Here is a 552,965-nt window from a genome sequence, read left to right on the forward strand (position 1 = left end):
AAATTAGGAAAGAGAAAGACAAGGAAGAGAGAGGTAGATTAGGGTCTCCCATTTCCTGTATATGCTAAGAGAAGCCAGTATTCCTTTTCTTCTTGGTCATAATGATTTCTATCCCCTCCCCAAGTGCTGTTTTTTTCCTATTTTTAGCATTGTTTTGTTTTAAGAAATCCTTCTCCTCTTCAGTCTTATCTGGTGATTCAATTTCAAAAGCAACTGGAATCTTTACCAACCATCCCATAGCCAAAGTATAATCTGGGTTTGTATTAAGAAATATTGGTGGGGGTTTCCCGGGCTTCCCTGGTGGCGCAGTGGTTGAGAGTCCGCCTGCCGATGCAGGGACACAGGTTCGTGCCCCGTTCCAGGAAGATCCCACATGCCGCAGAGCGGCTGGACCTGTGAACCATGGCCGCTGAGCCTGCGCGTCCGGAGCCTGTGCTCCGCAACGGGAGAGGCCACAACAGTGAGAAGCCCGCGTACCGCAAAAAAAAAAAAAAAAAAAAAAAAAAAAAATCCCTGGTAAAATCCCAAATATTTGGTGTTTGGTTGTTTTGTTTTTGATTTTTGTTCTTGGCCAATCAATATGTCTCCCTTTCCATTCATTTTCATGCCTAGTCCCTGCTGATTCTGTGAGCTCCCCAAATTTGTGTACTAAATTCCCTTTTGCTTAAATTAGCCAACTTTTGGTTAGTCGGCGTTGGTTTAGCCAACTTAGTCGCTCAATAAACAAAAATGTTAACCAATACACTTGGCCTCCGTCTTGCCCCTCACCTCTTCTCCCGGATCTAAAATTCCTAGAGATTAAGCATAGATTAGATAACAGTTATCCAAATGTTATCTCCCAGATAAATTTACCAGATCAGTAAACTGAAATTAAGTGAATGAGGAACAAGAGCTGATACTAGACGGGACTATTTCAGCAGCGCAATATCATGAGGTGTATTCTTAAAAGACACAAAGAAAGATGTGAGTGCGCATGCCCGTCTGCAACACTGGTGGTCAGGACTTGGTTTCGTTTTAGCCAGAGTCGGCTTTAGTGAAAGACTGTTGGAGGATCCTAACCAGTAGTCTTCTGCTCTGATATCCTTCTTACTTCTTCAGAAATGAAGACAACCAGAACAGAGATAATTGAAACTTCGGGAAAGGGATAAGGACAGAAGTCATAGGCAGGCAGTGACAGAGCTGACGTTACAGGTTTCCTTATATATATCATGTACCGGGTCATTCAAGTGCTTTTATGAACATTATCTCTGCTGCTCTTCACAGCAATGCTGGGGAAAGGCGGGGCAGAGATTGTGGTCTCCATCTGACTTGCTGAAACACTGAGCTGCAGAGAGATGAAGTCAGTTTTCAGCGGTCCAAAGCTGAAACCCACATCTCTGGCTTCTCCTATAAAGAAACCAGAGGTAGGCTGAGTAACGCGTTGACTAAGAGAAACAAGTGGTAAATGAGGGAAGACTTGTAGACCTTCAATTATTAATACTTTCTATTGAGATAAGTCCGTTACTCTGAAGGTGGGGATAACACCTGGTTGCCTGAGAGAAGGGACTGGCATTGGAGCAGGTGCTCTATTAATGTTTAATGAAAAATGAGCTAAGACGTGAGATAGGTTGGACAACCTGAGAGAGGGCCTTAGCGCCCGTACGGTGTTTTGATTCAGCACAACGGGTATATAGAAGCCTTTGGAGAGGTTTCATAGAGAAAGCACTAGATCAAGCTCCCTGGCTTATTGAACGACAGCAAAAACTTTGATACTCATATTTTGTTTTTTCAATGATGAGGTCTAAAATAAAGAACAAAAATTCCGCCTTCCTACAGCCCACTGAGGCAAACCCCAGGGAAATCATCATTTTCTTTTCAGGCTTTGGGGCTGCTCTCTTTGCTGTCTGCTTTCACTACGACGACCACCACCCCGCCCCCCAAACGCGCTACTGGAGCGACCCAAGGCTTCTGAAGAACAGCGGTAGCTTGGAGGCGTTTAATCACTGTAAATTCAAGCCCGACAGAAAGGCGACCCCACGTGGGAGCCCCGGGCGGTCGCTGGCTCGGAGCAGCGTCTCCCAGCGAGCAGAGGTAGCAAGCGCGTTCCGGGGCCTCCCTCCTTTCGCAGCACTCAGCCCCCGCGAGCTACCACCTCCCGAGCGGCCGGGGGAACTCAGCCGGCTTTGGGAGGTCGGGCGGCGGCCGAGCGGCCGCTGCTATTGGCTGGTCGGGCGGCGGCGGAGGGGCGGGGCCTCCGTGATTGGCGGGGGCCCCAGCCGAAGGGGGCGGGGCCGCTATATCAGAGAAGTCCCCGCTGCGGCGCAGGCAGTCGGGCTGCTGGAGTGCGGCGCCGCCGCGGGACCCGGAGAGCCAGCTGGCGGGCGGTCTGGAGAGGGGGTGGCGGGGAGGGCGCGGCGGCTGCCGGGGGCGCAGGGCAGTGGTCTGCAGGGCTTCAGCCTCCCGAGGGCCAGCTTCGCCGAGCCCGGAGCTGGGTCTGAACCCCGCGCACACCAAAGACGAGGCGGCTGTGGCGGCAGCGGCGGCCCCAGCCATGCTGTGCTATGTGACGAGGCCGGACGCGGTGCTGATGGAGGTGGAGGTGGAGGCGAAAGCCAACGGCGAGGACTGCCTCAACCAGGTGAGGACCAGGGGCCAGGCGCGGGGTCCAGGCCGGTTCCCCGAGGCCAAGGGGCCTCGCTGTGGCGCCGGGACGCGCCGGGGGCCGGCGGCGCAGCGGCGGCGGCGGCGGGGTTAGTGCGCCCCAGGCGCCCGGCCTGCGCCCCCTCCTCCACGAGGCCGTGGGGCGCACGGCCGCTTCGTGGCGCGCCGCGGGCGCGTGGTGGGGTGGGGGTGGAGGGCGCGGGGGACGCGCGGCGGGCCTGCCCCCCTGCCCCCCAGCCCGGGACTTTCCCGGAAGAAGGCGACCCAGCACACCTGCCTCAGGTGTGTGAATGATGCCTCCTGTCGGGTCCCCGCGGGGCCTGGCAGCGCCACCTGCGTCCCGGGATGAGGTGGCTGGAGGGGTCGCAGGTCCCTCGGGTTGCTCGGCAGACAAGCAGTGCCCTTGTCTCTTGATGCTTCTCAAATGGAGAAGCATTTCTTCTGCACCTCCTTGCATCTCCCGATTCGCGGGGGACGAGAGGACGGTAGGTTTGGGTCGTGGACTCCTCGGTTGTCTTTAAGCACGCGTTTCCTTAGGAGTGAGGAGGAACGGTTCCAAACAGTGCATAGTGGTGTGGCAGAAAATTTGATCTTAAGTGAAACGCTGTGCCCTCCAACCCCCTCGACCTGAGATGTTTGGAAAACCTCCTGCAAAGCTTAGCTGACACTTGTGGCGTGTTTCCTCAATGTGTTTGCTTTTTTGGAGTCCAGATGGTTAAAATTGTCCAGATAATAAGCTGCCAAATCAGCTGTGCAGATTGTGCTAGTGGAGGGAATTCCAGTGATTGGAATAAGAAGGAAAATACCCCGTGGATTCCCGTCCTCAGCCTTTCTGGAAGGCTACATTTTGAGAACTCCTTTTGTGCCTCTATACTACATCTAGTGGTTTCGCATCACTGGAGCCTTAGAACTCTGTTGTTTTAGCCGACAACAGGAATTGTAACACCGTTGTTGAACTTTGTTTAAAAAAAAAAAAAAAGAATAGGCAGGAATCTTAGACTCAGATGGAGTCTTTGGGTGTGCTTTGACCACATGGACCGCTTGCTCATCCACACTGCATTCATTTTTGTTTTAGGTGTGCAGGCGATTGGGAATTATAGAAGTTGATTATTTTGGACTGCAGTTTACGGGTAGCAAAGGTGAAAGTTTATGGCTAAATCTGAGAAATCGGATCTCCCAGCAGATGGATGGGCTAGCCCCTTACCGGCTTAAACTGAGAGTCAAGTTCTTCGTGGAGCCTCATCTCATCTTACAGGAGCAGACTAGGTAAAGTGACGCTCAAATAAACCAATGTCAAATCGACCTTTGATTCCATTTAGGAAGGGCCACTGCACCTTCCCAGAGATGTTCACAGGCAAATTTGTTTTGATACAGAGTGAGTTGGTTATAGCTTAGAAGTTTTCCATAGCACAGTTCTTTTGTTGAGGTGAAAAGAGAGCTGCATAGTTGGCTTGGGGTACATTTTCCAACTCTTCTGGTGTTTTTCTTATTTTTATAGACAATGGGAGAGTAAGGTTGAATTCTTACAAACACTTGAGATCAGTGCCACAATGCAAAAAAATAAAAAAATAATTAAAAAAAGAAAGAAAGAAAGAAAAAAGACCTGATTTCCTGATAGAGGCATCTACTGCCCGATAGTAACCTCTGTCTCAGCAGTGTTACTACAGGTCATTGCAGACTGCTCTAACAGAAAGCAGGAAACAGTTCCTCTTGGGTTACTTAAACTTGGTCAACTTCTTCAGCCTAGTGTCAAGTTACAGTGTGTAGCAAAGAGCTCTGTCCGAATTTTAAAAGTTTTTCAGTTTCTTGAAAACTTAGAAAACTCTTTTAAGGCCAGTAGTAATCGAACGCTACCCCACAGATAGTTTATACATGATTGTTGAGTTCAGATTGTTAACTTTATCTCTTCTAGAAAGCCACCACTAGTGGTAGACAATTGGAGCATGTGGCTTCCTTTTTCAAACAGAAAATGGATTCTCCCCTGGACTGGCTGTAATACTTTTCTCAAGGATGAGCCAAGCTAGGAAACTGGTGTTTAGTATTTACTACTGAAATGCAGGAGACCTAAATCTTATAGTGGCATGTAAAAAAAAAAAAAGAAAAAGAAAAAGGAAAATGACTACTTTTAAACACGGTAAACTTTGGATCTTAGTTCTAATGTTTTTCATAATCCTTTGGATTGGAAATTTGCTGTGCAAATAAAAAATGTGAGTGTGAGAATTATGAGTAATGATGAGTGAGCCATATCCTTTAAGAGCTTTTAACATGTCATTTTTTTGGTTGTTTACCAAAGGACGTAGAGACACATATTTTGAAATACTATTTATTTGAATTTGAAATCTCTCCTTTGCCTTTTTATGGAGCTTTAAATGGTGAGAGAAGTGTTCAATTTTGTATCTGAGGGAAGCTAGTATATTGAGTTCTTAGTACTCCTGAAAATGTGTTGCAAAATATTCAAGTGATTTCATATTTAAGGATGTTTTAGCTGTCTATATGAATCAGGATAGGTTGGGTTTTTTATTTTTTTATTTTTTTTAAATTAAAGCAGATTTGTGAATGCTTCCACTTTGCACTTCAGTGTGATAACTTGCAGTTGAGTAAGAGAAAATAATACATATATATATAAAACACCTTGGAATTTTCATTGTGTAGCTTTATCATTATTTTGCAATTGTTTCAGGGCCTCCAGATTCAAATCTATTTTGATGACACAGATTTAGTTTTTAAATCTGCAGAAGCTTGGAGGACCAAATACATCATTTAAACAATGACTAGGGGCCTTCCCTGGCGGTCCAGTGGTTAAGACTTCACCTTCCAGTGCAGGGGGTGCGGGTTTGATCCCTGGTTGGGGAGCTGAGATCCCACATGCCTCGCGGCCAAAAAACCGAAACATAAAACAGAAGCAATGTTGTAAAAAACTTCAATAAAGACTTTAAAAAAATGGTCCATATCAAAAAAATCTTTAAAAAAACCCAATGGCTGCAGTCATAATATAATATGTACATCTGTATTATAAATGCTTACAGATTTTACAATTTGCTACTAGTCTTTACCTGTGCTTTCTTGTAATAGAGTTAATAACTATTATCAGCTCCATTCTATTCATGCAAGAAATAGAGATATTTTATGAATTAGAATTGGAATCAAATTTCCTACTTTATTGACTCAATTGACTTTGACTCGAGATTCATGTCTAATAGCACTCGAAGATTGCACATACCTAGTTAGACTAGGTAATTTTAATTGATTTTCATTCCTTTTGAAATCATACTGGAAAATTCATGTGATTTTGACTTTTAAAATATTGGTGTATTTTACTTGTTTTTGTGGGGTTGTCTGAAATAAATACAGAATTTTAAGAAAATGCCACCTAAAGTTTATATAGCATTCTGCTTTAACAACTAGCTAAAGTGAGTTGTAATTAGCATTGCACCTTTTCATTAGGATCAGTAGTTGTGCTGGGTCGAATTTAGTTACAATTAGCATTGTGTTTATGTGTATGATACTACAGAACAGAAATACTTATTTTCCCTAATATTATGTTATCAAGATAAAGCTGGTTGATAAACTTTTTTGATATTTAATCATTTGTTATAAAATATTTATATAAAATGCCATGAAAATAAAATAGATCTGTTTACATAGTGAGTAAGCTCAGCTTTGCCAGTCCAGTTATGAGAGGTGATATTTTACCAGCTCTTCATCAAGTCATGAGGTCAAGTCATAAGTCATTTCCATTTAATGCACAGAAAGTGTCTGGACAGTTTATTAAATGGTGCTGAAATATCCTAGCCAAGTTGTCTCTGTGGACAATTAAAGCAGCCTGCTCCACAGTAGCTGGCCTGACTGGGGGCAGTTAATATATTAGTTTGCATTAGATTAGGGAAGCTGCTGTGAGAACGACAGGCAGGAAGGCCCGTCTGTAAGAGCAGAGTTCTAGGGGCAAGGCAGAAGCCCCTGCGTTCTAGGTCCAGCTCAGCAGTCTGCCACCAGCATGTACAGCCTTCCAAGACTTGAGCCCAACTGAAAACCCTGCAAGAGATTCTTTAAATCCCTTCTAGCAGTAGATTTTTTTTTTCTTGGCTTCTGCTTCCTCTCCATATTATTTTCCTAATGCTTTTTCTAAATACATTTCTCTGAAGAGAGAAAAAACATATCCAATGTCTGCTTAGATTGGTAGATAGAGTTAGACTGGCCTCTGATGTGGCCTAATTTTAGATTTGATTCTTTACCTGGATTATTATGTTTGCTCTGGAATGGGGGATTCTGGAAAGTAACCAGAGAGTTTTGTTTAGACTCAGCTGGCATCTTTCAGAGATTGGTGACAGCAGGTGTTTTCAGCAGATGTTTGCCATGCTATGGATTAAAACGAAAAGTGAAATTAATATATTCTGGAAGTAGATCTGAAATCATAATCATCTTTGAAATTATTACCTTTCAAAGGCTTTCGGTTATTCACAGCAATTCAGACCAGATTTTGTCAACATTTTCAAAACCAGAGATTAGAGAATTATATGCTTCATCTTCAGGGATGGTAATTATACCATCCATTCCCAATAAAATCTTTCTGTTTCTCCTGACTGCCACATTTTAGCAGAGCTCTGTGTTCTTTGCTAGAGGCACCCTGCTTGGTTAAGACTCACCAACACCTGAATCCTCTATCCCAGAAGCCAACCCCAATACAGGGGCTCCGTGAGTGCTGAACTACATGTTCATGGAAATGCTATAATCCTGAACATTGCATCTCATTAGGATCTTAAAAGTTGCGAGCAGTGATGCATTTGACTTCAGACCCCAGCTCACTCATCACTCCCCAGGGAAGCCTTCTCCAGGCGTGCTCAGGAGACTAAACTCTTCCAAGACATCGTGTAGCTTTCCTTTATAGCATTTAATGAGTGTGTAACACTCCATTTACTTATGTGACAGTTTGCTTATTGTCAGCCGCTCTAATAATCTAAAATTCCATTAAGCAAGGAGCTGATCAACCTTGTATACCCAGAATCTAGCAAGTGCTTGATGTGTAAATATTTGTTGAATCAATGAATTAAGAACTTGGAAATTTAAAAAAATAGGGTTAACTGATACTGTGATAATATAAATTTTCTTATAGGTATTGAAATGTCTGCCAGTTTGCTTCTATAACCTGAAACGTTTGAGAATGTCTAAAAGAAATCTCACCACTAAAAAATGTTTTGTAGTGATTTCTCTCAGTTAAGAATTTGCTCAGTGCTTGGCATTCTTTTGTTTGCTTGCTTCCTTCCTTCACCCCCTCTACCTCATTCCAAGCCGTTTGTTCATTGTGGTTGTTAGTTCTTATCTAGAATGAACTACCACGCTCCTGGACCTTTTATGAAGTTCAGATAGTTTTCAAGCCACAGGCTCACTTTATCTAATTTCAACCCATTTGTAGGTCTGGACTACTTATTAAACTCAATTTTTCCCTGTCTCTCAACAAATATTACTTAGACAAGTGAAAATCGAAGGAAGATGGCATCACTGAAACCCACAAAGCAAATGCCACCTGCAAACTAGAGGCAGGCGGGGGTGATAATCTCAAATCAGTACACAGCTGAATCGCATTGACCCTAGCCAGTGCCTGTAATCACATTCAAAGTCTTACAAAACATGATCACGCAATGAGAAGCCCACGCATGGCAGCGAAGAGTAGCCCCCGCTCACCACAACTAGAGAAAAGCCGGCGCGCAGCAACGAAGACCCAACGCAGCCAGAAGTAAAATAAATAAAATAAATAAATTTAAAACAAAAAACATTGTCACAATGATAAAGGTTGATTGCAGAATTTACCTTTGTGTGATTCAGGATGGGTAAATTCCGTAGGATGGATTGCAGGAGTATTATGTTCTTCATATCAACTACATGCCAAAGAGTGGAATGACACATTCTCTATTTTTTTTTTTTTTTTGGTATGCCTAAATACAACATAGGCCCCAGGAAAGTAAAAAGTGGTAAAGATAGACGTGTATATTATTTCCAAAGAAAGTATTAATTACATTTCTGGATTCTTATTTATCTTTTAAGTTTTCCTTTCTGTTCAGAGTACGGGATGTTTGTGGTGGTATATGGTTATTTTAGCCACAGACCACCCACCTGGGCCCCTTCAGTCTCTTTTTGAATTTCTGATACTTATATATGTGTATGAAATATCAGAGAACATTGAGAAATTGATTTTTATGTAACCAAAATGAACTGTTCATTTTGAATGTCATTATAAATAAAATTTGAATATTTAGATGGCACAAAGGGCAGATTCAGGGTGACCAGTGGGGTCAGGTTCCAGGTCTATTTATTCTCTGAGTCGTGTACCACTACAGCCCGATCCCAGACCTCTTCTGGACCTGATAGCCCTCCACACTAATCTAAATTGTTGAGAAAGAGATTGTAGTTAATGCTCTTAAACTACAAGATTGTCCGGACTGTTGTTTGCCTAGGGACAGCTATCTACTGTGAGTAATCATATTTTTTAGAAGTCCAGGTTTTATGCTTCCAAGTGTTTTTCTGTGAGTTGTTTTGCTGTGAGTTGTAACTACTTTTGAAATTAGGAATTTCCCTCACCTGTACCCTCCTTATCTTTTAACTGCCTTGGAGCCTGAGGAGAAAGCAAATTTATCAGTGATTCCCATTTTGCATTTTGGGCTTTGCAAAGGATTTCCTTAAACCTGAATAGAGACCTGACTTGGTAATTATTGGCTGTGACAGGTTTCTTAATTGTAAGCCTTCCATGAAGTGTGGTAGATGTGATGGTTCATTTTAAGTGTGGCTCTTCATTTGAATTCTGAACCTTGACCCTAGGGATTTTTACTGGTGTTATTTTCTCAACCTCTTACTATGAAAAATTTCAAATGTACGGATAAGTTGAAAATCTTTACAGTGAACACCCAATACCTAGATTCTACTATTAACAGTTTAATATACTTGCTTTATCACATATTTATCCATTTATTGATCCCTCTATCCATCCATCAGTCTATTTTTTCATGCTTTTCAAAATAAGTGTGTGTGAGTACACATCCCCCTAAATACTTCAGTATGCGTATCACTAACTAGAACTCAGTATTTGCCTACAGTTCTTTTTTTTTCTTTTGATTGATACAAAATTTGTATATGATGAAATGCCTAAATCCCAATATACCACTTAATGAGTTTTGGCAAATGGATGTACCTGTTTAAACAAAACCCTTATCAAGTATTACCATCACTCCAGAAAGTTCTCTCATGCCTCTCTGCAGTCGTTCCCGCCCCCCCTTCCCTACCACCACCCCAGAACCAGGTTGTATGTTTTTCCAGCATAGTTTAGTGATGCCTGTTCTACTTCATGTCAGTGGAATCGCACAGTACGTACTCGTCTGTGTCTGGCTCCTTTTGTTCATCATAAATTTTTCGAGACCCATCATCTTGTGGTATACATCAGCGGCTTGTTCCTGTTTATTGCTGGATAGTATTCCACTGTAGGAATGTGCTGCTGTTTGTTCATGCATACTCCTACGATGAACACCTGTTTTCCAGCTATCGTGAGTAAAGCTGCTATGAGCATTCAAACACAAGTCTTTTGTAGACATGTGTTTTCATTTCTCTTGAGTAAATAAGAATGGAAGAGCTGGGTCATAGAGGAGGTAATTGTTTAGCTTATAAGTAACTGCCAGACCTTTTTCCGAAGCAGTTGTACCATTCTGTACTCCTGTCGACAATGTACAGGGGACCAGTGCGTCCACATCCCTGCCGGGTTTCAGGAGGGTTTATAGTGGTAGCACATTGTGGTTTTAATTTCTACATCTCTGTTGATTAATAACACTTTCATGTGCTTATTGGCCTTTGTACATCTTTTGCGAAGTATCTATTCAAGTCACTGGCCCTTTTTTATTGAGTTGTTGTCTTTATTTTTGAGCTGCACAAATTCTTTATATGTACTAGTCCTTTGTCAGATATATGTTTTATAAGTGTATTTTTTTTTCCCTGTGGTTTGCCTGTGTTTTTGATGCCTTTTGATGAGTAGAAGTTTTTAACCTTGGTGAAGTCTCATTTATCCAGTTTTTTCTTTTACGGTTTTTGCTGACTGCATCCTGAGGGGAACCTACCTGCAAGTCATGAAGATACTCTCCTATGTTTTGTTCTAAAAGGGTTACAGTTTTAGCTTTTATATTTAGGCCTGTGATCTATCTTGAACTGATTTTTGTTTCACTGGAATTTAAGATACAAAACAAACCTATAGCAATTCTGTTGTGACTTGATCATTTTTAAATATAACTTGACAGTTAGAGCTTGTGGTTTAATGACTCATTGGACTGTGGCGGGCATACGGGTGATCTCAGTGGGTGTCTCGCTCTGTGAGGGACAAACCAGCCATTACAACGGAGGGCCAAGTTCAGTCAGTCTCTTGGGGAGAGAATCACTTCAGTTATTAGGATTGGAGACTTTTTAAAAATAGCTACTTAGCCATTTTCGAGATGTTTTAGGTTAGTTACTTAATTTTGAGTTTAATAGTAAATGTGGAGATAGTTGTTTTGTATTTGTGTCATGAAAAGCCCTTCAAAATTATGTAACTGGGAAGATAACTGGAGGGCAGTAATTGAGAGTAACTGTGATGAGCAGATCGACAACTCCCGATTGGTTTTGCAGAGAGTTCTGCTTTGATTATTAGATGATTTCTTTATGAGACAAGCCAGGGTTTAGAGGAGAGTCCTCTGATGACAGTTCTCGAAAGATAAATGACCTAACTTTATTGCGTAAAGCTATGGAAAGGAGTTCATTTTAAACATAGAGGAAATCTGAAGTACATACTCTGAAACAAAAATATATTAAGGATATGTGACTCTTTTTTTAAATTAAGATATGACATATCCTTATATTTATCCCCCCCCTTTTTTTAAGTCTTCCCTAATGCAGCAAGTGTGAATTCCTTAAATGCAAAGACATGAGTTAGCTAGAATGTTTCACTTTGGGGCTCCAAACCCCATCCATATATTGAAAGTATCCGTTTTCTTAGTAACTGGGTAAAGCTTGAAGAATCATGAATTTCAAGGTGCAACCAAAAGAATATTTAGAAAATGAGCTTATGTCTGTTAGGACATATTCATAGACATTTGCTTAAGACACAGAAATCATTTTTTCCAAAGGCTTTCTTTCTGTTTATGATTCTAGCATGTAGCCTAAATTGAATTAGATAGGCCAACCACTTTTGATCTGTAGTTAAAAAAAAAAAAAAATTCACTGCAGGCCTGACTTCTTTGACCACATCTGCTTATTTTGATATTATCGGTAACTTTTTTTTTTTTTTTTTTTTTGCGGTACGCGGGCCTCTCACTGTTGTGGCCTCTCCCCATTGCGGAGCACAGGCTCCGGACGCGCAGGCTCAACGGCCATGGCTCACGGGCCCAGCCGCTCCGCGGCACGTGGGGTCTTCCCAGACCGGGGCACGAACCCGTGTCCCCTGCATCGGCAGGCGGACTCTCAACCACTGCGCCACCAGGGAAGCCCTATTATCGGTAACTTTTAACCACTTTACGAAAAGGGAGGGCGGTGGGGGGGAATCCATGAGCCAGACAGTTACAGGCCAGATGGTTGGAGAGAAAATAATAGGAGAAAATACTTGACTGAAAACCACCCCTAATTATTGAGCCATCACTGGATTCCGTGTGGAAATGTTTCTGCATGCCCTGCCATTCTCCCTCTTCGAAAGAGCACATTACATAGAGTCTGCTGATGGCCTGCCACTGCTGTGACCTTTGCTGTCACTGCCGCATGTGCTCTTCTCCTGGAGAGCATAAACTTATCACCCAAGGGCCAGTTTGTAGCCAGAGTTATTTTGATAGGATACATTCCTTCACACCAAAAGGCTGTACCTTCCATCGAAACAGGAGCCATCAGATATATTCACCCTGGGAGCCCGGCACAGGGCTTGGCACAGTGGCAATGCGTGGCAAATTTGTTGACTTGAAATGAAAAGGTTGCTTTATAGCCATGAAACGGCAAAATGCAGGAAGGGCCTTACCAGAAAGTTTCTGTAAATGATAAGGAGGAGGATTTTTGTACTTACAGGGTATCGACCCCAATGCAGCCGAGAATGTGGAGTATGTTGAAAAGGCCATTGTCCCCCACCTCCTTTTTAAAAATTCTGACTCACAGACGGAGAAAGGATCACATTACTCTCAGGCTGCTGACCACCTGTTAATATTTTGTTACGGCTGCTTCTTTGCCTTTGATTTTGGCAGCTGTCTGTCCAGCAGTCATCCTGGATAGTTTGGAAAAGGAAATTGGATCAATTTTGAAACTCTTCTTTTGCAGGCTAAACTAGTCTCTAACTTAATACTTAGGAAATAAGTTAAAAGACACTTTCACATAAGCAGGAATTAAATTGAGAAGACTTACTTTGGGTGATACCCTTGAAATCTTTCAGCACATACTTTCTTCTTTAATGGAAGTGTATATTTAGGTTTTTGTTCCTTACTAACATGTCCACTGATGAATGCAGAAACAGAGGTACCTTAACCAAGATGACGTTTACCGAACAGTCCTCTAAAAAGCCTTCTGAGGGCTGAAGCAGTGTTGTAACACCAAGATTTTAAGGGATGGCTAGACCTCAGTCCTCAGATAGCTATTTTAAAACAAGTTATTTTTGTAGTTATTTCTTTGCCCCAGTAAGGACCCCCTTCTCAGTTTAGCAGTATGTCAGAGATACTTTAAAGACAAGCAGATGTTTGGGTTAATAAAAACCATGCTTATCTTCTTCCAGTGCTATTATGCATTCTTACTGTGATTTCTTCATAGGGGGCTTTGAATAAAGAAAAAACTGCAGTGTTTGGCAGAGTCTGATAATTTTAAACATTTCTTTATCATTATAGAAGGCACAAGACGTTGAATTTAAACATTTCTTAAAGGAGGATTAATGGCTCTTGTCAGCCTGAAGTTTTGAGACTCTCAACAGATCCCCTCCTTGTATTTCTAGCCTCACGTTCCCTTGTCTCCTTTTTTTGCATTGTTCACGTTATCCCTTCTACCTAGATGTCAGACACAAGGCTAGCATATAAATAAAAGCATCTCGAGGACTGGAATAAGGGTATCCAGCCAAAGGGGGGGAATTTAGGAACCCTGTTCAGAGCTTTACAATGATGATCATAATTCATTTGTTAACAGAAGGAATAGTATGGCATTTCAGCATGTTGGAGAGGCTGTATTGAGTCATCAGAGGAAGGTTATACATTTGCCAGAGACAAATTTCATAATCCAGGCCAGTCTGCCTATGACAGTTTAGATACTCTGTCCAGAATCTTAGGCAACACGGATTGGCAGGCAACAATATCTGAAGTTTTCCAGGATTTCTAATTCTCACATACCTTTTGGTAAATGTAGAATACAGTGTTGTATACAATTAGGACAGGCTCAGATGGAATGAAACTAGGATGGGAATATAAACTAGTTGCAGACAGCGTGTAGTTTTATGTACATTTATAGAACTCTCTGATGTTAGAGGCACTTATGAAGTCAGCTTAGGTGCAGCTAAATGTACTAGAAGTTAGAACATGTCAAATATTATAATAGAGGAATAAATAGTTTGCATGTGATATAGACAAAAGGGTATCCAAATGAGGGGACAGGAGGAGTGACCTTCAGGACAGAGGGAACAGCAAGACCAGAGATGTGGGGACGTGAATGTACTTGGTTTTTCCAGAAGGAGGAATTGTCCCTTTCCTGGGGCATAGTGGCTGGAGGGAATGACAGGAGATGTGGCTGGAAATCTGGGGCCAGATACGGAGAACGCTGGGTTCATGCTGACAGTGTGCTTCCTTGGCAAACAATGGGGATCCCTTGAAGGATTCTGAGCGGAGAAATGGCAAGTTTATATCAGAAGCAAGCAGCTTGGAAGATGGATTCACAGAGTCTAGAAGAGAGATCAGCTTAGAGGATATTGTAAATTCTCTGACAGTTGAGAGCTGCAAGTAGGATAGAGGAGGTAAAAATGGGAAAAACGGAACTGGATTTAAAGAGTTTTCAGAGGCAGAAGGAAGATGAAGAGTCAAAGTGAGTCTGTGGTAAAAATAACAAATCAGTCTCTGGTTTCCACTGGGAGAAAAAGTGGGTTTGGGAAGAAAGTTTGGCTTTGAAGAAGGTGAAATTGGAATACTGAAGACCATCCAGTGGCAAAGTCTGTTAGCACTTGGATATTTGAATATGATCCTTAGGAGAGAAGTTGGGGTTAAAACTAGAGATTTGAGGGTCATTTGAATAAAGGTGAGGCTCTTAAGATAATAATTACACATCAAGATAAAGTTTTTCTGAATAAGATAATTTCTTTTAAATAGTGTAATGCAGAAACATGTATATAATTATTTTACATTTTGTAACTTGAATGTTACCGAACTTGTCATAGTTAGACTTGTTTTGTTTGGGTTAAGACTTTGTTTCAGAGAAACTTAATCCTTAGGTTTATTTTGCCTTACTACTCATGATAAAATAAGGTCTGTAACTGTAAGCATTTTTAAGGTAGCTTTCTTCCTTGCTCTCTTTTCCTTACTTAAATGGGATCATGAAATTGCTAAGCAGTTGGGTCCGATACCAAGTTAGTCCCCCAGCATAACCTCACTCTCGCATTGCATTGCAGGCATATCTTTTTCTTGCATATCAAGGAGGCCCTCCTGGCAGGCCACCTCCAGTGTTCTCCAGAGCAAGCGGTGGAACTCAGTGCCCTCCTGGCCCAGACCAAGTTTGGGGACTATAACCAGAACACGGCCAAGTACAGCTACGAAGAGCTGTGTGCCAAGGAGCTCTCCAGTGCCACCTTGAACAGGTGAGGCTGTAGTTCAGGCTCACGTTTATTGTCCCAGATCTAGCAAATGTATAAGAATCTCCAGAAGAAAATCAAACTATGATAGATACAGGTAATTGGTGAGGTTGAGACTAGACCATTGCCCCATATAACCAGCTATTTTCAAAAGGTGCTTAGCCTTTTCATTGAGAAACTTATAAACACAAAACATAGTCCACACAAATGCCCTTATACAAAATACTGTCTAACAGGAATTGTAAAACCGCTGACCTTTTAAGAATGCATATCTCTTAAAAAGTCTGTCATGTTTATCGGCATTTTCTTCATCCCAGCAAGGATTAAACCAAGAGACCTAACAAAGATGTCTTAATTATCTATTCCTGGGTAACAGGGTTGCCCCCCTAAACTTAGTGGCTTAAAACAACAAAATCATCTCACAGTTCTGGGTCAGGAATCTGGCCATGGCCCAGCTGGGTTCTCTGGCTCCAGATCTCTCAGGAGGCTGCCGTCAAGCTGCTGGTGGGGTTCAGTCTCATCTGAAGGCTCAGGTGAGGGAGGGATCTGCTTCCAGTTTGGCTCAGGTGGCTTGTTGGTTGGCCTGTGCCTTCACCACGGCGGCCTCTTCGGGGGGTTGGGAGGGGGGCGCTGTTTGATAACATGGTGACTGGCTTCCCCAAGGACGAGCAGTTGAGTCAGAGCAAGAGCAAACACCCAAGACGGATTCAAAGTCTCTTTATAACTTAATCTCAGAAGTGAGTGACAGCACATCACTTTGGCCATATTCTGTACATTAGAAGCAAGTCATTGCTCCAGCGTACACTCAAGTGAAGGAAGTTACACGAGGCATGGATACCAGGAGGTGGGGACCTTTAAGGATGGTATTGGAGGCTGTCCGCCCCAATAGATAAAATAGACCCTGCATTTTTCAGTTGCAAATGACCTAATCAATCCCATATAATGCTATATTATAATGAAACTTAGAAAGCAAATCTAGACAAATGGCATGAGACATTGCTAGTATAAATTTCTTATGTATATTTTTAGAGATTTTCCATAGTTCTTTTAATTCATCCCCGTCTGGCATCCCCAATAGTTTTTTCTCCTAATTATTTACTAGTTGAGATCTTGAACAGTGTCTTAAACGTATTTTTACAATACGTTTGCTAAATAAATGAAATAGCAATAGTGTATAGCTTTGAGTTTTTGTGATTCATAAATGAGTGTCAGTATAATTCACTAGTAAAAATGATACCGATTTACCTCTGAAGACTGCATCAGTTAATCTCTCTGTATGCCTCTCTGCCCTTTTGGTGTCTTGCAGCATTGTGGCAAAGCATAAGGAGTTGGAGGGGACCAGCCAGGCTTCGGCTGAATACCAAGTTTTGCAGATTGTGTCGGCAATGGAAAACTACGGCACAGAATGGCACTCTGTGAGGGACAGCGAGGGGCAGAAACTCCTCATTGGGGTTGGGCCGGAAGGAATCTCAATCTGTAAAGATGACTTCAGCCCAATTAACAGGTAACCCAAGTCTTAAATTTTTGTTCAGACCTACGTGTGTACGTACTTTTGTAGCTCTGATGGGGAAAATAGGAAATGGAGAGGGATTTACTAGACAGTCATCCTTTAGGATTAATGTGTTTCATTTTAGGTAGGTACATTCATTTTATTCAGGCCTTAATAAACATTCCAATATTTTTTAAAAATATAGGCTCAAGTGTACTGATGTGACAGAGTTAATATTTTTCAAATGTCACGTCCACGGCTATAAAAATCTCATTTCTCACACACACACACACACACACACTCACACTCACACACACTCACACTCTCACACTCACTCCAAGACTTGCTCCAGTGCGCCTCTCCAAGTTCTTTTCAAAGAGCCTTCATACCTAGGGAGCAAAGTGCTTATCTGATGGTCCCAGGCAGAGCGTCTGGCTTTATGGCTGGGCCCTGAGCACATGGGAACCCTGCAGAAGCACACACATGGTGACCCATCTCCCCCTGGGCTTGCTCACTTTTCTCTTCCCACCTTTCAGGATCGCTTACCCTGTCGTGCAGATGGCTACCCAGTCAGGGAAGAACGTGTACCTCACCATCACCAAGGAGTCTGGGAACAGCATCGTGCTCCTGTTCAAGATGATCAGCACCCGGGCAGCCAGCGGGCTCTACCGAGCCATCACCGAGACGCATGCTTTTTATAGGCACGTACCCCTGTGCACCCCGTAACCCCAGCATCTGCCACAGTGCTGAGGTTTCCAGGTGACGGCAAGGCTCCTATGGTTCCTGGTATCACTGTGTCAGTGAACCTTGTACAGAGCTTAAGAAATCGGCTGTTTTCGAACCCTTCATTTCTACCATAGCAATGGGGTCCTTAACATCATCCTGCTTTTCCTTCAGGATATGTGTGTGTGTGTGTGTGTGTGTGAGAGAGAGAGAGAGAGAGTGTGTGAGATGCATGGATTCGCCCTACTGCTTATCTCTTAGCCCGTTTCCTCAGAGCTCCCCCTCCCCGAGGTGACTGAGCAGTGGGGCCTGTTCAGCCGCTGCTTTTGCCCTTTTCCCGCAGGATGACCCAAGTCATCTTTCCTTCCTGGGAGAGCTGCTACCCTGAATCCTCAGTGTGTAGTGAGGATGTCTCGATAACTGTATCGATAGCCTTATTTCCAAGGGTGCTTTAAAGTAGACTTGTGATTTGACTCAAATATTTGGAAAGTTTTTTAAAAGCTAAGAAGTTTAATTGGCAGGCAACCAACCCTTTTTTTATGTTAAAGTAGACACACATTGTGGAGCAGAATGGAAAATTTGTATAGATTTTTAACATAAAGCCAAGACTACAAAGAAGAATTTCCTTTTTCTTGCCGTAAGCTGCTTTGGACTGTAGGTCTGTCCCTGGAGGTGGAGGTGCCCTCTGGTTTACAGCTGCCTGATCAGGGGTCCTTCCTTTGGAGACACTTGAGAAGCATAGAGGTAGAATCGTTGAAATACCTAACACCTATGAAACTGGAAGAATTCATTTTCAAGCACACAAACAAGAATATTTAATGTCTGCTCCCATGAGCATCATTATTCACAGCAGTGTTTAAGGTCTGGCTCGTGGGGACGCCCAGGCCTGTCAGTACTGAGGTGGGTGTTCCATCTCTGTCCGTAGGTGCGACACGGTGACCAGTGCCGTCATGATGCAGTACAGCCGAGACCTGAAGGGCCACTTGGCTTCTCTGTTTCTGAACGAAAACATCAACCTGGGCAAGAAGTATGTCTTCGATATTAAAAGAACCTCCAAGGAGGCGTATGACCACGCCAGGAGGGCTCTGTACAACGCGGGTGTGGTGGATCTCGTGCCGAGAAGCGACCCCAGCCCTCCAAACTCTCCCCTGAAGTCCTCGGAGAGCAGCATGAGCTGCGGCAGCTGCGAGGGCCTTGGCTGCCAGCAGACCCGGGCCCTCCAGGAGAAGCTGCGCAAGCTCAAGGAGGCCATGCTGTGCGTGCTGTGCTGCGAGGGTGAGATCAACTCAGCCTTCTGCCCATGCGGCCACACCGTGTGCTGCGAGGGCTGTGCCGCCCAGCTCCAGGTGAGGATCTGCCCAGCTCCAAGTGAGGGGGCGTTTCCAGCTCCAGGTGGGGGTCCTCCAGGCTCCAGGTGGGGGTCCTCCAGGCTCCAGGTGAGGGTCCTTCTGCCTCTAGATGAGGGGACGTTTCTAGCTCCAGGTGAGGGTTCTCCCGGTTCCAGGTGGGGGTCCTCCTGGCTCCAGGTGAGGGGGTGTTTCCATCTCCAGGTGAAGGGGCGTTTCCAGTTCCAGGTGAGGGGTCAGCCGGCTGGCATGGGCCAGGTGCTGACTTGTGGAGGCACAGATGGAGAATGTCCATCTCCATCCAGAGGGTCTTTGTATCTGTGATTTGGAAGGTGTTGCCCTTTGGAAACAGTTTGGATGAGCACACTCTTGTCAACAATGTAATTACTAAGTCACAGGCTTCTTTCAAGTCCTGGATATGAGGTTCAGATTCACCAGGTACCACATCTAGTTAGTGGCTGAGCCGGGCACTGGAATCCAGGCCTCCTGGGGCCTGCACCTCCTTCTCTTCCCTTTCATGTTGTCTCTGCTTCTTGACACTTCGGAGGATGGTCTTTTTTACTTACTTGTATTATTTGGGAAAGAATTCTTAGAGTTTTGAGTGATAGTTAACTCTCAGTTATCCGTGGGTGGGTTGTTGCCTAGTTTTTTGTGATTAATTTCCCTTTAGTACTGCCTGTGCCTCCTGGGTCCCCTTGGATTAGCTCTCACCAAGTCAAACTAATTTGAATATTAGTAGAAAAAATAAAAGCACCTCTTACATAGTATCTTTTTCTTTCTTGCACCTTGCATTTCCTTTTACAATATTTTCAATTTGTTTTCATTTCCCAGAACCGTTGGCTGTCACTGTGATTTTATGTAAAATTAGCCCTAAATAACATCTAGTCCCTCGGAAGCTGCTAATTTCAGAACTATTTTTAGGGCTACATATGAGCCAAGAGGATACCCAGGTCCTTCCTTAGAGTAGATCACGCTCCTAAGACGAGTTATTTCCTCAGGAGTGGTCGTGGATTTGCCTTTTTCATCCACATAGTCTGATTCTCATGCTTAAGGCTCCCCGTGTGGCTGAGGAAGGGACATCCTTGCTGAGAGGCCAGCCAAGGGTGTGGAGCTGTGACCTGTGACTAGGAGCGGCCATGCTCACCGGCCACGTGGCATCCCCCCCCGCCCCCGTGATGCACCCTGAGCCAGCTGAGCCAAGGACACAGTCTCCGGAAGGGTCTCCCGCATCCCTGCCTGAGACTTCATAATCAGCCCATGTAGGGACCACAGGCTCATTGCACAGCAAGAAGTCTTCAGTAATCACTTTACTCACAGTGCCTTGTTTAGAGTTTGACTGAAAACCTGATTAATTTCATTCATTTATACTTTTTCCTAGTATTTATTTTTAATCCTTTGTCAAGTATAAAATGTCAGACTTGTTAGAAAGCAAAGATCCCTCCCAGTGGAAAGCTAGAAATAATTGTGACCACAACGTATTTAGAAAAAGCACTGTAATAGGTAGCACGGGTGGACACTGAAGACACAGGTCCTTGGAAGTGTCCTAACCTAACTGTCGGCTTCTCTTTTGCAGTCCTGTCCTGTCTGCAGGTCACGGGTGGACCACGTCCAGCACGTCTACCTGCCGACCCACACCAGTCTTCTCAACCTGACTGTGATCTGATCTGCTGTGCACTTACTGGACCTGCCATGTCTCCATGAACTGCACTGGTATAAACTATAAACATGATAGATCGTGGAGAGAATAAATACTCCAACGCCCATCTGCCATGCAACGTTTAGGGGGGCAAAAAAAAAAGGAAGAATAGAAACAGTATGACTACTCCTCACCGCCAAAATGTACCATGCGTAGAATCAGCACCTCCGGGTTGATGACCAGGAAGAGCTCTGGGACCCAGACATGTTCCTTGGACTTTTCTTCTTTTTATGATCAAGTAAAGAAATCAGGAAGATCTTTGACGTCAGTTAAGTGGCAGCATAGCCCAAAAGTGAGTACCTTTTAGAAAATGATGTTTAAGTCTCCTTAACGTATCCCAAGGTAAGTTTCCTACTTGCAGCCAATTTTGTAAGAATTCATTTTAAGGATTTACTTGGTTCTTTTTGTACGGGTCACAGAGCTCTGGACATTTTTAATAGGAAAACTTTTCTTAAAGAGATAGTTGTCATTTTAATGTCATTTCTGTTTTTCTAACTTGTTCAAGAAAGATTGGGAGGCAAACATATTTAAAAATCGATTCGGGGACTTTTTTTTTTTTTTTTTTTTGCCCTACGTGGGCCTCTCACTGCTGTGGCCTCTCCCGTTGCGGATCACAGGCTCCGGACGCGCAGGCCCAGCGGCCACGGCCCACGGGCCCAGCCTCCCCGCAGCATGCGGGATCCTCCAGGACCGGGGCACGAACCCGTGTCCCCTGCATCGGCAGGCGGACCCTCAACCACTGCACCACCAGGGAAGCCCGATTCAGGGACTTTTTTAGAGTGGACACTAAGTTGTCAGATTTAAACCAGTCTGACCAGTGGAAAACAGATCACTCCACGTGGATGGTTTCCTATTCTTTCCCCCTCCCCCTCTCCTTACCCTGTCCCCAAGCCTTTCAATTATAAAATGCTACCAGTCTGGTTAGATGATTTCTGTGGAGTAGTCAGCACTCCTTGGGCCTCTTGAGTTGGTGGAATATTTTAAGATTGAAAAGGGAGCGCATGTTCCTTGGAAGGAAGAGCATTGCTCGCTGAGATGAAGCTTCGCCACGTACAAAGTAGGGGTCGTTCGTGAGTTCTCCGACGCACCCTGCTCCAGCTTCAGCCGGTGGGGTTGCTTTTGCTTGAGCCATCAAGCCTTTTACAGCCTTATCGTAGGTATCCTAGATATTGTAAGCTTTTTTTTTGGTAGTAAATGCTTAAGTATTAACTTTTTATTGTCCCTCTGTATGTTTAGAGGGGTTTCGGGGGGGGTTTGTTTCTGTATTCTTAATCATGTTTTCCACTCCCACTTGGGCATTTTGGAACCTGGTCAGCTTGTTGGTTTTCTAGGATGTCTGGAACCTGGATGACCTTATTGGGTGCAATACTAGCTAAGTTAAAGCTAGAAACCTACACTGTCACTTTACTGAGATTTCTGAGTATACTTTTCATATTGCCTTAATGTAGCAGTAATGTGTTTATGCATTTGTTTCTTTGCACAGACATTTTGTCAGATATTAAAACTCTACTTTTTTATGGCACATATTAGCATATAAGCCTTTATTCCAAGAGGTATTTATTTTTTCACTTGTAAAAAAAATAATGTTTCACATATAAAGAACTCTGTTATATCTTAAAGGATTTCTGTCTTTTATATTCAGGATAATAAAGATGTTAAAGCAAACACGGGTGTTTGTATCTTCACAGTTATTGTCATTTAAGCCAGATTTTATTCATTTAATAGAGCATGGATAACATCATGGTTGGTATCTAATGTGGTCCTTCGTGGAAAGTTTGAAAATGTTTAAGGTATTAGCTCTGATCGAGGAGACTGTTTACCCAGTTACTCATTCATCTATGTTTTCTGGTTTATAGGATTGGAATGTAGGTGAAAATAGGGTAATACACGCAAGCAGACGAAAAATAAAAATTGGGAAAAGGACTATAAAGTGTTGGAGAAGGAAGGGAATGGCGAAGTTGGAAGTTAAAACTGTAAACCCAGATGATGCCGCTAGTGTGTTGCCTGGTCAGGACAGGTGAGTGCCAAGCTGGGTCCCAGCAGAGATGGCCTCAGCCTACAGACTCTAGGGCTGCATTCTATAGGGCGGCTAGCCTGCTGCTGCTGGGACCTCGCTGCCCTGAGCGTGCTCATTTGTGTCACTCAGGAAATACTTTGTGGAGTAGAGAACAGTGCACATAATATATGTAACTCAGAACTATCTGTAGCAGTCAAGTAATTTCAGCTGCTACAGAGGTTCAGTTTGGTACAAGTGCAACGATTTCAAGCAAACAACTTTTTAAAAATCGAGAAAAACAAGATTTGTTTTCCACTATGCCTATACCTAAGTCGACCTCCCATCAGTTTCTAGGAATTAACTTATTTGTTCAATCAACACATGTATTGAGCACCTGCTAAGTTATATTGAGCACTGGAAATTTAATAATGATCAAGACACGAATGATACAGGATGCCCATGTCATGTAGTTAAACCTGTAATTTACACTATTTTCTTTCTATATAGAAATTAAATAATATTCACAATGATAGAATATTAACACTGTAGGGGATCTTAAATGTGGTAGTCTCAAAATGCTGGCCAGAATAACGGATGGATGGATGACAGGCCAACAAATGGATAAGATATTGTACACCCCACTACACCATGGACTCCTCAAGCTCAGTGACTAACATGAAAACTACTGTATTACAAGGTCACTTAGGAAAGCTAAAAGAAAAGTGCTGTGTAGGCACAGAAGGTGATGGTTAATTCTCCTTAAGAGCCAAGGGTAAGGGTGCTTCACAAAGACCCTTTGAGCTGAGCCTTAACATTCTAGTTGAACTTTACCAGGTGGAAAAGAAAGTATATGGTGCATACAGGGTTAGAATGCAGTTTGGGAGGCTGGCCCATCCCCCTGTGGTCAATGAAGTGGTAAGAAATGAAGTTCTGAAGGGAACGTGGTTAGAGTTACCGTGGTGAGCGACCTTGAGTTCCAGGCTTCACTTGGACTTGGTTCTCCACTGCCTTCAGAACCAGGAACTTTGGGGATGGGAGAGTGGCAATCAGATCTGGTTTCTTGCACAGGGAACACAAGGAACCACAGAGGAAAGCATACACAAGAGCAGGAAGAGAACAGAGGCAAGAACTCAGTTTTGATCATCTTTCAACATGAAAACGAAACATATCAAGAGCTTTCGGAAGTATGAGCAGTATTTAGTGAGACAGAGAAGTCATACACCAATTCTGCTTATATCTTGGAACAAATAGTCATTAACAGAGGGGCAAACGGGAGCAAGCCATGGGGGTAGGAAGGGAATCGAATGTGGTTTTGAACATGATGCATTTGAGATGCTTGATGACTGGCAAACCTGGGGTCTGTTGAAAACTTGGGCTGGAACTTACAGAGGATGGAAAAGGTAAAGAGAAGCCTTTAGTGGCCATTACATTTAATTGATATTTGAAGACATGACAATGTAAGAAGTTATCATAGGGAGAGCATTAAGGAGAGAAATGAATAAAGCTGAAGATGGAACCCTGAAATGACCTAGACCTAAGGTGGACGGTGAGACTAGGAAGGAGTCTATGAAAGACAAAGGAACGAGGAAAAATCAAGGGACTGAAAGCCAAGCCCGGAGACAACTTCAAACGGGCGCGTCCACTCCGTCCAAACAGGCAGGCCAGCAGAATCAAGGAGCTGGAGGGCCAGAAAAGGCCGTACGAACGTGGCAATATCAGGTGGTCCCAAGTTCCAGGAAAGAGTGGGTGTATATTGAGATCGAGGGCATACGCCAAGGTTGCCAGATTGTAGTGAGCTGTGTATGAAAGTGAGACAGGGACATGGAAGTGATAAAGGGGGGCCGACATGCATTGGTGACAAGGTGGAGTAAGTCAAGATGGTACCGTAGGAGGAGGCGGTCTCAAGCAAAGCGTTTGCTTTTTGCATTTTAAATGGGAGGACTCGGTAGGCATAGAGGAGGGGGCCGTGGAGAGGGTGAGTCAAAAGGTACAGCGGAGAGGAATCAGCGTTGGAATCTGGAGAAACAGAAGCCTCAAGAGGCTGTCCTGCCAAAAGTCACGATCTGTGAGATGTGAACAAAAGCATTCTTTCATCCTTTTATTAAGGGTTACAAAAATTAGTGGTGAAGCTAGAGACATTTCCCCCACCCTATATGTGTACATTGATCCTGCTGCAGATGTCGAGCTCAAGTGCAATGTGGGTACATTCTGGGGTTGTCCCCTTAACCCTGCCATTGAGCACTGAGGACCAGAAGCCCCACGGGTGACTACTCTTGGGCAAAGCATGAACTCTTCCAAGAAAAATGTGAGAAAGAAATGCCCTATAGCCCAGAAGTTTGAGCAAATTTCCATACACAAGCCTTGGGAGAGTGCATGTATGAGTCACCGCAAGTAAGCCTGAAGCAGGATGGTGCAACGGATGCTTTGGCGCTGAGAGAGCTCAGAATAAACCAGGAAGCCAATGTTTTTAAGATAGTTTTACCAAGCAGTGGAAGAAGAAGCCTACGTGGAGTTTGAGCACAGTCAGAATTTAAGACCAGATGCGGCTATTTTTGCCTTTCTCATTGCTTATCATATTTACTGCCTTCTCACAGAAATCCTATAACATTGCAAATTACTTTTATTCATATTTGCAGAATCTCCTTGAAATGAGTGTGTTTAAAAACTGCAAGATGTTAAAAGAGTTAGCCCTATGCCTTTAAAAAACAAAACTATGTCAAGACCACACCAATTACACAGATTTAACACACCTGCCAGATGCTTATGGAAGAAAATACACTTCAAGCAAAAGCTAAACATCTGTTGTTCATAAACTTGTGCTAATGCTAAGGGGAAGAAAAATCTCAAAAGTGTAAGCAAGCCTTCTATCAAGGAGCGATTCTTCTGGTTGAGAAGAAAACTCCTATACACTTGTGTGAAACAAGATGATAATAGTTCTAAGACCAATAGTATTGCACATGTACGTATATACGTATATATGCAAATATATATGCTTAAAATTTTTCATAAATGTTTAAAGAATGTGAAGAAGACACTGTGGATTGGGTGCATTTGGGGAAGGCTTTCTGAAGTAGATAAGTTGTTCTTTGCCTTGCATTCAGTACAGAATTTGGATTGGCGGGAAGGAAAACAAAGCAGAGGATGTGGAAGAGCCTGCAGGTGAGGGACAAAGGGTGATAAAATAGGAAGAAAGTAGAACCAAGTCATAAAGAGACTTCTGGAACAAAGATGCTAAGTTTGGTGAGTGTGTGAAAGATACAGTAAGATCTTTCTTCATCTGTGGTTCATTCGGGGTTTTTTTGTTTTTTTTTTTTTTGCGGTATGCGGGCCTGTCACTGTTGTGGCCTCTCCCATTGTGGAGCACAGGCTCCGGACGCCCAGGCTCAGCGGCCATGGCTCACGGGCCCAGCCGCTCCACGGCATGTGGGATCTTCCCAGACCGGGGCACGAACTCGTGTCCCCTGCATCGGCAGGCGGACTCCCAACCACTGCGCCACCAGGGAAGCCGGTTCATTTGGTTTTTATTCATTAACTTGGACACTGATTTATTAACTCAGAAAATATATAGTAAGCACCTGGTATATATCAGGCTCTCTGTTAGGGCTAGAGCTGTAGTTCTCATCTGGGCTGATTTTATCCCCAGGAGGCACTGGGCAGTGTCTGAAGATGGCTCTTTATCATCACACTGAGTACGGTGTGCTACTGGCATTTAGTGGGTAGAGACCAGGGGTGATGCTAAACATCCTACCGTAGCCCTCACACCAAGAAATTTTCTGGCCCAAAATGTCAATATTGCTGCTGTTGAGAAACACTGGACTGGAGGGTTCAGATATCCTAGGTGAAGGCCTTGCCCTTTCAGGATCACGGGGAACTGACACTGTAAGCTAAGAATTCCGGTGCACTACGCTCCATAATAAAGCAGGTACCGGGTACTATGGAAGAGCAGAATAAGATGCCACTAACTTTGCTTGGGGTTGAAGAGATTTCTGGAAGAAAGTCACATTGCAGATGACTCTTAAAAGATGAGTTGAAACTTGCCCAGGTAGGAGATGTGGGCGGAAGGAGAGTGTTCAAACATGCAGCATATTTGGGACCAGTGGGTAGTTTGGTGTAACTGGAATATAGGGTATGTGGCTGGAGGGGATGGTGAGAGATGCGGCTGGGAAGTTAGGTTGGGCCTACATCCAGGAGGGTGCTGTGGGCCCTATTCATCTCTATCCCAGCCACACTCGAGAAGAAGGACAGTGTCCGCCAAGGCAACCTCGAAGTAGCTGGGTTCTGCTGTTCTGTTTATGGCACTCTTGTCTGTAGATTTCATTTCCTCATCCAGGCTCCGGTAAGCATGTGTCCTCTGAGTTTTGAGTAAAGGTAATAGCGAAATAAAACCCTTGCTGATAATTTGTCCTAAAGATAGAAGCTGTCAGATAATCATTCAGAGTTTAAAAGCTCATGTCAATATTCCTTCAGATGAAGAAAACGGTAGGATAAAAATATAGCAGGGCTTATTAGTAACATCTTACCCATTTTTTCCCTAAATGGTTAGAACATACTGCCTTTCTCCGCTCTTTACATCAACGTTTCTGTTATAAAAGCTGTCTAGTTTTCAGTTCTAAATCCTGGGAGGATTTTCCCCATGAATTTAACATGACTGAGGAAACTTGCTCCAGGGTAGAACTTTGCTGCAAATTATCTAACTGAGACTAGGCTGCTTAATAAAGAGACTAAAAATAAATCACAGGCTTTTTGTAGCTCCAAATGTGGAGTTGCCTTTCTCCTTCACCCCCAATTTCATGATTCGTAACAGAAAGAGGCCAGCTTTATACAGTGATTTCATGGAACAAATGTCCTTTGTGTTCAAGACTGGAGGCTGCCGCTGATACGGGCCAGGAGAGTGTATGTGGAGAGAGTTAGGGGGTACTACCTAGTACTCCTAGTTAGGGGAGCTGCCATTTCTAAGCTTCTTCAAAGGCCACTCCTGCCCATGCCACACGATGCTTATCACTGGGGGGCGTGCATGACACTCCTAGGGTCAGGCAGTGCCTTCTAAATGGCACTCAGGTTATATGTTCAAGCCCAAGTCTCTGCATGTGTATAACCATAATTTTACTGGGTTTTAGGTATCATGTAAGTTCTACCAAGAGCAAGTGTATACAAACAACCCATTATACTGGAAAAGGAAACTTAAAGCAGAATTACAAATCCTTCTCAGTGCCCCCCCTTCTGCTTTCTGACTCTGCAGGGGAAAGTGTAAGGGGTACCCTACACTCTAGTCTGTGGGAGCCATGAACCCTGCACTCATTTTTCAGTGATTGATTCTGGAAAGCTTTTCCTTCTTCATATCATCCTGATGTTTGAAAGTTCTTTTTCCTTTGGAGAAGCCACCAAGCTTCCCCTCTCCCCTCTGGTATTTAACCTAAATTTTTTTTTTTTTTTTTTTTTTTTTTGCGGTATGCGGGCTTCTCACTGTTGTGGCCTCTCCCGTTGCAGAGCACAGGCTCTGGACGCGCAGGCTCAGCGGCCATGGCTCACGGGCCCAGCCGCTCCGCGGCATGCAGGATCCTCCTGGACCGGGCCACGAACCCGCGTCCCCCACATCGGTAGGCGGACTCTCAACCACTGCGCCACCAGGGAAGCCCTAACCTAAATTTATGCACAGTACTACTTAATACTCTTCGGTAGGGTCCCTTAGCATGGATGTCAACAGAGGTCCAGCACCAGAGGCTAGAACATTCTAACGGCTTTACGGGGATCAACTCGTTTCAGCCTCACAATGTACCTGTGAAGTAGGTACTCTTTTCGGCCTCATTTATAGATGAAAACTTGAGGCACAGAAAGATGAAGTGACTTCTAAAGGTCACGGAGCTAGAAAGACGGAGAGCCAGCAGGCAAATTGTGATGTGATTCATAATAAAAATATATATTTGGTCTTTGTCACCATTTCTGGCACAGAGCTCCTAAAACCCTTGGCATTTCCTTAGTGATGAGAGCAATAAATATGTCTTTGGTTATGTTAATGAGGTAACTTTTGGACCTCACCTTGCCAGGGTCCCCAACCATGAGATTAGAGGGTCAGAACTCTCAGTCCCGTCCCCGAGCCTCTGGGAAGGGGAGAGTCTGGAGCTTGAATCAATCACCAGTAGCCAGTGAATTAATCCATCATGCTTATGTAATGAAGCCTCCATAAAACCCAAAAGGAGAGGGTTCAGAGAGCTTCTGGTTGGTGAACATGTGGAAACTTGGGGCGCCTAGAGAGGGCACGGAAGCTCGGCACCCTTTCCCACACACCTTTCCCTAAGCATTTCTTCCATCTGGCTGCTCCTGGGTTTTATTTTTATTTTTTTTATAATGAACCGGTGATCTAGTAAGTGAAATGTCTCTCAGAGTTCTATGAGCCGTTCTAGCAAATTAATCAAGCCTGAGGAGGGGGCTATGGGAGCCTCTGGTTTATAGTCAGTCAGAAGCACAGGTAACAGCCTGGGCTTTCGAGTTACCTCAGAAGTTGGGGAGAGCGGTCTTGCGGGACTGAACCCTTACCCCGTGGAATCTGATACTGTCTCCGTGCAGATGGTGTTAGAACTGAGTTGAATTCGCGACACCCCGCTCATATCTAAGAATTGCTCGGTGTGGTGTAGGACGCCCCCATCCCTGACACCCACACTGGCATTAACTCACAGATGCAGGCCGGTGGGGTTCTGAAGCCCCATCCAACATGGCGGCAGAGTCACACAGGGCCTCAGATGGTCTCACCCAGAACGTCTGAAGGGACTTAATGGGAAATAAATGGTTTTGCTTCTTGTTTGTTTTAATGAGCATGGTAGCCCAAATTTTCTCCACCCCCTTGAGTTTGAGGGTACAGCTGCTGATTGCAAGAATCCTCACTATTCGTGGTTCTTATACTTCTGCTTTGAAACAGCCCAGTTCCACCACATGAAGCAATTTTTTAAATCATCATGTGTTTACTAGGGGGAAAAAAAAAACCTTAAACAAACAAGGTATACAGGTAGATTAGGGAATGGGATTAGGAGTCTGGGATGTCCAGCGCTGTGTTTTTGACCGACTGAAAGGATTGTTGAAAACAACTGAAGGACTTACATCTTGGCTAGCTTGTGCACTTTCAAAGTATCATTGTTAATACCCATTTCTTCGCCAGCCCAACTCAGCTGGCTTCAAGTTACCACCAGTAATCCCTGAGGAGAGAACAAGAGCCTGGGCTGGTTAGGCCTTCGAGTTGGAGGGGAGAATGTGTGTGCACTGCATCCTCTTTCTGTAACCAGCACGGTGGACGCTCGGAGGGCAGCCCCCGTTCCAGGCCCACACCCACCAGGAAAAAGGCCAGCATACTAGAGCCAACTCCACAAAGCATTCTTGAGAAATGGATACTTCGCTCAAGACATTGAGGAAAGATGGGAAAGGACTCATATTGTATATAGACAGTGTGGCAAAAATGTCTAAAACCCCCCATGCAAGCATCTCTATTCTTCCTTCCCAGACACCATAAGCAGCAACAAAGAGAGGAAACAAGAAAATGAGCCTAATAAATATAAGGAAGGAAAATATGGAGGAAGAAAGAACAAAGGAATGGAAAATATTTTTCTTTAAACTCAGGTGAACCAAATATCTTTGTTGGCTGAGTTAGCAAAGGGGAGTCAGCTGGGGGTGATAGTGAAATAAACTCATGAAATGAAAGTATTTGTTCCTTCTCTTCTCTTTAAGGCTGTTTATTACTTATGAACCACGAGGGTAAAGTGCAATGTCAGGAGAGTGAAGACGGTAGAATTCATTCCTTACTGTATGTCTCTGACCATCAACAGTCATCCCTCAGTATCCATAGGATTTGGCTCCAGGACCCTTCACAGATTCCAAAATCTGCAGATGCTCACGTTCCTTATATAAAATGGTGTGGTATTTGCATATAACCTAAGCATGTCCTCCCGTATATTTTTTTTTCTTTTTTCGGTACGCGGGCCTCCCACTGTTGTGGCCTCTCCCGTTGCAGAGCACAGGCTCCGGACATGCAGGCTCAGCGGCCATGGCTCACAGGCCCAGCCGCTCCGCGGCATGTGGAATCTTCCCGGACCGGGGCACGAACCCGTGTACCCTGCATCGGCAGGCGGACTTTCAACCACTGCGCCACCAGGGAAGCTCCTCCCGTATACTTTAAATCATCTCTAGATTACTTGTAGTACCTAATATAATGTAGCTGCCATGTAAATAGTGGTCAGCATGCAACAAATTTCAGTTTTGCTTTTTGGAGCCTTTTGGAATTTTGTTTTTTCAAATATTTTTGATTCATGGTTGAATATTAGAATATGGAACCCACAGATACAGAGAGCTGACTGTATATGCAGTTTGTCAAGAGACGAAGCAAGCAACATCTGTTCATGGAAGCCTTCACGGAGGCTTGGTGCAAGAAATCATTGGGTTATCAGTAGATATCAGCTTTTCAGCTCACAAGTTGCTCAACTATACTGTGAAAGGAAGAAACTGAATCTGTCTGTCAGGGCCTCAGTTTACTGCCCTTGATCTTAAATATCAGTGGCTTAGGAATGAAGGAAAGATCATATTTGAATGTAAATGTCTAGCTTGTTATCCTGAATCACCTGAGTCATAAGATATGCCCCTGTTTTTTAAGGAAAACCAAAGATTGCTTATCTCAATGCTACTGGGTGTCAGCCACCAGGGCCAGCACCGCCCAGGTACCTCCTGCACCTGGACAAGGCATCCAGCTGACATATTACTGTTTGACACATTGCTGCCTATAGACACATCTGCTCAGGGCACTTGCCACTGCCAGCAGAGCTCAACCCACACTCCTTGTAAGTCAAAATCCTTCCTCACTTAGCCTCTACCTACCTTTCTAGACTGGGTTCTTGTTCCACCTGTTTTCCCACCAGTGCTGAGACTGGAGTAGACTATTCACCTCTTCTGAATGTGGTTTGCATCCCCTCTCTTCACACTCCTGGACCTTTGCTGAAATGTTTCCTAATGGCTGGCGAGCTTTTTTTTCTTGCCTCTTTGCATCGTGGCTGTATTCACTGGACCTAAACTTTCTTCAGGCTCCAGCTTAAATCTCCCCACTTGCACAAATTCTTCCACGAATCTTCCCTCCTCTGTCAAAATGAATTTCTTCTTCCATTATAACTGAGAGCACTGTGCACCAACACACAGCATCAGAGGGTTTTTGTTTGCATTTTAATGCATATGCCTGGATTACAATAGTTCCTCCTTTGTACTTAACAGTTATCTAGCATACTATATATCTACTTATTTATTTCTTTATTGTCTGTCTGCATAAAGTACAGAGACTTTGTCTGCTTTGTTTATTGCTGTATCCCCATTGTCTGAACAGTGCTTAACAGGTAGTAGGTGCTCAATAAACATTTTTAAAATTAATAAGTGAGTGACTCATGGGAGCCTAGAAATCCCAGATTGCCCTCATCTTTCCATCACCTCAGAGTGGCCGGCAAAGTGCTTTGCACATGATTCTCGAATCCAACTGGATTCAAGAGCCAGCCACCGGGATCTGGCTCTGTATGTCTCCTCTGCTTTGAAGAGATGTGGAATTAACTGCGATTATATAGCTGTAGTGCTGTGAGGCAGGCAGACATGATGGAGGATGAGAGTCTTACAGGAAAATTCTAGGTTAATGGGCAACCCTAATTGCTAAATCTAATTAGGAAGAGGAAATCAGTTAAATTAAGAATCCTTCATGTAAGAGAACCCAGTAAGAAGCCGTTGGGCAAAATTTTTCATTTCTCATTCACTTCAATCAGCTTCCTTAGAGAAGGCAGCAAGACAGCAGGACTTCAGCAAGAGTATTTTATTGGCCCCAAAGCTAAGCTCTCATGACTACAGAAACCAAGAGGAAAGGACAACCTGGTCTTTGGCTACTAGATTCTTCTTTGGCATGTGCTCGGGAGGAAGTGCCATGTCGTCTCTCCTAAGATGGAAAGGATTATCACTGCGAAAGCTCAGGCTCTTATGCTTGAGTCTTTGCCAGCATGCTTCCAATTTGGAGAGCTAATCCCACTAATTGGGTACAATCAGACCCATCTCCACTGAAGCCAGCAACACAGAAGCCCCATGCAATTCACCTCTATTGCTGAAACAGTTACTTGTCTTCAGTTATTTGGTTGGAAAAGATAAATCTTTTTCCCCTGAATATTTGCAAGTTTAAAGTGTTTCCATCCTCATCTTCTGCAGCACCTTAAGAATCACAGGGTCAATTCCTTTTTTCTGAGAAATCCAACAAAATATATTAAAAATGAAGAGATACAATAATATGAATATAAGGATTACCAACATCAATTCCAACAGAATTATTTTATGTAAATACATGTAGTCAGAGCTTGTATTCAGAAGCAGAGTGGTAACCTTAGTATCGGCTCCATCAGGATTCTAGCTAAGCTCTGTCACGAGCAGTGTGAATTAGGGCAAGCAATAACTCTGATTTCCTCATCTATAAAGTAGGGATAAAAATAATACCTATTCACAGTTATTTTGCAAAGATTAAATGAGATAATGCTCATATAGCACTTAGCACTGCACCTGGAATATAGTAACCGCTCCATAAATGATGAATGAATAAATTAATAACCTGCCAGGTATCCTTCAAACCACTGATCCAGACCTGCTACATTTCTGAGACAACAGGACTTATTCTCATGCCCCAAACAAGTGGGTCCCAAGGCTACTGTTTACAGCTGTTCTGGTTGTAACCTAAGGGGCACCATTCACAGTTTGTACCCCAAGGATTTGTATGTTAACTATTACAATTTTACTGCATATTACAATGCTTTTCTAATAGATGGAAAAGTATCAAGAGGAAGGGGAGACGTTTTCTACTTTGCACAAAGGCACTGTACGGGCAAGTCCTGGCCCTGGGCAGTAAAGACAAGCATTGGCGCTAGCTCCCTGCATGAAAGCAAGCTGGGTTAGATGACTGCTTTTAGCCACAGTTGGGCTCATTCACGGGACACTAAACACTATAAGTATTGTTGAATAGGGCTGAAAAGCTGCTCTCACTGGACAGTCATTTGGTTTGTAAATGTTAGCTACTGTGTTTGCTATCCTTACTATAATCATTATTTCATTTTACTATATTATTTATTATGTTCAAATTCATCACAGAGGCCATGCTTGCCTCTGTGACGAGACAATAGGTTGTCAGCATCATCTACCTGCCATAATGAAGATCAAAAGGCAAACCAAGTTAGCATAATGCCATCCTAAAGCCAGCAATCCCTCCCTGGAATTAGGCCCTCTGCAGACCCAGCCTCCCTCTTTGGACTGAAAACAGGTCCTGAATCTGGACAGAGGACCTGAACTACCCCAGCTGGCTAACTGGGAGATGACAAGAAGGATGGGCAAAATGAAACAAGATCTGTGAGTTCTGGGAAGCAAAGTTAACCATCATGACAGCCACAGAACAGCAATCAGAGATGGCCTTTTGAGTGGCTACCTGAACAAGGTGTCCTGGGAACCAGAAACAGTCACAAGGCTGTAGCTCCAGCATAGGAGTCCCTCCCTTCTTCAAGCCCCTAATATACACTGTTTGTACCTCCCTATATCAGACTTCTACATTGCCTGGTCATCCTCCTGGAAGTATGTTCATAAAAGGCAAAGGCTATAAGAACCATGACTCCTCTCTTTCTTTCTTGTTTATACGCAATAGCAAGTCCATGCTGGTTGATCCACCTACTTTCGCAATACACTTCTCTATATCTTAATTATCATGGTGGTGGTGGTTACACAACTATATCATTTCTGAAAACCCACAGAACTGTACACAACAAAAGAGTGACTGTTATGGTGTGTAAGTGAGTGGTGATGGCAGACACCATTGTTGCCTACCCAATAGCCTTTCTCCCATACCCTGCCTGCCAATTCCTCTTGTCATTGGTTGGTGTAAGAATGGCCTTTGACAATGAAAACGCAATGTCAGAGATATTTGTATCTCCACATTCATTGCAGCGTTATTTACGATAGCTAAGACATGGAAACAACCTAAGTGTCCATCAGCAGATGAATGGATAAAGAAGATGCGAGATATATATGATAGAATAGTGTTAAGCCATAAAAAAGAAACAAATCCTGCTATTTGTGACAATGTGGATGGACCTTGAGGGCAATATGCGAAGTGAAGTAAACCAGATAGAGAAAGAAAAGTATTGCGACATTTGACATAGTTCTTACCAATCAAAGATGTGAAGGTGTGGAAGCTTCTGCTTGAGTCCTGTCCTTTCTTTAAAAAGCGATTTTAGGGGGGCTCATGTGCCCTCTTCTTTTGTGGCTTTCGGTATTGTGTGAGGATGTGATGCCCGGAGCTGCTACTGCAATCTTGTGAAGATGAGGAGGGCTAGCACATGTGCAAAATATGGCAGATCAGACAGGTCATCCTGACAACAGCTGAATTCACTGATCCTGGAGACCCAGCCCACCCTAGCCCACTCCTACTACCTTCTGACCTAACTGCTATGGGGGGTAATACATTTTTTCTTATTATTAAAGCTGCTTTATTTAATTTTCCTATTACCTACAGCCAGAAATATTGTGATTAATACACTGGTGCCATGCTGTTAGAAATGGGTCAGGAGTCCTCCTGTAGAGTTGTATCCAAGAACAAACACATGGCAGATGTCTGTTATGCCATCGCCAAGATACACTGTTTGTTTTGTTGCAGCATTGTCTCTTGATTACCGGTTGGCTTTTGCTACCTATGGAGCCACTTGTACCTAATTCAACCAATAACAAACTCTAGAAACTGAAGGCAACAGCACCTTTAAGGCTGTCAAAGTTTGTCTTGGTTTCCATGATGATCCATTTCCTTTTCCTCCTCTCTTTCTGGGTCCTTTCCTGCTGGATGAATACTCCATTTTCAGCCCCTCACATGTATAGTCCCTTACTGAGTCTGCTCTCAATGGAGCTTTCTGATGACTTCTTTGTTGTCTTCATCTGTCTAAAGCTTCATCTTTCTTTAGCATTTATTTTTATCTGAAAACTCTATAGGGACTTTCCTGGTGGCACAGTGGTTAAGAATCTGCCTGCCAATGCAGGAGACACGGGTTCAAGCCCTGGTCCGGGAAGATCTCACATGCCGCGGAGCGACTAAGCCTGTGTGCCACAACTACTGAGCCTGCGCTCTAGAGCCCACAAGCCACAACTACTGAGCCCACGTGCCACAACTACTGAAGCCCGCACGCCTACAGCCCATGCTCCGCAACAAGAGAAGCCACTGCAATGAGAAACCCTCGCACCACAACGAAGAGTAGCCCCTGCTCACCGCAGGTAGAGAAAAGCCCGCATGCAGCAACGAAGATCCAGCGCAGCCAAAAGTAAATAAATTAAAAAAATTTTTAAAATCTATATTCTTCCTTTCCTTCTTTTCTTGACTTTACATAAAATCAAGGTGGTCCACTGAAAGTTATGTTTAAGAATTAATGTGAAGAAAACAATCTTTAAATCCTTTATGCTTTTTTTAAAACCGCTTTATTCATCACCTTATTGTTTTATTTTTGTTTTTCATATTTTTCCCTGATTGAAAATGTTTATCATCCAGGTCATTGGAAGCCTCTTTAATCCTATTGAACTCTTTCAGATTTGACATCTTTGTCCTTTATTAACTCAGATTTGATGATCTCCTTATTAATCCAACAGAAAGGGCCCCTCCCCTATCCTTTCTGCTCCACAACTGCAAGAAAAAAAATTATTTGCCACCGGCGTCTTGCAGGCAGTGTGCCAAGCAAGCAATACATCAGGCAGCCAACATTTTTCATCAGAACTCAACCTATTTCATATATCTTTCCCTAAAATGCCTAGCGTAGTCATTTGTTGAGTAGATGCTCAATAACTTAAATTTTTTTGAATAAAATTAAATTGAATGTTTATAGTCAGTACTAGATGACAAACAACACACAAATTTTGGCTATTTTGGAACCCATGGAAAAGGACCTCAACACTGGCAGCATCTTGAGATCCCAATACAATTCAAGCAACTCAGGACCATCAAGAGCTGAATACTTATGATGTGAGTTATCTAGTTCTAGTCCATTGCTTCACCTTCTGCTTGCTGACACCTCTTGTTCTAATATCTAAAATATCATTATAAAATATCTAGTATGTATAAATTAGTTACTTAGCTAAATGCCAGGAGTTTGACCCTAAGAGTAAAGGTTTGGGAATGTTAGGGGAATTGCAGTATCCAGAATCTTAGCCTTCATGAGGAAGGAGGCAGGATGGAATTTGTATGAAGATTTTCAAAATGTCCACTCAGTTTATTATTATTTTTGATTGCAGTATGATATCATACAGGCTTTCATATCTTATTTTTGCTCCTTCTATCACAAGTCCTCAGTTCTCACCTCTGGTGGCAGCCAGATTTCATTTCATTTATTCATTCATTCACTTCAACAGTTACTTATTGTGCATCACCTGGGGGCCCAAGCACACTTCTGGGTGCCGAGTATGTATAACAGGGAACAAAACAGACAGAACTCCTGCCCTCCTGGAGCTTACATTCTAGTGTGAGAGACCCTGGAATGTAATAAATCCATAAACTCAGGAAGAGCTTAGTTCTTTTTAGATAAATAAAGCTGAGTAAGGAACTGTTGAGGGATGGCCTCTCTGAAGAGGTGCTGTGTGCACTAAGGTCTGATTTTAAGAGACTTCTTATTTTTGAACATTCTTTACCTATTTCCTTCTTTTGTCTCTGTGAGAGGTATCTTGCAGCAGGGAATAGAAAGACTGAAGTCTAGTGATGTGGTGTTGGGAAAGTCCCTTTACTTCCCTGGTCCCACTTTCCATGATAGCAAAATGAGGAGGCTGGATCACCCAGAGGCTCTTTGCAGTTCTGAAATAATAACATTTTGTGTTAATAACACTTTATTCCTACAGAACACACACAAGAAATCCCTCTACTCACCATTCGACTTTTCTAACAGTTAACATCTTTTTTTTTTAATATCAGGAATCTAAGTGGTCAATACTCTTTTAATGTTTGTCTATGGGATCACTTTGTTTTGTAAATTGTGTAAAGAGAAGTTGGTACAATCCTAGCATTTTCATGAAATAGGAAACATGATTCAGACATGTTGGTAAGATACACAATACTGGGGACATGTCTTCCGTTGGGGTTTAGATTGTCAACATATTAAACCAGAGAGATGTCTCAAGGGGTTCTGATCTTGTCTATTTCCGCTTGCTCTCTCCTTTTTTTTTAAGGGATGAAAAGTTCAGAAAACTCAGGTGAGAAATAAGTAAAGAAATAAATATTGAAATCTCTTAAGGCAGCTGTATCTGACCAGGAAAAACAACCACTAAAATGTTTGTCAGTGCAAGGGGGAAGGAGGTAACAGTGTTGATGTTTACAGACCCCTGGTGCTCATTTTACCTCGCAGGACTTTATGGACATAAGATGCCAGCCCTCTCAACAGTCAGGGCTGCCTGGTTAAAAGTCAGGTCTCATTATCTCCTGGTTAACAATTCACATTTTGAAACGGAAGACCTAGACTCAAATGTAATCCTGTCTTCAGGCTTGAAGAGAAGTAAAGCACTATTTTAATCTAATACATAAGTAAAAGCAGGAAAATCCTCTCCAGACAGTAGAAGATGTTCATGGTTCTATTGTACTTCCTGACTGTAAATGCGTGAAAGAAAATTTCAAGAGAAAATATTCCCCAAAGTAACCTTTTTAAATGTTAAACCACTGCATTTTGGAAACTGAGATAAAGAGCTTTGTACTCCCAGCTATTTCTCTGTTCCTTTTCCCTGAACTAAACCTCCTGTGTAATGGTTTCTTTGGTGTGCTTTGTTTTGAAGAGATGTTTCATGTTGCTGCAGTGCCTTGTGTCAGTAATCAGAGGCGCACAGGGTCAAACTTGGCCTTTGGAAAACAACCCGGATAATGACTGCCTGTAGTTACATAAATGTTTAAATAACAACGGGTTTTTAATTTAATTTAATGTAGGTAAAACTGAGCACATCCTTACCCAATGCCTCTCCTTGTAAGTGGCTACCGTGTCCTGTGGGTAACCTTAGGATAGAACCTGGTAGCACAATCAGAAACATAGTAGGTGCTTTAAAAATATTTAAAAGATGAATGAATGAATGAATAAGTGAGTGAATGCTTAATAAATGTGCTTGGTCTGATCCTAAAACAACTTTTTCTTCCCTTTAGAAATTTGGCCTTTTAGTCATCACTTTTTAACATGTTAATTTCAAAAGTATATGAACATTGAAGAGTAATTAACGACAGAGTAATTGACAATATGCCTTGTTTAACACTGTCCCTCCTTCTCAAATAAATTCATGCGTTATGACTCTCCAGAGATGGATAGAACAAAACCAGTTGAGATGGGAATATCTGATGGCTTTTTTTCCCCCCACAAACTGTCTTGTATTCAGAGCAAAGCCACAGTTTCAACGGCCTCAGGGGGCCGCACTCCAGGCTCGCTGCAGAATCTTCCCTTACTGACCCTAGACTTGTTTAGCAGAGCCTAAAGTCACCAACCTTCGGGGTAAATTACCCTCCTCCCCACCCCTCAACATTCCCAAAGGTTCATCTCAAATTCTGTTTGTCAAAATGGGAAGTGTGCTTGGTCTCACCGCTTGAAGCCAAAAGTTTTAACTATATTCTTTGCTTTTCCTCCAGAAACACACTCTTCTGCAGTTTCCCAGATCTTACTTTGAAGTGCTCTCTGGAGTTAGCCAAACAAATAGGAAAAGTCTAAGTAAACTATGCAAGAACATCAGCCAGTGGATAATTGGGTGAACCTAGCAATGCTGGAACTTGCCTGACCCAGGAGAGAGGGCAGCGCTGAGAGTGCAGTTTTCAGGTCAAAGCCCCGGGGTGCTGACCACCATGGTGGGGAGGTGTGTGTCAGGGAGTAGAGGGAAATGCTTAACCCCTGAGGTATCTCTTCCTTGTGTTTATTTATTCATCGACAACTTGGAGGACCCTTTAGCATTCCTAGAGAAGCGGCAGAGTATGAGGAAATATGCAGTGGAATGGGGGTGTGGGAGTGCCCCCTTCTCCCCAGACACCCTGTCCTTTTCTCTCCACTTCTCACTGATTCAGAATCTCCAGGCACTAAATCTACTGGTGATCTCTGTGACCAGACACAAGCAGCTTCCCCAGAGGGCAATGTGATCTCAGTATTACACAGTCATGTTTTTTTTTTTAATAAACAGCTATTATTTAACTTATGGAAAAATCTTAACAAACAAAAGGAACAAAAAATAATAAGCAAACACCTATGCCCACCACCAGGAGCAAGCAGGTGTGAATATTTTGCCTATTCACTTTAGTTCTTTTTTCTTTAAGAAATAAGATTTTATAGCACCCTCCCTCAAATTAAGTATCTCCACAGCTATTCTCATCATGGTTTCTTTTACAAATTGCTTTGATTTTAATTATGAGCAATTCAAAAGTGCAAAAAAAGAATAGAAAATGATGACTGACTATCTTTATACCCACCATCAAGATTATTTATTTGGCCTTATTTGTTTTAAATCTTGCTCTAATTTTCTATTCTAGAAACTTTCAGGCATATACAAAAGTAGGAAGAATAGTATAATGAGTCCATGTACCCATCAACAAGCTTCAACGATTATCAACTCATGGCCTTGGTTTTTTTTTTTTTTTTTTTTAAGAAGATGTTGGGGGTAGGAGTTTATTAATTTATTTTATTTATTTTGGCTGTGTTGGGTCTTCGTCTCTGGTCAAGGGCTTTCTCTAGTGGCAAGCGGGGGCCACTCTTCATCGCAGTGGGCGGGCCTCTCACTATCGCGGCCTCTCTTGTTGGGGAGCACAGGCTCCAGACGCGCAGGCTCAGTAGTTGTGGCTCACGGGCCCAGTTGCTCCACGGCATGTGGGATCCTCCCAGACCAGGGCTCCAACCCGTGTCCCCTGCATTGGCAGGCAGATTCTCAACCACTGCGCCACCAGGGAAGCCCCATGGCCTTCTTTTATCTATAATATAGATATAGAGGATATAGATTCTGTACGTCTATTCACTTCTACCCATCACATTAGTTATCTATGAATATTTCAGTATGTGTCTCTTAAAGATAACTTAAAAAACATCTGTAATGCCATTATCATACTTGAATATAATGATAATTTACTAGTATTAGCCAATATCCAGTCAGTGTTCAAATTTTCAAATGTCTTATAAAAATTTTTTTATAGTTTTTATGCTTGAATCAGGATTCGGATAAGGTGTACCCATTGCCATTGATCTGATACAACTTTTAAATCTCTTTTAATCTTTAAGTGTGTCCTCTTCTTTATTCTCTCCCCCAATCCCTATCCCTTGTAATTTACTTACTAAGAAACTAGGTCTTCATTTTTCCTGTAGAATTTTGTACAATGTGGATTTTTCACCCCCATTGTGTTGTTTAACATGATCTTGTGTCTTCTGTATTTCCTGTAAATTGGTTATTGGGTCTAGAGGCTGCTTCAGATTCTGGTTATTTCTGCAGGGCTAGATGACTTCATGGGGGGCAGGGGTGCTCTTCCAACAGGAAGCAGATAAAGTCTGGTTGTCTCTTTCTGTGATATAAGCAGCCTTGCTGCTCAATGCCTAGAATCATTCACTCATTGGGTGTTGCAAGTTGATTCATTTCAGTTCTATCATTCCTTCATACTTATAGCAAGAATATTTCTATGAAGAGAAAATTCCCTGTATCTCCTATTTGACTATCAATTGCATGGTTCCTTGGGAATGGCTGGATTAATGCTTAACCAGTTTACAAAATAAGATATTTGTTTCCTAGAATCTTCCAGTGATGGTCAATTAGGTTCTTGTTTGTTTGTTATTATTATAAACTTACGGATTTAACTTATTTGATGTGTTTCAACCCAGTGCTGTTGTTTTTGATGGTTAAATTGTCCCATCTTTGGCCAGTGGGAGCCTCTTTAATTGGCTCCTGAATCATTTGATGTGACTCTTTGATACCTTCCTTGCTATCTGGTATGACAAGATGTTTCTGGCTCCTCTGATACATTTCCTGCCCCATACCAACAATCAGTGCACTCTAGGAGATGCTATTAGAAATATTAGTCTGGGCTCTAAGGCTGCTCATTGGTAGTAGGTGGTCATTATTTCTAGGCTATTTTGGTAAACAAAGTTGGAATATATATACTTTTCTTAAGATGAAATATTTCATGAGTTTATGTTGATAATTCCAATTCAGATTCTGGTCTAACCTCTTGGATCTTCATCTGGACCTCCTTTTTCCCACATGGAGAATCTTGAATCTCAAAACAACAGAAAGGCTAGAATTCAAAATAATAAAATTACTCACTTGCTGTCTCCCACAAAACACGCCCAACAGTTTCAGAATAATAATATCAACCCTGTCCCTAACAAATAGGATTCTTGAACACAGTTTAAGAGAGTTTTGTCTGTGTGTTTTGGAAGATCTTATATTTTCTTAGAGTGTCTTCTGTCAAGGACATATTGTCAAACTCTTGTGTGTAAAATCACTTAGAATAATTTTTACTGTGTGATTTTTGCCACCTGAATTTATATTCAGGTTCATTGCTTTTATTTTTAATTCTTAGATTTTATTACTTTCAATTTAAAATTGTTCAATTAATTCCAGGTTTTGTAATTAGGTATAAAATATTTACATGGTTCCAAAGTCAAACAAGACAGTGTTTATTCAGAGAAATCTAGCTTTTATACCTTTCCCTTTCCCTAATAAAATTGCCATTTCTTAATGTTTAGCCTTCCATTGCTTGTTTGTTTGTTTGTTTGTTTGTTTTTTGCGGTATGTGGGCCTCTCACTGTTGTGGCCTCTCCCGTTGCGGAACACAGGCTCCGGACGCGCAGGCTTAACAGCCATGGCTCACGGGCCCAGCCGCTCCGCGGCATGTGGGATCCTCCCGGACCGGGGCACGAACCCGTGTCCCCTGCATCGGCAGGTGGACTCTCAACCACTGCGCCACCAGGGAAGCCCTGCTTGTTTGTTTTTAAATAAAAGCAGAATATATGTATGTGTGCATGTGTGTATGTGTGTGTGTGTCCCATTTCTTAGCTAAACAGTGTCATGCCGTACATATTCTTCTCTACTTGTTTTTTTTCTTTTTCAACCTACAAATATATCATGGAGGTCACACCATACTGGCACAGAGAGATGTTTCTTAGTACTTTTTCAGCTGCATAGTACTCCATTATGTGGGTGTACCTTAGTTTATTTAACTAGTTTCCTAATGATCAACATTTGTTTCCAGTCTTTAGCTATTGAAAGTAGTCCACTTATGACAAACCTTGTACATATGTCTTTTTATGTTTTCCCAGGAATCTTTGGTGGGACTCTCTGAGGTTGCTGGGTTGAAGAGTAAATGCACATGTAATTTTGTTAGATATTTTGCCAAATTCCCTTCTCTAAGGGTTCTACCATTTTGCATCCCCACCAGCAGTGTATAAAGAAGCTTGTACAACATAGCTTTACCCACAGCTTTACCGATATAGTACCTTGTCAAACTTTTAGATTTTTGTTTATCTTTTAGAGAGAAATGGATCCCAGTGGAGTGGTTTTTTTTGTTTGTTTGTTTTTTTGCGGTACAAGGGCCCCTCACTGTTATGGTCTCTCCCGTTGCGGAGCACAGGCTCCGGACGCGCAGGCTCAGCGGCCATGGCTCACGGGCCCAGCCACTCTGCGGCACGTGGGATCTTCCCGGACTGGGGCACGAACCCATGTCCCCTGCATCGGCAGGCGGACTCTCAACCACTGCGCCACCAGGGAAGCCCCCCAGTGGAGTTTTGATGTGCATTTCTATTTAAATGAGTTTGAGTAACATTTCATATGATTTAAAGACACTTTCATTTCTTTTTTGGTGAACTCTCAATTTCTCTAGTACTTTTTTCCACAGCAGTGCTATTTAACATAATTCCAGTGGTGGAAACATTCTATACCTGCACTATCTAATATAGTAGCCACTAATCACATGTGCTGTTGAATATTTGAAATGGGGCTGGTGTATTAAATTTTTTATTTTATTTAATTTTAAATTAAATAATCACATGTGACTAGTGGCAACTGTTTTAGATTGCTCAGGTGTATCAGGTTTTTAGTCTAGTCTCTCTTTTTAGAAACTCTTTATATATCGGGGTACTGCATGAGAAAGAGAAGCAGTCCCTGACTTTTGAGAGGTGGCCTGCCTCAGCTGGACCTCAACGCTGCCAGGAGTTTGCTAGGTACTGACGGCTAGATGGGTGTCCCCCGCTGGATATAAAAATCTCATAGAGCACCAGTATGACTCAGACAAGGTCACTCTGCAGCCATGATAGCAAAGCAAAACAAAACAAAACGCCGTTTGAGACTCTTTTCTAAGCACAGACAAAAACAAGGTTACTGTGTAAACCACAGAAAACTAAACAAACACACACACACATCTTCCTATACTGGCTAACATGGGCGACTGCTGCTTCTCTACCAATTGTGGCTTTAGCTTTGATTCATTTCTCCCGCCCTAGAAATAAGGTTTAATAAGATATTCAATAATAGATTTGCTTACTGTTTCCTGACAGCATCCAATCCAGAGCCAAGCCTTACTTCCTTGAACCCTCTCCAGTGTTGCCTAACCATACCCCAACTCCTGTAAAAAGTCATTTTCAAGACTGCCTTCCTGAATCCCACTGTGGTACCCCATGGTGGACAGTCTCCTTTGTTACCAGGGGCTTAAATCCTAACTTGTTCATCCACAGGTGTGTGCTTGGTGATCCTTGGCTGGAGGGCATTGATTACACTTTGTGGTTTCAGTTGCTGTTATTCTCCCCAGTTTGTCATTTTCCATTTTACTTTATTAGAATCTTTTTTACTATGCAAATTTGTATTTTTAAGAAATAAAAAATAATTTTAATTGCTCTGGATTCCAAATCATAGCAAAGGAAAATTTCCCCACCCCCAAGCTATAAAGGAATTTATTCATATTTGCTTCTAGTACCTGTATGGTTTCATTTTTATATTTGCATTTACCTGGAATATATCCAGGTATATGGTGTGAAAAAGACATTAACTTTTTCTAAATGGTCATTCAATTACCCCAGGACCACCAATAAAAATTCAACTTTTCCTCTCTATTTTGAGATGCCACCTTCACTGCATTCTACATTTCTGTACTTAATTAGGTCTATTTCTGTATTTTCTCTTCTCTTCCATGGGTCTATCTGTCCATTCATGTGCAATATCACACTGTTTTAATATAGAGGCTTCATAATATGTTACTTCTGGGAGGGCTAGCCCCCTGTCCCTGCTCTGCATTTTGGGGTTTTCCTACTATCCTTGGGGATTTTCTTGCTCTTCTAGATGAATTTATAATCTAGTTGTCTTGTTCTAGGGGAAAGCCCTAATGTTAACTTCATTGGGATTACAATAAATTTATAAACTAACTTAGTGAGAACTGGCATGTTATGGCTGTTGAGTCTTCCTACCCAAAACCATGGTGTGACTTTCCAGTTTTTCAGGTCTTCTTTTGTATCCTCAGCAGTGTTTTAGAGATGACCTCACATAAGTTCTGAGTATTTAGCTTCATGCCTAGGTTTTTTTGTTTTTGTCTTTTTACTGTTGAAAACAGTGTCCTCTCTTCCATTGTATCTTATATTGGATTTTAATTAATGTATGAGAAGGTTATTGGTTTTATATGTTAATTTTGTAATCTGAAACTTTTTATTGTTAAAGGTGGTTTTTCACTGGTTCTTTGGAATTTGCATATATGTAAAATTATGTCGCCTACAGAGAGTTTTGCCTCTTCCTTTCCAATTTTTATCCTTCTAATTGCTTTTTCTTGTCTAATTGTATTGGCTAGTACTTCCATCCCAGTGTAAAATAGTAAAGATAATGCATCCTTGTCTTGTTAATCACGTTATTGAAAAGTTTTTAATGTTACCACATGAGCTAAAATTTTGGCTTTCGATCATAAAAAGGAAGTAGTCATCAATTTCTATTCTATTGAATACTTTTAACATGAGTGAAAGTTCATGTTATCAAATGCCTTATCTACCTCTGTGGAAATGATTATATGATCTTTCTCTTTAACTCTCTTAATATAAAGGATTATATTATTGAATTTTCTAATAAGGAATCACCCCTGCTTTCTCAGAATAAATCCCACTTGCTTGTTATATATTTTTAATGAGTTGATCTATTGTGTGTTTTAATATTTCATTTAAGATTTTTTCCATGATATTCATAAGTGATATTGGTCTGGAGTTTTCTTTTTGATGCAATCTAGTGTACTTTTTAGTATAGTCTTTCCAAACCTGGATGCTACAAAAACAGCACTGGGAAACAGAGTTAAAGATAAACCTAATTCCTGTAGCAACTAAAATTAAAAATGGAAAATGACACGAATGATTTCAGAAAAAAAAATCCAGATCCCCTATTTGACAGGAAAAGAGAATTTATATACCATTCATGTTTGTGAGTAAAATAATCCATTGCTACTTTAATTTTTTAACTCTCCCTTCACAGCAACTATAATTAGAAATGAGTTCTATACACACCTTTTTTTGCAGCAGCTATTGCCAAGCACATCCCCAATTTCTAAAAATGCTTTTATTCTTTAGCAGAGTAAACAGCAAAAGGTGCTTGAAGGCAAATAATAATAAATGTGCAGGGCACAGGAGCAACACATGCCCAGGGTAAGTTTCTTGATGCCTAAAGCCATTTGGCTTTGAAGAGAGCTAAAGAAACAACCATCTGATGTTCAGAAGTTAAGATGAAAAAGTTAAAGAGCTACCTCTCAAAAACCCATAACCCCAGTCTAATCATGAGTAAAACATCAGTTGAATCCTAACTGAGTGACATTCTACAAAATTCCTGACCATCACTCCTCAAAACTGTCAAGGTCATCAAAAACATGGAAAGTCTGAGAAACTCTCATAGCCAAGTGGTGCCTAAGGAGTACTGAAGACTAAATGTAATATGGTGACCTAGATGCGTTATTGGAACAGAAAAAGGACTTCAGGTAAAAACTGAGAAAACATGCATAAATCATGGGCTCTATTTAATAACAATATTATTGGTTCACTAATTGTGACAAATGTGCCGTACAAATGTAAGGTGTTAGTAATAGAGGAAAATGGGTATGATGTTCATGGTGACTCTCTGTACTATCTTCACAATTTTTCTGTATATCTAAAACTATGCTAAAATTAAAAGTGTATTTTTAAAAAGTTAAAGGAGCTTAAAATATAATACAGGTGCACCTTTTCTCCAGATGCCAAAAAATATAGAATTAGACCAACAGGTACATGCAGAGTTGCTCAACATCACTAATCAGGGAAATGCAAATCAAAGCAACAGTGAGATATCGCCTCACACCTGTTAGAATGGCCATGATCAAAAAGACAAGTGATAGAGCTTCCCTGGTGGTGCAGTGGTTGAGAGTCCGCCTGCCGATTCAGGGGACACGGGTTCGTGCCCCAGTCCAGGAGGATCCCGCGTGCTGCGGAGTTGCTGGGCCCGTGAGCCATGGCCACTGAGCCTGCGCATCCGGAGCCTGTGCTCCGCAACGGGAGAGGCCACAGCAGTGAGAAGCCCACGTACTGCAAAAAAAAAAAAAAAAAAAAAAAGACAAGTGATAAATGTTGGCGAGGATGTGGAGAAAAGGGATGCAAATTAGTGTAGCCACTATGGACAGCATTATGGAGGTTCCTCCAAAATTTAAAAATAGAACTACCATATGATCCAGCAATTCTGCTTCTGGTTATGTATCCAAAAGAAATTAAAACAGAATCTCAAGAAATTAAAGAAATTTAAATTAAGAAATTAAAACAGGAGGTATCTGCACTCACATGTTCATTGCAGCATTATTCTTGATAGCCAAGATACGGAAACAACCTAAGTGTCCATCAGTGGACAAATGGATAAGGAAGATGTGGTATACATATATATACAATAGAATATTATTCAGCCATGAGAAAGAAGGAAATCCTGCCATTTGCAAAACATGGATGGACCTTGAGAGCAATATGCTAAGTGAAATAAGCCAGACAGAGCAAGGCAAAATAAATGGCATCACTTGCATGTGGAATCTTAAAAAGCAAAACAAAACAAAACAAACCTCATCGAAACAGAGAACAGATTGGTGGTTACCAGAGGGGGTGACTGGGGTGGGAGAAATGGGTGAAGGTGATCAAAAGATACAAACTTCCAGTTATAAGATAAATAAGTTCTGGGGATGTAATGTACAGCATGGTGACTACAGTTAATAATACTCTATTGTATATTTGAAAGTTACTGAGAGAATAGATCTTAAAAGTTCTCATCACAAGAAAAGAAAATTGGCAACTATGTGAGGTGATGGATGTTAACTAAATTTGCTGTGGTGATCATTTTGCAGTATACACAGGTATCAAATCATTATGTTGTATGCCTTAAACTGATACAAGCTTGTATGTTCATTATACCACAAAAAAACTGGAAAAAATGTAGAACTGTATTCTTGAATTCCCTATCAGTTTTTTCAGACTACCCACAAGTCTCAACTCAATTTGCAGTTTGCTTTTTCACTCAGAGGTATATTTAAGCTTGTTTTGGTGAAGACGAGTGGTGGGTGGAGTGAAATGGGGAAGTGTTTTGGAAGAAAATCAAGATGCAGAATCAGAGTCCCAGGAGGGACAGACCCACTACCTTCCTTTGACGAGCATTTACTGGTGGACAGTCTTCTTTTCTTTTCTCTGATCCTTTTCTGTCTCTCCTTCATTCTTTTTTTTTGGGGGGGGGGGACTTGGTGGGTCAAGCCTTCAATGGAAAACAGAAACAATACCACCTTGAGGCCTCTCTAGCTCCTGGTAGTGAAAACGTGGGAGGCTGCCTTGTGGTCAGTCTGGTGGCTCCAGGCTTTTTGGGTTCCTGTTTATTATTGGTTCTTTCTTGTTGTCCACAGTCTGTCCCAGAAAACATCTCAGCTCAATCCTTAACCCTGGTCTCTGGGTCAGTATTTTCCAAGAGGCTTAGCTTTGATTGCCCTGTTATTCTGCCCAACATAGAGATAAAGCTCTCTTGTTCTTTTGGAAGCAGCCTGGAGTCACCACCCAGAAGATGTAACTGAATCTTCCTCAAGATGTCTATAAAGAGGAACCAGGCCCAATTCCTTAGATGCATTTTAAAGACATGCAGGGCATTTTTGCTCTGTTCTATGAGCCGTTTAAGGATGTGGTGCTCGTTCACAAAATCCGTTGCAAAAGAGTTCATTATTTCAACCAGGAAGCAAACTATTCTGAGTTTTGTGACATATCAATTTACACAAGTCAAAAGACACAAACAATGAGGCAGGCCTAGATGTCACCAATGGCGGCTGTTGTCCAAACAGCTGTGGGGACTGGGGCATGGCCGGCTGCCCGGGACCGCTGTACATTTCAGTCCACTGGGTATCTGAACCTTGAACTTAGAATGTCCTTACTGCAGTGAGTTCCCTTTCCATTGTGTTCAAATTCTCTTCAGTTCCTTCGTATATTTCCTATGAGTAGAATGAAAAAAGGACTGTTTGTGGTTTGATTCTGGTGCAAGACAGGGAGCTTGTGTGAATTAACACAAAAATGATTTTAAAGGAGGATATTCTCTTAGTCTTTTGGGGATACTTACCCAACGCTGTCAGGCTTTTAGAGAGGGCAGCTCTGTTGTTCAAAAGATCACAGCATGAGGGGCTTGCCTGGTGGTGCAGTGGTTGAGAGTCCGCCTGCCGATGCAGGGGACATGGGTTCGTGCCCTGGTCCGGGAAGATCCTACATGCCGCGGAGTGGCTGGACCCGTGAGCCATGGCCGCTGAGCCTGCGCGTCCGGAGCCTGTGCTCCGCAACGGGAAAAGCCACAACAGTGAGAGGCCCGCGTACCACACAAAAAAAATAAAAATAAAATAAAATAATAAAGATCACAGCATGATATAATGGGTTTTTGCCTTTAACATTTTATTATGGAATATTGCAAATATATACAAAAGTAGAGACAATTGTACATATAAAGAATCCCAACCTCAACAATTATCCCCTTAAGGCCAATCTCATTGGACATGTACTTCCAATCACTCCCTGAACACCTTCCTCCCTCAACCTGCCCCAGTATTTTGAAGCAAAGCCAAGGCTTCAATCTCCTCTGGAAAGATTCACACCTCTAAAAGAGTAGGACTCGTTTTCAAAACCTAACCACTATTCTGTTATCACATCTCACAGATGGACAGTAATTCCTTAATACATTCAAATATCCAGTCAGTGTTCACATTTGCCCATTGCCTCATAAGTATTTTTTGAATGATTTACTCATCTATTTTCTTTCTTTTACTTTCTTTTATTTATTTTTTATACAGCAGCTCCTTATTAGTCATTAATTTTATACACATCAGTGTATACATGTCAATCCCAATCACCCAATTCATCACACCACCACCACCACCCCCACCGCTTTCCCCCCTTGGTATCCATACTGTTCTCTACATCTGTGTCTCAATTTCTGCCCTGCAAACTGGTTCATCTGTACCATTCTCTAGGTTCCACATATATGTGTTAATATATGATATTTCTTTTTCTCTTTCTGACTTACTTCACTATGTATGACAGTATCTAGATGCATCCACGTCTCTACAAATGACCCAATTTTGTTCCTTTTATGGCTGAGTAATATTCCATTGTATATATGTACCACATCTTCTTTATCCATTCATCTGTCAATGGGCATTTAGGTTGCTTCCATGACCTGGCTATTGTAAATAGTGCTGCAATTAACATTGGGGTGCATGTGTCTTTTTGAATTATGGTGTTGTCTGGGTATATGCCCAGTAGTGGGATTGCTGGGTCATATGGTAATTCTATTTTTAGTTTTCTATTGAACCTCCATACTGTTCTCCATAGTGGCTGTATCAATTTACATTCCCACCAGCAGTGCAAGAGGGTTCCCTTTTCTCCACACCCTCTCCAGCATTTGTTGTTTGTAGATTTTCTGATGATGCCCATTCTAACTGGTGTGAGGTGATACCTCATTGTAGTTTTGATTTGCATTTCTCTAATAATGAGTGATGTTGAACAGCTTTTCATGTGCTTCTTGGCCATCTGTATGTCTTCTTTGGAGAAATGTCTATTTAGGTCTTCTGCCCATTTGTGGATTGGGTTGTTTGTTTTTTTAATATTGAGCTGCATGAGCTGTTTATATATTTTGGAGATTAATCCTTTGTCCATTGATATGTTTCCAAATGTTTTTTCCCATTCTGAGGGTTGTCTTTTGGTCTTGTTTATGGTTTCCTTTGCTGTGCAAAAGCTTTGAAGTTTCATTAGGTCCCATTTGTTTATTTTTGTTTTTATTTCCATTACTCTAGCAGGTGGATCAAAAAGATCCTGCTGTGATTTATGTCAAAGAGTGTTCTTCCTATGTTTTCCTCTAAGAGCTTTAGAGTGTCCAGTCTTACATTGAGGTCTCTAATCCATTGTGAGTTTATTTTTGAGTATGATGTTAGGGAGTGTTCTAATTTCATTCTTTTACATGTAGCTGTCCAGTTTTCCCAGTACCACTTATTGAAGAGACTGTCTTTTCTCCATTGTATATCCTTGCCTCCTTTGTCATAGATTAGTTGACCTTAGGTGCGTGGGCTTATCTCTGGGCTTTCTATCTTGTTCCATTGATCTATATTTCTGTTTTTGTGCCAGTACCATATTGTCTCGATTACTGTAGCTTTGTAGTATAGTCTGAAGTCAGGGAGTCTGATTCCTCCACCTCTGTTTTTTCCCCTCAAGAATGCTTTGGCTATTCGAGGTTTTTTGTGTCTCCATACAAATTTTAAGATTCCTTGTTGTAGTTCTGTAAAAAATGCCGTTGGTAATTTGATAGGGATTGCATTGGATCTGTAGATTGCTTTGGGTAGTATAGTCATTTTCACAATGTTGATTCTTCCAATCCAATAACATGGTATATCTCTCCATCTGTTGGTATCATCTTTCATTTCTTTCATCAGTGTCTTATAGTTTTCTGCATACAGGTCTTTTGTCTCCCTAGGTAGGTTTATTCCTAGGCATTTTATTCTTTTTATTGCAGTGGTAAATGGGAGTGTTTCCTTAATTTCTCTTTCAGATTTTTCATCATTAGTGCATAGGAATGCAGGAGATTTCTGTGCATTAATTTTGTATCCTGCAACTTTACCAAATTCATTGATTAGCTCTAGTAGTTTTCTGGTGGCATCGTTAGGATTCTCTATGTAGAGCATCATGTCATCTGCAAACAGTGACACTTTTACTTCTTCTTTTCCAATTTGTATTCCTTTTATTTCTTTTTCTTCTCTGATTGCCGTGGCCAGGACTTCCAAAACTATGTTGAATAATAGTGGTGAGAGTGGACATCCCTGTGTTGTTCCTGATCTTAGACGAAATGCTTTCAGTTTTTCACCATTGAGAATGATGTTTGCTGTGGGTTTGTCGTATATGGCCTTTATTATGTTGAAGTAGGTTCCCTCTATGCCCACTTTATGGAGAGTTTTTATCATGAATGAGTGTTGAATTTTGTCAAAATCTTTTTCTGCATCTATTGAGATGATCATATGGTTTTTATTCTTCAGTTTCTTAATATGGTGTATCACAATGACTGATTTGCATATATTAAAGAATCCTTGCATTCCTGAGATAAATCCCACTTGATCAAGGTGTATGATCCTTTCAATGTGTTTTTGGATTCTGTTTGCTAGTATTTTGTTGAGGATTTTTGCATCTGTATTCATCAGTGATATTTGTCTGTAATTTTCTTTTTTTATAGTATCTTTGTCTGGTTTTGGTATCAGGGTGATGGTGGCCTCATAGAATGAGTTTGGGAGTTTTCCTTCCTCTGCAATTTTTTGGAAGAGTTTGAGAAGGATGGGTGTTAGGTTTTCTCTAAATGTTTGATGGAATTCACCTGTGAACCCATCTGGTCCTGGACTTTTGTTTGTTGGAAGATTTTTTTTTTTTTTTTGGTACACAGGCCTCTCACTGTTGTGGCCTCTCCCGCTGCAGAGCATGGGTTCCGGACGCGCAGGCTCAGTGGCCATGGCTCACAGGCCCAGCCACTCCGCGGCATGTGGGATCTTCCCAGACCGGGGCACAAACCCGTGTCCCCTGCATCGGCAGGCGGACTCTCAACCACTGCGCCACCATGGAAGCCCTGTTGGAAGATTTTTAATCACAGTTTTAACTTCATTGCTTGTGATTGCTCTGTTCATATTTTCTATTTCTTCCTGGTCCAGTCTTGGAAGGTAGTAACTTTCTAAGAATTTGTCCATTTCTTCCAGGTTGTCTATTTTATTGGCATAGCGTTGCTTGTAGTTGTCTCTTAGGATGCTTTGCATTTCTGCAGTGTCTGTTATAACTTCTCCTTTTTCATTTCTAATTTTATTGATTTGAGTCCTCTCCCTCTTTTTCTTGAGGAGTCTGGGTAATGGTTTATCAATTTGGTTTATCTTCTCAAAGAACCAGCTTTTAGTTTTATTGATCTTTGCTATTGTTTTCTTTGTTTCTATTTCATTTATTTCTGCTCTGACCTTGATGATTTCTTTCCTTCTGCTAACTTTGGGTTTTGTTTGTTCTTCTTTCTCTAGTTCTTTTAGGTGTAAGGTTAGATTGTTTATTTGAGATTTTTCTTGTTTCTTGTGGTAGGCTTTTATAGCTATAAGCTTCCCTCTTAGAACTGCTTTTACTGCATCCCATAGGTTTTGGATTGTTGTGTTTTCATTGTCATTTGTCTCTAGGTATTTTTTGATTTCCTCGTTGATTTCTTCAGTGATCTCTTGGTTATTTAGTAACGTATTGTTTAGCCTCCATGTGTTTGTGTTTTTTACATTTTTTTCCCTGTAATTGATTTCTAATCTCATAGTGTTGTGGTCAGAAAAGATGCTTGATATGATTTCAGTTTTCTTAAGTTTACTGAGGCTTGATTTGTGACCCAAGATGTGATCTATCCTGGAGAACGTTCTGTGCGCACTTGACAAGAAAGTGTAAACTGCTGTTTTCTGATGGAATGTCCTATAAATATCAATTAAATCTATCTGGTCTATGGTGTATTTTAAAGCTTCTCTTTCCATATTAATTTTCTGTTTTGGTGATCTGTCCATTGGTGTAAGTGAGGTGTTAAAGTCCCCCACTATTATTGTGTTACTGTTGATTTCTTCTTTTATAACTGTTAGCAGTTGCCTTATATATTGAGATGCTCCTATGTTGGGTGCATATATATTTATAATTGTTATTTCTTCTTCTTGGATTGATCCCTTGATCATTATGTAGTGTTCCTTGTCTCTTGTAACATTCTTTATTTAAAGTTCTATTTTATCTGATATGAGCATTGCTATTCCAGCTTTCTTTTGATTTCCATTTGCATGGAATATCTTTTTCCATCCCCTCACTTTCAGTCTATATGTGTCCCTAGGTCTGAAGTGGGTCTGTTGTAGACAGCATATATATGGGTCTTGTTTTTGTATCCATTCATCAAGCCTGTGTCTTTTTGTTGGAGCATTTAATCCATTCACGTTTAAGGTAGTTATCGATATGTATGTTCCTATTACTATTTTCTTAATTGTTTTGGGTTTGTTTTTGTAGGTCCTTTTCTTCTCTTGTGTTTCCCACTTAGAGAAGTTTCTTTAGCATTTGTTGTAGAGCTGGTTTGGTCGTGCTGAATTCTCTTAGCTTTTGCTTGTCTGTAAAGCTTTTGATTTCTCCATCTAATCTGAATCAGATCCTTGCTGGGTAGAGTAATCTTGGTTGTAGGTTCTTCCCTTTCATCCCTTTAAGTGTATCATGCCACTCCCTTCTGGCTTGTAGAGTTTCTGCTGAGAAATCAGCTGTTAACCTTATGGGAGTTCTCTCGTATGTTATATGTCATTTTTCCCTTGCTGCTTTCAATAATTTTTCTTTGTCTTTAATTTTTGCCAATTTGATTACTATGTGTCTCGGCGTGTTTCTCCTTGGGTTTATCCTGTATGGGAGTCACTGCGCTTCCTGGACTTTGGTGGCTATTTCCTTTCCCTTGTTAGGGAAGTTTTTGACTTTAGTATCTTCAAATATTTTCTCGGGTCCTTTCTCTCTCTTCTCCTTCTGGGACCCATATAATGTGAATGTTGTTGTGTTTAACGTTGTCCCAGAGGTCTCTTAGGCTGTCTTCATTTTTGCCTTCTTTTTTCTTATTCTGTTCCGCAGCAGTGAAATCTACTATTCTGTCTTCCAGGTCACTTATCCGTTCTTCTGCCTCAGTTATTCTGCTATTGATTCCTTCTAGTGTATTTTTCATTTCAGTTATTGTATTGTTCATCTCTGTTTGTTTGTTCTTTAATTCTTCTAGATCTTTGTTAAACATTTCTTGTGTCTTCTAGGTCTTTGCCTTCATTCTTTTTCCGAGGCCCTGAATCATCTTCACTATCATTATTCTGAATTCTTTTTCTGGAAGGTTGCCTGTCTCCACTTCATTTAGTTGTTTTCCTGGGGTTTTATTTTGTTCCTTCATCTGGTACATAGCCCTCTGCCTTTTCATCTTGTCTGTCTTTCTGTGAATGTGGTTTTTGTTCCACAGGCTGCAGGATTGTATTTCTTCTTGCTTCTGCTGTCTGCCCTCTGGTGGATGAAGGTATCTAAGAGGTTTGTGGACATTTCCTGTTTCCCTGCTAGTGCTGGAGGGTCTCCTGTAGAGGTAGGGTGTGGCTCTCTACTCATTTATTTTCATATTTTGTTTTAATATGGATCAAAGTAAGATCCATACATTACAATTGTTTGACCTGTCTCTTAAGTCCCTTTGATGTATAAAATTCTCTCTTTGTACCTCTCTTGCATGCGCACAACTTTATTTCTAAGAGAAACCTGGTCATCTCTTCACAGTCTGGACTAGCCGGAATTTTTCTACAGTCTAGATTTTGCTGTCTATATTCTCTTGACATTGTTTAACATTTTACTCCATCCCCTGACAGACTCCCCACTCCCTCCCCACCACACACCTGCTTTTTCTTTTTTAACTTGGATTCGGTGAAGTAAAGCTCTTGAGCTGAAACTGAGGGACAATAGATGGCACTGAATACGTTCTCCTTTTGACAAGGTGACTGTCTCTGGTGTTGGGAGGTGTTTCACTTTTTTCCCACAGACCCCCACAGTCCACCAAGTCACCCCCTAATTTGTCTGGAGGGTTGAAAGGATAGCAGTAAATCCCAGAACACAAGCAAACTTGCCTATTTATTTTCTAGAGTTTTAAGTAAAAGCACCCAAGTCCTGAGTTTCAAGCAAGCAGCATTTGTCTACACAAAGTGTACTCTTCTTTACAGCAGCATTGGTTTCTTTTAAATAACCTATTTTTACTCAGTTACCCCACCCCACTCCTGCATGCTATCTGTCTAGCCACAGGGGAAAAAAAAGGAGAGAAGAAAAGTTGAAATATTTAGTATGTTGCCACCTGAGTCCATTTAGATTACTTCACACAAACTTAACACAAACAACCTGTAATGTTGATCCTAAAACGGCACAACAGACTCCTTCAAAACTCCATGCCCCTCTTTTCCTTTCCCTTCCTGCACCACCTGCCCCTCAATCCCCAAATGGTTTCATGAAAGAGCAATGGACCAGCATTGTTGAGAAGGAAATGCTGAGCTCTCTCCCAACTTGAGATTTGATTCAGATCCTTGGTCCACACTCCCTGACCTGTTAGAACACTGACCTCAGAAATTAAGGACTGCTGTCCAAACACCCAAGGTTTCCTTCCCATCACAGAACTGATTATCAGTTCAGTTCTCTAAATCTCTAGAGAGTTCATTTTTTCTTCCTTCTTAAGCAAGGTCTGGCTGGAAGAGGAGCTTTTCTAGAACACTTGGCAGAGCCTTTGGTTATGCTCCCTGCAAAGCAGGCTTAACTAAGTCCTCTCCAAGGGGGCCTTCTGTGCCCCCCCAGGGGACTTTGCTCTTACTCCCCACCTTCCTCAACACCCAGCGTCTCTACTCTGCCTCCCCAGTGGGTTAAAGATTCTTGGTTAGTCAAAGGAAAAGAGGAGCCGGTCAAGGAACCTGCCCCCACGGTATTACTTCTAAAACAAAGGGCATTTCTTGAGTTAGAATGGGAGAGAGAAAAGAAATGGGTTTCTACTAAGATCTGCTAGTTCAGGGGAGTTGGTTCAATGAGGGGTGTGATTCCCCACCCCAGCCTGCCTTTATGCTGAGGATTCCATGACCTTTGTGAGCAAAGCCGTGACTCCAGGTAAAATGTAAATGCCTCAGATAGTACAGTGGTGAATGGTGTACATGATCTGGAATCTTAAAAACCTGGAATCAAATTCTACCTCTGCCATTTATGACCTTTCCTACTTTGGGCAACTTTACCTCTCAAAGCATCAGGTCTCTCATCTGTCAATCAGGAAATTGAAATATAGACTTCATAGGGTTGTTGTCAGGATAAAACTGAGATAGCATCTCCAACCTACATCAATAATATTAGATCCTGAACTTTCCTCCCTTCCCCCACCCCCAAGGGGTAATAGAGTAAGCTATTTATGAGTCAATAAGATGAATTAGTCTGCCGTAACTTTCCCAACTATAGCAAAGCTGAAATGAAATAAATAGCAGGTTTTGTCAAGGGAAGAGGCTGTGGAGACAGAACTACAGGATAGGCACTCCCTGTGTTTATAGAAAAATTTTTAATGGTAGATGACAAGAAAAAAGTAGAAAATGGAAGAGCAGAGAGAAGGGCATCAAAGAGGAGACAGGTGAACCCCAAAGGTACGTGTCCTCTGTGTTGGTAGTTTTGTCCCTTGCTAGTTCTGATTTCATACTACATGTCTACTTTTTTGGAGACTTTAAAGATGACACACAAGCCAGAAAGGAAGAATACTCTGGTTGATATATTGCTGCCATAAAGACAATTTAAAATAGAGGTTTAAAGATTTCAGCTAATTTTCCTAGGCCAATGAATCTTTCATATAACAAATGGCACCATCAAAATCTTATAGGTTGAATTGGAATATCTATACATGGTTTTCTCCAGGGAATACAAGTTATCTCTTCCAAAGGACCCAGTCAAACATCTTTGAGAAGGAGTCATCCCATCCCCGAAGATATGTAAAGTTGCACCCCTCAGGCAACTAGGAGAGAAGGGAATTAACCTAAATTTATTTTCATGAAAGTAGAAATATGCTGGAATCCAGTTTTACTGAAATGGTTGAAATGTACCATTTAGTTTATGTAGTCTCATTAGAGCTGTAGACTGGTTTTATAAAACATACATATGGAGCCTATAACACATTCTCTATTTTCCTCATCAGCAAAAGGAAGAACAAAATTGAATGCCTCTTAGGAACTCAATTCTTCCTACAACAGTATGGAGTTGGATTGTTTAAGAATCCTGTTTTTCAGCCAAGGAATCTTATGTCCAAGTGTTACTTGCCTGAGGTCAGTAAATTAGTACAGACTAACCAGTAGTCCAACTTTAGTCTGCCAGTTCCAAAGTCCTCTTTTTGTTGCCACACTCTGTGCTCTGACAACAAATGAGCAACATACAAGAAAGTTCTTAGTAGGCACTTAGTAAATGTTAACTTCTCTAAATCCTCCCTTTCCTTCTTCAAAAGTTGTATGCAGCTCATCGTATTAGTGACTGGTCCCTACCATAATTTAAGGACCAGAGGACTTCCCTGGTGGTCCAGTGGTTAGACTCTGGGACTCTGTGCTTTCATTGCTGAGGGTGCGAGTTTAATCCCTGGCCGGGGAGCTAAGATCCCACAAGCCACAAGGCACAGCCAAAAAAAAAAAAAAAGAATTAAGGACCAGGGGTTCTAAGAGGTTCCCCCTGCAGGAGTACAGAGTAAAAGAGGGTCAAGGCAGTTTCTGAGAGTAACACACACACATCAACAGACACGTACCCACCGACAGACACACACACAAATACACAAACAAAAAATAGAACACACACAGAATTCAGAATTAAAGGCTAAATGGAAATAAGCTATATCTAATAGGTCTATATTAAAGGGGGGTAAGTATTGTCGACGCCCTCCCCCCCCCAAATAGTAAGTAGATGTAGTTAGAGAACTGAAATTATGGAGGCAGATGATTGTTTGGGAGGAACAGAGAAAATCTAGAAGCGTTGTTGTTTTTGTAAGCACGGCAGCCTGGCCAGCAAATCCCAGCAGAGGGCTTTGGATATAGTAGTGCTCAAAAAAACATGTGTTGAATGACTCATTGAATTTGGCCATTCTATAAGCAGTTATAGCTTGCCATGCATACAGTTAATTTGGCTACAGCTATGGTTTTCTAGAATGAAGTTGGCTGAAATTAATACATAGAGCTGTGGTCTAGTTCAAAAATAAGTTTAGCAGGTGAATCCTGGTTCAGTGTAGGATGTTCATGTCCTAATTCCTGAGGGGAACCAGAGTCTATCAAAAGCCCTGGGTCAGGGCTTCCCTGGTGGCACAGTGGTTGAGAGTCCGCCTGCCGATGCAGGGGACACGGGTTTGTGCCCCGGTCCAGGAAGATCCCATATGCCGCGGAGAGGCTAGGCCCGTGAGCCACGGCTGCTGAGCCTGTGCGTCCGGAGCCTGTGCTCCGCAACAGGAGAGGCCACAACAGTGAGAGGCCACAACAGTGAGAGGCCTGTGTACCGCAAAAAAAAAAAAAAAAAAAAAAAGCCCTGGGTCAGGTCCTTCCTAGCACATAGCTTAAGACTCACTGAGAAGTGCTATTCAGAGCCTGACCACCAGAGTAAGAGATGAATGTGAAAGATGGTCTGTAGATCTTCACAACATGTCTAGGGCTGTGTCTTGCAATTGGTGTCCTGGGACAGGCTGAGCCCTAGAAGGACCAGGTTGGTTATGTCTAGTCCTTTCCTAAAATAAAGTTGAAGAATAAACGGGGACACAAGTGTCTGCAAACTACTATTGTCAAGTGTTCTTTGCAATACTTATTTTTTGAATTCAAGATATGCTTCTTAAGCATGTTTTTCTTCCTAAATTTTAAAAAAGTATATTCTGTAAGAAATGGAGCCTATACGCTTGTTTCCTATACTCATCAAACTGATGCCCAGTTAATGGGAGTTGATGACCAAATATCTTTCCATTAAAAACAGGAAAATATCTTTCGTTCACTGTAAACAGATTAAAACTCGAAGGTGTTTGAATTCGTTTTGAAATGTGTGGCCATAAAGCTTCAAGTGAGATCTCTAAACTAAAAAAAGCATTTTCTAAGCCTTGCTCTCATTTTCATGCTTGGCTTTCAGAGCTCCTTGATATGCACAATACACATTCTACTGAGAATCAGGGAGAAAAAAGGTAATACTGAAACCACAAGACAACAGTCAACCTCATCCAAGTCCTGTCAATTAACTCTTTAAGACCCTACAGAGCAATTCGATGACTAGCTATTCAATCTGGTCATAAAAAATGGTTGGAACCTTTACCACCACCTAGAGGTCATTGAACTGAACTGCAAAAACAAGGGGAAAATGTTACTGAAGTGACTGTAAAGTCCCATGCATATTATGGTGTTTCCATTACCGTATTGAGCTGACATAATATTAGATCCCTGAGAGAAACAGATGATCCTCAGAAAAGACATAGTTTCCAGCCTCCTGAACATAAAGTAGGTCAAAGAATGGGGAAGACCATCTGGAAAAAGTGGTTGTTCCAAAAATATTCCTGACTTAGTTTAAGTTGCCACTTCCTGTACCAGCAACTATATTTTGAAGAACATATGTTCAACACGTGCTCCAGAGAGGCAGCCATTAATACCATCATCTTGCTTCCTGGGGAAGGATGGAGTAAGGGGCAAACAGAAATGAATATGTTGGAATCCAGCCTTTTTGTGGTTGTAGAATCCTACCATACTGTTCTTTATATCCTAGATCCTAGACTCCTTGTTCATTCTTGATTTATTTAGGCAAGATCAGAAGAAGCAAATTTAATATGTATCCCATGATTTTATTCCCTTGAAAAAAGAATCATTTTCTTTTAATGTTTACGGAACAGATCAAAAACGTCCCATCTGAGACACCTGAGAGAAGGAAAAGGAAAAAGAAAAAGAATAAGAAAGGGTCTCGGGCTTCCCTGGTGGCACAGTGGTTGAGAGTCCTCCTGCCGATGCAGGGGACATGGGTTCGTGCCCCGGTCCAGGAGGATCCCACATGCCGCGGAGCGGCTGGGCCCGTGAGCCACGGCCGCTGAGCCTGCACGTCCATTGCCTGTGCTCCGCAACGGGAGAGGCCACAACAGTGAGGGGCCCGCGTACTGCAAAAAAGAAAAAAAAAAGGGGGTCTCTTTTTCCTCCACGTACTACTTTAAAAGAAATATGTCTTCTATGATTCAGACTTTGCCTCTCAGTAAGGGTCTCAGTCCATTTTGTATCTATACAACCAGGTTCCTGGTGACTCTGAAACCACCTTAGGTCTACTCTGGATTTGGGTGGACTTCTTCTCTGTGGAACACCAGCAGAAAGTTTGGATGTGAGCTATTGGATACCAAGACCCTTCTCACAACCAAACAGACCTTCTGGTGGAGGTTCTGGAATTGGCTATTTCTATACTGGGTTTTAGAACCTGTGGCCAATGGAGCAGATTGTTATTTAGTCTGTAGGGAATCTCACCAATGCATAACTACTTAATAAATGACCACCAGGATCCTCCCTGGAGACCAGAGAAGCCTGTGGATACCTCCCCTGCCCTCTCCCTCTTGCCCTTTCCAAGTCATCAATATCTCCCTGGAAGGAGTTTGTACACATGTCTGGTGCCCCACGTTTTGTGGCTGCTGCCCAAGGAATGGGCCCTTATATTGCCTGGCTCTGATAGCTAAAATGGCTTACATTTATAAATCCCATAGGACTACAGAAAACAAAGAAGCAGTTCTTAACAGGCACAGGAGCACTACACCATATGGCTATCCACCTGGATGAAGCCCAGAAAGAGCAAGCAAAAATGCCCATCTCTCAATTTCTCCCTAGAAGATACTTAACTACATGCTTTCCCAGCTGCTCTCTGAAAGTCTGAGTTCCAGTCAACCTGCATCTAGGTGCTGACTGCCATTCTCCCTTTTGGGACAGTCACACATCTTGGCATACCCTAAGCTACTGGGAGGCACCAAGAATAAAGAAGGCAGCTTGGACAATCACAAAGATTTGAGAGAAAACCAAGAGCTTGGGCCAAGTTGATTGATGAGGTTCACCTTCTATACAAAACCACTCTGTCAAAGCTGGGAGAGGTAGCTGTTTTATCTAATGCACAGAAGCCAACACAGAGAATTGAGGAAAATAGAGGAATATGTTCCAAATAAAAGAACAAGATAAAACTCCAGAAGCAGACCTTAATGAAAAAGAGATCATTGACTTACCTGAAAGTTCAAAATAATGGTCATAAAGATGCTCACCATGGTCAGGAAAATAATGCATGAACAAGAAAATAATTTCAACAAAGAGACAGAAAATATTAAAAAGTACCAAACAGAAATCACAGAGCTGACAAATAAAATCATTGAACTGGAAAATTCAATAGAGGGGTTCAATAGCAAACTAGATCAAGAAGAAAGGATCAGTAAAGTTGAAGACAGGGCAGTGGAATTCATCCAGTTAGAGAAGCAAAAATTAAAAAGGGAAGAAAGCTTAAGGGACTTACGGGACACCATCAAGCAGACTAATATATACACTGTAGAGGTCCCAGAGGAGAAGAAAGAGAGAAAGGTGCAGAAATCTTATTCAAAGGAGTAATGGCTGAAAACTTCCCTACCTGGTGAAAGAAGTAGGCATCTAGATCCAGGAAACCGAGAGTTTCACACACGATGAATCCTAACAGACCCACACCTAGACATATTATAATTAAATTGTCAAAAGTTAAAGACAAGGAAAGAGTTTTAAAAGCAGAAAGAAAAAAGCAACTTATTACATACATGGGAACCCTCATAAGACTATTAGAAGACTTTTCGTCAGCAACTTTACAGGCCAGAAGGAAGTGGTATGATATATTCAAAGTGCTGAAGGAAAAAAACCCTGCCAACTGAGAATATGCTATCAGACATGCCTGTCCTTCAGAATTGAAGGAGTGATAAAGAGTTTTCCAGACAAGCAAAAGCTAAAGACAAGTTCATCACAATTAGACTGGCCTTAAAAGAAATTGTTAAAGGGAGTTCTTCAAGCTGAAACAAATATGCTAATTAGTTACAGGAAAACATATCAAAGTATATAACTCATCCATAGAGATAAATATATAGTTAGGTCCTGAATACTCTAATGTCATAATGGTGGTAAGTAGATCACTTATAACCCTAGAATGAAGGTTAAAAGACAAAAGTATTAAAAATAACTAGAACTACAATATAATTTGTTAATGGACATACAGTGTAAAAAGATGTAAATTGTGACATCAAAATCATAAAATGGGCAGTATATATATGTAAAACTTTGTATATGTTCGAAATTGTTATCAGCTTAAAGAGACTATTATTAATATGAGATGTTTTATTTTTAAAATACAATAAAATGCATGAGCATCAGAGGGCCACATCACTAAAGTACCACCTAGTGGTCCAGCCTCTTGCCCCAAGCATACTACTGTGAGTAGAGCTGAATGGAACTATGCCTATAGATGGGCTACTTAGAGCATGAAGAAGGGGAGGGCATGCAGACCGCCTTGTGTCTTCTGGGTGCTATGTGTGGTATAATGAATGACTGCTTGACATCCAAAGTGATTTGAGGTTAGTGAGCAAAATTAATAAGTAGACTTCAAAAATAAGTTTTCTTCCCAATTGGATGATGTCAAAATGAACTGCCTACAGATGGTTTTCATTGCATGTAACAGGAAAATGTGTGCTTTTGCCAGGTTTGCCCGCTTTTGCGTCTGGGACTGTGGTGGGGTATCGAATGGTCTTCTGTGGTTAGAAGCTATCTCCTTTTATGGTGATGCCAGAGGTAGGGTTGGCTCCAGGGATCTCAGAGCATTCATCTTTCCACTCAAGAAAATTGCCTTCCACCCAATGTACTTTGAAACACAAGGACAATAGAGTTCACTGAGACTCTCTGCTGGTAATTAACTGCCTTGGGGCCCAGGGTTCTCAGATGGGAGCTCAGCATACTTCTTTCATTACAAGGAAACCATTCAGACCTCCTTTGATGAAACCAACCAGAGTTGGCCGTGGAAAGAATTAGTATACTTTAGAAACAAGCAATTTAGAAAAGCAACAGACAGTAGGTTTGAGGCATCTCTTTAATCAAAATGAGAATGGTAAGGAAAATGCCACGAGAGAGATTTGGACATGTTAGATGTTTGTGACAAATCCAGGATAACAGGGAAAAAAAGTATCACATGGCTGTCAGACAGTGTCCAGTGAAATCTCAGTTGGGTGAGAATGACATTGACTGAGTTGGAACCATGTGAAGATGGGGGTCTCTTGAGTTACACTTGGTGGTTCTAAGCCTAGACTAAGGCAATAACAGAAAGACCAGTGCTATGCAAAGAGAGATTCTCAGAGAGGTCTCCTCAAATATGAATAAGCCAAGGCATGCCCTGAAAGTCATGAGTTGGGCCGAGGGCAGGTAGTTTTGTTGAAAGGGAAACTTTGCAACCTATAGCAGAAGCTAGAAGGGAAAAGGTAGGAGAGAGTTGGGGCCTAAAGCATCCACTGCCCTGGTGCCGGTGCCGGTTTCAAGATACACATCCTTACTAGAATAACTCTTTTTCATCCTTTAAGCACTCTCCAGGCTGTGTGTTTTTAATTAAGAAAACTACAACTCAGAATCTATTTAAATTACACTGTGAAAGTTGAGGCCCTTGAACTAAAACTTATAGAGGCTTAGGTCTAGTAAAGTGGTTCCAAACAGAAATGCCTGAGAAATTTGATTCTTCTTTTTTTTTTTTTTGGAAGGCTTGAGGGTAGGAGGAAGCAGAAGTCAGAACTGTTTGGGACTTTGTTATATGAAGATCTAGCAATCCTCTAGGGTTTCACATGGAGTGTTTGCTCTTCTGTGATGATGGTGATTGGTGATCAGGATTATTACAGCTAATTATAACCATTTTGGGGGACTTCTAGGCACAACATGAAGTATCAGATTCATGGGCTCTGTGGTATACCGGCTTCAGGAATTGGTTTTTTCATCTTATGCTCTCATAGTACTTCAAACTGCACCAGTCCCCAGACAGCCCTTGAAAACATGCAATCAGAACCACTGTTTATACGTGCAGAAACAAAGACACACATTGTTAAGGGAGAGATTCAGGGGAGTCCAGGGTATCGTATGACTGGGGACATTGCTCCTGACTCCTGTCCTGTTACAACCACCATTGAATACAGCTCTTTCCCAACCCTCTCGCTTCCTGTGCTTCTGTGTCAGTGAGGTCTAGCTTTCCTGTGGAATTTTAATTATGCTCGTTTGGGCCTATGCTAACCTCCTGTTTGTGCGACGTCCTGGTCTTGAACATATAGAAGCCAGTAATGTCATGGGGCAGGGGGGGATGTGCCTGGGTAGACTGCCATCCATGTCCACATGTTCCAACATCACTGAAAAGACTGGATTCCCTGATGGTTTTTCCTCTTAGCATTTAACTGTCCTTTCTAGAAGATCAGCCTCCCTTTTCGCCTCCACACCACAGAAACCACAAAGAGTTATAAATTCTTTAAGTTAAAAAATTGACAAGAAAAGACAAGTCCTTGCTTTAGAATTAAGCATTCTCAGCTTGAAGGCTGTCCTATCTTTCCTGTAGCTCGAAGTCTATATGCTTGACCAGTAATAGTGACCCAAGGCTGCTCCTCTGGCAGGACCTTCCCAACAGGTCAGGACCCCTGTGGAGTCAAAGAAAAGTATGGTCACCCTGTCCAGTTTCCCATTCTTTAACTGGTTTATAAAAATAAAAATTGAATTGAGTTGAGTTGAATTGAAGTGGTTAGAATAATGGCTGATTCATGCTTGGGGAACAAACATTTATTCATTCATTTATTCATGCAACAAAATTCTGCCATCCTGAAGCTCATAGCCAAACAAATTGCTTTCAGAAAGATGCCCAAGGGTACAATGAAGCTGGAGAAAACATTTGAAAATCCAAAAATGTAGAGCCCAAACTTGCCAAATAAGAATGACAGGGTCTACCTTAACATAGCAATAGAGAGATTGGAAACAATGAAAAATTACATCTAAAATTTCACAACCTGAAAAATTTTTCAATTTTATTTATGGAGGCTTATGTTTCTACACAACCAAAGGATTTCAAAAATGGGCTACAGGGCTTCCCTGGTGGCGCAGTGGTTGAGAGTCTGCCTGCGGATGCAGGGGACACGGGTTCGTGCCCCGGTCCGGGAAGATCCCACATGCTGTGGAGCGGCTGGGCCCGTGAGCCATGGCCGCTGAGCCTGTGCGTCCAGAGCCTGTGCTCCGCAACGGGAGAGGCCACAACAGTGAGAGGCCCGTGTACCGCAAAAAAAAAAAAAAGGAAAAAGAAAAAAATGGGCTACATCAGAGGGATCTTGGGGAAGTGCTTTAAAATAATGAGGCTTTTGAAAGCAAAGTGTGTGTTGCAGAATAGGCTGTTCATTTTGCTTTGGGGTGGAATCATTTCCAGAAACACAGACCTTCTGAGTTCATAAAACAAAAGCTTGAGTTCCAATACTATGGACTTTGAGCAGATTTCACTACTCAGTTTGAAACACAAACTTGTAAGGAAACAAACAAGGCTTGAGGCCCAAATTCAAGCTTTCCAAGGACAGGCCATTGGTGTTCAGAGATCCGGGGTAGGAAAATGGGATTCTCTCGCTGGAAGTACCAAGCGTGCTGTAACCTCTCCCTGCAGAAGAATGAGCTGTCCCTCTAACCTCAACCCGCCAGCTTGATCTGGGGCCTTTGGCAAAATTTACCGAATCCTGGCACCATCCAAAAGCCCAAAGGAACAACTGCTCATTTGGTGCAGATGGCAGAAAGAGAGCTTGGATGGGAGATCTGCTTTGATACGCTGCTGATTTTCTCCAGCTGAACTTCCACAGCACTTAAGACAACATGACTTCCTTTTGCTTGGTGGAAACAATGTCAGTTTCTGTGGGCTTGAGATACTTGTATATTTTGAGAAGAGGGAAGGGTGTCCCTGCACCAATAATCTTTGAATATCTGGAAGCTCAAGAACAGAGATAAATGAAGCCCCAAAGGCCTAGGGCATTTAGTTAAGAGTATAGCAGTCACTCTGGCTCTTTATATAAACTGTGAATTGCAGTTAATACACTGTTCACTATATAAGTTAAGAACCTTCAGACTCAATAAATAAATTCAATAAATATTTGATGAATGAATAAATGGTGAACTTCATGTGGTAGAAACCAGTCAATACTATAAGTCCTCAGTGGGTGTTTCAGGGGGGTTTTGATCCATTCTCCTCTTCAACCTCCATAGGTAACAAATCTAAGCTGAACTTAAGCTTAACTTGAAGGACATGGGTGAAATGAACTGAAAATAAAAGCACTAGGTCTAGGTCAGTCACAGAGCAAATAATAAGTGCAGCCACTATTATGTGTTGGCCATAGTTTGGCAACCAGCGTGGTTGGGCTCTTTTGAGAAATAGGAGCCTGAAATGGTTAGATTCCTGGGGTCAAGAACCAGAAGAAGAAACCTGTGGTCCTTCTGCTCTACCCAACAGATTTTCACTGCTTTCTCCCTGAAACACATGCTTCTTCTCATCCTCATCTCTTTACTCTCACTGTCCCAGACACTTGAAATGCCCTCACTTAAAAAACACTCTACCTGTTGAAATTATACTCATGCTTCCTTGTCCCGCTTACTCAAAAGCTGCCTCTTTTATGAGTCCTTTGCAGCCTGAAGTTACTTCTCCTTCTTTTGAGACTTTGTAGTATCTTTCTTTTTCTTCTTCTTCTTTTTTTTTTTTTTGCAGTATGGGGGCCTCTCACTGTTGTGGCCTCTCCCATTGCGGAGCACAGGCTCCAGACGCGCAGGCTCAGTGGCCATGGCTTACGGGCCCAGCCGCTCCATGGCACGTGGGATCTTCCTGGACTGGGGCACGAACCTGTGTCCCCTGCATTGGCAGGCAGACTCTCAACCACTGCGCCACCAGGGAAGCCCTGTAGTATCTTTGTAACTCAGGGTACTTAGATATTTCCTTGCACTCATATCATTAGTGAGCTTCTTGTCTATCCTACGAATTTGTAAATTCCTGGAGAAAAAAATAGGGGTGTGTGTGTGTGTATGTGTGTGTGTGTGTACATATATCTTATCAATATATATTAATAACAACATGCCTTGGGAACACGATGGATGCCAAGATGGCAATGGATGTTAATTCAATAAACTAAGCCTCATGCCTGGCACAGGGAAAGACCCAGCTATAGAAGGGCTTGTTCAACTTTCCTCTAAGAATGTAATTTCTTAGACCCACTCATGTAACCAAGATGTCAGCAGAGTCTCCCTGCCTTCTGGTATCAACCTCGTTGAAACCCTACTTCTATGGCCTGAGATAATGCAAAGCCCTCCTCATAATTTCTGCAAATTCTTGCACCTTGTTTCCTCCGGTCTCTCAGCCTCAATGCTCTCATCTCCAGGCCTGCTGACTCCTAAACAGCCTGCCAAGCTGTCTCTTCTTGGTTCAGCAAGAAGTTCAACCACAGCAAGCAGCCCTGATTGTTTTGTAGACGTCATTCAGGTGCAGCACAGGGACATTCCACAAGTTCAGGCTCCTCTACACTCCCTCTTCTCCCCTCACCATTCTGGAGTTATAAATAAATCCCTCCTCCCTTCCCTTGTAGGGACAACTATGCCTATACCACATCCCTTGGGGTTCTCATCTGCTACCTCAAAGGACTTCAACTAGAGAATTTCTTCCAGACCTATACAGTGGTCTTACAAGAAGAATTCTGGAGAATATTTTCTCCATTCATTGCCTGACAATATGCCATCATACTGGACCATGATATAAGGAGCCTGTTTGGGGTCTTCCGGTTTTCCATATTCTTAGAACCGGATCAATCAGTATTGTGTGCTTTTTTTTTTTGCTTTTTCACTCAGTCTTCCTTATTTCCAACTCTTAGCTCCTAGTTCTGATTTCTTTCATTCATTCATTCATTCATTTATCTGAGATACATTTATTGAGAACTTACTATGTGCCAAGCACTTATTTTATAGAAACAAATAAGACCAATTCCCTGTCTCCGGGAACTTGGTTAAAACTGAGCCTGACTTACCTATTTGTTCACCTCGTCGAAGGAAAATAGTTCTAGGTATTTCCTCTTATACTAAGAGGTAATAGCTCCTTACACGACCCAAGACTCTGACCAAGTACCAACTGCCTATACTTTTAGTAGATACTTGGGCAAGCTTGGTTTAGTAGAAGAAATTAGTAATAAAATTAAGCTTAAGACTAACTGAATATTAGACCTAAAGAAATATCTGAAACCCAAAACAACTAGTTGAAAGTTAAAGAATGGGCTTACTTACTCAATCCTTTTGGAACAGATGAGGGTACTGTGAAAATAGCCTTCCTCTTAGGACCTTTAAAATGTTCTATGAAGACCACATGTTTCTCTTTCTTGAATACAAGTACTTTCCTTTAAATATCCTTGAACTGTTTGATCAACTTCTAGAGCTAAAACACTATGTACCTTCATTAGCTATCAAAGAAGGAGCCAAATATTTTGAAATGCTTGTAATCTTTTTAAACTGCTGTATCAAGATCAAACTTACTTTCTGACTTACTGAATTGTAGAAAGAAGAGCAAAAACTGTATTAAAAATAGGGTGACTTTTGCTGGCACTGTAAGGGAAAGAATGGAAGGGACGTAATACTTATCAAGTATTTCTTCCATGCTGAGTGCTGTGCTATGCACTTTATATGCTATTTTCTTTATCCTGAGGGGAAATCTCCTTAAAGCAGAAACTGCTGTATTGTTGTCCCCGCTTTAGAGATATGGAGAAGGTGAGAATGAGTCTGACCCATGACTCCAAAGCTCATTCTCTTTAATGGTGATTCCGTTTAAACAGGGGATTTGTCTCCTTATCGAATGAACTTCTGAGAGTTAGTTCATGAGTCCCCACTCAACACTCAGCTGCAGAATTCCGAAGATACTTTGTCCACAAATTATTAAGCTGTAACTCATAATTTCATGGGTATTTTTGTTTGCATGAGGATTATAGTTGACACATTCATTTGTAGGAGGAAAATATATTTCTTGTATTTCCTTAGAATGGTATAGAGGGGTGAGGAACTGCAGGTGGGGTTGTTTATAGTCCTCTAGTATCTGACTCATTACATTTTGTGTTAAATAAAATTGATAACATAGCAGCTGATAAAATTGATCATTTTGAAATTCAAAGAGAGGTCGTCTAGTCCAGTGTTTCTCAAATGTTGGTCTGTACACAGGTTAATCAGAATCACTTGGTTATTGTTACAAAAATACAGATTCCTGGGGCTCTCCTAGGCCTTCTTCAGCAAAGTCTTCAAGGCAGGATACTAGGAATCTGCATGTTAAAGTTTCTAAATTGATTCTCAGTCATGGCCTGCCTTTGGAACCACTTAGCCAAGTCTATCTTCAACTCAATAGAAGAACCCCCCCAACACATCTCTGACTTGTAAGCAGGCAGCTTCATCGTGGACACATATGGAGGTAGAGAATTTACAACTTCACAGAGAGGTTTTGTGTGTGGGGAGGGTTTTTCTTTCAATGGGATAACACTGTTAGTTTCTTAATTTAACTTAAAATATGTCATCTTAAAACTTCCATTCGTTGGTCCCAAATCTGCCCTCAAAAGATTCACAGGATACATGAAATCCCTTACAATATGAGCCTTCAAATAATCAAAGACAACCAGTACAGTTTGCCTTTGATGTTTTCTTCTCTGGGCAAAAGCATTCCTTTAATCCTTTCTTATTGGTCACATATTCAATAACCTTCCCTCTATCAAAAAGATAGTCCATAGGGCTTCCCTGGTGGCGCAGTTGTTGAGAGTCCGCCTGCCGATGCAGGGGACACAGGTTCGTGCCCTGGTCCGGGAAGATCCCACATGCCGCAGAGCAGCTGGGCCCATGAGCCATGGCCGCTGAGCCTGCGTGTCCGGGGCCTGTGCTCTGCAACGGGAGAGGCCACAACAGTGACAGGCCCGCGTACCGCAAAAAAAAAAAAAAAAAAAAAAAGACAGTCCATAGAAGATCAAATCCAGTAGCCAAAAATATAAAAATTAATAGTATGGAGTGTAAATTAAAATAACATTTTATTTTATTTTGTACTCATCAGAATGGCAAAAATTAAAAAGAGCAATAATATTTATTGTTGGTAGAGATGTAGGGAGAAGAGTATTCTTTTATGTTCCTAGTGAAAGTGTTCAGTTATACAGATTTTTGGAAAACCATCTGGCCGCATCTGTTAAAGTTAAAACACATGCACACTTTGACTCAATAATCCCACTTCTGACAGTCTATCCCTCAGACATAAAAAAACTTACATACAATAAAAATGCCACATTTTGGCAAGAGTAGGGAACAATCAAAACTATCATACACTCCAGGTAGAAGTGTAAGTTGATCCAACCACCTTGAAAACCTGTTTGTCTGTGTCTTCTAAATCTGAACATATGTATGCCTTGTGATGCGGCTGTACCACTCTTGGTATATGCCCACCAGAAATGTGTACATATCTTCACCAGAAGAAATGTAGAAGAATGTTGACCACAGCACCATTCATACTGGAAGCTACCCAAACATTCATGAAGATTAGAATGGACAAATTAATTGTCATATCCATTTATTGGTATACTGTACAGGAATAAGAATGAACACATTATAACTCCAAACATCAATATGGGTGAATCTCACAAAAGAAGCCAGGCATGACAGAGTCCAAATGCATGATTCCATTTTTACAGTTTAAAAACAAAATTCAGAGAAATCAAGAGGGTAGCTGTTAATGACAGAAAGAGGCATAATGAATGCTTCTAGGGACCTGGTAATGTTCTGCTTCTTGACCTGAGTGCTGATTATATGAATATGTTTAGTTTTTAAAAATTTATTGAGCTGTATACCTCCAATTTGTGCACCAAGTTGTTGTTTCCCCAAAATAATCACATGCGTAGGATTTTTAATGCATTGTTCTTAGTGAAAAATTATTTTAAAAAGCAAATGCTGATCAGGAGAATGAGATGGCCAATAAATTATTGTATATCCACATTATGGATATTATACAGCCATTAAAATGAATGAATTGGGGCTTCCCTGGTGGTGCAGTGGTTGAGAGTCTGCCTGCCAATGCAGGGGACATGGGTTCGTGCCCGGGTCCGGGAAGATACCACATGCCGCGGAGCGGCTGGGCCTGTGAGCCATGGCCGCTGAGCCTGCGCATCCAGAGCCTGTGCTCCGCAATGGGAGAGGCCCCAACAGTGGGAGGCCCGCATACCGCAAAAAAAAAAAAAAAAAAAGAATGAATTGGCACTCTACCAAATGATGTTAAATTATTTTCTTGAGATATTGTTAAGAAAAGGGAAATAAAGAAAATTATATATTATTCCCATTTTGGTAAAACAAACAGTAACCAACGCAAGAATGAAAAGTGCATTGTATATGTTAAACCTTTAATCCTCATAACAACCCTATGATATTGTAGGGTTATTATTCCCATTTACAGATGAAAAAACAGAGGCAAGAAAGACTGACTCACCCAAAGTCACAGTGCCAGTATATGGTGGAATTTCTAGAAGCTAGAGAAAGTGAAATGGTAGAAATTTCAATGTCAATATAGACCACCACATAGAGAACTCTCTTTATCAATATTTAACCATTAACCAAAACTCTTTGGAAATAGATGTTCTATAAGGTGCAAAGCCAGCTAATAATATTACCATCCAGTCAATGTATAAATGTCTTTGCATAAGACTAGGAATAAGCTAATGTTTGTAGAGCACTTACCAAGAGTCTCAGCCCTTTACCTACCTTTCCATTAAACAACCCAACTACACAGGAACAAGTACTGCTGACCATCTTCATCCTGTAGATCCAAACAAAATTCCAGGGCTCATCTTATTTAGCCAGTCCTGCTGCTCCCTAAGGGTGCCCCTGCACTTTACCTATGACTTCATGGAAATCACATGGGCTCTAAAGTTGGCCAATCTGGGTCTGTATGAAGCCCCAGCTTTTTACCAGCTGTAGGACCTTGAACAAGTTATTTAGCTTCCATGTGAAATTCTATAACAAGAACTTCATGGAATTATTAGGAATTAGTGAGATACGGACTATGAATCAGGAGCATAGTACCTGGCACACTGCAGGCCACCTGTACAGGCTGATGTCCTTTGGAACATGGAATACCCTTCCATTGCCATATTCCACCCTTGATTTTTTAAATTTTTATTCTATATTGGACTATAGTTGATTTACAATGTTGTGTTAGTTTCAGGTGTACAGCAAAGTGATTCAGTTATACATATATACATATCTATTCTTTTTCAAATTCTTTTCCCATTTAGGTTATTACAGAATATTGAATAGAGTTCCCTGTGCTATACAGTAGGTCCTTGTTGGTTATCTGTTTTAAATATAGCAGTGTGTACATGTCAGTCCCAAACTCCCAATTTATCCCTCTCCCCCGCCTTTCCCGTTTGGTAACCATAAGTTTGTTTTCTATGTCTGTGAGTCTGTTTCTGTTTTGTAAATAAGTTCATTTGTATCATTTTTTTAGGTTGATCTGTTGGTAAATAATTGTGCCTGTATTAGCACTCTTGGTTCAGACTTCAGATATATCAGATAAAGAAATACTAATTATATTGATTTTTTTTTCATTTCATCCAGGTCAAGCTCAGATCTTATCTGCTCACTCTTTCTTTCTTCCTTTTCTCCCTCCCTTCCTCCCTCTCTCTATCTCCCTCCATCTCTCTCTCTCTCTCCCTCTTCCTTTCTTTCTTCCTTCCTTTCTTTCTTTCTTTCTATCTTTCTTTCTTTCTTTTTTTTCTTTCTTTCTTTCCTTCTTCTCATGAGCCTACAATATGCCAGAGTTGTCAGGGTAATAAAAAGATGAGTAAGGGCTTCCCTGGTGGCGCAGTGGTTGAGAGTCCGCCTGCCGATGCAGGGGACGCGGGTTCGTGCCCCGGTCCGGGAGGATGCCACACGCCGCGGAGCGGCTGGGCCCGTGAGCCATGGCTGCTGAGCCTGTGCGTCTGGAGCCTGTGCTCCGCAATGGGAGAGGCCACAACAGTGAGAGGCCCGTGTACCACAAAAAAAAAAAAAAAAAAAAAGATGAGTAAGTTACATTATGTACCTTCTAGGAACTCAGTCTTCTGAGAAGTTTAGCCATACCAACAAACATACAAAATGAAGTGTTCTATAATATGGTTACTCCCTAAGTTAGAAGAAGAGGAAACAACCAGCTCTGCCTGGAGGAATCAGAGAAGGAAGAGTTTCCAGCCTGTATGGTCACGCCATTCAAGATGACTATTCTCTATACATCCCCTGCTCGACTAGTTCCTGCTTCACTCACATGACTATCCAATTCCCTTAATTATAGGGCTTAATCAGGAACTGCCTACGTGCTTGCCCCCGCCCTAGCTGCTGGTTTCCCTGGTAACTGATGAGCTAACCTGACGGCAATTCCCCCTATAAATGGTGGCCATCTTCTCCCCTGAGTAGTGATGGTTATTGCTGTGTCCCGTTTGCTGTCTACAGTGAGGTGTTGCTCCAGGACCTTTTGCTGCAAACGTGTAAGATCCCCCTATCCAATAAACCAAAGATGTCTCTGTCACTCTTTCCCAGCTCTTTCTTTGGTCTCGAGGCTGGGCAACTACAAGGCTTGCAGGCCTGTGGGGTGCAGCCCAACACAGCCTTAACAGGAGTTCACTCAGCAGCCATGGAAACTGCATGGGCCTAAATGCAAGAACCACTAAAGAGGATAGTGTTCTCTGCTACATTAGAGAGAGGGGAACATCTGGGGAAAAGCTTGGGTGGTATCATGTTGTTGTTTTTAAAATATATATATATAATGCAAAGCAGATTTATTTGCAAGCTCAGTCACGATGGTTGGGATACTAAATAAAAAGGAAGCAGTCTTCTGACAAATGGAGAATATCAAGGCTCTTAAGTAGCTGGTTTGGGGACTCACTGTAATGGGAAGACTTGTTGTGTTGCCTTCAAAAGTTAAATCTCTTCACCTGAGGCTGCAGCGGGCTTTTCAAACAGGACTTCCCACTGGGCTAGCTCTTCTCATTCCTTCCAACAGCCACGATGGTGTTCCAGAGAGGCTATGTCCTTCATCTGTTTATCCAGGAACCCTCCCACACAGTCTGAGAGAGCAGCTTCATTATTCTCAGAAGCCAAGGTCTTCAGGTCTTTCAGGACCTTGCTTATTAGCATGATCTCCAGCTGCAGAGCTGACCTTAGGGCTTGTGAGCCACTTTCCCAGTTATCTCTATCAGGCCTCTTCCTCAACAGAAGACAGATGCTACCCTCACGTTTTCTTAGCTATCTTAGGTCTCAGGATTGTTGAATTTAAGTTGTCTGTGGGATCGTCTTGGAAGAACTGTATGGTGAGCAATTTGTAAATATGGTACTGGTATCAGGAGAGCACCAAGGCTTGCATTGTTGGTTTTTCTTAATGTTTAGCTCAAATCATTACCTTCAAATATTTGTGCTTAACCCACTTCTCTATAGGTTGATTATTAATTTGACTTTTGAGTAGCTGCTCATATTCTTAACCTTTTTGGCCTGGGCTTTTGATTTCATTTATAGAATTTTTAACGAATTAATTTTAAAAAACATTTTATTTTGAAATAATTTTAAACTTACAGACGAATTTTAAGAATGATATCAAGATCTTCCCTATACCCCTCACCCAAATTCAGTTTTTACCAGTTTTTTACATGTGTCACATTTGAGTGCTGTGTGTGCATGCACTCTCTCTCTGCACACACACACACACATACATTAATTTTCTTTGAACCATTTGAGAGTACTCTGCAGACATCATGTCTCTGTACTCTTTACTAGTTCAGTGTGTATTGTCTAAGACCAAAGCAGTTATCAAATTCAGGAAATTTAATATTGATGTAATACTTTAATTTACAGTATTATGCCAGTTTCACCAATTGTCCTAATAACATCCCTGCAAAGCAATTTTTGATACATTATCCAGTCCAACAACACATTGATATTCTTTAGTATAACTAACAAGTCCATAATATTTTGAAAACACTTTGTTGTCACAAAGTTATTTTTAATGTGGGCTTTTCATAAAATTCATTCAAAGATCAACAAACCTATTCCCCTTAAAGAGATCAGTCCAGTCTTGAAAGGACCAAGTTTGTGAAGATAAATTCCCTTACTTATTCACTGAAGCATCAAGGCAAAAAATAAAAAATTTAGAGGGAAAAATTTGGAACTATCTGTTTGCTGTGTGCCAGCAGCCTAAGAGGTGAAGGAAAACAAAACTGTTTCTCACTTCTCTGTCAAAATCCTGGCATGCGGTGGACCCTCTGTTTTCACAATTAACTGCAGAATCTTGACTGATGAATGGGCATTTTTTAACCCGTGCTGACCATTTGAAATTTAAAATTAGCAACGTAATTCTATTTACTGGGCCACTGATTGAAGGGAAATTGCACCCAGCTGATGAATTTCCATGTTGTGAAATGGGTCATGGCAGCAGATGGCCTTCCAAGAAGCAAAAAATAACTCTGGAGTTGGTTGCTCTTTCTCCTGGCTTCATAATTGAACCCTGCTGCCTGGGAATGTGACTGCTCAAACTACGTTAGGGGAATTTGGGGTGTCAGGTCATCAAAGGGAACTGTGAGTTGTTAAAGAATAATAATTTGATCTTAAAATAAATCACCATATATTGAAATCTGAGTATAAAACTAATGCTAGGTGTCAAATCATAATTAATGTTTATTAAGTACTCACTATCACTGGTACTATTCTAACTACTGCACATGTATTGACTTGTCTAATCTGTAAACTATGAGTAAGGATTATAGTCTGCATTTTACAAATGAGAAAACAGATTTGGAGAGTAAATTGGTCAAGTTCAAAATAAATGTTTTTCTCTTTTGTCATATGAAACATTTAACTGAAGCCCCAGGAGATTTTATCTATATTAAGCTCTAAAAGATCATATTCATACTGTGTTTTCTAAATACATTTCCCAGTTAAAACAAACAAACAAAACAAAACAAAACCAGGGCACCTGGAAGAAATCATTCCAGGTCTGGTGCTAGAAATGTACAAGAAGAACCTGGTACATGTTGTCCTACAAAAACATCAGAAATCGATCAAAAGCTATGTGGATTGTGTCAAAAGGACTCAGGAGCATTGGGCAAAAGGGACAAATCTGAGTATCAATAAGTGTGATAATTAAAACAGATTTAAACACATAGAATATGTTTATTTAAACACATAGAATATGTCTAAATTTAATGGTTCATAATAATAACAGAACAGTAACACACTGATAATTCTTTACCAGCTCAAGGGAACCAATGCACTATTTTGAAAACTTATCAGTAGAAAGAATCAAACTTTTTCTTCTTGCCCTTTCAATAGGAATTGTATCTCAGTGTAACCAAGTATTTAACAAGAGGAAGTTTATTTTTACAGAAGTAATCTAGCTAATAAATGAAGAAGGAATGATAGAAACATCACTATTTGTAATGCCTAATGAATTAGTGTTTTTAGGCAATGATCAACCGTGGCTGATAACATCAAAAAAGGGACATTGTATGTCTCTCAGTGGAAGTATTCCACCCACCTATATAATAGTCTTGCCAAAGAAACTAAACCAGAATTTGTTTATCTTACAGGAAATACAGAGGACAGAGGAACATGCTAAGAGATACCATGGGGATGTAATCTGGACTAGGGGAAACTCAGGACAAAGGGTCCAGTTTAAAAAAAAAAAAAACGAGCAGAAGTATAAAGAGGGAGAACCTTTTCATTAAAATAGGCTTAAATTATTAACCAGTGATAATATATGGACCTTTTTGGATCTTATTTCAAACTATAAAAACAAAATACAGCAAAAAAAACTAAAATTAGAGCATTTATGGACAATCAGGAAAATAAGAACACTGATATTAGGCTTATAGTTGCAGTTTTCAGGATATGATATTGAAGTTATGTTTTTTTTAAAAAAAGAAAGCCCTTGTCTTTAGAGATACATACAGAAATGTTTTCATATGAAATCATATGTCTAGGATTTGCTTCAAAATAATCATGAGTGGTTGGGAAAATGGGTGGTGGTACAAAGAAAAAAGATAACTAATGACAATTGCTGAGTTAGGTGACATGTACATGGAATTCATTATACTAGTCTCTCTACTTTTGCATATGGTTGAAATACTCCATGTTAAAAGCATGTTTTTAAGGTAGCTGATCTAAAATTGAAAGTTTGTTGTTTATTTGTCTATATGATATAATGCAATGTTTCTTAAAGTACCTTCTTTGGAACATTAGTTCTGAGGATGTTAATAGATGTCTTTCATATAACAGGTTCTGCTATTAGATTAGAAAATACCAAATTAAACAGGTTTCTTCACTACTCAGAACCTTAAAGATGTTGATATAATTCTCCAAGAGGATATAACATGTAAAGTTTCCCCCTACTTGGTCCATAGAATTTTTTAATATCCTTTTATGGGCCTAGTGTTCCACAGAATGTATCTCAGTAAACACTGATGTGATGGACGGAGCCGCAGATGAGGAGTCCTCAGAACTTGATCCTTGTTCTGACTCTGATAAATTGGGTTATCTTAATGTCATCTTTCTGGCCTTCCTTGCCACCCAGCAAAAAGGAATATGAACAGGTCAGCAGTTTTGGGGGGTTTTTTCCGATGTTTTTATTCATTGAAACTTTGTGCAAATGATTTTTTTTTTTTCTGAAGCTCAACATATAAAGTAGATCAAGGCAGATTAGAAGGTAGTTGAAGGAAGATTAGAATCCTAGAGCTCTTCCCACTGGGCTTTTTTTCTCCCTCTCATTCCACCCCCCACCCCCAACCCCCCAGCAAAGGCTCTAAAGAGTCTCCAAGGAGAACAGTTTGGAAATTCTGAGTGAGTGGGTGTCTAATGTTCCTTATATGTTGGGGGGAGGGGATCGCTTCTTATGCAGTGCAAAATTCAGAGAAGTGTCTGAACTTTCAGCAGTTGAAAAGGTGTTTCTCAGCAACACCTCAAAAAGTCAAGATGCTCCTCTTGGTGTGAGTAGGACCCTGGAAATGAGCTGTTAGAAATGGACTGAGCACTGAAGTTCTGGAACAAACACTCAAGACATGGGTCAAGTTTAGAATCAGAATAGGAATACAGCTTCTGGTTACAATGACAATACCTGTGCTGGCAGTTGTGCTTGTGGTCCCACTCCAGGCATTTTAAGGATCTCAAATTCCAGTAGTTCATATAAGCGAAAAAAGCTTGCAGTACAGTGGCATGTTTCTCCTATCAATATCACCTTTGAAAGGAAAAATGGTGCCCCTGAGTGCTGTTTGGGGCTGTGAGAGTCGACCACTCCAAGGTTTGCCTCTCAAGCCGAGATGCATGCAAAGCTCAATTTCTCACTCTCCTTGGAGATTCCTCACTGCCCTGCCTTCAGGAATGACTAAAACAGTTTAATGAAGCCTTATGTAAAGTGTCATGTAATTGTATTTAAAATTGATATTGCCTTTCATTCCTATTTCTGGGGTTTTGTAGGTCTATATCTGGGGTGTTTGGGAGTCATATGCCCACAGGAGGTGCAATGGACTTCCATAGCACCCAATCCAATCCTCATCCACAGCAACATGCTTAGGAATTGACCCAACTCCAGACATCTAAGTTAATTCCAGCAAACCCATTTCCTATATTCAAGTCTGGGATGGGTACAGGGTCCAGAGCTGGCAAGTGATCCAATTTGGCTTTATCAGACCACAGGGAAGGCCCTTTACTCCATGATGACAAAGAGCCTCCTTTTCCCCCAGTGGATGTGAATTATGAAGCTTGAGCCCCAAATACTGCTGACAGCCCTCCTCCCACAAAAGGGGCCCAGCTAGAGGGCGAAGCTAATGCTGGAACAGCATTAAGGACAGGGGGAGTAACAAGGTCCTTGTTTACATTTTTGAACCACTGAAGTCACCAATAACTAAGCCCACACAAGCACCTCTGAACTTCCTATTAAGTAAGATAAGAGATTTCCTTGTTGTTGAAGCTATTGGAAACATCGTTATTTGTCAGATGGTGCCAAAAACGTCCTCCCAGTTAAAAGTAGCAAAAGCTAGAGTGGAGTTTTTTGGTAAATTACTCTTCCTATGAAATACTCTTGATAATTAGGTGAAGGAACCATATCCATAACCATTCTGTGTGCCATCACATAGAATTAAAAGAATTTTTAATTTTTGTCCATCTATTCTAATTTACATTTCCCTGATTATTAGGGAGACTTAAATTCCTTTCTGTATGTTTATTAGCCAATTGGATGTCCTCTTCAGTGAACTGCTTAATTATATCCTTTGCCTATTTTTCGACTGGATAGTTTATCTTTTTCATATTGATTTTTTTAAGTTATAAATACATTATTTATATAATTCTTGTTATTTACTTGTATTCCCTGGAAATACCTTCTCCCATTCTAAGTTTGTTTTGATCTTTGCTCTTGGTCTTTTACTGTGTAGAAATTTTAATTTTAATATACTTGAACTTATTTTTTCTCTATTGTTTGTGCTTTTCTGATACATTGCTTAAAAAGTTATTTCATACTTATAGAACATAAAGATGTTCTCTTATTTTTTTAATAAAAATAAAATTTTCCTTGTTTACCATTAGATATTTACTGCACCAGGGATCTATTTTATATTTAATGTTGGATGGGGCCCTAAGTATTTTTTCTGTATGGATTGCCCATTTTTCCAGAACCATTTATTGAACAGACAGTCTTTTTCCTCACCGACATGTAATGTTAACCCTGGCAAATACCATTTTCCACATAGGATCACCTTTGTTTCTAGGTCTCTAGTCTGTTTTATTGGACTATTTGTATATACCTATACCTGTATTACACAGTCATCATTGAATAGCCATATACTAAACATCTGTATCTTGGTCCGTTACTTTTCTATACACATTTCAGTATCAGTTTGTCAAAAGCATCCTGTTGGGATTTTGGTTGATATAGAGACTAATTTTAAGAGAATAGCTTTAAGACATTTATCCTTATCATCCATGACATGGTATAATTATTTCTCCATTATTAAAGTTTTACATACTTTGGTGAGGAGATAAAACCCTTCAATAATCTATAACACTTTATCATGTATTCTAAAAGATAAAACAATCAAGTAACAAAAATATGCTTAATGTTTTACTCCCTTGAAGAGATCATCAATATCAAACTCTCCTTCATTATGTTGAACAAATACTCTCACTCTCTCTCTCTTTTTTTTTTTTTTTGCGGTACGTGGGCCTCTCACTGTTGTGGCCTCTCCCGTTGCGGAGCACAGGCTCCGGAGGCGCAGGCTCAGCGGCCATGGCTCACGGGCCCAGCTGCTCCACGGCATGTGGGATCTTCCCAGACCGGGGCATGAACCCGTGTCCCCTGCATCGGCAGGCGGACTCTCAACCACTGCGCCACCAGGGAAGCCCTCTTTTAACAATGTATTTTTTAAAAATCTCTTTTCAAATGTAGTAGCTGTAAGATCTGAGGTATGTTGGTCCATGGCTCTGGCCTCATCTCTTCCTGGATGCAGATCTTTGGTAAAAGACAAACCTATATTTATTTATTTATTTATTTATTTATTTATTTTTATTTTTTGGTGGTACGAGGGCCTCTCACCGTTGTGGCCTCTCCTGCCGCGGAGCACCGGATGCACAGGCTCAGCGGCCATGGCTCATGGGCCCAGCCGCTCCGCGGCACGAACCCGTGTCCCCCCCATCGGCAGGCATACTCCCAACCACTGCGCCACCAGGGAAGCCCCGACAAATCTATATTTAAAATTTTGAGTTCATGGGATGTTTTTCTCCATAGTTCCTTCAATAGTGTTTTCTAATTTTTCTCCAAAACGGAATTTCTCATCTTTTTTTGAGTTTGTTCCTTGGTTTCTGTTGCTGATATGGAAGATTTCCTATTTTCTATTATATTTTTAAGTTAGATATTGCTGGAGTATAGTAACATTCAATTTGTATGATAATTTTATATTAAAACTGTAGATATATACACACAGTTTTCTTGAAAAAAAAGTTGAACATGCCCACAGTGCTGGTGGGAATGTAAAATGGTATAGACGCTTTGGCAAATAGTCTGGCAGTTCCTCAGTATTAAACACAGAGTTACCATGTGACCCAGTAAGTCCACTCCTAGGTATACAGTCAGGAAAAATGGAAACAAATGTGCACACAAGAGCTAGTATGAGAATGTCCATAGCGATATTATTAAAAGTGCCCAGAAAAGTAGAAACAGCCCAAATATTCATCAACTAATGAATGGATAAAAATGTGGTATATCCATATGATGGAATATTATTCAGCAAAGAAAAGGAATGAAGTACTGATACAGGACACAATATGTTTGAACCTCGAAAACACTATGCTAAATGAAAGTAGCCATTCACAAACAATGACATATTATATGTTTCCATTTATATGAAATGTCCAGAATAGGCAAATCCATAGAAACAGAATGGGCTGGGGGTGAGAGGCAGGAATGGGGAATGACTGCTAATGGGTATGGGATTTCTTTTGGGAGTGATGAAATATTTTACACTGATTGTTGTGATGGATGCACAACCCTGTGAATATACTAAATATAATTGAATTGTACATTTCAGTGGGTGGATTGTATGGTGTGTGAATATCTCAATAAAGCTTTTTTATGCAATTTTTAAATTAATTTTTATTGGAGTATAGTTGCTTTACAATGTTGTGTTAGTTTCTGCTGTACAGCAAAGTGAATCAGCTATATGTATACATATATCCCCTCTTTTTTAGACTTGCTTCCCATTTAGATCACCACAGAGTGCTGAGTAGAGTTCCCTGTGCTATACAATAGGTTATCATTAGTTATCTATTGTATACATAGTAGTGTATATATGTCAATCTCAATCTCCCAATTCATCCTATCCCCCCTTCCCCCCTTGGTATCCATAAGTTTTTTCTCTACATCTGTGTCTCTATTTCTCTTTGCAAATAAGTTCATCTGTACCGTTTTTCTAGATTCCACATGTAAGCAATATTATATGATATTTGTTTTTCTCTTTCTGACTTATTTCACTCTGTATGACAGTCTCTAGGTCTATCCACATCTATGCAAATGGCACTATTTTTTTCCTTTTTATGGCTGAGTAATATTCCATTGTATATATGTACCACATCTTCTTTATCCATTCATCTGTTGATGGACACTTAGGTTGCTTCCATGTACTGGCTATTGTAAATAGAGCTGCAATGAACATTGTGGTACATGACTCTTTTTGAATTATGGTTTTCTCAGTGTATATGCCCAGTAGTGGGATTGCTAGGTCATATGGTAGTTCTAATCTTAGTTTTTGAAGGAACCTCCATACTGTTCTCCATAGTGGCTGTACCAATTTATATTCCCACCAACTGTGTAGGAGGGTTCCCTTTTCTCCACACCCTCTCCAGCATTTATTGTTTGTAGACTTTCTGATGATGGACATTCTGATAGTTGTGAGGTGATACCTCATTGTAGTTTTGATTTTCATTTCTCTAATAATTAGCGATGATGAGCATCTTTTCATGTGTTTGTTGGCCATCTGCATGTCTTCTTTGGAGAAATGTCTATTTAGATCTTTCCCCCATTTTTCAATTGGGTTATTTGTGTTTTTGATATTGAGCTGCACGGGCTGTTTGTATATTTTGGAGATTAATCCCTTGTTTGTTGCTTTGTTTGCAATTATTTTCTCCCATTCTGAGGGTTGTATAAAGTGTTTGTTTGTTTTTTTTAAGTTTAACCTGAAGAGTTTAGAGATAACTTCCATTTACAAGAAGTATGAGGGGATAAAGGAACATGTTAAATGATACCAGGAAGTAAACATGTAAATCCAGAATAGAAAATATTTTACAAGACAACTGACCCAGTTTCTTCAGGAAAGGAAAAGGGAGGGTAGAGTACTCTGGTTTGTAGGAGACTCAGGAGACAAAACAATCAAATGTGTTGTGTGACCTTGCTTGAATCCTGATTAGGCCAAAGCAAGTGTAAAAAGAGTTTTTTGAGATTATTGGGCAACTGTGGTTATGGACATGGAATTGGGTGATACAAAAAAATGTTATTGTAAATTTTGTTGTGATTGATAATGACATTGAGGTCTTTAAGGAAATATCTATATTTTTAGAGAGCTATATTGAAGTGTACAGGGTGTTAAGCTCTCTGGGATTTGTTTTGAAAATATTTTAGCAAATAAAGAAAGGGGGGAAGAAACAGATAAACGAAAGGACAAAAAATTTTAATTTTTATTGTTGAATCTGAGTGATGGATATTCTATTCTTTCTTGTACATGATTGAAAATTTCTCCTAAAAAAGATAGGAAGAGGAAGGAGAAGATAAATTATTTATATAAATTTGACATTTTATGTATTGAAGACATTTTTTTTCCTTTTTTTTTTTTTTGCGATACATGGGCCTCTCACTGTTGTGGCCCCTCCTGTTGCGGAGCATAGGCTCTGGACGCGCCACTCCGTGGCATGTGGGATCTTCCCGGACCGGGGCACAAACCTGTGTCCCCTGCATCGGCAGGCGGACTCTCAACCACTGCGCCACCAGGGAAGCCCCTGTTTCTTCTATTTTCACAGCACAAAACTAGCCTACATTTATAACCTCCTTTGCAATTTGGTATGGCCATATGACTAAGTTATGGCTAAGGAATATGGGCAGAAGTGATACATGACATTTCGAGACCTGTCTCAGGAAAAACGTCTGCCACATCATGTCCCATGCTCTCTGTTTCTCTTAGTCATCGGCTGGAAGTGAGGTACTCTTCGGAGATGGAAGAATTACAGAATTGAAGGAGCATGGGTCCCTGAGTCACTGCTTGGAAGGCAGCCCCTGGACATCTGATTGAATTTTACGTGAGTGAGAAATAAACTCTTATTGTATTTTATCCCTGAGATTTCAGAGATTGTTAACAGTAGCTAGCAGTAATGGCGCACAATGTCTTTCTAATTTTGTTTTTATATTTACATATTCTTTACTGTTTGCCTATTTTATATATTATTGCTATGTGTTTGGGGGTGAAGGGAGGTCTCAGGGAATAAATCTATAAGGCTATTTTGGCCAGATTTCTGACCAGACATTTTGAATAATCTCCACATAGCATTTTCTATTCCTGATCAAGACAATATCAGTTGCATAGAAATGTGAAATAATGCTGTCATTGAAAACTCATAACAATGTTTCTGTGAATTTTATCTCTACCACTACAGCAACACACTGTACTTAGAGCAAAGCATAACTCTTAGGAGCCCTTGATTTATTGGCTGCTATTTTAGGAAGCATCCAGTAACAGACTCCTCAGCACAAACCCACCAGTTTCAAACTGCTTGATTAGACATGTTTTTGCCAAACCCCTTAAATATAGGTTATTGCTAGACCAGTGGCTAGCTCTGTGGCAAGACCCCAAGGTACAGTTTGTCTAAAGACAGTCGGCACTCCTGATGCGTCTTCAATCAACTTGTAGTTAACCAAGCCATCCCATAGCAGGAGAGAGCTGCCTTCTTTTATTAGGAATAGGAACGAAGGTCTGAGTCATCTCCACCACTCAGGGCAGGTTTTGCCTTGTGGCTTGACCATATGCCTGCTCTTCCTTTGACACACGGTGGATTCTCAAGAGCATACTAAATATGTTGCCTGAGATTTCTGTTTTGAGATGACAGCAGAAGTACATGCCTCTGCCTGTCAGGTCGGATTCTGTCACAGGGCATCTCCTGCTGGGGTCTTTTGAATTCAGACTTTCTCCTCCCAGCCGTCCTCTTACATTCTTGCTTCAAATTGTTGTCAGCATCATTGCGTTGCTTCCGAAAAGCGATTTTGTAGATCATTTTACTCTGGGGTCCTCCCTTCCCTGGGTGCTGCTGAGATTAAGACAGAATAAAGTCCCATGTAGTGTTACCACAAGAGGTTTCCCATAATCTTCTCTTTGCATTTTTTCTGAGTTTACTTATTTTCATTTTTTGCACCTCTGTTTCCTTTGAGTTCCCCCACTGCATTCCTTTCCTAATTTTTTGGCAATCCTTCATTTCTTTATGTTGATTATAAAGAAAAAGTTTCTAAATCCTCCTTAAAGCTCATCTCCCATGGATACAGCTGTAGAACCAGTTTCGCTTCAGGAGACTCTAACCGGAGTAGAATAGCTTTAAGGAATCCGTGTTTTTGTGTTCATGTGGACTTTTCAGGGAAGAAAATCCATACATTTTATTAGAATCTCAAAGTCAACTGGGACTAAAGAAGTTTAAGGACTATTATTATTGTCATGCTAGTTTTTTCCTGCAACATCCTAGCAGTGAGGGGTGGAGAAAGCTTTTAGGATCAGTTTTTCTAGCTTATAACACACCTTGTCTTTGGTGGGAGCTTCTGTCAACCTCACCAGTAAAAATAATAGATATTTGAACCCAAAGCCCTGAATGTTCTTAAACTTGATAACAACAGGAAAAAAATCAAGAGCAAGGTTAAAGACTTAAGGCTGAAAAATAATTCCTGTTCTGTTTCAATTGCAATAAAAACTTTCATTTTGAATTAAGTGGTGAGATTAGAGGAAAGGACAAGAGCGACAGAGCAGGGAAGAACTCTTTGAAAAGCTCTGTGAATTATTTTAAAATCCTAATTACAAATTTAAAGTATAATTGCAATCATTGTATTAAATGTATCATATAAATTAAAAAATATAAATGGTCACTAATAAAGGAAAGTGAGAGAGGTTAATGAAGAGATTACAGTTCAAAGTAATGACGTTAATTAGTTCTTAGCCTTCAGTATATTAACATAAAAGAGTTAGTTCCTTCTAAGAAATCTTTATTAAAGGAAGATATTTTTTAAGTCATATGATTCTTCTGCTGTTAATTTTATGAAAGGTCATCCCACTTTCCTTCCCAATGGTTAATGCAGCTTCTCCTGTGGAAGTGAATATTTTCATTTTCCATTTCCATGACTTTCTTGGGGTTTGGCTTCACCAGATGTCCTCACAGATCTGTACTTTTGCTTCTGGCCTCTGGGCATTTGTTACTGACCCCCCTCAAGTCATCGTTACCAAGTGTCTGATCATTTGGTGTCTAGGAGCTTGATGGAGCTTGAATCCTACTGATGACACATAAGCAGCTGTAGACCAAGTGTAGTCAGAGCCCAAATGTTTCTTCAGGGTCCATTGCCTTGCTTGACTCTCTGTAGTCAACATTCCTTACTGTGAGCCCAGCTGGCTGCTCTCCCTCCTCATCTTCACTTCATGAGCATTGCCTTCCGGAGCTTTCCCCAGCAAATCTGCTATGGAGTCCCAACAGCAGTAGGGGCTCAAGACACCACATACAGAGAACAGAGAAAGAAATCCCCCCAACAAGCCCCAGATTCTTTTTTTTTTTTTTTTGCGTTACACGGGCCTCTCACTGTTGTGGCCTCTCCCGTTGCGAAGCACAGGCTCCGGACGCACAGGCTCAGTGGCCATGGCTCATGGGCCTAGCCGCTCCGCGGCATGTGGGATCTTCCCAGACCGGGGCACAAACCCGTGTCCCCTGCATCGGCAGGCGGACTCTCAACCACTGCGCCACCAGGGAAGCCCCCCCCAGATTCTATTTTAATGACACCGTTTGCTCCCTGTTCCTGATCAAATCCTTTATAGGAATTGCTCATATACGGTAAAAATATTTTTAGTCTCTTTTCATTCTTTCTACTATTTGGCATCAGCTGAGTAACAGCATCCCCAAAAGTCAAGAAACCCTTAAAAAGGAGGAGAGGCCCAAGGCCAGTGAATCCATGAAATGGATAATCAGCGCCTGAATAATCAGGATCTGACTGTACAGTAAACAACCTCCTCCCCACTTTCTGGGAGCCAAAGGCAAAGCACAGCCAAAAACTCTCTGGAGGAGATCCGAGAGATTTCCTTCTGCACACACCCTGCCCCCAACCCTACCGTGCAGTCAGGACCATAAACAATTCCCCTTCAGCTCAGACGTATCTTTCTACACATGAGTAAATTTTCTGGACTTGAACATGAATGCAACTGACTGGCTTAGAGTTTGCATAAGCACTGCTTTGTGTCTCTCTGAGTTTTCCCCAGTGCACATTTTTACATCTGCTGGCAAAGCCAGGCAGTGGCACTCAGAGGGGCATTTGAAACCACATTTTTTGGCTCATTAAATCTATTCTACTGATATTGCTCCCCATGTCATTCAACCTATTTTCAAGTCGTTTTCTCAATGGGGCACTTCAAGGAGGTTGGGCATGGATTTTGCTAAAAACTGGATTGTGTCCATAAGCCTCATCAAAGCCAGTTTATTCTCGGGCTCTGGCAACCTTTGAATAGCTCTTCCACCTTTGCAGGGCTGCCCCACAAAGCCTGCTCTGCACAGTTTGCCTGCAAACCAAGACGTTTATTTCATCTTGTTGCTGAAGTCACGGGGGCCGCGATGTTACCTCCAGTGAGGGAGAAGGGTCTGTTTCCACCTCACAGCAAACAGCCGCCACAAGTATGTACAATCTCAGAGGTCTCTTTGGATACCTTCCAGAGCCCAGCCAATCAGGGAAGTGCTAGAAGCACAGAATGCTTGAAAACATTAGAAAAACATGGCTGACTTGGAGCTTTCCTCATTAATTAGGGTGGCCTACAGAATTTGTTGACTCCAAGTCTGAGAAGAAAAGAGCTTACTTGGTTAGTAGCTTGAAAAAGCAGTGATTTTCTTTTCTGTTTCGACCTGCAGTGGGCAGTGCAGATGGCGGGCAGGAACCGGGAGGTTTGTCCAGGTCATGGCTGTAGTTCTGTCTGCGTGAGCCCCAATCTCTTCCTCTGCGAGCTCCTCCATTTCCCTCTCTGGCTGCAGTCCTAAGGGTGTTAGCCCTCACAGGAAGGGTTCTACATACAAAGCTGTTCCTCTTCTCTTTCTTTCCTGGTGTCCCAACTCCCTACCTGGGAACACTGTAGTAAACTGACCAAGCACATGCCTGATTAGTGCCAGAGACTTGTTTTGCTCTATTGAAATATACCCTGGGGAGCATGTATCTCTTGATTTGGAGGTAGGCTGAATATTAAGCATTAGCTCCCTGGCTAAAGGAGCTGGAGCACTTCTGTGATGTCATCCTTCTGTGGTTGCTGATAACAGAAATTCAGCTCCTTAGACACTGAGATACAAAAGGCCTTAGCCAGGGCAATTAGGCAAGAATGAAATAAAGGGATCCAGGTTAGAGAGGAAGAAGTTAAACTATATTTTCAGATGACTTAATCTTGGTTATAGAGAATCCTGAGGAATCCACTAAAGAACCATTAGGATTAATAAATGAGTTCATCAAGGTTATGCAGAAATCAACTGTATTTCTATGCAGGAGCAATGAACAAACCAAAAAATGAAATTAAGAACGAATTTAATTTATAATAGCATTAAAATAATAAAATACTTAGGAATAAATTTAACCCCCCAAAAAGGTTAGACCCACTACACTCTGAAAACTACACACATTGTTGAAGCAAATTAAATAAGAACTAAATGTGGAAAGATACCACAGGTTCATGTATCAAAAGCCTTAGTATTATTAAGATGGCCATACTACCCAAATTGATCTATACATTCAGTGCAATCTCTATCAAAATCCCAGCTGACTTCAGAAATTCACAAGCTAACCCCAATTCATATTGAAATTGAATTTGAAGGGATCCAGAACAACCAAAATAATCTTGAAAAAAAGAACAAAGTTGGAGGAGTCATACTTCCCAACTTCAACACTTATTACAAAGCTACAGTAATCAAAACAGTGTGGTACTGGCATAAGGACAGACATATAGATCAATAAAATAGATTGAGAGTCCAGAAATAAACTCTCACATTTAGAGTCAATTGCCTTTCAACCAAGATGCCAAGACCTTTCAATGGGGAAAGAATAGTCTTTCAACATATGGTGCTGGGACAATGGATAGACATGCAAAAATAAATTTAAAACAAGAATTTGGACCCTATCAAATACCATATACAAATCAGAATAGATCAAAACCTATGCAATAGCTAAAACTAAAACTCTTAGAGGAAAACATAGGTGTAAATTTTTGTGACCCTGGGGTAGGCAGTGGTTTCTTGGATATGATACTAAAAGGATAAGCAAATAAAGAGGAGACAAACTGGGCATAATTAAATTTTGAAACTTTTGTGTTCCAGAGGATATCATCAAGAAAGTGAAAACAAACCCACAGAATGAGAGAAAAATTTTTGTAAATCGTATATATAATAAGGGACTCATATCTATAATATATAAAGAACTATTGCAACTCAACAACAAAAAGACAACCCATTTAAAAAATGGACAAAATATCTGAATAGACATTTCTTCAAAGAAGATATGTAAATGGCCAACAAGCAGATGATGCTCTACACCGTTTGCAATCAGGAAATGCAAATCAAAACTATAGTTGGATACCAATTAACACCCACTAAGATGGCTGTAATTTAAAAAAAAACCCAGAAAATAACAAGTGTTGGCAAGAATGTAGAGAAAATTGGAACCTCATATATTACTGGTTGGAACATAAAACAGTATGACTGCTTTGAGAAACTGTCAGTTCCTCAAATTGTTAAACAGAGTTATCATATGACCCAGCAGCTCCACTCCCACATATATCCCCAAGAGAAATGAAAATGAAAATGTACATCCACATAAACATTTATACACTAATATTCAAAGCAACATTGTTCATAATAGTTAAAAGTGAAAACAACCCAAATGTCCACTGGTAGATATATTAGTAAATGTTCTAAAGAGAACAGAACCAATGGGATATATATATGTTGTTCTGGATATATATATATATATATATATATATATATATATACACACACACACACACATATAAATATATATATATGATGAAATTTATTATAGGAATTTGTTCACATGGTTATGGAGGCCAAAAAGTCCTACAGTCTGCCATCTGCAGACTGGAGAACGAGGAAAGCTGATAGTTAATTCAGCCTGGGACCAAAGGCCTGAGAACAAGGGGGCCACTGGCATAAGTCCCAGAGTCTGAAGGCTTGAGAACCAGGAGCTCTGATGTCCAAGGACAGGAGAGGATGTATATCTTAGTTCAAGAGGAGAGAGATAAAATGTGTCCTTCCTTTGCATTTTTATTCTATTTGGCCCTTCAATGGATTCGATGAGACCTGCCCACACTGGTGTGGATGAGTCTTCTTTACTCAGTGGCAGCCAGGTCATATTTGAATATTCTTATTCTCCTCTCTGCCTCGAAAATCCTCCTGATTTGTAGAGAGAGTGATCTCATTTTTAGCTTATAAAAGCCAAAGCTGACATTTTCTGTTGTTGTGTTTTGTTTTCAAGGCTCAGACTAGCAAGCAACAAAGGCTTGAGGGACCTCACTTCCTGTCTGGCTCCCCAGCTCCCTGAAGACTTGAATCTCAAATAAATGTTTCTGTCAGGAGGCTGAGCTCCCAGCTGTGTAAATTGGTCACAGATGTAATTGCATTTGCCCTCTGCCCTGGAGGAACACAGGCCTGTGGTTGGGGGTTTAGACGTCTCAGAATGAAAGACATTACTCCTGACTCTGGTTAATAGCCGTGAAGCCCAAAATCAGCTGCCACAGACAGGCCAAAGTGTGGCCAGATGTACAGGGCTGTTGCTAGCCAGACTCCAGGCCTGCATAGCCAGTAACCCAAACGGGATCGTTTCATTGGCCAGTTGGGCACAGTCAAGACCCAAGCTTTTCCATTGGCTTCTCTTACTTCCAAACATGACTCCAACCACACCCTTCACCCCTCTCCCTCCCTAATGCCCACAGGACCTCTGCCAACAGCTCCAATCCTCATTTTCTTGAATAGTAGGCAACGGCAGCCGCAGCACATCAACACTGCCCGTGATATAACTGCTAGAATCCAAAGAAAATAAACAGAAATATGCTGCTGACCCCCATCCAGTACCTTGAGATCCTAACACAGGGTTGACTTAACCAAACAGCATTTCAGTGGTGCCTGGCGTAGAAATTGAAGCCTAGAGACCAGACCTCAGCAGGGGGCGATGAGGCTGAGTTAGACCAACTGTTTGGGCATTTGAAGCCCTGGATTTAGGACATACGAGGCTGTCCAGGATGGAGAGTCAGAGCCAGTCTATACTTTGCTGGGATGGAAAGGGTGAAAAACACTGCCTGACAATCCCTGAAAATACTGGGAAAGGACCTTACATCATGACAATTCCTCCAGCTAGCTTTCTAAAGATCACCGACCAGGCAGCTGGGTCTTTTGTTCAGGAGCTGCTGGGTAGCAGATCTCCAGGAGACTGAAGATGCGTTGAATGAACTTTTAAACAATGTTTATGGGACGTTCCTATTTCTGGGGTTTTCACTCTCATTAGAGAACTGGCCGACAAATATGTGTTCCAAGTACTGAGACAGAATTGGACTTTCTTGCACCACCTACTGTGACGGGTTGTGGCTAGGGGTGCAGGCTCTGCCTGGCTTTGAATTCACGCTATACCATCTATTAAACTTGTGACTTGGAGAGTCAATCTCCTCCTCAATTTCCTCATTTGTAAAATGGGGATAATAAAAGGCCATACTTTATAGAGTTGCTAGGAGACTACATAAAATAATGCATGTAACGTGCTTTGGAGAGAACCTGGCATGTGAGAAAGAGAGGGGGTAGTTGGGGGAGAGAGAAAGGAGGAGGGGAGGAGGGGCAGGGGCAGGGATCATCATGTGATTCTTAGCATGCAATTCTGAGTTCAAAGAACTGAGTGATTTGCAAGAACAAAAGTATACCAATTCTCATCCAACGATTTATATGAGCTAGTTGTCCAGTGTTTACACTTAGTTATAAAAGCAAGAATAGAATCGAATTAATGTGTCAAATTAATTAATCGAATGAACTCAATGGAGGAAGCACACATCTCATTAATAGATGAATTTCCAATAAAAGTTTACTTTCTACATGTAGTTATCCTTTTCAAAGTATATGAAATATATAGGTTGTTTTGATCAGTTGTTTAGGAATAATAAATTAATAACTCAATCCAGATTAATGTTTAACACTTCAACCTTTAGTCACAGGAATTTTTTAAAAACCAATTTTATATTTTTTGTTGAAGAAAAATATGATAGGGTGATCAGTAAATGACTCTGAAGTATAAAATGTATTATTACAGGGCCTCCCTGGTGGCGCAAGTGGTTGAGAGTCCGCCTGCCGATGCAGGGGATACGGGTTCGTGCCCCGGTCTGGGAGGATCCCATATGCCGCGGAGCGGCTGGGCCCGTGAGCCATGGCCGCTGGGCCTGCGCGTCCGGAGCCTGCGCGTCCGGAGCCTGTGCTCCGCAACGGGGGAGGCCACAGCAGTGAGAGGCCCGCATACCGCAAAAAAAAAAAAAAAAAAAAAAAAAAAAAAAAAAAAAAAATGTATTATTACAACAGGATATAATTCTGTGGGGAAGTGGAATTGAGATACAAGTTCAAGGAGAAATTTAAAGTTTATGTTCATTAAAAAAAGAACTTGTATATTTTATTTTATTTATTTATTTATTTATTTTTGTGGTACGCAGGCCTCTCACTGTCGTGGCCTCTCCCGTTGCGGAGCACAGGCTCTGGACGCGCAGGCTCAGCGGCCATGGCTCACGGGCCCAGCCGCTCTGTGGCATGTGGGATCTTTCCGGACCGGGGCACAAACCCGTGTCCCCTGCATCGGCAGGCGGACTCTCAACCACTGCGCCCTGAGGGAAGCCCTAAAATGGTGATTTTTAAGATATATGAATTATATCTCAATTTTTAAAGTTAGACTACTCTATTGAAAAAAATCATCCCTATAAAAATACAACTAAGAAACAGATTGAAGTACGGAATAATTTTTTATTCTGCTAAGATTAAATCTTGGTGTTTGATAATCAATATAAAATTTTATGATATTTGTTTTAATTTTTTTTAAACCCATTGGTAAATAATTGAACAAAGATGGTGGAAGCATGGGAGGAATGAATAGAGTGAAGGGCATTTCTGTGGGAATGAGTCTGGGTAAAGAGAAGAAGGAGGGAGGCAATGAGAGACTGGTGGGAGATCTATCTGGGAGGAGAATAAATGCTGGCTGAATGAATAGAGTTTCACATTTTTTGTATTAGGGTAAACAGGAAATTAACAGCAATCGCTTGCATTAACATTTGAACAAGTTTTAACACTGCTGTACATGCCAGTGGAGCCAGTTTCAGACTAAACCATCTTGTATGGGACGTGAGCTTGCAAATGGAAAGACGAAGAATTCTGAAAACATATGCTGGTGTCAGTTTTTACAGGCAGTGTTTGAATTTGCATTTTAATGTTATGAGAAATGTCTTTAGTGAATAAAGCCTGTGCTTCTGGGTAAAGGATATTTTACCCTCTACCAGGGGTTCTCAACTCTTTGACTCTCCACCTCATTTGGGAGTTCCTGGACCTTCCACATTCTAAAGCGGGGTTCCTCCCAAAGCAATCACCACCTCATAAAATGTACAATGGGCTGGGCTTTTTATTGAAGGAAACAGTGATACCATCTCAAGAACTTTGCTTTGTTTCTCCCCATCCAAGCAGAAAGCATGTGGTGGTGAGTAGGTGCATTATAAAGTTGGAACTAGAAAACATGTTTATGGCATAATGATTACAGGGCCCCAGTAAACACGAAAAAAAAGCAAATGAGGATTTAATATATCATGAATAACATAATTTACTGAGCTTAAAAGATCTTGAGAGAACATTATAGACCAACGTTCTCATTTAAAATATGGGAAAACTGAACTCCTCTTCCAGGAAGATGGAGAAGTACTTTTCACTATCCCTTCTGCTAATGTGACTGAAACCCCTGGATGTTGTATATAAGACAAAGGTAAGAAAACTCTGAAAAGGTGGAGAAAAGAAGGCAGACTAGCAAGGGAATCTCAGGACCAAAGGACCAATTCTACACAATCTCTTCCAGAAAAGAGAAGAGGAAAGATCACTTCCCAATTCATGGTTATGAAAAAAGTCTTACCCTGATAATAAAAGCAAAGACAGTACCAAAAGCTACAAAAAGCTACAGCTAACATTATACCTAATGTTGAAAGACTAATTTCTCCCTAAGACTGGCAACAAGAGAAGGATCTCTGATTTTATTACTTATATTCAACATAGTGCTGAGTTAAAAATACAAAATTAAAAATATAGTACTGTCTATAATCAGTCAAAAAATGGAAATACCTTTTCAACAAATGGTGCTGGAATAATTGGACATTCATGGACAAACAAATTGAACCTTGGCCTAAGTCTCACACCTTATACAAAAATTAACTCAAAATGGATCATGAACTTAAATGTAAAACATCAAACTATAAAACTTTTAGATAAACAGCATCAGAGAAAGTCTTCAGGACCTAGGGCTAGGCAATGTGTTAGACTTGACACCAAAAGCATGATTCATAAAAGAAAAAAATTAATACATTGAAGTTCATCAAAATTAAAAGCTTTGTCAGTGAAAGACCCTGTTAAGGGGATGAAAAGGCAAGCTAGAGACTGGGAGAAAATATTTGCAAACCACATCTTTGACAAGGCGTTATATCTAAACGATGTAAAGAACTCTATAGTTTCAATGGTTAAAAAAAATCAGGGCTTCCCACTGGTGGCGAAGTGATTTAGAATCTACCTGCCAATGCAGGGGACACAGGTTCGGGCCCTGGTCCGGGAAGATCCCACATGTGGCGGAGCAACTAAGGCCGTGCACCACAACTACTGAGCCTGCACTCTAGAGCCCACGAACCACAACTACTGAAGTCCGCACATGTAGAGCCCATGCTCCGCGACAACAGAAGCCACAGCAATGAGAAGCCCACGCACCGCAATGAAGAGCAGCCCCCGCTCGCCGCAACTAGACAAAGCCCGTGCGCAGTAGTGAAGACCCAATGCAGACAAAAATAAATAACTAAATGGCCCTTGAAAAAAAAAATCAACCCAATTAGAAGACTAATCCAAAATTCATAGACAGACATTTCACTGGAGAAGACATACAGATGGCAAATAAGCACATGAATATATGTTCGACATCATTAGGGAAAAGCAAACTAAAACCACAGGGAGATCACTACACACCCAACAGAATAACTAAAGTAAAAGACAGTGACTCCAGGAAATGCTGCCGAGGATGCAGAGAAACTAGATCACTCATTGACTGCTGGTGGGAATGTAAAATGGTACTCTGGAAAACAGTTTGGCAGCTTCTTAAAAAACTAAACACACGTCTACCATATGACCCAGCAACTGCACTCCTGAATATTTATCCAGAGAAAGGAAAATGTGTATTTATGCAAAAACCTATACACAAATGTTTTTAGTAGTTTTATTTAAACATCTCATAAAGGAAATGTTAAAGGTTGATAGGATCCTAATAGTCATTGAGCATTCAACATTGTCTAATAGAAGGGTAGACCAGATGACCATTAAGTTCTACTTCAAATCTGAAATATTCATTTTATGCAAAAACCCTCTGCTAGGTTTATGAGAGAATACAAAAAAACAGGTGTCCCTGACTTCCAAAACTCTCACCTGTAAGGCCAGTACAGACAGGGTTAGAGATAGGGAGACCACTGCAACTGAAGCTGTCTATGGGAATGGGGATACAGATCAGGTGCGTTAAGAGGAGGTAACCTGAAAATTAGCCATAATGCCCAGGGTCACAGATGATACATGGAATTTTTGTCAAGGGGAATGTAAGTTGAGACTCTAAGTGAATAGATTGTTCCTGGACTCAAAGAGGTCAGGGATGAGGTCTGTGTTCTGGAAACGGGAAGGGATGGAGAGAATTGTATTGAGACAGGCAGTCAGAGTGGTGAGTCTGGGTTGTTCAAGATTACGTGCCACCATAAGGTGTATCTCTTTTATGCAGTGCTCTGTGGTCATTCTCGAAAATTTCCAACTCCCAGTTCTTTGTTTTTGTTGTGTTGAGTGTTTGTTCAAGTTTCTCAGTAAGTATGTGTATGGTGACAACTCTCCACTCACTGTCCTTTCAAATATCAATCATGTCTGTCTAAAAGAAGGAATCATAACCCACCTCTACTTCTGATGCTTGCTTAGCCCCAGCCTCAGATGCTCTCTAGACTATTGGGAGAGGGGGTAGGAGAACACTGCTGACCTTAAACCCTTTTAAATTTACTGCCCGTCTTTTCTTCCCTGTAGTATTCAATAGACCTATTTAACCCAAGTTCTTTGGGATATATATGTAATCCCAGTGTTTGTCTGCCCTTCCTCCTCAGCAGGATCTGAATTTATCTGACGACTGCCAGCCATACGTCTGTGTCAGATGGGGCTTACCCTTTAGTCTGCCCTATTTGTCTGGTAAATCACAGTATTATTCCGGGTGCTTTCCTACTAAGGCAGACAATCAAGGCATAGGCAGCATCTCTTCTGAGTTTTTTTTCTAATCCCTGCCTTTAAAATTCTGCCCACCACTGGAGTGTAACACCTTTATCAATTTCCTCTTAATTAACTAGACTCTCTTGCAACTATCCCCATCATCAACCAATATTTGTTAAGAATCGCAGAGTGTCATTGTTGGACAGGTAGAACATTTCATTGGAGCAACTATGAAACGTGACTAATGTGTAGACACAACAGCAGATACAGATGTTTGCAATCTGGGGCGTCTGAAAAACTGTAGATTCGAAAGCAAGTGTCAAAGTGCCCTCTAGTGGTGCATACAGCACACTGTCAGTGTCCTTTCTCCAGAGCAAAGGGAACACAGGGTGCAAAGATACAGGACTACTGGAAACCTGGCTTTTTGAATCCTATTTTCAGTTTCTTCCAGAAACCCTGAGATTCAGACAGGATGTGACACATGAAGATTTAAGTTATTAAAAAGAGGCTTCCGGCATCCAAGACCAGGAAGAAATAATGAATCCGGAGAGGCTGTAGAAAACACTACATTGTATGCTAAGGATAAGCGTCCTCAGCCTTTCTTACCAGTCTGCTCGGAAAAATTGAGTTCTGCTTAGCAGTTTTTCAGCCAGGAGTGACACTATTTGATTGGCTAATGATTTATTGATTGATTACACGTTGACCTAGAGGGAGCGTCTCCACTAGGCCACTACTTCAATTTGATGACAAGAAAACAAGATGGGCACATCTCCGGGAGAGGGACCCCAATCCACTGCCTCTGGTCCACCACAGAGCCCAGAGGCTTTGTGTGCAGGTGTCCTTAGCTACACCAGTAATGGATATGGAGATGTGTGCACGTCAAATTTTATCAATCTGTCATGTTTTAGAGGAATTTTCTATATCCTTTTTAAAATGGGAAGTTGCTTTGTCTATCGAGTTAATTTCCTCTCTTAATTAAATGAATTATCCCCCAAGAATCTAAGGCTTTGATGATCTCTGACAATGCTTTCAGATGTGAAATAGAATTATCCTAAGTCTTCTCAAAGCTCAGCTTATTATATGTTGGGCCTTCAATTAGGCTTAATTGTACCAGAATTTTACTATATGAGATATTACTTAAGATGGGTAGCTCACCACCTGAAACGTGGAATTCTTTCTATCATACGGCAGAGTGGTGTGTGGTTGAGGTGTATATATTAAGCTTCTACATGAAGCTGTCAGTCAGAGATGGAGCAGATGCCCCCAATTAATTTCAACATTAATATAAATGTACTAAAATAATACAGTCAATCAAACATACTAGGTGCCACAAAAGAAAATAGAGGTGGTCTTGCATTTGATCAGAAACAGAGAAAACAGTGCACCGACAAAAAAGTTAAAAAGGAGGAGTTTGTTTCATTCCTAAAGAGAAAGTTAGTAAATATGCGTATTTGTAAATCTTTGCGTTTTTCAAGGAAGACTTCTTAGGACTCAGGATTTTCATTTGATGTTGTTTTTATTTTTAAAAAGAGGTTGAAAGAAGTCAGAGAGATCAAAAAGAAGAGCTGGAAAAGAGGAGCTGTTTCCAAGACAGCATGGGAGGATGAAACGTTACGGATTCGAAGGAGGCAGCATTTGACTAATGCAAAGAACGAGGTGAGAGGAAACAAGAGACGATCCTTGGCTAAACTGAGAATAAAAAACACGTGACTCAAGTCTGAAGCTTCTCTATTTAAAGCTCCAAACTGCCCTCCGGCTGCCCCCAGCGCCCAGCCCCCGCTCCCAGCTCAGAGGCCCGCCAGGCTTCCATGTCTTTTCTCCCTCCGAAGAAATTTCACCTCAGAAAACCAGAGGCACACTGAAACTCTTGACTTCTCGCGGAGGCTGTGGAATTTCAACATGAGGTAACAGCTCGTGTAAACCCACCTAACATGATTCAAAATCGAGGGACGGCCTGTCCAGGGCCCCTGGTAAGTCCGTTTCAGACATCCAAGGGCTGGAAAGTTACTGAAGACAGAAAGTTACAGATTCTCAGAAAAACCACATCCTATAGAAGCACAGCCAGCTTGGATACAGCTGTGGACCAAAACAGATATGAGCCCACGCCCTCTTTCCCGCAGCTTGCCCTTTGAAGCCCAATAACAGATTCAAACGCCCACCCTTCGGTACCAAAGCCACTCCATGCGTCTGGCCCCTTTCCTCTCTTGGAAAGTGAATAAAAACTCTTTTTCTGCTCTTGCTAATATTTCTGTGAATTCTTTCACAGTCTGCGTTGGCTCACCTAACATTTCATACTAGACTTTCTCCAAGGGGGGGCAAACACTTCTCCTCAGGAGCCGGGGTGGCAGGAGCCTGTGGTTGGGGAAGAGTGAAATGTATGTGAAAGTCTATGTTTAGTCTTTTTTTTAAATTTTAATTTTAATTTAAAAACATTTTTTGAAATATAGTTGATTTACAATGTTGTATTAGTTTCAGGTGTACAGCAAAATGATTCATTTATATATATATATGTATACTTTTTTATATTCTCTTTCAATATAGGTAATTACAAGATATTTAGTATAGTTCCCTGTGCTATACAGTAGGTCCTTGTTGGTTATCTATTATATATGTAGTAGTGTGTATATTTTAATCCCAAACTCCTAACTTATCCCTTCCCTACTATGTTTGTGAGTTTGTTTGTTTGTTTTCTATGTTTGTGAGTCTATTTCTGTTTTGTAAGTAAGTTCATTTGTATCATTTTTTTTAGATTCCACATATAAGTGATATCATATGTATTTGCCTCTCTCTGTCTGACTGACTTCACTTAGTATGGTAATCTCTAGGTCTATCCATGTTGCTGCAAATGGCATTATTTCATTCTTTTTTATGGCTGAGTAGTATTCCATTGTATATATACACCACATCTTCTTCATCCATTCCTCTGTTAATGGACAGGTTGTGATATATGGTTTTTTTTTTTTTCTTTTTTTTCTTTTTTTTGCGGTATGCGGGCCTCTCACTGTTGTGGCCTCCCCCGTTGCGGAGCACAGGCTCCGGACGCGCAGGCTCCGGACGCGCAGGCTCAGCGGCCATGGCTCACGGGCCCAGCCGCTCCGCGGCATATGGGATCCTCCCAGACTGGGGCACGAACCCGTATCCCCTGCATCGGCAGGCGGACTCTCAACCACTTGCGCCACCAGGGAGGCCCATGTGATATATGTTTAGTCTTTAACATGAACACACATTTTGACATTACTCATTAATTCATCTGAGTTCATTTTTACATAAAATAATATTAACAATAACATCAAAGGTACCATTTATTAAATTATATGTTCCAAGCACAGTGATAAAGACTATATATACATTATCTTACTTAATCCTCTCACTAAACCCTTAAAACAGGTATCAATATTATCTGCATGTTTACATGAGCAAACAGGCTCAGAATGGAGGCAAAACTTGCCCAGGAATGGCTGACAAGTGGTAATGCTGGGTTTCAAACCCAAGTGTGTCCTGTCAGCAGAATGACCTTGAAAACTGGAACTCTTCAATCAGATAAAGCCATGAGAAAAATTCGGTTCGCTACCACTGTAATATCTGTAAGAGTGGCATGATCTCAAGAGGCAAGAAGTTTATAAAAAACTTTTCAGGATTCCATCAAGTTCAAAGATTTTAAAAGTTGGCCAGAAATGAGATCATACGTTAGGCAACAAAACAAGTTGAAAGGTCATATGAAAAGGTCTCACTTGCCAAATCTGACACGATTTAAGCCTCAAAAAGAGAGTAATGACTGTGCCCTCTGATATACATTAAATCTGGAAAGCCATGGGGTCCATAGTGAGATGCAAAAAGTGAGAATTAACAGGTTTTTTTTTTACTCTGTAAAAGCAGGTGAATAGACTGCATTTTTATTGAGCCTTGTTATTGCTGTTGTTGGCTAATTTATTAAATCAATGAAGAATACAGAATGTAGAAAATTAAAAATTGAAAAGCACTGACTGACTGAAAGAGAATATCAGTTGACCAGCTTCATAAGTAATAACCTTCAGTCACTTAAAATCATCTAAAAGTACAAAATTTAATTATCTATAATGTTCAATATCTGAAAGGGTTATGTCATCTCTTTTTTAAATATGAAAGAATGGAAGGTTCCACGAGGCCTGGAGACCTTCGAACATGATAGGAACCCATCACGTTCAAAGGTCTCCAGGGTTACAAGAAAAAACCATTCACACATCTAAGGTTTATCAGTGAGGTGGGAGCTGGGGCCTCCCGTCTACTCCTGCTGGAGTAGAGAAGAATTAGGTCAGGTGCATAATTTAAATCCAGGGAGACCACTGCTCTCTTGTTGTCATGGAATCATAAAGGAATAGCAAGAACCAAGCAGTTCCATCAGGGTCACAAATGAGAATCCAGGCAGCCTTCAGCTGTAAGTCTCCCTCAGGAGAGAAGGTTGGTGAACTGGTAGGGTGACCATCTTCCTTAAACGAATAAGTGTTTTTCAACCTGGGGGGAATTAAAATTTCAGAATTAAGTAAGAAATGCTTAAGAGAATCAGAACACTAGCGTCAATACCCTTATGTTAAGAACGTGTCTGCATATTTGGTATTTTGCCTGTAAGATAGCCTTTTCACTATAATTTGAAATGTGTATTTGTGCAATCGACGTAAACACATGATTTTAAGGTGAAAGTCGTTCTCAGTATTGAAACTTCTAAGAGAACTTTGGGTTTACTTTAGTTTATTGGATTTGTAACAGTTACTTAGTTCTCCGGAAGGTTTTGCTTGGTATTGATAAATCAGGTCACTGCCGACTTAAAAGGGAAAAGCTTAGGTTGATGCAGCTGCTAAAGACACTTCCCCAGCAGAACATCAGCCCTGGATCTTGGCACCTTTGCCATTTCCTCATCCAGCCCCTCCCTACCTCTAGCTCACAGAAAGGGACTGTGCTAGAAAAGGCTGCCCGCGTTTCAGCAGGCTGCTTCCTCCATTCGGTCACAAATTCTAGGTACAGCCAGATGGGTTTTCCATGGCCCATATGCCCTCCACCCTGTCCAAGACAATGCATAACACTCAGCAGCATGATTGGGCACAGAAGGGACAAGGGAACAGATTTTAAAAATGCTTGCTTGTGTCTGGCTTTTCTAATCTAGCAGCTTCTCATTGTGTGCTTTGCCCTGTTTGTACGTGGTGTCGTTCAGGGAACCCAGTGCCATCCCAGCAGTGACATTATCAAACCTGCCCCCCCCCCAACCTGGCAACTGACTCTTTTAAACTTCCTTGGTCAATGCGATATTCCCATGACTTAGTTGTAATACTAAGGATGGCCCAAGGCTCTCTCCTGCAGGAAGGCAATCCTATTATTACAGCAAAAAATCGCTCCAGAAATAGTCTCACTAGGGAATTTCCTTGCTAGGAAATTTCTCTTAACATAGTTTCAGCCCAAGGTTCTCATTCTAAAGAACAAGTTTTCCAACATGTATGCAAATGACAACCATGTAATTTGTACCACCCTCAGAGCTCTGGCAAAGTAGAAAGAAAGAAAATGAAACCTCAAAGCAAAGGTTAAGTAAATTTGTTTTAAATAACCTGAGGCCCTTCCAATGATCATGAGTGATGCATCTACAAGCCAGGGAGCCACAATTCAACTGACCAAGTGGCTCAAAATACATGCAAATATCATGAGGAGTTCCAGAGTCCAGCTCTTCCTCTAGTATCTGGAGGACACATTGCTGTCATTACCAAAGGTCACTTATCCTCCAGCGTTTGTAAAGAGTGGGTGTGGGTGCCCCAACATATTTATTCCTGCCAGAAGTCTGATTCTCTGTAAAAGAATATTAGGGGGAAAAATAACTGCTTCTCACCCAGGCAATTTTTCTTCATCACCCCTGATGACTATGTGTTCATTTCACCACCCTTGGGAATAGCGACATCTCATTGCAAGTCTGGCCCGTGATGCAAATGGAGACCCAGAGACAGCAAACCCCGGCTACCTCTTAACTACCGGCAGCGAAGTTGGCCCTGATAGCCCTGAAGTCACTTAGAGGAGGCAGCTTTCACCACCCTGTGGTGGCTTCAGCCCACAAGGTGGAGAAGAGTTGATCCTGTTCCATCTTTGACTGACAGGGGAGTCCACGGTGAACATGGAAGAAACTCCATGGAGATACAGAAGAAGTAACTTCAGGACAGCTGGAATAAACTAGAAAACCTCGGAGCTAATGTTAGTTAGTATTCTTATCATCTTTACTTCATAATATGCTGCTAGGGACCAGGGTGAGGTGAGCTAGGCACCTCAGGTGCAGACTTGAAGGAAGTGCTCAGGCTCAGGGCCCTGTGTGCGGGCCCCACCCTCCTTCCCCTCTTCTCGCCACGTCTACTGTCTTCAAGACTCTCTGTATTCGTTTGCTAGGGCTGCCGTAGCAAAGTACCACAAACAGGGTGGCTGAAAACAGCAGAACTGTATTCTCTCACAGTGCTGGAGGCTAGAAGGCCCAAATCAAGCTGTCGGCAGGGTCGGTTCCCTCTGAAGGCTCTGAAGGAGGATCTGTTTCATGCTTCACTCCTAGCGTCTGAGGACAGCCATCAACACTTGGCATTCTCTGGCTTGTAGATGCATCACTCCAATCTCTACCTCCACCTTCACCTGGCATCCTCCCTATGTGTCTCTCTCTTCTTCTTCTAAGTTGGCCAGCTATATTGGATTAGGGCCCTCCCTAATGACCTCACCTTAACCTGATTACATCAGCAACAACCCTCTTTCCAAGGAAAAAAAGTCACAGGTTCTGGGAGTTGGGACTTCAACATGTCTTCTGCGGGGACACAATTCAACCCATAATGGTCTCTTACAATAAAGGTGAACAGTTCTAATCCTTGGAAGGGCACATTTACAGCTGGTGCCAACTATCCATCACTGAGCAACAAACCACCCCCATAACTTAGTGGCTTAAAACAAGAACCATTTTATTTGCTCATGATTCTGCAGTTTGGGCTGGGCTCAGCAGGGCCACCCTTCTGCTGTCTTGCCAGTGGTCACTCACGTGGCTGCATTCAGCTAGAGGCTCAGACGGGAGCAGCACTCAGCTGCGAAGGCTGGGCTTCTCTCTCTCCATTAATGCTCCGGACCTTTCTTTTTTCACGTGACCTCTCCCCCTGGTCTTGCCAGCAGGGTAACTGGACTTCTTAACGGTGGGTCAGCACTCCCAAGAGGACAAAATGGAAGCTGCTAGATCTCCTTAGGCTTAAATCTGGAGTTGGACACAGCATCATTTCTGTAGCATTCTATAGGTTAAAACAATTTCCAGAGCTAGCCCAGGTTCAGGGGGAAGGGAAAACCCAAGGGCATGAATACCAAGAGGAGAGAGTAGTTTGAAGCCACCAGTATATGAGCCTATCACAGCCTAATAAAATATAGGTATAAATGTTTGCCCTTGTACATCCACAGAAGGGGGAAATACGATGAGGAGATGAACCCCCTCCCTCTTAACGAGCTCCACATTTCATAGTCTAAATATTAAAATTGCAGCTAACAGAGAGGTCCTTAACACTTTCCTCCTCCAGGGAAAGATCATGACCCTTTTATATATCCTAAAAGTCTAGCTGGACAAATGCAGTAACCTTTCTCAACTGTTGATCTTTAGCACCCCTTTCAAACAGCCTTTTTGAAATTTGCTACCTTTGGTCTAAAAGTTCCACTTTGGCCCCATCTACTGAGCGACATCATATCTCTCTTCTTCCCCGGTCCTCCTCCCCTGCTGACCACAGGCCAACCTTGGAAGAGCTCAAAGGTAGTCATGGAGATGCAGATACAAGATAAAGCCTGTAATGTGGGTGATTAAGGAACTGAGGCATATGAGTCCCCAGTGCTCCTCCTCCTTTCCTGTGACAGAGCTTTTAGAAATGGCAGTTTCAAAATTCTAAGGCTGAGGTCCTTTTTTCTTTTTTTTTTTAAGTGAGGATCAAACTTTTTCTTTTTTTAAATTATATATTATTTTTTTGGCTACACCACGTGGCACATGTGATCTTAGTTCCCCGACCAGGAATCAGACCTGTACCCCCTGCACTGGAAGCACAGAGTCTTAACTGCTGGACCACCAGGGAAGTCCCTGCGGTCTTTTTTTCTTGATAGGCCCCTGTAAAAAAAATTTTTTTTAATTTGACTTATAAATAGAATAATGAGTCAACTGAATTTTAAAGTTTAAAATTAGATTTTATAATGTGTAATTTTAATACATTAAATATTGACTTTAAAAAACAAAGTAAATCTCTGAATAGTCTCCCTGTGCACAAAAACACTCTTAAAGGTGCTAAAAAATGTACATCTATATTTAATATGTATGACTCCCTCTGGGCTACTATCCATAAAGTGATAGTTTGGTAAATTACACTACTAGTTTGGTAGTTTTACACTACTACCAGACATGAGTAATAAGAGGTAATTAAGAAGGATATGTAAAAGTGGGAAAGTTCTTTTGTATAATGTAAAGCAGAAACTGTTCTCAAGGAGACAGTGAGGGGTGCTGATTAAAAACTTGGACTTCAGAATTGGTGACCTCCATCCAAACCCTAACTTGCCATCTACTCGTTACTGGCATTGGGTAAGTCACTGAAGCTCTCTGTATTAGTTCCCTGGGCTGCCATAACAGAGTACCACAAACTGGGTAGCTTGAAAGAGCAAAATGTATTGTCTCACAGTTCTGGAGAGGAGGAATCCTTCCTCATCTCTTCCTCTGCCGGCCATCCTGACATTCCTTGGCTCATAAATTAATCACTATAATCCTCCATCTTCACATGGCATTCTCCCTATGTCTCTGTCTTCACATGACCATCTTACAAGGACTCCAGTCCTATTGGGTTAGGGACCCGCCCTACTCCAGTATAACTTTTCTTAACTAATTACATCTGCAATGACCTTATTCCCTAATAAGGTCACATTCTGAGATACTGGAGGTTAGGATTTCAACATATGAATTTTGGGGAGACATAATTCAACCTGTCACACTCTCCACCTGTCATGCTCTCCAAGGGAAGTCACTGCCTAGCTCAGTGGTCTGCACAAGGAAAAATCAGATTACAGGTGCAATGCACAAGGCATACTATATTGTGTATATAGAGTATATACACAATAAGTGGTAATTAGTGTAGAAATGGACCAATATGAAATTATTGACCCTATGTAAGATACAAATTACAAATGTAAAAATTAAAAGTAATTATATCTCTGTGGAGGAATTGTGGAAAATTTTTTTAATGTATTAAGTATTACTCAAGTCAGCTGAACTTTGTTTATTACAATGACTCTGAACATGAGGTGCTGGCAAACATCAACAGCATGTCAACATAGAATCCATCAAAAAATTTGAAGATGGCTGTGCAAAGAAGTGACAGTAATACCCAAAAGTAGCAGTGGATGGTGCAAAACTCACTGCTTTGGTGCTGGGGGATTTAAAATAGTTACTTTCAACTTTTGATTCTTTAGAGGCTAATTATCTGGTCTTCAGATTGTGGAAGCCCTTCTCCTGCACTTAAGACTTTCAGACTCTGCTTATTGTAAGCAACCCTGCCATCATCATTAAGACATTCATCACCAGGTGCCCAGTGATGGAGCAGAGAGGAATGAAATCATTGAATTTTGAAATAGATGTGCATTTTTGGAGGGTTTCCTGTTTCAGTTACTGTGAAAAATCATTAAGGACTGTTATGGACTGAATGTGTCCCCCTAGAATTCGTGTCTGGAAGCCTTAATATCCAATGTGATGGTATTTGGAGGTGGGGCCTTTGGGAAGTGATTAGATTTAGTTGAGGTCATGAGGATGGGACTCCGATGATGGTATTAGTGCCCTTATAAGAGGAGGAAGAGACCAGAGCTCTCTCTCTGTGCCATGTGAGGTTACAATGAGAAGATGGCTGTGTACAAGCCAGGAAGAGAGTCCTTTTCAAGAACTGAATCTCCCAGCACCTTGATCTTAGACTTCCAGCCTCCAGAACTGTGAGAAATAAATGTTTGTTGTCTAAGCCACCCAGGCTGTGGTATTTTGTCATGACAGCCTGAACTGACTAAGACAAAGGGGAAAAGAATAAGGGATTCAATGTTAAAGCAAAAAGGGGTCTTAGGGAATATGTAATCTAGCCCTTAATTTAGAGATGATAAAATTTGTGGCCCAAAAGGTGGAGTGTTCTTCTCATTGTTACATGGTTTGTTAGAAAGCATGTTAGAAAAAGGCCACATAAGAATCTGGATCCCCTAAACCACACATCACTAAATTTCTGGTCCTTCTGATCAATATGTGTTGAATGAATGAAAGAAAAATTAAGAACTTCAAATATACAGTATGATAGTGCATGAAACAGTGGGAGGAAGTTTACACTCTCATGGTTTGGGGAAGTGAATTTTAATGCAGCACACTTCACACTGGGGTACTTGGACCCCTGGGTCACTCAACGGCATTCCAAGGCATATGCAGACAGGAGTGGTTTGAAGACAGAATCAGTTTCCATCCTTGTGTTCAATTTCCATCCACCAGTGATGGAGGATCAGGTTCCCTTTTCACCCCTGCCCTTGCACAATTGTACAATTGAGGTTCCCTCCTTCCCAAAAGAAAGGCATCCTTTCACTTTTGTACTTCCCCACCCCCCTATGAAGTGAGGTGTGACCATGTGACTTGCATTGCTAATGAAGTGTGAATGGCATGGACATGTATCACTTACAGGCAGAGACTTTAGAGCTTTTGCACTATTTGCCACGTTTCCTGTTTCCTGCCCAGTGATCATGGAAACACATGTTGAGATGAAGCCTCCAAAAGGCTGGGTCCCAGAGTAATGACCATGAGCAATGCCTCTTGCTGAATGGAACAGTCTATGAGCAAGAGATACACTTGTGCTGTGTTAAGTACCTGAATGTAATCCAGCCCCTCCAGATGAATAGTTTTTTAAAATTTATTCTTTTTACTGAAGTATAGTTGATTTACAATGCTGTGTTCTGCTGTACAGCAAAGTGATTCAGTTATACATATATAAACATTCTTTTTTAAAATATTCTTTTCCATTATGATTTATCACAGTATATTGAATATAGTTCCCTGTGCTATACAGTAGGACCTTGTTGATATCCATTCTATACATAATAGTTTGCACCTGCTAATCCCAAACTCCCACTCCATCCCCCCTCACCACCCCACCTTGGCAACCACAAGTCTGTTCTCTATGTCTGTGAGTCCATTTCTGTTTTGTGTGTCTTATTTTAGATTTCACATATAAATGATATCATATGGTATTTGTCTTTCTCTCTCTGGCTTACTTCACTTAGAATGATAATCTCTAGGTCCATCCATGTTGCTGCAAATGGCATTATTTCATTCTTTTTTACGATTGAGTAGTATTGCATCGTGTGTGTGTGTGTGTGTGTGTGTGTGTGTGTGTGTGTGTATCACATCTTTTTTAATCCAGTCATCTGTCGATGGACATTTAGGTTGTTTCCGTGTCTTGGCTATTGTGAATAGTGCTGTTATGAACATAGGGGCACATGTATCTTTTTGAATTACAGTTTTTTTCTGGATATATGCCCAGGAGTGGGATTGCTGGATCATATGGCAACTCTGTTTTTAGCTTTTTGAGGAACTTCCATACTGTTTTCCATAGTGGCTGCACCAACTTACATTTCTACCAACAGTCTAGGAGGGTTCCCTTTTCTCCACACCTTCTCTGGCATTAATTGTTTGTAGACTTTTTGATGATGGCCATTCGGACTGGTATGAGGTGGTATCTCATTGTAGTTTTGATTTGCATTTCTCTAATAATTAACGATGTTGAGCATCTTTTCATGTGCCTGCTGGACATCTGTATGTCTTCTTTGGAGAAATGTCCAGACGGATAGTTTTAATAAAAAGTACTTCTTAATGAAATTTTACTTTTGATGCTTAATAATTATTTATATACATAATTTATTTAAGTTGTTTTGATCAATTGTGTCAAATAAAAGTCATAGTTCAACCCAAAAGAAAATGTGAATGATTAGATCATTATGATCACAGGAAATAATAAAGTATAAATTTTGATTTCTGTGACTTTTGTGGCAGAGAAATGTGATGGGGTGATCAGGAAAAGTGTTTTATCCCAATGCAATTCATTTCATAAAGCTTGAAATGGATTACACTAGGATAAATTCCTGAGGGAGGTATGGAATGCAAATAGGAATTGAAGGACAAAAAGGAACAATATGAAATTTCAACTCTAAAAGTAGAGTTTTCTTCATGTATTTTTCAACTGAATGATGATAAACACTAAGTAATCCTGGTGTTAGTTTTCATTTGATATGTTTAAAAATGATATAACCTTTTCACTTGAAATAAGCTAGGAATTACATCTTTTGCAACTAAACTTACAATTAAGAGTTTTAGATTTCAATTAAAAATATGCCAGAGAATAAGTAGTTTTGGAGGGATACTTGAAAAAAATTGAAGGTGACAATTCTTACCTATCTAGGGCAGGGTTGTCTAAACCTTGGCACTTTTGAAATTTTAGGTCGGATAATTTTTTTGGTGATGGCCGTCCTGTGCAGTGTAGGGTATTAAGCAGCATCCCTGGCCTCTGTCTACTAGATGCACTAGCATCCCACCTTAGCTGTGACAACCACAAATGTCTCTAGACGTTGCCAAATATCCCCAGGGAAAGCAAAATTGTTCCCACACAAGAACCACTTGATCTGTGGGTAAATGCTTTTTTTGTCTTCCTGTTTCCACTCTCTTCAAAGGAGTGAGTTGTCCAAAAACGCTGACAGTGACGCTAGAATCCCTTCAACCTTATTCCTATTCTTCTCCAAGCTTAAGAGAAGTGGCCAAGAAATGACAGCTTATACCAGAACCAGTAACTCATTTATATTTCCTGCCTGCCCTGGCTACCCCTGGTATAAATTGAATTCAGTTTTGATGAAGAATAAGAAACTTGAGTTAGCACTGCTCAGGGCTGTTCCATGCCAAACTACTTTCTGCCCAATATTACATTAGCTACATGAACACACACAATAATACACAATAATTCAATATGTCCAGGAGAAGAGAGATTTTGATTTTTTGGAGATCTTACTGATTCTTAACAAATGGGATATTTTTAGTACTTGAGGAGTAATAGGTAGGGGAAAAGAGATTTTATGAATCAGTAGAAGCAAAAATAAAGACAGCTCATGAAGAAAATTGGCTAAGGGTCAACAGCCAAGTAGAAGAAAAAGAAGAGTGGCCATCACCTTGTTTTGTACATTCTGCACGTACACCAGTCTGAGCTGAGCACTGAGGTCTTCATTCATTCGCGCAGGAGGAGGGAACATCATGGTCTCATTAAACATCTGCAGAAGCCAGATACTATGTGGATATTTAGCTTTTTTTGGCCTGAGTTTTGGGCTGTTTTTCTTGCAACTCTATTTAACAACTGCAGCCCTGAAAGGACAAGAAGAACACAGGGAAGAAAGCTCTTGATTTGGAAAGTCTAGAGAAGCTAATTATTTAGATACTCAAAGGGTTATGTGAAGAGCCAGGAGACCAGATTTGATTTGAATTTGCCCCCTCTGGTATTGGAAGAAAAAACATCTGCTTCTTGGGGAGTCCAGAATAGTTCAGTGCTTGGTTTCTTACTGTGTTCTGCTCTCACAAGAGGACCCCTTCCCTTTAACAATCAGAATAAATCAAAAGCATGATGGGGGAGGGTGCTATGAGAACACAGTTCTCCCTCTTGCTTGCTCTCTCTCCTTTTTTTCCTCCAAATTTTCATAACCTCGAGGGAATAAAAAGAAAATTAATTATCATTATTGGATTCTCAGGAGAAGCTTAACTCTTCCTACTGGTGTCCCAGGCCACCTAGTCACTGAAAGCAAGAATGCAGCAGTCCTGGTAGCCAGCTGATAGCAGATGTTAGAAAGTAGAGTATGGGGTCATCCAGCAGAGGGCAGACAGCAGAAGCAAGAAGAACTACAATCCTGCAGCCTGTGAAACAAAAACCACATTCACAGAAAGATAGACAAGATGAAAAGGCAGAAGGCTATGTACCAGATGAAGGAACAAGATAAAACCCCAGAAAAACAACTAAATGAAGTGGAGATCGGCAACCTTCCAGAAAAAGAATTCAGAATAATGATAGTGAAGGTGATTCAGGGCCTCGGAAAAAGAATGGAGGCAAAGATCAAGAAGATGCAAGAAATGTTTAACAAAGACCTAGAAGAGGGCTTCCCTGGTGGCGCAGTGGTTGAGAGTCCGCCTGCCAATGCATGGGACATGGGTCATGCCCTGGTCCGGGAAGATCCCACATGCCGCAGAGCAGCTAGGCCTGTGAGCCATGGCCACTGAGCCTGCATGTCCCGAGCCTGTGTTCCACAATGAGAGAGGCCACAACAGTGAGAGGCCCGCATACCACAAAAAAGAAAAAAAAAAAAGACCTAGAAGAATTAAAGAACAAACGAACAGAGATGAACAATACAATAACTGAAATGAAAGCTACACTAGAAGGAATCAATAGCAGAATAACTGAGGCAGAAGAACGGATAAGTGACCTGGAAGACAGAATGGTGGAATTCACTGCTGCAGAACAGAATAAAGAAAAAAGAATGAAAAGAAATGAAGACAGCCTAAGAGACCTCTGGGACAACATTAAACGCAACAACATTCACATTATAGGGGTCCCAGAAAGAGAAGAGAGAGAGAAAGGACCAGAGAAAATATTTGAAGAGATTATAATTGAAAAATTCCCGGCTTCCCTGGTGACGCAGTGGTTGGGAGTCCGCCTGCTGATGCAGGGGACATGGGTTCGTGCCCTGGTCTGGGAGGATCCCACGTGCCGTGGAGCAGCTGGGCCCGTGAGCCATGGCCACTGAGCCTGCGCATCCAGAGCCTGTGCTCCATGGCGGGGGAGGCCACAGAAGTGAGAGGCCCATGTATCGCCAAAAAAAAAAAAAAGAAAGAAAAATTCCCTAACATGGGAAAGGAAATAGCCACCCAAGTCCAGGAAGCGCAGCGAGTCCCATACAGGATAAACCCAAGGAAAAACACGCCGAGACACATAGTAATCAAATTGGCAAAAATTAAAGACAAAGAAAAATTATTGAAAGCAGCAAGGGAAATATGACAAATAACATACAAGGGAACTCCCATAAGGTTAACAGCTGATTTCTCAGCAGAAACTCTACAAGAAGGCAGTGGCATGATATACTTAGAGGGATGAAAGGGAAGAACCTACAACCAAGATTACTCTACCCGGCAAGGATCTCATTCAGATTCAATGGAGAAATCAAAAGCTTTACAGACAAGCAAAAGCTAAGAGAATTCAGCAACACCAAACCAGCTCTACAACAAATGCTAAAGGAACTTCTCTAAGTGGGAAACACAAGACAAGAAAAGGACCTACAAAAACAAACCCAAAACAATTAAGAAATGGTCATAGGAACATACATATCGATAATTACCTTAAATGTGAATGGATTAAATGCTCCAACCAAAAGACACAGGATTGCTGAATGGATAGAAAAACAAGACCCATACATATGCTGTCTACAAGAGACCCACTTCAGACCTAGAGACACATACAGACTGGAAGTGAGGGGATGGAAAGCTATACTCCATGCAAATGGAAATCAAAAGAAAGCTGGAGTAGCAATACTCATATCAGATAAAATAGACCTTAAAATAAAGAATGTTACAAGAGACAAGGAAGGACACTACATATGATCAAGGGATCAATCCAAGAAGGAGAAGTAACAATTATAAATATATATGCACCCAACATAGGAGCACCTCAATACATAAGGCAACTGCTAACAGCTATAAAAGAGGAAATCAACAGTAACACAAAAATAGTGGGGGACTTTAACACCTCACTTACACCAATGGACAGATCATTCAAAATGAAATAAAGAAACAGAAGCTTTAAATGACACAATAGACCAGATAGATTTCATTGATATTTATAGGACATTCCATCCAAAAACAGCAGATTACACTTTCTTCTCAAGTGCGCACGGAACATTCTCCAGGATAGAACATATCTTGGGTCACAAATCAAGCCTCAGTATATTTAAGAAAATTGAAATCATATGAAGCATCTTTTCTGACCACAACACTATGAGATTAGAAATCAATAACAGGGAAAAAAACATAAAACACACAAACTCATGGAGGCTAAACAATACGTTACTAAATAACCAAGAGATCACTGAAGAAATCAAAGAGGAAATAAAAAAATACCTAGAGACAAATGACAATGAAAACACGACGATCCAAAACCATCGTGGGATGCAGCAAAAGCAGTTCTAAGAGGGAAGTTTATAGCTATACAAGCCTACCTCAAGAAACAAGAAAAATCTCAAACAATCTAACCTTACACCTAAAGGAACTAGAGAAAGAAGAACAAACAAAACCCAAAGTTAGCAGAAGGAAAGAAATCATCAAGATCAGAGCAGAAATAAATAGAAACAAAGAAAACAATAGCAAAGATCAATAAAACTAAAAGCTGGTTCTTTGAGAAGATAAACAAAATTGGTAAACCATTAGCCAGATTCATCAAGAAAAACAGGGAGAGAACTCAAATCAATAAAAAAGGAGAAGTTACAACAGACACTGCAGAAATACAGAGCATCCTAAGAGACTACTACAGACAACTCTATGCCAATAAAATGGGGAACCTGGAAGAAATTGACAAATTCTTAGAAAGGTATAACCTTCCAAGACTGAACCAGGAAGAAATAGAAAAAATGAACAGACCAATCACAAGTAATGAAATTGCAACTGTGATTAAAAATCTTCCAACAAACAAAAGTCCAGGACCAGATGGCTTCACAGGTGAATTCTACCAAACATTTAGAGAAGAGCTAACACCCATCCTTCTCAAACTCTTCCAAAAAATTGCAGAGGAAGGAACACTCCCAAACTCATTCTATGAGGCCACCATCACCCTGATACCAAAATCAGACAAAAATACTACAAAAAAAAGAAAAGTACAGATCAATATCTCTGATGAACATAGATGCAAAAATCCTCAACAAAATACTAGCAAACAGAATCCAACAACACATTAAAAGGATCATACACCATGATCAGGTGGGATTTATCCCAAAGATGCAAGGATTCTTCAATATACACAAATCAATCAATGTGATACACCATATTAACAAACTGAAGAATACAAACCATATAATCATCTCAATAGATGCAGAAAAAGCTTTTGACAAAATTCAACACCCATTTATGATAAAAACTCTCCAGAAAGTGGGCATAGAGGGAACCTACTTCAACATAATAAAGGCCATATACAACCAACCCACAGCAAACATCATTCTCAATGGTGAAAAACTGAAAGCATTTCCTCTAAGATCAGAAACAAGACAAGGATGTCCACTCTCACCACTATTATTCATCATAGTTTTGGAAGTCCTAGCCACGGCAATCAGAGAAGAAAAAGAAATAAAAGGAATATAAATTGGAAAAGCAGAAGTAAAAGTGTCAATGTTTGCAGATGACATGATACTCTACATAGAGAATCCTAAAGATGCCACCAGAAAACTACTAGAGCTAATCAATGAATTTGGTAAATTTGCAGGATACAAAATTAATGCATAGAACTCTCTTGCATTCCTATACACTAATTATGAAAAATCTGAAAGAGAAATTAAGGAAACACTCTCATTTACCATTGCAACAAAAAGAATAAAATGCCTAGGAATAAACCTACCTAGGGAGACAAAAGACCTGTATGCAGAAAACTTTAAGACACTGATGAAAGAAATGGAAGATGATACCAACACATGGAGAGATATACCATATTCTTGGATTGGAAGAATCAATATCGTGAAAATGACTATACTACCCAAAGCAATCTACAGATCCAGTGCAATCCCTATTAAATTACCAATGGCATTTTTTACAGAATTCGAACAAAGAATCTTAAAATTTGTATGGAGACACAAAAAACCTCGAATTAGCCAAAGCAATCTTGAGGGAAAAAAAACGAAGCTGGAGGAATCAGACTCACTGACTTCAGACTATACTACAAAGCTACAGTAATCAAGACAATATGGTACTGGCACAAAAACAGAAACATAGATCAATGGAACAGGATAGAAAGCCCAGAGATAAACCCACGCACCTATGGTCAACTAATCTATGACAAAGGAGGCAAGGATATACAATGGAGAAAAGACAGTCTGTTCAATAAGTGGTGCTGGGAAAACTGGACAGCTGCATGTAAAAGAATGAAATTAGAACACTCCCTAACATCATACTCAAAAATAAACTCAAAATGGATTAGAGACCTAAATGTAAGACCGGACACTATAAAACTCTTAGAGGAAAACATAGGAAGAATGCTCTTTGGCATAAATCACAGCAAGATCTTTTTTGATCCACCTTCTAGAGTAATGGAAATAAAAACAAAAATAAACAAATGGGACCTAATGAAACTTCAAAGCTTTTGCACAGCAAAGGAAACCATAAACAAGACAAAAGGACAACCCTCAGAATGGGAGAAAATATTTGCAAACGAATCAATGGACAAAGGATTAATCTCCAACATATATAAACAGCTCATGCAGCTCAATATTAAAAAAACAAACAACCCAATCCACAAATGGGCAGAAGACCTAAATAGACATTTCTCCAAAGAAGACATACAGATGGCCAAGAGGCACATGTAAAGCTGCTCAGCATCACTAATTATTAGAGCAATGCAAATCAAATCCACAACAAGGTATCACTTCACACCGGTTAGAATGGGCATCATCAGAAAACCTACAAACAATAAATGCTGGAGAGTGTGTGGAGAAAAGGGAACCCTCTTGCACTGTTGGTGGGAATGTAAATTGATTCAACCACTATGGAGAACAGTATGGACGTTCCTTAAAAAACTAAAAATAGAATTACCATATGATCTAGCAATTCCACTACTGGGCATATACCCAGAGAACACCATAATTCATAAAGACACATGCACCCCAATGTTCATTGCAGCACTATTTACAATAGGTCATGGAAGCAACCTAAATGCCCATCAACAGACGAATGGTTAAAGAAGATGTGGTACATATATACAATGGAATATTACTCAGCCATAAAAAGGAATGAAATTGGGTCATTTGTTGAGATGTGGATGGATCTAGAGACTGTCGTACAGAGTGAAGTAAGTCAGAAAGAGAAAAACAAATATCATATATTAACACATGTATGTGAAACCTAGAAAAATGGTACAGATGAACCAGTTTGCAGGACAGAAGTTGAGACACAGATATAGAGAACAAACGTATGGACACCAAGTGGGGAAAGCTGCAGGGGGATGGGGATGGGGGTGTGCTGAATTGGGAGATTGGGATTGAGATGTATACACTGATGTGTATAAAATTGATGACTAACAAGAACCTGCTGTATAAAACAATAAATAAAATAAAATTCAAAAATTCAAAAAACAAAGAAAGTAGAGTAGGTGATTTTCTCCTTTCATCAAAGCTAGCAAGAACACTAAACAATGTTTTAAAAATGAGAAGAGTCCAGGTATAGCATTGAACACAACATGGAAGAAAATTGAGCTAATGGCATAATCCAGTCTCCCTGCAACTCAGCCGAAAATGATCACCAAGGGACTTAACAGCACCTTTTATTTGAAGATTCTAAAATATTTGACATAGTACCAAACCTGTGTCACATACTTAAGACCTTTGTCATTCTGTTTGCTCTCTCTCCGAGGCACGGTTCTGCCTAAAATAGCTCTCTGGTGGTGCTCCTGGGTTCTGTTACAAACCCCAGAGACACATTCTAGAAGTAGAAATCAAATTAGATCGCTTTTTTGTCTAAAGTTTCTTGGAGGCATTGGAGAACGGTGCTCTATGAATCCAGTGAATCGATAGGTGTGCAATGAGATTGTCATCATCATCACAAATGCATAGTTAATGAGGACGGAGGCCACAGGGGGGAAAAGTTGGACACTTTGATTTAGGCTCAACCTCTTTAGTAACGGTCAATGAGAAAAAGAAAAGCATGTCTCATACGAGAAGATCCTAAGGTCTGTAATGCTTAAATAAAATTCTCAAACCAAATGTCATGCAAAAAGGCCATTGATTCACTAGTTGGCTTTTGTATCACACAAACCTCAGTGAAATGCTCAAGGTGATGGAGCACAGTAATCCTAACCAGCTGAGTAATAACAATAAAAGGCAGGGGGTAATGTTTATTATACAGCAATAATTAACAGGTGTGAAGTCATTCCGAAGTTACAGATAAATGTCTGCAGAGGTCAGGCAAGCAAAATAAATATGTAAATCAGCCTGGGGGTAATATGGTGGGAACTAGTGGGATCTGCCCTGAACTGGATAATATATCATCTGCTAATAGCATGCACTTGCAATTACAAAAAAGAAAGGGGAAAAAAAGCAAAACAAAAACACTGTGCTAGTTAAACCAGACAGGTCAGGTTTAGGTGAGAAAGCAAGTTTGCAAGCCCTGTAAATAGCACTGGCTCTTTCTTAGTCACTAGTTCCTACCCTGGTCCCTGGATGAAATCTTTGAGGACAGGTTGATAATTTGTCCCATTTATGGAAACAGCTTAGTGACTCAAGAAATATTTGAGTTATATAATAGGGTCTTTTACCTACAGAATTGCTTTCCCTGGATTATGCTGTGGGTTTACCTATACAGACAAATGTCATAAGAAAAAAATCATGTGAAATTCCTCATGTTTCCATCCACAATGTTCTCTTAACAAAGACCCATGAGAGAAATGCCTTTTAAATCTCACTTCAGCGACAGGAAGAATCCAGGACTTTGTTTTCATATTTATGGCCACTGAATTGTGTAGCCACACTTCATTCTTTTTTTTTATTAATTTTTATTGGAGTATATTTGCTTTACAATGTTGTGTTAGTTTCTGCTGTACAGCAAAGTGAATCAGCTATATGTGTACATACACCCCCTCTTTTTTGGATTTCCTTCCCATTTATGTCACCACAGAGCATTGAGTAGAGCTCCCTGTGCTATACAGTAGGTTCTGATTAGTTATCTATTTTATACATAGCACATTTCATTCTTCTCCCACTATTTTGGTCCTAGAATTCTGAATGTCATATTTGGAGGTCTTTTTTGTTTCATCTTTATTGGAGTATAATTGCTTTACAATGTTGTGTTAGTTTCTGCTGTACAACAAAGTGAATCAGCTATATCTATACATATATCCCCATATCCCTTCCCTCTTGAGCCTCCCTCCCTCCCTCCCTATCCCACCTCTCTAGGTCATTACAATGCATTGAGCTGATCTCCCTGTGCTATGCAGCCGCTTCCCACTAGCCATCCATTTTACATTTGGTAGTGTATATATGTCAATGCCACTCTCTCACTTCATCCCAGCTTCCCTTTCCCCCACTGTGTCCTCAAGTCCGTTCTCTACGTCTGCGTCTTTATTCCTGCCCTGCCACTAGGTTCATCAGTACCATTTTTTTAGATTACATATATGTACTTAGCACACGGTATTTGTTTTTCTCTTTCTGGCTTACTTCACTCTGCATGACAGACTCTAGGTCCATCCACCTCATTACAAATAACTCAATTTCATTCCTTTTTATGGCTGAGTAATGTTCCACTGTATATATGAGCCACATCTTCTTTATCCATTCATCTGTGGATGGACACTTAGATTGCTTCCATGTCCTGGCTATTGTAAATAGTGCTGCAGTGAACATTGTGGTACATGTCTCTTTTTGAATTATGGTTTCCTCAGGGTATATGCCCAGTAGTGGGATTGCTGGGTCATATGGTAGTTCTATTTTTAGTTTTTTAAGGAACCTCCATACTGTTCTCCATAGTGGCTCTATCAATTTACATTCCCACCAGCAGTGCAGGAGGGTTCCCTTTTCTCCACACCCTCTCCAGCATTTATTGTTTGTAGAGTTTTTGATGATGGCCATTCTGACAGGTGTGAGGTGATACCTCACTGTGGTTTTGATTTGCATTTCCCTAATGATTAGTGATGTTGGGCATATTTTCATGTGTTTGTTGGCCATCTGTATGTCTACTTTGGAGAAATGTCTATTTAGGTCTTCCACCCATTTTTAGATGGGGTTGTTTGTTTTTTTGATATTGAGCTGCATGAGTTGCATGTATATTTTGAGATTAATCCTTTGTCAGTTGCTTCATTTGCAAATATTTTCTCCTATTCTGAGGGTTGTCTTTTTGTCTTGTTTATGGTTTCCTTTGCTGTGCAAAAGTTTTTAAGTTTCATTAGGTCCCATTTTTTTTAATTTTTGTTTTTATTTCCATTACTCTAGGAGGTTGGTCAAAATATGGAGGTCTTTTTTAGCTTTAGGAACATGTGATGCATTTGTATGTGATCAGTTTACCTCTGGCTTTTATTATTCTCATAATATGATTTTCCTTTCTCCTTAATTCCGTGATCTATATATCCTTTTGTGTAGACTTTTTTTTTTTTTTTGGTGTGCTATTTCAAATCCATTGAGAATAGAGTATACATTAACTGAGTTCGAATGGGAACTTGGAAAACCTACATAGACCATTTCTCAGTAAATGGTTATAGAATTAGGACCATGTTCTTGTATGCCCCCAAATGACATTGCTTTAGGAGAACTGAATTAAGGTGGAATATGGTGGGGGGTGGTGGTGAGGCAGGGATGAAATGTATTATATCAAGAAGATACTTTAAAAAAATACACATGATTTACTTCATTTATTTTTTCATGACATTTTTTACTGTGGTAAAATACACATAACAAAATTTACCACTTTAACCATTTAAAAGTATACAATTCGGCAACATTATGAACATTTATAATGTTATACAACCATCACTTCTTTCCATCCCCAGGAAATTTTCATCATCCCAGTTAGAAACTCTGTACCCATCAAACACTAACTCCCCAGTCTCCCCTCCTCTCAGTCCCTAGTAACCTCTATTCTACTTTCAGTGTCTATGAATTTGCCTATTCTAGGTTCCTCATATCAGTGGAATCTTACAATATTTGTCCTTTTGTGACTGGGCTTATTTCACTTAGCATAATGTATTTGAGGTTCATTTATGTTAAAGAATGTACCAGAATTTACTTCCTTTTTAAAGGCTGGATACTATTTCATTGCATGAATATACCACATTTTGTTTGTCCATTTATGTCCATGGACATGTGAAGTGTTTCCATCTTTTGGCTACTGTGAATAATGCTACTATGAACATTGATGTTCAAGTGTCTGAGTCCCTACTTTCAGTACTTTGGGGTATATACTCAGATCATACAGTAATTCTGTGTTTAGCTTTTTGAGGAACTGCCCAACTATTTTCCACAAACTGTACCATTTTACATTCCCACCAGCAAGACATGTGTTCCAATTTCTCTACCTCTTCTCCAGCATTTTCCATTTTAAAAATAATAGCCATCCTAATAGGTATGAAGTAATGTCTCTAAGATATATATATATATATATATATATATATATATTTTTTTTTTTTTTTTTTTTTTTCCCGTTGCGGAGCACAGGCTCCGGACGCGCAGGCTCAGTGGCCATGGCTCACAGGCCCAGCCGCTCCGTGGCATGTGGGATCTTCCCGGACCGGGGCACGAACCCGTGTCCCCTGCATCAGCAGGCGGACTCTCAATCATTGCGCCACCAGGGAAGCCCTAAGATATATTTTTAATTAGAGGAGTCTCTCTATCCAATTTGACATAGACTTTTGTTTTTCTTTGGGAGGCACTATAGGTAAGAGGGCTTGCCTAGAGGAAGTCTGTAGTCAGGCAGATCCTAGTTTGAACAGCTCTGTTTCACTTTTTCTTTATCTGTTAAATGGAAATAAAAATAGGCTGTACTTCATAGCTGTGTTTTGATAATCAAAGGAGACAATGCACCTCAAGGGTTTAGTGTAGGGGCAAGTAAAGAGTAATGACTCAAGAAATGGAAAGAACCAGTAGCCATACTTTACCAAATGTGACTTTCCTTCAAACTTGTGTCTGACAAATGACTCAGCTGGTCCAGTCACTGTTAATCCATAAACCTTAGTGATTAAGTGACTATTGTCAAGTTCTATTTGCTGGTTAATGATGGACTAGGTCATACAGATCAACCCTCCCTCTAAAAATAATGAAAAATACTGGACTTAAAATAACAACAACTTGAAGCTTGTTCAACATTGTAGAACTGAACACACTTGGAAGCTCATGAGCCAGTTTTTGCCCAAAAGTCAGTACCTGGAGAGGTAAGCACATTAATTGAGCATCAGCCTCTCATGTTCCCTGGGAGCATCTGCTGACACCACTCACCTCTACTTCAATTCAGCATCTGTGTCAGGAGAAAAAGAGCAGTCAGGTCTCAGGTCCCATGCAAGGAAGAGGGTCTTTTAGAAGACCCTGCCACACTAAGTGGGGACCCCAGAGGACTAAATCTTCAGGGTTAGCATGAGGAGGATCTACACTCAAGTCCCAGCCTCTCCCCACTTCTCAGCTGAGTGCAAAGAGGGCTGTTTGACTATTGAGCAGAATAGTCAAAAGAAGGAAAGAGGGGGAGATGCTTGAGAAGTTGTAGCCCCAATGCAGTACTACCTCCATTAAAGGAAGTACAGTTAGATTTACAACTGACTTCTTTACAGCCACAATGGAGACCAAAAGCATTGGAGAAAGATTTTCAGTGTGCTGACAAAAATGACTACCAACCTAGAATTCTATACCTGGGAAAAATATTATTCAAAACTGAGGACAAAATAAAGACATGTTCACATAAATAAAAACTGAGAGTTTGTCACAAGCAAAACCTCACTAAAAAAATTTCTAAAGAATATTCTTCAGAGTAAGAGAGCCATCCCACCTAGCAGGACTGAGTTGCAAGAAGGATAAAGTGGTAACATATAGGTAAATGTAATTAGATGGTGATTCAAAAACAACAACAGCAGCAGCAGCAGCAATGATATTATCTACTGATCTACTGGGGTAAAAATAAATAAATGACAGAGAGACTCAAAATACCATACAAAAATAGCATGTAAGTCAGGAATGGGATGAATGGACTTAAAGTGTTCTGAGCTCCTTGTATTATTGGGGGACAGGGGTAAAGATTTTGATAATTTAAAATTAAGTTTATTAGTGACTGTAATAAGCTAAACACACATGTTATAATTTCTAGGAACTGAATAAAAAGTAGACACAGAATATAACTTTCATATTAGTAGAGGAGGGAAAAAGCAAATGATAAAAAATTATCGGTCATGAATGCTAAAATTAATAGAAGAAACTTCAGTGAGAAATAGGATGAGAAATAGGATAGTTGTACAGCCTCAAAGTATCTCCCTAAATTTATTTATTCAGTGGTATTTATTGCTCAGTGGTATTAACATACATCAGCAAATTCTTTGACACTCTTCCCTCCAAGAGGTGGAGCGCCCTCCACTTGAGTGTGGGCTGGCTTAGTAACTCGCTTCTAGTGAATAGAGCCTGGACAGGGCAAAATGGTCACTTTACAGTGGAGAAACCTGGCAGACACACCTTACCCAAGTCATCAAGGTTCACATCGCCAGTAATAAGTTACATTAATATTATGAACCCCTGATATGATACAATGAGAAGAGTGCTTCACCTCTGTGGCATCCCCCTCCCTCTACACCCCCCCCATAACCCAAGTCTTACATTAAGAAAACATCAGGCAAATCCAAACTGAGGGACAAAATACACGACCAGCTCTCTTCAAAAGTGTCGAGGTCATGAATGATAAGGAAAGTCTGAGAAACTGTCACAGGTTGGAAGAGACTAAGGATGCTCTTGGTGCTGACTACTAAATGAAATGCTGTTTGAAATCCTGATTTGAATCCTGGAACAGAAAAAAAAAATTAGTAGAAAAACTGGTGTGACACACAGGCCCTGGGGTTGCCTCCACGATCCCCACCTCCTGGAGCTCATGCCTTTTTATAATTCCCTCCTGTTGAGTGTGGATGGGACCTATGACTTGCTTCTACTCAACAGAATATGGCCAAGTGATGCAACATTACTCTGGTGATTACATTTTGTTAAACAAGACTCCATCTGGCTAGCAAACTCAAATTCTCTCTATTGCCATCTCTGAAGAAGCATGCTTTCAGGAAATATGTGGACATGTTGGAGAATCCTCTATGGCAAGGATCCGTAAGTAGCCTCTAGGAGCAGAGAGCGGCCTCTAGCAAGAATCTGAAATCCTCAGTTCTGCAGCTGCAGGAAATGTATTCTCACAACCATCTGAGAGAGCTTGAAAGCGAGTCTTTCCCCAGTTGAGGTTCTGATGAGATCACAGTTCCAGCTAACACCTGCATTGCAGTCTGATAAAACCTTGAAGCAAAGAACCAGAGTAAGCCAGGCCCAAACTTCTGACCTATAGAAACTGTTTTTTGTTTGTTTGTTTGTTTTTTGTTTTTTTTTGCGGTACGTGGGCCTCTCACTGCTGTGGCCTCTCCCATTGCAGAGCACAGGCTCCGGACGCACAGGCCCAGCGGCCATGGCTCACAGGCCCAGCTGCTCCGCAGCATGTGGGATCCTCCCGGACCGGGGCACGAACCCGTGCCCCTTGCATCGGCAGGCAGACTCTCAACCACTGTGCCATCAGGGAAGCCCAGAAACTGTGTTTTTAAGACTGCTAATTTTTTTTTGTAATTTGTTACATAGCAATAGAAATGAATACAACTGCTAAAATCCCCCCCAAAAAAGTTACACTTTTAAAACCTCAAATTCTTTAAGTTTTCAAATTTAGGTTCCTAATCATCTTATTCTAAGTTTAGCAAATTTTACCATAAAGAAGGCTTTAAAAATGTTTAGTCCTGTTCATAAATATAATTAAATTTCTATAAACATGTTACACTGCATATTTAAATTTAATATATTCATTTTCCATTTAGTGCTTCAATTGTTTGACTTAAGTAAAATCTTCCCATGTGTTTAAATAACTCATAAATCTAATAAATTTAAATTATAAATAGGTTGAGCCTTATGTTCTTGTGACTTTCAACACTGCATACAGACTAGGTAAGATTTTAACTTAAATTAACAAATTGTAGGAGAGAAAAAATAATTTCCCCTCTACCCTTCTAAGTTCTTAGCTGAGACCCCTGGAACATGATTTTGTGCCTGGGAAGAGGGCAGGTATGATGGAACATTCCAGAAGGAAAGGAAAGGAAATGTGCAAAGTGAGCTTCTGTCTCTAGCCTAATAGAAAGGGAGTGGGCAAGAAACCAAGAGGAGGAGTACCATCCCGGTAAACAAGCAATGTCACCCTAAGGAGACTTTTCCTTTAAGACAGGGCAGTGGACCAGTACCGGTCTGTGGCCTGTTAGGAACCCGGCCGCATAGCAGGAGGTGAGCGGCGGGCAAGCGAGCGAAGCTTCATCTGCCGATTCACATTGCTTCCCATCACTCACATTACTGCCTGAACCATCCCCCCCTCCACCCACATCCATGGAAAAATTGTCTTCCATGAAACCAGTCCCTGGTGCCAAAAAGGCTGGGGACCGCTGCTTTAAGACATCGTAGGTAATAACGACTATAAAGCCCACCTTCACCCCTGTAACTTTAACCCTAGGTAGATGCTTAATAAGGTTAGTTTCTTTTCCCTCTTGGGAGGATCATTTTTAAATAACCACACCATAGAATAATTATATTTTACTTTTATTCATTTATTTATGTTTTTGAGGTACACAGGCATCTCACTGTTTATGGCCTCTCCCGCTGCGGAGCACAGGCTCCGGATGCGCAGGCTCAGCAGCCATGGCTCACGGGCCTAAGCCGCTCCGCGGCATGCGGGATACTCCTGGACCAGGACACGAACCCATAGTCTCCTGCATCGGCAGGCGGACTCTCAACCACTGCGCTACCAGGGACGCCCTTTATTTTGTTTTTAATTAGGAACTTAAGATCAGAATTAAGTTCCCTTTCACTACTTTGAAAATAAGCGGCCCAGCTGGGAGCCTCACAACGATTCAAGAAGGGTCATAAATATTTCGTTGGCTCAACTAATTATGGCAACTTTCATTCTCTCCCAGATAACCTTCCTTTCCTTTCATGAACTTCAAGAACTTCCTGTGGGACAAAGATGATGAGAGCAAGTGGGATGGCTAAGAATTTTATCATTTGCACAATTCGTGTTAAATGAATATTTTGATGTCTTTATGGTCAGCTGTACCAAATATGAGTTCATTAAGAACAGGTCGAGCCTACAGACAACTGAAGAAAATGAAAGGTGATCCCTACCTTTGTGCAATCTAGTTTGAGGATATAAAGCATAAAGCACATAATGTAACGTGTGACCCCAAATAAATAGCTACCATTTATTGAGTAACTGTGGGAGACACACAATTTAATTCTCCCAAAAACCTGGGAGAGGTTAGCATTAAACGTTTTTCTTCACCTTTTAACTTATGAGAAAACTGAGGTTTAGAGAAATTAAGTGACTCCCCCAAGGTCATCCAGCTAGAAAGTGGTGGGGTCAGGTTTTGAACCCAGGCAGAGAGGTCCCAGGACAAAAGCAGCTTTAGCTAACGTTGTAGTAAGTTTTAAGGGCTGAGAGATTTATATTTAACTTTACTGAGACCTTGGCCAAGTTATTTCCTTTATACGGTCCTCATTTGCCTTATCTGCAAACCGGCTCCTTCATTTGGGTTGTTGTGGAGTGAACGAACAGGTGCAGGCCGAGCACTTAAGCATGTTCCTAATGCATAATGACGGCTCCATGTGGTCAACAAGTGAGTTAAAAGTAAACTGACGGGGACTTCCCTAGTGGCGCAGTGGTTGAGAGTCCACTTGCCGATGCAGGGGGCACGGGTTCGTGCCCCGGTCCTGGAGTATCCCACATGCGGCTGGGCCCGTGAGCCATGGCCGCTGAGCCTGCGCGTCCGGAGCCTGTGTTCCGCAACGGGAGAGGCCACAACAGTGAGAGGCCCGCGTACCGCAAAAAAAAAAAAGTAAACTGACATCACCCATAACTCTGAGAGGGGCTCAGGTCCCTCGAATCCCAGGATCTGCGCTGACTACAGCCATCACGCTTTTATGCAAACCAAGCAACCCCTGAAATCCAAGGGGAATTCAAAAGTTGCCTCAACAAGCCCACTGCTGCTAAATAGATTAACCTGCCCACCCCACTCTCTTTTCCTAATTCGATCCAACTTCCCAGGGATTTCTTAGTTTTTGGCACGTGAGAGGTGTGACTCAGCACCTGATGGGCGCACGGGGCTTGAAATTAGAGAAAGGAGAAGGGAAGCCTTTCAAGGGGAGGACTTTTCCTCGGGTAAGGCGGTCACATGCCTAGTCTCCCTATAGGGGACGTCGGTGACAGACAAGACGGTGTGCATTCCGCCTCCTCCCCAATCCCCGCCACTTCGGTCATCGCGATGAGCAAGGCCGTCAACAGGGGCGGGCGGTGGTTAAAAATGTCACACAAGCGGGTTTCCTAGCATGCGTCTGGTCTGTCCCCAACTCGTCGATTCTCCCCCTCCCCCGTCCCCTGGGCCCCGGCCGCGGGGGGCAGGCGGCGGGGGGTGGGGAGCGGGGCCGGGGCGGAGCCTCCAGAGCGCGGGGGCGGGCCGAGCGCGGCTGCAGGTGTCCGCAGGCCTTAAGGGCTCGTTGTGCGCGCCCGGCCGAGCACCCGCCGCGGCGCAGCAAGCCCCGCGTTCCCGCCGCCCATTCCCCTTTCCCCAGTCCCCCGCAAGCCCCGGCTGCTCCCGCCCCCCAGCCCGTGCCGCAGGGAGGAGCTGCGGGCTCTCGCCGCGCCGGCCCGAGCGCGCCGCCGGCGCCATGCCCCGCATAGATGCCGATCTCAAGCTGGACTTCAAGGATGTCCTGCTCCGACCCAAGCGAAGCAGCCTCAAGAGCCGAGCCGAGGTGAGATCTTTTGCTCGGGTGGCGCGGGGTAGGTGGGTGCAAGGCGCTGGGATGTGCCAGCCTTTGCCAGCTTTTCTGTGTGTCTGGAGATGGATGGGACGCTGACCCCTTTGCCCTCCTCACCACTGTAGAGGGGGGAAGGGCAGCTGGTTCCCTGCCAGGACTGGAGGTGTCTTTAAGGGGTCCGACTCCGGCCTAAAATTCTAAATCCGTCCGGTCGGGTGGGCGAGGGGAAGCACACAATAGAACTAGACCCCAGAGGAGCGGAGACCAAGGGGCCAAGTGACTTAGAGAGGATGGCGGGGGAGTGGGGTGGTACACAGAGCAGAGACGAAGTATAAAGGGAGAGGAGATTTGGGGGGCAGTGTCTCTCAGTGCGGGGAACTCTGGCTGCTTTAGTAACAGGTCCAGCAATGGAATTTTTAAAAAACGTCTGCAAAACAGGGAAACGCCGGGGCAAAAGTTTAGGGTTTACTTTCTGCGTTTCAGTGGATTTCTGGGAGTGGGGCTGCAGACCTGTGCCTGATGGCACCCACTTACTGGACCGCTTCAGTCCAGCCCAGCGTTTGGGAAGCTGGGAGCACTGGGGTGCGGGAGTAGGGGTGAAGGCGTTTTTGCTGGCCCTGCCTTAATGAGAGCAAAGCCTGAGGAACAGGTGGAGACCAGACTGGACATAGCCAGGGAGGGGGGCAGGAGGAAGGTCAAGCTGTGAAGGCTAAACTAGTTGCACACAAAGGCAGAGTCCCCCGGAGTCGTGTATCCCGGTGACTGTGGCTTTGCGTGGCGGGCTGAGAGCTGGAGCCGAAGGGGAGGAGACTGCTGGGTCTGGAAGCGGGGGCTGGAGAAGTAAACAGCAGGAGGCTGAGCCAGCGTACTGCTCCATCCGTCCTGCTCCCAGGACCATAAATAAATCCCCTTGCGAGGCCCTGGGCTGCCTGCCGGTGCCCCCGCCTGACTCCTAACTGCAGTGCCTGGTGCTGCCAGCTGAGGGCTTGTTTGAATTAAGGAAGCCTGCTGCTGCTTTAGCCAATGACCAGGCCCTCCCAACTCACCTTCTCAAGCAGGAGGGTTGGCAGCTGGAGCCAGGACTGGAAGAGGCGAGGAATGATTAACCCTTATCCCCCTGGATTGCTCAACTCTGTTCCTGTCCTCTATTGTGTCCTTCCGGGTGCTAAAGAGCGGGGCAGACCCTTAGAAGAACAGTAAACAGCTGGGATGGCAGGCTTTGGTCTCCTCCTGAAGTCTAAGCAGTAGCTGGTACCTGAGTCCAGGCCAAGATGAGATGTGGGGATTCTGGGCAGACTAGTAATTTGTTGGCCTCAATAGTCTAAATATTCACAATTCACTTAGTAGAGAGAAACTTATTTTAAGAAAAGTTATATGTTTAAAACAAGGATATATTATGTGTATTTTCTGAAGCAGGAAACCTCTTGTGAAGGTAAAACTCAGGATTTATGTAATAAAATGAATTACTGTTTCCCAGGGAATCGTGTGGCGTTGTCATGCATCATTTGGTTTCATAATTTGGGCTGATTGAAAGTGATAATGTCCCAGCTTCCCATGACACCTTGCAGTCTACATGTACACATAGCAGTGAGAGCTCTGTGTCCTTGAGAAGTGTTTTCATATTCCCACGTTTGCCAGTTTCCTGCCTGGAAACCTGAGTTAGCTGGCGTTGCCTTTCCATTTGGTTCTCGTCATGGTTTAGCTGCATGCTGGCCACCCGGTATCACCTGGCTGCCTGCTTCAGTGATGTTGAGGGATCTAGGTGGACCTCTAATCCCCTCTCAAGGTTTTCGCAGTTTGCTTGTGGATGCCTGAAATTTCATGTAAGCAGATATACGTTTGCGTTGTACGACCAGATAGAATCCTAAATGTATGCCCCCAGGCAGAAGGATACCTGAGTGTAAATTTGAAACTAAATGGTAAATGACCGGACTTTGAGCCTAACCAGAGAGCAGATCTGAGTGGTGCCAGGAGAGAAAACACTGGAGCCGGGAGAGAAAGCATACCCTGTGAAAGCAGAGTCTGGCTGGGAAGGGAGAGTTATGACAACTGACAAGATTTATCACTGCAGCAGTTTTGCCAAGAGGTGCGCCTGCTGCTGGATCATCAGGCGGTGAGCAGGAAATGGAGAGAAAGGCAGAGTGCCCTTCCCCTCGGAAGTTAAGTGCTTCTGCAAGGGCATTTCCACAAGTGCCACATAAAATGAATTTGAGGTCAACTCCCAGAGGCAAAGGCTACAGGTGGAGATGGCCCAGGTTGCCTTCCTGTGGTTGTAACAGATAGGCAGTCATCCTCACTGTCCATCCATTGCCCATGCTCATGTCTTCACAAGGCTTTGGGCCACAAGAATAAAGGGCCACAGGTCTATGTGGGAGCATTTGGGTCATCTTTTCAGAGGAAGTGACATGGTTGTCAATTGGGCAAGAACTTTGTCTTTCTTTGACACACTGGGGAGGTGACATCATCTCTTGACTCCCTGAGCATTTTCTTCCTCAGGACCCATTTCCTGTTCCAGTGTCCCACCCTAGTCCTTAAGCTAGGAAGATTGTTTTAAAAACGGCAAACTTAACACTACCATAACTTTGGAAGTCAGACAGTGGAGGAATTTGCAGTGGAAAATTGGCCACTTACTTGTCCTGGGACAGAGAAGACATGACCTGACGAGCTATCAGTCTCCTTAAGACTCCGTAGTCGTTTGTTCACCAGTAGTCCAGTGACAAGTGGACCGGTTCTTGTGAGTTCTGGTCCAGCTTCAGTGGACAGCAGGCTGGCCCCAGGGGAATGAGACCATGGCAGAGTAGAGAGAATATCGGCTGGGAGAAAGGAGGCCTGGGTTCTTCCAAGCTCTGAGCTAGTTATTTTATTACCGGGGCCCTGTATTAGATTCCTGGGGCTGCGGTAACAAAGTACTGCAGACTGAGTGACTTACACAAGAGAAATTTATTGTCTCGCAGTTCCTTCTGAGGGCTGTGAGGGAGAAGAATCTTCCAAGCCTCTCTCCTGCCTTCGGGTTGTTTACACATAACCTTGGTGTTCCTTGGCTTGTAGATGCATCATTTTGATCTCTGCCTTCCTCTTGAATTAGCATTCTCCCTTTCTGTGTGTCTCTGTCCAAATTTCCCCTTTTTATAAGAGCACCAGTCATACTGGAATGGGGCCCACCCTAATGACCTCATCTTACCTTGATTATCCACAAAGACCCTATCTCCAAGTAAGGTCACATGCACAGGTACTGATGGTTGGTATTTCAATACCTTTTTGGGGAGACAGTTCAAACCATAACAGCTTCTGTGGATTTTGCTCTGTAACGTTGGAGGGTTTGATGAGGCTTGCTCTTCATGCATCAGACTCACATGGGGAGACGCTCCAAAATACACACATGGTCTCCAACACAGAGGTTCTGATTTATTAAGTTTGGGGTGGCCTGAGCATGTGTATTTTGGGAGTCATCCCACCGTGATTCTGATGTGCACACAGACTGGCCACCGGAGCCTTTGCATTTGTGGAACCCCGTGGTTCTCTGGTAGTGTGTGGCTGCATGCGCATCTCTGAATCCTGACACCTGATGGTGAAACTTCCAGGGGACCAAGCATGTTCAGAGGGCCGGGCTGGGGCCTACCACGCATTGCCCTGAAAGACTGGGGGCCAAAACAATCTCATCCTTACCCCTTAGCCAGACATTAATTTATTCCACCCTTTTTGAGCCACTAGGACCACAGAGGTGAAAGGCATTGCCCCTAGGCTTCAACTTGCAGTCTACAGGTGAGACAGATAATAATCTAATAAGAGAATTGCTTTAATCAGCACCAGCCATAGATTTAGGGAAAAGAGGCCCCTGCCCCGGGCTCCACTTCTGCTCCCCTGTCCCCTCCTCACTGGGCAGAGCTGAGGGCTGGGCCTTTCCCTCTAGGCCACGTTCCAGATACTCAGGATCCTGGATTTCCTGCCCAAATGATTTCGAGCTGATTCCAAGGCCTGCACGGGGGGGCCTCTTCCCCAGGTGTGTTTCCCAAGGGCCAGCCTTGCTGCTGATATGCTCGCCTCTAACCTCAGAGAGTGGCCAGGTGACCGCTGTTTGTGGGGATGGACGTGTGTGCGTGGAGCTTAGTGTGCAGACTGGGGTGTCCGTGTGTGCCCAGAAGGATGTGCGTGGGAAGAGACGGGGCCAGGGATGGCTCCCATGGCACCATGTTCTGGTGCTTTCCAGGTCATTAATGAAATTGTGTTGTAAAGGTAGGAGGATACAGCAAAATTTGTGTAGCAGCTTCTTACACGTTGCTCATAGCGTTGAGATGTTTAGAAACATGGCAGGTGGGCCTCTATTTGTATTGTGGGGCCCCCAAATGTTGGACTGCAGGATTATGACGAAGGTGTGTTTAAAGAACAGCAGAAACATGCATTATTGAGGCCGGGGAGGGGTGGCTTATTACTTTCTGTGCCCTTTCAAACCAGGCTTAGCAGAGAGAGAGTTTGGAGGTGCTATATTTGGTGCGTGGACCAGCTGTGGCAGATTAAGTGCCAAGTTTTGTTTCTGGTGGCTAGAATATTTAAAATATTTCTCTCCGTGAACAACTGGTCGTCTCGGGTGTGTGTGTGTCTGTGTCCTTCTGTCTGTGTGGATAAGGTCGGGGAAGGTATTTTATTTCTCGTTCCTAGAATTAAGGATCGCATAGACTCTGCCGTACGCAGGAGAGTAGAAATGAGGGGAAGAGTTCATTGCCAAGGCTGACCTTTTCCATGGAGAACTGTTTTGGAGTGCCAAGAAAAACCCACTGTGAGCTCAGCTGGGTGCAGAGCGTAGCAGCTCTCCCCACGCTTCTTGGAAGGAGTATAAGTAATTTGAGACCAAGGAATTCCGATTGTTTTAAGCCTGTAAAGCCAAAATGTCAGCAGGCCATTAGCAGCCCAGAAGGGTGCAATTAATAGATGCCTTCAGTTATCTTTCAGGATGCAGATCGAACTTGCTTCACTGAAGTAGAATCAAGGATGGTAGTGAAGGAAGTGGGGAAAGGGATGAGCTGCCTTCCACAAGTGCTCCCTCAGTGACAGTATCTCATCTGCCCTCACTGATTGCTGTTTAAGGCCAGCTCCGCCACATTTATGACCTCGTTAGCCCAGGAAGCCTTCTGTGGTGGGGGAGCGCGAGGTGTGAAAAGGACCTGAGGTGCCCCCTGGTGTTTTGACATGTTGATGGCAAGGTGAAAGTCACCTCCAGTGAAAAAATAGAAGAAGCCTCTAGATAAATACTGGTAGGAAATGATTACTGCCGCTGTCCTCAGTCAGCCAGGATTAATGTAGGTCCAAATTCTTGCAGAAGCTTAAGATTTACACCTGTGTTTGTCCTGCCAGTTCTCCTCGGGGAAGTGCCCCTTTCCGGGAGGGGCTGTATCCCTCAGGGTCCTGCTGAGGAAACGAACATCGCTGAATATTTAAAACAGGAAATTTAATACAAGGCATTGGGACACAGCTGAGACGCCGGATGGAATACTGAGGGACCCCAGAGATTGGCAGCAGACAGCCCACTCCCCAAGGGGAGGATCCCAAGGCCTGGGATCACTCTGTGAGCTGGAACCAAGACCATGCAGGCCAAGGCAGAGGGGGTCTGGGAGAACTACCCTGACTACACCCAGGACCATCTCCCCCACTGTCTTCCCATGTGCCACCAGTGACCCCATTGCCCAAACCCAGCCAGAAACCAGCCTGGGAAGTGGAGCCTGCCGGGGGGTGGGGTGGGGGGCTTGGGATAAGAGCAGAGCAGGGGAAGGATGAGCACTGCCTCTGTGCGCGTACAGGCCCGGGGTCTGCCCTGGGTCGAAGAAGTGATTTCGATTCTGCTAGCTCTTGGCCAGCGCCTGGCCCTACCCACTGCTTTTGCTGAGCCCACCTTCCTGGCCTAGCTCTCGTTCTGGATTCCCTGTCGCTTGAGTTAGTCATAAATACCCTGAGGTTGGAGTTACGGTAGAATTGGAGCTCTTTGCAAGTCAAAGGAACAAGTGGTTATGTGCACAGACATGGCTACAATGTCCTTCCTCCTGGCTCTTTGAAAGATACTGATAGTTACAAAATAGCTGTGAAGGTTGAAGGGCTAAGGGAGTTATGGGTTGCAGCTGACTGCAGGGTGAATTTGGATTGCCTGGTTCTCTCGGAAGGTGAGAATTAAAGGGAGGGCCTTGGCTGGCAGGGAAGAGTGGAGTGGATTTTCCCAGAAGGGGAACTGTCCCTCCAGTGCTTGGAAGTGGGGAAAGGTGACTTGTATGTGGGTGTTTCGGGCTAGGATGAACCAGGCTGGGGCCAGAGGTGGCAGGGGGGTGGGAGAGGCTGTTGAAGCGGGGAGCTTTTGACTTGGAGGCTGGGCTTGATGGCAGAACGTGCAGTGCTTTGTACTGGTGCTTGAGGGTTGTAAGGACCCCGGTTCAGTTTTTGCACCTGGATAACAACCCATGCCTCCATTTCGTCAGGGACTCACCGGTCTTTGGAACCCCTGGCCCAACCCCTAAGAGAATCCAGGGACCGAGGGACATACACTTCCTTTGTGTCCTTTCCACTTGCTCCAAACTCTAGAAGTTCTACCCAAATCACATAAAGAGCCAAGGACTTCTTTTCCCTTTTGCAATAGGTGGATCTTGAGCGAAGCTTCACATTTCGGAACTCAAAGCAGACCTACTCGGGGATTCCCATCATTGTGGCCAACATGGACACCGTGGGGACGTTTGAGATGGCAGTGGTGATGTCACAGGTAGGACGGTGGGCTTTTTCCCTCTGAGAAGCACCCTGGACAGGTGGTCAGTAGCCCACCCTGGACTTGCTCAGACACAGGGAAGAAGAGAAAAGTGAGACACTTCAGGTCATTCGCTGTGGCCGAACTCTTCGGTTCTGAGTCTGATTGTTGCTACAGGCACTTCTTTTTCTCTCTCCCATCAGAAGGTGGATGGAGTCTGGACTCTGCCTTCAGGGAGATGGTCTAGATCTGCATCCATTTCTGTCTTGAAAATGCTCGTGATCCTTTTGGAAATTAGAGACACAAAAAGAAGTTGGACATTGTGCCATATTATACAGTTTGATGAGGTTATATTAATAGAAGAGTGACGGCACCTTTAAGATGAAGACAGAACCTCTTCGTCTGTTCTGTAGCATTTATTACATCATTATGGAGAAAACTTAGGTGCCAAGCACTGATTGTAACGTGTATGATGTGGTCACAGCTCACACAGGTGGGTTCCTTACACAGATAATGAAACCGAGGCAGAGAAAGGGAGGAGAGGTCGCTTGGCTCAAGGCATTTAGGTAGGTAGTCACCGAGCCAAGATTTCAAACCCAGACTGACTCCAGAATGAGGGATTCGTCTCCCAGCTTACACCGACAGGTACTGGTACAAGCTCAGGGTCCCTTGAACCAGCTGCTGTCTTATTGCCTGTAAAGGGAGTAGCTAGTGCCCTGGCTTTAGAAAAATAAAAACAAAGTTGTTTGTGGGCAAAATCTTCATCTCACACATCTGTGTCTGCATTTGTGTCCGAGGTTTGGTGCACTTATTCATCATAGATGTGAAATGTCTGCTTCTGATGCACAGAGTATGTGCATCTATTTCTGTAGCTAATGCCTGCCAAGTGAAAAGATAAATCCAATTAGTTGAAAGAGCTTCTTGCTGTGGACAGCATGTCTAACCTCAGGAGGTGCTGGGATTCGTTATTAGCCCGTGATTAGAAGGGAGATTTTCAAACAAATTACGAAGTCACAAAATAGAGTGGGGGGGTGGTCTGTCTGAGTCCAGGATCAGTTGCCTAGTCTGTCCGCCCTTAGCCCCCAACGAGCTTTGGGCCAGAGGCTAATAAATTAATTGCAAAAGGAATTTGTATTTTTTGCTCCCTATCTTTTCCTCCCTCTGCTGTGATCAGCCGTTGCTACTAATGAATTATGTGTTTGCGTAAAAATGCATGGAATCAGGGGGCAATAAATAGCCCTGATGAATTCACATATCAGATTACTAGTCCATGAAGAACGGAGAACTTGCTGTGCTCTTCCCACTTGCACAGGAAAGACGCCCCATGAATGAGACAGTATGCACTGAAATAGCTAATCATGTGCGGGTCCTACGAATCTTCCATTGCTAAGATCCACTGAGTTAGCGTCTTGCATTAAGTCGTAGAATTTTAGGAGAGGGGACTGAGAGAAGTTAGGAGCGAGGCCCTGATACAGGAGGAGGAGCCTGGGTTCTGCATTCAGATTCGAGTTCGATTCTGGCCTTCGCCCCTTTTTGGCCAAACGATTGTTAAATTTCTTAAACTTAAGTTTCTTAAGCCCCATCGCTGCCCACGAAACTACTATTGCTATACAAAGTTCTGAGAAGCACATGAAATAATGTATGCAAAGCGCTTGCATAAAGTAGGTGTTCAGTAAACGCTTGCTGGGTTGATAGTCATAGACTTAGGATTATGATTTATGCACTTCCCTCCCTCAAGAATACCAACTGCCTGATGGGTTTAGCTTTTAGCAGGAGATGTTTAGATTGTGAACCCAAAGAAAAGCTTTCAGGTAGAAGTTGAGGTTCTTTTGGGTTGACTAAGCATAACTTTGCCTTCAGGCTGCCCTGCAGGGGCAGGGGACCAGCCCTCTGTGCTGCTCTTGGCCTCAGTCAAGTGGGGGCTGCCCAGGGCTCTGAGAATTCTCCCTTATTCCACCCCCCTGCCTCCTGGCATTGCCTCCTAAATCTTGAATGCTGTGTTGTCTGATCAGATTAGAGTGGAAAACACGGTTTTGTGATTTCCCTAGTTACACTTTGATCGGTTTGGGCCTCCTAGAAGCACATTCAAAGCAAATCAAGCCTGAAGGGGCTGGAACACTGGATGCTTTTGTACTGGTGGATCACCCTCGCCATATGGAGGAAGGGGGAGTGGAACTCCCTTGACTTCTCGTCCTAATGGTGCTGTTTTATTTCCTAGCACTCCATGCTTACAGCAATTCACAAGCATTACGCCCTGGATGACTGGAAGCTCTTTGCCGCTAATCACCCAGAATGCCTGCAGGTATGACTCCACCCTGGTTATAAATTACATTTGTTGCAGGGGGAATAAAATCTTTTTTTTTTCCATTTTCGTTTTATTTATTTATTTTTATCATCTTTATTGGGGTATAATTGCTTTACAATGGTGTGTTAGTTTCTGCTGTATAAAAAGTGAATCAGCTATACATACACATATATCCCCATATCCCCTCCCTCTTGCGTCTCCCTCCCACCCTCCCTATTCCACCCCTCTAGGTGCTCACAAAGCACCAAGCTGATCTCTCTGTGCTATGTGGCCACTAGCTATCTATTTCACATTAGGTAGTGTATATATGTCCATGCTACTCGGAAGGAAATCTTTAGGGTTGTCAAAAGGATTTGAATTGGCAGCAGATAGACACACAGAGTCCTAAGGAGAAACTGGGGGAAGGCAATAGTGGTCCCCCAGCCGTTGATCATTGCCAGGAATTTGCCAAGGAAGCCTGTACTGTGTTCTTTTTTAAAAACATTAGGATTGGGCTTCCCTGGTGGCACAGTGGTTGAGAGTCCGCCTGCCGATGCAGGGGACACGGGTTCGTGCCCCGGTCCGGGAGGGTCCCACGTGCCGTGGAGCGGCTAGGCTCGTGAGCCATGGCCGCTGAGCCTGCGCGTCCGGAGCCTGTCCTCCGCAACAGGAGAGGCCACAACAGTGAGAGGCCCGCGTACCACAAGAAAAAAACAAAAACATTAGGATTTACCTGCAAGGAATATCTTTTTTCCCTTGAGAAATGAAGCGTTCTATCATGAGAACTTGCAGAGGACCTGGCAGTGTTTCCTTCTGGGGAACGGGTCCATTCTAAACGTGCCTTTTGACCAGAAAAGATACCTAATTATAGCAAGTTGTTATAATTGGAGCTGAATATAATGGAGTGGAATAAACAGTATGCCCTCCAGGATGGCTTTAATCAAAAAGACAGATAAGGGCTTCCCTGGTGGCGCAGTGGTTGAGAGTCCGCCTGCCGATGCAGGGGACACGGGTTCGTGCCCCGGTCCGGGAGGATCCCACATGCCGTGGAGCGGCTGGGCCCGTGAGCCATGGCCGCTGAGCCTGCGCGTCCGGAGCCTGTGCTCCGCAACGGGAGAGGCCACAACAGTGAGAGGCCCGTGTACCGCAAAAAAAAAAAAAAAGACAGATAATAAAAAGTGTTGGCGTGGATGTGGAGAAATTGGAATTCTCCTACATTGCTGGTGGGAATGTAAAATGGTGCAGCTGCTTTGGAAAACAGTTTGGCAGTTCCTCAGAAGGTTCAACATAAGAGTTCCCATATTACTTAGCAATTCTGTTCCTAGTATAGACCCAACAGATATAGAACTATATGTTCACACAAAACCTTGTACACAAATGTTCACAGTAGCATCATTCGTGATAGCCAAAAGGTGGAAGCAACCCAAATGTCCATCAACTGATGAATGAATAAACAAAATCTGGTATATCCATACAATGAAATATTCATCAGTGAAAGCGAATGAAATATTGATTCATGCTACAACATGGATGAATCTTAAACATTTTACCAAGTGAAAAAGCCAGACACAAAAGGCTGTGTACATGATTATGTTTACATGAAATGTCCAGAATGAGCAAACCTGTAGAGACAGAGACAGAAAGTAGATTAGTGGTTGCCTAAGGCTGTGGGATGAGAGGTTTGAGGGTGAGGGCTAAAGGGTGTGGGAATTTCTTTTGGGGTGATGAAATGTTCTAAAATTCATTGTGGTGACGGTTGCACAACTCCAAAAATACTAAAACCATTGAATTGTGCACTTTCAAAGGTGAATTGTTTTTGACTATATCTCAGTAACACTGTTACTGAAAAAAAAAAGCAGTTTGCAGATAACAAAAATCCCAATAGAACACAACAGACTTTGATCCTGGCACACTTCAATGGTTCTACGTCAGTGCCATAGAGGAATCTCTGCATTTAGATGCTTTTCTACATGGTGAGATCATCTGTGATTGGAAAATGACTTCATATTGTACTGCTTTTGAAGTTACACTGGCTTCTTTTTTTTTTTCCTGTGCCTTGACTATGTGTGGATTTTGATTGGGGAGAAGGTGGTTTCAGAGATCAAATAGTTCTGGCTCAATAGTGGGTCCTCCCTTTTTGCCGTATTTTATTCTAATGGATTATCTCTGTTTCACCTTCTTCCCCTCTTCTCTGGATGAAGTTTGGGGAGCATGAGTTTCCAGCAGTGCATTATTCATCAGAACCTTGGCTTTTTCATTACCAAGTGTCCTCATTTCACTTCCCCACTCCCACCAAATTAGAGCTCATTAAAAAGGGAACAGGGTACAAACTCTGTGGCGCTGAGAGAAACTAACCAATCTTGAGTTTCACCTGCTAAACTTTAACAGAAATGAAGGAGAAAATAAAAATGGTAGCAGAACTCAGTGGGAGGGAAAGAATGTGTGCATTTGGGGCACAGGTCAGACCGTAAACAGAAAGAGTGAAAATTGGAGTGAATATGTATCACATTACCAGTCCGCTTACATTCAGTATCTGAGTTGTAGCTACATTGTTGTGATTTGGGGGGAATAACAAAGGATTTTAAGATATGTCCCTCGTCTGTGGCTTATAGTTTAGAGATATGAATTAGGATATAAACATTATATAAATTTATAGAATATAAATATCTCGTGAAAGGTGAGATGCCGTCTCTGGCCACAATCCCATGGGTTAGTTTTGTTGAGGCATAAATTACTGAAATCCAAAGAGCAGATTTTGAGCGGAGCAGCAGGGTGGGTTGGAGAGCGCCAGTGCTGAGGAGCTTGGGGGAGAGGGTGTCACGGAGGAGACTGTGCTGGCTTCAGGTGTAAGCACGTCCCAGTGCAGATGGGGAGGATCCTTTCGGGGCTCGTTCATTCTCGCACTTTGGGACATTTTGCCTCTAGAATGGAGACGCTGAGACTTGCAGCAACCCGTGCAGGTTACGATTTGCATGTGGTGATAATGTTGCATTGGGAGTGAAAAGGAAAACAGGAAGGAGTTTTGCTTTTTTTTTTTTTTTTTTTTTTGCAGTACGCGGGCCTCTCACTGTTGTGGCCTCTCCCGTTGTGGAGCACACGCTCTAGACGTGCAGGCTCAGCGGCCATGGCTCACGGGCCCAGCCGCTCCGCGGCACGTGGGATCCTCCCGGACCGGGGCACGAACCTGAGTCCCCTGCATCGCCAGGCAGACTCTCAACCACTGCGCCACCAGGGAAGCCCAGGAAGGAGTTTTATCAGAGGTGTTTTAGACATCTTTCCCTCCTTCCTGCCGCTTCAGCGAGATGCTCAGAGTGATGGCCACAGCTTTGGCATGAGGAACCTGAGCAGACCAGCCACCCTGGCTCCCTTTACCTCTCCTCTCCTCCTGGAGGAGGATTTGCACCAGCAGCTCCACGGTTCCGAGTTCCACGTGGAGAGCTTGAGGAAATGAAACAAGAGCCAGGCACGAGATTCTGTGGCTGAGGTCCAGGGCTCAGGATGTGTGCAGTTTAATGGTGGAAAAGACGGCAGAGTCAGTTTAGGTAGCTGAAGAAGTGAATCTCGTTTACTTTTGCTGCTGCATGTTTCTTGAGCCGGTCCACTGTGTGTCTGTTTGATCAGGGTGAACCTCAGAGGGTCATGGTGCTGTGCCCAGAGCAGGCGCGTGGATGGAGGCAGGGTTACTGTTCGTGTCTTACGCCTTTTGGTTTGTTTGGTGCAGCATATAGCCGTGAGTTCGGGCAGTGGGAAGAATGATCTGGAAAAGATGAGCAGCATTCTGGAAGCCGTGCCGCAGGTTAAGTTTATTTGCCTGGATGTGGCCAATGGATACTCGGAACATTTTGTGGAATTCGTGAAGCTCGTCCGGGCCAGGTTTCCAGAACACACCATTATGGTAGGTATGGTGGGACGACCTCCTCTGGATGGGGAAGCAGAGAAAGACGTGTGTGGGGTGTCCGGGGAGCTGTGTTCTCTTCGTAGGTTTTGGTGCCTTCTTCTTAGCAGACTAGTTGAGAATCAGCAGGAAAAGGAGAGGAGGCAGCTGTAACGACCTGAAAACTGGCTCTGCTCTGAAAAAAAATACGTAAAATCCAGATCAACGCCATAAGGTGTTGGCTCTTTGTCTCTGTTAAATATCACCAATGTTTCTTACCATGTGAGACCATTAAACCAAGGTCTGTGTCACTGCTTAACAAAGGGTATATTTTTAAAAATGAAAACGTACCTGGCTTTCTGTTTAACATATTTATGTCATCTCTGACCCAGTCTCCTCTCCAGCAGAAAACTCTGCTGTAAGAGTTGAAATCCACAATGTGAACACTTCAGAATAGTCAACAATTATTTGCAAATCAGTTGGTGTCTTGTTTTATCTAACGTCTTTATTTTTGACTTTTCCTGCCTTTTGGGGGGTATTTTCCTAATTTTTAACACCTTCGCTAGTTAGAATGTATATCTCTTATTGCTGGGAAACAGATTTACAGAAAAATGAACTAGAAGCTTTAGGGTTACATTTGGGCTTTTGGAAAATCTATATTGTAATTGTGTGTCTTCACTAGTCTTAATTAACATGGCAATTATTGATTGACCCCTAGATAATTTACCTAACTCTCCTTCTACAAATTTTTTTGAACCCAGTTTTCTCTTTTCTTTCTTAAATTTGTTTTATTGAAGTATAGTTGATTTACAATGTATTAATTTCTGCTGTACAGCAAAGTGATTCAGTTATATATATACATATACTCTTTTTCATATTTTCCATTATGGTTTACCACAGGATATTGAGTATAGTTCCCTGTGCTCTACAGTAGGATCTTGTTGTTTATCCATTCTGTATATCAAGTTTGCATCTGCTCATCCCAAACTCCCAGTCCATCCCTCCCCAATTCCCCCTCCCCGCCCCCCGGGCAACCGCAAGTCTGTTCTCCGTGTCTTCCTTTTACAAATTTTGAATTTAATTTCTCCTCACATTTCATCATTTTAAGGAAGTTGGGAGACAGGAATTAGTATTTCTGCTGATGGAGTTGAATCATCTGTTAAGGATTTCCAAAAATTTTAAAGTATTTTTATGCTCTCCAGTCATGTGAGAAGAAAGCATGAAGAATTGTCCCAAGGTCAACCAGCTGTACCATGTCTGAGTTGGGTGGGAAACAGCAAGATTCATTTCACCCCCCACCTATAACGGTGCTGCCAACGTGGTCGTGTTTTTGATAATAGGAGCACCGTTTGCTGAATACCCGTGTTTCAGGAGGCTTACCTTTGTTCTTTCTCTTCTTTACAACATCTCTGTCAAGAGTAGGAACTGTTGTCCCACGTTTACCACAGATGAGGAATCCTAATTCCTGATTCTTTGACCGTGGGATTTTCACAAGCTCATAGCCATGTTGAGCGGCGGAGCTGGGATTTGAGGTCAGGTTGGTCAGAGTTCAAAGTCCAGGCTCTGGAGACCTGTTAACATGCTCTGTCCTTGTTAACTTCAGTGATGAAGCTCCCTCCTTCCACTAGGCCCCGGGGAGGCGGGCGGTGCAGGAAGGGTGTGGACTGGCGGGGCAGGGAAAGGGCATCGTGGCCAGTGCAGGGCCTGGGGGTTGCTGGGGTGTGGGGAGTGAGGCAGGGAGGGGGAGATTGACGCAGAGTTCCCAAGGACCCCCGGGCAGCCACCAATGGCAGGTGCCTCTGCAGTGCCTGCCGGCTGCCCAGGGAATGTGTTCTTGTTGTTCGTGTTGGTTTCCCCAGCGATGAGCACGAGGCTTCGGCGAGGTAGGTGTTTATTCCTCAGCCATGCTTTGCCTGCACTGAGCCCTGAGGTCTGTGATTCACTTGGAAACCCCCGGTACTCGTATGTCCTTGGTTTTTAGGAAGGTAATTTCTCTCATGGCTCTGGGAGGCATTGGGAGGATGCATTTGTCGTGTTTGGAAACTGAAAGGTATATAACACGGGTGCTGAGTGCTACTGTGACGGTTACACCGCAGTGAACAGAAGCGCAGCTCATGGTAGAGGCTGGCGATTCCTGGGTGTCTGCATCAGGGGCGAGGCCTTTTTGCTTCTGGTGCCCAGCACATTCTGGATTTACGTGGACCCTTTTTTCTTGTCTTTCACCTAAGGCAAGCACTGCCACAGGTCTAGAGGGGGGAAGCGGGGATGTTTAGAAAATGTCATTGGCAGAAAAGGGTCCTGTGAAGATGCTGGGTGTGAGAAGAGTGTGACAAGTCCTCTGGGCCTTCGCCTGGTGGCCTTCAGAGAGGAAAGGGAATGATGTGTTCTTGGGTGTGTTCCAGGTACTGTGGAAAAAAGGCACTAGCGTGGACCAGGCACTTCTCTTTTAATAATAATTTGTCCTTGGGCCTCCCTGGTGGCGCAGTGGTTGAGAGTCCGCCTGCCGATGCAGGGGACACGGGTTCGTGCCCCGATCCCGGAGGATCCCACGTGCCGCGGAGCGGCTGGGCCCGCGAGCCATGGCCGCGGAGCCTGTGTGTCCGGAGCCTGTGCTCCGCAGCGGGAGGGGCCACAGCAGTGAGAGGCCTGCGTACAGCAAAAAAAAAAAAAAAAAAAAAAAAAAAAAAAAAAAAAAAATAATTTGTCCTTGTGTAAGATAAAGGCACCTGTTGTACTTTAATTGATGGGAAATTCATCTTGGGTCGAGAAAGTTTTGAGGGTCACGCAGCCAGTGAGAGGTGGGCCTGGGGTTCAGCGCCTGTCCCCAGGGCCTGGCATCTCTCCTTTATACCATGCTGCAGCCAGGCCACCTGCCAGCTCAGGCTCATTGGGATGCAGAGGTCCCTACGTTGGGTCTGGGAAGTGCCTTTGTGCTGGTGGCTTGCTCTATTTTTTTTTTTTTTTAAAGATTTTTTTTTGATGTGGACCATTTTTAAAGTCCTTATTGAATTTGTTACAATATTGCTTCTGTTTTTATGTTTTGGTTTTTTGGCCCCAAGGCCTGTGGGATCTTAGTTCCCCGACCAGATATCGAACCCACACCCCCTGCATTGGAAGGCGAAATCTTAAACACTGGACTGCCAGGGAAGTCCCTGGCGGCTCTTTCTGATCTGGTCCTGAGGACGTAGGCCCGTGACACCTGATCTGTTCAGATGAGACTAGCTCTGCTTCCCTGGGGAATGTCAAGCCAGCCACCATTGGCCGACCCGCAGCTAGCCACTGGCACGCCCTTGGCATTTCCATGTGTGGCCAGCGGCTCAGGCACCTGCCTGGGTTCTTTCTCCAGCTGTCATGGTCAGACAAGGTTCTGAGCCCTGTGGAGGCCCTGCCTGCTTTGTGCCTCTTCCCAAGAGGCGGACGCTCTTCAGTGTTCCTCACAGGTGTCGGCCATGGGCAGCTGAACATACCTCCTTGAAGCACAAGGGCCCTCTCAGGCCGAGTTACCTGGATTTTGTTTTCACCCTCTTTCTGGACCTGGTGTGAACTGAAACTGCGGCAGAAGCTATGACAGGCCTCAGAGATTCAGCCGATGTTTGTTTTTGAGAGTCATACAGTAAACTCAGTTTCTTGTGCCATGCAAGGCAGTTATTGCCCTGATAGCGTCTCCTAGTCCCTGGTTGCATGGGTAGGTAAAGGGACACCTTTGTGGGCATGGGAGAAGGCTCTGGCATTAATGTTCCAGCACCTTCTATCAGGTGTTGGCCCCCAGGCCAGATCCAGCCTGCTGACCTCTGCCTTAGATCATTCTGTAGGAAGGATTTTTCTTGGCAGAAGGCCTCAGAGGAGCTGGTAGAAAGTGGGTAGAGAAGTTATTGTTTCATGGGTATGAAATTTCAGTTTAGGGTGATGAAAAAGTTCTGGAGCTGGATATCGAACTTTCTTTATAAACCTTACAGTGACAACGATGGGTGGGTCTCATCAGTCCCGCTTTATAGCAGGATATATGCAGACTCAAAGTTGAAGCTATTTTCTTAAACTTTCATGGCGAGTGGGAGGGCCATCATTCAACCCCAGGGCTTTCTGAACTTATTTTGCCATAGATGTCTGGGTCTAAAGGAAAGCTGGAGGACTTGGGGCTGGTTCTCGCCCAGAGGACTTTTAAAAATGCTACAGAAGTACTTGAAAGGTTTTGTCCCTTTTTATGCCTTTTCCCTGGACCCTCATACCTGTCTTGGACATGGATGAGCCAGAGGGGCGCCTGGACAGTGCTTGGCCTCCCCAGGAAGAGGGGTTGCCTAGCGGAAATCTCTACTTGCCTGCTTTGGGGCCCAGCTGAGGGTCTGTAGCTTCTGTTTTGTCCTGGCTGCCCGGTCATGACTGAGCCGGGTCTGCTGCCGCGTGAGGTCACGTTCTGGGCCTCTGGTATCCGCTGCCCACAGGAGCTGCTTCAGCCAAGATAAGCGGACTCCTTGCTAATCACTCCCTGCCAGCTTCCCCCACCCTGAGCCCGCAGGCTGCCTGGGCCACGGGCTGGGCTTTCCCCGGAGCCCGGCGGCGCTCCCCTGGCCCCTCTCATTTCTGAATTTGTCTTTTCCTTTCTGCCCTTATTTTTGCCCTTATTTCTTGGTTTCAAACTTGGACAGATTTTGTTCCTGCAAGTGGACACTCACCATCCTCTCCTGGTCATCTGCATTCTTGTTGTGTGGTCCTCAGGCTGGAAGCCTTTTGTAATCACTCTGGGTTTTTCCATGCTCAGCCCCCTCTGCCGTGACTGCGTCTGACCACTGGTTCAGGATCCCGCAGGCAGTTCAGGGGACACGGGGACACCTGGGGGAGCTTCTGGGCTCTTTCTTTTCTTTTACATCTTTATTGGAGTATAATTGCTTAACAATGGTGTGTTAGTTTCTGCTTTATAACAAAATGAATCAGTTATACATATGTTCCCATATCCCCTCCCTCTTCCATCTCCCTCCCACCCTCCCTATCCCACCCTTCCAGGCGGTCACAAAGCACCGAGCTGATCTCCCTGTGCTCTGCGGCTGCTTCCCACTAGCTATCTACCTTACGTTTGGTAGTATATATATGTCCATGCCTCTCTCTCGCTTTGTCACAGCTTACCCTTCCCCCTCCCCATATCCTCAAGTCCATTCTCTAGTAGGTCTGTATCTTTATTCCTGTCTTACCCCTAGGTTCTTCATGACATTTTTTTCTTCTTAAATTCCATATATATGTGTTAGCATACGGTATTTGTCTTTCTCTTTCTGACTTACTTCACTCTGTATGACAGACTCTAGGTCTATCCACCTCATTACAAATAGCTCAATTTCGTTTCTTTTTATGGCTGAGTAATATTCCATTGTATATATGTGCCACATCTTCTTTATCCATTCATCTGATGATGGACACTTAGGTTGTTTCCATCTCCGGGCTATTGTAAATAGGGCTGCTATGAACATTTTGGTACATGACTCTTTGTGCATTATGGTTTTCTCAGGGTATATGCCCAGTAGTGGGATTGCTGGGTCATATGGTGGTTCTATTTGTAGTTTTTTAAGGAACCTCCCTACTGTTCTCCATAGTGGCTGTACTAATTCACATTCCCACCAGCAGTGCAAGAGTGTTCCCTTTTTTCCACACCCTCTCCAGCATTTGACCTCATATGGTTGTACCTGGTATGTTCATCCTGAGCTGATTTGAATAATTTATTTGGTATAAAGTAGGCCCTTTTAAAATCAAATGGTTTGTAGGAGGCATCAGGTTTGGGTCGGGGGGGTATCCACAATGAGAATGAAACCTTGTAGGGAGCTTAGAGTAGCTTCTTTTAAGTGTTTTATTTTAACTTATTTTTATTTTTAAAATATATTTTGAATTTTTAGCAAGTCAACCAGGGAGGAAGAATGAAGGCATCTTGTTTCTTGGGTTCCTAAGTTCTTTTTTTTCTTTTAAAATTTATTTATTTATTTATTTATTTATTTTGGCTGCATTGGGTCTTCGTTGCTGCGCGCGGGCTTTCTCTAGTTGCGGCGAGTGGGGGCTACTGTTAGTTGCAGTGCGTGGGCTTCTCATTGCAGTGGCTTCTCTTGTTGGGGAGCACGGGCTCTAGGTACACGGGCTTCAGTAGTTGTGGCTCGCGGGCTCTAGAGCGCAGGCTCAGTAGTTGTGGCGCACGGGCTTAGTTGCTCTGCGGCACGTGGGATCTTCCTGGGCCAGGGCTCGAACCTGTGTTCCCTGCGTTGGCAGGAGGACTCTCAACCTCTGAGCCACCAGGGAAGTCCCCTACTAAGTTCTTTTTGAGGTTCAGAGTTCATGCTGGTCCTGTGCTTAAGGAAAAACACCCTAAAAAAAATCACATTTAATTATAGAAGTGATGCAATTTCTACTGTCAAATCCAGGAAATTGTAAAGAAGAATGATTAATAACAGTCAGAATATTCCTTTACCTAGACGTAATTTGTCAGCATTTTGGTGTATGTTTTCATCTACACCTATGCTTGTCTAACAAAATTGAGATCTTACTATTTCTTTGTTTCCCCTAACATTATACTGAAAGCATTTTCCCATGGCATCAAACCAATCTTGAAAACATCACATGGGGCTTCCCTGGTGGCGCAGTGGTTGAGAATCTGCCTGCCAATGCAGGGGACATGGGTTCCAGCCCTGGTCTGGGAAGATCCCACATGCCGGGGAGCAACTGGGCCCATGAGCCACAATTAACTGAGCCTGCGCGTCTGGAGCCTGTGCTCCGCAACAAGAGAGGCCACGATAGTGAGAGGCCTGCGCTCTGCGATGAAGAGTGGCCCCCGCTTGCCGCAACTAGAGAAAGCCCTTGCCCAGAAACGAAGACCCAACACAGCCATAAATAAATAAATAAATAAATAAATAAATTTTTAAAAAAAGAAAACATCACATGGATGGGTCATAGATTGTCGAACCATTCCCATTTCGGGGACTATATTTGCAGGTTTGCACTGTTACAAATAATACATCTTTGTAGTTAAATCTTTGACCTTATTTGTGATTACTGCCTTGAGAGAAAATCCTGGAAGTTATTGGATCAAAGGATATACATACTTTTGCATTTCCCTACATGGACAAATTGCTTTCTGGGAAAACTTGTTCTGGAGTAGACACTCCACCGGCAGAGAATGAGTGTCTGTTTTCTCTTCAGTGTTTAGTCTTTATAATCATTGATAATTTAAGTGAAAAGTGGTACCTCGCTGGTATCTTCATTTAAATTTGATCACTAGTGAGGTTGAACACTTTCCCTATGTTTTTGGCCACTTTTATTTCTTTCATTAGTTTGTTCGTGTCCTTTGGCAGTTATTCTGTGAGGTGGTGGCATTTTTCTTGTAGTTTTGGAAGAGCTCTTGTAATGTTAGTGACTCTTTGTCATAATTGCAGATATTTTTCTCTATCAGGTTGCTGATTAGTTTTGTTGATTATATGTATGAGTGTGTGTATTTATATGTACACAGGTTTTTAATTTTCATATAGATGGATCTATCTTTATATATATATATATTTTGTTTTATGCTTATTACAAGTATTCAAAGTTTTCTTCTAAATCTGGGAGACAACTTTTAATTTAACTCATTAATCCATTTGAAGCTTATTTTGGTGAAAAGTATGAGTAATAATCTGTACCTTTTTCCAAAAGATGCCTTTCCCCAGCTCTATTGAAATACTGTTCTTCCCTCAATGACATATAAGGCCATCTTTATCATGTACTATATTCTCATATGTTCCCGTCCTTTTTCTGGGCTGTCTGTCATTTTCCATTATCAGATGCTGTTGGAATTAAAGTAACTTTGAGCCCTCCTCACTGTCCTTTTCCAAGATCCTTTTATACAAAGTTAAAAGTCACTTTGTCTAGGTGGAGAATTCAGCGAAAAGACACTTGGGGGCTTCAATGCCAAAGAATCAGTCGCACAAGTTAGGGATGCATTTCTCAAAATAAGACTTTGTATAGTTGTGAAAATTTAAACAGGCATCTTGCCAAGTATCCTATGTACCAGCTGAAGGATCCACAGGGCAGTGGGTTGTAATAAAAAGGGCTATTTTTGTGTTCGCAGACTCCTGCGGTGAAAGAACATATACTATTTTCAAACCAGATGCATCCTTCTGGTTTTTAGATTCTGCCACTTCCTGGCTTATGTGTTTACTAGGACCACAGCTTCATGTTGTTCTGCAAATGATGTACGTTCCAGTGCTGTTGGGTTTGTCTGCCCTTTCATATCTCGGTGGGAACCACTGACCCTAGAGTGGGATACCCAGGTATTTTCCCAACTGTGAGATGACCAGTAGTTCTCTAATCCTGGGTTCCATAGAAGTTCCTCAGGGCTTTTACAGACTGTGAACAATAAAGATTTTAATCAGCAGAGAGAGTGTTTCATTGCTTATTTTACGTATTTGGGTTCTCTGTAAGATTTTGTTTTGTCCATCACTGATAGGTTCAACAAGCCCTGACCGCGATAGCCTAAGGTCTCTTGGAGTTCTAAAGTCATGTAATTCTGTAGTTCCTCATGCCGTCAGCTCACGCAGAGGTAGCCCCGGGTGTCCAGTTCTGTGTTCTTGTTAACAGAGAAGAAAGGAAACCTGGAGGATACTCCAGCCCACCGATTTCAGACTGAAAGTCTATTCAGGGATTGGTCCATTGTTTTCTCCCATTTTCTCTTTACGTGGGGCTCCTCCATCACTTATCTTTGTTCCACCAGGAGTAGTTCATGATCTCAAGCTGTATTCTTTCTGTCCCAGGCAGGGAACGTGGTGACGGGAGAGATGGTGGAAGAGCTTATTCTTTCAGGAGCAGATATAATCAAAGTGGGCATTGGACCAGGTAAGCCTTGCTGGGAGCACAGCAGGGGCTGTGTGGGTGGGGGGTGGGGAGAATTGGGATCGGGGCTTGGAGGGACCAGAGATGCCCAGAAGGTACCCCATGAATGATCCATGCACAAGTTTAAAGCACACTTCTTTTGGAAGTATCATTGAGCTTCTGATCAGAAGAGGCTCCTGAATAGAAATATCATTGAGCTGCCTTCTGATGCCTCTGGGGAAGTTCTGAATGAACTTGAATGTGGTTCGAATGAGCTCTTGGTTTCAGAACATTAACGTGGAAGAAAAGAATGAGGTCTCATGAATGATCCCATTCACCTTGAAGAGGAGGGTGAAGGGTGGAGAATCCATGGGGACAAGTCTATGTGAATGTTCGAGGGACCCCAAACATGGCAAATAGGCATGCAGCCGTGAGGTCACATTTGAACTTGACCTGTGGCTTAGGTGGTTATCATCTCTGGCTCCTCACCTGGTACATATCCATCTCAGATTTTGCAGCAGCCTCCTGGGCCTTCTCTCCCAGGATTGCCATTGGCATTTTGAACTGAGAAACGAGGAGGAAGCTTTCTATCCTATACTGGGCGGTTCCATTTTCTCTTGGGGCCACTTGATGCTGGCCTTCCCCTTTGGCCAGACAGGAGCATGAGCTTCCATGTATGTATGTATATATATATATATATTTTTTTTTTTTTTTTTTTTTTTTTTTTTTTTTTGCGGTACGCAGGCCTCTCACTGTTGTGGCCTCTCCTGTTGCGGAGCACAGGCTCCGGACGCGCAGGCCCAGCGGCCATGGCTCACGGGCCCAGCCGCTCCACGGCATGTGGGATCCTCCCGGAGCGGGGCACGAACCTGTGTCCCCTGCATTGGCAGGCGGACTCTCAACCACTGCACCACCAAGGAAGCCCCTTCCATATTTTTAATGTCTTCATTGTCACGTTTTAAAATTCCTCCTTGCACATCCATTATTAACCAAACACTAAAACTGAAGAGAAGGAAAGAACGAGATACACTTTTTTTTTTTTTGAAAGAAACCCATATTTTATGTATTTATTTTTGGCCGTGCTGTGCGGCATGCAGGATCTTAGTTCCCTGACCAGGGATTGAAGCCATGGCCCCCTGGAGTGGAAGTGTGGAGCCCTAACCACTGGACTGCCAGGGAAGTCCTGAGATACACATTTTCATTTGGGAATAAAAAATAGCAAAGATTTTTTATAGGTATCGTCCACCCAGAAGACACTACCAAAAAAGGAAGCAAATAATAAACCAATATGAGAAGAGTCTTTGGGAAAGCACTGCCGGGACGCCGAAGGCATCGTTGCATTGTGACCTGGCACCGTGGTCAGCCTTGAGGAACTGGGGTGGACATGAAGAGACTCCTGGGGAGGGGGAGCCCTGTACGCTTGTGAAAGGCCCCGAGCGTTTAACACACAGGGAGGTTTTCAAGATTGGCTTAGGTGAGTGGCAATGTTAAAAGCCCAATCTGTAACCTTCTGAGCAAGAGGAAAGGCCCCTTTGGTCTTTACTGGGTGTCTGTCATTATTGAAAAGTCAGAGAGGATAAAGCCCGGTTCTTGCTTACAGGGCGCTCTGCCCGCTTAGAATGGGCTGTAATAGATGAGGCTTGTGATAGAGTCGAATAGGCTGATAACAGACCGGGAAGGCTCTTTTCCCCCAGAGCAGAGCACGCACCAGTCACCTATTTGCTCAAGCGTATTGAGTGTCTCCTAGCTGCCATCGTGACGCGTGGGTGCTGTACAGGATGTGAGGTGTGTAAGTGGTCTTCTTGGCCCTCAGAGCAGCTCCTGATGTAATCTTGAGCATTCAGCCGCCCTCGTGTCCTTCCCAAACGTCCTCTATATACACAGTCTCTTTCCCTTGAAGATTTATTGTCCTTCCACTGTCGCTGTGTGCCTCCCAGGCTGTCTGTTTAGAACAGGCGTGACTGAAGGGAGTCAGAGGCTTTCTCTGAGCCTGATGTATTGGAGCCACTTCTGTAAATTTATTGGAGAGGATGTTTACGTTTTACGAATTCTTCAGCATAAAAACACTGGGTACTGTCTAGATGACAGCATTAAAAAAAGTTCATTATGGAACAACTCCTGGCACTTGGGAAAAAGCATTAAAAATGCACCCCTCGCCCCACCCCCTGCTCTGGGCTGGTACCCAGTTTCTCCTTTCAACCTGGGGCTTAATCAAGACCACTCCCACACCTTGTCCCTCACCTGTACAGAGCTCCAGGCCGCTGCAGCTGAGCCCCTGCCCTCCGTTGAGGATCTGGCAGATGAGTGGGAAAGGGGAAAAGCGAATTCTGAACCAGAACCAGAGGTTATACAGCTCCAGTTGTGCCTTGCACAGTGTGTGCCTGGGTCAGGGGTGTCTTGGTCAGGAGAGAAGGTCATTGGCCCCAGGGTAGTGAGTGGCCCAGGTAGTGAGTGTTGTGAGGATAGACAGAAAGAGGCGGTTCTGCCCTGCAGCTGGATGCTGGAGAAGGTGGCTCCCCAGTCCTGGTTTCCCTGCTGGAGCCAGGCCTCAGGGTGTAGCTGTGGTTCTCCAATCCTGTCCCTAAAGACCCCCCCTCCCCCGGGAGAGGTCTGTGGGAAGCTGAGAAGCCACTGGTGGTGGTGGGGAGCCTCGCCCCCAGGGTCCGGTGGGAGGGAGGAGTTCACGCCCAGCTTTTACACCGGCCCCAGGGCGCCCCATAGGCGACACCACCAGACCTGCAGGAGGGACCGAGTGAGTGAGTGGTGAAGCCCTAGAGACAGGGACGTGGGTGACTCATTCATTCTCGAGTTCACGCATTCTTTCTGTGCCTATTTATAGTGCCCTTATTATGTTCAGGGCTCTGTTCTCAGTTGCTGGATTGACCACACTGAATATCCATGGAGCTTACCCTCCAGCAGAGAAAACAGATCCTCGGTTCTTACGCAAATAACGATTTAAATGCTGTTTTTGAAATGAGGGCTGTGATGAACAACTTCCCTGCGGCAGTGACATTTAAGATGAAGCCTGAAAGATGAGAAAGGGTTGGCTGGACCAGGGGGTTGGTGCAGAGGGGAGCGCTCCACCGAGAGAACACCGTGTACAGAGGATCCCCGAGGTGGGAGGAACTGAAAGGGCAGCGTGGCTGGAGCCTGCTGAGTAGGGGCGGGAGGAGTGGGGGGGCAGGGCAGGGGAGACAGTCCGGAGCTCGATCCAGGTGGTCTCGGGGCAGGCGCTCGCCTGCTGGGAGGGAGGGGGAGACTTGAGCACGGGACCTGTGCTGGAGAGGCCCGTGCCCTTGGCGTGACGCGGAGTGGACTTCCCTGGGCTAATACTCTGCAGGCAGTCGGCCAGGACTGGAGTTGACTGGGGAGGGCAGAGGTCTAGGGGATGAAAGCATCGAGGTGGCTGGTGTGAGTTCTGCAGTGGAAGCTGACCTCAGAGTCCTGGCTGGACTGGGTGGGAGATGGACCACGAGAGGGTGGGGACCGGGAGGCTGGGGCGTGGAGAGCACAGAGCCGAGTCAGAGGGGGGCTGCAGGAATGCCTGGAGCGCCGGCTCCCTTTTCTCAGGGGCTTATTGCAAGGCTGGGCGTTTTTCATCCCTCTTGTCATTTAATCTCCCTCACAGCCCTATGAGGTCAGTGCTTTTATTTTCATTTTACAAGCGAGGCACCGAGGCTTAGAGAAGCTAGTAATTTGACAAAGGCTGAAGGTCAGGGAGGCTCAAGGTCACGGGAGGCATCTGAAGGTCCCTTGTGGTTGCGTGGAAAGTGAAGGAAGGTGGGAAAGAATGGAGTTTAAGGATGGAGGGTCAGTAAGTGGGAGCTGATGTCATAGAAGAGAGTGATAGTGACAGGGTGTAGGGTGGAATGTCCTGGACAATAGCAGATGACGGTGATGAGGCCCTGAAGGGATCAGAGGCCAGATGGTGGCCACCTCCATCGAGCTGTGGGGCAGCCCCGTGGCTCCCCTCCCGCCACTGTGGAAAGTTCACCCCCAGGAAATTGGGGCAGGGCTGTGTGACGGAGATAGAGGCTCGTTTTGTATCCCGTTCTGCTCGTTCATAACCATCTGTCTCTGGGGTCTCCCTCTTCCTCCATCCAGGTTCCGTGTGTACCACCCGCACCAAGACGGGAGTGGGCTACCCCCAGCTGAGTGCTGTGATTGAGTGCGCAGACTCGGCCCACGGCCTGAAGGGGCACATCATCTCGGTAAGTGTCCAGGTGGGGCTGGTGGAAGGGTCTGGAGCATCTGAGGAAGGCCCCTGCTCCCTGGCTGCCCTTCACCTCGTTGGCATCCTGTGGGCTCGGGAGTGAGCCAGGCACACGGTCACAGCATTTGGTGACAGTCGACCCTACTCCCTATGGATTCAGCTCGAGGTGGTGGGTCCATGACGGGGGGATACGTGGGGAGCTTTGAGAAAATGAGAGGGCCACGTGTTAGCTTGCTAGGGCTGCTGTAACAAAGTACCCCAGACTGGGTGGCTCAAACAAGAGAAATATATTGTCTCACAATCCTGGAGGCCAGAAGTCCAAGATTAAGGCGTCAGCAGGCCATGAAGCCTCCAGGGAAGGCTCTGTTCCAGGCCTCCCAAGCTTCTGGTAGTTCCTTGGCTTATGGCACCAGAGCTCCAGTTTTTATGTGGCGTCCTCCCTGTGTGCGGTTTGCCTTTGTGTCCAAATTTCTCCTTTTTATAAGAACGTCCGTCATTTTGGATTAGAGGCCCATCCTACTCCAGGGTGACCTCATTTTCGCTAATCACATCTACAGTGGTGTCAGATGCTGTCACCGGTTACCGTGGTGAGAGCAGATTGGGTAGGATGTTGGGGGCAGAAGTTAGATTTCTGTGGGCGGAGAGACGTATGGGAAGTAGGTGAGCAGAAGCAGAGTCAGTGATCATGAAGCTTCTGGAAGTACAGCACCTCAGTACTCAGCCACGAAATGTCAAGGATTGAATGAATGTCAAGTTAACCCTCAATTTATCTATTATCCTGCTCCACCTTTATCAACATGACCATCATTCACATAGTTACCACGTCTCTCCCCTTCTAGATGAGATGCTCAGAATAGGACAGAACATGTCAGATATAACTGGATGGACTTGGACATAGCTATGGCTTCCACTTATGTGGGTGATACGTACACGTACATTATATATAATTATGTATATTTAATATATATATATAAATTCTGAAGTGGTGGTGTGTTTTTAGTGGTGCTGTCACAGTGAACTCACATTGAATATAGTAAATTAAATCTTCAGACCTTTTCACTTGTCTAGGTGCTAAGCCAAGCTCCCATATTAAGTAATTGACAGATTATTTTGTAAAAAATCCAGATGTAGTAAATTACAGATCCTGGTGGAATGATCTCTTGTTGATTTTGGCTCAGCATTTCAGCTGGTGAGATTTGATTTCTGGACCTGCTTTGAGGGTATAATAATACTCTTTAAAAATCCCTACGTGCACACCATCTCACTTGAGTTTTACTATGGCATTGGAGCCCTGCAGCCGTTGCTTCCCCGCATGTGACTTGTTAAAACCAAAACGAAGATCTAGTTCTTTGACTCATGGTCCAGCCCACACTTTCTGTGCTCCTTCCAGTTCTTCATCCAGACTTTCCATCCATCCATTCAGTCAGCACGTATTCATTGAGCATCTACTGTGTGCTAGGAGCCGGAATAAATGACCGAAGATTTATTGGCTGCTGACAGAGTTCTAAGACCTTCCACTTAATATCTTTTCCTTTTAGCTTTTGCTCCAGTGAACAAATTAAGACCCATTTATTGAACAACTCATGTGTAAAAGGCTGACATAGAGCCATCATCCTACCTTTACGGAGTGTGGTGATTGAACTCACTGGAGTCACCAAACAGCACTGTCCTCCAATATGGTTCTCAAATGCTCACCGTAGCCTCGTCTTGGGCTGGCTGCATGACAGTCACCAGGGAGGCTTTTCACCATAGACATTCCTGGACCCCATCCTGTTGAATTAGACTCTTCATAGTTTGCCCTCCAGAGCACCATATGTAGTTATGTCTCCATTCACCATCAAGTGTCTTAATAACAATTTAGACCTTATATATCTTCCTTGAGTGGCCACCATTTCTAACTCAGTGGAGGTCAAATTAATGAAGTTTTACTATGAACTTATTCTGAGATCCCATACTTGTGTCTTTCTAGAAAGTTCACAGTTGCTTAGTTTATAGGACCATTTGGGGAGTAGGGGTGGAGGCTCTGCTTGCACCACAAGTGACTCTGAAAATCAACTTGGGATCTCCTTACCCACCATCATTTTATAGCTTATGTCAGCAGTTCTCTAAGTGTGTGCCCAGACCTGGAGCATCAGTAGCAACTGAGGACTTGTTAGAAGTTCTTGGGCCCCGTCTCAGACCTACTGAATCAAACTCTGAAGGTGAGACCCAGGAATCTTTTAATGAGCCCTCTAGGCAATTCAGATGTGCTTCCAAATTTGAGAACCATTGGCTTCTAGAGTCGAGGGTCGGTACACACAGGTCGGGTCCGTGTGCCAGAGCTATCTGCTGGCACCCAGGGAACAGCTTCTGCGAATTCCTCAGGAACAGTGACAGCCCAGGCTGGTGATACCGATGCTCCAAGGTTCTTATTTTTCCATTGATGGCCAGAGCTTTCCTAGATGGGGTTAGAAGTTCAATCTGTAGTGCAGACCCCGTGATGTTCAGACTTATATAGGTTCTGCACCCTTGACTTCAGCTCGTTCCTTCTGACCAGCAGCTGAGTGTCTTGGGGTTCAAAGCAGCTGTTTTTCTCACTGTCCCTTTGTCTAATGGAGTTTCACAAGCAGGTTTCTCCCACTTGCCAAGAGTCCTAAACCCACTGGAAACCCATCAACTGTTTGGATCCTGCCACTTTGTCCAGTTTCCTTCCAGCTGTCTCATTTTACACTTTCGTTGCTGAATTAGCATGTCTGTGCTACTGAAGTTCAGAAGGAAGCCACAGCAGGGGGTCGGTTACACCCGAGAGGCTGGACTTGAACTGTGGTCCACATGGGCTTCTGAGAGGCAGAGGACTGAGAAATCCAGGACACCTCCTGGGTAGGTGAAGATTAAGGTGTGACAGGTTCATTTTGTCTTGTCATCTGCTAGGGACATGACACAAAGGAGAGCATTTTAAAGGTGGAAACACCATTAGAGGAAGTAATGGCTGACACGTATTGAGCAGTTACTGTCTTTTGGGCATGGTACACCTATAATCTCTAATCCTTGGAACAATCTAGGTATTAGGTAGCTGTTCTCTTGATTGGACAGGTGTATTAGGTGTATCTGTTTCTCTAGAGAAACAGAACCAATAGGGTGTGTGTGTGCGTGTGTGTAGATATAGATTTATTATAAGGAATTGGTTCATGCAATGATGGGGCTGAGAAGTCTCAAGATCTGCAGGGTGGGTTGGCAAGCTGGAGACCTAGGAGAGCCGATGGTGTGATTCCAGTCTGAGTCTGAAGGCCTGAGAACCAGAGAGAGCCAGTGTTTCTGTTGGAGTCAGTGTCCAGGGTCCCAGTTCTAAGGCAGTCAGTCAGGAAGAATTCTCTCACTTGGGGAAATCTCAGCCTTTTTGTTCTATTCAAGCCTTCAAGTGATTAGGTGAGGCCCACCCACATTAGGGAGGGCAATCTGCTTCACTCAGTCTGCTGATTCATGTGTTACTCTCATCCCCAAAACACCCTCACAGAAACATCCAGGACAATTTTTTGACCAAATGTCACTCCATGGCCCCGTTGACGCCTAAAATTAACTGTCACATCCAGTGAGGAGACTGAAGCTTTGAGACCTTAAGTAACTTGTTCAGCCTCACACTGCTGGTGGGGGGCAGAGCCAGCTCTCAAACCGAGGTCTGTTCATCTCCCGTGTTCCACTCCTTCCCTTGACCACCCTGATTTAGAAAGTGTGGAGACTCAGAGGGGGAAGGGCTAGCTGAAGTCACCAAGAATGCGGCGTTGGCCCAGCATCACGGGTCTGCTCCTTTCCCATCATGCTGCTTTGGGGGACTTCAGCTTAACCTGTGCTTATAGCTCATCTTTTCCCCACAGGGTCCCCAAGAATGTCTTCAAGTGAAGGGATCAGGGTCAGGACCCAGTGAACCCTTAGGAGGGGGAGGGATTGGAACAACCAGATGAGTTCATTGTCCACTGATACCCAGAATGGCTTGGACTTTGTAGTGCTTCACAGGACCTAAAAAAAGGTCCTGTGATGAGGTTGGCTGGGATCACTATTGTCTCTTCACTCAAGGCCAAAATTTTAACCAGTGCATTTGATAAAGACCTAGAGAGCGTGCTTCTCTAGTTTGAGGAGGGAATGATAGAGTTCAAGCTGATTCAGAGTTACCCCCAGCCCCTTCCTTGTCTACACCCAGTCAGTAGGGCCCTCATCCACTCACTGACCCTCTGCAAAGAAGGAAAGATTGATTGGCAAATTTCTTATTTTGTTGATTTAATGTAGTTGTTTAGGAAATGGTTAGACCATTATTTGGAAAGACCTAAACAAAGTCATTCAAATAATTTATTTTGAGGCTTGAAGAATTCCCCAACCAAAAAGGTTTAGCCTAGAAAAAGTTAGAAATATAAAGATAAAGGAAATAAAGATTACTGGAAATGCCATCTTTTTCAAAAAATTTATTTTACTAAAGTATAGTTGATTTACAATGTTGTGTTAATTTCTGCTGTATAGCAATGTGATTCAGTTATACATATATATATTGTTTTTCATATTATTTTCTATTATGGTTTATCACAGGATGTTGAATATAGTTTCCTGTGCTGTACAGTAGGACCTTGTTGTTTATCCATTTATACATAATAGTTTGCATCTCCTAATTAATCCCAAACTCCCAGTCCATTCCCCCTTCAACCCCCTCCTTCTTGGCAACCGTAAGTCTGTTCTCTGTATCTGTGAGTCTGTTTCATAGATAAGTTCATTTGTGTCATATTTTAGATTCCACATATAAGTGATATCATATGGTATTTGCCTTTCTCTTTCTGACTGACTTCACTTAGTATGATAATCTCTAGGTCCATCCATGTTGCTGAGAGTGGCATTATTTCATTCTTTTTTATGGCTGAGGCGTATTCCATTGTGTATGTATACCACATCTTTTTTATCCATTCATGTGTCGATGGACATTTAGGTTGTTTCCATGTCTTGGCTATTGTGAATAGTGCTGCTGTGAACATAGGGGTGAACGTATCTTTTCAAATTAGAGTTTTGTCTGCATATATGCCCAGGAGTGGAATTTCTGGATCATATGGTAACTCTATTTTTAGTTTTTCAAGGAACTGCCATAGTGTTTTCTATAGTGGCTGCACCAATTTACATTCCCACCACACCCTCTCCAGCATTCGTTACTTGTAGACTTTTTGATGGTGGCCATTCTGACCTGTGTGAGGTGATACCTCACTGTAGTTTTGATTTGGATTCCTCTAATAATTAGCGATGATGAGCATCTTTTCATGTGCCTGTTGGCCATCTGTATGTCTTCTTTGGAGAAATGTTTATTTAGGTCTTTTGCCCATTTTTTTGATTGGGTTGTTTGTTTTTTTGTTATGGAGTTGTATGAGCTGTTTGTATATTTTGAAAATTAAGCCCTTGTTGGTTGCATCATTTGCAAATATCCTTTCCCAGTCCGTAGGTTGTCTTTTTGTTTTGTTTATGGTTTCCTTTGCTGTGCAAAAGCTTTTAAGTTTGATTAGATCCCATTTCTTTATTTTTGCTTCTATAGAAATGCCATCTTAAGATAACCACTGCTAATGTTTTTTTTTGTTTTTTTTTTTTGTTTTTTTTTTTTTGCGGTACGCGGGCTTCTCACTGTTGTGGCCTCTCCCGTTGTGGAGCACAGGCTCCGGACGTGCAGGCTCAGCGGCCATGGCTCACGGGCCCAGATGCTCCACGGCATGTGGGATCTTCCTGCACCGGGGCACGAACCCATGTCCCCTGCATCGGCAGGCGGACTCTCAATAACTGCGCCACCAGGGAAGCCCTGCTAATGTTTTTATATGTATGCTGCTAGACATTTTCAGAGTTTATTCTTTTTTTTTTTTTTTTTTTTTTTGCAGTACGTGGGCCTCTCACTGTTGTGGCCTCTCCCGTTGTGGAGCACAGGCTCCGGACGCGCAGACTCAGCGCCCATGGCTCATGGGCCCAGCTGCTCCACGGCATGTGGGATCTTCCCGCACCGGGGCACGAACCCGTGTCCCCTGCATCGGCAGGCGGACTCTCAACCACTGTGCCACCAGGGAAGCCCCAGAGTTTACTCTTAAGTAGGGTTCTAGTCTCGTTCTTCCATTATTATAGCTGTGTGACCTTGGGCAAGTCACTCAACCTTTCTGAGTCTCCCTCTTTGTCTTTCCCCACCTATAAAATATCAGCTTCAGGTTCTTGTGGTGTTTGAATAGAAAAATGGAGTTTGTAACAATCCCTTGTTCGTAGCTGGTGCTTGCTTCCAATTCCCTCTGCCCACTGCGTGCTGACTTTTCACTGCCCCTTCTTTTAGGGCTGGGCAAGTATTTTTAAGAAGAGGTCATGCTGACAGTTCACAGATCGAACTGCCACTCATGTCCTGTGATGCCTTTTCTACTAAAATATGTTAACACTCTTGGAAAACAAGTAACTCTTGGAATATTTGCCTGTTGTTTTTTAAAAACTCCGTGCAGCTATGCATGTTCCTGTATGGAAGTAAGCGTGTCTGATTGCAGAGGTTTCCCCGCACTGCTCTACCTCCTGAGAATGTGAAAGGAGGCTTTAACCACTTTTGGAAATTACCTAGAAATGGTAGTAGGGAGCGGACTCCTTGGCCGTAAAGCGTTATGTGACGTTGGGTCGCATTGGGTTGAATTGCAGTCCCGCGTGTCTGCTCTGCATTTTCTGTTTCATAAATCCTACCACAGCACCGTGAACAGAAAAGGCCCCATGTATGGCTTCCTCTCTGCGGCACATCACAAAGTCCTATTAACTGTGGACATCTTGGCCCATCCTGGGAGGAGAAGACCTCATTTTCTTGGGGTCCCAAGAGCACAGACAGAATTCTGAGTCAGGCCTCATCGCTGACCACATGAGTGTGGCATTTTCAGAAGCCAGCACGAGCCACCCTAGCAGTCACGAGCTAATCACTCACTAGTGAGTGAGCAAAAGACTTAAGGACACACTTTTGTGCGTGTGTGTGCACGTGAGTACACTTTTTTTTTCTTCTTTTATTTTTGCGGTACGTGGGCCTCTCACTGCTGTGGCCTCTCCCGTCGTGGAGCACAGGCTCCGGACGCGCAGGTTCAGCGCCCACGGCCCACGGGCCCAGCTGCTGCGCGGCACGCGGGATCTTCCTGGACCGGGGCACGAACCTGTGCCCCCTGCATCGGCAGGCGGACTCCCAACCACTGCGCCACCAGGGAAGCCCCGAGTACACTTTTTTAAAAGTCAGATCATGTTAGGGACCTTTTTATGGGGAGCATGAGTTTATGTAATCTTTTGAGGTTATAAGTTTGAAACCCTATTATGGAGAACTGGTTTTGATAAAAAGATAAAGCACCTTAAAAATAATGGCAGGTCAAGTGAAGGGCATGGAGGGGTTGCACCTTTTTTTTTTTTTTTTTTTTTTTTTCCTTTTTGCGGTATGTGGGCCTCTCACTGTTGTGGCCTCTCCCGTTGCGGAGCACAGGCTCCGGATGCGCAGGCCCAGAGGCCATGGCTCACGGGCCCAGCCGCTCCGCGGCATATGGGATCCTCCCAGACCGGGGCACGAACCCGTATCCCCTGCATCGGCAGGCGGACTCTTAACCACTTGCGCCACCAGGGAGGCCCGAGGGGTTGCACCTTTGAAAGAGAAAGTAAATATGCTGGAGATTTGAAGCACCAGCAGGATACACAGAGGCTTGACTGTCTTCACATGAAGGGCCTTGGCCATGGACCATCTATGGAGAGACTCTGCCTTTGAAACAATTGCTCATGGACCCGTGGCGCTCCGGGGTTAGGGAAGCCACAGGTGAATAATGCACTTGATCAAGGAGGAGATAACTGCCGTCAGTAATATTCCTAAAAGCCAGAGATTGAGCCTTCACACCTGCCTTTTGATCAAAATTGCAAAGAAGCAAGGAGGCGGTATTTTGAGGTCTAGCTCCTGGAGGGACAGGCCTAAAAGCATATCGGCAAAGAAGGATTGAGTCACAGAGACCCACGTCCTCAGCTGGAGATGCTATTTGTAAAGTGGTTTGTCCCTGTTCCACAGAGACGCCCTCCAACTCCAGGGCCGCACGCACCTTCCCGCCATCATCACACAAGGTAGCCCGGGTGGCCTGGGTCTTCTGTGTCCTTCCCAAAGTGTGTCCCCCCTCCTGGGGACAGGCACTTCCCTCCAAGACCCGTTCTGGGCTCTGTCACGTCATGCCAGCCCCGAGCACTGCCCTGGCTTCCGGTGCCTCTGCTGCTTGCCTCTCCCTGCTGGGCAGGCTGCTCCCCCAGGCCACCTCTCTGGCCTTTTCCTCCTCGGATCTCACACAGGCCACATTGCCGATAGGAGGTAGCAGCCTGGTTATTTTGTGCCTCTTGTGCTTGTAAGAAAACACAATGGGTCTGTGTCCTAGTAGCTTTGTACTGGATCCCTGGCGTTGAAACATAAGTCCCACGGCCAAACTGTGCCGGGCAGCCCAAGGTGTCAGGCAACCCTGCCAGGCACTGAACCAGCGTAGGGCACTGTGTGGGTCCAGTGGGTGTCAGGAATGCATGTTTGACTTGGAGGTAACTGGATACCTTACAGGAAGGTGACTAAGAGACACGTGGAGTGGCTGGAAGTATAAAGGAGTGAATTCAGTGTCCTCTCTGGCTCATAAAGTACTTCTGCTTTTGTGCTGAATAAACCTCACTTCACGCCGGGCAGCGGGGGAAAGGTGGCCACTGAATGATGTTTATGTGGCTGGCCAGTGGCCAGGCGTGTTGTGCAGGGGCTGGCGGGGGATGAGGTCCAGCCCGTGCGCCCTGCCCGCTCAGCAGTTCCTGCTTCTGCACCCCAGGCGGGGTGCAGGTGCCCGGGCTCGGGGGCGGACAGGCAGTGGGTGTGCAGACCTGAGACAGGACTGACGGGGCCTGGGGACCAGAAGGTGCGGAGGTGAGGGGAGCGTCGGGCCTTGGCCCTGAGGCTTGTGTGCTTGGCTGCAGGCAGGGGTGGGAGGAGGGGGCTGGACCAGCAGAGGCCATCGAGTACCCCCAGGGGAGGGGGACGGCTGGGCCGGCCTCCCGCTGACGGCCTGTCTCTGCTCTTTCCTTTTTGAAGGATGGAGGCTGCACGTGTCCAGGAGATGTCGCCAAAGCCTTTGGTAAGAGGCCGCAGAGCGGGAGGGGAGGGAGCTCCCTGCAGGGGTGCCGGGAGGAGGTGGCAGACACGTTAGGAAGTTCAGGGCCGGTCCTGAGTTTCCTCTCCGCGGATTTCAGCCCCTCACTGGCCCAAATCCTGGCATCGGTTTGGTTCCGGTTGGTGGCAGAGTAGGCCGAGTGCCCAGGGATAGATGGAGGGGTGTTACCCTGTGGGCCAGGAGTGGGTGAAGTCATAGCCCAGAAGTCACCACTGGGAAGGCTCAGGGTACCCGAGGAAGAGGACTGTAGCGGGTCTGAGACACTGAAACTTCAGCGAGGGGGTGTCTTCGGAGCCTAACTTGGGGGACTCCTGAGGGAGGGACGGGAGCCCTAGCCGCAGTGCCTCACCACAGGCCGAGGAGGCTGTGCCGCACCAGGGGCAGCGGCGTCTGGCCGTGACCCCGCAGGGCTGGGCCACGACGCCCCAGCCAGGTGTTTCCTTGGGGAGGCACTGGGGGGTCCGGCATCTCTGCGTGCTGTGCTCTCTGCCTGCCACTGAGCCCTTGCCAACTGCGGGCAGGAGTCAGAGCTGCTGCACGGCTGGGGAACCCCACCTGTGAGGTGAGGCCACGTGTGCTGGCAGGGACATCGCTACTGTTGATTTTTGTGCTGCGTGTACTTAACACTGATGGCTGTTCTGTCTCGGGCGCCCTTCTGATAGCGCACACGGTGCACCCTGCCCAAGTGGTGTCTGGACTCCCACTCGGGCAGCTTTCCCTCCCCGCGCTCCCCCAGGAAATGCAGCCACGCCTGTGGAGGGAGAGGGACCAGGTCGGGGCAAAATGCTGGTTAGGAAGGGCCACGAGAGTGTTCAGAAAGGAAAATGATTGGAAGCCACTTCAAAGCATTGTTTGAGTGGATCTGTGCTCTGTGTTCCTGCTGTTTACAGCTGCTCCCGGGGTTGTGGTTTTCGGGAGGCCTGGCCAGACACCAACTGTCCTCTGCCCCCTTATAATCACGGCAGGGGGGTCAAGGAGCCAGCAGTTGTGTTAGGGACCCTGCAGGGAAGAGTCTGCAAAGCTTGCTGCCAAGTAGACAGGTCCTGTGCCTTGGTTGCGCAATTGCCAGGCCCAGGGGGCCAGCCCTACAGCCCCTGCCTTCCGTAATGCTGGCCGGAAGGGACTGGAACGCCTGATGCACACCCCAAAGTCCTCTTGTAAATATTTAAGTGACCAGATGGAAGCAGTCAAGGTCACGTTTCAGAGGATCCTGTGTTTGCTTCTCCTTGTCCTTCATCGTGATTACTTAACGCATCTGTACGCTGATGTCCTCCTAGTCTGAATGTAAACCCTCAATAGGGCTTGCTGAGGATGGGGAATAGTGACTATTTCTGTTTCTTCCACGTATGCCTCTTACTTTCCTAACAACTAGTTCCTCCCCATCTTCCATGTGCCATGTGCTATAATAAACATTGAGGACACAGTGGTGAGTTAGCCCCACCCCCACCCCCCACCGTGGTCCTGATCCAACGTAACCTACAAAGGCAGTTTCAACACCCCAGTCTCCTGTGTACCTATCCTGGAAGTTTCATGTCATTTGGTGATTAATATGGGGTATTTTGTTTACTCTGGAAGTCGAATGTTTATCACATTTGAGGTTTACAGGATGTATACACATATGTGTGTGTGTATACGTGTATGATGTACATATACATATATACGTACTTATAGGTTTCTCTCCTTCATGCCCAAGCTCTAGTGCAGGAGGTTCTGTCTGTTCTGAGGTCCCTTCATAGCTACCCTGTGTGACAGTGCTGAGAGCTTCAGGTAGACCAGATGCCCGATGGGGACACGGCAGGGGAGTTATTGTATTACGTATGAGATTGGACAACATGCTGAGGTGCTGCCCAGTTATTAACGTTTCTTTGATTTTCAGAGAGTTAGACCTGTGGAAGGTGGTCGTAGATAGGAAGTCATCACTAACCATTAAGGATTGTCCACTGTATTAGCCACCAAGCTTCAGGAGGCTGACGTGTTGCTTGGAGCATCCAGTTGCCCATCTGCCCTTCTTAACTTTTTTTCCAAAGTGGGGGAGGTTGAGCTTTTCTCTGACCATAGCCAGGAGGAGGGAGGGTGAGTTGGTAGCACTTGCCTCTTTCCGGAGCCGATTTTCTCTGAGCTCTTTTCTCTGCTGCTTCTTTTCGTCCCCACTTGGGAGTGCAGGAGCCGGCGCAGATTTTGTCATGCTGGGAGGGATGTTTTCGGGCCATACCGAGTGTGCTGGAGAGGTGATCGAGAGGGATGGACAGAAGCTCAAGCTGTTCTATGGGATGAGCTCAGAGACGGCGATGAAGAAGCATGCGGGAGGGGTTGCGGAGTACAGGTACGGAGGGCGGGTGGAGCAGGGGCGGGCAGCGCCGTCACCAGTGAGGTTGCGTTCCCCGGCTCCTTACAGAAATGGGGTGCAAGTGGGTCTCAAAGAATATGAGTCTGTTTATATTATAGTACCACAGGAAGGAGCTAGAACACATATATATTTCTTAATTAAGATGTTCAATTAAAGAAATGACTGTATGGCTTAAATGTTTTTTTTTTTTTTACTGAAGTACAGTTGATTTACAATGTTGTGTTAGTTTCAGGTGTACAGCAAAGTGAATCAGTTATATATATACATATTCATCTATTTTTTTTCAGATTCTTTCTCCTTATAGATTACAAAATATTAAGTATAGTTCCCTGTGCTATACAGTAGGTCTTTGTTGGTTATGTGTTTTAAATATAGCAGTGTGTACGTGTCAATCCCAAACTCCCAACCTATCCCTACCCCCGACCTTTCCTTCCTGGTAACCATAAGTTCATTCTCTAAGTCTGCGAGTCTCTGTTTTGTAAATAAGTTCATTTGTATCATTTTTTTTTAAGATTCTGCATGATATCATAGGATTTGTCTTTCTCTGTCTTACTTCACTTAGTATGATAATCTCTAGGTCCATCCATGTTGCTGAGAATGGCATTATTTCATTCTTTTTAATGGCTGAGTAATATTCTATTGTATATATATACTCCACATCTTCTTTATGGAGTATATGGACATTTAGGTTGCTTCCATGTCTTGGCTATTGTAAACAGTGCTGCAGTGAACATTGGGGGTGCATGTATCCTTTCGAACCATGTTTTCCTCTGGATATATGCGCAGGAGTGGGATTGCTTGATCATATGGTAGCTCTATTTTTAGTTTCTTAAGGAACCTCCATACTGTACTCCATAGTGGCTGTACCAATGTACATTCCCACCAACAGTGTAGGAGGGTTCCCTTTCTTCCACACCCTCTCCAGCACTTATTGTTTGTAGACTTCTTGATGATGGCCATTCTGACTGGTGGGAGGTAATATCTCATTGTAATTTGGATTTGCATTTCTCTAATAATTAGTGATGTCGAGAATCTTTTCATGTGCCTCTTGGCCATCTGTATGTCTTCTTTGGAGAAATGTCTGTTTAGGTCTTCTGCCCATTTTTTGATTGGGTTGTTTTTTTCAATATTGAGCCACATGAGCTGTTTGTAAATTTTGAAGATTAATCCCTTGTTGGTCGCATAGTTTGCATATTTTCTCCCATTCTGTGGGCTGTCTTTTCGTTTTGTTTATGGTTTCTTTTGCTGTGCAAAAGCTTTTAAGTTTCATTAGGTCCCATTTGTTTATTTTTGTTTTTATTTCCATTACTCTAGGAGGTGAGTCAAAAAGGATCTTGCTGTGATTTATGTCAGTGTTCTGCCTATATTTTCCTCTAAGAGTTTTTTAGTATCTGGTCTTACATTTAGGTCTTTAATCCATTTTATTTTTGTGTATGGTGCTAAAGAATGTTCTAATTTCATTTTTTTACATGTAGCTGTCCAGTTCCCAGCACCACTTAGTGAGGAGGCTGTCTTTTCTCCACTGTATAGTCTTGCCTCCTTTGTCGTAGATTAATTGACCATAGGCATGTGGGTTTATTCTGGGCTTTCTATCCTGTTCCATTGATCTATATTTCTATTTTTGTGCCAGTACCATGAAGTCAGGGAGCCTGATTCCTCCAACTTTTTCTTTCTCGAGAACTGCTTTGGTTATTTTGTGTCTCCATACAAGTTTTAAGATTTTTTTGTCTTAGTTCTGTGAAAAATGCCATTAGTAATTTGATAGGGATTGCACTAAATATGTAAATTACCTTGGGTAGTATAGTAATTTTGACAGTATTTATTTTTCTAATCCAAGATCATGGTATATCTTTCCATCTGTTTAGAAAACATATCTTGCCTCTTTCAAAGTAGCTATAATTTTTATCCAACCAGCCTTTGCAGTGTTTGGGGCCCCGGAAAGGCAGTGCAGAGCAGAAGTATTTGGGGATAAGTTGGAAATGGAACTAGGGGTATGTGTGAGTAGGTATGACTCTTGTTCAACCAGCCCTGGAGGGGACCCTCCAGACTTCCAGGCCTTGTCCTGGTATCAGCCTTGTCCTGATAGAGCTGATGTGGAGCCTGCGATGAGTCAGGCTATAAGTGGCAGGCAGAAGGATGGGTCTCCCACTGCATATGATACAGGGGTGGGTGAGACCACCTCACAGAGGTCAGGCCTTTTGGGAAGAGTGCTGTGTGTCACCTGCAGTAGCTCCCACAGGACTCTTCCCTGCCTCTGGGCTCAAGCAGTTGACACAGGCAGTATTTTTAGGCATTTAATTATGTTACTGTGCAGAAGGGATGCTCACGTCTGCTTATCTGCTCCACTTCCACTTTAATCGTGTGCACGTGTGTTTTAAGAACGTTGTGACAGAATATACCCACTGTCTCGCCCTGCTCCATGGAGTCTGTCATTGCTTCTCATCAGAGTTTGCACTGATGACAAGCTGTGCCATGTGCACAGGACAGAAGGCCCTGCATCCTTAGAAGGATGGAAACTCAGGCCCCCTGCCCTGGGCTGATAACCTCCATTTCCTACCACTTATTCGACACCCAAAAGCTTACAATGAAGATGTGGGATTCAGATGGATTGTGTAAGGTTTGAGCCAACCTAGAGGTACACATCTCAACTCCACTGAGATTTTCAGGTGGGCAGGAGGGGTGGGGTCCCCCCCACCGAAGCTCTGTTCCTCGGGTACTGGTAGGCTGACTTCAATCCTCCTCTTTTGGGGGGAATCTCAATGTCAGTGATGTTGTAGTATGCGAACAGCAGGCTGGGAAGGAGGAGAGCGGGGGACTACATTTATACCGTCATTCTGGAAACTGCAGACAGTCCAAACAAGAGGGACACGCCCCGCCCACACCGCCTCCGAAGGCCTCTTTCTCCTGTGTGGTGACTGACGGAGGAGGCTGTACAGTGTGTTGTGGGGGAGAAGGGGAGGGGTTTACTGTCTCACATCCGACCTGGACGTCTGGCCAAGAAGCTTAATGCTTTGCCAGCGACCAGTGTCACCATTCAAGGGCCCATGCCTGTCTCCTACGTGCTGGTCTGGAAGTGGAGCCGTTGCAATTCTGTGACAGCCAGTTGCTTTGCCTGGAGGACACTTCTTGCCCTCTAGCCGTTGCATCTGTTTTGGGTTCTAAGAAAAGTAGGTAGGGAAGGCCAGACCAGACTCGAGCACGAACAGAAGCCAAGGAGCTGAAAAAAAAGAAAATCCTCTCCTGTGATTTCAGTAGGGTTTAAACAAAAATGAAAACAGGAGACTTGGGAGTATCAAGACTCAGTTCCAGAAGTGGATTCGAATCTTAGCCAAGGAAGGAAAGTGCTGAGGGAGTTAGAACCTTAATCCAGAGGCAGCCTGAGCCCTGGAGGCTGCATCTGTGTCCTCTCTCTCTAGGTCTGTCTCTTTCTGTCTCCCTCCCTCCCATCACCTGATCTCTTCCTGAGAATGGTTCTCCGTCGTTGATGTTGTATTTAATTAAGGCAGAGTTATTTATGCTTTACTAGTTCTTTCCCGCTCATTACCCACTTAGTTCTCTTGCTGTCCTTGGGAGACAGATCAGAGCCCTTCATTTTACAGATGAGAAGACTTGGGCATCAATGATAAGTGACTTGTAAAAGGTGCCATCACCACTTAGCGAAGAAGCAATGCTGAGGAACTGGAGGATGTCCAGTAAGCCTCGGGAAGGCCATGGAAACCTCTTTTTAAAAATGAAAGGGCCATCGTTTCAGGCACACGTGCGCATGTTGGTCTCTGGTCACAGAGTGCAGTGATGCCAGTCATCTTGGGTGTGGCCAGCTTCGTGAACTCGGTGCTATAAACCAGCCACTAACTAGGCCAGCCCTTGGTCTGCTGGATGGTTTAAGTTGCTAGATTTCACCCGAGGGTAGTCTTGCAGGTGTAGATTTCAATGCTCAAGAGTTATTACCTAGAATTTCAAAAGGGTAGTTTTTTTTTTTTTTTTGCGGTACGCGGGGCTCTCACTGTTGTGGTCTCTCGCGTTGCGGAGCCCAGGCTCCGGATGCGCAGGCTCAGCAGCCATGGCTCACAGGCCCAGCCGCTCTGTGGCATGTGGGATCTTCCTGGACCGGGGCACGAACCCGTGTCCCCTGCATTGGCAGGCGGACTCTCAACCACTGCGCCACCAGGGAAGCCCTAGGGTAGTAACTTTTTGATCAAGAGATGCTACTTTTTCAGTTGAAGAGACCAGCTAAAGAAAGTTCCAGAATTTGGTTGATTGTTAAAATTTCCAGATGGCCTGACCCTTAGATGGAGGCTAGAGTTTTGCATGGATTGGAGAGTTCCTTCTTGTAATGCCCCTCCTAAAGCAAGTCAGTAAGGGGATGTGACGTGGAATCACGCCGTGTTGCTTGGTGGCCTTGTGAAGAGGAGGACAGGGACTCAGCAAGGACAGTTAGATGTGCTTTAGTGTTGGTGCCACACGCCAGCTCTTCTGAATTCCTTAATGTCCCCGTGAAAGCTCAAGAGACGCTACCCAAAGCCCTGCAGCTTCCGGTGCTGCGAAGGTCCTTAGTTCTGCTCTGGTTCACCTTTCCGGGGCCCCGCGCCACGCCCGGGACAACAGGCATAGTGATTTGTGCAGACGCAGGGTGGTGAGCTGGGGCCGGGGCACCCAACAAGGGCCCTGGGAAGACAGGCCGTGTGAGTGGAGCCACTCACCTTACTAGCGGAGGTTTCCATGTCACCTCGCGGTGCTTGACTTGTCACTGTGCTCCATCCCTTCCCTCCTCCTCTCCGGCTTCTCCCCTGTGAAGGTGCTCTGTCTGACCCTGACTGGAGAGCTGACGGGTGGGGGAGGGACGCTCTGGGCTTGTTCCATCGTTGATCAGGGACAGCAAGCAGGAGAGACGCTGGTGGGCGGCGGTCAGGAGGTCTGTTCCGCTGCCCCGTAGGTATTCTGGGGCTCTGGGTCAGTTGCAGGTGGGTGTACACATTAACAGAGACTGGAAAGGCGGGGCCGGTGTTGGATGCGGACGGAGTAGTGCACACGGCTGGGGAGGACGTCGCCCTCCGGGGTGACGGTCCGGGTCTGTGACTCTTCCAGTGTTGCTGACGGGCTCTGGGCAGCCAGCAGCGAGGTCGTGCATCTTGGGTGGGAGGAGTGCCTTCACCTGAGATGCTGGCCTGACCTGCGTGGCGTGTGCAGCAAGGCTGATGCGGGCGTGGGGTTGGAGGGTGGCGTGTTGCTGCCCGAGTGCCTTGGGCTACGGCTGGGAATCCTTCTGGCTGGCTTCTTAAGGGAAAAGAACCAGATTGAAAGAAAAAACCTCCCTTTTTCTTCCAGAGCCTCTGAGGGCAAGACCGTGGAAGTGCCTTACAAAGGGGATGTCAAGAGCACTATTTTGGACATTCTCGGGGGACTGAGGTCTACCTGCACCTACGTAGGGGCTGCCAAGCTCAAAGAGCTCAGCAGGAGGGCGACGTTCATCCGGGTGACCCAGCAGCACAACACCGTGTTCAGCTAACGTCGAGATCAAGGACGAGACGACCTCCAGCCACCGGAAGCGTCTGCACAGGCCTGCTTTCCCATCCCCCTCCTCCTGTGATGGCAGAGGTTCCGGCTGATCCCAGAAGCAAGGCACTTCCTGGGTCAGCAGTTGGAGCTTAGCTGCCCGGAACGTGTAACCTTGTTAAAACTAACACTCACACCTTTTTCTTTTCTTCCCTTTTTTTTTTTTTTAAGAAAATGGTTTCACTTTAATATAATGCTATGAAGACTTGCCTGCGTGCTGGAGTCTGCATTTGCAGGACCAAGTGGTCGGGGGAGCTGGGGGGTTTTCTGCCTTCTTCCCACGCTTGGCTTTTAGCGGTCAAGGTACCTGGGGAGGGGAGGATTGGGGGGAACCACAGCTAGAGGAACCGGCGTCCCCTCCATCCAGCTTTCGGTTGCTGGAAAAGAACAAAAGCAGTTGACAGGTGAACCTGAAGAATTGGTTTCCGGCAGGTGCCCCCCAACGTGCGGTGACGTTTCCACCACCTTCCTTGCACGTGCCTTTTGGGAGCAGATCCTCCATTGCTGCATTTGGTGTTGCTTCTAGGAAGCTGTCCCTGTCCTGGTTTTTCATTTGGTTTGTTTTCCTCCATCTCTTCCCTCTCCTCCTTAGTTCTGGCTCATCATGTTGGCCTCTCAAAGACAGACTATTATTTTGAAGTTCCATGGGATCTTTTATTGAAAGGTTATCCACTGAAAAGTTGGCAGGTAGAGTCCCACTGGAAAACAACCAAAACCTTGAGCAGTGCCTTCCTAAAAGGCATTGGTTTAAAATCTGAGACAGAACCGTTCCCTTGTCACGGTTTCCAGGAAGGACCACTGGGCACTACTGTATAAGGGTCTGTTCATTGGTGACGATGGTACTTCCTTGGAGAAAGGAGCTGTGGCCTTGGCAGGAATCCCACAGCAGTCCACTGTGACACTTAACAGTGAACTCGGGTGAATTAATGATGACCGGCCACTTCTTTTGAAGCATTATTTGAATATTAGGACTGGGAGGTGTATACAGCCCAGGATGTTTTACTTTATCTCCTTTTAAACGAGGCTAAAGCAGCAGATATGGGAGTTAAATTTTCTCTGAAAAGACAAGTGACAGCCCTGGAGCAGAAAGGAGCCACACACTCCTACTGTGTAAGAGTGAATTAATTGCCTGATATCCATGGTGACTGACCCCGTAAGGAATCCAACCAAACCATGGCACTCCAGGAACTTACAGGCCCGAGTTTAGTCTTAGAAGAATACCTTTAAAGATCCAGCAACTTGAACTCCGTTGTAATGCTTTTTGCTCCTAAATCCATTCAGAATACTTCTTATACTTGTAGAAACACGAATGGCTGCACATTTGAGATGAGGGTCTAAAGGATGTGGAACATCAAGCAAGATGTGGGGCATTGCTGGAGGCACCCCACCTCTTCTGTCTGCTTGTCTGAGGTATGAGCCCCATGCTGTTCCTGTGGAAGACGGTGTTTTACACTTGAGCCCTCGAGTGTGTTAGCTGTAAGAGAATATTTGCAAAATAAGGGAGAGAAGTGGAGAAGTCTTAAATCCATTAAAATGGACGAGCAGTAAGTAATAAGGAAACTTCCAGAATGGCATCCTTCTCCATACTCCTGGTCTTGGCTTGGGGGTCACCTTCTCCCATCAGGGTGGAGCACACGACGGCATCCCTTTGGGCAGTCCTCTCCACGGTGATGTGCACCTGCTTGATCCATCTTGTGCAAAGATTTTGCAGACTACCTGCTCTTTGTTTCCACGAAGGCGGGAAGGCAGGTCCCTCGCTCACCTGGTTTTTAGGGGAGCGAAAACGTGACTGACTGCAGAAGCCAAAAACCTCATCAGGATCATTTTGAAGCAGAGGTTTCACTTCTGAGGGCCCCTTACCCTCTGCAAGTTCATCTCTTGCCTCTAGTAGCCGTGAGCATGGGGGATCCTGCCCTGGAGCAGCCCTCAGACCCTGCTGACTGCAGGGCTTCCTGTGCAGGGGTGGGTGCCAGTGACCAGATGCCATTCACCTTAGGCAGCTCCACCTGTGGGCTCCTGCCGTGCTTCTGGTGGTTTCAAGGTCTGCCTCACTGCAGCATGTGAAGCCAAGGCTTTTCTCTAATCAGTATGACTGCTCCAGGTAAGTCTCACAGCTACTGGACCCCAAACCTGTCAGGACCTTTAGCATCTAATATTAAAACAGCAGGGAAGGCAGCGGTTCAGACCGCTTCGCCAGACTTGCCCACGTCTGCCCAGAATGCTCTGGAGGACGAGGACTTGGGCAGCCTTCTTGTCTGGGTTACAAGGCTCAGCTTATCACTGCTAGTTTACACACCAACGTTCTCTCTCTCACACACTAGCATTCACAATGCGTCGGAACCTCAACTCTTAAGTCCTAAAGTAGAGTCCTGGTGAAATGTCCCCATCCATGAAGCAAAAAAGCAGTAACAGGAAAGGAGTTACCCGTCCCTGCCTGGGCTAAGTGACAACTCCAGATTTAATGCCAAGAGCTCTCTTCCAGCTCTGCAGACCCTTAGGGCTGGAAGGATTTGATAGACATGCATGCAGATGCAGGCAGAGGGCTTCATCTGCTTGGGCCCTGGAGGAACTAGTTTCTGGGGCAACTGCTGAGCCTCATCTATCTGAGACTGGGCACCGTGCAAACCTCTGAGTTTCTACAGGCATGAACTACAGGAAACATGAATGAACTTTCTACCTTCAGACAACTAACCAGTATACAGCAAAATTGTACAGAAATGGATGGATAACGCTCTATGAGCCAACAAAGATGCCAAATATTGTTGAAAAACAAAATTATCTCATCTCTTGCAAACAGCAACGCTCAGATAGGAGGAATAAACATGAACGGGACAAGCCAAGACATCAGATGTTGAAACATGCCTTTTATCTCAGAATCTCATCTCAAGCAAGACCAACCCTCTCCCCACCCCCAAAATTAGTAGGAAAGGCAATGCCTTATGTCACCCTCCCCACAACACACCTACCCAGTGATGACAGCAGATTAAGTAAGAGGGAGGAATTACGACCATATCCTCAGCCTTGTCTTTCTCCGAGGACCTGACACAAGGTAAAGACACATTTGCAATTGGCACTGTTATTTTATTAGTACGAGTATACTGAAACAATAAACTTGTACTGGTATACAGACAATTTATTTAAAACAATTTTGTTCAAATTTTGAATCAAACATTGTTTTATTATAATAATGAAATAATTTCTACCTAGAAAACCTGCAAGCACCATCAAAGAAAGGGACCATAAAATTCAATAAACAGACTCGAGTGTATCCTACAAATAGACACACCACGATTAGAAAATAGAATATGAATTCTTCCATTTTTTTTTAATATTTGTTTTAAAAAAGCTAGTGCAAGTACAATATTTTACACTGGAATTACAGAGAGTATGCACGCATATGGAAAAAAGTTCTCCTGTCACAATAAAAGCTCTTAACTATGTATGCACTTAAAATTTTCTTTTCAATAAGGTGCAAAACATCATTCCTTCCCTAGTTCTCCTCTGTACTGGCCATGTCAGTCTGATAGTGCCCTCAGAGTTCTAGTGTCTCTTTTCCCTTGGCCGGTGGGAGGCGTATGATGGGGAGGTTGGTGGGTCGTGAGCTGATATTAAAAAATACAACAGTGTGACTCTCAGAGATGGCTCTGGGACCAGGACCCCACTGGCTAGAAATTAGGACTCTCATCTTAACCGAAGGCCACCACGAATACTGGCTGGGCTCAACTGGAGCCTTTCAGCTGACACTGATTTGGGTTTACAGGGAGCAGTGAAGGCTGAGGAGGAAGAAACCTCCCCGAAAGGCCAAAAGGGCAGTTATTCACAGAACTGAATGCACAGGTATCAAGTTTAATGTTCACTGACTAAAGAATTCACCCCACTCCTGGACTGGATGATTTACGAGTAGGTGGTTCATGTAAGAAGCAGAGGAAACCTACACACCCAGCTTGGTAACCGCTCAGATTTGCTATTCCAGAGGACAGACTGTTACCTCGGCAAGGATGACTGTAAACAGCGCTTCCAAAGGGGGCCTTCAGACTGGCCATGGAAAAGGAGACTGGCTCATCGGCCATCCCAACAGCAAACGAACAAACTAAAGGGAAAGAAAACTTGGGTGAAATCTCCAATTATCTGCAGTGGAAGACTGGAGTCCTTTCAGATAAGAAAAGTGACGGAAATTCTTAAGAGACGGTTACTGTATAGATACTACCTATTGGCCAAAGCACTTAATTTTAATACAGCTGAACCATTTGTATGCGAGTCATGAGGATATGAACAACTGAAGCCACTGTTCCCTCCCGCCATCGTACAGGTAAACGTCAGCTACCAGGAACATCGCATGTAACAGTAAGGGAAGGGCTGAGATTCTGAATTTAAGAATTAGAGGGAAATTCGCTCAGTATCCCCCCCAGCTGTCCAGTTTCTGCTGGCTAACTTGATTTCTGGACAGAATATGACTTCTGAGAAGTTGCTCCACATTTATTTTGGCCTCTTAATAGGAAAGAAAAGATAAAAACCAAAGTAAAACAAGGCATTTCAACTGAAATCCTTGTTTTACCCCACCCCCCATTGAACTGAGGTGTTGGGGGGAAAGAAGGCTGAACGTTTTTTTTGTGTGTGTCCTCATAATGAGTCCTGTTTTCTTGGTAGCTAGGATCCCTTGTTACAAACACTTCTTGTTCAGAATTATATTCTTTGGGTTTATTGGAACAGGAAGTGCTGAAAATGTCAATCATCATCTCCGAAGAAAAAGGAGTTGCAATGGCTTAAGAGTTTAAGTAAGAAGGGAGCTCAGAGAAGTACTTACGGCATAGGAATGAACAGTATTCTCAAATTGCAGAATACAGAGTTACTCTCCCTCAGAAGAGGGTTCTATGTAACAGAAACATAGAGGAAGCATAGGTATAGTTGAAGAGCCTTTTACGTAGTAATTCTTCCAGGCCATAACCATACAAATCTGATCATTTAGACATGACACATTTCTATATACAAAAAAAACATGTAACTTTCAACCTTTGTGTTTTTTTTTTTTTTACAAACAAGGTATGAAACTCATTGTTTCAACAGATCCATATCTTTCAAACACTGAATGAATCATTTCGACATTCATTTTTCTTTTGTGCAATTTTTAAAAATATTACCTGTACTCCTCAAAGTGAGTGCTTCAAAGTTTTTTGTCTTCAGCTTCTCAAATTAGGTGTACATTAAAAAAAAAAAATCCCACAAGGTATAGTGCTACAAGAAAAGATCCTATCCGTAAGGTAACATATTTGAAGCGAGGTCATCTATGTAAAAGAAATCTCAGCTCCGGAGTAGAGGTGTGCAAACAGTTTGGAGTTTCCCTATCAACAGAAACACAACACTGTCCATGGAAAAAAAGAGGAAACCAACCCAACACAATGACATATGCATGTGCTTTATAAAAAAGTATATCCTCTGTATAGTTATTACTGGATGTGTTCTTCAAATTCTCTATTTCAGAAATTCTGGGTTGAAAACAAGGTGAAGCAAAGACCTCCACTTCACTTTAAAAACCAAAAAGCATAATTCCCTTTGCTTTCACATCACCCCGAAGAAGCTGGATTGGGCCACAGAGGCCGCTGGCCCTTTTTTCACCTGGGATCATCACGGGTGACTAGGAGATAGGAAGTGCAAAGGGTTTTAGGAGAAAAGAGACCACGGCTTGTTGGGCTGCTTGCAGTTCCTGCAACGGTGGCCATGACAACCAACACAGCTCAAAGAGCCCGGCCTTCGGTCCAGAGCTCTGCTGCTGCACCCAGATCTGAAATAGCCTGGCATTAGTGTCTTCAAAAGCATGTGAGATTCTTTTTCTCTCTCTATGAAATAGGTTTCCTTAGTAGTCACAGATGTTAAAGGGTATTATCAATTGTTTCCTTAAACAAAAAAAATTCCAAAGCTACACAACAAAAATAAATTTTGGCAACGTATTTCAGTAAAGATCAAACTATGTGCAAAGAGAGGATTTTATGATTACTAGGAGCTACTGTTCATCGTGAACATGCAGCATTATATTGCAATCTATGCAGTATCTAAGGAGAAATCCACAAGATGCAGGAAATCCAAACATTCCTTGAAGTTGTACATCCCTACTCCAGAACAGTCAAAGTGCTGCTTCTGGACACATCAGTGTACCACACACACGCCAGCCCCGTCCCTGAGTTAGAGGTGTGAAAGGTTCCGCAGAGTTCCTTAGAGGGGAGAAGGAGGAGTGCTGCCGCTTCCCGGTGGGGGACAAAACCCAACACACTCACCTAACAGAACACAAAGGGTCATGATTCAGAGTGAGGGATGGGATTGACGACAGCAATGAAAAATAACATCATCCCAAAACAAACTGGGTGAGTTGGAAAAGACAAACAATTGACCAACATAGAAAATTATCCTGAACGTCCAAATGAAAAAGCAATTTTGGATTTCCACTTTAAAAGATTTGAGGTAAGTGGCATCCATCTCTGTGTCCCCACCTCACCCCCAATGTGGCCCAGACAAACTGAAATAATTCTTAAGTTAAAACATTCTAAGGAAGGAACAGTCATTTTATATATTTAGAAATCCCTATAAAGAGAGGTTCTTGTTTGTTGGTTAATTGTTGTTTTTTTTTTCTTTTCGCCCTGACTAATTTCTTGGTGATTGTGTTCCACTGTAAACGCAAAAGGCCTGCAGTTACTAGTTTCAAAATGGAAAACAGGAAAGAAAGAAGAACGAAAGACGGGTTCAGTAAATATTGCAAAGTGGACACAGTACAGAGGCACATGGCTGATCCTCGTTAAGCTGCACGGCACGGAAGGGTTTCTATGCCTGTCATTGTTAGGTCGGCTACGCAGGCGCAGTGACAAAGGCTGCTCTGGGAGCCTTGGGGCTCGCCAACGTCTGCAGACAAGAGGAGGCCCCTGTCCTCTGGATGTTCTATTTGAAGAGAGAGCTGCCACAAAGGAGTGGTGACCATTGTTCACAGGTGGCCCCTTCCGTAGCCACCGGCCGGACGCTTGGAAGGCGCGCACACGGCGGGCCACGCTTCCTGCCCACGCCCAGAGGCTCGGCTCGAAGTCTCAAGGACACAGACCTGCCCGCTCGCGGAAAAGATCGTGGAACATGGGTTGATCCTGGCACTATTGCTCCAGAGTGCGCCTCAGAAAGGACTCTGACTCCTTCCTGTCTGCACTGCACATTCACTACTCCTCGCGGTGACGGGGGAAGTGCCGTTCTCCCCCTCCACCTCCTTTGCTTGACCTTTCTGCAACAAGGCGACAGACAGGGCTCCCGAAAGAAAGCTCCCTGCCCCAGGATTCGGCATCCGCAGCAGGGCAAACGCGCAGCAGGAGGCCCTCCCCTTCCTGGCTCCTTCCTTCCAGCCCTTCTCTGGCCAGAACAGGAAAGAGGGACCGAGTAAGGAAAAAGCCAAAAGGGTCTGAGCTTCCTCTAGAGCACACTGGTCAGACTCTATTGGCACGGAAAATATTGCACATGCTAAAGAAGCAAGAAAGTGAAATGGGACAATGTTTAGAAAGAACCAATTATTTGATAATTCCTATACCTGAAATAGAAGCACAAAAACGATGATGATGTCCCTATTGCTCCAAAACCATGTTATGTTTTCCCATTTTAGTGTTGGAGGTGTGGATCCAGTTAGTTCGATACTCGAAAGAAGCCAAAAGGTGGTGGGTGTTTCTCTGAGTCCACATGAGTTGCTGTAATTAGTAGTACTGGTGAGGACGACGTCTATGATGGCAGCCCCGTATTCCTCTTACCATCAACACAAAAAGAAAAACAAAGCCTAATAATTGCAAGTGCCCTGAGCAGAATATATGGAAGATTATAAGCAAGTTCTCTGAACAGAGACATTTTAAAAAATACAGCACTAAATAAGCAATATGACTGCAAGAATGGACTCACCCAGCTCTCTGCTAGCATGCTGAGAGGGTAATGAAAATCAAAGAAAGTCAAGGACTGGATCTAGCTATTCTAAACCTATTGCAATGTTTTTGGTACACCCCAGAAAATGGTTTGTAAAAATCAATAGTTCTGCTGAGAGCTAAATGTGAATACTAGATAGCCAAAATGTGGGTTGACATTAGAATTTTTGTTTAATTTGTGAAATGGAAAAAGTACTGTTCTCAATGGTAAAAGAAAAATCAGGTATTTGTTCAGATAAGTTGCAGCCATTCCAAGTAAGAATATTTAAAAATTTCTCCCTCCTTATACAACTTTTTTTTTTAAAGCACTTTAAAATGCACACTCAAAACCCACAAACAATATTTCAGATCTCTGGGAATAAAAGGTTTCAACTGTGAAATACCCTTTCTGGGTTTGTACCAAACATTAAATCTTGATTTGATTTCAGATGGAAAAATAAAAGTCATTCTGAAAATAACATCGGTAACAACAACAATAAAGTCATCGTTTTTTTAAAAAAAAACTTGCTCACATACATAAATGTCTTTATGGAAAACTCTCTCAATGAATCTGAAGAAAATTCTCAGAGTTGTCCTGCTAAGACCTGGTTTTATGTGACAGATGCGGTAAGAAGACCAAAATGAATTCTGAAAGGAACATAACCTTATAAAATGGCCTAGAGTTTAGGCAGGTTAGAAAGTAATTTTGCTACATTTATTTATGCTCGTTCAGTCCCCCAAACCTTTCCCACAATGTTATTGGATAAAAACTGCAGGAATATCACACAAATTATAAACTCAAGATGTGCAAATCGCAAGGTTCTTTAAAAGTTCGTCTTAAAAAGAAAAACACTGGACAAAAGTGAGTATTCTTTTTTCCATCCCTTTCCTCTCAGTTCCTCTGCCAGCTCTGCATATGCTTTTAATTCCTTCTCAAACATCAAAGTGAAGAGTGCCTCCTGTCAGGCTGTACTTGGTGGTCATTCATTGTCACATACTAGTTCAAAATTCACATTCATCCCATTAAACCACATTGAAACTTTCAACATCTTGCTCCGTGAGAAACTCTGCAGAGCTGAAATGTAGTTACAGTGTTGAAAAAAAAAGAAAGCAACTTAGTTTTTCTTCCCAAAGAGTTTAAAGTGAGATACAGTACTTGTTGAATGAGAGACCAAGATGCTTGGTAATAAAGTGTGAACAGCATTTTAAGTGCTTAGAGATAGTAATATATATGCTTATCTTCAAAATCTAATTCCTCACGTCACACTGGAATCTGAAAAAAGTGGCACCCGAGTTGTCCATAGTCATGAACTATAAACAGTACTAGAGTTAAAAGACAGAAGATTTGCAAACCCAATGCGAAGAGCTTCCGTGGCTCTCTTGAAGGGCAGTTTGTGTCTATCTCTTGGGAGTGAAGTCAATGCAATTAACCTGATTGGTTTTCCTAACACTGCACAGAGACCAGGGTGGGTTTCACTCTCCGCCACCTCTGCTGCCCACCACCCCCCGGGTGCGGAGCGATGGCGGCAGGGGCTGCCCTGCCCACCACGATGCCCTGGAGACATCACTGCACTAGTAAAGCAGAAACGAAATCCCATGGGTGGCAGTTGCTCTTTAAAAAAATATCAGTGCAGTCAGGCCCCATGGGGGGAATATATATCTCTATGATTAAAAGTCGCTTTTATTGTAAAATATGTTGGAGGAAAAAAACTGTTCTTTTACACGGTTAGTTTTCCATCTGCTGTCTGACGGCCTCTCTGGGATGCCCTGAACCTGGGGTCCTGATGCTGATTTTGCACGTGAGAACCTCATGAGGACATTCCCCTGGACCTCCAATCCCGTGCTGAGAGCAAGAGAGAGGGAGGCAGAGAGAAAGAGACCCTCACCTGCCGTGGCACCCGGGCACCCTCACTTGCACGCACGCACGCACCCCCTGCAGCCCGTTGTCCCGAAACCGGGAGAAGTCGGCACCCCATGGGTGCATCTGCACTGCTAGAAAAGGCAGGCACCATGGGGCCACGTTCATTTCCACCAGGATGCCCGCCTAGAGCCCGGGTTGGACCTGCCCCAGACCCTGCCTGCCCACCCGCTGAGAGACACGCGTGGAAAAAGCATATGCACCATCTCCTGCCCAACCCCCACTGTAACTCTAAGGACAAGGTTATAACAGAACCCTAAAGTAAGAGGATAACATGTAAATACTGTGTTATTTAGCCTACAGTACAGTAATCTGGATACAAATGATAAAGGAGGGCCAGATTTCCTTTCCCCACACGGCCTCTACTTGCCTACATTAGAGCGGCCTTCAATGCAAATCTTAACCTCCTGAGAAATGAGAGAAGGCTTAGGAAGAGTCAAAGGTGGCTCGTCTTCCGACTTCTCCAGTTTGCGGCTCTCCGGCGCCGACCACCTCCTCTTCCTCGTGGCCGCGGGCTTGCTGGGTTCTATTTTGGTGAGCAAGGGCACGGCAGGCAATCCAATTTTTTCTGGAAACTTCAGTTCGCCATTCTCAGAGAGCATCTGGGCACTTCCCTGATTGATCCCGTTTTCCTGCTCGGCGTACCTGTGTCTACTGCCCGCGAGGCCGTCGGTCTTTGAGTGCTTCAGCAGGACACTGGCGGGGTCCACGGCCTGGCCCTTTTTAACAGAGCCATTCTTCAGGTTCTTGAGGGTGAGCGAGATACAGACATCCCCAACGGAGAGTTTAGAACACGGCAAATCAAAGAGCTGGCTGGTTCTCTCCGGGCAACAGGATGACCAGCCCTGTCCAAACACAAAAAAAGGATACTCTACCAAAACTTCCACGCTGACCTGTGGGAACAGTGAGAGACAGGGAGAGGGAAGGAAGAAATGAAGACATTTTATTCTTGTTTCATTGTATACATTACACGTACACAGACATACACACGCATAGGTGAATGGAAAAAAATAAGACTCAGTTCCCCAAACCTCCTCCACCAACAGATGCAAGTGAGGCTCTTAACTTTCTGCTGTACCTGTACTTACCGTATATAGATGTTGGGTAGAAGCCGGTAGAAGTCCATTCGGTATTCAAAATGTCGTTTTACTGTGTATCAGCTCTACAGCTGGTCTCCATTAAAACAAGTCAGTGGAGCCCCAAGGATGAGGGAACACCTACTTAGTGTTCAGCACTGGGATAGCCGCTGCACGTGACTCAAGCCCAAGGTATATTCTTGTGGCTTATTAGCTCACTGGACAGATGCTGTTCTCGTGTATAACAGGGCTGAATACGGATCAGAGTTAGATTGTATTTAAGCACCATAAGGCAGGCACTTATGTGCTCATCACTGTGTCCCTGGCCCCTAAAAGAGTACCTGGCTCATGGTCGAAACTTAATATTTACTGGATAAATGAATGCGTGCGTACTCTAGGAATTTAGGGGGAGCAGAATCAGTGAGGGCTGGAGAAAGCAGGGAGGGCTTTCCCAGGACCCCAAGGATGGGCAGGATTTGGAGGGGTTTGAGGGTGAAATGAATACAGACAGCTCAAGGGCTTGGCTCATCTACATGGGCAAGCCCCAGGTACTCAACTCAGTCTCTCTTTTGTTTGAAAAACAAATATCAAAAGCAGGGGAAGCCCAGTATCCTTTCAATATCTGCCATTTTCTCTAGGCTACTATGTGCCATTCACTGTGATGAATTTCAATAAATTGAAAACAATAGTCTTGGTCACAAAGGAGTTCACAATCCAATGGGCAAGAGAGACACATGAACAATAGCTGCCAATCAATGTGGCGAGTGTGGTCACAGAGTGGGGCTCTAATACTTTGCATGGGATTAAGCTGTTCGAGGGCAGAGGGAAGGCATGGAAGAGGTGAGGAAGGAAGTCTTTTGGGATGAGGATACACTGTGCTGAGTTTTAAAAAAACAATGGGCCTGGAGGAGAGAGGAATGATTGCAGGAGAAGACATTCCTGGAAGTAGGGATATGTGAACAAAGGCAAGGAGGTGGTCTGTGTAGGGATTTGCAAACTTCCAGTGCAAGTATTACTACTGACATTAAATCAAGTTGAAATGCACTTGAGGTTTGAACAGTTTAATTTTCATAGACATTTAATTTCTTCAACTTTATGCTATATAAAAAAGAAAAAGAGAAGAATGAAGTAGTTTTAAACAGTCAGTTTTCAATGGCTTTTGTAGATGTAGTAGACCAGTTAATTTGGACCAACCTTCCTGATGAGGACAACTAAATACTCCAAACAAAAAAATCTCTGGACAAAATGTAAAAGAAATATGTTTTTCTTATGGCAGTAGACACAAAATATGACAGTAAAAAGGTCATTGGGTCAGGATCAGGAAAAGGTGTTGGCCAGAGATTTGAACCTGGTGTTTGATGCTATTTCCCCCTAAGGATATCTGTACATTCCAAAGTGGGGCAGTTAAAGTGGGCTTTGGGTAATCTCAAGAGCATGGGAGGTGGGTTTCAGGGGGCAGGGAATGGAATTCAGCGTAAGCCACAGGAGGGTGCTCCCTCAAAGCACTGAATTCCAGAAATAAGGTGAAGCAGAAGCAGACAGTTCCTCTCAATGTCTGAAGCTCAGGTTTTAATCATCTCATTCATCCCTAAACTTAAATTAAGGTCTTGAATTATTTCCACAATTTTTCAAATAAAAGACATTCAATTAAAAAAGGGGGAGGAGGTCCATGAGTAGATGAGATGAATAAAAACCAGCAGAGGGCTTCCCTGGTGGCGCAGTGGTTGGGAGTCCGCCTGCCGATGCAGGGGACACGGGTTCGTGCCCCGGTCTGGGAGGATCCCGCATGCCGCGTAGCGGCGGGACCCGTGAGCCATGGCCACTGGGCCTGCGTGTCCGGAGCCTGTGCTCCGCAACGGGAGAGGCCACAACAGTGAGAGGCCCGCGTACCACAAAAAAAAAAAAAAAAAAAAAAAAAAAACAGCAGAAACAACAGATACTATAAACAGACCCACAGGGGCTTCTAATATAGAGTCACCAAATGTAGACTTTAAAATGACTATGTTTACAATATTTAAGGAGATCAAAGACAAAGTTGAGGATTCTGATAGAGAACTAGAATCTATTTTTTAAAAAGATCCATAGAAATTCTAGAATGAAAAAAATATACAGCCACTAAAATCAAGAATGCAATGGATTTTCCCACAGAATAAACATGGTTTAAGAGAGAATTAGTGAACCGGATTTTTTAATTATAGAGATTTAGAAGAAACCATACAGAATAAAACACAAAGACAAAAGGATGGCTAATACAGAGGAAAGGGTATGAGACATAGAAGACTCATTAAGAAGACCTAACAGACACATAATTTGAATCCTACAAGGAGGAGAGAGAGAAGATAATGGCTAAGAATTTTCTGATACTGATAAGAGACAATGAACCACAGATTCAAGAAGGTCTGAACACCAAGCAGGAAAAATAAAAGGAAATTCTCACCTCAGCAGGTCATAGTTTAACTGCTGTAAATCAAAGTCAGGAAAAGAAAATCTTAAAAGCCCCCAGAACAAAATATGCATTACATCCAAATAAGCAACAGTTAAGTTTATAGTTGACTTCTCAATAAAAATAATAGAAGCTAGAAGACAATGGAATATCTTTAAAGTATTGAAGAAGAACTGCCAACCAAGACTTCTACACTGAGCAAAAAGATCCTTCAAGAATGAAGGCAAAATAAAGACATTTTTTCAGATAAATAATAATTGAGAGAATTCACCATCAACAGATCTGCATTAAAGAAAATACTAAAGAGTTCTTCAGGTAGAGGAAAAATGAATCTAGATGGAAGTTTGCAGATGCAGGGAGGAATGAAGAACAATGAAAATGGTAGATGTGTGAGCAAATTAAAATAATACGGTTGTCCCTCAGTATCCACAGGAGATTTGTTCTAGGACTCCCCAAGTATACCATAATCCAAGGATGCTCAATCCATTATATAAAATGGCACCAGTATTTGCGTATAACCTACGCACATCCTCTGTATACATTAAATCATCTACATTACTTAAAATACAATGTAAATGCTACGTAAATAGTTGCCTGGGAACTATTCAAGTTTGGGGAAATTCAAGTTTTGCTTTCTGGAACTTTCTAGAATTTTTTGCCCATAAATATTTTCAATCTGTGGTTGGTGGAATCCACAGATATGGAGATTTGACTGTATTGACTAAATACAAGAATATTGAAAATGTTGTTGAATTTCATACACAGGCACACATACAGAAACAAAGAATTAAAATATCCCACTTTAAATGTAGTGAATTTCCATGTAATTTACATGGATTGTGGCTTTTCTACTTAACCTCTTTATCTTTTTTTGATAGTATGATTAATCCAGTTTTAGACACACTTTTTGAATGGTATACTTTATTTGCTCCATAGAAGACCTAAGTGTTTTTAGAGAAAACAACTAGAATGAATTTATATGGAAGCCTATTACTATAGTGCGTGTGTGAGCATGAGCCCATATAAATGTGCACGTTATCAGGGGAAAATTTCATTGTCCTGGGTTATCTTAATAATGTAAAGAGAATGAAAAATTTTTGAGTTTGTACTATCTGTCAAACATTCAGGTACCCCTTTACAAAAAGCATTTTGTTTGATACAATATACTAAGTGAGAAAAATACCATTGTTCTAATTTGACAAATAAGGAACTATAGTTTCAGAGAGATTAAATCACTTGCCTAACGTCATGACTATATACTGATGGAGTTGGAATTTAATCCCTGGCTCTTTGGCCCCCAAACCCATTTTCTTTTTCCTATGTTCCTGATCTCTGCCCCTGTGAACAAAGGTATCGTAATACCATCAGAAGACACGAACTTAACATTTCCACTACTCCAAAAGTGGGGAATGTTACTTGAAATAAATAGGATCCAATGACCTGAGGTCGTGGATTTTTTTCATGATACAAAAAATTGTGAAATAGCATCAGCCTTATTACATCTACTATGCAAATCAAGTCTCTCTATATAAGTGTCATGAGGCTGATACAGAACTACATTCACATCACACATATATATTTGCATGTACATACGTACAAATATACTTACAAGTAATAGTATCAGATGGGGATACCAACTGAGTTCCAAGTGGGAGGACCAACCTGGAGCTGGCTCCATAAATCCTGTCCCAAACCTCTGAAAGCCATTAACATCATACACTGAGCAGAGGGAACAAATCCTACTTCAAGTGGCGACTGTTTGTCTGCATTTCCTAGATGATCCCGGGCTCTTGGGCAGAGTCTCACTGACAGACAGCCCAACACCTACTAACGAACAAGTTCTTGCTGTGTGAGCCATATTATACACATTCCTCAGAGCAGCCAATATTCATGTTCTGAAAATAACTTCTGCTGTGTACAAGTCTATTCGAAGACTTTTACATGTTGCCAAGTATCTGCAGACTCACTAAGAAGAAATGGCTTCAAAGCCTTTGTGACAAGTAACCTTACTGATGATTCCGTAAGCTGTGATATAGATGCACATCCTCCCCATTACATACACCATATTTGGGGGCATTTTGAAAGCCCTTCATTATCCCCCAAACTATGAAGGCAGGTCTTAGAGTTAAATGCTGTGAGATGGTCGATAGCTTGAACAGCCTACCTAAACATTCATGAAAGAAAAGTGATGGGGAGAGAGAATACATGAGAGGTGTGCTGAAAGGAGCCAATGATAATGGGATTTATTTTAACCTAGAGAACTTCGGGGAATTTTTCTCTGTCACTTCAAAGGCTTGCCTTTGGTCCCTTCCTCCTAAATTCTGGCTTTGTCTTCTCTCAAAAGTGATCTGCCATTCTGGGAAAAGAATGCCACCCCCTCAGCTGGGTCTGCACAAATCAGGAGCAAAAGATTCAGATAAATCTGCTCGTTGTAAGCAGTGGACTGGACGGCTCAGGCCACATGTTATTTTTCTCCTAATTATTCACCCTCGCTAATATTTATCCTCACGAATATTCTCCCCACCCTAATTATGTAGCCTGAATTATCTAGATAATGCACTTTTTTTTTTGGTCTGCATATATGTGAACTAAAGAAAGTTTTTGCCCTTTCATTGGTAAAAGTTAAACTCTTGTTGCACATATCTCAAATAAGCACACGAAAGTAAGTCATACTAAATCTATTTCAATTTTGTATTTAGGTTTGTCAGAAGGACATAAACATCCTTATAGGTTAACTGATCATTAACAGTTAATGAACAAATCATACCAACAGATTTTTCAGTGAGAATGTATATGGCTGGGTCTGTCCTCTTGAAACTCCCTTGGAGAGGAACATTATCTGCCTCAAAACATGTTGTCAGTGCCAACGGGTACTATTTTGGAGGTGAAACAGAGATGGTAGGATTTTGTGACATGATGTCACTTTAAACCAGAAATGAGTCTGAATTAGTTGAATGTGAGGTCCATGTGGGTCTCCCTCTGGGTGCTGAGAAATATTATTGTGTTCACACTTGAGGTTTTGCAGTTTTAAGAAAGTTCAAAATGTAACACTGAGCACCTGCGAAGTGTTAGGGACTTACTGTTTAAGACCTAGTACTTGCCTTCAGTAAGAAGCCAGAACATGTACGCAAAACAAGTAACTTCACCAGGGCGTATGTGGATACTGGCAACCATGTTACCTGGTGATGTCCACTTGGATATCTATGGGCAACTCAAACTTAACGTGTCCCAAACAGACCTCCTGATATGCCCCTGCCCGCTGGCACCTCCTGGGTTCCTCCCCACCTCCGGGGGCAGCGTCCCCATTGTTCCAGGGTTCAGGTCAACAGCCTGGGCATCATACTTTACGCGACTCCTTCTCCCAGACCGCACACATCCAAATCACAAGCAAATCGTACCGGTTCTCTCTTCCAACTACAGCTAGAATGAGACCATTTCTCACTGCTTCCACCGCCACAGTCCTGGCCAGGCCAGCTTCTCGCGGGGAGAAAAAGCCTCCGTGAATAAGCCTGGCGTGGTCTGCATCCCACCCCCTCCTCCCTGCACTGTAGTGACACTGGTCCCCCTGTTGGTCCTTTCACTCCAAAACACTCGTGCCTCTGGGTCTGTGCATCTGCTACTCCCTCCACGTGGAGTCCGTTCTGGCCTGTGCCCTCCCGTTCCCCTTCTCAGTGACAGCGTCACCGACCACCTATTTAAAATATCTACCCTCCATCCTTATCCTCCCCACCCCCACTAGGCTGCTTTACTTTTTTCCCATAGCACTTATTATCTTTCGATGCATTGTTTTGTTTACTTCCATATTTGCCTGTTTCACCTCGTCCCATAAACTCCCATGAGACTATATGTTCTATGGGGGCTGAGCTACTGCCTGCTTTGCTCATTGTTCTACCCCCAGGGTACAGAATACTTCCTGCCATGTAATAGGTGCTCAGTACAAATCGGAAAGACTAGTTCTGTGTTTGCCTTCCACGTGTCAAAAACGCCGCAATGGCACTACTAGCCAACAGAGGTCAATGTTTAGACGCTGGAGAGGCTCTGCCTGGCCTTGCTTCCACCAGCCAGGACTAAATTGGGCTTACAGTCCTCCCCAGGGAGAGGAGCGGGGCCTTCCCTGGGTCTTGCTGCTCAGCCCCCAACAGACAGCTTTCCTGGCCGAGGCATAGCTGCCCCACTCCAATGCTCCCCTGTCAGAGGCTGAGCTCACCCTGATTTCACTGAATCACACTTCAGTTACTTTCTCTCCAATCCTGAGGTTCCTTTTTGCTCTTTCAGCCACACTAATAACCATTAATTCACTTTATGATCTTGTCGGGGTTCAGACAGACCGATTAAACTCCAGGGAAAATAAACTCACGGGGGCAGTACCATACAAAGCCAAAGCACGTTACATAACTCCTGGCAGCTCGACACAGTCCGTTTTTTTTCATCCCATAAATATATCCTTTTCCAAACACTTTAAGCAGTCTGGAAGATGAAATGGGAGCATGAATAGCCTTTGTCCTGGTGTCAGCTTGAGGCCCCTCTGCCTTTCATCTCTGGATGTCTTGTATCCAGCACCTCTCTTTTTTAGGGGTGATCACCTCCCATCCTCCTGTGCCCTTTTCCCGCCCTCTTCCTGCTGCTGCAGGCACGCCCGTCGCTCACCACTGCTCCGAAGAAACCTGCCCTCCCCTCCCTCTCTCCAGCCCCGCTAAACCAACTCCTCTAAATCGATCACCTCCAACTTCTATTCAGGATAAAGAAACCAAGACAGCGAGGCAACACATCCTCACTTCTGGGCTGATAATTATTTATTCAATGTCACCTTCCTGTGTTCAGCAAAATTCCTTTAGCTACTTAAAGACTGCTGTATCTAAACACTGCATGCATATACGCATATTTATGCTGTTTGGTTGTACTTTTCAATGATAGATTGGTGCTACGTCTATATACACACATATGTACGTACCACCCAAAGCAAGATATAAAGAAAACAAAACGTCTGTTGCTTAACTTTGTCTCCATTTTCCTTCACGAGAATCCCTGTTTTCACAAATGCTAAGGGCATCTGTTTTACTAAACGTTTTTGCTTGAGCGTATCACAAATGTACAAATTCTGCCTGCATCTGGGAGCAAGGACATCACTCAGAAGCTGGGTTTCAGTGATGACGTCTTGCTTTTGGTGAAATGATTACATTGGGAATCCCTAACCTTGTCTGCAAGTGAAGTTCTTGGTCCGTTTCACCTGCAGAGAAAAGCCAGTCTGCTTTCCTCGAAGGCCAGTTTGCACAACCACATTCCACACGTCAAGAAAATCAGAGAACCCTGGAGCAAAGACGGAGGGGCTGACAGAGGGTTCCATTTACTTCGACGTTGAAAGATCATTAATAAAAACAGTCACACCTCTTCAATCGCGTGTAAGAGGGTCTGTGAGTGTTCTATTTAAAACATTTCATCACATTCGCGCTAAGCCTGACTCAGTCTTTGGTGGAAGCTGTTTCATTGAACCCACATCCCCGCGCAGAGACGCCTCCAAACACAAACCCCACGTGATGGATGAGCTAGGTGCTTCTCGCACTGTCGCTTGGCTCCCAGGGCCTCCACGGGACCCAAGCAGCAGGTGACCAGGGCAGGTCTGGGGCATGTGGGTCTATCCCACTTGCCCTCCTCCCCTGGGGTCTTAAAATGTGTGCCTGAAAGAACTACGGCATGTTATTTAGGGCTAAAAAGAAATGAGCTCTCAAAGCCACAAAAAGACACGGCAGCACCTTAAACGCATGTTGCCAAGTGAAAGAAGCCAGTCTGAAAAGGCTACATACTTGTAGGAGTCCAACTGCATGACATTCCGGAAAAGGCAGAACTATAGAGATGGAAACAGATCAGTGGTTGCCAGGGGTGTGGGGTGGAGTACCAACAGGTGAAGCACGAAGGATTTTTAGGGTGGGGAAACTAGTTTCTAGGACACTGGGGGGCTGGATGCGTGATACTACACATTTATGAAAACCCACAGAATGTACAGCACAGAGTAAACCTTAATGTGAAGTATGGACTTCAGTTAATAACCATGTATCAATTTAGCTTATCAATTGTCACAAGTATACCGCAAAAATGCAAGATTTTGATAACAGGGGAAACTTCAGGTATCTGGGAACTCTCTGTACTTTCTGCTCAATTTTTTGTAAACCTGAAACTACTTCCAACAATAAAGTCTATTTTTTAAAAAGCTATAAACAACAATGGTCCAAGAGAATCTGCTTCAGTAACACATGTAATGGCTTCCCTGGTGGCGCAGTGGTTAAGAATCCGCCTGCCGATGCAGGGGACACGGGTTCGAGCCCTGGTCCGGGAAGATCCCGCATGCCACGGAGCAACTAAGCCCGTGCGCCACAACTCCTGAGCCTGCGCTCTAGAGCCCATGAGCCACAACTACTGAGCCCGTGCGCCTAAAGCCTGTGCTCTGCAACAAGAGAAGCCACTGCAATGAAGAGTAGCCCCCGCTCACCGCAACTAGAGAAAGCCCGCGTGCAGCAACGAAGACCCAACACAGCCAAAAAAAAAAAAAAAAAAAAAAAAAATCCTCTTTGCCTTTAAATAAATAAATAAATACAATAACACATGTAAGATCCCCAAGCTGGGGGCACTTACGTCACACACAGGCTAAAGGAGAGCATTTTTCTTCTTTTGTGGGGAGGGGGAGGGAACACAGACACACACACAAAAATGTGTTCGATACCGTTTCTCTGCGGGAGCCTTTCTGGCATTAGAACTGAACGGATTCTCACCAATCACTGGACCCCAGGCCCGGTGATGAGCTTTGCTTTGAGGAAAGCCACTACCTATTTTCTGATTCATTAGGGTTCATGCCCACCAAGCCCTACACGTAAAATGTTTGGCAAGTTGGTTTGCCTTGGCTGCTAAGGGACTATACAGGCTTCTGCGTGGCTTGCATGAGGGCTCTGGCTATTTTTAGGCACCAACTAATCCATTAAACGCATAATGCTGCCACTGATGGCTCACAGAACGCAGCAGTCAAAATAAAAAATAGTGGAAGGAAAGAAAAGCCATCAGTAGACATGCAGTGATCACGTCATTGTAACACGCTGTAAAAGTGTGCGTGTGCGCGCACACACGCACACACACAGGACAGTCGGGAGAAGAAAATGGCACGGAATACTAAGCAGCCACCAAGGAGGTAAAAGGAAGCAGTCACCTTCCTGAATCTGGGACGCGACAGCCCTAATAACGGAGGCCAGCACTCAGGAAAAACGCAGTCAACGCCAAGTGTCACCCCAGAGCAACTCACAGATAAAATGTACTACAGTTCTGACAAAATGTTGTGTACTCTTCAGAAAAGTTGAGCCTGGGAAGAATGAGATGGAGGGGTTGGGTGGCTGCTCAGACAGAACACTGTTTTCCAGATGGAAGCCCAGGGCTCCCCAGGGGGGGCCATCCCGGGCAGGGGGCCCCCCAGTGGGCATGATGCTTAGATCCTCTCTGCAAAAGAAAGGGGCACGAGCCCGCTTCTGCATCGGTCCTCTTACTGATGTGCAGGACTGGACCACCCAACGATACCTCCAGTCCAGCTCACGCTCAGGAAAACGCAGATTGTGTTACAGGCACACAGGCTAGCATGAGGTCACGGAGCCTTCCTCAGAGAAGCAGCAGGATGGGTGCTCCTGGGCCACTCAGGGGAACGTGCCACAGGAACAGAGGCAGCGTAAAATGGCTCACTGTGCTCACTGGAAAAGGTCAGCCTTCTTTCTAGACTTTTCTAAACTGTCTCTCCTTCCATAAACTCTTTGGAGAGAATGAAGTCTTTTATTCATTTTTCAGAAGCTAACCTTTCTCTTCTCAGGGCCAAAGTCACCCAAGTGGAAGCAGGGAAGGGAAACTAACGTTGGCGAGGGCCTACTACGCGCTACCTACTGTGCTGGTTCCTTCGAACGTATTTCCTTTCATTTGTCTGACAACCTCCTTTCTTTGCACTACGACGTAAACCGAACGGAAGGCTCATACGTAATTTGTACCGTGAAGTATGTGTGCACGAATCTGTACGTGGTTTGCACAAGCTCCAGAGTGGTGGAGTATAGAGTCAGCCTTGGGTCTTTTCGGCTCCAGGTCCTGCATTTTCTGACCAGCTAACCTGCTTCCCACCCAAGCAGACCATGCTCCCTCCTCCAGCCGCATCACACTGGCTCCCACGTTGACGCTGTCACCTGGGGATCCCAGGGACTCGCCACAGACGAAGGAGACCACGGGCGGCTACGAAGAGGCTTCATGTGGCGCACACAGGCTGACAGACAAGGCCTGGGACGCCCCTTTTGTTCTCCCACGGCACCGGGGTGGGGGAACTGGGATGCACGGACGCTTTGCCTGGGCCGAGAAATACTGCACTGGGTAGGACAAAACCACACGGATGGTGACGAACATGCAAAAGCATTTTTCTCCTACGCTGCCTCATCTGGAGCTTCAGCTGGAGACCACCCTGGAGGTGTCTTTCACACAATAATAATTAGGAATTTGGCTCCTGAAAACAACCCCCTCAGTGAAAACTCCCTTGGGTCTATCAGGATGGCTTTCCTTCCAACGAGGTCTATGTGCTGATTATAAGCATGAAGTCAGCAAAGTTTCCCTTTATGTCCCCCCTTTGGTTTTTGCTTAGTGGATGCTAGTAAATTTTACAAGGGCTGTTCTGCACAGCAGGAAAGCAAGGGATTACAAAAACGAGAGGCAGCCCAAGATATGATCTTGTATAAGGAATCATGTACCCATTTTAGCGATGAGAAAACCCTCAGCTCTGAGAGGTGAGACCACTTGTCTTGCAGCCAACCAGACCCCAGGCTCGTGGCTTCTCCCCACCAGCCACACTACATTCACCGGGGATGCCCGTGGTTGGTTACGAAGTCAAGCATCCCTGTGGTCCTGCTTCCGTGCGGGATTTACGTCTGGGGTCATAAAGCCATCTGTCCTCTAGCAAACCACCGGTTCCTTCCACAACTTCCCCAATCCAATTTGTGAGTTTGCTAATTAAGTGCAACACTTTGCATGTTTCTAAATCTCCCTGTGGGTGCAAGTGTTAGTGATTTCTAATCCACTGAGCAGACAGACCAGAGGAGAAAACCCCACCGAGTGCCGCTGAGGATGGAGGGAAGCCCTCAGCCCTCGAGTGTAAATTAAATCCAGACCTTCGTTTGCTCTCTCCCTTCCCCCTCCCCGTGTCGCTTCCTCCGATTCCCTCCTGACCCTGCTCCTGTCACTGTGGTAAACACAGCTGGTGGAGTATTTTAGCTGTGATGATGTCAGCCTGTTTCTGATAGGCTTCGGGGTAAAGTGACAAATCACTGGTGGTGCCGGGGCCCCTCACTTGTGTTTCTACAGCCTGAAACTCCGGCCACCCTTTGGAGCCGAAGCCACAGACCTGTGTGCAGGCCCTGACAAACATGCTGCCTTCTAATCTGCACCCTGGCCGTCAGCAAGGAGACTGGTGGGCTGGCGATGGGAAGGAAATGAGACTTCACACACAGAAGCCGATTTCACCATCGTTTAAGCGTTCGCTCTGCAAAGGATCGAGTGGGGCAGACACAGAGAGATGCTTCCTCTCTCAGAACTGCCGGGTCGGGTCGATGTGAAGCCTAGAGGTCTGTGAAGCTCCTGATGACTACGGAGGCTGCCGGGGCCTTGGAGATGAGCCCTCAGCTCAGAGCTGCTCTTAAGGGAAAGAGATGCTAGGCCGGAGACAGCAGGCGTTTTCAACATCACGCCCGTCCGTGCCTGCCTCTCTTCACAGCAGTGCGTTAAGGATTAAAAGGACCAGGAAAAAACATGTTTCTTTCTCCTTCTGGTTTATTTTCCAGGCTTCACCCGGGGTCTGTTCAAAGACAACTTTGCTAAAGACAGCTTGTTCTTTCAACTAGTATCCATCCACCCCTAATCCATGTAGGACAGTGGGAGTGAGCAGCAACTACAGATGGGTAGTGAGTTCTAAATAATGATGCCCTTTTCCAAATATTCTGATTTTTGCTCTCTCTCTCTCTCTCTCTATATATATATATATATATATATATTTTTTTTTTTTTTTAAATCAGAACTCTGGGAAATCTTTCTTGGGCCTTACGAAAGGCTACAGCAACATCTCACCATAAAAAAAGAAAACTCTTCGGGGCTAAAAGCTCCTGGCAACACAGGTCCCCTGATATTGTGCACAATCCCACATCCGGACGTTCACAAGCAGTTCTGGAAAATGCTTTGGAAAATCGGGCTCCCCTACCTCACTTGATCTTTTTCTTTTAAATATACTAAAAACAATTCAAACCATTAACCAGTTTATTTTCTTTGAATGTCCCACATACCAGCTATGCCATGACCATTTTCCAACTCATTTCAACCTGAAGGACGTGCTATCACATCTGAGTGTTTCAAAGTCCTCAGTGAGGGGCTGCCCTGGTGGCGCAGTGGTTGCGAGTCCGCCTGCCGATGCAGGGAACACGGGTTCGTGCCCCGGTCCGGGAAGATCCCACGTGACGCGGAGCGGCTGGGCCCGTGAGCCACGGCCACTGAGCCTGCGCATCCGGAGCCTGTGCTCCGCAACGGGAGAGGCCACAACAGTGAGAGGCCCGCGTACCACAAAAAAAAAAAAAAAAAAAAAAAAAGGCCTCAGTGAAACCATTCCCAGAGGGAGTGAGTCTCTACCACCCACCAGGGCAGTTCCTGGCCTGGGGGCCAAACCTGATTGACTCCAAGCAAACTAGGCAGTGAAACTGCTGTTTCATACAAATGGGCAGAATAAATACATTCAAGTGATTTAAGAAACTGGAAAAGAGTGGACTGAAGGAACCATGGAAATTAAGAGAGCTAATCACAGTTCCAGTTTTAACATGACTCAGCTTGGCTACATCTGGTCCTTGGGGTTCCTATTTATCAGAAGCCCAGGAGCTCACCTGGAGCAGCCCTGACTTTGCAGACTATATTAACCACACCTTTTATTCTCTATATCTGATGCTTTGACATCTTGGGGCCTTGCTGACTCTGGAGGGACCGTGCCTCCCTGGGTTAGCTCATTCCTAGAGATAGCTGACAGCTCACCTGCCTGGGAGAATGTCCTTCATATGCAAAGCAAACACCCACATCCCAGCCACCTCCTCTATGGAGCTTTCACTCTCTGGGCTACTATCCACCAGCCCTAATCATCCCAGGGCCAGGTACCAGACACCCAGGACAGCTCCTATGCCCAGAGCCTGCTGAAATGATTCCAACTAGCCAATCCTAAGTCTGCCTACACTGCCTCACCCACTCCTTCCCCCTGAAACCACAATCAAGGCTCCTGCCCATGCTTTCTCCTCACTCCCAGTGCCTCCTGACTGACCCTGGTGCTTCCCCATGTGGCCCTGCACGGCACGGCACAAACCCTCCTCTTGGCATCTGAGTATAACAAACTATCTTTACAATGGCAGTTGTATTCTCATCTGTGGGCCTCACCATACCTAAATAATAACAAAACCTACATTTTAAAACAAAGACACGGGCTTCCCTGGTGGCACGGTGGTTGAGAGTCCGCCTGCCGATGCAGGGGACAGGGGTTCGTGCCCCGGTCCGGGAAGATCCCACATGCCGCGGAGCGGCTGGGCCCGTGAGCCATGGCCGCTGAGCCTGCGCGTCTGGAGCCTGTGCTCCGCAACGGGAGGGCCACAGCAGTGAGAGGCCCGCGTAACGCAAAAGAAAACAAAAAAACAAAGACGTGTAATGGGGTGTGGCCACTCTGGGCATTTAACGTTCTCACCTGAACCAGCACTGTCTTTTCCTGACCAAATGAAACGGGGGGCGGGGAGGGGAACCGATGACTTTTCTTAATCAGGGTTCCTCATCTAAACCCCAGAACAAAAAAATAACCTGAGTGGCGATCTTCTTAATTGTCCCGAAAATGGTACCTGACCAGCCCCACTCTAGACACAGAGAAGCTAATTCATTACAAACAGCAAGTGCTTTGGTGTACGAGGGCTTAATTCTCTTAGAGAACGTGGTTGGGAAACGTGACGAGTCTAACTGCCAGGTGTAAATGAAAACCCTCAATCATCCCCACAGCCACTGACAGGTCTGCCTCTTGGAAGAAATTCACTGTGCCGGGAAGCGATGAAGTTGGTGCGGCGGGGTGTCCCCCTACCTGAGTGGTCCGGATGAACGTTACCTGTGCTCGGTGATCCCCGACAGCGAACTGTATCACGGCGACGCCCGGGTTGTGGCTGTCCTCGATCCTCTCCACAGTGCTGGAGTCGATCTTCAGGTCGTTGCTGATCTCTGCGCTCTGGATGAAGTCTTCCGTTTTTAAGTCCTCCACCTTCTTCAGCTCCCCGTTGGCCAGCTGGATGATGGAGCCTTTCATGAAGTAGGGAGGCAGCGTAGGGGGCGCGGCTGCAGGGGATGCCACCGACCGCACCACGGGCAGGTGGATCTGGGCCTGCACCATGGCGGGGTAGGCGGCCTGGGTGACCAGGGCCTCGGGGCTGAAGTTCTCGCTCTTGGGAAGGGCGGTGGTGACGAACGTGTGAGGCACTGCAGCAAACTGGGGCGACGACGTGACGATGGCCGAGGCCGCCCCCGCCCCCTCCATGTCAGCACTGCCCACAGGGATGAGCAGGGGCTGGGTGCCGGGCAGGACCAGGTGCGGGGGCAGGCCGCCGGCGTAGGTGATCGCTTGCTGCTGGCTGCTCAGGTAGCCGATGACGGGCGGCTGAGTCCCTGCGTAGAAGGCTGTGGCCGGCAGTCCAACCGGGAGGGGCTCCGAAGCACTGTGTGTCGTCTGAATGACCGTGTGGGGGGACAGCGTGGCGACGGCGGCGGCCTTCACGCCTTCGGGGCCCAGGGCCTGCTGGGGAGACAGCGCGTAGGACCGGTGCCCGGGCTTCCCTAGGTGCAGGCCGCTTTTGTCGTTGAGGGCGGAGGGGGAGGCCTCTCGGTGGGTGACCTGCTGCACCTCCAGGTCGGCGGCAGGGGTGCTACTGTTGGGCAGGACCATCACAGAGGCCCGCACCCCGGAGGAGTCGCGGCTGCCGTAGTCGGCAGGGCTGGGGTGGACCACCACGTGCCTGGACTCGTACGGGTGGGGAACGGCCTTGCCGCCCGCCTTCACCAGGCCCAGGTCGGCCGCGGTGGGCGCCCCGTACCTGCGGCCCTTCTCCATCTCCCCGTTCAGGATCTCCTTGGCCTGCACGCCCTGCTGCAGCCGGCTGCTCTCGGCTTTCTTGGTGGCCTCGCGGGTGACAAAGTGGCTGCCGGAGTCGGTGTACTGCACGACGACCTGCGGGGAGGGCCCCAGGGTGAGCGTGTGCGGCATCATTGTCTGGTGCGGGTGCAGGTGGACGGGGATGGCCGGCGGGGAGGCTGGGCGCGCGGCGCTCTGCGGAGAGCTGGAGATGTGCATGTACTGGTTCTGCTGGGTGGGTGGTGGGGACCCGGGGGGCAGGAGCCCCGCGGTCCTGCCCAAGTGCTGCTGCTGCTCAGCCTTGTGTCCCGAGGCTTGGCTCAGACTGCCCATGTTGGCCAGCAGGGTCGAATAGGCCTCCAGCTGGGAGCGCTGGGATGGAGTGGCGGCCCCCGCGGCCGAGGCCACCGCACTGGTGACGGGGCTGGCCGTGGGGGAGATCAGCTGAGAAGGGATGAAGCCGGCGTAGGGCCCGCCGTACTGGGACGAGCCGATGAACTGTAAGGTATGAGGCAGGTGGGCGTACTGCACGGGTGACACCGGGGCCCCGGACTGCGGGGGCGGGTACGCGGGCATCGTCGTGGTCGCCGGGACGGACCGGGGCGCGCTGGGCGGGGAGTAGTCCAGCCCCGCGGACAGCGCTTTGTGTAAACCTATTCCCTGCTGTAAACCGAGCTCTGCCGGGGGCCCCGCCGGCCCGAGCCGCCCGCCCGCGTGGCCCCGGCCGCCCGCGTGGCCCGGGAGCCATGCCACGCCCTCCGCGCGGTGGTTGTCGCTGGGCACAGCCGTGGCCTTGTCCTCCGAGGGCCGGCTGGTGGCGGGGATCTCGCGCTTCTTGGGAGGCAGGCATTCGTTACTGCGCTCTTGGTTGGATTTCATTTTTCGCCGTCCCCCCTCCACGGTGACCGTTTCACTCTCTGGCTGGCTCTGCTTTCAGTCTGATAAACGGAAAGTCACATTTGATTTCTGTAGGGGATCCAGGCTCTTCATGAGGAATCATCTCCCTGTGGGTGCGATCCGCCAGCAGCCGCCCTGGAATCTGGGAAAAGGAAGAGGGTCGGGACAAGGGGAAGAGGAGAGGGAGGAGAGAGGCGATCAGAACATCAGCACTGGAAAAGAACGTCCTCCTCGAGACTGAGACTAAGCTTCTGGTGTCAACGTGAATTCCAAACACCCACCCACCCCGCCCCCGCCCGCCCCCACATGAGAGCAGGTAAAACACTGGCCGCGCTGTTTAGGACACCAGGAAGATCATTACAACATGCAGCAAGTCAAAACCTCTTTTTTATGGATTTAGCAAATTTCCTAAGACACCTCTCTCAACACCCTCTCTCTCTTTTTTTCTTTTCAGAAGGTAGACAATGCGTTTCTTAGTTTCGCTTCCAGAAATGCCGCTCCCACGCCTTAGCTCTTCTTTACCTCGCTGGGCCATCAAACGATGCCCACGAGGAGGGTGACACCGGTGAAGGTCAGCCAGACCTACCCTCTGAGCCAGGCACTGGGAGCACAAGGTTAGGAACGGAAATCCTCAGCGGACTGCATACCTTGTCTCTGAGTCCCCATCTGCCAAAGGCGCTACTCAGAGGCTCCACCGACTCTGGGTCCATACTGGATCTACAACAAGTCTCTCTTCCCTAACACACGTATGCACGCACGTGCACACACACTACACACAGGACAACTCAGCAGAGGGAGCCCCCAATAATCGTGTTCTCTACAAGTTTCCAAACAACTCCCAGTGCAGCTACTCACATGGTAACAGAAAGCCAAAAGGAATCTGTTTGACAGTTAAAACAGGAACATGGTTATGGTTTTAAAAAAAATGCAATCATCAGGCTGCTGCATTGAGGGTGTCCTTAATGAGGGTGACTTTATGCTTGCTTTACCTCTGCCTGTTACTTCCTTTCCAAGTGGTCTTTGAATTTTCTCTCCACACGCTCCATGAAGGGCCAAATCCACCCTTAACCCTAGAGATGAAACCTCTGCTGGACCAATCAGGCCTGAGTGTTTCAACCTGGACATACAAGTAGTGAGCCTGGAGCCAGTTTTCATGGACACCTAATCTCAGTCTTTCAGGAACCACAGAACTCTGTTACCATGACTGTGTAGGCAGACAGATGCCCACCTGGCAAGAGGCAGATCATCAATGGAACCAACAGGGACCAGGCTTACAGGCGGCCGTCGTGAGGGCCGCCTACAGGCAGCAGCTGCAGCCGTGAGCCGTGTCACGTGCTGTGATCCTGGGAAGCCGTGGATCAGGCTCTGGGAATTCCAGGCCCTGGGTTTTTAGCATTTCTCCTACGCAGACACGCTTTTCTATAGTCTGATGTTAAAACAGACACAGTTAAGGCAGCAGTTTTCAGCACTACCCTCCCCGACCTAGGGCTTTGTAAGTCCCAGATAACTGCATTCTGTAGAGCCTTCTCTTATGAAATGCATGGCACGTAATTTACACCCAATATGTGCAAATAGATTAAGATGACGGTGCTATTTTCAAAACAATGATAGAATAAAATTAAACTACAAAAACTGAAAACAGCTGCCCCTTTTGACTGCTTAAAAAGCACTGATACTAATCTTTTATCTCTAGGTTTTAAGTCACTCTAAGAACTGCATAAACTCTGTTCCCACACAGACTAGCAAAGGAAAGTCATTTAGGAGATGGACTCAAAGTGAACTGTTCCATGCGCCCCCTGCTGGCTCCACAGCAGCACTGATCCAATAAAACCCCACAGGATTTCATTAGGGAAGTTCATGCAAGAGTAGTATGTCAGAATCCGGAATGAGAATATTTGCATATAGCATGACCAGCCAGTAAGGCAATAGGTTAATTAGCCCAAGGCAGCTCTAGGGAAGAAAACATAGCAGCATAAAAGTCCTTTCAAAGCCAAGTAAAATGTCAAATGCATTCAGAAAGAGGTCCATTAGCAATGCAAATGTAAAACTGCTGTACAACCGAATGCACCATACACAAACCTAGAAAACCCCTCTGAAGGTACTTTTTTTTTTTTTTTTTTTTTGCAGTACGCGGGCCTCTCACCGTTGTGGCCTCTCCCGTTGCGGAGCACAGGCTCCGGACGCGCAGGCTCAGCGGCCATGGCTCACGGGCCCAGCCGCTCCGCGGCATGTGGGATCTTCCCAGACCGGGGCACGAACCCATGTCCCCTGCATCGGCAGGCGGACTCTAAACTACTGCGCCACCAGGGAAGCCCGAGAATTCCTTTTTTGACCCAAGTTCATGATAGTAAAGTGAAGTATACTGTAGTTGGCATTGCATTCATAACCTTTCAAAAGCAGGTTACTCTCTTCTGTATATGCTAGCACACTGGCCTTTACCTTGTTGGCGAAAAGGTACTTTTTAAAAAAGAACTCAGCTTCAGCGAATTTGAATACGAATGCTGACTTGGTTCTTAGCAGTGCCTCTGTTTATTTACAACTGTGTTGTTTTTTTGAAAGACACTGGCTGACTTAGTTGGCCCTAAAGATCTCAGTATAGATTCCATGGCTGGTCTTCTGCTAATGGACCAACTAGGACATATCGGCCTTACTACACAGATTCAAATGTACTCTGCTGAAAAGTTGTCCATTGATAAACATCTTTTCCAGATAATACAAATGATAAATCAAGGATACAAAGATTAACTGGAGCCACCTGGGGCCAAACTGATACAAATTTCAACACTCCCTCCTCCTACATTTAGGAGGACCTTGTCTCCTATTTACCAGTGCAGCTTGGAGGAGTCGGGTCTCTGTAATTCTGGGGCATGTGTCCCTTTCTCTGTTTCATTAGCTCTCTGTACTGTCTGTATCTCTCATCAGGGGAAATCATCGTGAGGATAGGGACTGTATCTTGCTGTATTTTCAGTGAACCACGAGAGGGCGCCACAGGACGCCACCATGTCCCTGGTACATTGGATGATCATAAATTAAAAGAACAGAGAAGTAAATTATGAAGGTGCAAAGTACAGCAGGGAAAAGAAAGGGAGAGAGAAAGAGACTAGGAAGAAGAGAAGAAAAAAGGAGAGTGGATGTCTGCTTTTAGGGTCTCTTTCTAGCTGCAGACACATGGGCTCCATGTCCCTCATTGCTTTTTCAGTGCTGAAACGCACCTGTGGTTCACCTGGGCCCCGGAGGAGTTCACCTCCGGGTGTACCTGTCACAGCAGAGACACGGGGCCACACACTACTGTATAACTGCTAAGTTACCGAAGAGCCACACATGCAGATCATAGGTTTCAACATTATTATTAAGAAAGGGAAAGTGAACAGGGAATTAATAGATGGTTCAAGACAAATTTATTTAGGGTTTACTACATACAATTTGCCTGCTAATCACTGTTCTGAATACATCCATCTTAAGCACCTTTATATCTACATTTGTATCTCTCTCCTCATCAGTATCTTAAAATTTAGCTCAGTGGCAATAAGACCTTGCTATTCCAAGTGTGGTCCTCAGACCAGCTCCCCCAGCAGCTTTAGAAAAGCAGAATCTCAGGCCCCACCCAAACCACCTGACTTCAGAGTCTGCATTTTCCAGATGATTCATATGCACAGCAAGGTGTGAGAAACTCAGCTTGTCTGCATAAGCTTCTAAGTAAAGTAAATGTCTCGAGCCGCTTCTGAATGGAGTAGGTGCTGGGAAACCAAACTAGGTGCTGTGAGCAAACAGAATAGATGGAGCATTGGAGATAAGCACGTAATATTTAGGGAGAACTCAGCTGTTTACTTTGGGGTCACCTAGACCCAATACAGTTCTAAGTAACAGATGCTCCTTTTCTTCTGGTTCTTTCCATCTTCAAGAACTATAAGGAAATACACTTTAAAAAGGCTGTTATTGTACATTTTATGTACAATTCAATCATCTCCAGGAGAAAAAACAGACTTTAATAAAGGAAGATATTTATATCTTTTTTTTTGGCAGTACTCGGGCCTCTCACTGTTGTGGCCTCCCCCGTTGCGGAGCACAGGCTCTGGATGCGCAGGCTCAGCGGCCATGGCTCACGGGCCCAGCCGCTCCGCGGCATGTGCGATCTTCCCGGGACCGGGGCACGAACCCGTGTGCCCTGCATCGGCAGGCGGACTCTCAACCGCTGCGCCACCAGGGAAGCCCTATATCTTTGATATCATTCAAAAATCCCCAGAGCCCCCCACCCATTAACGTGGATTCAGATTGCTTCGGAAGTGTTAGGAAAATGAGATGCTGCCCACTGATTCTGAGTCCTGTAAAATAACAACCAACTGCTCTGAATGGAAGACACTCCTAGAATCTGATACATACAGTCCTAAAAATGCATTCCAAGGTCAGGGCAATAAACTAGATTGCTCTGCCCAGCACCCTCCATCCTGCGAGTTTCTCAGTTTGAGTGAAACCCATGACTGTCTGGCATGTATGTCCATGCACAGCAGAGACGTGGTTTCGGTTTTAAAGAGGAGGAAATGCAGCCTGGTGAGCTTGTGTCACAGTTCTGGAAAAACCATATGACCATTTAAAAGACAGAACACCTGGACCTGATGGGAGAGGTCACTAGGACATGGCAAGGATTCTTGAAGTCCTGACATGCAAATCTCTTGCTTTACTAAATTATTACACAGGAAGATCTGTGTAGTGCAAGGGTAGAAGGCACTTCATTTAGGTTAAATATTAAAAATAGGCCCAACTCTGACATCCTTGAGGTTTCTGGGATGGAGAAGGGTGGGTTGGATGATAGCGTAATTAGATACCTTCATGGTTGACTGAACAAGAATGCCCCAAAGGAAGTGGATCACATAGTCATTCATCAAACACTTACTTTGTTTCTAGTATGTACAGTGGACCTTAATTATTCAGTGTCAGCATGGGGCAAATGGTATGCCAGAGCTCTAGTTTCAGTTCTATTCTGTTCACCATTTTATTAGTGTTTTGGTTATCATATTTAGAGGTAACAGAAGGCTGGAAGGGATGCTTAATATATTACTGCAATGAATATTCAAACATATCCTCAGAAGCTGGAAGTGATGGCACAAAACCAAAAAAATAAAGATGAACGAGAATAAATATACATGCCCTGCCCTTGGTTTCAATAGCTCAATTAGTCTAATAGCAGGGTTGGAGCAATCTGACTTAAGAATAGTGCACATCAAAGAGCCCAGGAATTTTCTGTTTGACCATCCATTCAACATGAACCAACGGTTGGGTACGGTGCCTAAAAGCTGGCCTAACTATAAACTTCATTTTAAAAAGCACAGTCTTCCCAATCATGGAATGGATACTGCAGGAGCACACGGCACTGGTAAAGCCACAAAGTCCTGAGGCAAGGGGACACGGGCGGGCATGCCCAGGGTGGAGCGATGGGGTTAGCGGGAGGTCTGGACCCAAGACAGGTAAGTAACAGCTGAGGCAACTGAAGATGTGTGGCTTGGGGGACAGAAAAAAGCCAGAGCAGAGGTGCAATGCTCAGATCTATAAAGGGCCCTCCGTGGAAGGCAGGAGAGCAGAACTGACCTCCAAATTACACTGAGATACAGTTGACCCTTGAACAACACGGGTTTGAACTGCACAGGTCCACTTATACGGGGATTTTTGTTTCAATAAATACCTGCAGTACTACGTCATCTGCAGCTGGCTGAATTTGAGGATGCAGAACCACCTACATGGAATGTCGACCATGGAGCTCGAGCATCGGGGGCTCCTGGAACCAATCCCCCGCAAATACTGAGCGACGACTGTATACAGTAGAAATGAGAAAGTAATCAGAACTGTTAAAATGAGCTGGGCTGCCTCATGAGGTAGGGATCCCCGTGTCATCCCAAGTGTTGCGGCAGTTTGGAGACACGAACTGATGTCCCATGTGGAAGAGAGAGAGAATCATAGGGATGAGAGGGGGAGAAAACGTACAGGGCGCCGCTGCACTCCAGACGAGCACTAATCAGGGACTGCAGGGGGCGTGGCATACCGTGTTAGAGGCGGAGTTGAGTAAGGAAGTGAGAGAGATCCTCATACTTCACAGGCTTGCCGCAGGGACCCCGCCCCACCCCGCCCCAGCACATCACCCAGCACCAGGCTCAATGAGCCCACCTAGTGGTGATCCAGGGCACCGCAGCGCTGAAACCCCAGAGGGAAAATCCTACAGAGTCAGAGGTGGAGAACCGCGGATGCTACCACGCTGTGTAAACAAGCTCTCTCTCCCTCTAGGGTCACCAAAAGCAAGTTCAAGTCTGCCCCAGGGTGCAGGACCCTTCAGTCAGTGAAGTGACGCATGCCACACAGGGCTGGGAAGGCAGGGATCTGCCATGACCATCTACAGCTGAGATGTTAGTGGAAGGAGGACAGGCAGGAGAAAAGAGCCCCTCCCTTTATATTATTAGCACCAAGAGTAATAGTTTTGGGGGGCCCTGTTCATCTATAGATTTGGGGGCAAGGAATACAGTGACTAAATGTAACGTAATAATTTAAAAAATTTAAATCCACCTGTAAGAATACAGTTGCATTTGGGTGCTCCCTGGCTCAGGGAAGCTCTGAGGGCAACAAACTGACTCGGAGTCACTGTTCTGATTACACCTCCATCTCCTTGGCGGAGAGATGCTGGAGGGGACTCTGCAAGACGCACAGCCACTCTGCTGCCCGTCCTCCACTGAACTCCTCTGCCTGGCGTGCAGCTAACCCCCGTCTCCCTCCTCCCTAAGTCGGGCTCCCTCACCTGCTTCTACTGTCAGCATAATAGAGCGACAGGCTTCCTCAAGCCTGGGCGAAGCTCTTCCTTGGTTCCTGGCTTCTGCCGTTATTGTATCTCATCCACGTGACGATTGTGACACCGGGGGGTATTGCTAGTGGGTTTTGCCACCTCTGGAAAAAACAGGGGGATCTGTCCTCCGGGTGGGTCCACCGCATGGGGATGTGGCCCACTTCTGTGTCCGTAGGAGGTCAGGCCTGAGAGAGGAGGGCAGAGGGGCAAGGCTCACGGCTGGGCTGGGCTGGGCTGTCCCTGGCTCACAGGGGATGTCGCCGCAGCATCTGAGCAGCCAGTGTCCCCTGGCAGCCTGCCCGTGCTGGAACTCCTGGAAAGGCTCAAGATGGAAAAATAATCACTTGAAGGGATAACCATCTGGACTGAAACCGGTCCCAAATGAACTGTCCAAGAGACGTCGAGTTTGAGTTTTTCAGAAAAGCTGTAAATGCTTTTCTGTCAAGACCTTCCCTGGTTCAATACGTAAGCAAATGCCTTTCCGCTCGCAAGTGCTGTGTGTGCCAGATTAGCTACCCCGGGACACGGGAATCTCTGTTTACCCACCACTCCGGCTGGAGGCTGGGAACCATAGGTGCTTTCCACGACCCCACAGCAGTTCTCACCCTGCTCCAGAGTGAACTGTTTTAAGGACAGAGGGGCTGCTGTGACGAGGTGCAAAGAACTGGCCACAGTAACATGGTTAGAATTGGGGTTGGGAGACAAGGATCTGTCATTTTTGACTCTTGATCGAATGAGTGATCAACAGTGAGAAATCTCACTTCAGAAGTCGTTCAGCACTCACTTCCATGGGCGTCGTTGGAATATCAGGATAAAACATTATTATTACTGATAGGAAGGTAACAAATTAATATTCTTACCAGTACTAGCAGGGGGAGGACACAGAGAGTAGTAGAAAGAATAGGCTGGGGTGTAGGTAAAGAACAAGTTCAAAGCCTGGCTTCATCTACAAATAACAAATGTTGTCGAGGATGGCGGGGACGTGGAGAAAAGGAGAGCCTCCTCCACTGTTGGTGGGAATGTAAGTTGGTGCAGCCACTGTGGAGAACAGTACGTAGGTTCCTCAGAAAACTAAAAATAGAACTACCATATGATCCAGCAATCCTACTCCTGGGCATATATCTGAAAAAAAAACCCCAAAACACTCATTTGGAAAGATATACGCACCCCAATGTTCATGGCAGTGTTATTTACAATAGCCAAGATATGGAAACAACCTAAGTGTCCATCAACAGATGAATGGATAAAGAAGATGTGGTATATTTATACAATGGAATACTACTTGGCCCTGAAAAAGAATGAAATCTTGCCATTTGCAGCAACATGGACAGACGGGGGCGGGGGCATTATGCTAAGTGAGGTAAGACACAGAAAGATAAATGCAGAATGATACTGCTTATATGTGGAATCTAAAAATACAACAAACTAGTGAATACAACATAAAAGAAGCAGGCTCACAGATACAGAGAACAAACTGGTGGTTACCAGTGCAAAGGAGAGAGAGGCAATATAGGGGTGGAGGAGGGGGAGGTACAAACTTTTGGGTGTAAGATAGGCTCAAGGATGTCTTGTACAACACGGGAAATAGAGCCAATATTTTGTAGTAACCGTAAATGGGAAGTAACTTTACAAATTGTATAAAAATTTAAAATGAAAAAAAAAACACAACAACAACCCTGGCCTCACTCCTACTGCCTATGGAATCTTTCTCTTTCTTGTAATTTTTATTTTACTCCAAATTATACATGTGTCCAGTTTAGAGAGTAAGTATCTCACCAGTGTGTAATTTTATAGGTAATATCTCTGCCTATAAAATGGGGAGGGGGACTTCCCTGGTGGCGCAGTGGTTGAGAGTCCGCCTGCCGATGCAGGGGACACGGGTTCGTGCCCCGATCCCGGAAGATCCCACATGCCGCGGAGCGGCTGGGCCCGCGAGCCATGGCCGCGGAGCCTGTGTGTCCGGAGCCTGTGCTCCGCAACGGGAGAGGCCACAGCAGTGAGAGGCCCGCGTACAGCAAAAAAAAAAAAAAAAAAAAAAAAATGGGGAGGAATTAATATGCACAGTGCCTGGCATAATGCTCACACTCAATAAATGCTCACCATCCTAACTGTAACTCAGCAAATGCTTCTTCCTGAATCCCTTGTTTTCACCCACACTGATGTATCACTAATCTCTCCTGGTTCCGTGATCAAATCAACACAATACCTTCAAACTCTCAATCCTTTCCAGCATCTGGGTTTTTTCTCACACCTGTGATTTACACAAAAGAAAAAGCCATGGATGTTTGAGAATTTATCTTCTTTCTTCAGCTGGTAGAAGGGATTATAGTTATAATAGCTCCCAATGCACAGGCCCCCATTCACACCCAAAAGCATGAAAGTCACTCCACAGGTACAAGTAGAATCAACAGAAAGGTGAGATGCTAAACTCGAGCTTGGCGTGTGTCTGTAAGGGTTAAGTGTAATGGTTCCTGGTTCCACTCTGCCTGCTCTTCCACAGCACTTAGATGAGTAATTCCCCAAAGGCATGGTGGGGAAATGCAGAATCTTCTTTCCACATCCCACAGGGAAGGCTGCCAGCTGTCTTCTCACACACACACTCTCATAAGCTCTGCTACACACCACACAGCAAGGGGCCAGTGGTAGCTGGAGGAGGCTTAGTCAGATTCTATCAACTACCAGGGTGCTGGGGTCCCAGGAGATTAGATGGCCCAAGTTTACAAACAGAGAACACAAAAGTCTCCATCCAGTCAGAAAAATGCCTTTCTGGAACTGAGGCGGTCTGAGTCAGTCTTGAGGCATTTGTTGCCCTTGATGTGGCCGGGTGGAAGGAAAGTGGAAGGTTCTGTATAATCTTGAACTAACAAGTCATTCCTCCTGGGAGTTCCATGTTGGGGTCCCTTCTGTGGTTGTCTTCCAGTCTCTGGGACACTATACAACTCTACCACCCTCTTGGCTACAAAGGCCCTGAGACCTCCTGGGACCCAGCAGAGCAGGAATGACAGAAGCCACTGGGGCTTTCTTTGTGTAGACTATATATAGCAATGCTTTTCATACAAGCAACAATCAGTGTATTATCATCCCATTGTAAAGACCAGCATACTGAGGCTTAGCGTGTTAAGGGACTCCCCTAAGGTTACATGGCTCATAAATGGCAGAAATAAGATGAAAATCTTGATTCAACTGTTACAAACACCTGGGTTCCAGTTCTTGGATTATGCAGTAGATCTGCTGGTATATAGTGCAGGATTAACCCTACCCAAACAGACGTCTGGCCTTTGTCTTTGGCTACTGGGAGGTCCTGCCTATAGAAGTACCTCTGTTTGCCTGGGGGCTTTGACCACCAGTCTAAAATATAATTATGAGGGGGGCTTTGGGCCTCATGCGATATCAGTGCCAACCTCTGGAGGAATTAAAGACTAAAGGTACGCACCCAACCTCCGGGAGGACTGAGGATAAAAGATCAGCCACGTGGGTGGTAGGAGACTGAGCTCCAAGAAAATCTCTAGACACTGGGGCTCGGATGAGCCTTGATGGGTGGCAGTTCTGTGTGTGTAGTGTCACACTGCAGGACTCGGAGAAGGTTAACGCCCTCCATGACCCCATGAGGAGAGGACACCTGGAAGCCCCGTGTTTGGACCCCTCCAGACCTCTGCCCTATATGCCTCCTCCTTGGTTGATTTTAATCTGCATCCTTTCTCTGTAGTAAACTGTAAATGTGAGTATAGCAGCTTTCAGGGAGCTCTGTGCTTCTAGTCAATGGATGAATCTGAGGGTGCTTTGGGGGACTCACCCCACCCCAGAACCTATAAGTGGTGTGAGAAGTGAGGGCAGTCTTGTGGGAACTGTTCTCTAACTTTGTAATTGGCTCATAAACTCCTTCCTTATAGCACATGATGATTATACACTTAAAATAAATAGATCAAGTAATAAAATAAGCATAATAAATGAAGTTCATTGGGGTTCATGGAAAAGAATGTATCATGCACCAAGGACCAGATAAATCCAAATCTCTACATTCCAAAACAGTGGCCTGTGGCCAGGCAGATGAATGGAACAGAATGAGGGAGGAAAACACTGCCTGGTACAACCTGATCTGGTTTAGGGCCCCACAGGGAAAGTCTCCCTGTGGCAACTACCCAGTGGCACACACACGTAAGCAGCACTGAGTGTGTCACTTTTCTGCGTACAGAGCTCTAGGTGTTGGAGCAATGGGGGCAACCCACCAGCTGCTTGCTGGCGTCTCAATATTCTCAGTCTGCTGTGTGGAACTGACTCACTAGAAATCTCCCAAGGCCCCATGGATGGTGAACATTCCAACAGACCAAATACAGGGCTGGGCTCCATCACCTGGCTCTCCGGGTTTTTTTGTTTGTTTTTTTAACAAATTTATTTATTTATTTATTTTTGGCTGCATTGGGTCTGTTGCTGCACGCGAGCTTTCTCTAGTTGCGGCAAGCAGGGGTTACTCTTCAGTGTGGTGCGCGGGCTTCTCATTGCGGTGGCTTCTCTTGTTGCAGAGCACGGGCTCTAGGCACACGGGCTTCAGTAATGGTGGCATGTGGGCTCAGTAGTTCTGGCTCTTGGGCTCTACAGCGCAGGCTCAGCAGCTGTGGTGCATGTGCTTACTTGCTCCGCGGCATGTGAGATCTTCCTGGACCAGGGCTCAAACCTGTGTCCCCTGCATTGGCAGGCAGATTCTTAACCGCTGTGCCACCAGGGAAGTCCCTCTCCAGAGTTTTGAGGAAGTACTTCCTCCAGATCACAGAGGATGCTGTGTGCATGCCTGGGATAGTCCAAGCTGGTTTTGCTGTGTTCCTCAACAGAGAAAGGGATAAAGAAAATGGGGTATATCCATACAGTGGACTATGATTCAGCCTTACCGTGGAATGAAATTCTGATATGGGCTCTAAGCTGGATAAATCTTTACAAAACATTATGCTAAGTGGAAGAAGCCAGACACAAAATGACAAATATTATATGATTCCACTTGTGTGTGGTACACCTAGAGCAGGCAAATTCAGAGACAGAAAGTAAATAGAGGTTACCAGGGGCTGGGCGGAGGGGTAATGGGGAGTTACTGTTGAGCGTGTATACAGTTAGTTTGGGATGATGAAAAAGTTCTGGAGATGGATAGTGGTGATGATTGCACAAAAATGTGAATGTACCTAATGCCACGGAAATATAGACTTAAAAATGGTTAAAATGGTAAATTTTATGTTATATTTTATCTCAATTAAAAAATCTTAAATTACATATCATGATTTTAAAAGTTTGCAAACCAACTTCAATTTTGTTTTTAAACTTCACAGTGCCCCCTCCCCCAAAGTTCTGCTTGGAGCTACGTGGATCTCCCCAAATACCTGCTAGAGTTAGCCCGCTTTCCATGGCTAGACTTTGGGGTGTCTCTAAGCCCTTAAACTTGTGTGCATTTTCTCACATTCACAATGAGAACTAGGAACCATAAGAAATTAAGAAGCATCTGTAGAGGGTGTGGAGAAAAGGGAACCCTCCTGCACTGCTGGTGGCAATGTAACTTGGTGCAGCCACTAGGGAGAAGAGTATGGAGGTTCCTCAAAAAACTAAAAATAGAACTACCATACGACCCAGCAATCCCACTCCTGGGCATGTATCCAGAAACACTGTAACTTGAAAAGATACATGCACCCCAGTGTTCGCTGCAGTACTATTTACAACAGCCAAAACATGGAAACAACCTAAATGTCCATTAACAGATGCATGGATAAAGAAGATCTGGTACATATATACAATGGAATATTACTTAGCCATAAAAAAACATGAAATAATGCCATTTGCAGCAACATGGATAGACCTAGAGATTATCATACTAAGTGAAGTCAGTCAGAAAAAGACAAATACCATATGATATCACTTATATGTGGAATCTAAAATATGACACAGATGAACTTATCTACAAAATAGAAACAGGCTCAGACATGGAGAACAGACTTGTGGTTGCCAAGGAGGGTGGGGTGGGGGAGGGATGGATTGGGAGTTTGGGATGAGCAGATGCAAACTATTATATATAGAATGGATAAACCACAAGGTCCTACTGCATAGCACACGGAATTATATTCAATATCCTATGATAAACCATAATGGAAAGGAATCTGAAAAAGAATGTATATATATGTACAGCTGAATCACTTTGCTGTATACAAAGTAACACAACATTGTAAATCAACTATACTTGAAGAAAAGTTAAGAAACATCCACTGAAGGCAGCACCCCACCCTCCAACTATCCCATCCCTGCCCACTCAACACAGAAGGCTGGCCAATATCGCTGCCCTTGTGTTCTCCCCTTGGCTCCATCACCAGGTAATGTCAGTCCCACGTGCTAAATCAGGGGTCAGTAAACTTTGGTGAAGGGCTGCCCGGTAGATATTTTCAGCTCTGCAGGCAGTACAGTCTATTGGAAGGCCTCCACTCTGCCGGCATAGCATGAAAGGCACCCTAGATCATCCATAAACAGATGGGTGCAGCTGTGTCCCGTTCCAGCTCAAACACACTTGGCTCAAGGCCTTTGGGTATGTGGATTCCCTCAGCTCTATCTGAACACTCTCCACTCCAGCCACCACCCCTGCACAATGCCCCTTCCTGCTTGTTTTCTAACCCAGAGGTTCTCCTACCCAGACTTCCCAGATGACATGGAGGCTGCCTGTCTGGGGACCATACTTTGAGAACCATGGCTCTAACTTATCTTCCAGGTCTTTTTCTTTTCTTTTCTTTTCTTCTTTTGCTGTGGATCATTTTTTTTAAGTCTTTATTGAATTTGGTACGATATTGCTTCTCGGTTGGTTTGTTTTTATGTTTTTAGCCACATAAAACATATGTGGCAGGTGGGATCTTAGCTCCCCGACCAGGGACAGAACCCACACCCTCTGCGTTGGAAGGTGTAGTCTTAACTAGTGGACCGCCAGGGAAGCCCCCCAGGTCACTTATTTTAGGTTCTCCCCACCCCGATCCCATGCCCTCTCCTCTGTGCTACTTAAGACCGTGCTATATCTTATCACATACACACCATCCTGTAACTGTCTGCAATCCCCACCTAGGCTAACACTGCCGCTGGCTCCATGCCTTTGCCCATAACGGCCCCCCTGACTGCAACTTTCTTTTGTAATCATTCCTAACATCTTGACAAAGCCACTCAAGACCACTGCAATGCTGCACAGCCCTTCCTTCTCTCAGGCTCACCAGCACTTACATAATGTGTTCCTTGTATTCTATACTTATTTTCATGCCTTGTTCTCATTAGACTGTAAACTCCCCGTGCTGGATGCAGACTGAATTGTATACGCCTGTGGGATCCCAGGGCTGCTGTCCTTTCTCTGTCGGTTGACGGTTCTCGTCCTGTGTCCGTCTGTCTGGTGCTGTGCCGTCTCCCTTAGAAGTTGGCTACGAAAAGGCCAAGTGTTTCTGGATCATCTTCTAAATTTTTGGACGTGATCGTGCAGTGCTGGATCAAAAGTGGAACTCATGACAGAGAGACATAAAATACTGTGTATCTGAAAAGCATCTGCACTTAGAGATTCCATTTCTAGCACAGATTCTCATGTGAGATTAGGAACCCCGGATAATGCCCGTAGCAAGAAGTAAAAGCACACCCTATGAGATGTTTTGAAAGATGTGGGCTACACATCTTTAACCTCTAAAAATCCACATCCCATTATCCAAAACTATATCCAGATTGTCCTCGCATTAATCCCAAGGAAAGGCTGATGATCGTCTTTGGATTTACTGGAAGGAATACGTATTTACAAAGACAACAATTTTACTGAAACCAGCCTAAATCAAGCCTAGAAAGAACAGAGAGATGAGCTTATAAAGATCAGCCAAGATAAGAATTTTCTCTGAAATAAATGTTTGTTTTAAAATTAGGGGTATGACTCATACTCGCTGAATGGGTGGCTGAGTTCTGACCCTCCAAAGATGAATGGTTCATTTTGAAAAGCAGAGCAAGTGGGAAACCTACACTCTACCTCGATTTTTTTTCCTCCAGAGGGAGGCTGCGCCGTGGAGCCCAAGATGCCCCGAGTCGTTTCCAATCACCAGCAAAACGGACAATGGGATGACTTGCTTCCCTGCAGCTGTTTTCAATCAAAATGCTGAGTTAATTACCACGGCCCCTCCCGGGGCTCACAGGCAGCCCAGCACGAAGCTGGTGGGACATTAAGGACGCTGAATGAGCTGCCAGAGATTTGGCTGCCAAATCACTCCTCCTCACCTTGGCTCAGAGCCATTCACTTAATCAGGTATTCATTCAATAAGACCATTTTACACTCTCCCTGGAAGGATGCCGCTGCCCTCCGAATGTGGCACACTGTCAAGCAGACAGCACTCAGCAGGAAATGTCAGGGATGGTTTTAGATTCTTGTATTTAATTTCAGGTCTGGGAAGAAGGGAATCCCCCTCCAGGCAGGACTTCTTGCCTACGCAATGCAGGGAGGCCAGGATGAAAAGCTGGTCGAAGACTAAGGAGAAGACAGGCTTTGCTTATTCTATACACTTAGAGACAGCCCACACTTTATGCCATAGCTCTTCCTGCTGGGCAGTCAACAGATGGTTGACTTTGATGTCACAGAGACCTGGGAGAGACTGGTGGTGGCTTTTGGCATTTGGTGATTGGTGACTTTAGGGGAGGTATTCAGGTTTCTAATCTTCAGTTTCCTCTTTAAGAAAATAGAGATAATAATAAGCTCTATTTCATGGGATTCTTAGGGAATGGCATGCGACAACGCACTGCCCAGCAAGCAGGCTGGAGAACCTCATAGAAAGTTGCCCCAGTAATGAACCACTTCCAGGCATCAAATGACCTCCCCTCTTAAGGTTGCTGAGGGCACAGGATTGGGATTCTAGTTGCCAGAGTTGGAATCCTGGCTCCTTTGCCCACCAGCTGTGCCTCAGTTTCCCTATCTCTACAGTGAGAATAATACCAGTACTCAGCCCATGGAGGCTTGTTGGGAGTTCACACCTTCGAAGAACACAGACCAGGGCCTGGCCCACCGCACGACCTATAAATATTGGCCGCTGACGTTACGATTCTCTCTCGAGAAGGGCCCTCCCTCCCCACTTCCTTCACTTGGGTCATATTTTCACCTGTATTAAAAACACACACTTGGAAGACCCTGCGACTCCAAGCAATTCCCTGACCCATCACAAAACAAGCAGTGCCTTGGTGTTCTTAGCGGATATTAGTACCTGTGTAATCGGCAATGAATGTGTATGTCATTTTCAGGGAGGCAACCCTCTATGGGTCTTCCTTGTTGCTGCATATCTTGTAAGTAGAGGCACTGACTCTCTTTGTTCTAGGCTGTCTTTTTCTTTTAATTGAAGTATAGCTAAGTTACACTATTGTGTTAGTTTCAGGTGTACAGCATAGTGATTCCACTTTTTTGCAGATAATATTCCATTATAGGTTATTATTAAGATATTGGGTATAATTCCCTGTGCTATACAGTAAATCCTTGTTGTTTATCTATTTTATGTACAGTAGTTTGTATCTGTTAATTCCATACTCCTAATTTGTCCCCCGTCTCTTCCTGGATTATCTTTTTAAGGATGTTTGTATAGGTTCTAGCCTTAGAAGATCTCTTCCTCCAGAGCTAAGGGCAGGTTTGTTTGCTGCCCAGTATAATAAATATAATAACTGCCTCTGAGGTTAAACAAACAAACAAAAAAACCCACACACTTGCCTCCCTTGAGTTCTTTCCTGGGTTACTTCATGCAACACACATGCCAGTCAACTGCAGTGAAGATGCTGGGTACAACAGTCTCTAAAAGGTTCCTTGCTTCACCTCCACTAACGAGGAATTTCAAGTCTCAGCAGCTCAGAAAGTTTACTAAGTCTCTAAAACTTCTTCTAGAAAATAATCCATACTAGTGCATTGATATTTCTTCCCCCTAACTGGACTAAAGCCTTGCCTGCAGAACAAATGATCAATCACATCTACATTCCAAAATAAAATTCAAATGCACTCATGTTTTAAATTTGGAGTTGTTCGTATTATCTGTTGTGTCTTCCTGCAGTATCAATAGAAGGCTTCTGGCTTATTTGAACGCGGAGCACGGTACCCATTTTAGACACAATTACTCATCACAAATTAAATCAATCCTTTTTCTATTTAACCTCTTCGGAATACCCATGCCCTAATGAGAATCTCTGCAACGTTATAAACGCACAAAAAATGGCCAGCTATTTTATTTAAGACCCTAATAGCAAATGAAAGGCAACAAATAATGCTGCTGGAGGCTGCAGGCATCGAATGACTATAATCTATAATCTACAACAGGCAATAAAATGTTTAATGGACAAACAGAAATGCAGGGCTTCCCTGGTGGTGCAGTGGTTGGGAGTCCGCCTGCCGATGCAGGGGACACGGGTTCGTGCCCCGGTCCGGGAAGATCCCACATGCCACGGAGCAGCTGGGCCCGTGAGCCACGGCCGCTGAGCCTGGGCGTCCGGAGCCTGTGCTCCGCAACGGGAGAGGCCACAACAGTGAGAGGCCCGCGTACGGCAAAAAAAAACCAAACCAAAACAAATAAAAAAAACAGAAATGCAAAAAAGTAAGTCGGTGCCCTGTTGACAACAAAGCTCATTTTCTTCACTAGCCCTGTGGCCTCGAAAGACAGTTCACCTCTCTGAGCCTCCGTCTCCTTGTCTCCTCATCTATAACATCTATAATGACGATGATAATGTTTTCAAACGATTGCTGTGAGATGAAATAAGACGATGTATGGGGAGAAAGCGCAACGTCTATCACAGAAAATCCGAATATGTTCTTTTTCCTGAACGTCAGCTCCAACTGCCTGTCGGGAACCTTCACGTACATGCTGCTCCCCTTATCACGCCTCTCAAACTTCCCCTTATCCTCCCTCTCAAACCAGCATCCACTCTGCTTCCATACCGGGGCCATTGTTTTCCACCATCTTCCCAGGTCTAAAGCAGCATTGATTTTGATGACTCCTTACCACTTAACCACTACCACTCCCCTAGAGGTATCGATCTTTCTTCAAAATGTCTCAACCATTAGGGAAAAAAGCCTCACACTTGTCCCCCTTTTTTTTTTCCCCATCCCACCACAGAGTAAGGAATTTGGCCTTGTCCCCCACCCCCACCAAAAAAGGACTAGACTTTGCCTTTGGCTTCTGGGAGATAATCTATGCTATACCTAATAGGGGAGTATAGGGTGGGGGGCCTTGAGTCACAGCAAGTGACTGAACCCAGGGCTCTGCATCCTCATCTTAAAATGATAATAATAAGAGTATCTACCCTGCAGGGTTATGGTGACTACTAAATGAGATTAAATATATTAAGCACTTAGTGCAGTGCCCAAGCACAGGGTACGTGTGCAATACGTTAGCTAAGAAAGGTTCCTCGTATTCAGTAGGAACTATATCCATAGTAACTTCTTTTCCTTTATAATTATGAGAAGATGATGGAAATGGTCAGAATACTCAGAATTCTGTCAACATATTCAGTAGTTGCCTTATTTGCCACAAAGCATTTTCATTTTGAGTTTTGCTGGTGTTCTTTTTCTAGGAAATCTATTATTTTTCCCGATTGATTTTTTTTTAAAGTTCTGCTTCAGACTGAAGTATGTAGGATCAATGCACTTTCCTTACAATGTAATTCCAACAGAGCGAAGGGAAACTAGGCGTCATTTCAGTGTTTTCAGCTCCTATCCATCAGCACCCCCTGATTTCACAATGTGGGCTACAGACAGTCCCAGATGTGTGCTGAGGACCACTACTTTCCTGGTCTCTCATGGAGTGTACTTTAGATTGGGAAATGGGAGAAAAAAAAAAGGCTTTTATTTCACTATGAGATAATTTCTTAAAATAAGTTAGGCTTTTCCTAAAATACGCAAAAATATAAATAAAAGAGGCTCCCATTAGAAATGTCTTAGTGTTAAGGAGAAAAAATGCACCCTTTTGATTTTCAGACATATGATCTCCCTGTCTGATACACTCATTTTTTCCATAAGAACATGTCTCAAAAATTGGGATCTTTCTCTGCTCTGTAGGTTTGAAAAATCTATAGTTTGCTTCCATTTTGCTCTGGTTACCTCATGGGGTGGTGGGAAGCCTGGTGAAAACCAGCAGGAAAGCAGTGACTGAGTCTATCAATAATGTTTCCAAGGTAAATGATACAATGAACCCATCATAAACCTAGTTAGTAAAATATACAAAGTGTTAGCTCCTGAGAACTTCACAGAAAGCTCTCAACAGGCGATCAGAAAGGGCGCAGCCTGGGAGGCTTCCCCAAGCCGCAGTCAGGTAGGAGTTAAAGCTTTAGTCGGATGGGTTTTGTTTTCTGTTTCACAGCTGATTTGAAATTTTCCTCAAGGACAGTGTGGAAGATGTTTAATTAAATGCATGAATTTACAAGCTTGCCCACACTGACTGCCAGGACCACTTCGTGGTGAATGCAGCTCAGGATGGTGGGAGATCTTTAGATGACCATAAATGACCATAGCCAGACACATCCCGAAGACTGGCTTTGTGGTTCAACAGAAGCATGACGGGAAAGTTACAGTCAGATTCAGTAACAGAGGAGGGCGGTAGGTGTGTCTAGATGTGGGATCTAAGAAAATACACCCTTCAAAAGGGATTATTTTAACAAGGTAGAAAACAAGTTCCCTGACAGAAACGTGGCAGGGAAAAGAGCTCAGAGAATGGGGAGAGCTGTTGTGGGGTGGGGGGCAGCTTTAGAACGCTGTGAAAGTCTCATTAAAAACAACCACAAACACGCTTGGCCATTATCCAAATGAGTGAAAAATGGCTTTGTCTATGAGAAAAAAGAAATTAAAACCGTTCTAAGCATTACGTTTCTAGATCACAACTGTACATGAATACATAACAGTGAGGGCTCCCTGAGCCAGTTATCAGAAACACTTGTGACTCTAAAAATACACATTCCCTGTAGTTGTCCAAGATTCAGCAGATCCGTGCTGGGACCCAAGAATCTATATTTTTAAAAACTCCTCTGGTGATTCTGATGAGCAGCTAAGTCTGGGAACCTACTACACCAGACCCACTGACAGCACATGAGAAACATCTGGGGAAATTTTTAAAAAATCCTGCTGGTCAGGCTATATCCCAAGCCCACCATGTCATAAAGCCTAGGGTGGGACCAGGCATCCAAAATTTCATCCTAGGTTGAGAATCACCACTTAGACCCTAACTTCACGTTCATTAACGTACCCGCCACCCCGGTACCTGACACACAGCAGGGCCTCCACTATAAAGCCAGACGCATGCCGTTCCTAAAGCCTACAGACGTTCCAACTATAGAAAAACACAAATGAAATGCTGAGTTCCAGAACAATCTATGAATGTACTGAGCTCCAAATTTATTTGTCAGCCTATATGGAATTTGCTTTTATTAAACCATGCTTTTCCCAGAAAACAAAATCTAGCGTTTTTTTTTTTTTTTTTTTAGATGTTTAGAGGATAATTTCCTATGATTTGGGGGGGCAGAGTGCTGCAAGAAGCCCTGAGTTGCTCAAAGGCCAGCCTCTAGGTCAAGAGGAAAGCCTGGCTGGCTGGGGCCTGACGTTGTCTGGCCTGTGACAGGGACAAGAAATACTCATCCACGTCAGGCCCCCAGTTCCGATAAGCAGGAAGCTCCGTGCAGCCACGGCCGTGTTGCTCAGCTTACATCTTACAGTCAGGAGCACAGACAGCCTCCGTCGCCACACCCTGCCAGCTGCATGCTCCCCTGGCCTGTAACACATCTGACTTCGGCACACCCTGAGTCTCCAAATCCCCTTGTGCACGGCTTTCCTCCTTCTCCCTTCCTTCGGCAAAGACCTCTGTTGTGCATAGCTTCACTGCCTCTAACTGGCTGCATAAAAGAGAAGGCAGGTCCACAGCTTTTTCCCTTGGCCTGATCCAGGCTTGCTTCAGGTGGCTAAGAGCAGAATCCAGTCCACTTTGCTGTCCACGGATGCCACTGTCCTTCTACATGACCTTGACACGAAGTCCCTGTATCAGGGCACCAAGCAGTGGTAATTCAACCGCACGGACAACCGCAGTGGTGCTTTGCTGTCGCCTTCCACACTGCTCAGGGCTAGGAACACCTACTCTTAGTGACAGGTGACGCATCTGCTGCTCTCCTAGCAGCCTCTTCTAAGTTAGGAAACAAAAAAGAGCAGTTTCAACCCTGATGGCTGAGCTTGGTGGCAAAGAGGAGCCTCAGCTGATGAGAAGGGCACGGCTTTTCCCTCTCTGCTCACGAGTCCTCACCCATCCTTTAGACTGACCACTAGAGCTACCCTCTCTTGCCTTCTCCTGGGACGATAAGCACCCCAAGCTCCAAACACCACTCCTTAGAAACAGCAGATGAAGGGCTGACCCTGGGGGGGTGCCACCGATCAGGCACGCTCCTTCCTCGGGACCCCCTCTGTCTCTCCTTCCTGAGAGCTCCGACCATCACCACGTCAAAATAACTAACAGGCACGCTGCCTTGAAACCTCATGCTTACATCTATGCCAAATTAGACACAGCAAATAAAGCAAATGGCTCAATTTCTTATCTCTGGACACACGGAGACACCCAAGAAGTGATTCCCCTCCTCCTCCTATGTTTCTTGCCCACAGTGTCCACACTTTGGACAAAAGAATCGGGGACCAAGCCATGACCAAATGCACAGGTCATGGATTTTTTTACCTCTTCCTTCCTCATCCTCTTGACTTAGAAGTTTCAACATATATGTTTTTCTGACCTAACTTGGCCTTCAGTGGAAAAAAGGTTCCACTGTTCTCTCTCATTGAGTTTCAAAGCTAAGGTGAACCGAAACAGGGCTGTATTTAATTCCCAGCATCATCTCTTCGCTGTTGGCAGTGTTCTGGGAATAGTGATATATTTTGCCCTTCAATGAATACTTTTTTTAGACTCTGTAGTCAAGGCCCAGATAATTGTTGGTATTTTCCCCATAGCGCTTTTCAATTTTCCTTGGCAGAGAGGTGGATTACATAACAAGGCCTCAGTTTCTCATTTTGTAAACTACCGAGAACACTGTGAACTGATCTGAAACTAAAGAATCATCGGGAGACCAAGAAAGCTGCTTGTCATTCTTTGGGGGAAAGCATATAACTTATGCAGATTACCCTAGATTATCTGATTTTTTTAAATCCTAGCATACTAACTATGTACAAACTTCTTTTGGAGCAGGTTTCTCTTCTAACAGTAGCTCAAAGACAGCAAGCTGGTTTTTAAATTAAGTATTTGTCAAACATTCTGGAGAAGATAAATTTAAGGAAACAAAATTTTGACCGTATTCAGGAAGCACACTAAAAAAACACAAAAATATATGCATTTAGTGTTGATATTCCGGAGGTCTAGATTCAGAGAGCAGGAATCATGGAATCCACTAATATAAAGGGTTGTGTGCGACTGTGAAATGGTGTATAATACCGTCTCTTTTTACTTTTTTCAGCAGCATCCTTAAATGCTAGTTTCAGCCTAAAGCCAAGAAACCCAAATCAATATGGAATTTATACAAATTCCACATAGGTGTATATTTTTTTAGTTATTCTATTTATACACTTCTTATCTTATAGGTGGCAAAACTAACACCCAGAGACATCATGGGTATTACCAAGGTCGTATAACCTTGTTGTGTGTGTGTTGTTTTTTTGTTTTTTTTTAAAAGAAGATGTTGGGGGTAGGAGTTTATTAATTAATTTATTTATTTTGGCTGTGTTGGGTCTTTGTTTCTGTGCGAGGACTTTCTCTAGTTGCGGCGAGCAGGGGCCACTCTTCATCGCGGTGTGCGGGCCTCTCACTGTCGTGGCCTCTCTTGTTGCGGAGCACAGGCTCTAGACGCACAGGCTCAGTAGTTGTGGCTCACGGGCCTAGTTGCTCCGCAGCATGTGGGAACCTCCCAGACCGAGGCTCGAACCCGTGTCCCCTGCATCGGCAGGCGGATTCTCCACCACTGTGCCACCAGGGAAGCCCCTCTTGTTGTGTGTTTATTGAAACACAGAATCAGGACAAGAATTCAGTCCCTCCAACTCCTACGCCATTACACTTTTCCCTCCACGCCCATCTCCCTGTGCAGGAGGTTCCTGGGGTCTAGGCTAAAGGAGCAACGGTGAGTGTGGAAGAGAGGTGAGAAGAATTAGCTAGGCTTACTGATTGACTGAATTAAGCCAAAGGAATCCAGAGCGCTCGAGAGGGAATAAGAAGGGCACAATGCCATCGGATGAACGAAACAGGAAGGCTGTTACCCTGGAGGAGGAGAGGATCATCAGTTTAAGGCTCCTTCAGCTTTCCACGGCTCCCTGCCCGCCAAGGCGCAACCGGGAGGACAGAGAGCGGGTGAGGGGACCAGGGTTTCAGAAGCAGTACTAATTAATATCCCAAGAGGGAAGCTGAGGCTGAGAGAGATACACCAAGGAGGACAGTAAAAAAGGAAGGAGGGGGCTTTTCTGGTGGCGCAGTGGTTGAGAGTCCGCCTGCTGATGCAGGGGACACGGGTTCGTGCCCCGGTCCAGGAGGATCCCACATGCCGTGGAGCGGCTGGGCCCGTGAGCCATGGCCACTGAGCCTGCGTGTCCAGAGCCTGTGCTCCACAACGGGAGAGGCCGCAACAGTGAGAGGCCCGCGTACCGCAAGAAAAAAAAAAAAAAAAAGGAAGGAGAGCAAACGCCTTCTTGACCACTTTTCCTCAACAGAGGAAAGTGGTCAAGAAGGTGGAAGAAAACTATGACATTAACTCTATTAAATGGAGCTGAGAAACTGAGTAAGACAAGAACTAAGAAAGGCCACTGATGAGACCAGTGGTTCTCGGTCCATGCTGAACATTAGAAGCACGGGTGAGCTTCTAAGAGATACTGACTCAGAATCCGGGTTAACGACCATGGGATTAAACTGTATGACCACAGATGACTTAAAAAAGAACTGTTTTATAGTCCTACTTTAAAGGAGGAGAGTAGATATATGTACTAGGTGACATCTTGAATGTGTTCTCCAGGTCCTATACTTAATGGCTACATTTGCATTTTTGATGATCTTATTTTAAATTTATGTATGTCAGTAGGAAATAATGTCCTTGAATAACATATTCAGCATTTGGAAACCTCATGCCTGGGATTATACTGGCTGAGCCTCCCACATCATCAAGCAAGTGCTTGAATAAACAGATGGGCTTTGTACAAGTGCCCTGAGAGCCAGGGAACATGATTAGGTTTCAATTCAAGGAAGTAAACCTCTTGGAAAATGCTGTTCTTGCGGTTTGCTCCCTCTTGAACGGATTTTTAAGCCTAAGGCTCATTCATGGGAGCCCTTTAGCCAATCTCAAACTCCTCTGATGGTAAACTCAGTGAGAGGTAATGCAAACCGCTATTAGTAACATGATCGCCAGGTTTACATTTGAAGAGAGGCAGTGGAGGACCACACCCTCCCCGCTACACACACACAGGCACACACAGTCCTGCCTCCATCATCCGAACACATCACCGGAGTCCTTCCCTAAAGTTGAAAACTGGATTCTAGAATAGCCCTGTCAATTTGTGATGGACCAACCCACCAAGGTAAGAAGTTTGAATCCAGCAGGTGAGACTATCTTTACCTATTCTAAGATAAATGACTCCCAGGGACCAGGCTGCATGTAGCTAGCAGCTTCTTCCATGTTGTTGTACATTTACAACAGGCAGTTATTTTAGGTAATTAAAATGATCAATAGTTAATATTTCTCTGGGCCCCTATGGAAAGCAAGTAGTGTCATACCCAAAGCCATGAAGCATCCGAGAGGCAAGAAAAGTTAGGAAGATGGCTCTATACAGGGACATTAACTTCACAGCCAATAGGGTACTAGTGATGATTATAAAATCCGGAGTAACATGGGGGAAAAAGAGAGGAGATAGAACTTAATGTTTCACTCAAGTTCTGTTCTGAAACAGGACACAAAAAGAATACTGCACCATTTGGTATTAATTATTTTGGTTCGTGCACATGGATAATTATTTCTACAGCATTTAAGATCTCTTTAAAACAAACATGGTTTGCACATACACACCCACCTTTTAAATTAAGCCTTTTAACCCCTTTTCCAGAGCCTTGAGGAAATTTCTGATGGATTGTCTCAAGGGCAGCACTGTGGGAGTAAATGTGGATTTCAGGCTAAAAAATGTAACTGGCCCCTAAAACTTGTATAAACAAATTAACGAAAAGGACATTACAGCCTTGAGGGTATAAACAAGATGCCTCTTGACTTTAACTTGTAGATTTTTTTTTAACGTTCAGGAATAAATTTTACTCCCAGAAGATTCCACTGTTCTCTCTCCTCCCAAATTTCTCCTCCTCCATTCCTCCTGTTGTCTTAATGTCAGACCCACAATTCAGCTGTCCAGTTTGAACTCATTGCACGAATCCGTATATTGGAATTTCTTGTGAGGCCATACTTGAGTGAGGGTCTTCTGATCCTAAAGGATCAATGTTTCTGGACTCCTAGGAATCATTCACTTAAAGTGTTTCACCTTACTGATGCTGTGTGCCCACAGCCATAAGAAAGCAGTATCACACTGCATCATTACCTGGTGGATTTGGGTGACTCTAGAAAATTCAATGGCTTCCTTTACCCTGCACCTTCCTGGTCTGACTTGTGGATGCCCTTAGGTTCCCTGTAATAAGCTGGCCAAGTCAGCCTTCCTGCAGACTTTCAGTACCTCATGCCCTGCAGAACTGCTAAAGCTTGCTTCAAACCAATGCACAAACTGAAGGCAACGGAGGCCGTTCTTTCCCCCCCGCCCCCCCCCATCATTAATCAGCTTGTGATGATGGAGAAACAACGCAACTAGATCTCCTGAGTGGACAGGATCCGAGGCCCGGCTCTCAAAACTATTTGTAAACATCTGGAGCATTACGCCCCTAAAGCAAGAAGCTAGCTCTAGTCTGGGCACTTCAGATAAAGGATAGCGCTGCCATCGGGAGACATTCCCGGGAAGTCACTCAAGTGTCCACCTGTTAGCCCTGTCTTCACAGGCTCACACTCTCTCGTCCTGGTCCTGGTTCCCACCCTCCCCTCCCACTGCCTTGGCCTCCATCACCACCATCATCACTTCACTCCTGCCTGGTCCCTCTCCTATTACCACCTTTCCCCTCTGGAGTGAAACAGAACGACACTTTTCTTGCCTCTTCCTGCCAGCAGTATCTTGGAGATGCTGCTGTCATTTTTTTTTTTTTTAATGGAGGGTGATGCTGGATAGAGAAACATGTCTGAAGCCTATGCAGTTAAACTAAGATTTCAGATCACTTTTGTCAGGATATAACGTGAAAATCTTACTCTCACTCATACTATACAAGGTTCTCTACTCATATAGATATTATACCCAGTTTATGGACAGGCTTAAATTCTAGCACTTAATTTCATCCCCTATTCATTCACTAACAAACCTTTATTGAGTGTCTACAATGTATTAACAAGAAGTAGGAATAATAGCTAATATGTATAAAGCACTTACTACATGCTAGTGTTTTATATGGCAAGTCTCATTTAAGTAAGCACTCCCCTAGTTGCCATTATCATATTTGATTAAATGAGATGATTCATAGGTACAAGTACAGAGCTATATAACATATATGTGTGTAATTCCTTTGTAACTGTTATCTCCCCCATTTCTGTCCCACCCCTGCCTATTTTTCTCATCACCCTTACTACATTATTTCATCCTTAACAGAGTTTTTCTGGAAAAATGGATGCTTATTAGATGTTGGTTGGCCGTTCAGCTTCAGAATTACAAGTGGAAAGACACAGAAAACCTCAAGACTCTAAGATCCCTGAGGGCAAGCAGATGTCTTTCTTTTCCCTAACCCTAATGCCCTGGCACAGGGCCTGACACATACTCGATAGGCACATGCTAAATATTTGTTACACAAATCAATTCCATGATGGGCTAAGCATCATGTCTCATAATAATCCTGAGCATTTAATAATATTTGCTGACTGGGCTATTCTGGTGCCCCACGTGCCACTGAAAGATGCGAAACAAAATTCGGGGTCAACTCAAGGTTCCACTATGAGTAAATAAAGTTTGAAATGGGACTTAAGCCAGGGTTTAAATTAGCAAAAATTGATGCTCTTTGATGTGAATTGATCTATTCAACATGGTCAGTCTAACCACAGAAGAAGGCAAAGTTTCTCCTCCACACAGAGAATTGAGTTCTTTCTGAGATTTTTAAAGTGGAGCAAAACCAGCAGGTATGTTTCCATCTCCACCATTTAAAACTAGCTGGTTTTCACTGCATTCTCAAATTTTACCCAGTTTTCCCTCCTCTTAGCCACTCCTCTCTCCATTCTAGTTTGTTTATTGGATTCACTTGGGGTGGGGAGTGAGTTTGTAAACTTTTCATTTCTCCCCAGGCAAAGGGTGACATGATGTAATTGGGGTGCCTGCTGAGATAAGTACCAGAACAAGAGTTAACGGATAAATATTAGGGTCATGACATCTGGTGAAATCTCTCTATTAAGTGACTGTGAAATACACTAACAACCTGATATGGCCACGTCAGTGGGAGTTTCTCGGGGCATCTACATCACGCAGGCCCTAGAAATCATTTTGATTATGAGACAACGCATTTGGCAGCAGGAGATGGCTTTAATTTCCGAGCTTAGAGCTTAAAACTGTTCAGTTTACTAAATCCACCACCTAGAGTCTATTAAAGGTGGATCTCGAATGAGGACTGAAGATCTCCTGGTATTTTAATTACACTCAACACATTGGCCCTTGGGCAGCTGATAAAACTGAAGTCAGACTATCAGAAGTACCTTATTTACAAAAAATAACTCCCCAAGTTGAATTCCTTGTATTTGATGAAGTCGGCGGCGGGGTGGGGGGGGGGGGGCGGGCACCATTTTTGAAATGATTTCATGCCAAAGTTCTGGATATTTTTAGGTTGTAAGACAAAGGCATGGTTATCCCCCAATAGCCCAACAAAAAGTGTGGCCCTGCATGAATACCATGCTGCTCATGAGTATTATCTTCTACTTACACCCCACTATTCATTAGAAAGTGATCCATTCACTGAGATCATTCAACAAACACTGTATGGACCGGGAAGAACAATAGGGTCATGGGATATGAAGTAGAATATGACCTGGTGCCTTGTCTCCTTCAAAGAGCTTCCCATCAGGAAGCGGGGACAGAGGGCACGACTGATGATTACTGCCCGAATCTTCACAGCACGATGGTGCGAAGCTAGGGGTGTGCATGTTGTGGATCGAAAACACAGGTGTGTCGTAAATCAGCATGGAGTTTTTTTTTTGCGGTACGCGGGCCTCTCACTGCTGTGGCCTCTCCCGTTGCGGAGCACAGGCTCCGGATGCCCAGGCTCAGCGGCCATGGCTCACGGGCCCAGCCGCTCCGCGGCATGTGGGATCTTCCCGGACCGGGGTACGAACCCGCGTCCCCTGCATCGGCAGGCGGACTCTCAACCACTGCACCACCAGGGAAGCCCAGCACGGAGTTTTTAAAAACAGTATAACAAGGAGGACTAACACTGCACTATTGGTTTTCAAAGTGCTTATTCTCCCTTCTGCTTTATACTAGAGAAACATCAAAATGACATTACAGGGGCTTAACCTCCCTAGATCTGTTACTGGAAGAAAATTACAACATAATTAGAAAACCTCTTGACAAAGTATTTTATTTCTCATCAGTTTTCCAATTCTAATCAACTCATAGCACTGACTACAGTCAAAGAGTACATTCAAACTTGCAAACTGTTTACAAGCAGCGTTTAGGTAAGACAATGGAAATCCTACTGCATCCAAAAAACCTGAAATGATCTCATATTTAATAATTACCTTTTCTTTTCCTTCCCTTCCTCCTGCTGTAGAAACTTCCTGCTGCTTCTCTACACTGGTGTAGAATTACCTCTGTCTGAGTCTAGATATTAATCATCTCCACTTACATACCTGCCTGTGATGGGTCCATGCAGAGTCCCCCGTATGCACCATCCCCATCTACACCAAAGTGAAAAAAAAAATATTGTCTGCTTACTTATTTGTTCCCCTGACTTACAACTCATTCTGATCTCTTCTCAGCATCAGGGATTATGTTTATTTTTGTAGCTAAATCTTGGTCGGACCAATAGCAACATTAAAAAAAAAAAACTCAGATGTCTACCTTTTATTCCCTATGAAGCCTTGTTGATATGGAAAGGGGACCTTTGCGGTGAGTTTTCATGACATGTCTGCCTGTTAAAAACAGTAGCATCGACATATATACACTACCGAATGTAAAATAGTTAGCTAGTGGGAAGCAGCTGCATAGCACAGGGAGATCAACTCGGTGCTCTGTGATGACCTAGCGGGGTGGGATAGGGAGGGTGGGAGGGAGGCTCCAAAGGGAGGGGATAGGGGGACGTATGTATACATATGGCTGATTCACTTTGGTATAAGACAGAAACTAACACAGTATTGTGAAGCAGTTATACTTCAATAAAGATCTATAAAAAAAATCCAACAACAACAGCAATAATGACAATTCTACCACCACCTCCACCTGCCTGACCACATGTCTTCCTGGAGGCTAGCCAGATACTGGCAGTTTCCTAGGAAACAACATTATACCACACAGCAATACCACATTAATTCAGAACCCTCCACCTAGCTAAACTCCGGCTCTGGCATCTTATGAGCTGACCTCTTTGCTATAATCAGGAGCACAAACGGACTTGGAATATAACAAAAGTGACTCCTGGATGTTGTGGGTTGATCAAGAATCTCAGAGACACTTAAAAATATAAATGCACTGAATAAAACAGACCCAAACCTCCAAGCATCCCACGTGTAATATATTCACAAACATCCTGTGGAGATTCTGGCTCAGAATAGAAGAGTCCTGGTTTTAATTAGCTACTAAAATGGAGGACTGACTTTAAAAAGTACAAACGTGTGATTTCTTTTTTCGCTTTGACTTTCAAGAACGATCTTACGCATACAGTCCAAACCAGAGAGTTGTAACTCTTAGTGACTTTCTCTCTCAGTTATCCTGGGGGAGTCTTCCTGCCCTCCTCGGCCACCATGCCTATTTTAACAGACAAGCCATGTAGCATAACACAACAGTGTTGCAATTATTAGTAACCTTAGCAGGTGCACGCAACTCTGATGGAGAGCATACATTTCCTTGTCACTATTAATCATGTGAAGTGTTGACAATGTGGGATAACATCGTGTAGGTTGACCCTGGGGAGGGAGGTGGGGGGAGAGATGGGGCAGCTCTACGTTGCTGAGTGACTGTGTTTATATACATCGCACCTTGCAGGGAAGATTTCGTTTCTGATGCGCACACACACACATCAACCGAAGGATCCTGATCTAGGCCTGCAAACACAATCTCAGGTCTAAAAAAATGGGGCAAAGCCAATGAAGGCATATAGTTCAAGTTGCCTGATTTTATACACTTGGTATACACTAAAATTTGACTGCATAGGTCAAATTTTCCCAGAAATGTGAAATCATGCCCTTCTGAGCTCAAAACCTGTGGCTAATCATTGCGTATCCCAATATCCATTCTCCTCACTTTTCCTAGAAGTAGAAACCTTGATTTTGAATGGACATCTCTCTGCCCAGCTGAAAGGCTTATCTTCATCATCCCTTGCAGCTAGGTGTACTGAGACTCGATTCCAGCTGACATGAAGTAAAAAAAAAAAAAAAAAAAAAAAAAGTGGTATGATACCTCTTGCAAGTATCTTTGAAAAGGTGGCCTTTCTGGGCCTCCCTGGTGGCGCAAGTGGTTGAGAGTCCGCCTGCCGATGCAGGGGATACGGGTTCGTGCCCCGGTCTGGGAGGATCCCATATGCCGCGGAGCAGCTGGGCCCGTGAGCCATGGCCGCTGAGCCTGCGCGTCCGGAGCCTGCGCGTCCGGAGCCTGTGCTCCGCGACGGGGGAGGCCACAACAGTGAGAGGCCCGCATACCGCAAAAGGAAAAAAAAAAAAAAAAAAAAAAAAAGGTGGCCTTTCTTTTCCCTTCCTTCCTCCTGGAATGCTAATATAAAGGCTGGAGCTTAAGCAGCCATTTTGTACATGAGAGATACACAAAGGATGGCAAAACAGAAAAGACAGGATTGGGTCCCCATGCCTGGTTAGCTGCCATATCTGGCCTGGAATCCTACCTCCCAACCTCTTTTATGTGACAGAAAAATAAATGTCTAATTTTCTTAGACTTTGTGTGTGTGTACTGGGGGGATGGCATGGAACTGCACCTAATCCTGTTACAAACAGACCTTAGAGGTCATAACAGACTTCATTTTACAGATAAGGAAACTAATGATTAAAGATCAACATTGATAAATGTCTCAATCAGGGAAGCAGTGTTGGCAAATTAATTACACTTCTGTTTAATCGTCTACTTCTAAAGATAGATGATGGAAGTTCTATTTTATATGCCCATCAGTATCTGTTAAATGAAAGTAGTTTTACATTTCACATCTCTGAATTTCTGAACCTCCAAGGTTTTCCAATTGGCACATCTAATCCCAAATCACACATACTCAAGGAATAAGATATTAAACAATACAAAATGTAAAGAGAGGGCTTCCCTGGTGGTGCAGTGGTTAAGAATCCGCCTGCCAATGCAGGGGACACGGGTTCGAGCCCTGGTCCGGGAAGATCCCACATGCCGTGGTGCAACTGAGCCCGCGCGCCACAACTACTGAGCCCGCGCGCCACAACTACTGAGCCCATGCACCACAACTACTGAAGCCCACGTGCCTAGAGCCCGTGCTCTGCAATAAGAGAAGCCACCGCAATGAGAAGCCCACACACTGCAACGAAGAGTAGCCCCTGCTCTCCGCAACTAGAGAAAGCCCGCGCGCAGCAACGAAGACCCAATGCAGCCAAAAATAAATAAATTAAATAATTTTTTTAAAAAATGTAAAGAGGCATAGGAATGAATAGACTTGAGAAAATTTTCTTTCCTGTTATGTTCATTAACTGGCACATGTCTTAATCTGCATCTTAGTACATAAATCTATAAAATTATATTAATTTGCACTGATGTTTTAGAGAGGGCTAAATGAAGATTTTCAAATTTGGAGGATGAGTCAGTAACTGAAATGTTAAAAAAGTATCTTTATTTCAGATGCAGACATAGAGAATGCACTTGAGGACCCAGTGAGGGGGAAGGGGAAGCTGGGACAAAGTGAGAGAGTGGCATGGACATATATGCCCTACCAAATGTGAAACAGATAGCTAGTGGGAAGCAGCCGCATAGCACAGGGAGATCAGCGCAGGGCTCTGTGACCACCTAGAGGGGTGGGATGGGGGGGTGGGAGGGAGACGCAAGAGGGAGGAGATATGGGGATATATGTTTATGTATAGCTGATTCACTTTGTTATACAGCAGAAACTAACACACCGTTGTAAAGCAATTATACTGCAATAAAGATGTTAAAAAAATAAATAAAGTACAGTTTATGCTGGAGATGAGAGGCTTCCCTAATTTGGGAGAATATTAGGACAGGCCCTAAAAATTCTGTCTTTAATGGCATCCATGAGGCCCACAGCCTCAGATTAGTGTTGAATCACTAGCTCCTTTGGGGAATAAGAATGTGAATATTTGTTGGCTCCAAGGGGTTTATGTAGCTATTGTGCAGTCTGGACTCTATAAGCTTGACTGCTTTCTATGCATCTACACAAAGTGAAACAATAAAGTCTTTTTGAAAGTTAAAAAAAACGTATCTTTATTTCAATATGCATGCAAGACAATCAATATACTGTAGCTGTAAAACACACTCCCAGGTGCTTTTACAGAATAACCCTCTGAAACTAACGGATATTACTAAACTGACAAAACTCAGTAAATTCAATCAATGAGAAAAAATAAACTAACTGCTTTTACCTGGGGAAGCCGCATACCCCCAGCCTACAATCTTCACTTCTACAAATCACGCTATGGTCATTAAAATTAGAAGGAAACTTTCCCCCTTTATGTTACAGTAATTTCAAATTGTCTACCTAGTCTTCTAAAACTCCTCTTAGTTTAAAATATTCAAAACAAAAATTGTAACAGAGGGATGGGCAATATGTGGTTTCCCCTATTCTGCTCCCCCTCCAGTAATATCTCTGCCTACTCCCAAGGACAAATAAACCCAATATCCAACAGAGTTCTTTTGTCCCCTAGATATGGCCCCAAAGTTTGGAAGAACAATGTGCATCCTTGCAAATAAAAGGCATGCGCCATGGAGTAGCAGTCATAATCTTGTACTGCGTGATCAATTTTACTTCCTTGGTGAATGCCCATAGGTGGGGTTAACCTCTAACATTTGGGTGCATCTACTGTTTCACTCTTGGCTTCTGAGCAACTACAGACATCTCCAACGTCTGCTTAAATTCTGGCTGACCTTAAAGATAAACTGCCCTTCTTTATTTCATTCCACCAGGACTGAATCCTTTACTGGAGGCTATTTGCTTTGGAAAATGAGTTTTCCCTACTTCTGCAAAGGATGACTGCTGTGTATAATGGTCTCTGAAATGCTAACGGAAACCAAGAAATCACCTGTCATGAACTATGAGGCTATTAGTTATGAACAGCAATATTGATATTTACCTTCTGACTTGTCATGCTGGAGGGCAAAGCAGAAAAACCCTGGATTTCCCTGACTTCTGTGCCAAGATAAAGAAACCATCTGCATCTCACCTCTTCTACCTTTTTAGACGGGGAAATAATGTCAGTGGTGATAACGGTGCCGTAATGGCCATTCAAAGCACTTTCACGTGATTATCTGACTTGCTCCTTGCAGGAATCCTGCACGAGGTGGGTATTATGAATACTATAATGTCCAGAAGTGAGAACGGATGCAGAAGGTTAAATGATATGCTCCAGGCAACCCAGATGGAGAAGAGCAGGGCTGCTGCTTCCACGGTCAAGTTCTGGAGGAGCCCTTCTTTCCATGTTAATCACTTACCGACCCCTCTACCCCCGCCGGACATAGTGTTTAAATGCAACTGGTTTTCATCTGGGTGCGCTCTTTTCTTCACTAATAACAATCAAAGCTCTATTAAAGAACAGAAGCTGCTGAAACTGCTTTCCTATTGGTTTTATAAAGTTTCAAGAGCAAACATTAAAAACTGAGTAACAAAGCAAACATTAAAAACTGAGTAATGTCCTAAAAAGAACGAGCACACAAAGATGGTCTTAAGAAAAGTTGAGACAGCCATGAGAGAAGAAATAAGTTTTTTTTCAGATGGCTAGGTTATCACCAAAACTAATATTTGTAATGTAGAGCTAAAATATTTTTGTTTTTTCTGACCTAAAAATAAAATGTGCTCCTATTTAGAAATACAGAAACTTAAAAAATATAAAAATGGCTCATAACCCCACCAACCTGATATACCCATTATGTACATTTTGATTATTTTTGGCATGTACACGCATAAAATATATAATGTGTATACATAATATATAATATATATAATGTATATACATATTTAAAGCTCACATTTATCCATATATATTTACAGAATTAGAATAATTCTGAATACATAGTTTTAAATTCTACTTTCTTTCACTCAACACTGTATCGTAATCCGAATTACAGGATGGAATCAACTATTTTTTAAAACTAGTTAAAGACCAAATAAAACTGGAAAAACCTTACAGTACAGTTTGCAACGAATTGTCAAAAGCCCTTGGTAAGTAATTTTGGCATATAAATTAATGGAGCTAAGTCTTAATCAGCAAGTACTGACTGAATCCAAAGCAGCTGGAATCTTTCAGAGAGGTAGGCTTGGGGATGTGATGGCAGGTAAGGCAGAGTCCCTGATGCTGGGAGCTTACATTCTAGAGTCTCAGAAATCAGGGAAGTACTGCAAATTTGAGTGAACTGGGCTCGATTTGTGTTCACACTACCTGGAAAGAGTGGTTTTGTAAAGCAAATGAATGGTCTAAACCACACTCTAAGGACAACACTCACTCACAAGAAGGAACCATAATCACTTTAAAAGTATGCAACTGCACACAAATATTTCGTTAATTACAAATGAATGTCACTCAGGCACCTATATATGCTAAATATGAGCTAATACGGGAACTAAAAATGACGGAGTTACATTCCTTTTATGCTTCTGACTTTCTCTAAGCATGTGTGAATAAGTGAGGATTTGCTGCACCAAAAACACTTATGATCTTTGCAGATGTTAATATTTCTAATTAACATTAGTCCCATTTCAGCTGGTCGGGTAAGAGGAAACGTGATAGCAAAAGATATACAATATGCTGATCTGTTCTTCAATGCACCAGTATTTAAACTGAAGTGACAGAAGTGTTTTAATTTGGTTTAATCCCAGGTGCCTAAAGAGGTCCCAGAAATTTACACATTTCTTTGACTCCTTTCTCTGCTGGACCACGTGATATTGCAAAAGTCCTGTAATACAATGACCGTTTGATTAAATCCAGGGCAGGCCAGATTCAGTAGCCAGTTATCTCTACATAATATTGTTGATACACATTTTCTTAAATCACATTTTCTTAAAGTCAACCCGTCAAGGCATTTGGCAAACTTGACCTACTTCTCTTTTATAAAACTGGAAGGAATATTAGGAAAACAGAAAGTTGAGCATCTCAATGAATGCCAAGAAGAAGGCTGTGCTTTGGAAGAAAGGTTGGCATGGAGCCTGGATCTTCCCACGTCCCTGGCCTCCTCAGAGCCAGGGCCATACCAGTGAGAAAGAAGAGAAAGGCAATTAAGAGAAGCAGAAGATACGGAGAGAAAGAAGAGAATGAAAAAGAAGTTGAGCGAGAACAAGAGAGAAACTCACAGGTGAAAGAGATGGGTGAGCTAGGAAGCAACTGCAAGAGGTAAATCCTTCCAACACAGAAATGCAGTAACTCCATTTAGTCCTTCATACATTTAGCCCCAAACCTGCCCATTTGGAGAAAGGGGATTCCATTTGGCAATGGCTGGCAGTAACTGTCATTTCTGAGATGCTGAGGGCCCATGTATGCAACCCATTCACTCTTTTTTTTTTGCGGTTCGTGGGCCTCTCACTGTTGTGGCCTCTCCCGTTGCGGAGCACAGGCTCTGGACGCGCAGGCTCAGCGGCCATGGCTCATGGGCCCAGCCGCTCTGCGGCATGTGGGATCCTTCCAGACCGGGGCACGAACCCGTGTCCCCTGCATCGGCAGGTGGACTCTCAACCACTGCGCCACCAGGGAAGCCCCCCATTCACTCTTTTATGGTAGTATTTAATAGCCAAGACTCTGAAAATGTGGGTGGGGTAGAGTGGAGAAGGTAGGGATGAGAGCTTTCTATGGCAGGAAGGGGTCATGTGATATGATGTTGGACAAGAGGCCCAAGTGGATGTCCTGGTCTTGCCACCTAAGCCACTTCTGTTTAAGGCTCGAAGTCCTGGAAATCTGCAACCATCACTTGTATTCTTATATCCACTACGGCTTGACAGTACAGTTCTACTTACAGATGATCCGGCCACCACTTACAAAGGATCTAACATTACTTGTTTGTGCCTTGGTTTTTCCATTTATACAACTGTTATTTTATTTTCTATCTGCCTCATGGGAATGTTGATGTGCACCAGCAAAAGGCAATTATTAGCAACAGGTAAGTGAAAGGTAAATGACAAAGAGACCTTTTGATCAGTCCTACCCACATTTCTGGGTAGATGAATCCAGCCCATTCCGGGAGGCGGTTTGGAAGCCACTTCTTCACGAGGTTAATGGCAACATACCCAGGTTAGGCCTGCGTATCCCCTCTATGTCCATATGAACTTTGTAACGCTTTTCCTATTGCTGATAACAACCTAGTTACACATCGACATGTAATATCAGTGTCTACAAACAGACAACACGCACATAAATCACAATGACGTAAACCATGTGATAATATCGAAATGACATTTGAACAATGTAGCAATCACTCGATAAACGAATTCCTTAGAAGTTGCTCTGCACCTAGAAGACACCAGAAGCTTTTAGGGCGGGGGCAGGGGGAAAAAAAAAAGACCGTGTCCCTGTTAAAAAGGACTTTACGACCAGTTGGAAAAAGTAAGGCTCACACATAACAAAATTAGAGGACAGGGCTTCCCTGGTGGCTCAGTGGTTGAGAGTCCGCCTGCCGAGGCAGGGGACGCGGGTTCGTGCCCCGGTCCAGGAAGATCCCACATGCCGCAGAGCGGCTGGGCCCGTGAGCCATGGCCGCTGAGCCTGCGCGTCCGGAGCCTGTGCTCCACAACGGGAGAGGCCACAACAGTGAGAGGCCCGCGTATGGCAAAAAAAAAAAAAAAAAAAAAATTAGAGGACAAAATCATATTCGGTTAAGTGCAAAATTGCAGAGTACAGTCAATTAGCAAGGTAGAAGGTGTATTAGAAGAAACAGTAGCTTAACAACGTTTCTTACTATAAAACCATAGTGCAAGTCGGCTTAAACATCAAATCTGGTTTCCCACAACTGATTAACCTGAAAATGGTTGAGCACAACACTAATCCTTTAACAATCTATAAATGCCTCCTATAATAAGTTCCACAGAGCCCTTCCTTGGATTCATAGTGATGAGGCCCCTCTAGCACGTTCTTCGATGCCTGTTTTAATGAGCACCTCTGGACCTTAACGACATATCACAGGTCCAAGTGAGCATCAATTAAAGAGAAAACGTCTCAAGAGGTATACATGGTGATGCATCAACAATGGCACGCTACCGCGGGTTAGCAGTGTTGAAAGGATGCTGTGAGGTCGGAAGGTAAATGTGCCCTAAAGACCAGAAGCTCCCACCTCTGCCTGACGTGGAGATAAGCTGCTGCATGGGATAAAAGGAGGACACCCCAGCACACACATATTACGGGAATACTGCTGGAGAAGAAACTCTGAAAGAAGAGAAATACATCTGTTCAACATAGAATACCTTTGGTGAAACCTGCATGTTTTCTTCTATTCTTCCAAGGCAAAGAGCAGGGCAGAGCATTAGCCAGAACCCCTGAAAACTGCCAAATTTTGCAGAAATGCAAACAGCCTGACCGCCTGCGTGGCAGCAGTGAGCCCTGCTAACTCCGCTTCCCGAGAACACTTCCTGGGCGGGCAGAGGAAAGGCACCCGCTCTCCCGCATACCTGGCGACGTGGCAGAAGTGCCACAGAGGATGAGAAAGGCCGGTCAAGCCAGGACAGCTCCCTGCCCCCGGTAAACAGAGCCCAGATGTGCTCAGACCCCAACACCCCATGGAAAGAACACCAAGGAGAAAGGGGTCCTAAGGAAAGCTCCTGGATTATCAGGAAGGCAGGAGGACTTGGAAAGCCTACATTATTGCCCAGGGTCAACTTCTCTGATTCCCATGACTAAGCCATCTTCAACAGAAAACTCTTTTTTTTTTTTCCCCCAAGCACAAATAAACTTTAAGAACTACAGCCCTGTTACTTAGGGTCCAAAGGAAATATCTGCAGGAAAAGTGTCTCTAAGGACACAGCTGTCAAAGATTCTGCAATTCCTTTTATCTACTACAGATGCTAATGTGTATCCCCAGCCCACCAAATGTCCCTCGTGCCTGGTTACAAAAATAGGAGAATTAAAAAATTCTTTATTCTTCATTCTCTCACCCTGATGATCACGGCAGTTTCTGGGGAGGAACCCTTTATTCGATTTTGGATCCCGGGAAATGCTGGGCAGTAGGAACTCCTTGTGATTTGTAAATAAATGCTACGTAAATTCCTCTGATAATGTTTGTACCTTTGTTTTTTGTTTATTGCCCTCCTATGATTGTTAATAATTTAAGGACTCTCTCTAACCCCGGTTTAGCCATCTGTGCCCTGTTCTGATATGGGTCGGCCTCACTCATATCAGACCAACAGTGATTCGAGAATCACAATAGTTCAAGCTACTTGCTTAGGAAAATATACTCCCTTTTGAAAATATTCCACGGCCTCTATGTTTCCTTCTGCTACAAGAGAAAAGACTGACTAGAGAAAGAAAGAAAAAAAAAAAAAAAAAAAAAGCCTGACCAAAATGGACTCTCTGTCCAATTAGCTACAGAGTTTCCAACAGGGTTTTACTTCAGACACTGTGCAATTTAATGCTCTCCACAACCCCTGGGCATTGGTGTTTCCTGCCTCCGCAGCACGGCTGCCTGCAGGACGGCACATGGAACGCTAATAGCACACTTATTATTAGATTTTCTGCATGGTTACATAAGCCTACAAAAGGGGAAAATGTAAATGATTCCGGAAGATATTCTTCATGTGGTTCTCATGAAATCTTTAATATCTTAAGACTTAGAAAGAACCCTCCTGGCAAGATACAATCAATTTTCATGCTTCATTAGGAGAAAAAGTCCTTTCAGTAATGTCAAGGAAATGGCTATAGACAAAAGAGGAAAAAATTACACCCTGGACGGAACAAAACCCCAAGGCACTTTGGACTAAATCCTTCCTTCGTGCCCACAGCATATTGGAAATGAAAAGGAATATTCGCTTGGGGTCTGTGGGGATTGTATTTGGACTAGTCTGTCTACCCACAGGATTTCACTTAATCCAGCGGAACTCGTTATCGATCGGCCAATTTTTTATGAATCTGAATAGACTGTAGGTTAAACCGACCACCGTGTGCCCTCCAACAAAAATAACCCACATTGCAGTGACATGAAGGAAACAGCCAATGCAGAGCTTGTGGATGAGGAGGGGCTGGAGGGAGACCCCCCTACACGGAGTTTCTTCAAAGGTAAACAAGTAAATCACACCAGTGTATTACTTTCCTTTGAATTTAAAAACTATCGCTCTTCCAGACACTTTCCCTTTATTTCTTAAAAACCAAGGATACAAAAATACATTTTTTAAGAATGCCATTCACATTATGTTTTCTACCACTTGAATAACTGTTGACAAACTCTGAATTCCGCCCTCCCCCCCTTTTTGTTTAAACCAGATATTGACACCAAATTCTACTTTTTGGTCTCAAAATAACCTGTCTTTAGAATTGTTCAATTTAAAAGCATTGTCATACTGTAGTTACATTCACTCAAGGAAGTTACTGTGCACAGGGAATGGTTGACATTCCTGAAAGGTGAAAAACGAACCCAGAAATACCTGCCATCTAGGCTAGGGACCTAGCCAGCTAGTTTCCAAATTGTTTCATTCATTCATGCATTCATTCACTCACACGAGTGCTCCCATCAATTGATTTCCAGTATCCTCAAGAACTATACCATAAAAATACCCACATATTTAAATAAATAAAATCAATAGAGGCCATATTTATAACTGCAAATAAAAAAAGCAACATGATCACTATTTCTGCCAAAAGCCAAAAAATATGTCGACCTCAAATGAAGTAAGTGTGAAGCCATTCCACTGGACTGGACTGAACAAGGCACCGGCTCAAAAGGCTTCTGTGGACAAGTCAGCTGACTGGTCCACGTGATCACATTCAATTTGCACAATCGCTCCTTTCCCGATACTGCTCTTCCTATCGGCAAAGATCTAAAGCCAGAGGACCTGCCTTTCTTGAAAATTAAGTACAGAGTTTGAAAAGAGCTTCCTACCTCCCACTGTCCCTCTAATCACCAACAACCTACTGGAGTCAGATTATACTGGCTTCCGAGGTGCTGGAGGGTCACAGGTGGACAGGTTACACTTCCTGTTCTCCAGGAGCCTGCAGTCGTGTCAGGGAGACAGGCACCAAAAAAAAAACTGTCCCAGCACACTGCTGGCAATGCTACTCCAGGGCAGGGGGAACAGTGCTCTGAGTGGAGAGAGGGAAAAGACTGTGCAGGAACCGGCAGCGAGAGGGGCTGCCGCTGGGAACAGAGAAGACAAGATCTATACCTGAATCTGGGAAGATGGTCAGTCTCACGAGAGAGAGGACGGCATTTCCACAACCAGGGAGGAATGCATGTAAAACAGTGACGGCAGGAGAGGGTGCATTAGGCTTGGAGAATGGTATGGGAGTTCCTAGGGCTAGGTGAGTTACAGCTCTGTTGAAAGGAAGCATCATCATAAATCACAGTGTGTATATGGAAAAGGACAAGCGATTTAGCTCACTTGGAGACAGTGAAGCCCTAAACACGTTCCACCTACTCCCTGATGGGGAGGGTAATCTCGCGGACCCTTGGCTCTGGCGACTAGGCTTCCCTGATGGCCCCTCACACGCACACACTCCCTGCCCATTGCATGTTGTGTGCTGCTACGCAGGCCACTCTCCTTCCTTCTGCCCATCCATGACGGCCTTAGACTTGGAAGCTCAGGTTCAATTCCTCTCCTGCCTATGCATTACTTGCCCACTCCTGCCTAGAAGCTCAGACTATTTACTGCCCATACCTCTCTGCCGGCCTGTGCTAACTCAGATGGCGCTTTGTGTCACGACAACAAAATACCTTAAATTTACATATCACTTTATCACTCACAAAGGTCACATACATCATTCCCTCTAATATCCATAGCAATCCTTTAAGATTGGCATTAGGCCCATTTTCCAGATCAGTAAACTGAGGGTCAGAGAGGTTACAGCCCATGGTCATAGAAAATGTGACTTGTGGAGCCAAGACTGGGCTCCGAATCTCCTGAGCCTATGAGCATTGCTCTTTCCATTACACTACTGGGCCCTCCTATCAACCTATTATTAGGATGCTATTTGTTTGGAATAAGTATATGTTTTATCTTTCACAATGTAAGTGATTTGGAAGAATGCCCTCCCATCCAATGTATTTCTTTGTGTCTTCCATGACATAATGCACCACAAGCACACAGTAGGGACTCATTCATTCATTTGGTCAGTTTATCAATGCCCCTATACTAAACACCTACTTTGTGCTAGCCAGGCACTGTGGTAGGTATTAGGAAAACAAAGACCAGAAAAATGAAGACTCCACGTCTTATTGGGAGTCAGGCATATGTAGAGGTCAGTATAGTGAAGGTTAATAAAAGGCTCTAACACAGGCGTCTACGAGATGCTGGTAGGAAAGAAGGCAGCAGCAACTCACTGCCCACATGTACATGGACAGATAAAGATGGGTCATTTCTGAAGATCTCCTCAAAATGGGGCTTCAAAGGATATACTTAATAATTGGCTTAGGAAGTAAGGAAAGAGAGAGGAAGGGAAAATAAGAAAGAAGGAACAAAGTCAGAAAATACAGGAGGGCCAGCATGGACAGTGCATGTCGGCCTGGTGGGGGGCGCGGAATGTTTCTGCTTTCCGAAGGCATGCATTGGTTGAGCTGTAGGGTTTCTGCCAAGCAGGACGTGTATTTCTGACTTCGTTCAGGATGCAATCCAGTTGTCCATCACGGACTCGTGAGCACCCCAATAGGCCCAGATTGTGTGCACAGTGCGATGGGGCCCTGGGAACAAGGCATTAGGCTCTCCCCTCCTTAGAAGAGAGGCCGGAGGAGGAGACAAATGCAGGGACCTTTACGATCCAAGCCCAAGGGACAGAGACTCCATCTCTCATCTGTTCACAAACTTTCAGTGGGTGCCCACTGCATGCCAGGTGGACTAACAGTACGATAAAGCTAAGCCTAACAGTCCTTAAATATTATGCGGCAGCAGGCACTGTGCTCTCATTCCAGGCTTGTTCAGAAGCTTGATTCTGGTCTGATGGCCCTGCGAGTCCCTGTGTCTGGATCTCTGTGTTTGGGCTCTTGCAGGGAGAGCGTAGGAATCCACGTGATGTTTTTTTCAAGGCTTCTCTACCTGAAAATGCCAGACACATTTCAGATGTCAGATCTAATGCGACGCTCCGGGTGGGTGACTGATCCATGTGAGGGCTCTAAGTGGGTGGAGAAGCCTGTCTGGCGGATTGTCTTTTCCGCACATGCGCATTCCAGTGTTCACAGGCTCGTAGGCCATAAATAGCTCTTAGGGGAGTGTGAGATTCCATCACAGACTCGAGAGGGACTTATTACCTGCAATCAATGAATGCTTGACACTCTTCTCCCTAAAAGGGGACTCTGCTGAATGAAGGGCCGCTGGACTCAGCCTGACCCCTCAAAACCAGCACTCGTGAGCATTGTTAGGGGTTGAATTGTGCCCCCCTTAAATTCATACGTTGAAGTGCTGACCCCTAGTATCTCAGAATGGGACTGTATTCAGAATTAGGGTTGTTGCGCATATAACTGGTTAAAATGGGGTCAGACCAGAGTGGGGTGGGCCCCTCCCTGATCCAGTGTGGCTGGTGTCCTTATAAAAAGGGGAAGTCTGGAGTTATGCTGCCATAAGCCAAGGAACAGGGAGGCCTGAAACAGATCCTTCCCCAGCACCTTCAGAGGGAGCATGGCCCTGACACCACCTTGATTTGGGATTTCTAGTCACCAGGGCTGTGAGAGAATACATTTCTGTTGTTGAAGCCACTCAGTTTGTGGTGCTTTGTTATAGCACCCCTGGCAAACTAATACAGGCAGATGATGTCCTTTGTGTGTGAAGGAATGACTTTATCATCTAGCGACTGGAATTCAGTTGTCATGCAATAACAGCGCCACTGAAGTCCTCTCAGCTTATATTGTGCCTATGCACCCAAACCACAGAATTTTTTTATGGCCTCTCCCGTTGCGGAGCACAGGCTCCAGACGCGCAGGCCCAGCTGCCATGGCTCGTGGGCCCAGCCGCTCCGCGGCATGTGGGATCTTCCCGGACCGGGGCACGAACCCGTGTCCCCTGCGTCGGCAGGCGGATTCCCAACCACTGCGCCACCAGGGAAGCCCCAAACCAAAGAATTCTTACTGAACGCTAAAGACAGGTGCATTATATTATACAGTGACCTGAGCTGCTGCTCTTCCAGAATGGACAACTCTATCACCCAGGTTATCCACACTGGGCATTACAAAGCAGTCTACAATTTCTCAGGTAGGTACCAAACCTCCCGCCTGTTTGAGAAGTTCCCGATGGTCAGACAGATATAATAGAGTACTATTATTAACATATTCAATCTAAGAGCCACTGACATTTCTGTGTTGATACATGTCTACACTTTAAAACACTGAGTTTTAAACACAGTGCTTTAAAACACTGAGTCATACAGAACGGAAGTTTATTCAAAATAGATCAAACAGCCTGCCTGAATTAAGTCTCCACTCATTGATAACTGGCTGTTATTAGTAATTTTACCCATTGTGGAACTAAGAATTCCCTTGGAAGTTTTTGCTTTTTCTGGAAATTGGATTAGCTGAGAAAATTAATAATGCAAGGAAGCTAGGGGGTAAGGGTGGGGTAGGATGAGAGGACGGGATGTTTAACTATAGAACTATACATTTAAAAAAATCCACACCTCTTTTATAGCAGTTTTCCAATTTCCATTCCTCCATGGCCTCCAGGGAAGGTGCTGACTTTCAATGTTTGTGACCGTAACCAATGTAGAGACGGAGGCTGGCTTTCCACGATGTGTGTCCCATTTAAAGGAAACATAAATCTGACACCAGGAAGAGCTGGCGTCAAGTTTTTGGGTCTTGGCCGGCATTTTCAGAGGTGGCATGGAAAGCAGGGGTGGATAGGAGGGTGGGGTTTAGGGTGAACCACTCTATGGTGCCAGGCACAGGAAGACTTCCTAAAGGGCCCTTTTACACCTCTCTTCCCCAAGCTGCAGTTCACGTGGCAAGTGCTCCTCTGGCCTCCCACCTCACCTTACTCTCTCTTAGAGGCCCCCCCCCCCACTGGTCTCATGTCCCTCTGCCACTGGCCACTGCATTTCTCTTGAGGGGCACTTTGGCCTAATCTCAGCTTAATCATTCACCTTTCTGATCTCACAACAAAGAGCAGGCTAGACAGGCTGAGAACTAGTCCTCAGATGGGGAGGGAAGGAGGGAGGGGATTGCAGATGTTTATGATATGTAATTTTTTTCTTTTATTCACGGCACATTCCATATTAATGCACATGGAATTGGGAGGCCGCCTACTTAGGAATACTTTGTCAAACAAAACTTATTTCCACTTGAGCTCTTTATGCTACTAAATGCACTTTTAAATTATATGTCCTTTTCTTTTTCCAAACTATAAAATTTAGTCTTTCACTTAATGGGAGAGGCAGTAAGGCTTAGTACTCACAGTAAATGCTCAATATATTTCATCCATTATTGATGACAATTAATACTGGATTTATACCCCAATAATTCACCACTTATTAAAACATAATTCTTAAAATATAAGTTGCCCACGCACACTTTCTTGTTTATGGTCATTAGATCATCCCGCTAATAGCTTTGCCTGAACAATAGTCTTTTTTTTTTTTTTCCCAGTATGCGGGCCTCTCACTGTTGTGGCCTCTCCCATTGCGGGGCACAGGCTCTGGACGCGCAGGCTCAGCGGCCATGGCTCACGGGCCCAGCCGCTCTGTGGCATGTGGGATCCTCCCAGACCGGGGCACAAACCCGTGTCCCCTGCATCGGCAGGCGGACTCTCAACCACTGCGCCACCAGGGAAGCCCCCGAACAATAGTCATTTCAGGCACTTCACTAGTAACCTGGAGACAGAGATGGCTAAGATACCATCATTCCTGTCCCCCATGGATGACAGGGTTGGTACACAAGGAAATTTGAGTTGGGGCTCTCTTTTCGCCAACAAGGTAAAGGCCAGTGTGCTAGCATATACAGAAGAGAGTAACCTGCTTTTGAAAGGTTATGAATGCAATGTCAACTACAGTATACTTCACTTTACTATCATGAACTTATGTCAAAAAAGTTGACACAGGCTTCCCTGTGGCGCAGTGGTTGAGAGTGCACCTGCCAATGCAGGGGACACAGGTTCATACCCCGGTCCGGGAGGATCCCACGTGCCGCGGAGCGGCTGGGCCCGTGAGCCATGGCCGCTGAGCCAGCGTGTCCGGAGCCTGTGTTCCGCAACGGGAGAGGCCACAACAGGGAGAGGCCCGCGTACCGCAAAAAAAAAAAAAAAAAAAAAAAAAGGAATTCTCCATTTAAAGGGAAAACCTGGGGCAACTTCGCTAATCTGTGAACAGAAAGTTAGTCAATGCCACTTTATACCTACAATTTTCAAATGGTCATGCCAAGGTTACACGAAGTATGTGGACTGTATTCTCTCTGTACTCTGTCTTAAATTCTATTTTGTACTTCCAGGTAATTCAAGGGACCCATGGACCCCACTGCAATTTATATAACAATACTTTTATTGTTTATATAACAATATTTTTATTATTTATATAACAATACAAGTGATACCACTTTTTGAATGGCAAGATGATTCCACCTCTTTCACTATCAGAAAGTTGTACCTATGCTGCTTCAGATACACCTGCTTTTTCTGACTTTCTCCATGTATCCAAGACAGTCGAAGCTTTCAAAAATACTCTCCCATTGACTGTTTGAGACAGGGACCCCCTATAGAGACTTGTGATTAAAAAAAAAAAAACTGAACATGGGGTGAGTCCCAGAAGGTTCTCTAAAAATAGTGTGTGACCTTCCTTTGGATGGAGTGAGTATGAGATAGAACAAATGGCACAGATGGCAAGGAACATAAATGTGTGATATCTCTTCGTGTCCACTGTCACTTCTATTCAGTCTCAAGACTTCATCCATTCACTGAAGAAGCAAGTGCTCACTGACTGCCTCTCTGTTCCAGACACAGGAAACAGAAGATCTAAAAGACATATTCTTGTTCCCAAGTTCACAGTACCTACTATGCAGACACTCTCAAGAGAACAGACAGTAAAAATCCTACATGGGCAGGAAGCACAGCATGGCTCAGTAAGACCACGAGGGGGCAGTCAGGGTGGCCTTCTTGGAGGAGACAGCACTAATGAGTGTGAAGAATACATAGAAATTATCATGTATGAAACTAAAGAGAACAGCTCTAAGCCAAGGAAGGAACGTGTGCAAAGGCGCGTGGAGTCACATGAGGCAACATGGTCCGTGGAGGGAGGTACAAGCATGGAGTGTCAGGAGGGGAGGAAGGAAGTAGGCAGGGCCCTTCCCTACCCAATATGTCTCCTGAAGGCCATGGAAAATCTCCGAAGGGCTAAGCAGGGTCATTTTCATATAAAAAAGGTCACTCTGGTTCACAGGGTGGAGGATGGTGGGAAGGCACCGAGTTCTACAGGCTGGGAGGATCTTGCTCCAGGGCCACTGGGATATCAAGAGGTCCAGACTGGTGCCGGGCAGCGTGGATGGTGAAGAGGAGCCAGGAGGAGAGAGACTGTGCAGGCAGAGTGCACACCACGGGTACTGAACAGCTGGAGGTGGGAACATGTACCAGCAGGATGGGGGCTTCTGGCTTGGCCACTGCCATTCACACAGGGGATGCAGGAGAAATAATGTAACAGCTTCTTTCTAACCCAGGGCTTTAATTTCCCATTTTGACCCTAGGATAAAGTTAAAAAATTTTAACTTAGCATCGAAGGCTCTCTCCAATCCTCCACACACAGTGGGTACTCGATACACATCAGCTGATTTGGTAACTTGAACAGACACACCAGCATAATTTTCTCCATCTGACAACACATCCGCATTTTCTGAATGACTTCTTTGCCTTCGTGAAAGAAGCGAAACAGCTTGGAACTTATTCAAAGAATAAGTGCAAACATTTCTCTGATAACCTGCTAATCTCTAACACATTTTCCCTCCTGATACAGAATTCCAGTCCATTCATCTGATTATCCCCAACAACTGCTCCAGTCTTGCTCCTGGGTAGGGTCTCTGTCCTCTCCTTCACCCTGAAAGCTATTCATCTTCCACAAGGTAAAGAATTTCCAGGCAGAGACAGATGCTCGTTCTCAGAGAACAAGCCATTATTCCCAAACACAATGACACATCCCAGGCTCTACAGCAGCTTGCATTATTGGATCTTTTTTTTTTTTTCTGACAAAGAAGCCATCATTCAGGAATCTATGCAAAAATCATTAAGCAAAGGTTGCCCCTCAAAGTTCCCATCCATCACGCCTCCCCTCCCATCCTGCCCTTGCTGAGATGACGACGTGTCAGCCTGCTTGTACGCATGTCTGCAGCAAGGTCTTCGCCTTGCTTCTGCAGCTGCTCTGTAGACTGCTGGGGAGGGGTGACAGCCTGCTCACCACGAAAAATGCAAGTTCAGGACTGGAGGTGGCTGAGAACATTTTAACATATTGGCAAAGACACCACAGAGTTAGAATAGTTATGCTGAGAACTTCAACATTCCCTTTCAGATCCGACTGAGTCCTCAACTTAAAACTTTTACATAAAAGGAGACATGGATGATAAAACAACAAATGGGCAGGGATGTTGTGTTCCTCTAGAAAGTCAAGAGAGCACACGGGAGCTCCCTGAGCTTTCCTGACCTGTTGCCTCAGGCCACCTGGATATCATCAGCTCCCTGGTGAAGGAGAAATACCCTTTGTAAGGAGTACACTGGGAGGCAAAAATAAAAAGGAACAAAGAAATGCACATCACGACTAAAAGAGGTACATATAGAGCAATTAGCATAACTCCTCAGGCTGACAGACTGAATGCCTACAAACAGGAACAGAACACCACTCCCTTTCATCGTTTCCAAGATGTCTGTTTTCCCACTATTTCCTTAAGGACAAAGGTCACATCTTAATCATTATAAGTATGACATGTTTAATAGCACCTGATATATAATAGATGGGTAATAAATGCACCTGGAACAAGGGATCAAGCAAATCTCTGAATTACAGATTGATTAGAAAGATTAATGGCTCCATGATAGTCAAGGACTAGCACTTAAACTAACCAAGAATCCTGCTCAGAGCGTGTGTATCCAGCTGAAGCCCAAGTAAGGTCCTCCTGCTGCTCTCCCCCCCGCCGCCGCCACTGCACTCAACTGCCACTCTTCTCTGCAGGATCATCAGAAAGCTTAGCCACAGCCCCTCTGGAGGCACGGAATAAACTAGACAACTTAGAGAGACCAGAACTTCTTCCCTTGTACACTCAGAATGTAAGACCTCTCCACTGGCCACAGGGTGGAGGTGGTGCCATGCTCCTTTGAAGGGTTCAGAGTCAAGCTCAGGCTGTGCTTCGTCAGTGATTCTCAACCAAGGAGGGTGATACCCTCTCACGGACATCTGAAAAGGAATGAGGGCATTCTGGATTGTTATAGTAACTTGGAGACATGACTAGAATGTAGTAGGCAGGGACACACCAGGGGTGCTAACTGCATTGAAAGCAGCAAGAGAGTGTTTGTTGCTGAGGACCGTCCTGCCTGCTTCCTTGTGAAACACTGACAGTTCAAACATTCTCTAGAATAGATGGCGTTGTCCTAGGGTCCTTCTGTATTTAATTCTCTCTGCATAAAATATCTAATCGGGTTATCAGACATCCTCTGTCAGGGTCTTCTGTCTGAGGATATCTAATAGTAATATTGATAGCCAGGTGCTAAATCTTCACAACAACAAATTTGGTGGAGAGAGAGAGAGAGAGAGAGAGAGAGAGAGAGAGAGAGAGAGAGAGAGAGAGAGAGTGAGTGTGTGTGTGTGTGTGTGTGTGTGTGTGTGTTACGCGGGCCTCTCACTGTTGTGGCCTCTCCCGTTGCGGAGCACAGGCTCCGGACACGCAGGCTCAGCGGCCATGGCTCACGGGCCCAGCCGCTCCGCGGCATGTGGGATCTTCCCAGACCGGGGCACGAACCCGTGTCCCCTGCATCGGCAGGCAGACTCTCAACCACTGCGCCACCAGGGAAGCCCCTGGATACTATTTTTTAATTCCCAGATGAGTAAACTCATTCAGAGAGAAAAACTCAACTTAGCAATAAGTGGAGGAGACCAAGGTGTGAACCCAGGTTCCTCTAACCCCCAAGTTCATATACTCGGCCATTAAATAACCATCCTGGTTTTGAGATCAGGCAATAACCTGAAGCCTGGTATACACAGGGGAGCATGTAGATGCCCAGGGGCTGGGGCAGAGCCCTGACCACTGAAGGAATCTCATAACCCAAGAACCTGCATCCAAGGCGAAAGGGATTATAGGTCCCTGGGCAATGCTGCCAGCTGCAGTCCTGGGAAGAATCCCATCAGCAGCAATGGTGCATTACTCATGTTGTGTATCTGACTGGGCTGGCAGTGTATTCACTGTGCTGCAACTAACCGTTCAATCTGTTCCCCGTGAAAGGAGGTGGCACGTGCAATAATGTCACTGACCCAGGAACAGTGCTACACACTCACCTTCTGTCAACCTCCCTCATCCACTCACTGCACTAAGCCACGTTCTTGCTATTCATTTGCCAAAGGTAGACTTCCTCCCTGCAAGGCATGTATATGGACTATTAATTTGCCAACTCTTTATTTTGCAGCTAAGGAAAGCGAGGCTTGTTCAAGGTGATATAACAAAGTATATGTAACGTCTGGCTAACCTGAGCTTCCTGGACTTTAAATTCGCAGCTGGTCCCAACCTGCAGGCTCAGGACCACCCTTGTGCTAGTCCTTTAAGTATGAGATCCTTGACGCATTACCCTGCACTCTTGTTTTACCTCCCAAGTGTTGGCAATTGAAATCCTTATCTCTGAACTCTGGTGTTCTCACAACTATGTCTTCAATATCTGTTGCCCTATCACCTTCCTCGCTAAGCTCTATTACCCTCGGTGGCCTGGATCTTGGACCTCACTGGACTTCAGTTTTATGCGTGCATACATTTTTCTTGTACATTTCCTTGTATGGTATGCATGCAAATAAGTTCCTCTCACAGACCGATCTGCCTTTTTGATGCTTGATTTTATCCTATATCCACAACTGCAACCGCCTGGCTGTGCAACAGATGAACTCTGGCCTTGCTCCCTGGTTTAGAACATGGGCGGTGAGACCCTTGGGTGTACCTTAGCTTCTGGCTCTGTTTTCAGTTTGGCTTCTCCACCTCTATCTATGCCCTGATTATCCATGTTAATGGCAGTCATTCATTCATGAAAAGCAAGATGACAGACTCAAGGTATCAAAAACAAACACCTGCAAAAGCAAGCAACAAAGCTGGGATCGTGGAAAGCACACGAGACAGGAAGCAGCAGGGTTCCTGTCTCATTCTGGCCCTGCTCTGTAGTGGCATCTCAGATATAAAATGGTGCCAATAACACATGTCCTGTCCTCTACCTCCCAGGAGCATTGTAAGGAACATAAAATAATCGTTATGGAGGTCTTTCAAAAACAAGAGAACAGGATCCAGATCAAAACTATGATAGTAATGGATTCCGGTCTTTCCTAAAGAAAGCATTTTTCTTTGAATTTCCTAAAATGCAGCATCACTATCACCATCAAAACTGAGCACTGCTCAGTGAGAACTTCTCAAGCATGGCTACCCTTCAGAATCAGCACTACGCCTTGCAGGAAACACAGATGCTCAGACCGCTTCAAGCACCTATGGAATGTGAATATTCTGGGTTGGTGCAAAGGAATTTTATTTTTAAAAATTCCTCAAAGATTCTGATCAATTAGATTTGGGATCCACTTTTTAAAAATAAGTTTCTCTGTGACAGAGGAAATTTAAGTATAACTATGACTCATGAATTTGTTATTTATTCCTTCTTACAGAGGGTATCTGTTTAAATGTAGGGTTTTTTGTTTTGTTTTGTTTTGTTTTGTGGTGCGCGGGCCTCTCACTGTTGTGGCCTCTCCCGTTGTGGAGCACAGGCTCTGGACGCGCAGGCTCAGTGGCCATAGCTCACGGGCCCAGCCACTCCGCGGCATGTGGGATCTTCCCGGACCGGGGCACGAACCCGTGTCTCCTGCATCGGCAGGCGGACTCTCAACCACTGTGCCACCAGGGAAGCCTCTAGATGTAGGCTTTTTAACTGGAACTCTAGAGTCTGACAACTTCCCTGGCAAAAGAGTTTTCACAAGCATGCTGGCTCTGGAAGGCTCTGGAAAAGCAATGTGTCCTATGAACCAGACCTTGACGTACAGGTATGGTAGGAGGAGGGTGTACATGGCGGCAGATGGCTACAGGGGCTTTACTGAGGCCTCCAGGCTTTGCATCCCTTTCAGATTCGTTCCTTCTCTGCCCTCCAGGCCCAGCAGCCCAGAGAGGAGAAGTCCGCATCCTTTGTCACGTCCTGATGCTTTCACCTGCCCCCTCCCAGTTGTCCAAGGATTGATTCTTGGAGTGAAAACTCAGCAGCCAGTCACCAGGATTAGTGGTATTTGCAAGATGATTTTAGAGTAAGAAGCTGGGAGGGGGAGAAGCAGAGCTCAGTGGCAGAAAACTCTCTGATCCCCCAGAGGAAACATGCAACTCTTTCCAGAGGTGATCAAGAACATGCCGGGGGCTTCCCTGGTGGCACAGTGGTTGAGGGTCCACCTGCCAATGCAGGGGACGCGGGTTCGTGCCCCGGTCTGGGAAGATCCCACATGCCGCGGAGCGCCTGGGCCCGTGAGCCATGGCCGCTGAGCCTGCGCATCCAGAGCCTGTGCTCTGCAACGGGAGAGGCCACAACAGTGAGAGGCCTGTGTACCGAAAAAAAAAAAAAGAAAGAACATGCCAGAAAGCTTTGCCTGCCTGGTTGGCAACAGAAATGATGCTGGCTAGTAATCATCAAAAACCCTGCTGCCTTCTCCTTTTCAGATGGCTATTCTGCCAGTCTGTTCAATTTGGGGGAAATTCCAATGCTACCATCAGAGACAGGACATGTGGGGAGGGGTGCTAAGAGCAAAGACAGAATTCGGGCTCCCCAGCTGATACCCAAGGATGCAGAAACGGGCAGTCTTAAAAGTCCCTTAGAATTGAGCTTAGTAGCAGCTGTAAACTGGATAACTGCCAGTTATAATAAATTGTTTCTAAAATAGCCTAATTCCCTCCCTTCCTCCTCAGAATTCTGAATATCTGACGAACTATTAATGGTCAAATTAATAGTTAAATAAATAATAAATTAATTTTATGCTTACTGATTTGCTAGACATTTTCCCCAACCCATTCTTTATCTCTCAAATCTCTAGTCAGTGGTTCTCAAAGTGTGATCCTCAGGACCAGGAAGATCATGATCACCTGGGAGTGTGTTAGAAATGCCAATTCTCGGAACTCTCCTGGTGGTCCAGTGGCTAAGACTTCGTGCTCCCAATTCCCGGCGGCCTGGGTTTGATCCCTGGTCTGGGAACTAGATCCCAACATGCTGCAACTAAGAGTTTGAATGCTGCAACTAAAGATCCCGCACGTGGCAAAACGAAGATCCCATGTGTCGCAACTAAGACCCAATGCAGCCATATAAAAAAAGAATTAAAAAAAAAAAAAAGAGGGACTTCCCTGGTGGTCCAGTGGTGAAGAATCCGCCTTCCAATGCAGGGGATGCGGGTTTGACCCCTAGTCAGGGAACTAAGATCCCACATGCCACGGGGCAACTAAGTCCACGCGCCACAATTACCAAGCTCGCGTGCCTCAACTAGAGAGCCCGCATGTTGCAAACTACAGAGCTCACGTGCCCTGGAGCCTGCGCGCCACAATTAGAGAAGAGAAAACCTGCACACCACAACTAGAGAAGCCTGCGCGCTGCAATGAAGAGCCCGCGCACCACAGCGAAAGATCCCACATGCCTCAACGAAGATCCCACGTGCAGCAACTAAGACCCAAGACAGCCCCCAAAAATAATATAAAAAATAAATTTAAAGAAAAAGAAGAAAGAAAGAAATGCCAGGTCTCAGGTTTCACTTTGGACCTACTGAATCAGAAACTCAGGGGTGGGGTCCAGCAATCTGAGTTTTAACAACTCTCCAGGTGATGCTGACCCACTAGAAATTTGAGAGCCATTACCATAGAAGTCCCCTTAATGTCCCTAAACACACCAAAAATAAGAATCATTTTCTTTCAAGAATCTTCAAAATCTTAGTTTATCTGAGTGAATTCATAAGCAAAACAATAACATGTTGACATTTTTGCTTGATGAAGACTATTTTTTTTTAGAACTACTAAAAGATCATACATTTCCCCAACACAAAAACAGCGAATGACTTACAAATTCTCAGGAGAATTATGGTGAGTTGTTTTGTCTTAAAACACATGACTTGACCACCACATTATTTGCCTGCAAATATGTTTACCGAATTCATGATAGGTGACCCATGTGTTTGAAAATCCTGGTCCTAATGGCATTAATGTTTTAAGTCCTGCTCAAGAAAACAAAATGCAATATTTCAGATGGGACTGAATTGTAAAATATGCTTTTTTGCAATTAGTCTACAGTAAGTATAATACATTTTCATAAAATACATTTCTAACATGGAACCACTGCCTCTTTTCCTGTTAAACCCCCCATCCCCTGCCATATTAAACCTATGCTTGGCCCAAATGTCATGGGTCTATACATTTGTGTGGTCTTCTTAGGCTTCAAAATAAACCCAATTCCTGAAACACATCTAGGAGTAAGTTAATAATCTAGTATCTGAAATACTGGTTTCGTTGGCTTGTAGGTCCTTTTGATGGTGTTGAATAAAAGCTGCCTTTAAACATTTTTTCTCTGTGTTTCTAGCCTGGCTTCTCAAATTCTCCACAGTCACAACATGACTGGTCAAACATGCGGCCTCCATCACATCACCTTCTGATTAAAGAAGGAGGTACATGTCACCTGAAGGTCCCTTTCCTAAGCATGGACATCATGAATGGGCTAAAATTTTAATCCTTTGTTCCCCAATGGCCATTTCCTCCTGGACCTTTTAGGATAGCTAGAAGAAGAAGAAAAATTACTATTCTCTCCTTAGGAATAGTTTCTAGATTCTTCTCTTAATCACCAACAAAGAGATCCTGGCTCTAAGTCTTCGCTGTCTTTCAAATAGTTAAAAAGTTGAAACTTTCAAATACAAGCCCCAATAACTAGATCCATAAAGCATTCTCATAAACCAATACCCACTTTGTTAGCCAGAGGAAAATACAGTAGAAAATGTGGGACCATGAATAGCTGGCTCATCCAAAGTCCACAAAAATAAAAATCCATTTATGGCTGCATTTTCCATGCTGGTTTTCCAGGATGGTCCTGAACTTGCTGACTCATGGTGTAAGTTTGTGCTTTAACGTAATCAAAGAGAAATAGTGGTGTGTTGGAGCCAGCTTGTACCAGCCGATCGCTAAATATGCGAGCCGAGTGTCAAACACAACCATTATTAAAAATTAAACTATATAAACTTACAATTAAACAAGTTATATTCAAAAATCATCACTCCATAATTATTTTACTCAATTTTACTATTATCTATATGGTTGAGGTTAATTCCATCTACTTGCATAGTGGAAATATTGGGTTGGCCCAAAAGTTCGTTCAGGTTTTTCTATAACGTCTTACGGAAAAACCCGAACGAACTTTTGGGCCAACCCAACGCTATGTAATAGTGAGTTACTACACATCTGTTCCCAACCTCACAATGGATGATGTCCTGTTGATGGTGTGAAATTGGTCACTGTGGGAGTATTTACATCACAGGAGTCAGCAAATGCTACAAATCAGAATCCCTGTCATCCCCAAGCCAGTAGCTAAACTTTTAACAGCAACTATGGCATTCATTCCAGCTTTTTCTTAATGGGACTAGAACTAGAATTCTGAAGACGAGAAGAGTAGGGCTAGGGGACTTTCCATCACTACAGGCACAGGCACGTACCACCAAACCACCTACCACCAAATCACTGTCAGTCTAGAGTTTCCAATTAATCTATTACTGATTTACTATTTCTATGATCTGCGATGGAAATTAGTCTGACTCAGAAACGTAATTGTGTGTGCATCACCAAGAACTCACACAAGACTCATATCTGCAAGAAAAAAAAAGGCCACTTGACATTTGTATGGACCTTCACCAGGCTCACAGAGTTTGATGGATGAGCCCATCATCGAGTCCTCATAACTACTTCTATGTTGAGTTTCATTATCCACATTTAGCAGATAAGAAATGTTAGGTCAGGTGACCCATCCAAGGTCACAATCTAGTAAGTTGCACAGCCAGGACTCAAACCCAGAAATCCAAGTCCAGTCAATGTTCCTTAGTTTCTACCACAGATTACTGCTTTTTATGTCAGTCTGTTTCGAAAATGGGATTTTTTTTTTTCAAACGATCAACATCTGGGTTCACTTTTCTCCTTCCTTTGGTTAGCAATGCAGCCAATGACGATGCACCCATGTCTACATGGATAGATAATGACCCCCAACAGCCCTGTTCCCTTCCCGACCACACACAGAAACTATGTCCACACTGCAATGGCCTAGATAAATCAGATCCAAACACACTCAACGTGAATTCCTAAAGATGTTGTAGGCATGTGAGCATGATAAGGGAGTGTTTCTATGCTTTGGAACTAACTTATTCACACCCAGGGGAAAGATCTGCGGTATCCAATTTAAATCAAATCATAATAGTGAATTAAAAAGCCAGGTTCTTGCATTCAGTGGTAAAAATGGATATATATGCATGTGTATATGTGTGTATAGTTTGTTTTATATAGTTTATTTTACACACACACGTACATTCTCCATCGGGGGCAGAAAACTCTATACACATACATATACACGTGTATGTGTACACATGGGCATATATACATATACATATACATGTTTTTCCCCATAGTTTGTTTTTCCCCATTCTTAGGGAGCAATACAGCAGAAAAGAAAAAAAAAGAAAATCACTGCCCTTTATCAGATATGTACACATTTTATCCTTGCAATATGTCTAAAATGATTTTATGACTAAATCCTGGGAAAAATGTGAAGAATGCCTGGGTAGATACACGCTTTTCCAGTAAAAACACAGCATTGCTTATTAACAGCAGCATTTGGAGAAGGCTTTTTGACATGATGTACATTTTTGTTTTAGCCTGAGACTAAATCCTGTTTGGTTCTAAGTTTTCTTTGGCTTGAAGAGAAAGTTTAACCGATTGTATAAGATAGGCCCTAGGGCCCTACAGGGCATGTTCACCCCCCAGGGCCAAATGAAGTGCTAGCCTGTTAAAGTGCCTCTTGTTCCAAGACCAAGCCAGGGTTAAAACCTTGAGATGTTTTCTCAACACGTTGAGCAGCAATAACTCTAACAACAGGAAAAAAGCATGTCCATCTGTCCCCTTGTCAGGATTTTTGAGGCTCAACTGACTGACCTCGGAGCTGGAAAGCATTTTAGAGGCAGTGGAAGGAAAGTTAAATGTGGCCATGGATGGATACAAAGAAATTCTTAGCGGTCCGGAGTGAATCACTAATACTGGGATCCTGAGACTAGATTATGGAGTTTCCATTTTATCTCACAATTTTGGTGGGTGTGTGGTGATGACTTAAAATGATGTCAGGTTACTGAGCCAACATTTTCTTGGAAAGAAATTTCCCTACTGTTTTACTCAAACTGTAAGTAAATGGGGCTGAGGCGCTGGTCTGTGCTGAGGACACTTTAAAGTAATCAGGCTGTCAAATTAAAAGCAAACACTTTCTCAGCATTTCTGAAGACTGAAATAGTGAAAAGTGCGTCGCCTTCTAAGTATATCAGTTAAGTCATTTCTGCCTCATGGTTTCAGAAAACAGGAGGTGGATGTGTACGGGAGGCCCTCTAACTCTCCCTCTAACCCACTAGATCTCAACTGGGGAAAAATTCTGTCCCCCAAGGGACACTTGGCAATGTCTGGAAACGTCTTTGTTGTCACAAACATGGGAGTGGACGGTGGGATGGAGCTACCAAGCATGCAGTGGGTAGAGGCCGGGGATGCTGCTAAACATCCTACCGCGCACAGGACAGCCTCCTGCCCCCATCCTCCCACCTCCAGCAAAGACTTGTCAGGCCCCAAATGTCAAGAGTGTTGCTGCTGAGATTCCCTGGTCTCACAGGAAGCAGAAGTGATCAGCCACAGAATCTTCCATGGACATTCTAACTGGTTCCTGGACCCCCTCAACACCCTTCTCTTCCATGACCTACATGCTTGCTACTCATAGTGTGGTCCACAGACCAACAGTACCAGCACCACCAGCGAGCTTCCTAGAGATGCAGAACCTCACGCCTCACAGAGGACAACAGAACCAGAATGTGCATTTCATTCACCAAGAACGTCAGGGGACTCCTATACACTTTACAGTCTGAGAAGCACTGTGGAAGCATCCCTTTCACCCATCCTCCAGTCCTTCCCCACAGGGCTGTTTGTCCTTCTCCTGCTCACTCAGCGTTAACTCTCTCCACTCTGCCCTCCGATTACGCAGATCTAGTAAAAGCGGCTATCCTCTCCAACATTTTTTCCAAAATGTCCCCTCCAGCAGAGGCTCGCTCAGCTCCCTGCAGACACCAGTTCATGCGACGGCCCTTCCAGGAGAAGGTAGCTCACCCCTGACAACTCCGAGCGGGCTCCACCACCGCTTCCTCTATCCTCGTTCAAAAATCCCTTCTCTTCTGATGACACAGCCAGGCCCAGATGACAGGGCCATCTGCTTACATTTATGGCTTCAAGGTACCAGTTTGCAAGTTGCGTTCAGCCTTTACAGGTGTTCTGGGTACCTGGCTGACTGGCATTCCAATTTGGTCTCACCCCATCCATGGAATTCTTCAGGGACCACATGGATGGACATCTTACACGAGGGCTGCTGGTTCTTTGATCTTTTCGACAACAGCAATCCCCACCCCCACTTCAGAACATTCATGCACTCATTCATCACACACTTAGGGTGCACCTCTTTCATACCTGACTCTGTGCTACAGATTATTAAGAATACCATACTGTCCTTGTCCCCAAAGAGCTTTCAGTCTAGAAGAGAGAGGGGGTGGGCTTCCGGGGTGGCGCAGTGGTTGAGAGTCCACCTGCCGATGCAGGGGACACGGGTTTGTGCCCCAGTCCGGGAAGATCCCACATGCCGCGGAGCGGCTGGGCCCGTGAGCCATGGCCGCTGAGCCTGCGCGTCTGGAGCCTGTGCTCCGCAACGGGAGAGGCCACAACAGTGAGAGGCCTGCGTACAGCAAAAAAAAATAAAAAATAAAAAAATAAGGAGAGGGGGCAGGGAAAGTCTTCGATTTTGGCACTAGCTAGGGGCTTCAAGAATTCCAAGTCAGAGAAAGGCTCAAAGAACGTCACGGTCTACCCTTGCTGGGATGGGATATTTTGGCCATCTTTGTTGGCTAACCCTCTAGCCCACATGCCGGTCTGAGAACCAGGGCCAACGCACAGAAATGAAAAGGTGGTATGGCGAGTTTGTCCTAACACCAAATTTCTATGATTCATTCTGAGATCATAGTATTCTTACTTTGGGGACGTTAAAATGTCCTTTCCTTTTTGAAAAGATTAGAAAAGTTATTTTTAAATGTCCTTATATTAAAACAAAGACTTGACATACCTATGTTAGTTCCCCATCAATTTCACAAAACTCATCCTTGAAAGCTAGCAGCAGCTCTCACGGTCTGCACAGAAGGGCCTGCTTCCATGGGGAACAGTCCAGGCGGAGTGGGTTAGATAGATTTGCTTTGAAGCCACATTTGCATGGCTCTTTACACAAGACAGAGAAATAACCAATTTTCTTCTTTAAAAAAAAGGAGGACTGGGCTTCCCTGGTGGCGCAGTGGTTGAGAGTCCGCCTGCCGATGCAGGGGACACGGGTTCGTGCCCCGATCCCGGAAGATCCCACATGCCGCGGAGCGGCTGGGCCCGCGAGCCATGGCCGCGGAGCCTGTGTGTCCGGAGCCTGTGCTCCGCAACGGGAGAGGCCACAGCAGTGAGAGGCCCGCGTACAGCAAAAAAAAAAAAAAAAAAAAAGGAGGACTGATGGACATTACAAGAATGCTTATATGTCCTTATGCCACCCCTTTGTTACCACCACTAATGGAATAAAATGTCTGAGAGCGACTGTGTACATCTCTCCATGAATTCAAGAAGTTCTTCTCACCCCCTTTCCTAGAGACAGGGGAGCTCCAGACCTTGGGGACAGTGGTTGAAGTTTCAATGGGCCGAGTTGAGAGGTTAAAAGCCCTTGAAACCATATGGCTTTTTTTTTTTTTTTTTTTTGAAGAGGGTGCTTTTCCTCTTTGAAATGCTCCTTCCTGTAGGAATTTGCATGCAAGCCTGAGGCTGCCTCTGAGATGGAGGATGTCTCTGTCCCAAGTAGGCCCAAGAATGGTCAGCGTGGGTGATTTCTGATCTTGGCCTCAGAGAGCAAGCTTCCCGTGGGCGCTCTTTTCCTTAGGTTTATCTTTCCACTTCTCCTCCCAATAAGGTGATTCTAAGTTGCGGGTAGGGATGGGAGGATGAGTCTCTGGCCAGGGCAGCTGGGAGGGCTGGATTTTAGTGATGGCCTTAGGGCTGAGTCCCTGCAGGTACCCTCCTGCTACCTGTCTCCTTGTGTTTTGATGGGAGAGACTCTACTGAATTTTCGAGCTCACTGACCCCTCTCTTCCTTCATCTCCCTTGCTGTTCCCTCCTCTGCTATAACACGAATCCTGTCCCTGGTTTACATCTCTCCTTGCTCTGTGTTTTCTCTGGGTGCCTCGTCCACTCAGAACTTGACCGCTCCGCTCTGAAGACGCCCACGTTCACTAACCTCCAGCTCCTTATATCTCGCCTGGCGGGCTGTCTCTACAAAGCCCAGAAACGTCCAAAACAGAGCTCAGCATCTTCCTCTCCAAACCTGCTTCATCCACTTTACTTCTTACATCTTCATTATGCTTTTATTAGTCGAGGAGCATGCCATTTGTAGAAAGATCTCAGAAGGCAAAATCATTAAGTTTACAAAGAAATCAGGTAAGCCAAAAGAGAATTTTTGAAAAACAACTGAAAAGTCAAGGTGCTTAATATCTATATTCATCTATTTATCTATCTGCCTAATGTTGGATACATGAATGCATTTTCCTCTCTGGATGCACACTTTATAGAAATTCGATTTTCTAACTAGAATCTAATCTAGCATCTCGTCCCTGAGCTCATTAGAAGCAAGGTATCAAACAGAGAAGGGAAGAAGGAAAGAAAATGCTAGGATGAAGCACAGAGGACGACGTGAACTTCTGCATTCTCTCTCTCTAACACCTTTGCCAGATTCTCTTAAAAGCATAAAAACTGGTTTAAAAAGGACCAGGAAATCGCTGCTAAGTTATTAGGTCAATAAGTCTGGTTAGCTAAACAGGAAGCTTATTTCATTAATATTGTACTTTTGTGAACAGGGGGTCAATTTCTCTTTTACTAGGCATGTGAAAACATGTTGTCATAGTCTGGAAAGTTACCACCTCCTCAAGTCAAGCAGCTGGTGAGGATGTGGAACTTACTCTGACAAGAGTGTAACACTTTACGAGCCAGTATAAACTACTTATCCACCAGTAAGCTGGCTTCTAGGATATGACGCTGGTGCTGTTGCAAAGCTTGAAAGCGTGGAAACAGGGAGAGCTGTGGCTGAGACTTTGATCTCAGAGCAGATGAGACGGTGTCAAAAAAGGTTAAATCATCAATAAGAACAACCACTACAGATTTTGCCTCTAGGAGAAGGAGTGCCCACTGGTGGAAACCCTGTGAGTCTCTAGTTAAAGAGAAAAATAATCAATATTGACTTTTAACTGTTCAGTTCTTAGCAGTTGCAACAGAAGTGCAATTGACCCTTGAACAACATGGGTTTGAATTGCGTGGTTCCACTTACACACAGATTTTTTTTTCAACAAATATGCAGCCAGCCCCCTATATCCTTGGATTTGACTAACCTATACACTATTTGAGGTCGGCTGAATCTGCAGATGTGGAATCTGTGGATACTGGAGGGTGGACCACAGGACGTGAGCATCCCTGGATTTTGGTATCCACGGTGGGTCCTAGAACCAACCCTCCATGGATACTGAGGGTCGGCTGTACCATGTTTAAATCTCATGAGTGTAACTGGGTATTTTTCCCCCTGTAGAGTCAACAGCCTTGCCCCAGGGATCTCTTGATTCTGAAATCTCAGCTGCTACATTTTCTCAGTCACTAGTTGATCCGTGTGATTAAAGAAAATAAGATCGTCCTATGTTGTCCATTATTTGTTTCTAGGCCTGTCACTTGCTGGTCACTTATTTCCCTAGAATTTAGAGTATTCTCTAAGCACGTTTCAGACTGTTCCCCCTTTCTTTTTATTTGCCCTTTTAATGTAGTTTCATAAAACAGGGATAGTGTATATTGGTCAGGAAGATTTTATGGGTTTTCTAACTTGTTTTTTTAAAATTGTCGTACAGTTGATTTACAATGTTTCAGGTGTACGGCAAAGTGATTCAGTTATATATATCATATACTATACATATTCTAATATTCTTTTCCATTATAGGTTATTACAAGATATTGATATAGTTCCTTGTGCTATACAGTAGGTCCTTGTTGTTTATCTATTTTATGTATAGTAGTATGTATCTGTTAATTCCAAACTGGTTTTTAAAAATTAGAGATAACTGGCTTAGAGCAGTGTTCTGGGTGACAACAGACACGCTAACTCACAAGCTAAGAACGACAGAAGAAGAGAGACAGAACACATTGCTTCTGAGATCCTTACCGCCCAGGATCAGGGCTATAACGCATGCAAGGCTTAGCTGCAACAAATTAGGAAAGCTGGGTCTCCTTTCAAGTGAGAACCATTTCCGTGCACCCAGACCTCTCCTGTTCTCGTTTATCTAACTTCCAGCTCTCACTGACATTAAGCAGGAACAGAGAACATCCGATATCAGAGCCACCTCCTGCCAGCCCCAGGCTAGAGTTTCCCCACTGCAGAAAACGAAGAGGACGCCACTGCACGTGGAGCTTGCGGCCCTTGAAGTTGCTAAGCTTTGGTGCAATTACACATGAGAACTATCTTCTCTCCCCCCAGCATCAAATGGTGTCTTACGTGTCTAGAAAGGTTTTACAATACCCAAAACCTTTTTCTCGCCAGCCAAATGAGACAGGTGGTTTTACCCTAGGCTGAATTCAGATTTGTTGATAAAGATTTTTTAATAACTGTTAAAACAACGCTTTGGATTTTGAACGTCTTGTTGATTACATATGCATATACATACACAGCTGTACGGGTGTGTCTATCCATAAACATATAAATATAAATATACCCCGCCCCCTGCAACGCACACACAACACTCGGAAAGACTGGGACTCTAGCAGGAAGTAGAAGTCTGCCAGATCCCAAACCTAGCAGAACACATCCAACTGTGGACATGCGCCACTGCCTTCACAGCAGGATCAAACGCACAAGGCATTTCATGCTGCTTCATACGATGGCAGGCGAGAGGACGGAATCCTAGGGCCCTGGCTTCCCAGCTGGAAGATCGGGCTTCTGCCGTTTCCTAAAGCAGAGGAGGTGACTGGCTCTCTAGGCTGAGCCACTTTTCTAGCACATTTATCGTGCTGCTCCTTCCCAGTGCTGTCCTCTAACCGCTTCTCCATCCTCCTCCACCACCGCCCCCCAAACTCTCCTGGTCCTGAAAGCAGCACAGGTATCAGCAACGGCCAGTCTATGGGTGCTAGGAATTCATGCAACATTTCTGGGCTTCATGTGCAACTCTTTTTTTTGGGGCGGGGAGGGGGTGGCACACGGGCCTCTCACTGTTGCGGCCTCTCCCGTTGCGGAGCACAGGCTCCGGACATGCAGGCTCAGCGGCCATGGCTCACGGGCCCAGCCGCTCCACGGCATGTGGGATCTTCCCGGGCCGGGGCACGAACCCGTGTCCCCTGCATCGGCAGGTGGACTCTCAACCACTGCGCCACCAGGGAAGCCCCATGTGCAACTCTTGAAATAAGTGTAAACAAAATAAAATGCTCTTCCTGCTATGGTTAAAGAAGTATTTATCTTAAAAACAAACAAAAAAACTTAAATATGACAACACAGTGACACTGGAGGGAGCTCTAGACGTCTAGAGGTAGGAAAAAAAATGTTGAAATTACATAGTCTAAAATTTAGAAGAGACATTCATATTTAGGGGATTGATATTGAGCCGAATCCTGGCTTTTGCTGGTCCGTGTGTCCATCCTTGATAGGGATCCAGAGCAGCTGATGGTTAATGATATGAACATAAGTGTGTGCACGGCGGGGAGCCTGGGGGGGAGCAAATCAAACTCTCCTTAACTTCAGAGTTCTTGGCCAAAAAAGGAGGCCAATTATTCTTGGCTTCCACATAACCTCTAAAAAGCATTCCCTGGAAATCTTTTCTTGGAGAGCTCTTTTAATCAACGGTATTTAAGAGACAGGGGAAAATAACAAAAGAAGGATCAGAGAAAGTGAAACTTGTTGAAACTGGGCATGTTTTGCTTCCCCATTTTCCAGCAGAAGATGCTTTGGGAGGAATGTGCCTTCTAGTTTCACCCGTGCTCTCCCAAAGCCCCCAGTGATGAAAGGACATCTGGCCCACATCTTCCCTGGGGGCCAGACCCAACTAGACACAACAAGCCCTGATCCGACAGGCCACGCGAGATATTGGGTTAGGGCCATTCCAACACGCTGGGGGTCTCTCAGGCTCAGCCTCCTACTTGACTTTAAAGTCCAAGCTCACTGGAGCAGGGCAGAGCCCACCTAGTGCAGTCCTGTCCTTGGGTTCACATCCTCGGATTGTAGTCAAGCTGTGTCTCCAACGCCCAACCCATACGCATGGGTACATACACTCCAAGAGGGCCGTTTTCTGATCCACATCCCGTGAAATGCCAGCGCTCCCTCTCAAGCAGCTCATCTTTCAGCCACAGGGGTGTGACTCCAAGCAAGGGGCTGCCAGTACAGGCTGGAAAGACCATCCAGCCGAGAAGCACACAGTCTTATTTTATATGCATAATAATCACTTTTCCAGTCACCCGCTTTTAGTCTGGGAAACTTTCTTCCTTCATTTAACAATATTTATTGAGCATCTAAAACATTCGTCCACCACGCTTGGCTTGGAAGATGTCCTGATATTTGTCTAATTTCTCAAAAGCAAGCTTTTTGCATTTGGAGCTCTCGGAATATCAAATGCGACCTGGACACAGGAATCCACATTCCAACCCCTTGCCCTGCCCTGGAATAAGAGTGGGATCCACGTGTGAAGTGCATTTGTATCAGTGTTCCCCCACGTGTCACATGTCAGCAGATAAATCTGCTCTGTAAATAAGTATAGCGCAGGCACACAAAACTTACTAGTCAACTTTTGACTAAAGACAGTCTAGTCTCTTGGGGAGCTGTCTACTTACATCATACTCATAAAAGCCAAAAGTAATAGCTATGAGCTATAAACGACTAACAACTATATAGTGAGAGTCAGGACCTACGTGATATTTTTTATTTTATCCTGACACACCTTTATTCCCCAGCCTACCTCCTTTCAATTTTCCCCAGTGTCCACTATGACGTCATGCACCTTGTGGATGGAAATTACCTGAGCTATAATTCAAAATGCTCTCAGGGAGCTGGGCCCAGAAATGCAACAGACTGGTCATGCAGGAAGCAATAAAACAATCTGCTTTATACAGCCTGGGTTTCATAAATCGTTAGCACTACACGAGAAGCCATCTCAGAGGTGAACCATGCCAAGCTCTCCTTTTGACAGCTGAAGCACCAGGCTCCCGGTTGCCATGGTCGATTGGAGGAGACCCAGTTTTCAACCACAACTCCTGCCCGCCACTCCTCCCACAGATCACTTACAGCACATCCTGTCCCTCCGTCTTGGCTAATATTCATGCATCTCATGTGCAAAGTCTGCTAATGTCCTTTACAGAACACTCAGGCAATCAGTGCTCCAATGAAGACGGTACGTTTACTGGAGGTGAAAGAAGAGGCGGCAAATGGGGAGAGGCGCTGGGGGCTGGGAAGGGGATCTGGGCTTTGGGGATTTAACCCTGCTCCCCACTTCTTCGTGAAACGGCAGTGCATTAACCAGCACGGTGCATTAACTACCCCGTGCTCTCCATTTTTGGAAGGGAAAGACCGTAAATGTGTTTGGGATGTTTTCTTCTACTTTAAATGCAGACGAAGTTGATGGCCCACAGCCTCGTTTTCTCTTTCTTTCCACCCTCTGTAATTTGCCTTCATTAAATTAAAACAACAGGACACTAAAGAAGTGGAACCCTTGGAGGAATGGTGAGGTGGCTAGAATTTTTGGATTCCTTTTCTCTCTAAGTTAATCATACCCAGAAGAACCCAAGTGAAATAGCTTTTCAAGAAACTAAAGGAAACTTCGAGCAAGCCCTACTGTGATTCACTCCCAGTCAGCTACTAATGGAGCCATCTCTAGTTTCAAGGTACTGTGAAGATGAATGAGCTTGAACTTAACACAGGTACTGCATTCATAACCTCTGAAGGCTTTACTAGATGTCCTACTTCCTTCATATCTGCCATATGGAATTAGATTGGTGAAAGTTCACAGCAGGAGGAGGTCAGAGGTCATCATCCATGGGAAGCTGTGGCTCAGGGAGATGATGAGACGTGGCCAAGGTCACAGAGGAAGTAGCAATGATGTCTTAAGTTTAAAAGATCACATTCTAAGGCACTACACTCTTACCTAAAGTTTTAACTTTAGATTAAGGACAGAAACACATTATTAAAATGTTTTTTAAAAAACATTCTCCCCTAAGGCTATGCCTTTATGATGCAAAATAATATGGATGGAATGACTGGAGTCGGATACTGCATGCAAACCAATGCCTAGGTGGGCACTGGAATGGCAGTAACTCCTCTCCCTGGGGCACTCGGAGGTCACCAAGAGATGACCTTCTCACGGTCAGTCTGTCCTAAGAATATGTCGACACATGTTCCTCCAAAGTATCTGTATCGCCCTTTGGATGCTGAGGATGGTTTCATTTACAACATCTTGTTTGCTTATACATCACTTTCAATTAGATACTGCAAGGTGTTTAGTAAAAACCATACTTTAGGGCTTCCCTGGTGGCGCAGTGGTTGAGAGTCCACCTGCCGATGCAGGGGACACGGGTTCGTGCCCTGGTCTGGGAAGATCCCTCATGACGCGGAAAGGTTGGGCCCGTGAGCCATGGCCGCTGAGCCTGCACGTCCGGAGCCTGTGCGCCGCCAATGGGAGAGGCCACAACAGTGAGAGGCCCGCGTACCGCAAAAACAAAACAAAAACAAACAAACAAAAAAAACCAACAACAAAAAAACCATACTTTAGTTAAAGAAGTGGAGAAGCAAGAAGAGACTAAAATGCCCGAGGGCACGATACTGTTAGGGAGTCGAGGAATCAGGCTAGAAACCTGTGCTCTGAAATCCTGGGTCAGTAGTTTCTCATCATTGGATCATGTGTAGCTAGAAGCCCAGCTGGAGGGTATGAGCTGCTGCACACCCACTGTGAATCTGGGTTAGTCTGGGTGGCCTGTGACGTAAGGGGAGAGACGTTATATCTGTATGGAGGCCTGTTTGATGAGACTTATGGCAGCAAACCAGCAGTAGCTGACACATGGTATCTGAAGGTCAGTATTTCTTGGACCTTCTCAGCAGCTGGCAGTCTAAGGAAGGAACTGACTCTGAGTAGAGGGTCTGGTGTAACTGGGGGGGATGCTGGAGGGGGGCAGAGTGATGTTGATAAAAAGAGACGTAACAGTGGGAGCATCTACCAACTCAGTCTCTTGGGAAGGCAGTGGGGAGGGACAGTGGGGTCATAGCGAATGCGACTCTGCCATGTTTTATGGTCTGAAAAGAGAATTTTTAACACTCAGGAGGGAAGGGACACCTTTCCCTATCTCTGCTTTGGTAAAAGAGTAAAAGAATGACCGATCACCAAGCCTTTTGACATCAAAGGGCAGAAACAGGAGCTGATGAAACATTCCAGAAGGGTGTCTGGGGGTCATACCATGAACATAGGGAGGGAGGGAGGGAGGAGGGGGTCACCACAAACCTGGAAGAAGCAGGGCTGGAAGGCGCTTGGGAGAACCTTGGTGACATCTCAGGAATAGGCAAGAGGACAAATAGGCTGGGGGGTGGCTGGGAGTTTGAGGAAGAAAGTATTGTCTTATAGGTACCTTAATGTGTACTCCTTGAATGTACCCTTAGGATGGTATAGCCTTGTGAAATGTGACTTAGTGTCTCTTAATTTTTTAAATAAACAGTAGTTTTTTTTGTTTGTTTTGTTTTGTTTTTTTGCAGTATGCGGGCCTCTCACCGTTGTGGCCTCTCCCGTTGCGGAGCACAGGCTCCTGACACGCACGCTCAGCGGCCATGGCTCACGGGCCCAGCCGCTCCACGGCATGTGGGATCTTCCCGGACCGGGGCACGAACCCGTGTCCCCTGCATCGGCAGGCGGACTCTCAACCACTGCGCCACGAGGGAAGCCCCCAAACAGTAGTTATTTTATATAATGTCATCACCAAAGCTGGCTTTCCCATTTGCTCCCTGCCCCCCATTTCTAAATCCAGTTCGCTGTTAAATGTGTTCATGTTAAGCTGCTGAGTTAAACATTTCTTTCACCAAATAGGTACCCTGAAGATGAGAAGGAGGACTATCATGAGAAGAAAGAATATGACGAGGACGATCATAAAAGTTAATGATAACTTAGACCATGCCATCTGATCGGCACCGTCTAAATTCATGACATGTATTTTGTAATTTTCAGAATAACCTCTATGGCTTTAATGTAAGGAAAATGAGGACAATATAGTTAACTAAATTGTCCGAATTCTCAAGGGCAGGTAGCAGAAGTGGGATTTGAACCCCACTGTGTCCAATTCCAAAACCTACTTCTTATCCTGGCCGCCAGCAGAATGTCTGGAACACGGTAGGTGCTTAATAAATATTGGTGATGGAACAAATGAACTGGCTAAAACAATACAGGGCTTCTAACATTTAGCCAATCAAATGACACAATGCGTTTCATTCTTCACAGAAATTGGTTAAATATACCTCAGTCACTTAACACAATAGAAACAGTCATTATAATTGAACAATGTCACCAGATCGATATCTCCTGCTAAGGAATAAATGACTCTGACTTGCTTTGACATTTATTTCCCCAAAAAACGAACTCCGCTTTGCCCCGACATTTACACATCAGCAGGAGACAGTTACCCTGAGCGGTTGCCTGTTCTGCAGAATTGCCTCTCCTTTTGTCTTCTCTACGCAAAGCACAACCATAATAAACGCAAATTTAAAAAAAAACCAAAACGGTAATCGTAGTTGTTATGTGTACCTACTTTTTAAACCTAGTTAAGAATCTGACTTGCAGTTTGTGTAATTTAAAAAGCCAGTTGATGGAGGTCTAGGGTTGTTTCAAGACCATTTAAAAAAGCTCTCAGACATGCAGAAGCCAGGTCCTTCCTGGCCCCTTCACCTCACATATCGTGGTCTGCGGTTTTTAAAAAACAGTTGGTTTTACAGAAGCTCCACACAAGTGGACTCCCCCTGCTGGCCTTCTGTGGAAGCGATGTCTCGGCTGACTGAGGCTGGATGCGAAAAGTAAGGCAAAGAGCAGGTTTAAGCTGGCTCTAAAGCGTGCTTTACAATGAACCCTTCAAGAACTGAGCTTGGGTTCATGTTCTTTGGCTCGAGAGGATGGGTATCAAATTACCAAAAACGTATGAAGAGCGTGACCCAAATGGCAGCTGTGAGATAGAAGATGACATTGGGGGCAGGTATAGGGAGACCTGGGTTCTTATGTTGCTTCAGCCTCTTATCTTCTGTGACCCTGGACAAGTCACAACCCCAAGCCACCTTCCTCTCTCCTGATTATACTTTCGATTTTGAAATACTGCGACTCCACTGTGTGCTTAATTGAGGTCTCCTCCCTGAAGGAATTTATAATCCAGTGGATGATACAAGGCCTAATATCATAAGCCAATTAGAGAACCAAACAAGTGCTGAAAGGCCTTTCATGGAGGAGAAGAAGCTGAGATGACCTTTGAAGAATAAATCTGATTTACAAAGGTGAGGCACAGGAAGACATGCCTTGCTGATCTTGCTTTGGGATTTCTGACTAAGACTTCCTTCACAGGCTCTGTCTGGCATCTTTTCATGTAGTAATATTTGGGAGATGATGTTTTAGCCAGTGGTTTGTCTAAACCCATGTAAGGGGATGCCTTCTACATGAAGTCCCCTGCTTTAAGCAGGGTTAATAGACACAAAATTCAGAGATATAAAATGATGCAATCCTTTGCTTTACTAATTTTTCTAAGTTTTACTAATTTTTCTTCATTTTCTAAAGGCTTCAGGCCTCCCTGGTGGCTCAGTGGTTAAGAATCCGCCTGCCAATGCAGGGGACACGGGTTCGAGACCTGGTCTGGGAGGATCCCACATGCCGCGGAGCAACTAAGCCCGTGCACCACAACTACTGAGCCTGCGCTCTAGAGCCTGTGCTCTGCAACAAGAGAAGCCACCACAATGAGAAGCCCGTGCACCGCAACGAAGAGCAGCCCCCGCTCGCCGCAACTAGAGAAAGTCTGCGCACAGCAAGGAAGACCCAACGCAGCCAAAAATCAATAAGTAAAACAAATTAAAGGCTTCATCATGAGCGTCCTTTAAATTGGAAACCTCCAGTGAATGACAAGTATATCAGAATCACATATATTCAGGTCAAACACATCATCTGTGGAACCAAGTGAATTTAAGTGTTCTCTCATGCGTAACAGTGCTCATCTTGAATGAGAAGGGCCAATGCTAAAAGATGTGAAATACTTAGAAAATAAAAGTCTAAAGGATGCTTCCTGATGTTAGCCACAGTCTATGCTCTTGAAAATAACTTAGGCATAATCAATAATAGTTATAAATTACTAATTTTCCTGTCTTATTGACTCTAGGTCTGGCTGCCTCTATTAATCTTACGAATACTGTGTGTTACTTCAACATGGATATTGAATTAAAGTCAGTGGTAGATCTTGTAATAAATTAATAAGTATGCAAAAAAAAAAGGGAAATTCAGGGTCCTACTCATGGGTGATGCTCAGGGAAAGCCCTTGACAATCTGGTTATTGCTGCAAACTGGAGCAAGTTTACACCCAGTTGTAGCAACACGGACCTGATATTTTCCTATGAAGACAAGCAGGAGTCCAGGAACCCTCACCCAGATTGTTCTTGAAGGTAAAAAACAAAACAAGACAACCCCTGCTGACTTCATCAGGATTTAAGAAGTCAGGGAGGGGGTAAGGTAAGGATAGGAGAGAACTCGAGGAAGGGTGCAGATCAATGACAAGGTTCCAGGATGATAAAACTCTTGCCCATAACCGACCTGGGAGAGAAATGAATGTCATCGTAGTGTGGAGGCTGCTGGTTCATGATGTGAAAAGAGGGGACCCGGTTTCTAGTCATTCAAAATCCTGGCTCAGATATACCTCATGCCTTTCTCTGATTTCCTCCGAAGGAAGTCATTTCTCCACCCACTAGAATCCAACCTCGATTCATAACATGATTCCATGTGGTCCCTGTGTTTACGTTATTGTCTTACCTCCCTGAATAGACTGTCAGCCTTCCTGAGGTCCGCTTGTACGTTTTAATTCATTTCTCTATCGCCCAGGAGCTTGCTTGGGGAGATAGTACGTGTTAGTTGAACATATGACTAAATGCAGGAAATATAGGTTTGCTAAATCAAGGCAGTGAAGATGCGGTTGGATCTTGGATGCAAATTCTGAGATGTTATCATCTAAGTTAATGTAAATGTTGATTCCAGGAATTGTGAACTATAGAATACAAACTCTGCCAAGTAGCACGCAACTTTCTAAAAGCTTTCCCTTTTACTGTGCATGCTCCCAGGCATCCAGTCCAAACCCTGCATGCAAACACTCAAAGGTAAGAAATTTAGTTTGAAGTAAGTCAGGTCTTAATCGTGAGAGACTATTAAGATTAATACACTGCCTTGGGCAGCCCCCTATGTGCCCTTATCTCCTAAGGGTTTACTAATACTGTAATCCAGTCTTCCTTAACTCAGGAGCCCATTACAGCATTATAACTCCACTGCCCACCCTCCTCTCTGCCCACACGTACACTACTTTAATTTTCCCTTTCCAAAAGACAAAATAACAAAATCAAACTCCACCAAGTACTTAACTATATTCAAATATCCATATAATCCTATCTATGGCAACAGTCTCCATCTCTCAGAAATTCAATTTCCAGCATCCGCCACCTCCAGGGACAACAGAGGAAAATGGGCCTCAGTGTCACAAACTTCGGCACCTCTCAAGGAAATAACGAAATCTCCTAGGACGCCCTCACCCACACCCTAAGCAATGTGAAGGGTGTGCAAAATCCAAACCCAATTCAATGCTCATAATAAAAGCCCTTTACTTTGGATAAAGCTTCATCTTGAATTTCTTTGTCTCTCTCCCCCCACAGAGTAGTAAATTTCCAAATTCCCCAAAGGTCATGAATTTGGCAAGGCAACAACGGCATCCGAAGGGGGAGAGCCCTGGTGAGAGTTCGCTTCTCTCAAGGCCACTCCATGGTGCTGTCGTCCCTCTTGGGAGCTCCAGGCACCATCAGAGTGAAAGAACGCCGGGCATGGTGGGAAACTCAGTCTCTGGGGTGATGGTGGAAAACTGGATACCTGCCACCCAGTGGGACAGGCACCAAACCAGACCTTCTGGCATCGAGGTGCTGCCCTCTGGGGGCCATCTGCAAAGCAAAGTCCTACGGTTCTCAAGTATTGGGGTGATAAGGTATCTGTCTATTCACAGGGGGAAAAGGATTCTCCCAATTCCTACCCAAACCAGCTTGAAATGGAAGAAAAGGGAAGGTAAATAGCACTTGCTGAAATGGTTCAAATGTGCCAGTGATCAGGCCACGTGTTTTATCTTCCATCTTCACAGGGCCCTACAAAGTAGGAACCACTGCTCCACAAAGACCATCCGAAGCTCAAAAGGACGTCCTCAAAATGACACAGCTAGTGTGTTACAGATGCAGGATTCAAACCCAGGCCTGTAGAGTTCTTAAACTCCTGTTCTTACCACATACCACACTGCCTTTTCAAAAGGAAAAACTGGTTTTTAGGTGCAAAATGTAGTGTGTTCATTTTGTAGAAAGTGAGACCCTCGACTCATCCTTTTTGTTATAGACTTGGATTATCAGGTCCACTTATTCTTAGTCTGACCTTCTTGTACTGTGGGTTCATGTCCATGAAATGGGAACCTAATAATGGAAGCCTATCTAGCAGTTATATCTTATGCAACAGATGTTTAATGAATGGCTGAATGAATGGGAGCCAGTGGGTGAGAGAAAAAATGAATGAATGAATCTGACAAGTCCATACTGGGACTGAATCAGTAACCTTGGTCTTCAGTGCATCTTAATCGCTATTTTTTTTTTTTTAATCCACGTGACATTACATTTTGGTGTCTGAAGAAAAAGCCGGCATGGATGATGCTGGTCCGGCCTTTTTCACTGACACAGCAGCCCACCTGACACAATGCCGATTTCTATGAGCCACTGAACTTAGCATGAAGCCAAGATGTCCTTTGGAAGGATGTAGCTTAAGGAAATAGATACTAAAGAGATGGTTATTTGGGCAAACAATTCAAATTCCTGTATACATTCTAAAGGTGAAACACATCCTCAAAAAATCAGAGAGTCAGGAAAATCAAACACTGTTTCATTTTGAGTTTTGAAAATAAAATGCTGACTGTTTATAGAAGACATGCTTAATTCAGGGGATAAAAATTGAACTGCTTTCTGGAGCCTAAAGAAGCTAATTAAAATGTGACCAGGCAGTGATTGTATACTCAGAGGTGTCCCACAGGCCCTTAGATTTCCACAGCTCAGATAATCTCACTCGCGGCTATCATTTATACCAGGTGTCGGATACTTGGTACAGAAATGGATTTCTACCGTATCATCTCACTGTTCAGGCAATCCTGGTCAAGTCCGTGGTATACTGCACATTAAATGAGGTGGCAAGACGCTTCTAACCAACTGAACTATCTATCAAGAGAGTGAGGCTCTAATGCATATCCATCCAACCCATTTAGGTATGATCCCCGAAGTGACTAAAGCCCTGGCCTTCATTCTCTCTCCACTCAGCATTCACGCTAAGCTATTATAAGGAAGCCAAAGATAAAACAGCTTCTGCATAATGAAACGCTAATCCCCAGAGTGCGACGCCCACGACACAAATGAATGCTAGACAGAAGATAACCCAATGTCTAGACTTATTCAAACCTGCTTCTCGGAGTTCAAACTTGTACTCAAGGCTTTATCAGCTTAGGAAGTGTAAACTGGTTTAAAAACACACAGCTGAATGAAAATAAAGAGCTAAATCCAGCGGAACCTCTTCACTTGGGCCTCTTGATTTGAGTTAGTCTGTGTTTATCTATCCGGACACAGTAACTGCCTTCTTAAGCCGATAGCAGCTTATTGAAAATAATATACAGTTTGCAGCCTCTGAAAGAGATGATGACCTTTGTCCTTCCATTTACTAAATATATTGCTAGATTGGAATATTTCCTGAGAAGTCACTTTTTCTGCCTCCTTAAAGTTAAATGAATAAAGTTGTACAATTTAAAGATCTGCGGAATTTTGTTCAGTACAATGGACTGAAAGTATGGCTCTCTGGGTTCTAGAATGATGATGTCATTACATCTCAGACATTTTACCAGGAGCCTCATTTCATTTCTATAACAGCTCTCCGAGGGACCCAATTTCCTACCTAGGATACTAACTGCGTCCTCTGGCAAATTACCTTACACCTTGGTTTCTCCGACAGAAATTATAACTTTAAAATAGGAAGGATTATATGGAATAAAAAGGTGGCCAAGTAATTCATGTTAAGCACCAAAACAACAGTTGGTATATAGGCATATGTAATTTTAATATACATAATTCATTTTTATGTCTTTGTCAAGGTACCTCTTAAAACTTAATTTCTAATGAAAGTAAAAACTGAATTCGAACTTTGGAGATCACTTCAACAGAGGTTAGATATTGACACGGAAGGCCTCATTGATTTGTATCCCAATGGAATGTATTGATGCATGCAGGGGGGTTTCTTTAACATTTACCTTTCATTATGCAAGGAAATAAAATTCACTAAGAAAAGTGACAATTCAAGTGTATTATATATCTCTTTTGCACAAATATTTTTATTGTACAACTGTAGGTTTCAGAGAAGTTATTTCAACATCTAAGTCCTAGTTTTCCCCAGGCAGGTGGGAAGCAGAGCTCGGGAGGAAGCAAAAGCAGAAGCAGCTGAGAAAAGCATCCGTGAGTGAGCTGTGCCCACTACTCCAGCCTTGGCGAGGACCCAGGACACCACATGTGACAACTTTAATTTACCCTTTGCCTGTTTGATGAAGTCAAGGTACAGCTAAATAACTTTTTCTTTTTTTTTTTTTATCCCCAGCTTACTGCCTTTATTTTTGTTTATGTTTTTCATTTTTTAAATCGTATATATTTTTTAGTTGAGGTATAGTTGATTTACAATATTATGAAAGTTTCAGGTGTATAACAGTCACAATTTTTAAAGGTTATACTCCATTTATAGTTATTATAAAATATTGGCTAGATTCCCTGCGCTTTACAATATATCCTTGTAGCTTATTTATTTTATACTAGTAGTTTGTACCTCTTAACCCCTCACCCCTCTCTTGCCCCTCCCCACTTCCTTCTCCCCACTGGTAACCACTAAAGTAACATTTTTATTAATGGAAAAAAAAAACCTTAGTTATAGCCAAAATAAATACTGTTCTGCTGTTATCTAGAGCCTTCCTGCTTCAAGTATGGAACAAAATGGGACTCTGAGAGCACCCCTCCCCATCTCTTCTGGAAGCAAGAATTACCTCAAGGCAGGAAAAATAAGGTGAGGACATTTTAAATTGTTTTTTTCCTCCCCTCAAATGAGTGAGGAGAATTATGCCCAGTGAGGGGAAACAGAATCAGTACCTGGGTCAATAATGTAAATAGGATTGTAGGTAAATGTTTAATTTATTCGTGGGAAGAAAATATCAGGCTTTCTTGAGCATCCATTTTTGCATTTAGTGTGCTAATAACAAATGGTCATTTATCTTGTTTCTGTAAAGCAGTGTTTATGAATTGAGAAAAAACTTTAGTCAATAATGTATGTGTCTGGGAGTACTTGAAGTAACACAACTTATTTTCTTACAAGGATCCCATCATTTAGATCAAATTAATGTAAAATGACTTTCTCCCCCAAAACCTAAATTAGAGAGGTTTTACCGGCCCAATAATTAACACTGCATTACACATCTACTTTCTTTTGTACCCTCTACCCCTATGGCCTTTTAATATAGACAAAGCTTTTGCTATAACCATGGAGTATACAATAGAGCAATCTAAAAAATATAAGAAAGAATAATGCCTACCTTACAGGGTTGTTGTGGGGATTTAATGAGATAGTTCATGAAAAGCACTTAATATAATGCCTGGTACATATTAAGTATTCCATATATGTCAACTATAATTATTCTTCTTCTCAATGTATAAATTTCTATTTAATAAAGAGATGTTTTCTAAAGAAATCTCCAACTTATCTCGCACACCATAAATTTTAAAATAATTACTCTACATAAAATAACCTCAGACCCCTCTCTAAATCCCATCCCATTTCCAATGTATTTCTTTCTTAGTTCCTACCTCTTTCTCCTTTTATTAGGTCATGGACATAGCTGAATTCCTCTCACAGACCTTTAGTTTCTGGAAAGCAGAAACCCTATTTCATTTATCATTGTATGCTCAGTAGAATATGGCTTAGCACAATGTATAGTATAGGTTTTTAGCAAGCATTTATTGAATGAATAAATGGATGCATTAGTGAACAAAGAAATACACAATGACATAAACCCTAGGGTCCAACAGGCAACTACCCCACCGATATTTTAATCTTTTTGAACATTTACTGTTCCTTTCACACGTCCCAAATTGTTAATTCTCTAGAATACACTTAAAAAAAAAAAAAAAGGGTTGTCTGTTAAAAGGAAAAGGTCCATCCCATCTTGACTGAATTTTTACTAATATTAGTGGCCCCATTCCCAGTTTGTTTCATAGATAACATTTGCTGGGATTTTGGGAAATTTTTTGTCATGAAGGCAAGGGAAACACCAACAATAATTTCTAAGCCATAGTTCTTAAGGGAAATCAGAATAGAAAGCATTTGATTATACGCCTACTTTAACAAATAGAGGGAATTACACCCTTTTTTAATGGCCCACCCTGCTTTTTGCTTTATGAATACTACATCTAGCTCCAAACAATTGATGCCATTTGGGTTCAAAAAACAGATCCATGACTCTGTCCCTAAGAAGGCTAATCATACATTATCAACATCTCATCCTTTAAGGATATTGCCATTCCATGCAATAGTACTCTGTACTTTGAGACCTGAGCCAAATTATATTGTTCTACTGAACATATACTTATCAAACTCTATACAATGTTATTGAAAAGTACACCAGCAATGATGATCAATTCAAGTCAAATTATATTCAGTAACAATAACTTATATAAATGTGTACTTCTTGACAATTTACAGACTACTATAGAAGGGCAGGACCACGTAAGTCTAGCATGGGATGACTGACAGCAACTGGTGTGGGATTTCTAAGTTTTACCTTTTTAAACAAGAAAAGACAAATTGCAGCAACGTGGGACTTCCATGTTTAGAATATGATTCTCCAGTTAAGAATATAATTCTTCCTTTAAAGACTTGGTTTAAAAGTCAACTTCTCAGAAGCCCACCATATTAATTCCATCTTTAACCTCAGGGCTCTTGAGGTTAAAAAGTGTGTGAATGGGCTTCCCTGGTGGCGCAGTGGTTGAGAGTCCGCCTGCCGATGCAGGGGACATGGGTTCGTGCCCCGGTCCGGGAAGATCCCACATGCCGCGGAGCAGCTGGGCCCGTGAGCCATGGCCGCTGAGCCTGCGCATCCGGAGCCTGTGCTCCATCCGCAACGGGAGAGGCCACAACAGTGAGAGGCCTGCGTACCGCAAAAAAAAAAAAAAAAAAAAAAAAAAGTGTGTGAATGAATGAATGAATAATGGACGAGAAGGAGTAGTGAGCTAGGTGATTAATGGGAGTCTGTGTCCAATTACCCTAATACAGCAAAAGATTGAGAAGTGAACACTGTCCAAAAGATATCTGGCACATAACAGGTGCTTAAAATGTTCATTAAATGGAAAAATTAATGAATAATTCTTTGTTGAACTGTTTTTATGTAGGAGGTACACTTCCTCAAATTATTGTCACTGTCAAAGTAGACACTATTCCCTGTGCTATTATTTTCTTCCTCTAATCTTTGAATCCCTGGTTCCCTGTGAAAAGTTCTTGTAGTTGTACAAAAATGGAAGTGTGGGGGGGGGGAGTCGTACTAAGTGGTACATCTCTCTGTAGACACATGAACTCTATAGACACTATAAAACTCCTAGAGGAAAACATAGGCAGAACACGCTGACATAAATCACAGCAAGATCCTTTTTGACCCACCTCCTAGAGAAATGGAAATAAAAACAAAAATAAACAAGTGGGACCTAATGAAACTTAAAAGCTTTTGCACAGCAAAGGAAACCATAAACAAGACGAAAGAGGACACTCAGAATGGGAGAAAATATTTGCAAATGAAGCAACTGACAAAGGATTAATCTCCAAAATTTACAAGCAGTTCGTGCAGCTCAATATCAAAACAACAAACAACCCAATCCAAAAATGGGCAGAAGACCTAAATAGACATTCCTCCAAAGAAGATATACAGACTGTCAATAAACACATGAAAGGATGCTCAGCATCACTTATCATTAGAGAAATGCAAATCAAAACTACAATGAGGACACTTAGGTTGCTTCCATGTCCTGGCTTTTGTAAATAGAGCTGCAATGAACATTGTGGTACATGACTCTTTTTGAATTATGGTTTTCTCAGGGTATATGCTCAGTCGTGGGACTGCTGGGTCATATGGCAGTTCTATTTTTAGTTTTTTAAGGAACCTCCATACTGTTCTCCATAGTGGCTATATGAATTTACATTCCCACCAACAGTGTATGAGGGTTCCCTTTTCTCCATACCCTCTCCACCATTTATTGTTTGTAGATTTTTTGATGATGGCCATTCTGACCAGTGTGAGATGATATCACATTGTAGTTTCGATTTGCATTTCTCTAATGATTAATGATGTTGAGCATTCTTCCATGTGTTTGTTGGCAATCTGTAAACCTTCTTTGGAGAAATGTCTATTTAGGTCTTCTGCCAAGAAGATGTGGCATATATATACAATGGAATATTACTCAGCCATAAAAAGAAATGAAATTGAGTTTTTTGTAGTGAGGTGGATGGACCTAGAGTCTGTCATACAGAGTGAAGTAAGTCAGAAAAACAAATATCGCATGCTAACACATATATATGGAATCTAAAAAAAAAAAAAAGGTCATGAAGAGTGTAGGGGCAAGACAGGAATAAAGACGCAGACCTACTAGAGAATGGACTTGAGGACACAGGGATGGGGGAAGGGTAAGCTGGGACAAAGTGAGAGAGTGGTAGTGTATATATGTCCATATATACACTACCAAATGTAAAATAGCTAGTGGGAAGCAGCCACATAGCACAGGGAGATCAGCTCAGTGCTCTGTGACCACCTAGAGGGGTAGGATAGGGAGGGTGGGAGGGAGACGCGCGAGGGAGGAGATATGGGGATATATGTATATATATCGCCGATTCACTGTTATAAAGCAGAAACTAACACACCACTATAAAGCAATTATGCTCTAATAAAGATGTTAAAAAAAAGAAATGATCAATAAATGTTATCTATTGTAGTCATTATCGCTGTAATTAATAACCAAGCCTATTCGTATGATCATTCCATTACTATCTACTCACTTGCCCAGTAATAATCCAATTTTTGTAAGTAAATTTTATAAATTTATATCTTTTTCATGGAAGTATAATTGACTTATATTAGCTTCAGGTGTACAACATAGTGATTCAATATTTTTACACATTACAAAATGATCACCGCTAGAATTTTAAAAATAATATTTTGAATGAATGAATCAAAACGTCCAAATGACTTGCAATAAAAAGAGATACTCTCCTCCATGGTGGGGTGTAGTGGTGTGCCTGGGAGAGGACCTGGGCCTCAGGGGTGCCATTCTCAGAGGAGTGAGGCCCAAGGTGGACCTCATTCTTTGGAGAAATCAGCAAATATGACAACCAAGGGTGCAAGGGGAGCCTTGAGGAGAAAGGTATGCGAAGGAAGCACAGCTGGATGTGTGTGGTGAGCAGATTTCCAAGGCTGCTAGGGCTTGAGGGTGCTAGGGGCAAGCAAGGTTAGGCTGGGAGGGAAAAAGCCGGTGACACATGAAGGAATCTCGTGGCTGTCTGCCAGCGTTGGGCAAAGTCCACTCTTCTACGCCAGCGGAGGGCAGCGGGCGTGTGTAGGGATGGTGACAGACAAGTAACTGCTCGTGCTCTTATCTACCGAGCTTCTAAAGGGTGAGCCCTCATTCTTTGGCCTACTTGGCCCTGATCAGAGCAGATTTATTCTGCTGCAGAGAGATGCAAGGACGGAGGACGGCTTGGGGGGGACAGTAACTTTTTATACAACACACACACATGTACACACAACCACATCACTGCCTCTGAGGATGGAGCCCGCAAATACTCTGTTGGAACATAAATGCACTCTTCAAATGATAGAAAGTCACACATTAATGCAAATTATGTAAATCCTCACTAAGTAACTTGAATCAAATGAAAATTACAACCGCATCAAGGTTCTCTATAAACGCTGAGTTGGACTGTTCTACGCTGCATTTTGTTTCTGTGGTGTGAAGGTGGCTAGAGATATGCTGGTATAACTGTCACTGTCCCTGGGACCTTCCAACAGATGAGCTATCTTGTGAAACAGTTCCAGGATGCCAACTTTCTAAATAAATATTAAAATGCATTTATTGTCTGCGTCACTTAAGAGGTGGAGGAAGAGCAGGGCATGATTTGAAAGACTTGCATATGGTTTTATTTAACAACAGCTCAGCTATCAGACCACCTAGAGAATTAGGAAGACGGTCTTAGAGTTACGCTGGTGTCCTGAGCATGTCTACACAGCGTGCATGGAGGTGGCCGTCCATAAATGGTCTTGTTACTGTCCCAAATGGAGAAAACTCAGACCCAAACAATCCACATTTAGTAGTACCCTGACACTGCCTAATTTGTATTCACTGTGCAAGCCCTTCCTCTCAGACCTGAAGGCATTATTAGAAAGTGAGAAAACGGACATTCCTTTTGGGAAGCTGAAAGATGACTTTCTAAGCTGCCACGGGATAGAATGACCCATAAAAATAACTTGGAAGGCTATTACCTTACAACCAGAGCATGTAATATCTAACAGCTACAGACTGTGCCTCTCTTCTGTGTATTTTAATTAAAGATTTCAACTGTGAAGAGACAAAAACTGAAAATGTGTACATAATCCATCTAATTTTGCATAATTTCTCATTAGCTGCAGAGCGGATTGTCACCCTGTGTGACCCTGATTTACATGTGATATACGCACATTTACGGGCTTGTGGCATAAAAAACGCTCTGGCTGGGTATCAGCGGTCCTCTTTTTGACTTGCACAGGAAACCATAAGGTTCCCAGTTGGAATTCAGTAGAAGCACATTAGGAGAGGGGACAGTTTTGTATTAGGTTCATGCAACTCAAGTTGCCAGGGTAGCATGAGCTGTTTACCCACTGGTGCTTCAGGCCTTCCTGTTGTAAAGGTTTTTATCTAATACAGAAGTCCACATGCACCTAAGGGTGCGATTACTCACAGGAAAACAAACACAGCACACGGCCCCCACAGAGCAGTCAGTGATGTCACTTTAACAGTGGCAAGGACACAGAAGAAAAAAGAAAAGAAGCAAAATCAGTTACTGCACTAACCGTTACTTTTGCCCACCTCTCCTTGGAGAAAGAATGACTAAAATAAGTAATGTTTAAAGAATGGATTAGTACAGCTCTCAGATCAGAGGATGGAAAGTAATGTATAAATGCTCACACTTGTGAGGGTTGGAGTCTTTCCTTTTCTTCTGAATGGGCACTTTGCAAAAATATTTTGAACGTGAGAAGCTACAGGGTTAAACACTGGCTGCCTCCGACTTTATAAGGTTATACGCAGGCCCGAGGGGAAGGCCGGGCAGACACACGCAAAGCTTCATACGTGTGCCGGGGAGGGGCGTGAGTGTGCACACATACACATACATTCCTGCATATCGAGGCAGCGATCAGGACAACCACACTATGACAAATGCAAACCAACCACAGTTAAGTCCCAAACTCATGATTTTCTATGGAAATAAACAGAGAGAACACGAAGTTGAGCCAAGATTGACTTTTAAGCCCACTTCATGGCTATTGTACATTTATTTCTTCTAATACTTGAATCTCAGCGCCTGTTGCAAAGACAGTGTTTACACAGGATATTCAACTTCTGAAGGACGTGGGGGTTTGCTTTTTGCCTCTGTGTGCAAGAAAGAATGGTGAAGCCGTCCGTGTTCCTCCTCGTTCCAAGCTGCAGCAGAGCTGTCTGAGCTCCTAGCAAGGATTCTCCTTAGAGAGGCCACACAGCTGGAGACGGGAGGCGGGGAGACTCTGCATCAAGATGTATCAGATGCACAGTCCTTTGGCAACGCACTGAGCGAGTGTTTCTGCCAACAGAGGGGCTTCAGTGGGCTCACAGCGTGGGTGAGCTGGAGGGGGCCGTGCATGGTAAGTGGGAACAAGCAAAGTCCAGATCACACCCCTCTCCTCCACCCACTGGTGTCACCATAGCTCCTGTTCTCCCTCCTCTTCTGACACCTTCAAAACCTTTCCCTTTGGGCTTCCCTGGTAGCGCAGTGGTTGAGAGTCCGCCTGCCGATGCAGGGGACATGGCTTCGTGCCCCAGTCCGGGAAGATCCCACATGCCGCGGAACGGCTGGGCCCGTGAGCCATGGCCGCTGAGCCTGCGCGTCTGGAGCCTGTGCCCCGCAATGGGAGAGGCCACAACAGTGAGAGGCCCGCGTACCGCGCAAAAAAAACCTTTGCCTTCAATGAATGGAAGCTCCAAGACACCTATAACCTTGTTTGCTGAGGTTCTTACTCTTTGACTTGAGAAGGTCCCCCCTTCTTGGAGTGAGCCTTAGCAGAGAGGGGTTTTAAGTCCCTCCACCTGGCAATTCTGTGTCAGTGAATCCTATTCCTAATTCTACAGTGAAATCTCCCTAACAAATTGAGGGGCAACAATAAAAAAGAATGAAATATTGCCATTTGCAGCAACGTGGATGGACCTGGAGAATATTATGCTTGGTGAAGTAAGTCAGACAGAGAAAGACAGATACTATATGATGTCGCTTGTATTGTGGAAATCTAAAATATAATGCAAACGAATCTACATGCAAAACAGAAACAGACTCACAGATACAGAAAACAAACTTATGGTTACCAAAGGGGAAAGGGAGTGGGGGTGAGAGAAATTAGGAGTATGGGATTAACAGATACAAACTACTATAAATAGATAAGCAGCAAGGATTTACTACACAGCACAGGGAATTACACCCAACATCCTGTAATAACTTATAATGAAATATAATCTGCAAAAAACCCTAATGAATCACTATGCTGTACACCTGAAACTAACATAATATTGCAAATCAACTATACTTCAATTTTTAAAAGTTACTTAATAAAATTTAATTAAGCTTTCAGAGAGTAAAATATTTGGATTTATGTAAATTATAAAAAATGAGCAGCAGCAATAGTAAGAGGTCCTGCCAGCCGCCAAGCAAATCAGAAATGGAATTCACTCAACCAGGCACGCCTTTATTTCTCATTGTAAAGAGCCAGCTGTGGGCTTCCCTGGTGGCACAGTGGTTGCGAGTCCGCCTGCTGATGCAGGGGACATGGGTTCGTGCCCCGGTTCGGGAAGATCCCACATGCCGCGGAGCGGCTGGGTCCGTGAGCCATGGCCGCTGAGCCTGCGCGTCTGGAGCCTGTGCGCCGCAACGGGAGAGGCCACAACAGTGAGAGGCCCGCGTACCGCAAAAAAAAAAAAAAAAAAAAAAGAGCCGGTTGTGAATCTTTTCCTTCCAAGAAAACCTCCCCAGGTGGGCACATGCTACCGGAAATGAACACATGGCAACAGCAGGGGATGGGGTAGAGATGTTTCTTTCACTTGTATTTATCCCTGAGCTCTGCAGTTCTTAACCTTGGCCAATGTGGTCACATGTTTTTTTCATATTTTTCTAAGGCAGAGGGAAACTAGGAATGTTAAAGGTTTCCTACTGAAAAATACTTCATCTTCAGTAAAGTGATTAAAAAATTATTGCCTTCGCATTTTTTAAGTTTATAACAGAGTACTGTTGACTATAATCACTGTGCTGTGCACTAGATCTTCAGGACTTATTTATCTTCTAGTTGCAGGTTTGTATCTTAAACATCTCCCCAGTTCCACCCTCATCAAGCCCCTGGTAACCACCATTCTACTCTCTGCCTGTCTTAACTGTTCTCACCATGAAGAAGAAATGATAATTATGTGATGAGACAGAAGCGTTAGCTAACACTACAGTGGCGATCATACCGCAATATACACGTGGATCAAATCAACATGTGTGAGCTGATCATCATCACACATCAGTCTCTGAATAATATTTCCCTTGTTCATCCACAAGTCTGAGGATTGGAGCGTTGCCTCTGATCTATTACCTGTTCAAGTATGATCAACAGTCCTGAAAGCCAGTGGTGAGACCAGCCTGGAACTCAGGGGTTCTGACTTTCAGTTCCTTCTGTAATTGTTGCTACACTATAATTGCTCCTAGAAGCCAAAGCAGAGGTATGGGTTCAAATGAAGGCAGGAAAGAGGCATACACACATGTGTGTGCAAGTGTGTAGGAGTGGGCTGCACACGCCATCATCCCATGATTTGGAAATATCCACTCGGCTCGTCTGGAAAATCACAGTGGCAGGAAGGTGACTTTTAAACCCTGTTGGGAACCTGACTGTTGACTACACCTCCCTCTACGACCTGCAGGGGTTGTATCGGCAAACCCTGGCTATTTAACCTCAGTATCAAGTCGGCTAACTTCCAGGGTCTGCCCCGTGTTCCAGGCACAAGCACACGTCAGCTCATGCCTCCTAAGAAAGTGGTCATCTCATGAAGAATAAACCAGAATTCTCCTTGCTGTCATTACCCCCCTCCCCACTTAGAATGGTGGTTAGAGGGATGTTGAAGGAAGCCTCTGGAAGATCTTGCTGGGTGTGGCTTTCATATAGAGAGGATCGTCTGGCATCTCTGACAGGGTTAGGAGTCAAGAGGAGGGAAGTGTTCTAGGGGCCATGGGAGCGTGGGTGCTCCATGACGCTTTAGGAGCCATTCAGAACCTTTGGGAAGATTCAGAGCAGCTCTGGTCGAGCTGGAAGCAACCCTATCCCTGGTGCTGTATCTCTTCTGAGGACCTTCCAGAACCATCTGATGGTGTTGGGTCTGGGCTGGGGGCTCTCCGCTGCATTGTGCACCTGGGCTCTTCTATGAATGGCTGTTTCTGGTGCCTCTGCAGGCTATTTCACAGTGTGCCCACTACGTATAAACGTAATCAACCAAAAGCAGAGCAATATTCTAGCTATTTTCTTCTCTCTAAAATGCTACCAAGTACTAGCTCTCCTTAATTCTTTCATATTTTAAAGCACACAGATATGTTTGACTTCAGGGTTCCACAGAGCAGAGCAAGAACAAATATCTACAGGTGCTGCTGTATCAGGACCTCTCTGAACTCACAGGCTTCACAACTGGGAAAACGGGGACCCCACTTCACTGCGCCAAGCTGTTTACCCAAAGTGACCCATCAGGCACTCGCATTCCTTACTCAAGTGTATTAGTTTAAGATGCCTTTTTGTACAGCTGCATTTTAAGAGTGATTACTCCTTAACTTACTGTCTAGAAATGCTCCGAATATATTTTACCGGAACAAAAAGTCTAGTTATAGGTCACAGAAAAGCATCATTCTCACCCCCTGGATTCTGCAGATTTTCCCTACCTTCTTAATCATCCTTCAGATTTTTCCCTTTTCCTTCGAAACAGCAGATTTCAGCTTTCCCTAATAATCTGACTCCCTAATAAGGCTTCTGCTTGGACATCTATCTTGTAAACACCAAAGAGTTTATTATTAGATTTACTTTTTGGGTCTCACAAGAGCCCTCCCTACGTGTGCTATTCACTTTTTCAAAATTTAGGAATGAGAAGTCATTTGGGAGAAGGTCCCTCCTGCGCCCATCAGACGCTCCCTAACTCAACCACAAATGTGGCTGCAACAGCGGAGTCAGTGGTCCACGTCCCATACCAAGTTTGCCCGTGAGAGCTGACCCTGTGCTCCAGAATGAGGGGTGTGCACCGTTTCAGCACACTGACACTGGAATCAGACTTCAGGGCTAGCCTCAAGATGCTCACAGACTGCTATTAACCATGGTTGGCTACAAGCATATGGAAAAAGACAGGCCGGAGCAGATCACGAGCAAAGACTCAGTGGCATATTTGCCCACAGTCCTGCTACAGTGGCATAGCTTGGAAGGAGTGTGAGGCAAGGCATGCATCCAGTACTTCACCCTGGAAGGGGGATCATGTGTGTGGAGGGGCATCTATAAACCCTGGAAGGACAGAAGGCAACATGGCTTGAAAGTTATGAGTAATGAGCCGCTTAGGGGGAAGGAAGCTGACTCTGTCATTCATTCTGACAGGGCTCCTTAACGGGAAAGGAGAGGGCTGAGCGTGCGGGATGGGCGGGGAGACACAGAGAGAGGACAGGAGGGTGAAGCCAGCCAGGCAAATGAGAATGAGAAATTGCAATTATGGACCTTATGGAGGAGCTGCTGGGAAGCTACTCTGGCCAAAGGAAAATGTTGATTGGACCCATTTTCAGAGGGAAACAGACAGCCCTTCTGCAAGCAGATGGATGACAAATCTCTGGGAGGAGGCTGTGTTGTTCATGTGTGAAATGGTCTTAGCCAAAGAGTAAAAGTGCCAAGCCATGTATGTAAGCAGGAGCCACCTGGCCTGTGTGTGGTGGTGGTGGTGTGTGTGTGTGTGTGTGTGTGTGTGAAGGATGCAGAGACATTGGCAGCAAAACCTCTAGCTGAAAACTCCAGGACCATTAAACTAAGTGAGTCTCCATGTGTACATCTCCCTCTCGTGCACGCGATTCCCTCTCCCTCCACCCACCCAGCACCCTCCTGCTTCTTTAACCCTTCCTCCATCTTCTACACGTATCTCCTCTCACGGAACAACAAAACTAAGAAACTGCAAGTCAAAACTCAAATACAAGGCAGGATCGAGGGACTTCCCTGGTGGTCCAGTGGTTAAGAATCTGCCTTCCAATGCAGGGGACGCAGGTTTGATCCCTGGTCGGGGAACTAAGATCCCACATGCCATGGGGTAACTAAGTCCACATGTCTCAACTACCAAGCACACGCGCTCTGGAGCCCACATGCGGCAACTAGCCCACTCGTGTGCTGCAAGTAGAGAGAAGCCTGCGCACGCCCAAAAAAAATCCTGCATGCCACAACGAAGATCCTGCGTGCCGCAACTAAGACCTGGCACGGCCAAATAAAATAAATAATATTTTTTTTTTAAAAAGGCAGGATTGAGATGAAGGGACCAGAAATAATCTGCCAGCAAAGGACAAAGTCAGAACAAGCCCTTCTCTCCCCATAAAGCCTGTCCTCGTGGACTGGATTTCCTGGGGAGGTAGAACAGGAGGGGTTTTTGTGGAAGTGCACAGCCTGGGTCCAAAGGTGGAGCCCCACGTGGCCTTCAGTGAGGTCCATGGCTCTCTCCTGGGCAGATGTCATTCCTCACCAGGAATTCTTATTGTTTTTTTGAGGCTAAGGTACACCAGGTTTCTTGGGAACTCCTTGGTGGACTCAGCGCTTTCGCTGCCAGGGCCAGGGTTCAACCCCTGATCTGGGAGCTAAGATTCGACTAGCCGTGCAGCCAAAAAACAAAAAAGTAAACCAGGCTTCTCAACCTCAGCGCTGTTGATATATTTTGTACTGGATTATTCCACTGTGCAGGGCGGTTGTCCTGTACGTTATGGGTGTTGAACAGCAACCCTGGTCTCTACTCACTAGATGCTGGAAGCACCTCCCCAAGTTGTGACGACCAAAAATGTCTCCAGACAACATGCCTCCTGGGGGGCGGAGCTGAGATGGGAACCACGGAGACGAACCTTATACAGGGTTGGTTGGTTCCAAGTGGAGATACCGTCTCGTTCTTTGCATGAAGGTTAAACACACACAAATTCATAAACATAAGCTCACACAATATTATTAAAGACTGTAAGGACGGGTGGTTCTCATTTCTGATTTTTTTCATACTTTTATCCACCTGATTTGTTGTAAATGCTTCCAAAGCTTGAGAAGAACTTCAAGGGCTCCATTTTCAAAGTGCCTTTCAGTGTTTAGAGCACTGAGCCCTAGAAACTGGGAGGGAAACTTCAGGCAGGATAAATGCCCATTCTTTCCCTCAGCTTCTGCAAAATAATGCTGCATACATATGCATGCCTTATAATCGGGCTCTGCTGAGTGTCTGCACCCAAAAGAGAAAGCAGACGCCTAAAGATGATTGGAGAGATTTTCCACAGGGCTCTGAGGTTGTTTTGAAATACTCTGATTCCTCACAGATTTTCAGTGACTGGAGGGATGGGTCTGTGGGACGCAGGGTTTGCTGCACTCTGAATGATTTAGCTGACTCAACGGAACAGATCTGTACGTGGCTAGATGCACCTGAACTGACTTGACATGTATGGACTGGGTCTTTTCTACACGTAAAGTGTAGAAAAGGTTGTGAGAGCTCAGAGCGTGAACAAAATGTGGTCTCTGTTTTCTGGCCGATCGGGGCTACTGCTACCAGTATTTAAGTGCTTACGCAGTACTGTAAGAGCTGTACATGCACTCAACCCTCACTACGCCTTTGTGAGGGAGCCATTAGTAAGCCACGTTTGCAAATGAGGAAACTAGACAGAGAGGTTAAGTACATATCCCAGTTACAGCGCTAAAATAGATGGCCCAGTAGAGGGGGCATCTGAACCCAGGCAGGCTCACGCCAGCGCCTGCACGTCTAACCAGCATTCTGGGCTGCCTTTTCTGCTAAAACAGCTACGCAGCAAACTACACGATCAGGCAGGCTGTGCTAAGCATTATAAACAGCGAAGGAGTAGAAAGAATAGAGGGATCTAGGGGCCCCCCAAATGGACAGACTAACTGGCTTTGCAGTTGGAAGGGTTTGTGGAGGAGACGGGGTGTGCGCTGGGTCCTGAAGCCTGGGGAGGATTCTGATGGGCTGGGTTAGAATGAGGGGAACTTGGAGGTGAATGTGCAGGGAATGGTGGAATTATGATGGGGGTCAGGAATGTGGGCTACTGATGGCAAGCAGAGGGGTAAGGGCTGGGAAGGCTGGCAGGGGTCACCCTGGCCACCAGTCACTGCCCCTGTTCCGTCTTTGCTGTGTGCTGAGAGCTTAGGGGTTTCTGAGGAGAGGGGCAGCACGTTTGAGCTGTCTCTCTTCCTAAGAAGCCCATATTCTCCTCTACTACTTCTTCCCCATAAAGAGACATCCCCCTGTTCTTCCAAACTCCTTTTTCTTTATTGACGGGAGACTCCCCAAATTTCTCACTGGCACTACCCCATCACGTTTTTAAGTACACGTGCCTGAAAGGCTTACCACTCAGGCAAAGTCACAATGAGTCTCCGAATAAGTAAAGCAACCGAATTCGCCTGGAATGACATTGTTCTCAGTCTCAACACCCGCCACGAAAATAGAGTTAAATGTTAAAAGGAAAAGAATTCCTGAAACTGACTCATGAGTCAGTTGCTCAGAACCCCCCCCCCCCCACTGATGAGTTGCTCGGACCCCCATTCCCGCACTCCTCGGACTACCATTGGACGGAAATGGTCAGATAAGGGGTCATGGGTGGGGGAGCATCTGTCCGCTAGTACATTTCAAGATGAGTCACCAAAGCGCCCACGTTTCTGATTTAGTTTTCCAGATCACAGTGGCTACTGAAATAAAGCTATGCAGTTTGTTCAACAAGAACCAAAAAGAATAAAGGAAGGAGGGAAAGAAGACAGGACAGAAAAGAGAAGAAAAAGAAAAGGCACACCCTGCAGAGGCCACGAGTTATTAAAAAGCCCAGCCTGCGGTCCCCAAAGCTGACAGTTATTATGCATAATTAGCACAAAGCAAGGTTCTGTATATACACACTATCTCCAGACATGTTTTTGAAACAAGGGCTCTGCCTTTTACCATCAATAATTTGTCTTGTTGTATGTTGTTACTTACACAGATGTTCCATAATTTTTTGCATATGGCTCAGCCAAAGAAAGCTTTTCCCCCTTCCATTTTTGGGAAAGATGCAACTGCCTGCGTGAGGGAGAGGAGGATGTCTAGTTTTTACATAATTTCTATGGTGATGATAGGGGTGGGTGTGTGTGTGTGTGTGAGAGAGAGAGAGAGTGTGTGTGAGTGTGTGAGTGTGTGTGTGTGTGTGTGTGTATAGTAACAAGATTCTCTACCCAATCCTGCCAATCGCACTTTATCTGACTCTCTTTACTGAGTCATTCCGATGGGATCTGGGAGTACTCAGTACATACAAGGTTCATGGCATTGGCTGGGATAACACATTATCAAAAGCCTCTCTAAAAAGAGTTTGAATATTTACAGAACAAAAAAGAGGCGGGAGAGATGTGAATACATTTGAGATTTTTTTTCTTTCTTTCTTGGCAGTCTTTGCAACTGAGGACAGCAGAGTCCTCTCATGTTTCTCTGACCTTGCTCGGCACCGTCCAATATGCACATATACGGTATCAGAAAACGTCTCTGCTCCATGCTTTCTTGGGAAGGAAGGTCCCTGTGCATGTGGTTTATATCTGAGGTGGCGGGGGGGGGAGTGTAGTTATCAGAGGGAGGGGTGAGGTCAAATCCAAGCATACTGGGTTTTTAAGATAAAGAAATACGACTGGCTGAAGAGAAGAGGAAGAAAGGCAGATTAAAAAATATACATCTTCTTTTTTATTGCCATACCACCAATTGAGAGAACATTCTGCTGGGGGGGATGTCTGCCAAGGACTTCTAATTCAGTTTGTTCCACCGTTTTATTTTTAAACTCAAGTGCAGATTTTATTCCTGGAATGTTATAGGATTGGTGTGGGCAGAAATGGGCAAATTTACTTCGGAGGTGTTTTATAACAACTTGGAAAAGACCCTCTAAAATCCTTCAAGTCCATTTCAGGGGTGAATTTCATTTCCTTTTTCTTCAGAAAGCTACCTTGATTTTTAAAAAATTTTGTTACAAAGGAAAACTTGACTATAATTTGGAAAGCATTTCAAAATAACGATACTATCTATTAGGCATTTACTCTGAGCCAGGCAGGGTAACAATTTGCCTTCTCTCTCTCATTTAATGCTCACAGCTCTCTCTCACATATGCGTGAGAAGCCAAGGCAGGAAGGGATGCCAGAGCTGAATTCAAATCCCGATCTTGACAATATCAAATCCTTCTTGGTCACCATGTAATTATGCTTCCAGGTATCAATGTCTGGCAATACATACATTTAATTAAATAAATATACAAACTCAGCCATTAGGCTACTATCTATTATTCTAACAGGATGGTGGCACAGGGAGATTCCTCAGCCTGCTTTTCTGGTGTTGATGCAGCCAAAGGAGGCTTGCAAAATTTGTCCAGTCTCTGGGCAGAAGTTTTGGTGGTAGGTGTGTAGGGCTATCAAGACAGCAGAGGAATTGGTGGGTATATATTTATTTCAAAATGCTGATGGCACCAATACCCAAACTTGTTCACCCTACCCGGCAACGTTAAAGACGGACAGAATATCCCTCCCTACCCCCGTCCGCCAAAAGCATTTACTTCACAAATCGATTTTCCCTGTCACCACTCATTACCGCATTTTGCTCAGTGATCCTGAGAAACCTCATAGAAAATCACAATGTTACATTTGTTAAATTGACCCTGCAGGGCGCTCTACCACTAGTACATGCATCATCCCAAGAGGTAAAAAGGCGAGTCTGCCAGGCTCATGCTGAGAATATCATCATGAAACCAACAAGGATATGCAAATCTGTCTGTTCTAGCTCATTTGCATAGCCTTTCATTGGCTTTGTGGAACCTCTATACTAAATGTCAATTTCCTTTTCTTTCCTAAAGCTTATTAGCTGTTTGTGATGTTTACAGTTTGAAGACCAAACAGATTTAATAGCTAAAACATTTAAACTATATAATTAAAAAGCATGTGAGGAAGAGGAAAAAAGAGGCTCTGATGTAGATCAAACGCAGAGATGTACTTGTGCTGTTAAAATATGCTTTCCAAGTTTGGAAGATGCAGAGACCTCATGCATGTCTGTGCATGCATAAGCACCACCACAAAATTTGCTTTACTTTTTTTTTTTTTTTTTTTTTTTGCAATGATTTAGAAAAAGTAGAGAGATTTGCTTATAAACGACCAAGGGCTTGAACCTAGTCACTGAGTACACATTTTACTCATGACAAAGTCTGCCAACATCTGGGCTGGCATTCAAACATTCTGAGTTTCTATGTATTCTGATTCCTCAAAATAATATTTTAAAACTCTTTTGATATTTTCTGAGGCACCACAGAGCTCAGTCCTCACCTCTCAGTTCAGAGTGGATATATAGCAATAATATTCTCCTGTGAAGAAGTGCAAAGAAGGCCTTTCCCACGTAGCATTTATCTACAGCATCAGTGCAACAAATACATGATGGGTTCTGAAGCAGAACCCATTTTCCCTTGTGTGTCAGACTTAGGAACTGGGTGAAGGTTTGGAGAAACCTTGGCAATGTCTATAAATATTTTAAAGTCAGCACCTAAATAGGAAGCAGTATCTTATAGACATACTTTATGGAATCAAGTGTAGAATCTTTTGTACTTCAAATATGGAAGCTGAGTACAGTACCTACTGCTATTAGTCCTTAGTTCAACAGCTCTGCCAAGAAGTAATTGGTGGTCCACACCTTTGGAATACTTCTTTACTGGCAACTTTAAAACAGTTAGCTGATACCCCAAATTTCACATGGGCTACAGGAGAAACAACTATTCAACCTTAAATTAAATTTTATGGTTGGCTTTAAGAAAAGAAAAGCCAAACATGCTTAGGAGATTCTGGAGGTGGGCAGAAAACAGCAATCTGCCACTACAAACAGAGAGGTTTTTCCAGGTTAAGCATCTCCTTGCCACCTGGAGCCCAAGTGAATCTGTGATAAAACATCACTGGAAAGCTTTAATACCACTGGGGCTACAGGCACATTTATGTCTTGATGGAATGCAGTTGTACAGCTCCTTACTGTCAAAGAAAATCCATCCTGTTTTAAATTCCTTCCTCCCTCTTAATGGTGATGGCAGCAGAATGAAACAGGTTGCATTCAACAGCATGAAAGAGAAAGCGGGCAAGAAAAGCACTCAAAGTAAAGGCAGAAATGGTGATGCTTCAGCCACAGTCCACAGACCTAGGTCTCACTGGCTCTACTGATGAGTTATTTCCAAAGCTCAGGCAAGCCAGTAATGAGCTCTATGCCTCTATTTCCTCATCTGCTAAAGGGTCACCACACATCCTTTGACCTCAGAGAATTTTTGTGAAATTGAGAAGCTTACAAAAAGCACTGCAAACACGGATGCCAAACTATTATCTCATAATTCAATGTGCCCAAATCAGACGGAGACAAGCGAAACCCCAAATTAGTTTGATACCATATGTTATGGGCTGCATTTTCCAACAGCCTTCAAAAATTGGCATTTATAATATTTGTGGGTTCATCCTTTGCCGTGTACAGAAACATGTGCACGCATCAAAACAGACCCAGTTAATCTTAATTATCCGGTGGAGGACTATCCAAGATTCTTACTGTTTCTCCTTTTTCCTGTTGCCCATTTTTTAGCCTCTCTGGCAATTCTGTGATCAAGGAAAAGAGATGGCATGTAAATCAATAAATCCCTTTCCTTAGTCAATGTAATTTCAATGATCTATGCCCCCTCAGCCTCAATTGGCAGAAATAAGTGAGAAGGCATTATAAGTGTGCTCACAGTTAGATGTAAACATTTATCTGCATTATTGGGAAATGAAGTATGCACATAAATTAACTTAATTGCTCTTCACTTTCTAAAAATTTACTTAGCAAATGGAAATTTTTCTAAGATCTGTTTCTTTCATAGCGCTACATCTAAGTAGCTGCCTTTTAAAATAAAGAAAAATAAATTTTAACGTTTATTTGATGACTCAGTGTTATCAATAATCATCCATTCATTATGATGCTATACCGCACAGCATAATTTTCTATCTGCTTTTTTTTTTTTTTTTTTGTGGTACGCGGGCCCCTCACTGCTGCGGCCTCTCCCGCTGTGGAGCACAGGCTCTGGACGTGCAGGCCCAGCGGCCATGGCTCACGGGCCCAGCCGCTCCGTGGCATGTGGGATCTTCCCAGACCAGGGCACGAACCCGTGTCCCCTGCATCGGCAGGCGGACCCCCAACCACTGCGCCACCAGGGAAGCCCTTCTATCTGCTTTTGAACATTCTTTCTTCTTCCTTTGATCTCAGCCTAACATGTGATACATCTCAGTTATTTTTTCATTCAACAAGTCAAATACTTACACAGTGTCTCCTATATGTCAGGCACTATGCTACTAGGAGCTAAGGACTGAATGAGGAAAACAGGAGTTGTGCCTACTCTTGGACAGATTACATTCTATTTGGGGAGAAAAGACATTAACGACATAATTACACAAATACATACGCTTGTATGTGAAAACAGCTCTCAGAGAAAAGTATAGGATGATGGGGAACAGTTGAAAGTGGTATAAGAAGGCCAGGAAATTGGGGCTCCTAGAGAGAGATGAGGGGACTAGCATGGTGGCAGTGGAAATGGAGAGAAGTGGGTGGATTCAAGACATCGGATCAGTAGGACTTGGTGACAGATGTAGAGGAAGGGGGAGAGAGAAATACCTCAAGGATGACTTTTAGCTGCATCTGTCTTGGGAAAGTAGATGATGCCAATAACTGGGACGGGGCCCACTGGAGGAAGTTGAGGTTTGGTGGGATGGAGGGGCTTATAACCTTGGCTTTGAACATGTTAGGGTGTGCCTCTGTGATTTCCAAATGGTGCTGCTGAGCAGGCAGCTGGATGTACAGGTCCAAGACTGAGGAGAAATCTGGAGATATAAATGTGGGAGTCTTGGGGCCATCAAGAAGCTGTGGGTTGGGATGACATCATCTAGAGGAGAAACATAACTTGAGAAGTGGAGCGTTACTGGGGACTAAGCTGTGAGGAACACCAGCACTTAGGGGTATAGAGAGAGCAGGTAGAGAAGGAACAGCTGAAAACTTCATTAAGGAGGAAGGACCAGAAAGGCAGGATGGAAATCAGAAAAGAATGGTGTTCAAGCAGCCAAGGAAAGAAGGTATTTTAGAAAGGAGGGCGTGAGCAGCACTGGCAAAGCTGTTGAGATATCAAGTAAGAGGAGAACTATTATTTTAAAAACTCACAAGAGGGCTTCCCTGGTGGCGCAGTGGTTGGGAGTCCGCCTGCTGATGCAGGGGACACGGGTTCGTGCCCCGGTCCGGGAAGATCCCACATGCCGCAGAGTGGCTGGGCCCGTGAGCCATGGCCGCTGAGCCTGCACATCTGAAGCCTGTGCTCCGCAATGGGAGAGGCCACAGCAGTGAGAGGCCCAAGCACCTCAAAAAAAAAAAGACTCACAAGAAGATCCAATGACATGGAAGTCACTGACAACCCTAGCAGGAGATGGGAGTGTGGACTGGCAGGAGAGCAAGGGTCAAACTGGAGCTGCTGAGAAATGCCATCTCCTAACAGAGGCATTAGAGCATCGTGGACAAGGATGCAGGCTCTGAAGACAGACTGTCAGAGCTGATGTTCTGGCTCCTCCATTCAGCTATGAGACCTAACGTACGTTACTTACTTTCTCTGGGGCTCAATTTTCTCACCTGAAAAAGGTGAGTAATAACGTCCTTGGGGGACTGATAAATGTAAACCACTCAGCACAGTGCCTGACATATATTAGCTGCTCAATAAATGCTAGTCCTTTATTATTATTGACACTCTCTTAACTGAGTGAGTCAATATTTATTGAGCAGCTACCTGTCAGGCACCATACTAGACTCTGGGAAAGAACAACAACAAAAAAACCATTATTGGTCCTCATGGAGATAAGCAAAAAGTTTCATAGTGAGATATTTTCTACTAAATGGTGATAAATGTTAAGCGGAAAAAACAGAGCAGAAAAGGGGGTTAGGGCAGTGGTCTAGATTGCTATTTTTTAAAGTTTGTCAAGAAAGGCCTGATAGAGACAGTGACGTTAGAGCAAAAGCCTGAAGAAAGCAAAGAAGAAAGCAATGTGGTGATTTAGGGAAGAGCATTTCAAGTTGAAGGAATGGAAGGTACAAAGGTCCTGGGGTAGGAGGACAGAGGAGGGAGGCCTTAAGGCTGAGACAGAACCAGTGGGGACGAGAGAGTAGGAAACAAAGTCAGAGGTGGAAGTGCTTATTGATGTGTTTTTTTGTGTTTTTTTTTTAATTTTATTTTTTGGGGGCTATGTAGGGTTTTCATTGCTGCACGCAGGCTTTCTCTAGTTGCGGCGAGCGGGGGCTACTCTTCGTTGCGGTGCACGGGCTTCTCATTGGGTGGCTTCTCTTGTTGCAGGGCACGGGCTCTAGGCGTGTGGGATCCAGTAGTTGTGGCACGCGGGCTCTAGAGCGCAGGCTCAGTAGTTGTAGCTCGTGGGCTTAGTTGCTCCATGGCATGTGGGATCTTCCCGGACCAGGGCTCGAACCCATGTCCCCTGAATTGGCAGGCGGATTCTCAACCACTGTGCCACCAGGGAAGCCTGATGTGTTCTTTTTATATCCTGATAAGGTCTGTGTACGATGATTAAAAAAAAGAGGGGGGAGAATACTAGAGAAAGGAATAAACTCACTAATGTGCATCTGAGTGGCAGTAAAAGGATATTACACTCAATCAAATTATGGGGAGAAGAGGGAAGAGGAAGAAAGGGTTACCTGGAATTTCAATATTTTTTCCTAGCTTACTGAGATATAGTCAACACACAGCACAGTGTAAGTTTAGGGTGTTCAGCATAATGACCTGACCTCCATAATACTGGGAAATGAGCACCATGATAGGGTCAGTTAACATCCATCATGTCATACAGATACCAAGAAAAAAAGAAAAAAGAAAAAAGAGAAAAAGCTCTTTTCCTTGTGATGAGAACTCCTGGGACCTACTCTCTTAACTTTCAGGTATACCATGCAGCAGTGTTAACTACAATCATCATATTGTCTATTACATCCCCAGGACTTACTTCAGTCTTATACATGGAAGTTTGTAAGTTTTGACCATCTTCATCCAATTCCCCCACCTGCTACCTCCCACCTCTGGTAACCACAAATCTGATCTCTTTTTCTAAGAGTTTGGTTTTTTGTTTGTTTGTTTTTAAGATTCCACATATTACATGAGATCATACAGCATCTGTCCCTCTCTGGCTTATTTCACTTAGCATAATTCCCTCGAGGGCCATCTACATCGTTACAAATGGCAAGATTTCCTTCATTTTAATGGCTGAATAATATGGAATTTCAACATTGCTCATAGTAGGAGCAATACCCTTAAAGGGGGGGCATTAAGGGTATAATATTAAGGAATTAATATAAATATATCCATTACAGCAAAAAATAAAAACCTACCTAAATAATTTAATTACTTATATTGAAAAACAAAGGCTAGGCATTAAAATGATTATGTACAGAGAAAGGAGAAAATAGATGGGACAGAGAGGAAAGACAGACTTCAAAACTTCACTTGTTTTATAGGTTCAATTTTAGAAATATTTATAAAAATGTTTACATAATTATTGAACAAAAATAATTTTCTAAAAGCCTCTTTTAAAAACTTCAAATAAAATAAAATCAATGAACTTAAGTGTATATCCAGTTACTGGCATAAACATACGGAGAGGAACTATTCCAACTGATCCCAACACAATGTAATGTAACTGTATATCCCTAGCCCAATGGACTGAAAACCAAAACAAAACTAAACAAAAAAAGTGAGAAGGTCTTAGTAAGCATACTGTTGGAGTATCACTGGCATTTTTATTCAGAAATTGTGGTGAGTGTAGTGTGGGGTAAAGTAAATGAGTAACTTGTGTTGGTGTGATTGAGAACTGCTATTTTCAGCTTGAAAAATAAGCAAATACTGGTGTAAGATGAATGAGATCCAGAAGAGTTTTGTGGTACACACCAGTATAAACTCATGATGTATTTCACCTTAACTATATATATATATACACACCTACTCACACATACTCCGTATATAAATTTATAGATAGATAGATAGATAGATAGAGAGAAACTGATTAATTTCCTAGCTCTGGCTGTGCCCACTGAAAAGGCTGAGAAACAATGACAAACCCAGTCATAATGAGCACCCCTGAGCCCAGACTGTGGGTCTCCAAACACCATTGCTTGCTAACAGGAAACAGGTTTCCTTGGAAAAAAGCTGATCCCAGGTCTGAGGCAGGAAATGTACAAGGTGAGCCTGGAACACACTGTCATGTTAGAAAGCAAGACAACTATCAAAAACCAACTAGTACTGTCTGAAAAGGACTCAGCCGCCAAACTGAACAGGTTGCCAATCAATAGTCACAATGAGGCCATTTGAGTATCAGTAAGGGTAAAAACTACAATGGATTGAAACACATCAGATATATCTTATTTAAATTTATGAGCTTACAGTAATGCTTTTAAGAAATGGTAACTGGGAGGATTATGAAAAAACTTTGTTGAAAAAAGGCAAAGAATCAAGTATTTAGGTTGCTTTTTGTACAAAACCTGAAGCACTGAGTAAACAAATAGTACATGAGGGGAAGTTTCTCTTCATGAACAATGATTCCTGCTAATAAATGAACAAAGAATAACAGAATTAGACTAGCACCATTTTGCAATCCCCTGTAAATTTATGAATTTTAACAAACATCTCATTGCAAAAGGATATACTACTAACCAGTGAAGTCCAGATGGAAATACGCAAGACCAACTATGAAGTTGTCAGGCAAAACAAAGCCAAGCAAACCAAACAATGCCTGGAGGACTTCCTAGCAGTTCCCAGGAAGTGCAGGAGACAACGGAACGTGCCTAATACCACCACAGGGATACAACCATCAAAATCCAGATGGTGGATATTCTACTGGACAAATGATCTGGTTTCTTGAACAGAAAAAAACTAAAATAAAAAAGATAGAGATGGAACCAGTAGCTTAAAAGAAGAAGCTTAAGGGACATAAATAGACTACTTGTATCCTGATCCATGTAAACTGTAAAAAAATAAAAAATTAAAAAATCCTACAACATAGCAAAAAGATTTGTAAGACAATTAGAGAAATATAAACACTGGATATTTGATGATATTAAGGAATTATTGTTTATTATGTTTTAGGTATGATGATGGTATTGTGGCTTTGTATGAGAAAAAGAATCCCAATGGTTTATATACATACTAAAATATTCACAGATGGTATGATGTTGGGAATTTGCCTCAAAACAGTCTGGGTATAGGGGTGAAACTGTGCTGATGGCTGTTGAAGTGGGGTGATGGGGCATGGGAGTTCATTTTATGATCTCTCTACTTTTGGATAGGTTTGATATTTTCTATAACACAAGATTAATGTTCCTTCAGGAAGTCAACAGTGTTTCTCAAGTGTGGTTTCCCACAGCTGTCACTTGGGGTACTTATTAAATTTCGTATTCTGCATGTTAGTCTACTTGGGGTACTTAATAGCAGTAAAAGTCTGCCCACCCTGATTTCTGAAGCACAATTCCTAGGTGTGAAGCTCTGAAAATTGCATATATGCAGGTGGGTCTTCTGCACACCCCATTTTACTTTACTTATTTGCATGAAATAAATTATTTCTACATTCAAAGAGTTTTAAACAATGAAGTCTCAAAACTTTTTCCTACTAAAAAACCTTAGAGTAACCTGAAATATCCTTCACACATTGTTTAATTTCAATAAAATATTTCCTCTCCATGTCACATATCAACAAGCCAGTGATTTTAACCAGCTATTATGGGAGTAGGGTATCAGATCATACTTTTTAAAGCTTGCTGAGCACTGGGGGTTAATAAACTAGAGCAAAGAGCCTAATATAACTTGGATGAAGTCACAGAAATGTGCCTCTTTTATGGATGACAAGCTTAGCAACAGAAAAGATGAGCAAAACCCTAAAAAATAAAAAACGTGATCCCCATCCAGCTACATCATCAGTTCAACAACTGTCCCTAGAGTCACAAGAGCTGTTTTTCAAAAAGCGGGGCCACCGTCCTTAACACAAAAAACGCACTTCTGACCACGGTACTTATCATTAGAAGCTAGCAATTCGTTGAATGACTCGGTTTCTTCCGTGAGCAAACAGTTTACCAGGATGATGAACAATCGCAACCAGACAGCAACAGCAAAGGTGTGGACAAAGAATAGAGAGTAGAAAGGGACAGGATCAACACTTACTAAGCATCACTAAGGTGCTAGTGGCAGTCTTAGAAGCTTTGTATAAGTTTTCTAATTTAATCTTTCCTGAAGCACGTAGCTATTATACTTGTTTTAAAACGCCAAGCATTTTACCAAGGGGCTTCAGAGCATCCACATTTTTAAACTGAATTTCTCACTGTTTAGCAACTAATTAAATTAAGCCTTCCATGTGTCATACAGTAGACTAGCACTTAACACAGGGGTTAGTTCTAAAGTTCCCACCCAACACAAAGTGTGTGTGGGATCAAAATTAGCCTTAAGATTTTGAGATTTTAAGGCGTCAAGCAGATCCTAACACTCTTCCACTCAAATGTTTCAGTGGCTTCCTCCGCATGTATGGAGAAATCTACAGCCCTGGTCCTCGTCAAGGCTTAGAAGGCCATGTATGATCTGACTGCGGCTGTGTGATACTCCCTTATTTCCTGCCCATCGCCCTCCTTTGCTCTGCTCTGGCATCCTGGCCTCCCATGTTCTGTACCACAAGCCAGACACAATCCTGTTCCGACCCTGAATTCTTCTCCTCTGGCAAATCACACAGTGTGTTCCCTCCATTGGAGTCTTGCTCAAATGTTGTCTCTCTCTGTCTGAGGCGCAGCCCTACCCTTTCCCCCGCCATTCTGATTCTTCTTAGCTTACTTTACGTTTCAATCAGAGCGTTCATCACAGCTGACCTTGCAGCATATATTCCCTGTTTGTTTGCTGTTTATCTGCCACTCTGGAATGAAGCTTCTGAGAGGCAGGGACTTTGTTCACTACACTGACCCAGCACCCATAAGAATGCTGGCACAGGGAAGGCATTAAGTATTACTGCATGAATAGAAGTCCCCCAGCGTCTAGGGCCTAGACCGTGCATCAAGGATAGTCTAGAAGGTTTTTGTTTATACCACCATGTGCAATAATTACCTCAAACACTGAAGTTTAGAAACCACTGAGCTAGGCTAAGGCACGAGGGGAAAGTCTGTAGCAGGTGTGTGTGTGGGCGTCCAAACCACTGTGCCTCGAACATCCCTGGTGGAGAGAATTCTAAAGCATTCTTGCTAGCATGAAGCATTTCCTTAATCCCACTTTGATAGTAAGTCTCTATCTTAAATATTTAGTTGATTTTGCTGTTGTTGTTATTGTGAGGGTTAAAGGAGATGACAGCAGACGTTCTCCAGAAGTGAGATTCTTAGTCACCCTGATAATGAGAGGTAACTTCCATCCTGACGTGCTGGAGATTACCGATGGACCGGCACACTACCAGGATTCTGCATATCTCAAAATGTTTCTCCTGTCATTGCAGCACATATACTGCCATCCTTTCATTATAAAGGTTGTAGCTCTACCCTTATTTTTCCCTTTCTTAACATATAAACTTAAGATCTTCCTATGGCCATTTACATGTAAGTTCACAGGTAAGCATCCTAGCATAGCATGGGTACATGACATTCAATTACTAAGGCCAAACCGCACGGCCCGATTTCTTGTCTTCAATGAATTTTGGCATAAGAAGCAAGTGTATGGTAGAAAATGGTGTAACAAAATTGAGATATTGGCACTGGAGTGACCTAGGTAACCATGCTTATGGTAGAAAAATGTCAGCATGGAAATCAAAGATTGGACTCGCCATGCAAAACAAGGTAAGTGGTGCCTTCTGAAATGGAATAGACAGAGATGGGTCCCCAGGCTTGTAAGTTTCTTCTTCTTTTTCTCTTTTTAAAGACATCGTTGAGAATCTCATTAATGTTATAATTTGAAAGGTGTTTTCTGCCTCTAATGGAAGATTTAGACTAGCTGAGGAAACTATCACTGGTTCCCCAAATTACAGCCTTACCAATTAAAAAATGCAAATTGTTTCATATTGTTAATGATTTCAACTTTGAAAGAAGTCACTTCTACTCTTCCTTTTTTTTTTTTTTTTTTTTTTTTTTTTGCGGTATGCGGGCCTCTCACTGTTGTGGCCTCCCCCGTTGCGGAGCACAGGCTCCGGACGCGCAGGCTCCGGACGCGCAGGCTCAGCGGCCATGGCTCACGGGCCCAGCCGCTCCGCGGCATATGGGATCCTCCCGTATCCCCTGCATCGGCAGGCGGACTCCCAACCACTTGCGCCACCAGGGAGGCCCTACTCTTCCTTTTAAGTAAGTTTTAAGTGGCTAAGTTTAAGTGAAAAAAATATCCTGAGATTGCAAGGTAGCTGTTTTTAAAAAGTACAATACCCTGTCATTACTTGCAAGTCCTTATTTTAGGGAACCAAGATTTTCTCAATACTGTGCAACAATATTAAAAAAAATCATCAACAACAAAAGGGAATAAATTAGAAACTGAAGTTAGAAAAGCCTACAGCTGTCATCCATAACACTGATTTCAAATTTCTGTGTCCATCCACAAAGCCTCCTTGTTCTTTTTCTGGGTTTTATAAGTCAGCATTATACATTGAAATCTAACAAATTTTTCCTTTATCAGTTTTATATATTGAGGTTTCACCTAAGATTGTGTTTGAAAAAGGAACTGATACTAAAAAATAACAATAAAGTGAACAGGACCCTGCAAGGGGTGGGGGGGAATATCTTAGAATTTGGAAAGTGAAGAAGAGAATAATGTTTGCTGACCTGTTTATTATAATATTAAATTCTATACTTTTTTAAAATGATTCATCACTGCACATAATATACTATACCATGGAAAATATCAAGTCAATGCCTTAAAATAAATATGTTGGACTCAACTGCAAAAAAGAAAAGAAAAGAGCTGGTACTAAAAATATTTGTAAATCGTCAAGTGAAGGCAGTGGATGATATTTGTACCTGTGGGTGATTATTGCTGTAGCTGTTGCCTAAATACGGGCAAGAAAAGAAAAAGAAAAAAACAGAGTTCTTGGGCAACTTTCCTCCCACATGATAGCAAACACTTGGATATAAGTAATGTCTCCATGGTCTATTTAATCTTCTTTTTCATGTTTGGAGTTAAGCAGGCAAAGGGCTGGAGGCATCATGGATGCAACGTGTTTGCACACGTGAACAGTTCTCGGAGAACAGAGGGACGGGGGTAGAAAGAGTTTCATCTGCCTGTGATACCGTGGCCCCTGCCATCACCTTTCCCATTGGGTACTTTCTGATTCAAGGGAAGGAATGCGCTGTGCTGGAGAGGGCACTCAGACTGACTTAGGTCAAAACCAGCATGTTTATTATTAGTAGGGTAACTCTGAGCTGACTCACTTCCGTTTTGTCTAGCCTCTTATCTGCAACATGGAGATGGCAATATCCACCTTGTTGAGATACCTCTACATCTTACAAGAAATAACACATGAAAGTCACCTAGCCCCAGACGCAGTGTTCAATAAATAGCTTCTGCCCTGTTCTTGGGACCTTGTAGGAATGCCGACCAGCCTGCTGCAGCCACAGGGATCAAAGTTCTATCTTGGGAATGGACTTTCCAGGGGAGAGATGCAGCCCACCCTGTTCCTGAGCATCACGAAGAGGCCCTTCCAGAAATCCAGCCATGGGCCTCATTCGAACCTCTTTGAGCCCCACTTTGGTGGTAGTCTGTGAACACGCCTGATCCAAGAGGAGAAAACAAACAAACGAACAAAAAGGGCAGGAGAGGAGCGGACTCCTCCAAGGGCTAATGCTGGACAGAACAAAAAGGCGTGGAGAAGTTTCCTTTTGTTTAAATAGAAGTCAACGTTTTCTAAGCATTAAATGGGGGCGCCTTCTCTCCACATTTAAAAGCAAGCACTTGCCACTTCTGCTGTTCAAATCATATAGGACTGAAAATAGTATAGCTGAAAGAAACGTGGCCTTTGTAATTAAGAGTTATTTTTTTTCCCCCTTCTCAAAACCAACAGGAACAAACTGAACTGAAACTTGGTTGTTTAAAAGGTTAAAAAGTTGTCATCCCCCTGCGTCCTATCTTTGGCCTTGCTTTGTCTTTCTAAGATGCTGAAGATGTTTGCTGAATGTATAGAAAATGTGAGCACACATGGGGAGTGGCACTGGCAATGGCTCTCCTAGCATCGCTGGGGCAAGTCCTCTTCCCAGGAAACCAAACAGTACGCTACTCACTGATCCCTTTGTTTTTTTTTCTCTAACTCATGAGCTTGTAATGTGGTTAACGAGTAAGATGGCTGCTTACTACAAGCAGGGAGAATTCTGCAAACAGCATTCAATTGTATCCACAAACAGAAAGCTTGGAATTTGGTGGAAGAGAAACAAGGTATTTGGTGAGCCAAGAACCAGAGTCAAGACTGTGAGCTTCTTCAGGCCAAAGCTTCTATTTCCTTCTCCTGGTACAGGGCCTGTGGCTGGCATTCAATAAATATCTGGAGAATTACTAAATGCAGGAATGAATATGGGATGTCCAGAACTGCTAGTGAATTGTACCTTATGGGAAAACCTTTCCGGGTTTTGTAAATAGTGTAAAAGTAAACCCAGCTAACAAAACAGGAAGATTTAGGGGTATCCATCTCATGTCCCAGTCTTCAGAGAAAAAAAAATTAAATATTTCTGGATATATATATTGGAATATTACTCAGCCATTAAAAAGAATGAAATAATGCCATTTGCAGCAACATGGATGCAACTAGAGATCATCATACTGAGTGAAGTAAGTCAGCCAAAGAGAAATATCGTATGATATCCCGTATATGTGGAATCTAAAAAGAAATGCTATAAATGAACCTATTTACAAAACAGAAACAGACTCACAGACTTAGAGAACAAACTTATGGTTACCAGTGGGGAAGGATGGGTGGAAGGGATAGTCAGGGAGTTTGGGATCGACATGTACACACTGCTGTATTTCAAATGGATAACCAACAAGGACCTACTGTATAGCACAGGGAACTCTGCTCAGTGTTATGTGGTGGCCTGGATGGGAGGGGAGTTTGGGGGAGAATGGATACATGCATATGTATGGCTGAGTCTCTTTGCTGTGCACCTGAAACTATCACAACATTGTTAGTCAGCTATACTCCAAAATAAAAAGTTAAAAAAAAAAAGGAACAAAATTGGCTCATATGTAGAGACATGGTTGGACCTAGTGTCTGTCATACAGAGTGAAGTACATCAGAAAGAGAAAAACAAACATTGTATGTTAACGTATGTATGTGGAACCTAGAAAAATGGTACAGATGAACCTATTCGCAGGGCAGATGCAGAAAACAGACGTGTGGACACGGGAGGGGGGGTGATGACTTGGGAGACTGGGATTGACATATTTATAACTACCATAAATATAGCTAGTGGGAACCTGCTGTATAGCACACGGAGCTCAGCTCAGTGCTCTGTGGTGACATAGATGGGTGGGATTGGGGGGGTGGCCGTGGGAGGGAGGCCCAAGAGGGAGGGGATGTATGTATACATATAGCTGATTCATTTCTTTGTACAGTAGAAACTAACACAACATTGTAAAGCAACTATACCCCTATTTAAAACAAAAGAAAAGACTTTCATAGTCAGTAGGGAAAACTAAACAGGCATCAGAAACATTTTAAAAATATGCTATTAAAAAATTTAAAGCATAGAGTCAAATTTAGGAATTAATGCAAAGGGACCAAGGAATTTCTGAAACTTAACACCAGATTCAGAAATGGACCTAAACACGGTGATCCATGTTATGCTACATTCTTGATTCTTGCTCTTGTCTTGGTTATTATAACAAAGAAGCGTCCTGGATACATAAAGAGGTAGATAACCTCACATTCAGGAGGACTCAGAAGTGAACATCACTGTGGGAGACACAGGGGTTTATCAAGGAAGGAGAGCATGCCTTCAAGTAGCACACAATCTAACAAGCAGTAAGAACCAGCCTGATCTAACGAAGAAATAACCACAAAAATAAAGCTATAGGAAAAATGATACTATTAGAAAATAGACCATCCAGTTACAAAAATAGGCAAAAAACCTGAACAGACACCTTACTACAAAAGATCTGTAGGTGGCAAAATAAGTATATGAAAAGATGCTCCAAATCACATGTCATTAGGGAACTTCAAGTTAAAACAACGAGATACCACTACTCACCTACCAGAATGACCAAAATCCAGAACACTAACACCACTAAATGCTGGTGAGGACTTGAAGCGACAGGAACTCTCATTCATTGCTGAAGGGAACGCAAGATGGTACAGCCACTTTGGTGGAGAGTTTGGCAGTTTCTTACAAAATGAAACATACTCTTACCACGTGATCCAGCAATCACACTCCATGGTATTTACCCAGAGGAGGTGAAAACTTATGTCCATATAAAAAATTTTATGTGGATGTTTATAGCAGCTTTGTTAATAATTGACAAACCTTGGAAGCAACCCAGATGTCCTTCAGTAGGTGAATGGATAAACTGTAGTACATCCGTGCAACAGAATATTATTCAGCGATAAAAAGAAGTGAGTTATCAAGTCATGAAAAGATATGGATGATCCTTAAATGTACATTACTAAGTGAAAGAAGCCAATGTAAAAAGACTACATACTGTATGTACTGGTCCAACGATCTGACATTCTGGAAAAGGCAGAACTATGATGACAGTATAAAGATTAAGGGTTTGGGGGTTGGGAGGCAGGGGGTTGTGCTCCATGAATAGGTGGAGCATGGGATTTTTAAGGTGGTGAAACTATTCTGTATGATACTGTAATGGTGGGTACAGTATCATATACCATTGATACCAATGATACCATATATCATTATACCTTTGTCAAAACCCATAGAACGTACAACAGAAAGAATGAACTCAACTGTAAACCTTGGACTTCAGTTAATAACAATATATTACTATTGGTTAATAACAGGGGACACTGTGCTTGGCGGAAGGGCAAGGCAGGGAATGTGGGAACTCTCTGTACTTTCCCATCAACTTTTCTGTAAACCTAAAACAGCTCTAAAAAAATTAAAGTCTGTTAATTAAAAAAAACAAAACTGTACTGTCAGCTGTTTGAGATTTTTCCCTCCAGATGACTTTCCAGATACTGGCTGGGGCCCAGTGGAATTCATCAGAGAAGATGCCATCAAGATGACTCCCGGCCAGGCTTTGAAAGACCAGCAGGGACTGGTTTGTGAGTCAAGAACTGGGAGGACATGGTGTTTCAGATGGAGGTGACAGGCAAGGCTTAGAGGTAGAAGCCACTGGGGAGAGTGGTCAGCAGAGCACTGCACTTGACCACAAGACAAAGGTCACAAGTTGACAAGTAACTGGAGGTAAGAGTGGAGGTGTTGGACTGTACTTAGGAGTTCAAAATGGGATCTGAGGGCTTCCCTGGTGGCGCAGTGGTTGAGAGTCTGCCTGCCGATGCAGGGGACACAGGTTCGTGCCCCAGTCCGGGAGGATCCCACACGCCGCGGAGCGGCTGGACCCGTGAGCCATGGCCGCTGAGCCTGCGCGTCCGGAGCCTGTGCTCCACAATGGGAGAGGCCACAGCAGTGAGAGGCCCGCATACTGCAAAAAAAAAAAAAAAAAAAAGGGATCTGAAAGGTGAGTGAGGTCACTCTGGACAACTGGGAAGGGACATGATGGAGTCAAAATGAGGTACAAGGAAGCATCGGTTAGGTTTAGGCCGAGAGACATGAGAGAAAGGGAACCCCACTACATGTGAGGCTATCAGTCATCAGCCCTGAGGGAAAGTCAACAGAAGATACTGGGAATCTAAGGGAAAGTAAAATTTCCAAGAAAAGACATGCTGAGTTATGTTAAGGAGGCCAAGGCGGAAGAGTAATACATTCTCAAAAGTCCTGACCAGGAGGAGGGAACCCAAGAGCGTAGCTCCCTATCAAACAGGGTCCTAGATCTTCTCCTCATTCAGGTTTCTCATCTTACCATAGTTAAGGGCAGAGCAAGAGGTCTACAGTGGATCCCAGGAGGAAAGAGAAAACGAGAGGGAGGAGAAAGGGCACCTGCAATTGGTGAAGCCAGAGAATCTTCACTCTTATATCCATGCACTGAAAAACTCAGAAGCCACAGATGTTTTAAAGACCTATATTCATTAACAAGGAAAGACGTTCACAACAGATTCCAAAGTGAGAAAAGAAGGTTCAGAAGAGTCTATCAATTATGATGCCATTTTTGTAAAGCTGCCTCCATTTATTTGTATATGTATGCATAGAAAATATTCTGGAAGAAAACACTCAAATGCCAACATTTACGGGCGACAGCAACTAGGTAGGTTTTTTATGTTGCTTCTCTGTAGTTTCCTAACTCCTCTAAAAGCTATGGCAGAGATTACTTCTAAGAGACTAATTTTTTCAACTGGAAGAGGTAACGCTCTTTCCAGCTCGTAACTCAAGCCTCCAATAAGGTTCTCCTTGTTAAGGGTAGAATAGCCAGTGCCTTACACAAAAGCCAGTGCTCGCTTTAGATCACTGTGGTGCAGCCTCTCGTGATACAAATTACGTCAACAGCCATGTCTGATGCCTAAGGGAAAAAAGCAATGGAAATTCCAAAGAACTAAAGTTAAAAAACATAAGCGCAGAAGCAGCGACTGCGGCAGCAAAGAGAAATGTCTGGAGAGGGAAGGAAACAGACCTCCACATAGTCCCAGCACTTGTTTCCTGGACTCTGGAGGAGGGTTTCTTGATTAGTCTATTTAAAAAATTTTTATTGTAAAAAAAAAAAAAATCCTGGCTAAAAATAACAGTAAAATGCACAAGATATGCAGAAATACCCCATGATGCAAATTATTTATGGAGATAATGTAGCAACGTGACCAGGAATTAGCATGACTCACAGTTTCTCCTCAGTTGAGATGGGTTCCCCATCCACAAGCCTGAGGGACGCATGGTCCAATCACCAGTGCTGGATTTCGATGTTTGTTCTTATCCATCAGAACTGTTGCTTTACATACAGAGGGGGGAGTGGTGATGGTAGTGGTCCTCAGGGTAGGGAGGAATGGTATAGCGAAACAGGTATCCCAGCACCAGTGCTGGGATACCTTTAAAAGATTATCTTTATCATCTTTCCTAAGCTGACAGTTTCATCTTGAAATCTGTTCCAGGAAATACCTTTAAACAAAAGCCATCTGTTTTGAATTCTCCCTTTCTATGGGCATAAATTCACTACAGCTATTTACTGTAGTTCAGTTTTTAGGCATATTGCAATTATCTTTCCTGTAACTTTCATTTCTATTGCCTTAAAGTAGGAGTATGAGGGAGCCAGAAGGGAAAACGTTTTAAGAACAGTTGACTTTAAACTTTATTACCTGCTAACAACCCTGTCCAAATTTTAGTGGGGGAAAAAGCCAAACTATTTTCTAAAAGACGACTAAAAGATTGTCTGAAGATTCCATTTATTCCTGTTTTTTTCTGTTCCTTATAAAACATGGATCTGCTCTTGGTTAAAGCTATCCAATTTCTGTTTCAATCTAGTGACCACTGAATATTTAACTCTGTTTACCTACCAAACAGGGAACTGTAGCAATAATCACAGGATGACAGCGGGAACAACAATATAAACCAAATTGATAATTTGCCTCCTATTAACCTTGATATAGTAACATCACTGAGAACTAACACACTCTGAGGCTAGAGCCTAATCATTTAGTTTGGGAAAAATAAACTCATTTACAAGGTAATAACCACTACCTGAAAAGGGGGGACATACTGTTAGGGAGTGTATGTTATCCCTGGGCTCTGAGTACACAGTGAGGTACACAGTTACAACTCAACACACATCATACTAACCAAAGCTATCAAACCCCAGCCCCTTAACGATGTGCTAAGTTAATGTATGCAGTTATAAAATGTCCATGCCTGATATTGGAGATACTGAGATTTAGAACCGCCGGAAGTTCTCAGTGCTGCTTGAGAATGTACACTGAATCATCCCTCAGCAGCAAAGGGAGAAAAACAGTACATTAGAAGTCATGTCCACTAAATGTAAGGCCAGACACTATCAAACTCTTAGAGGAAAACATAGGCAGAACACTCTATGACATAAATCACAGCAAGATCCTTTTTGACCCACCTCCTAGAGAAATGGAAATAAAGACAAAAATAAATACATGGGACCTAATGAAACTTAGAAGCTTTTGCACAGCAAAGGAGACCATAAACAAGACCAAAAGACAACCCTCAGAATGGGAGAAAATATTTGCCAATGAAGCAACTGACAAAGGATTAATCTCCAAAATTTATAAGCAGCTCATGCAGCTCAATAACAAAAAAACAAACAACCCAATCCAAAAATGGGCAGAAGACCTAAATAGACATTTCTCCACAGAAGATATACAGACTGCCAACAAACACATGAAAGGATGCTCAACATCTTTACTCATTAGAGAAATGCAAATCAAAACTACAATGAGATATCATCTCACACCAGTCAGAATGGCCATCATCAAAAAATCTAGAAACAATAAATGCTGGAGAGGGTGTGGAAAAAAGGGAACACTCTTGCACTGCTGGTGGGAATGTGAATTGGTACAGCCACTATGGAGAACGGTATGGAGGTTCCTTAAAAAACTACAAATAGAACTACCATATGACCCAGCAATCCCACTACTGGGCATATACCCTGAGAAAACCATAATTCAAAAAGAGACATGTACCAAAATGTTCATCGCAGCCCTATTTACAATAGCCTGGAGATGGAAACAACCTAAGTGTCCATCATCGGGTGAATGGGTAAAGAAGATGTGGCACATATATACAATGGAATATTACTCAGCCATAAAAAGAAACGAAATTGAGCTATTTGTACTGAGGTGGATGGACCTAGAGTCTGTCATACAGAGTGAAGTAAGTCAGAAAGAGAAAGACAAATACTTTATGCTGACACATATATATGGAATTTAAGAAAAAAAAATGTCATGAAGAACATAGGGGTAAGACAGGAATAAAGACACAGACCTACTAGAGCATGGACTTGAGGATATGGGGAGGGGGAAGGGTAAGCTGTGACAAAGTGAAAGAGCGGCATGGACATATATACACTACCAAACGTAAGGTAGATAGCTAGTGGGAAGCAGCCGCATAGCACAGGGAGATCAGCTCGGTGCTTTGTGACCGCCTGGAGGGGTGGGATAGGGAGGGTGGGAGGGAGACGCAAAAGGGAGGGGATATGGGAACATATGTATATGTATAACTGATTAAATTTGTTATAAAGCAAAAAATTAAAAAATAAAAATAAAATAAAAAATAAAAAAAGAAGTCATGTCCAGAAGGTAAAAGGGACATAGTCTCCTGCCTTGCGGTCTTAATTTTGAATGGAAAAATGTACACTTACTTAGATCAATGCTGCTTCTGAACAGAAGCACAAAACAGTGGGTAGATTTGTGATAGAAAACTATTTGAGAGGTTGAGTGACTCATCTGGATCAGGTCTCTGCACCTAGAAATATAGGAAGGCAGATTTGAAGGTTTCTAAAATCTTCCAAAACTGTACAGTGGACAGAGCTGCTCTTCAGCCACCCAAAACTAGAAAGGCAGAATTTTAAGATTCACTTGCAGACACAGGGTGGGCACTCAATAAATGCCTGACGAATAAATGAATGAATGTTTATTTAGAGCTGTCTGTGTGTAACATTTACTAGGGCCTGAAAAACCAACATAAATTGTACAAGGGTCCTGTCCTTTAGAAGCTTCTAATCTATCAGGAGGTGCAAAATATAAATGAGCAATTTTAATACAGTGTGATGCTTGTAGTAGTAATAAGGCGAGGCTATAAATATAGTAATATATGTCTAATATAAATTAAAATAAAACAGACATAACAGGGAGCCAACAGTTAAGAACAAGGGAGAGGGACAGATAAAGCTTCTAAGACAGGATTTGATTAAACTAATTCACACCAAGGCACTAAAATCTTACCTATAGCTTCTGTCCCAGGGTCATTTGCATTTTAATGTAAAAGAAGAGGAAGGTTTGCTCAATTCTAGAGGACTGAACAGCTATTAGTGGCATTTCAGGTATCAGGTGAGAGATGGCAGAGAAGATACTTCAAATAACACTACTGGGCAGAAAGTCTACCTAGTTCTATCATGAAAAAGGCTCAAAGAGGGTAGGTGCATGTCTTCTTCAAACAACTGCATCCAGCAAGCATATAAAGGAGAGCTGGTGAGGGGCTTCCCTGGTGGCGCAGTGGTTGAGAGTCCGCCTGCCGATGCAGGGGACACGGGTTGGTGCCCCGGTCCGGGAGGATCCCACGTGCCGCGGAGCGGCTGGGCCCGTGAGCCATGGCCGCTGGGCCTGCACGTCCGGAGCCTGTGCTCCGCAACGGGAGAGGCCACAGCAGTGAGAGGCCCGCGTACCGCAAAAAAAAAAAAAAAAAAAAAAAAAAAAAAGGAAGTTGGTGAAGTACACCATAGCTTTGAAATTGATATGCAAAGTTTTTAGAGTATTATAACGATTGTTATTAGTTATTATATATGGAAAGCTATTGCAAAGATGACAGAACAGATAGAATGTGTTGATTAGATGGGCAGCTGCTTGCTTCCTAATATGTTTGAAAAAATGACACCCAGAAGACCTCCTCCAGGATCAGCTGCAATTCCACCATTAAAAAAATTCAATCCTTGGGTCCCCGAGCTTTTGCCAAGTGCAACTATCCTGGCTAAGGTCCCTATCAGCTTCATATGTCTTTATTAGACTGGTTCTCCACAGGTCAACCAAGGTGCATGAACTGATGTGAGGTATTTGGGAGAGAGGAAAGATGAGGTCCAAGAGGAGAAGAGGAAGTCCAGACAGTGGAAAAAAACAAGTCTGCAGGAACTGGTGAAATCAAATTGTGCTCCTTGGAAATTCTCTCCACGCCACTGATGACCTTTCGCCGCAGGTTTTCACAGAAGCCTAGCCCTGCTCTCCATCCTGACCCCTCCCTTCTACCTGAAAGGCTCCCAGCAATACAAAAAGTCACAAGGCAAAACTTGGAAGGAGTTTAATCCTAAAATCAACACGGCTTCTGCTCAAAAATTTTCAACTGCGGCTACGTATTTCATCATGGAAACTAATTTGGGGTTTCCAGTTTCATGAACTGAAGTATGGTCAGCAAATGGAAGAGTGAGAAAGAATAAGTAAACACACAGGCTTCAGAACTGTGTGTTTCTGAGTCAGCTGCAATGAAAAGGTTAGGTTCAAAGGATCTAGATATGCGAGCGGTATAAGAGATAAGAGAGTGGATCAGAGGGGCTTTAATGTGAGCTATGACTTTATGCCCCTTATCCTAGAATCTGGGGCTAGAGAGCCAGCTGAATGCAAGGCTTCCATGCTTTCTGGAGTCACGCTGCGCCTCTGTAGCTGGGTTGCCTTCAGGAGAGCACACCAGGGACGTGGGTGTCTGTGTGCATGTTAGAGAGACAGAGAGAGATCTACTGTGATATCAGGAGAGTTTACTTAAAAAGGGGGAGAAGCAACAGTATTCGGAACCGGGAGAGCCTCTCTCTCATTATAAGATCCTCAGAATACTTAGCAGGCATTACGGTCTCCACACCATCTGTCAGACCTTAGCTGACGTGACTGCCTCTGTACATTAATAACGGAGGTGATCAAGGGTAGCTTCAAAGGAAGTTCCACTCAGACTTCAGCGTATTATTAAAACTCAAAAAGTACAGGAGGTGGGCTGTTTTTTTTTAAAAACATCCTTACTGGAGTATAATTGCTTTACAGTGGTGTGTTAATTTCTGCTGTATAACAAAGTGAATCAGCTATACATATACATATATCCCCATATCCCCTCCCTCTTGCATCTCCCTCCCAGCCTCCCTCATCCACCCCTCTAGGTGGTCACAAAGCAACAAGCTGATCTCCCTGTGCTATGCGGCTGCTTCCCACTAGCTACTTTACATTTGGTAGTGCATATATGTCCATGCCACTCTCTCACTTCGTCACACCTTACCCTTCCACCTCCCCGTGTTCTCAAGTCCATTCTCTACGTCTGCGTCTTTATTCCTGTCCTGCCCCTAGGTTTTTCAGAACTTTTTTTTTTTAGATTCCATATTTATATGTTAGCATATGGTATTTGTTTTCTCTTTCTGACTTACTTCACTCTGTATGACAGACTCTAGGTCCATTCACCTCACTACAAATAACTCAACTTCATTTCTTTTTATGGCTGAGTAATACTCCATTGCATATATGTGCCACATCTTCTTTATCCACTCATCTGTCGATGGACACTTAGGTTGCTTCCATGTCCTGGCTATTGTAAATAGAGCTGCAATGAACATTATGGTACATGACTCTTTTTGAATTATGGTTTTCTCAAGGTATATGCCCAGTAGTGGGATTGCTGGGTCATATGGTAGTTCTTTTTGGAGTTTTTTAAGGAACCTCCATACTGTTCTCCATAGTGGCTGTACCAACTTACATGCCCACCAACAGTGCAAGAGGGTTCCCTTTTCTCCACACCCTCTCCAGCATTTATTGCTTGTAGATTTTTTGATGACAGCCATTCTGACTGGTGTGAGGTGATACCTCACCGTAGTTTTGATTTGGATTTCTCTAATGATTAGTGATGTTGAGCATTCTTTCATGTGTTTGTTGGCAATGTCAGGAGGTGGTTTTGATCACAGTGTTAATTTTAATTGTGTACTCACGTCCCTTGTGGATTTATTAGCCTGGTTACACTGCTTCAGACACCACCGAAAGCACAGGTGGGTGAGAAAATAAGGTGACAAAACCCAGTGAAATGATACACAGGTAGCAGCATACACACACCTGCATCTTCACCCGCTTTTCAAAAATAAGATTCTATTTTTCTCCTCTATACTCTACACGTTCTCGGACAGATTGAATAAGTATTTGTAAAGAGACATATATTATTTTGATTAATATTTCATGCAAAACCTCTTATTGTACAGAAAGAATATGGGAGTTGGACCTTCCTTCACCTATATGGCTGGGCTCTCTCCTTCACCTGCCACTGTTCTAGACTCTGTGCTGGAAACCAGACCAAGTGGAACACAGCAAACCGTATTTTCCTTTCAAGATCAGATGCAGTGAGTCAGTGTTTGTGCAGTCATCTGCTAGTAAAGCAAATAAGCAGAATTGAGAACTCCCAAACATGCCGTGTTTTCATTTCCATTTCACAGGACAATGAAGCTCACCACATAGGGACATTTTAAATTATGAGGTCCCCTTCCACACATCGATCCGTCCTTCACGTAACTGTTTGAGACTTTCTGCTAAAAATGTCTAAAATGCTTGCTGTTTCTCAGCAGCAAACAAATGCCTTTAGCTTCTGACCCAGCATTGGGGTTTCTCAAACCCTCTCCTGTCTGAAAATGTGTCCCCAACCAAGTAGCAGTACCTGGCGATCACCCTGCCAGGCATAGGGGCCAAGCCTCTAGCCCCAAAGGGTCAGAGCCATTCCCCCGACTGATTTCAGAGCTAACCCAACACTTGTATCAGTGAGCACAAAATGAACAGCTAATACCATCAAGTATCCTCACCAGAGGTTGGTTTTTAAACTCTGTAAGTGGAGAAACTGTAGGACTCTGAGCTACAAAATTGGCCCGCCTGCTCCCAGAGGACCATGTTCTGGGCTTTTAGTCCCCCTTGACTTGTCTTCCCTCTATCCCCTTGATTTTTACTTGCTGTCAACTTCACGGTCAGGGAAGGTGGCCCTCAAAGCAAAAAGCACAACTCAGGCCACCGCAGCAGCCTGCACCACCCTGTCTACGCTCTCTGTACTTCCTATTTTTTTTACTGGAAAATTAAAAAGAAAACAAGGCAAATTATTATCTGCTTAATGCACATTTAGGTGTCCCCGCCCCCATTTTTTTTTGATCTATAAAAGATAGCACTTAGCACATCGGAGTTATAACCCCAAAGCCTGAACAGGACCCTGCCAACTCCCACTCGATATCGTGCAGTTTCGGTGACAACAAACTGGGTCCCAAACGGACCAGTGAAAACCACAAGTTCTCAGTCTCGGTGAGTTGAATTTAGTGAAATGAAACAGTCATTTCTATTTTAGTATTTTTGAAGAGTGACACTTAATAGCACAGTTAAAAGGTCACCTCTTAACATTAACGAGTGAGCCCTGGTCCCATCTGAGGGTAAAGAAGGATTTTTTTTTAGAGGGTCTGAGGGCCCCTGGAACACACTGCCTATTTTGAGGTGTCACAGGGAAACCTGTTGGAAACAAGTCTTCAGCTGCGCTGGCATTGTAATATTACCTGTCAGCCAAAGACACTTGCTTTATGGGTCTTTCAATCAGCCCATCGGCAGGTATTTGTTCAGAAACCCCAGTACACAGGAGCGGGCAGGACCCCACCAGGAAGTGATGCAATAAACATTGCCTGCAAGGTCTGACTCCCTTAATGTGTTCTGAGCCCTCCCGGCAGACTTCACATAGACACTGCGCATGACCTGAGCGCCTCTGCCTTTCCTTGGAGGCTCACCATCCTCTTTTCTGGTTCCACTGTTTAGAAAGCCCACATCAACCTGGAACCACCTCTCAGTTGTAGTGTTTCTGTTTTCTCCAATGATCCCTGGGACGTCACTTTGGAAACTTTCCTGAATTGCCTAGGCTAACAAATGCTTTTAGGCTTTTGCCATTAACCGAGTTTTTACATAATGAATTGATGATGTCAACATCCTGCTTAAAACCTTTCAAGGACTCTCTCCTGTCTTCAAGATACACTGCAAACTCCTCCGCAGAGCTTTCTGGAAAGACACTTGGTGATCCGGCCCCTCCCTTGACACTTCTCACCTGCTCGCTCTAGCGGCTCTGGACTATTTGCACTTTTCCAACATGTCATGTTCTCACTCCTCTCTGAGCTGGGCACACACCGTCCATCATGTGACCAACTAAAGCTGGCATTTCCCCCATCCCTTGAATCTGGACTTATTGGGTGACTTGCTTTAGCCACAGGGAAATTAGCAAAGATGTTGCAAGGAGTGGTTAAAAAGCACTTGTGTGCTGGAGTTTATCCTCTCTTGCTGCTCCCAGGAGCCCTGCGATCGCAATATGAAAGCTCAGACTAGCCTCCTGGAGGATGAGAGACCACGTGGGGCAGGGACCAGCAGTCCCAGTGGAAGCTCCCCTCTCCCAACCAGCCTTACAGCTGGACATACGAGTGAGGCCATCAAGGACCAACCAGTCACAGCCAAGCTGGCTAGCCTAGAATAGCCCAGCTGACTCACAGAATCATAAGAAATAATACATGCTTGTTGTTTTAAAGCCACTAAACATTGGGGTGGCTTGTTACATATACATGCCAACTGATACACCCACTTTGTTTCCAGGTTAACACCTGTCGGTCCTTCAGGTCTGGGAATGAAAAGTTCTCTGACTCCAGAAGATGCCACACTGGTTTCCATCCATGGCATCCTGTGGGTACCACTAAAAGAGCCCCAGCCACAGTGTAAAGGAGTTGCCTATTTTCTCATCTCTTTTCCCAGTGACTGGAAGCTCTTTTTAGCTGTTGTGGATGCCTTCCCTAGTGCATACACCTAGTAAATACTTGCTGAAAGAAGACACAGGAATGTATACCTCTATCTTCTGGTTTTTTCTATCTTTAATTTCAAAGAATTAGACCAGGTAACTTTCACCCATCACCACCTAGATATGGTAACTACATCAAAATATTATAGTTTTTCTTTTTTTTTTTTTTTAGAGTTCCACTCATATCAATAGCCTTTGGGAATTTCCCTACTCTTTTTATAGATGAGACTATTGTATCTTCCAAATTCACTATACCTTTCAGTTTGACTAATACGAAAAAATTCACCTAAAATTCCAAGGCCCCTTAGAGTATGCACATGGATAATTCTGACAAATGCTCCCACCTTCACCATCATAATTACTCTACCATATATGTCAAAGAAGCAAAAGACTTTGACAATACATAACTGCCTTCGCTGGCGATGCAATGACACTGACAGTTAATGACAATTCCTATTACAGAGGAAACATCTCTACAACAAAGAGACTAGCGAGTGGCAACTGTTCACCTGTTCATTTCAGCAACACATCATGACAAATTTTGTTTTGTGAAATTTATTATCCTAACAGCATTATAGCTGCCACAGTGACAAGGGAGCAATCCCTGGGCTAAAATTTCACTCACATTATCTCATTTAATTCTCTCAACAGTCCTGCAGCATAGGTATGACCAGCCCTATTTTACAGATGAGGCAAATAAGACTCAGAGAAGGTGGGGGGGCAATTTACCCAAGGACACACAGCTAATGAGTGGCAGGTCTAGGATCTGAACCCACAGATGTGTCCAAAAGCCCTTATTTGGACGAATACCTTTAAATCTCAATGCTGGCAAATGGAAGTAAGAACTACCTTCCTTCGGAAGACATGGAAATAGAGGCACTGAGAAAGAAAGTAGCTTGCCCATGGTCTCAGAGGGCTGGGAAGGAGAAGAAAACCCAGGCGTCCATCCTTAGCCTGATGCTCCTGCTACTGGACCAAGCCCAAGGAACCCCCACTGTCTCCTTAGTTGTTAACAGTTAGATTCACCCCTACCTCTGTGACTGACAACAACAAATTCAACAGGGAGATATAACAGGTTCTTTCTCTACTAGATGTGCTTCCAATTACTGTATATCTAGATAGGTTGTGAAAAAAAAAACCAGTATGAAGCGTGAAGCTCATGAGTCCTAACTGGGTTATCATCTGCTTTACCAGATTTCTTTTAAAAAAGCAACCAACCTAGAGAAGGACTTTAGTCTTCCAACTTTAATGTAATTCACAGTCTGTATCTACTATTCATATCAATATGAGAGAATTGATTTCCTTGTCTGTGTACCATGAAGAACAATGAACACTTAGCATTAAATATTGAATTAAGAGTTACGTAATGATCCTTTAAAAAAAATCAACTCTGCTTCTCCACCATATCAAAATGTACCTGAGATATTTACCATTCTAGAAACACACAATGTCTTCCACAGTTTAAACCATTTCAACGACTTAACATAATGACCTGTTGGGCATACCACATGCTTGTCAAACAAAACTGATTTATTTAAGAAACATCTTGGAAACATAGGTTGCTCTGAAAGTACAAACAACTCCCTTGGAGTTTCTTTTTTGTCCAAGTATTATTTCTCTTAGTTCCAGTTGCATATATTATCTATCCTTATTCTAGGTATGAAACGGGGCATTAATATATGCTGAGTATATAAAAGGTACTAGATAGGAGTGCACACCATTGCTTGAGTATACAGAATGTACTAGAGATGCTCGGTTACACCCTAACCGGCTTCCCCATCCTGAAGACACAGGTACATGCTGTTATCTCAGCTAAGTCTGGTCATTCTGTGGAGCAAATACTAAAAGGTCTCTGCAAATACAAAAATTCTTTTAGTCATGAAAGGTACTAATGATATTTTATGTCACTGGTGGGCTTCAAATGTTCTGGGGACATCCCTTTCACCAGATTCCCTGGCTCCCCAGCACCCTTTTTTTTTTGTGAAAAATGTCCTGACATCTCCATGCCAAGAGAGACAGAGGCAGTTCCTAGGAAAAAATGTCAGTCAGAGGCACTGGCTAGGGGCTTCTCTGATGAAATGGCTATGGAGTTAAGTCCCCAAGATATCCATGGTCCGTTGACTGCCCAATGTTAGACTTAATCTAGGCAACGCCAACTAAGTTAGGGGCTTTAAGATAGAAGGCTTCTATGTTCTTTTGGATCCAAATCAGAAGAGGGGGAAAAAGTCATTTAATGCCAATTCAATTTGACATCAACGGCGGAGGAGAGTAATGCAAGAGCAGAGGACAAGGTGTGTTCCTTTGCAATGCTGCGAACACCGATAATCACCAGAGCCCAGTCCGAGAACTCTAGTTACACTCAACTGCTTTCAGGCCACACCTGTCCACAGGAGAAGGAGCCAAGATTGACTGGGGTGTTTCCCTTTATCCTCCTCCCTTAACCACTGATTCCTCCCAAATATCTACCCATGTCCCCAACTCTGAACACCAGTGCTGATAAGCAACGGGAACATTAACCCAATTCACAAGAAAAACTGATACCATCTCATGTTCTGAGATCACCTAACATCCTGGCCCGGCAATCCCCACATTCTGCCTGGACTATCCATTCATCAGTTTGTTATTCTCCGTGGGATGCTATCTGCACCAGAGAGACCATGTGGGTCCACGATCCTTAGTAAGTGACACTCCCATGATACTGACATACTCTTCCTGGAGGCCTGCCCAGAGGAAGGAAAGGGAAAATCCTCTTTGAGCAAGGTGACTGCCACCTCCCTTCTGACCCTCTGGAGGCCTCCCTCTTCCACTGCCATTCCTCTGCTTGCCTTTAAGGAAGTGCCAGCCAGCAGGTTGCTAGGACAACGGGCGTCCTTGCTGGGGCTCAGAAATAGATTGCCGGCAGAGTGGGCAACCTGGACTGTAAATTCTGATGACAGCAACAAGAAACCAATTGGCAGCTAATCTGCTCCACTAAAGGAATGACAGACTAACATTACCCAGCAGATAGCTCTCACCTTGACATACTATCCTTTAATCTGCACTTGTACTTGGTGTGGTGGTGACAGAGAAGGGGCAAGAGACTCACTGAAGACACAGGCTGAATGACTATTCTGGATTACGTGAGCTTGTAGATATGCAGGAACCAGCTGACATTTATATAGTTATTAGTCTCCTGAAAGTGGGGGGAGGGAGGTTGTTCAAAGCAGAAGCAGGAGAGCCAGAAACAGGTAGAACAACTGAGGTTGCCAAAGAAAGGGAAGGGAAAAAAATCTGTTTGCATAGGCAATAGCTGTCCCTGTTCTGAGCAACTGCATCCTAATCTCATACTCCCTCTTCTTGGAGAACAAGGAAGAAAAGACAAAAGACACTGAGAAACTAGGGCTTGCCACGGTAGGAGAAGGGAACAATCTTTGTGTCCACTTCTCTTTGTTCTGCAGGGTAAGGTTTACAATGCTTACAGTGGATAGCAACTTGTAGGAGACCCAGACATTAAGATTGCCTATGAAAGTCTTGGATTTTAGCCCTGGAGAAATTACAATTTTTCAGTTCTATGCAAGCTGCAAAGACTGCAGGAAAAAAAAAAAAAGAAAAATGAAATGAAGAGCAACCTAATGGAAATTTTTAGAAAACAATTTTAGCAAGAGCATTTTCATTTCCAGATATGCAAAACATCGATGTCCCAGTGTCTGTAAGGATGGCTGATGTACAGAATGAAAGATGCAGCACAGCCCAGTACCCGTGTAGGGGTCCCAAGCAGCAAATTCTGTTGGCACTGTGGACAAGTCCTAGTGCTAGACAGTCGTGGCCGGAAGGGAGATGGTCACGTGTGAGATACGTGTGTGATAAAGGTATTGGGAAAGAAGTAAGATTTACAGGTGGAAGAAGCTGGTGAAGAGTCCAAAGAGCATGACAGGAACTTGAGTTTTGGAAACAAAAAGATTCTGAAGGAGGTTGCCGTTTGTATCCCATTAATATTTCCACTTTGGGGGATTCTAATTAAGGAAGTTGTTTCAGAACATAAGCACAAATAGAAAACTGACATTGGACCTCCCTGGTGGCGCAGTGGTTAAGAATCTGCCTGCCAATGCAGGGGACACGGGTTCGAGTCCTGGTCCGGGAAGATCCCACATGCTGTGATGCAACTAAGCCCATGCGCCACAACTCCTGAGCCTGTGCTCTAGAGCCCGCAAACCACAACTATGGAGCCCACATGCCACAACTACTGAAGCCCGTGCACCTAGAGCCCATGCTCCGCAACAAGAGAAGCCACTGCAGTGAGAAGCCCGCTCACCACAACAAAGGGTACCCGCTCTTGCCGCAACTAGAGAAAGCCCGTGCACAGCAACGAAGACCCAACACAGCCAAAAATAAATTAATTAATTAAAAAAAAAAGAAAACAGATGTTGAAACACTAAAATCCCCCAACATAGTGAAATTAGCTGCTTGAAACCTATCTCACCTAAAAAGCATTTTATGCTTGTAGAAAGTGACTTTTTTGAATCATGTAACATTCTTATTCAGGTGTCTGCAAAAGGTTAACATAATCCTCAGGACATAGAGAAGACAGGTTAATTCTTTCAATCTAAGAGTCCCTCTCCCAGAATTTATTACATAGTAAGCACTGGAAATTTAATGTGAATATATGTTGAGGGAAGGAGGGGTTAAATGATTTTCTCGTCTTAAAAAAATGATTATTTTACAAAAGTGAAAACGTGGGAAATTAAAAGAACGAAATTATCTGTTTCTCTTTATACATTATTCCCAAAGAACAATTTATTTGCTGATAAGAACTATCAGATTTTGTTTTGGCTTCATGACAAAGTGTCATTTAGTTCCTATTTGTGCCTTACTTTTTCTCTAAGAAAGCAAAGGAGAAACAACAATCTTTTAGAGGAGCAATGAAAATAATTTAAATACTATGATATGCTATACTTGGAGAGAAAAGACTTACATCAGTCATTTCTATACAGTGCTATTCATTTATATTTATAACAAAGATGGTAGAGCTGATCAATCTCTGATCTCTGTCTGGAAGAATTTTCCGTGGCTTCAGATTCCCCTTCCAGGGCAGCACTCCCGCCCAGTCATCCTTGCCCTTCCTTCTTTCTGTGTGTACCGATTCTTCCACAGCAAGTGCTTCAAAGCCACATCACTTGAGAAATACATTTTTAGTTTCGGGTGTGGTTTCTGTCCGAAGTTCAGCTGAAAACACTACATTTTACACAGGTTGGGGAGGCACCATTCCTTTAAGTGGCCCAAGTTCTTGCTTCAGCTTTTGCCTCTAAATATTTATATAAAATGACCCTAAAGAAGAATGGTTCCCATGTCCTCCAAGTCCCCACTCTATGTCTTTGTCAGTGGTCACGGCTCATCATTCCCGATGGAAAGACATTTCTGGCTCTGAGGTCTCGTCTGCCCAGATGAAGAAGCAGTTAAAGACAAGACTAGGTTTATCATCTCTCCCTCCCTCGCCTTCTCAACACACACACACACACACACACACGGCATTGAAATCCAGACACACACACACACACACACACACACACACACGGCATTGAAATCCAGCCTCTGTTTCAAGGCCTAATTCAGGCGCTCAGCACTCTGTGAAGCCTTCCTTCCCTGAAAGCCCAAATCTGAAGAATCTTACTCATCAGGCCTTTCGGAGCACCCGACTCTGCCCCTCCGGAAGTGATTGGAGAGAGGAAAATCCCAGTGAGCAGTGAATGCAGACCACCCATCCCTGCATCCCTAACAGACCTGAGCACACCTGGGCACACAACCACCTTTTCACACATAGGATTCATTCAGTGAATTCGAAACTTAAATAGAACATAAACCCTTTTTACGTAACAGCAACTACTCAGTTAGAAAGCAGTCTGACCAGGCTGTGGACGCCTTCTCTTCCCCCACAGGACACGGATATTGTAGAAGATACAAGAACATTTGTCCTTTCACAACTTCTGAGGGTTCCAAGTATATCCCTTTGCCCCTCCGAGATGCTGAGGGGAGGAGGCTGAGCACGAGGGGAAGATGACACGAGGGGAACGGGGGTGCCTGCGATGGGCTGCCCTCTGCTGAGACTCAGGAAGTAGGGCTGACATCAACTCTCAGAAGTGGCAGCTCATGCAAGGCCCCCCACCCAACTGCAAGGCAGCAATGGCCGGGAATGAGTGACGCCGTCGGTAAGAAGCAATTGGAGGAAGTCTGGGAAGGGAAACACATGGGTGAAAGAGAATATTCCAGAAGACTTGAGGTTACACAAAGAACACCCAGAGTACTTTCATGAAATATGAGAGCCTCTTTGCCTTTATAACACGCAGGCCCACTGACAGGGCCAATACAAGCAAGGATTTAAAAAAATGAGACTTTACCCCCCTCATTTATCTAATAGTAAAATCTCCCCTTTCCTTCTGATCCCCTTACCTACTTAAGTTTTTGTTTTTCTATGATAGCGCTAGAGATCATAAAAAAAATTTGTTATCACAGATGGCAAATCTAAAAGGTACAAATTGACAGACACATAGGGAAATTCCCAAATCGCTCTGATTAGAGTGTGTATGTGTAATTCTCTCACTCTGGAGACTAGAAATTCAGCTCCCATTTTTCAAAGCTTATAAAGACAGCATAATGCTGTCTAAATAGGCACAGAGGTGTTTATTTGAGTCTTTCCATTTCTTCATAGGAATAATGTAACTCCTGCTCTCAGAGCAGTTACTCTGAAAAGGGGTCAATAAACACAGAAAATTCAAGAAACCTTGATCCCCGTGATCCTCAAAAGCCACATAGGATGATGCCTCCCCAAAAAAGTGTTTGTCAACTTCTCCCTGCATACCAGAGAAACACTCAATGGACTCAGTTTGTACCGGTGCACTATTTTTTTTTTTATTCCAAAGTATGCATCAACCAAAAGAAAATGAAAATGATGCTATTCAGTAAAGGGTGAGTTTCTAGGTAGCCTTGGCACTCCAAGTCCATCTGCCACTTTGAAAATAGATGTAAACATGAACAGTGATAAAGTGACAGGATTATAAGGCAACACCCCGACCCTTCACAGAATGCCAGGGCAGGCCGTTCACAAACAACCCATACAGCAAAGCACTCAAATGGAAAAGGAGAGGAAATACACACAGTGTAGAATTCAAGCATCAGAAAATCCCCAAACTCTACTGATAGTTCTATAAAGTCCCCCCCTTTTTTTTTAAACAAACCGTTTCCTTTCCCACATTGACTTATACACATCATAAACATTTAACATTTACTTCTAAGGAAAATACAATGAACTAGTCTCTCCACGTCTGCCTGCCTCTACCTGACCAAACTACTATGAGATTGAAGCAGTTCTCATCAGAACCATGTTTATGGTCCTTTTCTGAATGGCTTAGGCCCATACGTGAGAAGCCCGGGCATATGTTTATTCTGCTCTAGGTTGCTCAAAAATATTTACTGAATGCCCACTACAGGACAAACAGTATTTTAGGTGTTGTGGATTCACCAGGAATCATGATGATGATGATGATACCCCTGCTTTCATGGAGCTTACAGTCTAACTGAAGAGACGGATGATTAACAAATGCATGTATAATATGTAAGGTGCTTAAAAGAAAAATAAAGTAGGCTAGAGGATGAGAGGGATGGGGTGGGTGTTATTTAATAGAGGCCAGGGAAGGCTGCTTTAAAGAGGCAACATGGAGAAGACCTACTTAAGGAAGCTTAAGAGAAGCTTAGGAAAGAATTACAGATCGCTGCCTCCTTACCTATATACTAATATTTGAGTAGGGTACCTCCTACCCACCAACCAAGATGGCGACATCAATAAACAAGTAGCATAGAGCAATATACAGACTCAGAAACCAACACTTCATGGGGATCGGTGACTTGACCAAGGTTGCAGACTTACTGGACCACAGGACCAGGAATAGAATTTAGGTCAATAATTCCAGGAGCTGTATACTTTCTACCAGAACCAATGTGATCATATGTACAAAATGAAAGCACATGAAAAAACCGCATCTTCCTTCATCCATTTACTCTGAGGCACTGGGAGATTTTGAGTTCAATAAACTTACTTTAATATGACAATTCAACCCTCAGGAGGTATGGAGAAATATGCGTATTTAATACAAATTTTTAGAAAACCAATAAATAAAAACTCAGTGGAAATCTTTCTTTTCAATGCTTTTTCCCCCTGATATATGCCCTCATATTATTGCATTTTGCTCATTCAAAATAGCTCCCATAACTGAAAAATATGGTAATATATGCCTGGAAAAGTTTCTTGACCAAATTATTAAGAAGCTGAAAACTTAATATAAAGTTATTTTTATATATACACACACACACATATACATACATATATGTATATTATATATATATATTTGCATATATAATGTATAAAATACATATAGACACAGTATATATTGTGTCTATATATATATTATATATATAAAATATATATTTACACACACACAAAAAAAAAACCAAGTCGAAGTTGGCTCTTCATTTTCTAAAATTTGAAGGTAATATGTTCATAGGCCAGCCTGGGTTTCCTGTAGTTTTACTCTTTCCTGGTCAAATCTTTTCTAAACTTTTTTTCTTTTATGACGCAGTCTAGCAATGAGGTAAAACCTCCAGAAAGCAGCAGAGCTGGGCAAACCCGTAAGTTTTGTGCTGGATAAGCTTCTCGAAGCCTATAGTGTGCCTTCTCTTCAATTACTGGATCCTCAACCTCCTCACAAAAGGTGACCAGCAGCTGACACACAAAAACTGCTAATCTCAAAATCCCAACCCAGTAGCCTGATAAAAAGCAATAAATCAGCCAATTTTAAGCAAGAGAAGCACCGAACAGCTGACTGTACTTGCATACCTCAGATTTTTGAAAGCCAGAAAAACATTTCATTCCAATCAAAAACTTCACATAAATAAAATAATTGCAGGGTGCAAATCCTGGTTGGGAAACCTTAGCCTGGAAGAGTTTACCTCCTACCCACCAACCTAAAAGAACTGCCAGAGCCCAGTTTAAAGAGGCTGCTCTGAACTTGATACTATTTTAACTGCACCGGGAGAAAGGGCGTTCCTACACTGAAAGAGTCACTGTCTTCCACACTTGATCCATAAGAAGATAATGAGCAGTGGCCCACAGAGCTGAGAGAAAGTCAAGTTCATGGCAAATAAAAACAGAACCTCTCCCCTTAAAAAAAACGAAATGAATTGGAGGATCACCTAGAGCTAATGCTAATACCACTTCAGCACCCTGGCTCCTGCATCCAATGATTCACAAATCGTTACAAGGCAAGTCGCTGCAGAAGCAAATCTTGTTAACTTACAACATTCACTGTGCACGGTTCACAGGTAGCCCCAACCTGTCCTTCACCATGGAGACTTCCCAGAAGAAGTTGGAGCGCTCCTGGGCCCAGGCGTGTTCTTTCTTCCTTTCACAGGGAAGGGAGAAGTACCTAGCATAGGAACAGAACAAAAGAAAAAGAGAAAGGTGAATGCATCGTCAAATCCCTTGTTATCTCAACAAATGAAGTTCACGATCAATGAGACTGATGGATAATTCACCAAAGACCATTCTCCAGTACGCTTTGCTTAAAAAGGAAATGCAGTATTTTTGCTCTTGTCCCAGAAGACAGCACGGTGTGGCCAAGCCTCTCCCCCACCCCCACCCCCATCCCCACCCCAAGTTGAAGCCAATTCTGGGAGACTTCAGACGCAACCCAGCTGAGATGAACACTTGCAACACAGCCTCAAAATAAGCTACTTGAGTTTGCTCTCTTGCAAAAAAGGAGGGAGGTAGGGTGATCACCTTCTGCCATTTTCATACCTCACTGGGTGGTTGGGAAGACCAGTAAGATCACTCTGGCAAAGCACTCACAGTTCCCGAGAAGAAAGGCGCCACGTAAACACAAAGGATTATTAGTAGTCAGAAGCCTGTTACTGAGCTTGGAGCCAGAATATAAAAGCCAGCTTTGGCAAGGCACCCATAATCAACCATCCCTGGGGCACCCAAATGTCCAAATGTTTCTTCTTCCACCAAGGGGTCAAGGGAAGCAGAGGACTGGAAACAGAGGCATCTAGAATCTCAGGGAGAAGAAAAGTAAAGGCCTGGATCAGGAAGTGAAGAGGAAGAGGAGATGAAAACTGGTGAGAGAGGCATGTGCAGGAACACGATGATTTGGTCCACACCCCTCCCTCGGATCGCTGTTCTGCGGTGTTGAGTGCACTGGACATTTGCAGGGCTGTGAAATTTTCCACTTGGCCATTTGCCATTTCCACCCACCGAAGTGGCACACTGAGGCCTGATGGAAAAGGACTGGGTGATTTTTGTTTGTTTGTTGCTTTTAAAGAAAAGACCTATTCATACCCGGATTACGTTTACTCTCAATATCTCAGTAATATTTTCCACACCTGGATTTCTTGATTTTTTTTTTTCCCCTCTTGTAAGACAGGGCCAGGAAAAACTTTTCCTGGGTCAATATTATCAAGGTATTTTGACTTGTGTACTTTTGAGGAGCATGCTTGAGGTATGGAAGCTTCCACAAGTGGCTTTGGGGATGACAAGAAACAGAATTTCAATGCTACGCTAGAATCTTGTTTGCTTCCCAAATAAATCATCCACAAGTACCAGTCATGTTTTTCTTTCAAAGTCATAAGCGTACATTGAACAAAAATGGGAATCCCAGAATTAGCACTGTGGGTATAGGAATATTTTCGATGGAAAAATGTGATCTCTTATCTCAAAAAAAGGCAAGAATGAATAATATCAAATCTTAGATTTGGAACTGGCAAAAAACTGACAAATAGACCTCAAAATAAGGAATTTTTTTAAATGCAGAGAAATAAATTAGGATGAAAGGGAGAAAGGTGTCTGCTATTAATACAATTAACCATGACTTTTATAGTGAATTCAGTTTATAAAGTGCTTTTTTTTTTAATCGAGGTATAACTGACATAAAACATTATATTAGTTTCAAGTGCACCAATTGCTTTCTTATTCATTCATTCACTGGACACATTTTTTACTTGGTGCTTACTATATCCACCAGGTTCTATGTTCATAATGGTGAACAAAACAGACAAAGGACTGTGCCTTTAAGAAGCTCATTGCTGCAAGAGGAACAGATATTCAAGAATCAGAGCATACTATTTTTAATATTTGCATAAAATTCAAAAAGCAGATAGGCATTAAGAAGGACAAATAAACACTGTGATTTGCAATCACCCCATAATGGGGTAACGTCATTTAGAAGGAAGGTCTTTCTTACAAAAGTAACACTTAAACAGGGAAGTAAACGATGAGCAGGAGTTAACCTGCTCATCAAGTTTCCAGGCAGAGGAAACTGCCTCTGCATTATGTGAGCTGACTAGACCTGTACAATTAATTTCTGTTATTTCATCTTTTTCCCCTTTTTTTTCAATTGGGTCTTCTTGATCAAGAAATGAGCAACAGGGCTTCCCTGGTGGTGCAGTGGTTGAGAATCTGCCTGCTAATGCAGGGGACACGGGTTCGAGCCCTGGTCTGGGAGGATCCCACATGCCGCGGAGCAACTAGGCCCGTGAGCCACAACTACTGAGCCTGCGCATCTGGAGCCTGTGCTCCACAAGAGAGGCCGCGACAGTGAGAGGCCGGCGCGCCGCGATGAAGGGTGGCCCCCGCTCGCCGCAACTGAGAAAGCCCTCGCACAGAAACAAAGACCCAACACAGCCATAAATAATAAGTAAATAAAATTTAAAAAAAGAAAGAAATGAGTAACAGAACTGTTCTCAATACCTTGAAATAAGAAATGATTCTTCTTTCCAACTACTGGGCCATCAGAGCAACAAACTAGTAATTTCTGCTAGAGGAACATTATTCAGTGCAGGCATTACACTTGATGTGACAGAAAAGGAAGTCTCTGGCTTCCTAATGCATCAAGAATAACCCCATCATCACAATGAAATAAGACGAAGCTTCCTCTTAAAACCCTCCCCTAAAAGGGCTAAAAACACATCATATTACACGTAAACTTCTAAAAACAAAACAACAACAAAAAAACCCACTTCTTAGTACCTTCTATTAGGTTCCAAATTTGCTGGCTTCCTCTTGACTATTAGGATGTTTTTATTATTTCTCTCCTGGACTGAAATGGTATTTTTCCTCACTTTCTAGACTGTCCTGTGCACCTTCTCTTTTGGTTCTTGGTTTGGTATCTGTTTATTTACCCAGGTAGGCAGCATGATGCACAGAAATAAAAAGCGACGGAAATGTTGTGTTCATCTGAACTGTCTTCTTGTTCCCTACCATCCCAGAGCCAGTACAACTTAATTTTTCCACTAAGGAAAATCAGGAATTTGCTTTCTTCATCCTACAAAACGAAGGCATCCTCAGACAGGCTCATTCATGTTCTCCCGCGAATGGAGTAAGTTTGAAAGTCTGTCTGAAATGAATAAGCCAAACTTCTATTTGAGCCTGTTTTCATTTAAGACACTGGATAAAATGTAGTATCTCCTACATATTTGGTTCCTCATATAACCCAAAATATTAATAATCCTCCAAGTTCAAAGTCGTGAAATCCAAACCCTCACTTTGACTTAGGAGTTCTGACAAGCTTTAGCACACTCAGGAAGAAAGAGCATGAAGAAAACCTTTTTGAAGCCAAGTTGTCCAAAACCCTGTCATGAGACCTGGGAAACTATGCCAGGCTGACGGTTTCATCCTCCGTCCAGAGAGGAAAATAACACAATGCCAATTTCTCCTTCCCCTGACTGCCCACAGCACTTACAGCCTTTACCGAGCATTCTGACCCGAGGTTCTTTTCAATTCAGCACTGTTATATAAATCCAGTGGAGTATAAAAAGACAATGTGCGTCTTCAAAGGCTCCCAAAGTTTACAAGCTCCTTGATGAAAGAAACCTTGCCATGCCCTTCTTTTGCAGCCTCCTGGAAGTGTTGAGCAGAAGAGCCTGCACTTAACTTAAATGATCCATATCCCAAACCAGTTCTACGACTTAACCTTTATGGCAAACGAAGCACTGCTCTACAGCTATAATTTAAGCCCTTCTCACTTTTCTGCCCTCCAGGGACTTGGAGGTCCTGTATGCCTATCATCCAAATGAAAGTCCTGCGTGAACTTGAGAACAATTAAGTTATAACTTACCCTTCTCTCTCCTGTTCTTCCAATCCATTATATTTTAGGTCACTAATGGCTTTTGAGCACTTGCCATCTCCTTTCAAGATTTACAACCCCTCCCCCCATCACCAGGAGCCTTTAACCTTGATCCTCCTAGCTTTTCAAAAGCCACCATTAAGGAAACCCTCGTGGTACATGGAGGAGAGATGCGGATGCTCTGAGGCAGTGGCTCGCAAACCTGAACCGGCATCAGAAACACCTGGAGGTCTTGCGAAACCATGTTGCTGGGTCCCACCCCCAGAATGTCTGATCTAGGAGGTCTGAGGCGAGGCCAAAGAACCTGCACTTTTAACAGGTTCCCAGGTGATGCTGAGGCTTCTGGTCCAGGGACCACACTTTGGGAACCACTGCTCTAAGTGTGAAGTCTTTCTGTCAATTATGTGGCCAGACAGAGGCTAAGGATCTTGAGTATATTTAATCACTTTAAGGTGGGTACATTGGAATAAACAGGTATCATTCCTTCCAAAGAAGTGACAAATGACCAAACAACCCAAAAAGCCTACACCACTTTATAATCTGTGAAAACTTTTTGTGGCTCTTAGTCTGTCTCCTACTGGCTCCAAGTCCTGTTGGGATCAATTCTGCCCTCTGTCTCTCCTTCAATCTTCCCCCGCCGCCACCAGAAACTTCTTCGCAGCCTAAAACGTAATCATTGCTATCCCTGAAAGATCTTCCCCAGACCCTAATACATTCCCAAATGGCTGTCACCGCTCCCCTGTTCACCATAAAACATGTTAAAGTGTAGTATAAATTCAACACTGTACTTCATCGGGTACCTCTTAAAACCCTTAGAGTTTGATTTCAACACTTTTTTTTTTTTTAAAGTAAACTTCCTTCTCTTTTAAAGGTCAGGAATGGTTTCCTGTCTTCTAAATGTAGTGGCCTTTTCCTAACTGACTCTCCTATAATACTTGATAAGGTAGTTCCTTAAATTTTCTTTTTATTTAGTGAACTAGCATTTTTGCCTGGACAGCATCTTTCTGGAATGACCTCTCCCCCATTTTCTTTGTTATTTGGGCTGGGTTGACCTCATGCCTTGGGCCCAAAGACAGGCATATGCAAACTATTATATATAGGATGGATAAACAACAAGGTCCTACTGTACAGCACAGGGAACTATATTCAATATCGTGTGATAAACCATAATGGAAAAGAATATAAAAAGAGCATGTATGTATAACTGAGTAACTTTGCCATACAGCAGAAATCAACTCAACATAATGAATCAATTATACTTCAATAAAATTTTAAAAATAAATAAATAAAGATGGGCATATGATCTAGGCTTGGAGAATCAGAATACATATCCCTCTTGCCATGATGACAGGATGTAGGGATGGGCATGTAACCAAAGCCACACCAATCAAAGGCCTCTCTCAGACTGGCTGGAACTAAGAGGAATGAGATGCCCTCTCCATGGAAGCATGGTCTACTCAGAGCTATTTTTCCCACCTTGTGAGGAAAGCCCACATGAGGGTGAAGCTCTGCAGCAGGGAACGAGGCTGAAAGACAGAACATCTGAGTCCTGATGACAGTGAGGTCCCTTGGATCCAGCCATGCCAAAAGTTACATTCATTCCTGTATTTTTTAGTTACATTGTGATAGACAAAATTCTAAAGTGGCTCCCAAGATTGCCCTGTCCCCTGGTGCCCACACACCCTCTCTCCTAGTTATTCAATCAAACACAATCTGGGTGCTGCTGCTGCTGTGAAAGATTTTGCAGATAAAATTAACATCCCAAATCAAGTGACCTTAAAACAGAAAGCCCAGCCTTGGTGGGCCTGACCTAATAAGGCGAGCCCTTCCAAGGGACAAGCTCTTCCAGGAATGAGATTCAAAACATGAAAGAACACATTTGGGGGTGGGAGGGGGCATGGCTCTCACCAGGAGCTAAGAGGGGTGTCCAACCCATAGCCAGCAAAAGAATAAGGGCCTCAGTCCTACAACCACAAGGAAGTAAATTCTGCCAATAACCGCAGGAGCTTGAAAAAGGACGGCAAGCCCCAGATGAGAATGCAGCCCAGCTAACACCTTGATTTCAGCCTTAGGAAGCCCTGAGTAGAAAATCCAGCTAAGCCATGGCTAGACTTCTGACCTACAGAAATGGTGGTTTTAAATCACTATGTTTATGATAATCTGCTCTGCAGCAATAGAAAACTAATACATAGGTGATACAATAAATTCTTTTCTTGTTTGTTTGTTTAAATCACTCTGAGTTTTACTTGTCTCTTGCAACCAAAATGTCCCAGTACTACTCTTGATTTCTGAAACAGTACTATTCTGATGTTCCTTACAGCACTGACTGCTGCTCCTCTTTCTTGGGTTTTGTCCCTTCCTGTTATTCCTTCTAACCCTAGGATATGTACCCTCCAAGGTGACGTTCTCGACTCTCTTCTCCTTCTATAATAATTTCCTTGTATTGCATATGATTCTTAAATCTGTATCCTGGCTTCTCCCTCAATAAGCTGCTGGATATATGCAGTATAAATAAATTATGTCTGTTTCAAAACGTCTATTTTTTTCCCCCAAACCAGTCCTCCTTTTATTTCTGATTCATGCTAATGGCACAGTTGTCTTCTCTTTTCTCCCAGAGTCTACCAGTTGTCAAGTCCCATTAAGCATGCACTCTACACCCACGCTGCCACGCTGGCTCAGACTGTGTCCTCTCATGGCAGCCTGCTAATGGTCTTCCTGCCTTCAATACTCTCCCTGCAAACCTCTGAGCCATCCCTGTTGGATCCTGAAGTCAATTATACAACTTCTCCATGCCACACCTTCACGGGTTCCTGCAGCTTGCTGAAAATCTCCTAAAATCTGATGTTGAAGATCTTTACCATCGGGCTTCCCTGGTGGTGCAGTGGTTGAGAGTCCGCCTGCCGATCAGGGGACACGGGTTTGTGCCCCGGTCCGGGAAGATCCCACATGTTGCAGAGCAGCTAGGCCCGTGAGCCATGGCCGCTGAGCCTGCGCGTCTGGAGCCTGTGCTCCACAACGGGAGAGGCCACAACAGGGAGAGGCCCGCGTACCGCAAAAAAAAAAAAAAAAAAAAAAAAAAAGATCTTTACCATGTAACCCCAACATGCTTTTCCAGCTTCATTTCCCACTGCTCCCCTTATGCGTGTTGTACCAGCCAAACTGAGCTCATCTCTTCATCTCCGAGAGCTCACGTTTCTACTGTCTATGTAAACGTTCAGGCTGTACCTCCAGGACCAGCTCAAGTCCTGCCTTTTCCGATCAGTCTTTCCTTCATCCTCCTGTGCTACAGCTTTCTCAATCAGAAGTACTTTTTTTTGTTCCTGGATGTGAACTCCTATGGTTTTTATTCCTTTTCCCGGGGATACTAATCATTTTATTCCTTTTACCCTCCAACAGGCACCATTTCTCCAGACTGTAGTGAACTTGGCAAAGGCAGGGTCTGTGTCTGTCTTCTCTTGGTAAGTGCCATAGTGCTTCTGCAAAGGGTAACCCTTTGACGAATACTTGTTGATTACCTGACCGAGAATGTGGTATTTTCCTTTCTTCCCTCTGACGTGTCCTCAAGTCTCCTTACTCTGTGAGCTCCTTGCTGGTGGCTTGGAGAAAAATCATGACATGAGCCAATATGGAAACTGCTCAGTCAACTGATGAAATGCTCCGTAAAAGCCTTTTTTTTTTTTTTTTTTTTCCCCCAACTCAGGCCCAAAGCTGACTCTTCGTATTTTCTTTCTGAGGGAGAAAGGAGCAGCCAAGGTTGCTGCCAACTGTAGAGTTCAGAAATGCCTCCTGTGGATCAGCTCAGCCCAGAGGGTCCAGAGCCTCTGTCTCCACCCTGCTCACAAGGGAGCATCCATGGCAATCGGGGAGGGGGGGTAACTCCCCTTTCCCAGGAACGGCAACACAGAACTTCCTGAAAGTATAGATGTCCAGTAAGACTTCAAGAGGAGCTAGAGGGAGTTGACCAGTGGGATGAAGCCCAAACCTAGGGTATTCTGAAGAATGTGACTTGTTCATCACATCATGCCGTCCCTCTTCAATCAACAGATCAGTAATGTGTGTGATTTATCCATTGTAAAATCTTATTCCAAACTGGCAGTCCCTGAATATGTAAGCATGCACTTGGGACATTCTCTACTGATATTCACTGGTTTGTGCTTAGGTAATGAAAACTGAAAGTAGCACCTGCCGAAAGAACACATAATCAGAGATAAACATGCTAGAAAAAAATCCTATGATGAAACATTAAAATAAAAATTAATTCATGTCGATCCATGCCACTGTTTCCTAGGATTAGCACAGCTTATCACAAAAGGTAAGGCTTTATCCACACACATATAGACGCGGCAGGTGTCTGTATTTGTATGCTGGTTATATCTCCTTACTGCTATAAAGCAAAGTTTGCTAAGAAATAAAATTATGCACCCAGAGAAAAGTATGTCTGCATATCAAGAAGAAAAGGAAAAAAATAAACAAGATATACCTAATCTGCACTGAACAGCCATAGAATGACATCTCCAGGAAATTAGGATTTTAAAGACCAAGATGGCTTGTGCTCCTAATTGACAATTTCTCCCTGGCCCTGTTTAATACTCTGATTCCAAAGGAGATTGCTAAAGCCCAACAGGAGGCACTGTGGCTCAGGAGACAGAACAATCTGGATCAAGAAGCTTAGAGACCACACTGCGGCTCTACATCCCCTGGGTTACAAGTCCCTTTCAGGCTGCCAGGAGCCATCACACACCTTCTCCTGGGAGGAGAGTTTTATTCATGCCTGATGGAGAAGGTCAGTGATTAGTCTGGGTGTTGCAGAAGTGCGTGGTAAAAATGGAGACGGTGGCGACTGAGCCTGTGCTTCATGCCTTGATCGCTTATAAAGCGTTTACAAATCATGAGCTGTTACGGTTCCTGAGTAGCCTCTGCGAGGAATCCCCTGGCTTTACATGTCATTCTGTGTCTGCTCTATTTTTCTCTCCTTTTTATAACAAAATTAGTAAAAATCCTAAGAAAAAAATTTGAATATGTGCCTCTCATTCTCTTCCTGCCATAATATTAGGAGTTGTATGATAGTACCCTCAAGTATTTTGTTTGGCCTGACTTCACAAAATACCAAATGGTAAGTCAAAGTATTATAAAATAACAAGACAGAATCCCCATACACTCTCCAGCCCAATGCTTTTGGACAGATGCAGAACTCAAAGGTATTAAAAGCAGAACTTTGGAAGCATCCTATCAAAGCCATGACTTCCTCTTTACTTAATGAAATGTTTCTACGTAAAAGCATGGCTTCAACCAGGACCTTCAACCATGCTTTAAAAGTTATAGTATTGGGCTTCCCTGGTGGCACAGTGGTTGAGAGTCCGCCTCCCGATGCAGGGGACACAGGTTCGTGCCCCGGTCCGGGAAGATCCCACATGCTGCGGAGCGGCTAGGCCCGTGAGCCATGGCCGCTGAGCCTGCGCGTCCGGAGCCTGTGCTCCGCAACGGGAGAGGCCACAACAGAGAGAGGCCCGCGTACCGCAAAAAAAAAAAAAAAAAAAAAAAAAAAAGTTATCGTATCTTACGTGATTAAAGGCTATTCAAACATCTTTTGAAAAACAGAATTATTTCCCCAAATTCAAAATCAGCAACAGTTTAACTATCCAACGTTGCATAATGTTTGGATCAACAGGATTTCCATAATTACATTAAATCAACCTCATTTGTCTTTTGTACGTTTTATTAAATTGAAAGCCAAAAAATATAATGACTCTGTATTTTATCCCTTTTTTTCATACTATTCCAGGTCGCTGCCTCCTTGTTTAAATATCACAACTTTCTGATGCAATCAGAACAAAAGCATTAGAAGACAAAGGCACTATTTAAAACTTCTCTTTTGGAGGAGGCTTAACAAAACTATTCTAGCTTAAAACTGAGATTTCAATGGTCTCAGCTGCGAAGACCAAGGAACAGAAATGCCACTTGGCATTAAATCTAGGGATTACCTGTTGAAACACCAAAGGCAGGTAGACTTTGATGTGGGTTACTTGGTGCCGGGAAAGTACCAAGAAATACAATTATTCTTTTTTTATGAATATGGGGTTGAAGATTTGATACTGTATTTGGAGCAAAGATTTGCTGCGTGGGGGGTGTGGAGGGAGAGAGGCTGGGAGCAGGCACACACACACATACCTGCTTGAACCACATACAAGTAATGCTGTATAACAAAGTACCTCCTATTCCCTAATAGGGAAGAAACTCTGTATATTCTATTACAAGTTAATCACCAAAGGAATGTTGCCTATAAGCTTAAGTTACACATAATGGCCCATTCCTGGGAACCCTGCCTCCCAGGTAATGAGCATTAAGCTAAAGTACCTTTGTTTAGCTCATGGGAAACATCCTCACCACACCCACCTGTGGAAGACTGCAGGAAGGGGGCTTACCCTGGTGGTGCAGTGGTTGAGAATCTGCCTGCCAATGCAGGGGACACGGGTTCGAGCCCTGGTCTGGGAGGATTCCACATGCCACGGAGCTGCTAGGCCCGTGAGCCACAACTACTGAGCCTGCGCGTCTGGAGCCTGTGCTCCGCAACAAGAGAGGCCCGCGCACTGCAATGAAGAGTGGCCCCCGTTTGCCACAGCTGGAGAAAGCCCTCGCACAGAAACGAAGACCCAACACAGCAAAAATAAATAAATAAATAAATAAAACCACATTAGAGAATGGCTGAAAACACTTTAAAAAAAAAAGAAGAAGAAGAAGAAAGACTGCAGGAAGGAAGAAATTAACACATCGGGAGGCTGACCATAACCAGAAAATGTTTGACTTTACTCCCTCCCCTTTTAGTAGAAAAGAAGCCTGCATTCTAACTCAGGCAAGATGGTTCTCTGGGACACCGTCCACCATCTTCTTGGTCTGCAGGCTCTCTGAATAAGGTTGCTATTCCTGGCCTCAACAACTTGTCCCTCAATTTATTGGCCTGTCCTGCAGCAAGCCGAAGGAGCTTGGACTCAGTAACAAAGCCACTTGCGACAATGTTTTAAGGTCAAATAAAGGGCAATATCAACTAGCACAGGACCCCAGCAAGATACAGCCACAGTTGGCCTGCAGAGTCCTGAAACTCAATTAAAATACCTGATCACATTTCATTAAAAATCACAAGGAAATTCCTTACATAATGAGGATCTTAAAAGTTTCCTGCATCAGTTTAAAAACAAACTTAAAACTCTTTAGAATTAGCAACACCTGTTTGTCACATGCCTCTGGAACCCATATGGTAGGGAACGGCGCACCCCCATTCCTACTTGAAGAATGAATAACAGACTTTCTCCCCACCATCTTCGTCTTCCAGGTTTAGGGGGTTTATCCTAATATCATGGCTCTAGGGGATTCTCACACTTAGAACTCCTCGCCTATCAAAAGAGGAGAAAAATCTCACTCCTTAATTGTTTTGTCGAATAAGCTCTCCGAAGTTCATTTTTGTTACCTTTTTCAGGCAAAATAAGAGGCCTTTTACAAAAATTCTATTGCTAAAACAATGGAATTCTCTTGGGAATGACTTCGTTATGGAAATGAAGTGACAGCTCCTTTTATCTAGCCAGGCAGAAAGTCTGCATTTATAAAAGGCATTCAGAGCACTCAAGTGCTGTGCGTGGGAGGACAGAAAATGCTATTTTTAATTCAGATCTCAGCATTCCTCCCATACAGGTCTTTCAGTATAATCATACTAATACTGATCTAAAAGGAAAAAAAGCCTCCCAATTTCTGCTGACCCCAGCAGAAAAAGAGGGGGTGGAAAGAAAGAAATTAAGAGAATGTTGAATACAGCTTCCTTCCACTTTAAGACCACTCTGCAGGCTCAGAGATCAACCTCCAAGGCTATCAGAGCTGACTATTACCCAGAATGAAAGGGACTTCAGCTCTGTAACAGCCTAACATCTTCTCATACAAATTTACATGTTCGTACCGGTGATTTTCACTGTCCTGAGCTTGCAGGAGTCACCTGAGCCTGCCAGGAGAGGCTATGCGGGTTCTCCCATCTGTCCCCAAGAGTCTACATTCCGTGGTGATGCTGTGATGGATGAGTCCACTGAAACCCAATTTCAAATTTTAGAAACTGGAAGCCCTCTTGGGTAAAGGGGGAGGCACCTGAGCTGCTGCGTGGGCAGATGCAGAACTTTCCGGCTCAGGTGTGGAATCTGCACAGGGACCTTTTACATGGCTGCCATGTTCCCCTGGCTCTGCTGGGGACCAAAGCCTGAGGAGGAGTGATGAATGTGGTGCTGGTAAGAAGTGAAGACCAGTATAGATGACTCTCTGCAGAAGCTGACACTGGACGGGAAAAAGTAGAGGATGAGAGTGGAATCACAAAGGATAAATGATAGAACAAGATCCTTTAGTAATGGCTAAGGGGTTGGTTTAAGACCAAAAGTGAAAAACTGAAGAACAGATGGGGTCAGAGAGAGAGTTTTTAATTGAGGTAAAATTCACATAACATAAAATTCACCATTTAAATCCTTTTTAAAGTGTACAATTCAGTGGTTTTCATTACATGCACAATGTTGTACAACCATCACCATTATCTAATTCCAGAAGATTTTCATCCTCCCCCAAAGAAACCCCATACCCATCAGTCACCCCCCATTCCCTCCTCCTTCCAGCCCCTGGCAACCACTGATCTGCTTTCTGGGTCTATGGATTTGCCTATTCTGGATGTTGCATCTAAACGGAATCATACAATATATGGCCTTTTGTGTCTGGCTCCTTTCACTGAGCATAACGTTTCCAGGATCAGTACTTCAGTCCTTTTTTGGCTGAATACTGGCTGCATTGCACGTATATACCATAGTTTGTTTATCCATTCATCAGTTGATGGACATTTGGTTTGTTTCCACTTTCTGGCCATTATGAAGAATGCTGCTATGAACATTCTTGTAGATGTTTTTGTTTGAATGACTGTTTTCAATTCTCTTGGGTATATACCAAGGAGTGGAACTGCTGGGTCATGGTAATTCTGTGTTTAACCTTTTGAGGAAATGCCAAACTCTTTTCCACAGTGGCTACACAATTTTAAAGCAATTTATGAGGGTTCCAATTTCTCCATATCCTTGCCAATATTTGTTATCTTCCTAACTTTTTATTATGGCCACCCTGACGGACATAATGTGGTATCTCACTGTGGTTTTGATTTGTATTTCCCTAACCACTAAAGATGTTGAGCATCTTTTCAACGTGCTTATTGATCATTTGTACATCTTTTTTGGAGAAATGTCTATTCAAGTCCTTTGTCCATTTAAAAATTGAGTTGTCTTTTGGTTGTGAAGTTCTAAGAGGTCTTTACATATTCCAGAAACTAGACTCTTATCAGATACATGATTTGCAAATATTTTCTCCCATTTGTGGGTTGTCTTTTGACTTCCTTGACAGTGCCCTTTGATTCACAAGAGTTTTTTTTTTTTTTGATGAAGTCCAGTTTACTTTCTTATGTTACTTGTGCTTTTAGCATCATATCTAAGAATCCACTGTCAAATCCAATGTCATGAAGATCTATTCCTATGTTTTATTCGAACAGTTATATAGTTTAAATGGATTAACAACCTAAATGGAAGAGCTAATTTTTTGCATATGGTGTGAAGGCTCTAACTTCATTATTTTGCATGTGTCCCATGTGTCTTTTCCAGCTGTCCCAGCACCACTTGTTGAATAGAGGTCACAGGTTTGAATATGGAGTGATTTTAGTTCATTCTTTAAAAAGTTTTCTTCCAAAAATATATATCATTTTGCAAATTTACTTAACTGACTTTTGGTTACAGTGAATACAAGTGAATCAACTTGTTTTCCTCGTCTCACATTTTGAGAATGTAGCAAGTTTTCAAGAACCTTGACTCACCAGGGCCATAATCCTGAGCTTTAGGGAAGTCAACAAGCTCTTGGTGGTGCTTTTGCAAGGACTAATTTCCAAACGCAACAAGTAGCTTGAAATTGCTGGTGTTTCCATTATTTTCGTTCCATTTGTTGCCATGTTTCTTCTGCTCTAGTGAGCTGCTCCTGTCCTCAGCTTTCTAGAGACCTCTGTTCTTGTTCCCACCCCAATACCTGCTTATTAATATTGGCTCTTTGCAGAGAATTTAGTAATCTAACTCACAGTGAGTCAGGTATAATATTCTTCTAGCATGATGTTTAAGTCCTTGTTTTGTTTAAGCAAAAAGAATAAAGTATAGGTTGTAGAATTCTAGGTATCATCCAGTCAGCCAGTAGAAGAACTGGAGACTTCCAAATCCCTCTAAATCATCATTTCTCAAACTTGGCTGCACATTGAGATCACCTGGGAAGCTCTAAAAACACTGCTGCCTGGGATCCACCAGCAGAGCTCCTCACTTAATTGGTCTGGGGTGCAGCCCAGGCAACAGGATTCTGATGTGCAGGCGAGGGGGGAGCCCGCCCCCTGCAGTCAGGTATCTGAGGTTGCTACTTACTCCTCTGGGTCTCTAAGTCAGCTCTTCCTGCCACTGCTCGCAGGCAGTTAGGGATGTACACTCATCCATTTTTTTTTAAGTTTTATAATTTCTGATTAAAACTAACACACACAGTTCTCTATAGTCATTTTCATTTAATCTTCCCAAAAACCGTGGGAAAGGAGTTTTTTTTTTTTTTTTTTTGCAGTACGCGGGCCTCTCACCACTGTGGCCTCTCCCGTTGCGGAGCACAGGCTCCAGACGCGTAGGCTCAGCGGCCATGGCTCACGGGCCCAGCCGCTCCACAGCATGTGGGATCTTCCCGGACCGGGGCACGAACTCATGTCCCCTGCATCGGCAGGCGGACTCTCAACCACTGTGCCACCAGGGAAGCCCAGGAGATTTTTATTATTATTATTATTATTATTATTATTATTATTATTATTAACGGCTGTTGAGGAATCACACTCTGACAGATGAAGCAATAGCCCCAGATCACAGCATCTGAAGTGGCAGGGAAGGGATTTTCAGTGCAATTCTTCCAACCCCAAAGTCTATCATTTATGCTGTCTCTCTCAGTAATTTTAAAGGGGCCAAAAGTTATGAATGCGGTCATATAATTTGGTACTGGGGCCCATGGGGGAAACAGCAACTGTACATCTTCCGTCCAGCACCCATTTTGCAAGATGGGGCTGGGGAATACATACAGAAAAGAATGGTGGGCACTGTCCCTGCTACTTACTGTTCTTTCTCTCTGTTGCATGTACGTGGGTGTGTGAATGAGTGTGAGTGTGTGTGTGTGTGTGTCTCTCCATACAAGGGAAGTGGGCTTCAGGGGTACACCCGAATTCAGGAAGGTATGACATGACTCCAAAACTGTAGCTGGGTAGGGTTTCCAGAGATGGTGGGACAACAGAAATTCTCTCCAGTATGGGATAAGACTGTCAACAGGCCATGAGACACCTTTATTGTGGTACAAAAACAACGAACACAGAGGAAACTAACACTTCGTTCACTTGTGAATTCAGTCTCATGCCCAAATATGATTACCAAGCTCAATCAGTGGGAAACAAAGACCCAAGGATATCAGGCAAAAACGCCCGTACTTAAATATTCCTATTCTTAGAGTAGAGAAGACACAACATCTACATGATATCATCCTGCCTGTCAAAGCACGGGACACATTCACAAGCCTTTCCACCATAGTAGAAAAGTAGAAAAAAGAATTGATAAAACATATTGGTTATGGTAGGAGAAGCTGGGAAGTGAATTTCAAGTCACTTTTCCCTCCTCTTTCTAATTGGTGCACTCAAACAAATGTGTGGGTCCATGCATGAATGTGTGTGCAACTACACACATACACATACATACCAGGCCTGTAGGAAAACAGATTTCAGTCTGTTCATTTTGCATAGATCTGAAAGACTGGGGGCAGTGGGCTGCAATGCTTTAATTCTGTCTCTGTGTATTACTATGTAAGGAAACTGGGAGAATTTCTATACAACAGATTGGGAGCTGGAAAGGAGTAAGAATTTGCTGGAGGTTTTCTTAGGCCAGTGTCAGAAGTTGGTTTGATGAGAAAAGTTTTCACAAGTGGGAGTTGTAGCTGCTTGTCTCTTAATTGTAGTGAATCTGTCAACTTTCTTTCCAGTGTATCAAGACTTTACTCTTCAAAATCATTCTCTGCGTGCCCTGAATTGCTATACTTTTAAGCTAACTACTTCTCAAAGTGCTGTTTAAAAACTGACATCTTCAACCATATCCCAGGCTTAGAATATGTCTAAATTTGCACAGTCTCATTGGCTCTTACGAGAGTGCTACTTTAAAAAAATACACTTGACAGCCAATCTCTTGAAAATGACTTGTGCAGAAATTGTGTTCAAATTACTTTTTATCAAGAGATTTAAGAGAAAAATGTGGTTTTCTTTGTAATAGGCTAAAAATAATGATATCCTTTATCTTCCACTGAACATGTACATATGTTGTATAAGCTGTTGCATTTAAACAAATTGAAAAACAGTAGGATTCTGGCTTTCATCCAGAAAGAAACAAAACTTGCTCAGAATATCACTATAAGCATTAAAAAATACAATTAACTATTATTTTCCACCAACTTCAATCCCACATACAGAATCAGATTGTCAACCAGGTCCAAGGTATCAAACTATAAAAGCTAACGTCTCAACAACAGACAGGAAACTCAAAAAAAAAAAAAAATGATTGCAGTACAATTTTACATAAGGAAAAAGAGAATGAGAGGAAAGTGAGTTTATATTTCTACAAATTCCTTTTGAGTTACTGAGCAATATGTTATTTAAATTCACCCTTATGGCAACAGTACACAAGTCATATCCCTAAAATATTCCCACTGAACATTTTATTGAATATTTATCATGTGCAAAGTGCTGCTAGGTGAGGTTCAGAAATGGAGAAAACATGTTCATCTCTCTGAATACTGCTTTTTAAAACATAAAATAGGGGCTTCCCTGGTGGCGCAGTGGTTGAAAATCTGCCTGCTAATGCAGGGGACATGGGTTCAAGCCCTGGTCTGGGAAAATCCTACATGCTGCAGAGCAACTAGGTCCGCGAGCCACAACTACTGAGCCTGCGCGTCTGGAGCCTGTGCTCCACAACAAGAGAGGCCGCCATAGTGAAGAGGCCCGCGCACCGCGATGAAGAGTGGCCCCCGCTTGCCACACTAGAGAAAGCCCTCGCACAGAAACGAAGACCCAACACAGCCAAAATAAATATAAAAAACATAAAATAATTGTTACCAACTCTAATAATTTTTGGTGATTCTTCATCACCAACAGTGATTTTCAAATGTGTTTTTTTTTTTTGCGTTACGTAGGCCTCTCACTGTTGTGGCCTCTCCCCTTGCGGAGCACAGGCTCCGGACGCACAGGCTCAGCGGCCATGGCTCAGGGGCCCAGCCGCTCTGTGGCATGTGGGATCTTCCCGGACCGGGGCACGAACCTGTGTCCCCTGCATCGGCAGGCGGACTCTCAACCACTGCGCCACCAGGGAAGCCCTTCAAATGTGTTTTTTTAAGTCAGAACAGTGCCTTCAAATGAAATCTTATATATCAATGGAAACCTAATACATAAAATAAATAAAACAGACTATTCACATTGACCTATTGGTTTCTCCACCCGCTACCTGCCCCGCATCACCACCAAGGACTTCCGGAGGCGTCTGGGAGGCTTTGAGAAATCCTTAGGCCACTGGTCTGGGGAGTCTGAGGTCCTTAACATGGCATATGGCACCCTCTACACTGCACTCCTTTATTTCACAGCCTTATGAGCTCACCACTCCACCAGCCACATGACACATCGTCAAGTCATCCATAATGGAGTGTCAACTGTTCACTGCATGCATTATGCACCACCTGTTTGTTCCCCATGCTTTGTCCAAGCTGTCCCTCAGCACGTGAGCCCTTCATGTCCTTCACCTACATGACAAGTGCCAAGACACCACAACTCTGCATAGCTGGATACCGTCTTAACTCCGTATATACATTCATTTTTGCCTCACCATGATGGGTGGTGGTTATTGTTCATGTGGCATTCATGTACACTAACTTGTAAATAAGTCAAGGACAGCGAGTATATTGTATTTTCAGTTGTACGATACAATTTAGCACAGGTCTTAGCACATAGTAGGGGCTTAATAAATGTTTGTTGAGTGAATGAATGAAGATGGATGAATGGATGGATGAGTGACGTGGGTTGAACCATTTTCATCCAACCCGTGGAAAACATTTATATAAGTATACATAGACATGTATAGGTACATACTTTAAAAATTATGGCAAAATACCCAGAGCATAAATTGTACCATCTTAACCTTTAAGTGTACACTTCAGTGGCATTAAGTACATTCACACTGCGTGTGACCACCACCATCATCCATCTCCAGACTCTTCAGTTTGCAAAACTGAAATTCTGTACATAAATATATTTTTTAAAAATTCTTAAGAATGAAGTTTAATGATCTAGGGCTTGGAATACCCAGCTTCTTCACTTCCCCTTTGCCCCACCTGCTGTGTATCTCACGCCTTTTCATCCACACTTGGGACCTCCCTTAGTGCGAAATGTGGTCAAGACATATGGTCAGTGAAACTCCTAGCTATTAGCTAGCAGTTTAGGTTGCTAGAAATGAGTCTTCTGGATTTTTCTCTTAAGCCCTCACTGATCCCTATTAACAGGAGTTGTTAGGAGTCAGCTTTCACCCCAGGACTGTTTGGGGCTCCATGGAATGCATGCCTTTAAGAAACAGATGCATGTGTGTCAAAGAGCCTATATCTAATACACATAGCTTATATGTGATACCCATATGATTTTATGTTCCATATTTTAACATTTCTGAACTTAGGACTGGTTTTATATATCATGAGCACATAAAAAAAGTGAGAGCATGTCTTTCATTCCCCCAGGAAACTAATCATTAAATCTATGGAGCATCTTATCATCAGTGGATCAGAGAAATTAGAGAAAGCTGGTACATATTTTGTATTTGTACAGTTAGATTTCTAGTTTAAAATGTTTGCATCTCATGATCACATTTTTGATCTTACACTTAGAGGACTATGAAGCAAAGTAAAGTAGAAGCACTTAAAAAGGGTGACAAGTCATTCTGGTGGCTGGTAGAGGCCAGCAGGTGACCCGGACGCCAGGCTGGGATCCCATGCTAACTGCTACCCCCTAAAAGTCTCCACTGCTCCGGCCTCAGGTTCACCGTGTGTAAATTACACAGGGCAAATTAACATTCAAACAGGGTTAAGATATTCCTGACCTCCTTCCTGCACCAACATTCAATACCTCTCTGACTTCGCTTAGAGTCCTCAAGGGGAAGTGCTCAGACACCACCCACTCTGCACGGCTGGCTGGGGCCAGTTGAGGGGAAGAGCCCACCTCTTCCTGTGTTCAGCTCCCCTGCTTCCACTTTTGTAGCTCTCGTTCTATTTTCCAACTTGGATCACAGTTACTACCTTCCACTTCATATCAGTGAACTACGTACACCTTCTGGGGAGCCTAGATCCCTGAGCACGGGGCCAAAGCTCAAGCCAGAAACAATCTAAAGTTCTCCCTCTCGGCTGTGATCAGCTTGGATATCTAGATACACACGAGGTGGGCAACCGGCCCTGACTGAAAGAAGGTAACAAGCACATCACAACCCACATGTCAACCTTGACTCATCAAGTATGCCTACGATGTATCAAGTTTAACAAGTCAGCACCGATACTACCAGATTTTGTTTTTACCAAGAAATAAGTAAACAGCGTGGAAAAGGTCCCTATCAGGTGTGCCTAGGATGCTGGTATCAGTCCTATTTTTGAGTTTCTATCATTAGGGTAGGCTGGACATCCCAAATGTTAAAGTTAATAAGGTAAAGAACACCTGTGGGCTTCATAGGAAGGGATAAGGGCGCCAGCAGCCTACTAAAATAGGAAGTTAGACACAGCAATGAGATCTGGAGATTTCTCCTTGCAAAAAAAGGGGGGAAGGTGGCGTTTAATATGAACACAAGCCAGATTTGCTGAAAAAGTAGGCTTTGTTCCTTAACAAAACTGCAGCTGACTGTCTACAGAGTATTTAAATTTCCTGAAATATTGTACTATAACCAACCCGTGTGCATTGTCACGAGGCCCTCATTCCAAAAGCATGGTCACAGAGAAAGCAAATTAGGGTCTCGGTGATAACTTCAGATGAGTGAGAACAAACTGCTATGCTTCTATCTTTTAGACATTTAAGGAATTTTATTGTTACTTCACTTGCCAGACTAAGTGAATTATAAAAATCTCTGCTTTCTCATAAAAGCCTCCACAGACCCAGCACTGTGAATGTCACAATGAGCAGTACGCTATCCCTTTTCCTCCCGGAAGAAATAATCCTCTTTTTGTGATTCTCCTTTTCACTTCATCTGCGGACAGTACCTACTCCCAGGCTGAGAGCATCGTGGTTTGGGCAGGGAACTGACTGAAAAATCTTGGCATCAGGGTTTATTATAAACTGAGTTACACAGGAATGGAAGACCACTGGAAGCCCTGGAAAAATGAGAACTATTACCAGGGTAACAGAGAGGTTGGACCTTTTAGCTGGTGATTTGTTTTCATTTGTTCACATGCTGTGATTCATCCTTTGGGTGACAGCAAGCAGGCTGTATCATTTTCAAGTTCATCATTTTATTAAGAACCGAATCCAATGAAGAAAGTGTTTTAAGGAAAATGGTCATTTGGAGGTTCTAATGATTTTTCTCTAGTATGGTCTTATTTAATACTTTTACATGAGCAAAGCTGATGCTTGCCCACCCCCTCCCCCTTTTTTAATTTCCAGAAAATAAGACATTTTCTGTAGGTCAGGTCACGAAGCAGTATAGAAAAGGACAATTTTAGCTTTAATTCTTCTCCTCACTTCTTATTTAATGGTAGCAAACCATTTAGATTCTCTGGAAAACAAAGAACCCACTTTTATGCTGAGTTCAAGAATTCTGATGTCTTGTTCAGAAGTGTTAGGAGGATTGATGAGTTATCATTGGTAAATCACTTTGCAATTCCCAAGTCAAAGATGTGAAATGAACAATATCAGTATTTGTTTTAGGGAAGTCAAAGTGATGAACTCCGCCCAGTGGGCCTAATTAGGATACAAAGCTTGTAGCTTAAAGAGGAAAAAGTTTTTTGCAGTACTTATTTTTACCTAATTCTCTTCCATGCTAAGAGAGCAAAGGGCATGCTTGTGATTACTGATAACACTGTATTAAGTTGATAATGGTAAAAATAAATGAAACGATGGATGGATAGGTAGACAAATGACCAGCTGGCAACCAAATACATATATTCCTCCCATATTATATATTAAGGCTGCTTCTTTAGAACCCTCTCTTCCTTACCCAAATTATCACTGCAGAAACAGATCATCATGCTTTGAGTCTTAAAATATAATGGAATTCCTAAATCAAATCTATGACATGTGGTTAAGAACTTTCAATATGGATTTGTCCAATTTTTCAGGTAATAGCAATACAAATCTTTTTGGTTTAATATTTGTCACTATTCCTCCCTTTCTTGCCCAAACTGATAAAAATAAAGCTTTTCTATTACACTGTGCTTAGAAATTCTCTAAACTATAGAAGGTGCTTGAAATTAATGAAGAAATAAATGGATGGACAGATGGGTCAGCTTTGCAAAGTCAGAATGAACGCTGAATGGTCTCTTATGCCTCTAGGAAAGACTGAACTTCAAATAGGCAGGACAAGTATTTTTCTTAGCAAACCTTTATGAGAAATGGGCTCAATCACTACTTTAGTGTTTAAGGACTTTCACTGTATGGAAACTTCCTTACACTGAAGTCTCCAAAGCCAAGTTTATAATTGACAATGTATGCCTGAGTATAAGGCGAAGGGAAGGTTCTTCACAAATGTATCCCTCAGAAGAGATTGAGTTCTCTTAATTCTTGAGTCCACAGAAAGTTTATCATATTATTTGTTGCTCTCCTAAACATTATTTTAAACAACAAAGTACTCTCTATAGAAAACATTCTCTTGAAACCCCCTCCGTCAAAACTAGTTTTGCAATGCTAACAAAGTCACCTAGCAGCATTGCTGGGTTTTTTTGTTGTTGTTGTTGTTTTCTTTTAAAGGAAGAAAACAGATTTAGCTAGTAATTATTCTTGGGAGTAGGACTTTACAGTTGAAAAGAATGAATGTCACATAAATAAAAAAGGATTTTAAAGATTGCTTTCTAAAGCAACACAGTAAGTGGTTATGCTGTATAGTTTGTAAATACATACTCACTGGAAGGGTAGAAAAAAACTCTCTCAATATTGTTTGGTACCCATATTGTTATAGTAATGGTCCCCAATATATCATGCCTCCTTGTATCCATGTGCACATTAACTGAGCTTGGCTATGTGATTTGTTTTGGCTGGAAAGGTATTTAAAATGTAATCAATAGATATAGACATGGGTACTTGTGGCTTGGGATAAAATTCTTGTTGACAGCATCGCACACAGATTCAAAACATATTTGTATCTCAGATGACTTAGATGGAAGTCAAGATAATCTGCCCTGGAATGCTATATCAGATGACTTATAAAGTGGTTCAAAAGATGACAAAGACACTAGCACTATGAAGTTGTAAACAAATTATTATTATTTTTTTACAGAACTAATATGAAGTAGAAAAAAAAGGAATGTTTTTAAGTTAATCTACTATGACTTCAAAACATGCTTGTGGGCTGCCCGGGCAGCGCAGTGGTTAAGGATCCACCTGCCAATGCAGGGGACACGGGTTCAAGCCCTGGTCCGGGAAGATACCACATGCCGCAGAGCAACTAAGCCCGTGCGCCACACATACTGAGCCTGCGCTCTAGAGCCCATGAGCCACAACTACTGAAGCCCATGTGCCTAGAGCCCGTGCTCTGCAACAAGAGAAGCCACCACAATGAGAAGCCCACACACTGCAACAAAGAGTAGCCCCTGCTCGCCCCAACTAGAGAAAGCCCACACGCAGCAACAAAGACCCAACACAGCCAAAAAAAAAATATATATATATATATATATATATATGCTTGTGAGGCTAAATAGTTTAAGTAAAAATCTGACTCTTTGAGCTGAATCTCTAACTTCTTAAAATGTTTACAGTCGGGATTCCCTGGTGGTGCAGTGATTAAGAAACCGCCTGCCAATGCAGGGGACATGGGTTCGATTCCTGATATGGGAAGATCCCACATGCCGTGGAGCAACTAAGCCCGTAGTGCCAGAACTACTGAGCCTGTGCTCTAGAGCCGGCGAGCCACAACTATTGAAGCCAGTGAGCCACAACTACCGAAGCCTGCGTGCCTAGAGCCCACGCTCCACAACAAGAGAAGCCACCACAATGAGAAGCCCACACAGCAACAAAGACCCAATGCAGCCCAAAATAAATAAATAAATATATTTTTAAAAAAATGTTTACAGTCAAGTTGGAAAAAAAACCTCACTGAAAGGATGGATGATAGCTTAAATTTGAACCTGTATCTCACACCCAAACCTCTTCTTGATCTGTAGATCTGAAGACAGAACACCCTACCTGAAATATCTACTAAAAAGAATGTCTCACCACCTCACACCCCTTAAGATAGCTACTATCAAAAACACAGAAAACAAGCACAGGCAAGGCTGTAGAGAAAGCGGAACCTTTGTGCACTGTTGGTAGGAATGTGAAACGGTGACGCCACTGTGGAAAACAGTACAATGGCTCCTCAAAAAATTAAAAATAGAATTACCATACAATCCAGCAGTTGTACTCCTGGGTATTTTCCCAAAGAATTGAAAGCAGGAACTTGAACAGATATTTGTACATGCATGTTCATAGCAGCATTATTCCCAAAAACCAAAAGGTGAAAGCAACCCAAGTGTGAATAAACAAAATGTATATACATACAGTGGAATATTATTGAGCCTTAAAAAGGAAGGAAGTTCTGACATACGCTACAGTATGGCTGAACCTTAGGAAAGCTGTGCTAAGTGAAGTAAGTCAGTCCCAAAAGGACAAATACTTATATGGTATCTAGAATCCACTTATATGATATATTGAGAGTACTCAACTTCATAGAGACAGGAAGTTAAACGGTGCTTGCCAGGGGCTGGGGGAGAAGAATGGGAAGTTATTATTTAATGAATGTGGAGTTTCAGTTTTACAAGATGAAAAGAGTTCTGGAGATTGGGGGCACAACATGTACATACTTAACACTACTGAACTGAACAGCTTAAAATGATTAAAATGGCAAATTCTGTATTCCACCACATTTTTTTTTAAAAAAAGAATGTCTCATGTACACCTTAAACTCAACATTTTCAAAATTCTGTTCTGTGCCTGTTCTCCCCATCTCTGTGAGTGACACATTCATTTCCTTACTTGCTCAAGCCAGAAACCTAGGAATTAGCCCAGTGACCACGTCCCTATCCTTCATCCACAGCAGAAAACTACAAGTCCTGCACAGCAGACCTTGAGAATACATGCGTCTTGAACTCACCTACCTCTCTCTGAGGTTGCTACCACCATTCAAGTCCAAACCACTATCACTTCCTCTCAGGCCAACTACAGGTTTTCCTTCCCCATTCCCTGCTTCCTTGCCATCCTCTAATCCACCCTGAGTGTTTAAGCCCTCACGTGACTTTCCAGGTACTTAACAGACTCGAACCTCCTTGTCAATTCCAAGGTTCTTCACTTCTGTGGCTTGCCAACTCTAACTTCACAGCCCTCGAACTCACCCTGGTCTTCAGCCACATGGGTTCAAGATCAGGTTCTTTGAATGTGTCAAGCACTTCTCATCTCAAGGCTTTTGCATATGCCAGTTGCTCTGCCTATCTTCAGGTTAATGTCATCTCCTAAGCCAGGCTTTTCCTGCCCACCCAAGCTAAAGTGGCTCCATCCCTCCCCCTTGTTATTTTTTCTCATTTTTCCTTCATTTCTCATTATATATATTCGTTTATGTATTTATTGTCTACGTCTTCCAGTTGACTATAAGCTCCTTGAGGGCAAGGCTTGGCCCTACTTGCCATACTTGGCACAAATAAAAAATCACGTCAGATAGCAAAAAGTGTTACGAAAAGAGCAAAGCAGGGTAAGAAGCTATTTTAGACGAAGCACAAGGACGGAGATTGGTTCAAGATGGCAGAGTAGAAGGACATGCGCTCACTCCCTCTTGCAAGAGCACCAGAATCACAACTAACTGCTGAACAATCATCGACAGGAAGACACTGGAACTCACCAAAAAACATACCCCACATCCAAAGACAAAGGAGAAGCCACAATGAGGCGGTAGGAGGGGTGCAATCTCAGTAAAATCAAATCCCATAACTGCTGGGTGGGTGACTCACAAACTGGAGAACACTTATACCCAGAGACAAATTACAACAAAACACAATGATCCAAAACCTATGGGATGCAGCAAAAGCAGTTCTAAGAGGGAAGTTTATAGCAATACAAGCCTACCTCAAGAAATAAGAAAAATCTCAAAAAGTCTAACCTTACACCTAAAGGAACTAGAGAAAGAAGAACAAATAAAACCCAAAGTTAGCAGAAGGAAAGAAATCATCAAGATCAGAGCAGAAATGAATGAAATAGAAACAAAGAAAACAATAGCAAAGATCAATAAAACTAAAAGCTGGTTCTTTGAGAAGATAAACAAAATTGATAAACCATTAGCCAGACTCCTCAAGAAAAAGGGGGAGAGGACTCAAATCAATAAAATTAGAAATGAAAAAGGAGGAGTTACAACAGACACTGCAGAAATACAAAGCATCCTAAGAGTCTACTACAAGCAACTCTATGCCAATAAAATGGACAACCTGGAAGAAATGGACAAATTCTTAGAAAGATATAACCTTCCAAGACTGAACCAGGAAGAAACAGAAAATATGAAAAGACCAATCACAAGTAATGAAATTGAAACTGTGATTAAAAATCTTCCAACAAAGAAAAGTCCAGGACAGATGGCTTCACAGGTGAATTCTATCAAACATTTAGAGAAGAGCTAACATCCATCCTTTTCAAACTCTTCCAAAAAATTGCAGAGGAAGGAATGCTCCCAAACTCATTCTATGAGTCCACCATCACCCTGATACCAAAACCAGACAAAGATACTACAGAAAAAGAAAATTACAGACCAATATCACTGATGAATATAGATGCAAAAATCCTCAACAAAATACTAGCAAACGGAATCCAACAACACATTAAAAGGATCATACACCATGATCAAGTGGGATTTATCCCAGGGATGCAAGGATTCTTCAATATACACAAATCAATCAATGTGATACACCATATTAACAAACTGAAGAATAAAAACCATATGATCATCTCAATAGATGCAGAAAAAGCTTTTGACAAAATTCAACACCCATTTATGATAAAAACTCTCCAGAAAGTGGGCATAGAGGGAACCTACTTCAACATAATAAAGGCCATATACGACAAACCCACAGCAAACATCATTCTCAGTGATGAGAAACTGAAAGCACTTCCTCTAAGATCAGGAACAAAACAAGGATGTCCACTCTCACCACTATTATTCAACATAGTTTTGGAAGTCCTAGCCACGGCAATCGGAGAAGAAATAAAAGGAATACAAATTGGAAAAGAAGTAAAACTGTCACTGTTTGCAGTTGACATGATACTATACATAGAGAATCCTAAAGATGCCACCAGAAAACTACTAGAGCTAATCAATGAATTTGGTAAAGTTGGATACAAAATTAATGCACAGAAATCTCTTGCATTCCTATACACTAACAATGAAAGATCAGAAAGAGAAATTAAGGAAACAATCCCATTCACCACTGCAACAAAAAGAATAAAATACCTAGGAATAAACTCACCTAGGGAGGTAAAAGACCTGTACTCAGAAAACTATAAGACACTGATGAAAGAAATCAAAGATGACACAAACAGATGGAGAGACATATCACGTTCTTGGATTGGAAGAAACAATATTGTGAAGATGACTATACTACCCAAAGCAATATACAGATTCAATGCAATCCCTATTAAATTACCAGTGGCATTCTTTTTAAACATAACTAGAACAAAAAATCTTAAAATTTGTATGGAGACACAAAAGAAGACCCCGAATGGCCAAAGCAGTCTTGAGGGAAAAAAAACAGAGCTGGAGGAATCAGACTCCCTGACTTCAGACTATACTACAAATCTACAGTAATCAAGACAATATGATACAGTACTGGCACAAAAAAAGAAATATAGATCAATGGAACAGGATAGAAAGCCCAGAGATAAAGCCACACACCTATGGTCAACTAATCTATAAGGAGGCAAAGATATAGAATGGAGAAAAGACAGTCTCTTCAATAAGTGGTGCTGGGAAAACTGGACAGCTACATGTAAAAGAATGAAATTAGAACACTCCCTAACACCATACACAAAAATAAACTCAAAATGGATTAGAGACCTAAATGTAAGACCAGACACTATAAAACTCTTAGAGGAAAACATAGGAAGAACACTCTTTGACATAAATCACAGCAAGGTCTTTTTTGATCCACCTCTAGAGTAATGGAAATAAAAACAAAAATAAATGAATGGGACCTAATGAAACTTCAAAGCCTTTGCAACGAAAACTACAAGGCAAAAAGACAACCCTCAAAATGGGAGAAAATATTTGCAAACAAATAACGGACAAAGGATTAATCTCCAAAATACATAAACAGCTCATGCAGCTCAATATTAAAAAAACAAACAACCCAATCAAAAAATGGGCAGAAGACCTAAATAGACATTTCTCCAAAGAAAATATACAGATGGCCAAGAGGCACATGAAAAGCTGCTCAACATCACTAATTATTAGAGAAATGCAAAACAAAACTACAATGCAGTTATCACCTCACACCAGTTAGAATGGGCATCATCAGAAAATCTACAAACAAACTAAAATCTACTTGATTTTAGTCCAGAGTTTTCATCCTACACTGCCTGACAGTCCATAGTATCACTTCTACTTACTTTTCCAACTGTATCTCATACCTTCCCCACCCCAGGCAAATGGGCTCCTGCTTGTTCCTTGGACATACTCTTCATTTTCCAGAATCTATGCTTTTTGACTCATTTGCCTTCACCACTCCTACCCACCGCTGCTGCAGACTAACCCAAATCTCAACTCCAATTTCAAAAACCACCTTCTCCATGAAAAACTTCCAGATCTTCCCAATCAGAAGTGATCATTTCCATCTCTTAACTCCCTAAAGCATGTTTTTACTTTCATTGTACACTTCATTATGTTCTGTCTTATGCCCTAATTACTTGAATACTTTTTCAAGTCCCTTTTTAGCTCATAAGATTCTGGAGGACACAGACTGCATCACCTACCACCTTGCTACTCAACTATTATTTTGTTTCTCTAAGTGCGGTCTTTGGCATCACCTGGAAGCTTCTTAGAAATCCGGAATCTCAGGCCTCACCTCAGCCCTAGAGGGTCAGAAAGTGCATTTTAACAAGACCCCAAGGTGATTCCTATGCACTTGATCAAGCTCACACTAGCCCCTCATTTCATACTTGACTGGTTGAACTGACTAGAAAAAAAATTCATCAGAAACAGAATTTACACAATCATTCAAAAGATAATCATGAGTGAATAAAGCTTTCGTTATATAAGACTATATGAAAGCTCTATAGTCAGCAAGCAGAAGGTTAACTATATATATCAACCTTCTGCGTGAGGAAAACAAATTTTGCCTTGGCCAACTAAACGGCTGAGAAAATTTTGAAGTTTTATAAAGCTTGTCTACTTAAGGGTAGGAAGCCAGCAGAGGACTTGCCCACTATTGCCAATAGTATAATTCGCCTTTAGTGCATCAGTTGGCCATGAACATATTTACATCAGAGCTTTAAAGAGTCTTCTGTCACATCCAGTAGACTTATTATACAGATATGCTACAGACCTCAGAGTTCTCCTCCTTTAGTGTAGCAAGAGCACTTCTTTCTCTGTTCTGTAACAATGCTTTGGATTTTTTTCCTACGTGGTAGACAAAGCGCAGTAAGGAAATACAGAGTTGATGTGACACTCAACTCCTGTGAAGTGGGTGTTGCGTTTCCTTGGGGATGGGAGGCCGTGGCAGTTGGGACCGGCCTTCTTCAAGGGCCCCGTGCTGGCCACTAGGGGGCATCCGCACGCGAATCCAATTATCCTGACTTCATACTTCAAACAGGAGAAAACGTGCATGGGAATTTACAGGGCCCCCGCCTCTATCTTCCACTCCCCCTCATAAATGGACAGGCAGCAAACAACTTCCATGATAGGACTTATCCCTAACCTCCTTTGTCTTGTAACACAAGAGACACTAAGTGAATAAGCTCGAGTCTATTGCAGGACTAGGGGTAGAAGCCTGGAGCATCTACCACCTTCTCCAAACTGCTCACTCATGATCTCAGAAATTCAAGTTAATACACCCACTGCACAAGTGGCCTTCAGGGAGCAGGGAACAGAGAAGTGAGGCTGCGGAGGCTTGGAGCAAACAGGATGGACTCTGTGGGGCATCAGCAGGGGTGAGAAGGTCCGTGTCAGGCCACCACGCTGCCTGAGGGGCTGACCCACCGCCGGAGGACCCTCCCAGGTGGCCCGGCTTCCTCCTGCACCTGAGCTGCTAAGTGTGCAGCTCTGACCTTGCTCCCGTCTTTCTCCTCACCAGGTCCCTCTGATCTCTGTGCAGACTCGAGGGTAAGTCTAGTGACAGGACAGGATGCCCCGAGGCAGCCAGGTGTGAGCCGGCAGCAGAACACACGGGGCACCCCCTCCACTCAGCCTCACAGCGACAGGAATGTTCTCACCCTCAGAAGTTCTGCCACCCGGGCTGAGAGGAAAGGTGTTAGCACAGAATTTTAATACACTGTCCCCCTCCCTCAGAAAGCACCACTTGTTTGCGTGGCCCTAAATAACTCCTGCAGAAGACACAAGTGACTCTGATGTGGAGCCATGGAATCTACAATGGTCACAGAACCTACAGACAGCTGCATGTGACCATAGGCACATCTCCAATCCGCCCCTCAACTCGATGGGAAAGGAATGCATTTTACATTAACAGGGAAGCAACTGCTTTGTTTACTGTTCTCTTTCAATTAGGAATCTGTACTCCTTGGACACCTGCTTTTCAAATACTAAATTTATTTTAAAAACAGCATTTCCAAGTTCTAAACATGTAAAAGGCACTCTTCTCTTAAGACAGAATCAACTTTAGAACCCAAGCCTTTTTTTTTCTCCCAATATGTCAGCAAGCAAAGAGCAACAGAATGGGCTGAGCAAAGCCTATGGCTGGCCCTGCGACCTGCCTTCTCAGATTTCTCCCCATAGGTTTTCAGACACCAAGAAGAGCAGTTATACTCTCCCTCCTGCAAGTCAGAGCAAGAGCCAAAGCCGGAGTCAGTAGCAACAGCAGAATATGCATTAAAACAGTGACAAGAAAAGCGGCTCAGACCCCCTGCCCCACACGGCCACCATCTAACCAGCAACAAACAACAAGCATCACTTTCTAGGAATTTGTTAGTGGCTGTGATCACGTGTCCTCCTTACACTCAGGTTTCCTTTGACCAAATATTACAGAGCAACAACGTGGTTGAAAGGCCCCTGGGACCCACCATTGAAACAGAAGGCTTTGTAAATGACATATCTGTTCAGTATCTGTTCTTTTTAGCACAAGCACACTTCAAAAGTTCAGCCAATGGCTAGAGAAATGTTTGGGACATTGAAAATCCCCTCTCTGGCAACAGGGCTAATCTCATGTATGAATTTTTCAGTCCCTGAGTTGAGAAGATGTATTAAATACCCAGCAACGTGTTTATCTTCATTAAACAGCGAACGCCCTTTCAAACAAAATCCGACAGGACAGAGATTACTGTTCATGCTAATGGAAAGTGATCAAAAGCCCAAGATGCTTTAGTTAGCTTACTCTGAAGCCTGTTCCTGATTGAGTTTCTCTGCAAAGTACATCAAAAGAATATAGATATCACTGGAGATTCGAAATGTTTACAGTCTTCTAGTAACAAGTGAGAAACTACTCTTGAAACTATACAAGACGGGGAACAAAGCTGACTGCCACCTTCTCCCTGAAACATAATACATCACAATCTATAAATAGTTCAGCCTTTCTGTTTAAATGTACACCCTCCCCCAACCCAAACATGATTGAGGTTTCCAATCATCTTGCTATTTCAAAGGAATCTTAAGAATCAATCTAACAAATTGTGGTGATTTTATGAGCTAGTAAGAGGGCTTGAAATGATGGAGAATGCCAAGTGTCTCCCACTCGAAGCAGGGCCCTACTCCTTGCTCAGATTGGAGAAGGGGCAAAGCTTTCATAGAGAGGAGGAGTTCACTTGCCAACTAGGGCACGCAGGAAGGCCTACCCACCAAGGGCAGTGTCAGAAGGGCCAAGGGCCTTCCAGGGAGAGGGACAGCGACCTGAAGCCCTCCTCCTCTATCACACTTTCTGCACCTCCGGCCAGAGATGCCAGCTTCCCAGACCCACAAAGAAAGCAGAGAAAAAGAAGGCAGGAGGTTAGCAGTTTTCTTCTCCCCTACTAGCATCTCTCCAACTCCAGCCTATATTCAAGGAAAAGAGACCTGGGGCTGATGGACTTCTGAATCCCAGGGACTCAGCACTCACTCTGGTTCTTGGGAGCTAAGACTTGAGGTGTGTGAACTGCATACAATTCAGCTTCTCTCATTAGACTGTCCTCTGCCACTAGAGACAGGTGCCTATGAAATGTGATACGACTAGCCCCAGAAAGTAAAATAGGAATGCAAAACATTCCCCCTCTGTCACACCAGCCTTCTTTCTCCCTTCTATCAAAACTGGCACTCTTCTGTCCGACTAAAACAACCAAGAAAGCAATGTACAGTGGCCTCGTGAAGCTCAGATGAATTGTCAGCTTGCAAAACCTTGACCAACCAGCAAAATGTTGCCACGTGTTTCCCAGAGCCATGGGGAGCTTGAGTCTGGTAACGAGGCAAACCAGCAGGAGAGAAAGACAGTTCTCATGGCGTGGACGGTGAGCCCTCTCTCATCAGGGGCTAGATGCTGCAACGTTTTTAATTCTACGTTTAAACGGCCCACGTTTAAGCCATTATCTCCACTAGAGGGCCAGGACGGAGATGAAATTGCAGCCTGATGACTTTGCTGCTGATTTAAGAATTGATCCTAAACCTTGCGGAGAGCAGGGCAGGAAGAGATAAGGTTGTGGTTAAGACAATACGCAGTTATGCAAAGGGGGCTTATCTTGGTCTAAGGCTACCCCCAATTCTACCCAAGAAGCCTCAACTCATAGAACAACACTGTTACTAAAATAAGCTCAAGGGCTTCCCTGGTGGCGCAGTGGTTGAGAGTCCGCCTGCCGATGCAGGGGACGCGGGTTCGTGCCCCAGTCCGGGAAGATCCCACATGCCACGGAGCGACTGGCCCGGTGAGCCACGGCCGCTGAGCCTGCGCGTCCGGAGCCTGTGCTCCGCAACGGGAGAGGCCACAACAGTGAGAGGCCCGCGTACCGCAAAAAAAAAAAAAAAAAAAAAAAAAGCTCAAAAAATATACAACATAGGACACCTTCAATAGCCACCTGGGCTCAAAAAGTCAGTTATCTCCAACTCCTCTCCTTGTTTCTTACGTCCACACAATCATTCTGTTTTGGTCAATTCTTTCCTTGTAGTGTCAACCACACCTGTCCCTTCATAATGCTCCCAAGTTTTCAAAGTCTTATCTCCTTTTACCTGTAATAACCTCCCAACCAGGGCCACCGTCTCTGGTTTTCTCCCCACCATCTCCTAGGCCGTGAACACAGTTGTAAAGCTAATCTCACTGAAACACGGCTGGTCCCATCACCAGCTTGCTGAAAGATCTCCAGTGATTACGAACCCTCAGTTTAGGATCCTCTCCACAGCACTGCCCTGCCCACATTAAAACAATGACAGGCAGGGCCCCTCCGTCTCCACCTACCACCCCCCCAAACCAGAAACAAGCCCCATTTTCTAGGAATCTGTTAGTGGCTGTGATCACTGGTACTCCCAGCATTCAGGTTTCTCTTGATCAAATACGACACATGGAGACGTGGCTGAGAGGCCCCGTCCTCTGGTCTGACACATGTGCTGTGACCCCTCCCTACCTTTCCAGTGCGACCTGCCCCACTCTCTATGAGATACCGCTTTCCATATTGATTCACACACAGAGCTACCAACTTACTTTTCACATTCGGCTGCTATGCTTGGCTCAGCCATGCTTTGCCCCTGTCTGGAACCCCCTTCTCCATTGATCTGGAGGTGGATGCTGCCGTCTGCCAGACCCCAGGACTGAAGGCAGCAGGTGCACGTGTGAGAGAGCCTGACGCAGGGGAGAGACGGTGCAGTGCAGTCAAACACACCTGGGCTGGAATCACGGCAGCATCCTGGACAGGTTAACCTCCCCTTAATTCAGCTTCTTCGTTTTAAAATGAGGACAGTAACCTCTACCTGGTTCAGGAGGAACAAGGCTAGAAGGGCAGCTGGCGCCAGATAACACATGAACTGTGACTTCGCGCAGGGGACAGACAGTGACAGGGCCAAGACAGGGCTGAAGCATGAAAGGCTGGGCTTTATCAGGATCTCCACCACCAGCTAGACTGGATTTAATCTGTTCATGTCTTCATGATTTTCCACTCACCGTGGCTAATCAATGTCAGCTCTGTTGTTATTATTATTTTTTTAAAATAATGCTCTTTTAATTTTAATCAACATCTTCAAGCCAGGCTTAGTTTTTCCAAGTCTGGGTTCGGGGGCTGTCACGTGCATTCCTGTTATAAACACAATCAGTCACGAGTGACAGTTCATTGCTACGTTCACTCATTCCTTCACCCTACAGATATTCATGGAGCACCTACAGTGTGCTGGGTGGGAGAAACACAAAAAGGAATGAGGGGATTGGAAAGGTGGGAGCTTATGTATAAAAGGCTGAATGCCTCGTCTAGGACATAGCAGGTGGCACATGCCCTTTCCAGGGCAAAGCTTTGAAGCATTTCATCGCTGGTGTAATTCTCCAAGTTCTCTCTCCCCCTGTGATCACAGGGAGGTCTCTAGATGGTAGGATACAAAGATCCATGCAGCCTGCATCGGGGAGCCATGCGTGGAGGACAGTGCCCTGCAGAGACACCAGATTCACAGCACATGCTGGATCAGGGAGAAGGAAACTTCTACTTGGTTAAGCCAGTGAGAGTTTAGGATTGACTCTCTGAAGCATGAGGCCCATCCTATCCTAACACGATGGCTTTCATTTTCTCTACTATCACTTTTTGGCAATTAATCATGTGTAATAACGCCTTGTGATCATTCTCACATTGACTGCCCTTTACTTCTTTTGATTTCCTTAACTTTACCTGTCATCACACCTCTTCAACTAAGCAAGGGCCTGTTAAACATGACAACCTTAGTTTATACTCCTGGGTTCTCCTTTTCACTCTCCAACTCACTTTCTCTGACCTCCCATTTCTCCCCAAATTTAGCAGTGAGCCTTACACAGAGCAACTGTAACTCGTAATTGATGATTTAATAATTTTCCCATTAAGAAATAATCCCCCCAATATAATGACAATTATTTACTTTCATTAACTAATACCACTCTGCTGGCATGGATAATTAGGAATTAAGCACAATAGCTACTATAAAACTTTAGGGATTCATCCAGGGACCTACATCAACCATGGCTAATCACAGGTCGGCTTGGTGATCATTTCTTACTGTGGCCCTGTTTAACGATATGCACCTGGGCTTCTAGGGTTCCCATTTAGTCATTCATTCATCCGTCTATATGGTCCTTCTCTGAGAATCAGCAGACAGTAACAGCTATAGAAACAGACTAGCTGTGAGACCATAGGCTAGTCACCTCAACTCTCTATGCCCGTTTCCTTATCTGTGAGAGTTAAAAATGTATCTGGTAAGCTTGTTGTGAGGATTACATACGTTAATACACGGAAGTACTTAGAAAGTTGTTTTAAGCACTAAGACACAGCAGTACCTGGCATGTGGTAAAGAGTGCTAATATCATTTACATTTACTGAGCACCTACTACATGGCAGATAGTACAGAAACAGGGACAAATAAGGTTTCCCAGTTCCCAAGGAGTTTAAAATCCACTAAAGGTGATAAATATATAGACAAATAAGTGAACTGAAGTGTTACAGAACCACATCCAGAAAGAGAGCACACAGGTGTACACACTCAAAGAAGATGCAGACAGGTGTGAGCGCGCGCACACACACACACACACACACACACACACACACTCTCCTGGCAACTGGTTACAAACAAAATGGTGCTCCTTCCCCTTGGAAGAAGGGAAACTGGCAGATTCCATAGAGAACTGACAGATGAACTGAGTGTTATGATATGAATAGGTATGTGCCAGGCAAGATGGAGCACAAGGACATCCAGGCAATTAAATGTGAGAAGAGGCAATAAAAACATTTAATGTATCCAAAGGTTTAATCAAATGCCTCCTATGTGCGCGTATAGCTTTAAGTACTGCGATTCAGCAGTTAATGATACTGATGAGGTTTCTGCTTTCACTCACGTTCTAAAAGAGGAGACTAACAATAAACCAGTAAACAGATGCACGAGCCAAGGAGCTACGAAGAAAACCCAGTGGGTGAGATGGCGAGAGGGAGACTGGGGACCAAAGTGTGGAGAGTGAGAGATGAAAGCAGAGCCAGAGGCCAACAGCACGCTCCATTCCTCTGTTTTCTATGGGAAGGATTTTCTGGAAGCCCTCCTGGCCTTTTACTTCATCCTTTTTCTTTCCCAAGGATGTGGAGTGAGGTAGCTGGCTGGAGGCTAAACCCGGTGTGGACCATGCCTCTCCTTGGGAAACTAACTCCACTGGGTAGGGTTAATCCACCACTGGGTAGAGTTAAAATGTTGAGCACAGGGGTGGGGGTGGGGGGTGCACAGAACTGGGGTCTCTTTTTCCTTCCTTCTTCACGCAGACAGTGGCCTGCAGACCCAAAACTTTCCTGCGGGTAGACTGTGCTCAGGCCCAGACTAGAGAATGAGCTGGGAAGCTCTTTTTGGTTCTCAACCTAAGATACAACTTCTAACTCAGTTAACTGTCATCAGCCACCGAGGTGCACCCTGGCTCCATCTGCCTTACGATTACACTTATCTTGGTTCTCAGTTGGCTCAGGACTTGGGAAGGGAAGAGTACTCTTTGAAGATAAAGGTTTTTATACAATCAAAACCCTCCCTCCTCCAACAGACCTCAAAACTAAATTAGGAACCGCTATCCTAATCTATCAAACCTGTCACCTGAATGAAAAATCCTTCCAATCTCTTAATAGCTCCAGAGACATGACTAGGGGTTTGACTGAGAGGCCTGGCCCAAAAGGTATAATAAGGCTAATTCAACCAAAGTAGTGAATACTGGGGGAGAAGAAGGCGGGGGGGGGGGGATGACTTCAGTGCCACTGTGAAACCCTACGGTACACAGGTCATGGTCAGTAGCCACAAAGAGGAAGAAGAGGAAATGTGAAGTCTTGAGATATTCTTACCTTGTGATTTCATATCTACGTGGTTTTTTTTAAAACCACAGCAGTTAAAGAATTTCTTGAATTTATCTTTTCTCTGAAGAATTTAAAAGAATTTAGTATATTTACACACTTGCCTTAAAGCTTCCTTATGAGACTGGATGAGACTATAATGTTATCATGAAGAAATATTAATGTATGGTTACTATCTACAGCGCTCAGTTCTGAGCCTTAGAGATAAAAATAAAAAACAGATGAAGAGAAAGATAGATGGTTCCTGACCTTGAAGGCCTTACCCTCTAACTAGAAAGAGAGTTCAGGCCCACAAAGCATTACGTATTAAAAAAGGAAATACAAACCAAATGTCGAATAGATGGTAAACATTTTTTAAATGTTTCAGGAGTTTGGGGGAAAAAAAGCATCTGTTGATATCAAGAGTGATTATAATGGTTTCATGGAGGATTTTAGAGAAAACATCAGAGAAATGTTAAAACCTCAACCCCACACACTGGAGAGACTGCAATTGGAAACTGCATCTCTGGTGGAAGCTCCTAGAAGGTGTGCCATGTGCACTGATTTCTGGGTGCAGCCCTACCGTACCTGGCATTGCACTCTGCCCCGGGAGGAGTCTCCTCAATCCTTGTGGAGCACATTAAACGGGTCCTCTGTTTCCCTAGATCTCACACCGCTCTGTTTCCCTGCCCACTTTCCAGCCAGGAGCAGCTGACCGCAATATACAAGAAGTACTCTGCCCACTGAACCACCCTGCCAGGGCTGCTTGGTCACAGGGATGATGAAAAGGACCGACTCTCGACCAACTTGGCTTTGCTGAGGCAGGGGGGTGCTGCCAGCTCTGCTGGCACACTCGGGGCCCTGCAGAATCTTACTACAGACACCGCCTTCCTCCTCCTCGAGTCCCCAGCTCGGTGGGGACAGGAGGCAAGTGTTAAAGCAGAGATAGCAGCCCACACTCTCTACAGGAGAGGAAAGGCAGGCCAGGATAAGGTGGAAAATAAAAGGAGGCATCGGGGCTGTGCTCAACCTGCCCAGGATACACTGGCTGCCACAGTCATTATATTTTTTCTGGCTGCACAGACATGTTGCTATGGAACCAACACATGCCATTGCTACTTGGCCTCTAGCAAATAAAATCCCAGCGCTGGCAAGAGCACTTCCCTAGATTTCCCTTAAAGGGACACCATCGAGGCCGAGCACTGTTCGAGCTTGCAAACAACAGGAGCCTTGTTCCCGGGTCCAGCCACCCCGCATACCATGAGCTGGAGCCCAGTGACACGTTTTTACAAGGCGGACACACATGCAGCATGTGGACCTGTGTGGTACAAACCCAAGGTGTGGGGATCAGCCTCTGAGTTGCTTTTTGAAAACTCACGGCTTCGGTGTGTGTTTAGTTTTCCCCCAACTGGTAAAAGCAAACAGCTTGTAGTAATTGGGATAATGATTTGATGCCTCCTGACTGTCGACTTCAAACTACTTACAACCCAGCAGGAAACCAAAGTTGCCACAAGTGGCCAGCGTGAGTTCAGGTGGTCCTTATTTTATCGCTTTACCATGTCTTACCTCACACCCCTCTCTACCAGTTTAGTCTTTACTTAAAGAAGAGCACAAAATAGGCAAGGAATTTAGCACTTTCCCCCTTTCCTAAGGCCCTGAACTGTGTCCTGTTTTAGTCTTTATCAATCTCTTAGTTCCACAGAGACACTTTGATTTCCCTAGGGAGCAGGAGACCTCAGTATCCCATGTTATACTTTGGTGTGCCCTGGGGATAAACCTTCTGGGCTTTTCTTGGCTAAGATGAGGAAATGGAGACCCTCACACTCACACTTCTAATAATGCACAATTCATGCACACGGAGTATGTGGAGACAGGAGAGATCAATTTTAGAGTAATAAGCAGGTGGATGGTCTCGGCAAATCAGCAATCCATGTTCTAAATTCCATACAGTGCGTTGGTAGAAAGCAGACTATCTCTGTACCCTGATAAGCAGGAAAGTCAAGTTCCTTTACAAGGACTCCAGTAAGGGCAGAAGAGAAGCCCCCATTTGTTAAGGTAAAGTGATTAAGTTGACAAGTGGGATAAAATAATGGACACAGGCTCTCAATACTACACTTAGACCAATCTCTAGAGGAGACGGAACGTTTTGGAAATAAGTGCACCTAGATCATCAACCTAAATGAACATGATCCAGAGCCAGGTCTGGTACAGGCATCTCGAAGGAACCACAGCTAGGTTCACCTCTGGGATCCCGTATTTGTATGTTCGCCATAATACCCCACAACTGCACCCTCATGTGCAAAGCGTTGGTTTTTTTTTTTTTTTTTTTAGTGAAGAAATGTTTCTCCGAGAGTCTATGACTGTGGGCCAAATGTGCACAGCAATGCAAGAAACCTGTTAAGCCTCGCTCTGCAGGTGCAGACAGTCCTGAGTGGGGGGCGTGCCGCTCTGCAGTTGGCCAGCGCGCACCTGCAGGTGCACCTCGGCGTCTAGCTGCAAAGCAGGTGGACCACCGAGTCTCAGCACGTGACGGGGCATTGCAAATGCGGTGGTTTGGGAAAGGCGCAAAGGAAACAAAAAATAGGCCCTCTCAGATGAGGTCCAAAATGGAAACGTTCTGGGTACCTCCATGCAACCAACCTTTCTTGGCAGTAACCAAGTGTGATTATTAGAAAGTTAAGTAGCAACGAGCATCACTCCTGACACTTGCCTTAGAGGGACGTTAGCATTAGTTTATCAGGATTACATCAGGTTGAACTGCCTGTAACTCTGTATCCCCAGAAGGTGTTGGGATTCAAAGGACAGCTCTGTGTGGAGTTGTGATGGGGGAGGGCATGACCTCACGCAGCTGAGAGTTAAATGCCTCTCTCATAATCTAGGCTCAGATGCCGGGGTTGGGGGAAGCCCTCAGGGGCTTTGCTAGATGAGCTATAACATCCCATCTAGTGCTCACATCTTATGATTCTCTGTCGTGGTGTTAAAACAAAACAGTATGTCACATGAACAAAACGAATGGGTTCTCCTTGCCCACAGCCGTGTTTCTGTGCATCATCAGCCACTGGGGAAAAAAAAAAGAAACTTCCTATCTCATCCCCTCTGCAAGCTGAGCAAGGTAATAGTAACGGTGGTAACAACTCAGAAGAGAAAAAACCTGTGAACAGCCAAAAGAAATGGCAGAAAAACACCAGGGGAAACCCTCCCCTCCAAAGGGAAGAGGAAATGTAATGAGTACAGAGTCTCTTGGTTCCAGGTAGGAGAAAACTCCCAGAGAATGAGTGCTTACTAAGTAACGTGAGTAAAAAAATATATATAAAGGAGTCAAAGGATTACTCACCCTGTGAAAACAGATTGGTTTCTCTTCACCCAGAAAACGGACTAATTTCTTTGGAAAACTGAAAGAGAAAGAGATTAAAAATAAAACATTAGGGCTTCCCTGGTAGCGCAGTGGTTGAAAGTCCGTCTGCCGATGCAGGGGACACGGGTTCGTGCCCCAGGCTGGGAGGATCCCACATGCCGCGGAGCGGCTGTGGCAACGGGAGAGGCCACAATATTGAGAGCCCCGCGTACCGCAAAAAATAAATAAGTTAATTAAATAAAACATTAAATCCATCCCATAAATCAGCACAGGTATGCAGGCCGGAGAGGTAAGAAATCCCAGCGCCTGGCCCTCTGATACTTACTAGGTGCACAATTAATGTCTGACGAACGTGGACGGCCCACTGCTTGGCTGACTACTTGAATTTTAAAGACGGAGCTTTGAACAAGTAATATGTAGAAAATAATCACATGCATGATTCTCTTATCTCGAGGTGCGTGAACCTTTGACAAAGGAGCGCCGTGACACTGGAGATCTGCAAGCCTTGTAGTTACCCAGCCTCCAGAGGGAAGGAAGAGCCCACAGACGGCGACAGAGACACCTGATTTACTGGGCAAGGGGGTCCTACACAAAAAACCTGGAGAGACACCCCCACTGTGTACGGCCCACGGTGAGCGGGACATGGCGATACTCCTAGCTCCTCAGGGCGGAGGGCGGCTACCATTTATAGGGGGAATTGAGGCCAGGTGGGCTCATCAGTTACCAGGGAAACCAGCAGCTAGGGCGGGGGCAAGCATGTAGGCAGTTACTGATTAAGGCCTATAATTAGGACCATTGGATAGTCATGTGAGTGAAGCCGAGCCTGGTCGAGCACGGGATGCAGAGAGCAAGGGAACAGCCATCTTGAATGGCCTGACCGTACAATATATACGCCACATATACTGTGGTGCCTGGGAAATCATTTTTTAGGCGGATCTTTAAAAATGTCGTGTCTGCACCTCCACAGTGGAGCTAAATGAAAAGTCTTCATAGTAACCAGAGCATCCCATCATGTCACTTTGCCTTCTCCCAAAATGGGGCACCCACAACTCCATGCATCCCCCACTGAAGTCCATGATCCCAAGGGGATCCATGATCAAGCTCCTACGGGAACGCGGACTGGCAGAGAGGCACTGGGGGCCACATATCAGGCGGACGGAGTAATCCCGTGAGGAAGCCACAGTGTCTGAGATAAAGTGTGGGAAAGAACCGAGATGATGTGCATACTGGAAGAGGAAGCCTGGAAGACAAAGGGAGATAAGGCAGTGTGACAGCCACGGACCGTTTACTCGGCATCACATAAGGGACTACGCTCAAGATCCAAGTTTTTAAAAAATTCCAGAGACTGCTTTCAAGATGCCTTTGCAGGTTCAGCAGGGGGCAAGGTAGTGCTAGTCTAGCTCCCGAGACTAGCAAATTTCACACAATCCCAGAGCATGGGGGATTCAGCCTCCGGCTCTAAGAAGGCTTTTCCTTCCTTTTCCCTAAAAGGAAAAGAGCAATGAGGCCTCTAGGGCTGTAGGCAGAGTCTCCTCCTCAGGATGTGTCCACTGGCCAGAGATTCCCAGACCCAGCGTCTCAGAATCTTCTAGGCCATCTTCTGCAGAGTCCCAGGGGGAAGCTCACCTACCCTACCGCCAGCCTGTGAGAGGAGAATTAAGGGCTACTGAGACCACGTGATCCTGCCTTGAGAAGTTTACACTCTAACCGAAAACACTGCAGGGAAACACCGCAAGCGGTGAAAGATGGTCCACGCTGGTAAAACCTCTGAGCACCTTCTTTTGAAAGCAACGCTTTATAATCCACTCGCGTACATTAACCTTTTCATCCTCAAGGCAGACAAGAGGTCTACAGTGAGATTCACCAAGACCCCAAACGCTGATCTTAGAGTCAGATCTGAGCCTGAGTCTCAGCTCCGTCACCCACCAGCTGTGTGACGCAAGTAACATAAACTCTCAGAACCCTTTCCTCATTTGCATGATGGTGGCAATAATACCGACTTCACATCATGTTTCAGGTTCTTAGTGCGGTGCTTGGCATGCAGGAGAGACTCAATAAAAAGAAAACGCTTTCACGCCGTGTGGCACAACACGTCTACAGATCTGTGACAACCGACAAGACAGAGCACAGCTTTTTTATAATTTCATGATTTATCAAAGATGTGGGAGCTTGTGTTCCCTTTCTCCACCCACCAAAATGAGGTGAGAAAAATGAGAACAAAGTAAAACCATTTACTGTGAACACTTAGATAATACAGATAAGGGAGGAAAAACCCCCAAATAATACAAATCAGCAAAAGTCCCACTAATAATCACTTTGAACGTTTTGGCTTCTACGGCTCCAGGCTCTCTCCTATGCTCAAGTGTACAGAGTATATTATGCATATACTTACATAAATAAAATTATATACATACATACAATTTATTCATAACATTCTATGATAGCATTCCTATTGTTCTTCAGTCTAATGATATTTTACCTGTTATATTGTAAACCTCTTTTAATATGAATAAATCCATCTCCATCGTAATTGTTTAAGAGCTGCCAAGAGTATCGCGCTGAAAGAATGAACCACTAAACGCATATGTGCTGAATTTACCGAATCTATCAGCGTCCCACATTTGTGAGAAATGACTACACCTGGGGTGGTGTGGGGTTCTTTTACTTCTATATTTTCGTTAAGAGTCAGAAAGACAGCTTGTTGTTACCACCTAGAGGGGTGGGATAGGGAGGGTGGGATAGGGAGGGTGGGAGGGAGGGAGACGCAAGAGGGAAGAGATATGGGGACATATGTATATATACAGCTGATTCACTTTGTTATAAAGCAGAAACTAACATGCCATTGTAAAGCAATTAAACTCCAATAAAGATGTTAAAAAAAAAAAAAAGGAAGAAAGGCAGCTTGTATAAATATCAGAAGTCTTGGGGACTTCCCTGGTGGTCCAGTGGGTAAGACTGCGCTCCCAATGCAGGGATCCCTGGTTGGGGAACTAGATCCCGCATGCCACAACTAAGACCCGGCGCAGCCAAAATAAACAAACAAATAAATAAATAAATATTTTTAAAGACATATCAGAAGTCATAACAGAAAATTGTTTTGGTTTGAGTGCATGTAGCTGAGAAGAATACAAACTAGTACATATACCACAGAACAATAATATCACAAATCACAATATTCAGTGAGTATCCAGTATATTGAAAGGGGACAAAATTTTAAAGACTAAGGCTACTGGTGGATAGAAATGCCTATTTCAAGTGTGAAATGATAAGTCTGAAGTGCAAGAAGTGTCCCTGTTTTTCAGTCTGATTATGGTGGAGTGACTTAATGATACAGAGAAAAGTAAACTGAAAATTGTAAACCCTTGAGTGAACCTAAAAATTATAATCATGCTATATGAGCTTGAAAATTTTTTAAAAATCAGAATTTACCATATTTAGAAGATATCAAGAGCTGGAATGCTTATGTAGGCTCAACAACATTTCTAATCTAACTTCCTTCTCAAAGAGAACGGTTGGTTTGGTAAAAACGTATGTGATACAGCTTAATTGAGTTGTATGACAGACACATCGTTGTCCTCGATTGAGAAAATTGTGTCACACCTATAACTGTGACTGACTAGCATCATTTCAGGAAAATACTACTTTTGAGGGGAGGCTACGGAAGTGAATGTATCCCCACAATCGGCAAAATGTTTAGAGCGAATTCTTCCTCCAGTTATGAATGTAACCCTTGGAAGTATTGCCGGCACTGCTCCTACTAGCAGGCAGGAGGTGGGGGATTGCCAGGGAGCAGCAGAGAAAGAAAGACAGGACATACTGTGGCAGCAGAGAAATGCCAAATCAGATACCAGTGGAAAATCCTGGAGAGAACAAAAGTGGAGAAACATGGAGTTTGATTTGTGAAACCGGTTGATAACTCCTCCACGTGCTACCTTCCAACAAAAGTTCATGCCTTGTCCAGCTTACGCAATTTTTAAAGAAAGTGACAATTTGTGGTGGGGCTCATGCTCTTAGAAGAGATTTCTACAGTTCTATTTTGACCATGAGAAATAGAATCAACATTGGGAGGTAAGAACTCAGACCTTAAATTTTAGCACTGGATGCAATCAGAGAAAGCATCTCTTCAACAACTTCCACTAGGGACTTTACTGTATCAAGGAATATGGACTGAGCTACTTTTAACAGATCTCTTTTTATGGTACAATTCAGGAGTCTGTGAGATGTTCCTAGATCTAACCATGAACTTCTTACAGGGACAGAATTTTTGCTTTGCTTCGCTCTCTTGTGGTCACTGCTTTCTCCATGAGAGAGAACCACATGGTCAGGCTGTGCTGTGTGCTATATAATGTCTCTTTTATGCAGGGAAACCTAATGATACACATTCTTAAATCTGCTTTCAAATTTGCTTTTGCATCCCTTGATGACGTACATGGGATGGCCCGGAGCACATTCTGTATAGCAGACCCAGCCATGGAAAATGATGGTTTAGATTCTAACATCCCCATCTCATTGTGTGTGTCTGGTAAATTGACCTAGCCAGGAAAACTGGACTGATAACTCTCCATTCCACACTTACAATATATTTTTGGGCTACTGACTTTGGAAAATTCTGTCTTGTCATTGTAAAATGTCATCCTAAGTAAGCACTGGATTCCTTAATATTACCTACTACACTAAGTGGGTGGCTAATTATGCTGACAAGTTTTTATCTATTATCTCTAATCCTCACAAAATCTCAGTAAAACAGGTTCTATCAGTCCCATTGTGCAAGTAACGAAAACAAGGTTCAAGACAAGTGACCTAGCCAAGGTCATATAACCAGGAGGTGACAAGGCAAGAATTCGAAGCGAGGTCTGTCTGGGTTTCAAGGCCAAAGAGAAAAGAGATGAGCACCGTGGCAATGAGCATGTGGATAACTACATGAAAGTCCCAGTACATAGCATTCTGTCAAACACAAAAGACAGCACTTGCTTCCACTAAATAAGCAGGTATTTCTTTTTCAGGTTATAAAATATACAGGGGCAGCAAGTGAGGATGTTAGAATGAAAGTCACCCACAACTTTGAGTGACAGGTCATGCTTTAGCCATCCAACAGGTGCTGGGCAAGCATGCTTCAGGCAGAGCAGCAGGACCGAAGTGCTGACAGTTGCAGTGACACAAAATGTAGCCTCGGCAAGTCGCTCGAACAATTACTTCGCATCATTCTGATTATGAGCCAGAAGCATGCAATCAACAGCACAGAGATGATCTTAAATGATCTCCATCAGCACTTTACTTCAGCTATCAAAGCGTGGTAGATGGAACATACTCTCATCTGACCTAAATGCAATGTTAATGACCCAAACACAAAGAACGTGCAGGAACAATAGTGGCACAAGGGCAGTGGCCTCGCTGCATGCCGTTGGTTATGATAAATGCACTTTATTTCATTCAACGTTTCCATTTACTACCTCAGAGTAAATAAGTATTATTGATGTGTTTCTCATTTGATACCTTTGTCCACAGTCTAACTCAATAGAAAGACTTAAGTAAGCTTACAAATTCCCCAGACTTAATATTGCATGTTATACACATCTCTACAATCAAATTCCATTGTAAATTTTTGTGGGTATGCATCTCCTCCACTCAGTTGTGGCCCAGCTCTGAGAGCAAGGAATTTATGTCATTTATTTCTGTATTCCCAACATCTAGCCCTGGCATATATAGTAGACAATCAAAATAGGCAGAAATTAATGAATTCTTATCAGACCATAAATAAGAAGGCATGCTTACTGAGTGCATGAATGACCCCCAAAGTTGTTCTAAGGGCAATATCTGAATTCCAAAACTTGTCTACCAATTGAAAAGATGATTGTAAATAGATACCACGAAACTCAGTAGATATCTGTTCATAGGGAGTAAAAACATACAAATACAAAAATAAAGAAATACTGCCCTCATATCAACTGAAGAAAATCATTTGCAAAGGGATTCTCACCAGACCACGTTCAACATTAAGGCCTGTAACTTAAGGAAGAGAGAGTATTTGGGGAGTGGTATCCAAGGGGAGTAATTAAAATCACTACAGGTTAGAGAAGCAGATCTGGAAGAGAAATACTGATTAGTAGATTACAGGGGGAAAAAAGAAGTCAGCTTCCTTCTCAAAAAGTAAAGGAAAATGGCTAAAAGTTTTCAACAGATCGGCACTATTACAACCAACGCCCATCACTTCACGAACAGTCGGGGCAGTAAGACTCTATGAAATAGGATAGGGACCCTATTTTGCCTTTAGATAAATATTGTATCTACAGCAAAATGTGACACTTCACCAGATTCATCCATTACTGGGTCTCACCAGATTGATCCATTATTGAGATCCTATTTGGATTGTACAAAATGGTTACCCTGCCGCTCTGTGTGAGAAAGTGACACAGGTAGATGCAGATGTCACTTCAGGCAGATGTCACTTCTGGCTTTATGATTTCCTGGGTGTCTGTGTTCGTGGGTGAGTATGAGTGTGTGTATGTGTGCAGGTCTAGAATTTCCAATGATCTCAAAGGGTTTTATATACAATCGTTCAAATTTAATGTTCTTGAATTGCCAAAACACACTGTATAAACCCCTCAGAGTCAGCACCCATACACCTTCACCATTCTTCTAGCAATCAGCGTAAGTTCATTGCATGAACGGCCAAAAGGTCCAAGAGAAGGCAGAACAAAATCAGTAAACCAACAGTACCTCTGAATTCCAAAACTGGCCATCACTGCCTTAGCAAGGCTGCACCTCTGGCTTGGAGGGAGGGGTAAAAGAAGCAGGATGCTATTTTTAGGGTGAAAGCAGCAAGTTTTCTGTGTTCTGCACTTCAGGGCCATGTGCAGCAGTCTAACTCTTCTCACTGCAGCTAAAGATCAGAGCTACTTCACCAAGGTTCAGTATCAATAGGGACTATCACAGGGGAAAGGCAAGTGTCAGACACTATGACTTTAAAAAGTGCCGCCTCTGTTAGAAACATCTCAGTCACGTTGGGCAAGCAGCCCTGGTGATGCGGGATGCGCAAGTTACTGCCCCAATCAAAAACAAAGGCTTGGGCTTCCCTGGTGGTGTAGTGGTTGAGAGTCCGCCTGCCGATGCAGGGGACGCGGGTTCGTGCCCTGGTCCGGGAAGATCCCACGTGCCGTGAGCCGTGGCCGCGGAGCCTGTGCGTCCGGAGCCTGTGCTCTGCAACGGGAGAGGCCGCAACAGTGAGAGGCCCGCGTACCGCAAAAAAAAAAAAAAAAAAGGCTTAATTAAAGAGCACGGTTCTGGACACAAAGCTGGAATTCAGTAAATTCTCAAAAGCCATACTATCTTATAGCTATGTGAGCTTTACAGCTCTCAAACTGCTCCAGTATAGAGTGAACGGTCAGCCATCAACATCACTATGCTATGTTTTAAAAATGGTACCTCTTTAAAAAAAAAAAAAAAACAGGAATCCCAGTTGGTTTAAAAAAAATTTTTTAAATGGTACCTCTTAAATGTCCAGAATAGTCCAGGGCTAGCAAACTTTTCTGGTAAAGGGCCAAACAGCAAATGTTTTAGCCTTTGAGGGTCTGACAACCTGTTAAGACCACTCAGCTCTGCCACTGTACCACAAAAGCAGCCACAGACAATACTATATATATGGGCATGGCTGTGTGCCAATAAAACTTTATTTATAAAAACAGATGGAAATGGGATATGGCCCATGGGCCAGAGTTTGTCAACCCCTGGTCTAGAATATCGTTACACTGGGAACATAAAAGACAGAGTCTCTGTTTCCTCCTTTTCCCCAAAAGAGATTTTATTTTTACTTATTAAAAAGTCAGATGGGCCTCCCTGGTGGCGCAAGTGGTTGAGAGTCCGCCTGCCGATGCAGGGGATACGGGTTCGTGCCCCGGTCTGGGAGGATCCCATATGCCGCGGAGCGGCTGGGCCCGTGAGCCACGGCCGCTGAGCCTGCGCGTCCGGAGCCTGTGCTCCGCAGCGGGGGAGGCCACAACAGTGAGAGGCCCGCATACCGCAAAAAAAAAAAAAAAAAAAAAAGTCAGATGACAATATCACACGCTATCCAAAAACAGTGACTGGCTTATTTCTGCAGCATTCACCATTGAACTTCCTTCACAATAAGCAGGAAGGGCAAATCTTTCAATGTCAGATGGAGTTTTCCAGAGTGGCGAGTCCCTGTGCATTTATCTCTGCATGACACACTCGCAAAGGGAATAGGCTGCCCCAGAGAACCCTGCGTAAGTGCTCATAGTCTCCTGAAGCAGTGCCCTATCTAGGCAAGCAGGGAGACACCCGTGCAAGGGCAAGAAACAAACCACCTGATTAAAGGCAGGCAAAGGACTTGAACTGACGTTTCTCCAAAGAAGATACACAAATGGGCGACAAACATATGAAACAATGCTTAGCATCACTAATCATGAAGGGAAGGCAAATCAAAACCATAATGAGATACCACTTCACACCTCTTAGGATGGCTATTATAAAAACAACAAACAAACAAAGAAAACCAGAAAACAACACTCACTGGCCAAGATGTGGAGAAACTGCAACGCTTGTGCATTACTGGTGGGAACATAAAATAAGGCAGATACAGCTACTGTGGAAAACAGTATGATGGTCCCTTAAAAAATTAAATATAGAATTACCATATGATCCAGCAATCCCACTTCCAGGTACACACCCAACAGAACTGAAAGCAAGAACTTGAACATACATTAATACATCCATGTTCACAACAGCCTTATTCACAAAAACCAAAAGGTGGAAACACTCCAGTGTGAATGAACAAAATGTGGTCTGTACACACAATGGAATATTATGTGGCCTTAAAAAAGAAGGAAATTCTGACGCATGCTACAAATGGATGAACCTCGAGGACATTATGTTACGTGAAATACACCAGTCACAAAGGGACATACACTGTATGATTCCACTTATATATGAGGTACCTAGAGTCATCAAATTCATAGACAGAAAGTAGAACAGCTGCTGGGGCTCAGAGGAGGGGTAATGTGGGGAGTTCGTGCTTCACGGGTACAGAGCTTGAGCCTGGGAGGATGGAAAGAATTCTGCAGATGGATGGTGCAGATGGCTGCACAACAATGTGAATGTACTTAATGTCAGTGAACTGTACACTAAAAAATAATAAATTTTAATTGATGACTAATAAGAATCTGCTGTATAAAAATAAACAAAATAATAATACATTTCATTTTATGTCTATTTTACCACGATTTTAAAAAAAGAAGAGCCTCGTCGTGATCACTCGGCCCTTTAAGGGAGATTTTCAGGTGATCTCTTTGGACCAGATTATCCCAAGGAGGTCCAAGTCAGCCATGATGAGAGGGCTCGTTTACAGGAGGCAGCTGAGGAATTTCGACCAGGCTTGAAAATTACAATTTGACAGCCTCCACATCTAGGGATCATTTGGTCTAGAAGAGAATATGAGGGCTCCTATTGAAACAAGGCAGGACCCAACGGTCCTTCCCTCCCCCATGTCCTCCGCCTGCCTTTTGTCTGTTGAAAAACTTTAGCCAAAGAATAAGTTTAATCAGAGAAGTGAGAAAATGCAGAAGCAAAGGCAAACAGTCAAATAGGACCAAATAATAATAGTTCAGTCGTTAAGCAAAGTCAAGGACCTTTAGTTCCTCCTCAAGGGCTACAGATAATATTCTGAGCCATATCCTTTGAGCTGTTTTGTAGATACTGAAACCCCACCAGGTGGAAGAAGTTTAACTACATGATGACCAGCCTGTAGCCATGACATAAGCTGCCACCATTCCAAGAACTGGCCTCAAGGAAATGGAACAGACCAACCCTGGAAGTGAAGATTAACTGTACTTAAAACAATCATGAGGACGCTGATCAGCCCCCTCCTTCTGCTTACACACCCCTGAAACTATCCTTTAAAAGCTCTTGCCCACTGACTGTCAAGGGCAGGGTCGACAGTCGGCCTTTTGGACACAAATCCAGCCTCGCCCCCCACCCCGGTTGCTGGCCTCCGAAATAAAGCAAACTTTCCTTTCCACCAACCTTGACTCTTTATTGGCTTTTGAGTGGCTGCAAACAGCCTGACCCCACTTTCGGTAACTGTGACTCAGAGTGAACTCGGCACCTAAGATCTGTTATCTGGCCGGAATACCTGCACTATTCTCTTCTGAATGCTACAACCTCAGAGATTCAAGATGACCGTGAATCCGGAGTCGAGTCAATGACAGGTAAGAATAAAAGGAAAGTTGACCTACTCGATGGAGGGGCATGGGAAAGAGCAAAGAAAGTAAAAGAAATCCCTGTAAGTAAGGCAAAGTCACTCTGTCTTTTTTTTTTTTTTTTTTTTTTTTTGCGGTACGCGGGCCTCTCACCGCTGTGGCCTCTCCCACTGCGGAGCACAGGCTCCGGACGCGCAGGCTCAGCGGCCATGGCTCACGGGCCCAGCCGCTCCGCTGCATGTGGGATCCTCCCGGACCGGGGCACGAACCCGCGTCCCCTGCATCGGCAGGCGGACTCTCAACCACTGCACCACCAGGGAAGCCCACCACTCTGTCTTTTAGGATGACAGTGAAAACCTACAATCTCCAGCTATGATAAGAGAAGTTGGCCTCCCTAACCCCACCTCTCCTTGGTCACAGGTGTCTGACCACTTTTAGTTGACTCTCTTGAAACGTAAGCTTCTCTGAGTCTAATTCTGCACAACGCTCAATACCATAGACCATGCACAAGAGGTGACCTCATGAAAACTGTCTGTATTTGCATAGCACTCTTCCAGGGATTACTCAGGTATCCTTACATCCTTGCAGAAGTCAAGCTAATAGAGGGCTGCATTACCTACTACAAGCAGGATGATGCTGAGTCATGGCTTCTCAACTCAAGGAAGATGATACCACTTCTTCCCATATTCTTGATAAGAAATAGGAAGATTCTTTCAAGTCGACCCAACCATAAGGAAGGAGGAAAGTCCTACAGCCACGTTGCTTGTATACGACATTGACGACCACCCTCAGGTGATGACAGATCTTCTCCTATCCGAAACAAGGAGGAAGGCTAGGTCATTTTCTAACTCGGTTATCCAGAATGGCCATTAGAGGGTCCCAAATATCCCAACTAACCACAACATTTTCTGACTATCAGAGTTTCAGCCAACATGATATAAAATGCAATTTTCGTTCAAGGGCACAAATCTCTATTGTAACCATTTTTTTTTTGACAGTTCCTGTCAGAGAATTCAAAGCACTGAAGGGAAATGTGTACATAGGAACAAAAAACTGCTGGAGGAAAAAAATAAATTCAGGGCAAGGGTATATACCAGAGTTTTAGATAGCTAAAGCCATTGGTAAACAGGGAAATGTTTAATAACCAGCCGGAGGGAAGAGAGGAGCCCTGGTTTGTAGCGTTTGCAGATTTCTGTAAACGCTCCCACCATGACCGACTTCAAGCTAGCAACATGAGGCCAGCTTGTGCTCAATATTCCTCGTGAGAACTGGTGCAAGCTGGCTCCAACACATCCTTGGCTGAAGCCCATTTCCTTCATCCCACCAAGAACAACAAACCCTGTTTCATATCTGAAATGAACCCAAAGCTAAAGTCCTTCCTTAACTCCAGGCCTCTTCTCAGGCACTAAAAGACATCTGTTCACACTTGCACATCTTTCCTTCCAGTCTCCCCATCCGGAATGAACCCAGCTCAAGCCCAATCGTGTATACGAAGCCTCCAATGCCCTTCGATCGCAGTAGCTTTTCTCTGTTCTAATGTTCTATGGCACTTTTACAATACTGTCCCCTCTTGGATTCTAGAGGGTTGGGTTCCATGAGGGCAGAGATGGGTCTCACAGCGCTTAGCCCGGCACAGAGTCTGACCTGGATTGAGCTGAATGAAACCCACTGACTTGACCAGCTGGGCTGACACTGTCCAGTGGGCCCCAGTGAGCGAGGCTCACCTGCTAGGACCCGATGAGCAATGGAGGAGGACCTGTTGGCACAAGGGTGCTCACTACTCTACACACCTAACTTCCACAGCAGGGAGGGAAACTAATATTTGTTGAGCAGGAAATTTCTGCAAGCCCCAGTGCCCAGATCTTAGTTTCTAACACTGTTTCCCAGTAAATGGAACCAGGGCTCTTCAGAGAAATGGCAGATTGTAGAAATGGGGCAGGGAGTATTCAAGATGAGTGTGAAGGGGATGCGAAGGAAGGAAGGAGGGAAGGAAAGAGGGAGGGAGGGAGGATGGAAGGAGGAAAAGAGGAGGAAGTAAGGAAAGAGGGAGGGGGGAAGGGAGGGAGTAAAGAGGGAGGGAGGGAGGAAGGAAGGAAGGAAGGAAGAGGAAGGAAGAGAGGAAGGAAGGAAAGAGGGAGGGGGGAAGGGAGGGAGTAAAGAGGGAGGAAGGGAGGGAGGGAGGAAGGGAGGAAGGAAGGAAGGAAAGAGGGAGGGAGGGAGTAAAGAGGGAGGGAGGAAGGAAGGAAGAGGAAGGAAGGAAAGAGGGAGGGAGGGAGGGAGTAAAGAGGGAGGGAGGGAGGAAGGAAGGAAGGAAGAGGAAGGAAGGAAAGAGGGAGGGAGGGAGGGAGTAAAGAGGGAGGGAGGGAGGAAGGAAGGAAGGAAGAGGAAGGAAGGAAGGAAGGAAAGAGGGAGGGAGGGAGGGAGGAAGGAAGGAAGAGGAAGGAAGGAAGGAAGGAAAGAGGGAGGGAGGGAGCGAGGGAGTAAAGAGGGAGGGAGGGAGGAAGGAAGGAAGGAAAGAGGGAGGGAGGGAGGGAGTAAAGAGGGAGGGAGGGAGGAAGGAAGGAAGGAAGGAAAGAGGGAGGGAGGGAGGGAGTAAAGAGGGAGGGAGGGAGGAAGGAAGGAAGGAAAGGGGGGGGGAAGGGAGAGAGTAAAGAGGGAGGGACGGAGGGACGAAGGAAGGAAGGAAGGAAGGAAAGAGGGAGGGGGAAGGGAGGGAGTAAAGAGGGAGGGAGGAAGGAAGGAAGGACGGAAGGAAGGAAGAGGAAGGAAGAGAGGAAGAAAGGAAGGAAGGGAGGGAGGAAGGAAAAAAACAAAGCAAAACAAAAAAGCCAAAAACACAATGATGGGGGCATATCAAAGGAAAACAGGAGACAATATTCCTAATATTCCCAAAAGACCTACCAATGGCCAAAACTGGAACAATAAATAACATGGTATAAGACTATAATCTGAAGTATAAAATAAACACTCATGAGTTTATACTGATATAAAGAAATGACTGAGTAAATAAGTAAATGGGGGAGGCTAAACAAATCTGCTGTGCAGAAGAACTTGGAATAATTCATGTGTCAATAGATACACACCCTCAAGGAGGTAGAAGGCAGCTCCCTGCCCCTAGGTGTGGTTCCTTCCAAGGAGTGTAGTATGACAGGTGTGGGGAGGGGGCCGTGTGGGTGAAAAGAGTAACTCTGAAGTGCATAAACAGGACAAACATCACCTCAGCCAGGTGATCAAGGTCAACATCGAAAGTGGTAAGTCACGTTGACAGCACATGCCCCTGATATATATGACATGATGAAAATGGCAACTTACCAATTTTGAGGAGTACTGATCATTTTGTTGAATGTCCTTCAGCTAGGGTTTTTCTAGTCATAACAAAAACATAGGAAAAACCCCAAGTGAGGGACATTCCGCAAAAATGATCAGCACTCCTCAGAATTGTCAAGGTCATGTCAAGTCCGAAAAATTGTCACATTTTAGAGGATCCTCAGGAGAGAAGACAACTAAATGTATCATGGTGTTCTGGATGGGATCCTGAAACAGGAAAAGGACATCAGGTAAAAACTAAGGAAATCTGAATAAACGATGGACTTTAGTTAACAATGATTTTTAAAATTTCTGCCAGGTACTCTGTTAAGTGATTTACATATATCATTTTGCTTAATCCCCCAAATACTGATCAATGCTTTCATTCCCATTTTACAGATGAGGACAATGAGGAGAAAAAAAAAAGATATAACTATTTTGCCCAAGATAACAGAGTTAGCAATGGGTGGAATTCAAGTTAAAACTCACGTTGAATTGTTCTAAGAGCTTTAGAAGTTTTAACTCATTAATCCTCACAACAGCACAATAAAGCGAGTAGGACTATTATTATTCCCCTTCCTGGTGAGGACACTGAAGCTCAGAGAGGCAAGGTGAATTGTTCAGGGTTGCACTGCCGAGGCTGATCATCAAAAAAAGGTTTCTCAGAAATTGCTTATCTGACTCAAATACAAATGTATCTGATTATTTTGGAGCATCTCATGAAAAAAAGTTAGTTTCATGATTTCTCCTTTTAACCTCTTTCACAGAAAATCCCACCCCCTCCCCCATCAGCAGTGAAAGAGGGCACTTTTGCCAACGTGCTGCAATTAGGCTGTTAAGTAACAGACATGAGACCAATGTTTATTAGCAAAAAAGCCATATAGGATATGAGCTCTAGACTTCAGAGTTTTATATTCCACATGGACCCTCCAAATCGTGTTTGTGGCTTGGATGGATTTCAACACTTGTCCTTATCACAGATCAAAAACACATCCTTACTGCTCTGGTCAATAAACATCTTAACTAGTGCATTCATAATAAACATATCTATTTCTTTGATAATTTCCATTAACTTGGTTATTTACTCACTTGGCCTTCAATTCTTACTTGATCTTAGCTACTTTATTTATTTATTTATTTATTTTTGCAGTACGCGGGCCTCTCACTGTTGTGGCCTCTCCCGTTGCAGAGCACAGGCTCTGGACGTGCAGGCTCAGCGGCCATGGCTCACGGGCCCAGCCGCTCCGCGGCATGTGGGATCTTCCCGGACCGGGGCACGAACCCGTGTCCCCTGCATCGGCAGACGGACTCTCAACCACTGCGCCACCAGGGAAGCCCGATCTTAGCTACTTTAGGACTTTTTTGTTTCATATGAAGTTTTTCTTGAGAGACAGGAGTTAACTAAATGATTTAGGGAAAATGTGCCTCTTCTGACTCCAATACCAGATTGTTATTATCTTTTATGAAAGTTAAAGTCTATTCCAGATCATTTTAAGTGTGCACCGTCCTGAGTTTAGATGCTTGACAAATTCATTAGCGCCGGCAAATGGTAAAGCTGCCTAGAACATTTCCCTGCTCCCCTGCTCTGCAAACCGATGGCCTCGCCAACTGCCACAGGAAATAAAGTATTTCTGTTCTGCCAAGTGATGCCACCAAGGGCGAAAGCCAGCTCTCTGCTTACCCTCAGAAAAGGGCTCTCGTGCATAAGAGTATGTACGTTAGCAGTGACTTCCTAATCAGAATACAACCATGGTACAGGCAAAAAAATAGACGCTTGGTATAGGAAGGGAAAAGTCTTACTTCCCAGGAGTGATGCTGAGACTCACCACATTCTCCCAATCTGATTACAATGAGTTTAAAGGCAACTTGCCAGATTAGGACATTTGATGAAACGCTTTGAAAGAATTAAGCTCCTTCTACCTGCACAAGAAATATACCTCCTGGGGACAGGAATCCCCTTCTCTGTGCTCCTGATACCCTGACAGTGAGAGGCTGTAAGTGGTCAGGGCACCAACTCTGGAGCCTAAGCCTGGGTTTGAATGACCTTGGACAAGTTATTTAACCTCATTGTTCTCAGGCGCTGAATTTGCATATTAATGGTTGTAAGGATTAAAGGATTAATACATTAAAACGCACTAAGAACAGTATTGGCACATAATAAGTACTATACAAGCATTTGTATAAACATACACAACAAAACAGCTAATGGCTACCCAATGATTCCAAAACAAGTATTATAACCTACCCTCTCCCCACTACCTGCGCCCCCCGCACTGCCCTTCCCCTGCCTACATGCTTAAAGTCTGTTCATTGAAGACCTGCACCTATTCCAAGGTCATAAGGCCTGGTCTGCAACCACAGGGATGCTGGCAGACAGAGACTCTTATTTGCCAGGCTAAAGTGTTTATCCAGATTAAATGTATAGCTAAAACTATAGAGTTTACTTCTCCTTTTTTATTTTTTTAACAGCTTACAGTCTTATTCTTTTTTTTTTTTTTGAATTAAGTAATTTACTTTTGGCTATGTTGGGTCTTCGTTTCTGTACGAGGGCTTTCTCTAGTTGCGGCAAGCGAGGGCCACTCTTCATCGTGGTGCGCGGGCCTCTCACTATCACGGCCTCTCTTGCTGCGGAGCACAGGCTCCAGACGCGCAGGCTCAGTAGCTGTGGCTCATGGGCCTAGTAGCTCCGTGGCATGTGGGATCTTCCCAGACCAGGGCTTGAACCCGCGTCCCCTGCATTGGCAGGCGGATTCTCAACCACTGCATCACCAGGGAAGCCCCACTTCTCCTTTTTTAAACAAGGGTTTTTTGCATGCAGATTTTATCATCATGCTTACTTCCTCTCTTCCCTTGTATTAAAAAATCTTTTCATCTTCCGCTGTCCCACCCCACGTTGAATTTTTTAAAAAGGAAAGAAAAAGCACACTAGCCAACTAGCTCAGAACTAAGTATCTTGCTCTGGACCTCACATGGACAGTATTATACACTGTCATGGCAGTTTAACAGAGAAATGAAGTCTAATGAGAAGAGATAAGAGAGAAGCACAGATAAAAGAATTCTTGAAAAATCAGCCCCAACAGTCCCACGAAGGCCTGGGTGGCCTGAGAGCTTATTAATATGGACCGCCTCTCAGCAAGGGGCATGTAATTCGCTTGCAGTAGTTTCCTTAAAACTATGTCACCCTCACACCGATTTACCTTTAAACAAGGACATTCTGTAACCAGGGATCCACCTATGTGGCTTAGTCATCCAATGGGCCTCAAGGTCACCAACTTGAGTAACACGATGAGAATGACCTCATTCACCCACTATAGAACCGTTATATCACCGATCAATACAGGAGGCCTCTGCACATTGTCAACAAAGCCTTCTCCAGGGAGCGCCCTGCATACACATCAGAAACAAATTACACCCTTAAAGGCAGATGACACACGGAACACAGAAAGAGCCTTTCTGTAAGGCAAAGCCTTTGTTCGGTGTGAGAGGAGCGCCAATCCAACCTCAAAAAAAGGGAGAAAGAAGAGAGGGAAAAGAGAATCTTTGACATGATGTTTCTCTTGTCTTTCCTCTCGAACACAGGATGCATCTTCTGGGGGCTCACGAGGCAGGAGGGAAGATAAGAATGGAAGTACGATTACAAGGGACTGTGATACTGAGGACCAAGAAACAGCACACCTGGCACATCCATTAACAACGTGCCTTACAGCCCCAATTTCACAAGGCATGGTGAAATAATCAATAACAGTAACAATAATAAATGTGGGAGACTGCTCACCATGTATTAGTCATTGTTCTAGTTAGTTTACAAATATTAGCTCTAAACTTAGCTCGCTCACAACCCAATGCCATAGGGTCTATTATCATCCCCATTGTACAGATGGGAACACTGAGGCACAAGGAAGTTAAATATGGGGCCTGAAGTCACATTGGTATGTGGTTGGAGTTGGGATTCAAACCCAAGCAGTTAGGCTCTGGAGTCACGATATTAAACTGTCTAGTTAACACCATCACCACCAGCACCAGCACCAAGAAGTTATCTTTGTGCTTTTTCTGCACGTGCTTTGTCTCTCTTCTTGGAATAACTGTCACAAACATTTACTTATGAATTTCTCTCCCAGCAGAGCCTTCCACAGGGAAGGTGTTCAATGCATGTTTGTGGAATGAAGGGACAAATCACTGATTCTAATTAATCCTTCATTCATTCTGTGAGACAGACGGAGAACTTACGATTCACCTTGTTTTCAGATAAAGAAAGTGAGGCTCAGGGAAATCAAGCAACTTGTCCAAGGTCAGATTGCCTAGAATATGCCCTCTTCCACAATTTACCAGTGGTTTTTAAATTTTAAAAACCATGGGACTTTTTTTTTTTTCTGATAAAGTATTTTTTATTTATTAATTAAGTTATTTTTTTTTTGTTCTGTTGGGTTTTCGTTTCTGTGTGAGGGCTTTCTCCAGTTGCGGCGAGCGGGGGCCACTCTTCATCACGGTGCGCGGGCCACTGTCGTGGCCTCTCCCGTTCCGGAGCACAGGCTCCAGACACGCAGGCTCAGTAGTTGTGGCTCACAGGCTTAGTTGCTCCGCGGCATGTGGGATCCTCCTAGACCAGGGCTCGAACCCGTGTTCCCTGCATTGGCAGGCAGATTCCTAACCACTGCGCCACCAGGGAAGCCCCCATGGGACATTTTTTAAGAAAACAAGATCTATATAACCTCAAAATGTAACAGAGATAAAGGAGAGAGGCCAAGTGCAGCGCACGGGCCTGGTCTCTCTGGAGCCTGCAGGGCTTTGCAGAACGCACTTAGAGAAGCAGTACAGCATCATGCAGTGCTGCCAGGACACCCGACCCAGAACAAAGCACGGGAGAAGCGGGGACTCTGCCCAAAGCCCCCTAAACTCCTACAGAGCGTGACCCGCCTTTTCCCTCAAGTTCCACAGATCTTCTGACTCACGGAAGGAGGCCCAGGATGGCATTCCTTCTCCTTCCTAAGCATCAGGGTTCGCTTACTTTCCCCCTCAACAGGGCGAGGCTCACCCACTCTTCGCCTCTCATGCATCTCTTTCTGTTTCCTTCTTTGGAGTTGTTCTGTATCCGTTCCTGTTGCAACCCTGGGGGTTTCCCTTACTGGTAACTGGAAAGGGGGCAACCACTTGTGACCTAGTTTTTCATCACCAACCAGAGCAGGAGAAGGCAAAGCATGCTCAGGGCTTTTTTTTTTTTTTTTTTTTTTTTTTGCGGTACGCGGGCCTCTCACTGCTGTGGCCTCTCCCGTTGCGGAGCACAGGCTCTGGACGTGCAGGCTCAGCGGCCATGGCTCACGGGCCCAGCCGCTCCGCGGCATGTGGGATCCTCCCGGACCGGGGCACGAACCCGTGTTCCCTGCATCGGCAGGCGGACTCTCAACCACTGTGCCACCAGGGAAGCCCCATGCTCAGGGCTTTTGCAAGCTGCTCCTGAGGACTGAACATCTTCGAGCAGACCTGGAATTCTTCCACGGCAGACTTCACTCCACAATGGAGGGAAAGTTGGTCAGGGAGAAGGGAGCAAGTTTTCAAGGACAGTGCTGCAGGCGGACCTGCATCTTGTCGCATCCTGTCATGCGGAATCTCAGCAGGCAGAATGTCTGAGCTGGACGGGACCTCGGAAAGCCGTGGGTCCAGCCTCCCACTTAACAAACAGGCAAACTGCCTCTCACTCATGTAAGGTGACTTGGCCAAAGCTAGACACTGGCATGGCTCCCACTAGGGACTTCTGACAGTAGGAGGTGACTCGCAGATGGAACCAAAAGGACTTTCTCGCCATGTCAAACAATAAGAGGCAGTAAAGCACTCGGGATCGGACTGAATTCATGTACGCATCTGTGGAAACCATCTCTAAGATCTGGGAAAACTAAACTGCGTCACTCAGAATTACTTGAAGCCTCGTCAAGTGCTTTAAGGCCCTATAATGTGAGTTGCAACATGGAGACACATTCAAAACAAAAAAAAAATAACCTTCTCCCACGGCCTCCATCGCTCTGGAGTATCTAGTGGGTGAACGGGGGAGACGGGAGAAGCACCCAGGCTTCTGATGGGCTCCCTGTTTCTGCTCAAATGTGTGACACGGCCACGCCATCATTAGCATACCCGATTTGCATTCGCTCCAGGTGAGATTTCATCACTGCCTCCTGTTTATTCATTCCTCGATATAGATCTAAATCGCTCCCTTCATATAGCAGAGAGCACTCGGCCTCAGTGAGGGGAAAGAAAAGATCATGGCAAGGGAAGTGCCGCAGCTTCATCTTTTCCCTCCCCTACACCTGCCCTGCCCCTCACGGGACTCTTGGTTGTTTCATGGCAGGGCTCTCGGTGGGAAGGAAACATGGTAGCCCTCCACAGCCCCAAATACCTCGGGAGCCTCTGCTAAGTCCTACTCTAGGTGAACCCTGGCGCCTTCACAGCAGCCAAATAGAACTCACAAGGAGGAAAAAGCCTACAATTTTTTTTTATTTTAAGGCTACAGTCATGTGTCAGAACCTGGAAGAGGTCGCTGGGAAACAAACAACAAATTCTTTACAGAAAGAGAGGCATTAAAATACGGCATGTCCACACATGATCTCTTGGGAATGACATTCAAACACATGGGACACGCCAAGCACGCGGGGCCACAGCAGTTTCTGCTCGTTCCTTCCCACTATGGCCACCCCTCGTTCTGTTGGGGAAGCAGCATGTCACCCGAGCACCACTTTTCCTGATGAAAAGTGATTTATGGTGCCTTTTCCCGTGAAAGGAAAATTGATCCCATCATCTAGAAGTTTATATGTAAAAGTGCCGTTTCTAATTCTTCGCACTTTGGGATCAGATATATTTTTTTCTCCTGTGTATTTTTAAAATAGTAAAAATCTTCCTAAATGCAAATCTTTTATCAGCTTGCACCTATGCTAAAGGAAGGTCCCGTGAGACTCTGTAAAGGAAAGCATGCTGAAAGAAAAAGGATCTTCAATTACCTATAAATTCAACTCTCCAATGTCCCTCCAACCAGGGCATATGTGACAAATTTTATCCAGTCATTCTGTTTTCCTATGTCCTAACCACTACAATTTCAGCTATTTTCTAAAGAAAGAGTTCAAGTGTGGTCAGAGCTCAGAGGAATTGAGCTGTTTGCAAGCATTACTACTTGAGTGCTTTTAGAGCTTCATGCTTGAGTTAAAGATGAACTCTTAAAAATTAACTCTAACTTCTGGGCTTGGGGCTAGAAGCCAACGACATCCACTAGGGTCACCGAAGATGCTGCTTGCTGGTTAGACTCATCTTGGTGGTGCTTTAACATCTTGGGCCAAAAGTAACAGAGATGGTCACTCCTGAAGCTGACTCAGTTTCGGGATGTGAAAACACCACAAAATTTAATGTCTTTACCAATAACTCCTTTCCATTATGAGTCTGAAACAAGATGCTTAGAGAAGCATTAGAGCACTGGATCTTGAGTTAGATAACTCCAGTCCTGGGTCTGCCATCAACTTGACAATGGAAAGTCACAGAACTTCTCTGGGTCTCAGCTTCTCAATCAGTAAAACAGGGTTAACGGACTTCTAAAATCCGCCACAGACTCCCAGCCTCAGCTTCCATGCTCCTCCGCTTTCCCTTTGCCAGCAGGGACTGAGCGTCTTAGGAAGGTTGTGCCTTTGGCCCCGGAGGAATGTGACAACGGCCTTCCTTGCGCTGTTCCCACAGTAACCAGAGCCAGCTGTCCAGGCCGGCCGGCCAAGTTAGGGCGCAAGATCGCACACAACTGGGAACTCCACTGGGAGGAATGGGTCTCCAGATTCCCCACCTTCCTCAGGGCCCTTGTCTGCAGGTCGGCACAATCCTGGGAACATAAGAACGGGTCTGTGGGCTTCCCTGGTGGCGCAGTGGTTGAGAGTCTGCCTGCCGATGCGGGGGACGCGGGTGCGTGCCCCGGTCTGGGAAGATCCCACGTGCCGCGGAGCGGCTGGGCCCGTCAGCCATGGCCGCTGAGCCTGCACGTCCGGAACCTGTGCTCCGCAGCTGGAGAGGCCACAACAATGAGAGGCCCGCGTACCGCAAACACACACACACACACACACACACACACACAGAACAGGCCTGTGATCTTTATTAAATAACATCTGAGGGTTTAAAATCTGGAGTGTAGCCACCACCATTTGGGACTTCCCCTAATCACAGTTAGAGGATTCAGGTATATCTTTACCTTCCTGGGTCTATGCGCCTCTTCTCTGGGGTGCTATGGGGTCGGTGTCACCTAGAATTAGTAGGTATTTTCCAAGCATGTTGGCACGTTCTGACACTAAGGCAAAGATCCTGGGATTCAAGTTAGAGTGAAAATCTCAGATGACATTCTCATCTGGAAATCTCGGGGTGAGCCAAGATCTGTAAACATGCACTTCTGAGCAGGACCAACCATGAAGGGTTCCCTTGTTGCCTGCAGCCTGCATCTGAGCTACTATTAAGGGAGGATCACTGGAAAGCATTACCATTATTTTTAGCTTTTGTAGGAGGGAGGAGTTTTTGAAAGGGCAAAATGGAAAGGAATTTAGGGCAAGGGTGGAGGGAGGAGAAAAGATTAGGAAAAATAAAGACTTTCAGGAGAGATAAGCAGCTTCCTCCTCCTTTCTTAATATACTGGCTACAGCATCAAGGATTTGGCGTCCAGATATCTGGAGACAAAGAGGCTGTTGGAAGGAAATCCTTTTTCTCTGAGTGTGGAAAATGTGCCCTCCATACCCTGGGATTTTTCACTTTCTAAACGTAACAGATGAGGCCACTCATAGAAGCTTTCTTGGGAAAGAGTTTGGTCATTCACGTTGGATTTGAATGCTGTTTTAACTTTCATAGATCCCAAAGAAACAGCCTCTTTGGACCTACAGAGATCATGAATGTTCCAGATTAATAGGAGATGAATGAATTCCTCTTAAATGACCTTGTAACTTTAAAAGATAGCAAGGTGGAGTCCAGCAGCTTCTGGGGAGACCATGGTATGGGCCAAGAACATACCATTTTGAGATTTCTTTTTTCTTCTTCTCCCTCCTCTTTCTCTTCTTCCTCTCCTTCTCCTTCTTCTTCTTCTCTCTCTCTTTTTTGCTTTGCAATAGATAGTAAAGTATCTCAAAGAACTGCAAAAGTCAAGGCACGTACCCCTCAATTCAGGCCGCCTGGTAAATTGCTGGCAGCACAAGTTCAAATGCCATTGAGTTCATAAGGATCCTTGTAAAACACAAACCACTTCATCACAACCTGTTTGCCTGCTAAAATTCTGAAAGCAAGATTGCCAGATATTCAAGTCATCAACCTTGTGGCCCAGAGCTTACATAGGCCCAGCGCTAACAAGGGAACACTAGAATTAGGTTCCCACTTCCAAAATAGGACCTGAAGAAGTTTTTGCTATAGGAGAAGAGTTGCTGTGTTTTGTTTAATGGAACTAAATTTGTTCTCATTTACATCATGAGCAAGCGGCACTTGGGAGCAAAGAAAGCCCTGAAAATATTCACATTCAGTGAATGCGGCTGTATGTATAATTAGCCGAGATTTATTTTAAAGTACGCTAATCCTTTGTACTCTTTTCTACAATTCACACTGGTGAGGAACAGAGAGCAGATTTGGAATTTATGATGAAAGCACAGGCATCGTATTATCTGTTAAAAAGTGAAAAAATGAGGAAGGAGTCAGAACGTCTTTATTAATATACATATTAGGATCAGACCAAAGGAAAGGGCTTGCTTTCTTTCAGAGGAGTTTGTGTTCGGGAGAAATCAGTGAACTAAACAATAGCGTCGGGTAGGAGAGGAGATGGGAAGAATCAAAGGTACACATTTTAGAAGCATAAAATTTCTTCTGAAGTTGTTTATGGAAAATGTCACAGTACAAAAGACTTTCAATAGAACACCGGCTATTCATTACCCAGCATCAAGAATCATCAACTCATGGTCCCTTACATCTTCAAGCAAATCCCAGACAAATCACTTAATCCCTAAATATTTCAGTACGGAGTATAGAGTTTTTGAGCTCCGTCATTGTCCTGAGGTCCCTGAGAAGCCAAATGCCCCAGCGCCATGCTGTCAGACAGTGACAGAGGCCGGCCTGGCACCCAGCTCTTCTCACTGGAGGCTGAGTGGTCTCTCCTCCGAGCCCCTCTGTCCCTCTTGCTCTTACAACACCTACCACCTGTTTTAACTGAACCCTGGCCTGCCATAATGTCAGCACAGAAAACAAGCAGTACACTGGTTGGAAATCAGGAAATCCTGAATTTTAATCTCAGCTTTGCTGTTTTTCTGAACCTTAACTGCCCCAACTATTAAGTAGGGATATGAAATTGCCACTAAGAGATACAATTACTTATGACATACTTACAAAAATCGTGGAACTGTGAGGTGAGATCTCCTATGTTAATAAGTTGGGGCAGGCATACATAATTATTATGTAACTGTACCTTCAGCGCCTTTCCATGACAAGTTTATTTATTTTTCACATATAAATTAGAACCAACGATTTCAACATAGTGGAAGTTTCTAGAAAAAAAATGTTTCATATAATATGAATCAACATTTCCCAGCGAGGAAAGAGGCAGTCCTTCCCCTACCCCACTCCAGCGCCAGAAGAGGAGGGGAGGGTAGGTCCAGCACCTTTTAGAGAAGGACCAGGCAAGCCCAAGGAAAGTGAAAAGAAAAAAGAAACATTCCCTTTCTTTGTCATGGGCTTGCCAAAACTCTAACCAAAGGAGACCTACAATAGAACACAAAATATTCCCAAGAAAGTACCCAATGCTGGAAAAATAATAACAGAACGCAGGGTTTTGAGTAAGTGACTGAAATATACAACTCGATGGCACCCTTTTCCCTTCTCAAACACACAAAAAGGTACTGTATTTGAGGAGATGATGGGAGTGAGGTCATTGTAACTTTTAAGAAACCCCATTCTAAGTCAACTCCAAACCTTGAGATTAGACTTTAAATGCACTTGCTGTCAAAAGCCAAGCCGCAGGGAATCTTGTCATTTTTAATATAGGCTGGCAACAAATGCATACCGTATGTAGCCTCACCATAAAATCCAAACTGTGGACCAAGTGTCATGCAGAAGCAGTTGGGTCTGGGGAAACGGCCCACCCGCCTGTGTTAGTTTCCTGGGGCTGCCGTAACGAAGCATCACAGACTGGGGCCCTTAAACAACAGAAATTTATGGTCTCACATTCTGAAGGCTAGAAGTCCAAGATCAGGCAGGGCTGGTTCCTTCTGAGGGCTGTGAGGGAAGCATCTGTCCCGTGCCTCTCTCTATCCTAGCTTCTTGTGGTTCATAAGCCATCTTTGGCGTTCACTGGCTTGTGACAGACTAACTCCAGTCTTAATATGGCATTCTCCCAGCATCTCTGTCTTGGTGTCCAAATTTCCTCTTTTTATAAGGACACCGGTCATACTGGATTGGAGCCCATCACAGTGACCTCATCGTAACTTGGTCATCTGCAAAGACCCTACTTCCAAATAAGGCCACACTCACAGATACTGTGGGTGAGGACTTCCATATCTTTTTGGAGGGACACAGTTCAACATATAACACCGCTTCATCCCCACCCAACTTAAGGGAGGTAATTGGGGAAGCTGAGCCACCGCCCATGGAGGTTCCTGTTGCCCTACTGAATATGCCACCAGTGCCCTATGAGGCCCACCACCGCTGAGAAGGAACACTCAGGAATATGCATGCAATGCCCATGGACACACCCTAGCAAACCATCACTTGGCTTCAACATGCTATCTTGGCTCCTTTCCACTGCCTTCCCTCCTGCACCCATTCTCAGCTTTGGCCACGTGGCTCCCATGCAATCTGCGTATCAGCTTGACCCCCTTCAAATTCAGGATAGGAGAGAAGTCAATCAGAGGCTTCGGCCAACTTTGCATCCTCTTCTACGTGTTCAGCATGCTTCCTCCTCCTTTTATCCCTTGCACGTTTGGGGCAAGCCAACAGGTATCTCCGAAAAGGGAATCAGGACATATTTTTGACCTCTTTCTATAGCCAGCACAATTATCAGGCCACCAGACAAACCATGAAGGTTATTGCTGAATACGCTCTTTGGCAGTTTTAAAAGTGTTTTTCAAGCACGATAGTTGCAGAACATAATTATTCAACAACTCTGATAGCAACAGCATCATTAGTCCCAATTTACAGAGGAGGAAAGTGAAGCTCAAAAAGGTTAAGAAATTCAGTAATGGACTCACCGCTCATAAATCAGAACCAAAATATGGATTCATCTCTTCTGATGTCAGGTTCTGCAATGTTATATGATACATAATATGACACAGTCTATATTAAATTATCAAGAAGGACTAAAAGTTTTCTTTTTTTGTGACTCTAAACAGTATGGTAGCAAGAATAAAGCCTTCTGTATATTCCACGATTTAAAACATTTTCCAAAATGTTTCAATGTTAGGTTTTTGTATCCTTATAAAAACAACATGTGTTATTCTTAGGCCCATTTTACAGATGATAAATGAAGGTAGAAGTTATGTAATTTGCCTAAATGAACCAATGAGCTGACCAAGGAGCTGGAGTAAGAATCTCTGCATTCTAACCCCCAAATTGGCATGATTTTACAAAGAGGAAAATTCAATACAACTTCCTTGGAAAGGAAACATCTGGAAAGAAAATAATGTGATACATTTCCATATATGTATGTGTGTAGGCAGAAGCAGCATACGTATATGTCGTGGATGTCGGGACGGATCCCTGCACCATGAGAGAGGCCATTCCAGATGATGATTGATGCCCCTGAGAACGAGTACAAGGCTGTTCTAAGCAGGTCACACGAGACTTGTGACTGGTGAAGGAGGGAAAATATTTTTTCTAGTTGATCACAGGACCCAGGATTCCTTTTGGTTTTTCACCACCTGAATTCGTAACAGAAGGCTTCCAGAAGGAAGGTAATCTGAGCTAATTCTAGAAGAATAAACAGTTTTAGAAAAGAGAGGTAACAGACATACGTGTCCCAATATGGCCAACGGACCACTGCAGTTGGAGGGGCATGTGTAGAGACATGGCAGTGGGAGAAGAGGCGGGAAAGAAAAGTGGTGGCCACGTTATGGGGGATCTCAGGGTCTTTCTGAGTAATTGAGATGATTCCGTAAAATCTGAAGGAGTTTAAGAAGGGTTGGAGCAGAGGAATGACCTCATCCAGAGGCACTGTGTCTACTGCCTTTATGTGAATGACTCTCAAAGCCACAAGTCTAGCCCTGCCCTCTCTTCCGAGATCCAGATGTGTTTTTCAGAACGCCCACTGGGCATCTCTAGATGGGTCCTGCTGGCACTTCCAACTGGGCATGTTAGGACTCTACGGCTCCTTCCAGACCTAACAGTCTATGATTCTAGTTAAAATTGACATTTTCCCTTGGGGACACTGAAAATAAACAGAAAACAGAGAAGTCCTATTCAACAGGCAGGGGGAAAAGAGCAATGTCCTTCAACTGAAGAAAAAAAAAAAATCTGTTCGTCATCTCTCTCTGTGCCCAGGCTCTTAACTAAGTAATGCATCTGAGTGTGTGTGAGAACACGCCACGTGCGTCCATGGTGAGGGTACCCAGGAGGCAGAACTAAAGCATTCTCCAAGGACACACGCTCTCAGTGACAAGCCAGGATGGCTTTCTCGCCACTCAAAGCTGCTCCCTTGCACCTGGAAAGGCTGGTTCTAGAAACAATTCAAGTACAGAATATGAATCCTGCATTGCTAACTATTTTAAGCATTCCATGCTTCTAGACACAAAACAACTCATGCTCATCTCTAGCCAACTCACGCCATTTCTAAGGAGCAAGTAGCCCCTGAATTTCTAGGAGGCTCTGTGGTAGAGAGTTTCCCCCAAAAGATGGGTAAAGAGCCTTCAAGATGTCCCTACACAAGGAGTAAATGTGTTTACCTGTTAAACTTTCCCTCTGTTGCTGCCAAAGAAACAATATTGTGAAAACCCTCCCTTTAGCAGAGAGCAGAAGTGGCACATTAACTCACAGTGTGTTTTGAATAAGGTGCAGTTTATAAGGCAGAGAAATTTCGCTTCTCTTTTCTGGACATAGCTTCCAAAAGCAAAAATTAAGAGTGTAGGTGGGCTGCCACGCCATACTCTGAATTTATAAAAGATACACTTTTCACAAGCCTACCTCCATGGGCCCACATCCAACATTCAGCTTGGCTGGGACAGAAACCATCATTACTCACTGTCCAGTCTTGACCAGAGGATCCGGCCAGAACATGGTCTCCTGGGGTGCTGTTACCTTGATGCCTCTGTACCTGCTGGTCCACACCCGAGCTATTCAACTCAGCAGAGCACCTTGATCGTACACTGAATTCTCACTGACAGTAACTTGACCTGGGCCCTTCTGTCTAAGGGTGGGGCTGCTCTGTGTATCCCAGAGGATGTAATACTAAATCGCTAAAACCACAGACAGCAAAATGGCTTCAACTGCAGAAGCTGCTGTGGGCAGCTGCACATATACCCTGACTTGTAGACTCTTCAGAGATAGTATTCAGATTCTACTTTCTTTCAGGCCACTGACCTCTAGGATCTGTGCTTCTTGGTCAATTGGCAGTGCTGAGACACACAGTAAAGAAAACTATGGGCCTGATAAGAGACCTGACCCTACAGACCTACATGACAACGGCCAAGTATACATTCCAAATATGGTACAGCTCAAAGGCTATTTTGATGGATTTATTAAATATCTGTAATAAATCCATAATAAAATCCATGAGGCTCCTGTTTTTTTTCCTTATAGATAAAAACTGTCACCGCAAACTCTCTAAGGGCTATCTTACTCCTCTTCCTGTTCAGGAAACTCTGGATCTTCATGGCAGTCTTCCCTGGCCTCCCAAGTGGGGGTCAGGTGCCCCTCCTAGATGCTTCCACCACTTCCTGTATTTCCCTCTCATGATGCTTATCACAGTGGATTGTAATTGACTAGTTCCTTTTTAATCTACTGTACTAAAATAACTATAACCTAGCACCATGGGGGTAGGGACCCTTTTCCTTTGGCCCTACTTTAGTATTTCAGTACTTAGCATCCTACTTGGCACTTACTGGAATCTCAAAGAATGTTAGGTGAATGACTGACTGAAAACACAATCCATGCTCTGAATAACTGCTATTTATCCATCCAGTACACGATCGGTACAATTACCTCTTACTCCATTCAGCACTAACCAGGGCCCTCAACAGTTATCCGTGGCCCACCATCACGGTTACTGCTTTCGCCACCTTAATTAGGAGAGTGTCCTGACTCCAAAGTAAGGCACTGAGCTGGCTCTGCTTCAAGTCAATCAGGAGCCCAAAGCTGTTAGAGCTTTTCTCCTTCTAAAGCGCCTGGAGGCCTGAAAGAATCTTAAAACAGGGAACGCTTTAAAAGAGAGTCTGGGCAAAGCCAAAAGCGCTTGGGGCTGGGAACACAGAAACCATTTCTGGGGAGGAGGGGGTACCACCGTGAGTGGCAATTTTCAAGCAGTTCTAGGCTAATGCCCTTTAAATAAGAAGACATCTTGGGCTTCCCTGGTGGCGCAGTGGTTGAGAGTCCGCCTGCCGATGCAGGGGACACGGGTTCGTGCCCCGGTCCAGGAAGATCCCACGTGCCGCGGAGCGGCTGGGCCCGTGAGCCATGGCCACTGAGCCTGCACGTCCGGAACCTGTGCTCCGCAACGGGAGAGGCCACAGCAGTGACAGGCCTGCGTACCGCAAAAAAAAAAAAAGAAGACATCTTTTATGAGACAGATGCTTGCACAATAAATTATAAATAGATTAGGGTAAGTTTATGCCACAACACACAGTCATTTAGGATAATTTAATCGAGGGTCAAAAATAACTGGGGGGGAAATGATCAAATCCACAGGAGAATAATCTATGAATGATAAAACAAATGAATCACAGAAAAGATGATCTTGGCAAAAGAACCGCTTTTGTTCAAGTCCATCAAGTAGTTTTTCCTGAAAACCTACTATGTACTCAGCACTGTGCAGGATTTGTAGAGAATGTGGAAGGAATCACTTCCATGTCCAGGAGTTCATTCCCTCTCGCTGGTCTCTAAACCCACCCCCCACTGACACGGCTGCCATGTTTCCAAAATGCAAATGCAATAGGGCCCTTCAGGTTTATATCTACCACCATCGTAACCATAATCCAACATGACAGACAGGACCCTACTCAGTCCTGGGGCTGAAAACCTCTCCTGTCTTTCACTCACAACGCCCCACCCATAACTTGGGACTCAGCCATACCCTCTTACCCACACTTCCTTGGGTTTAAGCCTCCTTGACTCCTTCAAGCGTATGCCTTTGAAAATGCTGTCCTTCTCTATCTAGAGGCACTTCCCAAGAACATCTTGCCTGCCTAGTCTTCATAACTCATCCCTCTGAGAAGTCTTTCCTATAAACACCCTTTCATCCCTGGTCCTCATGTGACAGTCTTTACGAGTTTCCCCAGAACCCTCTGTATATCAGGGTCGTGGCACCTGACGCATGCAATTCCCCCCGCCTTCCCTCCGCCCTTGCTTCCTCTGGTCCACCTACGAACGCTTACTTAGCAATTGCTCTCTAGCAGGCCCTGAGCTATGCTAGGTGCTTTGGGTACAACATCTCTTAATAAATCCACACGAGACCCTTGAATTGTAGACGTGACTTGCAGATGAGAAACTAAGCTCAGAAAGGTTCAGTAACTCGGTCAAGTTCACACAGCCAGCCAGTGGCAGTCAGGTGCTTCTGCTCCAAGCCCTTGCTCCTTCCTTCTCAACACACCAACTCACAAGAAGGTGAGAAGACTCGCCCAAGATTCCCGCCCAGACCCCCGTGTTTCTTGCAACCTGAAAAATCACACACATGGTTTTGACATGAGACCAGCAGGCGCAAGTTGAAGGTGTGCATGTGCAAAATCAACCGGGTGGGCACACCCAGGCAGTATGTGCGCTTCCCAGGATTTTCTCTTTCCTGCATGTCATAGAGACGATTTTGTAGTGAATCCCAAACAGCATCCATCAAGCTCTCTGCTTTATGCAGTTGGACTAAATTTCTTTGGTTTTTAACCACAACTGCGCCAATTCTGCATGGTAGATGTTTCCAACAAGCATCAACTCCTCAATTGTTACCATCTTTTGTTTTGGTTTCTAGTTCTGTTAATGTAAGGGACGGCCTGTCCTCATATTTATTACTACTAGAGTAATGTCATGTTCGGGGTTAGCACATAAAATACCTCTCCAGTTTCTTTGCAAAACATCAAAACACTTTTTTTTTATGGCAACATCAAAAAGAATCAACATGTAAACATGTTTCAACAGGCATTCTTTCTCCCTTCAGTGATTTCTCAATATTTGGAACACTGTATTAGTCTGCTTTGCTTACAAATGGTAAAATACTTCCCTATTTCTTCTAAGCCTTTTCTGAGACTACTATATTTCCAGACAATTAGCGTTTGGTGCCTTTCTTTGGGTAATAATATTTGGAGGTGGGGAACTACCCTAGAAGTATTTTGGTTTATCACATGGCTTGCTTTGGGAGTGAGGAAAGTCGTATATATTTTTACCTCTTCTTTCTTTCCATCCATTCTCCCTTCCTTTCTTTCTTTTCCCCTTTAGCCTTTACTTAACCCTCCTGGTTCTACCTCCTTGTATGGCTTCTTAGTCTTTTCACTTGATTGGCAAAGAAAAATAGCAGGAGATTCGAGTATAATTGCTGCCTTCTTCCTCTAAGCATGGACTTCCCACTCAAACTCCTGTCAGTGCTAGTGAGGAAAATCAGTCTACTCTTTTATCATGGCAGAAGAACTGGCAGAGCAGGCCTCTGTCTCTGCAGACCATTCAGTCACATCCAGCATTTCCAAAAGGCTTTCTGCTCAAGATAAAGCCCTGTAAATGCCCAATGAACATAAAACATGCCAAACCCCAAAGACAGCGTCCTTGTACATGGCGAAACATAAGAAGTGTTCCGTTAAACTGGGGACCCACACAAGGCTGTCCGCCATCATTGCTATTAAGGGCATTCTGGTGGAAGTAGCCAATTGAATAAGAGAAAGAAATAAGAAGTCTAAAAATTGGGAAAGAGGCAGTAAAATGATCATTATTTGCATAGGCTGTGACTGCAAATCTGAACGAGTCGGCTAAACAACTGTTATAGACAATTAGAGAATTCTGTAAGGTAACTAACAAAAATAATATGCAAAAGTCAATAGCCTTCCTAAGCGATGACCAGTAAGAAGACATCCCATTTTTTACAACAGAGATACAAATGTAAAATGGCTAGAGATAAACTTGATGAGAAACATGCAAGATCTAGGTAAAGAAAAAAGTTTCACACTGCTGAAGGACAGAGAACATATGTCAACTGGAAAGCTCTACCCTGCTTGTCCTTGAAGAAGAAATCACTAATTCTTCCCAAAGTAATCAATAAACTTGATACGATGTCCAAAAACACCACGAGAAAGCTAACTCTGAAGTTCATATGGAAAAATAAACAGGAAGGAATAGCCATAAAAAATGATGCAACGAGAAATAAGGAAAGACTAGCATACCAGATATTCAAAATACTATAAAGTTCCAGAAATTAAATCAGTATGCACTGGCACACAAGTAGAAAGCCAGATCAATAGAAAAGGAATAGACCTAAATACATACTGGAATTCAGTGCATGACAAAGTTGGTAGTGCATTTTAGCGAAAGAAAGAAGGACTTTAAATAACTGGATGGCCTCCTGGAAGAAATAAAGTCCGATCCCTAGCTCACATCCTACACTAAAATTCCAGAGCGACCAAAGATTTAAATGTGAAAAATGAAAATGTAAAAGTTATTAGGATAAAGCTTGAAAACTTGACATTAAGTGGAAGAAGCCAGTCACATGGGATTACACATTGTATGATTCTATTTACATGAAATGTCCAGAATAGGCGAATCCATAGAGAAAGCAGATTAGTGGTTACCAGGGGCTTTGGGGTAGACGGAATGGAGTGTGACTACTTAATGGGTATGGGGTTTCTTTTTGGGGTGATGAAAATGTTCTGAAATTAGATTGTGGTGATGGTTGTGCAATTCGGGAACTATACTAAAACCACTAAATTGTACACATGAAAAGGATGAATTATGGTATGTAAATTACATCTCAATAACGCTATGATTTTAAAAGTACTAAGAAAAAATGAGACAATTTTTAAAACATAATGTTTGAGTGGAGAAGGCATAAGTATGTCAAAAAGTTAAAAGCAAAAAAAAAAAAAGGTCTGATGAGTAAGACTATATAATTTTGAAAACAAATCCTACAAGAAAGAAGCATAAGAAGTCAAAAAAGAAATGGAAAAATAAAAAAATTCAAGACAAAAGGACTAGTTTTTTTGAGCTATTTTGTGCTCCTAAAAATGAATTAGCTGGAAAAAGCCCAAAAACCCAGTAAAAAATGGGCAATGAAAGTCAATACACATTTCTCAGAAAAGAAAATAGGAATGGCTCTTAAACATATGGAAAGATGTTCGATCATCACTCTAACAAACAAAACTCATATTAAAGCTACTAAAAGATAGTAGTTTGCACCTCTTAGATTGGCAAAGATCATGAAGTTTAATAACACTGTCTGTGGAGAAAAGGCACAAGCCCACAGTGCTAGTGGGAGCGCACATTAGTACAAATGCCAAAACGGAGGGCAATTTGGCAAGGCTCACCAAAATTAAAACTGCACATTCCTTCTGATCCAACAATTCTACTGTAGCAATTTCTCCTCCAGAGAGCCTCACTGATATAGAAAATGTTATTTACAGAAAGTAATTCACTGGAGCATCGTGCATAGTATAAAATGATTGGAAACAAGCAAAAGTCCACCAATGTGGGGCTGAGTAAATTATGACAAAACCCTACAATGGAATACTATTTTGGTACTAAAAAGAATAAGGCTGTTCCCTATGTTCTGACAAGAAAAGTTTTCAAGGATACATGGTTAGGTGAAAAAAGGTAAAAAACAGAACAGTGTGTATGGTGTAAACAAATGTGTTTAAAAAACCCCATATTTTTGCTCCTATAGTTTTTATAGTTACAAAATATCCCTATATTTATATTTTATTTATACATATATGTTTTTATTTTATTTCTATTTTATAGTTATAATTTATATTTTATTGTTATAAAATATCCCCAAACAGATCCATAAGAAAATGGTAATGAAGCTTGCCACTAGGAGTGAATTTGGGTGACTTGGGAACAGAAATAAGAGACTAATTTTTCTTTGTACCCCTTTTGTACTTTTAGTGATTTAAAACAAATCAGTTAATTCTTCTAGTTAAAAGAAAGAAAAGAGAAACAAATATGACAGGGATACTGAAATATGAAGTGAACAAAATATGTGGTCTAATTCTGGACAGTTCTTCTGGTTATTTTTAACATAGGTATATTCAAGAAAGAAATCAATAACTTTTTAAAATCCCTTACAAGGGATCACCCAGGAGACTGATTGGACTTGAGCAAAACAGATGCATTCAGCTAAGCTTCCTATACATGGGCCTTAGGTAAGACTCCCACCTCCACCAACATACACCCCTCCAGAGTGGGCAGGGCTGCCTCCAAGACCACGTGTCTAATTCATTCTTCGTAATTCACTTAAACTTGGCCTCTGCTGCAGCTGGAGATGTGCCAAGTAGACAGGTTCGTTTAGATTTATCCTTAGGACACAAAGAAAAAGACCAATTTGCCTATTTCTACTCACTGAATTGTTAGGTCTCCCATTGGCCATCAGTTGAATTGAGAACAAAATAGCTGTAAAAACGTCCTGACAAACACTACAGTGAATTCATCAGACATTCCCTTAAGTGCTTATTCTAAGGGGGGTGGAGGGAGGAGGTGTAAAGATGAAAGGATGGAGACCCCGCTGCTCCGCCCGGCTACTCTCTGACTCTCCTTGGAAGGAGTCCTGGGTGCTCAGGCAGAATAGACTGGTCCGTGGTACTGGGTCATCAAAAATACAGGATCCTGGATTCAAAACTTTTCATATTAACCCTCTCACAGAGAGTACAGCATATCTGTGTATTTTTAACCTCACCTATCAAGCAGAACTTTTTGGGTTCCCTTGAAGACGCACATCTATCATGGCAAAAGAGCTGGCAAGGCTTACTTTCCCCCCCTTTATGCCCTTCCTAAACCATTACAGCTGATTTTCCATTGTCCATGGGATACGATGGAGGGCAGGGGTGGCTGAAATTCACAGGTAAACCCCAACTTTAGTTTAGTCAAAAGTGCCAACATCCTCTTTTGCAGATTAGAAAATTAACACCTTTCATGTTCCCTTCTCTTGTGTTCACAGAGCAGAGAATGGGGTGAGTGATTAGTGAGGCTTGCACACAGCTTAGAGAAACTGCTGAAGAAATAAAATTGAAAGAAGTTTGAGAAACATTCTACAAAACTCAGGCTTTCCAGCCAGCTGGGCTTCAGGGAAAATTCCTCTGAATCCTTGGTGCCCTGGTTATCTAGCACATTGGTTATCTAGCACATCTAGCAGTACATCGGATACTAGAGACCAGATCCACTTGTAGGTCTAAGACTGCGGGTCGGCGGGGGCAATGCACAAAATTCAAGGGAAAAGGAGAGAGGTGGAGGAGTCACGTCGGGGGTCCCTCGAGATTTTCAAAAAGCAAGAGGAATAAATGTTCCTCCACAGAAAGCGAGAGTCATGGTAAGTTTTGAAGAGAGAGGAAAAGTTTGGAACGGGTTCCATGAGAAGTGTGACAGTGCATCTGCTAGAGATGAAGCCATGGGGACCCGTCCCAAATAGAAGAGCAAGGATTGACATCAGGATCAATACACTGGGTTTGGGGACCTCTGAGAGGCTGTGTAAGTGGCGGGGATCACCCAGGGTTGGTGTCTGGAAAGGACTGTGTGACACAACTATTGGGAAAGCACAGTGAAACTTACAAGCCATGAGACCTGGGCTGGGGATGGAGATAGTGAGCCTGAAGGCAGCTGAAACATGAGGGCGATGGCGGGATTCAGCGAAAGGGAGGGGAAGCGGGGGGCCCGGAGGCTGTGACCAGAGAGGCGAATTGCAGAGTTGGAGGTTTCAAGGTTTAGAAAGGTCCAAAGGATATTGCTTCAAGTTGAGACACAGGTAGTAGGCGTGGCAGTGTTTGCAGGTGGCTGAAGTGAAGGAGAGACCAAATCTCAAGATGAAGAGACTGAGCAACGGGAGGGCAGAGAGTTAAGAGTCAGGTTGACCTGACGCCAGCCAGCACCAGGCTTCGATGATGTGCCCTCACTCCAACAAATGGGAATATTTCATCATCATTTTGTCAGGGGGAACACAAATGCTACTCCAGGTCCAAGGGCACATGATGAAGAGTCTTGGAACCATGTCCCTGACTTTTCACAATCAAATCAGAGAAAGGCTCTTAAACAGAAGAGAATTCTCTGAGAGACGAGCAGGTACATGACCTGGGTAAACATTATCATGATGGAGGCAACAGAGAGCAGCGCGATTAAGAGTATATAGATGTGGGGCTTCCCTGGTGGCGCAGTGGTTGGGAGTCCGCCTGCCGATAGAGGGGACATGGGTTCGTGCCCCGGTCCGGGAAGATCCCACGTGCCGTGGAGCGGCTGGGCCCGTGAGCCATGGCCGCTGGGCCTGCGCGTCCGGAGCCTGTGCTCGGCAATGGGAGAGGCCACAGCGGCGAGAGGCCCACGTGCCGCAAAAAGAAAAAAAAAAAAAGAGTATATAGATGTGGATCCAAATCCCAGCTCCTCCAACTGCCAAGCTGGACACTTCAGGCTTTATGGAGCCTCTTTAAACCTTAGCCATCACATGTGTAAAGCAGAAACACTGCAACACATGCATGATGCTTAGAAGAGAGGCTGGTGACAGGGAACTATATTCAGTATCTTGTAATAAACTATAATGGAAAAGAATCTGAAAAATAATATATATGTACATATATATGAATGTATAACTGAATTACTTTGCCATACACTAGAAACTAACACAACATTGTAAATCAACTACACTTAAATTTTAAAAAGTAGGTTCAATGGTTTTGCAAGGCAGAAATAGAGACACAGATGTAGAGCACAAACGTATGGACACCAAGGGGGAAAAGCGGGGTGGGGAGGTGATGGTGGGATGAATTGGGAGATTGGGATTGACATAATACACACTAATATGTATAAAATAGATAACTAATAAGAACCTGCTGTATAAAATAAATAACAAAATAAAATTCAAAAAAAAAGAGAAGGGCTTCCCTGGTGGTGCAGTGGTTAAGAATCCGCCTGCCAATGCAGGGGACATGGGTTTGAGCCCTGGTCCGGGAAGATCCCACGTGCCATGGGGCAACTAAGTCCATGCGCCCCAACTACTGAGCCTGTGCTCTAGAGCCTGTGAGCCACACTACTGAGCCTGCGTGCCACAACTACTGAAGCCCACGCGCCTAGAGCCCGTGCTCTGCAACAAGAGAAGCCACCGCAATGAGAAGCCCGCTCACCGCAACTAGAGAAAGCCTGCACGCACCAACGAAGACCCAACACAGCCAAAAATAAAATAAATAAATTTATTTTAAAAAAAGAAAAAGAAATAAAATAATAAAATAAAATATAAATAAATAAATAAAAAGTAGGTTCAGAAAAGAAGAGAGGCTAGTGGTCTGTGATTAGTAGTTAATTGATGTTCTTACTCTTACACAACTACGTACTCAAGGAAAATTATTTTTAAGAGAGTGAGATAGCTAAGAAAAGAGAAGAAACAGTAGTGAAGCAAACAAATGTATGAAAAGGAAAAAAAATCATTACCTTAATTCCTATCTGCTTAGAAGTAAGCTACCCAGAGAAATGAAAACATGTCCCCACAAAAGCTTGCTCAGGAATGTTCATAGCGGCATTATTCATCACAGCCAAAAAGCAGAAATAACTCAAGTGACCATCAACTCACGAATGGATAAACAAAATGTGGCCTCTCCATACAATGGAATATCATTATCATAACAAGCGCTGAGTACTGATAACAAGCTACAGTGTGGACAGACCTTGAAAACAATATGCTAAGTGAAAGGAGCCAGGCACAAAAGTCCACATATTGTATGATTCCATTTATATGAAATGTCTAGAACAGTCAAATCTATACGTAAAGAAAACAGATTTGTGGTTGCCAGGAGCTGGGGGTGAAAGGTCAGAGGAAAATGGAATTCACTGCTAACAGATACAGGGTTCCTTTTGGGGGTGACGAAAATGTTCTAAAATTTACTGTGGTTAGAGAGTTGCACAATTCTCTGAATACAGTAAAAAGCACTATGTACAGTTTAAAAAGAAAAACGTTAGCTACATGGTTCTGAATGCTTCCTGCTTCCCATCTCCTGAATAAAGACTCTTCGTCTTCCCCGGGTGAGAGGTCCTGATGGGCAGAGTATATGAAATGCACCATTCCAGCAGTTCCTTTCCTTATAAATATCAGAAGATATTGATCCTCCTCCTAGAGACATTCTCAGGTAGGTGTGAGGGAGGTTATTTCTCTTCTCCTTTCTCTCTGCTTCTTCCAATCTTGGCTACTGCATTCTGTTTTCCCCAGGTGTACAGTGGGTAAAAATCAATATCTTCGTGATCTTTCACAGGCAAAAGCTTTAAGGTGGACAGGCTTTTTTTTTTTTTTTTTTTTTTTTTTTCTTTTTGCGGTATGCGGGCCTCTCACTGTTGTGGCCTCTCCCGTTGCGGAGCACAGGCTCCGGACGCGCAGGCCCAGTGGCCATGGCTCACGGGCCCAGCCGCTCCGCGGCACGTGGGATCCTCCCGGACCGGGGCACGAACCCGTGTCCCCTGCATCGGCAGGCGGACTCTCAACCACTGCGCCACCAGGGAGGCCCTGGACAGGCCTTTTATACACAGTTTAAAGCTCCTGAAAAATACCGAGCGGGCGCTCTGAAGCATTCGTTCTTGGCTTCCCCACGCCATGAGGACAGAGTCCTAAAAGCAGCACTTCCTCCAAACTACTCCACTGAACAGCCAACATCATTTTCTTTGGGGAACAAACTCCAAGGAGAAAGTATTGAAAAACCATTCCCCACAGTGCATTTGATGTTTGATTTATCTGATAAACATGCCAAAAATTACCTAAAAAGTAACCTCATAATACTATTGGTTCCAGGAAACCAAGCTTTTTCATAAACGTCCACAAGTGTTTTTAAGGGAATACTGATGTTAAAAAATCAGAAGGCCAATTTATTCCTTTGCAACAATAACCATCACAACAATAATAATGATTATTATATATTTCCACATGACTCTGAGGGTCTCTGGGTAATGCTGGCTTTTGTCCACACACACAAAATGCCTTTATTATTTGAACAGTCCAGGAATCAAATATGGAAGCACTGCTCAAGGAATTTCCATGTAAACCATTTTAAAACATAATGAAGTCTTTTTAAATGTTAGTCTCTTCATGTTTCGGTTTCAATGTTCAAGGCTGAATATATGAAACAAATGATAAAGCATCATGTTTTATAACAAGTTACTCTGGTCAGTGCTATGCCAGCTATAAGACGTAAACTTCTACTGAGACAAGCACATTAGGAAACTGTAAAGTAGCCCACTGGGCCCAATTTCCATGAAGAGGTGCCAACCCCATTAGGTGTATACAACCTACAAATGAATCCAAGAGCTATGGGAGCTGGTAACTGCATGCATGACTCTAGATGGCGGGGGGGGAGCAGGGGGTGGGGGGGAGCGGGACAGGAGGGAGTGTCTAGGAAGCAAGAAAAAGGATTTTTCATGACATTGGAAATTAAGAGAAGTTTATATAAGATTTAAGTCAAATAACAAGAATAAATCTGTCATGTATCTCTAGGTATCTAGAAATCTGTAAACTGGAGCTGGGCATAAAACATAACTCCATTCAACAATGATTTATAGTCTACACTTGGCATTTCATGTTTTTGCATCTAAATGTTAAGAAGTACAGCACCCTATTCTGCTTTTGCTTGGGTAAGGTTGAAAAATTCAGATGGTACCATGTTTCTTGTGGGGTCTTAAAAAGGTGGCTTCAAGAGTTCCCTCTTAATTAATGATTTCTGTTGGCATTTTAGAACTCTTGAATTCCCCTAAACATCCTCTTGCAATATTGGAATAACTTCTAGCTACTCTTGTAACATTAACAGCAGTGTACTTATGGGAAAATATATATGTCTTTTATATGTTTTGACAGCCAATGCTCAGTAAAAACCTGTGAGTATTTGATTGTAATGCCTCACTTTTATATAGTACTCTACCGTTCATAAAGGGCTTCTTTGTACGAATCCACAGCTACAGCTTTGCCGTTCGATATCTATAAAATGCTTTCAAAAGTATTAGTCAATTAATGAACATTTAACATAAAGGTGATCTGGAATCTATGAGGACAGCTCGGGGGAAAGGGATTGCAGCCTGGAGACGGCAGAAAGATCATGACATCAAAATTATTCTCATAGTTTTGACAGTAAAGAGAAACCATCAAGAGACACGACAAACTTAAAACCAAAAGGAAATGTTTCTTACATGGGCTGCAGTACGGTTTTAAACAGAAGGGAAAGATCATTACACATGCCTGCTATTCACTAAGTATTAACTACACTAGAATCAAAATCTGAGCCTGCAAGTACAAGTCAGAATAATAGCTGAAATAGTTTCTTAACATTGCAGGGGCGCATGCATGTTCAAGGCAGGGAACAATGTATTCTTTTTAATATGGAAGCACTTCACCCTGACAATGTAACTATGACAAGCTTACACAGTCCTCAGCATTCTACCTCTGAACAGAACAACATCAGTAACATTCATGATCACATTCTGTCAGCTGCTCTGCTAACAGCAGAAAATTTTACTTGTATATGGATAGTAAGTTCCCCAAGAAGGGGCATTTCTAAGACCAGGGTTCCATCTTTTTGCTTCACAATACAATGCTAGCAAGAATATTTCTGTGCACACATTACAGGTACATACGGATTAGAAATAAACAAGGTTCGTAATCGGCAAATGGGCTCCGTGGAGCAAATAACTGATTCGTCACATATTTGTAAAAGCAAATATAAAATCCATGAATTGTCTCTGTGCTGACAAACTATAAACTGCTTAGAACTTTTACGTTAACAAGGCATTCTGCTGTGATCAGTTGGATTTTTCCCTTTATGTGTGAAACACACACACAAGAGAATTACAAACTTCACAGTTCTCTAACCTTTACAAACCAACACAATAATTATATTGCAAGATATCTGACAGCCCAGGGTAATATGAGAAGAGAATTCCTTTTTTCCCCACTTCCTTTAAATAGCTCTCAATTTTTCTACAATTTAAAGACTGCCTGAGCAAAAGATTTTCATAGCTATGAATCCTACTAAAGATAAATCGGGAGATAAAATAAAATCACTATTCCAATTCACAGAATATTTGAGGCTACTCCAAAGGAAATGTTTCTCCACACATAAAGACAGCATTAAATTTTAAGAGCGAGGCTATTATCAAAATGAAGGCACAGAAAAGTAAACACAAGTTAACTTGACAAGCCCATACTGATAAAGTGCAGATAAATGTTATCTCTGGGTTATATGCCTAGTACAGGCAGTCCTCAACTTATAAATGAGTTGCGTACAGAAAGTTCATTTGTAAGTCAGTTGTTTGGAACTCCAAACTCATTTTCTCAGAGAAACGATGTTATAAATAAGGACTGATCTTATAGGAAGGCAAACAAGAGCTATTAAGCCCATAATGTAGACAAATTCTAGTACTGACAGCTCTCAGGCAAGCTGCCTCTATGTTAAGCAGGGAACAACAGGTACCAGAATCAGGAGGAGGTGGGGGAGAAGAGGGTTTCTTCTTCCTTACCTGGAACTTTTAAGTTCTTTCTGGCATCTGCCTCCCTTTCTTTATGTGCTCCCCCCACACACACCCACCTTCTGTCTAAATGCTTCACCCGAGCCCATGTAATAGAGCATGAAAATGATTTTATATAGGTAACCCTCAACCCCTCTACCCAAACTCCCCTTCTTGTGTCCAGCCATCTGACAATCAAAGGCCAATAAATAGTTCAGTTCAACTAACACTTGTTTTCAGAGTTTTCACAGGAGATATAATCTTGGGAGAGCGGAGTGGGGAAAACCACCACATTCTGAGAACAGAACACAGACAGTGAGCCATCTGGAAGGACTGGGGTAATTTCAGGAATTCCTTTGCTACTTAGTAATGTTAACAGGAAGAGGACCCAGCTCCTGGGACGTACAGAGTAGCAGTAGGTTCCTGACCAACAGGCACAAATAAAAGCCTGGGATGGCGGTGGAGGCGCCTTCTCCTAGGAGCAGCATGTACAAAGGTCCTTGCCTTTCCTTGTGAAGCCACACGACTGCTTGTTCTTCTTCCCACTGAAGATAACATCAGGGAATGCACGTTCAGATCAAGAGGGCTTGAAGGAGGCGGGGTCCTGATACATTGACTCAGTGGGATCCTGATTTTCCGAGGACGGATGTATTGTGATATCCTGCAAATAACTGGGTATTCACCCACGTACACACCCAGGGTGCAGCTGGGATGGAGGCAGAGGATGACACCCGGCTTGGGAAGGTATCCAGTTGAAGCAGAGGCTGGTTTGTGTTTCAACAAACCAGCTTGGTGACATACAGGTTGACATTTCCCAGCTTTACCTGCAATTAGGTATGTCCACGGGGCTAAATTCTGGTCCAGGGAACGTGAAAGAGAACGATGTGCGCCACGTCCACTAACAAACCTCCAATGAAAACATTCAGTCTCTCTCTTTCCCCCCAACTGCTGGCCAAATTGCCGCAAAAGATCGTGACGTTCTCCCAGTGACCCTCGGGAACTGCTGAGCTGTGAGATGGAAGGACTCTGGGTCTGGGAACCACCACCATGTGGAGACCTCCACCCCCAACTGTGGAACCCAAGTTAACTATAACATGATTGAAAAAGAAACTTCTATTGTGTTCCTCCCTGAGGGTTGGGTTGTTTTTTACTGCGACATCCTTGCCCTTGCACCATCACCTTTTTGGTGCATCTCAGGAAAAATCCTTTATGTTCGCCTACCCTGAATAATCCATTAAGCTGGTCTGTCTCCAAACTAAATGGCCTCACCCCACTGAGATGTTTATTATGCTTCTAGTTTTTCTAGTTTTCCTTCTTCCTTCATTGTGGTCTATATATTTAACACTAGAGAGCCTTCTTACTCCTTTTAGTCTGCTTGGAGAACTGGATAAGTAAACTTGTTAAATCATTAACCTTCATTTGAGTGTCCTTCTAAGCCAACCCTGAGATACTCAGAGCCTCACCTACAGGGTCAAGTACAGGATTTTGGGTCTTTCATTTTTCTCTTTGCCGAGAAGGCTTTTTCTTATTATTTCCTGATCTCATAAGTAGATTAGGGTCGTGGAAGTATGTCTGCTGGATAAGAAAACTAGGATTGTATCAGATTTATGACAAAATTCACAGAAGTGACATCACTTGAATTCTGTTAAAAGCAGCTTGCTCACTTCGTCCTCTTATATATTCCTTCATTCAGTTTACTTTTAATGGGAAAGGGGAGAAAAAAGACTAAAGAAGGAAAGATGAGAGTGAAAAAGGGAAAGAATCTATAAACACCCCCCACCTCTTGCTCTGTAAATCTCCCCCGTATTTCATTATTGAGTTGTTATAAGGTACAGTAAAACTCTAATATAAATTTAAACAGATTTTGTCTAATCCTAAAACTTGGATTTCTATCCTTACTCCTTCCAGCAGCAATTTTCTGGCACTTTCCACCCTCATCTCTTTGTTGCATCTCTGAAAGGCCCACGAGGTTGAATGGTCATGCACTTCCCACGTGACATCTTAAGAAATAATGAATTAACCTGTTTGATGTGTGTGCACCATGTCTTTGACAAAGGATGACCTGATGGATTTCCCAATCCTTATGGAACTCGCCTGAGGGTTACAGAGCAGACATTCCATCTGCCTTTACCTTGCAACTTTTTTGAGAATAAGTTCAAAATGGTGCTCCAAGGTCAGCATGTGACTTCCACTTCTGCTGCCAAAAGAAAACGAGTCATTCACTGTGGTAAAGGCACTTAAAAGCTTCAGGCGCTCTGAAAAGGGAAGAAAAGTGACTGGCCTCTATGGGACTGTGGAAAGACCCACTGGACAAAGTAAGTATTTTTCTATGGAATCTTTACATAGAACCATTGACTACGATTACAATGTTTTTAAAGATTTTTTTGATGTGGACCATTTTTAAAGTCTTTATTGAATTTGTTACAATATTGCTTCTGTTTTATGTTTTGGTTTTTTTCTGTTTTTTTTTTTCTTTTTTCTTTCGTTTTTTTTTTTCTTTTTTCTTTCGTTTTTTTTTTTTTTTTTTTGGCTGTGAGGCATGTGGGATCCTAGCTCCCCGACCAGGGATCGAATCCGCACCCCCTGCAATGGAAGGCGAAGTCTTAACCACTGGACCGCCAGGGAAGTCTCTACAATTACAATTTTGAAATAAGTTCCCTACGAAAAAATCCTGAAGTTAATACATTAGTTTAAAAGGACATAAAAAGCTTCTTTATCCTGCCAGTTTGAACATATGTGCCTCCACCGCAGGCCCACAAAGGGGGCCCCGTAGTCACTTTCCCAAGTGTTCTGCCATTGCCAAAGTCCACTCTACAAAAGATGTCATTTCTTTTTACATTCTCCACAAAACATCTATTCATATTATGAAACACACTGCCATTTAAACCATGTTTTAAACCCACCGTAGGCAAACTCACATTCCATGGAGAGTTCTCATCGTTAAAAAGATATTTGAAAATTAAGTTTACGTGCTGTAAAAGTGATAATTCTGGGCTTGAATCAGAACCACAATTTTATGTTTTTTCAAGAATATCAAGCAACTTCCATTTATAGTTAATCATAAAAGGGGTTAACCTTCTCTTCAGTAGCCTATTGTCAATAAAGTATGTATTTAGCCTAATCCCTGATTGTTATCAAAGAAGGCTGTGTTAGAAACATAACTTGAAATGTTGACTAAGAGAGGAATGGAAACCTTCAGAGACCTTCCTTTAAGACACAAATCTGATGACTGCCAGCCATGATCAAATGTGTAAGTCCAATTATGCACAAGGGAAAGACACCGACGATTGTGCCCCTACCCTGATGTTACCCAAGCCCCAAGACTAACTCCCGACTGTAGGGGTAACAGGTCACAACTGCTGATTTGGAGGCTACCAGCCTGCTGCAGAGATACAAAAACAGTGTCATCTTTGAGCTATCTGTGGACATGTGTTTAATAACCGAGGAAAACAAGGAAATGAACGCTACTGAAACTCTTTCCTAAATTACACAGATTGAGGGACAAGCCCAAGAGAAGAGAAGAATGACATGACTAAACCCAACTGGAAGAGCATTCATTATGAGCCCACTCATTATAGCAACAAGTGAAAAAGACACAGAGCCTGAAGATGAGGAGCTTCAATTAAGCACACAAGCCTACCTTTTCTATTTCTTCTTCCATAAAGTTCATTGTACTTTTATGGTATTTTAGCTTTTATGTTTGGGACCTCTGGGACCCAGGGACCTCTACCCTGGCAGAGTTAAAGGAGTACGTGTGGGCTTTTCCTCAATAAAATGGTGATTTGATAGAGAGGTTTTCTGTGAATTGAGTCTGAACAGTAGGCTTGACATCTTTATCAAGCAGAGAGAAATGCCAACTTGAAAAATACTCTACCATTGTTCATGGCTGCTGTTAAAAAACAGAGTAATCCTCCCCCTTCTTTTTCTTTGCAAGACAGGGACCGCTTCGGTGGGTCTGATCTGGTCACATATAAATTCATTCAGTCCAGCTCAAGCCATGGACCTTCCTGCTCCAAGTCTCATTGTAGGCAGACATTGTGTTTATACTCTATTTAATCTTCCTTCTTCACCTAGAATACATAATTCTCCAGTGTAGGCACTCAAATATCTGCAGAATGAAGGACTTCAATTACTGACATCAGCACCACCTGTCTGTAAGCTTGACCCAGGGATTTTCATCGACGACTCTTCCTCCATTCCCATATTCATCAATCACTACATTCTATGATTCTACCTCCTCAAAGGCTTTTGGATATGTTGCTTGCTCTTCCTTTTCTGACCCCCCATCCTTCCCAACCCAGGCCTCAAATGAATAGGCTCTCATTACCTACTTCTAACTCTTAACCCTCCGACCCCTCCATCTTTCCCAACTCCAGCCACCCTGGATATCCTGTCACCAACTCCATATATATATATATATATATATATATATATATATATATATATATATATATGCATTTGTTGCACGATATATATCGTGTCCCTGAGTCATTTCCTTGAACAAGAACTTGCGACTCTGCATCACCTGCCCTATTAACTTCAAACTCCTCTGCCAGGTCTTCTCCTCTCCTCCCATCTTCCCCAAAGCTGCCCAACTTTCTTTCACACTGATCTCCAGCAAAAATACACACATCACTCAGCCACACAGGTCACCTGCATCCCTCCCTCGTGCCTTTGTCTCTGCTGTCCCTGCAACTAGAACAACTTCTCAGTGTGCCCCATCCATCATATCTAGCCCTCCTTTCAAGGTGCAAATCGGGTTTTCCTTCTCGAATGAAACTCTTCCTGGCCACTTCAGTCCCCAGCCGTCTCTCCTTCCCCTCAATACCCACTCAGCCCAGAGCTGGCCCCTCCATCACAAGTTCTTAGCTGTATACTGTCATGTATGGCTCTGTACTTGCTTCTCATGGATTGGTATTGCACCCTTCAGCAAGATTTTCATAAAGATAATTTTAGATTTACAGAGAGCTGCAAAAGCAGGAATTTCCTTTGTACCCTTCATCCAGCTTCCCCTTAAGTCAACATCTTACATAACCAAAGAACAATGATCAAAACTAGAAAATTAACCTTGCTCAGTACTGCTAACTAAACTATAGAATGTACTAGGATGTCACCAGTTTTTCCACTAATGTTTTCCTCTATTTCAGGATCCAATCTCGGATTTCACCTTGCATTTAGTTGCCATGTCTCTTTCATCTCTTCCAATCTGTGGCCATTCCTCAGTCCTTCCTGATCTTTAAAGAACCTTGACACTTTTGAAAAGTAGGTGTCTGATTCATTGATTGATTGAGTCACTGATTCATTCATTAAACAAATGATGTTTAGGGCTTTGTCTTAGGTGCTAGACTGACAACAAATAAAACAGTTCCTTGGGCCTCCCTGGTGGCGCAGTGGTTGGGAGTCCGCCTGCCAATGCAGGGGGCGCGGGTTCGTGCCCCGGTCCGGGAAGATCCCACGTGCCATGGAGCGGCTGGGCCCGTGAGCCATGGTTGCTGGGCCTGCGCGTCCGGAGCCTGTGCTCCGCGGCGGGAGAGGCCACGGCAGTGAGAGGCCCGCGTACCGCAAAAAAAAAAAAAAAAACAGTTCCTTTTTTCAAGATGTTAACAGCCTAGTTACTAGAAATTCATGTGAATGTCTAGAAGTCCTTGATAAAAGTATTTGGAGAGTACAAGTATACTCCAGTTTTCAAAAGTTCACTTCATGGCACTTTGCTTTTACAAAAGACCTATATCAGCACCTATTTTTGCTAATGGAAAGAAATCTGAAGAGGATTTTGGCTTTTATGAAAGCAGGTGAAAAGGGGAAATGGTTTTAGCACTGGTTTTGCAGCAGCTGTTACAGTGGCAGCACACACCCCCAGCAGAAGAGTGGCACCACCAAGCTCCTTCCTGGAACTACAGGAAGCATCTCAGCATCAAGACACCACAGGTTTGAACTGTGTCTGTGAGCATCTGTGCTTTATCTCCATTTGTTTTGTGCAGCCGTTAGCAAGATGTGTCCTAAGGTAATTGCTTCTTCGCTTTAAGCCATTTCGGCTTACGAAAGGTTTCACAGGAACACTCTACTTTCGGATAGCAGGGAAACCTGTACAGTGATGGGTCAAATGGCAAGACTGTAAATTTTACCTGGAGAAGAAAACGCAGGGTGACAGGCAGGCAGGAAAGACTGTCTTAAGAAAAACAGCATATTGATCTCCTTTTTAATCCATTACTCACTCTATAAAAATAGTGGGCATATAAAATATCTAGAGACAAATCCTATCATACAGTTAGCGGGTACACTCTGCCTCTGAATCTTCTAAACTAATTCCTAAAATCAAACACCTCACGGGCACACTTTTTAGGAAGATTTAATGTAGTAAACATAGACTCTTTACATAGTGTCTATGTGCTTCACTAGAAAATTTGCAAACGGTTTAAGTAAAAAAAAAAATCTGAGAAGCCATTTGTCTTAATCCAGTTTTCAAATCCAATTTCATAGTTTTTATTCCTTCACAGGAAATAATGAAGAGCAACTAAGAAGCATCATCAATCAAAGATGGACTCCCTAAGTTTCTTTACTTAATTCAATTTTCTTGTACTGCTCCTACTGTATTTTCCAAACAAAGCTGTTCTTTTCTACATGTGATAGTTCAGCCCTGCAAACACCCTCAGGAATAATAAACAAACAACCGGGCACATTTTCTGCCACAAATTTCACCCTGCAATATTCTTTATCCGAAGCATTTTGAATTCCAAGCAAGCAGAGACACGTCTGTATCGCAAGACCTGCACACAATAGAGAATGTGTATTTTTAGACCCTTATTGACACTTAAATCTGTTAATATTTAACTCCTACTACTGTTCTAAAGGAGGAATAAGCAAACTCTCCAGCACACACAATGTTACATCAAACACTTTAATTCTAATAGTAAATGCTGCCGAAAGGAATTCTACTTTCATTATTTTATATCACCCTTTCTAATTAATGTCGATGTGTCTTTTCCTTGGGAGGGTACATACAACAGATGCACATATGTGCTGTATCTGTGGATATCCACACAAATGCACACATATTCATGAGTGCAACATGCAACTACACTCATACGCATACAGACTGGCCCCCAGTCTGTATGTTAGTATCCACTTATAAATAGAGCTTGCTGCAGTCCCCGACTTGCATGGGAATACACACAAACAGCATCTAATCCAGTTGATTTCCTTTCATTAACTTTTGTAGGAGATTAAGATTAAATACTTAAAAAAAAAAAAAAGCCAAGTAGACACTTCAGGGAGTCTGTGATTAAGAAACACAGAAGCTAATGAGACAGATGGGCTGCTGCATAAAGGGAATTTCAGTGCGCCAGCCCACACTCTGTAGAGATTTACTGTGCTTCACCTTTTCCGTTGCGAAGTCTTCATCATTTAGCATCTTACTTATTTGACTCTTGTCCCTCGCACAGACCCCCTCCTATTTCTGCCTAAACCTCCTGAAATGAGGATTATTAAATAAAACAAGGCAACGTTCTTTTTTTTTAATCTGTTATTCAAGGTTTACTCAGAAGCAATATTTACTTTAAAATCATGGGGTTTCTAGCTCAACAGATAGTGGACAACTCTGTTAACAGAGCTGGCTGGAAAATTTTTAGAAAAGTCCCATTAACATCGAAGAATTTCTGGGCCAGAAAAACAAGGAGCTGAAAAAAAAATTCACGTATATTTAAAAATTATTCACAATAGATTTTTCCTCTATGTGATTGGTCCTCTAAGCTATCCTCACACACACAGGTGATCACTGTCCCTAAGAGCTTCTCAATAAACAGTGCATATTTACAGAAATAACATATGTGGAGGGCCTTACAATTCACCATACATTTTTTATGCATTCCTACACTTGATCCTCACAGCACCCCTGTTAGGTATAATTATCTCTATTTTACAGATTTAGAAAAAAAAAAACCCTCAGATTTTAAGTGATTTCCCCAAGGTTACAAAGCAAATAAATTGTACAACTGAAACTCAAAACCAGGATCTCTGTTACCAAATCTCCTTTTTTTTTTTTTCCACAACATGAATTCAAGTTTCCTTGAATTCATTTTGGTTCTATTTTGTAATAGTAGACTATACAAACTCCGCTCCTTACCTAAAGATTTTATATGCTTCTAAATGAAACTATGTATTTTAAAATTTTCCCCATATATATTTTAAATTCTCTCCTTTCTGGTTAAATTGAAATGCCCTGGTTCCTTTAGTATCTGCTTCCATTATTCTCTGGAATCTCCCTTTTGAGAGATCTGATGTCCTATTATCTGATGATCTGATTATTTCTGAGTTGACAACTCTTCCGTCTGTGCTTTTTAAAAAATTGTCACTGTGCACATTGCTTAGTATTTTTCAATTGTATCCACCACAACGTCCATGATCTTGCTCTAATATTAATCACAGTGGTAACTTCCATTCTAGAAAACTTAAAGAATTCTCCATTTTTATTCAACTGCATTCGTCTACCAGGTACATTTCTTTTTTTTTTTTTTTTTTTTTTTTTTTCTTTTTGCGGTATGTGGGCCTCTCACTGCTGTGGCCTCTCCCGTTGCGGAGCACAGGCTCCGGATGCGCAGGCCCAGCGGCCATGGCTCACAGGCCCAGCCGCTCCGCGGCATATGGGATCCTCCCAGACCGGGGCACGAACCCGTATCCCCTGCATCGGCAGGCGGACTCTCAACCACTTGCGCCACCAGGGAGGCCCTACCAGGTACATTTCTTGAATCTTCCTCCCCAGTCACTGTTATTGCCAAGATCTTTGAATTAAACAGTAGGGTTGTCCTTTCTTTTTGGAGGGGGAGGGGTTGTCCTTTCTTATCTGCAAGTTCATCCTGCCTGAGCCATTTAAAAAAAGGTGCTTTAACATAACAACTTCTCAGCGTAGTATATTCTGATGTCATAAATACTACACCATGATATTATCCTATGCAGGGAGCAAAAGGAGGAAGTGGCTCTGAAAGACAGATCTAGTCATGTGCCAACACAGCCTGATAATTAGATCACTGGGAAAAGAGAGAGAAAACTCACAAGATTATAGCCAAATGGGCTATCAGACAAGCCCCCTCTCTGGTGTGTGTAGGTGATTGGTCACCACCGAGCTTCAGGAGCCGAAGTCCACATCGTCTAACCCGAAGAGATAATCCAACTTCAGGGCATCCCATCCTCCCTTCCTGTTGCCCAGCTCTGCTTTCCCAGCTCTTTTAATTGGATTATTTTGGAATCTGCTATTTCTGTCTCACTCCTTTCCCCAAACTGTCATATAAGTACTGCAGCTTGACTATTACACAGCTGCCAAATTTCACTCCAGAGATGGCTGTACTTCAGTGGCAAATGAAGTGATGCTCTCTCTGTGCCATCTGAATACTAGCTTAAGAGCTTCAGCATCTGGAGGGGGTTGCCTTGCCTTGGTGCAGGAAAGAAGTGTTTTGTTTTGTTTTATCATCATCACTAGAGGGGCAGGTCATTAGCTCCACCTGAACATGAAGGAGGACACAAACCAAAAAACACTCCACACATATACACAAATGCATGGAGAGAATACAAACGGTGACTGGGACTTTTCATGGGTTCTTTTCTATGGGGACTTCAAAGCCTTAAAACATCAAGGATGTAAGATGATGTTGTTTTTCAGAAGCAGAAGAAGCCTCAGAGCGTAGTCCACTCATGTTACAGATATAAAACTTGGAGGCACAAAATGAGTACCTTGTTCAAAGCTCTCCTGATCCCCAGACCCAGGGCGTTCCACTTGAACTTGGGTTCAGCCATGGATGCACTCAGAGGGTCACATCTCCACCAGTGGAACCAAACACAACGCCAGCTTCTAAAGCATATGATATCAGTACTTAATTTCTTGTTTTGTTTGGTTATATTGAGTTATTTTTGATACTCAAGAAAAATCTCTACCAGAAAAAACAGAGTGTGAAGTAGCAGGGAGAAACAACAGAATAGAATTAGTAGTAGCAGATGCTTTAACCATGTGCCAGGCCAGGAAATGTTCTAAAAGTTGATTATGCATGTAATCTTCACAGTGACCTGTTGTTCTCACTTTAAAGAAAAGAAAAATGAAAGATACAGAAGAAAGAATACTTCCAAAGAGAAAACAGGAGGCAGAGAAAGTTGACAGGTCATAGAAACAACCTTCCCAAATTTTACTCAAAACACTTAGTGAAAATCTAAATAGATATCAATGATACACTTCTCATTTAATCTAAAGACATAATCCTTGATACCGCTTGGCATCTAGAGGCATGCATCTTTTGTTTCTTGCTAACTCAAACAGAGGAGTATACTACTCCCACGAATTTCTATAGACTATTTCTAAATCTTACAGTGATAATGGTTCTTTCAATAATCAATGAACAATCAATGACTCGCTATCTGAACCCTGGTGAAATGGAAGGCACTAATGATATCTGAGGGGGTCTTGAGTTGGGGGAAAAGGGGACTAAATGATCTTCATGTTCCCTTCAACCTCGAAATACTATAACACCAACTAAATACTATAACACCAAGGGCTATAATAGGTAATATTCTAGAATTTAGAAAACATTCAAATACTTCATCTCATTTGATAAACTCTAAGAGAAAAAAAGAGAGTCATTTAAAAAGTACCACAGAACACTGACACTTTGATATTTCTACATCTAGTCATCACTCACACTTTGAATAGTACAGTTTGCCAACACTGACAGCAGCATTAGTGTATTAGGAGAGAGGAAATCTCCGCAGCATTATGCTTCAGCATCACAACGTGGAAAAGAAAATAAATAAATAAATAAAACAGTAGGCTTCGGTATCAACCATTTTCTCATGTGTTTTACTGTCAGATGACAAAATATTCTACCTCATTTCATGAAAGGTAAGAGAACTATGGGAATGTTTGCACACTGACACAGTAAATTATATTATTTATAAGATTTTTCAAAGGATAAAATGCTTTATACAGAAGTCTGGTAAATTATTTTAGATATTCGAATACACTCCAAAACAGTTTTGAAAAGCTATGCCTACATATAAAACACTATGCACCCTGGAGTCTCTGTCTCTACGTTTTTCATTTTGCCATGAAAAACATCATTAAAGTGTCTCAAAATAATACCTTCCCCCAAACTAGCTATGAGTTATGCAGACTACCTTCAGACTGAAGGAACTAGAGTGGAAAAGAAAAGAACATATTTATGCTAAAAGATGATTTTGGAGAAGATCTCCATTTTAAAGATTTAATGAATATCAACTGGGTTTTCTCAACCTTAAAAATGTACATTGCAGGGCCTCCCTGGTGGCGCAAGTGGTTGAGAGTCCGCCTGCCGATGCAGGGGATACGGGTTCGTGCCCCGGTCTGGGAGGATCCCATATGCCGCGGAGCGGCTGGGCCCGTGAGCCATGGCCGCTGAGCCTGCGCGTCCGGAGCCTGCGTGTCCGGAGCCTGTGCTCCGCAACGGGGGAGGCCACAACAGTGAGAGGCCCTCATACCGCAAAAAAAAAAAAAAAAAAAAAAAAAAAAAAAAAAAAATGTACATTGCAAATCCCAGTGTGTGTGTTGGGGCTTGGGTGGAATAGGTTGGGAGTGGGATGGACAACTAAACTAAACGAACTGGGCTTGTCAAAGAAAGGAAAAGTATTTGAGTAAAATATATGGTAGAAGTTTGAGCCCCAGAATAAAGCAGCTGACTAGGGAGCAATAATACAGAAGAAAAGGGTCCCTCAATGATAGTAAAGCCAAAGCCAAAAATGTAGCCTTTACCAAACCCATGTTGAAGGTCAAAGGAGATAAAATAAACCTCTAAGTGGATTTTATTATTTAAGAGACCACTAAAAGCAACCAGGAATGGAGGGAGGAAGGTAAGAAGAACCACAATCCCACAAACAAGCTGAGTGGAAGGGTACCAAAATGCTAAAGAGGCCAAGAGGTGACAACTGGAGAGATTATTTCGATCCAGAAGTTAAATCTGTTTAAAATTAACTCAATAAAGTTAACTGTGGTTGCCCACAGAAGGGAAAATTGATCATAGAACTAATCCCGCTCTCCAACGTGAAGGATGGTGGATAAGGTAAGAATAGGGATGTCATTAGTCCAAGTTAGAGTAAGGTCAATGTGTTCTGGTGAAGCCACCACCTCAGTTCTTCTTTTGGGTGTGGTTGAAAAAAGAAAGCACCACCCTATACCATGAGCCATCCACTCTCCTGTCTCACGTTTATACAGTCATAGAATAAGACACCCATTTCACAATTTGTTAAAAGACAGATTATCGATAGCAAGTTTTATTTCTATTACCTAAATTGAGAGATCAATGGCTGCATGATTTTTATGGGTTCTGACAATTGTGCATTCAAGTCAAGTTTCACACTTGTCTTCTCTCGGTACCTTCTTCGCGTCCCAATCTGGTCCTGCTTTCAGTAACCACAACCTCACTGCTAGTCCCCCTCCTCTGGTTCTTTCTGCCTGAGCCTTCTGGATCAACGGGTCTTTTTCTCCACTGGTTTCTCCACTCTCTCATTTCAGGTGCACTCTAAACCTCCTTTTAGAATGGTCCAGATCATCTCCCCTGTTCACCCAAACCAGGTTCTGATGCTGCCGACGGCATCTGCCTTAGAAATGAAAGCTCCATCAGGGCAGGCCCCTTGTCTACCTTGTCCCATTCCACATCTCCAGTGTTTAGAACTGTGTGCGCACACAGTAGCCCCCAAAGAGGTATTTGCTGAATGAATAAATGAGGGATGAATGACTAAATGAGATCAGAACGTAAAGACATCATCTCAGTTTCTTCCAATTCAAAATTTGTGCTCTCACTCTGTTCTGGCAAAGCCCGAAGGCACCCCAAAGGCCCTATGGGTTGAGTTCTCAAGAATGATTTGAGTTCTCAAATCAACCCTGAATTGAGTTCTCAAGAATGATTTGGCCTGGTCTTGCAGAGGAGTTTCCCACATGATTGCAACAATGGTCTGGTTGTGGAGACAACCCAAAACTGCTGTGAAATGTGGTTAAATATGCCCCCCTCTTCTGCCTCCCTAAAGAAATTTCATCCTGGTAAGCCCCTACTAATCAAGGTGTCTGCATTTCTGCACACCAGCATGCACAGCTAGAGAATCCTTTCTTCCTCTCTGAGTCCCTATTGATTCTGTAGTTGGGGAGGAATCAAAGTGCTATCCAAATACCAAACATCCCATATGGCGGTGTTATCACCGCCCTTACTACAGAGATGCTCGGCCTTTCTACCTCAGCTCGCTGGAGTCTGGCAGAACACGACGCACTCTTTTGCTGACACATTCACTGTCCTCTCTCCCTTTGTGAACTTATTAATTTTGTTGAAATAACATATGTACGTGCATAAACACAAGTTTCATTTTCTTATGTGTCCTCGTAATCATTACGAGGAGAATAATTTATGGTCCACTAAAGAGGAATTCTTAAGCTAAACTGTCTTAATTGGGAATTCAGATGTTCCTCTTTTACTGAAAAGTATAGAGCTGTTCAAATTAGACTGGAAATTTGGGCCAAAACAAATGTACACACACAAGACTTGCAGAGTCTCCGGTGAAAAGCATTAGCTGAAACCAGACAAGTCGCCGTGGGTTTGTCTCCTTGATGCCAAATCACGCTCTGACTCTTTTTCCTTCTACATTGCAACCTTATGATGTGGTTCAAGGGTTGAGGGACTTGCCCTTGTGAAAGGAAGCTTATTTAGTAATGGGAGAACAAGATGAGCCTAGCAGGGCAGCTCATATGTGGAGCTGGACCGTTAAGAGATTCAGTGCAGCTCCAAGGGGCCAGGAAGCTGGCCTTATCCAAGGTCCTTGCTGTATCTCAGGAGTCAGGCAGCCGGGGGTGGGGATGAGGCTCTGTTCTCACATAAGGGCTGCTCCAAGGGACCCACTGGTCAGTGTCACAGACAGTTTTGACTTCATAGCTCTGTGGCGAATGGGTCTCTGACTGCAGACTTCAGTCAGCCAGTTTCTCCAGAACTGGGATTACTCCATTAATTCTAATAAAAGCCATTCAGAAATATATTATACCTTTTTTGGATCCCAGAGGAGGATGAAACAAAGGAAGAGGAAGGGAAAAAGCAGTTTTACAAGAATGGGATTGTACCATGGTTAGTGTCGTACTTTGCTTTTTTTACTTTGATCGTGACCATCTTCTCACAGCATTAAATACTCTTTTGGAATAGGACTTTTAAATGATCTCACATAGAGTTCCTTGTAAAAACACCCTATGAGATGGGTACTAGTATTATCTAAATTTTATAAACTTAGACTTTGAGCTGTATAGTAAGTTGCCCAAGGTCATACTTCAAGAAAATAGCAGAGCTGGAGTTTGAGCCGAGGCAGTCTGGAGTCTGCCGTCTTATCGACTGTGATCCACAGCCCCTGAATCACATGGTACGACAATAATTATATTTCATCCTACTCCCAATGTTCGATGGGTATATGTGTATGTATACAGACACACACATGTGAGTGTAGTGTTATACATACACACATATGTATGTGTGTGCATACATATACACGCACACATACATATACACACCTGCATATGTACATATATATATACACACACATACATGTATATTAACTTCAGATCCATGTTTAATGATGGCTGCTTTTTATTAAATACCTTTTTATTCTTATTAAAAAATAAAAAATTATGTTTTCCATTGAAAAAGTATGTGATCTCATGGTTGTCTAGGACCCTTCCATGCTTCTTGATTTAGTATTATTTCTCAAATGTTAACTATTGGTAAGTTTCAAGCATGCTACTGTCTACAGAAGAAAGGTTCTTCAAAATAGTATTATTTACAAATAAATGCCCCCTCCCTCACAACCACCACCCCCGAAAAAGGGACACGTAGAGGCACCATTTCTCAGAACCAACTGGCAAAGACTCTTTTTGTTTTCCAAATTCTCAGCACTGGCAAAACTATATGGAAGTAGGTCTCTCATATACTGCGCCTCTGGAAATATAAACTGGTCTGACTTTATTGGAAAGTAATTTGGCAACAAGTAGCAAGAGTATTAAAACTTGAAAGCTCTTAAATTCAGCAATTTACTGCTAAGGAACTATCCCAAGGAAACCATTAATAATGGCAACTGACATGAAGCCATAAGAACATTCTTGGTAGCATAAAAGCAAAAAACAAAAACAAAATTAGAAACAACTTAAATGTCCAACTAGAGAAGATCAATTAAATGTATTTTAGGATATGTATTCAGTGGTATGCTATATATTTGTAGATAAATAACTTGTAATGAAAAGATGTTCATTATTGCATTGCTAAGAGGAAGAAAAAGGTTAGGTGATAGCATATGTTGCCTTGTTCACCACTACCATCTGATGGTAGTCTCTCTAGCTGAAGTTATAAACACAATGATCAGAGTTATCCCTTTCTTATTAATGCCTTGTCATCATCCAAGTCAGTGAGCTCAAAATGAATAGAAGTTAATTTCTTTCCCACAAAAAAGCAAGGGTTCCATTTTTATAAAGAGATGGAGAGAATAAACAGATGGAGGACACATGAATCTACAGATGTATGTTTATGTTGTGTGTGTGTGTGAATAGACATGTAAACATCCCCACCACTATCTTGGAGATTTTACAATCAAATGATAGTTACTTTCGGCTAAAGATTTCGGAGATATTTACCTGTACCATGTGCTTTCATCACAATGGAGAATCATAAGCAGTCAGCTCCTTCCCAGCAGATCTTTTCACACAGATTTTGCTTGAGCAGAAGGGGAGACAGTAGAGAAACTCAATACCAAACGCCTAGACCTGTAATTACAAAAACAATATTCCCACTGAGTTAGGCAGTTTTCTGTGGTCTTCATTCACATTAGCTGAATTCTCAGAGAAGAAAAACATATTTGAATAATCGCTCTCCCTCCCTATCTCTCTCTCTTTCTCTCTGTCACACATGTACACACACATACACACACACAGAGAGAGAGAACACACACGAGACAATTCAGAATACCAAAAACTCAGCAAGCAGACACATAGCAGGTCCTCATCTCTGAGGATGAGAGGGCTCTGCCTGCCAGGGGGGTTGCTTCCCAGCCCATCTCCTGACCTTAGGAATTAACACCATCAAAATAACCCTATTCCTTCCCCTCCTCTGCCTACTGATCCCAAAACTTCTGAGAAGTTTTCCCAGAAAATGTCAGAAACATTACTGAATCTGACGCTTTCTAAGATTCTTTCTAGCCACAAGGGTAAGCAAGTTTGGTACATGTATTTACCATAACAGCCTGACTTTCACTTTATTTTTTTTAAATTTTATTAATTAATTAATTTATTTTGGGCTGTGTTGGGTCTTCGTTTCTGTGCGAGGGCTTTCTCTAGTTGTGGCGAGCGGGGGCCACTCTTCATCGCGGTGCGCGGGCCTCTCACTATCATGGCCTCTCTTGTTGTGGCTCCGGATGCGCAGGCTCAGTGGCCATGGCTCACGGGCCCAACCGCTCCGCGGCACGTGGGATCTTTCCGGACTGGGGCACGAACCCGTGTCCCCTGCATCGGCAGGCGGACTCTCAACCACTGCGCCACCAGGGAAGCCCCTGACTTTCACTTTAGAAACTGTACATGCCCCTCTGTTGATGACTCAGGTGAAGCACAGTATCACTGATACTCAAAGTCATCACGGACATTTATTGAACACTGACTATGCTCCTGGCACTGTGCGAATGCTTTACATACAATACTCCACTCCAGTGCACCCTGTGAGGTAGCTAGTAATCATTGTTATCTCTCTTATTGACAAGAAAACTGGGCATTTGTAGGGCTAGCAGATGTTAAAGGCGGTATTTAAGCCACTATCTTTCACGCAAGCTATGCTCATAATTTCAGTGCTATATCACGTCTCCAAAATTGATCTGATTATCAACACTCTTGTACTTATTATAAAAAAGTTAAATATTAATTCAATGTCACCTTATTTTTCCCCAGAGTCAATATGTCACCTACATCTTAGCATTATTAACTCTTTTTGGATTTGATTGTCCTTTGATTTTAGTTTCCAAGCTAAACTGAAATCAACATGATCATATTTCCATTAGGAGTCAATTTATAGTTATTTCAGTAAATTTAAAATGTTGATTAATCCCAAATGCAGATGCCAAAACACTAAGGAAAAACCTAAAGTCGAAGTCCTACCCAAATGGCTAAATTTCATTAGAAAGAAGGCAGATAATAAAATCAAGAGCCATATGTGAATCCTTACTTTAAAATATGGAAGTAAAGAGAGGCATTTCTATATTATGTCCATGGAATAAAAAAAAGCACTTAAACATTTTAACCTATTTACAAACTCTACCTACTATAGGTCTTAGGATGACTGCGCACAAAATAGACATGAGCGTATCAAGAAATCGACAGTTATTTATGGGTCACATATTAATCTCCCTTTTGTACCTGTGTGCGGAGGCCATTATTTGTTTGCACTATTCTGGTTATGCCTCTGTGCCTCTGAACCTGCCACTCCCTCTGATTAGCATGCCTTTTCCCTCCCTGCCAACTAGAAAATGCCTACTCATTCTTCAAGGCCAACCTCCAATCTCAATTCCTTTTGATGTCTTTCTCCAGCTCTCCTGACGCTTTCTGGGAATTCAAGCAGAGGGCGTTTTGCCCCCTCCTATGTTTCCCTAGCTCAGCAATGGCACCGACGTCACCCTGACCTTGTCCTTTCCAAACTATGCCCCATTCCCAACCATCCAGTCACTGAGTCTGCCACCAGCACACACCCTTCCCCTTCTCTCCCGACCACCACCTCCGCTCCAGGCTGCCCACCATCCCGACTCATCTGGACTATTCTGCTGGCCTCCCATTTAGTCTCCCTGCTTCCTTCCCTGCCACCCTACAGCCCATCCTCAGCACCTGCCCAAAGCACTGCAGTGGCTTTCCACAGAGCTCGGATTCTGACCACGGCTCCCAGGGCCCAGTGTGATCCAGCCTTTGCATTCTTTTCCAGCCTGCATGCAGTGCCTCTGCCTTACTTTTCATTCCTGAAAAGCACCTAGCTCTTCTAGGCCTCAGACCCTTTGCACATGATCTCCTCCTTGCTGAGACTTCTCCCCGAATCACCCACCTTCTTCATCAAATGACCTTGTACTCCTTCCTCCTTCAGCTCAGTCCTCTTCTCCTCAAGGGAGCCTTTCCTGATCTCCTCGGCCAGGTCACTACCCCCCACTGCATGCTTTTACAGAATCACTCTCTCCCTGTTACACTGGTCATCTCTGTAATTTTACTTTTTTTTTTTTTTTTTTGCTAAATTCACGATGAATGCTTGTTTCCCCCACTAATTAGTAAGTTCCAGGAAGGCAGAACTGTGTCAAGTTCTTGCTCATGCTTTTATCCTCATTGTTCAACACAAGGCTAGGCATGTTATAGGCACTCAGTAAAAATCTGCTGAATGAATAAATGAGAAGAGGAGGGAGGGAGGGGAGAAGGACATCCCTTATCATAATTTAATGAGTGTTTGTTGAATCAATCTGCTGATGGCTGTTCAACACACAGAGCACAAGGTCTGCCCTCCTTAGAACAGCAGGCCAGCCTCCTTGTGATCTGACCTCAGCCACGATGGCCCTCCTCCAGCTGCACTTGACACTCAGCCCCTCTGAATCCCTGTAGCTCGCTGACCAAGCCTGCCTGGCTCCGGCTCCTGCCCACACCCTGGTCTATTCTTTTCCCTCTGATCATCTTTTCAAACTCAGACTCACTCTTCAAGTTTCAGAGCTAGGGCTGATTGTCTGTGAAGACCTCTCTTAAACCTTCTGGGGAGCTAAGGTCCCCTTCTCCCATTTTTCTACAATACCCTGTACCTACTCCTATTAAAGCAATTATCATATTTTCTTGTACTTGTGTCTTAGGCAAGTTCATCTCTCCCAGTACAGTGTTAAGTCCCTTAAAGGCAAGAGGGGGTGGGTTCTGCCTCATCCCACTCTCCCCAGAGTTTAGCATAGCAGCCTGGCACATAAGTAGTCAGTAAATAAATATTTGTTCAATGAACAAAAGAAAGTTTATAGATATATGAAATATGTGTAAAGATCCAGTGTTGCATATTTAAAATATCAATATATTATTAATATAGTATACTTAAATTATTATTAAATGTTGTGAGGCATAATGGTTACAAATTCATCTGTAAAATGGGCATAATAACACCCACCTCACACAGTAATTGGGAAAATTAAATAATATATATGTATATATATTACCATATGCATATAATAATATATAAGCATATATATGTAAAATATTTATATTCAAATAATATATAAGTATATATATTATATATATATATAATTATATATAAGTAAAAAAAAATTTTTTTTTGGCTGCACGGCATGCGAGATCTTAGTTCCCCAACCAGGGATCAAACCCGTGCCCCCTGCAGTGGAAGCGCAGAGCCTTAACAACTGGACCGCCAGGGAAGTCTCCATAAGTAAAATATTTAGTACAGAGTTCAGCATACTGGAAGCACTCTATAAACATTATCAGGGCAACCAAGATGAATTTGTAATTCATGCTTCAAATTTAACAGTTTTATTTGCCAACATTTTTTCCTATTAAAACATTAATTAGCATTAGCATCTCTGTAAGGCCATACATAGAAAGGTGATTGGAGAGGTCCTCAGCAAACTAAGGATAAAGCAGAGTTTTATTCACTACAGCGGAAGGGCAAATTATTGTTTCAGTAATCTGCAAGGAATATGTAAAGGCACAGACACTTCAACATGAAAGAAGCATTTCTGTCCAAAAATTATCTATAAAATCTAAATGATAGAAACAACAAATATTATCATTCAAGCACTATAAATGTTTAGCTGAAATAATTAGAAATGCTTACTGTGAATTATTTCTTTTGCTAAAAAAACAAGAGAGTGATACATATTCATCCATTTCTTTTAATTACTAGACAGACTTTATACATATTATGTATTTGTCTAATGAATATGCCATAAAAACGTTTGAATTAACAGCCAACACATTCCACGTGTTGTCTATTAGATGCTATTCTGATTTAGAATTGTTAAAATTTAACAAAGAGGGAGAAAGAAGCAAGATAATTCTTCAACAGGTTTTTTAGGAAAAATAATGTAAGAATGAACTGTTTACAAATGCTACCAATACACAGTTGAGCAGAATATACTGGCAATAGTTTATTCTGCAAAGCAAACTTATAATTTAGTCTTACATTGCTCTTTGTGTTGCACGCTTGCTGAATTTAAATAACAAATACTGAACTATTTTATATATACTGTGTGATACTGAAATATAAGGTACTATCATTATTGCATTTTGAGATTTCTATTCTCAATTCATCTTTATCTCTGTGATAAATGATAAAACCCAAAGCAAGTTAGATTTCTAATTGGGGCTTAACCATTTTCTGAGAAGTAATAGAGTTACGAAGGGGAAATATAAAAATGCTAACTTCTTTTTTCTTTTTCTTATTGAAGTATAATGGATTTACAATGTTGCGTTAGTTTCAGGTATACAGAAAAGTGATTCATCTATCTGTATACATATATGTGTGTGTGTATATATATACTCTTTTTCAGATTCTTTTCCATTATAGGTTATTACAAGATATTAAATATAGTTCCCTGGGCTATACAGTAGGTCCTTGTTGTTTATCTATTTTATATCTAGTAGTGTGTATCTGTTAACCCCAAACTTCTAATTTGTCTAAATTTATCTAAACTCTAAATTATCTAAATTTACTTAAATGCTAAATTCTTAACTGTTTTACCAGTAGGATATTAAACTACTTTTAAACTGAATTATAATTCTATGCATTGGGCACAACTATTAACCAGTTTAACATAATGCAAATCTGTGTTTTGCAACATAATTAAGATGAAAAGGTAGGACAAACAAATTTAGCAAAGAAAAAGTTTTAATTTACTTAGATAATATTTCTCTGAATTTCCTATTAATTTCATTATCATGATGCTTGTGTTTGTGTCATAAAATCTGGTGCAATCTTAGAAACTGACAAGGCAAAATTCCTCTTTATTTATGCTGGTCCCTCAATAGGGAATGCCCTTCTTACTAATTCAAGTGTTACTCTTCCTTTAAGATTCAGCTCAGATGTCACCTCCTCTGTGACATGCTTCCACATATACTGTTATTTGTCCTGTCATGTAATGAATGATCCATTTCCCTCTCTACACTGTGAGATCCTAAGAGTCATTATCAGGTCTCTGCATTTTTCGTAACAAACTGCACATTCCTTTGCACATTAATATTCTCAGTAAAGACTGGTTCAATGTGTCAACGAACACACACATTTTGATACCCTTAAGACTATGGTGAAAATGTCGCTACTTGTGATCTAAAGTTAAAGGTTAAAGAAAAAAAATCCATTTTTAGTGAAATGAAACTCTTAGCATTTTCACTTCCAGATGCATCAGCATTGCATAAAAGATGCTGAAACTATTTTAGAAAACAGACATTCTGCACATTTTCCTCTTGGAGAATTAGTCTGAAAAATACCAAGCCACACAGGGGCCTCTGGGTGTTCTCAGGACAAACGTGCAGTTGGGTATTGATTCCACACACTCCTTCAATGGAAATCCAGAGGAAGATTCAACCTCCACCACACGGGCATGCCACACATTACTCTATGCAGCTGCTCAAAAGTAAGCTGAGGACCCCCTGGAGACGTCTGCCCTTGCCTTCCAAGACGGGCCAGCACTTTAGTGATGATGCATCTGAGCAGGAGAGAACTCTGGTACCCAGAGGGGCACCACACCAGTCCTGGCATATGTTTTCCACTTTCATTGTCATTCTTATTCCCGCATGGACCAACCTCTCACATATCGCCTTTTAATTTTTCAAGATTGAGCCTCTGTGATAATTTGCCTGGCTGCGTCACCTATGACATCATTATACACATGCCAAATCCCTCCTCACTCAAGGCCACGTTCTGCTCAGAAAAGAACAGTGGGCAGCAAAAGAACAAGTTTCTCCTAATAAGCTATCCAAGATGATTGTCCACATTCGGAACTATTCATCACCATTGGGACAATAAATATGGAGTTTCCAGAAGGTCAGGCCAAGCCTTATTTAATGGGCTCTCTTTTCTCCATGACCCAAGATTCTCTAGGCATTCCGTAGGAAGAGGAGTAAAGGGCTTCTGTGTCTCCTATCTCATCCCACTTCGGGGTTACTGTCAGCTTCACCCTATATCCTCAGCCACCCAAAGGACCCCAAGGATTTCCCTGTCATACCACATCTTTTATTTTTTTTATTTTTTTTTATTTTACAAATTTAATCAGTTATACATATACATATGTTCCCATATCCCCTCCCTTTTGCGTCTCCCTCCCACCCTCCCTATCCCACCCCTCCAGGCGGTCACAAAGAACCGAGCTGATCTCCCTGTGCTATGCGGCTGCTTCCCACTAGCTATCTACCTTACGTTTGGTAGTGTATATATGTCCATGCCGCTCTTTCACTTTGTCACAGCTTACCCTTCCCCCTCCCCATATCCTCAAGTCCATGCTCTAGTAGGTCTGTGTCTTTATTCCTGTCTTACCCCTATGTTCTTGATGACATTTTTTTCTTAAATTCCATATATATGTGTCAGCATACAGTATTTGTCTTTCTCTTTCTGACTTACTTCACTCTGTATGACAGACTCTAGGTCCATCCACCTCATTACAAATAGCTCAATTTCATTTCTTTTTATGGCTGAGTAATATTCCATTGTATATATGTGCCACATCTTCTTTATCCATTCATCCGATGATGGACACTTAGGTTGTTTCCATCTCCGGGCTATTGTAAATAGGGCTGCTATGAACATTTTGGTACATGTCTCTTTTTGAATTATGGTTTTCTCAGGGTATATGCCCAGTAGTGGGATTGCTGGGTCATATGGTAGTTCTATTTGTAGTTTTTTAAGGAACCTCCATACCGTTCTCCATAGTGGCTGTACCAATTCACATTCCCACCAGCAGTGCAAGAGTGTTCCCTTTTTTCCACACCCTCTCCAGCATTTATTGTTTCTAGATTTTTTGATGATGGCCATTCTGACTGGTGTGAGATGATATCTCATTGTAGTTTTGATTTGCATTTCTCTAATGAGTAAAGATGTTGAGCATCCTTTCATGTGTTTGTTGGCTGTCTGTATATCTTTTGTGGAGAAATGTCTATTTAGGTCTTCTGCCCATTTTTGGATTGGGTTGTTTGTTTTTTTGCTATTGAGCTGCATGAGCTGCTTATAAATTTTGGAGATTAATCCTTTGTCAGTTGCTTCATTTGCAAATATTTTCTCCCATCCTGAGGGTTGTCTTTTCGTCTTGTTTATGGTTTCCTTTGCTGTGCAAAAGCTTTGAAGTTTCATTAGGTCCCATGTGTTTATTTTTGTCTTTATTTCCATTTCTCTAGGAGGTGGGTCAAAAAGGATCTTGCTGTGATTTATGTCATAGAGTGTTCTGCCTATGTTTTCCTCGAGGAGTTTGATAGTGTCTGGCCTTACATTTAGGTCTTTAATCCATTTTGAGCTAATTTTTGTGTATGGTGTTAGGGAGTGATCTAATCTCATACTTATACATGTCCCTGTCCAGTTTTCCCAGCACCACTTATTGAAGAGACTGTCCTTTCTCCACTGTACATTCCTGCCTCCTTTATCAAAGATAAGGTAACCATATGTCCGTGGGTTTATCTCTGGGCTTTCTATCCTGTTCCATTGATCTATCTTTCTGTTTTTGTGCCAGTACCATACTGTCTTGATTACTGTAGCTTTGTAGTATAGTCTGAAGTCAGGGAGCCTGATTCCTCCAGCTCCGTTTTTCGTTCTCAAGATTGCTTTGGCTATTCGGGGTCTTTTGTGTTTCCATACAAATTGTGAAATTTTTTGTTCTAGTTCTGTGAAAAATGCCATTGGTAGTTTGATAGGTATTGCATTGAATCTGTAGATTGCTTTGGGTAGTAGAGTCATTTTCACAATGTTGATTCTTCCAATCCAAGAACATGGTACATCTCTCCATCTATTTGTATCATCTTTAATTTCTTTCATCAGTGTCTTATAATTTTCTGCATACAGGTCTTTTGTCTCCTTAGGTAGGTTTATTCCTAGATATTTTATTCTTTTTGTTGCAATGGTAAATGGGAGTGTTTCCTTGATTTCACTTTCAGATTTTTCATCATTAGTATATAGGAATGCCAGAGATTTCTGTGCATTAATTTTGTATCCTGCAACTTTACCAAATTCATTGATTAGCTCTAGTACATACCACATCTTTTAAACACTCATGTGTAATGTCAAGACACTGGGGACCATGAAAAGGGACTAGAGGGACTTCCCTGGTGGTGCACTGGTTAAGAATCCACCTGCCAATGCAGGGGACACGGGTTCGAGCCCTGGTCCAGGAAAATCCCACATGCCGCAGAGCAACTAAGCCCGTGCACCACAACTACTGAGCCTGCGCTTTAGAGACCGCGAGCCACAACTACTGAGGCTGCACTCCACAGCTACTGAAGCCCGCGCATGAAAAGCCCAGGCTCTGCAACAAGAGAAGCCACCACAATGAGAAGCCCGTGCACCACAACAAAGAGTAGCATTTGCTCAGCACAACTAGAGGAAGCCTGTGCACAGCAATGAAGACCCAATGCAGCCAAAAAATTAATTAATTAAAATAAATTACTTTAAAAAAAAAGGGACTATGATAGGAACTAGGTAGAATATGGGAGCAACAAGGGGAAATTCTGGTTTATGCTATCACCTTAAAATATTTGTATTTTACAAATGTAATAATGTACAACATGATGACTATACTTAACACAGCTGAATGATATAGATGAAAGTTATTAAGAGAGTAAATCCTAAGAGTTTTCATCACAAGGAAAAAATAATTCTTTCTTTTTCTTTTTTGTATGTATATGAGATGATGAATGTTAACTAAACATTGAGGTAATCATTTCACAATACATGTAAAGTCAAATCATTATGCTGTACACCCTAAACTTCCGCAGAGCTGAATGTACCTCAATAAAGCTGTAAAAAATTTTTTAATCCAAAAAAATTTTTGTATTATGCAAAATTTGAAATCTACAAAAGGATGCACACAACATGTATATAATCTATGAAGCATAGCAATAAAATGAACACCCATAAACATACTATCTCATTTAAGACATTACCAATAACAGTGCATATACCTATCTGCTACTTCCCTAAGCTCTCCCCAACCTCTTCTCCAGAGGTAACCACAATCCTGAACTTTGTATCATTCCCTAAAATACATCATTTAATTTTGCTTGATTCTGAACTTTATAAATGATTCTATCTTATTATATATAGACTTCTGTGGTTAGTTTTTTTGCACACAAGATTCTAAGATTTAATTATGCTTCTAAGATTTAACCATGCTGTTGGTAGCAGCTGTCGGCTGTTCATTTTCACTGCTGTATAATATCCCTTGTGTGAATTTTTCAGTGTTCTGCTAATGGCTTTTTAAAATTTTTAGTTTCTAGTGTTCATTTTATTCAATTATTTTACTAGAAACAATGCTGTTTCCAGTAGAAACAATACACATAAGCAAAGTTTCTCTGGGGTACTGCCTAGGAATGGATTGATTGGGTCATGGTATACGAATATTCACTCTTACACAATGCTGCCATATCATTTTCCAAAATGGCTACGCCAATCTACACTCCTACCAGCAGTACACCCCATCATTTTTTAAACTGTGAAAACATTTTAAAATCAAGGAGACTTATGTGATCTAAAGCTGGTGCTCTTATTTTATTGGCCCAAGTTATGAATATTCATAAAGAAATAAACATCGTATACCTCTCTCTCACACTAGTGAGTTTATATTTTGTTCCTCACTAAACACAGCAAATGAGAACTACTTCCTAAGATATGTTTATTTTTCCACCTTCAAATGGGGCATTAACTAGCCACTTAGACTAGACTGAGGATAAATGATTTGAAGGCTCCACATGGCTTTATTTCCCAATCATTCAATTCTTAAGCAAGGCGGCTACCAAAGGTGTCAAAGAATGATCTAGAATACTAAGGGTCCCAGGGACCAAAACTGCCCACTTGGAACAGGAAGTTATGTACAAACTTAAACTACACAAAAGTATGGCAAATGGAGAGAATTCGTTAATTTCCTTCAATATTAAGAAAGAAACCAAGGACCTGTACTCAGAAAATTATAAAACACTGATGAAAGAAAACAAAGATAACATAAACAGATGAAGAGATATACCATGCTTCTGGATTGGAAGAATCAATATTGCGAAAATTACTATACTACCCAAAGCAATCTACAGGTTCAATGCAATCCCTATCAAATTGTAAAATTTCTTGTTCTAGTTCTGTGAAAATGGCATTTTTCACAGAACTAGAACAAGAAATTTTACAATTTGTATAGAAACACAAAAGACCCCAAATAGCAAAAGCAATCTTGGGAAAGAAAAACAGAGCTGGAGGAATCAGGTTCCATGACTTCAGACTATACTACAAAGCTACAGTAATCAAGGCAGTATGGTACTGTCACAAAATCAGAAATACAGATCAATGGAACAAGACAGAAAGCCCAGAGATAAACCCAGCACATATGATCACCTTATCTTTGACAAAGGAGGCAAGAATATACAATGGAGAAGAGACAGCCTCTTCAATAAGTGGTGCTGGGAAAAATGGACAGCTACATGCAAAAGAATGAAATTAGAACACACCCTAACACCATACACAAAAATAAACTCAAAACGGATTAAAGACATAAATGTAAGGCCGGATACTATAAAACCCTTAAAAGAAAACATAGGCAGAACACTCTATGGCATAAATCACAGCAAGATCATTTTTGACCCACCTCCTAGAGAAATGGAAATAAAAACAAAAATAAACAAGTGAGATCTAATGAAATTTCAAAGTTTTTACACAGCAAAGGAAACCAAAAATAAGATGAAAAGACAACCCTCAGAATGGGAGAAAATATTTGCAAATGAAGCAACTGACAAAGGATTAATCTCAAAATATACAAGCAGCTCATGCAGCTCAATATCACAAAAACAAACAACCCAATCCAAAAATGGGCAGAAGACCTAAACAGACATTTCTCCAAAGAAGATATACAGATGGCCAACAAATGCATGAAAAGATGTTCAACTGAAAAGATGCTCAACATCATTAATCATTAGAGAAATGCAAATCAAAACCACAAGGAGGTATCACCTCACACTGGTCAGAAGGGCCATCATCAAAAAACCTACAAACAATAAATGCCAGAGAGGGTGTGGAGAAAAGGGAACCCTGCTATACTGTTGGTGGGAAGGTAAATTGATACAGCCACTATGGAGAACAGTATGGAGGTTCCTTAAAAAACTAAAACTAGGGCCTCCCTGGTGGCGCAGTGGTTAAGAGTCCGCCTGCCGATGCAGGGGATACGGGTTCGTGCCCCGGTCTGGGAGGATCCCATATGCCGCGGAGCGGCTGGGCCCGTGAGCCATGGCCGCTGGGCCTGCGCATCCGGAGCCTGTGCTCCGCAACGGGAGAGGCCACAACAGTGAGAGGCCCGCATACCGCAAAAAGAAAAAAAAAAAAAAAAAACCTAAAACTAGAACTACCATATGACCCAGCAATCCCACTACTGGGCATATACCCTGAGAAAACCATAATTCAAAAAGAGACATGTACCACAACGTTCACTGCAGCACTATTTACAATAGCCAGGACATGGAAGCAACCTAAGTGTCTATTGACAGATGAATGGATAAAGAAAATGTGGCACATATATACAATGGAATATTACTCAGCCATAAAAAGGAACGAAATTGGGTTATTTGTAGTGAGGTGGATGGACCTAGAATCTGTCATACAGAGTGAAGTAAGTCAGAAAGAGAAAAACGAATACCGTATGCTAATGCACATATATGGAATTTTAAAAAGTGGTACTGATGAACCTAGTGGCAGGACAGGAATAAAGACGCAGACATAGAGAACAGACTTGGGAGCACGGGAGGGGGAAAGGGGAAGCTGGGATGAAGTGAGAGAGTAGAATTGACGTATATACACTACCAAGTGTAAAATGGATCACTAGTGGGAAGCTGCTGCATAGCACAGGGAAATCAGCTCGGTGCTTTGTGACCACCTAGAGGGATGGGATAGGGAGGGTGGGAGGGAGACACAAGAGGGAGGGGATATGGGGATATATGTATACATATAGCTGATTTACTTTGTTGTACACTGGAAACTAACACAACATTGTAAAGCATTTAGACTCCAATAAAGATGTGGAAGGAAAAAAAAAGAGAGAAACAGAGGAATAAATAACTGAAGTAGATGAAAAGCCTTATGAGCTTTTATTTTAAAACAGCAAAATTGTTTTAAAAACCTTTGTAATTAGGTTTTGCCAGGCTTAGGTTTAGAGGAAAAGGCTTCTTCCCTCCCAAAAGATCAAGGTCAAAGCTGGAGGCTACTCTACTGCAAGTGTGAGGTCCAAATCATCTAGTTCTACATCTTTCCCCCAGTTATCTACAGACCTGGCTGGGTCTGAGTGTAGATTTAGCAAATAAAGGGCATGAGGAAGGGCCAAGAATACAATGAACAGAACCTCTTCCTGGTACAATGGTAACAACGGCAGGACAGCACCATAGCAGACCCTGAAGTTAATTGGGAGAGTAACTGTAACTAGTCTGCCTTCTTTGACTAATAGGAACAGAGACCAGGGCAACAGTCTGTGAAACCTGGTCAGCTTCACCCAGTACTGTTGTCAACAGTTTCAACTTTCTTCCCCACAGCCATTTATTATTGGTAGAAACCACTCTCCGAATTTTAAATTATCTTGACCATGTTTTCGCATCCCTTCTCCATTCTGGTCTCTTTCTTACTGGTTAACCCCGACAAGCAGACAGATCTGTGAAAAGCAGACAGTGAGGGGAGAAGGTACAGTTGGGCACCTTCACCTATACAATGGGTGTCTCTGAACATCCAGATGTGATAAAAAGTCAAACAGACAAGCAAATGGTATTAATGCCTTAAGTCACCTATTTGAGATTTTTCATTGTCTATCAGTGAGGTATTATGCTTATTAGACTCCCACACTGCTTTAATTAAGCAGGGCCAAATGGCCTTATTTTTTTTTTTTTTTTTTTTTTTTTTTTTTTGCGGTACGCAGGCCTCTCACTGTTGTGGCCTCTCCCGTTGTGGAGCACAGGCTCCGGACGCGCAGGCTCAGCGGCCATGGCTTACGGGCCCAGCTGCCCCGCGGCATGTGGGATCTTCCCGGACCGGGGCACGAACCCGTGTCCCCTGCATCGGCAGGCGGACTCTCAACCACTGCTCCACCAGGGAAGCCCCCAAGGGGCCTTATTTTAATCATACCAGTCATACCCTCTCTGTTTAGGCCAGAGAGCTGGAACCTAGTCAGGCAGTGTTAAGAGAACAGCCTTTCCTTCTTGATCAGCCTTTCTTTCCTTCCTTCCTCTCCCATTGACTTTCTACTAAGAGCATGGTAAACAAAATTTTGATATTTGGTATCTGGTGCTGGATGCCCCCAAATAAGATGAGGAAAAAAAAAATGTGTCTGTAACCTCAGGTGAAATTCCAGATTATGAGACAGCTTCCAAGATTGGCAAAAACACTAAAATCAGGGACTTCCCTGGCGGTCCAGTGGTTAAGACTTCACCTTCCAATGCAGGGGGTGTGGGCTCCATCCCTGGTGGGGAGCTAAGATCCTACATGCCTCGTGGCCAAAAAACCAAAACATAAAACGGAAGCAATATTGTTAACACATTGAATAGAGAATTTAAAATGGACATCAAAAAAAAAAATCTAAAAGAAAAAGGTACTAAGATCATCCCATTTTACAGGATCCCTTTGTAACACTGATATGTAAAGATCCTATTAAAACACAGTCATCTGCCACACCTACAAAAAGCTTTTATTTAAAATGACTTTGTATTCCGAGGTTATGTTAAAAGTGTGTCTGGCTTTCTATTCAGCGACTAGATGATCTTTTCAGGAGAATTACTGTACTTCCTTGTAAGTGCTTAAGGAGGGACTAATTAGTCCTCCCTGCCCACCCCCCACCCCCGGGCCCTTTAAATTCCTATGGGGAATGAGGTCATGCTCAAAGCACCAGGTGGAGGTCTCATCAAACACTACAGCAGCACAAAGGGCAGCGCTTTCCCGAGGCAAAACAGGTATGAGGACAAATCTTCCGCCAGGGCTATGTTCTTCACTGGCAGGCCCGGAGAACAAAAAAGCTAAGCTTTGGGGCTTCCCTGGTGGTGCAGTGGTTGAGGATCCGCCTGCCGATGCAGGGGACACGAGTTCGTGCCCCGGTCCGGGAAGATCCCACATGCCACGGAGCAGCTGGGCCCATGAGCCATGGCCGCTGAGCCCGCGCGTCCGGAGCCTGTGCTCCGCAACGGGAGAGGCCACAGCAGTGAGAGGCCCGCGTACCGCAAAATAAATAAATAAATAAATACATAAATAAATAAGCTAAGCTTTTAGTATAAGATCTTGCAAAGGACCTGTTCTGACGCTGGACCACCCGCCCACGAGTTCATCCCCTCTCCTCTACTTACTGCCACGCGGCCCCTTCCCACTCCCTGATTGGCTGTCCCCTTGGCCCAGGCGCACACCTCCAGGGAGCAGGGCGGAAGTTGGGACCCAGGGGCTGCTGCTCCAACCCCAATCCTTCCTCCTCCCCATCTGCATCCCAGCACCCACAGGGGAGTGCCACCGCTCTGGGACACCGGCCCACGGTGGCTCCGTGGCAGCGTGCCAGTGGTTTGAGCTCCTACTCATTTCTACAAGAACCATGGCAAGCAAATTAGACGTTATAAACACCTTCTCCGATGGAAGGAGGAAAATTCCTTTGGGCTTTGTAAGGGAACTTCGTCAGCGGTGAGTGTCTCCACGGCAGAAGACAGATGTGCTCACCCAAGCCCCTTAACCCCGCTGGCATGTGTGGTCCGCCCCTTCTGTTGGTTACAATCAAGGCAGCAGGGCAGGAAAACATTTCTTGGGGAAGAATGTCTCTCATGTTCAAGGTCACTGTGGGCCCCCAGATAAGCAACATAAAGCTATTTTCAATGTAGGTAAAGCAGATTCCTAAATGCAGTGTTGCCAAATTCATTTTGAGAGACGTGGCTGGAAGTAGACTATTTTGCTCCCAACACGGGTTAAAGTTTTATTAGAAAACCAGGAAAGCACACATCCCTGGCCAAGCGACAGCAAAGAGAAACAGTTGAGTTCTAAATTGTGCTGGAAATAGAAGCAAGGGAGCAGTCTAGGATTAACTAAAAGCAGCAGTCAATTACGAACGATGCTTTGATGCATGTTACACAGCTTGTCAACACCTTGCAGGGGCTGGTTGCCAGGGGGTGTGGCTTTAAAATCACAGTCCTCCAAAAAGTCATGGATACCTGAAATTCCAAATTAGAGTCTTTCCTTTGGTTTAAAGATTCCCTCTCTCTCTCTCTTTAAATTTCAGAATAATATGCTATCTTGGAAGTGGAATATCCAGACATCCAAAGAAAGAAACACACACACAAACATATATGGAAAGAGGACAGGTTTTGAATTAAAGCTGAGCTTTACCACTTTCCAGCTCTGTAACTTTGGGGAAGTTATTTACTGGCTTCACTCTCAAGTTCATCAGCTGTGAAATGAGACAAACACCTGTCTCAGAAGGTTGGTGCAAAGTTGAAGTTCAATTATGTACATAAAAGTATGTGGCCCACTCATAGCAGACATTCAGACACTAGTTTTCCTCTGCTTTTTTACAGAAGAGGTCATAATAGGGGAACAAGTGAGGACAACATGAGGACGGTGGCTTCCTGATGTGGAAATGATGAGGAGGTCAGCAGAGATGGAGATGGCGGTGGCAGGAGAAAGGGCCACCTGGGACCCAGTGACAGAATCTGTTTCACAAATGTGCTGAGGTCAGCTTCTGCTCAAGGGCACATGGTGGCTGCAGGCTGACATTTATTTGCAATGTAGACTGGCTGGCAAGCTGTGAACTTAGAAACTGGCCTTCGCCAAAGAGCCATGCCTAGCCCCTCCCAAGGCTCTCCCGTGCTTGGTGTCCAGCTGGGGAAATGAAGCATTGGGGAGCATCTGAACAGCTGTCCTACGGGGTCACCTGCAAGGGCGTGGATTAGGTGAAGCTATGAGCGGGTGGCAGGCAGGCAAGCCAGTAGCAGAGATTAAATGCAGCTTCCAACTTGCTGAAGCCCAGTGATGTCAATCAGACCCCACTGACCCACAGGCCAGGTCAGTGGGGCTGGAGACTTTCCTACCAACTTACCAAGGACAGGCCCCACACCACAGTGTGTAGCCAGAGATGGTTTTCTTTTCCTAGGCATCAGTATCTCCACACTTAGGGATCACCCCTTACTTAGCTCACCCTGGAGAGCCAGCCATCCTTGACTTCCAGGGCATGAGCTAAGCAATCTCACCAGTCTCTCAGGTGAATGGACCAAACAGAGAGGGCTAAAAATGGTAGGAGGGGAGGGGCTCTAGAGCAGGCTGAGGCAGAAATATATTTTTAGGCCGAGAAGAGTTTCGAAATCTAAAACGCTTCTACACAGAAGATAAAGCTTCCCCAAATTTCCTTCTCTAATTGCTGCCCGTAAAAATAAGCTTAACCTGGGCTTCCCTGCTGGCGCAGTGGTTGAGAGTCCGCTTGCCAATGCAGGGGACACGGGTTCGTGCCCCAGTCTGGGAAGATCCCACATACCGTGGAGCGGCTGGGCCCCTGAGCCATGGCCGCTGAGCCTGCGTGTCCGGAGCCTGTGCTCCGCAATGGGAGAGGCCACAGCAGTGAGAGGCCCTCGTGCCACAAAAAATAAATAAATAAATAAATAAAGCTTAACCTGAACAAATAGGAAGGAGAGAGGGATTTTTAACAATAAACAGTAATAGCTAATACAAGTAACAGGAACATTATTTGTAAACATTAATAGGTCCGGATACCAGCCCTTCTGTTTCCCCAAAAGGCCTCCTTGGAGCATTGGTAATCTGCAGACCACATTTTGGAGATCACTAAACTGACAGTGTTTACTGCTGTAGTGATTACTGGAGTGTGACTTCAGCAGATTCACTTTTAGAAAATTTCAAAATATAGAAGTGGGAAACAACAATATACGTGTGTGGAAATCTTGTAAGTGGTTTATTGTGTTTTTCTTTATGCAACTGTAGTGAATTATTGGCCATTATTTTCTATCTAATAATCAAGATGAATAACTTTGGGTTGATTCATTCTGTGTATTATCTATTACAAATGTGAAAATTCCAGTTAACCTTTCTCTAACCCCCAGTATACTTTTGGACCATTCCCTCCTTCCTTCCTTTGATGAGTTGTGTGCGCAAAGAATCTGGCATCATTTTAATACTAGTTGAGCAAAACCATTATGGAAGGTAAATAAAAGCTTCATACATACAATGCTTCCCAAAGCCAAAGGAAATGATTTTGGAGTATACACATCACTGATTACATTCCATCAGCAGAGATAATTAAAAGTTGACTATAGAATAATATTAAACAGCAGGCACAACTTTTTGAAAATTTCTCCCTGGTATTAGATATGCAAAAACACCAACTGAATGTTCAACGCTAATCACATTCATCTCTTCTTAAGAGCAGAGTATAATAAGTGGGTAGCCTAAATGGAATGCTTTGAACAGAATGCTTCACGATTGTCTGATTAGTCTAAATTTAAAACTCCAACAAAGGCAAGGATTATTCTTCTTGAGGTTCAAGATGCACGAGGATTTGGTAATGAAATTCCTTTAAGAGAGCAAATAAAAAAACCTGCTATCTACAAGCTGCCAGTGTTTTATGTCTATATAGTGTTTTTAAGTCAAAGTCACCATTCATCCAATGATAAATGTTTGTTTGAATAAATGAGTGAAAGAAAAGGCCTCAAAATGCAAGTTTAATTGCCTCTAAGTTATGAATCAGGCAAAGCAATTTTAATCATCCCCAAGCGCACAGGCTAAGACAGGTTAAATGTCGGCTCTCACCAACCAGGCCAAAGCCAGACCTGGAAACTGAACTCATGTCCTTTGATTCTTAGAAAATGCCCCAGCTGTTAGGGCCTGTTGCTTGGCTGCCTCACTGCAAACTCTCAATACAATTGGGAATGCCTGTTATCTAGGCCAGGTGAGGTAAGATGAAGGAAGCATAACAAAGCCGGGCTTGTTCCTGAAATTATTACAGGTAGTCACACACACAGAAAAAGGAAAAGCCCCATCAAAACGCTAAAATTAAAGATGAAATTCTTAATATTAATGTCTTCACTCTAATGAGACACCTAGAGTAAATTACTCAGGGCTGGAATTGAGGAAAAAAATGAGCCTGCAGGATACTGGATGAGAGGTGGAACCTGGAGTTTCCCCAGGGGGCTTCAAGTTTATTCTTCCAGAAACATTGGTAACACCCATCTTTTTTCCATTGTGACCTTCTAACAGGATGCAATCCGTGAGCCAGCTAGACACTTAAAATCTATTTGTTTCAATAACTCAGAGGAGAAATGTAACCAGAAGATTTTTTGCAAGTGGAATCTATTTGGCAAGCAGAATCTGTTTCTATGAGAAAATTCTCATGCATTTCAGAGGAAGGGTTCTCAAATCGTAAATCTTGAAGTTTTCAAAATTCATGCCAAGGGAATGAATATTACCCCCATGCTAAGCTATCCTTGGTGAGCTAAGCATAAGCAGCAAAGCACGTGCCCCAGTATCTATTTTTCTGGTCCCAGAGGAAGGTGAAACAGAGCTGTCCAGACTCAAATCGTAAAGTAGGTAAAGTCTGTCACGGGATCCGTTCCCTCTCATCCCCTAAGGTGCCTCCCCTTAGGCCCCAGGGGTTTCTGCTCTGTCCGTAGCCTTTTCCACCCCTACGCTGTGGACGGTAACACCAGTGAGGCATCGTATTGTTTCAATTCGAATATACGTCATTCATTGTTTTGCCTCCTAAAAAATATTCGTTTAAACCTTTTCATTTTTAAATTGAGGAATCAAAAGCTTTACTTGCCTTTAAATTCCAGCATCAGCTAGCAGCCAGCCTTCTGAATTGGGAGACAGGATAAGGTAACTCCCCTATTTTTAAAAGCTTATTTTGTTTCATGTGCAGGCCTGCCGTAAAGATGGGAATCCATTGAAATCGCAGGCGGGGTTCATACACCACTCTGACCGTGGGCAAAAACTCTGTTACTCAGCCTCAGTTACTCATGTATAAAATAGGAATTATTATCACAGAATATAATATAACAATTATGAGTCAATGAATATAAAGTAGCTGGCACACTGCTATCCTAAAGGCTAAACTATCCTCGGAAAGGACACAGTGGTTCCCAAGTGCAGCTAAATGCAGCCCCGGGTGGATCCAGCCACATCTGCTAAGGGCCAGAATCCCTGGGAACTCAGTCATTCTTACCGGTTTCTCAAAGCTTCTGGCCTCAGGCCATGGAGCCAGGCGCCCCCTAAAGGCAGGCCTGGGGTTAGTCCTTCTCTGTTACTGTTCTTTTATCCGGCTCTTTTCCTGCCTGAGAGCATCTCAGCCCTTTCCCACTCCTCTCCTCCCCACGCCCCTGGTCCCAAAGCCTAGAGATACCGTGCCATTCCTCACTGTGCCACCCCCTTCCCAGGCCCCACCCTCTACCCTGTAGCAGTATAGACATAAATTCAACATGCACTGGGAAACCCCAAAATTCGTGTGACTGGCTTTACTGCAATACTCGCTTTATTGGGGAAGTCTGGGACCGAATCCGCAGAATCTCTGAGGTCTGCCTGTAATGGATTTTTCATGGGGAGACCTCCAAGAGCCCCCCCAGTTGAGTTTACACAGCCTTGAGCCCCTGGCAGCCAGAGCCTGATTTAAAACAAATTTCCCACAAGGAAAGGCACGTTTCGAGATGAGCAGATGACCCAGCACAGTGAATGGGAGTCGGGGCGGGGTGGGGTGGGGGGGGCTTGCAAAGCACTGGGTTTGGCTCAGCCTTCTTGAGGAGGTCTGAGCTAAATTTTACAAATCAAATATCACCATTTTGGCGAGGTTTGGAGAGGCAGGAGAGGAGGAAACCACAAAAGAACCGGGAGGCTTCAACCAGCAACAGGGGAGGCATGGATGCTGAGTAGGGCAAACAGGCTGCCGGGCAGAGACTGGCCTGGAAGCTGCAGTGAAGGGAGAGAAATAATCGGACTGGGGCAGAGGTCGGGGTAGGGAGGGCACCCCAAGGCGAGATTCACGGAAGGCAATTCAGGGGATGCTTGGAAGAAGCGCCCCGGGAGCTCTCAGTCACAACGTCGGCAGCATGAGGGATGTGTCTCTGCAAGGGTTTTCCAGCTCAGCATCTGGAAGCACAGCCTCCTTTAGGAGCAGCAGCAGGACTTGGTGGGAAGGGCTACGGAGGCAGAATCCACAAACCAGGGGTCTCCTCGTCTGGTGCTCTCCTGGGATAAGACCTTGCGGAAGGGAGACTGCTCAAGGCCCTTTAACCAGGTCTGAATATGGCAAGAAGACAATGGGGAACAGCTGCAAGTGCTTCCCAAGAACCCCTCAATAGAGAGAGAAAGAAGAGCAGCGTCAAGAAAATGCTGCGGGGCCTCCCTGGTGGCGCAAGTGGTTGAGAGTCCGCCTGCCGATGCAGGGGATACGGGTTCGTGCCCCGGTCTGGGAGGATCCCATATGCCGCGGAGCGGCTGGGCCCGTGAGCCATGGCCGCTGGGCCTGCGCGTCCGGAGCCTGTGCTCCGCAACGGGGGAAGCCACAACAGTGAGAGGCCCGCATACCGCAAAAAAAAAAAAAAAAAAAAAAAAAAAAAGAAAATGCTGCGCCCTTGGGTTTGGGAAGAGGTGGATATGGGGAGCCCCAGCTGTTACAGGTGGGACCCAGGACGGGTATATGTGATACTAGGTGGATTACATCCATGCATGTGTATGTATCATATTATATACTGTATCTGGAGAAAGAAAACTGCACTAATTATAGACATCAGAAAGCAAATCAAGGAGTGAAAAATGATCAAAATTATTTTAATTGTGTAAAAGTAATACAGATTAGGGCTTCCCTGATAGCGCAGTGGTTGAGAGTCCGCCTGCCGATGCAGGGGACACGGGTTCGTGCCCCGGTCTGGGAAGATCCCACATACCGCGGAGCGGCTGGGCCCGTGAGCCATGGCCGCTGAGCCTGCGCGTCTGGAGCCTGTGCTCCGCAATGGGAGAGGCCACAACAGTGAGAGGTCCACATACCGCAAAAAAAACAAACAAACAGTAACACAGATTAGAGTCATTTACGTGAACTGCTTCTACTAATGCCCAATGACCATGCAGCACAATATCAATGAAATGTATCATGAACTGTGTACTGGATTAACTCACTTGTGTAAGTTACATTTTATGACAATACTAAATTCTGTTTTATATGTTCAGGCTTCTGATTTTGTGACGCATATAACTGCAGTGTCTGGGAGCTAGAACGGACCTTAGGGACATCCCTGACTCTCACCCTTTCATTTAAGATGAAACGGAGACGAAGAAGCCGGGGTTTAGAGAGGGTACGGCTTTCCCAAGGCCACAGGAGGACTTGGTTAGAGCAGGGGATACAAGAGCTGCTCGTGATCCCTGCCCCGCTCCGGGGCTATCCTTAAAATGCTGTGCGCCTGGACAACACGGCAGGGACACAACCCCTTTCCCCACATTCTGCAACACCATTTGCTTACAATTCAGAATTATTCAAGGAGCTTGAAAAAAGAGGCAGGATGCTTGAGGGAATGGGATAAGCTCAGGAATAGAGATGTTGGAGCTTTCAGTTAAGAGACTTTTGGATGACGTGATCGTTAGAAGAATTTACAGTCTCTCTCTGTTAAGAAAATCAAGAGGAGAGTCACTGTGGGACAGTAGGGAAAACGGAGGTTAACCAGTCAAAGACCCCGGGATGAGCCGCAAAGCTTACTAGCTGTGTGGTCTAGGACAAGTTATAGAAACTTTCCAAGCCTATATTCCTCCAGCCATAAAATGGGCAATAATGGTACTTATTCAAAGAGCTGTGAGATTAGATGAAATTATATATTAAGAACATCTAGCACAGCACATGTGCTCAACCAATATTCAACATTCTATCAGTATTTCTTTTTTTTATTTTTTAATTTTTTTGCGGTACGCGGGCCTCTCACTGTTGTGGCCTCTCCCATTGTGGAGCACAGGCTCCGGACGCGCAGGCTCAGCGGCCATGGCTCACGGGCCCAGCCGCTCCGCAGCGTGTGGGATCTTCCCGGACTGGGGCACGAACCCGTGTCCCCTGCATCGGCAGGCAGACTCTCAACCACTGCGCCACCAGGGAAGCCCTCTCAGTATTTCTTTACTATAGTCTCCTTGCCTGGTGCCACTAAGAAAGTCTCACCTTTGAACATACTGGGTGGATAACTGGATGACCAAGGCCAGGTATATGTTATTTCACAGATAACTTTGTAAACCTTGTTCCAAAGTGTCAGTGTTATATTCATGGATAACTTCAAACTAGAATGTCAGCATGGAAACTTTAAGGGAGAGTTGTAAAAGCCAAGCCTGTTTCCATCTGGCTTGTGAAATGTCACAACACAGGCAACCCTGATCAACCATTAGGAACCTCCTCTTGCTTTCCACTAAAATGTCCTTGTAGAAAACAAAGATACCACAGTTTAAGGGTATCCCCAAATTATGCCTTCTTAATCCCTGATGGGAATCCTTGCTCATTTTCACATCCAAAGTCCTCTAAAAAATCGATCACACATCTTAACGTGGTTAACCACACGAAGGCAGCTCACAACATGTCCTTCTGAGGATCCATGAACTGGTTTGAAACGTCCAAGGCTGCAGAAGAGTAAGGCACTGCCCCGTCCACAGAGAAAGGCCTCTCAACCCATAGTGAGCCAACAAGATTCTACGTCTGTCTTCTTATCACGTCTCCTCCCCACATATAATTCTATCAGTAAATGAGAGATTAAAGTCTCAGGGAAAAAAATCAGGAGTCTGTGTCTTACGCTATCAACAAATCCCCAGCTGACACTGCTACATGCACAGTGACATTTCAGTAGAAGCCTCTGATTCTGTCTGCAGGCCTGAACATTAGTCCAGGTCTGTTCCCACACTCCCAGCAACACTGCCTTCCCTCTGTTCTAGAACTGCCTGTGACCTAGATGTTCTGGCAAGCAAGTAAGCAAACCAGCTCTACCTCTGTCTTCTCTCTCTCACACACACACACTCTCTCTCTCTCTCCAAGGTTTTTCCTTCCTGAGTCACCTTTGTTGCCAATAATTGAAGCTGGACCAGCGAAAGGGGAGAAAACCCAAGCCAATAAATAAGGCTCCTCTGGATCCATTAAGCCCCGGCCCATCCTCTGCCCTTGTGCACTTCACTTTTGTTGCTTCTGACTATATTGTGTTCCGATGTGGAGAAAACTATTTTTTTCACTCTTATTCAAAGACATGACACTATTGTTGTTTCTTTAAAACACGTTGGCATTCTTGCTCTTCCTTCTAGGAGAGGGACTTCAAGGATCACTGAAGCTTCTGGGTTGAAGCAATCATCTGCTAGGCTGAAAAAACAGAACCTAGCTGCCACTCCCTGCCAGGAAAAGTGCACAGGGTGAAACGGGCAACTCTTGGAATCATCAACGTCACTGAAGGTGAAGTGACTGGTTGCTGCTCAGGTGTTCTGCATCTAATTGGACCATGCAGCCTGAGCCTAGTGAGGACCATTACAGGATAAAGGATACAGGTGTAGCTTAGGATATACAAAGACTGCTTGTCTGACGATGTGCTTATGTGTAAGCCTAACTTTTAGACGTTACTGTATGTGCTGAGTGCCCTGAGGGAGTTCATTATTTCAAAGAACCCCATCAATGTTTGGTAAAATTCAGTCATCTCCATTTGTGCTTTGGAAATTTAGATCTCTGAATACCAGATTTTCTTCAAGAAATCTCCCCCGTCCACCCCACTCTCTCTGCCTTTAGAGCACATCATCAATCTCAATATCAGTAACAAAAGAATGCAAATATAGGGGGAAATATGCCCAGTGCTGGAAGGGCATCAGGCATAAGCCATCATCGTTCAGACATTTTTGCTGGATAGACCACAGAACGCATAACATAAAAGGCTGATGCAGAGGTGTGACTTGTGATTCTCCTTCTTGAAACAGTGGTGTAGGATCATGAGAAGAAAACAAGAGATGCTGATGGAAAAATAGTGAGTAATAGTCCTAAACTGGATGAGGGAAAACAGGAGGTGAGGACTGGCTAGGAAATAAAGATACTCTCTGGGCTCCAGGTCACTGGCACGCAGAAGGCACAAGGGTATAGCAGAACCAGCCATAAGCACCACCATGCCCGTGGTTACCCAGTGTATTGTGAGATGTCTCCCTATACAGCAGGGCTCGGACATGAGAAGAAATCATTCATCATTACACAGGAGGCTTGGAGTGAAGTCAGGGTCAGGGAGAAATCCAGGATTACAAAACTGTCTCACGTACAGTGGTTTCACCCAACACAAAGCACACACCATGCAAAGAGGAACCCCAAGAGACACTGCCATGGCTCCAGCTCCCTCCCCACCTGTACAGCTGCTGGAACACACACCAGGCCTGGTAAATTGTAAAGAACCAAGCCTCCAGCTTCAGATGGAGAGAAGGAATCTGTTTATTCCAGAAGGTTCAGAGATCATTTAAGAACAAATTCCAGGCTCGGCTAGACCTTTCACAATTCAATGATGAGTATACCAGGAATAGGCAACCTCAGGCCTATAAAGACTTGGTGGAAACTCCCTGGCAGTCCCGTGGTTAGGACTCCGTGCTTCCCTGCAGGGGGCCCAGGTTCAATCCCTGGTTGGGAAACTAAGATCCTGCAAGCTGCAAGGCACGGCCCCCTCCCAAAAAAAGAACTTGGTGACAAAACATCCAAGCATTTTTTTAAAAAAATCCAAGAAATGAAGGAAGAAGATAATTTTGAAAAAGATTTACTACTGGAAATAGAAATAAGTTTCAGAGAAGATCTGATTTGTGCTTTGCAAAAAGAAGAAGAGGAGGAGGAAGAGAAAGAAGAAGAAAATACAGACTCTGTAACAAGACATGAAGGATAAGTGGACGAAACCAAGAAGACAGTGAGTTACAAAAAAATTAGGAATGTCTTCAATGCTCATGTTTCAAAAGTATAATTTACAAGTACATTAGGACCAATGGAAAGGAAAGACAACACTCTGGAAAATCATATCAGTGAAGAACAAACTTAAAAAAACTATACCAAAATGGCGAGCAAAAAGACAAAAAGGATAACAAAATAAGATAAATGGTAATGGATACTGAAGACAGAGTAGGAAGCCAGGATACAGATATCTGTGGTTCCTGAAGGAATCAGAGCAAACACCACAGAAGCAATCATTAAAGATGTAAGAAAACTTTTCTGAACTGACCTAAAGAAATTCACAGACCAAAACAAACCCTCACTCTGTACAAGAAAAAAATTAATGAAAACTGACATTTACACACATATATATACATACATAAATTAATGAAAACTGTCCTCTGTTTACCTTCTGGTGCAACTTTTGAATTTTGAGGTCAAAGTAAGATCGTATCAAATGAGGAAGGGACAAAATAGAAGTACCCAGGTCACTGAGAAAAATCAGGCTCACTTCAGACTTCTGTTTGACAATGGAAGAAATAAAACAACAACTGTACAGTTCTGATGGAAAAGGGATTTGATACAAGAATTCTAAACTAAATTTTTCTGTTGAGGTGTGAGAGTTAAAAAATGAACAAGGCATTCTGGGATGTAAAGGATTAATAAGAAAATGTACGTCATAAAAACATTATTTGAAGAAGTTTCTAGTCAACCAAAAAATTTAATTAAAAAAAAATAAAGCAAAAGGTGCTTTAAAATAGTTTATGGTATATAACCAAACCATATAAACTACAAACAACTAAATACAGCTAGAAAACAGACAGTAGGTGATCTAGATAATTCTTATAAGAAAATCTGCATAATATTTCAAAATAATAATAAAATGGATCAAATATCTATATATCTATCATGGAAAAGGAAAGGAGAATCACAAAGGCGAATGAAAATGTGTTAAACTCATCTTACACAAGGAGAAGGAATGGTCAGCAAACTTCTTGACATTGTTCATTCAGAAATACAGGTTATTTTTTTCGAATTTAAGAAAATATCTAGTAAGTTAAACAATGTATAACTTGAAAATTGTTAGAGAATAAACCATATCACACAAAGTGGAAAATGATGGAAACATCAAGGAATCATAAAAGCAAAAAGAATAAAATGATGACAGAAATTCAAACAAGGATATCAACATGGAAGATAGGTTTAAATTCTCTTTCTAAAAATCTCAGGTAGAGTCATAAATTGACCTGTATGCTGTCTGCAAGAAACCTATGAAATTTAAAAGAGGGACTTCCCCGGTGGTCCAGTGGGTAACACTCCACGCTCCCAATGCAGGGGGCCCACGTTCGACCCCTGGTCGGGGAACTAGATCCCACATGCATGTCACAACTAATAAGTCCATATGCCACATCTAAGAAGCCTGTATGCTGCAACTAAGAAGTCCATGTGCTGCAACTAAAACCCAGTGCAGCCAAAATAAATAATAAATAAATAAAATAAATAATAAATAAATATTAAAAAAAAAAAAAAAAACAGAAAGCACCAAGGGACTTCCCTGGTGGTCCAGTGGTTAAGACTCCATGCTTCCATTGCAGGGGGCATGGGTTGGATCCCTGGTCAGGGGAATAAGATCCCACATGCTGGGTGGCATGGCCAAAAAAAAAAGTTAAAAGAAAAAGGACTGGGGCAAAGGAATACTAGGAAACTCGAACATTTAAAATAGAGAGTTACTGGGCTTCCCTGGTGGCACAGTAGTTAAGAATCCGCCTGCCAATGCAGGGGACATGGGTTTGAGCCCTGGTCCAGGAAGATCCCACATGCTGCAGAGCAACTAAGCCCGTGTGCCACAGCTACTGAGCCTGTGCTCTAGAGCCCGCGAGCCACAACTACTGAGCCCGTGTGCCACAACTACTGGAGCCTGCACGCCTAGGGCCCGTGCTCTGTAACAAGAGAATCCACCACGATGAGAAGCCTGCACACCCAACGAAGAGTAGCCCCTGCTCGCCACAACTAGAGAAAGCCCGTGCGCAGCAACGAAGACCCAACACAACCAAAAATAAACAAAATAAATAAATTTATTTTAAAAAATGTAAAAAGCAAGAGTTACAATGTTAATATAAAATCAGGGCCTCCCTGGTGGCGCAAGTGGTTGGGAGTCCGCCTGCCGATGCAGGGGATGCGGGTTCGTGCCCCGGTCTGGGAGGGTCCCATGTGCCGCGGAGCGGCTGGGCCCGTGAGCCATGGCCGCTGAGCCTGCGCGTCCGGAGCCTGCGCGTCCGGAGCCTGTGCTCCGCAGCGGGGGAGGCCACAACAGTGAGAGGCCCGCATGCCGCAAAAAAAAAAAAAAAAAAAAAAAAAAAAAAAAAAAAAAAAAAAAAAAAAAAATCAGAATTAAACACTGAAAGCATTAAACAGGAATGTCATTTTTCCTGACAAGGGGTACATTCTAAAGAAAGTTAAAATTGTATGTGCCAAGATAACATAGCTTAGAACTATATAAAGGAAAATAAGCAGAGATTGAAAGACACCCAGTAGAGTTGCTGAATTACCCCACTGCTTTTAGTCCTTGGAAAAGTAAGCAGATGAAAATTTAATAAAGATACAGAGAAGTAGGGTAAAATAATAAATAAGGCTCTTCTGATGACTAGATAAACCTGGTAATTAGAGCATGCATCTTCTGTACTGGGACTCATGGAACACTAATAAAAACTAAGCATGTGTCAGGACGTCAAAGAAACTTTACAACGTCTTGATGTTCTGTGACCACAATGCAGTAAAAAAAAAAAACTCCACAATAATAAACAAAAGCAAAAACAATTCAAATAAACATATACATTTAAAAAATATTCTTTTAAAGAGGTTTAGAGTCTGAGAAACACTAAATTATTCAATTGCAGATTGAGACAATAAAGATAAAGAGAACATGATGTATCAAAGTGTAGGCAACCAATGCTCAGAGGCAAAGACTTGAAATATTCTCATCATGAAGAAAAACTTGGTACTTCCTAAGTTGGAAGTACCACCACTGGTGGTCCAGTGGTTGAGACTTTGCCTTCCAATGCAGGGGGTGAGGGTTCCATCCTGGGAGCTAAGATCCCACGTGCCTCATGGCCAAAAAGCCAAAGCAGAAGCAACATTGTAACAAATTCAACAAAGACTTTAAAATTTTTTTAAAAAAAGGAAAAAAGCTCAAAATAAAAGAACAATCAACTCAGGAAATTAGAAAAGGGAAATGAACCTAGGGAAAGCAAAATGAAGGTAAAAAACACAAAAATAATGACAGAAACAAGTTCAAAATTTTAAACAGATTTCAAAAGACAGTCCTTAAAAATATCCCTAAGTAAAATAGATTTACTGTTAACTAAACGACTGCTCCAAAAAAAGAACAATGAAATCAAATTAAAAAATGAGAAGTAGGCTAAAACTAAAAATATTGAGGATACTTTCAATTTTAAGAATGTATAATATCTGACACTCTGTTAGTAAAATTTTAAATATAGAAATGGCAGATTTTCTAGAAAAATTAAAATCTTTGACATGGCATTGGAATGTTTTAGAAGAAATGAAAGCTAAAAGCATTAAAATGTAAGAGACAATATTTTCATTATTAGAAATGCTATTATTGCCTAATTAGAACATCTAAGGGAGTTAGCCACAAGACTTCTAGAACTTAGTGAAGTTAATAAGATGGCCAGTTATTAGAAGATTCACAAGTGTGCATGCATGCACGCTGACATACACATACACACACACACACACACACACACACACAGTTTTTCTATAAACCATCCATAAGCTAAAAATATAAGGGAAATAAAGATCAAATACACAATCATAACCAACACTGTAAAATCTCTAAGGAAAACTTAAGAACTCATATCCTATGAAAACAGGAATGTAAACGAAGGGACAATGAAAGTCTTGAATAAGACTATATAAATACATGGATCAAAAGTAGTAGGGGTGTAAAGACTTGAATTCTCTCCAGTTTAACATGTAATCTATGACAACTAAAGCTTATTTTGAAAAAATGTTTTAAAATCTGACCAAATTAGTCTTATGTTCACATGGAAGAATAAATGAATAGTCTAAAAATAGCTGAGAGATTCATTTTGGGCAAAAAAAATTATACGCAAGAATCTAAGATTGCTTATGTTAAAAACTATTAAAACTATAGAACCATACCTAATGTGCAAAATCACAAAGATCAAGAGAACAGAATATAAAGCTCAAAAATATACTCAAGTTTATAAAAGTATTTAGTACATGATAAAGGTGGCGTTTCCTATCAGTGCGGAAAAGAGTATGAAATAAATGGCATAAGAAGAACTGATAAACTGTTTGGCACAAGTTCATTTGATTCTCATGTCTGAGATCACACATCAAAATAAACTCTAAATATAAACTATGGAGAAATAAAAGACTAGAAGAAATTATAGGTGATTATTTATCTGATCCTAGTGAATGGAATGCTTTTCTAAGGTATAAAAGCCAAAAAAAATCATTAACACATTTCACTACACAAACGCTTTGAATATTTCTACATCAAAATCACCATAAATAAAATTCAAAGGAAAATATCAAAGTGAGAAAATGCTTGTAATGTCATTGAGGAAGAGTTAATAGCCTTAATATCAAATGTATATATATGAAATTTATGAAATGAAATTTATATATATATAAAATGAGTATGCATATAATGAGTTCAAGATATACGTCCTAACACAAAAATAAGCAAAGAACATAGTTTAAAAAGAAATATAGGGGCCTCCCTGGTGGCACAGTGGTTGAGAGTCCGCCTGCCGATGCAGGGGATACGGGTTCGTGCCCCGGTCTGGGAGGATCCCATATGCCGCGGAGCGGCTGGGCCCGTGAGCCATGGCCGCTGGGCCTGCGCATCCGGAGCCTGTGCTCCGCAACGGGAGAGGCCACAACAGTGAGAGGCCCGCATACCGCAAAAAGAAAAAAAAAAAAAAAAAAAGAAATATAGGGCCTCCCTGGTGGCGCAAGTGGTTGAGAGTCCGCCTGCCGATGCAGGGGATACGGGTTCGTGCCCTGGTCTGGGAGGATCCCATATGCCGCGGAGCGGCTGGGCCCGTGGGCCGTGGCCGCTAAGCCTGCACGTCCGGAGCCTGCACGTCCGGAGCCTGCGCGTCCGGAGCCTGTGCTCCGCAGCGGGGGAGGCCACAACAGTGAGAGGCCCGCATACCGCAAAAAAAAAAAAAAAAAAAGAAATATAAAAAACAGAAAACATAAGAATAAATGTCCAACCTCATTCAAAACCACACCAAAAAGAAAAGCAAATTAAAACAAGAGGCACATGAAAAGGTGTTCAACATCACTAATCATTAGAGATATCACCTCACACCAGTCAGAATAGCCATCATCAAAAATCTACAAACAATAAATGCTGGAGAGGGTGTGGAGAAAAGGGAACCCTCTTGCATTGTTGGTGGGCATGTAAATTGATACAGCCACTATGGAGAACAGTATGAAGGTTCCTTAAAAAACTAAAAATAGAACTACCGTATGACTCAGCAATCCCACTACTGGGCATGTACCCTGAGAAAACCATAATTCAAAAAGAGTCATGTACCACAATGTTCATTGCAGCACTATTTACAATAGCCAGGACATGGAAGCAGCCTAAATGTCCATCGACAGATGAATGGATAAAGAAGATGTGGTACATACATACAATGGAGTATTACTCAGACACAGAAAGGAACGAAATTGGCTCATTTGTAGAGACGTGGATGGACCCAGAGTCTGTCACACAGAGTGAAGTAAGTCAGAAAGAGAAAAACAAATATCATATATTAACGCATATATGTGGAATCTAGAAAAATGGTACAGATGAACCTATTTGCAGGGCATGAATAGAGGCACAGATGTAGAGAATGGATGTGTGGACACGGGGTGGGGGAAGGAGGGGATGAACTGGGAGATTGGGACTGACATATATACACTACCAGGTGTAAAACAGATAGCTAGTGGGAACCTGCTGTATAGCACAGGGAGCTCAGCTCAGTGCTCAGTGGTGACCTAGGTGGGTGGGATGGGGGCAGGGAGGGAGGTCCAAGAGGGAGGGGATATATGTATACATATAGCTGATTCACTTTGTTGTACAGCAGAAACTAACACAACATTGTAAAGCAACTATACCCCAATTTTTAAAAAAAAGTCAGTGATATCAAATAGTAAAAAAAACAAGATGTAATTTTTAACTTATCAAATTGGCAAGGTTTTTCTTTTTTTTTTTTTTAGGTAACAAGTGGATTTATTTAGAGAGAAGCACACTCCACAGACAAAGTGTGGGCCATCTCAGAAGATGAGAGCACCCGGCAAGGTTTTTCTTTGTTTCTGTTTTTTAATTATAGTACTTGATATCGTCCAAGAGTGCAGACACATGGACACTCTTTTTCCAGGTTGTTGAAGGCTAAAATACAGTACTTGAATAATATATATCAAAAATTGTATAAAGGCTCTTACTGTTTGGGCCAACAGTCCTAGTTCTAGAAAGGAATCCTAAGGAAACAATCAGAAATGTCCAAAAAAGATAGACATTCAAGAAAATCCAGCACAGCCTTACTAACAATAGCAAAAAATCTAGAGAACTAAATGTTCAGCACATTAGGTCACGTATGTAAATTATAGTATCTATTACAAATATGAAATGATACAGGCAATAAAATCATGCTATGTGGGATTGAAATGGCAATGCAACATGTTCATAATATATGGACCAGTGATAAAGATGGCTCACAAACAGTCCAATCAGTGTGATCCCTTTGTTGAAAAATGTATAATGTCTAGAAACACTAAAAATGTCCATGGTTATCTTGTGGGTGATTTGCCCTTCATTCTCTTCTGTATTTCCAGTCTTTTTTCTTTCTAAATGAATATACTTCACTTCTGTGATCAGGGGAACAAGAGATGGAGCAGTGTCCACAGTGCACTTAGTACAGTATCTGGAACATAATAAATGCTCAATGAATATTAGTATTGGGCTGGCCAAAAGGTTCATTCGTTTTCTTCCATAAGATGGCTCTAATAGCGCTTAGTTGTCTTTAACTTCATTCAAAACCATTTTGTTAGATTGTATCTGACAGCTGTCATATCAGTGTGTGTTTAAAAAAAGACTTATCAAAATTTAGAATTTTTGTGCAGCCATTTTAATATTGAAGATGCCAGGGAAAAAAGCAACATTTTTGGCATATTACGCTTTATTATTTCAAGAAAGGTAAAAATGCAACCGAAATGCAAAAAAAGCTTTGTGCAGTGCATGGAGAAGGTGCTGTGACTGATAGAACGTGTCAAAAGTGGTTTTCGAAGTTTCATGCTGGATATTTCTCACTGGACGATGCTCCATGGTCAGGTAGACAAGTTGAAGTCGATAGCAATCAAATCGAGACATTAACTGAGAACAAACAGTGTTATACCACGCAGGAGATAGATGACATACTCAGAATATCCAGATCAAGTGCTGAAAATCATTTGCACCAGCTTGGTTATGTTCGTCGGCTTTGATGTTTGGGTTCCGCATAAGCGAAGTGAAAAAAACCTTCTTGACTGTATCTCCGCATGCGATTCTCTACTTAAACATATGAAAACGTTCAGTTTTTAAAACAATTATGACAGGTGATGAAAAGTGGATACTGTACAACAAGGTGGAATGGAAGAGACTGTGGGGCAAGCAAAATGAAACACCACCAGCCACACTAAAGGCCAGTCTTCATCCAAAGAAGGTGATGTTGTGTATATGGTGGGATTGGAAGGAAGTCCTCTATTATGAGCTCCTTCTGGAAAACCAAACGATTAATTCCAACAAGTACTGCTCCCAATTAGACCAACTGAAAGCAGCACTTGAAGAAAAGCGTCCAGAATTAGAAAACAGAAAATGCATAATGTTCCATCAGGATAACGCAAGACTGCATGTTTCTTTGATGACCAGGCAAAAACCGTTAGAGCTTGGCTGGGAAGTTCTGACTCATCCGCCGTATTCACCAGACACTGCACCTTCGAATTTCCATTTATTTCGGTCTTTACAAAATTCTCTTAATGGAAAAAATGTCAATTCCCTGGAAGACTGTAAAAGGCACCTGGAACAGTACCTTGCTCAGAAATATTAAAAGTTTTGGGAAGATGGAATTATGAAGTTGCCTGAAAAATGGCAGAAGGTAGTGGAACAAAAGGGTGAATACGTTGTTCAACAAAAGTTCTTGGTGAAAATGAAAAATGTGTCTCTTATTTTTACTTAAAAACCGAAGGCACTTTTTGGCCAACCCAATATTATTTTGGTTATAGAACAACAATTACACACTTCCCCTTTCAAAAACACTTTTATAATAGAAGAAACTTTGAATTTATTCCTATGCCAGAGGAAAACTAGAAGTCTTCAAAGGTTGTATAGTCTCCAAATTGTTAAATATTCGTATTTACTCCCTTTCCCCTTTTTTCTCTCTCCCTGCCTGTCTCTCTCTCTCTCTCAAACACACACACACACCAAGATTGAGGTCCTCATGTCCCAGAATCCTGAGAAGTTTTGGGCAACAACTAATATGCAGCCTTAATGGAGATCATTTGAGCTCTGCCAGCAGTCCACCATGGTCAACCAAGGTCAGAAAGAGATGGCTTTGATAAAGAAGCCAGATAACCTAGGAGAACAGAGGCTGCTGATAACCAACTGGCCAACACGTGATCCAAGAAAAGGCTTTTATTGTTCCGTGGCACACATGACTTTACAGCTGGGCGAGTAAAGCACTGGGGAAGGGGCCCCAGACATGGAGTCAGGACACCCAGGTTCTAGGACCCCCACCAACCTAGGTTCTAGGACCATACATTCTCCTCAGTGACCAAATGAGGACTCTCCAGAGCCCCCATCAAGATCTGGGGTTCTATTAAAAAGGGTGACACCCTCGAACATTAGTTGTTTTATTTGTAACTTCAAAGCCGGCTCCTGTATCCCAAAACAAGCCAAAGAAAATTAAAAGAATAAATAAAGCATTCAGGCATCCATAATATTTATTTTGCTTTCTCCATCCGTGTTATTTCAGTAAATCTAGCAGGGGTAGAAAAGTGACAAATGAGTGCAGATTACGAGGGAGCACATGTTCAGGACGAGGTCATTAGATGCCATCAGAAACGGTCTAATGACACATGCATTTGGGAGATAACACAGCTCAGCGGGTTATCTATGAATCGTTCCCACCCGAAGTCTCATCTACTGCTCTCACACAACCACTGTGGTCACTGAGCCTAGACAGTGGTGCTGAACGGGGCACAGGATGTTAGCTGCAAAAGGCAAGATGACCCAAAAAACCCCCAAAATTGGCTGAATCTGAAATGGGGCGGGGGGGGGGGGAATCTTTGCACATGCAAAACAAAAGTAGGCCTAAAAGGGGACATAATTATTTGTTATGAAGATGCATTCAGGGGCATTCATCTGAAAAGAAGGAAAGATGCTCTATGCGGAAAAAAAAGTCACATCAGAATCAGTGACAGATGACAGAAGGCGGAAGAGTGGAGCCGTTAGAATAGGCTTTGGTGTCAGACACTCTGGCTTTAAATTCCAGCCCTCACCACTCACCAGCTGAATGAATAGGGGCAGGAAGTTTAAGCTGTCTGAACCTCCATTCTTTTAAACGTGGAGAATGGTAGCAGCAATATCTATCTCAAAGAATTACTGAAGTGATTCAGTCATTCATTCACTCAGTGCATAATTACTGAGCTTCTAGATGTGCCAGGCCCAGTGCCAAATGCTGGAGCGACAAGAGTGAGACAGACAGCCATAGCCTCCATGTATACAGACTCTAAGTCTTTCTTAGATTTTAGTGGAAGAAGAGAATCAAAGAAATATATGTAAGGGCAACAAGGAAACATTAACCCAGCTACAGGGATGGAAGGTGATGGGGGTGTTACTTCAGTTAAAGTGACACCTGAGCAGACACCTCGATCAAGAGAGAGAGAGTCATCAGGAGGGGGAAGAAATCAAGTAGAGGGAGCAGTAAGGCAAAGACTCTGAGGCAGGAAGAAGCTTGCATTCAATGGGATATTTGTAAGAAGCTTTTTAGCTCAGGGCTCAAAAAAGCATGTGCTGCAGATGATGATGGTGAGGATGACAGCAATGATGGTGGTGATGGTGATGGTGGTGATGATGGTGGTGATGGTGGTGATGGTGGTGATGATGGTGGTGATGGTGGTGATGGTGGTGGTGATGATGGTGGTGATGGTGGTGTTGATGATGGTGGTGATGGTGGTGACGATGGTGATCATCATAACGATAACCCAACAACAGAGCACAAGGGATGTGAGACTAGGCACAGCCCATGTTAACTAAAGGAACAGAGTGACAAAATTAGTATTGAACACAGGAGTACTGATTAGAATCTAGACTAATATTCAGTTATTAAAAATTGCAGCTCTGTTTTTACCTCTATCCTTTAATCTGACTTCATTCTAGAAAAGCTTCTCTCTGAAAATTCTATTTCAGGAATGTAAAATTTTTTTAATAAAAATATTCTTTATGCATGATTTGTTTTCTACCCAGCCATCTTCCTGTTGGTTTTTAGTCTGCTAGTGTAGCGTGTATGTGGTATTTTAAAGAGTTACTATGCAGGGTACTTAGAAATTTCATAGGAGCATTTAAACGGCAGAAAATGCTGCTAGCTTTCATTTCCACATATACTCTCTAACAGAGGGAAAGAGTTTGAATACATGTCTTTCTAGGCTTTTAGCTTTTTCTCAACTGTCTCAGGATGAAATTCTACTTTACTTGTTTAGTTATGGATATTTTTGAAACTTTACAAACAGATTCACTCATATGGTAAGAATTTTTCTGCAACCTAACTTTTTTTTTTTTTTTTGCTTAATATCACGTTGTCGAGATTTATTTGTATTGCTCTACCAAGTTTTAGATCATTTCATTTTCGCTGCTGCATGGTATTCTATTACTTGATTATATTATAATTTACTTATCCATTCTACTCTGATAAACATTTGGGTGGTTTGGGTTTATTCTGTAAACCATTATTAATATGAGAAAAGCTGTGGTGGACAGCATACATGTTTTCTGGTACACATATACAGAAGATTTCCTAGGGAAGAGATTTAAAAATGAAAACAGCCTAGTCATTGGGTATATATACTCATCTTTACTGGATAATGCTTAACTGTTTTCCTAAATGTTTGTACCAATTAACACTCCCACCAGAAGTAGATAAGCATGAAATGTCATTTTTCTAACTTAGACCAAAATATCCTCTTTGCCACAGGGGATTCCAGACCTCAAATAACTCAAGTGCCAGTTCCATCTATAGCCTCAGTCAATTCAAAACTGGTCTTTGAACAAATCCAGACTTAAAGAAATTTCAGTTCTGTTGAATTTCTGGCTAACTCATCACCATCAACTCTGCAAGCAAACAATATCCCCACAAGAACAATAATAAATAATCACATATTGCTGGTGCCAGGATGCAAAATGAAGATGTTTCAATTAACGCAAACATGCTTACAAAAATATTTTGGGTATCTGAATTGATCTGAACCAAACTAAGCATAATCTAGATATTTGTGCCTAACCCTTTATTAAAGAAAGGTGCCTTTATTTCATGGCATTTTTATAACTGGACTTGCCAGACAAAAAACATGGGTGCCTTAAGGGAAAAAAGTATTGAATTTACTCTCTTCAAAAATATATCAGTTATGAATATACTAAAAGCCATAGAACTGTATACTTTTAAGGGATGAATTTATGGCATGTGAATAATATCTCTTTTTTTTTGCGGTACGCGGGCCTCTCACTGTTGTGGCCTCTCCCGTTGCAGAGCACAGGCTCCGGACGCGCAGGCTCAGCGGCCATAGCTCATGGGCCCAGCCGCTCCGCGGCATGTGGGATCTTCCCAGACCGGGGCACGAACCCGTGTCCCCTGCATCGGCAGGCAGACTCTCAACCACTGTGCCACCAGGGAAGCCCCGTGAATAATATCTTAATAAAGCTGTTGCTAAACGTATAGCAGCTAAGTGAAATAAGCCAGTCACAAGAGGACAAATACTGTATGATTCCACTTACATGAGGTACCTAGAGCAGTCAAATTCATAGAGACAGGAAGTAGGACGGTGGTTGCCAGGGGCTGGGGGAGGAGGGAATGGGGGTTATTGTTTGAAGGGTACAGAGTTTCGGTTTTACAAAATGGAAAGAGTTCTGGAGACGGATGGTGGTGATGGTTGCACGACACTGTGAACGTGTTTTATGCCAATGAACTTTACATTCTAAAATGGTTAAGACGGTACATTTTCTGTTGTGTGTATTTTACCATATATATATATATATATATGTATATGTATATATATATCTCAGAAGTGGAGGTGGCTGTTTTTGTTTCAGTATCAGGTCATGCTCAAGCAAAGATATGAGTTCTTTTTGCATAAAGTCACAGAGACTGTGCACCACAGATTGAGCACTGCATCACTTTTTTTATTTTCATACGCAATACCAAGTTCCAGTGCACAAATGTACAGCAGCATATACTGTGGGTGAGAAGAAGGTTTAAAAAAATCGAGTCTAAAGTTACTGCTCATATTACACCCTTGACACGACAACTTTGCAAAAACAAGGACTTAAATTTAACAAAATATGCCACGATTCAGAAAATGCTACTACCATATGCCCGAGGGGACTGAGTCACGCCTGCAGTTTAACTCCTGAATTTTTTGACTTTCTGTATGTTTAAATTCTCATCACACTGCAGCTTCAACCTTTGTTTCTGCCACTGATCATATAATGCATCTCTTATTGTCTGACATAATCTCTACCAGGCAATACTTGTTTTTGAACAGCACTGAGGTTCAGGGGACACTTTGAAAAATGTTAAACGATAAAAACTGTCAACGGGGACTGGAAATGGAAAAACAGCCCAGCCTTTTTTGATGCCATCTTTATGCCTAGAACAACCTTCCCACTCCCACTCCCACGTCCATCAAGTGAGCTACATCTCTTCCTTCTTTCAAAGTTCACCTTAATTCACTTCTCTGGGATTCTGTAATGAAGACAGCTGTGATAACAGCAGAAGTGGAGAAGAGAATCCTGTCTACCCCCGGGGGGCAAGGAATGAGTGTTAATTTCTGTCCATAAATCTAAAAGAGTGTAAATTGCACAGATTACATTTTTTTTCCTCGAGATGATTTTTTAATTAAATTTTTATTTTTTTTATTGAAGTATCATTGATTTACAATGTTTCAGGTGTATAGCAAAGTGATTCAGTTATATATATATATAGTCAGTTATATATATTATATATATATATAATATACTATATATATTCTTTTTCAGATTCTTTCCCATTATAGGTTATTATAGGATATTCACTATAGTTCCCTGTGCTATACAGTAACTCCTTGTTATCTCTTTTGTATATAGTAGTGTGTATCTGTCAATCCCAAATTCCAAATTTATCCCTTACCCCACTTTCCCCTTTGGTAACCGTAGGTTTGTTTTCTATGTCTGTCAGTCTATCTTGCACAGATTACGTTTTTAATGTATGTCTGTGTAATAACTTATATCCGTTATTTCCATCTTTGCTCTAAGAATCTTCCATGGTCCCTGATGCAGGGATGACCAGCCACTCTCAAGGGGCTTGAGGAGTTACCATAGCCTACCTGTCAATTACAAGGCACTGAGTCACACAAACAGTGTGTGTGACTCACCGTGTTCCTGCTCAGAAGCCCACAATCTTTCTGGGGAGGCAAGGCACGTATCACGTGCAGAAAGCTAGTAATAGTAGGCGATTTTTCAATTTACACACATTTATTCAGCAAATAGTTACTGAAGACCTACTAAATGCCAGGCATTCCACTCAGACATTCAGGACAAAAATATGACTAAGACGTGGGCCCAGGAGAGAGACAGATGGGGTTCAGTGTAGAACCGTTTTATCATGGAGCCTTCAGAACACTACTAGGTGGTAAAAATAGCAGATTTTCCCTCTCCAAAAAAAAAAAAAAAAATGCACTGAGCACACAGAAGTAATCCAATTACTGAGTGAGCATTCTGGCCACGAAAACATATTTGGAATGAACACAGTGATACCTTCTGATTCTTTCCTCCTTAGAACCAGCATCCCAGACACACGAATTCTCCAATACCCACTGAAAGGCAAATGACCAGCCGACCCTAATGCAAATTTGCCCCCATGGAATATTTGAAAGGAATCTGCCTTCCCTGACAGACCCTAACCTCAAAAAAGGCAGGGAGAGAGTCTTGTGTGCACAATGCCTGTTGCAGAGTGAGTTATTAAAAACATCTATGACATTAGCATTTTAGATTCGCTGGCTGCATATTATGGTAAAACTGACCTCTGAAAAGCCTGTTGAAAGGGTCATTTAAAGACTGGGTGATGAATATAATCCATAATGAATCAATTATGAATTCAAGGAATGAATCAAGTCATTTACAGATACTGTTATGGGCTGAACTGTGTTGTGCACCCCCCCTGCCCCCCAACCCTCCCACCCCTCCCCGCCAATTTGCTAGGTTGAAGTCCTAACTCCCAGTTCCTCAGAATGGGACTATATTTGGAGAGAGGGCCTTTAAAGAGATAATTAAGGTAAAATGAGGTCACATGGGTGGGGTCCTAGTCCAATATAACTGGTGTCATTAGAGGAGATCAGAACACACAGACAGGGAGGGAAAACCATGGGAAGACACAGGGAGAAGATGGCCGTCTACAAGACAAGGAGAGAGGCCTCAGGAAAAACCACCCTGCTGAAACCTTGATCTCTAACTTCCAGCCTCTAGCACTGTGAGAAAATAAATGTCTGTTGTTTAAGCCACCCAGTCTGGCAGACGATTAGAGATGCTGAGTACCTGCTAGGGACAGAGCTATTGCCCTGTGAACAGTCATTTTGGAAAGACAATGTGAAGTAGCAGAAAGAGAGTGCTAGGACAGGAACCAGGAGCCCATCTACGCATTTCTGGTTCCAGTCTGAACTCTTGGTCAAGCCGTTTTCCTTCTTCAGGTCTGTTTCCTCCTTTTACGGTAGCAGTTGAGATCACACAAGCTCTAAGTTTCAGGTGACCTAGAACTGTACGAAGCCATGTGATGAACTCAAGGCAGCCTTCTAGGATATGATAGAAACCACAGGGAGGTGTGTCTGTTTTTCCTTCACGACATTCAGCCAGTACAGGGGGCTCTTCGATCACTTTCCATCTGCTTCTTGAACCACTGCATTAACATCACCCGACATCCAAGTACAAGATCCTCTCCCAGCAAATCTCCTATCACAAAAGGGACCGACACTGCCACTCAGCTCCACTGGACCACCCAGCACGTGGGGAAGATCAACTCGTGGAAGCAAGCTGAAGAGAGGTGAAGAAGAAACAAGAAAAGGCTGACGAATGGCTCCACACATAGGGTGATTTTAGCAAATTCTAACCAGAAAGGAACTGATCATTCTGAGCAAAGATGTTAATGAGCCCTGCAAGCAGAAATTACCACAACAGAACGATAGACATCTTAAATGATTCTTCTCCTCCAGCAATATTGGCACTAATGATCACAAAATCTTCAACAGCAGTACAAGTAAAGATAAAGACACAATCACACACCCTTGGTACAGCCTCAGTACAGACACACACTGGACTGTCTGTTCAGCATCTGTTTTTCTGGAAATTGCCTAAACACACAGGTGGGAGCAGTCCTGTTCGTACTATATGATTCAAACCCCAGATACACCGTGGGTTGTTGATTCTGGGTTTTGGTCTCTTTGTTTTGTCTTGTCTTCCAGTACAGAAGGCCCAGCTGCCCCACCCTCTGCTAAAGTCCATGAGACACCCTCATGTTCTTATCAAAATCCCTGTTTCTCTGAAGCTGCCTCTGATGAGGCAATAAAAAGAGTACTAATTAGTAAAGCCATATTTCAAAAACAGACAAGCAGGAAGATTTTCTTTAAAATAAAAACCCAGTTTTAAAAAAATGTTTATCAATGTTGCCTGCTTAGAGCCTCTATAACCTCTAGTGGAAAAAGCGATTTTTTAAAATATCCTGACCATTTACTGGATATTATCAAGGTGAAGATGAGAATGTTTCCTGGGAGGGTGCCTTCCATGTTCCTGTCCGATAAGCCATGTCCATACTGATAGAATCACGGACCTAGACTGGGTCTTAGAACTCCTCTTACTGGGGCAACTTCCTTCCAACTATGGGCAAACACCAGGTCTCTCTCACTCATTCATTCCTTCAGTAAGCATTTCGGCCCCTCTGTATTTTGTGACTCTCCTCCTGGGGGTCAGAGGCAAACAGGAGAAAACCACATATGCCTCAAGAGGAGTTCTTCCCAAAGGAGGACACAAGCCATTCTGTCGTTAAGCTGAAGTTGTGAGGCCAATTTAAAGAATCAGTCTTATCACTTAACAATATATCTCACATACAGATAAAGAAATCCAAGGGCCTAAGTGAGTACAGGACAGTGGGGGCCAAATGTACACACAAACATATGCTGAAGTACTGTACAGGTTGACTCAGGGGATTTGTTAGAGAAAAGCTCAGAGAAGCAATCACTTCAATGCATAAAGGTGTAGAGAGCCTAGATCTCCAAGTACCATGCTGGGCAGAGTACTGTATGCTCATCTGTGAATCTGCACCAGAGAAAACAAGCAAGGATCACACCTCCCAAGTTCTGACATTAAAATAATGCATTATTAACAATAAGCCTCTGGGCTTCCCTGGTGGCGCAGTGGTTGAGGGTCCGCCTGCCGATGCAGGGGACACGGGTTCGTGCCCCGGTCCGGGAAGATCCCACGTGCCGCGGAGCGGCTGGGCCCGTGAGCCATGGCCGCTGGGCCTGTGCGTCCGGAGCCTGTGCTCCGCAACGGGAGAGGCCACAGCAGTGAGAGGCCCGCATACCGCAAAAAAAAAAAAAAAAAATGCGCTTCTTAGGTAGAAAACTAACATTCTAAGGTAAGAGTTTATGAAATCAGAAACACTAGAATAGAAAGTAAGAAGGAGATGATACTTGTCAGAAGATATTAAGAAGACAAGCCAATAAAAGGGATCTGTTCATAGAATGATTCTAAATACAAAACGGTCAGACTGATACTTAGAAGTATGGCTTTTAATAGAAATAACATTAGGGAGGTTTCATTATGTAAATGGCAATTAATGGCAATGACTTCTATGTCCGCCTGAAATGCCCCAAGCAGTCATTTGCATGTTTGCAGTAGCAGAAATGTCAAGGATTTCTCTCACTGAATTATGAGGGACCCTTTCATTGGGATACCATAGCTTTTAGGATCTCAATAAAAAAGACCACCTGTGCCCTTAGTTCCTCTTAGATTATAATAATATATACTCTTAGATGATGATACTAATTAGGCACATTTAGGTGCTGACTACTTTACATGTAGAAGTCCTATGAGGCATGATTATTATCCCAGGTTCATTGCTGAGAGAATGAAGTCGCTTGCCCCGGGTTCTCGTGGTTATTAACAAGTGGAGGCTGGATTTGAATTCTTGTCTCCCTCCTGGACCCCAAGCCCTGAACATCAAATGGTCCAAACTCTGGCAGTATCACGACCATGATGCTTCAGAAGGTATACAGTGCCTGTGTAGGCAGAGATGGGTCTAGAAAGGTGGGTACATCTGGCAACCCCTGTGTGTAAATGTCACTATCTGCTCCCACTCAGTGGCACCTACATTTGCCACCCGAGACCCCTGGATATCGGTGCCACACTCTCCAGCTCTTGAAATGGTGCAAAGTAGTCAAATCACACGGGTGTCACTAGTTGAAATCCCAAATCAGTCCAAAGCTAAATCATCTGTCCTACGTACCCCGGAGGTCTCACTGGACAGTCCATCAATCTCTGAAGTCAACTGGATTCCCTCCTCACCACTCCTCGGTCAGATTCTTGGTTTCATGATCTACATTTCTACAGGACTCTCCCTTCCTTAGTTCTCAATTACTAAAATCAGTGCTCTGAAATCCCAGGGTGATTGACTGTAAAACTCCCATCTCAGCCATACACCTTCATTAGAATGGTCAATCGATAACAGTTTTGTTTCAGCTACCTTTACTCATTTCCCCTATACATCCTTTGAGGAATTCATCAAATAACTAGAAATTCACATCAGGAGGAAAGAAGAAGAGATGAAAACCTCTAATGCTTGAAAATAGAGTCTGAGTTTAACATCAGAGCTGGTTTTGAATCCTTGTTCTATATCTCACACAGTAGCTATTAATCTTATTATTTAACCTTTGTCTTGTATCATCTGTAAAACAAAGGCAGTAACGCTCATCTCCTGGGGTGGTTTTGAGGTTTAAATAGGAGGTTATAGGTACTGCTCCTAGTGGGGTGCCCAGGAAAGGGTAAAGTTCCTTCCTTTTCTGCTTTCTTTGGTCGCCCAAGAGTGTACTTCCCCTAATCACTGTTCTTCCCTCACTGCCTCCTCACATAAGCCTCAGCCCCTGGCCTGTGTCCCACAGGCTGGAGGCATCCCTCCTGGGGCAGTGGGGGAGGGATTGAGTCGGTCCTGTCACCCCGTAAGGGTGGCCTGCAAAATTTGCTCCTCTGTGAATACTGCCACAGGCACACAGACAGCTGTTAACAGGATGCACGTGGCAACATGCTTGATAAATTAAGGCAGGAGGAAAATGCTAGGTTACACTATTATTTCCATGAGATTGGTGGGTAGGAGGAAGACACTGGGTCTTTGCTCTGCTGAATGTCTTCTGAACTGAATTCCTACTGGCAAGATTTTTGTCAATGACCCAGAACCACTTAAGCTTCCAGGGAACCAAGCAACAAAGCAGACCAAGACTAGATAATGAAGCCCGGGGAGGTAGCAAGAGTCCCAGGGTCAGAGGTGTGCATGGCTGTGCTGCACAGCAGTGCTGCATTCGCAGCGCTCCAAAAGGCGGGAGGGGCTTTAAGAAAAACAAAACCCGAGAGTTACCATGTCAGCACTAGAGTTTCACAAACACCAGCCTCTACAGAAACCAGAAGATGTGAAATTGCTAGACAATCTGAAGGCTAAAGGAAAAGCATGTTTTTTTTAAAGTGTTAAATAGATGAGAACTGTCAGTACATTAAATACTCATTTTTAGAATCTCTTATTGAGATACGGTCATTTTGTTATAAAGAAACATTTAAAAAGAGGCATGGATAGCTAACTTGGCCACTTCATAAGATTTTCTTGTTTGACAGATTTAGAGATTTAAGGCACTGCCATAAATCTTTTCCAAACAAGGAAGATTATAAACAAAGTAATTAGTTAATTAATTAATTAGACAAACCAGCCATTGACAAGCCTGGGGAAATCCTTCCCAATGTTTTTTTTTTTTTTTCCTCTTTTTCCAGTTTTGGAGGGAAAAACCTTGGAAACAAACATGACCTACTACACCTACACTTCCTCATTTTAATTTCTTTCCCCAAGCACCCACAAATCCAGGTCACCCAAGTTTAAATCCCTGACCCAAAGCCTACCATCTGGAGCCCTCAAGGGGCTGCCACTGTGTTCTGTGTTTGCCAACAGATGCTGTGACACACCCCTCCCCGAGAGGCACCTGCCTCACCACAGTGTGTAACGTGGCTGCCAGGGCAAGACGGACATGTCGGAAAAGGCAAATATCCCACGCTGTCCGGGGGGTTGGAGCAAGTATCCTGAGCAGCTTCAAGTGATCAGACCTAAGACTCGGAGCTAATTCATGGAAACTGAAGCAAAGATGGTGACAGCTCAAAGCCAGGGTGTGAAGCTCATGTCATCTGGTAGAGAGAACCCCAGGAGAAATCTCCTAAGGGTAGGACATCAATGCTTGCACTTTGCTTTGCAGACTAACACATTTCGTTTAGAAACATGTCTCTACTCTCTGGAGAGACTTTATAAGGTGTTGACCTGCTACCAATTCCGGCAGTGCCTACACCACGGCTCACAAAATACCTCTTCACTCTTTGGATTCGGATCACCCAGCTGCCAGCATAGGGAAGGATGTTCTTCACTCCAACTAAACAAACCTATTTGTTGTCCAGCTTCTGTATGTCCAATCCTCACAAGCAATCATCTCCGGCTTGAAATGCCCCTTTGTCCTCCACTTCACACCATCATGACTCTTTCTTCCTATAAAACACAGTTTAAACCACCTTCTCCCTTAATCCCATCCAAGCGAACCCTGTGTACTTCTGGCATCCACGCAAACAACAGACTTAGATCTTATTTCCCATGGACACAGATGTCTCTATAGTGAAAATGTTAATCCAACTCATGACTAATGTGTAACTTTGGGCAAGTTACTGCTCCTTTCTGGGCCTCCGTTTCCTCATCTGTAGAAGGCAGATAACAAGAATCCCTATGCTGTGAGAATGAAACATTTATTTTTAATGTGTGTGTGTGTGTGTGTACGTGGACACACGCACTTAGGGCACGCAAAGAGCTTAGCACAGTATTCAGTAGTTGGGTATGCAGTAAGTACTCAGAAAATGTCTCCTGCTTTCAACAGCATGACTATTATTTCTGTTACTCTGTTACTTGTGCTTATGTTCGCATTGGTCTCCACCACTTGATTACTAAATTCTTGAGAGAAGGAGCTATTTTTACACAGGGCCCTGAAACTAACGACGTGACAGAAGTTCAGTAAGTGTTAACTGAACAACTAAGTAGCGACTTGGCAAGGACTCAGGTATTTCAGACTCAACCTACACTGCTGATTACAAAAGCTCATTCATATGTGTGAGTTCAGGCAAAAGCAAATACAATTGTATCTGATTCTTTAAGCAGGGAAGTGGTAAGATAAATAAATACGTCTGAACCTGCAGAGAAATGAATTGTAAGAGGGCTTCAGAACAAGAAAGAAAATCTACTGTGGCCTATGAACATCTCCAGAAGCGTCTTGAAGATATGACTGAAGAAAAGGCCAGAACATAGCAAGGAAGCCAGCCCAGCCCTGAGCACTAAGACAAACCTAAGCCTTCTGTGCTGGGGGAAGGGCAAGGAGCTCAGGCCATGCAAGGGAAATACGGTTCCTTGAAAGGTGTTTTCCAGGTGCAAGTTAGTTACCCCAGGTCTCAACTCGAACCTCAGGCAGTGCTCAGTTCACCCAGTAAAAGCCACCTGCCCATGGAGAGAGACATCCACCTGAATTACACTGGGGGTATTTCCAACCTGTGTTCTAGACCACCACTGCACTCCTGCCTTCCTTCCACCTGTTCCACTTCTGTTCGTACCATTTTCATCTCCCCTGTAAGTCAGATGTCTCTTAATCTTCAGATACAGAATGTCCCAGGCAAAGGGAACTTCCAAGGATTATCCAGGCTACTACTGCCCTCCTCATAGAGGAGGAAACTGTTCCAGAGATGTTAGTAATTTTCCAAAGGTCACAAAAGTAGTGGCATTGCAGGAACTGAGACCTGGACTGTGTGACCAGTCCCCTCCTCCCAAAGCAATCGAGTTTCCAACTCTGCAGCATCCTGCCTGCTCGCTTCTCTCCCTTCCCAGCCCTTCACTGTGGCTGCTAAGTCATCAAGGTAAGTTTTGTTGTCAAGCAGGCCACTGGAACAGGCCTCCTTGCTTTGGGAGGACAAAATACACTTGGCTCTTTCTACCCTGCGGTCACTCTGCTCTGCATCACACATAGCGACCTTCTGCCTACACCAACTGTCAGTCACCCTTAATAGTCTATGACACCACATCTCCCTAGGATTCTTGACTAATAAGAAAGTTAAATGGCTCATAAATAATATCACGATGAATTTAAAACCCTTTTTATAGACAGATACTTTATTCTTTTTTTAAAAAATGGGTATATTTTCTGGGAGTCTTTTCCTCCCCAGGTCGTAACAGTGCTAATTCAGCAGGCAAAGTCATGCTTTGAATGCCAGGTGCATTTAAAAAATAACCTAAAGTAAATCAGCTTTTACACCTAACAACAGACTGGGAACAATAAAAGAACTCTTTGCAAAAGGAAGAACCTAATTTAGCACACTAGAAATCAACAGCTGCTTCTCAAATCAAAGTTACCTGGAACAAGTAGTACCTGCTTAGTAGGGAAAATAATTTACCTTCAAGTAACCATGTCAAGCTAGGAAAAAATATTTCACAAAATAGCTGTTAAATTAATTTTTCTTTAGGTGGCGTGGGGAACAAGAAAAAAGCGATATAGTTCAATTTTACTAAAAACTCCTAAGAAACTCTGATACACTGTACATGCTCCAGGCAAATGGCAAGCCAGGGGAGACAGAGATTCCCAGGAATATGTGAATCATAATTGTTAGTCATCAGTTTGGGGAATTTAGGAAACAGTTCCCATCAGTTAAACATATCATTATTCGCTAAGTGTCCAAGATATAAATTTCCTTGGAAACAACTGGTGAAGGTATGAAAGGCTATGCCCAGCCTCTTAATTTTCCTATTTTGTGGACTGGCAGATTCAGAGGAAATTCATATATTAGTATGAAGGAGAAATGAATATATTTAAATAATATACACATAAGCACATTTATATATATTCCTAATCAGAGGTGGATCTAGTTTGCAGGGTCTGAAGCGTATAAAGTTAGGCAAGGGATGGAGGGGTGAATAGGGGGAGGAGTGGGCCTTTAAAAAAGAGTTCATAAAATTAGACACCAGGCCTTAGAAGGGGCCTGTACAAGTGAGAGGCTTTGAAGCTGAAGTGGCATTAGCTTCGAGACAACTGTGCGTGGTCCGTAATACACTCGGCATATATGCGACCATCACAAGGGTGGGGACACTTGTAAATGGCCAAGCTCTACACAGTTCATTACAGTCCTCTTCAACATCAAGTGTATCATAAATACTTCTGCACACATTTTTGCTGAGTTCAGGTGGCCACAGAAGAAATGTTTAAACGGTATGTTTTAGATGAGCTGTTAAAAGAATTCCAGTATGTGGCTTTACTACCGTGGCAGGAAAACCTGTCATCCACAGTAATTGATTATGCAGTGATGCCTATTCTCTGGAAACCCATCTAAAGGTTTCTGAGAGGGCATCTCAGATCAGTGTCACCATGTAACTAAACTCAGTGGTTACAATGAAATGTGGATGACAGGGGGAGGAACGGTGTCCCTGAAATCAACGAGCTTAGGTTTGGGCTCAGGCACGGCTGGTGAAAGGGCCATTTACAACACGCTCTGCCCTGCGCCAGGAACCCAGTGCAGGGGGAGCCCTCCAGAGCATCTTACTTACGGCCGGAGAAAATGCGAAGAGAGAAAAATCTCTGAGCACCTCAACTTGAAATCAATCCACGGAGCCCCTGCCCCAGAAGAAAAAAATGTACCCTGAAAGAAGATTCGAGAATCACAGGCCTCTGGGATTAGAGGCAAATGTCTACCTTAGGCCAGCAGAAAGTCATTACTGTTTCATTAACTTTCAGGAAGTAGATTAGCCCCTTCCGGGCTTTCTTTCTGAAGGCTCTCCGAGCTCCAGGGTGCCAGTGGAGTACCGCTTAGATCAGCAGCCGCGGCTAGAATAGAAATCTGAAAATAAACCAATCGCTCTGACACGTCAACTCACTACTTTTAATTGTGGCTCATTAAAGATGTAAATAGAAGATGAATTATGTTCACCTCTACTACAATTCCATTGCTGCAGTAAAATGACACTGCTTCTGCTTCTATGCAAAAAGGAATACTTGTGCTTTGCGTAATATCACCGCAAGTGGAGGGCTACGATTCACCAGTTTTTCCAAGAGCAGCCGTCACGTGTTTCTGCCTGTTGTTGGACAGAGGCAGGTAGACGGAATGAGTAATTTAAAGATCGCCCAAAAGAAGAAGAAAAGGCAAGTCGGTCAAAAGACGGAATCTAGGGGCTTCCCTGGTGGCGCAGTGGTTGAGAGTCCACCTGCCGATGCAGGGGACACGGGTTCGTGCCCCGGTCCGGGAGGATCCCACATGCCGCGGAGCGACTGGGCCCGTGAGCCATGGCCGCTGAGCCTGTGCGTCCGGAGCCTGTGCTCCGCAACGGGAGAGGCCACAACAGTGAGAGGCCCGCGTACAGCAAAAAAAAAAAAAAAAAAAAAAAAAAGACGGAATCTAAAACATTCTGAACTCTTCTTAGTAGGCATTACAGAAATGCAAGCCTGCTTGCAGAAATTCTGCAAAGGATTCATCAGGCCCAAGAGGGGCTAAAACCAAAGTGAGGAAGAATCTGTGCAAAGAGGGAATGTGAAACTAACAGGAGTTTGATTTTTGTCTTAGATATGTTATTTTCTTCAGTTACTAATGAGAAAAACATTTTTTCCATATTTTCTATTTACCCATATTCTTATAGGATCTAGTTTCTGAAATTAGAATAATTATATCTTACCGATGATTATGGATACAATATAGTATTGAAAATAAATACACACAAAAACAATATCTGAAACACTGTGCTAAAACTCAAATTAAGGGTCAGACACAAAGGGACAAATATTGTATGATTTCCAGGTATAAGTGGTACCCAAAGTAGGCAAACTCACAAAGGTAGAAAGTAGAGTAGAGGTTACTAGGACCTGGGGAGAGGGAGGAACAGGGAGTTAGTGGTTAACAGGTACAGAGTTTCTGTTTGGGAAGATGAGAAAGCTCTGGAAATGGACAGTGGTGAGAGTTGCATAATATTGTGAATGTACTTAATACCACTGAATTGTACACTTAAAATTGTTTAAAGTGGCCAATTTTACGCTATATATACTTACTGCAATTAAATATATACATATATATATATTTAAAAATAAAATTCAGGACACGTGCTGGATTGATGGCTGGGTCCCCAAGACAGAGTAGTGCTGGTTCGCTGACTCTCCCAAGTGGATGAGAGTAGTACAGGCAAGGAAAGGGGTGAGACCAGTGTGGATGCTCACCAGGAAATAAATGTCCACTCCTGCAAAGGGGGTAGAGCCGCAGCTGAGCTTAAACCTCCGAACGTCGGCACCAGCATGGGTGCCAAATATTCAGAAGTCCTGATTTAAATGCATTAAGCGGATGATCTGATATTTTGCAGGATCTTACTCAATTTCACAGAGCAGATAACCGCTCCAAAATTTGTCAAGTTAATAAATACAGATTTAGGTTGAATTTGCATAATATGCGCTCGTAGGTTCACTGGCCATTACCTTTGATAGTCGGAATTGAACTTTCCCTTTCACTAAATGTCACTCCAAATTCCAGGCAGCATTTGGAAGCAAACGCTGCTCTGGGCCAGTTGCTAAGTGTTTTTAGTATCATAAATTTGGTTTCAATCAGGTGGAAGAAGCAAAGCATTTAAGGCTCTTGCAATGTACTCACTCCCAAACTCTATTTTACTGTGAAGGACACGTTCACTCGACACAGCAATCCAACAGAGGACACCAGGCTCTTACACAAGTGGCTAATTTGAGGGGCTCCTAGAAATGACCACCTGCCAGCAGTGTCATTTAGAAGGATGCTGGTCCTGAGGACAGTTGAAAATAAATTCTTTCCCATCACCTCCAACAAAGTAGATTAGGTCCTTGTAGGGCTTTGGTTTCTCTGAAAGCAGCAGAGTGCTAACAGAGTGCCCTTTAAACCAGCGGAAGAGACAAGCCTAGTGGAGACTGGAAATCAGAAGTGGCTCGACAGAGGGAGGGGGTGACGGCAGAGTCCAGGCAAGGGGTGGGGGAGAGTCCAGGGTTTGAATCCTAGCTTTATCCCTACAAGCTGTGTGATACTCTTCAGCACCAATAACCTCCCGCAGTATAATGACATACAACTTGAATGGAAAAGTCATACTCATTGTCTTTAAATTTTTTGGTGAGGATCAGATGAGATGAAATAGGTACAGACACAAAGAAATGGATTTATTAAGTATTCTTAAATTCGTTTTCTCTTTAAAAGGTAAAATGTACAAAAAGTGCCCCCCAAGTTTTGTCGAGGAAGCTTTTAAAAGAGACTCCACCAGTATTTACGGACTATCCACCAGGTTGAAGGTCTAGTGCTATTGCTCGTGGGAAACACAGGGATGTGTACGATGTGTCTTTAATTTCGGGGAACTTAAGAGTCGAACAGCAGATAAATAAATCACTGCTAAGTCTGATCACGACCCTATTCTATTCCAAAATCTTCAATGGCTCTCCACCAGTTAAGAAAAAATTCCAACCCTTAATATGAGATTAATTCAATTGTTCATCTGTAAAATGGGGATAACTATGTGGCAGTGAATTGCAATCAGAGCTAATTTATGTAAAGCACCAATCTCAGAAGCTGGTGTGAGATGGCTATTCAATTAGTAATTCACATTAATTACTATTATCCTCATCATTAAATCAATGTCTTTCCTCCCAAGCTCTCATTATTCCACCTCACACACCTTACACTGGACCAAACCAGTCCCCAGGGTTCCTCCGGCACACACAGCCCCTCCCTTCTCACCTCTGTCACTCTCCGTCCTGTCTGGAACGCCCCGCTCCCGCCTCTGCCATTTGGGACCCTAGCCTCGCTTCCATGTCTAGCCCAAAACCCCTCCTCCAGGTCCTCCCCACCTTTAATGAGACCAAGTCTCTCACTCTTCTGTGTTCCCACGGCCTTTCCCCACCTTCCCTAACTGGGCTCACCCACAGTTTCCCCTTCCCTAATTGAGCATAAATTCATAAACTCAGTTTGAAGGAAGGCAAAGGCTGGAAACATTTTATTACAAACTGAGGAACCGACCGTCTAAGTGAATACCATGAAAGTGACATGATCATAACAGCTAACATTTTGTTACAGCTTTATGTGTGCATTAACTCATTTTGTTCTCACAACTCTGAAAGATGTTGCTTTATTTTCCCTATTCCATGGACGGGTAAACCAAGACCCAAAGAAGTTAAGTTGCTTGCTGAACATTACACAGCTAGTAAGGGGCAGATGTGTATTTAAATCCAGGAAGTTTGCCTCTAGAACCTACGCTCTTACACTGCATGACATTGTTTCCCAACAGCATTGTAGCAATTTACTATGTACTATTCTTAAAAATCTATGGGACTGGGCTTCCCTGGTGGCGCAGTGGTTGAGAGTCAGCCTGCCGATGCGGGGGACGCGGGTTCGTGCCCCGGTCTGGGAGGATCCCACATGCCGCGGAGCGGCTGGGCCCGTGAGCCATGGCCGCTGAGCCTGCAGGTCCGGAGCCTGTGCTCCGCAACGGGAGAGGCCACAACAGTGAGAGGCCCACTTTAAAAAAAAAAAAAGAAAAAAAAAAAATCTATGGGACTTCCCTGGCGGTCCAGTGGTTAAGACTCTGTGATTCAAATGCAGTGGGGGCGGGTTCGATCCCTGGTCGGGGACTAGGATCCCACAAGCTGCACAGTGCGGCCAAAAAAAGAAAGAAAGAAAAAGTCTATGGATACACTGTTAACTAATTTATGGAGTGTAAAATAAATATGAATTTGTGGGTAATACAGTTAAACGTTGTTAAAAAAAAAAATCTGTGATGACCGTAATCAGTTCTTTTGGGGCTGGATTTTAAAACTTCAGATCCATCAAGATATCCTGTTCTGTAGACCCTTAAAGTCTCAGGAAGAGACTTCCTAATTGAGGCTACTATAGCTTACAGACACATCTGCCTGTGCTCACCAATGCTAAACAACCTCAGGAAACTACAGCCACAGTATCACCCCATGGACCCATATACATGGTCTGCAGAGGGCAGTTCAACATAAGCACCTACTACCCTGGGTAGCACCTGAAGCTGTAATGAAAACTGCAGTGGTCTACCTACTGCTGGAGTTTTTGTCACCAGGTGTTTAGGATGCTTTCGAGTACTGGCTCTCACAAAAGGGCAATTCGACAGTCGGTACCTCCTGGTAAATGAACTGCAGCAGTCACGGGGCAATGCTGCAGCCCCGTGGACGGTGCACCAGAGAATAACTAACAGTGAATGGCGAGTCTGCATGCATTCACGCAAGCCTTAGTCTGTTACTGGACGCATCTTCTAGACAGCCGAAGGGTTGAGCTTTTACATGAATGCGATGCTCAGGACAGGAAAAGAAGAAAATTTGGCAAAGGTTCTTCACTGTGGCAAACAGACAAAGATCAACTAACATGAAAGGCTGAGAAGTGATGTGGTATATAACACATCTCATCAGTGCTCAATGTTGTTGACTGACCAATTTCTTAATCTGGTCATCGAATGATGGTTCAACTTTTGCCATAATTTTATAGGCAAGAAAACTGAAAACTGGGTAAGAATATCATGCAAAAAGCCTGCCAAACCTCCATCTTGATGAATAACTCATTAGTTCTAATCATTTGTCTATAGATCCTCTTGCATTTTTATGCAATTATATCATCTATCACCTAACATTAATAGGAAAAAATTATACATAATGTTATAAAATAATATACAAGTATTAAACAATCTTACCCTGATGACAAAAATATTCTTTAAAAAGATGCGTAACACGCCTCATACATTCATCCCCATCAAATCCCATTCTGAATTCCTTGCAAACAAGTGCGAATGATGATTTTTAGTGGCATTTTTAACATGTGATACTAAAAACCCTTCCTACTCCACCCTTTGAAAAGGAACTTTCAGGGATGCCAAATTAATTTTGAAGATGACTTTTCATTTTATTTAAGCCAAGATATTTTTTTCTCCTTTGATATTTTAACCAAATAGAATTCTTAGAAATGAAAAAATAGTAACAAGTGTATTTCTAGAGTAGAATAGACTTTCAGAATTGAAAATGTTACATCAATCCTTTCCTGTTATCCAGTCTTGGCTTTTTAAATACCACATATTCGTATTATGTTGCCAGCAGTGGATGTGTTATTTCTTTCGATTTCTGATTTGGCTGATATGATTTTTCATGACATAAAACAGTTAAAAAAAGCAATTTCTAGTAACTTCACAAACATGGCTACTGAGAAGCTGACGTTATCCTCCCTGATGTTAGAATTTTCAAACACCAAAGATCCACCCTAGCAGTTTAGCGAAAATGGTCTGATGCTGAATTCAATGACTTTTGTAAAAATTACTTAACCAAAAACATGTACTTTTTATAATTTTTACAACAAGTTAATTAGCACCGAGCTTATCTGAAAAATGTTACATCTCACCTGAAGGATTACTTGTATATCTATAAATGAAGTCTTTCCTTTCTGCTCACCTTCCATAAATATGTATTAAGCTATATTATATGCAGGAATGGGCTTAAGACTTGGAATACAAGGTTTAAAATAAACCAATCTCCACCCTCATGAGCCATCCACAGAGACAGTACAGAAACAAAGACTTCTAGTACATGTAGAGGAAGAGGGGACATTTCCATTAGGCCTCAATGAATGAGGAGTCCACTGGGTAGAGAAACAGAATTTCATGCAGAAGAAACAACATGAAGACAGGCATGATTATTAAAATACATAGTATGTTCAGAACCGAAGGAAGCGTTGCATGGAGAGATGGGAGGGATGGCAGATGAGATTTCAGTGCTAAGCTGATAATGAATTCCTAGGAGGTCGCGAATATCATGCAACGAAATTCACATTTCATCTTAAAGGGAAGGAAAAGCTAACAAAATCCTTTAAATGTTTCCTTTCATTTCATCATATTCATTCATTACTCCGGAAAACACCAAGAGTATCATTTTTAAAAAAAAGAAGTACCAATCGCCCTCATACTGTAAACATCTTCATTTTTGCTTTATTTACTACTAGTCTTTGTGGACAGGCACCATTTTCACCATTACTTTGTAACCAATGTGTCTAGACAATTTTGAATTATGAATTTTATACTTAATAGTGTATTAGAAACACTCTTCCATACTTCCGCATACTGTCAGGGTTTTTCAGGAATAATTCAATCAGATCCTTTCTTTAAGAAGGTAATTCTTAAAATAGTAGGATGAATGGAACACAGAAAGGAAAGATTGAAGACAAGAATACTACTCTTTTGGAAGTGGTTGCAGTGGTCCAGGCAAATGATGCTAACAGCCTGAAAGAGAACAAGGGCAAGGAGACCGGGAGAGGGCGTTAGACTGTAACAGATTTAAGAGGCAAAACCGCAGTACGTGGTCAAGGGATGAAGTACAGGAGGAGGAGGAGGTGACCAGCATCAAGGACGAGCTGGTTGGTGATCCTGTTTCTCTAAACAAAGAATCCATAAAGGGAGACAGGAGAGTGACAAGTACAGGTGTAGACTCAAGTTGCAGACACCTTTGGAATATTCCAATTGGAGCCGTCGGGAAGGAAGTTGGAAGCCAATGACCTTAAACTCTGAGGAGGAAGGGAGAGCCATGTCAGTCATTCGAGCAGAGCTGGTGATGATGCCACGAGGCGATGATGCCGCAGGCAGAGCGTGTGCAGGAATGAACGCGGGCAAGTTTCCGTTTTCACTCCAACAGTGTGTGCATGTGGCCGTTTAATTCTAATTTCTTCTGACGCAGTGCAAACACCTCCCTTCGAAGCTCTCAAATTCTCACCAAGGAAGGGGTACCTTCCAAGTCAATCGACATCAGCTTTGATGATGCCTATGAGAAGACAATTCACTGCATTTCCTGAACCGGTGTGGTTTCACTCACAGGTATACCAACCCACACAGCTGCTCTGAAGGACTGATGTAGTTAGTAGCCCGTGATGGTATCAGGAGAAGAGTGAGTTACAACACATTTCACGGAAGGCGTGCTTGGTACTGCTTTACGGAACAGCGGCTCAGGGACGTGAAGGGTAACTAACTCTTCTGAGCTAGAAAGCATTTAAAGAGCTTTCCGACGATGGCATTCAAAGAGGGTACTAGGCTAGGCTGGCTCTTTTCTTCTATCTGCCTTCCAAAAGCAGGGCCCATGATTCAGGTGGCCGTTTGGTAACCCCGCAATTCTCAAGGCTGCCTCACGGTAAACAACACAAGTGACATAGTTTCTAACTAGACAAATGCTCTCTTAAAAACAGTTTTTCTCTTTTCCAACCACGGATGGCTACTTAAAAGGAAATAAAGACCTCCCAAACAGCAATGCCAGCGTCTGGTATTTTGTGAAAATCACATGCTTTCTCATGCCTTTAATTTTCTCCCTAGTTATCCCTTCACCTGAAAGCCTTTAACAAAGGCTCGAAGATACTTACATCAACGACGTATATCTGGAAGAAGCCAAGCAGATGAAAATCTAGTCAGCTCTCCACGAAGCACATATTAAAACGTCTCTTTTGCCCTTAACGTTGCTTTGGAAACCCATGTTTTTTTCTTCTTCCCTTAGCTGAGAATCTGAGAAAAAGCCCAATCCCAATCCGCTCTGGTAAACCTTTCTGCTAACCACACCTCCCGTAGTCGAGATTAGCCAGAGACGGAGAAGATTTCCCGTCACTGCACTTGAATGTACCTGGGAACACACACTTTATTCAGCTTTGGTACAACTTTGCTAAGAAAAACTGTGACAAAGCCAGAGTCCAAGAAAGCTGCAAAAAAAGGGTTTAATGCATTTGGTAGTGGTTTTCCTAGCAGCTAATAAATTTCCTGATTCCCCCACTTGTTCCCTCGTAGGCTGGCTGTGAGTTCTTCTGTTTGGTTTCCGACTCGAACTGTCACACATTCTACCAGTTCTGGATCCTCCAGCAAGGCCCCTCAGGAGTTGCACCAGAAGCAAACACCACCCTGTACATCTCTTCTGGATCATCCAAGCCCAGGCAAGCCCTTGCTCAAGCAAGTGGAGGAGGGAAGGAGGCAGCCAAGTATCACCATGGCTACCTGTGAACATGAGATTCAAATCCTGAATCCGCTGCCGCCACTGTGGGTGCTGTGATGTGTATCCACTGCAGCTTAACTTTATCCCTTCCAGCAATGGGACCGCTCCCCTGCCACCCAAACTGACAGCCTGCTAGCCCTAACAGCTGAAAGAAACACCACTCAAAACGAACTGCCAAGGGAAGAAGGTGTGGCTTTGGGAGCCCAGGATAGAGCATCTAGGTTACCACCGCACTGTGCTCATCCTCAGAGCCTTCAACCGTCCCGTCGGCTCATCAAGTCCAGCTCCCACAGCTGATATCCCTGCTCTACTAGACTTAGGGTTACTGCCATTACCAGGGACAGTCAAGAGTCAACTGGTGACAGAGAAAGAGACGTAAAAAGGTTTCCAAAGGAGCCTCTGACCTAGAGGAACGCTTCACACAGTTAGACAAAAAGGGGTTTCTCAGGGTTCAGAGAGTATGCTGACTTCATATCCGAAAAGGTCAGGAGATTGAAGAGATATTATAACTATCATGGTTTGATGCTGCTTAGATCAACAAGCAAACATTTCCTGGGCACCTACTATGTGCTCAGATCTGGACCCTCTGCTGCGGGCGACGAGGCAAAGAGCAGGATGAAGAAGTAGCCTGAGACACTTACTCACAAACCTCAGTGCAAAAGAGCTATCTGTAGTGAGTTTCTTGGGCTCAGCATCCCCAGAAATTCTGACTCATCGAGCCTGGGGTTGCTAAATCTGCAGCTTTAATATGCACGTCCAGGTGATTCTGATAGGGGAGGTGCTGGGGCTTAGACCACCCTTGAGAACCACCAGGCTATGATCTGATTCCTGCCCTCAAGTCTGCAACTCACAAAGCAATGCACAGCCATAGAGTTTGGTTTTTTGGTTTGTTTTGTTTTTGTCTTTTTTAAGATGCAGGCTCTAATTGTTATAGGAGCTCATAAGGAGAGGCCAGTCAGTAAGTCCTGAGCATTCAGTGCAGACTTTGTGAACATGAGCCGGGCTTGGTGGTCAGGAGGGACTTGGATAGAAAGAGACAGCCCCATGCAGTCGTCTTAACTCAAACTCTCAATTCAGCAGGACGAGGCAAGAAGGCAGGTGGAGACAGGAGCTACAACGCTGTCACCAAACAGGTAGAGAGGCTTCCTATGTTGACTGCAGGGAAGAGACTGTCACCAGGAGAATCATAAAACTGGCATCTCCAGATAACACTGTTTGCATTTTCATTCTGCCGCATTCATGTGGTTTCCTGCACTTTGTAATTTAACATTTGTAAGAGAAAAAAAATGCTGTTATGAAACCCAAATAATGCACTGCTCTGAGGGAGACAGACAGCTGCTAACAAGAGTGACATCTGAGCATCATTTAAAGTGTCATTTGCAGCTCTACTTCAGAAAAGGGACATTTAGTAAGAAAAGGAAATAATAAATTCCGTTCAACGTAAAACAAAGTTTGGGGCTCCACAGGGTTAAAGGACTGGCGGATAACCCATAACACAGTGACTGCAAGCACAGAGAAAGAAGAAGTGAGATCCCCAACAGAAAAATAGAAGACAATAATTCAAAAGAAACCTATCTCGTTTATTCGAATATTATATTCATAGAACACTGTGCCATGTTTTCTGTAATGCTGCAAGGGAATAAATTATGAACCAGATACTGCAAGACCTGCTTGACCAAAGGGCTGAGTCACAAGATCAGTGCCAGAAGGAAGGAGGACCCCAGGTGCCTGCCAGGTTTTCTTCACACTGGCTGGTCCAGGGAGCCCCCTGCAAATGATGACTTGCCAAGGGCACACAATAAATTCAGATGAGCAAGAATCAAAGGGTAGTATTATTTAATTAACTTCACTAGAGTGAGCTGTGGAATTTTAAATTTGCAAGCAACCTCGGACATCATCAAGATAGTGGTGTTTTTACAGGTGACTGATTTCAAGAGGCTGGATACATTGTCCAAGGTCACCAAGATATGTGAGCAGAACTGGGCTTCCATCTGAGGTCTCTGTTTCCAAGAAATACATTGAACTAGATTGATGAAACTTCCTTGGAAGTCCACATTATTTTGCTGTAGAGTTTAGAATTTATTTAATATTTATTTACAGTTCGGAGCATTTGCATTCCACCCCCAAGACTGTCATTCAGGGTACCATGTTTAGTTAAAAGGTTCTCAACAGACCCTGTTGAACAGGATCTGGAAACTCCCAATGCCTCTCACCTTGCTCGTCCCAATACTTCACTTATAGGATAACAAACATGCCACTAGACTGAATATACCATCTCCTGTATGATTAATCCCTTATGCTCTCCACTGAAATGGAATATATGGAAGATAAAGTTTGTTGTTTGTGTGTTTAGTTGTTTGGGTTTTTTTTTTCTTTTTGGTCTTTCTTAACCACAAATGCATTCTGCTCAAATCCTGCTATTCTGCAAATTTCAGAAAGGAGCACACTAAGTCAGTGTCATTGCTCTCTTGGCTCTGCAGCACTGGATCAACATTTCCTCAACATCCTGTAGCTTGGGTTGTAGAGAAATAACCATGCACTTGAATAAGATGGCCTGGGACACCAAATTAATGATGATGGATGAAATTTACAGCTAATGAATGCCAAGTCCTTCGGATGACTTACCCAAGACCATTTGCATTTCAAGACCGTTCGTGCAGGCTGAGGTCTTCTCTTTCTTGCTCATGGTCTGTAGCAGCACTACTTTGGAGGCCTCAAAATAAACTCTTTCATTTTGCTCCAGAACGCTGCAGTAAAACAAAACACAACACCAAGTCAGAATGAAAAATAAATGCCACTTCAAGCAATTCGTTGATATTCAGGGGGAAATCCCTGGCCTTTCTCAGATGTATATTTTATAACCTCAAACAAGCATGTTAATTACCAGAATGAAGCTATCGCACCATTGATCTCCATATGGAGCCCCAAAATACTGGTGATGGGGAGGGAGGGAGGAAGAAAAAAGAACAAAGCGCCTGCTGGACAGGTGCTGCATCTTATGACATCTACCACTGGTAATGTGCTTGCAAAATTTCAAGCTTACTAACTGAAATAAGTAAATAAAGAAGGATTCATTACGTTAAAACGGAGATACTGGGCTTGCCAGGTGGCGCAGTGGTTGAGAGTCTGCCTGCCGATGCAGGGGACACGGGTTCGTGCCCCGGTCTGGGAAGATCCCACATGCCGGGGAGCGGCTGGGCCCGTGAGCCATGGCCGCTGAGCCTGCACGTCCGGAGCCTGTGCTCCGCAATGGGAGAGGCCACGACAGTGAGAGGCCCGCGTACAGCAAAAAAAAAAAAAAAACAGAGATACTGATGTGCAGTTCTCGAGGGCAGAAAGTGGAGAAAGTTATGTTTCAAATTCAAATTCATCTAATTCTGCCCATGAAAGACTCAGACTGAATGAGCTAACAGTAATATTTGTACATGAAGGCTACTAGGATTGAACAGAAAAGGCAAAGTGTGAGAGACAGTACATTTTCCATTTTGCACTACAAATAGGCAATTGATGGGTTTTCATTCTGACTCTTGACATATCTTGATAAATACCTTCTCCACCCAAGCTGGAAAGCGGCATTTACTTTACACACTGAATATGAAATGAATGGGTAAAATATGCATGCCTCTTTACCCCCACTCAGAGCAGCTGATAAAGCCCACACATTAGAACTGTGTGTGACAAGGTCGCTCTGAAAAGTTCTCTTCTGCCCTGTGAGCTTCCAAGGCTCACTTGTCACAGGGTGTTGTTCTAGCCTCTTCTGATGCTTAGTCAAATCCACCCCACTGTTTGTTCTTTGACAATGGCCATTTGAGAGCCTGGAAACGGTCTTCAAAAGGCGTTTGCATCCTTTTTGAGCCTTTTCTGAGCTCTTCCGCATCTATTCGGAAAGCCCATTGGAAAGTTGTCACCCAGTTCTCTAACTATGGTGACTGCATCCTACTTGTAACTGTAAACCCTCTATGAATCTCCAAAGGTCCCGAGGCAATCGCCAAAGAGCTCATCATCAAATGACCCAATTTTAAGAGAGAGGATATACTTTCTGTGCCTCACTAGGTTGCTGTGTGAATAATCAATTCCTTGAAAGCCTTCTGAAGCTATTACTTTATAGAATACACAACGTTTTTTAAAAGGACTTTTTTTGGGTGGGGGGGGTTATGTATTACTGGTTACATTCACGTAGGCACTTAGAGATTTTGAGGAGGAGAAAGTCCCTCTTGGTTAATGTTTAAACAAATGAGTTGAGTGTAAGGCGTTACATTTTCAGTCTAGCTGGAAGAGCGACTGCCTGAAAATGGCAAAGGCTTTATTTTCTTGATGCTATCAATACCCACCGAAAGTGAGGTTCTAACGATTTTATTAGTTTTCTGAGCAGTTTTCATGAAATGTAACTCAGCTCCCACTCAAATGTGTAACAGTAACATATTGATACAAATCAACACTGAGCCAGGAAGTTCAAAGCATGACAAACTGTTGTTAGCTTACCGTTTTGGTAAAAAACAGAATTTGGAGAGAGAAGGATTTAAGCGAACCCACTGAGAGTTATTGGCTGGTATCAATCTTCTTTTACTAAAAATAAACTGCTGCAATTCTCTTATTTGTTTCCAGCTTTATGTCCTGGTATTTTAGAACTGGAAATGTGTTTGTCATCTAGTCCAAGATTCTTCTGCCAATAAAGCTGCTGGCCCAGAGAGGGTGAGGAACCTCTTAAAATCACAGAGCAAGTTAATCTGTGCCTTGACTAGACTCTGGGTTTAATCACTCATGCCCACCAACTCTTAACGGGCATAATGTCACGGAATGTGATGTTATGTGTTGGTTTGAAAAGTTTACCAAAAGCACAATACTTTCTCGTGGTACTCTTTTTCTCTTTTTCTGTTTTATTCTTGCCCTAAAGAAAGAAATTTATTTCTGGACTATATTCTGGTCACCAAGTAGAGCCAATTGATCTGGGAGAAGCAGAATGCCTCTATTATTAGCTCAGGGCCCTTTACTGGCTGCCAAAGACAGGTGTCCAGAGGAGTAAGGCTCAGACTATTTGCAGAGGAGAAAAAAAAAAAGACTCATCTAAGTGACAAGATTTTCCATTCTTATCTCTGTAGATGTGAAGAACATGAAAGTGATTCATTTTGTGAGTTATAGCTGACCCTCAATTACACATAGTGCAACAAGCATGAAACAATTTTTGAAACAATTTTTATCAAAGGAAAACCACTGAAAATTCTACACACCTCCTTTTAAGCAAGAATTGCAATGTATTTCCCTCCTTCGGCAAACTTTTCAGCAGTGTTGCTAATCACCCACCAAACAAACTGGCTTGAGTTTAATCTCCTTTGCCTGCACATTCTTGTTTGCCAGCTGAAGTTACAAATAGAGATAAGACCAAAAGTCCAGAAAGGAGAAAAGAATGCCAGAGGCCTAGAGCATTCATTGATATGCCGGAACACTGAAAGTTAGCTACGTAAACAAGGATTTCACTCCAGATGATAACCTTACAGGATTTTAAAATTTGATAAGTATTTTTGTGAAAATTTTCTGAACAGTTATAAGCAGAAGCAGCAGCAAAGTATAGTATATCAATGTAAATCAAAAGCTGTGGTCTAAAAGCCGTGAGATTTTTTTTTTTTAATCTTAGTTTTGCAGTTAAGTGGATTTTTAAATTTACGTCACAATCTCCTAAGTAGAATTAGTTCTAATCTATCAAATAAAGGGACATAAGTATTCTCCATAATGAATTCTCAGTGATAATTCAAGTTGTTTTTATATGTAACTGAGTATACCATATCAAATAAAATCTCTACAAACGATTTTATCTTATATGATTTATTGAAATTCATTTTTATCCTAAAATCCAACAAGTAGACACAGATTGCATAGAAAGAGAGCAATGGGTTCATGGTGGAATAACCCCTCAGTGGGGAATTAGTGTTCTAACCCATAAACAGTGCTGGGCAAGTTAGCTTTCCATCTGGAAAGAGTCAGATCCCTCCCCTACACCATTCAGAAAATAAATTCTAGATAAATTAAACATATTAATATGTGTTTACACAGACATACATTTATACAGCATTTATTATACATATTTATATCATTTTATAAAATAAGACGCAAAAAAATAATGTTATAACCACAAAAGGCCTTGTAGGCCATTGTAAAGACTTCGGCTTTCTACTTTAAGTAAAATGGGAACACACTAGAGAATCCTGAATGAGCAAGATAATGATCTGCCTTATATTTTAAGGGATCTTTCTGTCTGTTGTGTGAAGAATAGATTATAATGGGACAAGGTTGAAAACAGAGCCCACTTAGGCTACTGCAAAAATTCAGGTGAGACAATACATGGACCAACGTGGTGATACTGGGGGAGGAGGTTATGAGAACTGGTGAGATTCTGGATTTATTTTGAAGGTCAAGTTGACAAATGGTATAAGAGAAAGAAAAGAGTAAAGGATCTTTCCAAATTTTTGACCCAATCATCTCTAAGAATGGAGCTGCCATTCACCAAGATGGAAAAAACTGGGAAAAGCAGGTGTTGGGGAGGCCCATTTTTCCATATTAAGCTTAAGATGCCTATTAGACATCCTAGTGAGGTATCAGGTAGACCCACGGATGGATACATTGGAATTCACCGACATGTGGACAGAAGATACAAGTGAAAGCATGAGTTACTGTTATAGGCAGCCTCCAAGATGGTTCACTGTGAGCCTACCTCTTGATATTCATGCCCTTGTATAATCCTCTCCCCATGTGTATGGACTGGATTGAGTGCTTCTAGCCAACAGAGTGGGGCAGTGGTAATGGAACGTCATTTCCAAGATGAGGCTCCAAAAAGACTGTGGCTTCCATCGTGACCTCTTGCATTCTCTCCTGGATTACTCACTCTGGGGGAGGACAACTGCCAGACTGTGAGGCCATCCTGTGCAGGGGCCCACGAGGCCTGCTGCCATCTGTGTAAGTGAACTTGGAAGCAGATCCCAAGTGCACACAACCCGCCCCCATCCTTCGAATGAGACTGTAGCTTGGGCTAACGGCTTGACCGTAACCTCATGAAAGGCCTTGAGCCAGAGACGCCCATCTAAGAGGTGCCCTGATTCTTACTCATGGAAAGGTGAGATCGTAAGTATTTGCTGTTTTAAGTCACCAAGTTTTAGGGTAATTTGTTACATAGCGATACATAACTAAGACAGTTACGATGTGCAAGGCACTGTCTAGAAATTTTAGATGACTTTTTACAGTTGGAGAAACTGAGTCACAGAGAAGTTACATCACTTGCCCAACACCACACATATGGGATGGAGGTAAGAAACAAACTCAGATCATCTGACTCCAGAGCTTCAGCTCTTAATGACCGCATGTCAAGACCCGTCTAGAGTAAAACAGATAGCTAATGGGAAGCAGCCGCATAGCACAGGGAGATCAGCTCGGTGCTTTGTGACCACCTAGACTGGTGGGATAGGGAGGGTGGGAGGAGGGAGACGCAAGAGGGAGGGGATATGGGGGTATATGTATATGTATAGCTGACTCACTTTGTTATAAAGCAGAAACTAACACACCATTGTAAAGCAATTATACTCCAATAAAGATGTATAAAAAAATTTTTTTAAAGACCCTTCTAGAATAACCTATTCTCCTACTTTGAATGTGCATACCTGAAATTTGACTTTCTACTGCAAAACGTGCTAACACAACGTTAGTGCATACAATCAATGGCCCATATGCATTTTTACCACATTTCTTAAGCTGCCACATAGCTTTACAATTCTTCAATTTTTGATATCCCAAATACACTACAATCTATACTCAACTGTCAAAGAAGATGGAAAAGCAGCCTCTGGCTGTGTGAAGAGTAACCTCAGTCTGGTTAATTTCAGTCTGGTTAACCTGGCTGATTTCATTATCAAAGAATTTCCAGCACAGTTTGCTAACGCTCTCATATATTCCTGTGAACTGAATGTGGTTCTTTTGCACATGTAAAGAGTTCTCCCTCAAACTACTAAGTGGTAGGGAAAAAAAACAAGATACTGAATAAGACAGTCACAGTAAATTCTGCTTGAATTTTTTAAATAATAAGGGAACATCAATTTTCAGTTCACAACAGAAACTCACTAAGGATGCCAACAATATTAAATTTTTAAGTAGGAACTGGCAAGACCAGAATATAAAAAAACAAAAGCTCTTGAACTGTATAAAATACAAAGGCTGCTGTCCCTTTAATTATTATAACAAATGAAGACTTTTCCATTCTTTCCCTGACACAGACATGTGAAATACAGAAAGAGAAAGTAATGATCTCTGCACGTCTGCCTCAATGCAAATTTAGAATGGCACCGTCGACGGAAAGGGCTGTTGCTGGTTAATGCATCATTCTTATTTTTTAGGAGGGAAACGCCCATCAAGGAGCAGCCAGCAACATGTTCCCCATCCACACTGTGGAATATTTTTCCTTTGTTTTAACTGTTAGGATTGTGCCCAAAACCAATGGAAGCCAAAGAACTGGAAAGGAAGAGTCAAAAAAAAATACAAAACCCACTGCCATTTACAAATCGTTCTGTTACAAAAACCGACTGTGTTTTATAAAGGCATGGGATGCATCACCAAAGGTATCTTTTGCCATTTAAAAATACCAAACAGTAGTAATAGCTCCACAGCTAGGCTGCTGGGACTTAATGTGCAATTTGCACAATTTGTGTGGGGATGAGATTACTTTGTCTTAGGACACAAGGAACAGATGTGTCCTAATTAACACAGAAAAATGTTTAAAATAGAGTTTTAAAACATATGAGTTTGGAAACAGAAGTTAAAAACAGCTTCAAAGATTATAAGCAAAATAGTACAATAAAACAAAGTATGAGTAGTTTTCTTTTTAAAAAGAGAGGAAAAGAGAGGCAATCAGATGAGGTGGTAAATTTCCATGGGCCTTCCTCTAAATAAAGTATGAATTTCAAGGAAAGTACCTGATAAGAATTGCCTTTTATTTTTGAAAAATGGGGAGAGGGTAACATATGTCGTATTTTAGCCAGTGTGGTTTAATGGGCTGATAGATTCCATTGTGGAACATTGTTACCCTAAAAATAAAAAGAAGAAAAAAAGGTTGGGATAAATTTGGGAAACACCTTTGAGGGACTTTGGTATATTAATATGTATGGTAAATCTCTAAGAGGGGAGAAAGCATGCATCTTGGCTCAAAATATATTTGAACACAGAATACCTTTTTCCAGAAGAAATAAGCAATCAGTAGACATGCACTGACCAGTATACACCCTGGTGAACAATACACTAGGCCAGTGGTTCTCTAAATTTTTAGTCCCAAAGTCCCCTTTACACTCCTAAAATGCACTGAGGACCCCAAAGCCCTTTCAATTACATAGATTACATTTAATGATAGTTATATTGGAAATGAAAACTGAATTTTAAAATATGTATTAATTCATTTAGCTTAAGTAACAATATACCCATTGCATGTTACATAAAATAGCAAAATAACCATATTTTTTTCAAAACAAAAAGTTAATGAGAAGAGTGGCACTGATTTACGCTTCTGCACATCTCTTTAATGTCTGACTTAACAGAAAACAGTTAAATTCTCAAATGTGCCTCTGAATTCAATTTGCTGTGATATGTTGTTTGGCTGCAGCACAGGGAGAAAATCTGGGCTTCATTTTCAGCTAATGGTGGAAATTCTTCTTTCATGCTACACCAAAACTCGACAAGGGCTAGTTTCTTAAAGGGTGGTAGCAAAGTGGAATCTGAAACTTATCAATGAACTCTTTGTGCTCCGTTCTATTAAAATTCATTGGTTTGACTTGCATTCTGGATGGATCTTTTCCCATGCATGATTTTGTAACATCAAGCACTGGTCACTGGAAGTGACCACTGACTTAGTGCAGATTTTCGACCAATGTTCATTATACAACATCATCACACAACATGCAGTGTCTGAAAAGCCCCACCATACACTTGTGAGAGAACAGAAGTGAATACCCAGTACTACTATAAAAATAGTTTTGACCTTGTAGGTGTCCTCCCTCTTGCCCACCCAAAAAGGTCTTGAAGGTTCTCAAAGTGAGAATTGCTGACTAAGGTGACTGTCTAAGCTCTGCAGATCCCTCCCAGAAGAAAAGCACAGAACTTCGTTTCCTTCTTGCCCTTGGCTTCTGTGAGCCTAAACAAGGCCTGTTAACCCAGGCTGGCCACGGCCATGACAGAAACAATGAAGGGATAAGTAAGACAGGATTAGCAGCGAAGAAAAGATTTGGTTACTTGGATTCTCCCAGGTAGGAATCTGTGAAAGGTGTACATTTTAGACTTCTTTGGCAAACACTTTCTTCCAACCTAGGCCTTAATAATCTAGGAAGGATTTGTCTTAACTGAAGACAATGAACTTTTTAAGTACCCTGAAAGGGATTCAGAAAGGCCTGTTTCATGAAATCAGTTAATGAAGTAACTATGTAGTGATGAACCATTATCTCTTTAACAACTAAAAAGAACTACTACACAACACTGGTTATCTCTGGGTGTCAATGTACACATGTAATAATAATAATAGCTAATATTTCAGTGTTTAGCTTTCAAATTATCTCTTTAAGCCTTACAACCGTCCTAGATGGCTGACACTTTCCTATTTTTAATAAACGAAGAAATGAAGTTGAATGGGGCTAAATAACGTATTCGAAGGGCTGAACAACTAAGTGACAGATTCAGGACTTCAACTTCTATCTGTCTGACACCAAAGGGTCTGTGTCTCTCTTAAGTCCTCACTAGGCTGCCTCATTTCCAATGAACCGTTTACTGAACTTCAGTAATCCAGATTCTTCCTCTGGCAAGCTATCCCCCAAATCATGCAGCACTCTCATCCGTTTCCTGTTGCAAAGCGAAGAGGTGTTCCATGAATCGGCTCAGAGCCCACCCTGATAAATGTACAAAGCAGCAAGATTCTTTTGCCTCCCAAAGCAGAATGATCATCCGTGGAAAATGAACTCTCACTCAAAAGCCACATATGCAAGATGATGTCAAGTCCAATCTTTTGATGCTTAAAAGATCATGAGGATGGAGCACTGGTAATGACATTCTGTAAACAAAACCCAAGATACCCTCAGCTCGTATTCCCTTCTCCATTCCTCTGAAAGCACATTTATTAAACACGGGCAATGAAATGCCTGTCATCTCTAAGGCAGGCGAGTAAGGTAAGGGAGGTAGGATTATCCTTTTCCAATGCTTTCTAAACCCTTAGTTCCCTCAGATCGCTATACGTCTCTGCCCATTATTTCTCTCACATCAATGGCCTTTCTTCTGCTAACCCAGAATCATTCAGAACATACTGAATACCTTTCTAGGTTAGTCTTAATCATTTTCCAAGGCCGAGCTCAAGACATCTCTCCTCCCAGAACTAGTCCAGCTCTTCCTTTCCTCAAAGTGCCTCTGGCAGGGACCCCCATCAATATGGGTCTCCTGTGCGCTCTCTGACTGTGGGTGACGTGGCCTCATTTGTGTGAGTCTCATCTCTGACAACTGTTTGGAGCTGGTGAGTGTTCTCGAGACCTTCTGGAGTATCTCCTACAACACTTCCCACATCGCTGAACACAAAATATTATGTTTGCTCCTATTTTTCTTCACTTGGATGAACACTGAAGAACATAAGGATGTATTTTTATGTCAATTTTATTTTTAAACATATTTCTCTTCAGTCCCACAATTAAACAAATTAGCAGTGTCATTCAACCAGAAGTTTTAGATATGCTGAAAGAGAATAATAGTCTATAGTACAATACAATCGATGGCATTCACTGAGAAGCTCCATGCCAGTTTATCTGTGACATTCCATCCTAATGTGAATTGATTTTAGAAGAAAGTAAGACAGTATATACTAACTCTTGGCAAAAAATAAAATAAAATAAAAAAAGGATGGATTTGGGGTACCACCTAGAAAACCACTGATCGTGTCTTGTGCTTTCTAAATGCTCAGCCATTCTTAATGACACCTACCTGGTAGTCCCATGCCTCACTGAAGTGTGCTGTACATCTCTGTTTTCAATATGAATGCCACAAACTGCCATGGAGCTTTTTAATGAATATTAAAATATTCATTTTAATATTAAAAAGTCTGTGGATCAAAGACTACACGCTACAGAAGAATCCAGCTCATTCTCTTGGCATTGTAGTTCCTCTTTAAAATTATGCTCCATAACTTTGTATTAAATGACATAATCTAGTATCAAGTGGTAAGGACAAAAGTCCTTCAATACTATGTCCAACTCATGAGATGTTTCATTCTCCTCCCCAACTCCTCTTTCTCTCAGACAAACCAAGTAAGTTCAAGGCTTGTGTATCTGCAAGCAACGTGGCTAGGAGCAGACCTGTTTTCTCATTTTGTTTTGTTTTGTTGCCATGCCAAATTTCTGTACAGGAGTTAAGAAAGGAAAGCCACTGTAACTGCTCTTATCTAACTACGATGACAGATTACCTAACTTAAATACTGGATTCCCATTTGTAAGCTCCATCACTAGATTTTAATTTTGTAAAATTAAAGGCCATGAACATGTTGGCCTGCCTCTGAAACTTCACAGCCTGACCTTAACCTTCTTTGCATATATCATTCTTGGTGGAAATTTTCAACAGCTACAAAGGTGCGGGCAAAAGGGTGTGTCACATCTTGACTTCTTAGTCATATTTCCTGATGTTGCCATTTTCGTATATTTAAAATATTTACTACTTATGGCAACATTTAAGTAATTACAGTTTAGGAAGCACCATTCTCTTTTTTCTCTCTTGGTAGAACCCCTTCAGTGTGCTGTACCACAAAAGAAAGTTCTCTGAATCAGGCATTACTTAGTGAAGGACTAATGTTCATACCTAGTAAATACCAAACTTCTTGCATTGAAATCTGAAGTGAGTATTCTTAGTTTGGCAAACATTTTTATCCTGCCTTTCACACTGGACACTAGGAGAGCTCTAGATTAACACTGCTCTTTCACCTCCACATTTACATCAGTGGTGCCCACATCCACCTGTTCTCACTTCTAAGCACCCAATACCCCAGACCACCCAAGGGAAGCTGAAGATGCCATGAGCCACGGTCCCCAACCAAGAAGAGGTAAGCTAAAGAGTCATCAAGGAAAGCAGGCAAGCAATTGTTGGGTGATAGGAGAGAGTCTGGGGGCCCATCACTTTTATGGATCCATTAAGCCTATTCCTAGTACCCCGACATCACTGAGTTGCCCACTCTAGAAACAACCAGCACCCACACCTCTGCCTTCCCCCTTATTCCTCAAGTGAGCTGTACCAAATTCTAACCATTCTACTTCCTGGTTACACTACTTGAATCCTTCCCTTTCTGTCCCTCCAGCATTGCTGCCTGCCCCCCCCACCAAGATTTCCAACCGCTCTCATGGTCCTCCAGTCAACTTTTCAGACTGCCACAAAAGCTGCCTCTAGAAAACACAGATCTAATGGCTGTACCCCTTCAAACCATGGACAACTACAGTACTCTTCAAACTACCAGTGAAGAGAAAGGGGAATGAAAAAAATATACCAATAGAACATACTCTGAGATTCCCACCACCCTTCCCCTTTTGTTGTGAATGGGCAAGAAAGAAGGGATCTGGAGAAAATAGATGTGGAGAATATGCAAAGGGCCAAGAACCAACATTTCATTCACATATTTCTTTCTGGGTTTACTTGGCTCATCTGTATTTTGGGTCTTTAAAAAAAAAATTCAACTTGACTTTTAATCATTAAAAATAATCCTAGAAGCATGTCCTGTTATGCATTGCCAAGTTGCATTGATGCAATTTCATTACTTCTTGAAAGGCCACATATTAAAAACACTACTAGCAGTCAAACTAAAGAAAATGAAGTGATTTGAGATATTTTTTAAAGCAGTTACTAAAACAGAAACAAATGTTATTTTCAATCTCTGGCTCACTGTAAACTGACAAGATATGAATATGAATTTTACCAAGTAATGTATAATAACTGCTTCTGCTCACCACAATCACATGCCAACGGCTCAATGCTATAGTTCATTTGGATGTTACATGTGGAATATGTCATCTAGATAACAAACCATCCTCATTAAAATAGACTTATTCTAGCTAATTTTTGAGATTGTGACATCATTCACACACAAAGCTTAGTAAATTCTATTCTCAAATTTGATTTTACAAACGTCATCACCAAGTTTTCAATTTCTAAACAAGTGAGAGACAATACCTGACAAATTGTAAGGTGATGCCGTAAATTGTCTAAATCATAGTCAATTCACCAACATATGCATTAAATACGTGCTTTGGAAAGAAATTCTGCCAGGTGCTTGTCTGGAGTATAAAGTATTTGATACGATGGATCATGCCCTTGGGAAGATTAGTCTCCATCTGGGAAGAGAGTACGTACACAAATGGCACAACCTCTCTGCAATAAAGTGAGAGAATAAGAGGAGAGCCATGGGACTACAGAAAGGAAATCATTTCATGTAGGAGAGGTATCAGGGAAGACGCCATAGCAAAGGTAGGCCTTAAGGACTGGATGGATAGGAATTCTGAACTCTTAAGTTTCTACTCCTAAAATGAAAGTCCCCAAAAAAGCTTCTAATCAATTTGTTTCTAGAGTTAGCATTTATTGAGCAACTATTCTGCTAAGAATTTCATAAGTGTTACATGCGTCCCTGTATTTATAGCAGCACTATTTACAACAGCCAAGACATGGAAACAACCTAAATGTCCATCAACAGATGAATGGCTAAAGATGTGATATATATATATATCCAATGAAGTATTACTCAACCATAAAAAAGAACAAAATAATGCCGTTTGCAGCAACATGGATGGACCTAGAGATTATCACGCTAAGCAAAGCAAGTCAGAAAGAGAAAGACAAATACCATATGATATCACTTATATGTGGAGTCTATTATGTAACACAAATGAACATATCTACAAAACAGAAACAGACTCACAGGCATAGAGAACAGACTGTGGTTGCCAAGGGGGTGGGGTGGGGGAGGGGAGGATTGGGAGTTTGGGATGAGCAGGTGCAAACTATTATAGATAGGATAGATATACAACTATTACATATAGGATGTAGTCAGTGAGTTCCCGAGTCATTAGTTCTTGAACATCAGTAAGCCAAAATCTTATTTATATCAACTCAACAATTAATCACACAGAGAAGATGACAGTCTTAACAAGAACAATCAAGGGTCAAAATCATTATATACTTTGAATATAAATATGGCTTGATATAATAAGGATTCGAATATGCCAGAAACAAATCTCATTCCCACAAATGTAACTGAAATGACAAGAATGTCAAGAATTTCATATACTTAACATACTTATTTATTCTGTCTTCTAATATCAGTACTATGCAATAGTTTCATCTTATACTAAATTATAAAGATATATATTTGTTTTAAAATAGTTATTTACATTTTGTTTCTCAAAGTGTGATCCAAGAACCTTCTATGTTAAATGTATCACAGGAGAGTGCACATTAAAAATACAGCCCCTGGGGCCCCACCCCTAGCCCACTTAGCCAGGCTCTTAGGGCCCAGGAATCTGAATTTTCATCCAGTCCTCCCCTTACCCCCAAGTGAGTATTAGCTGCACATTCAAGTTTTCAAACCCTTTGTCTGGAGTTTCCTCCGCTACCTGTTTCCCTCTTGGTTTCTCTTCTATTGGAATGTATCTTTGCCACTTTAAATAATTACTTTCAACATTCTCCAAATGCCTTCTAGTGGAGTGTAGTCACACCACACCAAATGAAAGAAAACTTGCTTCTAAAACACTGAAATTATACCACTGAAAAGAGGATTATTTCAACCATTTTTATAAACCTTCTTTCTCAATATCTAGCTCGAGTCAGCCAAAGTGGCACTGGTAGATGCTTTGGGTTCTGCGTAGGCAGAATAATGCACCTCCCAACCCCAAAGATGTCCCCATCCTAATCCCTACAACCTGTGAATGTTACCTTCCACGGAAAAAGGGATTTCACGGAAGTGATTCAATTAAGAACCTTGAGATGAGGAGGGTCTCCTGGATTATACAGGGGGGCCCAATGTAACCAAAGGGCCCTTAAAGGCAGAAAAGGCTGGTAGAAGTGAGTCAAGGAAGAGGTGACTGCAGGGGAAAGGGGCAGGGAGAAGCACTGTTGCGGGCTTTGAGAACGGAGAGAGGGGCCAGAAGGGCCTCTAGGAACTAGAAAAAGCAAGGATGTGGATTATCCCTGGAGCCCTGCTGACACCTTGATTTCGGCCTCGTGAGACCGGGGTTGGATGTCTGACCTACAGAACTAGGAGATAATAAATCTGTGTTGTTTTAAGTCCCCGAGTTTGTGGTCATTTGTTACAGCAGCCCTAGAAAACTCATACAGGTTCTTTGAAGAAAAGGAAATAAACACTCAGATTACCTCTAACACAAAGGCCACAGTCCAGTGCCCCACATCCTTTTCAGCCTTCCCAAACAGGTAAAAAGATAGAATCGCAAACGTTCACTTGCAGACAAACGAGATATGGCCCAAACGGTTTCCCGCTGCCACTTCTCTTATCCGTCTCTCTCCTTATCCTGCTCTCGCCACTCAGACTTGCAGCCTATCTGCTCACCTTCCACCAAGACAGCCTGGTCGATCACCTTGGAAATTACAAAAAGGAGAGGGTCTAAGTCAGGGTTTCTCAACTCCAGCACTATTGACATTGAGGGCCAGAGAATTCTTTTGTTGTGGGCACTGTTCTATGCATTGTAGGATACTCAGCAGCATCCCAGGGCCTCTATCCACTAGACGCCAGCAGAAACTACCGCCCCTCCCAGTTATGACAATCAAAAATGTCTCCAGACCCTGCCAAGTGTCCCCTGGGGGCTGAAAATGGTCCCAGGCCGATACCCACTGGTCTAAGGCATGTGTCAGTTTAGCTGGTGCTCCGTGCTCTCTCGTCCTCTCCATCAGTTTCTCCCGTGGAGGGGGAAGCCTCCATCATGTGCATATATTTCACTTACATTGCAGCTCGTCTCATTCAAACTAAAGTTTCCCATGAATTCAGTCTGTTTGGCATTGTAAAGCAGCGCTAAGTCAAAACTCAACCACAGGCCTCGTTTAATGGCCCCACTACACTTACTCCCGGCCACAGGCCACGGAAACATGGCCCTTCCACAATGACCCACAACCCAAGCCTGCCAATGAGCTCAGAATCCATTCTGCCGCTATAAAGGCCAATGCTTGCTACTTCACTGTTACAAAGAACTCTCTAAAGCTCTCTGCAATTTACTACCTCTACACGATTAATAAAAATCCTTTCAATCACAAGGTTTAACACAGTGTAAATCAAATATGCAGATGACTGACTTAGCTTGACTCTGATGACAGAACATGTTTGGGAATCAGATCCCAGGAAATAGCCACCATCTCAGAAAAAGAATATCAGTCTACTAGGGAAACAGAGAATTTCCTCAACGAGTTCTAAGAAAATGACTTAAACCAAGATGTTAAAAGATCCTGTCTTACGTAGTTCTTAATTCCGTTCAGACGTTCCACATCTATTTCAAAATAGCAAAACCGTAAATGGAAAACACAGCTCCTATTCTTACTGAAATCTTTTTTTTTTTTGGCGGTACGCGGGCCTCTCACTGCTGTGGCCTCTCCCATTGCGGAGCACAGGTTCCGGACGTGCAGGCTCAGTGGCACGGCTCACGGTAGCCGCACCGCGGCATGTGGGATCTTCCCGGACCGGTGCACGAACCCGTGTCCCCTGCATCGGCAGGCAGACTCTCAACCACTGCACCACCAAGGAAGCCCCTTACTGAAATCTTAAACAAAAAAATACAGCTTCTAAGATTGGATACTAAATTCATAGGATCACCATTAGACCAGTCTAGATGGAGGTGGGTATCCAAATTGCAGAGACTGGTGACTTTACAGAATGTTCTTCCAGGGAATATTAGCATATAAATCCTTGGTACCTACAAATAACCAGCAGCATTTTAACAGATCAACTTAACTGCAACCTCTGTACATTAATCCTCCATAACTATTGCCATAGTAATTAATTCTAAGACTTTAGAATTTTACATTTTTCTCTCAATGGCCTTTCTCCAAGTGAACAATATTCTTATAAAGTCTGAAAATAATATCACATTACCCTGAAGAACTAAGGGCCAACGTCCTGAACCAAACACCGTGCTCCTTTTGGATTCTCCTCATTTTAGGTAATGATACTGGCCTTTTGGCAGTCAACACTGCCAGCCACAGACTCAAATTTTCTCTTTTACCTTTTTGGAAGGTGTTACACATTTTCAATTTGTTCTGACGATTTGAAATTCAAGCATTTATGTCACCTGAAGGGGGAAGGGGAAAGGAAAGAGTTTTCAGGGGGAGGTGAAGATGAATCTTCTATGCTATGGGAGTTTGGGATTGACATGTACACACTGCTATATTTAAAACAGATATGGGGCTTCCCTGGTGGCACAGTGGTTGGGAATCCGCCTGCCAATGCAGGGGACATGAGTTTGAGCCCTGGTCCGGGAAGATCCCACATGCCACGGAGTAACTAAGCCTGTGTGCCACAACTACTGAGCCTGCCGCTCTAGAGACCACGAGCCACAACTACTGAGCCCACGCACCGTGTCTACTGAAGCCCGCGCGCTCTAAAGCCCACGCACAGCAATGAAGACCCAACACAGCCAAAAATAATACGTAAATAAAAATAAAATAAATTTATAAAATAGATAACCAACAAGGACCTACTGTATAGTCCAGGGAACTCTGCTCAATACTCTGTAATAACCTAAATGGGAGAAGAATTAGAAGAATAGGTACATGCATATGTATAAATGAATCATTTTGCTGTACACCTGAAACTAACACAATGTTGTTAACCAACTATAATATAAATTTTTTAAATTTTTAATTAAAAGTTAAATAGGGTTTCCCTGGTGGCGCAGTGGTTGAGAGTCCGCCTGCTGATGCAGGGGGCACAGGTCCGTGCCCCAGTTCGGGAAGATCCCACATGCCGCGGAGCGGCTGGGCCCGTGAGCCATGGCCGCTGAGCCCGCGCGTCTGGAGCCTGTGCTCCGCAACGGGAGAGGCCACAACAGTGAGAGGCCCGCGTATCACAAAAAAATAAAAAATAAAAAATAAAAAAAGTTAAATAAATAAATACATTAATTAATTAAATTGGGGCTTCCCTGGTGGTGCAGTGGTTGAGAGTCCGCCTGCCGATGCAGGGGACACGGGTTCGTGCCCCGGTCTGGGAAGATCCCACATGCCGCGGAGCGGCTGGGCCCATGAGCCATGGCCGCTGAGCCTGCGCGTCCGGAGCCTGTGCTCCGCAACGGGAGAGGCCACAACCGTGAGAGGTCTGCGTACCGAGAAAAAAAAGAAAAAAAAAAGAAAAAAAAAATTGGGTGCAGGGCACTGCCAGGGAAGACGATGACAGGGTGGGGTGGGGAGGAAAGAAACTTGGACACCATTTACATATTATCTCCAAAATACCAAATTCCAAAGTACTGCATTATGAATGAACACATCAAGACAGGTAACAGCACGGAGACTGTGTCTCCAACCTAGCTACCCTCATCAGGCTGGCAGTGACACCACCTTTGGAACTAAAGTAGGAAGGCTGGGTGAGTTTGCAATCTGGTGAAAATACATACAAGCTAAGATTTCTAAAAGACTATTTACTAACCTGTACTCACCACTTTTATCTGGCTTGTGAAGAAGAGCAGGGTGATGCTCTTAAAAGGACTGAGTTACAGGGTTTTAGTCCCTGCCAGATTTAATACCTCGTAACTGTAATTTTTACTTTGAAAGTTACTCAGGTTTACAACACACTTTTATAAAAATAATGTATAAAGTAGCTCCTTATTTCTAAACCCACAATTACCAGCATATGAAACCAACTCCTGTTAGTCTTAGCACTGGTTTTATATATCTTTTTCGCTGCTAGGGAAACTGAAAGATTTTATTTCTACATTCAGCATTTCCTGAGTGCCTACTTCGTGCTAGGCTCCAAGGACATGTATGAATAAAATATGGTCCTTGCACTCTCCACATAGTGGTGGGATAATAAAACAATCAATAATAACAAATAATAATAAACAATGGCAAGGAGTGTGCCAGAGCCATAAAAGAAGAAAACAGTACAAGTGGCAGAATGGATATTTTTTTCCTATAAAAAAGGATATAAACTTGGGTTTCCTACCCTTACTCCCAACTCACAAATTATATTTTCTGTTGTGATGGCTCATGATGACCAAAGAATTTCAGTATGATTCTTTTTGGTTGGAAACCTCTCTGGAACAGATTTAACTACAACACTGGCCTCTACTCTGGAATGTTCAGCTGACAAAGACAAGTTTTACACCAGCATCAATCACTGATTTCCTTCTATTCCACCACAAGATCTAGCATAGCATGTTCATTTTATCCCGTGTTCGCTGTACCCCCTACACGATTTTGTTTAACATTTCAGATCTGAGCTTTTAACTCATTTGGCTCTTTTATTTTATTCTCACTTATTAGCTAACAAATTTTTTTAAAATCAATGAATAATGTCTGAGTGGCCACAGGTAATAAAGCACCACGGGAAATGTACAAAGCAACAGGAGTTTGCCCTTGTCCTAAAAAGCTCTCCAACCTTAGCCCAGGAGACAAACCTGTAAACAAATAATAAGGCGTGAATCAGGAGACTGTGGATGAGCCCTGGGAGATGACAAGCAATGAACTTGGCAAGTGAAGGGCTCCAAGTTGGAACACCGGTATTATATGCAGACTGGGGGAAGGAGTCTTCTATTTTTAAATCCCCCTCCCCAGAATGAGCACTATTTGAAAACCCCACCTAGGTAAGAAGACAGGGAGTCACATAACGCTTAGCCCACAACACTTATTTTTAAAAATAAGTCATATAATACTTGAGATGTTTGATTATAACATTTGAGATGAAATTATTTCTCAGCTCTCGGCTTATTTTCCCTCTTACCCTCATCATTAGGTCTGGAGTGGTTTCTGGTAGCTTTTTCAGAGATGGCTAGCTATGGGGAAAAATCAGTATTGGGGGGAAAATTTTTTATATACTACCTGGAGATTATTTTGCAATATATAAGATCAAAAGCCACAAAACATGTTTATTCATAGTTCTGGCAATGCAGCTTCTAGGCAAATCCATCCTAGGACTAGGATCAAACATGTGAAAAAGATTTTACTATAACAATGCTTTATCACAAACTTATTTTTGATGTATTTTGTTTAAATGTCTAAACAGTATTAGAATGGTCGAATTAATTACACTAAAAAAATTTTTTGGGGCTTCCCTGGTGGCGCAGTGGTTGAGAGTCCGCCTGCCGATGCAGGGGACACAGGTTCGTGCCCCGGTTCGGGAGGATCCCACATGCCGCGGAGCGGCTGGGCCCGTGAGCCATGGCCGCTGAGCCTGCGCGTCCGGAGCCTGTGCTCCACAACGGGAGAGGCCACAACAGTGAGAGGCCCGCGTACCGCAAAAAAAAAAAAAAAAAAAAAAGGTTTTTTTAACTCTGTATACTAGGATTTTCCTCCAAATCCTGTTTATTCTACCCATTTTACTTGTATCCTGCTTCATTCATACCAGTGAAGGCTGATATGTTTTCAAAGGAGTGTTCTGAGGGTTACTCTTCAGGTAAAATTCAACATCAACATTTGTCCTTTCAAGCAGCTAATGCCTTTTTTTAAGAAGCTAAATGTTCACCTACGTTCGTTTTTCCACTAGATAACAAAGTGTGAATGTAGGCAAAAGGCAACTGATGAAATTCAGATAAATTACTGCTCTTAATTCATTGTTTTCCTCAACCATCACGCCCTGTTTTCTGTACCTACCATGCACTTCAAATTGTCTATGAAATTTAAAAAAATTCGGTGGTTGTCTGAAAGTGTCTGGCACATGATGAACTTATGTGGTTGTTTTTTGTTTTTTTCGTGCAACTTTCATCCATGGCTGTTTGCCTAAAAGACCTGCTCGAGCCAAAATGTTGTTTGTTTGGTTTTTTTCTAAATTCTGGCAATCAATCAGATGTAGCTTTCATTTGTGCCACTTAATTTTAACAATGGCAGAAAAAAAGGCTTCTTTATAGGACTGAATTACTTTAATTTTACCAGTCAGAAATGACAGAAATAAATTAATGGGGTTGATGTCACATGGCAAAAATGCAGGGTAAATTACTCTTCTATGACAAATATAAGTGAAATCTATACAATGCCAATGTTTAAATTACTTTCAGGATTTTCCCTGACATTTTTACTTCAAAATCTAACTTCTTGGGTACTACTTTAATTTCTCTTGATTTTTGAGAAAATGCACATGTTTGTAGCACATAAGTCTTAACCAACTATGGAATACCTTGAGTTATTTATAGGAAAATCTTATTTTCAAATTCTGAATAACAATGCCATGTACTCTAGTATATCAATCATTATCATTTTCATTCTGTCTTACATCAGAAGGTGGTTTTTACACCAAAATGTTACTTTTTTTTAATCTACAGATGGTTCGATATGCTTTGCTGCACAAAGAACCTGGCTGTCTTTTGGCTGGTACACTTTTCCAGCTAAAAATGAGAAACTGAAGACAGAAAGCTGAGTAGGAACAAAAGATGGGGAATTCAGATAGACTTTTACAGCATATTTTCATTATTTATTTTCTCTAAGAGATCTGAATATTCAGCATGCTCGTAATGTTCTGATTTGAATATAAATTGACACCACTATTTTAATTTCACAAAAAAATCTGTGGAATTTAATCTACCAAAAAGGGAGGGAGGGCTTCCCTGGTGGCGCAGTGGTTGAGAGTCTGCCTGCCGATGCAGGGGACACGGGTTCGTGCCCCGGTCTGGGAAGATCCCACATGCCGCGGAGCGGCTGGGCCCGTGAGCCATGGCTGCTGAGCCTGCGCGTCCGGAGCCTGTGCTTCGCAACGGGAGAGACCACAACAATGAGAGGCCCACATACCGCAAAAAAAAAAAAAAAAAAAAAAAAAAAAAAAAGGAGGGAAAAAGGAAAGAAAGAAAAAAGTAAGGAAGGGAGGTAAGAAAAGGAGGGAGGGAGGAAAAAAACAGTAGAGTGAGTTTTTATGTCGGTGGTTAAATTCAAACATTAAACAAAGGTCGTATATCATTCAAATTCACTTTGAAAATCCCTTAACTTTCCCGTAAGACACTACAAACATGATTTTGTGTAGACAGCAAACTTCACATACACAAAGTCTGGGAATCGCTGAGTTAGACGCATTGGAAGGCCACACAATCATGTCTGCACATTCAAATCATTCCTCTCTTAATATAAGTATTATATCCCTAGATTGAAATGGAAGGTTTAGCTGAAGCATGCTAAAGCGGTAGTGCTTTCCAGCAGGTTTTAATTCATTCTGTTGTAACAGGAAGCTTCTTTAACTCTAACGCCTATTAATCAATGTATTGTTGTCGTAGTTTAAAAAATTGTGGCTTCACATCTCGAGTTCTTAACATGGCGGTATGAAGAGTAACTTTAAAAGTGATTTCTTCAAAAAATATTTAATCTGGTTGCTATTTTTTAAAAAATTAAACACATAACCAAATATGGGCCAAACATTTTCCAAATCCCTTCATACCTCTTTTTTTTCCTTTGCTTCTGCACTCTTTTGGAGTATTTTACCCCTGGTCTCCCACATCCAGTGCAGATAATAAAACTCTAACAGAATGTGTAGGACTTAAGTCAGTGAGGATGCTGTCCTGCCTCCTGGCTCTGTACCCCGGATTGGTGGTGAGAGAGCAGCCCCATAACTGACCTGTGAGGAGGGTCAGGGGGCGGAGCTGCAGGCAGCCCTGGGACAAGGCTACTGCTTTTAGGAGCCCCAGGAAGGCCCCTTAGTCCCCAGACATCTTGTTGCACCCCTCCCCTTTCTTCCTTTTTGTTCCCAAATCTACAGTCCTGAGCTCCAAAATAAATTCTCATCCATTGTACCTACACTCCAGCAGCTTTAAAACTTTAAATAAAACACTATGAGTGTTATTCACTACTGATGAGTGTTATTCACTATTACACATAAAGAAGCCCACTGGCCATTTAATTCTTAAACAGCCAGGAAGAAGGGCAAGCATTACCATGAATGTGGGACACGGGAAGTGTGAAAGGGCTCTTTTTTTTTTTTTTTTCCTTTATGAATTAACCAGTGTGTGCTTAAGGAAACAGTCCATTAGTTCAGAAAACACAAAATTCCATCAAAATATTAGGAATGATTTGAATTATTACATCAGTGAGAGACTAGCTTCTAGAGATGGAAGGATGTCATCTAAAAATTGAAAAATTAAATTCGTGGTGGAGCTAAGAGGAAATTTTGTATGGGAAAAGGTTATGCTGGGGGGAGGCATAGAATTTAGGGGCTGTCTAATAAATTCTGAAGGAGAGGGGACACGACAGTGAGGACTGTTATTACTCCTCCTGGACTTTTCGGGGCTCCAAGTAGAGACCTGGGGATCCTTTCGGGGGGCTACTCAGTCCCTTTGAAAGTCTCTATCTCTGTGCATCCCAGCTGCACATTTTGGAAGGAAAGGTGCCACTGAAGATGACAGAACATGTGAATCAACCATGGGCCCAGGTAAGCCCGGCAGTCAGGCTTGAACAGCCTCCACTGGAATTCTATCCTAAGAATCCCAGGGTGATGCCACAGACAACACGTGAGGCCGGCAGCCTCTCCAGAGCTGCCCAGTCAGCGGTATTTAGAGAAAAGGCACAGAGTTGTCACACGTATAACATGCACACTAAGGAACACCACATGAGAACCAATCAGAACGACCCTGGGGCCCTCCAGACTCATGCACGTGAACAAGGATGAGCCACCAATGAGCAAGGCTGCATGGGATTTGTGGGATTTGCGGGCACGCTCTGACTTCAATACCCCAAGACTTGGCTGCGCACCTCTATCTTTCCCATTCCCATTAGCTCACCCTTTTCTGGCTGAAAAGAGCTCAGTGAATCAATGGCTTCTGTTGAACTGTGTGTATATTTTTCAAGTCCTGATTAGGCCCTTAGTCATTAAGCATATTGCACAGTCAACTCGAGTAGCTGCAATTATGCAACTTCCCAAGAACATACCGGGAGTATTTACAGTGAGACCACGGTGCCAGCAAAATGTGAAATGGAGATTATTTGTCAGCAATTTTAAGAACCGTGCACTTCAAGGCCAAATGAAATGTACACGTGGCAGATAACAGAAGCTGGGAGAAAAAAAGATGCATGATGAAAGTACCAGCGTTTACTCTTCTGAACACAGCCGAGACCTGAAAATGAGAGCTCCCTGTACAACAAACAAGTCCCAGAAAACGGCGCTCGATGTCACCTGTCCCCCTTTGCGGCAACGTCCGCAAGAGCCTTGATGTAATGCGGCCACCAAAAGCATAGAACTACTGAGTCTTGACCTCATTCTCGGGGAGCAGCTGGTTCCCCTTCAGAGTGCCCCCCACACCTGCCCAAATCTGTATCCAAACACAGTGAACATCGAGTCTCACGTGAAGCATTTCCCTCTTCCTTTCGACTATTTGTTCTCACTTTTTCTTTTCAAAATCAGCAAAAATTATGTAATTCGATATTCGAGGATTTCTCATCCAAAGCAAGAGAGAACACTCATGGAAGAAAAAGAAAGGAACATGTAAAAGGAGCACTTAATTTCTTTTATCAGGATGCTGAATCGCTTCCACACGCACTGCCTAGGATACACTGATGACAAACATGAGTGGAGTCTTTTTCAAGAAAATTTGCAACCTCCCAGCAGAGAAACGGGAAACTATGGACCACGAGAAGTGGGTCAGCGCCTCTACATTTGCTGGACAAGTAATAACATAAGCAACAACCTTCCTAAGAGTGTTTTATAGTATTTTTCATGGCAAGACTAATACTTTTTAGTCTGTTAATCCACACTTTCCTCCTTCTATTCATATACTTTATATGTATTTATTGGTTGAGTTTTATATTTTAGCTGAACTTGGAATGACAGTTTTTTTTAAGAGGCTGCCAACATGGGTCAGGAGGAACCTCAGAAACCTGGCTTTGCAGTGGCTCTGGCATAAGGAACCTTGACAGCCAAAACCAATCAGAAAGTTGATGAGATCCAGGTTTCCAAAACATAAGCGAAAAGAAAAGGCATCCTTTGCTTTCTTCCATCTGGCCTTTTCACAAAAAAAAAAAAACTCAGGTTACTGACCAAAAAGGACTCCTTTTGTAATGTCACCAATCACTTGCTCGTGTGTTCAGAGTGCAAATCTAGATATCCATTCGACGGTCTAGCTTCAAGCAAGATGCAGCTTTCTTCACCTTGGACTGGGACACGTTGTGGAAGAGATATGGTACCCAATGGGCCAACACACCAGAGGCATCCAACACAGCTGCATTCTAAATGAACGGCGGCCCTGAGTCTCTCCACGGACAGCCTTCCAAAACTAACTGTGGCTGTGAGGATGAAGAGGGCAGTTTCTCAGCTTCGGTGCCTTTAAGGTTATTTCAACTTTCCGCCTCTGTTAACCCTCCTGCGGGAACTTTGGACACAGAGCTCGCCTTAATACCCACAGGCAGAGATGTCTAGAAGAAAAATGTCTTCACTCCTCCTTAAGAGAACTGAAGACCCGAGCCCTCTGTCTTCCCTTTTTTGGAGATTAGGTTCGAGGGGCTTGAAGATGACCTGAGAGAGCTTATGACAGACTCCTGGATTTCAGCTCAGGACAAACAAACCTTTCACATGAGTCCTTGCAAACAGACAGAGTTCTGTTTGAATGTTTGAACCCCATTCTAGTACAAACATGCTTGGCACTTAGTGCCAGAGTTTTCTCCTTGGCAAACTGTTCTGCCCCAACTATGGATATTACCACCACTTCAGGATGCCTGCGACTTTCCTTTCCTCCCCTGCTCCCCCCGTTCCCATCTCCCAGAGATGTTATCTGTGCCCAGGCTGCAGAGGCTGTGCCTCTGGGGGTCAAGGAGCTGTCAGCGCCCCTGGCAGGGGCCTGGTTCGTGCCACACTTCTTCTCCTGCCCCCTCCCTGGTCTGGCACAATGACAGAATATGGCCACCTTTTCATCATGTGTCTGTGAGCTCAGATGCCGACCACAGGGCCGACAGATTAGCCCCTGGTTGATGGCTTGAAGGCACGGGGACATCTAGGAGTACCTTCAACTCCAGGGACTTATTTCTCTCTATCTCCGAGTTTCTCTTCACGGGGGAGATGGTAAGGAGAAATCGCCTTTCTCAGCTCTCAGCTCTATTCCTCTGGGAAGATCTTAGACTCTCCTGACAGTGGGAGAGCAGTAGCCCTCAGAAATGATCAAATCCATCCCCCCTTCCCATTTTAAAGTTTCCCCTATCGGAGGCTCAATTCCTTATTGGATCACGGCCAAATGATCAAGGGCTACTTTTTATAGGCATTGAAACATAAGAGCTGGAGGTGGTCTTAAAGATCATTTGATTTCGTGGTTTCATGAACTGAAACTCTATTATAATACAGAGATCCCTGGGCCTCAACTTGCCCCCCTCCCCCAAGTCTTTAGCTCATTCAGTAGAGGCTGGTGGGAGGCCTAGAACTCTCCAGGGGTTTCTGAAGCCACATTTGAAAACCACTGATGTAATCCAACTTCCTCATTTTCCTAAGGCCCAGGGAGGTTAGGGTATTTGACAAAGGCCACACAACGGTTAATGACAGGCCTGAGACTCCAACCTAGTCCCTGGTGTGTGTGTCAGGCCAACGACATTCTTTTCCTGTACTTCCTAAGTATTTCGTATTCTGTAAAACCATAATCATTTAGTCTCTGCTAATAAGGATAATGTCTTCTTAATGAATACATAATTCAATTTCTTTGAATTTATTATATAACCTCTACATTTTGAGAGTCTTATATGCACGTTAAGTGTCACCTTCTTAGGAGTGTTTTCTAGAAGAATAAAGGATTCTTCATTAATTCACCTTCATACTCTAAAGGTGAGAGAGACTTCACGGGGAACAAATCAGAAGCACAGTGAATGAAACTTTCTTTCAGAAAACCGAGGAACAGTCAATGGACTAACATATTTGCTAACTTCTACAAGCAACACACACACACACACACACACACACACACACGCCCTTCAGCTTCTGGCTCCAGGAATTCTTATTATGCGGGAAAAAAGTTAAAAGCGTTCACTGTCATATCAGGTGAACTTGTAAGAGCGTGGGAGGTTTTGTTCACTATAGGACTCCATTCTGATCACTAGTGCTGTTTACATATTAGCTTGGAATACGTACTGATAGTAAAGTAATAAAACTGCATTTTGTTAAACTATTCTAAAATGAAAGCTTTTGCCAAATGACCGTGGCGTCTCCGGCCCACCATTCCCCACCCCCGTTACTGAGAACGAGTTCCGTACGGGGCTCTGGGTTTTCCCTTTACTGGTGAGGAACAATTGAATGAGTAACAAGGAGGGCACAGAGGGGGCTCCCCCGCCCACAGACCCGGACGCGTCTCTGCACATTCTGAAAGGCAGGCACAGGACTGCTGCTGCACCCACGCCACATGCCAAAAAACCACCACTTTTAAAGTCGACTTCTTATAGAAAACCCAGCAGTCCTCCCTGTTACAAGCTGAAGAAGAGAATACTTTTGCCAGTGGTGAGATGCATCAAGGAGTTAGACTTAGTTAAATCGGCCTCTAACTTACACAGCTGACAAAATGTTTACAGGTGATAAAAAAGAAGTTACCGTTTACTACATGGCAACAAATCAGGAAACAGAGAAACCAGTCATTGCTCAATCTTTAAACTGTTAAAAGCTGAAACATTCTCCAAGTGTTACCAAGCCCTTAAACAAAAATATAATTTCACAAAGTGAGATATTTTCTTTTTCGATAAATTCTTTTGAGAGCAGAAATAGTGACTTTAGCTCTGCCTGTATATTTATTTCTAAATATTTCTCTGTTCTATATGCAAACTTTTAAAAATGGAATAGCTCCAGGAACAAAAAAATTTAAGTAACAGGTGATTTATATAATTGTATACAAATTCTAAATATTTTGGATAATTAAAAGAACAGCATAATACCAAATTTCCTTAATTGAAATTTCTGTATTTTTGAAGACTCTTCCATACATGCCTGCAAATTCACAAAAATGCAAATTCAAAAAAATTACTCAAAACATATTGACTTTTAGCATCTTGATACTACATCTTGCAGGGCATGATGGCACAGGCAATAACATTTCCAGTAATACCTTGTTACACAGATTATATATAATCATACTACAGTAAATAACACAGAGTCTAAAACTTAAAAACCATATCAGATTCTGAAATACATAATGTGTCCTTCTGAACTTCCAACCATATAGTCTTCTGAAGTAGTATATCCAGAAGCATGAAAAACAGAGGCCATTTCCAATGTGGTAACACACCATGAATCAGTGAATTATCTTCATAGTTCTTGCCCTAATGAAGACCAATCAGAAAGGCACCCATTCAATATTCCAACAGACAACCAGAGTTTCTGATTGTGTAATTATTCCCCTCACAGGGGTCCACCTCAAAGGTATGAGACACACAGGTTTTTGAGGATTATGCTGGAAAGAGGTGTTTATTGAGGAAGAATTACTTAGGATAGCCAAGCTTGCCCGAAATAAAGATTCTCTGCCACTGGACCCACTCAGTATTACACTCCAGGCTAGAAACAAAAAAGATTAAATAATATATTCATATGGGGAGCCAATTTTTCTATCAATAACAAGCAGAAAACCTTATGAGACTATTAAGGCAAGATTTTTTTTAAGCCCTACAAATACTTAAGGACAACCTCCCCAGACTTTTTTTTAAAAAACACAATTTAAAGACATAAATGAAGTCAATCAAATAAACAACAAATATTTACTGAGAACCTTCTATGTGGCCAGGATTATGTTTCTAAGTCCCATGACCTTTCAGGATATTTACAAAATTATTTAACTTTCTAAAGTATGTCAATAAATAATGCAGTCTTCCAAAATGTTCCTGGGGCTGTAATTCCATCTAGTTTCTATGATGACACTATAAACCTTGGATGGAATTACAATCTTAATGTGGACAATCAGGGTGCGTTACTCTACGTGCTCGGGGAATCCACGATGAACTCAGCTTCTAAAATAATAACCACCAGGCCTTTGGCATGTAATTACAACCAGGAAGCCAAGCCATCTACTGGCTAGTACATGAGAAATGTTCCACTGAAAGCACCTCTCACCTCACTGTAACAAAATCTATTTAATACATCTGAAAAACTGCTTCATCTCCAAAATTAAACTTTCTACTTTTGTGATAAGGAAATAACCACAAGAGTTTGCTTCACAGATATGTTAATATATATCAGTGGTGACAAGATTATCTGATACTACCAGTAAAATCTTAGAGTCTTCTCATATCACCTTCAGACACCTGAAAGGTAAAGTCCACAAAGTGCAATATATAAAGAAACAAGGAAAAAAATCATACTCAAGAGCCCTGTGAAATTACTGGCATTTCTTCTAATTCTTTGAGAGGAACCTGACATCTATTAACATAAACAAAGCAAAGTGCCTGGTGTCTGTAAGAGGGGAAAAAAAAAGATTTATCTGGAGAGATTAAACTCAGGGTTGTAGAAAAATGAACTTAGAAACAAACCCAGAATTTCCCTAGGAAAACAAAAGACAATGATACTATGAATCAGCGTTCTTTTTTTTTTTTTTTTTCCCCAAGCAGCCTGGATAAAAGAACACACACACACACACACACACACACACACACACACAGATAACAAGTACCATGGGTAATGAAGGAAAAGATGCATAGAAATTCAATCTCTATATCTGTATTTAGGACACATATGGCTTCCTTTATCATCCCTAACTTTATTTGGTACTTGCAGAGGTCACCAAAGCTCTATAAAATCAGTATTGCCATAGCAACCAGGAGGCTAAAAAAAAAAAAAATCCTCTGCCAGAAATCCTCACCAAACACAATATAAGGCATAGAGAAATTGTCCTTTCATTTGGACACCTTTAACACCATCATGCTTCTAATAGCAAAGGTATGTGACATTCCCATGAAAACTCACTTCCTCCAGGGACCTCTTGTGGATTATGTGTCACTGAGTTCCTATATCACTAAGAGTTGAGAACTTACTAATAACATTAGCTCTTAAGTTTATTTTCAAACTCCAGGGATTTGTGTACACTGCATCACAATGATTACCTAAAGTAAAAAGTAGTCTGATAGTGGACACTAGGTCAAAACAATTTTGATGAATTTCCATGAACATGAGACATACCATTTAGTGGCTTTACTTAAAAAATCTTCTTGCTTAAAAAAAAAAATGGACTAACGCAATGTCTGTCTCTTGGGAGTCCGTCCCTCCCTATAAACTGAGAAAACACACTTGGTACAAGTGAATAAAGAAGTAATTCTTGGGCTTCCCTGGTGGTGCAGTGGTTGAGAGTCCGCCTGCTGATGCAGGGGACACGGGTTCGTGCCCCGGTCCGGGAAGATCCCACAAGCCACGGAGTGGCTGGACCTGTGGGCCATGGCCGCTGGGCCTACGCGTCCGGAGCCTGTGCTCCGCAACGGGAGAGGCCACAACAGTGAGAGGCCCGCGTACCACAAAAAAAAAAAAAAAAAAAGAAAAGAAATAATTCTTGAAATAGCTCTGAAGTCGCAGAAAGAAAAAGTGTAAAGAGGGCTCTAAGCTTAACTCCAGAGGTAAGTTGGTACAGTACTAGAATACCAACTCAGTTAAGAGTTCAAGGCTTCCCTGTTTGAGGACTCTATATCTCAGTGACAGGCAAAACTCCTAACTTTGGCCTTCTCCACAGGGCACCAAGGAAATTCATAAATCGTTAAGTAAGTACCTGCTTAACACTGAAGCAGGTTAACACTGAAGGCTGAGTAATTTTTGACAAGCTGTAACATGCTGTTGACGTAATATAGCCATCCTCTCACTCAACATAATATAGCAAACCGAAAAATATAGTAAGGGTAATGGAGGGAAAAGGGAATTCCCTATATGCCCACTTTCCACAGAATATTCTCAGTGACACTTGGTGTCCTGTGCAATGACAAACAGTGCTACCTAAAAAGCTGTGCCATTCTAGAACTACCAATAAACTATTTCATAAAATTAAATTTAATATCTTGAGATTCCCACTAATGATATTCCTGACAAACATCAAAAGCTGGTTAGAAAGCTCTTTCCTTTCTCTCAGTGCTTTACTGAACGGAAGCATGGCGATATGCTTGGCGATGTGTGTGTGTGTCTGTAAACACATGACCTCTCCTATATGCAGCAGGAATTTCCTGTCTGGTACATTTTAGAGCAAATCAAGACAATACTCTTCAGGACAGAGCCTGTGAGTCAGGCAGTATTATGGGGCTAAAATGCTTGAGTCTGCTTAAGTCATAGGAAAGCAAGTTTAAAGGCCTGGGGCTGTTCTATTCCAGACAGAAAAGAATGGGAAAGAAGATGAACTGTGCTGGCCATTAGAATGTTTTTCGACAAATGTTCTCATTTGTTTCCTCATTTGGAGTTTTTAGTCACTATAGGAGAACAAGACGAAACAAAAAATCAAAAATGGTACTACTTAAGACCTACTGTATAGCACAGGGAACTATACTCAGTATCTTGTAATAACCTACAATGGAAAAGAATCTGAAAAAGAATATATATAACTATATATTTACATATAACTGAAATACTTTGCTGTACACCTGAAATACTGCAAATCAACTATACTTCTACTTTAAAAATTAAAAATTAAAAAAAAAATTTTTTAATGGTACTATTCAGGTCCACGGAAGAATTTGTTTTTTGAAAGTATTATTTGTGCTCTGATTGGAGAGGCTCTCGGAAGAAGAGACAATCCCGATAGATCACGATCTTCAGTACTCAACGCCATCAGGAACTTGACCTTCTCCAGTCTATACGGCCCACTGCTGTTACGCCTCCACTTGGAAACTAGATACATGAAGGACATTTATTTATTCACATTACCGAACAGATTAACTCCAAAGTTCTCCTGAAAGTCTGACAGGTCTTCAGCAGCTCCTTAGTCTTTACAGGTAATTAACCTCTTGATGGGCTTAGAGCAGTCACAGAGTTAGAAGCCACAACACACTGATAATAAGTTATAAACCCGGGGAGAGGATAATTGCAAAATAGATTTCCAGGCTCGTTGGAAAATATATGTCCACTTATTGAAAAAAAAAGTACACTCAACTTTTCAGGAATATCTGAATCACAGAATTGCAGCATTGGCAGGGACCTTAGAAAATCACTCTACTGCGACTTCTTACACTAATAACAAGAAAATGGAGGTACCAAGAGGGAGAGTGGCTTGCCCAGACATATTCTACTGGGCACAAATTAGGTTAGCGCTGCCTAAAGTCAGACCTGATTACGCAGCGTGACAAACTCTTTCCCATCCAAGCCCCTTCATAAATCATGCTGGTGCCGTTTAGACAACCCATGCCTCCTGCCCTGAGGTCACCTGATTACATTTTAGCGAAGGGCTAGGAGATAATGACTAAGCTCTGAAAATGGAGAATGAGACGAAGCAAAAGGGGGAGATGAGAAGAGAGACAATAAGAAAAGAGCCAAAAGACAACTTATTTCAGGGCTTGCAACACCACTTATGCCTTTCCTTGCATGTAAGTGCATGATGAAATAATGTGCTGCAAGCTTCATGCAGTCTGGAGTGACGAGGACGATTTCTGGCCAGGATCTCATGGAATGTGTCACAGAAATATTCCTTTGGAACAAGGTCCCAAATCATGACTTGCTCCTTTCATCACAGTCATCACTAGGTCTCATGGCAAAGCTCCTGAGGGTAGGGACCTGGTCTGTCTTGTTCATTGCTATACTCCCTGAACCTCGGGAATACGCAGCCCAGAGCAAGTACTCTGTAAAATTTACTGAAAGAATGAACAGAAACTCGTAAGAGGAAAGAAGAAGAAATATGCATAGTTTGGAAATGCATATGCAGTATTATCATTTTCTCTAAGGAAAAATGAAAAAACACCTATTTGAAATGTAAACAAATGTGAAAAGATAGGGTTTTTTGGTATTTATAAAAAGTTAAAAATGTAAAGCACCTATGAAGCAGTTACCATCACTTCCATTTATTAAGTAGGTACCATTAGTTAAGCCAACACAGTTCCTGTGTTATAAAGAGTTTACAGCCCGAAGCGCAACGCCAAGAAAACACGTTAATTAAAGGGTGGTAAATAAACATTCACTGGGAAGATACCCTGAACAAATAATTTTTTTAAAAAAACATGCAAATGTAGTTGAAATAGAGTAGAAATGGAAGCTCTAGGCACTGGGTGTTCAGACAGAATAAAGGTGATCATTGTGTATTTTCTAATGAGCTCTATATATTTATATAATTGACCTGTTTGCAACCACTGAAATCAACATTTCTCTCTGCTTTTAAATTCGAAACTGTACTTTAGCAGCTCTATCACAGCCACAAATAAACTATCTGACAAATAATTTGGACAATTACTTTGGGTCCTCAGACAACTTGCTAGCCCTCTAATGAAATAAACTTATAAATTAAGTATAGGTAGGTATAATAATATTAACAAATGTAATTATAAGATTTGCCTATTTTTAAGAATTCGAGAAAGACAATTAGATCCAATTAATACACACACATTCACCCAATGGGAAGTAAAAACAAATAGCTTATTCTTTAAAAAATTTTAATATGATTTTAACCATTATGAATGCACAATAATAATAGTAACAAAAGCAGCACCACTTTAAAAAATAAAGGCTATTAAATAAGCACTACAGTGGGTGCTTTACATATATCTCAACCCATTCTTTCAAAGACAGTGACTATTCTACATTTTTGCTTTAGAGATGAGGAAACGGAGACTCAGAGGCTAAATAACGTGGCAGATTTGGGTTCAAAACCTCAGTCATAATGATCCCAGACCCAGCATAGGTCTTTATAAATAGAAAGATACCTCTAGATGCATTGCTCTTGATTTACTCAATGGCGGTGTATCTGTACACTGGGCAGTCGGGGGAGGGGCATAATGGTGAGAGCTAGGCTTTGGAACCCAAGCTCCTGGGTTCACATTTCAGCTCTGCCACGCACTAGTTGTACTCCCTGACCCCTCTGTGCCTCTGTGTCCTCACGTCTAAACATGGGAATCATGACAGTACCAAAAGAACTGTTATCTACCCGCTCATAGGGCTGTTGTGAGGATTAAATGAGGTAATTCACATACAGCGCAGAGAACACGGGAAGGACTCTCAGTGTGTGCCAAGGTTCAGTATCATTGGGAGTGCTAAAAAGAACACTGAATTTGGAGTCAAGTGCTCTCAGCCACCTATATATATACACCATGTGACCTTTCCCAAGTCAAACTTTCTGCGCGCTTCATCTGTCATGAAAAACAACTAATGGGGCTTCCCTGGTGGTGCAGTGGTTGGGAGTCCGCCCGCTGATGCGGGGGACTCGGGTTCGTGTCCCGGTCCGGGAAGATCCCACATGCCGCGGAGCGGCTGGGCCCGTGAGCCATGGCCGCTGAGCCTGCGCGTCCGGAGCCTGTGCTCCGCAACGGGAGAGGCCACAGCAGTGAGAGGCCCGCGTACCGCAAAAAAAAACCCAAAAAAACAAAAAAAACACAACTAATGAACGACAAGGTATGTGACAGTGGTTTAAAGGAGACAAGAAAGTGCTCGATACTACCACGTCCATGTGAATTATTATTATCAACTTTCAGCCCTCAAAACCAAAGAAGTCATCTTGATTACATTCTCTCCTGCCTGAGAATTTAACATTAAGCACTAGTTCCAAAGTCTTCACACTGGACTCCCTATAATAATAGAACAAATGTCCTGGTCATTCAGGACTCGATCAAACAGAACTCTATTAACTATCTCCTTCTGCACACCCACCGTGAGAAGGTAATTGCTGTTCACCATGACCCCAGAGCACTCCAAGACTCTGAAGTACCTTCAGGGCAAGATTAAATTATGTTCACCCTACTTTATTATGAAATGTATTTAATTATATTCAAATTCTTTGAAAATTGATGAGCTAGGAAAAGCACAGAGAGTAAGTCACAGGTTCTCTGTTCACTGGAAGTCTCTGCTCACCATCCAACCCCCAATAACCCTTTATCAGAGTTTACTCTAAAAGACACCCCACCCTGGCATAAGAAAAACCGGGAATCCAGCATGATAATTATACAAGTCGAAAGAACTTTGCCCTGCATAACCCTTAAGGACCACTAACGTACAGAAATATTAAAGTCAAAATCGTGAAACAATGAAAAATTTATAAACTATGTAAGATTCCCACGTTTCGAATATAATTTTGGCTTTGTTAATAAGGAATTTTAACATCTGAACAAGGAATAACATAAAAATATACCATTAAATATCTCATTATTCTCAGTACTTAGAAGTGTAAAAACAGATGAGTCATGCTGAATATTACGCTCCTCAGAGAAGGAAACATTTTGTTCATTTTGTCCCGTTTTACAGAAATTATGTGTATGCTAACGAGGAACATAACGTACAAAACAAAAAGTTATACGGTATTGGGGTATGGCTATTTGCCTTTGTTAAAATAACTTCAATGCTGTTATCTTTTCCAGTTAAAAACTGGGACACCAATGTGTCTTAAATACTGTATTTCAGTGTTAGGAGAAAAAGGAATAGTCATCCATTAAAACCCTCTGTTCAACAGATGGCTCCCTTCTAGAGAATTCTGGAGAATTAAGGAGGTCCTCCCATCTCTGCTTGAACATCTCCACTGATGGAGGTCTCATTACCTCTTCAATCAGCCTGTTCTATTTTTAGGTAGTCCTGATGTTAGAACGTTATTCCCCAAGTGGAGTCCAACTCTCCTTACTTTAACTTCGTTTCTGTTCTTAGTTGGGCCCTCTGGACCCACTTCAGTAAGTGAGTTCACTTCCCCTCAGGCCCTTTGCTAGTTTCACTCATTTTATCCATTAAATAATGACCTGCTTCTACTCACACCTTTCACTGTTATCCTACAGACCATGAGGGCCACTCTTTATAACCACGTACCGCCAGCTGAAGGGGCTCCTAGGCACCAAGGCTCCATGGAGACTGTGATGGCCCTGGTCCTAGGGCCATCATGGGACTCTGTGGACCTACCTGGGACCCAGCTATCACATACACTGTTTCTATGAGAAATATACTCTGAGTTCCAAAAATCAGACTTATAATCTTTCTGCAAAGGATCCATTTATAAACTACTGTTTTTACTTATGGGGAAAATACGCCTAAGAAAAACCCCACAAGGTATAAATTATCACTGTGTCTTCTTACCTATCTTGAGTAGAGCCAAGTAAGTATTTTGGTGTGTACTTTGGTGTGTATGTAAAAGTCCACAGCTGCTCCTCCCTCAGCTAAAAGGCGCTGAGTAGAAGCAGAAGTGGACGTGCTAGCAAACCCATACTACTCAGATCACCACCTCTCTGCTTCCTGGGATCAAAGGGGCTGAAGAGAAATGCCATGGGTTTCTCTAAGTCACCAGTTTCTCAGGGGTTTACCTACGTACCCCCCATGCCCAGCCAGGCATGTGGGACAAATCCAGAGCTCTGGGCCCCACTGGCACTGAGATGGCTTCTGAAGCTCCTGGTCTATACCTAACAGCCCTCCGTGTATACCTTGCAGTACACAATGAAGTCCTATAAGACGTCTTAATGGTAGCTTTGTCTTGAATCGTAAGTGGCTTAAGCAAGAGAACTGACTATTTATTATTTTATCCAATGCCCATTTGGGCTGTAACTAATTTTTTTTAAATGTCATGCACACTGACAGCCTCTGCCACCCAGAACATGGCCAGGACTGCCTTGGGCCAAACTGAATAGCTGGGAAGAGTCAGGGGTTAGGATTAGGGTATACAATCCAGCCCAGTAATTTTATAAGCTTTCTTATTTGGTTTCCCTTAAGTTTACAACAGATCAGATATAGGCAAATGAAAGGAGCTTTAAGACATGACAACCAAGAAAAGTGGCTAAGACAGAGGCCATGGCATCAAGAAGAATTATGAGCTTCCGGGGCCTCATGCCTGACTCTACTTTATCAGTGTAATAACTTCAGAGAAATGACAATACACCTCTAAGACAAAAAGTTAAATTATGTTCATTCTACCATACTCTATTTAGGAAACTTCTGCGTTTCACATTGATTTCTGCCTGAAAATGTTGAGGGTTTTTTTTTCCTTCTAACAAAGTCAGCACTTGATGTATTTAAATATTCTGAGTCAATAGTCTCTTTGAAAGCAGTTAATTCCACGAGTACACAAAATTAAATATTTAAATCTTTACTAGAGAAATATGAAGTAAGAACAAAAGTGAATAATCATTAAGAAACTCTGAAGAAGTAATGGGCTTGCCTTCTCCTGTGGACAGGAGCATCTGAAGGAAAGAAAGAAATTTACTTTCGGACCTACACTGGTCAGAGGTCCAGCCGTCACAAAGCCCCTAGGTTTAGGCGGACCCAGAGAGTTTTGAAACATCTCTCACAGGAATAATGGAAAAAGGGTTTTCTCCCCTTCTCATTTTCAAGAAAAAGGTAGTTTTGACTCTAAAAGCTAAAGGGAGGAAAAAACTAGGGACACTTTTTCAATTTTTTTTTTCTTTTTTTTTGCGGTATGCGGGCCTCTCACTGTTGTGGCCTCTCCCGTTGCGGAGCACAGGCTCTGGACACGCAGGCCCAGCGGCCACGGCTCACGGGCCCAGCCGCTCCGCGGCATGTGGGACCTTCCCGGACCGGGGCACAAACCTGTGTCCCCTGCATCGGAAGGCGGACCCTCAACCACCGGGCCACCAGGGAAGCCCCCCTAGGGACACTTTTAGTGCAGTACTTTCTCAGCTCATCTCTCTCTTAAAACATCCTTGTTATGTGGGTATGATACTTCCATCAGTAAGAGTTTTAGGAAAATTCTGGCAAGGCTTCTTTAATCCTCTAGGACGCTGCCCTGCACTTTAAAATGGTGGTGTTGACACTATTTAAGTGGAAACACTCCAGCAGGGTGGAGAATGGGGAGCCATTACACCTACCGATGCATTTTATTTTAGGTGGATTTCAACTGCAGCACATACATTAGATAATTTTGCTTTAGATTATAAATCAGGAGAATTCCTTAGCATATTATTAGCATATGGTCCAAGCGTCTGTATCCACGGGTTCAAGCAATAGCAGGTTGATAGGATTTGAGCATCCTCAGATTTTGTTACTCTTGAGGGGTCCTGGAACCAATCCCCCAAGGGAAGACTGTATTATTAAGTATTAAGCACAAAGTAATTCTAAGAGCAAGTAAATCCGTTATTACCAAATTGTCACAATCTCCACTTCCTTAAATATCTGTTTAATTTTTCACCCTCGGACTCCTTGAAGACCCTTCTCAGGCCTTCTATTCCCTTCAAATCCCAGTTACTGAGATGCTATTTAGAATACAGCTGTTTATTCATCTCTTTAACAACACTTCTTCCATTCTGTTTCTGTACTAAAAGCACTTTAGAGCTTTTATTAGCTGCTTCTTTGCACTTAAATTTGGGGGGGGGGTGATCTCTGGAAAGCTAAGCCTAATATTTTTCCTTTTTAAAATTCTTTATTTTTTAAAAATTTTATTGGGGTATAGTTGATTTACAATGTTGTGTCAGTTTCAGGTATACAGCAAAGTGAATGTGGTATACATATATCCACTCTTTTTTCGAGTCTATTCCCATATAGGCCATTACAGAGTATTGAGTAGAGTTCCCTGTGCTATACAGTAGGTCCTTATTAGTTTAAAATTCTTTTTTTCTATAATTTTTTTCCCTGTAGTTGCCCACCACTCCCCAAATCCCTCATAAAAGAGACAAAACTCTCACTGGGCTTAATCCTCATTTTTTTTTTCTGGTTGTTATCAAGAGGATAATTTATTGGTTTTGTTTTTTTTAAGAGCCAAAATAGAGCCTAATTATCATCTAGTGAAGCATCTTCTTTTTACAGTTGATGGAACCAAGGTAGAGAGATATTAAGTAAAAAGAGTGGGGAAAAAACCCTGTATTTACAGATCTCCACCACTGATAGTACAGATACTGTGTAGGTGTTCACAGATGGCAGCAGATTTCATCCTCACAAGGCACAAATGAGTCAGGAATTATTATACCCATTTTACAGGTGAAGAAAACTGAGGTTCCAAAATATTCCATAATTCGCTATAGATTTTTCAGTTAGTAAAGGAATGAGCCTAGGATTGATTTGTTTTCTTCTGTACCTCACTTTTTGTTGGGACCCTGGCCACATGACCCCTAGTAGGCTAGTGGTCCTGTGACACCAGATTGTTTAGTTAGCTTCAAATGTTTTTAATTTACTCATGTGGTGCTGCCCTCTCTAGAGAAACAACCAACCTGTGCCTCCCCAAAGGGACCAAACATTGCTTCCTTCTGAATTTTTAACGCACTTCTAACAAAGCTAAGCATGGATTAAACAACATAAACTAAGTCTCCTCACAGCACCTAAGTACAAATAAATAATCAAGTCCTGATAGCCAATGGGTACCGTTCTCACCAAACAGCCCAACCCACTAGGAAGCGACCCACCAGGCCCTGGGAAGCTTTGCCCAAGGAAGAGAATGAGGTCCCTTCCTGAGTCTGGAGGGCCACCGTGCACGCACATCTCACCCACAATGCTTCTCGATTGCTAGGAGCACCAGGGGAGCAGACTTGCCCATCCCAATCACCTATTCCAAAGGCACAGCAAGAGATGATGCTACAGAGGTAACGAGGGGGGAAAAAAAGTATAAGCTTTTGGAGTATAACCTTTAAAAATTCACTATGTTGTACACCTGAAAATTATACAATATTGTACGTCAACTATACCTCAATTTAAAAAATTGTAAAGAATGATGAAAGAGAAAAAAACCAACCAACAAACAAAAACGTGGCAACCAGTTCCACCTCTCAGTGATGAACTTTTCACCCGCACTGCAAATTGACTATGTTCATTATTTCTTTAAGCGGCGCCTAGAACCTTCAAGTTTCAACACATCACTTCATCCTTAGTGAGTCCCACTGAAGAAGGACTTCACGGATAAATTACTGTGCTAACGTGTGGGAGGCTAGAACAGAAATGTGTTTGAGCTGCCTACAGGACCACCACTCTCTACCCCTCCCACTCTCACTCCCAGTACCTAGGAGGTGAGGCTTCATTGTTCCACGTCTATACTTAACACAACACTGGGCTTTTCTTAAACAAATAAAACTTTTTCTAGAGAGGATTAAAACACCTAGTAGCTAGGGCACACTTGCAATCATTAAAACCTATTCAACATACGTATATACACTTTCCCCATTATATGGTAAGTACATATATTTCAATTAAGTTAAAATAATAAATATTCAAGGCCAACCCATTTTAAAACTAATTTCAATAATAATAATAAAAAATCCTAACTGAAGCTAAAAAACTGTGTCCAGTGAAGAAAAAACACTCATCTAGGTGTCTCTGGAGAGCTGGTTTTTTCAGTCCCAGTTTAAATACACACAAGCTGTGTGTTGTAGGGTTAGTCATTTAACCTCACTACGCCTCAGATTTCTCATCTGTGAAATCAGAACATGAGGTTAGCTTTAGGCCCTTTCAGCCCTAAAATTCTGATTCTATGACTGTCCTTCCAGTTCAATAAAATAAAATACAGTGTTTAACATGGCCTGCCTTTTCAATGAAGCTAAAGGTTTTTAAAAGGCAGAAAAGCTCAAACAGGTCAAGAAAACACAACCAGATAAGAATTTTTAAAAATTTAACCCATGCAACACCAAGTCTGTCCAGAAATTAATATCTGATCTTGACTTCCAGAAAAAGCCCCATTTTCATTCTCTTTTGTGCAATGTTCAGTTCACCACTGAACAAGAAATGTGACGAGCCTGCTGAAGTTCATCTGTGTTTGCTTATCTGTTGTGTCCCAGGGTTCAGTAGCTCCCTGGCAGAAAGAAACTTCTCTATTACTCCTAAATTGCATTGAAAAGACCAACAAAAGCAGCGCAGAAATAAGCAAGCAAAATCTTGCTGTCAACCGTCTCAAACTGTTACAAATTACAGGCTAATCTCAGAAGCTTTGACCTCACCACCCAGCCTTTGACAAATTGAGTAACTATTCCCATCAGAGAGTATGAAATGAATAAAAATAAAAGGGGAGTGGAACACAGTAGGTTAGGAGTAGGTGTGGGCAGGATAGCAGAAGGAAAACGAATACATCTAACTGAAGTCAGAGGCAGATTCCAAGTGGCTTTCAGGGAGGGCTGAAGTCAGAAACGGGAGATGATGTCGCACTGTTTATTCATGGTTTTTACCTTTGGCTCCTTAGGGTGAAGTCTGAAGACTGTTTGTGGGTCATAGTAAAAGAGAGCTCTAAAACACAATGTGACTTCCAGGGAGAGCTAAGCCAGACCACACTAAGTGAGCCAGCCAAGCAGATACTGAAAGGTGATAAGCAGAAAAAGAGACACTTGTTTTTATTAACAGAAGCCCTCACCAGCTTCCTTAGACTTCCCCAAGTGAAATGTCAGACTCGCCTGATTTTGAATAAGAATCCACGGTGCCCCTTAGCAGAAACACATTCAGACTTTAGGACTGGACCACCTAGATTTTGCTTAGCAGCGTTAAAAACCATCCATGTGTACACTTCCGAGGAAGAGGAAGCAACACGGTATGGAGTTGAAAAAAAAGTGAAAATTCTGCTCAGGATGAAACACACTGCTTAAAATACACTGAATGACACCTAAAATGATCTGCTGAATGAAAAGAAAAGCTATTCTGAGTCAAGGAAAAATAAGCTATTATTAAGCGATGCAGACTTACTCTGTGATTCTCACTCTTTTCTCCAATTACATGTTCATGAAACACATGTGGCAGGCAGGTCGTGCATTTCGGCTTCCCTAACTATACACATGCTGGGGTCTTCCTTGACTTTCCCTATGGCTGCTCCCTCCTGCTGGTCCAGCTGGTAATTTGCACAGGCTCTTTGGAGGGGCCCAACCCTTTAAGAGAAAGTGCTGGCAAGGATCTGGGAATGAACTTCTCTGTATCTGGGGTACAGACGAGAAAACACTCCCTGTTCTGCCTCTGTGGTCATTATGTTTCTGCTGGGTACACATCTCACCGTGTTCTGGACTCCCTCCCCACGTCCATTCCTGGCTGAGGATGTGATCAAAGAAGGGCAGGGGAGGAGAGCCAAGTTTAAGCTTACCAGGAGATCAGATTGTCTGGTGCCGAGCAGAAGTCGAGAGATAATGGCTGAATCCTGGCCATTTACAGAGCAGCACAAAACTAGTCCTGTTCCTTTGACTGCTGCGGTTGCCATGGCCGACCCAAACAATATGCCCCAGCTTCTCTCCTCCAGCTCCGTGAACACCTCCCACAGACCTCCAACGTGGGCCGGAGGAGGCCCAAACTACTCCCTGATAGGAATTTAGAAGCTGGAGAGCATTGAAAGGGATCCTACAGGCAGGCCAGCCCTGAGGGGGTAAAGTGGTTAGCAGACACTCTGTTTTTAGCTGCAAGGCTCTGCTTCCCGAGTTTTCACCCAATTCAAAGTGGAAAACAGATCTTAATAAGGAAAAGAAACCGGCTAAAAAAAAAATCTCAGCTTGGGAAAATGACTCTCACCTTTAAACTTTGATTTTACTGCAATCAGCAAAACAAAATGGGGAAAAAACAAAAAAGGAGGTAACATCCTGGATACAGCAATTTCTGAACAGAGGCAAGAAGGGAGTGGATGTCAGTGTCTCGGTCATGGGTGATAAGCCCTGGGAATGGCATGAATGTTGTGATTTTCTTTTTTAAAACAAATTCCTGTTTGAAGACGCCATTTTAAAAAAATCCAGACATAGAAACCACACAGAGAAAGGAGAGAGAGAGAGAGAAGGATTTTTTTTTCACAAATGAATTTTTTATAATTTTTTTTTTTTTTTTTTTTTTTTTTTTTTTTTTGCGGTACGCGGACCTCTCACCGTTGTGGCCCCTCCCGTTGCGGTGCACAGGCTCCGGAAGCGCAGGCTCAGCGGCCATGGCTCACGGGCCCAGCCGCTCCACGGCATGTGGGATCTTCCCAGACCGGGGCACGAACCCGTGTCCCCTGCATCGGCAGGCAGACTCTCAACCACTGCACCACCAGGGAAGCCCTGAGTGAACCATCTTTAAATTTCCCAACAACTCTAAAATTCTCTTTATAACCTCTATGAACAAAATGTTAACCAGGCTTGAACAAAACCATATGAATGAGAAAAAAAGAGGCGGAGATGAACATCTTAATTCTAACAGTGGTTATGCTGCACCTGGGGTTAAGGGGGATGCTTCCCTACTTCTCAATCTGCTTTATTTGGGAAACTTTAGCCTAAAATAAAAATTACAACGATAGGATAGGGGTGACATACAACATTGCGCATGCACTTAATGTCAGAATTCTGCACATTAAAAATGGTTAACAGGGCTTCCCTGGAGGCGCAGTGGTTGAGAGTGCGCCTGCCGATGCAGGGGACACGGGTTCGTGCCCCGGTCCGGGAAGATCCCACATGCCACGGAGCGGCTGGGCCCGTGAGCCATGGCCGCTGAGCCTGCACGTCCGGAGCCTGTGCTCCACAACGGGAGAGGACACAACAGTGAGAGGCCCACATACGGCAAAAAAAAAAAAAAAAAAAAAAAAAAAGGTTAACATGGCAAGTTTTATGCTATGTATGTTTTGCCGCAATAAAAAAAATATAAATCTGTATAAAAGAGGGGGAAAATTACGATGGAGCCTACACTGCATGAATGTTTTGGAGGTGGGCACCGAGTTAAAAATAAAAAAGCACAGAGTTGAATTTTCATTTCCTATCTCCTTTAATTTGTTCTCCAGGGTCTGCTAAGCCCAGTTTCCACTTCTACCCACGTCTGAGAGAAATGGCTTATGTGCCGTTTTACAGAGCAGTTCCTTAGCCATCTCTGCCCTCTCTCTTCCCTTCCCCACCAAAACTGGCTGTCACTCTACAGAATCAGTCAAGTGCTACAAATCACTACTTCCAGCTCCTGCAAGGCACTCCACCGAAGAATCTGTACAGATCAAAATCTCAAGTGCTTACTTGCCTAGGGACTGCCATCATTTGAGGTGTTGCTTCTTTTTAAAGAATAAAAAACAGATGCTCTGAGCTGATGAAAGTAAATGTCCTTTCAACACATCCCTTCTCTAACACTTGAAACTCTTACCAACAAGAAGTGCTTCCCACACTCAGTGCGGTAGTTTCTGCACTTTTTTACTTTTTCTTTGAAGTGGCAGTGCAATGCGATTCTCTACCTGGGGTCAAACGATGCCTTACAGGGAGCCTTTGGAGGGCACCCCAAAGCAGGCGAGCAGGCAAAGAGAGCTGCTTGAATCCAAGGGTGACACCCGAGGACACCGTCTCCCTGCATCAGAGCTGGAGTAATCCAATTCCTCTTGACAAGCTTTACAAAAGTCTCAAAGTTACATACACAGGCTTAGTCATTTCCAAACTTCTGCACAAATATACACCTAAAAACATCTCTGCCTTGCTCTATAAGCACTCCAGTGTGAACTAAGAAAAGGGGGTGGGGGAGCAGGCAGTGCCAAAGAGACTGGTGAACTGTACTTTGGAAGCCTCGCAACCTCCCCAGGCTTCTTCTCTTGTCTGTCAAATGCACAGACTGGACCAAATCATCCTCAAATCCCTGCAAGCTGAAGCACTCATGAATATGATGACCACTGCCCACAGCAATTTACATAACAAGCCAAAATCCATGTAGTGAGCTCACTCCAGGACTAGAAAGGTAAAGGGACAGGAGGGTGAGTAATGCAATCAATGGTACTGGATCCCAGATCTACCTAAAACAACGAAGAAACCATCCGTTTTGCCCAGCCCCATACTAAGTTACGGGAGATATGTAAAGAAGTCTGGTTCTTGGTGAAGCAACTGTAATAGACAGACTGAAATTGAATCATGGAACCGAACAAAATCAAGTATGTTAAACACCTAGTTCACGTCTTTAATGTAGTAACCAAGTAAGCTGCAGAGGCCCCTCCGGAGGTCTAGACCTGTTTATACAACTATGTGCCGGACACGTTTACCTGGAGGCCCTGCTGAGCTCTGCTGGGTCCCCCACCAGAGGGAGTGGTAGTCCATCCAGTTATCCCAACCAGAAACTCCGCCCTCGTGCTCACCTCCAACGTCTGATGCGTCACCAAAGCCTCCGGGTGCTGCCGTCTCATTTACATCTCTCCACTCTGCCCACCCTTTCCATCGTCACTACAAGCTCCCTGAGAACCAGGGACCTGTCTGCCCAGGTCCAGGCGAGATCCCCGGCACACAGGCCAGGGATGACCATGGAGCAGGTGCTTCAGGGTTGTTGAGCAAACATTCCTCTGTCACCTGAGTTTCTATAACTATTTCTCCTCTGGGCTCCCTGCTCACCACCTGGTCCCTTATCACACCAAATGCCCAGCACCAGAAGAATGGGATTTCTAAAACACACACCTGATTTTTCACATCCCTGTTTCAAGTCTTTCGGTGGGTCTGCATTCCATTCCAGATAAAACCCGAAACTCTTGGGTTTGGCACACCAGGTCCCTTCTGCTCTAGACCTTGAACCTCTCCAATGCTGTCGGGCCAGCCTCGCTTCAGCTGTTCCTTCAGCCCACCTGTATACCATTCTGCACTTTTTTGTCCCTTTTTGTACATGCTGTCTAGGTTACTTGTCTAAACGACGTTGCATTCTGGAAAGCTTAGTTTGAGGGACATGTGTCCCGAAAGCCTTCTCGGACTCCCTCTTTCCGCCCCTGAATCTGATTTAGATGCCCCTTCTCTGTGGTTCTGTAACATACATGCATCACAAGGCTTAACATAGAAAAATCGTTGAATGTGTTGCCTGCTCTCGGCACCAGAGGCCAAAACCCATATCTTACCTGATGCTCTAACCTCAGGACCTAGAGCAGAATTTGACATATAATAGGGATTCAAGAAATATTTGTTGAATTAATGAAGAATGGAGAGGAGGGAGGGAGAGAGAGGAAAGGGCTCAAAAGAAAGAGAAGCCCCTGAAAGGATTAAGTGCTTTTCAAGAGGTTAAGTAAAGAGTTAGTGTCAGAACTGGGTTAAGAACCCAGTCCCCCTGATTTTCTCTGATGGATCTTCCATCCTCCAAATCCATGCTATCAATGCTTTTTTTTTTTTTTTTGTGGTACACGGGCCTCTCACCGCTGCGGCCTCTCCCATTGCGGAGCACAGGCTCCAGATGTGCAGGCTCAGCGGCCATGGCTCATGGGCCCAGCCGCCCCGCGGCATGTGGGATCTTCCCGGACCGGGGCACAAACCCGCGTCCCCTGCATCGGCAGGCGGACTCTCAACCACTGCACCACCAAGGAAGCCCGTATTAATGTTTTTTTTCAAGGATCTCTACTCTTTCTGACCCTATCACCTCCTCCTGGAAGATCCCCTATAGTTTTACTGACTACCCTCAAATCCCTCTCTCGTATCAGCTCTAGGCTTATATATTCAATTATCTTCTACCTAGATGTCCCATTGGTGACCCAAATTTAAAATAACAAGAAATAACATAAGTACATTTCCCCCTGCCCCCTTCAGGACAAAAAAAAAAAAGAGCAAAAACCCAAACCAAAAAAGCAAAACACTTGTTCCTCCCGGGTCACCTGAGCCTCCCTATGCCCATTCATCCAGTCAGTCATCTTAGACAGAAATGTGGAAGTTAGCATTTTTTTTAATTCTTCAATTTTTTCTAAATTATCACTTCTATACCAGGATATATGCCGTGTCTTTCAGGTTTTGCCTCATTTAACCCTGCCAACAAAACCCTGATAAAAAAATCATGCAACTAGAATTCAAGAAGGTGGTAGGGTAAAAAAAAATAAAGGAATTTAATACATCTGCCATTCACGCTTAGCACCATCACCTTCTCTTTCTCTCACATGTGTCAAGACCTACTGACTGTTCCACAGTCCTCCCACTCTGACGGCCACTGTCTTCACTTGCAACCTCTAAAACTCTCCGGGACTAGTGCAGTAGACCCCAGGTGGTATCTCTGTCTCCACTGTCACCCCCTTCAATTCAATCCTCCACTTTGCCAGAACAATGAACTTGCTGAAAGTGTCAGTTACTTCCGGTTCCAAACAAGATGGGGAAGTTGCACGGGCTGGAGGTTGAATCATCTCAGAGTTATGTCCGTTAACTAACGTAAGTATTTAGGGAAACTCTTGGAGGAAAGAAGGTAGTTAAGTCTCAGGAGGGGGAAAATAGCAGACTGAGACAGGGAAGATCTAATGGTTATGAAGTAGGGAGTGATCTGGGGAACAGGGAGATTATTGATTAAGTCTTAGAGAAAACTAAGTTTACGTTAAGATAAAGCTAGACACTATAAGAATAAGATAAAATGTATTCTTCTAAAACCAGCAAAAGAAAATTCAATCTATCCAAAGGAAGGAAGGAAAGCAGTTTAAAAAAAAAAAAAAAAGCAAAAAGAAATGGCATTAGAAAACATTAAGCAAGACTAAAAAGTCTTAATAAAAATACTTAAAACAAGTAAAATTGGGTGTAAAGTCACTAACTAAATAACAGAGACTAATATTGCATTTAAACTATACACAATATGTAGGGGGAGAAAAACAGCAACCCATTTAAAAGTGAAAGTATAAAACAAAATTAAAATAAGGGATTATAAAAAAGAAGATAAAAACAAAATCTAGGATAGTACTTTCAATATCAGACAAATGGAATGCAAGGTAAAAAGCATTACAAATGACCATGAGAGATATTATATACCAGCAAAAGGAAAAATCAATAAAGATTTTATGATCATGAAAATATATGCATATAACATAATGGCCTCAAAATTTTAAGGCAACAACTATGGCAAAAAACAGGTAAATCAAAAATGTATTTAGCAATCAACAAAAAAAGGAAAGCTTAAAAATCCCCCATATTTCTGGGAATTAAAATACTTAACTATTAAACAAACTGGGGAGGAAATAAAATAGAAATAACCAAATACTGAGTTAAGTAACAATAAAAGTATTATATATCAAAATCTGTGTGGTGCAGCTGAAACATGAGGATTCACCCCAAATCCTCGGCTGCAGTCTGAATAGGCTACAGCTGTTATGGCCATACCCATATCACAGACTTGTAGACAAGGAGAATTACCAGAGTTAAAGAACAATTTCAGGGCTTCCCTGGTGGCGCAGTGGTTGAGAGTCCGCCTGCCGATGCAGGGGACGCGGGTTCGTGCCCCGATCCCGGAAGATCCCACGTGCCGCGGAGCGGCTGGGCCCGCGAGCCATGGCCGCGGAGCCTGTGTGTCCGGAGCCTGTGCTCCGCAACGGGAGAGGCCACAGCAGTGAGAGGCCCACGTACAGCAAAAAAAAAAAAAAAAAAAAAAAGAACAATTTCATAAAAATTAAAGGGTATTCATTATGAACATATAATTCATTAGGAAGATATAATCCTAGAAATGTATGCACCTGTGCAACTAGGAAAAGAAAAGAATAAAAATTTCAAATCAGTGACCTACAAAAAGGAGAGCAAATTATACCCAAAGTAAGAACTAAGAAAGAAATAATAAACATAAGAGCAGAAATCAGTGAAACAGAAAATCAGCAACAGTTTGTTCTTTAACTCGTAGCAAGACTAATCACAAAAACAAGAAGAGAAAACAAAATAGTATTAATAATGGAAAAGGGGATATCGCTACAGATCCTACAGATAATAAACAGATAATAAATATTACAAACAACTATATGCCAATAACTTAGATGAAATGAACAATTTCTTTAAAAAATGGAAACATAATTTACCAAAACATAAACAAAAAAACCCCCAAAAATCTGAATAGTCTATCTGTTAAGAAAAATTGAATTCATTATCAAAATCCTCTGCACACAGAGATATAACTGTTCTGTGTCCTGATTATGGTGACAATTATGCAATGCTACACGTGTTAAAACTCGGAACAGTAACCAAAAAAGAACATTTTGCTGTATGATATTTTTTAATTAAATTAAATGCTTTTAGAATCTTTGCACAAAGAAAACTCCAGGCCCAAATGTTTTCAACTATTGAATTTCACCAATTATTTTTAAAAGAAATAAAATTTTACAGAAGTTCTTTCAGAAAATAGTGCAAACAGGAACACTCCATCACACATTTTATAAGAGCAGCATAACGCCAATACCAAAAGCCAGCAGATACTACACAAGGGAAGAAAATGAAAGACAATTCTTAATGGGCATAGTTGTAAAACTACTTAATAGAATATCAACAACAAAAAAAATTCAGTAATAGGTAAAAAGAATAATACATAATGATAACTTGTTTTTACCCCAGGAACTCAAGGTTGCTTTAAAGTTTAAAATCAATCAGTGTAATTTACCAGATAGAGGAAAAAAACTATATGATCTCTTATTAGAGACAGAAAGAGAACTGTACAAAATTCAAAATCCATTGTTGATAAAAACAAACAAACATCTCTAAGAAAAGTAGAAATAGAAGGAAACTTCCTCAATCCAATAAAGAGCAACTATGAAAAAGTTACAGTTAACATCATACTTAATGGTAAAAGAGTGAATTCTCTCCCCATAAGGTAAGGGACAAGGCATGGTTATCTCCCCTCACTAATAAGTGAAGTTAGCAGTCCACAGACAAGGTCAATACACAAAAATCAACTGTATTTCCTTATCTAAACATCAAACAACTTGAAAATGAAATTCTAAAAAATTAAATGTATGGCAGTATCGGAAAAAAACCATAAAATACAGTTACATTTTACAAAAGACATTCAATGCCTCTGCACCAAAAGTAGGGAGCCATTATTGAAACAAATTAATAAACAAAAGGACAGAGAGATACACTATGTTTTTGAATTGGAAGTCTCAATATTGTTAATATATTTATTTTCCTTAAATTGATCCCTCATAATTCAATGCAATCCAAACAAATTCTAAAAGTTTTAAAGAATTACAAGTCAACTCTAAAATGTGTATGGAGCTCTAAAGGATCTGGAACACCCCAAACAATCTTGAAAAACAAGAATAAAGTTAGAGAACTCACAACACCTGACTTACCATGAAGCTATTTTAATCAAGTCAGTATGGTATTGACATAAGTTTAGCATGCAGATCGATGGAATAAAACAGAGTCTTGAAACAGAATAAATATAGTCAACTGATTTTTAACAAAGACACTAAGGCAATCTGATGAGGGAAGAAAATCTTTTCAATCATTATTTCACAGATTTCAATAAATCTATGAAAAAAATTGAACCTTGACCTCTACCTCACACCATACATTAAAACTAATTTGAGACAGGTCAAAGATTTAAATATTAAGGCTAACCTAAAAAGCTTCTGGGAGAAAACTTAGGAGAACATCTCAGTAACCAGAGATAAAGCAAAGGCTCCATAAAGACACAGAGAAAAATATTTATCTTAAAAAAATAAGTTAGACTTCATTAGAATTAAAAACTGCTTACCCAAATACACAGTTACAAAGAAATAAAAAGATAAGCCAAAACACTGGGGAAAAAAATGTTGTAATACATACATCTGGCAAAAAACTTCTATTCAGAATATAGAAAGATCTCATACATCAAAAAAAGGCAACCAGCCCAATTTTAAAAATTGTCAAAGAACTTGAACAGAAACTACAAAAAAGAAGATATACAAATGGCCAAAAAGCACATAAAAAGGTGCTCGACATCATTAGTCATCAGGAAATGCAATTAAAACCATGTGATACTACTTCATTGAACAACTAGAATAGCTAAAATTAAAAAGAATGAGGGGACCAAATGCTGGTGAGGATGTGGAGTAACTGGAGCTTTCATATACTTGTGGAGGGAGCATAAAATGCTACAACCACTTTAGAAAACAGCCAGGTTCTTATAAAGTTACACACCCACCCTATGTCCCAGTAATTCCACTCCAAAGAGAAATGAAAATATATGTCCACAAAGACTTGCACAAGAGTATTTACAGCTGCTTTCTTCATAATAGTCAAAACGTGGAAACAACCCAAATGTCCATGAACAAGTGAGTGAATAAACCGCAGTACATACACACATACAGTGGACTACTAGTCAGATTTTTTTTTTTTTTTAAACAGTGAACTGATGCATGCAACAGCTGGGTGAATCTCAAAAAGGATAGTTAAACAAAAGGAGGCAGATACAATAAAAGTACCTACTGAATGATTCCGTTTGTATGAAGTTCAAGAACAGACCAAACTCATCCATGGTGAAAGAAATCAGAGCAGTGGTTGAGTATGGGGGTATGGGAATTAACAGGCAGGAGAAATAAAGACTCTCTCTGGGGTGACGAACATGCCCTACATCTCAAGTAGGGTGCTGGCTACACAGACGTATCCAGTTATCAAAATTCATTGAACTGTACATTTAAGATGTGTGCATTTCACTGTATGTAAACTCTTCCTGAATAAAAATGAATTTATTAGTTAAGAGAAAGATGTGCTTTCCACCTAGAGCGTCTCCCTGGGAATAAACCATATTCTTCGTCAGGGAAAAGCGAAATGAGACATGCTTCAGTGAAAAAGGCCATGCAAGGGAGACCAAGTAAGAAAAAGTCAAAGGCAGAGGAAGAACAGTGGTCTGGTCGAGTGAGAAGAGAAATCAAGACTGAGTCAGAAAGGGGAGGTACAAGCCAAACAGGAAGACACGAGTGAGCCGAACGTAAGTAGTAGAAAATAACAGACATACAACTGTGTTTCAAAATACTCCGGCTACTGCGTTTAAACTCCAAAAAGAACCAAAGGCAATTTTATTTGGAAATTGTCCCCTTCTTCCCTCAACACCTCTGTTAATCAAATGGGAAACAAGGAGAGGGGAATTCGGGGAAGGTATGAACCTGAACACATCCCTTTCTTTTCTTTTCTTTTTTTTTTTTTTTTTTTTTTTTTTTTCTTTTTGCGGTATGCGGGCCTCTCACTGTTGTGGCCTCTCCCGTTGCGGAGCACAGGCTCCGGATGCGCAGGCCCAGCGGCCATGGCTCACGGGCCCAGCCGCTCCGCGGCACATGGGATCCTCCCAGACCGGGGCACGAACCCGTATCCCCTGCATCGGCAGGCGGACTCTCAACCACTGCGCCACCAGGGAGGCCCTCTTTTCTTTTTTTAAAACAATTACCTTCAATATAATCCAGGGCTAACATCCTGCCTGTGGCATCTGATCACTGATAAACATCAAGAGGTCACATGTTCCTATTTATGTATTTACATATACACATGCTAGGATAATGAGATTCACAATCTATTCACTCCTTTAATAAGTGAATGAAACTAGGAGCACGAGTCCCGCTGAGGGAGTATCCTAGTTAACTGAAGCTGGCCTTGGAACCAGAGATAACATTACTCCTCCTTCCAGTTGAATTAATAAGACAAGCAGGAGATAACTCACAAGAACAGTTGATGAAGCAATTAATGCCAACCCTCTCTCTTACTCATCCGATCCAGTGAAAGAATTAACCCTGGCTGAAAAAGGAGACACCATGTGAGCAAACTGCCCTTTACCACACCACGGAGCTATAAGGGATGAGTAGGAGCCTTTCCGTCCAAACTCTGAATCTAGGGGGACCTTTACGTGATTAAGCTTCGATAAGATTGCGTTAATCAGCACTGCTTCCTCAATTTCAATTTACCAATGCTGGCTTTACAGGAATTGCTTTCTGAGACTTTCCTACAAAATCAGCTTACTCACTGAATTTTTAAAAAGGAGAACAGAGCCAAAAGACATCACTGGCCTCTGATGCACATACGTGTGCGAATAAGCATCTCTGGATTCGAGCTGATGCCGCGGAATAACGATTTGTCAATGTTATTTAGGCTACTTGTGTGAGACCTGCTTAATCCCCAAGTCCCTTCTTGTTTCTACTGGCTGAGGTATCAAGAGAGAACCAAATATTCAGGAGAAGGAAAGAATCTCAGAAAACATCTAGTTGAGGCGATTTGGGTGTGTATGTATGGAGGAAGGGGTTAAATATTAAATTCAATTGGTTGCTTTTTCATAATGCACACAGTTCTCCCACCATCCTACTACCCGCCCTCAGCCTTAAAGGGTGGTCCCTAGGACCACAGCATCAGTATCATGGGGGGAATTTGTTAGAAATGCATATTCTCAGGCCCCAACAGATTAAATCAGAAACCCTGGGGCCCAGGAATCTGTGGTTTCACAAGCCCTCCAGGTAATTCTGATGACAGCTCAGTTTGAGAACCACTGCCCCAGGGTATACTCCTCTGGCCCACTGTTTCTGAACCCCCATCTCTCCGCTGTGTCAGATGGACAAAAAGTTAGATTCAATGGCCCTAGTTTTGCAGTACCGGGGTCCAGAGAGCTTAGGTCACTTGCCCGTGACCACAATGTTGAAGAGTGGCCAAGCCAGCATTAAAAACAACTCTCGTGCGTACGGGGGTTTATAATCTGTTCAAAATGCATTTCCAAAAGAACCCTGTGAGGTAGTCAGAACTGTTATGAATATCCCTCATTCCCAGATGAAAAGGCTGGGCTCGGGGAGGTTAATGCCTTAGGTCTATTACAAACTAAGCACCAGAGCTGAGACCAGAGCGCCCCATTTCCTGATCTCTAGATCAGTGTTCTTGCTGCTCCTGCTGAGGGCCTGGCACCCCTACACTGCATGCCCACGCATGTGTGCCAGCACCCATGTGTGTGAGAATTTGCACATTGAGAAAGGATGGTAAATAACAGGAATCCCACGTCTTAGCCCGGACTCTAATATTAAAAATAATTCAACAAAGCATAACAGTCAAATTCTGACTGGCCCCATCAGCACGCACTACTGCTACTCTAATTTCTCACTTCCACCCACCTTTAGAAGCTGGCCCCCATATCACCAGATTTAGAAGAACACCATCTGACTGAGATGAAACACACTTGGGAGGGCACCCACTACCACCAACATTTGTAAACAGCTTCCCCAAAAGAGGGGGATGGCAAATTCCCTTCAGCCTTTCTGATCCAGTCCCTTTTAAAGCTTTCCTTTTTAGCACTTTTAAAAAATACATATTGACACGTACATACTGCTACATATAAAACAGATAACCAACAAGGACCTATTGTATAGCCCAGGGAACTCTGCTCAATATTCTGTAATAACCTAAAGGGGAAAGGATTTGAAAAACAATAGATACATGTGTATGTATAACTGAATCACTTTGCCGTACACCTGAAACTAACACAACACTGTGAATCAACTGTACTCTAATATAAAATAAAAAATTTTTAAATACCTATATTCACTTTGGAATATACAGAAATGACAAAGAAGGAAATACAAATCTCTCAGATGACACTTAATATTTATCCTGATTTTTTTCCTAAGCACAGACATACCAATAATTAATAATATGTATTACTTAATTTTTTTTTAATTTGGAATATGTCACATATTGTCTTGTATACATTTCTTTGAAAGCTCTATGATGGGTATAGGCTAAACTGCAGAGTTATACTACATAATCATGAAACAGAATACTTACATCCTAATTCTAGTTTTAACATGCTGCAATGAGGGGTTATTAATGCATTAAACTAATAAAAAAAGTTATCCTAGGTGAATTCTTATCTAGATCAATTCCAGGAATTAAGAGCCATGGAACTTGCCAGCTAATTCACATCATACAGTGCCAGGAAATCACAGGAACAGGTTTCACTAAACTGCAGTCTCTACCTAGTCCACTGTTTTGGGAGTGAACGTAAGTTGGGTTCTTTCATTTTCAACATTATTACCTGCAGTGGACATACAATCTCCCATACTCTCCGTATGCCCACACTGTGTCCATTCCAGGCCCCCATTATTACTCACTTGGGTAACAAAAGGTCTTACAACTCTCCCCTTTGAACTCATCCTCCACACTGGGTCAGATCTAAGACACACTGCATGTGCCACCAAAAATAATAAAAATAGGTGACGGTACTGGGCGCATCTCATGGGATTGGCACTATGCTACACGCTTTTCATACGTTGTTATATCTTTATGACAACTGTAAGAGGCAAACGTTATCATGCTACTATTATAGATTAGTATTCCAAGGCTTGGAGAGGTTAAATAACTTGGTCCAATTCACACAGCTAATAAGATTTAGAGCAGCATGTCTCCGGAACCTATACCATTTATTTGTTAACTCAAAAAATTGCATGTCTCTCTGTCATCAACAGCAGTAGCTCCCAATATTATTTTTTAACCCAAAATTTTGCATACTTTGAGCAATAGATATTTAACTCTTAATATCTGTTAATCAAGAAAATACACAGCGGGCCTCCCTGGTGGCGCAGTGGTTAAGAGTCCGCCTGCCGATGCAGGGGATACGGGTTCGTGCCCCGGTCTGGGAGGATCCCATATGCCGCGGAGCGGCTGGGCCCGTGAGCCATGGCCGCTGGGCCTGCGCATCCGGAGCCTGTGCTCCGCAACGGGAGAGGCCACAACAGTGAGAGGCCCACATACCGCAAAAAGAAAAAAAAAAAAAAAAAAAAAAGAAAATACACAGCGATCAGAAAGATACTATTAATTTAGTAACACTTTAAATGAATTTTGGGTTGATGAATCATCATATATCAGCCAGCTACATATATTTGGGATGAAGCTCTGATTTCTGTTAGTGATATTAATTACTAAAACTACACACAATGCTTATTGCGCCTATGGATGGGTAGGCCCTCTTTTATAAGAACTGTGGTCTCCCATGTGTTCTGAAATCTACAGGTTAGAAACCCCCAGAATGTAAACTAAAGTCCTCATCGTGAAATGCCATGGGCTCCACTATTTGGGCCCAAGCTACATTTCCACCTGTGTTTCCTGTCCCCGCCTTGCCACATACCCTTACACCCTACCTCTGGCTGTGGTAGACAAGTATTCCCACACTACTGGACTTCACACCTTGAGGCCCTCAAGCCACATCCATTGCAAGCCTCTGCCTGAAGAACTCTCTTTTGAGACACAGCTCAAACATCTCCAACTCTGTGGAGCCACCTCTGAAAACACCCTTACTCACACCCCGCCAAGGGCGAGTGAACACATCTTTCCTTTTACGTGATCACAGCCCCATGATGACATTTAAACACGCTGCAAATAAAAGGATGTGCAAATATCTGACTCTTGAAAATAGTGCTGCAATGAACATTATGGTACATGACTGGTTTTGAATTATGGTTTTCTCTGGGTATATGCCCAGTAGTGGGATTGCTGGGTCATATGGTAGTTCTAGTTTTAGTTTTTTAAGGAACCTCCATACGAACCTAGGGGCAGGACAGGAATAAAGACGCAGACGTAGAGAATGGACTTGAGGACACAGGGAGTGGGAAGGGGAAGCTGGGACGAAGTGAGAGAGCGGCATGGACATATATACACTATCAAATGTAAAACAGATAGCTAGTGGGAAGCAGCCACATAGCACGGGGAGATCAGCTCGGTGCTCTGTGACCACCTAGAGGGGTGGGATAGGGAGGGTGGGAGGGAGACGCAAGAGGGAGGGGATAGGGGGATATATGCATACGTATAGCTGATTCACTCTGTTATACAGCAGAAACTAACACACCATTGTAAAGCACTTAACACCCCAATAAAGGTGTTAAAAAAAAAAATCTGAGTCTTCCCCTCATCCAAATTTCCGGAGGGTAAGGATGGCATTTATTCATCGGTGTCCTTAGCCCTTCGGTCCACTCTCAGCATCGGGTAGGTGCTGTTAAATGAATATCGATGCCAGCCTGGCTGGTGATTTTACCTGGGGAAATCAGTTTGGCAAGTAGCTCCCGCCACTTAAGAAGCTCTGTTTCAGTGTGCTGCAAGGGCTTACCATCTGTAAACCGTAAAACTCCCCATGTTCCACCTCCAAAAGTAGGAGGCGAGTACTCACACAGGGAACTGGAAGATCTGAGTTCAGTTTCTGGCTCTCCCACTAAGAAGCTCTGTGACCTTTACGCAAGTCTCACTCTTTCTCTAATCCTCCATTTGTTCACCGAATTTGGGTGGGAGGAGTGGGACTTCTAGTTCTTCCCTGTTGCAATTCTATGACTTGCAAATTCTACAGACCAAGGTTGGCAAACATTTTCAGAAGTGCACCCAATAGTAAATATTTCAGGCTTTGTGTTGGCTTACCATCCCTTTCACAGCTACTCAACTCAGGTCTGTAGGTAAACTGCAAAAGCACCCGCAGACATTAGATAAATGAATGGACATGGCTGTGTTCCAATAAAACTTTACAAAAACAGGCAGCAGGCCAGATATGGCCCACAGGCCATAGTTTGCCTACTCCTGCTCTGGGCAGATGCCTCCATGTTGCTGTGCAGTTCCCAGTGCTTGATCTGAAGATATAATTCATGGGGTGTTTTATTGCAAAGTCTCTGAGGGTCTTATAAAGAATACAACAAGGAGTATAACAAGATATATACCACCACTCCCCGCCCAGGAACTTGGAAATGGGGAAAAGAGATGGCCAAGTCAAAGGTTTATGGTAAGAACGAGACTTAATGGCTTAGAACATGCACATAGCAAGTCAATGAAGAGAGCAACATACCACCACCACTGCCCCCTGCCGCAACCAGTACCTGTGAACTACATTCATATATTTAAAAAAAGATTGTGTCTTCAGAAGGGGGCATGCATTCCTGTACACTAATGATGAAAAATCTGAAAGTGAAATCAAGAAAACACTCCCATTTACCACTGCAACGAAAAGAATTAAATATCTAGGAATAAACCTACCTAAGGAGACAAAAGACCTGTATGCAGAAAAGTATAAGACACTGAGGAAAGAAATTAAAAATGATACAAATAGATGGAGAGATATACCATGTTCTTGGATTGGAAGAAGCAACATTGTGAAAATGACTCTACTACCCAAAGCAATCTACAGATTCAGTGCAATCCCTATCAAACTGGCATTTTTCACAGAACTAGATAGAACAGAAGGGGGCATGGGCTGGCTCGGCCAGGGAAATATGGTCCCTAAAGCAAACGTGGGCAGTGTCAAGCTGTTGGGGGGAAGAAAGTGGCTTCACTGGCTAGACCACCCTAGTGAGATGACTACAGCCAACGACTGAAGGGTTTTTGGTCCCACTAGAAAAATATCCTTCTCCTGAGATGAACAGAGAAGCAGGCTACGTTAGATTGGTGCTACTGAACCCACTTCCTTGTTCTATTCCTTGCTCACCAAGCAATTACCTAACTCCCTATAAAACGTTTCTTGAGGAGACGTGGGAGATGCAGGTAGCAGTAGTATAACCCCTACTGCTACCTGCACCGAGAGAGCAGCAATTTCTCAAGGTGAATCAATAGAGTAGCCCCCAACTACGATTTACATTCCACAGTAGCTTGACACAGAGCATGCGCTGGTCATGGGGACCTGAGGGTACACGAGTGATGTGTTTCCCTGTGAACTACCATGCCAGCATAATGGTGCCAGCTCCAGCTAGACGTTACTTAGCTCTCTGAGTCAGTGTGGCAAGCCCTGGACACAGACCTGAAGCCACCTCTGGGCTGAGGGGCTGAGGGGCTAAGGGTGGCAAGCGTGTGGAGATCCAGCCAGCCCTCTCTGACGGGCCTGGCTGACACACCACTTCCAGCTCTGCTCACTTTCGACTGGTTTCTGCCGTCCTTATGGGACGCTGAAGCCAAAGCACTGGCTGCTTCAGGCAGAGTTTACGTTTGCATCCCTATGTACGTGTACAATGAAAATTGGCAGCAGATCTAAGTAAATAATCTAAAAACCGGAGCTAAGTCAAAACAAGCAACAGCCAAGTACTCAGAGTCCTAATCAGTGACTGGCACACCTGTCACCATAAAGTGTGATGAAGTTTATGTAAGGGTTATTTAAAAACCTCAATTGTGGTAAAGGGTCAGTGATGTCCAGAAAATGCTAGCTCTTTTGCCCTGCTAAGCTGAAAAACAAAGGCTCAGTACGGAAGTCGGAGAAGTTTTAGCCACAAAAATATGACAATGAATTTTGCCTAGTAATATGTCTGGAGTAAAATGAAACAGAGGGCACCAGAAGGTCAGGGCCTGCTTCCCTAAACCATGCCAGGATATGTGAGGCCAAACGGCCCCAGACCAAGGAGGAAAATCAGAGCTCACTGCAAAGGAGCAGGAGTATTAAGCACCTCCTTTCCTGTTCACTGTGACACGATCCAGTTTCCTCCTTCTGTTCCAGAACTTCTAACCTACAGGTCATGCTCACACTCACAGAAGAGCCGACGGAATAAGTGAGTTCCCAAGGAAAACTCTTACTTTCCCGTTTGCAGTGTGTTTCACTGGCCATGCTGTGTTCAGAGGCACAACCCAAGTAAGAATTAAATATTATATGCTCGTTGGTAAATTATCAAAACGTAAACTAACAGCTATAGCGGACACCATCTGAGCTGCCAAGAATTTGAACACTGTGATTCGAGCAGGAAAGAACACTCCCCGCCCTCTGTTTGGTCTTCAGCTATGTTTGCCCTTGACTACAACATGCTCACCTATGTGTGTGTCTAATGTAGACACAAAGATGACCGTGAACTTGGGAGCCTAGCTTTTCACTTGGAATTTCCAAGTAGAAATTCCACTTAGCCTAAGTGCAGCTGTGCAGCAAGATAAAATTGTCATTTTCTAAGTATGTCTACCCATCAACATTTTGGAAGTGGCTTTCTTTCCCTGACCATCGTACTTCTTGGAGACAGTGTATTAATTTCCCATCACATTTAACATAGTGCCTTGCATAAAGTGAGTATTCAATAAACAGTTGCAGGGCTGACCTCACAATATCAATTCCAATGAACAGAAATCCGGCCTTTCAAGTAACTTTATAACATAAGCAAGACGCTACATAACAGAAAATGTTAGTGCTCTCTAGTCCTCATTCTCCTTATATAGAAAACTATTAAGTATTTCTATATTAAAAACTCCCCAGGGCAGAGTGAACATGCATATCTTTCTATACCCCCCAAAGTAGAGGATGAAAGAGAAAGTTTACTTCACTTGTGCAGACTGAGAAATCACCTTTTAAATTCATGCTAAACAGCTAAATGGAGCAGCAGACTGTCAAAAACTGTCAAGCGAAGTAATTATTGATTGGAGCATTAAAATTAAAAATGAATGTAGGTTAATAGATGAAGATGGCTTGAAGAAAAAGCATATAATCTAAAACTGGAAAAATCAGACAGTGCATCTGCCAGTCAGGCTTGTCGGGCTTAGAATGAAAGAATTCAAAGAAAACGATGATAATAATGAAAAAACTTAAGCGCACAACGAACGGCCTTTGTGACAGCCTAGGATAACTGAGCCAGGCTCTCCTGATGGCCGGCACCCGACCTGCCCTCCCTCCCTCAGACATTGACATAACGGGAGCTGGGCTGAGAGCCTGAAACTGGTGGTCATCAGCTCAGTGATCTTCATCCTAATGGACTCAATCGCGGTCTCCACTCCATGACGACCCTCCTCCTGGAGAGGGGTGTCCTTCAATAATACCCATCTCTGGACCGACACAGCTCAAACGTATAGCTATACGGAGCTGCAGATCCATACATGTAAGTTAACGAACGCCCAGCAGCTCCACTTCTCACCGTTTACATACCCAAAACAGAACTCTGGAGGGCACCACCACGGTCCCAGCCTCTTCCTGAACCAGCCTTCCCCTTCTCCGTGACGGGCACCACCATCCTGGATTTTCTCTTTTCTTCCCTCGCTACTTCTAATCCATCAAATGAATCCCTTCTGCCCCGCTGTGATGCAGAACTGAAATCCACCCGTTGCTCTCCATCTCCCCCGCTACGCTATCTCATCTGGGCCTCTGCAATAGCCCCTCAGTCGTCTCCCTGGTTGATTCTTCCTCCACCTACAACTATTCTCCCACAGCACCAGAGCCATCTTTTTAGAACAACGGAGATGGCGTCACTCCCGCTGCTTAAATGTCATCCATGGTTCCTGTAATGAGTTGAACGGTGGGCCCCAAAAAGACGTGCTCGTGTCTCAGAGCCTGTGACTATGATCTTTTGTAGAAAAAGGGTTTCTGCAGACGTACTTATGGATCTCGAGATGAGATCATCCTAGATTACCTGCGTGGGCCCTAAAACCACCGACCAGTGTCCTTACAAGCGACAGAAGAGGACAAGACACAGACACAGAGGAGAAGGCCATGTGAACCCAGAGGCAGAGACTGGAGTGATACTGCCACAAGCCAAGGAATGTCTGGAGTCACCAGAAGCTGGAAGAGACAAGGAAAGATGCTCCCCTGGTGCCTTCAGAGAGACAGCGTGTGACAGCTTGATTTCAGACTTCTGCCCTCTAGAATTGTGAGAGAACAAATTTCTGTTGTTTTAAGCCATCAAGCTTGTGGTAATTTGCTAGGGCAGCCCTAGGAAACTAATTCAGTCTCCTATCACACGTAGAATAAAATGCAAGTCCTCTTGCCTCTCACTCCAGACTTAAAGGCTCTTCCTGACCTCAGGGCATTTGCTCAGCCATTCTCTCCACCTGCAGTGCTCTTCTGCTGATTTCCATTTCACCCCCCAGCACTCCTACACATCACTGAGGTCTCTGCACAAATGTCACATCTTAGGAAAGGCTTTCCCTGACTTCCCCAAATAAAATCATCCTCTTGCAGCCACCATCACTCTCTTTCCCCTAACGTACCCTGCTCTGATTTTTGTCTGAAATACAGAGTACGCTTACAGATTTACTAGTTATCTGTGTCCCCTACAAGAAGGTAAGCTCTCCGAGGGCAGGGGCTCACACTGCATTTGTTCAGTTATATACCCAGTGTACACATTATGCTTGGCACAGAGGAAATGGTCAATAAATATCTAGTTGCATAAAAAGGAATAAATTATTTTTCTTTTTTGCAGCTAAATTAAAAACCTGACTAGATAGCACCATCAAGAGTTACTCACTTAAGATTTTCTCTCTGTTACAAGTCCAACAGGCTACCATGATTTTTGAGACTCTGAGGGTTACAACCATTCACCCACTCTCTTCTATCAAAACGCAGTTGATAAAGTGTGGCTTTTCCACTTTTATTACTAGAGTCAAGATAAAACACAGCATAAAGGAGAGACCTAGATCCTTTAGCTACCAGCCATGTGACCTTAGGTAAATAATTGCCCTCTTTGAGCCTAGAGAATGGAATGCTGAAACTTGCTACGTCTGTACCCACAGGACGGCCCTGAGAACCAACTGAGATCATTTATTCAACAAAATATTTCTTCGGATATTGTGCAGGCCAGATGTTGTGCCAGCATGGTGACACAGCCAGAACCCAGACAAGGAATGTCTGCCCTTATCAAGCGCAGAGCCAAGTGTACAGTTTTGTAAACTGTAAACTCTGCAAATGTAAAGGGGGCGCAATGTGTGCCGGACACTCCAATGTAACCAGCTCCCCCACTTCCAAACTGTTCAAGGCCTCCGGCTCTGCATACTTCTTAACACAAACATAAACCAGAAGACAGGTCTCGAAAGATAGTGATTACCCTCTTCACTCAATCACTCGCACATTTCCCAAAGGCACCTCATTTGTCCCCCCGCGGAGCAATTTCTAACACAGAAAAAAATCAGAAGCTACCATGAACAAGGTTACAGCACCTCATCATCTCAAAATGGGGATGCGACGAACCACAAGATATTATTTTTTCATTATCTCAAAATAAACACACTGTGTTTTATACACGTACCAGGTGGGTTTGCAATGCCAATTTAACGTAGTTCATTCGTGGCCATGTCACGGTCATTTTTTTAATTTAAGTGTAGTTGATTTACAATGTTAGGTTAGTTTCAGGTGTACAGCAAAGTGATACACACATATATATATTCTTTTTCAGATTATTTTCCATTATACGTTATTACAAGATATTGAATATAGTTCCCTGTGCTATACAGTAGGACCTTGTTGTTCATCTATTTTATCAACTCACAGACATAGAAAACAAATTTATGGTTGTCATGGTCATTTTTAATTGTGTAAAAAAGGTAACCCATGGCTTGTTTTCTGTAACTCATACTTAACGTCTTACCCTCGAAGATATCCGGACCTTTCAATTTTACATTAGTGGTTCTTATAGAACTTTGGAGGGACAGAGAATTCTTTGACGATCTGGTGAAAGCTACAACCCTCGCCCCAGAAAAACACATATTCGTATAACGTCATGTAAATACAGTTACTGGGGAGCCATGGGGCGTTCTGAGAAAGTCCAGTGACCAGAAATGCAGACTCCCCACCATCTTACTGCAGTGTCAGCCCACGGGCGCCCCGCCTCCTCCCCTGATCACCCACCTGTATTTCTCTCCCCTTCTCTCCCCTTGTATGAGTGCTGAACCCACAGTAAATAATAATTTTAAAAATCCAAAATAATAGGAAAAAACTTAAGCTTAAACAGAGAAAATATGTCAAATTATAAAGCGTCTGAGTCATTATAGTAACCAGACCTGATTCTATACCAGCGTTGCTAAGCACTATTAATATTTTCTATAATTTAGGTTTAATTTAATATTTTCTAAAATTAAGGTTTTGTCACTCAAGTTCTTTAAATGAATAAGTTAATGCATCTAACTTGCTAAAGTTGAACATATAGTGTTGCTTCCCCTGTTCTGTGAGTAACAACACTAGCAGTAAGTGTGAGTAACAATATGGCAATAAGTGTGAGTAACAATACTAGTTTCCTACTCTGCTCAAAAGCTTTGTTACAGTTAAGAGTTAAAAGGAAAAAAAATTTTTTAAACTATGTGAGATTTTTCTTCCAAAAAAGGTACAAAGAATTTTTATCCAGGAACTGTAAATGTGCACTGTCATGCATAAAGTTGTCTTTAAATAAGGTTGGTATGCTACATTTTAAATACTTAAGGTTATGTTCATATAAACATTTATGCAGGCTTCTTTATTTCTAAGAAGAATTCTACCAAGGATTAAAAGCCAGTGCCATGATTTATAAATCATTTCAACTAAAAATTCTAAACTTTGAATTCTTTAAAGTTATTTTCCAATAGAAGAGGCCATTCCTTCAAGAGACAGAGTGACATACTATATTATCTTTCTTTCACACTTCAAGATCTCCGGTGGGCCATCTCTGGGGACATTTTCACTTTATAAAAAAGATGCCTTTTTGTGATCCTTTAAAAGGCAGTCTATCCTTACACACTTAAAATGAGTTCAATTACCCACAGTCGGATTGCACAAAACTTATTACTATAAATCATCTACCAAAAAACAAGCTACGATTATTACTTAATCCTAAAAGGGCTAAGAGACAAAATTCAAATGCAATCTTTTATAGATAAGATAAAATTGCTATGTATCATCCCTTTAGTTAAACCTTTTATTTATAAATCTAGCAAATTTCCCTGGGTAGGCTAAATTTCCTTAAGCTTTTCTGGACAAATTCCCTGCATTCAACAGCATAAGTTCCAACGTTTAGTCAGAAAAGAGGCTATGGAGCATTAAGATAATTACACAATCTGAACTTCTAAGTATATATTTTTTAAAAATTAATAACATAGTGTACTCCCTTGCTTAGAAGGAAATTTAAATTACAAAGAATCTGACTTTCAAAATTCCTGAACGCCAAAGCCATTAAAAAATAGCCCGTGAGCCAAGGAGCTTCACGAAATATTTATCACAGTATAACATTTCTGTAATACGAAAGTTTCTGACTATCATGCAATTTCAAATTCATGTCCATTTTCACTCCATCCATCCACAGTGTTTTTTAGCATAAAAACTAAAGCGTGTTGATTCCGGTACAAATCATAAAAGAGACTATGAGGAATGTTCAAAGTAACCTCAACCATGATGACTTCACATTCAAAAGATTTTTCTCATGTTAATAACATTTAAATCTTTGCCTCTGTCTGACTCACATGCCTCAGACTGGAAGGTGAGCCAACTCAGCTCCTCCAGCCAGGTGTGGGAAAAACTTCACTGTCCTAAGTACAAAGTGGATGGCATTCCATTTTTCAACTGGACGCGTTAAATATGGGCACATTTCATGAGACACTGAAACAGGCAAGGAGGAAAAAACTTACCTCCAATTCCTCAGTAGGAATCTAGAGAAAATTCATGAAATCTCAGCAGGTTCTTTAAGGTGTCTTTTTGATTAATGGGAAATCCAAAGTGCCCAGGCATTCAGATTCTGTGGGCATCAATGTTCTCCTCCAAGCACGTATGGTCATAAAGGAGCTGTAACATCTTCTTCCATGACAATGGCCTCTAGTCACATCAAGTGTTCACCCTGAGACAGGCTAGGACCTGGGACCTGGAGCCCTTTGTTGCAGTGTTTGCACCTGGACAAACATCTCCTTGAGCAACGAAATACAAAGAAACTATATGGGACTAAAAATGGCTGCGTGCATGTGCAGTTGGGGCAAATTACAGACAACAAGATACAAAAAGCCAACTGCCACTTCTGAGGACCGGGAGCAAAAGCAGGGTACTGGGCATGCCCCCTGCACACAGCACCGCCAAAGGGGCAAGCAGACTGCCTAAGCCGCCCCTCCAGCCTGACCCCTGGACCCATCCCTACCACATGTAAGGAACCAGATCACCCCTCCTTGGGGAGTGAGCAAGGCAACCTGTTGTTTTTGCTCCCTTCTGCTGCAGCAGGGGCCCCAGAAAAGCCTCACCTGAATTTCTTGTCTGGCCTCTTATCATTTTCTATTGATAGGGAAGGCCAAGAACCCTGGTCAGTAATGATCCTTGGGAGGGTATACTTTTACTCCATCCACCACCACCAGAGCAAGCAACTCCATGAATAGGGTGGATGGAAATAGCCCCTGGAGCTGACTACAATCTCATTGTGATATAAAAAGTCCGATGTAGGGTGGATGGAAATAGCCCCTGGAGCTGACTATAATCTCATTGTGATAGAAAAATTTCGATGGGCCACTCGATGAGACAGACCAGGGTTGTACATGGACGAGCAGTACCTGGGCAGCACCCCGTCTTAGCACTGTGCTGATTCACATCTTCCCCAGCAAGGTCAAGGCCCAGGGCTATTCCCAGTTAGACCAGAGAAAGACAAGAGGTGGAGAAGCCCCAGGCCACCGTGGGGTTCCCAAACAAATACAGCTCATTTTAACAAGTCAAACCTGTTGATCAGTTATGGTCCACTTGAGGGAAGGAAGGTCAGAAGACTGAAAATAATTTACTTAGTAAGTTTTAAAGAATGAAAGTGCATCTACGGTTTCCACCCCACAATCCCTTGGACAATTAAAATGAAAAGCACATTCGTGTCTTTTTGCTTTACATGGTGTGCCTTGCTTTGTATCTGTTGGACGCTGGACGCCTTCTCTAGAGCCTTCTTTAGCAAGAAAGCAGAGTTTTCTGTTTACTCAGGTTTCCAGAACTGCTATTTATTACTCCACTACAGCGTGTTTTCATTCCACAGGAGTGTGATTGTTAATTTGTTATTGCGAGTTTCTTAAGGAGTCAAAACATCCAGAGAAAAGCATGAGCTACACGCAGCAATAAAGGCTAGAAAATGTCTCAACAACACGGAAATGAGTCGCTGCCTAAAGATCTGAGGCTTAAGAAACACTCTACCCCTCAATTCACGGTAAATTTGTTCGGATGAAAGAAAAAACAGCTCGGTCCAGTTTTCAAATCAGAAACCAAATTCAGAAAAACATCTAACTTGAAATACCCTATGAAGAAGACTTATAAACTATGTTTCCCTCCTCTCTCTAATCAGTGAGGTCAATTATCACTTGCACTCAGGGTACATATTTGGTTACTACCTACTCCCACCGTCTCTCCTCCAACAAAATGTATGCCCAGATAAGGGAGAGAGCCATCTCCATACAAATGGACTACACTCAGGCCAGCATTCTTCTGCACCATTTTTTAAAAAAGAGGACAAAGCATCCAAGGGAAGCCTAAGCATTTCTATGAGGAAAGACTCCATAAATGCAGACCTTTTTGATCAATTCAGATCCCAGTGCACAAGGAACAAATGCACAGGGGCAGGAATGATCGGTAAATATTTGCTCAATAAAAGCAGCTGGCGTTTCTCTACCTTCTTGACCCCGTGTCCTGCAAGTTCCCCTTCCCCACCACACCCAGAGACATTTTCCTTTTGGTTATAACATGGAAGCCAATCACTGGATTAAGATGAAATACTAGGAAGGAGCTCTTCACACTCAGTGAACTATAAAAAGTTGGGGGTGGGGTGTTCCCAGTAATATTCGGAGAGGTTTCAGTATAAACCTTAGTGTCACTGTTAAGCTGAATCAGAAAACATCTAAGGTCACAGAACTTATCTTTGAGGATGATGCCAATTATCATTTTTCAATGCAAATTACCGAGACCTCTTGAACATGATTATGTATGACACAGAATAATTTCTTGACAGGGTCCTGTTTCAGGTGGCTCTCCCAAGAGTTCAAGCCATATGGAGCCTAATTAAATAGTCAACTTACTCCCTCCTTGGTCTGAACTTGTATGACATAATATTTCAAAGGCTATTTTTTTCCAGAGAGTAATTCACTTGAAAACATAGTGGCTTATTACCAAAAGCCTCCTCAATTATGAAGTCATTTCTCTCATGTACAAAGACGGTTACAGACATAAATAAATGGCCAAATTCCATTCCGTCTCTTTCTATCTCTCCCTCCCTCTCTCTTGCCCTAGTAAATGAAGATCAGTAAGTTCAAAATTTTCCAATATTCATAAAATCATAAAGTAAATGGATGCCTTAAATATGATAAAGGAACAATCAATTTTTGATCCAGATGTAGATAATTAGGGAAGAGGAATAAATGAAATGCATAAATAATGCCAAAATATTAAGACTTGATGCTAGAAATTTCAGCTACTGTGTATATATATATATATATATATATATATATATATATATATAAATTCTCCTAACACACCAAAAACATACCAAAAATAATAATAAGTGCTCGGTAAATTGGGTTCAGATAAGATGCCTAATATGAATAAGAAAATAAGCCCAAATTATAAACTTTTAAAAAGAGATATAGTTTCAAAGAAGCAGACACACAGAGAAAACAAACTAGTGGTTACCAGTGGGAAGGAGGAAGGGGCAATATAGGAGCAGGGGGTTAAGAGGTACAAACTATTATTTATAAAATAAGCTATAAGGATATATTGCACAACATGGGAAATACAGCCAATATTTTATAATAACTATACAGTATAACCTTTAAAAATTGTGAACTCACTATATTGTACCCCTGTAACTTACATAATACTGTCCATTAACTAAACTTCAATTAAAAAAAGATATAGTTTTAAATCTCTTAAGTACTTACAGAAAAACTTCAAAATGAGCAATAAATTATTAAGTGAATACACTATGAGAGCTTTATATTTATATTATATAAAATAGCAATGCATGCAAAAAGGGACTTCTAAAGTGCTTTCTTGTGTACTCTTTTCCTTTCTAATGTACTCAACATTTTGCCTGTGATATCATTTGTATTACTTTTTAGCACAGAAAATCTTTTTTTCACTGGCAAGTTACTAATATAAACTCAGATGTGGACACGAATTCAGACCATGAAAGGATCAAAACGAACAAAATTTCTGTCCAATGAAAGTGAAACCTTCATCATGTAGACTGTTTCTTCCATTCACCAAGCAGAGATGCTACTGGGCACAAATATAACTAAAGCTGTCCTGAGCCACTGGAGAGTGGACATTCGTTCACTCCTTCTACACAGATTTATGCACATCTGTACTACTCTCAAACGATGAAGCTGCAAGGGAAAATTCAGAGGTCACTTAGTCCAGACCCTCATTTTACCTTCAAAGCTCTGAGGATTAGAGAGATCAAATGTCGTGAGCATGCTGAGTTTATTAGAGAGAAGGAAGCAGGTTCCTTTCCTCCCTGATCCTTGCTCTTTCTGTCTCACTGCCCTGGACCCTGAGAGGCGGCAAGAGCCCCCAGTCACGTGGAGGCTGACTGGGAAGCAAGACCTCTAAGAAACGGAATGAAGCAATAACGACACGATAAAATGAGCTGTGCAGACGAGTACACAGGAACTGAGGGAAGTGGGGAAGGAGACTGGTTTAGGCTGAAATAGCTGGGGAAACCTTTCCGTCCTGGAAAAGGGGAGGCTCATGCTGGACGTTCACGGCAGGGCAGAATGTGGGAGTAAAGGCCGAGGGGTGAGGGAAGAATCTGAGCCAAGCCTGGTGGTCAGAAATAAACATGATAGGCACAGGCAAAGGCTGAGACCTGGGGTGACACCAGGTTATGTCCACACTCTCTACCACCCTCGGTCACCCTCTCACCAACGCCACCACCACCTCCCACATGCCTGTTACTTTCCACCTCCCACATGCCTGTTACTTTGCCCTAAACACTACACAGATAAATTAGAAAACCCCAAAGGAAAACAATAACATAACAGTACTAAGCATCAGCAGCATTGACCAGGTCCCAAGTGCTCTTCTAAGCGTCTTACATAATACTGATTTATTTAATCCTCATGCTGATTATAATCCCCCCTTTTCAGATGAAGAAACTGGGGCATTAAGTGACTTGACCAAGCTAGTAAGTGGCAGGGCTGGCATTCGTATCACAGGAAATACAAAATCCTGGGATATCCAACAATAACTGAACACACGGGCATAACAGGCCAAGTTTAAATAGCAGCTTCAGAATAGCTTGGCACCCTGTTCCCTACCACGTAGCCTTTATCCCTTCCTGTTCTCCTGATAATTCAGTCCCAATCGCTAAGGATTCTTAAGGCTGCTCTCACACCTCCAGGGCTACTTCCGAAAGCCCAGGAGAGCGGATCCAAGTGGTACCTCAGCAATCCAAACACAGTGGACATCTGAGACAAGCCCTTCTACGGAGAGATGGCTGCCATCTGGCAACTGAGAAGGAAATTTCAAAACCATCCTCCCTTTTTGTACAAAGTATCTGGTCATGGAGTTTGTTATCAGCAGAACCAGGATTAAAAACTGTGACCTTGGACTTCCCTGCTGGCACAGTGGTTAAGAATCCGCCCGCCAATGCAGGGGACACGGGTTCGAGCCCTGGCCTGGGAAGATCCCACATGCCGCGGTGCAACTAAGCCCGTGTGCCACAACTACTGAGCCTGTGTTCTGCGAGCCACAACTACTGAAGCCCCCGCACAGCAACGAAGACCCAACGCAGCCAAAAATAAAATTAATTTTTTTAAAAATTGTGACCTCTATCTCTTCTCTCTCTCACCCTTATTCTCCCAAGGCGTGTATTTATATTTTTGGCAAAGCAGCCGAAGGAAAAACATCACAAGGAGCCTTCTTGTGGGGTTCGAGGTAAAATGAGTAACAGCTGGACGGAAAGAGCAAAGAGAAAGTGAGTCATGGATATGGTGCTAAATCTATAAGCTTTTTCTCTGGCTTTCTTTGAAATGTTTTCTTTAAGCTCAGAGCTGGAGGCTTATATTTACACACGGCACAACTCCACCTGAGACTCCGGAGTTAGGCCCTCAGTAACATGGAAAGCTCATAACCTTTTGTTCAAATTGCAGCATCTGGATCTGCAGTACTTATGTCCCTTTTACAACAATGTAACTTAAATGAGGCAATTAACTGCCAGGGCTTGACCAGGGAGATGTGGGTTAGGGGGACCTATCAGCGACTGGTTTCCTGAGACCCAACAACTTCCTGCAGTGATGTGTGGCTCTGGGCACCACAAACTAAAAAGCCCTCCTTTGATTCTCAATCCCCATGGTTATATCTTACTTTCACCTATGGATTCTGGTCCTTCCAGCTGACTGCTGACACACTAGGAAGGGGAAGCCAGCCCACTGGCCGTAAGTCACATGGGTACTTAAGTGTTTTGTGCTTGCTAGTGTTTCAGGCATATTAAATGTTGGACACTCTTCTTCCTTACTCCCCGGATGAATGAAAAACCACTGAGATCACTGCAGGGGTAGCAACAGACTAAAAAGAAATAAACTTTTTAAAATAAATAACAACTTGGAATACCCTTTTAAAAATAAAATTCAATGTCTTTGTATATTAAATGGAATTTGTTACTGCTCGATTACAATTTAAATTGTAACATTCTAAAGGAAAAAAAATCCCTTTATATAAGGTGGAACTTATAGAAAAAAAATGTCTGAACACAAAGCTTTCTGGAATTAAAAGGTAAAATATATATATATATATATATATATTTTAATTCTACAAAATACAGGAAGAGTATTAGAATAAAACCCTCTACATTTCTTAGGAGCCATGTGTACCAAGACGTATTTATAGTACCCTACATAAGGCCTGCATTCATGCCCACGGCTCTTTTATAATAAAATTTTCCTTCAAGTTCTCCTTTTGTTGTGAATTTCAGTTATTGCCTTCCCACTGGCTATACACAACCACACGTCTTTCAAAAGCTAACTGAAGCACAGAGAAGTTAAACATGATTTATTCAAGGTCAACTCTCCAGTCAGTGGAAAAGCCATAAATACAGCCTCTCCACCTCAGAGTTTTCTGGGTGCTGGGCCACACGGCACCGTGAAGTTTTGACTCTTGATTGCTGTTTTCAAAATTCCCTTGGGTAGGGGCTTCCCTGGTGGCGCAGTGGTTGAGGGTCCGCCTGCCGATGCAGGGGACACGGGTTCGTGTCCCGGTCCGGGAAGATCCCACGTGCCGCGGAGCGGCTGGGCCCGTGAGCCATGGCCGCTGAGCCTGCGCGTCCGGAGCCTGTGCTCCGCAGCGGGAGAGGCCACAACAGTGAGAGGCCCGCGTACCGCAAAAAAAAAAAAAAAAAAAAAAATTCCCTTGTGTATTTTACAGCGGCTCATGTTGACAAGCTAGAAGGAAGCAGCTTTTAACAAATTTCATTAACATTGCACAATTTCACATTCTTGGACCTATCACACATACCAATTCGTTTTTAACACAGGCATTTAAAACTCCCTTTAAGACACTGTACAATTGACTCAAACATATATGAATGGGACAGGATTTAGTAGCCTAAAGTATATCCTATTTTCTTCCCATTAAATGCAGCTGAATCACAGTGCGAGGTAAGCAGTTGGTGCAAAAAGAAATGCTCTGCAGTTAGGGCAGCACTCAACTGCACTAGACCCCGTCCTAGGATAAGAATCGCATGAACAGTGCCTGGCAAGGGTGAAAAGAAGGCTCTGGGAGTGCAACATGCATTCGGGGGGGTGGGGGAACATCACAAGTACTGAGCTGCACTGAGAAATGAGGGCGCCAGAGCTATCGTAAAAAAACACTCACCAGCATGTGCAGATTAAACAGATAACAAAAGGGATTTTTTTTCTTTCTGTTTTATAAAAAGGGAGGTCATTCCTCTCGCTTTCAGGACCTTAAAAATTAAACCAGAGTAGCCAAGGGCTGGAAGGCTTTGAAGAGAGCCTTGAGCATACTTCAGGACCTTAAAACCGGGAGAAACCTAACCCCAGGGAGTTGTTTGCTTTGCTTTCTGCTACCACACTCCAAGACAACTTGATCGAACAAATGGGCATTTTCTTTTTCTGCTATAGCTCTAATCATGAAAAAGCTCATTTGCCATTTTATTTTTATCTAATCATGCTGGCTGTTTTTTGTCTGTCTCTCTCTCCGGTCTACCCCCATCCTACCTACACTGGCATTCTCTGTGGTCAAAGAATCTGTTTCAGTATTAGTGTTCAATATAACAAATGTCAAGTAAACACTCTACACATTTCCTGTGCTATTTAAAGCATCCTAAGCAATTATTTGCTCTAAAGTATTAAAGTGTAAATTTTCTTAGCTGTACCAATTCCTATAGTAATAGCTGTCACAGAACCGTACTTAGAATACTCAAATGCAGCTTTTAAATCAGCTACACTCTTAGGCTACATTTGCCAAGATTTTTCTAGTTTCCATATTTTTACAGCATGTTTTTGAGACAATGTACAAAACTGCAACAAAGTGTCATATGTAGCTCTTTTTTTTCATATTTGAAGTTATTAGTAGGCACATTGGTATGTTTGAGCATAGATTTTTCTCTAAGCAAAAGATGAGAGGGAGAAGATATAGACAGACATATACGCACACTTGAACCTCAATACTATACTGCTTTTTATTACAGGCCAAAATTGTGACCTTTGAAAAAATCACATTTGATAAAGCTCCAAATCATATAGTTGGTTCATAAAAGGGTCCCCTAACATTAGTTCTGTAAAGAGTGCATGCTATATCTATACCTACAAACACATGCAACACCAGAAAAATATTAATACAAGACATACATATATAAATGTGTATGTGCAAATGACTACATACAGATACACACATATGCCTTTATAAGCACTTCTGTGTTCAACTAGATGTGATTATTTTTAATCTTTTAAATTCATTACATATTTTTGTAATGACATGGGAGTAACTTAAAAGTAACCTAGCTCTAAGCCCTTAATAGCTAAGAGTCCATTAAATTGCCACCTTCTGCTACAAAATTGTATGACCCTTGGAAAAAATTTCATGCAACAGAGTACGATTTACAAACAAAAACCAAAAACCTCCTTTGCTTATTTTTTTAATGTAGTTAATTATTAGAATGTACTTTTCAACTGATGAAAGAATTATATTATTCCCACCAGGCCTGAACCCATTTTGATTTTTACATATTGTACAAGGTATTACTACTTGCTGAAAGACAGCATTCAAGCATTAGGGGACAACAAGGTTACACTATCTTAACATGTTCTACTCAATGGCTTTTGATTGTGTTATGAAGTGCCCTCACATTGGTTACCAAAAACGTATCGCTATTTTAAGAGTCATGCTACTAAGGAACCACGTGTCTGTATGGCTAATATTTGTGACTTATAACCTGACAAGCTTTTTAGAGATGTGTCAGCCCAGTCACATTAAATCACCCCCTCAGATGGTCTGTTTGTTAGCATCCCTCCAGAGCACGCCTTGCTTGGGAGGGGATGCGTCCTTTGAGAGCACCAAAGAAACTATCACCCCACCACAAAATCCCCCATACCAGTCATGGCATTTAGGCCTGCACGTCAAGCAGAGGACACTCTCCCTAACCTTTTTATGCACATCTGACTCAGTTCCTCTTCATGCCCCACAATGGCGAGCAAAAGGAGGGATGACCGAGAGATGAGATGACCAAACCGCGAGGAGAGACGAGAAAAAGGAGGGAAAACAAAATAAGCATCTGGCTGTGATAGGTTTGTGTGCACTTTTGTTAAAAATGTTT

The 552,965-nt window shown here is 43.0% G+C and overlaps 3 protein-coding genes across 6 annotated transcripts; 2 read left to right on the forward strand and 1 right to left on the reverse strand.

Moving 5' to 3' along the window:
- The first annotated feature begins 2,320 nt into the window (after window positions 1-2,320).
- On the forward strand, window positions 2,321-84,538 carry MYLIP (myosin regulatory light chain interacting protein). 3 transcript variants are annotated; one of them, XR_009533613.1, is made up of 10 exons: window positions 2,321-2,617; window positions 3,716-3,906; window positions 15,254-15,439; window positions 16,740-16,937; window positions 17,459-17,623; window positions 18,571-18,991; window positions 20,565-20,979; window positions 22,544-22,704; window positions 25,785-25,923; window positions 84,508-84,538. XR_009533613.1 is itself a non-coding variant. In XM_060110814.1 (7 exons), the coding sequence occupies exons 1-7, from the start codon at window positions 2,531-2,533 to the stop codon at window positions 20,652-20,654; spliced, it is 1,338 nt and encodes a 445-aa protein (XP_059966797.1). In that variant the 5' UTR covers window positions 2,321-2,530; the 3' UTR covers window positions 20,655-22,263. The 3 variants fall into 3 exon arrangements, 1 of the variants encoding a protein (XP_059966797.1); XR_009533612.1 differs by lacking the exon at window positions 84,508-84,538 and adding an exon at window positions 29,834-30,019; XM_060110814.1 differs by lacking the exons at window positions 22,544-22,704; window positions 25,785-25,923; window positions 84,508-84,538 and having other exon boundaries at window positions 20,565-22,263.
- Window positions 84,539-126,811: 42,273 nt separating this feature from the next.
- On the forward strand, window positions 126,812-170,064 carry GMPR (guanosine monophosphate reductase). Of its 2 annotated transcripts, XM_060109814.1 has the most exons (9): window positions 126,812-126,898; window positions 133,521-133,640; window positions 135,841-135,924; window positions 139,628-139,801; window positions 148,534-148,615; window positions 152,696-152,802; window positions 161,878-161,920; window positions 164,120-164,279; window positions 169,629-170,064. In XM_060109814.1, exons 1-9 carry the CDS (start codon window positions 126,812-126,814, stop codon window positions 169,807-169,809), a joined length of 1,038 nt encoding a protein of 345 aa, XP_059965797.1. In that variant the 3' UTR covers window positions 169,810-170,064. The 2 variants fall into 2 exon arrangements, with proteins under 2 accessions (XP_059965797.1, XP_059965798.1); XM_060109815.1 differs by lacking the exon at window positions 135,841-135,924.
- A 3,870-nt stretch (window positions 170,065-173,934) lies between these two features.
- On the reverse strand, window positions 173,935-374,556 carry ATXN1 (ataxin 1). The gene is made up of 5 exons (XM_060110834.1): window positions 374,498-374,556; window positions 363,650-363,707; window positions 324,024-324,152; window positions 195,367-197,419; window positions 173,935-180,577 (listed from the first exon to the last, which is right to left on the reverse strand). The coding sequence occupies exons 4-5, from the start codon at window positions 197,257-197,259 to the stop codon at window positions 180,047-180,049; spliced, it is 2,424 nt and encodes an 807-aa protein (XP_059966817.1). The 5' UTR covers window positions 197,260-197,419; window positions 324,024-324,152; window positions 363,650-363,707; window positions 374,498-374,556; the 3' UTR covers window positions 173,935-180,046.
- Between the last annotated feature and the right edge of the window lie 178,409 nt (window positions 374,557-552,965).

Source organism: Mesoplodon densirostris, chromosome 10, assembly GCF_025265405.1.
Source record: "Mesoplodon densirostris isolate mMesDen1 chromosome 10, mMesDen1 primary haplotype, whole genome shotgun sequence".
Taxonomy (NCBI): Eukaryota; Metazoa; Chordata; class Mammalia; order Artiodactyla; family Ziphiidae; genus Mesoplodon; species Mesoplodon densirostris.

Excerpts from the sequence above, each read along its gene's own strand:
- MYLIP (XM_060110814.1), top strand. The coding sequence starts at position 2,531 with ATGCTGTGCTATGTGACGAGGCCGGACGCGGTGCTGATGGAGGTGGAG. Across the intron at positions 2,618-3,715 it reads GCGAGGACTGCCTCAACCAG|GTGTGCAGGCGATTGGGAAT; the intron begins GTGAGGACCAGG and ends TTTTTGTTTTAG. Across the intron at positions 16,938-17,458 it reads GACTTCAGCCCAATTAACAG|GATCGCTTACCCTGTCGTGC; the intron begins GTAACCCAAGTC and ends CCCACCTTTCAG.
- GMPR (XM_060109814.1), top strand. The coding sequence starts at position 126,812 with ATGCCCCGCATAGATGCCGATCTCAAGCTGGACTTCAAGGATGTCCTG. Across the intron at positions 133,641-135,840 it reads TGGCAGTGGTGATGTCACAG|CACTCCATGCTTACAGCAAT; the intron begins GTAGGACGGTGG and ends TTTATTTCCTAG. Across the intron at positions 152,803-161,877 it reads TGAAGGGGCACATCATCTCG|GATGGAGGCTGCACGTGTCC; the intron begins GTAAGTGTCCAG and ends TCCTTTTTGAAG.
- ATXN1 (XM_060110834.1), bottom strand. The coding sequence starts at position 197,259 with ATGAAATCCAACCAAGAGCGCAGTAACGAATGCCTGCCTCCCAAGAAG. Across the intron at positions 180,578-195,366 it reads TCGGGGATCACCGAGCACAG|GTCAGCGTGGAAGTTTTGGT; the intron begins GTAACGTTCATC and ends CTGTTCCCACAG.